Source organism: Cetorhinus maximus, chromosome 8 (assembly GCF_964194155.1).
Source record: "Cetorhinus maximus chromosome 8, sCetMax3.hap1.1, whole genome shotgun sequence".
NCBI classification, from domain to species: domain Eukaryota; kingdom Metazoa; phylum Chordata; class Chondrichthyes; order Lamniformes; family Cetorhinidae; genus Cetorhinus; species Cetorhinus maximus.
In genome coordinates this window covers 72,234,221-72,810,936 of record NC_135886.1, presented here as the reverse complement: position 1 = coordinate 72,810,936, position 576,716 = coordinate 72,234,221, and the positions used below count along the sequence as shown (strand labels likewise).

Here is a 576,716-nt window from a genome sequence, read left to right as displayed (position 1 = left end):
TGTGCGTTGATGGTAGCGGAAGTGAATGTTTGTGGATGTGGTGCCAATCAAGCGGGCTGCTTTGTCCTGGATGGTGTCAGGCTTCTTGAGTGTTGTTGGAGCTGCATTTATCCAGGCAAGTGATGAATATTTCATCACATTCCTAACTTGTGCCTTGTAGATTTGTGACAGGCTTTGGGGAGTCAGGAGGTGAGTTACTCGTCACACTATTCCTAGCCTCTGACCTGCTCTTGTAGCTACAGTATTTATATGGCTAGTCCAGTTCAGTTTCTGGTCAATGGTAAGCCCCAGGATGTTGGTAGTGGGGGATTCAGTGATGGTAATGCCATTGAATGTCAAGGAGTGATGGCTAGATTCTATCTTGTTGGAGATGGTCATTGACTGACACTTGTGTGGCACAAATGTTACTTGCCACTTGCCAGCCTAAGCCTGGATATTGTCCAGGTCTTGCTGCATTTGGACATGGACTGCTTTAGTATCTGAGGAGTCGTGAATGGTGCTGAACATTGTACAATCATCAGCGAATATCCCCACTTCTGACCTTATGATGGAAGGAAGGTCGTTGATGAAGCAGCTGAAGATCGTTGGGCCTAGGTCATCACCCTGAGGAACTCCTGCAGTGATGTCACATTTGGTCAAATGCTGCCCCGATGTCAAAGGCAGTCAATCTCACCTCACTTACTATTTCCTGATCTTCCTAACCCTGCCGCTATGTCTTGGTGCTTCCCTAACATCCATAGTGGAGGTGGAGACAGCGTGCTGACTGCTACACCAGTTGCCTGTGATGAGTTTGGCAGGTGTCCTCTGGAGGGCCGAGACTTGGAGGGTCCCACTGGCTTTGGATCTTCTTTTGTGGGGGAGGAGTGCCCTTCTTGGCCTGTGGATCTGGAGGTGTTGGAGTCACAGGCAGGGGGGGTTGGGGTTGGCTGGACACTCCTGGAGTTACCTGGGCAGATGGCCCTGCCACGTCCAGCTGCTGGTCCTCCCTATGGGTAGCTGAGGGCCCCCGGCTGACTCCCAGAGGAGCAGGGGCAGCTGGATTGAGATCGAAGTGCCATGATCCCCTCTTGCGTAGCCACTGATAGATTCCACCAATGCCTACAGCGATGGGGTGCAACTCCTGGCACAGTTCAGGACCTAGGTCCTGGACCAAGGCCACCATGGCGACTGCCATCTGACCAATGTTGACCTCAGTGCGCTGGCATGTCAGCACTATCACCTGAACCCGATGGAATTCTTCAATCAGATATTACAATCTGTGGAATGCATCTGACAACTGTGCCTGATATTCCAGTGACTGTTACTGCAGCTCTAACATCTACGTTAAGACCGAGTCCACAGGCTTGTCATCTGACTGGGACTCAGCAGAATCCTGGCCTCCAGCAGTCCTCTGAGTGCTGGTGACCTTGGATGTCCTTGCCTCCGTCTGCTGTGGACCAAAATCTGTGCTGTGTTCACCAGATTGTGACCCTGAGCCTGCTTTAGATCTAAGTCCCACTGAGGTGTGTGTCTCTGCTATGGTGGAGGGTGTGGATGAGGGCTGTGACGAGTCTTCCATTGTTGTGTCCTCAGGATCCTCAAGGAGGAGTCAAGTGGGCTGGAGAGGAGGGACTGGCTCTCGGTGCCCCTGTGTTATTTGGCAGAGGTGCGTATAAAAGAGATTAGAGATAATTAGTGCATGGCAGCAAAGTATAAAACACCACATTGCATTCAGACTTGCTATCTGAAGGATCAGCTGGTACAGCGTCCTCATTTGGTGTGTGCCACCGGTCTCACCGTCGTCACAGGAATGGTCCCGGTCCTCTCCGGCCAGGTGTACTGTTCACTCCCCATACTGGGCAAGGACCTGATCACTCGCATGCCCCCACCGGTCCAGTACTGCTCCCTTTTAATCATGGGCTAGCTTGGCCTGCATAGAGACAGATGGAGAGAGTGTGAGCAGCAGGCATACTAAGGGAGCTGTAAGAATGCCTGCCTTGTGTGTGTGCAAAATGAGTGGAGGCGTGCACTATATGAGGACGAAAGCTGCACAAGATGTGAGCCTAGATAGAGATGTCAAGGTGTATGTAGGGGAATGGCTGATGATGTCCCTTGTGATGGTAGTGTGTGAATTCTCTGTGGAGCACCATCCTGTGAAAGCCTGAGGGGTATGTGAGAATGTGAGGTGAGAGTGATGAGAAGGTTGACTTAGCGTGGCTGTGTGGATGGGATCGTTCATCTGTATGCGGCACTGTGTCCCTGTTTTCCTCTGGGCAGAGTTGGCACTTACCGCCACTGGCACCTCCTCCCAAGCTGGGTTGATGGACCTCCTCCGGCCATCACCATGGTAGAGAAGGTCACAGCGGTTCTCAATGGTGTCCAGAAGGTGACCCAGCAACATGGCACTAAACTTGGGGGCTGCATTCTTCTTTGGTTTGGGGGCCACCTTTTGCCTGGAGCAATGCTGGGCTGCAGACATTGAGAAAGCTGTGTGCGGGTGTGGTTTAAATATATTGCCTGGAGCGAGGTTCAGCTGAGGTCATAGCGGGGCAAGGGAATCAGAGGCCGCCTGCTGGCGACATGACCTATTTCCTGATGACGCTTATTTAATGAGGCGAGATGTGGACAATCGGGTCCGAAAACCCGCCACTGCGGACGGCAGGGAGAACGCTGCTTTTCCCAACTGCCACAGCAGTCCGCGGAAGGGAAAATCCCACCACTTCATTACTACTCATAACCCTTATGATGCTGACTACTTTTTTGGCCAACCATAGGTAAACAATAGTGAGAGCCAGGAATCATAACCCTGTATACCAGCTACTGGAATGTATCATGTGCTGCATGCAACCTCTTCTCTAATTGGCAGACAGAATATGCAGACCAAATCATTAGCCTTTTACAATCTGTAATTTTTTCTGGTTCTTATAAGTGATCACACTTGAGACTCAAAATGAGCTTCATCAAATATATTTCCTGTGGCTGGTGGACTGATAGACATACATTGGGCGGAATCATCCCAGATTTGCACAAAGTATGGTAGAAGACAGGATAAAGGACGTTTTACTGCCGGCTGCAATGGTGGGTTTTCACGCCGTATCATCCCATTCCTGGAGCCCCCTGTCTCATTAATAATTCACTCCCGGGAAACACGCTGGATCACTGGCAGGGCTCTGATTTGTCTGCCCTACCCTCAACTCAGGATTTCAGTAGTCCAGGCGCCATATTTAAAGAGCGTCCCTGCACAGAGCTAGCACTCTCTAAGGGATCGGAAGCTGCTGCAAAGTCATGGTTGCCAAAGGGAGTAAACATGCTGCCCCCAAATTTAGCAATACCTCCCTCAGGACACAGTGGAGGCCCACCGTGAAGTCCTCATCCCGCAGCTCTGGGTGAAGACCAGCAAGCAAGGTCACCAATCCAACGTGGAGGGTGGTGGCAGTGGTGCACAGTGCCAACGCCCTGCAAAAGAGGACAGCCACCCAGTGCCAAAAGAAGTGGAATGATGTCCTCCATTCCGCCAGGGTAAGTCACTCTTCTCATCACTCTCAACTCACACACTCATAAACCCATCACACATCCACAGGGATCTCACTCACTGCCAGTTCAATGGACATCATCATTCACTCTCTCACACACACCTTCATGTGCCATGAGGATTGTGTCCTCATCCTGCCCATGGCACCACTCACCACCCACACATGCCAGGGATCCTTATCATCTGGCCTGGCAGGCATCCTGCTTACACTATCTCCATCTGTATTCACGCAAGTCAGGCTGGCACACAACAAAAGGGAGAGGTCGTAGACTGGTGGAAAAATGCCTGACACCAAAGTCCTCACAGACTTTGAAAACAGTGTCATCCAGCTGACTGGCAATGATCTGGACTGTTCCTGTGCTGACGGTGAGGTCAGCGGTGCTCAACCAAGTGAGGATCCAGCAGTGCAGCCTCCATCAGACAACCATGTTGTGAGTCAGTTCTGTTCTGCAGTCCCCTGCCATGCACTGATTATCACACAGATAAAAGTCAAATACTGCAGATGTTGGAAATCTGAAATAAAACAAAAAATGCTGGAAAAATTCACCAGGTCTGGCAGCATCTGTGGAGAGAGAACACAGTTAACGCTTCGAGTTCGTATGGCTCTGAAGAAGAGTCATAAGGACTCGAAGTGTTAACTCTGCTTCTCTCTCCACAGGTGCCGCCAGACCTGCTAAGTTTATACAACATTTTCTGTTTTTATTATTAATTATCTCTCCTTGCTTTCACAGGTGCATCTGGGAGGCAGCCAAGGGGGTCCATGACCCAGGTCCCCAACTCAAGCCCCAAAGACACTTTGGAAAAGAATCTGATGATACCCTAAATGAAGACATGTCACATCACTCACCCACACCCTCCACCAGTGCAGAGACACACATCTCGATGGGACCAAGCTTTAGAATAGCCTCGGGATCACAATCTGATGAGCACATCACTGCCTGATCCACAGCAGGCAGTGGCAGGGATTTCCCAGGAGGACTCGGAGGACTGACGGAGACCAGAAATTTGCTGAGTCTGAGTCAGATGATGAGCCTCTGGACTCAGTCATACCTCAGTTGCTGGAGCTGCAAAGACAAGCTCGGGAACATCAGGAAGGGATGTCCGCTGCACTCCTCAGATTGCAAGGGAAATTGGAGGAGTCCGACCGCCGTCAGTCTGAGGTGATAGCGTCGGCATGCGAATGCACCAAGGTCAGCAGTGGTAGGATGGTGGCTGCCGTGAAGACCTTGGTCTAAGACATCGGTCCTGCACTGCTGCACAGGCTGAACCCCATCACTGATGCCATAGTTGGCCTCCAAAAGTGTGTACGTGAGAGGGGTGCAGGGCAGCTTGATCTCACTCCAGTTTCACCTTCTCCTCTAGGAGTCAGCCAAGGGTCCTCGGACACCCATAGGAAGGAGGATCAGCAGGTGCATACCCTAAGGCCATCCACCCAGGTGATTCCGGGAGTGTCCTGCCCATCCGAATCCCCTCTTCCTGTGACCTCAGCAGCTCCAGCTTCACAGGCTGAGGAGGATGCCACAGCCACACAGCAGGACCCTGAAAGCAGGCCGGGGCCCTCCAGGTCTCAACTCTCCAGAGGACGCCCGTCAGACAGGGCATAGCAGTAGGCTGCTTCCAGCTCCACTGTGAATGTCGGGGGAGCACAAGCGACAGGGTTAGGAAGGTTAAGAAGATTTAGTTGCACAGCCTGGCATGGGTGTTAATCACTTGTACGTAATGTTCACTATTGTAAATAAACTCCCAAGAATGTCTCCCTGCCTATGGCTCCTTGTTATGATGAGCAGTGTTTGTGTTACTCAGATATGCACAAGATAAAGGCAGGTGTCTCAGCCCAGGGCCTCTTTTCTGTGCAGTGTGTAACCTTCAGATCAAAGTGATGGTCCGGCTTCAACTCACTGGACACATCACTGATGCCTGCACCTCGATGGTGCTTCTCATTGCAGCCAGAATGTCGTGGGCAGGCGTCAGAGTTCCGTCATTCCCCGTGTGTGCTCTCAGCACCTTTGAGGTGTGGCTGACCCCCCTATCTCTTCAGCACCTGTGACCAGTGATGCTGTGCTCCTGAAGGGGTCAGGTGCTGAAGGCTGACAAAGGATCAGGTGCATTTAAAGTTTCATGGCTGCATCTTCATGATATGACCTAGATCACAGACAGCAAGCAAGCTGTCCTCAGCCAGACAGGAGTCAGACATTCATAGAGACAATGTGAAGATCTATGGAGTGTCCTCACTGCATGTCGTCATCATCCTCCTGGAATCTAGCGACTATTCAGGCCTCTGCTGCATCTCCATAACATGACTCTTAATTAGCACATTCCTTTAGATAAGATCACCACCTTCAACGCCTCTTTGTCCTTTTGTCTGTAACATCTTTTGGTTATCTCCACCTATCATTGGCCCTTTACCTAGCTCTTCTTGTCCCAACACCCCCCACCCCCCCCGCCCCACCACCCCCCCTTAAACCAGCTTATATTTCACCCCTTTCCTATTTTTACTTAGTTCTGTTGAAGGGTCATGAGGACTCGAAACATCAACTGTGCTCTTCTCCACCGATGCTGCCAGACCTGCTGAGTTTTTCCAGGTATTTCTGTTTTTGTTTTTGTTTTGTATCTCCATGACATGAGCCTGAGCACTGAGGGTATGTGCGCTGCCATCAGCTACACAGGAGTCAAACATTCACAAATGCAAGGTGAGGATATCAGGACTGTTCTCACTGCATCGCGTCATCATCCTCCACGAATCTTGCAGCTTTGAGGGCCCCCTGAGTGCGCCTGCCTCATCTGGCCAGTGCGATGGCCTCATCGCCAACATCCTCACTTTCAAGAACCTTATCATTGTCATCCCCTTTGACGTCCTCCTCATCGGAGAATACATGCAGCTCCTCCATCTCCTCCTCAGCCAGGTCATCCCCCGGTTGCAGTGCCAGGTTGTGGAGTGCGCAGAAAGCGACAATGATGTGTGACACCCTCTGGGGACTATTACAGTCTCCACCAGACCTGTTGAGACACCGGAACCTCATTTTCAAAATGCCTATTGTTTGTTCCACCAAAGTTTATGTTGCAGCATGAGCCTTGTTGTACCATTGCTCTGCTGCAGTCTGAGGCTGCCGCATGGCTGTCATCAACCACGTCCTCTGTGGGTAGCCCTTGTCCCTGAGGAGGCTACCTCTCTGCATGTCAATGGAGCTGCATCTGGATGGTCTCAGCTGTGAAAGAATGCTCACTTTTGACAAGCCTTTCCAAGTGAGTAGCCGCTTCCCTCCACCCTACCCCCATCACCCCTACCCCCAGCATGTGCTTGAACACTTCCTCCAGTCTGTGCTGCCTTGCCCCCCACTCCCCACCCGCCACCCCCTCCGCCAGTCCGACCTGCACTGGAGCCCTTGCCCCGACATCACATTGAAAGTTAACCAGGAAAAAGCAACTTGCCTGTGCCCTCAGTGAATGCGCAGCGCTTCAACTTTGATATCTTACGGGCGATGCTCACGAACGCTGCACAAGGTTGTGTGCACTCACCTCCAGGTTCCCCTTGAAGCTCAGGTCGCCAGCTGCACGCCTTTTAAAGGTAGTCGTGAAGCACGCCGTTCTGAAGTCACGCCGCCCTGGGTGGTAAATTTTTCATGGGGGGATGATTCCAGTGAGAAGGGCTTATCATTAGATGCAAATGTATGAAACTGCTGCACCTGATGTGCGGTGGGGGGAAATGCGGCCCGCCATTGACGGGTGGAGCAGACGATCACAAACTGGTTTCACAATGGTGTAAAACCGATGTTTGGGTTTCTCACCATATTGTACCCATCTCCCCCACTCCTGCCATGACACCTGACGCCAACGGGAGCCAAATAATTCCGGCCATTGTTACTTGGCTCATGACTGCAGTGTGACAGTGAATTTGGCACCCTGGGATATATATTCACATAACAATTCATTCCAAGTTCTTTGGGAATACTATAACAATATAGCATCCCTCTTTCTTTAAAAAATATATATAATGCTTCTACATCAATATAACTGTTACAATTATTAACTTTCTTTTCCAAACTAAATATTAACAATAGAATTTTATAAATAAACCGAACCTCTTAAGAGGCTTTAATGACTTGTTTTCTTTTCTAAGTACATTATTCATGGTATCAGGTGGTGGGATGAAGTACCTCCATCTTATAGATTTGGCATTCATCGCTCTCAGTGGTGAGTTGGCACACTGCACAGGCGATGTTGTGCATGTTGCTCCTGATGTTGTAGGAGTCGTGCTTGACGTTGCTAATGTTGCGGCACTTGATGGTGATGTTGTTGATGTTGCACTGCTTGTTGGTGATGCTGGTGATTTTGTCTCACTGGTTAGTGTTGTTGCAGGAGTTATTGATGATCTTTTTTTACCATTTCAGCTCAGGTGTAGGTCAAATATGAACTCTGTTCCTTCTCATTTGCTTGCCGGTTTCAGTGTGAATTTGGAGTCTCAGCTTCATGAACAACCTTGATGGATCCCTTGAGGGTTTCAAGATTGGATCCTGTACATGTACAGTTTGTCCTTTCAACAACTCAGACAGGGATTAACATGCTTATTGAAGTGTTGACCTCCTTCTATATGTGCATCAGTGAGATGTTGTCTTACTTCCTCCTGGTCACTTCTTTTTTAGTTCTGCACCTCTTCCCAGTAATTTTGCTTTCCACAACCTTTGCAGTTTGACCATATGTGGGACATCTCCTTCTGTCTGTGAACTCGTGGTTGTCCACAATTCCTTCATATCTTTCTCTTTGTATAGTGTGCATTCTTTTGTTGCTATTTCACTGCAACAACCCTGCTGCCTTTCTCTTTACTTAACTAGCATTTTGGGTAGACTGTGTCTTCATCTGTCTACTCATGGCTTCATGTGCTCTGGCAGTGGCGATATTGTGAGCTTGTCCTTTCCAATCAATTCTTTTTGTACTTCAGGGTGTGCAGAGCCTGAGCCCAAATGAACTGATCTAGCAGCCTTTCATCTGTGTCCTTAAATTTACATTTTCTGGCTGCATTTTGCAATCTTGTTATGAAATTGTCAAATGGTTCACTTGATTCTTGCCTTAGGCCTTGAAATTCATATCAATAGATCCGATGGATTTGAATTTGACTTGAGATGTGTGCTGAATTTTTCAAACATTTTGGGCAGAATTTTCTGCCTGTCGGGCGGGTGGGCCCGACCCAATCTCTGGCGGGCGGGGAGCCGATCCCCGCCGGAGAAGTGGGCTCAGCCGCCATTTTACGTGGGTGGGCCAATTAAGGCCCGCCCAGCGTGACGTCCGGTGGGAAGCGCTATGCGCTTCCTGTGCAGGCGGTGGGGGGCGGGGGGATTCCCCAAAAGCAAGAGTGCGCTTTGTCGTGTATGCGCACGGCAGAGCGCACATCTCCCTGAGGCTAATTGCAGCCTCAGGGAGATCGCTGACACTTTGAACAATATTAAAAATAGAAAAAAAAATTCCCTAACATGTCCCCCTCATGTGACAATGTCACATGAGATGGGACATGTTCATAATTTACCTAATAACTTTATCAAAATTTTTGAAACCTTGCATGAAACCTCATCCCGCCTGTGGATGAGGTTTCATGCTTTTTCTATTTGCCGCCGGGGCTCCTGGCCGACCTGGCAATCTTAAGGTTGGACGGGCAGGCCCTTTAATTGTATAAATAATCCTGTCAATGGCCTCAGTTGGCCATTGACAGGTCAGCAGGCCCGCAGCTGATTTTGCTATGGGCCCGCCTTCCTGAAAATTTAAATGGGTTGGAGTGACGTCGGGGGTTCCGTCTGACATCAGCCCGCGTCATTTTACGTGTCAGCAAGCGGGCCCCACCCCCTGCTTGCCAACGGCAAAATTCTGCCCTTTGTCTGGGCTTCTCTTGTTGTCACCAGCTGTTAAACATATTTAACCCTTTCTCTCTTGACCACAAAAGGATGTAGCTGACCTTTTCCTCTTCACAAGTACCTTTTAGAAAGCGACTGAATGTCAGTCCTCACTTTTGTTTCAACTTCTCAAATGCCTCTGCAATATCATCAGTCTCCCAATTCATCATGGACTATTTATTGTGTTTATTGCTACGGTGGCCATTTTGTTTTCACACAATTCATTTAGATTTTTTTTGTCTCTCTTTCTGGCATTAATTCAGATTGATCTTTCAATCTAATTCAGCATTTATTTGTTTAAAATATTTTGGATTTTACCCACAGGCAACCCACTGCCGCCATGTTATGTCTTCTGGTTCCCATAAGTTAGAAATAATTCCACTTTAGACTCAAAATGCTGAAGCTTCAACAAGTTTATTTCTTGCTGCTCTCCATGTGGCTGGTGGACTGCTACATTGTTACTCAGCACAACTGCAGAGCAACAGTGAATATGGCGCCCTGGGATATACATTCACATAACAATTAGTTCCTAGCTCTTAACGAATAATGTAACAATGTAATACAATCTTCCTCACTCAGAAATGTCACTCTTAATATTTCCCTGATGCTGACAGCTTTTTGTAAAGGGAAGAGAAACAAGTTGCTCACTGACATCATAATACTGGAACAATTAAGATCAGGGAATGCTGAGTTTAAGGGAAGGGGAATGAATCCCGGAGGGGCCCAGGAGTGTTCTCTCCAGGAATTTGCCGTTGTTGATTTTAAACCTCTTCCCTCTCCAGTACACAAAGTCCTTCTGAGAAAAGTCAACAGCTACCAAAATGTGTTGTTTCCCCTCTTACTGTAATTTTTTGCACGGACACTAAACTTTAATCTTTATGACTTCTGATGATCTATTGAGAACATACTTTCCCCATTAAAGAAGACAATAATACGCAATCAATGGAAACAAAGAGCTGGTTCATGCCTTAAGGGATTTTAATAAACAGAAAATTGATTGATTTGTCTAGCATGAAACAACAGCATTCAAAACAACCCTTTCCAAGCCTTTAGGTCCATACATTTAAATAGAATGCACCAGTAAATAAGAAACATATAAATCTAAGTAAGTCTGTGTTATCTGGATTTTGAGCGCTGAAAGACCAGAGCTTGGGGCTGCAAGCTGGACTCGCATAACAAACTGAGCTCATGCAAGGGGTGATGACGCTTTGGTGCTACTGTTATTTGCCAAATGACATGGAAAAATTAATTGTTGTCAGTATTAAAGCTATCTTAAAATAAAACTAGAGCAGTTGTTTTAAAAGTGACCACCTTTCAGAAAATTTGCAGCCTTGTTTTTGCTCAGTGAGGGAGAAATAAAGCTCTTTTGTTATCTGCAGGAGATACAGCTATTTTTATTCATTCACGGGATGTGGGTTTCACTGGCTGGGCCAGCATTTATTGCCCATTCCCAGTTGCCCTTGAGAAGGTGGTGGTGAGCTGCCTTCTTGAACCGCTGCAGTCCATGTTGTATGTACACCCACAGTGCTGTTAGGAAAGGAGTTCCAGGATTTTCCAGTGACAGTGAAGGAACAGCAATATATTTCCAAGTCAGGATGGTGAATGACTTGGAGGGGAACTTCCAGGTGATGGTGTTCCCATCTATTTGCTGCCCTCGTCCTTCTAGATGGTAGTGGTCGTGGGTTTGGAAGATGCTGTTGAAGGAGCCTTGGTGAATTCCTGCAGTGCATCTTGTAGATGGTACACATTGCTGCTACTGTGCGTCGGTGGTGGAGGGAGTGATTTTCCTTTGTGCTAGGTATGACTCCAACCAGTGGAGACTTTTCCCCCGATTCCCATTGACTCCAGTTTTGCTAGGGCTGCTTGATGCCAAACTCGGTCAAATGCGGCCTTGATGTCAAAGGCAGTCACTCTCACCTCACCTTGGGAGCTCAGCTCTTTTGTCCATGTTTGAACCAAGGCTGTAATGAGGTCAGGAACTGAGTAGCCCTGGCAGAACCCAAACTGGGTGTCAGTGAGCAGGTTATTGCTAAGTGCCACTTGATAGCACTGTTGATGACCCCATCCATTACTTTTCTGATGATGGAAAGTAGACTGATGGGACTGTAATTGGCCAGGTTGGATTTGTCCTGCATTTTGTGTACAGGACATACCTTGGCAATTTTCCACACAGCCAGGTAGATGCCAGTGTTGTAGGTGAACTGGAGCAGCTTGGTTAGGTGCGCGGCAAGTGCTGGAGCACAAATCTTCAGTAGTATTGCCAGAATATTGTTGGGGCTCATAGCCTTTGCACTATCCAGTGCCTTCAGGTGTTTCTTGGTATTATGTGGAGTGAATTGAATTGGCTGAAAACTGGCACCTGTGATGCTGGGGACCTCCAGAGGAGGCTTAAGTGGATCATCCATTCGGCACTTCTGGCTGAATATTCTCACAAATGCTTCAGCCTTATCTTTTGCACTGATGTGTTGGGCTCCTCCATCATTGAGGATGGGGATATTTGTGGAGCTTCCTCCTCCAGTGAGTTGTTTAATTATCCACCACCATTCACTGGATGTGGCAGGACTGCAGAGCTTAGATCTGATCCTTTGGCTGTGGGATTGCTTAGCTCTGTCTATCACTTGCTGCTTATGCTGTTTGGCACCCAAGTAGTCCTGTGTTATAGCTTCACCAGGTTGACACCTCATTTTTAGGTATGCCTGGGGCTGTCCCTGGCATGCCCTCCTGCACTCTTCATTGAACCAGAGTTTATCCTCTGGCTTGATGTAATGGTAGAGTAGGGGATATGCCGGGCCATGAGGTTACAGATTGTGTTTGAGTACAATTCTGCTGCTGCTGATGGCCCACAGCACCTCATGGATGCCCAATTTTGAGTTGCTAGATCTGTTTGAAATCTATCCCATTTAGCACGGTGGTAGTGCCACACAACACAATGGAGAGTATCCTCTATGTGGGACTTCATCTCTGCAACGACTGTGCAGTGGTCACTCCTACCGATACTGGCATGGGCAGGTGCATCTGTGGCAGACAGGTTGATAAGTAAGAGGTCAAGTGTGTTTTTCCCTCTTGTTGGTTCCATCACCACCTGCCGCAGACCCAGTTTAGCAGCTATGTCCTTTAGGACTCGTCCAGCTTGGTCATTAATGGCGCTACCGAGCCACTCTTGGTGAAGTCCCCCACCCAGAGCACATTCTGTGCCATTGCCATCCTCAGTGCTTCTTCCAAGTGGTATTCAATATGGAGGAGCATTGATTTATCAGCTGACGGAGGGCGGTACTTGGTAATCAGCAGGAGGTTTCCTTGCCCATGTTTGGCCTGATGCCATGAGACTTCATGGGGGTCTGTAGTCAATGTTGAGGACTCCCAGGGCAACTCCCTCCCGACTGTATACCACTGTGCCACCATCTCCGCTAGATCTGTCCTGCCGGTGTGACAGGACATACCCAGGGGTGGTGATGGTGGAGTCTGGGACATTATTTGTAAGATATGATTCCGTGAGGATGGCTATGTCAGGCTGTTGCTCGAGTAGTCTATGAGACAGCTCTCCCAATTCTGGCACTAGCCCCCAGATGTTAGTAAGGACGACTTTGCAGGGTCGACAGGGCTGAGTTTGCCATTGTTGTTTCCGATGCCTAGGTTGATGCCGGGTGGTCCGTCGGGTTTCATTCCTTTTGTAAAACACAATTTACATAATCATTTTGCTTGTAGACAAACAGAAAATGTTTTGTGAAGTACTTTATCGTGAAGATGGTGAGGCTATCTGATTTCAATATCTCCTGCAAGGTACTGAACTCAATTAAGGAATGCATCAGAGTAATGCACCTGCCCAACCCCTCCAGGTTGGGATTTTGTCACAGGGGTTCTGGCCAATTGTACATCAAGTCAAATTGCGATTCAGCAACACACTGGACACTTAGTTAGGGAGTTTCATTATCAGGGGTCGCCTTGTCAACAAAACCTCTTAACAGCCTGACCCTTTTTAAAAGTAGTGTCTCATCAACAGGACCACTTAAGGGTCAGTCTTGCCGCCAGTATCCAAAAATCAAAGTTTCCTAGATTTCTGATCAAATGCAATAGTCCTTTATTTCACTCTGTTAAATTAATCCATTGAATGTAAAGCATTTTATTGAACCTGTTTGTCAAGTCAGGAAACAGGCTGGCAGGAAGCCTTCATTCTGACAGCATGAAGGAACTGGATTAATATCTGAAGAGGCACAGTAATTAATCCGTGGTGATTCTTTCATCTGTATCTATGTTAATTTGACTCCTCCACATTGTCAGTAATTCCTGGTATCCAGTTCTCTAATGAGGTCATTAGCAAAAATGGGAAAAAATGTTAAGATTAATTGCATTTATTTTTAACTAGTTTTTCCAAAGGGAATTAATGGTCATTAACATTATCAAATAGGGATCCTGATGACAAAATAAGTAGACAGAATTCAGGGTTGTAAAGGGAAAGTTTACCTGGAATTAGTTTTTTCCATAAAAGGCCTTCAACAACTGGACCAGGTTGTCAGATAGAGTGATTAACGCCAGGGCATTAATTTAACAATGCACTAGATGTTGTAAGGGGTAGTCAGCAGAGATAGTAATCCAGAAGGCTGGGACAAAATGGCTGAAGGGTTTCCTTCATCCAAATCTATTTAATGATTGTGTCTATTGATATGAAGATTCCTTTCTTGTTCCCTTCCATTTTCTCCTTTTCACATCATCATGCTAACTTTTCCTGGAGTATGGTTCCCTGGATGCCAGTCACTTTAGCTTCATGAGGAATGCAAGGTGGAGAATATCACCAGGCTATTCAGTCATGGGTACCATCACAACCTGTCCTCAGCCAATGTCCACACCATGCATACCCTGGTTTGGACCATTGAAAGCAAGTAGGAATGGTTTTCCTGTTTGATTGCTTCCCCCATTTCCTATGTCAGCACGCAGTGAACATTGGTATAATGGCATTTTCCTGTCCGATAGTATCTTTCCTATTTTAAAGTAGTTTTTTTCACCTGGTAATGGTTTCACTGCAAATTTAATGTCATTATCCAGTTATATTTTCAGCTCATCAATTTATGAAGAGGATACAAACGTCAAGGTAATAAAGGCTTAACTATGTGTATTTAAACAGTATATAAACCTATAAAGTTAACATGTAAAAATTGATTCCTCTCAATACATCATCCCATCAAAACGGGGCTGATGTAAACTGAAGGATCAACCAGTCTTAATGTATCTCCAGTATTGATCAACTCGTCTCAGTGCATCTCCATTATTAATCAAACAGCCTCAGTGCATTTTCATTATTGATCAACTGGTTTCATGGCGCATTGCCATTACAGTGTTGCTGCTGACAACAGGCTAACTTTAATGGTAACATTGCAGTATGAGTCAGGCAGCACTGTTGAATCCAGAGGCACTGAGACCTATATTAAGGCATTGTTTCTTCTTGCACCTCTGAATACTGTAGCAATGACAATGTGCTACCACTGGTAGAGCTGGCTGACATTTTTCCTGGTAAACAAACAAACTGTTCCTCAATTGCTAGCCTGTATGACCTTGCTCAGTTATTAGGAAAGTTCTGGAAGCTGAAAAAAATAAAAGTATGCATGTGTTTGTTTTGTGATTCTGGTAGTTAGGGTTGTACAAAATAAACAGACCCCAGAATTCACAGCTCCAGTAGTCTCAGACAGAAACAAATATTGCTACAGCAAATGCCTCTGTCACACCACAAGTCACTTGTATGCAATAAGGGAAAACTGTATCAGACATAAAGGGAAACATTTGAAGTTTGTGAAGGGAGTCTTGCCTATCAGCTGGAGAAACAGCGGGACCCCCGCGTCGCTTCTGTTGGGTAAGGCCCGCCGGAATTAAGTGTCAGCACAAGTGGCTCATCTGTACAGGAGTTGAGGAAGAAGAAAGGAAGAACAATAGTGACAATGGATTCATTGGTTAGGGGAACAGACAGGTGTTTCTGCAGCCGTAGACATGACTCCAGGATGGTATGTTGTCTCCCTGGTGCCAGGGTCAAGGATGTCACCCAGCAACTGCAGGACATTCTTCTGTGGGAGGGTCAACAGCCAGAGGTTGTGCTCCACATTGGTACCAATGACTCAGATAGGAAGGAAGATGTGGTTCTGCAGACAGAATTTAGGGAGCTAGTAGAACATTAGCAAGCAGTACTTCAAAAGTAGTAATCTCTGGATTACTCCCAGTGCCACGTGCAAGTGAGTACAGATATAGGAGGATAAGGCAGATGAATGCATGGCTGGAAAGATAGTGCAGGAGGGAGGGCTTTATATTCCTGGGACACAGGGACTGGCTCTGGGGAAGATGGCACCTGTACAAGCCAGGCGGGTTGCACCTGAACAGAGCCGGGACTAAGTTCCTTGCAGAGTATAGGAACGTAGGAAGCGGAGAAGGCCATTCAGCCCATCAAGCCTGCTCCGTCATTCAATACGATCATGGCTGATTGAACACTTCAATGCCTTTTTCCCACACTATCCCCATAATCCTTTATGTAATTGTTAATTAGAAATGTATCAATCTCTAAGTTCAACATACTCAATGACTGAGCTTCCATGGCCCTCTGGGGTAGAGAATTCCAAAGATTCACAACCCTCCGACTAAAGAAATTTCTCCTAATCTGGGTCCTAAGTGGCTTCCCCCTTATTTTGAAATTGTGCCCCCTGGTTCTAGACTCCCCAACCAGGGGAAACATCTTACCTGCATCTACCCTGTCTATTCCTTTAAGTATTTTGCAGGTTTCAATGAGACACCTCTCATTCTTCGAAACTCTAGAGAATACAGACCCAGTTTCCCCAATCTCTCTTCATAAGACAGTCCCGCCATCGCTGGAACAAGTCTGGTGAACCTTTGTTGCATTCCCTCTATGACAATAATATCCTTTCTGAGGTAAGGGGACAAAAATGCACACGGTACTCCAGGTGCGATCTAACCAAGCTTCTACACAATTGAAGCAAGACTTCACTACTCTACTCAAATCCTCTTGCGATAAAGGCTGACATTCCATTAGCCTTCCTAATTGCCTGCTTTCAGTTAGCTTTCAGTGACTTATGGATAAGGACACCCAGGTCCCTTTGTACATCTACATTTTATAATCTCCTACGAACTAACGTTTTGCTAGTGCTGTTGGAGGGGCTTTAAACTAACTTGGCAGGGGTGTGGAAACCAGGAGAGAATATTAGAGAGTAATACCAAAGTGCAATAAATGATGGGAGACACAGATAGCACTAGAACAGAGACTAGTAAATTAGTAGGCGGAGTCGGAGTAAGGGAGAAAGTAACAAAGTCTAAATCAGGGTTATACTGCAAATATGCGAATGCACTGAGTATTGTAAATAAGATTGGTGAGTTACAGATGCAGATTGACATGCAGAACACCAGCCCCTTTACTTCCCCCCTCCTCACCGTCCAAGGGCCCAAACACTCCTTTCAAGTAAAGTAGCACTTCACTTGCACTTCCCTCAATTTAGTCTACTGCATTCGCTGCTCCCAATGCGGTCTCCTCTACATTGGAGAGACCAAACGCAGACTGGGTGACCGCTTTGCGGAACACCTTTGGTCTGTCCGCTACCATGACCCAGACCTCCCTGTCGCTTGCCATTTCAACACACCACCCTGCTCTTATGCCCACATGTCCATCCTTGGCCTGCTGCAATGTTCCAGTGAAGCTCAACGCAAACTGGAGGAACAGCACCTCATCTTCCGACTAGGCACTCTACAACCTTCTGGACTTAACATTGAGTTCAACAACTTCAGATCATGAACTCTCTCCTCCATCCCCACCCCCTTTCCGATCCCCCTTTTTCCAATAGTTTATAATTTAAAAAAATATATTTTTCTTTTCCCACCTAATTTAAAATTTATTTCGATCTATTGTTTTATCTCCACCTTTTAGCCTATTTCGATCCCTTCCCCCCACCCCACCCCCACTAGAGCCATCTGTCACCTGCTTGTCCTGCTTTCTACCCTTAATGTCACCATTAACACATTTCTTAGTTAATATCACCACCACTGTCCTTTTGTCTATGACATCTTTGGCAATCTCTTCTTTGCCTCCACCTATCACTGGCCCTCTATCCAGCTCTACCTGTCCCACCTCCCTCAACCAGCTTATATTTCACCACATTTCTATATTTCCTTAGTTCTGATGAAGAGTCATATGGACTCAAAACATTAACTGTATTCCTCTCCACAGATGCTGTCGGACCTGCTGAGTTTTTCCAGCTATTTTTGTTTTTGTTTCAGATTTCCAGGATCCGCAGTATTTTGCTTTTATCTTATTGCAGAATTATGATGTTGTGGTGATAACAGAGACCTGGCTCAAGGAAGGGCAGGACTGGTTGTTAAATATTCCCGGGTACAAGGTGCTCAGGGAAGATAGAGCAGGAAGAAAAGGAGGAGGGGTGGCTGTATTGGTTAAGGAGAGCATTCCAGCGCTGGAGAAAGAGGATGTCCCAGAGGGTTCAAGGGTAGAATCAATTTGATTAGAGCTAAGGAACAAAAGGGTGCAATGACATTGCTCGGTGTAGTCTATAGGCCACCAACTAGTGGGAAGGATGTAGAGGAACAAATCTGCAGGGAAATCACAGAGAGGTGCAAACATTATAGAGTAGTTATAATGGGAGACTTTAATTACCCGAATATAGACTGGGACAGTGGTAGTGTAAAAGGCAGAGAGGGACAAGGGTTCCTCAAGTGTGTGAGAATTTTCTACAGCATGTGTCCAGTCCAGCAAGAAAGGAGGCACTGCTAGATCTGGTTCTTGGAAGTAAGGTGAGCCAAGTAGATCAAGTGTCAGTGGGGGAGCATTTAGGAGACAGTGATTATTGTATCATAAGGTTTAGGATGACGGTAGAAAAGGACAATGGGCAGTCCAGAGTAAGAATAATTAACTGAAGGAGAGCCGACCTCAATGGGGCAAAAACGGAGTAGGGCCAGATAGACTGGAACCGAAGGTTGGCGGGGAAACCTGTAGCTGAACAATGGGCTACCTTCAAAGTAGAAATAGTTCGGGCACTGTTAAGCTATATTCCTTCAAAAGGGAAAGGTAGAGCAAACAAATCCACAGCTCCCTGGGTGAAAAAGGAGATAGAATTTAAGATAAAGGAGAAAAAGTGTGTTTATGACAGGTGTCAGGTAGAAAACACAATTGAGAACCAAGCTGAATACAGAAGGTTCAGAGGAGAGGTGAAGAAGCAAATAAGAGAAGCAAAGAGGGATTATGAGAAAAGACTGGCAGTCAACATAAAGGGGAATCCCAAAGTTTTCTTTGGCACATAACTGGTAAAAGGAGGTGTAGGGCTGATTAGAGACCAAAAAGGGGATTTACAATAGAGGCAGGGGTGTTAAATGAATACTTTGCATCTGTCAATACCAAGGAAGCAGATGGTACCCAGGCTATGGTGATAGATGAGGAAACTCTGTCACTAGAAGAGTTCAAAATTGATAAGGAGGATAAACTGTTGGTACTTAAAGTTGACAAGGCACCGGGACCGGATGAGATGCATCCAAAGATATTGAAGGAAGTGAGAGTGAAAATTGCAGGGGCACTGGCCTCAATCTTTCAGTCTTCCCTAGACTCTGGGGAGGTGCCAAAGGACTGGAGAATTACAAACATTATGCCCTTGTTCAAAAAAGGTTGTAAGGATAGGCCCAGCAATTACAGACCAGTCGGTTTAATTTTGGTGATGGGGAAACTTCTAGAAACAATTATTCGGGATAAAATTAATAGCCACATGGGAAAATATGGGTTGATTAGGAAGGGGCAGGATGGATTTCTTAAGGGAAAAATGTGTTTAAATAAATTGCTGGAGTTTTTTGAAGAGGTAACAGAGAGGGTTGATGAAGTTAATGCTGTTGATGTGGTGCACATGGACTTCCAAAAGGCATTCAATACAATGCCGCACAACAGACTTGTGAGAAATGTTATTGTTCATGGAATAAAAGGGACAGTAGCAATGTGGATACAAAATTGGCTGAGTGACTGGAAACTGAGTAATGGTTAATGGATATTTTTCGGGCTGGAGGAAGGTTTGTAGTGGAGTTCCCCAGGATTCAGTATTGGGACCCTTGCTTTTCCTGATACATATTAATGATCTAGATCTTGGTGTGCAGGAGACAATTGCAAAGTTTGCAGATGATACAAAACTTGGGAGCATTGTAAACTGTGAGGAGGACAGTGTAAAACTTCAAAAGTTGGTGGAGTGGACAGATAGGTGGCAGATGAAGTTCATTGAAAAGAAGTGTGAGCTGATTCATTTTGGTAGGAAGAACATGGAGAGACAATATAAAATAAGAGGTATAACTCTAAAGGGTGTGCAGGGGTAGAGGGACCTGGGTGTATATGTAACTAAGTCATTAAAGGTAGCAGGACAGGTGGAGGGAGCAGTTAATAAAGCATACAGTATCCTGGGCTTTATTAATAGGGGCAGAGAGTACAAGAGCAAGGAGGTTATGCTGAATTTGTATAGGACACTAGTTAGACCTTTGCTGGAGTATTGTGTACAGTTCTGGACACCACACTTTAGGATGGATATGAACGCATTAGAGAGAGTGCAGAAGAGGTTTACAAAAATGGTTTCAGGGATGAGAAATTTCAACTATGAAGATAGATTGTAGAAGTTAGGACTGTTCTCCTTGAAGAGGAGAAGGCTAAGAGGAGATTTGATAGAGGTGTTCAAAATCATGAGTGGGCTGGACAGAGTAGATAGGGAAAAACTGTTCCCACTCAGAAGAGGATCAAGAATGAGATGGCACAGATTTAAAGGGTTTTGCAAAAGAAGCAAATGTGATGTGAGAAAAAACTTCTTCACACAATGAGTAGTTCGGATCTGGAATGCACTGCCTGGAAGTGTGGTGGAGGAAGGTTCAATCGAGGCATTCAAGAGAGCATTAGATGATTACCTAAATAGAAACAATGTACAGGGTTACAGGGAAAAGGCAGGAGAATGGCACTATGGCATAATGCTTATTTGGAGAGCCGGTGCAGACACGATGGGCCAAATGGCCTCCTTCTGCACTGTAACAATTCTGTGATGTGGCTGACTCTTAAATTCCCTCTGAAATGGCCCAGCAAGTTACTCAGTTCAAGGACAATTAGGGATAGGCAACAAATGCTGGCCTTGCCTTGTGATGCACACATCCCATAAAAAAATTATTAAAAACTTGTCGGGTGGCCAGATAGGCCTATTGGGTGAGGTGCTTCACTTCAGGGATGTATGTGGAGAGCAGTCCCTGAAATGAGCTGTTGTGTTCAATTCCAGCACTACTTGCTCAGACCTGCTGCAGCTGCACATAACAGAATGCAGACACATGCAGGGAGGAGCAGAGAAGGTTTGGACCATCAGCGTACTTGTGAAGGGGCTCTGAGGCAGCAGAGTGGAGACTCCAAGGAGTCAGCAATGGTTTGACAATTTCATAATGGTTTCATAATGCTTGGCCATCTTTCATGGGGCATTCACATGACAGCAAGGAGAAAGGGAGTATGAAGGCCAGTACTCACATTTTGAACTCCAGTCTGTCATGTTCTTTAAATGATATAAGTCAGATAATAATAATAAAAAAAATATTATTTGTTGTATAAGACACAAGGCACCAATCACTCATAAGGGATTGGGTAAACATGTTGTGTGTCTATTTATTAAGACTAGGTTCACGAGAACAGTCTTACACGAATGTATAGCTTGGAGACATTAGGAGCTGTGTCTGCTCTGTTCAAAGCAAAAGGGATACTAAGACTGGATCACATGACACATTTCCCTTCTAGCGATGTCATGCTGATATCCCTTGAATGCATATTACAACACAGCCAATGGTTTTCAGCATATTTGATATCTTCCACCACCAATTCCAAATGACTTTGTGTTTTTCAACAAAGATTGCAGCCAAGGTGGGCCTTTTATTGGGCCCAGTCCAGAATTGGCCCATCTCCATTTCTGGCTTGGGTCTGCTGAATTGAACAGCAGACTTTTTCCAGGCCAGTTAGTGCCCCGAGTGCCACAAAATCGCATTTAATGGCAGGCTTGAATTGGGGGCAGGAACATAAAGTGGTCCTGACTCCAGATTCCTGTCTCTGATGGGAATATCCAGCCCTGGGAATTCCAGCTCGCTTCCATAATTGCATTCTTTACTAAAGGATGTTACCAAGAGACAAAACTGTTTCAAATTCTTTATCCAGCACTTTCATACAAACATCAAAATCATTGGAAATAAATTGAATTGCAGCCATATAGTGCTATTGAAAACCCTGAACTGCTCTGCCTTGCAGAAACATGGCGAGACTTCAAGATGAACAGGCTGGGACTTTTAAGTGGGTTGGGGTTGGGATCAGAGGTGGGTGGGTGGGTAATTTGGTGCCGCCGGCTTCCTTGCCGATTCACTGCCATGATTCCGACTCTGAGGCATTTTTAATAAGGGCAACTCAAGAACAGATCGATTGCCTGCCAGGAAGTGGTGGTCAGCCAGTTATTGTTAATTAAGGGGCCAATTAAGGCCCTGTTACCACACTGACTGGAATTTCCAGTCCGCAAAGTGGGCAACCTATGTTGATCTGGACCATGTCCAAGACAACAGGGTGGGCTCAGGATGGGGTTGGGGGTGGGGGAAAGTGCACAAAAGATCAAGCAAGAGACTCCTCCCCATCAGACCCATAATGGCTGCCCAGCCACAGCTGTGGCCACTGACTATCCCGCTGCCCGCCCAAGATCATAGCCAGGTAGCTGTGGCATTTTTTAAAGTAAAAATCAACTTACCTGCCCTTCTCGCTCACTTCATTTGAACAGCGTGAACTGGATTTTCAATCAGGCATTGGAATTGAGGCTCATTCCAGATCCCTATCCCACACAGTGAGCTTTAGACATACCTACTGCAATCTTCAATCCTCCAGCCAATTAAAGGCCAGCGATCAGGCTCGTTGCTCAATCAAGCATGGCGAGCAGATTCCCAATACTGGAGGGCCAACGGCTGAGGTGGGAGCTGCTGATCTGAGCACGGAGGCTGTGAGGTAGAAGGGAAGGTATGTTGATTTTTACTTTTTAAAAAGCCACAGCTCTCTGGCCACAATCTTGGACAGGCAACTCTTCCAGGGGATGGCTAGCGCCCACAGATGTGGCCTGGCAGTCATTATGGTTCTGAGGGGGAGGGCTCTCTTGCTTGATATTTTGTACCCCCCCACCCCCCCCGCCCCACCCCCCAATACCCCCCATCCCCATCCTGAGCCCTGCATGTTGGCTTGCAAATGCTGTTGCATTTTCAAAAGGAATTGTTTATAGAAAATGAATAGAAACTTGGCAGCAGAAGGAGAAGGAGAACGGCGTCAGGAAGTGTTTTTCAGAAGGTAGTAAAAACTAAAATTGGACCTGCTTTAAAGTGGGTGGGCAAACACGTCATCACTCTCTGACTGGGTAGGTGGTTAAAATTATCCCCTTTGCTGCATGGTGTAGCACAAGGGGGTGAAATGTGGAAGATGCATAACAAATTGTGTAAAGGACTGCAAAAATAAATTGGTTTTAAATGAAATGGCTTCCCAATGCAGTCTAGTATGCCCTAGACTTCAGTGTAAGTCCTTTTTTTATTACTAATCTGGAGAAAGGTGTCAATAATACATTAATTTTGCTTGTTCATATCACCAAATTATGTGACAGTCAAGATTTTAGAAAAGAATAACAGATCAAAAATGAATTTAGTTAAGTATGGAAATCTGGCCCACAATTGGCCAATGGCCTACAATTCATACAAGTCTGTGGTTAAACATTTAAGGACACAGAATAAGGGGTAAGTGTGTGTTAAAGGTAGTTGATATTCCCAGGCTAACCTTCTTCTCTTTCTTGAGCCCAAACACTATTCTCTGCATGTTTCAGATCTCAGCCTTTGCAATGAAACTCAGCAAACTCTGTAACAAATCATTCATTGAATTAATTAGTTGTGTCTTATATCCATTGCCTGCTACAAAGCACCTCCTCTTTCTACGAGTTATACAACTCCCTGGGTATAATATTCCCCCTGTCCAGGAGATTGTGCGGGCATGGGTGGGGGTGGGCGCAGACCTGATTGGTGCGCGCCGCCATTTTACATGGCGGGCCAATTAAGGCCTGCCCAGCATGACGTGTGCCCAGAAGCGCTGTGCATTCCCTGTGCGGGCAGTGGGGGGGGTTTCCCTGAGTCGTGGCTTGAGCTCTTTCTGCCTCAGGGGGATTAGTTTACGTTTTAAAAATCTAAATAAAGGAAAGAATACATTTTAAGACATGTCCCCTGTCACATGAGCTGGGAAATATCAATGAATTTTTATAAAAATTTTTATTCAATTTATAAACACTTCATGAAACCTCATCCCGCCAGTGGATGAGGTTCCATGAAAAATGTGAAGGCCGCCTGGGCTCTTTGCCTGCCCTCCAACCTTAAGGTTGGACGGGCAGCTCAGTTTATTAGTTTAATTAGTTTTTAAATGGCCTTAATAGGCCTTTGACAGTTTGGTCGGCTGCACGCCCGCCGAACTGAAAATCTAAATGACGCGTGGTGATGTCGGGACGCACGCCCAACGTCACCTCACATCATTTTACGTCTCAGCGAGCGAGCCCCGCCCTCGCTCGCTGAGCTGAAAATTCAGACCTCTGAGTCAGCTGACCACTGTTTCTGGGTGAGCCCCTTGACAGGCCTTCCTTTTTGTTCTTCACTCTGCCTCCCTCTTTCCCTGCCTCTATGCTTGCTTAACACCTGTTACATCTCCAGCTTTTCCCAGTTCCGATGAACAGTCATTGACCTGGAACATTAACTTTGTCTCTCACAGATGCTACCTAACTTGCTAAGTATATCCAGCATTTTCTGTTTTATTCCTGATATCAAGATGGTCCTCTGTCTCTGACAGCATTGATTCCAATGCAGCCTGCTTCATGGCATGCCAGTTCCAGTCCCTCCCCAGGGAGGATGGCTCAGTGTAGATGCTTGCCAGGTTGAGATGCAGTGAAAAGATACTGTATGAGGTCCTTGTTCTGCTTTCTGTTATATCTTGAGGCGGAAAGAGTAACTGTTATCTTCGCATCATCTGAAAACCTTATTGGTGAGGAGTTGGCATGCTGGAGATGACAGTGTTTGTATGTATGTGTGTATGTGGAGGCATGAAGGATACAGTGCGAAGGAAGCTTCAATTGTGGACAAATCCTGAAATGGCATCATGCCTCCTAAAAGTCATATGCCTGGATCTGCAGGACTACTCTTCAGTTGGATCAATGAACTGAAGCTTGGCCCTGTCCAATGGTGGGCGTTTGCTCTCTGTTAGCATTCTGTTAGAAAAGAAAAGCAAGGTCATAACATGTAAATGGAATTTGCACGGATCAGCAAAAAGGCCATTAAGCTAATTTATTGCAGTTATGAAGGGTTGATGGAGGTTCCTTAATGTGGTTTAAAAAAATAATTGATGAATGTTTACAAGAAAACTTACTGGGCTTAACAGCTGAATAAACTAATTATCATTGTGGTGTAGGACAGCAGATGAAAACAAAATTAAATTCTGCAATAAACATAGGAAATAGGAACAGGAGTAGGCCATTCAGCCCCTTGAGCCTGCTCTGCTATTCAACTAGATCATTGCTGATCTTCGACCACAATGCTACTTTCTCGCACCATCCCCATATCCCTTGATATCTTTAATATCAAGAAATCTATCAATCTCTGTTTTGAATATACTCAAAGACTGAACCTCCACAGCCTCTGGGGTAGAGAATTCCAAAGATTCACCACCCTCTGACTGAAGAAATTCAGCCTTATCTCAGCCCTAAGTGGCCTACCTCTTATTCTGAGACTGTTCCCTGTCCCCTGGTTCTAGAACCCCCAGCCAAAGGAAACACCCTACCTGCATCTACCCTGTTGAGCCCTGTAAGAATTTTGTATGTTTCAATGAGATCACCTCTCATTCTTCTGAACTCTTAGAGAATATGGGCCCAGTCTCCTCAACCTTTCCTCTTAGGATAATACTGCCATCCCACAGATCAGTCTGGTGAACCTTTGCCCTCTATGGCAAGTATATTCTTTCTTGGGTAAGGAGACCAAAACTATACACAAAGTGTAAGTAAAGTCACAGAATTCATAGAATACTGACCATGTATGGAGCATTGTGTCCAGTTGTCAATGTATTGAATGATAGCTAGTAGCCAGAGTTTTTCAAGCTGGAGGTGGCTTTGGAGGCAAGTGCGCAAGAAAATTTGGGAAGTTGCCTGTCAGGTTGGTTTCTTGACACATTCTTGCCTCAGTGCATTTCTCCCAGATGCAGACTACTGGGTTAAGTAGCAACCAACCCGGCAATGGGAAGCCACTTAAGGCTGTTTAAAGCCACTTATATGTAACTTTCCACACTGCAAGAGATTTTCCCTGCGACAAAAATCTCCCACCTCAACGCACATGCCCTGAGAAAATGTGTCCCGAATGATGGGATCTTCATTCCAGGGAGTGGGTGTGAGATAGAGTTGGGCCTGCCACCCCGGATGCACAGGGGCTGCCGAGTGCTGAGGCATGCTGCTCAAAAGGCCTGCCTTGGTTCTCTGGGACTTTGTCTCAGTTGCTGTATTAAACATTAGGTCCTCTAGGCCTAATTCCTCATACCTCCTCAATCCCCTACCCACTCCCCATGCCCATACATGACAACTCATGCCAATGCATGCCCCCATCCATGGCCCTTTATAGCCCCTATACCAAGTTAGTGACAACTCAAGCCAACTAATGACTCCATGCCTCCTTATAGCCCCTATGCCAACTTAGTGCCAACCCTTGACCTCTCATCCAATCCCATGGCCTCTTATAGCCCTTATGCTGACTTAATACCATCTCATGACAAAGTGACTCACCACCCTTTGCCCTTACACCCCCCATGTCAATTCATTCAGTATCCAATTTGGGCAGACCTCAGGAGCCCTGCTGAGGTGAAATGAAATGAAGTTCCAAATATCAATTATAGACTTAATAATATATTAAAACACCTCCCCATTCATGAAAGCCCATTCAGTACATTTCAATCCCCTCAAGTATTTAATCTCTAATAAAAGCAAACATTTGTATTCATAACCCCACATCAAGGACAGCTAAACCTTTAATAATCTCTTGGAGCTAAACTGTGAACTTAGAGCCCCTCACTGTGAAAATGATAGGTTGTGGGAGCAGTCAAGCAATAATAATACTATAATGGTAGCGCTTAGGGTTATGTCAACAAACAGCTATTGAAACTGAAAGCACAGATTTTTTCAATGCACAGACATCAGTAGGCTAGTTTTCATTCAATTTTTAAAGTGCAGGCTATTCAAATAACATGGCATCTTGACTGTTCCACAGGCCGTATCTGTCCTTTATGAACATTTATGTCTGTTCTAAAAATTTGTAACTCCCACGCTGAGGATAAGATGGCTCATTAATTGGCAATCGCCTGAAAGATCGCATCTTTCATACCGACATCAGGATCGATATGCCAGTGGCAAAATTCAGCCCAGTCAGTGGAAAGAATTCAGAATAGGGGAACAAAGATGATTGAGAGTTTTGCATCATGTGAGTTATGAAGACAGGTTGCGGAAGCTAAATTCACTTAATTGATCAATTACTAGCTCAGCAGGGGATGCAAGAACAAGCATCTGGAACTGGAAAAAGATGAAAAATAGTCAGTTTGTGTTCTGAAGCAGAACCTGAATAGCAAAATGAAATGGATCAGCAAGCTATCTTTGTTTGAGCTTCGAGTGAGGTTAATTCCATGCAGTTTCCCGCAGGATGCCACTATTCTATACTTAATAAGAAGCCTAGGTGAAAGGTTGGAAAGATGGGAGGAATCAAGAAATAATAATTTAGGTGATGCCTGTAGAAGTAGGAAGTAAAATTGAGGTAAGTAAGGAGGTACACAGTTTTTAGGTCTAGGAAAGAATCAGCTGGACTGGAAGACTACATGATAGGCATTCTTTTCAACAAAGTACGGAAGCAAGGAGAAGGAGCAGCTTGAAGGGAAATGTATCTGCAGCTATTCAGGTAAGCAGTTATTGTAGTAGTATTGTGAGAGAGAGAGAGAGAAAAAAAAAGATTGTGATGGAGCAAATGAGTCTCAAGCCTAGGTCAGGATCCATGACTTGTATCCTCTATGAGATGCAAGCGATGTGGTGGAAATATAATGGTATCATTCTGCAGTGGGCCTTGCTGTGCACATAACATTGCGCAACAAGATTGAGAGGAAAAGGAAAACAATAAAACATGCAGGAGGTTGTTTTACAACCAAGTGACTTCATATCTGGAATACTTTCCCTGTTTTAATTAATTTTATTATGAATACAATATGTGGGTGGAATATTCCCCGCATTTGAAACCTGCAAGGCATAAAATACACTTAAAAAAAGACATCTTATACAACCTGAAAACTTTTCAATGGGAACAAAAGGTGAAGTTGAAGGAACTAAAAACAATCAATTCTGAAGAAAGCTATTTACTTCATTTGATGGGATAATAATGGTCAGCTCATTTGCTGGCCTGACACCAAAAATGTGACTTTTTAAAAAACTTGTGCTTTGTAGAATTAACTGCCCTTTGGGAAATGGGCCATTGTGTAGCATTATTACTTCTGATAATCTCAGTAACAGAAACAGCTGTCTAATCTGTCACAGACACATGAAGATTTCTTCTTTTGGGACCTAGAACCTGATAATCAACTGTAAAGTCTGCAGTTGGATTGAAATTCTCTCTCATTGTTCAAAAGAACTGTCAAATCAAATGTTAATTTCCTACCAGCGTATCATACCTGTACAATTGTCACTGGGACCAAGAGTAACCAAATAAAAGAAGTGGCTGAGCTGTAACCAAACACAGATCTGTAGAAGAGTCATATGGACTCGAAACGTTATCTCTGTCTCTCTCTCCACAGATGCTGTCAGGCCTGCTGAGTTTTTCCAGCATTTTTTGTTTTTGTTTCAGGTTTCCAGCATCCGCAGTATTTTGCCTTTATATTACTGTCATGTATTTATCAGTTTGTATTACCCAGGAGAGAATTTTGAGTATGGATAATAATAAAGGCTCACCGCACACACCAGCTTGGTCTTCAGAGCCACTTGAGAGGATATTGAGACTAACTTACTTTCCATATAGTGAAACTATTAGTGATCCCTGCCGATGACTTTCCAATCAAAAATGCATTGGCTCCCGTCTTAATAGAGAGCCACGTTATAACAGTTTCCAAAGAACACTGCCCTCACTGTGTAGCACATCCTTCATCACAGCACCCATGTTATGTAGCTCAGTTAGTGAATCTATAGATGGTAGATTAAAGCATTTGATATTTGTTCTAGGAATTATAACACTTCAAATTTTTAATCAGAATGTCAGCATGAAGCACTCCCAAGTTCACTTGAGTAAAAGCACAAGTTAAAGGCACAATTAAGCCCCTTTTATATTGTTCAACAATAGCAAAAACATTTTTTTCAATCATCGTAAGTAGCAGCAATGAAAATGCATTTGTGAAGATCTCTTTGTTCAGTATTTCTCACAAACCTGTGAACATGATTTTTTGTGATGTTCAGTGAATCTTGCCTTTCAATTGATTTTTTTGTTGTTTCATAATTACACCTTATTATGCCTCAACCAACGTATGTGTGCAGATAAGTCAGAAAAATAATGCAGCTGCTGTAGATTTATAAAATGACAATTGATTTTCCCCCCATTATTGTTCATATTTCGTGTTCTATTACTGATGGGAGAAAATGTTGAATGTAATTGTTGCCATTTAAGCTTTAGGTTTAGGGAGCAATCACTGCCAGGACAATTTACCTCACATTATACCAGGTGAGGCATCACAACACATAATTTACTCGCAACCAACTCTCTAGTTTCTTGTTTTGTCAGTAATTATTTTCTTTTGTACTACAACTTGAGCCTTATACAATTTAGTATGTAAATCACATATGCATTATTTTCTTCTTTCTTCTCCCCAGTTCTCCTGAAGGTATTGATTGACTCTCTTTCACAGACATTGGCCGTTCTCCAGTATTTCAATCAAGTGGTCATTCTTCATGAGTGTCAGTGACTGTTAGCAGACTATTTGATCATGGAGAGCACTACAGGTGACCTTCATCATACTCTACTGGAGTGTATACACATGCACTTTCAGGCAAGAAACACTGGACACCAATTAAGACTCAAAATCCTAGTTAATCTTTACACTCTGAAACCCAGAGGGGAAAAACATCAATTGTCATTGAGATTAGTTCATTCAGCATAGATGGGATATTGAAGCTGGCATTTTCTGGCCCCTATGAGCAGCAGGCCATGCTCATATATGCCAAGCTAAAGAATCATCAAGAGTTGACCAAAAGCTTAACATGAAATATAATTTTGACCATTCAAGAAGAGTGCTGACATGTGAGAACAATTCTTTGGTCTCTGTAACTTAAGGTGTAGATCCAGGCAACATTCCTTTTTATTTCTTGGGGGCGGTGGTGGGGTGGGGTGGGGGTGGGGGTAGGTATGCAGGGGAAACAAGCACAGAAAAGCCTGAAGGGGATTTCCAAATGGTGAAGGCAGAAAATTCAGGATTTTTTCTTTATTCATTCATGGGATATAAGTGTCACTGGCAAGGCCAACATTTGCTGCCCAGCCCTAATTGCCCTTAAGAAGGTGGGGATGAGCTGCCTTCTTGAACCGATGCAGTCCATGTGGTGTAGCTACACCCACAGTGCCGTTAGGGCGGGAGCTCTAGGTTTTTTAGTCAGCGACAGTGAAGGAAAGGTGATATAATTCAAAGTCAGGGTGGTGTATGGATTAAAGGGAAAATTGCAGGTCACGGTATTCCCACTTGTCTGCTGTTCTTGTCCTTCTAGGTGGTAGAGGTCATGGATTTGGAAGGTGCTGTCGAAGAAAGCTTGGCGAGTTGCTACAGAGCATTTTGTGGTGGCACACATTGCTGCCATTGTGCTCCGCTGGTGGAGGGAATAAATGCTTAAGGTGGTGGATGAGGTGCCAGTCAAGTGGACTGCATTGGTTTCAAACTTCTTGAGTGTTGTTGGACTGGGGCATCCAGGCAAGAGGAGAGTATTCCATCACACTTCTGACTTGTGTTTTGCAGATGGTGGACAGGCTTTGGGGAGTCAGGACATGAGTTACTCACCATAGAATTCCCAGCCTCTGAACTGCTCTTCTAGCCACAGTATTTATATGGCTAGTCCAGTTCAGTTTCTGATCAATAGTAACCACCAGGATGTTGATGATGGAGAACTCAGTGAAGATAATGCTGTTGAGCAAAAAGGGGAGGTGTTTAAATTCTCTCTTGTTGGAGGTGGTAATTTATTGACTTTTCTAGAGTGCAAATGTTATTTGCCATTTATATCAGTTCGCGCCTAAATGTTGTCCAGGTCTTTCTGCATGTGGACACGGACTGCTTCAATATCTGGTAGGGCTGAACACTGTGCCATCATTAAAGAAGATTCCCACTTCTGACCTTATGATGCAGAGAAGATCATTGATGAAGATGTTGAAGATGGTTGGGCCTAGGACACTACTCTGAGGAACTCCTGCAGCAATGTTCTGGAGCCAAGATGATTGGCCTTCAACAACCCCAATCATCCTCCTTTGTGCTAGGCTTGACCTGAATCAGTGGACAGTTTTCCCCTGATTTACCACTGACTTCAATTTAATTGCTAGGGCTCCTTGATGGCACACTCGTTCAGACGCTGCCTTATGTCAAGGTCAGACACTGTCACCTCACCACAGGAATTCAGCTCTTTATACATGTTTGGACCAAGGCTGTAATGAGTTTAGGAGAGAAGTGGCCCTTGCAGAACCCAAACTGAGCATTGGTGAGCAGGATATTGCTGAGTAAATGCCACTTGGTAACACTATCGATGACACCTCCCATCACTTTGATGATGGTTGACAATAGATTGATGGGGCAGTAATTGATCAGATTTAATCTGTCCTGCTTGTCGTGGACAGAACTTAACTGGGTAATTTTCCATAATGTCGGATGGAGGCCAGTATCATAGCTGCACTGGAACAGCTTGGCTGGATGTGGCTAGTTCTGGAGCATAAGTCTTCATTACTAAAGCTAGAATGTTATCAGGGCCCATAGCCTTTACCCTATCCTGTGTCATCAGCCATTTCTTTATATCATATGGAGTGAATCAAATTGGCTGACGACTACCATTTGTGGTGCAGGGGACCTCAGGAGGAGATCAAAATAGATTATCCACTTGGCACCTCTGGCTGAAGATGGTTGAAAATGCTTCAGCCTTGTCTTTTCCACTAATGTTCTGGGCTCCCCCATCATTGAGGATGGAGATATTTATGGAGACTCCGCATCCAGTTAATTGTTTAATTGTCCACCACCATTCAAGACTGGATGTGAAGGACTGCAGAGCTTAGATCTGATCTGTTGATTGTGGGATTGCTTAGCTCCGTTTATCGCATGTTGCTTCTGCTGTTTAGCATGTAAGTAGTCCTGTGTCATAGCTTCAACAGGCTTGTACCTCATTTTTAGGTATGCCTGGTGCTGCTCTCGGATACTTTCCTACACTATTCATTGAACCAGGGTTGATCCCCTGGCATGATGTTAATGGTAGAGTGGGGGATATGGCGGGCCAAGAGCTTACAGATTGTGGTTGAGTATGATTCTGCTGCTGCTTATGGCCCACAGCGCCTCATGGATGCCCAGTTTTGAGCTCCCAGCTCTGTTCTGAATCTATCCCATTTAGTGTGGTGGTAGAGCCACACAATAAAATGGTGGGTATCCTCAATGTGAAGATGGTACTTTGTTTCCAAGGACTGTGCAGTGGTTACTTCTACCATTACTGCCATGGACAGATGCAGCTGCGACAGATTACAGGTGGTGAAGATGAGGTCAAGTAGGTTTTTACCTCTTGTTGGTCTCTGACCATCTGTCACAGGCTCAGTCTGGCAGGTATGTCCTCCAGGACTTCGCCAACTCAGTCAGTAGTAATCCTACAGAGACACTCTTGGTGATGGACATTGAAGTCCGCCGCCCAGAGTACAATTTGTGTCCTTTCTACCTTCAGTGCTATTTCCAAAATGTGTTCAACATGCAGGAGTACTGATTCATTAGCTGAGCGGGTGGGGGGAGGGGGTCCGGGCGGGGATGCAGTAGGTTGTAATCAGCATGAGGTTCCCTTGCCTGTGTTTGACCTGATACAGTGAGACTTCATGGGGTCTGGAGCCAATGTTGAGGACTCCGAGGACCAATTCCTCCCTCCTTCTTCAGTTCTCTGCCCGAAGGTAGGTCTGACCCACATCCACCTCCACCTTGGGCAGACCAAGGCGGCATGTCCTGACTCCACTCCAGCTGGAATGGAGTTTGTACCAATCTGATCCAGACCAACCAAATGAGCCAACCGATCCGAGTTGCTGTGGCAACAAATACTTTTACACGCATGTTGTAGTCCAGAGCAATGAATAGTGATGGTAGGGGCTGCAATTTTCTTTCCATTGCATGGCTGACCAGGAATCCCTCCCACTCATGCTACTTGCCTCTGGTGTATGTTGGAAGGATTTACGGAGTGATATTCAACCTCTTTGGCTGTGTTATGAATGCACGTTCCTTGGACATCAAGTCCTGCAGTGCAACGTGAATCCGGAGCTTCTGGCTCAGAGGCAGGGGCATCACCCATTGCACCACAAGGTCTTGTAATCCTTCTCTACTGTATACCATTGTGTTACCACCTCTGTTGGTTCCGTCCTGCCTGTAGGATAGGACATATCCAGGGATGATGATGAAGGTGTCTGAGACATTAGCTAGATATAAACAGTGAGTATGACTATGTGAGGCTTCACTAGTTTGTGGAACAGCTCTTCCAATTTTGGCACATGTTGCCAGATGTCAGTGAGGAGGACTTTGTAATGTTGAATGGGCAGGTTGTGTCTTTGTCATTGTTGCTTAGGTCGATGCTGAGTGGCCCATCCAATTTTATTCTTATTAGACTTTTCTATAGTGGTTTGCTACAACTGAATGGCTTGCTAGGCCATTTCAGAGGGAAGTTAAGAGTCAATTGCTGTGGCTCCGAAGCCACTTATAGGCTAGACTGGGTGATAGATTTCCTTTCCTCAAGGGCATTAGTGAATCGGATGGATTTTTATGACAACCCAGTAGTTTCAGGGTCACCGTTTCAGGCTGGGAGGTGGGAGGGTGGGAAAAATGATGGCGGAAAGCATCGGGAGGCGAGCCGGACATCTTCATATCACCATGGCACATTGTCAGTGGTGGGAACATCAGCAGCATGGCAATTAAGTGGCCAGTTAAGGGCCACCTCCTGTCCCACTAGCACTTATCCGGCATTGGGAGGGAATGCCAGTGTATAGGGATACTGCTAGATAAACCCTGGCAGCCTTCCCAGCAGCTTCCCGGTAGGAGGCCAGGGGAACCCGCCAAGGGGACCCTGGTGGCAATGGCTGTCCCCATAGCATTGATGCCACTGCTGGACGATGCAGCCTTATTGACTGGGCCTGCTGGCCTGGCCCCGGCACCAAACTTATTCAAGTTCAACATTTGAATTTTTAGCAAAATTATTTATCCAGAAGTTACCTCATCAGTCAACAGCTCCTACATCCAATCTGCTTCCTCTTTCATTCAATTCCCTCCCCTCCACCGCCACATCAATTAAAGCCTGGTGATTAATATTACCAACGGGGGCTCCATTTCTTTTTTGTGTGCAGCCAATCAACTTGTCAGTGTTTTCTGACACAAGTCAATGTAACCACAACCTTACACTTCAGTCACACTCTGCCGAACTCTGGCGCTAATGCACAGATTTCATTCCTTCTCTACAGCTGCTCCCAGTACTAATGGTTTACATTATCATTTCTGTCCATTGTCAGCGGAAACTCCTGTGGCAATAAAGCTCTGCCCTACAATTTACAGAGGTTGTTATATGGGCTATTAGCTCGCAAGAGGATTGGCACTGGACTCGGATAGGAGCAGATGAGAGGAAATGAATGCCAAGGGGGGAGGAGAGACTGTATGGTATGAGGAAGGGATAGGCAAAGTGCATGGCAAAGAGAAAAGCACTTGAAATTAAAGAACTGAGCTTCTACTATACTTGAAATATGACTCTTAGTTAAAGGGTTAGATTTTGCCATGAGGGTCAGGACCCCGACATTGGGACCAATTCCAGGTCCCAATGCCACTCAATCTCATAGCATGCCTTCTGGCTGAATTTTATAGGAGGTGGTCAATTAGTAGGCAACCTCTGCATTTGCTATCAAATTAGGAATTGCGAGTGGGTTCCAAAGGTGTGAACTCAGGACAGCACGACGATGTGAACAGTGGGATTGCTGCTGAGGCCCAAGCAACAGGAGTAGCAGGAAAGCATTGGAGATGCTATCAGCATCAGGGGACTGGTGAGACAAAATAACATAGGAACAAAAGCAGGGAGGAAATAAATACAATAACTATCACTAGAGAAAAAGCACTAGGGAAGCTAATGGGGCTAAAGGCTGATAAGTCCCCTGGATCTGATGGGTTGCATCCTAGGATCGTAAAGGGAGTAGCTACAGAGATGCTGGATGTACTGGTAGTAAATCTTCCAAGAATCCTTAGATTCTGGAAAAATCCCAGAGGATTGAATAATGGCCAATGTCACAGCCTTATTCAAAAAGGGAGACAAAAAACAGGTAATAATGGGCCAGTTAGCTTAACGTCTGTCATTGGGAAAATGTTAGAGTCTATTATAAAGGATGTAATTTAGCAGAGCATTTAGAAATATATAATCTAATCAAGCAGAGTCAGCATGGCTTCATGAAGGGGAAATCATATCTAGCAAATTTATTAGAATTCTTTGAGGAGGTAACATGCAGGATAGATAAAGGGGAACCAGTTGACATAATATATTTGGATTTCCAAACAGTGTTCGATAAGGTACCGCACATAAGGCTACTTAATAAGATAAGAGCCCGTGGTGTTGGGGGTAATATATTAGCATGGATAGAGGATTGGCTAACTGATAGAAGACAGAGTTGTGATAAGGGGGGCATTTTCGGGATGGCAACCTGTAACTAGTGGAGTGCCCCAGGAATCAGTGCTGGAGCCTCAATTATTTACAATATATATTAATGACTTGGATGAGGGAAGTGAATGTACTATCGCCAAGTCTGCGGATGACACAAAAATAGGTGGGAAGGCAAGTGGTGAGGATGTCACAAGGAATCTACAGAGAGATATAGACAGGTTAAGTGAGTGGGCAAAAACTTGGCAGATGGAATATAATGTGGGAAAATATGAGGTTATGCACTTTGGCAGGAAGAATAGAGAAGCTGAATATTATTTGAATGGAGAAAGACTGTAGAAGGCTTTGGGATTTGGCAGTCCTTGTGCATGAATCCCAAAAAGCTAACATACAAGTTCAACAGGTAATAGGGAAGGCAAATGGAATGTTGGCCTTTATTTCAAAGGGAATGGAGTATAAAAATAGGGAAGTCTTGCTAAAACTATACAAGGCACTAGTTAGGCCACACCTAGAATACTGTGAAAAATTTTGGTCCCCTTATCTAAGGAAAGATATACTGGCATTGGAGGCAGTCCAGAGAAGGTTCACTAGGTTGATCCTGGGTATGGAGGGATTTTCTTATGAGGAGAGGTTGAGTAGGTTGGGCCTGTACTCATTGGAATTTAGAAGAATGCGAGGCGACCTTATTGAAACATATAAGGTTCTTGGGGTACTTGACGGGGTGGATGCTGAGAGGTTGTTTCCCCTTGTGGGAGAGTCTAGGACCAGAGGGCATAATCTCAGAGCAATGGGGCACCCATTTAAAACAGAGATGAGGAGGAATTTCTCCTCTCAGAGGGCAGTGAATTTGTGGAGTTCTTTATCGGAGAGGCTGGGTCGTTAAGTATATTCAAGGCTGAGATAGACAGATTTTTAATCAGTAAGGGAATCAAGGGTTATGGGGAAAAGGCAGGAAAGTGGAGTTGTTGATTATCAGATCAGCCATGATCTCATTGAATGGTGGAGCAGACTTGATGGGCTGAATGGCCTACTTCTGCTCCTATGTCTTATGGTCTTATGGACCTCATGAGGCCAATGGCAATTGAAAACATCCACTTCCAGAAATTCCACACTCAGTGGCAAGGCTGTGACATGGGAAGGCATGAATGATGTAAAAGCCCAGCCAAAGATTCAGAGGAGGCCCACTCGGCATATACCTTATTTAAAATCCTGATTTTAACCACACCTCCTCAGACTGAAATGGGTGGGTGAGGTTTCAAGATGGCAGGGGCATAACACACCACAAGTTGTGTTTTATGCTCCCCTGCCACCATGTTTGAAGGCAGGGTGTCTCGTAAAATGCAGTGCGTGGAGTTCCTGCCCACACCCAACCAGTCTCCCATTTTATGGGGTTCGGTTGAGGCATCAAGTTGCCCTTGCATCCTTGGGTATTGAGGCCCTTAAGTGGCTGCTACAATTCCTGAAGTCTGGGATGGCGGTGTTCATTTTCCTCCCAAATCCATAGGACAAATGCTTGGAGCCTTAATGTGAGCAAAAGCCCACCAGCTTTGAAGACCTCAGCTGGAATACCCTCAGGGCGGCAGGCTTTGTTATTTTTCATCTGTTTGATTGCTTGGTGCAGCTCTCCCATCGATGGTGGTTCACCTGTGGATTCTACCACGGGGCACTGGGGGATAGCCTGGAAAGTATCAGCTGCCGCTGTGGATTCACAATTGAGGAGTTGTTGAAAATGTTCTTTCCAGCATTGATGGATGGCATTGTCTTCCTCAAGAAGAGAAAAAACATCCTATGACCGAAAGGGATTTTGCCCATTTGTCCTTGGTCTCCGATGGCCCTAGTGGCTTCATAAAAGCTTACCAAGTCATGATGATCAGCATATTGTTGAATCTCTCAGGCTTTCTCCTCCCATCACATGTCTTTTATCTTCTGGATTTGTCTTTGGGAATGAGCCTGAAACTGCTGAAGTGCTGCATTTTGACTTTCAACCGTGGGCTGTTCTAACAGGCAATGAAGTTTGCTAGTCTTTGTTCTAGAAAGTCACATATTTCAGCATCATTTTCATTGAACCAGTCCTTGTGACCACAATGCTTGAAGCCTATGGTTTGTGTTATAATATGCCTTTAAGGAATAGCAGCATGCCATCACTAGAAGGGAAGTGTGTCATGTGATCCAGTCTCAGTTTCACTTTTGCCTGTGAGCAGAACACAGCACAGCTCTGACATTTTCAAGCTTTCTAACTGTGTAGAAATGTTTCCATGTGCCTAATTTAAATAAACGAACCCACAATATGTTTACGCAATCCCTTATGAATGATTGGTACCTATATTATTATAACAACAGGACATGGTGTTCAATGGTGGCCATACAGCATGGCAGCACAATTAAGTACAGGTACGACATGATGAACAGCCTTAGACCATGCTGCGTGGTATGAGACGGCCCTTGACATTTTGGTCAGATCGCAACAGAGTCGCAGATTCAGAAGGCAGAATTTTACGCGTCCGTGAGCAGGGGCGGGGCCTGTTCGCTGACGGGTAAAATGACGCGTGGTGACGTCGGGGGGAACTCCCGACATCACCACCCCTGATTTAAATTTCCCGATTTCAGGAAGGCGGAAGCGCAGCCAAATCAGCTTGACACCCGCTGACCTGTCAATGGCCAATTGAGGCCATTGGCAGGGTCAATTAAGTAATTAAAGGACCTGCCCGTCCAATCTTAAGGTTGGCGGGCAGGCCAGGAACCCCAGCAGGAACTAGAAAAAACATGAAACCTCATCCACCGGCGGGATGAGGTTTCTTGTAGGCGTTAAAAATTTTTAATAAAGATTTTGTAAAAATTATGGGCATGTCCCAACTCATGTGATATTGTCACATGACGGGACATATAAGGGAAATTTTATTTTTCTATTTTTGTCTTTTTTATATGTACAGCTGATCTCCCTGAGGCTGCACTTAGCCTCAGGGAGATGAGTGCGCTCTTTCGTGCGCATTGGCGAAAGAGCACACTCTCGATATTGGGATTCCCTCCCCGCCCACACAGGGAACGCATAGCGCTTCTGTGCGGACGTCACACTGAGCGGGCTTTAATTGGCCCGCCCACGTATAATGGCGGCCCGCCTCCGATCGGAAGCGCACCCGTACGCGCCTGCCCATCAATATCCCCCCCGATGGGGGGCAAGTTCAGCCCAGAGAGTGTTGAAATCATAACGTGGTGACTGCACAGAAAAGCTTTGAAGACATAGTGCGGAGATAGGCTCAAATAATTATAATCATTATATGAGAAGGGGTTCGCAGCTTATTTCCATTTTTTACTGCTCTCTAATAAATACTGTCAGAACCAAAGCATTGTATTTATGCACGGATGAATTTGTGACATGTAGGTTGGTGAGGGTAAAGCCAAGTATGTTTTTCCCTCTTGTTGGTTCCCTCACCGCCTGCCGCAGACCCAGTCTACCAGCTTTGTCCTTTAGGTCTTGACCATCTTGGTCAGTAATAGTGCTACTGAGCAGCTCTTGCTGATTGACATTGAAGCCCCCCCACCCAGAGTACATTCTGGGCCCTTGCCGTCCTCAGTGTGTCTTCCAAGTGGTGTTCGACATGGAGGGGCACTGATTCATCAGCTGAGGAGGGTGGGGGGTTGGGGGTGGTGGCGGTATGTGGTAATCAGCAGGTTTCCTTGCCCATGAAACTTCATGGAGTTGATGTTGAGGACTCCTTGGCAACTCTTTCCCGACTGTATACCACTGTGCCGCCACTTTGGTGGGCCTGTCCTGCTGGTGGGACAGGACATACCCAGGGATGGTGATGGTGGTGTCAGGGACATTATCTGTGTGGTATGATTCCATGAGGATGACAATGTCAGGCTGTTGTTTGACTAACCTGTGAAACAGCTCTCCCAATTTTAGCATTAGCCCCCAGATGTTAAGTAAGGACCACTTTGTAGCGTTGACAGGGCTGAGTTTGCCTTTGTCGTTTCCAGTGCCGAGGTGGATGATGGGTGGCCTGACCAGTTTCATTCCTTTTTTGTATCTACTTTGATATTTATAGCTTCCATTGTTTTTAGCTGACCTCAATGCCTGTCCCTGTTCTCCTGAGCTATTTTTGATTTTGCCCTCTCTACAAGATTGAAATTTATGGATTTGATCCTAGGGGCAGAATTTTGCCCTCGTCGGGCAGGCATGACGGGCCCGGGAACAGCCGTGAAAGTGTCCGCTGCCCGTGATCGGGGCCTGACCGTGATTTTACGCTGGCGGGCCAATTAAAGCCCACCCAGTGTGAAATGTCTGCTGCAGTGCTTAGCTTTGCCTGTGTGGTGGAGGAAGGTGGGGGTGGGGGGGAGGAGGGCGAGCAGGGAAGTTCGCGCATGTATGCGCACAGGAAAAGCTCCCAGAGGCAGATGAAGATTTTTGTAAATAAAAAAGAAAGATTTCAAAAATGTTAATAACTCTGCCACATGAGCAGGGACATGTTAGGAATTAGTTTGAAAAGCTTTTAATTTTTTACTTAATGACTAATTGATACCTCACTGCCCATGGATGAGGTTTCGCAAAAAATCCAAAGGCCAACTGGCCTTTTCGCCTGCCCGCCAGCCGTAAGGTTGGACAGGCAGCAAAAAATTTCATTGAGTTATATCTTTAATGGCCTTAACGGACCTGTTAATTGACAGTGGGTGCACTGCCGACTCCCGTGCGCACCCGCCAACTGAAGTATCGCGCCTGATGTCATCGCGCATCATTCTACGCTCTTTTGCGTTGGGTGCGTGCCCATCCGACAAGTGCAATATTCTGCCTTAGGTGTTAAAGTAACCTAGAGGGTTAAAGTCATGAAAAAAGAGGAAGAGACAAAAAGCCAGGCATCACTTTTGTTGCAACAGCATCATGAGCAAGTGATGTAACAATGCAAATTTTGATTTGGCAGTGGAGCACAGAACATTCATTCCAGAACCTTGATAGCAGCTGGTGAATGGGGAAGATCCATCAGTATGCACGATTTGTCAGAGATTTTGCTGATTTCATTCTAAATGAATAGAAAGAAAGACTTATATAGCTGTACCAAAGCCTTTGTACAGCCAATAAAGTACTTTTGAAGTGCAATCAGTGTTTTAAGTAGAAAACATGGCAGCCAATTTGCACACAGCTAGCTTCCACAAACAGCAATGTTATAATGAGCAAGTAATCTGTTTTCAGTGATGTTGACTGATGCATAAATATTGACCAAGCCACTGGGATAAGTCCTCTGCTCTCCTTCAAAATAGTCGCATGGAACCTTTTACAGTCAGCTGAGAGCAGGTGGGCTTCAGTTTAATATCTGATCCAAAGGGCAGCACCTCTGACAGTGCAACACTTCCTCAGCACTGCACTGGAGCGTCAGCCTCATTTTTATGCTTAATTTTCTGAATGTGGCATGAAACCCAAGAGGCCACAACTTTCTGAATCAGAGTTGAGAGGGCTACCCATTGAACAATGGCTGACACTTTGTCCAAAAGCATTTATTCATGATCCATCACAAAACCTGCTAATTGGGTTATATCCTTTTTGTCTATGTTCAGTGAAAAAGCTGGTTTTATTCAAGGACACTGATATAATTTGGTGAGTGAAGAATATCCTTCAGCATTGCAAGATTTGTCAGAGATTTTGCTGAGTGCATTCTAAAAGAATAGGAAGGCTAACATTTATATAGCACCCTCTACAACCTCAGGGTGCACCAAAGCATCTTACAGCCTATATAGTACTTCTGAAGTATAGTCACTGTTATAATATATTAAACACGCGAACCTATATTCTAGGGCCTGGTTACTGTGATATATTTCTGCATTGTGACATGCTAGGTAGAAAATATCCTGTAGCATTTGGGGAAAATTATAATGGGGAACAAACAAATGGCAAAAGAATTAAACACATATTTTGATTCTGTCTTCACAAAAGAGGACACAAATAATTTTCCAGAAATGTTAGGGAACCAAGGGTCTAGTGAGAGGGAGGAATTGAAGAAAATCAGTATTGGGTAAAACAAAATGGTGCTAGAGAAATTAATGGGGTTAAAGGCTGAAAAGTCCCCAGGGCCTGATAATCCATATCCCAGAGTACTAAAGGAAGTGGCCCTGGAAATATTGGATGCATTGATGGTCTTCTTTCAAAATTCTATAGGCTCTGGAGCAGTTCCTACAGATTGGAGGGTGACAAATGCAACCCCACTATTTAAAAAAGGAGGGAGAGGGAAAAAAAGAGAATTACAGACCAGTTAGCCTAACATCAGAAGTGGGTGAAATGCTAGAGTCGATTATAAAAGACGTGGTGACAGAACACTTGGAAAGCATTAACGGGATTAGACAAAGTCAGCATGGGTTTATGAAAGGGAAATTATGTTTAACTAATCTACTGGAGTTTTTTAAGGATGTAACTAGTAGAATAGATAAAGGAGAACCAGTGGATGTGGTGTATTTGGATTACAAGAAGACTTTTGATAAGGTCCCACATAAGAGGCTAGTGGACAAAATTAAAGCACATGCGATCGGGGGTAATATACTGGCATGGATTGAAAATTGGTTGACAGACCGGAAACAGAGAGTGGGAATAAATGGGTCTTTTTCCAGGTGGCAGGCAGTGTACCACAGGGATTAGTACTTGGGCCCCAGCTATTCACGATATATATAAATGACTTGGATGAGGAGACCAAAAGCAATATTTCCAAGTTTGCTGACAGCATAAAACTGGGCGGGGTTGTGAGGTGTGAGGAGGATGCAAGGAGGCTTCAGAGCGATTCAGACAAGTTGTGTGTGGTCAAACAGATGGCAGATGCGGTATAACATGGATAAATGTGAAGTTATATGCTTCGGTGTGAAAAACAGAAAGGCAGAGTATTATTTAAATGGTGCTATCTTGGGAAATGTGGATGTACAAAGGGATCTGGATGTCCTTGTACACCAGTCAATGAAAGTAAACAGGCAGGTGCAGCAAGCAATTAGGAAGGCAAATGGTATGTTGGCCTTCATAGCAAGAGGACTTAAGTTCAGAAGTAGGGATGTCTTACTGTAGTTATACAAGGCCTTGGTGAGACCACACCTGGGGTATTGTGTACAGTTTTCGTCTCCCTAACTAAGAAAGGATTGCATGCCATAGAGGGAGTGCAGTGAAGGTTCACTCGGCTGATACCAGGGATGGCAGGACTGTCCATATGAGGAGAGATTGGTTCGGCTGTATTCACTAGACTTTAGAAGAATGAGAGGGGATCTGATTGAAACGTATAAAATTTTAACAGGGCTAGACAGACTAGATGCAGGGAGGATGTTTCTCCTGGTTGGGGAGTCTAGAACCAGAGGCCACAGTCTCAGGATATGGGGCAGGCTATTCAGGACTGAGATGAGGAAAAATTTCTTCACTCGGAGGGTGGTCAACCTGTGGAATTCTCCACCACAGAAGGCTGCGGAAGCCGGGTCACTGAGTAAATGCAAGAAAGAAATTGATAATTTTTTGGATATTAGGGGCATCGAGGTGTATGGAGAGAAAGCGGGAATATGGCATTGAGATAGACGATCAGCCATGGTCGTATTGAATGGTGGAGCAGGCTCAAAGGGCCAAATGGCCTACTCCTGCTCCTAGTTTCTATGTTTCTATGTATTTGCTCACCGTGCCTGTCAGCTTGGAGAATGAGGAATATCCATAAATATTTACTCAAGGTCTCTCACAGAGCCTGCATCCTCTCTTGCTTTCAGCAGCACCCGTTGATGGCTATGTTAGAATGGTCTGTGGTGACCTGCCCTCCTACTTTCACTCCATCGTGGTGGAGAAGTGTCTCTATTCCATATGATGCACCCAAAAGCCAGGTTGAAATGGAGAGCATGTAATGTGTGAAGCGATAGACATGGTGCTTAATTCATGGCACAATGCCATATCACAATAAAGCACTGCACCTTCGCATTATGCAGTTATCCTGAGCTGAGATTCAATTTCCACATAATTATAAGATATGCTAACTTACAGGATTGGAAGGGCCATGTTGCTAGTTTAGACTTTCAAGGGCATTACGTTGTCAAATTAAAATGCTACAGGGTCACTGCTAGCTTAGGTGTCACATTGTTGTGTTAAATTCTAGTAGATTTCATTATCAGGTTAAGGTGTTACAAAACTCACATTACCTGCTCCCATTATTAGTATGTCAGATTGCCGGTTAAACTATTATAATCCATCACACTGCTGTATTAAAATGTTACATGTAACACACAAGAATTGCAATATATTTACATCACTGAAACATGTAATTCAGCTATGTCTATGTCAGCCTTTATGCTCCATACGAGCCTCCTCCCTGCACCTTCCTTTAACTAACTGCATGGTTAAACTGCCACACCTGTCATGCTGCCAGGCTAAACCCCTGTAAGTGACACAAGTGTGACTGTCAGATTAAAGTGCTACAGATATCATAGCACTAGATTAAGGCGCTACATGATTCAGATTGCTAGATTAAGGTATTACAGGTGTCACATTGGCATGTGACAGTTTTACAAGTGTCACATTATGGAGCGAATCTGTTACATATGTTACTGTGATGACTCGATGGAGCAGACAGGTTTCAACAAGAAACAACTAAACTTTATTACAGAGAGCTTTTCAGGTGCTACACGCTTGATCAGGACTCTCGTCAGGAAGCCCCACCCCCCCAGATTTCTCACGCTTAGAGCTCATTGGTTGGAAGCTCCCAGAACACCACGTGACCCCTGATAGACAGCAGAAGGAGCTATACCCTCAGTTACCACAGTTACATTGCCTGATGAGAGTGTTGCCAAATAAACTTCTGCAAGCACCTTCTTGTGCCACTCTCAAGTGAGATATTAACACAGCAGGGCCACAAGCCAAGGCTGCTGTGTGGCCCATCATGGCTGATGTCAGTTTTTTTCCCCAATTTCCAAACTGAAGTGCACCCTCTGGCGGCCTAATTGAGAACTGATGTTTCAACAAGCAGGAAAATTGGAGAGGAATATTGTGGAAGTTGACATGTCAGGGAAGTTCTTGTTACTGATCAGCCAGTCATTTTTCATGATATTATGGTGTAATAAAATATGCAAACATGTTGTTCCTGGTCTGGTTTAATGGTGCAGTGGGTTAGCGTGACTCATCACATTAATAACTGCTAGAATTCAGCTTGAGTCTCGGTACATACTGAGTTCCTGATTGCAAGTTAGCTTTGGGCAAAGAATTAGAAAGGAGTGTGGAATCTATTTAAGGTTAAACTGTGACACAGGAGTGTAGAATCTATTTAAGGTTAGACTTTGACAGGGGAGCAATGGGACACATGCTCAAACTATCAAGTGGCAGCCTTAACGTTAATATTAGAAAGATTTTCTTCACAGAGTGATCAACATATGAAATGGTCCTTCAGATTGTGTAACCAAGGTAGAAACCCTGGAATCTGTCAAAGAAATGCTGACCGGGAAACAGCTGATTTTTGAATTATATGAGACAGGGGATTAATTGGCCACCCCATTGTCCAATCTTGTTGCTTATATATGATGGCTAAAGAAGGGTTTTGCTGAGAATATTAGAGGTAATTCTATTAATCCATGATGCTGGCCAGGACCCTCTGCTCCATCAGTTAGAAACTTTGTGGGTGACATGCATCTAAATTTCTGTTGTAAGTCACTGGTGGTCAAAGCTTCCTTCAGAGTGGAAGTAATATTTGACCCTTGGTTGAAACTGGGCCCCACATGTGAATTGTTAATTGCATCAATTAAGATTAAGTGGTGGATGGTATTGATTCGATGGTTAGTTACTTAAGCACATATAAAGAAACACAGCACTGGGATGGAATTTACTGTCCTCCCCCGAGGTGAGTTTGGAGGTGGGTAGAAGGCATTTAATCAGGCTGGAGGATGCCAGGTGGGGGCCCTACCATCTTCCCGCTGCTGCCCTGATTAAGTCCAGGGCAGTAAGGCTCGTGGGTGGTCTTCCCATCCTGACACCAATTGAGGCCCTTGAGTGGGCAATTAATGTACTTTGTCCCATTTTGGGTTTCTTTGTTCTATTCTCTGGACAAACTAACAGAAAGAAACTATTGGTGCTGTATAATTACAAACATCTCAGAGCGACCTTGAAGACTATGTGGAGCACATTTGGCACTCGGTCCTGATGATGCTGTATGAAATCCCAGCCCTATCATTTCTTGCTGATGCAGGGCAGTATCAAAGGGGTCTATAAAAACGAAATATTGTCTGGGCATAAGCACTCCATAAACTTCCTCAAAATTCTAAACAGCTGTGTAATTAACTAATGGATCTGGGGAAATATTTCAAATGACTGTTTACTGGGGTTGTATTGCATTGTTACAAGCCAGATGTGTCCCTAGCTGGGTTCTAAATGCATTCCAAAATAGAATAGGGTGGAAAACAATCTCCTGGGGCCATACAATTGTTCTGGAAAAGCATTTCCTACAATGTGATGAGAGATGAATAGAATACATTAAAACATTACGTCAATGAAGATGTATGGGGATATAGCCCTTCAGTTGTCAGTCAATGTGCGAAAGCTCAATCTCAGATTCCACTTTTCATGTGGGAATAAAAATAGTAAACACATTTGGATAGAGACTCGAGAACACATGAGTATAAGAAATAGGAGTAGACCCTACGGTCCATCAAACCTACTCCACCATTCGATACAATCATGGCTGATATTGGGTTTTAACTCCATTTTCCCACACACTGCCCATATCCCTTAATTCCCTGAGAGACCAAAAAGCTGTCTATCCCAGCTCTAAATATATTCAATGGCCACAACCCTGTTGGGTAGAGAATTCCAAAGAGTCACAAGCCTTTGAGTGAAAAAAATTCTCCTCATTTTAGTCCTAAATGATCGTCCCTTTATCATGAGACTGTGCCCCTGTGCCCCCAGATTTCCCGACCAGTGGAAACAATCTCAGCACCCACCTATCAAGCCCCTTCAGAATGTTGTGATTTTAATCCCCTTTCTGTGAATCAATGAGGTGGACTTTGCTGAAGAAATAATAGTGATGCTAATAGCACTCATCATTACTAAAGTAAAGCAACTTTTAGCAACTACACTTGTGCAGTTAAATGCAGAAATTGGGAAGTTGCTGTTTAAGATGCCCTGCTCTTCCAACATTGTGCAATCTTGGTATCTCACTGACTCAATTTGAAATACATGCAAATGTGAATTTCATATATATATATATACTAAACTTGCCAAAAATGCATATTGTCCATTCCAGTCTAAATAACTTTTTAGCAATTTGTGGAACAACCTCTCTAGCACTGAAAATGGACTTAAAAATGCAGAGTCTCATTCCTTCAGATTTTAATTATTGTTGGAGATTTAAAAGATTTTATTTTCTTTTATGTCTCTTTCCTTGAGCTCATTTTTTTCTTTATTCCGTCTTTCTTTCCCTCGCTTTGTTTTGTTTTCTGTTTTTCCTATTCATTCACGGGATGTGGGCTTCGCTGGCCAGGCCAGCATTTATTGCCCATCCCTAGTTGCCCTTGAGAAGGTGGTGGTGAGCTGCCTTCTTGAACCATTGCAGTCCATGTGGCGTAGGTACACCCACAGTGCTATTAGGAAGGGAGTTCCAGGATTTTGACCCAAAATCTATACCTAATTTGACATTGAATTCATTAGTCTGGCTGGCATTCTCTGATTCAGACTCTATGCTTCTCATTAACTGATTGGTTAAAGAGATACACATTTACTCACCGTGTTCATACAGTTCCAAGTTCTCCTGCAAAGGGCACTGAACCATTTTAGCTCTCTCATGTACATTAAGTTCCAGTTCAAAATCCCACTGAAGGTTTGTGGGTGCATGCAAATGTAATGAACATTTGCTACTAAGTGCAAAATCCGGCCTAATCTTTTCAATTTCCTTTCTGACAGATTGGTTTACTCCCTAAATGCAGCGTCTTTGCTGAAGTCCCATTTGATATGTGCACATTCAAGCCCTGAGTTAACTCCAGTTGAGTTTTACAAGGTTATTAGCGGGCTCAGTGAGAACCAATCCTTTGCTCCAGAAAGGAAGCTTGGGTGATTTTTAGCTCCATGGCCTAATTAAAATCCCATTGGCTGACCCCTACCTGCTTGGCAGGAAGCAGCAATATCCTGCTCACTGACACTCAGTTTGGGTTTCATCAGAACCTCTTAGCTCTTGACCTCATTACAAACTTGGTCCAAACTTGGACAAAAGAGCTGAACTCAAGAGGGGAGGCCAGAGTGACTGCCCTTGACATCAAGGCAGCGTTTGACAGGAACCCTGGAAAAATTGAAGTCAATGAGAATCAGGGGTAAAACTCTCCACTGGTTGGGGTCATACCTGGCATAAAGAAAGATGGTTCTGGTTGCTAGGTGCCAATCGTCTCAATCCCAGAACACCACTGCAGGAGTTTTTCAGGGTAATGTCCTAGGCCCCACCATCTTTAACTGCTTCATCAATGACCTTCCTTACATCATAAAATCAGGAGTGGGGATGACTGCATAATGTTCAGCATCATTTGTAACTCCTCAGGTACTGAAGCAGTCTGTGTTCATATGGAACAAGACCCAGACAACATTCAGTCTTGGGCTGAGAAGCAGCAAGTAACATTCGCACCACACAAGTGCCAGGAAAAGATCATCTTCAACAAGAGACAATTTAACCATCTCCCCATGACATTTAATGGAATTACCATTGCTGAATCCCCCACTATCAACATCCTGGGGCTTACCATTGACCAGAAACTGAACTGGACTAGCATTATAAAAGCTGTGGCTACAAGGGCAGGTAAGAGGCTAGGAATTCTGCGGAGAGTAACTCACCTCCTGGTTCCTCAACCTGTCCGCCATCTACAAGGCACGAGTCAGGAGTTTGATGGAATACTCTCCACTTGTCTGGATGAGTGTGGCTCCAACAATACTCAAGAAACTCAACACCATCCAGGTCAAAGCAGCCCTCTTGATTGGAACCCCATTCAGCAACTTAAACATTTACTCCCTCCATGCTGATGCATAATGGCAGCAGTGTACCATCTACAATATGCACTGCAGCAACTTGCTAAGATCAGCACCTTTGAAACCTTTCACCACTTAGAAGGACAAGGGCAGCAGATGCATGGGAACACCACCACCTGCAAGTTCCCTTCCAAGCAACACACACCATCCTGGCTTAGAACTATATTGTCGTTCCTTCCCTGGTGCAGGATCAAACTCCAGCAACTACCTTCCTTACGGCACAATGGGTGTACCTACACCAGATGGATTGCAGTGGTTCAAGAAGGCCACTCATCGCCACCTTCTTGCAGGCAATTAGGGATGGACAACAAATTCTGACCTTGGCAGGATGCCCACATCCCACAAAATAATTTTTTTAAGTAGCTGTTTAACTCCATTGGGATTGAATGAGGTATTACTTCTTTGTCTTTTCGATTTTCTTTTGTTGCATTTAGTTTGGTGCATTTTTTTTTGGCAATCTTGCACATTATTTTTTCATTTAACTTTTTCACCTCTTAGCAACAGGGTCTTGTTCTCGATTTTAGGACATAACACACTGGGCGGTTGCCCATTCCTCTGGTATTTCCTGTTGCCCTCCAGAGAGATTTTAGATGATGAGGAATTACAAAAGGATGATCTGAACAGAGGAACAGGAGTAGGTTATTCAGCTCTTGGGCCTGCTCTGCCGTTCAATTAGATCATGGCTGATCTATAACTGAATTCCATTTTCCCACTTTTGCTCAATATCCTTTGATCTCCTTACCTAACAAAATTCTATCTGAGCCACGAATGCTTCAATTGTCTTAATGTCCACAACATTTTTGGAGAAAGGAGCTTTATTGTCCTTCTGTGTGAAAGAGGGCTGACTGCACTAGGTTTAAACAGACCAACCATTACCTATGTAGGTGGATCCATATATTTACTTGGCCATGACACAAGAGATGTCATTTTTTCAGCTCTGCTGCATCAGAGAGAGCTTTCTGTGGGTCAGGATTGGGCTCTTGATGAACAGTCCTGAAAGCAGTATAAACTATAATGAATCTCATCACCGCCTAATGCCCAGAATGGTGCACTGAGCTATTAAACAAGGCAACTTTAGTTGTGCACACTTCATGCAGCAGCACATCTATTTTGCTCGCTATCAAACACAGAATTGGATGCTGTTGTGCAAAGAATTAGGGCAGGATTTTTCCATCCACAATCTAAGTGCGGTGGCGGGTGTGAAAATCGGCGGTTTTCCCCCAGCTGCGATGGTGGATTTAACGACGTATCATCTGCTTCCTGCCTCATTAATGATCCGCGCATGGGAAACGCGGGCAGGCGGCCTCTTATTCACCCGTTCCGCTGTGGGCACCATGTTTAAAGAGTAGACATGCACAGCAGTCTCACTGCATGCAGGGCAGGGCTGCTGCACTGAGGATATGGTCCTGAAAGGCATGAAGACAGCAGCCCCCAAGTTTAGTGACACCTCCCTGGGCCACCTACTGGACACCATGGAGGACCATTGCGATGTCCTCTACCCATGCTCCAGCCAGAGGAGGTCCACCAGACAGTGACAGAGGGGGTCAGTGCCAACGCTGCACAGAAAGTGTCAGCCAGCCATTGCAGAAGGAGGATGATAATCTCATCCATTCCGCCAGGGTAAGTTAAGCAGGTCATTGCTCTCAACTCACACAATCACAAGTCCATTAGCCATTTGCAGGATGACACTCCACAGGGCTCTCACTCACTGCCAGCTCAAGAGACATTACCACTCACTCTCCCACGCACACCTTCACATCTCCATCTGGCCTCATACCCTCTGGAGCTCATGTCCTCATCTTGCCCACGGCTCCACTCAGCGTCCACACAAGGCAGACATGCTTATCATTTGCCCTGGAATGCCTCCTACACACACTCTCCCCCACTGTCTTTATGCAGGACAAGCTCACACACAATTGGAGGGACAAGTCCAGACCGGGATGGGTGGAGTGCCCGAGATCAAGATCCTCACAGAGCATGAGAACCGAGCCATCGTGCTGGCTGGGGGGGACATGGACCATTCTTGTGATGGCAGAGAGGTTGGTGACAATCACCTAAGTGAGGATTCAGCACCAGCTCCGCCCTCAGACAACCATACTATGAGCCAATTGAGCATTTTTTGAGTCACCTGCCATGCACTAATCATCCCTGCTTTCTTCCATAGGCACCTCTGCCAAGCACCCGAGGCCCTCGGGCCAGCCAGGCCCTCTCTCAAACCCTGACAACACCTCAGATGAGGAAGCTGAGGACAGCACCCTTGAAGACCCATCACAGCGCTCGCCCACACCGTCCACCAGCGCAGGGACACAGACCTCCATGGGACCTAGTTCTAGAGCAGGATCAGGCTCACAATCTGGTGAGCACAGCACACAATCTGGTTCACAGAAGGCAGAGGCAGAGACATCCGAGGCTGCCGGCCTTTGGAGGACTGCTGGAGGCCAGGATTCTGCTGAGTCAGTGTCAGATGACGAACCTCCGGACCCAGTCCTATCACATTTGGTGGAGCTGCAGCAATAATCATGGGAATATCAGGAAGGGAAGTCAGCTGCATTGTTCAGATATCAACGCATGACGGAGGAGTCTGTCCACATTCAGTTTGAGTTAATAGCCCTGGCATGCCAATGTATTGAAGTCAACGCTGGTAGGATGGCAGATGCCATGTAGACCTTGGTTCAGGACATAGGTCCTGCACTGTGGCAGGAGCTGCACTTCAGTGTAGGCATTGGTGGCATCCAGCAGTGGCTAGGCGAAGGGCTGGGGGGGGCAGCTCCACCTCAGTCCAACTTACCCTTCCCCTCAGGGAGTCAGCCAGGAGCACTCAAGCACCCATAGGGATGAGGACCAGCAGCTGGACACACAGAGCCATCCACCCAGGTGACTCTGGGACTGTCCAGCCGATCCCAATCCCTCTTCCTGTGTCCCCATCAGATTCAGTTGCACAGGCTGAGGAGAGTGCACCTGTCCCACAGCAGGACACCCAAAGCAGGCCAGGGCCCTTATAGGTCTCAGCCCTCCAGAGGACACCCACCAAAGTCATCACAGACAACAGGGCATACCAGTCAGCAGGCTGCCTCCACCTCTGCTGTGGATCTTGGGGAAGCACAAAGATGTAGCAGTGGGATCATGACGACAAAATTATATTAGGATCGCATCAGTGGCACGGGTGTTAAACACGTGTATAAAGCTTTCACAAATGTGAAATAGAATTGCACCCATTTCAGATATCCTCTTGTTTAAGCCTCCTCCTTATGATCAGCTGTGTTGTTCTCAATCGTGTGTGATACCATGGTCCCACCCCCCCACTTAGCGCAGATGTTGCTCTCATGCGCCTATGGTCAATGTTGCATGCTTCCAACTGGCCACACGCTGTGCCCCTTCTCAGGCTGTTTCTGGCACCACTTATGCCTCGTCCTTAATGTAAAGTGTGCTCGTGGAAGGAAGCTTGTTTGCTCGCTTTGCTGGGTCATGTAATGTTAATCTTGGCTGTGTAGGATTGAGGCTGAGGTGTTCAGCCGTCTCCTCAGCATTATTGAAAGGTGAATCTTTGTTGTGCAAGGAAAGATGTTGAAATGCATTGAGAAGGTTCATATATACTGGTAACCTATATTCTCTCTGTCTGCCTTCAGCATGGTCCACCCGCCGAATGTACATTTAATAAGATCGCCCATATATGTGACCACCTTCCCAGCTGAATGTGTCGGAGCTCTGTACGTTGCAGCCACATTATCCTTGTGGCGCTTGATGCTGCAACTTAAGCTTCTTCCACCTTGTGCTTGTCTGCATTGTGCCCACAAGACTGTCTTCACAATGTAGGGAAAGTAGCGCTGTGCCAGACATTGTGTGTGGCATCCCCTTACCTAAAAAGTCGCCACCGATGATAACTCTAAATGATAATGTGTTGCGGTCAATCGAAACTTTGATCATGCTCTTGATGCGCATATGTCAGCTTGATGGGAAGACAATGTTGAGGGCAGCAATGGGCTAGGGGCCAGGATGTAATGAAGCCAAAGTGTGCACTTTAGTGTGAACCAAGCCTCACATTCAGATCTCCATAGTGTCGTTATTGCGTTATTGTATCGTAGTTGCAAGGGCCAGGGCTGGCCATTAGGGGAGACTATCTGTGTTCAAGAGGAGGCATTTTCATGCATGACCAGCAAATGTGTGAACATGTTTATCTTCAGGTGGTCAATCCATATGTTAAGGTCAGGCTCCATGTAGGCCTCAGGAGTGCCAGATGTCAGAACTGAGTCATGTAAAAATGCATGAGGACCTGCGTAACGTCCTCGGCTGCCTTGATGCAAGTGTCATCTCTCAGTATCACCATCAAGGTGAGCCATAAAGTGTGTCCCTTTGCTGGGGATGGATCTCCTTGAGGAGCTTTGTCAGACTGAGGGCATACAGCTAGGGGGGAATGGAGGATTGTAGAACAGCTCCTGCCTCCGCTAGGCTGCCCTAGTGATTGGGATGCTGGAGAGACGCATGAATAGGCAGCACCTTCTGATCTCTGATGCTGGAGCACCCTCCTCCAGTCAGGACCTTACTTCAGAAAGGACACATGCTCCTGAGGCCTCATCATCCTTCAAAGCATCAGGGCAATGTGAGTCTGATGTTTAAGTGGCCACTCTCTAATTGAAGTGGGTGGTTGAAATGAGAGGCAGAGCCACGCTGATGTTAGTTTGGGCCTATGATGGAGGGCACTTGTCCAAGAAAAGACTCATTCCTACTCAACATCCTCCTTGTGAAATCTGGTAGCTATGAGGCCCTCATGTTCCTGCCTGCCTCATCTGGCTCATGCAGTGGCTTCTTCCCCTGCAACCTCAGCTCCCTCAACCTCATCGACCTCATACCTTTCGATGTCCTCCTCATTGAAGGAGACTTGCAGCTCCTCCATGTCGTCATCTAGCAAATCCTACCCCCTTTGCTATGCCAGGTGATTCAGTGCACAGCAAACCATGATGATCGGTGAGAACCTCTGGGGAGTGTGCTGGAGTGCTCTGCCAGGTCTGTCCAGGCATCGGACTGGCATCTTTAACATCCCAATGGCCTGCTCCACCAATGTTTAGGTAGTGGTATGAACTTTGTTGTACCTTCCCTCTGCTGCATTTTGTGGCCGCCACATTGGCATCATCAGCCACATCCTTTGTGGGTCCCTTTGTCACCAGGCAGCTAAATCTGGATCCTGTGTGGTCCCTCAAAGATGTCCGGGATCTGCGACCTACTCAAGATGTAGGAGTCATGGCAGCTTCTTGGGTATCTGACGCATACCTGCAGGATTTGTTTCTTGTGGTCACAGACCAGCTGCACGTTGATGGAGTGGAAGCCTTTCCTGTTTATATATCAGAGTTCCTGTTGCCAGGGAGTTTTGATAGCCACATAAATACAGTCGATAGCACCCTACACTTGTGGGAAGCCAGAAATCGAGCAAAGCCCAGTGCTCTGGTATCCTGGCTAGCTTGATCTCTGGCGAAGTTAACGTGGCTGTTGGCTTGGCAAAAAGGGTGGCTGTTAACTCCTGGATGCACTTGTGTGTGGAAACTTGTGAGATCCCACAGAGGCCCCCAGTGGAGCCCTGGAAGGAGCCTGTTAAGAACGGTGGTGACTTTAATAGTTATTGGCAATGGATGTCCTCCCAGTCCCCGTGGCATCAAATCCTGCAGAATGTAGCAGATGTGAGTCACCACATCCCTGGACATGACGAGGCATTAGCGGCACTACCTGTTGTTCATCTGCAGAAAAGACATGCGTCTGCTGAACACCCTCGGTCTTGAGAGCCGCCTATACATGATGTTTCAGCGAGCCTCATCCTCTGTGTCTGGAGGGGGCCCTGCTGCCACTTGCTCATGAGGATGTAGCTCTTCCCTCTGGCGAGCCTTGCGCCTCCATCGCAATCTGCTCCGCCTTTTCTTCTGCCTGTTTATGATGATGCAGGCAGCAATAAATCCAGCATCCATCTTGCAGAAGGTCTCCTCTCTGCAGCGTAAATCAGAAAAAGACATGAGTGAGCATGAACTTCCAAAAGTCCTATATTGGTTGATGAATAGTGAGTGACCTGTGGGTTCAAGTTGTTGAATCCAGTGTTGGCACCTAATTCCACCTGGAGATTTCCCTCCAGACCACTCACCATCCTGACTTGGAAATATATCGCCGTTCCTTCACTGTCGCTGGGTCAAAATCCTGGAACTCCCTCTCTAATACGACTGTGGGTGTACCTACACCACATGGGCTGCAGCGGTTCAAGAAGGCAGCTCACCACCACCTTCTCAAGGGCAATTAGGGGTGGGCAATAACTGTCGGCCTAGCCAACGATGCCCACAGCCCACGAATGAATTAAAAAACAAATTGCCACTGAAATCTTGGCCATCACCATTTACTTCTTATGGTTGATCTCCCCCACCGCTTCTACATCAGCCATTGCTATGACATGGCTTTGGCCAGGCGCTTGGGTGTGCAGCTTTCAGGCCTGCTGCTGGGATCCTTGCTCACTGCATTTGCTAACTAGACTCTTTGGACAATACATAAGGGCAAATGTTTACTGAGGACGCCTGATTATTTGATGGGAGGTTCTGAGGCTTTTCATCCAGTCAGCTGCCAGTGACTGTATTCTGAGCTCCTGCGTTTAAGATGCAGCTCCAGCTTGTCCAATCGCCCAATAGCCCTGCAATTTTTACAGCTCTGGGGAATTTCAGTGCTTGGAACGAGATCGATTAGAGCCAAGATTGGGGATTTGTCTTGCATGAATGTACCTCAGTGCTTACCTCACCTGATTCCCTGCATTGCCACTGAAAGGCGCCTGTTATGGCTGAGGTGTGCATCTCCCCTCATTTGGTAAAACACAATTCAGTTGGGTGCAACTTCATATGGCCTCCCTATGAAGAGCACCAGTCCTCTAATCAGCTCTTGGAGCCTCACCATTAGAGTGTCACCTTTTTTCAGTTTTGTGCTGCGCCATCACTTCAGGTTGGAAGATGTGGTGCTGAGCTCTCACTCCCAGATCAGTTTGAACGCTCCCTGTGTGACTGTAAAAATCCCTCTCATTAATCTTCCCCCTCCAATCCTTGAGCCTTTTTTACTTGTGGTGGAAATCCTTGTGTTGCACCCTGAATCTTTAGAGGTGGATGTGCCAATGCCCCATATGGACCTCACTCCTCCCCATCTTGAGGCTTCCTGCCCAGTTAGACATATAGCACACCCCTCCAATGTCCGTACACTACCTTTTCCCCATCTGTAGGCTGCAGATGCCTCCCTGACTGAGAGTGTGCAGTGCAGTATAATGCCAGAAACCCCCACAGACTGAGGGACATGGTGTTACAAAGCCTACCTTTGTACATCATTCTGGGCACTACTGACCCTGGACCGACATGCCACATGCCCTCACCTCTTTGCGAGGTCAGCCATGTAAAATGAAATGCTTTTTCACATTGCTATCCTCTCATTCTGGCCCCAGCTCACTTATGTCCCTTTGTAACAGACTCCCCATTGTGGCCCTGAGGATGCCCCCACACTCCACCCCACGAACACCCCATGTCATGTTTCTGAGTCAAACTCCTGTCCACCACTGCCTCTCCCCGGTGGAGGCCTTGCCCTGTGGCCCCTTCCATAACTTCTGTCCACTATTACCCCTTCCCAGTCGAAGCGTTGCCCTGTAGCCTGGCCTTTCCGCTGGTCTGGTAGGTAGAGCTTTGCCTGTAATACCTCCTGAGAACGATGTAGTGCTGCCTGTGAAGTCTGGTGCTGAGTCGAGATGCCGCAGACGCTGCACAGTGAAAGGAAGGTGAACAAACCTCGAAGTCACAAGCAAGGTGCTGGTTGTCAGGTGCACGCCGCTTATATCTGGTTGTGAAACACGTCGGTCTGATTAGAAACTGACGTCACCTCTTGATCCATAATGGGGAGAATAACACTGGCAAGTAGGCTTCACTGTGAGAATTCATGACATTTAAATGTATTCAAATGGCATTCCCGACATTCTGCATTGGGAAACGTGGTCCACCATTGAAGTCCCTGCGTGGATGCTAGGTCCTTGTTTTCCTTCCAATGTGAACCTGATTTTTTCATCTCGCGATATTCTCTGCCCCCTTTGCCAAGACACCCGCCTCGAGAGGAAGTGGAAAAATCCCGGCCTTAGCCTTTTGCTTCACATTGGCTTTCGTTTCATTTCATTTTAACTTCTACCTTTTCCTTCTATCTCCTTATGCTGATTGACAAATGCGTTAAACTCATTAAGTTTCAGCATTTGCCCTCATATTTCCACCATTTATAATTGAGTACCCTTCCCTTTAAATTCAGGATATTCTATGATTTGCTCCCTACACAAGGCCAAAGTTACATGAGCAGCTATGAATAATTTATCACAGAACATCGGGCACACTTAGCTCACAGTGATGCTGCTGGCCTTGCACCTTCATTTAGGCTGGAGTGGGAAACCTGCCCTACCAAAAGCAACATTTTAGACATTACACAGATCTACCGTATTCCCTGAATTTTCCAAATTCACCTTGAATTTTCTAAGTATCTGAATCTTGCCTGATATTATCCCTGATTAAAGCTAACTGTGGTATGAAACACACCCACATGTGCCAAGAACATTTTTTCTCCTTTATTCATTCACATACACTTATAAGCCTCAAATAGTTGGTCCTGGCAAATCAAAGCTGTTCAATCTCTTATGGTAGTGACAGGAAATGTGGTACAGATCCTACATCCAACTGAGAAGCCAATTAAAAGATTACTGAAACAAAAACAAGAAAATGCTGGAAAAACTCACAGGTCTGACAGCATCTGCGGAGTTTATCCAGCACTTTCTGCTTTTGTTTCAGTTTTCCACCATCCGCAGTATTTTGCTTTTATCTTTATAAAAGATTACTGGCCTGTTCCTAAAGCAGCCATGTTGACTATCTCAACATCCACTGCTTTACTTGAAAGAATTGTGCATTAACAGCACAAAAAATTGGATAGAGGATGTACTCCTTCCACTTTAGCCTTTCCAACAACTAAAGTCATTTTTCTTGAGCCCCAGGAAACACATTTTTGTTCTTCTAAAATTAGATTTCAAAAAGAAAAAGGCCACCAATGTCCTATTGTTTCAGTAAAGGCAGTGTGCAGCTGGCTATTGATGGCGTGATTCAATTTTTCCATTAAATCCAATTGCATTTGCAATTACTGGTGATCACTGGCTTCCTTGTCAATTAAAAGAAAAATAATCTGAATAAAAGGAAAGCTGGCTCTTAACCTTTTTTCATTTCCCTTTCTCTTCTAAAGGTAGCAAGAGACTGTTGCCTGGGTTCCATGAGCACTGGTTGCTTGCTGGACCCTCAATCAAGTGTTCATTCTTCAAAAGTAAACCTGGGCCTGAATTTCATGCTTGGCGGGGACACCAAGTCATCGGGCTTGGAAGTGGACCCGAAATGCCCTTCCGCCTGCGATCGGCTCCCCAAATGCAATTTCATGCTGGCTGGCCAATTAACGGCCAGCGAGCATGAAGCGTGTGCCGAGAAAGCCTCAGCGCTGCCAAGGGCGGCGGGAAGAGGGGAGGGCACCGACGAAAGTGTGGGTGTGGGCGGATGCTTCTAGTGAGCTGCCTGAAGGCAGACAGCTGCTGCGGAGCTGCAGACCTGTACAGGTTAAATGACAAGGAAAAAGTGCACCAAACTGTGTCTATGCAACACATTCAAGCAGCTGACACCAGAACTTAAAAAACATCAGTGCCCACAGATTTTTTTAATTATGTTTCACCCCGGGCATTTCATCCCGCCCTTGGATGAGGTTTCGTTAAAAACGGGCTGCCCGTCTGCCTGTTTTGTCCATGCGACGAGTGCAAAATCGCATGGACAATGTGTAAAATCGTGGACAATAGGGTTTTTAATGGCCTTAATTGGCCCTTTAGTTGTCGGTGGGCACTGCTCCGACTCCCGTGTGTGCCCGCTGACCTCAATGTTGTTCGCATACGCGATGATGTCGGGACGCAGGCCTGACATCATTTTACACAATTTCGCGTGCTTTTGGGTTGGGCACGTGCCTGCCCAATCAGTGTAAAATTCTGGCCTTGGAAAGATGTGAGCGTCATCAGACTGCTCCTTCATAAAGGGGCCTTAGATGAGCTTAATCTTGTCCTCACAAGGTATAATCAGACAAAATTGACACCGAGCCAAAAAAAAAGACAATAAAAAGAGCAACCAAAAGTTTAATTAAGGTGGGCTTCAAAAGTTTTGAAAACAATCCTACATTTTTTAGTCCTTTTTTGCCTGTCAGCTTGGTCTGCCAGAAAACTCACTGCGGCTTCCTGTTCAGGCTATGGAGTTAAAACTGCTTATGTGAGAAAGGGACCATGTTTGAGCAGGTGTCCTTGCCCATGCTCAGCTGAACAGGTCAAAATCCAGGACAATCAGCTCCTGGCACTTACTGGGCCAGTGAACAACACGGGCGATTTAAGCTACCAGTTTCTGCTGGGTGGGTAAGGTTACCATCAATCCCTTATTGTTTAGCTCACATGTGAAAAGTGGTTATTTGGGTGGCTAACCAGAGAGTGACTGGCACCCTGGAATGTACCAGCAAAAGTCAGCACCTTCAGGAATAAAAGGAAGATCACCAGGATGAAAAAACCCAATCAATCATGCCTGATATTATTGTCATGCATAGGAAAAGGCATGTCATATTCATAACTTTAAACATGGAAGCTTCCGGAACTGCCATTATTCATTTAAAAATTGACGCAGGTGAACTGTTAAGGTGGCTGCCGAGGGGTCAGGTTAATTTTCAATTTCAACACAGACTATCTAGCTTCTGGAAAATTCTGAATTGAATCACTGGGTGGGGGTCTCCCCCTTTGAATGGACATGCCTGAACAACACTCCTTTGTGAATTCATGCGTGCCATTGTTTGAAGCTTAGTCCAAAACACAGAGTCAGTGGACTCCTAGACTCTATGCCTCCAGCTTTGCAATTTGGCAAAGGAAAGCTAATTAGACCAGTTATCAACAAGTTAAGAGTGAAAGATCACCATCTACCTTCCATTGGCTGTTGACCATGTGACTAAAACTAGTTCTCTGATACTGAAATCCTTTTATCCAAAAACTTAGAAGAAACCTGGGGACAGTCTGCAGAATAACACCAACAAGGCATCAGCTGCAGGGAAAGGATATGACACTTTGCCTTTTAAGGACCGAGAGGCTCAAAAGTCTTTTTAAAAAGCCTCCCATCCTGATTCCAAAGCTCCCAGTTCACCTGTAAAGAAATTAGACCTCCTGATACAATAGCCACAAGTGCCTGACTTCATGACCTGCTGAACATTCTTCTCTTTGAAGTAATCTGACATTCGACCCCAGCCATCTGAGTTTACCTGAAATGCAATTCAAGAGTGGGAAAAGCCTCCTTCTTCACTGGACTCTCAAAGACACATGAACTGTTAACTACTATTTTTGTTTCTATTTGTAGAAGTTCACTATGTTACTCAATGGTATCTTTCTGGAGTGTGTGGTGTATGACTGACGTAACATTTAGATCTTTTGGAGTGAGTGTATGAATAAATAAATAATCATCTTTGTTTAAATCCACAACAGTCTGCTGCTGGTACTTTAAACTGATCACACACACTAATGGGAGTTTAGAAACACATACATCTACCTTTTCAAAGATAACCACACTGATTGCAGACATTAGGGAAGAGAATTGGTTGTTTCAGTTTATCTCTCCTCCGCTGTTAGTAACATTACAATGGAATTTGCACAGCTGCAGTTATTTGGTGAAGCACGGATCTTCTTGAAAATCGCTTCCAGCTTGCTGAGTTACAACCTCAGGGACTTATAAATTCCTTTCTTTATGTGTAAAAGCAAAAAAAGTAAATTGACCACAGATTAAGAAATAAACATCTTTTTCTCTGTGAGGAGAATAAACTTAAAAGGTCTGAATCATTGTTACCAAGTACACTATGTCCTTCAGTGTGAGATCGTTTGGTGATAAAAAATATGTGATGCCTTAAGGGAGAACGAAGAGTCACCTCTATCCTTCTGAATATGCCTTTAGTCAGAAATGCTGTTACACAGATATCACATCAGAGATGACATTAATAGATTGTATTTTCATTGTTTTACTCCACCTCTCAAACCAAAAATCTCTCTGGCCTCAGTGGGATCAATGCAGATGAGCCCAGAGATGAAACTCAGTGGAAATTAATGAAATATTGTAAAAGTAGTGATAACAAACAAAAAATGTACTTTTGAAATGTCAGTGCTAAATAGGCCACTGGCGCCGGGCGTGTTTGGCGTTATGAGCGGAAAATATGGCGAGGCCAGAAATCAGTTTCAAGACATCGTGAAACCAGTTTGCAATTGTCCACTCAGCCCGTCAATGGTGGGCTGCGTTTCCCGCCATCAGGAACCTCATTACAATACATCAGCATATCATTATAAGGCCAGCCCGCCAGAATCATCTCCCCACGCTGGATCATCCGCCCACCTCAGCGTGATTGCGTGCCGACGTGTTTCACAACTGTATCTGGTAAGCTGCACTTCACTTGGGACTTAGAGGTTTGTGTGCCTACCTTGCTCTGGGCAGCACCCGCAGTCATCAGTGCCAGGCTTCGCAGGTAGCACCACATCACTTTTAGGGGGGCTCACAATCAGGTCCCTACCTACCAGACCAGCCATAAGGCAGGGTGGCTTCTCAACATCAGCAGGGCTTGCTTGGGGAAGGGGAAGAAGTGCCCTCAGGCAAGGGAAGAGACTGCAGGGCAACAGCTGTACTGGGGAATAGGGGTATTCCAGGGTGTGTGTGAGGACAGATGTTGATCTGTGCAAGTGGCCTCAAGATGGTGAGGGCTGAGGAGGCAGTCTCCAGAGGAGATGAGGCTGGATGGAGGTGTGAGGGTGTGTGGGAGAGAGTGAGGGGTAATGTCCCTTGAGCTGTCAGTGAGTGAGATGCCAGTGAATGTGTGATGGGCTTGTGAGTGTGTGAGTTTAGATGGTTGCCTCACCCTGGTGGCACGGATGAGATCATTCATCCTCTATCTGCATTGGATGGCCAACCTCTTCTGTGCAGCATTGGCACTGATCACCACTGCCATTCCCTACCAAGCCAGAGTGATGAGATTGCTGGTCCTCCTGCGGCCAGAGTAGGGGGTTGAGGATAGCACAGCGGGCCTCCACAGCATCCAAAAGGCACTCAAGGGATGCATCACTAAACTGGGTGGGGTGGGGGGGGCTGCAGCCTTCTTGCCTTTGGGGGCCTTATCTTCTTTGCAGCAGTCCTGGGCTGGAAGCATGGAGAGGTGTGCGCGCAGCTGCACTTTAAATGTGGTGCCTGGCATGAGGAAGCGGTGAGGTGACGGCATGTCGAGCAAATTGGAGTCTGCCTGCCATCGAAATGGCATTTTTCCAGAGAATATATGATTAGTGAGGTGGGATTGGGACGATACAGTGTGATTAGCCGCCTGGCAGGTAAAACATCCTTTTTCCTGCCTGGTACCTCCCTTAGTGAAAATCTGAGATGATTCCGCCCTATGTCTTCTGCACTTATTGCTCCAGATCATCCCCTACATATGCTCTTGAATTAAGGAAAAACTAAACTATCATTCTTGCTATAATCGATATGTAGTGCAGAGAGTACAGGGGAGATTCACAAGTATGATTCCAGGGATGGAGAACTGTAGCTCTGAGGATAGATTGGAGAGGTTGGGTCTATTTTCCTTGGAGAAAAGAAGGCTGAGAGGAGGCTTGATAGAGGTATTCAAGATCCTTAGGGGTATGGACAGGAGAAATAGTGAGAAACTGTTCCCAATCAAGAATACATTAAGAGCTAGGGAACAGATTCAAAATAATTGGCAAAAGGAGTAGAAGTGATGTGAGGAAAACTTTTTTCTCCCAGAGGGTGGTTGGAGTCTGAAACAAACTTCCTGAAAGGGCAGTGGAGGCAAGTTTGGTTGAGGTATTCAAAAGGGAATTGGATTGCTGTTTGAAAATAAAGAATGTGCAAGGTTACGTGGATAAGGCAGGGGAGTGGGATTAGTTAGGATGCTCTTTCAGCGAGCCAGTGCAGACTTGATGGGCTGAATGGCCTCCTTCTGCACTGTAAAGTTTCTTTGATTCTGTATTGCAGTGTCCACAAGAGGCCTGGAATATAAACAAGGAAGTGTATATGTCTCCGAAAGTATGGGAAACATTTTGCAAGACTATTTCTCCAGAGAAAAATCACTAGTGAAAGCAAAGATAAGCTATTGCTGCTGGTGGTATCTGCTCTTTTACTCAGATTGAAACTTCAGCTCACAAGCACCCAAGCCAATCAGTCTGTGTCAATTCACTCCTTCTGAAACTAGGATCCGATTGGGACCAGAATTAGAGCTTTGGGATAAGTATTCATTGAATTCATGGAACATTGCATTGTGTACAACTGGAGCCAGTAGTGGAGATTATTGTCTGTGAAGAGGCAAGGTGATCCTGATTTAGCCATTTTCAGGACCCCTGAATTCATTTTATCTGTGTCAGGCAATTAATTAGTTGCCATTGGGGTGGCTGTCCCTTTAAAGGACAGCAACTGGTGCCCCAGAAGCTGCTGGCCAATTGGAAAGCCTGCAGTTCAGCAGCACCAACAGCAGTGATGGCCACTGCATCTGGATGAGAGGACACCATGGAATAACATCACCGTCCCAATCAGGTAGGTGGAGTCTGGGGACACCAGGGTCAGTCAAGCAGACCCCACTGATGGGGAGCAGTTGGTGAGGAGGATTTGTGCGGGCAGGCAATTGCTGCCGGGGGGGGTGGGGGGGCCTCCTCCCTGGGCCACTGTGAGCTGGAATAGGAGGGCCCCCTCACCCCTGAGCCTGCAGGAAGGCCATCAGGGTTCACCAGGCAGTCTTCCCACACAGCAGAGGATCAGCCAAGTTAAATGCTCAAATGACAGCGGTGGCAGGATAAGGCCCATAGCTCGCTGCCATTCTCCACTTTCCCTGCTGCTGGTAGAATGGCACTGCACCAAGAAGACGATGGACACTCCAACACTCACCTTCGTTGCCATTTTACAGCCACTTCCTCCCTCACTGCCTCCTAGGCCACTCCTGGAGAGCTGGAAAAATTGAGCCCATGGGATGGATGCATACTCTAGAATTTTGATTGGCTATATTTGGGAATTGCAGGCACTTCAAGGTTCTGTGAAAGGTTTCCTGATATACTGCCATAATTTTAGCAGATGATGGTTGGAACCTTTGGAAAAACAGCTTCAAAGCTAAAAATAGCTGTTTCTGCATTGGCAAGGATTTATGGATCAGAAACTGGGCTGAATAATGACATTTGAGTGGATGTACATAGTTTTAAGGTGCTGTTTGCATCTAATATGCACTATAGGTAGGTAGAGGTTTTTAAATCACCATTCTCACTAATGACATGTTTCTGCCAAAGTTACAGTGGAAAATTGAGAATGCTAGGGAAATTGTTTCCCAGAATATTTATGCAAAACATTCTCTCATAAGGTTTAATGGGTAAGGTTGAATTCATGATTAAGCAAATTGTACATTTTGATTTTTGGTGGGTAGGCTTGATGAGGTAACTGATCCTTCCTAATGCTATGCTTTCTTAGGGCATGTGGAGTCAGGGGTCAAAAGGCTGAACAGATAACAAATTGGCTAAATAAAATAGAAAGCAGAGATTATGGTAAAAGGGTAGTTATTTGGATTGGAGGAAGGCCTACAAAAGTCAGTGTTGGAACCACTGTTACTCATAATTACATTAATGATTTGGACTTGAGAACAGTTAACTCAATATCAATATTTGAAGATGATACCAAACTGAGGAAGGATAGCTAACACAAAGGAAGAATGCAACATAATTCAAGAAGACCTTAGAAAACTTGCTGCACTTTGATAGGAAAAACATTGCCAGTGGCTTTCGAGATGCCTGTCTCTGGAGCCCCACCACCCCTCCCCCAACACCTTGGTCTCTGCTTCACTCCAGAATCTCAGAATTACCGAATCACAGAATTGTTACAGGTTGTGCGCTTTCTTTCCCCGCAAGGAGAGAAAGCAGAGAATTATGAGTGTTAGAAATGGCTTGTGTGGAGAGGAGGGGAGGACAATATTTGTGGAGGGTGACTGTGAGGCATAGGTGTGAAAAGGCAATCGGATGAGGGTGTTTGTGTTGGCTGCTCAAATGGGAAGGAGTGCAGCTCCAATTCTTTCTGAGACATGCCATGCAGAGGAATGCAGCTTGGCACTTGAAAGTATGCCACTCACCTTCCATGCCCTTCTGAGGTCCTGGATTCTTTTGGTGCACTGTCTCCAAGCTGGAGGGACCACACTTCTGCTGCTGACTTCACCAATCGCTTCCCTCTATGCCTTCTCGGTTAGAGAAGCTGTCCTCTTCCTCCCATCATTGGGAGAGGTCACTTCACTGCAGCCCCTCAGGTCAAACAGCAGGGTATCCAGGTAAGAGTTGGAGAACTGGGGAGCAGCCTTCCCAGGTCCTCTTTCCATTCTTGTGATTGCTGCAGCCTTAAAATCCACGTGAAGTTCAATCTCAGCTAAGGTCCCCTTTCTTAGAAATCCTTCCTTTGACGTCAGGCACGTGATCCCACCTGCCCTCTCTGATTGGTTAGGGGACCCGGAAGCTGGACTCTAATACCATGCCTCAGTTAAAGAGCAATGACATAGCCTGCTGGAATTCCAGAGGATTCCTGAATCACATGGTCCCTCCTTTTCAACAGGACCTATGTTTTGAAAATTCTGCCCAATGTTTCCATTTGTGGGAGGATCCAGCACCAAGGGCCATAAACACAAGATAGTTGCTAATGAATCCAATAGGGAAATAAATAATTTTTTTTTACTTAAGTAGTTAGAATGTGGAACTGATTGCCACGGGACATGGTTAAGGCAAATAGCTTAGATCCTTTCAAAAGGAAACTAAATGACTGCTTGACAGAAAGGGGAATAGAAAGAAATGCTGAAAGGTTGAGATGAGGTAGTTGAAATGGAAGGAGGTTCGTGTGCAGTATAAAGACCCGCACAGACTAGCTGGGCGAAATAGCCTGTTTCTGTGTTGTATAGTCTGTGTACATCTTGCATGTTTTTGTTACAGGATGACCCATGCATTTAATTCAGTACTGTACTGTACAAGATACTGCTTCCTTTCTTTTTGATAACCATGCTGGCATGATGTCATGCTTATCATGAGTAGACAAGCTACATAACACATCATAGATGTTGCTGTCACAGCAAAATCAAAATCAGCCACTCTTTATATTCCTTACATTGGTCTGTTTTTCCATGAATATGTCAATACTTAAACAAAACAGATTTTCGGTGGCATCCACAAGATTTCAATCTGGTGGAATGGATGGGACGTGACATTGTGGTTTAAGAGCAGTATGTTACATTAAAGCATATTGGTTTAAGTGACTGGTTGGCTCAACCTGGAATATTTGTGGAGGTGTACTGGTGTTGGAGGTAGGACATGGAGGACTCACTATCTATGTGGTACCAGAATAAAAGGCTATAGGTGGCCAATCAGGTTTGCAACTGAGGCTGCACACAATTGGGGTCACAGGAAGGGGTGGTGAGGTGGATTCTGTACTACCACAGTAAGCCAGCTGGATGTGTAATCAAAACACACCCCTTGCACGTGTAGAGATTTACAGGAGTTTGCCTCCGCAAATAGCAGAGAAAGACTGAACGGGGGAAAAAAAGTTGAATTAACAGCAATATTCTTAAATGATATCTATGCAAGATACATGGAGAACAATGGAAAAATATTTATTTGTACCCTATACAATACTGGGTGTGTGAGATTTCAGACATTTCTAATCATTGCGTGCTTCATGTCATTCTGACCTCAATGAGTTAAGGCCTGTTTTTCTGTACTGGGAAAGAGGATGTTTATCAACATTTAGTTCTTATTTAGTAAACTTGTTCTATTTACAGTGCATCCGCTGTAGTTTGGGAATATTTTCAATGGTGCATACTGTGTGCTGTTTACAGCAGTTCATGAAAAGTTAATTGATAATTTTGTTAAAAAGAAATGAGATTGTTCCTTCCGATTACATAATGTTTTTTGATGATTCACATGAACAATTTGGGCCAAGTGTGATTGTGAGAAAGGGTCACATATTGAGAATTTCTTGAGCATTTGTAGCGAGAGACTTGTAAATATATCATTTTTCAATGTTCCTTTACTTCAGTAAGTACCAATACTTCACTACAGTTTGAGTATGTAAATTAGAAATATTCTCTTACAAATTATTTTCTAACAATGTTTCAATGAAATTGCTGGTTTGAGATGGGCTGCCACAGCCAGAATGTTGAAACTGGAGTTATGTTAGTAGTATTTGAAATGCTGTGAAATGTTTTATGTAAAAGCTTTTAAGCCTTCATCAAATTATCTCTTTTGGTCAATTCAATCATAGATTTCAAGGATCATTTTCTTTTTGAAATAATTTTGCCAGCCTACAAAGTGACATAAACAACAACAAAGGAATTGTAGTTTTAAAAAAAAATCACAGAGCAAAATCAAAAATCATAACATGGAGATTTTGCCATGTTAATCCAGTTCTTTAATAAATGGAAAACCTGCAAAAATTGAAAAGGTTTTATAGGCCAATTATAAGCCTGTTAAATTTTTAATAAATGGCTAGAGTTGATAATATGGGAACAAAATTGCTAAATACTTGAGAAATGTGTACTAATCAGAGCCATTTAACATGGATTACCGAAAGGAAGCTTCTGCTTGACGATCTTTCCATAGAAATATGTGGTGACAAGTAAAGGAAAGGTAGGCAATGTTTTTGAGATAAATTTTCATAAGCTATTTGATAAGCTATCACATAAGATACTTATGACAAATATAATAGGATAGGGAATTAAGGAAAATGTGACCATGTGGATGTAGGGATTCCTCAGGGGTTCTCCCTATTGACCTTCACAATTTTGGTGCAAACCCTGGATAGACACATTGGGCTGGATTTTCACTGAGTCAGGATGACTTGGGAGCCCTTTAAAATGGCGGCTGGGACCCGATTATGGGATTCCGGACCCCATTCTTGGGTTTTCTGATTTTCAGGAGTGACTTTTAAGCGTGTGGGCTGGTTTGGGTCAAAAGTCACACCCTGCACTCCTTACCTGGTTGGATCCATTGTAGGGATAAGCATGTCCTAGTCCTCCCCAATTTTCATGGAGTCAGGCCAGGTTTTCAATGAGTCGTGGTTCGCGGCAACTCAGAGATTCCCTGAACCATAGTCTGCATGATGGACCTTTTAAAAGGTCCTCCTCATGTCTCCCCATGCCAAGCTAAGCCCCCCCAAAACCCCTATGACTCCTCATGTCACCCATGCCAAGGTATTGCATCCCCAAATAACCTTTATGGCCTATCATACCACCCATGCCAAGCTATGTTTTCAATCAACCAGTGTCTGCTTTAGGGCTCAGGTGTTTTAGTACTCTGATGGATGTCTAGGCTCTCAGCCAAGAATAAATAATGAGACTTGGCTGAGAGCCCAGAAATCCATTTGCCTGTTAAGACACCTGAGCCCCCAAGAAAATATTGCTTGATTGACAGCTCTAGTTCTTTGTTGTCACCTGTAATTGTACAATGTTTATTTACACAAGGTTAAGGGGTTTCAAGTGTTTGCAGTTTCAGCTATTAAAACTTTAAAGAATCTGGATGATTGACACTTTTGTTGCTCTTGTAGTGAAAAGTATTCTTTAACATAGTGGAAAATTATGAATGAATGACTGTTGTTTTAAAAGTTTTATTTTACACATTATATCGTCACCAAAGGGTTCATTGATTCTAATAAGTAAAAGATGCCAATTTGGTGCTCTATCACAAAATAATAGCTGCAGAGCCAAAGGTTCGCGAGAAAAGCTGCTAGGAGAGCAAGATGTGAAGTCAAATACAGCACTACTAATGGGCATGGAATTACCACAACTTGGCATAGGGGAATGAGGGGGGTATGTGAAGTGGAATAGCTTGGCATCAGGGGCATGAGGGACAGGGGGATGGGTGGACAGGCATAGCAGGAATGAGGGATCATCGGGTCTGGTTGGAGGGCCATAGCTGGGCATGAGGAACCATAGGAATATTTTAGTGGTTCGCAGAGTTGGGAGATATCCTGGTTCGGTGAAGCTGACCTTTACAAATAGCCGCCCGCAGGTCAGATTTTCGGTTTGGGAGGGCAAGTTGAAAGAGGACTTGAGTGAAGAGGCTGCCGGGAGTGGAGGTGGGCTGGGTGCAAGGCTTGCCTCTGTGCTCTGGCACTGTGTTTAAATTTCAAAAAGTAATAAAACAAAAAAATCCCTCCAGCCCTCACCCCTTATCCCCCACACACTCCCTTTGCCCCATCCATGCCAATCTATGCTAACACATACCCCACCAACCCTTCTTGCAGCCACATAATGCGTATGCCAGCCCATGCCCCTCAACCAAAACTTATATCCCTAATGCCAACTTAGAGCCACCTTATGCCGTCCCATACTTGCCCCTCTTTTGCTTTTACCTCCTCCATGTCAACTCACCTAGTATCCTTTGACACTCCCTGGACAGCTTGGCACTTCCTGGACAACTTGGCAGTTTCTTGGCAGCTTTGAAAGTTCCTGGATAGCTTGACAGTTCCTTGACATCTTGACAGCCCCTTCACAGGTTGACACTTCCTGGACAGCTTGACAGTTCCAATGAGTTTTTGCATAAAAAGTGCATAATTATGTTTATATCCAACAATCCCAAAGGGTGCCTTACATCTCCCAAATGATGCCCTTGGGCCCTATCCAAAGGGGCACCTTACCTCTCGAAAGGGGTACACTGGCTAGTCAAAGAATCCACCATGTTCAGACCTCCTCTTACCTGATCTGTTCTGCACACTCTAAGATTCACACAGCTAGGGTTCAAAAGTTGGAAGTCAGTGGAGGCAGCTGGTGATTTAAATGACCAGCTGCCTCTGCGAATCACACATGCACGAACTCTAGCCCGACTCCAGTCCTGCCCCATGAAGATGGGAAATGTCGGGTTCAGGAGTGGGCCTTAGAAATTGCATCCATTGCTGGGATTTTTGACAGGACAGAGAGGGTGCCCATTGTGGCAAAAATACAGGCCTGAATCTTCCATATGAACAGAGATTACAGCAATTTAATATACTGCGTTTGCTGTTCATGATGTGGTCTCTTCTACATTGGGGAGACCAAACGCAAACTAGATGGCCGTTCTGTGGAACAGTTTCATTCAATCTGCCAGCATGACCGTGAGTTTCCAGTCGTCTGTCATTTTAATTCTCCACCTTGCTCCCACTCTGACCTTTCTGTCCTTGGCCTCCTCAGTGTTTCTCAATTCGAGGAACAGCACCTCATCTTTCATCTGGGCACTTTACAGTCTTCTTGACTCAACATTGAGTGCAACAATTTTAGATCATAACCTCTGTCCTCATTTTCTTTCTTATTCCTTTACTGGGTTGTTTGTTTATTCTCGTTTCTCTCTTTTTTCCTTTACTTTTCCTTCAAGTGGCAGCTATCCAGGATCCTGCCGTTCACTCCTCCTCCAGACACATCTTTCATTTCTTTACCATTTTTGTCCCATTGATATCCCTTTAGCCTGCACCTTGAAATCTTTTGTTGTTTAATCTCTTCTGCCCTCCACCCTATCACAGACCTTTCCTTTCTTTTCTTTATCCCACCCTCCCCCTTTCACTTGATCAAGACTTATTAAATTTCTAACATTTCCCAGTCCTGATGACCTGAAATGTTAACTCTGTTTCTTTCTCCACAGATGCTGCCGGACCTGCTGAGTATTTCCAACATTTTCTACTTCTGTTTTATATTATAAATGACAGCATGTTAAGTTAAAGTGACCAATGAACACACATACCAATGAAAGTAAAGTGCATTGCTGGTTTATAAGGACACTTAATACCAGCGGTGATAGAATGAAGGATTAGAGTCTTTAAAAAAGGTCAATCACAGAATAGCAACTGGTAACTGTTAATGATAAAGAATGACAAACTGTGAATTGACATGGCTGTAAAAGCTTCAACAAGGCTAAAGGGACCACTTCTTGATTCTAATTCAAATGGCACTTACAGTTTGCTGATGTAAAATACTGTAGCACGATTGATGTGCCCTTGGGTTTCGAGCAACTGAAATTATAAAGAAGTTATGCACTTTCACCTCCCTTATGGGAAGTACAAATTCTTATAGCTTTCCTTTGGTTTAGCTGTATGAGTGTAATAAAGATGTTGAAAACACTACTGCTTGATCTTATAGCACGGGGTTCATCCGGAAAGGAACAAGACAACAGGCCTTTGTTTCTTTTTTTTCATTATAAAATTACAATGTCCAAGAATTTTATGTATGCCTTTATTTCAACATAATGAAAATGTATAGAGGAGGAGAACTATATCGGATATTCCTGAAATCTTAGCTGATGTGGTGGGCGAGTTACTATCAAGTAAATGACACTTGCTAAATTGCATGGTAGCTGTTTGTTTTTATTTTTCAATGTGCCATTCATTTTGCGAGAAGGGAGTTCCAGTTGTTATTTTTTAAATTTTGTTTACATGGGGCAGAATTTTACGGCAGGGGGATTTTACGTTCCCGCTGAAGTCAATGGGGTTTAGAATGTCTCGCCGCATTTTACGGCTTCGTCCCCGCCAAAACGGGGCCATAAAATTCTGCCCTTGGACTTGATTCGTATTGAGATAGGCTGCCTTAATACGTAAATTTTGAACAACAATCCAATTGGTACTCTGCTCCCAAGAGCTGATGGCAACTGAAAATTAAAATCAACCATTCAAGCAGTCAACTCTAGAAAGCATCATCTGAACTGTGTGATAGGTGGCTTAGGAACAGGGCTTTTGTCCTGCACTTTGGTGTCAAAATAATGGAAGAAAGTGCTAAATCTGGATAATCACTAATGCCTCTCTGAAAATCCATGATGGACAGGTCTTGCATAAATGGCAAGATACATCTACATAGATTCTCTGCTGTTGAACCTGGAAGAGGATTGTTCCTGATTAGCTCATGTGGGAACTTAACCGCTTAGAGTTTAACTAGGGCACGTGTTATGAAAGGTATGCTGGAACATCCAGAGGAAATGGTAAGGATGCTCCATTTTTGGCAGGGGAGGGGTAAGGGGGTTTGTGCAGACCTCAATCCCAACCTGGTCCAGGTTATTCCCACCTCCTCCCTGATCAGGCCTACATCCGTTGGCTATGCACCAAGTCTTACTGAGGACCAAGGCGGGTACTCCTGAAATAGGGACTTGTCAATGCTGCTTGGCCTTGTAAAGAGTGTGTGGAAGCTACACACCTTACAAGATCAATCTCCAACTGCTACACAAGGCAAGGATTTGGTGTATTTGGGTCAGGATTTGGGTTTCTGAGCATTGCTAGTGAAATTATCATGGGAGTATGGTAGAAAAGTGGTGAGTCTCTAGGGCCACAAATTTTTACCTCGATAATCATAATACAGGATGTCAAGATTACTTTTCCACTTGCTGCTCAAAAACCTGCAAAACTGACATCCCGATAGATGGTGCCATGTTGAGAAGTTACACCAGGACATTCCAACACTTAGCAACAAGGCCTAGAGAACAGCTGTGTGACAGAAACAAACTATAAAATGTAAGAAAAACATGACTGGTGCCAGAAATCAGGCACTGCATCAAATTTAGTCTAGGAAATATTCCAAATTGGATCTCTGAGATCATAGCTTAAGGAGCCCCTAAAAGATCTAAACTAAACTGAAAATTAAATCTGTCCAGACAAACATGCACTCCAGTCATAGAGCTGAAAGGCTGAAAGGCGAATCACCTTATCACTAAAAATTAGTTTGAAACATGGGGCGGAATTTTCAATTTTGGGAGGGGATGGGGGAGAGCGGGTGCGGGCCCGATCGGTGCCCGCAATTGGATCTGCACCGCCATTTTACATGGGCGGGCCAATTAAGGTCTGCCCAGCATATTTGCCGACTCCTGTGAATAGCGGAAGTGTGCGGGCGGCAGCAGGCGTGCACAGACCGCCGGGTCCAATGGTGACCTGGCAGTCTGTTTAAACGAAGGCCTGGCAGCCTCATGTAGGCTGGTCACAACGGCCAATTCGAGGGTGCATCACAGGGGGTTGGCTGAGCAGGCCAGGCTGGAGGGAAGGGCAGAGGAGCAGGGTAGGCTGCAGGGTAGGCCAGCGGGGGGGCCAATGCGCCCCTCACTTTTCTGGATGATTGCCTTGCTGCCCTCCTGGAGGAGGTGGCTGCACGGCGGGAGATGTTGGTCCCCCAGGATGGGAGGAGGAGGCCCCCCCACATGACCAAACGTGCCTGGGAGGGGGTCCTGCAACGTGGTGCGGCGCACCTGGATCCAGTGCCGTAAGCGCTTCAACGATTTGTTGCGCACTGGATGGTTAAGTACCATGTTGGTGTAGGGCATTTAAACCAGCAGGTAGCCTTAGCCTTTGAGACCCCCCCCCCCCTAAAGTCTTACTGTCGTTACTTCATTGAATCACGTTGGGCATTTCTCGTACACTGGGTGGGCAAGCAGATAGTGCCCATGCTTACATCAGCCTGAGTGGTTCATGAGAAGATGAGTTCTCCCCTGCACCATCTGTTGCTCTTAGTTGCACATGACTAGTCTGGGGGCAACCTGCAGGAGTTGCAGATAGGCGCACACTCAGAACTCCAACATATCTCCTATTCACGGTGATGAGATTGTGGAAGGGGAGCCACAAGGTGTCATCACCAAGAGCCATCAGCTGCCCTTGACGCTGCACGTAGTTGCGCTTTCTTGCTATGAGAGCAAAGACCGTGTGGTTCCTAAAGTGATGTATGCAGAATGTGTCCAAGGTGGCCGTTGGGGGGGTTGGGAGCAGTCGTACTATCTTTGTGTGACTGATCAGCAGTAGCGTGGAGAGGAGGCACTGGAGGCCTGAATTGGGCCACCTGTGGTTGGGGTGCGACGTGCGCGTGCAGAGTCCATGTGCAAATTGCCGCAATGAATGGTCTTCTCCCTTTCTCAGGAGAAGAATACTCATAATGCGTGGAGCGTGCAAGGACTGGAGGCGGCCAGGCACACCTCCTCATGTTAAGCCGCTTTGAACAGGGGGCCCTGGAGCTTGAGAGGCGCCATGCACCTAGGTCAACTGGTGTCAGTGAGGCTGGGGTGGAACGGCCAGGTATTTGAGGCCAACAGTGAGGTCAGCAATGTCCTCCCAACATCCATAGCACTAATGATTGTTTAATTTGTTATTGTTGCAACATTGCTCGGTCACAGAGTGATAGAGTCAGAGGTGTGGAGCACTGAAAAAGGTCCTTCGGCCCTTCGAGGATGCGCGGGTCAAACACGTTCCTAAGTCTTCTAATCCCATTTCCCAGCACTATCCCCATGGCCTTGTATGCCATGGCATCACAAGTGCACATCCAAATACTTACATGTTAGGAGGGTTTCTGCGCCCACCACCCTTTCAGGCAGTGCGGTCCATATTCCCAACATACTGTGTGCAAAAATTGTTCATCATATCCCCAGTAAACCTCATGCCCCTTACCTTAATTCAATGCCACCTGGTTACTAATCCCTCCGCCAAGGGGAAAAGTTCCTTTCTGTCGACCCTACCTATGCTCCTCATAAGTTTACACACCTCAATCATGTCACCCTTCAATCTCCTCTACTCCAGGGGAAATAACCCTATGCTATCTCTCCTCATAAGTCAAACTCTCCAGCCCAGCCAACATCCTGGTAAACATCCTCTGCATTCTCTCCACTCCAATCACATCCCTCCTATAAAGTGCATTTCCGAACTGCATGCAGAACTATAGCTGTGGCCTAGGCAGCATTTTCTGCACTTGGAACATTACCTCCCTGTTCCTATATTCTATGTCTCGGCTAATAAAGGTAAGTATGGCATGTGCCTTCTTAAACGCCTTATCTACCTGTCCCGCTACCTTAAGGGACCAGTCGACATGCACACCAAGGTCCCTCTGATCCTTGTTACTTCCCACAGTCCTACCATTCATCATGTATTCCCGTGCCTTGTTTGTCCTGCCCAAGTGCATCACCTCACACTTATCCACATTACATTCCATTTGGCATTCATCAGCCCATCTGCCCAGCCCGTCTATATCTGCCTGTAATGTAAGGCTTTCCTCCTCACTATTTGCCACTCGACCAATGTTTGTGTCCATAGGTTCTGGAAGGTTGAGCGCATAATGAGCCAGGGGGAAAGGGATGAAGGATGCCACTGTGTGCACACTAACTGATCCACTGTCCTTGTTGTTCATTTCAGCATCATCAGAGCATGGCCGCCAAGAGGAGCTGCAGATACCCCCTCTCATACCTGAGGGCCGTGAACTATCACCTGCGTCACACCATTTCTGCAAGGCAGGCACCAGCGCAGATATTAGCATGTCGTTGGGCACTGGAACATCGGCTAGTGTCCCGGGGCACAGTGGAGAGGGCACTTCACATTCGCTGAAGGAGCTGGCAGAGACAGAGAGTGCTAATGGCGCCAGCAGATGGAGGACTGTAGGGGACCAGGCACATGCTCAGTTGGTGCCTGAAGATGTGCCTCTATAGTCGTCCGCGACGCAGCAGCTGCAGGAAATGCGGCCGAGTGTGTGGGAGCATCTGGGGGTGTTGCATGAGACTATGCTTCACTTGGTGTCCATGGTGGAGGAATCCACACGGAGCATGAGTGATGCCATGAGCCTCATGTCAGAGCGTCATGCTTCCTCCATGGAGAGAGTGGTGACTCTCGTGAAGAGGCACCTCCAGGAGAACAAGCAGCTTCTTCTGGGGTTATGCTCGGACCTGCAAGCCCTCACAGTGCCAGTGGCCACAGCTGGTCATTGCCAATGTAGGAGATGGTGTGGGCTTCAAGCTTCCCAGCTCGTTGCCCATCCATTGATGGTGAGCAGGGAGGTCCAGGACGACATCACGTTGGCGCAGCAGCTGCCTGTCGTCTCTGTGGGCTCCTCTCACGGCGCTCCGGATGAGGGCAACAGCTGCTCCGTCCCCTCCCAGTGACTGCTTCATCGGGTGAGGCTGCGATGACTGGGGAGATGCCAGCTGTGGAACTGGCAGATCCCTCCCAGGCGGGGCCAGCACAGGCTCCACGGGCCAGAGGACGACTACCAAGGTCATCGAGACCAACAGGACAGCAGAGTCAGCAGGCAGTCTCAGAATCCACTCCGAGCGATGGGGCGGCACCAAGACGTAGCACCTGTAAATGTATGCATAAGGCACCTTAGGCACACCACGGGTTTCTCACTGGTGCTTTTGTATTGGCCCGAGATTAGGTCCTTATAAAATTTTTTTGCTTGCTTAAAGTATTGTTTTGGAATTGTGAGAACATCTGATGTTTACAATAAAAATCAAATGTGTGACCATGGCTGCGGGTGGCTCATTTATTCTGCATGTGTATGTTTATGAGAAATGTCATGAGTGTTTGTTTGGACATTCAAATTTATGTCCAAAGCCTTAGTTCCTGCTGATGACCTGGCAGATTTTGCGCTTAGGTGCTGAGTATGGATGCGCCAGGCAAGGCTGTTCCAGCAGATCCATTTGTGTTGTGCTAGCTGAAGGTACGTTGGATTAAAGGTGTCCCTGCCTCTCTGGAGTATGCCCGGGTCAGCATCTAGCCCCTCAGCATTCCCCTGTGCTCGCTCATCCTCAGAATCAGTGCTGGACTCATCGTGTGCAGCCACAGATACTGCGCTAATGTCTTCATCGTCCATCGTCCACTGCATCCCCCGTTTCCAGCGCAAAATTGTATAGAGCGCAGCATGCAACCACTATCACCGACACACAATCTGGGGGTACTGGAGTGCGCCCCCTGAGCAGTCCAGGCATCGGAAGCGCGTCTTGGGAAGGCCAATGGCTCTCTCCACCACAGCCCTTGTGGAGGCGTGGCTCCCATTGTACCACTGCTCAGCTTCTGCTCTTGGATGGCGGAGAGGTGTCATGAGCCACCTTCTGAGGGGATAGCCCTTGTCACCCAGCAGCCAACCATCCAGCCGGGCTGGAGCACTGAAGAGTCCCGGCACCTGGGAGTGTCTGAGGATGTAGGCATCGTGGGAGCTGCCTGGGTACCTTGCACAGACTTGCAGAATCAGCATCCTGTGATCACACACTATCTGCACGTTCATGGAGTGGAAGCCCTTTCTGTTGACGAAGGCACCGGGCTCACCTACTGGCGCCTTGATGGCCACATGTGTGCAGTCTATAGCACCCTGGACACGGGGGAAGCCAGCAATGCCCTCGAAGTCTCTGGCTCACTGTGCCTGACTTGCCTGGTCTCAATGGAAGTGGATGAAGGTCAATACACGTCTGAACAGAGCATCTGTAACCTGCTTGTCACAAGTGTGGACAGCTGATTGGGAGACACCGTAAAGATCACCCACCGAGCCCTGGAAGGAGCCAGAGGCATAGAAGTTGAGGGCAACTGTGACCTTCAGAGCCACTGGCATGGGGTATCCACCCACACAGTTAGGGGAGATCTCAGGGCCAATCATCTGACAGATATAATTGACTGTCTCCCTTGACAGTCGGAGCCTCCTTCGGCACTGCATCTCAGACATATTGAGGTAGCTGCTTCGCCACCTGTATACCCTGGCAGCCCTGACAGCAGGATAGTGATGTCTTCTGCGGCCCCTTCCACCTTGGTCTACCTCTTGGCCCTGCGCCCCTTGTGCCTGCACCTGTCCTCCCAAAGGTGGTTCCCCTGGAGGCTGAATGTGCACTCCAGGCCTCCTCCTCCTCCTTCTAGCCCTCCCTTCCTCCACAGAGGAGCTGCCTCCAGAGGACATGTCAGAACCTATACCCAGGCTAAGGGGAGGCCTCCGGAAAGCTGTAGGACTGATAAAGATTCCTGACTGCAGAATGCTGACCTGAAGGTTCAAAGTACACAGGAGCTGCTGGAATTCGTTCTGAACTAGTGCAGATCACACAGCAAGTTTAAAAAACTTCCTCCAATAAATACTCCACAAAGCAGATTGACGACCCCAATGAGCCCTCTTATCCCGTACCGTGGATGAGGCTCATAGAAAAGTCTCTTGCCCTCCTGCCCATTGCGCCCGTGTGCCGACCCGAAGATCACACGGGCACCTAAAAATTGCCATCGATTGACGAATTAAGGGCCTTAATTAGCCCGTTAATTAATGGCAGGCACGCATCAAACTTCATCGCGACACACCCAGCGGGAGCGGTCACGGAGCCACCCGCTGCCCGCCATCGGCTCCACACCGCCATTTTATGTGGGCGGGCCAATTCAAGCCCGCCCAGCGTAATACGCAAGCTTATGCGGGCGGGGGGAGGAGGGAATTGGGTCCAGCGCATGTGCACAAAAGAGCGCTTCAATCTCCCTGAGGCACAGAGCTTTTTAAAAAATTAAATAAATGTGATAAAAATTTAATGAAACGTCCCCTCATGTGACTGTGTCACATAAGATGGGACATGTTTTTATTTTTCAGGAAAAGATTTTATTTAATTCGTAAAAGCTTTAGGAAACCTCATCTCGCTCGTGGATGAGGTTTCCTAAAAAACATAAATGCCGCTTGGCCTTTTCACCTGCCCACCAACCATAAGGTTGGACAGGCAGTGTAAAATTCAGGTTAATTACCTGGTTTATGGCCGCAATAGGCCTATCAATTATCGGCGGGCGTGCAGCCAACTCTATCGCGCGTCATTTTATGTGCCGGTGTGTCAGGCCCGCCCCCGCACACCGACTGTAAAATCCTGGCCTATGGGTAAGGCTCAGTTATTAAGGGAAAGGATAGGGAAAAAGGGACAAGACAACCCGTGTACTAGGTCTTCACTCCATTTACATTTTCCAAGGAATTCACTGAGATGGAGTGCATATGCTTACAACAGGCACAGGTAATGTAATGACATAGAAATTTTGGGAGGGGCCTAAAAACACCTCTCGCCTAATATTTCTTCAGGGAATACCAGTTGTACAACCATTTGGAATGGTGAAGTTGGAGGTAGCTCTTGTGCCTGTTCCTGCTTTATCCCCAGAACAGGTAATCGGAGAGGGACAGGCCTGCAGTAACTGAGGTATACATGGAGAGACTGAGACATAAAGAATAGAGTGTCCTTGAAAGTGACCAAGAGATGCAGGGGGATAGTGGACCAGTAGGCTGTCTTTGTGATGGAGCAGTATTGGAAACTAGCTCAGGGTTGAAAAGGGGAAAGAGATAGTGAACAGCCTGGTTCAACCAGAGACAGTGGCTATAGAGATGAATAGAAAAATAGCAAAGGTTTGTGGTGGGGTCAAAGACAACGACTTCAATCTCTGCACTGATTAACTGGAGGAAATTGTGGCTCATCAGTCTGGATGTTGAGAAAGCAATCGAGCAGCAAAGCATCAGCAGGGAACTTGAGGTAGTGAAGACAAGAAGCTGGATATCATCAACAAATATGTGTAGCTAGCCCCCCTGGCTTCAAATGATGTTAATAGGGTGTAGATGAAGGAAAAGATAGGCCAAGGATTGATCCTTGGGAGACTCTGGAGGTAACTACGCAAGGGCTGGAAGGAAAGCCATTGCTGTGGATGCCCGGACTATAATTTATATGTAAGGATAAAAGTAAATGTGGGCAGTGCTACTTAGCTGGACAATGGAGGAGAGACATTGGAGAGAGATGGTGTAATTGACTGTGTCTAGAGTTGCAGAGACATTTAGGAGGAAAAAGCCACTACTGTCACAGTCACAGAGGATGTAATTTGTGACTTGATTATGGCCGTTTCAATGTTGTGGCATCACAGAAGCCAATTAGGCAGGTTATTGGAAAAAATAAAGACCCTAAATGTGGTTGACTTGCAGGGAAAAGAGCAACTAAAAGATACAGATGTACTTGAGAGACCCCGAATGTAATTGGGAGATTCAGTAAAGGGAATGACCCTGATGACTCGGAAACTTGGAACAGAGACATCTGAGAGTAACACAATCTCGGGGAACAGTGACGGCCTGAGAGGAAATGTGAGATACAAGGAACACAGACACCCTAAATGACAGAGATAGTGGGGGCAGGACAGCCCAGCTTGGGACTGACTGAGAAACAGAATGATAATAGGAGAATCCCCCAGTTCTGATGAAAGGTCACAACCTGAAATGTTAACTCTGTTTCCTTCTGGACAGATGCTGCCAGACCTGCTGAGTATTTCCAGCACTTTTTTGTTTTATTTCAGATTTCCAGCATCCACAGTATTTTGCTTTTGGATTAGTGTTTAATTCACTGCCACTTCTCTTCCAGGAATGCCCACCTTGAAGAACATCTACTCTTCTCTCCAGCAGGATTTCTGTTTGTTTTGTTAACCTTGTTCACCTTCATTGCTTTCCATTTTCCTTCTCATGTTTGATCAGGTTTCTATCAAACCCACTCTCACAGCCATATCTCCTTCCTCAGCAATTGTCTTCAGGTCTGAATTATTCTCAGTGGATTCCAACTTAAATTTCACCTTTCATGTTTCGGATCCAGCCATGATGATAGGTTTCTCTTAGACATTCAACAATCCTCAAACTGTTCTCATCACATCCTGAAATACACTTTCAGTGCCATGCGCTGCCATATAAACATGCTCTACTCTCTCCTCAGCAGCACCAACTCACTCTATCTCAAAGCTGTCCTGCTCCAGTTTCCTTTTGTCCTTCGTCTCACCTGATAATTTAATAAAAACTTTTTCTGTTTCTTTTAGGTGTCAAGGAAAACAATCTCCAACAACTCAGAGGTACCAATGGTCCTCCAGATCGTTCTTCCCCTTCACTTCCTCCTGACCCCATCCCCTCTTCTAATCTCATGTCTTGTTGTGTATTAACAATATCCTCTAAACTTCCCCTCTATGCTCCTGAGCAATTTGCCCTTAGGTAAGGCCCATTGTGAGTAAGGGGTAAGCGGGGAGACAGGCAACTATGCCGGAGTGAGATGGAGACTGAGTGAGTCGCAAATTAGGTTCACTTGGGAATTCAGTGCACAGAGGAAGAGGTGTAGTATACATAGGAATTATTCTAAGTTAATTAAGTGAGTAACTAAATTAAGTTATCTAAATAACATAAGTAACAATGGCAGGACAGGTGTTATGGTGCAGCTGTGGGATGTGGGAGTTTTTGGACGCCAAGGCGATCCAGGACAAAAACCTCCGCAGAAAGTGTAAGCAGCTGGAGGAATTCTGGATCAGAATTATTGATCTGGAAGCTGAACTACAGACACTGTACAACATAAGGGAGGGGGAGAAATACCTGGACACTTTGCTCCAGAAGACGGTCACGCCTCTTAGAATAGGGTCATCTGTTTTGGCCACCCGTGAGGGACAGGAGGATGTGGCTGTGAGTGAGGCAGCTAAAGGGACCGAGCAGACAGTAGTGGAGGAGACTCAGAATTTGCAATTGTCAAACAGGTTTGAGGTGCTCACAACCTGTATGGACAAAAGCGAGGTCTGCAAGGTGGATGAGCGGGCTGGCCATGGCACCATGGTGTAGGAAGCTGTTCAAGCCGGAGGAGCAAACAGGAATGTAGTGGTAGTAGGGGGCAGTATAGTGAGGGAGATTGACACTGTTCTCTGCAGCAAAGAGAGAGAGTCCAGAAAGCTGTGTTGCCTGCCCGGTGCTAGGGTTTGGGACATCTGCTCAGGGCTGGAGAGGAACTTTCAGTGGGAGGGCGAGGATCCAGTTGTTGTGGTCCATATAGGTACCAATGACATAGGCAGGACAAAGAAAATGGTTTTGCATAGTCAGTATGTGAAGTAAGATGCCAAATTATGAAGCAGAACCTCAAGGGTAATAATCTCTGGATTGTTATCTGAACCACGTGCAAATTGGCATAGGACAAATAAGATTAAAGAAACGAATGCAATGCTCAAAGAGTGGTGTGGGAGAAGTGGCTTCCGGTTTTTGGGGCACTGGCATCAGTACTGGGGAAAGTAGGGGCTGTACCGTTGGGACAGTCCACACCTGAACTGTGCTGGGACGAGTGTTCTTGTGAATCACACAACTAGGGAAGTACAGAGGGCTTTAACCTAAACAAGGGGGGGCGAGGGATCAAACTTGGGTAGATGTAGAAAATCAAGGGATAGATTCAAGGCAGGAGACCATATTAGTAATATGGAAAATGAGGGTCATAGAATACCAGGAATGGGCAGAGAGATAAAACCTAAGAATACATCAATAGTCAAGACCAGATGTTACAAAGACAAAACTAAAGACTCTGTATCTGAATGCATGTAGCATTCATTGCAAAGTAAATGAATTGAAAGCACACATTGAAGTAAATAAATATGATCTGATAGTGGAGACGTGGCTGCAGGATGACAAAGATTGGGTCCTGAATATTGAGGGGCACATGATATTGAAAAAGAATTGGAAGCTAGGTAAAGGCAGAAGGATAGCGCTGTTGATCAAGGGTGACATTGGTGCAATAGTTAGAGATGACTTTGGTTCAGGAGATCAGGATGTAGAATTGGTTTGGGTGGAGATGAGGAATGGTAAGGGAAAGAAGTCACTAGTGGGAATGGTCTACAGGCCCCCTAACAGTAACCAAGGTGTCGGACAAAAAATATACAGGAAGAAATATTGGGTACATGTGATAAGGGGATGGTAACATTCACGCCACACAAGTGTCAAGCATTGACCATCTCCAACAAGAGAGAATCCAATCACCACCCTTTAATGTTCAATGGTATTACCATCACTGAATCCCCCACTATTAACATCCTGGGGGTTACCATTGACCAGAAACTGAACTGGATTAGCCATATAAATACCATGGCTACAAGAGCAGGTCAGAAGGTAGGAATCCTGCGACGAGTAACTCACCTTCTGACTCCCCAAAGCCTGTCCACCATCTACAAGGCACAAGTCAGGAGTATGATGGAACATTCCCCACTTGCCTGGATGAGTGCAGCTCCCACAACACTCAACAAACTTGACACCATCCAGGACAAAGCAGCCTGCTTGATTGACACCACATCGACAAAGATTCACTCTCTTTACTACTGATGCACAGTAGCAGCAGTGTGTACCATCTACAAGATGCACTGCAGGAATTCGCCAAGGCTCTTTAGACAGCACCTTCCAAACCTACCATCTAACCTACCATCTAGGACAAAGGCAGCAGATAGATGGGAACACCACCACCTGGAAGTTCCCCTCCAAGTCACTCACCATCCTGACTTGGAAATATATTGTCGTTCCTTCACTATCACTGGGTCAGAATCTTGGAACTCCCTTCCTAACAGCACTGTGGGTGTACCTACACCATATGGGCTGCAGTGGTTCAAGAAGGCAGTTCACCATCACCTTCTCAAGGGCAACTAGGGATGGGCAATAAATGCTGGCCTAGCCAGCCAAGCCCACATCCCATGAATGAAAAAAAATTTTGTAATTTCACATTCACAAAAGAGCAAATATGGAAACATCTGAAAACATTGATGCATGTGAATAATAATCCAAAAATGAAAACATAGGGGAAGCTTTCTTCTTGATTTCTTGTGGAAATGTAAATATTTGAATGCTTTTATAATTTTACTAGAAATAGATCACACAAAATTTGCAATCTTTGTTTCTAATACTGCTAACCGGTACTGATCAGAGTTACAGAATCACAAAGTGCAGAAGAGGCCCTTTGGCCTATCGAGTCTGCACCGACTCGTGAGAAACACCTGACCTACCTACCTAATCTCATTTACCAGCACTTGGCCCATAGCCTTGAACGTTATGACGTGCCAAGTGTTCATCCAGGTACTTTTTACAGGATGTGAGGCAACCCGCCTCCACTACCCTCCCAGGCAGCGCATTCCAGACCTTCACCACCCTCTGGGTAAAAAAGTTTTTCCTCACATCCCCCCTAAACCTCTTGCCCCTCACCTTGAACTTATGTCCCCTCGTGACTGACCCTTCAACCAAGGGGAACAGCTGATCCCTATCCACCCTGCCCAAGCTCCTCATAATCTTGTACACCTCGATCAAGTCGCCCCTCAGTCTTCTCTGCCCCAATGAAAACAACCCCAGTCTATCCAGCCTATCTTCATAACTTAAATGTTTCATCCCAGGCAACATCCTGGTGAGTCTCCTCTGCACCCCCTCCAGTGCTTCCTATAATGTGGTGACCAGAATTGCACACAGTACTCCAGCTGTGGCCTCACCAAGGTTCTATACAATTCCAACATGATCTCCCTACTTTTGTAAAGTAGTCAGTCTTCCCTGCAGTTATTTGAATTCACACAGCTAAAGTAAAGTGTCTTACTTTGGTCATTTTGCCCTTGATTTTCAGGGTCTGTATCAGGAATTTTAAGTGTTTAGTTGAGACAAAAGCCTGTTAGCAGCAGATACGTCCAAATTATTTAGTGGACCACATGTAAATGCTGTTTTCTGTTATTAGTGCGAGGGACATGTGGACAGAAGCCCTCTTTCCCTTTTCCTGGACACAACCCCATACCTGCTTTCAGAGTCAAACTGTGAAATTCACAAGAGTAAAAATCTGCTGACAGTATCTGATTTTGGAAATGGCATACAAGTGACAGGAGCATGTAAAAAAGAAAAGACACGAAAATGTCATTTTGGCCCCATGTTACTGAGTGATACCAGTGCAGGACTGAATTGTTTAAGGTGGGATTCTTTGAACATTCCTTTTAATTCATGCTATGGCATTATTATCACTGTAGATAGATGGCTGCGTTTTCCTTACTTTCCGCTATATTGTAATGGGTCATTGAATCTATATTTGTTCATTTTGTGTGTTAGCTTGCAATTATCAAGCTCCATTGATAGAAGATAAGTGTTTCAGTATTTCCACTCCAATAGATGAACTTTCTTGCTCTTTAGCATCTATTGTAAAATGAATTATGCTAAGTTGACTCAAGACTAGTCGACTGTAACAGACCCAGAGTCTTTAATTAGGGACAAAACACATTGAGTTGAAGTAATCTATTAGATTGTTCTTTTGTATGGCCGACTCTTTAAATGGTAGTTCAATGAATCAGGCAGATCAAAATCATTCCCCATTAATAACCCTGTCCTTCAATGGGGTGACCTTTCTTCAGATGTGAATCAGTGACATTTAGATCATTCATAAATCATACTTCAACATGATGGGCAGAAATCTTTCCTTTTTATAGATTAGATAATCTGGATTTAAATAAAACATCAAATTACCTCAAAAAATAAGCTTCAATTTAGGGAGAATTTTTAACTAAAGTAGTTCATTCATGTGGTTCTCTCCATGTCAGGTAGACTTCTAAATGAAAGTTACTTGCTGAGGAAATACCCCTCGGGAAGGGGGGGGGGGGGGTGGCTGCGGTGAGGGGGGTGAATCCAGTTACCTGCCATAACTTGAGTAGAGGAATAGTAGAAATCCAGTCTATGCGTCTGTTTCGGGGTTGCTCTCTACTCCCATGGTCCTGTTCACAGACAAAATAATTTTTGACCACTCTCTCATCTGTTACATCCTCCTAGCCCATTTCCTTTGGCATGCTCCCTCAATTCACCTACAAGTGCACTTTCAAACTCCTAACTGCCTGTTCATTGATATTCCAGTGGTTGCAATAACTTCCTCACCTTCACCTTTGGTGCCCTAGTCACCAGCAAAACTTCAGTCTCTCCCAACTCCTTGTTCCTTTATTTTAGCCTATGGTAAGTGTTTCAGCCACCTATCACTAGATTTAGCTGGACTGTATCAAGCGCTATTGGTTCTCACTCTCCTTTATCAGATCTGTGTGCCACTTCAGAATCATCCAGGAAAGCAAAAATAACTGAAGAATTCTTTTCTCCATGAGCAGCCATCTCCTTAAACACTCTTTCCCTGGTACCGCCATACTGCCCTCCAACTGGTTGGGGTGCTTGTGAAGTTCTTGGGAAGAAACATTAAGATTCGTTAACAAGCACTCAGAATCAGAACTGCATGTGATGTTAAAACATGGGTTTCTTTATTCTCCTTCTAGACTCCCTCTGCTGGTATAGATGTATGGTACCTTAAGCAGACAAAATGCACCATGCAATTTTCTATACGCTACATCCTTCTCCTTCTTCATAGTAAATGAGAGGTATAGTGTGTTTCAATGGCTTGTTTCCAAAAGTGTAAACAGTAAACTTAAGCATAATGTGAACCTTCAATTTTACCAGTAACACTATTGAATATTCTAACTCTTCTACTAAATATAACAATGCACTCAGTCACATACAATAAGATAAAAGATTTGTTCACCAACTGAAAATAATTCATTTGTAATAGAATCACTTAAGCATGGTGGACATTTTTTCTCATGAGTAGGATATTGTTTGACATTAGATGTGGTCTCATTTACCTCATGTTCTTCATTTGAGATATCAGTGTCAGAATCGGATTCAATGTTTGTGAATGGTGTTTTCAGTGCTTTGAAGAATTACGCATTTTGTGTGATGCACTGTTAGCAGTAATTATTGATCCTTTTGTGTTGGTCACAACAAATGGCAGGATGTCACTGGGAGTTATTTGCTTTCCAACATGACTATTGTGTTTCACCAGCGCTTTATCTCCTAGCTTTAATGGTGTAACTCTGAATCTCATGTTTTGCTCTGTATTTACTTTCATTCCATTGTTCTGTTTTCGATCACATTTGCATACTTGCTGATCGTTAGGTCCCTGGGGTAGCTCAGGAAGATGCGTACACATAGGATGTGCAAAGATGAATGCAGCTGGAGGCTTACCAGTGGGCGAGGGAGGAGTCACGCTGTAATTGCAAAGAAAGCAATACAGCTCTTGCTTCCATGACTTGATCTCAGCTATAGCTATTTGTATCACTTTTTTCAAGGTACACATAAATCTCTCAACTTCTCCATTATGTCTTGGCCAATGAGGTGTGATTTTTTTGAAATGCAGTTTCAAAACGCAGCAAAACACATGTAGTTCACAAATTTACTGAACTTAATCGCTGCCGAATGGGGTGTCCATTGTCACTTCTCACCATTTGAGGGATTCCAAACAAAGTCAAAATCTGGTCAAGCTTTGAGATGACTGCTTTCGCTGAAGTAGGTGTAAACGTAACAATTTCCATGACTGGGAATCTGTAGTCAGCAATGATAAAAGCAGGTGTTCACCAATGGGAAAATCTGCAAAATCAACTCTAACTTCCATCCATGGTCCTGCAGGTAGTTCTGACATCTTGAGAGGATCACAAAGATTTGATATGGTGGTTGCTTGACATGGCAAAACACTGATTGATTTTGGGTTCTACAATGCAGTTAATTCCTCTTCCCTAAGGAGTTGATTGGTTTTGACAATTCCCTCGTGACCTTCATGTGCTATATCAACAACATATTCCCTCAAATGTGTGTGGAATGACAATGCAGTTTCTGTGCAGCACAAGATCAGATGTAGTTGTAACGGTGAGCTCATTTCGAACATTATAAAGATTTTGTAGTGTGTGAATGATTTCATTTGTAGACACTCTCTCAATCAGATCTTTACAGTTTTGTGATTCCATAGGTATGTAATATACCTTTAAGACAAGTATTTTAATGTAAGGACACCTGATCTTGATATCCAATAGTAGAGTAGTGCGGGCTACTTCTATGTGAAAGAGTCTTGAGTTAGAAACTGATGAGTGAAGACAGCGTTTTATGTTGAGAGTACACAAGTGTAGCTGCTGAGTTTAGTTTGTAAATGAAGAGCATGTGCTTTGCCAAACAACAAATTCCTGATATTCTCTGTCTCTGTACCAACTCGGTCACCCCGAAACAAGCATGCAACCGGATCCTTTATCTCTCACAACCCTAGGGCACAGGATCCAACAAACTGGTGACGAGTAAAAGCACAAAAAACCCACGGAAATAAACTAGGTACAAAGTGAGGAAAAACAAAGGAATTCAGAAGAACTGAAATTGGGACGTACCTCGCATGGTAGCCGTAAGTAAAAGAAAATTTCCTTCTGAGTGTCGAACTGATCCCCTCTGAGCATGCTGCAATATGGAAGAGTGGAGCCTTTCGATCCAACCTCGGATGACTGGTCTCATGTTGAGTGCCTCGCGTTCTTCTTCCAGGCGAACGACATTGCGGGGGAGGAGAAGAGGCACGTGATCCTTCTGTCCATGTGTGGGAGTAAAACATACGGGCTAATTCAGAACCTGTTGGCACCCAGTGCCCCAGACTCAAAAAGTTTTGATGATTTAATGCACCTCGTAAAGAATCATTACCAGCCCAAGCCTTCAATGACGATGCAATGGTTTAAATTTAACTCAAGAAATAGAGCTGTGCGGGAGACAGTTACTTGTTATGTGGAAAATCAGAAGCAATTAACTGAATATTGTGAGTTTGGTACTTCTATTAATGATATGCTTAGAGATTGTTTGGTGTGCAGTATGAACAAAAACACGAGTCAGAAGAGACTGTTGGCTGAATCAAACCTAGATTTTCAGAAGGCATTGGAAATTGTTCTTGCAGTGGAAGGTGCAGTGCGAGACTCAGAAGCCATTCGAGGAGTGCAAAATGGCGCTGTCCTCCATGTTGGGCGGGGATCCTCAACCAAAAAGAGTGTGAAAGTGCAGAGCTTTGTTCAGAAGCTGGAAGCAGCCACCGCTAGCAGACAAATTAAAAGGGAAAACTTAGCAGCAACAACATGGCATAACAGTGACAGAGGTGGAAGCAGACAGCCCTGTGCTGAAACACAGTTTAAAAAGATCGAATGTTTCTTCTGCCATCGAAATGGACACCGCATGAGACATTGTAAAGATGGAATCAGGCAGACTTTCAGACAAAAGCAAAAACCCAATGAGATAAACAGCGTTGAAAAGCCTGAAGAAATAGATGCTGATATCTATTCACTGTATAATTTATAGGTAGGAAGAACAGAGCCTATCTACGTAACCATGAGAGTGAATGAGAAGCCTCTCAGAATGGAAGTGGATACCAGAGCAGCCACTATGGTGTTTGGTGAGTATATGTTCAAATGCCTGAATCATGGAGAATGTAAGTTGAATTTAGAAGAAACTGATGAAAAATTAAAAACTTACATAGGACAAGACATACATGTCAAGGGCGTATATAAAGTCACAGTAATCTATGAAGGTTAAACAGTGAGATTGCCCTTGATGGTACGAGTAGGCGAGGGACCTGGTCTCCTCGAACGAAACTGGGGGACTGGCTGAAAGAAATTAAATTGGAATGAACTTAAATCTTCCAACTGAGAACTAATGGGTTATCACAGCTGCTACAAAAATATGCCTCAGTTTTCAAGGAAGAACTTGGAAAAATTGAAGGACTACAAGCAAAAATTTATGTAGATCCAGAGGCAATGCCAAGATTCATGAAGGTAAGACCAGTACCTTATGGAATGTAGGATAAGGTAGATGGTGAACTGGACAGATTAGAAAAAACTGGGAGTGATACAACCAATACAATTTTCATAGTGAGTAGCTCCAATTGTACCTGTTCTCAAACATGACCACAGCATTAGAACATGTGGGGACTATAAATTAACAGTTAACAAAGTGGCAAAATTGGATAGACACCCCATACCTAATATTGAGGGTTTATATGCTAAACTGGCAGGTGGAAAGGCCTACATTAAGTTAGGTATGAGTCATGCCTACCAGCAACTGGAATTAGAGAAGGCATTCTGGAAGTTTGTCACCATAAATACACAAGGGATTGTACCAATACACCCGTTTACCATTTGACATATCTTCTGCTTGCGCCATATTCTAAAGAAAGGTGGAGAGTTTACTACACGGACTGCCCCATATTGTAGTTTATTTGGGAGATGTTCTTGTGACTGGGCTCACTGAAAAACGAACATTTGATGAAATTGGAGGAAGTCCTGAGAGGACTTTTGCATGTTGGAGTGAGATTGCAAAAAGAAGAGTGCACATTCCAGGCAAAAGAGGTAACTTACCTAGGTCACAACGTAGATTCACAAGGCCTACATCCGGTTGAAGTAAAAACGAAAGCCATTAAAGAACTCCCAGCACCAAGAAATACATCTGAATTGAAATCATTCTTGGGGATGATCAATTATGATGGACGTTTTTTGCCTAATTTGTTGTCAGAACTGGCACCCCTGTATTACTTGCTCAAGAAAAACCAGAGATGGTCATGGCAAACACCACAAGAAGAAGCTGCCACAAAAGTGAAAAAGTTGCTACAATCATCTACACCGCTAATATATTTTGACACAAAGAAAGAGTTGACATCAACGTGTGACGCATCACTCTATGGAGTGGGAGCAGTGCTTTCCCATTGAATGAATGATTGATCAGAATGACCTACAGGATATGTTTGGAGAAAACTTAGTACCACAGAGAAAAAGAACTCACAAATTGAAGAAGGAGGCCTGTCAATCATTTTTGATGTTAAGGAGTTTCATCAATATGTACATGGTCGTTATTTTACTATCATAACAGACCACAAGCTATTATTAGGATTATTCGGTGAAGACAAGGTTATACCTCCTATAGCTTCAGCAAGAGTACAAAGATAGGCATTGATCATAGCAGCATATGAATATACTTTTATTCATAGACCCAGAAGTCAAATTGCAAATGCAGATGCACTCAGTCATTTACCCTTGCAGGTAAAAGATGACGATGTTCCAATTCCTCAGGAATATGTCTCATTATTGAACTTCCTGGACTCATCACCGATGTGTGCTTACCAAATTAAAGATTGGACAAACTGAGACCCAGTCTTATCCAAAGTAAGAAATCAAGGTCTTTATGGTTGGTAACAAAAACAAGAATCTTATGAAATGAAGCCGTATTTCCAGAGAAGATACGAGATAACCAGCCAAGAAGATATTTTATTGTGGGGAGCTTGTGTGATTGTTTCTCCAAAAGGATCAAAGCCAGTATTATCTGAACTTCACAGTGCACATCCCAGAATTTCCATAATGAAGGCAATAGCATGTAGCTACATGTGGTGGCTGGGAATAGATGGAGAGATAGAAAACCTAGTGAGAGGTTGAATGCAGTGATAGCAAAAATTACCTGCCCTATTTCACCCCTGGGAGTGGCCAGGAAGGCCATGGGTATGAGTACACATCGATTATGTGGGACCTTTTATGGGAACAATGTTTCTCCTTGTCATAGACTCTCATTCAAAATAGATGGATGTAAACAAAATGAAGTCACCCACATCTTCAACGACAATAGACAAGTCACAATAAAACTTCACTATAAATGGTACCTGAAATGCTAGTATCAGATAATTGAACAGTATACATTGAACAATGCTGAATTTAACTGATTTACAAGCCTCAATGGCATTGTTCATGTGAAAACATCTCCATACCACCCTTCTTCAAATGGACTCACCAAGAGAGCAGTTCGGACATTCAAATCTGGCATGAAGAAATTTTCTGGAGATTCGATTGTGACTAAATTAGCACAATTTCTTTTCCATTATACTCATTCAACAACAGGTGTCACACCTGCGGAATTGTTGGCGAAGCGCCATCTCTAGTCGAGACTGAGCCTAATCATGCCAAACTTGGGGGGGAAGGTAGAAAGAAGGCAGGAAAGGTACAAAATGGGACAGGATTGTCATGGTCGGGACAGAACATTTAATGTAGGAGAGAAGGTATTTGTGAAAAATTTTAGAGAAGGGCCAGCATGGTTGATCGGTGAAATAAATGCCGTAACGGGACCTCTTTCCTACCACGTGGAAGTTGGAGATTGAATAGTAAGAGAACATACAGATCACATACAAAGTGGAGAAACCAAATATCCAGAAGGGATTCCACCAGTGTTCGAGACTGAATCAACATTTTCTGTTGAAAGAACTCAACCAAGTACAAGTGTATTTGAAGGGCCGACTGTACCTGAAAGAGTCGAAGAAACAAATTTACAGGTACCTGCCATAGAACCAGATGCTCAGATGATTTCAGGAAGGGAGATTCCAAAGCACTCTTCAGAAGCTGTAGAGCTGAGACATTCTTGCATAAGGAAACCCCCAGAAAGACTGACTTTGTAAATAATTGATTTGTGTAAAATACTTGATATATTGAAAAATTGTAAAATGTATTTTTCAATAAAGAGGGAGGGATGTAGTAATCTGATATGTAATATATCTTTAAGACAAGCATTGTAATGTAAGGTCACATGATCTTAATATCCAATAGCAGGGTAGCACGGGCTACCTCTATGTGGGAGAGTCTTGAGTTAGTCACTGATGAGTGAAGACAGAGTTATATGCAGTGAGCACACAGGTGTAGCTGCAGAGTTTAGTCTGTAAATAAACAGCATGTGTTTATCCTAACAACAATCTCCTGGTGCTCTCTATATGAACTCGGTCACCCCAAAACAAGCGTGCAACCCTGATCCTTTATCTCCCACAACCCTAGGGCACTGGATCCAACACATAGCCATTATACATGGTTGCAACACTTCATCTTGCTGTTGTTGCTTTGATGTCAGTTAGTTTTAGTGACTTTGGCATTTAGGCTGACATTGTAAAGCTGTTGTGTGGCAACCTTTCCCTCATGAGTAATAAGACTGACTGTCAGAAACAGATGTTGCGAAAGATAGTCCACTGGGTTGAGCTTGCCTGGCTGATACTCAACATGGAGCTCGTCCTCTTGTAATGTGAGTATCCAATGCTCTATTTGAGTATGTGGTTTGCTAAGGCAGCTGCACCTAAGCCAACTAGGCTTACATCCACAACTAGCTGGGTGGTTTTCCCAGGATCAAGATAGGCATTTGTGCAACTTGCTGTCAACTGTAATTTGATCTGCTGAACAGACTGTTTGTGTGATTTAGGCCATTCCCACTTGGTGGTCTCTTTTGTCAGATCGTGTAGAGGGGCAGATAGTGTAACAAGGTCAGGAATCAAGTGACTACAGTCCTTGATGACTTTTAGCAGACTCCAGACTTCTTGCATGTTTGTAGGATCTACAACATTTGTAATAGTTTCAAGTTTCCGTGGATCAGGTAATACTCCTTCACTGCTGGACACATGACCGAAGGATTCAATTCTGCTTTCAGTGAACAGGCACTTGTCATTGTTTAGGGTGAGGTTACATTTCTAAGATATTGTAGGCATGCATGTGGGCATATTTCAAGTTTACTTTCAATGCAACCGTAGATGAGAATATCATCACTGATATTCAATATACCTTTGAGTCCTTGTAGTGAAGACTGAATCATGTGCTGACATACCTCAGCTGAGTTGATTCCAAAGTTGAGCCTCATATATTGAGGAAGTCTGGTGTGGAATACTATAAGATACCTTGATGCTTGTGCACAGTTGATTTGATGGTAGCCTGCATTGAGGTCAAGTTTAGCTAAGTGCTTAGTACCATTCACATTCTCTATCTGATCATCGATGGTTCGGTTTGGTTTGGTCAATATAGATTTAACCTGATTTTCGCTCTTGCGTTTCTTGATGACTTGTATGGGTGTGGCCCAAGGGGTATGCTTATCCCCAACCATCTCAATAATGTCAAGGTCAAGTAGGCACTGGCGTTGTCTGCTTTATGACATAAAATGATATTTGTTGCTGTTGATGTGCGACAGGGGGCACATTAAGATGCACATGCAGTTTGCATGAAACACCTTAAAGTTTCCTGATACCAGTGAAGTAGTCAGCATATAATTCAAGAATATTGTTGGTATGCATAGGAATCTGGATATGACTGCAATCATGTGAAGATCTAATGCTGTGGGGAAACTGATAAGTGTGTCACATTCTCCAGATGTGACATAGAATACAACATTCATTCAGTGTCTTTGACTGAGACAGGTGTTTCAAAAATCCCAACAGTTTTTAGTGGTTTGTCACTGTTGTAGGGGAACATTTTTGTATTCCCCTGTTTGCAGAAAATGAGGCACTCCTAAAGTTTGTTGAATGTTTTGTCTCCCATGATGTTGACAGATGCTCCTGTATCTATGACAGCAACTACATCCAAGAAATCAATGGTCACCATCACACATTGTTGGTTGGTGTGTCTGAAAGAGAGCTCAGGGTCATCCATCTCTACCTTGTCTACACTGTCTCACCCCTTTGTTGTGGTACTTGAATATGGCAATCTTCTGGTGATATTGGTCTTCTTGGTTGAGTTCGCTAAAAAGCAACAAACGTGAGCAAAGTGGTTGGGTTTTGCTTTATTGTTTGCTGACAGCAGGACACTCTGTCCAGTGTGGGTAATGTTAACGTTGCAAATGCTGTGACAATTGAGCGTATGTCTTAATTGTGATTAAAAACAGCTGATACTAATTGGGGAAAGGTTAGAACACATATGTAAGAACCAGTTTCTACCTGTGTGAGGGAACTGCAGGGATGGGAAAAGTAGTTTGCACTTATGTTATACTGAGTTGTGTGAATAAACCTATATTGGAAACAAACCAGCTCCAGCTTCCTCCTTTGCCAGATGGATGTTCACCGCTTTAAAAGGTAAGCACCACCACGGTGAAAACATTCTTTGGACAGGTCGCAACTCGATTTGTGAGACTGCTGTTGTTGCTTTGCAGATGGTTTCCTGGCACGTGAGCAATGAATAGTGTTCACAGGAGTTGAACTTGGGGTGTGGTAGTTACTGTTGGCGGCCTCAACTTCAGAAGTTCTGGACTCTGAACGCAATTATGATCTTGCTAACTCAAACAGTACTGACACCTTTCTGTCTTTCTCGAGTGCTTTTTGGCATAGAGAGACAGTCTTCGATTATTTGTGTTTTGATTTCCCATTTGACATGCTCAGCAACACCAAAGTCACACTTAGTCACTAGTTGCCTCAATCGTGTGCAATATTGTTCAATTGTCTCATTTGCTTCTTGCTCATACAGCGGAAGGTGTTTCTTATACGTTGTTTTTCTAGGAGGTTAAAAAGGTTGTTAGTGCATTTTTTGCTGAGTTGTAGTCGCTTTTATCTTGCGCAGGCATAAATTTGTCAAAGATATCTTCCAATTCTTCAATTCCATAGTGGAGAAATAAAGCCTTTTCCTTTTTGTCATCTGTGATTGCAAAAAATGACATTGCTCTTTTGAAATGTTGCAGCCACTTTTGCTAACATGGGAATAGAGATGATGGCTCAGAATACACATCAAAGGTGGCCAAAAGTAATGTGGGCTCTAAACGACAATGCAGTGATAATGTAGCTGGAAATCAGAAAATGGCAGCTTACTCAATAGCTGCATTGCATCAGTCTTCACAGAAGAGGATGTGGATAAAATAACAGATATGAAGAAAGCTAAAAATAAATGTAAGGGACGAACTAACTGGATTCAATGTAGGCAAAAAAATGACAGTGGAGAAACTAATGTTATTAATGTTAGATGAATATCCTGGACCCAATGGTTTCTGCCCCAGTTCATTAAAAGAAATAGGTGGGGAAATTGTTGATGCATTAGTCATGATCTTCCAAACTCTCTTGATTCAAGAATTGTCTCATCGGGTTGGAAAACTGTCAATGCAACTCCACTATTTAAGAAAGGCAAGAAAGATAATCTAGGGAATTATGAACATTGTAAGGTGTTCCAAATAAAATGTGTTACAATGGGGACCAGTATGGATCTGAGCTATGCCGGTCTTTTCCTGGAAAATGTAGAACATTTTTTGTTTCAGTCCTACTCAGGTCCCAGATAGGGGTGTATGGTTGGCCAGGGCAGTGGGTGAATGCTGCCATGGATGGCAGCCATTGCTGCTAGGAGAATCTTGTGTGGGCCATAGAATGCCCGATTAGGAAGGATCACCCCCTCCCAAGTCCACAGGGAGACAGCCAGGGTATACCAGGTTGTCTCTCTACATGGTAGGCAGCCCACTCACTGTTGGTAAAATGCCAACAATGGCAGGAAGAGGGCTTCAATTGGCCGATAAGTGGCACAATTAGCTTCTGGGTGGGAAGGCTGTCATCCACCTTTCCCACTGCTGGCAGAATGCCATGGCAGAGGAAAGGCAACAGGCATTCCAACCCCTTTCTTCCCTCCCAAATTTTTGCTCCCCATTTCCCCCCTCCCCCTATGCACACACCCCACCCCACCCCCCTCCCCACCCCACCCCCATCTCCCAGCCCACTCCTGTAGGCCCCATAAAATTCAGCCCAATGTGTAAGGTCATCCACTTTTAGACCCCAGAAACAGAGTATTCTTAATAATGAGTAGCTAGGAACTATGGATGAGCAGAGAGATTTAGGGATCCTGGAACAGAAATCATTAAAAGCTAGTAGGCAGGTACAAAAATAATTTAAAAGGCTAATGAAATGTTGACCTTTATCTCAAGAGAGCTGACAGATAAAGGGCTGGATGTTATGTGACAGTTGTATGGGCTTTGGTTAAGCTGCATCTGAAGTACTGCATTCCGTTCTGAGCATTGCGCCTCATCCGAGGGACATCTAGTACTTAAAGAATGCAACCACAGAATCTATTTTGCACACTGACAAAGGTTGTGATAATTTGCCAAGCAAAATAAACACATTTTTTCATGTTGCTGACTTATTCACAGCGGAAATCCATGAACTATCAGTGGCACTCAGGTGAGGGGGTCAGGTTGGGGAGCATGTGGTGGAATTAAAAACACACATATCTTACATAATATAAAATATTATTTCTGCTACAACATGTTGGTAGCGTCACAAAATAAATAGTGTTCTTCCCTTAAAGTACTATTGATTTTTGCTGGCTGCTATGCATGATCGTCTTTTAGGATAATAACACTAAAATATAGATTGTGTGCTTAGTAGTTTCCTGTTAATTGAACAAGAAAAACAATCATTATTAAATGTTTAATTATTAAAGATATTATGATTAAGCATGTGGACTTGTGAAGATGATGAGAAGGTATATTAAGGGCAAGTTTATAATGTCTCAGTTGGTAAAGAAACCATGGGCAGAATTTTGCCCTCATCGGTTGGGCTCGGTAGGGGCAGGCGGGACTAGACCGTGATTTCACGCTGGTGGGCCAATTAAGGCATGAAGCGCGTGCTTCAGTACTGCCCGTGTAGGTGGGGGGGCAGTGGGGAGGAGGACGAGAGCGCATTTTCATGTATGCGCACGAGTGCTCGCTGGAAAAGCTCCCTGAGGCACAGAGCAGGGACATGTTAGAAAGTAGGATCAAATTTTTTAATTTTTCTTTTAATGATGGCTTGAAACCTCATCCCACCCGTGAATGAGGTTTTGCAAAAAATGCAAAGGTCGCTTGGCCTTTCCGCCTGCCCGTCCAACCGTAAGGTTGGACGGGCAGCGAAAAATATAATTCAATTACATTTTCAATGGCCTTAATAGGCCTTTTAATTGTTGGCGGGCACACTGCCGACTGAAATATTGTGCGAATACATAATGATGTTGGGACGTTCCCCCGACATCATCTCGCGTCATTTTACGCTCGAGTGGGTCAGGCAGGATTTTCACATCTGGAGGTGGGAATATAGAGGCCAGGACTGTTTCCAAGACAGTCAGGGGCGCACCCCTAATTGACCTGGGGATGGCTTCACTCTCCAATTAAAGATGATGGGTGGGCCCTCAAATTGGAGGGCCAATTAGAGGCTTTCCTGCTGAAAGGAAGGATGTAGCCTACAATGGAGGATACATGAGGAAAAGCGCATTTCAAAATGGAGGCACTCTCTCTCCAATGTTTTTAAATCTTAAAATTAAAAAATGGCTTTTGGAGCCAGGCCACCACTGTTTTGGGAGGCAGTAGTTGAGAACCCCTCGACAAGGTGGCCTGTAGCTACTCCTGCACTAGGCAGGAAGGGAGCGTCTCCAGGCCTGCCTCAGAGTTGCACCCCTCTCCCAGCCTGCCACCGGGTGCCCGCCTCCAGGCATGTAAATTGGCCCTCGCTGCCTGTAGGCACCTGGAGGCTGACTGAAAAATTGCAGTCAGCCTCCTTTAATTGGCATCAATTGGGCTCTTAACGAGCCATGACAGCTACCTGCCCAGTGTGGCTATGTAATCCTGCCATGTCCCCATCTCGTCTCTGCAAAAATGGCCTGGGGCCTGGATGGAGCCAGGGAACTCGAACAGCGGCTGACAGGGCTCTCATCCACTTCCAACCTTGGACCTAAGGGAGGGAACTGCAAATTCAGCCCACGTCACGTTGTATTAAGCTATGCAACACAGGCAGATCCCAAGTTCATTTCTCGGTCTGTGCTGAGTAAGCTCATCCTTTCATCTCATCTGTCCCAATTAGGGGCCACCATGGTCAATTGAGAATAGAGAGAAATTGGAATTTGCACAGTGAATCCTTCCAAATATGAAATATTTCAGAAATGTTTATCAAACCGTGGGTTATTTGTTCATCGAGGTGGAGGCAGTAGGCACTTGAAGATGACGGCCACGTAAAGCAGGTATGAGCCATATATATTGAAATATAAGAAAATTGGGCTTATATTGCTTTAGTAGGACCTCAATGCAATATTAACCAGCTCTAAATTGGTTGTAAATTTTAGGCTCCGAATTTTAGATGTAGCAAAGCCCAATATCATGAGCATCTTGCCCTTGTTGGGCAGGCTTGGCGGGGGTGGTTGGGAAGCCAACCGCCACCTGTAATTGGGGCCGGAAGGCAATCTCACACTGGCGGGCTAATTAAGGCCCGTCCAGCATGAAACGTGAGCAGTGGCGCTCAGCGCTGCCTGTGCGGGCGGAGGGAGGAGGGCGAGCGAGATGAGTGCATGCTTCATAATCTCCCTGAGGCACAGAATAAAGAATAAAGAATCTCAAAATGTAATAAAACATGTAATAAAACAGTCAATGTAATAAAACAGTCATGTGACTCTGTCACATGTGCAGTGACGTTATTAATTAAAAATAAAATAACAGTTTTGAAACTTATTAGCTTTAGGAAACCTCATCTTGCCCGTGGATGAGGTTTCCTAAAAAGTGCAAAGGCTGCTTGGCTTTTTCGCCCGCTCGCCAACTGTAAGGTTGGACGGGCAGCGAAAAGCTCTATTAAATTGATAATTTAATGGCCTTAACAGACTTTTTAATTGTCGGCTGGCGCGCTGCCAACTCTGGCGTGCGCCCGCCAAACGAAATATCGCGTGGCTACGCATTGACATCGGGACGCTTGCCCGCCAAGCTAAAAATTTTGCCCTATATTTCTGGTATGCTTTTTTTTTGTTGCAATGTTATTTTAGATTTTTCTCCGTACTTTCTGTATCTTATGAAAAGCTTCCATGATTGCATTTTCTTAAATGTGCTGTACCCAACGTGCATAAATGATGGTTTAATGGCTTCAGCCTTTAATTTTAATCCATGAAAAGGAACTTAATGAAGGATTCTGCCATATGCTCCCTGTTTTCCTCAGGCTCTAATTGTTTATATTGATTACCACTTGCTCATGTTCTGGCATATGCTAATCAGGTTTGTATGAATTTGTGGCATAAGTGCCAGATGGGCAGCCAGTATAATTATGCCAGTTACACCATTCTAGGAAATTCTTGGCCAGTATGTCTGGATATGAGCCACTGACATGCACAATCATGTTTCTCCGGTCAGATCCCCTCTTGCAGTATTAATTACAAACCCTCTGCGTTCATGTACGCAATGATTTTTGTGTGAGGAGTTATGAAGCAAATTTTGGTGCTGTTTTCAATACTTTGCCTTTGGAGGAACATTAACCTCCAGCTCTTTCCAGTCGATGCCTCCTTTCCACTGAGTCAACATGGGCATTTGAATTATGATGGGCGTAGACACAACAGTCTAGGTGTCATTGCAGCTGTATTTGTTTGTTCCTCAGGAAGTACTGTTTCTTTCAAAAAAATAATGGAACTCTCTCCCCAAAAGGCTATGGTCAATTGAGATTTTCAAGTGAGGTTGTTTGTATTTTTTAATTAAGCGTATCTAAAGTGGTTAAATAGAATTGCTTAAATAGAGATGATGCCACATCAGGCGTAATCTGATTGAATGGTAGAAAAGATTCAAGGGAATGCTAATGCTAAAATGCCAAAAGGTTAGTTAAGGAAAAAGTGGGACCTATCAGAGATGAAGATGGAAACTTGTGTGTAGATGCAGAGGCTGTGGGAAGGGTTTTGAATGAATATTTTGTCTCCGTGTTTACAAAGGAAAGGGAGGATGTAGATATAGTAGTCCAGGAGGAACGCTGCGAGATATTGGACGGGATAGTCATAAAGAGAAAGGAAGGCTGAAATCCATGAAAGTGGATAAGTCACCAGGGCCAGATGGATTGTTTCCAAGGCTGCTGAAGGAAGTCAGGACAGAGATAGCAGATGCTCTGAGGATGATTTTCCAATCTTCACTAGATACAGGGGAGGTACCGGAGGACTGGCAAAATGCAAACGTAGTTCCATTGTTTAAAAAGGGATCAAAGGAAATGCCAAACAATTATAGGCCAGTTAGTCTTACAATCAGTGGTGAGCAAATTAGTAGAATCAATCCTGAGAGATAGGATTAACTGTCATGTGGAAAGGCATGGACTAGTCAGGGATGGTCAGCATGGATTTGCCTCACAAATTTGATTGAATTCTTTGAGGGAGTGACAAGAAGGGTTGATGAAGGTAGTGCAGTGGATGTTGTGTACATGGATTTTAGCAAGGCATTTGACAAGGTCCCACATGGCAGATTGGTCAGGAAAGTAAAAGCCCATGGGATTCAGGGTAATGTGGCAATCTGGATCAAAGGTTGGCTTTGTAACAGGAAACAAAGAGTAATGGTCAATGGATGCCCTTGCGAATGGAAAGTTGTCTCAAGTGGTGTTCCACGGGGCTCGGTGTTGGGACCCTTGCTGTTTGTGTTATATATTAATGATTTGGACGTGAACGTGGGGGGCACGATTGGGAAATTTGCAGATGACACAAAGATTGGCCGAGTAGTGAATAGTGTAGACGATAGCCAGAATCTCCAAAACGATATAGATGGGTTGGTGGAGTGGACGGTAAAGTGGCAGATGGATTTTAACATAGAGAAGTGTGAGGTCACACATTTAGGGAGGTCAAACAGTTACAGGGATTACACAATAAATGGGAATATACTAAGAGGGGTAGACGAAGTGAGAGATCTTGGCATACAAGTACACAGGTCCCTGAAGGCAGCAGTTCAAGTAGACAAGGTTGTAAAGAAGGCATATGGAATGCTCTCCTTCATTGGCAGAGGTATAGAATATAAAAGTAAGGATATAATGGTGGAATTGTATAAAACACTGGTGAGGCCACAACTGGAGTATTGTGTGCAGTTCTGGTCACCACATTACAAGAAGGACGTAATAGCTCTGGAGAGAGTGCAGAGGAGGTTTACAAGAATGTTGCCAGGGTTAGAAAAGTGTAGCTATGAGGAGAGAATGGATAGGTTGGGGTTATTTTCCTTAGAACAAAGAAGGCTGAGAGGTGACTTGATTGAGGTGTACAAAATTATGAGGGGAATAGATAGAGTGGACAGGATAAAATTGTTTCCCTTGGTGGAGAATTCTAGAACCAGGGGACATAGATTCAAGGTAAGTGGCAGAAGGTGTAGGGGGGACATGAGGAAGAACTTTTTTACGCAGAGGGTAGTCGGTGTCTGGAATTCACTGCCCAAGTTGGTGGTAGAGGCAGAAACTTTAAACTCTTTTAAAAAGTACCTGTATCTGCACCTAAAGTGCTGTAAGCTGCAGGGCTATGGGCCGGGTGCAGGAAGGTGGGATGAGAAAGGGCACCTGGGTGTCCTTGGGCTGGCATGGACAAGATGGGCTGAATGGCCTCCTTTTGTGCTGTAACTTTTCTATGGTTCTATGGAATGAAAGATCTACTTCCATTCTTATATTTTTCAACCCAAAATGGCTGCATACTCCCGACATATAGAATAAGTTAACTGCAACAACAACCCGGACCTTGCTGCCTACCGAGGTGAGCAGATACGACTAATGATTTCAAACAAAAGTTGGATGGAACTTAAGGGAAATAAACTTGCAGAGCTACAGGGACATAACAGGGGGATGGGACTTACTGGATTGCTCTAGAGCCAGCATGGATTTGATGGGCCAAATGGCCTCCTTCTATGCTCTAACCAGTTCTGTTGAAGGGTCATGAGGACTCGAAACGTCAACTCTTTTCTTCTCCGCCGATGCTGCTAGACCTGCTGAGTTTTTCCAGGTTATTTTGTTTTTGTTTTGGATTTCCAGCATCCACAATAATTTTTTGTTTTCCTTCTATGCTCTAATGACTCTGTGACTGCATGATTCTATGACTCAATTTTCAGCCCCCCACTGGAGCCAGTAACTGAGATGGATTGGCCAGTTCTCTGGCTCCAATGACTCCCCCCGCCCACCCCGCCCCCAACCCCGGGAGATTTTCCAGGATGCAGGATGGGGGGAGGGAGGTGCAGCAGGGCTATATTCCCACACAGAACAGGTAACTGATTAAACCAATTAATTAACTAATAGATAAAAGAAAAAAACTGCGGATGCTGGAAATCCAAAACAAAAATACCTGGAAAAACTCAGCAGGTCTGGCAGCATCTGCGGAGAGGAACACAGTTAACGGACTCGAAACGTTAACTGTGTTCCTCTTTGCAGATGCTGCCAGACCTGCTGAGTTTTTCCAGGTATTTTTGTTTTTGTTTTAATTAATTGGTAGCGTCTGTTAATAGAGGCCAACTTGGATTTTTCAGTCGGCTTCCAGGTTCCTGCAGGCACCTGGAGGCTGACTGAAAAATCCACCATCACCATCCCTGCAGAGGTGGTGGTACAGTGGTATACAGTCGAGAGGGAATTACTCTGGGAGTCCTCAATATTGACTCTGGATCCCATGAAGTCTCATAGCATCAGGTCAAATATGGGCAAGGAAAGCTCCTGCTGATTACCACCAAGCCAAGGGATCAACCCTGGTTCAATGAAGAGTGCAAGAGGGCATGCCAGGAGCAGCACCAGGTATACCTAAAAATGAGGTGTTGACCTGGAGAAGCTTCAACACAGGACTGCTTGTGTGCCAAACAGCATAAGCAGCAAGCGATAGACAGAGCTAAGCGATTCCACAACCAACAGATCAGACCTAAGCTCTGCAGTCCTGCCACATCCAGTCATGAATGGAGCTGGACAATTAAGCAACTCACTGGGGTAGGAGGCTCCACAAATATCCCCATCCTCAATGATGGGGGAGGCTGGCACATCAGTGCAAAAGATAAAGCTGAAGCATTTGTAACAATCTTCAGCAAGAAGTGCCAAGTGGATGATCCAACTTGGCCTCCTCCCGAGGCCCCAGCATCACAGATGCCAGTCTTCAGCCAATTTGATTTACCCCACATGATACCAAGAAATGGCTGAAGGCACTGGGTACTGCAAAGGCAATGGGCCCTGCCAATATTTTGGCAATAGTACTGAAAACTTGTGCTCCAGAACATGTTGTGCCCCTAGCCAAGCTGTTCCAATACAGCTCTACCACTGGCATCTACCCAGCTATGTGGAAAATTGCCCAGGCATGTCCTGTACACAACAAACAGGACAAATTCAATCCAACCAATTATTAACCCATTAATCTACTCTCGATCATCAGTGAAGTAATGGAAGGAGTCATCAACAGTGCTACTCGCTTAGCAGTGGCACTGCTCACTGATGCTCAGTTTGGGTTCCGTCAGGGCCACTTAGCTCCTGACCTCATTACAGCCTTGGTTCAAACATGGATAAGAGAGCTGAACAGGTGAAGTGAGAGTGATTGCCTTTGACATCAAGGCAGCATTTGACTGAGTGTGGCATCAAGGAGACCTAGCAAAACTGGAATCAATGGGAATCAGGGGGAAAACTCTCCACTGGTTGGAGTCATACCTAGCACAAAGGAAGATGGTTGTGGTTGTTGGAGGTCAGTCATCTCAGCTCCAGGACATCACTGCAGGAGTTCCTCAGGGTAGTGTCCTCGGCCCAACCATTGTCAGCTGCTTCATCAATGACCTTCCTTCCATCATAAGATCAGAAGTGGGGATGTTTGCTGATGATTGCACAATATTCAATACCATTCACGACTCCTCAGATACTGAAGCAGTCCATGTCCAGATGCCCAGGCTTGGGCTGACAAATGGCAAGTAACATTCATGCCACTGAATCTCCACCAAGAGAGAATCTAACTATCGCCCCTTGACATTCAATGGCATTACTGTCACTGAATCCCCCACTATCAACATCCTGGGGGTTGCCATTGACCAGAAACTGAACTGGACCAGCCATATAAATATTGTGACTACAAGAGCAGGTCAGGGGCTAGGAATCCTGCAGCAATTAATTAACTCACCTCCTGACTCTCCAAAGCCTGTCCACCACTTACAAGGCAAAAGGCAGGAGTGTGATGGAATACCCTCCACTTATCTGGATGAGTGCAGCTTCAACAACACTCAAGAAGCTTGATACCATCCAAGACAAAGCAGCTCCCTTGATTGGCGCCTCATCCACAAACATTCACTCCCTCCACCATCGACGCACAATGGCAGCAGTGTGTCTGCAAGATGCATTGCAGGAACTCACCAAGCTTCCTTAGACAGTACCTTCCAAACCCACGAATGCTACCATCTAGAAGGACAAGGGCAGCAGATAAATGGGAACACCACCACCTGGAAGTTCCCCTCTAAGTCACTCGTCATCCTGACTTGGAAATATATTGCCTTTCCTTCACTGTCACTGGGTCAAAATTTTGGAACTCCCTCCCTAACAGCACTGTGGGTGTACCTACACCACATGGACGGCTGCGTTTCAAGAAGGCAGCTCACCACCACCTTCTCAAGGGCAATTAGGGATGGGCAATAAATGCTGGTCTAGCCAGTGATTCCCACTTGCCATAAATGAATAAAAAAATTGATCATTAAACATCGTTTGACATCAAATAGCAATAAAATTGACATTCAATTGACATGAAATGCAATTTCACCACACTCAAACCACAGCATTTACGATTATTTATTTGCCTTCAAAGCACTCAAGCATTCAACAGACATCACTGGTGATCAACTGGCATGAAATAAAATCACAAAAAGCTCATTTGCGATCATTTAGCATCATTTAAGCGCTCAAAAGGCATTCAATTGACATCAAAAGCCATCACGGAGCTTGTTCATGAGGAAAAGCTCCAGGTTCTAGCAGTCACAGCGAAATTGACTATTAGATTTTTCTAAGTCCCAGCTAATGCAGTACTGTATGTGCATGCAGTGTGTAGGTTTTTAATGTAGGCTCAATGCACAAATCAATATGGTGATTATTGTAGTGGGGCCGAACATACTTCTCAATTTTGAGTTTTCCAATACTTGTATATGAATGACCACAACCATGTAGATTATCATACCTCATTCCATTCCACACAGAAAATGCACTGGAAATAAAATAGTTATGCACGTGGAGTGAATTTACAAGTACATGATCCATGTTTTTAGATTTTTGCTACAAATAGTTTGGTTATAAGGTGAATGATTAAAATGCCCCAATAACTGCTGCTCCCAGGTCCAGCCTGCGTTTCCATTCTCTATGCTGGACTTCCTTCCCATAGCTTCCTCTAGTCTGTAAGTGACAGCCGCAGAACAGGAAGAGTCCGAGGCCGATGGGGGAGGAGAGCCGAAAACAAGCGCGAGGCTAGGGCCAAGAGCTGCAGCTGTGGCCGGGATTGGGGCCAGCACCAACAAGATCAGGGGTCAACATGGAAGGGGCCATCAGGAGTTGGGGTGGGAGCAGTGGGCAGGGAGCACGAGGCCAGCAACATCGAGGTCTGGGGCAGGGGGAAGAGGAATGTGGGTCAGTACAATTGGGAATGGGAGCGGGGTTGAATGAAAAGCTTGGGGTCAGCACCATCGAGATCAGGAACAGAGTGGGGAGGAAGGGGAGAACTGGATTTAAGTTATTATTACGACGATGCTCGTTGCTATTTGCTTTTATTTCAACATGGCAGTCACTTCATCTGTTGCAATTCCAGCATTATTTTATTTTACGTTAGCCATCCTCAGTATCATTCCAGGCTTATCCTAAAGACGGATTTTCTTCTATTTAATTTAGCATAAACCAAGGGATTTTTCCAACCACTTGAAGTCTAATAATTACACGCATTTGAAATGGCTTAGAAGCATCTGCATTTCACTAGAGATCGTAAAAAGTGCCATAATCACACAAATCCTATTCATAAAGGATTTCCAGACCTTTTTGTTTTCCCCACTAACTTTCAGACCTTTTTGTCTTTGGCCACTCTCATCCCTCAGCTGGTTCTTATCATACGTGCCTGTTACTTTTATTCTGATCTTCTGGTTTTGATGGTCAAATTATGTACCGATTGTTTTGAGTGCAACTGAACGCAAAATCAGCGTCAACATTTTCTGGTAGGGTTGGGTGAGCAGCAAGGTTTGGGCAAATTTTACCTATACCCAAGTGGGTCTGATTTTAAAATGAATCTAAGGCTAATCAGGTTGTACCATGTTCTTTCTTTCTGCCAAAATCTGGTGCTGGAAAACATGGCGCTAGGTCAATTGGGCTGAGATGTTGCCTCACAGAATCTTGGCTCTTAATGGCTGTTCTCAGCAATGGAACTGGAGATATTGAAAGCCCTGGTTTCACATATTGTCACAAACTGAGGCTCTCAGACTAATGAAATAAGATGAAGGCCTAAACTGTAATACTTAGCGGTCTCAATACTTTGAAATCTTAACCTTAATAAAACTTTAAACAACAATGGTCTCCATTGACTTATTGACTTAGTCATACTGTATCACAGAACCTATGATGTCACTATCCTTGGTGAGTCTTCTTGCTCTGTTCATTCAGCCTAAACCAGAAAGGAGACTACACAATCCCCTATAACTCTGAGCTGCCCCAAAAAAGTGATGTTACATTCAAAGATTAGAGCACAAATTTTCTTCCATGATCACTATAGCAACAGAAGTATAAATTTTGATAATGTCAGTATTATCATTTATACTCTTGTATGCACAAATTCTTCTCATTTTTAACCAATAACACTGAAGCAGCTACTCTAAACTTGGGTGCCAGGCGCTGATCAATCCCTTCCCATATGCTGTGCACTAACAATTCTAGCTAAGCCTTCAGTAATAGAAGAGTGCCATCTGCCTTGCCAGGTGATGTTTCCTTATACTCCAAAGATTCTCAGAGCAGGGGGCGACCACAGGGAACATTTTCTTTGCCAATGGCTCATGTTAGGGCATGAAGCTAAGACCTGCTAATATCTAATGAACAAAGGCTGCATTCATTCATGGCTTTGTGAGCTTGAAACCACAGGATTGACAGTTAAAGACCAAAGAAAATTGTTTAACAGCAGCATTCTGCCATTTTAACTTTCATAGGCCTCAAACTGCATTTTGTTCATTTACATCAACTGTTTTATTTCCCAAACTTTGCAGTGACCACATGACAATAATCAATACATTGGTGTAAATGTCATTGTGCACTAGCTGCATGTAATACTCTGGCAAATGACAGCCACTATAATACAACGAAAAAACTGCCCAGCCTGGCACAAACCCCATAAAATTTATGAAAATTCTCAAATTTGTGATTATTACATGTAGTTGCACTTTTCTTTGTTATTGATATCACCTGAATCTTTCCATTTGAGTTGTTGTCCTCCATGATAACATGGATCAGGCTGGGATGGTGGGGATGCGAAGTATGTATTGGAGTTCCAGTGCTCTGCTTTCTTATAGTAGCTGAAATAAATAATATGTTTACTTTATCCAAAATCTGTCAGGAATTACCAAAACAGTGGCACACAGTTGGAAGGGAGTTTACTCTGCCAATCTCCATCTTATCCATAATGTTAAACCTGCAAGAAATTCCTAACTACAAAACATTACTTGCTGCTTATTACACTTGTAACTTCTTGGGCTTAATCTTCCTCTGGGCGCAGGGAAACTCAATCTGCTCACTTTTGCAGCTCACAAACTGCACACCCGACCCATGAGTAACTTCACACGCCATTTTTGTCTTTACGCACCGGGGTTGGGTTTGCAGTGCAGTTTGAAAGATGTGCTGGAGTGCATGAGAAGTGTGGGTGGGGAGATGGGCAGGATAGAAGGCCCACCTCAGTTCTCCAATATGGTATCCCAGCTCCCAACCATGTTTAAAGGCCCCCTAGCCTCACACCTCAATCCCCACCCACACCCATGCCCATTCAGCTCATGCCACCATTATGCCCATGCCCACTCAGCCACCACTATGCCCCCAATGTATTCTCCATAACACTCAAGATCACCCATGCCATCTCATACTACCTTTATAACCCCATGTATCCTACGTACCCCTTCAGATTACCCATGCTGCCTCTATGCCCCCATGTTTCCTTCATGTCCCCACAGATCAGCAATGCACTTTATGCCTCCATATATTCTCCATAGCCACTCACCAGTACGCATTATGTACAGATCTCTGATTCCATGCAAATATCAATGGAAAATAATTTACACTCCTAAGGGAACAAAATAAACCTCTCACCATTCAATATAAGCCTCCAAATCATTGATAAGAAAAAATGGATTCTGCCATATAAAAAAAAACTTTGTAATACTTGTAATCCTATTCACTTGTGTCAACAAATCAGAACACATTAAAAAAGGCAACTTGTTGTTGCTTAAGATGGGATACCCGACTTCAATGGAGGTTGGTGTGTGTTTTGCACATTAGGCATTCCTGACCTGCAGAAAGGCCAGAGTAAAATGGCACAGAATGTAGAGCAAAGTCCGATTTCCTCTAAAAAAAAGTATGTGGCTATTCATGCACCAAAAATGTGCCTCCGCACTCAACAGGAAAATCGGGTCCCTTTTTGATAATTGAAATTGCCCATATAAGCCTGTTGCCCTATGTGTCCATAACTTGGGTACCATCTTTGCCCTCCAGATTATTCAAAATGCTTTCTGAGCATCTTCATCTAAGTACAATCTTTGATTTGCCATTTTTCATCTATTCCATAAAAATGTTGTTTAAATTATCCATTTAATTGATTTTTTCATCGTTTAACACCTTTATTAAGTTTATATCTGGAGGCCTCTGCCTCTCCTAAAAGACTGATCTTGAGTTTAATGGGTATGAATTTAGATTGTGCAGTCTGAGCATGCTCAGTGTAAATCCTTCCCTGGGTACTGTTAAGTCAGCTGCGTGGAACATTTTTCTTTTGATTCTAACGTTTCAGATCATGCTGTTTTTCTAATGAGGTAATGAAAAACTAGAGGAAAAGTTTCAAAAGCTTCCTTCAGGTAAAAGTTTCTACTGAGAGGCCTTGCAATGTCCTGGACACTAGTTTTGAGATTTTGGTGGGAACGGCAAATAGATGCTGAGACTTCCAGGCCAAGGTACTCTGCTGTTAGAGATTTCTTAGCAAGATCACCTGTCACATTGTCTTATAATAATGCAGGGATCTGTGGCCTGCTGCACAATGGGAAAATTGGCAATGCATGTATTACATAGCTGTTGGGTAGGGAGAAACCAGTTGGAAGGTGATGGGGTAGGGGGCATGTTGGAAGTGATCCAGTTAGCATGTGATTGGAGGACAGGGGTAGCTAAGAGAAACATTCTCCCCCAAATGCAGCTGCAGCCATTGGTGCCTCCTTTCTGTGCCACACACACCATTGCAACCAACACCTCCCTTCTGAAATTAAAGCAAAGGAGTGCAAGAAACAGAAGAGGAGAGAGAAGCAAAAATAAGAACTGGGGAGAGGCAGAAGCAAGAGAGAAGCAGCAGAGAAAGGAAAATAGCAATAAAAAGGCAGAGGCAGATGAAAAAAAGAAAGTTTCAGTTTCTGAAATACTAGATGAGATTGTAGTGGCAAACAGATGGCAGGCTAAGAGTTGGAGTGGGCCAGGAAAATGCCAGGAAGCCACTTCAGGATGGCTACCTGACACAGTACCACTGCCAAGTCATTTAATCAGTCATGGTAATGGTAGCAGCAAGGCCAATTAAAGGCCATCTTCCTGGGCTGCCAGTGAGCAGCCCCTGCTGTGCTGGGAGGCCGTGAACTACATGGAGGTGGCCTCCTAGTGGCTTCCCTGGGAGGTGGGAGTGGATCACATCAGGGGGCTCCATTGTCCTCTGCAGCAAAGGCCTCCCTTGTGGACCTGACACCGCCACTGAAAGAAGTTACCTCCTGATTGTCTGAGCCTGCCTATCTGGCCCCAGCAGAGAAAATAAATTTTGTATCTCCCCTGCAGGGTCCAATCAAAATGGTTACACTCTCTCATTCTCCTTGTACCCACAGCAGCGGACACCTCTTGGTGCTGCTATCTAGGCTGCGGAGCTACTGGCCCGCTGATTGGGTCAACTGCATGGAGAGCCAAATTGCTGTTCTTAAGAAGCTGCTGATGGGAAGATTGCTGCCACAGTCCTGCTGCCTGCTAGTGCTGTCTCTGAACCTGCATATGGTCCCAATGTTGGGGCCTACACTCTTCCCAGAAAATCCCAGCCAGCATGTGTAACACCACAAGAGACTGACTGGAAGTTAATTCTATAAAAATGCTATCAAGCTCAGACTTTACCTTGGTTCATTTTGAGTGAAAAGCCAACTTCTTGTGCTGGTAGAAGGGCTTTTTTGAGATTACATTGCACTGTATGGGAGCTCAGAATTTTTCAGCCAACTACATTTATCTGAATTATGTTGAATGATGTGTTATGTTAGCACATGTGTATGTTGGATGGGTGGGTGGTGAGAAGTGGTGGTCATTTAATTAATTTAAAAGCTACTGATAGTATATTGTATTACATTTCATCGTGTGTGAAATTGCAAGTCATTCGGAAAGGTTTTAATGAATCGATCCAATTAATTAAGGGCTGACATGGAAGGATAGATTGCCAGGAAGACTGCCATCAGGTGGATTAAATGTAAACAAACCCATTCTTCCAACATTTTCGGTGAAATAAAATACAATAATTGAAACCTTCTGAGAGAAAAATATGGGGTTTCAAATCTATGCTATCTTCACCGGAACATTCACAAGTAGGAAGGGAAATAAATTTTCATTCATACATTTTGATGGTTTTGTGAAGTTTTGGGCTCGTCAAGGTGAGGATGTTAATGATGGATAGGTATTCTGCACTTTTGAAACTCACGCCTAGATTTTCTGATTGTTGTTCTTTTAATGTTGACGCTAACCCATTTAAAATAAGCAACATTAAGATAAGCAAGATAAAGCCAATCAGAAAATCTTGGCACCAATGCTTCAATCAAGCCCTCCGTCAGGATCAGCACAGCTTAAAATTCCATCTTCTGGCCCCTGCTGATGTAATATATGTTCAACCTTAAAAGGCAAGGTTGACCATATCAGGGTGACATTTTATTTCCTGCTAAAGCTTTCCTTGTTTCCTGTTTATGCAAGACTACCAGTTCAGCATATGTCAAATTATAGTCAGGGACAATCTCAAGGGTTGGGATAATGGGGATGGGGAAGGGCGGATGGTAGGGTGTGATTTCATGGCATCATGCTCCCAGTAGGCAGCAGAATTTACACGGTTAACAGGAGATCATTAACTCATGCCTTGATTTTCTGAGTGCACTTCCTGCGACCATGCTCCTCACTGGAAGTGCTGGGTTACATATCACTTGAAGCTAACATAGGACCTTAGAGGAAGACTTTCCAGAAGTGAAATGGCTATTTGTTTAACCCTTTATGCAACAGTGGAGAATTGTGTAATGTTTAAAAAAGGTATGTAAGAAATGAACCCTGGGATTCAAAAAATGAATGCTTTTTTGCACAACCCAAACATGGCGGTTGGAAATATGCTGCCTACCATATTGGGTAAAGACAAGCAAGAGAAGTTTTACCCACACCTGAAAAGCTGTTAGGCACTTTGCATATGTGAAGGTTGAAGCAGAATCTATAATAGCCTTTAAAAGGGAAGCAGATCAATTTTGAAAATAGGGATAAGGCAGTGGAATGAGGCGATAGGGTATCTCACTCAGAAGACTGATGCAGGCACCAAAGGCCAAATAGCATTGTTCTGTGCTATAAGATTCTCTGAAACTAAAACTTCAAATGCCAAATTTACTTGGCAGACTTTACCAATGGTGGGGATTTTTGTGGTTAGTATATTCTTTACATTGTAAAAATTCCCCCCTATAGTTAACTTTTCCTCTACATTAAAAGCTATATAATGTTAAAATTTTGCCACCAGCGATACAATTTATCTTTGAACAGTGAAGGGAGATAGTTTAATGTTGACACATGTTAATAAGGCACCAAGTGTGCAATTCAATTTCCTGTTAATATTGTGTCTGTTTCAGCATTGCCAGACATAATAAAGTGGCTGCCTTAATCTAGATTAAAGGCTAAAAGCCACACTGTGTTATTAAAGATTGTCTTTAAGAATGTGATGTCTGCTCTAATTTCTGCTTATGATGATTGAATAATGGTTTGAGAGATGTCTGAGGGGCCTGGCTGCCATGTTTTGTGCTGCTTCTTCCTGCCATCTGTGGTGGATCATCTTCACTTAGCTAGTGATAGCAGTTTGTTGTGAATAGATCTTCCTGTTTATGCCACACATCCTTTACCGAGAGGCCATATCTGGCTGTCTACACCCACCTGATACTCTCAAGTTCAGTAATAAAGGGACGTGTAAAAGGGCTGTATCTTCATGAAGTAACAATGACAATTTTTTTTTTGCTCCTTTACAAACTGATATGGAGATAATATAAATTGCCTCGCTTACAACTGACATCATCATGATGGAAATGATACCCAGCTTGTCGGTCTCATTTCCACCCTCAAATAAAACAGATTTGCCAGTGTTACTCAGAGGCTGCAATGTGAGAAACAGGGAAATGTCACGCTGCTGCAGAAGGGATTCTCTCCTTGGCTGTGGCTCATAACTAGAGCGGCACAGAGAGAACTTAACTCTGCATCTAGCTATGTTATATCTGTCCTGGGAATGATGACAGTCAGTGCTCCAAATGGAAAATGTTCCCATCTTTTACACCACTGCCCTTCACCTTAATAAGCACAAATAAGCAAACAACATTTCACTGTCTGGCTGAAATTTCAATTCTGTTGTTCAAAATACATTTTTGCTCGTGTGCTTGCAGCAGTTAAACCTGAACTCTTTATACATTGCAGATGGCTGCATCTACATTGTTTAAAAATACAATTATAGGCAGGTTTGAACAGCATCTAGCAGTGCCAAGGACACCTGGTCTGACACTATGGGCCGGATTTTCACTCCCAACGCAGGTAGCTCGAGTTGGGAGATTTCCCAGCTTGATGCATTTGCCTCAGGAAAAAGTGCCCTTAATGGCACAATTTTAGCTCCAGGAGGACAGGTGCAGGATACAGTCAGGCCAGCTGGCCCTGGACATTGATCCGAGGTGGCCATAGGGGCTTCTGAGTGCCAAAGTGGGTTGTTTCAAAGGCCTGCCTCGGTTCTCTGGGACTTTGTCCCAATTGTTTTGTTAAACATTAGGCCCTCTAGCCCTCACTCACTCCCCTTCTGTGCCAACTCATACATCCCTACCATCCCCCATGGTCCCTTATAGCCTCCATACCAATCTAATGCCAACTCATATGCGCTCATCTATGACCCTCCACCCACAAGCCTTTGCCCTTACAGCTACCTACAATATTTATTCCAACTTCCACTATAATAAAAAAAACACTCCTATTCATGGAAATCCACTCAAAACTTTAAAAGCCCCTCAAGTATTTAATTCTCTGTCAAAACAAACAGATAACCCCACATCAAAAACTGTTAATAACCTCTTTGAGCTGTCAATCAAACTCTGAACTTATAACACCCCTGTGGGATAATTGGAAGTTGTGGAAAGCAGCCAACCACTAACAATGATATAATGATAGTCCTTGGCATAATGTCAACAAACTCCTACTGTAACTAACAGAACAGTTTTTTTCCAACTCTCACTGACACAGGCAGAGGCTGGTTTATTTCAAATTTTTAAGGGGCTGGGGATTTAAATAACTTCACAGCTTGAGTTCTTTCAACTCTCACTGACACAGGCAGGCTTTTAAAAATTTTTTAAAGCTTTGAAGATTTAAATAACTTCATAATTTGACAATTTTACAGACCTTATTTGTCCTTCATGAGCATTTACATCTCCTCCATAAATTTGTGACTCCCACACTGAGGAATAAGGCCCTTGCTACAATGAAAATGGGGTCTGTTTGAACTCTTCACTGAGTTCAAGTAGCCCTGCTGAGTCTGGTTTCCCTGATGTGTGATTCAAGCCATGTCCCCTTTCCCCTACCAATGAAAGTGGGATCTGTCAGAAATTAAGGCGGGACTTCTACCATTTTTAAATGTCTGCAGATTCTCCACAAAAATCTGTTCCTATACTGGAGTTAAATCCCATGCAGCAAACCAAAGCAGGATTGTATTTATCTTCCATTGAATTTTGATGCACTTCTCTCAGAGTCAGGTTAGACTTGAAATGAATTTACATTACAATTTTAATGTCACTCAAAATGAAAATTACTTCACACCAGGGTTAAAACAGTAGTGCAAATGCATCCTTGATAAAAGTTCTATCAGGGTTGGCGTCTTACTAATATAAATAATTCCTTGACTTATTAATGCATTCATAAAAGGACTCAATAGCCATGGTTACATAAGGGTGTGATGGGACAGAATTTTACAACTTCTGAAATTCTTCTCCCGTCAGAACTGAAAATGGATCCTGACCTTGAAGGCATTAGCTGGCTGCATAGTGTCACCATCTTATGTGAACTGGCCAATTAAGAGGCCACTTTCATATTCATCATCCAATAAGGGTGGCAGGCGAGTTCTCCGAGTGGGAGACACAATCAGAGGGCCCGAAGTTGTAGCTGACTGGCAGCCTAACTGGAAGAGGTGGGTGTTGCTGATGCATGTAGGATACAGTGTGGGTGCCTCAAAATGGAGACACTCTCTGAAGACTTCTGCAAATTTAAAAATAAAGAATTGCAGTCAGGCCAACACTGTGGAGGGGGTACCCCTGCCCTGGACTGCTTGTGGCCCTGTCTATGGGCCTTTGGATCTCGTCCCCATGATAGGGGGATTGAGAGGAGGGATCAATGGTCCTCCGGCTTGCAGCTGGGAAACCATCTCTGAGTACCTGCCAGGCTTCAGCCTCAGAAAGGGGTCCAAGCAACATTGGAAAGACCCCAGAGCTGGCAGCATCTTGTCACCCAGTTAGACCCTAACTGGCAATCCATGCTACTGTACTGACTCCACCCTGGAAAAGATCTCTCAGAGGCAGGAACACACCAGGAAGCCAACCCGAACACGCTATCTTCAAATTTAACTCCAAGTCCCGTCTCCAACCCAACCTTTGCTGTATCAGCAAGATTTGAATCATAGATTCCTCATATTGCCCTTGTTGAATTAATCTTTACTTTATCCCATTATCTTGCATGTTACACTATATATTGTATTCCTCTGCCCCTAAAAGGGCTCTTTAATGGTTAATGAAGCCAATCTTAATCCTGGATAATCCTAAAATACTGAGAATGCCTGTTAGATTTTGCTGAATTACGCTTGTCCAAACTATCAAACTTGGAATTTATCAGTCAATAACACAGCAATCCCTAACATTTTTACTTGCCACTTTTGTTGAGCAGTTACCTACCTGTATTTCATTGAAGATTGCCTTCCCACACATTTGTTTTGGGCTTTTGTAGCAGAGTTCATGAAAAGTCCAAATCATGACACTATATCAAGTGTCACCAATTATTTGTCTATCCCTAAAACTAATATAACATGACACACTATCATTTCAGTAGTTTTCAGACAGAACAAGAGAAGGGAAAGAGGCACCTTCAGAGTTTACTGCCTTCTGTCACCCTCCCTACAAGATTTCTAGTTATAAAAATGGACAGGGCAACCCCTGGCTAATACCTATTACATGGATGAGAGTGCAGAGTTATTTTAAAACAACTAACATTCTACAACATTTATCCTGTAATACTTTTTTTCTAATTACATTAAAATGCTCTATGTTAAAAAGAATAAATTTTTAAACATAACTGTTTGAAGTCTCATTCATTTTGAGATATGGTGATGCACTTGATGCCAACCATTATATCAATATTTATAATGGACTTGTTTTCAACTACAGCCCATGCATTTCTCACCTGAAATATGAGCAGAAAGCAGAGAAAAATCATGGTGGAAGCTTGGCCTTCTACCGAATGATAAATACACACCTGGTACCCTTTTAATATAAAAGGTTTTTTAAATAACTGAAAAGGGAGTGCAGCCTACAACACACTATTTAAATGTGGTCCACAGGTGAACAGTGCATCAATGTCGTCAAAAGGCAATAACTCCCCCATTATGTTTATTGAAGGAATGTCAGGTAGAAGAATAGAATTATGTAGAATCAATAGAATGGCTACAGCACAGAAGGAGGCCATTCAGCTTGTACTGTCTGTGCTGGCACCCTGTAAGAGCAACTCACCTAGTCCCACCCCCCCACCTTCTCTCCATAGCCCTGCAAACCTATTCTCTTCGGATGATTATTCAATCCTCTTTTGAAAGCCTCCATTACCTGCACTACACTCTCAGGCAGTGCATTCCAGATTCTAACCACTTGCCACATAATAAGGTTTGTCCTCACGATGCCTTTGCTTCTTTTGTCATTCGCTTTAAATCAGTGTCCTCTGGTTCTTGATCCTTCTGCCGATAAGAAGGTTCTCCTTATCTACTCTCATGATTTTGAACACTTCTATCAAATCTCCTCTCAACCTTCTCTTCTCCAAGGAGGCCAGCTCCAGCTTCTCCAATCTATCAGCGTGAGTAAAGTTCTTCCTCCCTGGAACCATTCTCTTGATTCTTTTCTGCACCCCCTTGAATGCCTTCACATCCTTGGTGCATTAGTTTCTTACTGTGGTTCTTAGCTTTGATTTGCTTCTTCAGCTTGAATGGAACAGAATGCCCAAAACAGACGTGGAGGCTGAATTTTTAGGTCCCAGCCGCTGTGTTGGTTTCCATCATTGTTCCCATTGCCAGTGGACTTCATCAGTATAGGGGAAGGCTGGCCACAAGAACCCACCTCATTTGCAAGGACGTCCAAGTAAGCTATTTAAATGGCTCATTTGTAGCTCGTAGAGGGCCAAGTTGAAATTTTGGTGGCGGAGCACAGGTTGCACTCTGTCAGGGACAGACCATATGCATGGAGGCAACAACACAGCGGGGAAGCTAGTAATGGCTGCCCCAAGGTGGGTCCATGAAAGGGGGAAGGGCTGAGAGGGGCACTCAGCCATTGGCACACAGTGCCATCAGGTGTGTACAGGTTGCAGGGGGAATGTTGGCTATGCTCTCAGGCAGTGCAGGAGGTTGTCACCTTCCTGGCATATCAAAGGCATAAGAGGAGGGGGTAAGGCTTCCAGACACAATTGGGATACCACCTGAGCAAGGAAAGAAGCAGCTGGCAATCGGAGCACAACTCTCAGATTTTGGGTCCAGTGGCAATGAGGATCAACACCCTTGACAGAAAGGACAGAGACCAAGGCATGAGGAGAACAGAGGAGAAGGCCAGGAAGCTCATATCTAGTGACAAAGAAGGAGCTACATTGGGATGGCCCAGAACCAGTGATGCAGGAGGCTGAGACTCTCCAAGCAGATGGTCACAGAGGTTTGTACTCATGATGCAGAAGACCTCATGCATCACAATGGTGCTTGCCATGTCTTGTCAGTAGCCATCAAAGTCACTATGGCCTTGATCTTCTTTGGTCTCCGGGTCCATCCAAGGATCAAACATGGTTCTTGGTGGAATCTCTGAAGCAGCTGCACACGACTGCAGTTCACAGGTTATTGATGCCCTTTTTGAGAGAGCTGGACATTACATTCAATTCCAGACAATGGGACCTCGCAGGGAGAAAGGAGAGTGGGTTTCTACACCATCGGTGAATTTGCTCAGGTGCAGGACATTACTGATTACACGTGGCCAACAAGGCACCCAGTGATTATCCAGTGAGATCTATCAACTGGAAAAGCTTCCACTCCCTCAACAGTCAACTGATCTGTGATCACAACAAGATCTTCCTCCATGTGTGTGCTCACTTTCCTGGCAGCTGCCATGACTCCTTAATCCTCTGGCAATACAGGCATTCTAGCTTCCAGAGCATGTGGATGGATTCTAGTGGATAAGGGTAACCCCTTGAAGAGATGGCTACTCACTCCTTTACGTCATCCTGAGACGGAAGCACAGAGACACAACAACCAAAACCATCCGCTCACAAAGGCCACTGTCAAGCAGGCCACCAGGTTTCTGTAGGTATGGTTCCGGTGCCTGATGGTTGGGTGGCACCCTGTGGGACACCCCTGTAAGGATCTCATGCATTGTGGTGATCTGTTGCACTTTCTGAAACATGGCCCTCCAGAGAGGTGTGAACTTTGAAGAAGGTGAGGCTCTGGAATGCCATAGCTCATCAAAGGAAAAAGAGCAGGATGTGGAAGAGGAGGAGGAGGAGAAAGATGCAGAACACGGAGGTGCCCCAGGTGCACAGGGAGGTGGCCGGACCACGTGCAGGATTTGTCAGGATGCCATCAATGTCAGGGGTCTTCTGATTCAGGCACATATCAATTCTAACCCAGGAAGGCGGCATTGTCTAGAACTCACTTTGAGATGTCTATGAGTATACTTCCATTGAAGACACAGCCTGGAATAGATCGACTCTCACTGTAAATGAAGAATAGACATCTGTCCAGAAGTTTCACTATCCCTGTTCAAGCACACTTGCTCCCCCTCATTACTTCATTTCTCTTTTCCTATTACACCATTAGAGAATGGAAGATGGGTTTCTACTCACGTCATGACATCCTGTGTTAATATTTCCATAATGTTGAAAGATAGAAAAGGTGCACATTCACAGGTGAGGCAAATCTCACTAAAACAACTCAGTGCTCTGCTCAGCACAGTAGTCTCTGCTCTTGGCCACTTCTTGTAGCCTTGGATGTGGTGGAGACAAATGCTCACGTGTCTCTACTGCAGCCAAGATGCTCGTGGTGGCTATCCTCATCATGGAGGTGCTAGGGGGGTTGGGGGGGGGAAGCTTCTAGAGGTAGTTACACCAGTGTCAGTGTAGAGGCAGCCTCCGTCACTAGGCCCTGCTGCACAGGTAGTCCATCAGTCAGAGGCACCATCAAGGCTGATGATGATGTGGTGCCCTTTGAGTGGTGGCACCCTCAACCTCTTTGGGACTGCCTCGGCCCTTGGCTGCCACTCCAGATCGCTAAAGGAACCCACCAGTTGGGGTGCAATAGACATCCCTTCCAAATATCTCAATGCCATCAGCCTCACTGACCAATTCATGATACAGAATAGCATACATTCTGCAAATGTCAGTACACAGTTCCTGCATGCACTCCAAATGCTGCTATGTATGGCTCTCCATGATGTTGACCACTCTCTCAACGAAAGGGCTCACACACTCAAAGCCCTCAGCCATGGAGGTGCACACAAGCCGATGAACTCCTCCATTCTCAGCCCATAGCACTGGACTGCTTCAGGGAACTCTGATGTGGGAGCACACCTGTTGCTACTATTCTTAGTAGAGCCTCCTTTCTTGTGACTTCCAAGGTCTGCCTCTGTGCCCAGCTGAGCAGGGTAGTATCTGTCTTCCATCCTCCAAGGGAGACTGCCCAAGCTGTTTCTGCCTCTCTCACCTCCTCCTGTTTACCTGTGATGTGCTCATTACCCAGTGTCACCCTAAGTGCACACGAGAACGCCCTGCGGTGACTGTATCTGAGCTGATAAGGGTGCACTTGTAAGATGTGATGGTGTGTGCTCTGATGTCTCTGATGCCTGCGCTTGCCCTGATGCAGTCAGGAGAAGCTGTCTTTCCCCTTGATGTCAGAACCCGAGGGAGACACAAGAAGAGATCATGAGAACTAGCCTTAGAGAGTCGAAGCTTTTGCAGTGCTGAGTCTTTGACATGCTGTTGGATGGGATGGAATACACTCCATGCCCTTCATCTATAAATTATAATACCTATTCACCCTTTCCACCAGGGATGTCCATCTCACCTTCATGCCTTGCTTATGGCAGCCATTCTGGGCAATCACCCTTGCTCCCTGCTCCATAGCAGTGACGACATGTAGGATGCACATTCCTCCTCTGGTCTGCATTCTTTCACAGGCATTATTGCCCCTTTCCTTCTGCAAGGACAGTAGGGAGATGGATAAGTCACTGCCAGCCTCTATGGCAAATGCGAGCAGCTCATTGAGATATGAAACTGCCTGTTTCAGTGCTGGCAGGTTCTCCACAGCACTATGGTTCTGAACTTTGCTAATGGGTCAGTAAGTACACTGAGCACCTTACTCCCATGTTCAGGCCCAGCATGTGCCCTCAGGCTCCTCAGCTGGAGTATCTGCTGGCGATTGAATATTGAGAGGCCTGTCATGAGAGTCTGGTTTTACTCACCTTGCCTGAACAAAGAAGATCACTGAACCTTTTTTATGTACTGGACCCAGTTCCTCCTGACCACGCTTCATCTACTCATGTTCTCAACTACCTCTATCCAAGCCTACTTGCTTTGGAAGGTGGCCTTTCCCACCACCCTCCGGGAAGAGGACCTCACTCCTTTTCCCCACTGCCTCAAGAAGGACCTCCAGGTTGGCATCCGGCCCTAGCCTGTGTCCCAAGCCCTCTGCCACTCTCTGAGATCACAGGTGCTCGCACCTTTGAAATTAAAAGGCAGCCACAATAATTGTTGCCATGGTCTGGTTAAGCGGGCCCTCACTCACTCAGTCTCTCCATTCCAACCTGTGTGGCCACCAATGGGCCACCTAACCCATCCTCCAGCCAATTAGCAGCTCACCTCTGCCAAATTCGGGGGCTCCTTCCTCCCGGGGTGGGAGTCGGTCCTGGAAATAGTCCTGATGTTGGTTTCCTGGCCCTGGATGGGAAATCCTGCCCAAGATTTCTTAACTTAAAAAAACTAAATAGAAAACTTTAACCCGATTGCATTCTTGTGTTTCAGACAGCAACCCTGTGATCAAAGGGTTAAATCCAACTTCTTCTCATGAATTCAAGATGGTGAATCTAGCCTAACTTTGTAAGATCAATACATCGCATGATTAGATTTTAGCTTATTTATAAGAATTCTAGAGCACTAGCTGAGTCAGTGAAATGCTTCTTCCTGTTTTGGATTTGTTGCTAAGAGATGAAATAAATAAAAGTTGTTGATTTGTTTTAAATGTTGACCCCTCAGCTGAAATTTTCCTAAAGGTTCAATAGAAGGCAATTAGTTAAAAAAACACCAATTCCTCCAAACAGCTGGACTGATAAAAAGAACAAGATCTTTCCAGCTAGGAGGGAGGTGAGCAAAGAGAAAATAACTGAAATTGAGCTCTCCTCAGTGAGTTATATTGAAGATATTGATTTTCCCTGAATGTTATGGAGAAGATTGTGAACAGTTCTCAGCAAGTTTAATGGAGGGGTACTGAGTGCTCATAATAAGGAAGATATTGGATGTCCCACAGTTACAGAACAGTTACCCATTCAGAGATTTAGATGATGTTAAAAAATATTGAATCTAGAAGGCCTGTATGTTTTATAATCCTGTGAATCATGAGCTTGCATTGCTGTTTACATTCAATTAGTGCAGTTGGTGACTTTTTGTGAAATACATTGGGACAAAATGTGATCGTCCCCAAAAATGACAGAGTTGCCCAGCTGTATGATTAACACATGCCTGTTCCTTCTGATGCAGGCAGCACACAAACCTGAGCTGCCTACTCATTTGCATGATTGCTTTATGAAGCTGGCACCAAACACAGTGTTGATTGGCTGCAAGCCTCAGCAGGAGGTCCAAACTTGTTAGAGGCTAGCACCACTTAAAGCTAGCCTGCATTACTTAAAGGGAAGGTGCATTCTGGCTGGAGCAGGTGCTGGAACTTTTTGTGAGAGTCTGAGCAGGAAGTAGCATGAATTATGATGCAATAGGGGAGAGAGAACATGCTCCAAGCTTAAAAACAAAAAACTGTGGATGCTGGAAATCCAAAACAAAAACAAAAATACCTGGAGAAACTCAGCAGGTCTGGCAGCATCGGCGGAGAAGAGCAAAGTTGACATTTCGAGTCCTCATGACCCTTCAACAGAACTAAGTAGAAATAGGAAAGGGATGAAATATAAGCTGGTTTGGGGGTGGGGGGCGTTGTTGGGACAAGTAAGCAATGATAGGAGGAGATAACCAAAAGATGTCACAGATAAAAGAACAAAGAGGTGTTAAAGGTGGTGATATTATCTAAAAGAATGTGCCAATTAAGAGTGGAGAGCAGGACAATCAAGGTAGCTCTAGTGGGGGTGGGGTGAAATAAGCGATGGGTGGAATACATTTAAAAATAATGGAAATAGGTGGGAAAAGAAAAATCTATATAAATTATTGGAAAAAACAAAAGGGAGGGGGAAGAAACGGAAAGAGGGTGGGGATGGAGGAGGGAGTTCAAGATCTAAAGTTGTTGAACTCGATATTCAGTCCGGAAGGCTGTAAAGTGCCTAGTCGGAAGTTGAGGTGCTGTTCCTCCAGTGTGCGTTGAGCTTCACTGGAACAATGCAACAAGCCAAGGACAGACATGTGAGCAAGAGAGCAGGGTGGAGTGTTAAAATGGCAAGCGACAAGGAGGTCTGGGTAATGCTTGCGGACAGACTGAAGGTGTTCTGCAAAGCGGTCACCCAGTCTGCGTTTGGTCTCTCCAATGTAGAGGAAACCGCATTGGGAGCAACGAATGTAGTAGACTAAGTTGGGGGAAATGCAAGTGAAATGCTGCTTCACTTGAAAGGAGTGTTTGGGCCCTTGGACGGTGAGGAGAGAGGAAGTGAAGGGGCAGGTGTTGCATATTTTGCGTTTGCATGGGGAGGTGCCGTAGGTGGGGGTTGAGAAGGGGTGATGGAGGAGTGGACCAGGGTGTCACGGAGGGAACAATCCCTACGGAATGCCGCCAGGGAGGGGTGAAGGGAAGATGTGTTTGGTGGTGGCATCATGCTAGAGTTGGCGGAAATGGCGGAGGATGATCCTTTGAATGCGGAGGCTGGTGGGGTGATAAGTGAGGACAAGGGGGGCCCTATCATGTTTCTGGGAGGGAGGAGAAGGCGTGAGGGCGGATGCGCGGGAGATGGGCCGGACACGGTTGAGGGCCCTGTCAACGACTGTGGGTGGAAAACCTCGGTTAAGGAAGAAGGAGGACATGTCAGAGGAACTGTTTTTGAAGGTAGCATCATCAGAACAGATGCTTCAAGCTTCACTGACACTGCACTGGATGCCTTGATGGAGGATGTAAAAAGGAGGAGAGATGTAATCTATCCAGAAGGGGCCAGGAGGCTCTCCAGGCAAACTTTGCAATGATAGTCATTCAGGTCAATGCCAGCAGGCAAGTCCTGAGGATATGGATGTGGTGCTGCAAGAAGGTCAATGAGTTCGCATAACTGGTCAAAATCAATGAATGTAAAATGCCATTTTCTACCAACTGCACCATAAGCCGCACACTGCTTAACGGACGACACACCCTCCTCTCCACCCCCATTCACCTGACAACAATCTCTATCAATCATGATTCATAACGATTATTCATTGTAATTCTTGGCTTACTTGTGGCTACTTTCTAAATCCCAGCCTTGTGCACTATTCCTGTGTTACATGAGAATTGGGCTACTGAGCCGCCAATGGATGTTTAAATGAGCAGACCCAGCAAATTCCAACTGAGTCAGTGTTGCAGGGGATTGCACGGCACAAGTCCCAGGTTAAGGGTCTAAACTAACATAAGAAACTTGTGGAATTTTGAGGCTAATATGTTTAAGGCACCCACTAGCTAGGGGAAGATGAAGATGAGTGCAGCAGCCTGCATGATCTATTAAACAGGCAGAGAATGAGAATTCTACAAGAACTTTCCAATGACATCAAATATAAACTAAACCAGTTTCATCATTTTTTTTACTGAAGCAGCCCAAGGATTGCAATTTCTAACTTTACTGCATTAAAAACATGATTCAAAAATCATCTTATATATAACAGACTGTACAAACTTACCACAAGGTGGAACCAAATGGTTTCCATACGCTATATTCACGATACAATAAGCTTTCCAGCCAATAGAGAAGGTTCTGATGCTGGATTTGACCAGGACAGTATTCTGATTTACACAAGCTAATATTAACTTATCCTGGGTTCTTTCAGATGCCAGCAAGACCCTTTTGTCAAGGAACAGCAACATAAAGAGAGAATTTGATGACCAGATGTTCCTAGGAGAACAATGCGTATTCTGAAGGCATATCTGTACCACTAAACTGACCAATGAAAGCTGCTGCATGAGTGAAGTAGATTGATGCTGCACACACTTACATTGTTGGTGTCAAAAACAACAATAATATATTTATAGTGCTATTCTGATAGTGATAGTGCAAAAGGCAGAGAGGAGGAAGAATTTCTAAAGTGTGCTCGGGAGAATTTTCTAGAATAGTACATTTCTAGTCCAATGAGGAATGAGGCATTGCTGGATCTGGTTCTGGGGAATAAGAGGTGGTTAAGTGGATCAAGTGTCAGTAGGGGAACATTTAGGGGCCAGAGTTCATAGTATCATAATGTTTAGGTTAGCTATGGAAAAGGACAAGGAGCAATCCAGAGTGAAAATAACTAATTGGGAGAGGATAAATTCAATGGGGTAAGAACAGATCTGACCGAGGTAAATTAGGATCAATGATTGGCGGGCAAAACAAACCAATGTGATGCCTTTAAACAGGAGATAGTTTGGTACATTCCCATGAGGGGCAGAAGTAGGACAAACATAGCCAGAGCTCTCTGGATGATGTTATGACTGGTTCCTGAGTGAGTTCCCCTGATTTGTTAACTTCCCAAATGGAACCTCAATTTTGTTATGCACCTGGCTGAGAAGGAATGAACTGGCTCCTCTTCTTAATTCAATTCCCTTGGTTGGTCACAACAAGGTTAATTTAAAAGGGATCCCTTCCCCCGTGGATACCTTTTCCCGTCCAAATGTATTTATTTCCTTGAAGGAGCCAATTTAACCATGCTTCTTGGGTCAAAGAAAGACTAAATTAATTAGTTACTAAAAACCTGAGAAAAATAATAAAAATGCAATATACATAAACACAGATCAGAAATGAGAAGTTAAGAGTCCAAATACAAGTTTAAAAAGATATACAAATCAGTCTTTGGCTTGTAACGTTGTGGCCGTTAAGTTTAGGTGATTCTGGTAGAGTTGACTTTGGCAGTTTCACAATTAGTTTGGAGACACTTGGTTCTGCAGGATAGCTGAAGAAGCTATTTCCTCTTAGATTGTGGCTTCTGCTGAGCCTTGCCTCCAGCAACAAAGAGAGAGAGAGACTATGCCTGCAACTGTAGGGGTAACTGGTTGCTCTTCTTGTTGCTGTCAGACACACAGCACACCAGCACGCACTTTACTGCTCTGCAGCTAGCTTTTAACTCATCTTCCGTGTATTCTGTAAGGGAGAGAAAAAAAATTCTCTCAGTTCCTTCGCCTCCGTCGCATCTGTTCTGATGACGCTACCTTCAAAAACAGCTCCTCTGACATGTCCTCCTTCTTCCTTAACCGAGGTTTTCCATCCACGGTCGTTGACAGGGCCCTCAACCGTGTCCGGCCCATATCCCGCGCATCCTCCCTCACGCCTTCTCCTCCTTCCCAGAAACATGATAGGGTCCCCCTTGTCCTCACTTATCACCCCACCAGCCTCTGCATTCAAAGGATCATCCTCCGCCATTTCCGCCAACTCCAGCATGATGCCACCACCAAACACATCTTCCCTTCACCCCCCTTGACGGCATTCCGTAGGGATCGTTCCCTCCGGGACACCCTGGTCCACTCCTCCATCACCCCCTACTCCTCAACCCCCACTTATGGCACCTCCCCATGCCCACGCAGAAGATGCAACACCTGCCCCTTCACTTCCTCTCTCCTCACCGTCCAAGGGCCCAAACACTCCTTTCAAGTGAAGCAGCATTTCACTTGCATTTCCCCTAACTTAGTCTACTGCATTCGTTGCTCCCAATGCGGTCTCCTCTACATTGGAGAGACCAAACGCAAACTGGGCGACCGTTTTGCGGAACACCTGCGGTCTGTCCGCAAGAAAGACCCAAACCTCCCTGTCGCTTGCCATTTTAACACTCCATCCTGTTCTCTTGCCCACATGTCTGTCCTTGGCTTGCTGCATTGTTCCAGTGAAGCCCAACGCAAACTGGAGGAACAGCACCTCATCTTCCGACTAGGCACTTTACAGCCTTCTGGGCTGAATATTGAATTCAACAACTTTAGATCTTAAACCCCCCTCCCCCCATCCCCACCCCGTTTCTTTTCCCCCCCCACCCGCCTTTTTTTTCAATAATTTATATAGATTCTTCTTTCCCCACCTATTTCCATTATTTTTAAATCTAAAACTAAAACCTTTAGTCTTTCCACCCCACCCCCACTAGAGCTGTACTTTGAATATCCTGTCTTGCATTCTTAATTAGCACTTTTCTCAGACAAAGACCACCACCTTCAACACCTCTTTGACCCTTTTGTCTCTGACATCTTTTGATTATCTGCTCACACCACACCCTCAATGTGTCTCTTCCCCCCCACCCACCTTAAACCAATTTATATTTCTCCCTTGTTGAAACTATGCTTCAGTTCTGCTGAAGGGCCATGAGGGCTCGAAACGTTGACTGATTTCTTCTCCGCCGATGCTGCCAGACTTGCTGAGTTTTTCCAGGTAATTCTGTTTTTATTTTGTTTTAGAGAAAAAAAATGTCTTGTTTTCTTTCATCTCTGACCATTTTACACATTCTGAGATATAAATCAATAGGAGTTGGATTTTTGATGACTGCTGAGATATGGCAATCAATCTTTTGTCTCCACAACCACAGGAGATTAAAGTTCAGTATTTTGCATCTTTCCTATCTCCTTTTTAAGTGTCTCTGCTTGAAGAGGGGCGTGACACCTTTTCAGGTGCGATATTCCATGTTCTCTCAGGACAGGTCTGTCAGTATAATCTCCATAGGAATTTTCCAGAAAGTGGTCACTTTGCATTATCAACCGTCTCTTGCTCAGTGTCCTTTGCTTGTATTTCTTTAAAAACACACAAGTCTTCCTTAAAATGTTCAATATGCCCTACAGTAATTCGTGGTGGTAATTGGCTTCCCATGACACTTCCCCCACACCACGGATGAAATGAAATATATCACAAAAAGGAAAAAAATACAAAACAAACAAGCATACACGGTCTCATTCATTCTCTTAGACTTGGTCAATACCCAGATGACCCTAAACTGTTTTAGGCCCTGGATAACCTGCTCGCATTGGATCTTTTTTATCCTTTCAGGTGGTTGGTTACATTCATTCACAAATTAGTTTGGTATCAATGTTTCAAAATTGCTCTGTTTCTAGTGGTAGTCCTTATGATTAGTAACCCTGTGTTAGTCCCTTGCTGTAATGTTGGATCAAGTATCATCAATGGGGTTTGGGTGTTTTACCTGACCATTAGCTCCCAAAATGCTAACAACAGCTAAACTGCTCATGCTGTGCTTTTCCCTGGCCTCAGGCCGTCTTTTACAAAAGCTGTTACTATGCAAATTTCTTTGGCAGCTTTGCTGAGCTGTTGTTGTCATGTTTAACTCTTTGCCTACCTCTGTAACCAATGAATTTACTGGCTCAAACCCAGACACTGTTACAGGCCTAATTGTCAGGAGGTTTGTGGGTCATGCTGTGACTTCCACCTCTTGTAGGGATTCTGGTTCCAGTACTTCACTTTTGAGTTTTTCATCAACACGTTCGGGTTGGGGTCTAAGGCTTGTTTTGATTCATCTGGTTGATTATGGCTTACCATGCGTGCATTTCCCAATTATTCTCCTTGTGATCTCCACAAGTATTACCTGCTTTGGGGTAGGTTATCTTCCCTTTCTCCTGTGCAAACCTGATTCCTTTGGTGGGAGAGTCTTGTAAGTAGAGTTTAAGCCCTGGTGTAGTGTCTGAGCTCCGTTCTGGAACCTCTCCTTTTGTGGACTCTGCCTTTATACCAGTGGGTATCTCTACATAGATTTCACTGGTGTACCCCTTGTGGGCTGCTGTGCCCTGTAGCTCCTCAGCTAAATGGGGCATCACCCTCACTCTTCCCTGACCTATTTGGGAATTTCCCTGTTCCCTATTTAAACTTGCCACAGAGCTATCAATCCAGCAGAACACTGGTTCAATGGCACCCTTTGTTGTCTTGGGAATTTGCGTTCCCCTAACCTGGTCCACATCTCATCGAACTTTACTGCCTCCAAGTGGATGTTCTGTTCCTGCTGTACCCTTCTGGCTCTTCAACTGGATGAGGCATCTCCCTCACTATCTGCCTCTCTGTTTGGGTACTCCGCTCAACCCCGTTTAAATCTGCCACGAAGCTGCTCGCAAAACAGATCATTGGCCTATTTGTATCCTCCTTTTTAACCTTTATGGGTCCCTCATGGACCTCTTTTATTACTGCTGGCCCAGTTTTGATCCTTTAAACTTGCTCAGGTTCTACCTTGTTACTTTGTACTTCTGCAGGCCTGCCTTTGGCCCTTTTAACTTCCAGTGGCTCTGCAGCCAAGCAAAATGCCTCTCTCACTGTCTCATTACTTGTCTTGAAACTCCCTTGGTCCCTGTTTAATACTGCAAAAAAATATATCTATTAACCAATTTCCAGGACATCCTCTTTACCTGTTTTAAATTCCACCGGTATTATCTGGACACTTGGTAACTCTACAAACCTAACCTTGGCCTTTTTAAATTCAGGAAGCTGTTTCTTAACTACTCCAATCCCCACTGGTTCTATCGCCTCCTTTTGGACCTGTGAACACTCTCCAGCTCTCTGCATTTCTGCAGATTTTAGCTTCGTGTTCCCTGCTTCTTTGATTGCAAGTAGCCCTTGCCTAGCTACTCCAACCCTTACAGGTTCTATTGCCCCCTTTAAGGCCTCTAAACCATTCTAGGCTCCATGTATTCCTACAGTTCCCGGCTGGTTTCCTCCAGCCCTTTAAGCTTCTTTTGATTCGAGTGATTTTTTCTGACTTTTCGAGAGTGCTATCCTTTTGCCAGCCTCAGCTGCCTTTATCTTCCTTTCCAGTTCCTGCGGCCTTCTTTGGAAAGCCTCTATCCTTCCCTTTCTCTTTCCTGTCTCTCTTTCCGTTCTTTTTGGAAAGCTTCCTCTTCTTCACTTCTTTCTCTTTCCCTTTCCTTTTCTCTTTCCTGAAACTATAATTTCTGCTGCTCCAATTTTAATTTCTCTGCTGCTACTCTGTTTCACTGTCCTCAATTTCCACCTGTGGACTGTTGGCCACCCCTTTTAAAATTTTGGGTTTTCAGGCTTTCGGGCGAAATTCTAATCCAAAGTGCCTCGCTAGCTCTTTTAACTCTTCGAGGGACAGAACTGTTAAATTTTCATAACCAACATCCTTTCCATCTGTAAAAACACTGGCATCAAACATGGACATTTTTACACTTTAGTAGGGCAGACTCAAGGAAACTTTTTTACGGTTTTAAAAAATTGGTTTCAACGGAGCAATTCACTTACCCCACATTAATTTTTTTGCTGAGTCTGTGGGAATTATCCTGGCGCTGAGACCCCAATTTGTTACAAACAGTGCCCGGGCGAGGTCTCCCAGTTTGTTATCTTCCTGACCAGGGCCGCAATTTTGTTATGCTCCCGGGTGAGGAGGAATGAGCTGGCTCCTCTTCTTTATTCAAGCCCCTTGGCTGGTCACAACAAGGTTAAATTAAAAAGGATCCCTTTCCCCGTAGATACCTTTTTCCAGTCCAAATATATTTATTTCCTTGAAGAAGCCAATTTAACCAGGCTTTCTTGAGTCAAGGAAAGAGTAAGTTTATTAGTTGCTAATACCCTAAGAAAAATAAGCAAAAGGCAACAAATATACACACAGACCAGAAATGAGAAGTTAAGAGTTCAAATAAAAGTTTTAAAATATATATGAATCAGTCTTTGGCTTGTCCATGAAGCGTAGATGGTGAAATGTTGCGGCCGTTAAGTTGGGTGATTCCTGTAAGTTGACTTTGGCAGTTTCACAGTTGGTTTGGAGATGCTTGGTCCTGCAGGATAGCTGAAGATGCTGTCCTATTTCCTTTTTGATTGTGGCTTCTGCTGAGCCTTGCCTCCAGCAACAGAGAGAGAGAGTGACTTCTTCTGCAAGTGCAGGAGTGACTAGTTGCTCTTCTTGTTGCTGTCACACACACAGCACACCAGCACATACTGCACTGCTCTGCCGCTAGCTTTTTAACTCATTTTCCTTGTGTATTCTGTAAGGGGGAAAAAATGTCTTGCACCCAGAATCCGTTTCCTTTCATCTCTGACCATTTTACAAATTCTGAGATATAAATCAATAGGAGATCGATTTTAGATGATGCTTTGATGTGGTTATCAGTCTTTTGTCTCTGCAACCACAGGAGATTAAAGTTCAGTCTTTTGCATCTTTCCTATCTCTGCTTCAAATGTCTCTGCTTGAAGGCGGCCCTGACACCTTTTCATGTTCTCTCAGGACAGGTCTGTCAGTATAATCCATATAGGAATTTTCCAGAAAGTGGTTATTTTGCATTATCAACCATCTTTTGCTCAGTGACCTTGCTTGTATTTATTTAAAAATACACAAGTCTTCCTTAAAACATTCAATATACCTGTAAGTAATTTGTGGTGGTAATCAATTTTTCATGACGATGATGAAGGAGATTAGGAGTAAGATGAAGCAGAGAAAGGGTGCAAAAGATGGATGCCAGGTTGCTAATACAAGGGAGAACCAGGTCAAATATAAAAAGTTCAGAAGGAAGTGTAAAAATAAAAACACAGAGAAAGTATGAAACGAAACTGGTAGTTAACATTAAAGGGAATCCAAAAGTCTTCTATATACATATAAAGAGTCAATGCATTGTAAAAGGAGGAGCAAGACCAATTAGGGACCAAAAAGGGGGATTATACATGGAGGCAAAGGCATGGTTGAGGTACTAAATGAATATTTTGCATTTGTCTTTTTCAAGGAAGATGCTGTCAAAGTCCTGATGAAAGGGGAGACAGTTGAGGCATTGGATGGACTAAAAATTGATAAAGAGGAGGTATTAGAAAAGCTGACTTAAAGTTAATAATTCATTAGAACTGGATTGGATTCTTCAGAGGATAGTAAGTGAAGTAAGGGTGGAAATTGCAGAGAAACTGGCCTTGATCTCCCAACCGTCCTTAGATTCAGAGGTTGTACAAGACAACTGAAGCATTGCAAACATCACAGCCTTGTTCAGAAAAGGTTGCAAGGATAAACCTAGTAACAGCAGGCCAGTCAGTTTAACCTCAGTTGTGCTTTTAGAAACAATAATGGATCCCCAGCATAATTCACCCAAAATTAGCCAATCAGCACAAAAGATTGCAGAATTTTAAACACAAATTTTAAACCCCACTATAAACCTTCCCTCAGTCTGAAAAACAATCGTTCCTCACTACTTTCTGTGTCATATCACTCAGTCAACTTCATATCAATGCTACCAGATCCCTTTTATTATCTGGACTTCAACTTTGCGGGTGGGACCAGATTCCAGGAGCTTCGCACCCATTCCTGTTTCCAGAAACTTTTCCCCAACGCAGAATGAGGGTGTGGCTAGCAAGCCCCCATTCTGCACTCCCATCCTTGACATTCTCTCAGTAGACATTTTTCACAGCACCTCAGAGGAGGTGAATCAAAATAAAAATATGCATTTAACATTCCTCCTGAAACATATTGCACCTCTTGCCTTCGCATAAAGCTGACAATCAATCACAGTCATTCATAGTGTAAATTACAAAAATCTATTATGCACTTCACACCTCTTAATTTTGTGTAAATAAACCCACAAGCATTGAAACAATGCTTCAAAGAAAGATCAGGTTATTACAAGGTAATAAGGATGTTAATCAAATGAAGATAACGCTCCCCTCTGCAGCTGTGTCTACATTTCCTGCGAAGATAAGTGTGCTATCTATTCTTAAAGCTCAGCCTCATTATGAATGATTGGCCACCTGGAAAAGCATATATCAGGCCATCTGTTCAGCCTGCATCTGTTGATACAGTTGCAAGATGGCCTCATTATGGATAATTGACTGAGCTGCAAGAATGGCTAATTCACTCAGATCAGCAGGCAATGTTAATACAGCTGCAGAAACATGCGCAAGCTTTGTTTGATTGACATCTTTATTATCTTGTAATAAGTTAATCTTTCTTTGGTGTGGTTTCTCAATGCCTGTGTGTTTATTTACACAAGATTAAGAGGTGGGAGATGGAGGAAACCTTCTGACATTGATACAATGGTGTTGACTGATACCTTTAAGAGGTTTTAAGCTGAGGAGTTTTTTTCAAAGTATATTTTCAAAGCCTCTGCTTATGTTGTCAGTTCAGGATCTTTTCAAAGACTTGCCAATGGCTCACTGGTTCTGTACATAATGGGTACTCGGAGAGTGGGTATGGAGGATGCATTGGGGGTTTGGAAGGGGCATGGCAGATATGAGGGGACATGGAAGATGCATGGGTGCATGGAAGTGGCATGAGGATATGAGGGGGCATGGGGGTCTTGGAGGGGTCATAGGAAATATGAGTGAGGGCATGGAAAGGACTTGGGAGACATGGGCTGGTGAGGATTTGATAGTCATGATTACAACTGGGCCGATTTCCTAGGAAACAGAGGCAGGCCTTCTAGCCTGCTGGTCTTGCTATCCATCTGCGTCCGTTAATGCTTTGGGCCTGCCTCCGAAGGTAGTGGGCTCAACTCCGTCCTGCCTGTGCCTCGCCGGAATGAAAATATAGTGGAGATAGTGGAAAATCTTAATGGAGATGGGTTTGCCGAGCCGGGAACTTTCCCGACTCACGCTTCCCATCTCCTTCACAAAATCAGGCCCCAAGTTTCTAAATAACACATTTCATGTTAAAAAAAACATTGATCTTGAAGACATTTCATAATATTTTACAGCTGTGCAAAACTTGTACTAATCAATAGTGATTGGATACCTTGAAATCAAAATATAGACATTAAATGGTTAAACCCAACTTACTGTGAGCAGGTGAGGACGAAGGACTGCAGTGTTTTGGACTTGAAGCAAAGAACAATTTTTTGTACTTTAAGAGGAATGTAGTGGCTCAACACAGTGGTAGCTGGTTTATAAAGCAAGATTTTACATCCATTGTGGAAAGGCTTAATACAGTTTGGAAAATAATCAAAAGGCAATTGGGTTGTTGGCTGACGAATGAAAGAAATAATTTTGATGATCTAGGAAAGTAGTTTCTGTTTGGGGAAACAAATGCCCGTACCCTTAGCAACAGGAGTATTGCTGTTATTTTATCAAACTGTTCTTTCTTCTCAGCAATTCAGCTAAAATGCTTCAAAGATATCTTATAAACCCAAAAGTGAAAATGGTGATTTTTCTATACTAAAGCAATCATTTTACCTGATCTTTTTCTGAATATAGGCTTTCTGAAGTAAATCTGTTGTGCACTTGCCAAAGCTCTTGCATGATCTATTAATATCTCAGTGTCAACTGCTCCATCATTGTGCATGGAGTAAAATGGAGTTTTAATACCAAACTAATAGCATATGGTTAGTCTATGGGCACAACTTTTCGTGCCTGCTGGCGTCGGGCATCATGGTGGTCGTGAACGGACAATATGGCAGAAAGGCCAAAAATTGGTTGCACAACGTCGTGAAACCAGTTTCCAATTGTCCGCTCCACCCGTCAATGGCGGGCTGCGTTACCCGCCGCCACATGTCAGGAACTTCATTGTAATACACCTGCATATCATTATAAGCTCACGTAGCTGGAATTACATCCCCATGCTGGATCATTGGACACGCCGACGTGTTTCACAACTCAACATAAGCGACGTGCACTTGCCGAGCTGCACTTTGCTTGAGGCTTGTAGGTCTACCTTGTTTTGGGCAGCACTCGCAGTCACCAGCGCCAAGCTCCACTGGCAGCACAACATCACTTTTAGGGGGGGCTCAAGGAAAAGTCTCTACTTACGAGACTAGCTGTAAGGTGGGGGCGGCTTTTCAACAGCTGTAGGGCTGTAGCTTGCTTGGGGAAGGGGGAAAAGTGGCCTCAGGAAAGGGAAGAGGCTGCAGGGTGAGGGCTGTACTGGGGAAACGGAGTATCGCAGGGTGTGTGTGGGGCACATGTTGTTCTGTGCAAGTGGCCTCAAGAGGGTGAGAACTGAGGAGGCAGTCTCCAGAGGAGATGAGTCCAGGAGGAGATGTGAGGGTGTGTGAGAGAGTGAGTGGTGATGTCCCTTGAGCTGGCAGTGAGTGAGATGCCAGTGGATGTGTGATGGGCTTGTGAATGTGTGAATTTACAGTGATGAAATGGTTGCCTTACCTTGGTGTCAGGGATGAGATTATTCATCCTCCTTCTTCACTGGATGGCGAACCTCTTCAGTGTTGGCACTGACAACCACTGCCGCCGCCTCCCAAGCCGCAGTGGCGCCATTGATGGGCCTCTTGCGGCCAGAGCGTCTTTAGAGGACATCGCGGTGGGCTCCAACGGTGTCCCAGGGATGCATCACTGAATCGGGGGGCTGCAGTCTTCTTGCCTTTATGGGCCATGTCTTCTGTGCAGCAGTCCTGGGCGAGAAGCACTGAGTGTGTACACGCGGCTGCACTTTAAATATGGCGCCCAGCGTGAGCCAGCGTTAAGCACACTGTTGAGTGGCTGCCTGCCTGACTGGGGGGGTTCAAAATCATAGGATGTTCGCACAAGTTCAGGCGAGCATGAGTTCAGGCTAGCCTGTGCTACTTAAAGCAAGCCTGCACCTCTTAAAAAGGAGGGACATATTGGTTGAAGCAGGTTCTGGAATTCATTGCACAAGTGAATTTGCCCTGGGAAAGACACAGGAATGGTGATCACAACATAGCAGAGAATGAATTCCTAGGTTCTCTGACACAACACTGGACTTCTTGGTTCTGGAGGTTGACAGCAGGAGAGAGGTCCTTGACCCACCATAGACCAGGAGGCTCTCCAGACAAACTTTCAAAAGGCAAAGAGAGCAGATAGCTCAGCTGGCCATTTTTTCTAATTCTTTCATGGGACATGGGCTTCGCTGGCTGGGCCAGCATTTACTGCCCATTCCTAACTGCCCTTGAGAAGGTGGTGGTGAGCTGCCTTCCTGAACCACTACAATCCATGTAGTGTAGGTACATCCACAGTGCTGTTGGGGTGGGGGTAGTTCCAGGATTTTGTCCCAGCAACAGTGAAGGAACGGCGATATATTTCCAAGTTAGGATGGTGAGTAGCATGGAGAAGAATTTCCAGGTGGAGGTGTTCCCATGCATCTGCTGCCCTTGTCTTTTTAGGTGGTAGAGGTTGGCGGGTTTGGAAGGTGCTGTAAAAGGAGTGTTGGTGAGTTGCTGTAGTGCATCTTGTAGATAGTACACACTGCTGCCACTGTACATCAGTGGTTAAGGGAGTGAATGTTTGTGGATTTGCTGCCAATCAAGTGGGCTGCTTTATCCTGGATGGTGTCAAGCTTCTTGAGTGTTGTGGGAACAAGAACATAAGAACTAGGAGCAGGAGTAGGCAATTCAGCCCCTCGAGCCTGCCCCACCATTCAATACGATCATGGCTGATCTCATTTCAGCCTCAACTCCAATTTCCCACCCTCTCCCCATAACCTTTCAACCCATTACTAATTAAATATCTGTCTATCTCCTCCTTAATTTTATTCAGCGTCCCGGCATCCACTGCACTCTGAGGTAGTGAATTCCACAGATTCACGACCCTTTGAGAAAAGTAATTCCTCCTCATCTCTGATTTAAATCTACCACCTCTTAGCCTAAATCTATGGCCTCTCATTCTAGAATGCCCCCCAAGGGGAAACATCTGCTCCACGTCTACTTTGTCTATCCCCTTTAGCATCTTATGTACCTCAATTAGATCTCCTCTCATCCTTCTAAACTCTAGCAAGTATAGGCATAAACGGCTCAATCTCTCCTCATATGGCAACCCCACATCTCTGGAATCAATCTAGTGAACCCCCTCTGAACCACCTCTAATGCAACTACATCCTTCCTCAAGTAAGGGGACCAAAACTGTGCACAGTACTCCAGGCGCAGTCTCACCAATGCCTTATACAGTTGCAACAACACTTCCCTATTTTTATACTCTATTCCTTTAACAATAAATGCCAAAATTCCATTTGCCTTCCTTATTACCTGCTGTACCTGCATACTAGCTTTCAGCGATTCATACATGAGGGACCCAGATCCCTCTGCACTGAAGCATTCTGAAGTTTCTCTCCATTTAAATAATAAGACGCCTTTTTATTCTTCCAACCAAAATGGATAACCTCACACTTATCCACGTTAAACTCCATCTGCCAAATTTTGGCCCATTCACCTAACCTATCCATATCCATGTGTAAATTTCTTCATTGCAACTTACTTTCCCACCTATTTTGGTGTCATCTGCAAATATAGCTATGGTATCTTCTATCCCTGAATCCAAGTCATTAATATAGATTGTAAATAGTTGGGGCCCAAGGACCGAACCCTGTGGCACCCCACTAGTTACAGCTTGCCATCCAGAAAAAGACCCATTTATCCCGACTCTCTGCTTTCTGTTGGTTAGCCAATCCTCTATCCAAGATAATATATTACCCCTAACTCCATGTGATCTTATCTTGTGTATTAATCTTTTGTTCGGCACCTTATCAAAGGCCTTCTGGAAGTCCAGATATACTACATCTACAGGATCCCCATTATCCATTTTGCTTGTCACATCTTCAAAGAACTCTAGCTAATTAGTCAAACATGATTTACTCTTCATAAAACCATGCTGACTCTGATGGATTGCATTTTGACTTTCCAAATGCCCCATTACTACTTCCTTAATAATGGATTCCAATAATTTCCCAACGACAGACGTTAAACTAACTGGTCTATAGTTTCCTACTTTCTGCCTCCCCCCCATTTCTGAATAAGGGTGTTATATTAGTATTTTTCCAATCCACTGGAACCTTTCCAGGATCCAGGGAATTTTGGAATATAATAGCCAATGTATCCACTATCTCCGGTGTCACTTCCTTGAAGACCCAAGCTGCATACACTCAGGCAAGTGGAGAGTATTCCATCGCACTCCTGACTTGTGCCTTGAAGATGGTGGACAGGTTTTGGGGAGACAGGAGGTGAGTTTCTCACCACAGAACTCCCAGCTTCTGATCTGCTCTTATAACCACAGTATTTATACGGCTAGTCCAAGTCAGTTTCTGGTCAATGTCAATCCCCAGGATGTTAATAGTGGGGAGAATTCAGCGATGGAGTGCCATTGAATGTCAAGGGGAGATGGTTAGGCTTTCTCTTGTTAGAGATGGTCATTGCCTGGCACTTGTATGGTGTGAATGTTACTTGCCACTTGCCAGCCTAAGCCTGGATATTGTCCAGGTCTCGCTGCATTTGGACATGGACTGCTTCAGTATCTGAGGAGTCACGAATGGTGCTGAACATTGTGCAAGCATCAGCGAACAGCCCCACTTCTGACCTTATGATGGAGGAAAGGTCAGAATTCAGCTCCTTTGTCCATGTTTAGACTAAGGCTGTAACAAGTTCAGAAGCTGAGTGGAGGATCAATGAGCAGGTTGTTTCTGAGGAAGTGCTGCTTGATAGCATTGCTGATGATCCCTTCCACCACTTTCCTAATGATTGAGAGTAGACTGATAATTGGCGGAGTTGGATTTGTCCTGCTTTGTGTGTGCAGGACATACCCGGGCAATTTTCCACATTGTCAGCTAGATGCTATTGTTGTAGCTATACTGGAAAAGCTTGGCTAGGGGCATAGCTAGTTTGGAGCACAAGTCTTCAGTACTATTGCTGGAATGTTTTCAGAACCCATAGCCTTTTCAGTATCCAGTGCTTTGAGCTTTTCTTGATATCATATGGAGTGAATCAAATTGGCTGAAGACTGGCATCTGTTATGCTGGGGACCTCAGGAGGAGGCTGAGATGGATCATCCACTCGGCACTTCTGGCTGAAGATTGTTGCAAATGCCAATGCCTGAAGGGTAGCTGAAGAAGCTGTTTGCAGTGCAGTGAAATAAGTTCAATGACTTAATGAGTGGCCAAGGTTATTGAATAAATCTTCAAATGCCACATTCCACCAACTGAATGTCAACCTCGTACAATGCTCAAAATCCCCTCCCCCATCACTCACTTACCAACATTTTCTATCAATCACAGCTCATACCTCACATTCATAGCTTCACCTCACCCTCACACACTTAACATTGCTGTAAGCCTCACATGCACAACTCACAGCTTGTACTCACTGATAGCTATTCAGCCATGGCAGCCACATCACTCAAATAGATTTACCACACTCACTGACAGGCTTCCCCATGTCTCACAGGGCAAGGTGATGCATAACTGGAGCTGGCAGCAGCTAAATGGCAGAGGACAGGCACATTTGCATGTTCTCACCAAAAGGTCTTCACCACCACTGGAGCAGCCATGACTGATGAAGTATAATGGGTTAACAATTATGGTAATGAGTAAGCGATGTATATCATAATGTAACAGTGACAACAGCAGTCACATCCTAGAGACTCTGGAACAAATGGAGTCTGTATTCAAAGGAGATGTGCCTAACTAATAGCTCATCAGTGTGATTTGGACAAGCTCAGTGAGTGGGCAAAAGCGTGGCAGATGCAGTGTAATGTGGATAAATGTGAGGTTATCCACTTTGGTAGCAAAAACAGGAAGGCAGATCATTATCTGAATGGCTATAAATTGACAGAGAGGAATGTGCAATGAGACCTGGGTGTCCTCACATACTAGTCGCTGAAGGTAAGCATGTAGGTGCAGCAGGCGGTAAAGAAGGCAAATGGTATGTTGGCCTTCATAGCCAGAGGATTCGAATACAGGAACGGGGATGTCTTGCTGCAATTTTACAAGGCCTTGGTGAGACCGCACCTGGAACATTGTGTGCAGTTTTGGTCTCCTTATCTGAGGAAGGATGTTCTTGTTATGGAGGGAGTGCAGTGAAGGTTTACCAGACTGATTCCTGGGATGGCAGGACTGATATATGAGGAGAGATTGAGACAGTTAGGATTATATTTGCTGGAGTTCAGAAGGATGAGGGGGGATCTCATAGAAACCTATAAAATTCTAACAGGACTAGACAGGGTAGATGCAGGAAGGATGTTCCCGATGGTGGGAGAGTCCAGAACCAGGAGTCACAGTCTGAGGATAGGAGGTAGATCATTTAGGACTGAGATGAGGAGAAATTTCTTCACCCAGAGAGTGGTGAGCCTGTGGAATTCGCTACCACAGAAAGCAGTTGAGGCCAAAACATTGTATGTTTTCAAGAAGGAGTTAGATATAGCTCTTGGGGCGAGAGGGATCAAAGGATATGGGGAGAAAGCGGGAGCAAGCTATTGAGTTGGATGATCAGCCATGAGCATAATGAATGGCAGAGCAGGCTCGAAGGGCTGAATGGCCTACTCCTGCTCCTATTTTTCTATGTTTCTATGTGTCTATGTAGTGTATGTAGTGTAAATAAAGTTGAAGTAACCTCTGGAGTCAGACCATAGTTACTCAAAATAAGGTAGACCATGCAACCAACATACGAAACATGGTAGCAGTGGTGGTGATAATCTAATGAAGGGTTGGTGCCATCGATGAAAAACCCACACCACAAAACTGGAAGAAAATCTGATTGAAGCAAGAATCTGCAAATGTACCTAAAAAGGAGACAAACAGGAAAGCGGTAACAATGTCAGCACCAGAAGGGCAGTCACTGCCCCTACCCCACCCATTTGGAATCTCAAGGACCCATGAAAAGGCCAACACTGGAAGTTGTAGAGGGAAAACTTCTTAAGGCATCGAGCAGCATCGGGTCTCCTCACCTCTATATCTTGTAATATCAAAGTATCTCTTTACTGAACAAGAAGGAGGTCAGGGACAGTTGTGAAGGCACCACAAAGACTTAACCCGTGAACTGTGGACTTTGCAGGGAGGTGATAGTAGGGCAAATGCAATGTAAATAATTAAGAAATAGTTTAACATCGTCATTAAATAAATTGATATTATACTTGGGGGAGGTGTAGTATAATGGGTTAATAGTTATGGTAATGCTTTAGTGATGCATATCTTGATGTAACAGTGACAATAGCAGTCATGTATTAGAGACTTTGTAGAGCAGATGGAATAATCTGTACTCAAGAGAGATGTGCCTACCTAATAGCTCATCATGTAGATAGTGTATATAGTGTAAATAAAGCATTAACCCTCTGGAGTCAGACCATGGTTACCCAAGATAAGATAGAATGCACAGCCAACATATGAAACAACTGAGGCCATGGCCAGTGGCGGTGCTGAAGGATCAAAGATGATGGTATGCTCCAACAGAATCCTTCTTCGCACATCCCACTTCCCCCAAATCCCACATTCTGTTCTGATATACAAGCTGCTGATAGTATATGAGCCTCTCACTTGTACCCCCACCTCCTCTCACTTCAACCCTTGTGCCTTTCTCCTTGCAGATACCCAAGAACTGCAACCTGGCCAGACAGTTATGTAGGAGCATAGTCAAAGAAAAAGAGACTGATGACGATGAAACACTATCACTTGATTTCACATTCACAGCCACCAACTCAGATATTGGAACTGCATGTGTTTTAGAGGGTAGCACAGAGGTGGGATCGGCACAATGTGAGTCTCTGAGCACAAATAGCCTGCAACCAGGTCAGGGCAAAATGGTAGTGCAGGTGCCAGATTGTCACAGGGCAAGGCTACACACAAGATCTGCTGCAGTGCATTCAGATAAGGAATTTGATGGAATATTGTATAGGAAAAGGCTGGTGGGTATGCTCACAGAAATGCTTGATATATTGGCAGGTATGCCAGATCTAAATTAATGACTTGGATTCAGGGATAGAAGGTACTATGGCTAAATTTGCAGATGACACCAAAATAGGTGGGAAAGTAAGTTGCAATGAAGAAATAAGAAATTTACAAATGGATATGGACAGGTTAGGTGAATGGGCCAAAATTTGGCAGATGGAGTTTAACGTGGATAAGTGTGAGGTTATCCATTTTGTTTAGAAGAATAAAAAAGTGACTTATTATTTAAATGGAGAGAAACTTCAGAATGCTTCAGTGCAGAGGGATCTGGGTATCCTCGGGCATGAATCGCTGAAAGCTAGTATGCAAGTACAGCAGGTAATAAGGATGGCAAATGGAATTTTGACATTTATTGCTAAAGGAATAGAGTATAAAAATAGGGAAGTGTTGTTGCAACTGTACAAGGCATTGGTGAGACCGCAACTGGAGTTTTGGCCCCCTTACTTGAGGAAGGATGTATTGCATTGGAGGCAGTTCAGAGGAGGTTCATTAGATTGACTCCAGAGATGCGGGGCTTGACTTATGAGGAGAGATTGAGCAGTTTAGGCCTATACATGCTAGAGTTTAGAAAGATGAGAGGAGATCTAATTGAGGTACATAAAATGCTAAAGGGGCTGGACAAAGTAGATATGGAGCAGATATTTCCCCTTGTGGGGCATTCTAGAATGAGAGGACATAGTTTTAGGCTAAGGGGTGGTAGATTTAAATCAGAGATGAGGAGGAATTACTTTCCTCAAAGGGTCGTGAATCTGTGGAATTCACTACCTCAGAGTGCAGTGGATGCCAGGACGCTGAATAAATTTGAGGAGGAGATAGATTTTTAATTAGTAACGGGTTGAAAGGTTATGGGGAGAGGACGGGAAATTGGAGTTGAGACTGAAATGAGATCAGCCGTGATCGTATTGAATGGTGGGGCAGGCTCGAGGGGCTGAATTGCCTACTCCTGCTCCTAGTTCTTATGTTCTTATAACCTGTTGTCACTGCCAATAAGCAAGGAGGAATCAGGAAACAACTTGGCACAGGGATTTGCACAGAGGCCAACTCCATGACCATATTTATGGACCCAACCATGAAACAGTGTCTGACAATTGATTGTCTCAGCTTCTATTGCAGCACAGGCAGAAGCTACCCAAAGTCTGAGTGCTGCAGTGGAAGCTCAGACTGAAATAATGCAAGAGCAGTTTGCTGCCATGCAGCACTCAAAAGGGGCTTGCAGACTCTCACAGCAGTCGAGCAATCTGTTCTCCATCACATTGCTAGTCTTGCTGAGGCATCAGAAGTGGCAATGGCTCCATTGAGCACGTACCTGCTGTCCTCTCTAAGGACAACAACATTCATTCTGGCACCAATGCTACTCCGCAAGTGTCTTTGTTGTTGCCTGGCTGGCAGCCAACCCAGACTATGCTGAGATGCTTCAGTCTGAAGCTGACCTTTCTAGGGCCAGAGCTACTCGAGGTCATCCTAAGGCCACCTGCAGTCGCCATGGCTAGAACTCTGAGGTTCAAAATGGCTGTACGGCGTCGAATCAGCATTGCCCATTGACTGTTGCCACATTCTGCTTCCTGTGCACACCTCTGATGCATCGCTCCTAAATCCCACACTAATATCCTCATCAAAATGGCATCTGGTGTGTGTGTATATGGTACAAAACCATTTTGCGCACAAAGCAGTACTTGCAGCACCAAACAAATGGCGCTAAGGAGCTGAGTTTTGCAGCCTCTCTCTTTACAGGGTCAGATGTAATCAAGGCAATTATATCATTATTAAAAAAAAGTATGGCTCTGAAGGAAATATTAAACTTAAAATCAAACCAGATTCCTTTAAAAGGCCTAGTGGGAAAACTAACAAATATCCTGCTCAGATACATCACCACATCCTTGTTTTTGTGTTACAACATCCCTATATAGAAACATCAGAATCCTATTTGGGTTTGAATGGGTTTTTCCAAAGTTCAAACCTGTCTATCAGTACACCTAGATATCTCTCGCTTCATTAAGAATTTTCCTATTTCTAGTTAAAACTTTGGTAGGTTTTCATTCAACACTTATGATTGCCATGGTGAGGGCAATTGGCTTTGTGTCTGGATTAATTTGCAGGCATCTTCCTTTAGACTTCTTCTTGTTTTATAATGTTCAACATTATACAAGCCATAAGAAGAAAGTCACGTTGTGATGAGCAGCATGATTTAGACAATTAATTAATTGTTAATTAATTTAGCCCTCTGAGATCTTTAAATAGATATCAACCTAGCAACCAGAGGCTTCAAAAGTAAGTTTTAAATCCATTGTTTTTCCTAATATAATTTGAAACATCTGCTTCAGAAAATGGCAGAATTCTAATGCTATATTGACAGTGAACCATGATGCAAGCAACAAATATATTTTATAATTAAGGTATTGTCACTGAAGATCAAATCAGTCTTAATCACTAACTTTCCTTCTTTCTCTTGAGAGCTCTTCAAAAGTAGTTAAATGCACTGTCTGGTATTTTACTTAACCGTAGAGACTGTGAAGATGTTAGGCTTCATTCCCTGATTATGCTAATCCACTTTGGTGCAGAGGAGTCATTACCACTAATCTTAGTGCCCTTGGGCTAGGGCATGGCAATGTCAGACAAGGTTTCTACTTCTCATTGCTATATAGTAACTTATTTTTGGCAAGTCCCTTTGTGGAAGTGTTGCCCAATCTGTACCAGATTTTCAAGCCACTCTCAATCTCTTCAATTCTGCATACAAGAAACTCAGCCTGTCCTTGAATGTTGACAAAACAAAACTCATATCAACCCACACCTGGCCAGCCAAATATTCCACCTCCCATATACGTTGAAGGAGAGACTCTGGAATATTTTGAGCACTTCCCTTACCTTGGCAGCCACCTCTCTCAAAAGCTGGCCACCATTGACAAGGAGATCCAGCACCAGATCAGCTGTGCCAGCACAGGCTTCTACACATTACACCAGCAAATGAATGACAACAAAAACCTCTGCATGTCAACCAAAGTCCTAATGTACAGAGCAGTTGTTGTCACCACATTCCTGTACTGTAGTGAGACCTGGACTGTGTATCAGAGATACATAAGAGCACTAGAGAAACTCCATCAGCAATGCTTCCACCACAGCCTCAGGATTTAGTGGGTGGACCATCAAACAAATGGTGGCATCCTTCTTGAGGCCAGCTCCACAAGCATTCAGGCAAAACTCCTACAAAATCAACTCTGATGAACTGGACACTGTTTGGATGGCCAAAAAGCATATCCCTTTCCAGGTCCTGTTTTCTCAAGTCTCAAATGGCCAGCATTACAGGGTAGGACAAAGAAAATGCTGCAAAGGCACTCTGAAGCTCTCTCTGAAGTTTGGCAGCATTGACATTAATGACTGGTTGGAGTTTACCAATCATTCAAGATGGCAACAACTTGTCCATCAAGCTGCATCACGCTTTGAGTCACAACGTCTTAATGATGACGGAGAGTCACTGCAGAGAAGGGAAGAAATGGAAGCAAATCCTGCACTCCAGGTCCCACTAGCTCATGGGACATCCTGCACCGTGTGCTCAAAGATCTACGGGTCAAGAATCGGCTTGCTCAGTCACATGAAAACCCACGGTAGAAACTCGCGACTAAGTAGAGGTCATCCTCCACATTACATCCATGCTGTATCTTATGTGGGACTGCTTGATGGGGCAATGCAGAAGAAGCTTTACTGTGCATCTAAACTGTCTTATGCCTGACGTCGAGATGTTTAGTGCTAACTCTGATATATAATGTGGGATAAAATTGTTTCACTGAACTTTACTGCACCCTAATGGTTGCAATATTTTTCAGTAAAACACAAATAACAATAAATAACTAAGAAGTAGCAATCCAAAATGATTTTATTATATGATTCTCGAGAGCTGCCTTTCTCTCTTTTGTTTAACAATTTTGACAGGTGAAGACCCAATTATCTCAACTCCCATTACTAAAAACATTAATACTTATTGAGTGCGCTAAAAATATTTGCACTGCAAGTCTGTAATGATTAGCATTTATCTAAGAGAATTAATAATCAAACTGTTAATATTGAAGTAGATTCTTCACCTGGGTGTAACACAGACTAATGAGAAAGCACAGGTTTTCCACCTTCCCTCAAGATAGCAGCACATATTAAGAGAGAAGTCAGAGTAAGAAAGATACAGGAAAACAAAAACAGAAATACCTGGAAAAACTCAGCAGGTCTGGCAGCATCGGCGGAGAAGAACAAAGTTGACGTTTCAAGTCCTCATGACCCTTCAACAGAACAGTCATGAGGACTCAAAACGTCAACTTTGTTCTTCTCCGCCGATGCTGCCAGACCTGCTGAGTTTTTCCAGGTATTTCTGTTTTTGTTTTGGATTTCCAGCATCCGCAGTTTTTTGTTTTTATTATTAAGATACAGGAAAACCCTTGCCTTGACATGCAATAAAAGGACGCCCCCTGCTGTACTAGGACAACATTTCAATTTAGCACATCTTGCTAATGAATGCTCAATTCAAGTGCATTTTTATTATGAGGATTCTTCATGGCTACTGGGGCAAGTCAAAATTTTTGAAATTAAGTTTTGTGTAATTTTTCCAGAGGCAGCCTAGAAGAAATTTTCAGCCCATCTGTCACGCTGTAGACTCATCAGGTCTTGTTTATGTTTCATAATTTTGTCATTACTTTAAATGTCATCCCCATGTTTCATTATCAAAACAATTCAAGCCCTTTACATTTCAATGGATTTGCAGTCTGGCACTACAGTAAGTATAGATTTTGAAAGGCTTTGCAATCTGCCTCACTGTAATAAACTCAGCTCTTCACTTTTCAGTTCAACATGTGGAGCAAATTCACAGTAGAGACAAAATGAAAAAAGCCTGTGATTGGCTGGCCTATGTGCTGACCATCATTGAAACCAACTGTTTTTTTTAATCATAGGTTCGTGGAGTGCAAGGGTCTTAAAACTCAGCGAATTAGGCAAGTTTACTTTGGGGCCCCTTCCAACCACTGATACCCACATATTAGGAACTATTAGCAGTAGCATCCTATTAAACCCAGTATAAAAACAGCTCAGCTTTCTGTTTGAAATGTTGAGGAATGCATTATGAAGGGATATGCTCCAAGGGAGCCCTTTGTCAAACCATTTATCAGAAAAGCCATACACAGAACTTCCCTGCAGATTAAGAATGAAAAAGGGGAAAAAATGTCAGCAAGTTAAATTCAGGGTAAGCATATAACTTCTCTCTTCATTCATTCAAATGTGCTCTACCTGAAGGCAGATCCCTGGCTTGTTGCCCACTGATGCTTCATCCTGAACCGTTATCTTGGCAGTTTTTGTCAGTTGTGCCTTGCCAAATGCATGCTGACAACATCCAGCTCTACTTCACCACCACCTCCCTTGGCTCTTCCAATGTCTTTAACGTGTCAGACTGATCTCGTACTAGATGAGCAAAAATTTCCTCAGGAAGAACAAAGCCATCAATCCCCACCGAGACTCTTCCCTCAGGACCAACTCCAGCTTTCTCCTGGCAATTGTCTGAGACTGAACCAGCCCATTGGAGTCTCTCCGCACTACTCAATATACCACAGTCCTATTGCTCACTCAACAGCAATCAGGCCCCATGCTGAACATTCAGATGTTCCACTCCACCCTCACACACTTACCAAGGCTGCCAATGTCACACCCACATCTCCACATACTCCAAGGTATTCAGCTATGGTAGACATATCACACAAACACATTGCTAAATTTCATGACATTCTTCCCTCTCTCTTGCAGAACAAGGTCACACATAATCACACGGAGCAGCAGAGAACTGGTGGGTGACATCTCCTGACCTCTTTGGAGGAGACGGTGCTCCACATTAGAAGGCCAGCAGTAACTGAGTTCATCCAGCATAGATGGGAACATCCAAAATGATGGTATGTTCTTGCCTTCTCAAATCCCATTCACCCTTATCCTGCTATCTGACATGAACTGTGGCTGCAGGTGGTGTGCCTATTGGCCTTCTGCTTTTCATTCCACCACCTCCCCCTGCCAACTTCCCTCACCCCAACCCACTACTTGTCCACTTTTCCTTTCAGATACCCAAGAACTCCTGCCTGCCAATGCAGTGTCACTATGAAGGGCATGATGAGGATCAGGAATCTGATGAAGATCAACTTCACTTGGCAGCTGCAATCAGCAGCTCAGATACTCACACCTTAGAGGAAGTATAGATTCAGGATGAGGAAATGCTGAGTCACAGGGCATGAACAGGCTGCAGTGAGGCCAGGAGGAAAGAATTGCATGTGTGTCAGTTCACCAGAGGACAAGGTCAAGGATGAGTTCTGCTACAGAGGAGTCATATGTGGTTTTCAATGGGGAGGCATACAGGAGAACAATGATGGGCATGAACACCAAGATGCTTGGTGCATTGGCAAGTCTGCCAAAGAGCCTGTTGTTACTGTCTAAGAGTATGGAAGAATTTGGTTCCAATTTGGCACAAGGCTTCCTGCAGAGTTTGGAGCATATCCTTTCCAGGGGTGGAAGCGATGGTCAACTCCATGAAAGCACTTGTGATGTAACACCTGGTGGCCAATGTCTCAATTTCCATTGCAGCAAAGGCAGAAGCCACCCAACATCTTAGCGCTGTAGTAGATGTTTATACAGAGGTCATACGATCAATACTTATTGTCATGCAGGTTCAGACTACTGTCATTTTAGCTGTGAATCACCAGTGCTCAATGGGCTTGTAGGCCCTCATTGCAGTCCAGCAATCTGTGCTCCAACAGATTACTAGTACTGCTGAGGTGCTGCCCCAAGGGAATAGCAGTGACTCAATGAAGCATGAACCAGCTGTCCTCTCTCACCATGATAGCATTTGTGTTCCCACCACTGCCACTCCATCAGTGCCAGTGTTTTTGCCTGTTAGTGTGCCACCCAAAACGCTGCAGCACATGCCAAGTTGGCTCAGTCTGAAGTGAGGTCCTCAAGGCCCAGTGCTGCTCAAGAACAACCTGCAAACTCTCCCATTGAAAATCAGCAGCATTCCACCAGCCCTGCTGTAGCCACTGGAGTAACACTTCTTAGGAGCACTAGGACAGGCAAAGGCACCTACAAGACAGGCACTGAGAAAATGCACAAAGGACGAATAGTTCAGTTTTCTATATATTATTGGAAGTGTTGTTGGATAAAGTTGTTTATTTAGAAATGGCTTATTGGGGGTCTTTATTTATTTCAGGATTTTGGTTAAGAGAATTGTATGAAGGTCTGTGGTTGACGGTTGGAAAGTTGGCGAATGTGGAGCAGCAGTGATGTTAACAGAATTGGAGTCAAACTGCCACTCACAGACAGCCCGTCTAGAGCAAAGATGTCCCTGAACCCTCCTCCTCCTTTTGTCCTCCTTCTCCTCTTCCCCCTCCAGAGGTGCCATTTGAAGACATGGTGGCAAGGGCTGCGCCATCATGAGAGCAGGGTTATGGAGGAAGCAGCGAACCACCTCAAATTTGTAGATCTGCTCTGTGTGTACTGGAGGGCTCTCACTGACCTGTGCAGGCAGTGGAACCATTGTCTTAGAATGCCAATGGTTTGCTCCATGATGTTCCTGGTGACAGTATGGTTCTCATTGTTGCTGCACTGCCCAACCATGGTTGGGTAGCAGAGGGGAGTCATGAGCCAGGTAGAGAGAGGGTATCCTTTGTCATCAAGCAGGCAACCTTAGGTTCTTCATTGTTGTTCAAAAATGACAGAAATAGTTAACTGCAGGTGAAAACATCATCGCTACTCCAGGATACTGGGCATTCACAGCCAAAATGTTCTGTGCATGGGTGCTTGACAACTACACATTTTTGGAGTGGTAGTCTTGCATTTGTGGTACCTCTCTCCATTAAGGTGCAGTGCCTGCACAGCCACATGTGTGCAGCTGATGGCTTCCTGCACCATTGGGAATACCGCTACCTTGGCAAAGCCACATGTCCACTCTTCTGCTTCTCTCTGGCTAGAGGGAAGACCAGCAAATCATCTTTCTTTGTGTACCAGGTCTCTGTGATTTCCCTGATGCAGAAATGCCAGGATCTCACTGGTTGCCGTGCAATGTCGCTGGCTCCAGCCTGGAAGGGTCCATTGTTGTAGAAATTAAGTGCGACAGTGACTGTCATGACAACTGGCAGCACCGTTTTTCCCTCCTGTGTGGCTGTAGGTCTGGCTGGAGCAGGTGGCACAGCACCTTGGTGAAACACAGCCATCTCAGACTCTTCTCCTGGCTGAGGTGGGGATAGGAGAAGTGCTCCCTGTAGACCCTGGTGGGTATGGCCTTCTATCGAGACCCCCTCCTCCTCCTCTTCCCTCTGCGCACAGCTTCCTCTCTCTGTTACTCATTCTCCAGCCCAAGAGGGACTCCAAGTGTAGCCTCCATTAGTGAAGGCAGACTTTCTGCTAATAGGCTGCCAAACTCCTCTGACCTACTTATCAAAGTCCAGCTCCACTCCCTTCTGAATGCAACAATTTTTTCAAACAATAATGAACACATGAATTCCACTCACTCCCGCACTCTAGCACTGTAAAAAAATTAAGTGGGCCTCACCTGAAAGTCCCATATTTGACGCCTTTAAATCTCACTAGTGGAGGATTCCCTCGTGCAGCTGAATGCATGTTCAGCTGGGAGTGTTTAAGAGGGGGCTTTAATAAGACCTGTGAGGTCCAAAATGATGCCTAATCATTGCTAGATGTTGTTTGATGTCATGATTTGCTCATACTGCATGCTTCCGACTTGTGCACAACATGCCTGTGCTAACAACCTAACATTCACGGCATACCACACAAGCCATGACAGAGGTGTCTAGAAATAGTTCAGCCACCATTTTCCCAGCTCTGAGTTACTTTAGCACCTGCACCAGTGTTGGTGGAGCCAGATTTTGCGGTCAAATGCCTTAACTTTTATACTATAGAACCATAGAATAATTGAGGTGCTGAAAGAGGCTATTCAGCCCATTGTGTCTGTGCTGGCCAAAAAGAGAAAAAAGAAACTAGCTGCTCATTTTAATCCCACTTTTCAGCATCTGGTCCATATGCTTGCAGGTTACAGTGTTTCAGATGCAGATCCAGGTACCTTTTAAATGAGTTGAGCGTTTCAGCCTTTTTAAAAATTCACTTATGGGATGTGGGAGTTGCTGGCTAGGCCAGCATTTATTGCCCATCCCTAATTGTCCTTGTTCAGAGGGCATTTAAGGGTCAACCACATTGCTGTGGGTCTAGAGTCACATGTAGGCCAGGCCAGGTAAGGATGGCAGATTTCCTTCCCTAAAAGGACACTAGTGAACCAGATGGGTTTTTACGACAATCGTCAATGGTTTCATGGTAATCATGAGACTTTTAATTCCAGGTATATATTGAATTCAAATTCCACCATCTGCTGTGATGGGATTCAAACCCGGGTCCCCAGAGAATTACCCCAGGTCTCTGGAATACTAATCCAATGACAAACCAACTATGCCACCAGCCTCAACCACCAACTTTGGCAGTAGATTCCAGATGTCCACCCTCTGGGTGAAAAAGTTTTTCCTCATGTCCCCTTTAAAATCATTCTACCAATCACCTTAAATCTATGTCCCGTGGTAATTGACCCCTCAGCTAGGGGGAATAAGTCTTTCCTGTCTACCCTATCTAGGCCCCTCAATTTTGTACACCTCAATTCAGTCACCTCTTAGCCTCCTCTGTTCTAAGGAAAACAACTCTAGCCTATCCAATCTCTCCTCAATCTCTCCTGCAATTTTCAAGCCCTGGCAACATTCTTGTAAATCTCCTCTGCACTTTATCCAGAGCAATTATGTCCTTCCCACAATGTGGTGACCAGAACTGAACACAAAACTCCAACTGTGGCCTAACCAGTGTTTTATACAATTCCATCATTAGATCCCAGCTTTTGTATTCAATACCTCGACCAATAAAGGAAAGCATTCCATATGCTTTCTTGACAACCTTGTGCACCTGTCCTGCCACTTCAAGGACCTGTGGACATGCACTCCAAGATCTATCACTTCCTCAACCCCTCTCAATAACTTCCCGTTTATTGAGTATTTCCTTGCTTTGTTTGCCCTCCCCAAATGCATTACCTCACACTTTTCCAGATTGTATTCCATTCGTCACTTCTCCGCCCATTCAACCAGATGATTGATATAATTCTGGAGACAACAGCTGTCCTCTACACTATCAAATACACGGCCAATTTTTATGTCATTTTTCATCCCACATTTAAGTCTAAATCATTAATATATACAACAAACAGTAAGGGCCCCAACAATGAGCCCTGTGGAACACCACTGGAAACCGTTTTCCATTCGCAAAAACATCCATCGAACATTACCCTTTGTTTCATGTCATTGAGCCAATTTTGGGTCCAACCTGCCACCTTCCTCTGTATCCCATGAGATCTCACTTTCCTGACCAGTCTGCCATGTGGGACCTTGTCAAATGCCTTACTAAAATCCATGTAGACAACATCCACTGTACTACCCTCATCAATCCATTACTTATTCAAAAAATTCTATTAAGTTAGTAAGGCAGATCTTTGGTATTGCAGTAAAACATTCAAAAAATCCTTTAACTACATTCCCATTATCAATACACTCTGATTTGCTTAACAAATACAATTAATTTAAAGAAAGACCTGATCTTTGAAAATTCATGATCATTATCTCCGAATACTCCATACTTAAATAATTGAATCCTGTACAATGGACTCTGGAGGGATTCAGGGTGACCCTAAAAGACTTGCCTGCTCAAGGTGCCTATTGGGAAATCATAGGTGTATGATTTGCTGTTGCAGTGGATGGTAAATTATTAACTGGTGTGCAATTTCTTAGCTTATTCCTTTCCCCTTTCTAGAACAGGATGCAACATTCCATACTCTCCTGACCAATGTCGCAAATTAATTTCCAATTTTTTTTGTGAAATAATAGAAAATAAACAGAAGGGCAGGCTGGCTGGCAAAACTGTCCACATATCATCCACCCAAATGCTACAGAAATAATAATCTAACTTCCGGTTACACTTCTGGACAAGCTGGGATAGCCCCTCAGTTGCCCTTTACCCCATCCTTTGGCCACTGTCAACAAAACATCCAGACCCAGACAAATTTAACACAGCCAAATCATTAATACGCACGTATGTCAACAGGCTCATAATATCAAAGCATTTTCTAATGTATTTTGTAAACACAGTATTTGCAAGGCTTACACCATTCAGAAATACACTTCTATGCTTAAACAGCAAAACACTTTTTCTTACTTCTTCCAATTATGTTTAGATTGTAAATTTAGAACTCAACACATTAAAAGACATAAAGAGCAGATATCAGGCAATTTCATTCCAAATTCAATCTAGTCTGGAACTGTACTTCAATCATGGTCATGAGGGTCTGTCCTGCAGTGCTAACAATTTTCTGATTAAAATTTAGATAATGTGGAAAATTTTAGCAGCTGACAAAATTGATGGAGCGGTGGCATCATCGTGCACACTGGTCTTTCTGTAAACTTGGTAACATGCAGATCATTTTAATCTAGCAGAAATACTAGAGTATTGTTTGTAAGTTTTACTTCTCTTTTCCCCAAATACAAAATATGTGTTAGACTTATTGGACTGAGATAATTTCTAATTGCAATGCCTTTCCAATAATGTGACTTAATGAACTACAGTATTTCAAGTAAATATTTTGGACAATTTGGAGTTTGCATATAGTATATCAGTATATAACTACTTAATGCTACTTAATGGATTTGTGTAAAACTTCTTTGTTATTTTTATGGATACATTGTTTATTTTAGATAAATCAGTGGCCCTTTTAAAATATTGAACGTAAGAATATCATGTGAACATATTAAGCATTTCTATTCTAATATTACACAAATGATTCCACCCCACATATTGGTGCATTCATAATGAAAACAAAATAACATAGAATTACATAAAAAGTCACCAAAATCAAGGTTAAAATGCAGGAGGCTATTTTAGAGCTTGTATCTGACAACACACACACAATGTCTTCATGTATATACACCGCATTTTACAGAGACCCTCATATTCTAAATCCTATGCACATTTGCACTCATAAAATTTGCCAAGAGTTGCTCTCATATTCTTTTATGCATGCAATCATGCACTCTCACACTTTCCCACAAGCACTCCTTCACATTCATTTGCTCACATTCATAAACAACCTTTTACACACTTTCTTCATTATGTTAAGAAAGATACTCTCAAACTTCAACCATCACTTACTGCCGCACATTTTGTTCATACTGACACAATTATTCTCACACTTTGGTAATATTGCTGCCTTTTATATCCTCTTAAGCTATTTCTTGGTTAGGCAGTCATAATTTTGGCTACAGATAAAACAGGTCTGAATGCAACACAGAATAACCCTCTATAAATAGCACTGCACAGATTATCAGATACATCTGGGATAAAACATCCAAACTAATCTGAATAAGAGTCACTTACCAGTGACCCCATCCTTTCAGCAGACAGCAGAAAACCTCTCACCAAGAACAGAGACTTTAACCCCACAAAAGGGAAAAGGCTGGACCGCAGGATCCACAGAGAGACAAAAGAAGCAGCTTTCCTTTACAGTCTCTCTCCCTCTCTCCAGTAGATGTCTCATTCATGGAGCTAATGCTTCAGACAGTTGACTCTGGGAGCTTTTCCATGTATAGAAGGACATTGCATTCAATAACGAGGTTTGAGAAGCTGGTGCTAGCAGACCTAAGATTTACAGACCGGATTCGTAGAACAAAAGTTTGTCAGGATAAAGAAAATCTTTATTCCTTCAATTTTAAAGCAAAAAGAGCTGAAATGGCACCATGCGTGCGATATGCAAATTAGCATTTTACTTTAGCTGATATTGCTGATGCCAGTGTTATGCTAAATCTAATTATGTTAAAATTGAATTTCTAGTCTTACTATGCTGTGTCTCATTAGCTACCCATCCTTTCTAGGGGTGAGATGATCTTCATAAATTACCCATTTTGAAAAAGGGAAATAACACAGAACAATCTGAAAATATAAAATGGAATGGGTTCTTTGTATTTAACTGCATTCAACAACTGTTGATTAAAGCCGCTTTTGGGTGTTAATTTAGTGTCTCATATATCATATCAAGTTGTATCAGGTTCCTTTCTAAAAAATGATTTTATTCCTTCTGTTTCACTGGAACTTACGAAGCACGGGGGGGAATACATGGAAAATATGATCAATAATTCATTTTTAACAGATTTTTTTGTACAGGGTCTCTAGCTGCCAGGATTTGACAAGGCTTCATGATTGCTGAAAAAAACAAGAGAATACTTTTTCAGAGTCAGACTGTTTCTTGAGAAACATTTCTGACAGATCATCACCAGCTGGGATAGGCAAACATTTTTTTTTAATAGGGAGTTATGGGAGATGCCTGTAAATTTAAGCAAGAAGAGTATGAATATTTAACAAGTTCCTGTGATCTAAGTGCAGAGAATACTGATTTTTATCACTTATCTCGCGAACCTTACAGTTTCATGCTAATTTATCTGAAGCCATTGCGGAAAGGGGCATCTTAACCTGCACTCGCCTCAATTAGGATTTATGCAAAGGATAGAGAAAATACCGATCCCCATTATATAGGGCTTTCTCTGCCTTGTTATTTCTCTGGCACTAAGTGGAAGCATTTAATAGTGAAAAGAGATGTTGAAAGGTGGAAGGTTTAGAAAGTGAATTCTGTACTGTAAGGTCATAGTGCTAAATGCACTTCCACCTATGGGAGAATGCATGGTAGGTTAGGATTGGAAGAACTGAGAACAATTACTGAGGTGTAAGGCTGGAGGAGGCTGCAGAAGATCGAGCGATGCCATGGATTGGCTTGTAAGTGAGAATGAGGATTTTGAAGTCAACATGCTAGAGATAGGAAATTAGTGGAAGTCCGCAATGAAACAGATTTGATCTGTCTTAATGGAGTTGGGCTCATTGCACAAACCTACCCTGATTTTTGAATTAAGTGGCAAATTTACTCTGCTATGATACTTGCATAAGAAATGTAAAATGTCTCACTTATGTAGTTGGGATAGTTTCCTGAGGTTGGAACTAAGTAGGACACATCAGATTTATTCTGCATCTATCCACCCGAAGTCTGATAGAAGCCTGACTTGGAAAAATAGCAAAAAATGGTTCATGTTCATAGGTTCAAAATTCTCATTGTAATCAGTACAAAAGCAAAATTGTTTACAAGAAGTATTTTGCAGGTCAGAATAACTTGTAAAAAGCAGTATTTGTTGTTAGTAATTTCCTTATTATTTAGGTAAAACAACGTTGATACTAACTCCCTAACCTCTCAATTTCCCACTATAATTTGATCTGTGAAAGACCCTGATGAGGTATTGCAAAACAGATTTAAAAGGCTGAGCAAGCTTGTTCAAAGCATAATAGTTGTAAATGTTGTTAATAGTGGAAAGTATGTGCACCAAGATAAGGGTGACATGGTAATACCAGGCTTAACAAAAGAAGCAAAATGTAAGGCTAAGTCCTTCCACTCATTTGAGAGTTACTAACTCTTTCAGAACTTCCTCAAGGTCTTCAGAAAATCAAAGCTTTTCCTTTCTGTGCACAGATGTCAAAATAAAGCAAAGAATAAGAATGAAATAAGATTAGGATTTAAGCACATGGGTAGATGGTAGCAATTGTTTCCAGCAGTGTCAGAGACAGATCAAACACCACCTTACTCTTGGAGGCTCTGATCTCAGTCAGTGACTCTGCAATTTAAAGGCTGATTTTCAAATGATATTTTGACTGTCTGTCCCCAGAATACTATTGGGACCTACATTTAGTTGCGTTTATTTGATTCCTATACATTCATTACTCTCCACAAACAATTATATGCAAAATACTTGATTCCACCCAGGTAGTACTTCAAACAGGGAGCATAACTAGCTCCAATCCAAGTAGGGAGCTTGACAGTGAAGCTGGGAAATATTCTGCTAGTTTCAGTATATGATCAAAATCAGAGAAGTGGGAGAAAAATACAGCAGTGGGGAATACTGGAATGTGTGTGTCAGGCTTGATGATTAAAATATGAAAGATTAAAATTGGACAAAAGAACCTTCAGATTTTTTAGCTATCTGACAGAAAAACAGAAATGGAGAAAGTAAAATTGAGGCCAGAATCATCGGGGCCCGCTCGCTGAAGTGTAAAATGACACGGGGTGAGGTCAGGCATGCGTCCCGACATCACCACGTGTCATTCCAATTTTCAGCTCGGTGGGCACGCACTGGAGTCGGCTGCGCACCCACCGAACTGCCAAAGGCCTATTAAGGCCATTTAAATAGTAATTGAAATACTTAATGGAGCTGCCTGTCCAACCTTAAGGTTGGTGGGCAGGTGAAGAGCCCAGGCAGCCTTTTGCATTTATCATGAAACCTCATTCACGGGCAGGATGAGGTTTCATGAAGGGTTTATTAATTGAATGAAAGAAGTTCATTGACATGTCCCAGCTCATGTGACTCTGTCACATGAGCGGATATGTCTTAAAATTGTTTTCTTTTATTTATTACAATTTTAAAAATCAAACTAATCTCCCTGAGGCAGCTCTGTGCCTCAGGGAGATTTTTGCGCTCTTTCGCGTGCACACATGGAAGAGCGCAGGCCCCGACTCCCCCCATCCCTCACTGCCCGCACAGGGAGCACTCAGTGCTTCCGGGTGCACGTCACACTGAGCGGGCCTTAATTGGCCCGCCCACGTAAAATGGCAGTGCACACCCGATTGCAGGTGGCGATCGTTTGCGTGCCCACTCGTGCCCGCTCCCGCCCAACCCCCCTGATGGGGAGAAAATTCTCCCCAGAAAGGCAAAACAGCCTAGAGAAGGGAAGTCATTCACAGAAAAAGAGAAAAAATAGATAGTGGGACACCTGAAATAGAAATAGGTAGAAAGAAGGTCATACCATGAGATACTAGCTATTACAAAGATCAAAAAACAGGAAGATCAACCAAGAAGTAGTAAGATTGAGAGATCAACAGGCAACATCTGAGATAATGTACTGAGGACAACGTGTGATTTAAGCACACGGACTGCATGAAGGTTATAAAACAAGGTTAAGTTATTCCACTGGCATCAAAGCGGTATCAACACTCGAGGGGAAGTGTAACTCCAAGAAACAAACTACTTACAAAGAATATTCACTGGGGGTGCTCCAGATCTCTGTCATGTTCAGGACCTTGACTCCTCAACTCAGTCACTCACTAAGCTTGATCTGCAGTCTTGTGCTCTCACTTGCTCTCTCATGAGGCTTCTCAGATTCAGGGGTGCTGTCAGATGGTTTGACTAGGTTTACAACACCCTTCCTGGCTCCTTCGTCACCCTCAGGGGCTTCAAGCTGCCCTAGGCACCTGTCATACTGCCCTGGGTCAGCCCTTGCTGCTTTCTCCCCTGCCTGATGATATCTGGCTCCATCCCTCAGTTTGTCAAAGACACTGCTCCCTGCAAGGAGGGACCCACAGGGGCCAACCAGTTCCCCTGATTGGTGCTTTCCTCCAACAGCACCACCTGCTGCCGGATGCCCCATAAACACATCCCTGTTTAAGAGTTACCATCCTGGCAGCTAGACGTTTCACATGATGATTGTTTACTGAGCAATCATGTGATCAGCAGGTTTGATTGAGCTATGATAGCTAGCATATTAGTATTCACACGTGGAACCATTCCCTTCGGGCATCACTGATCTGGGAAAATGGTACAGGTTGGGATGATGTCCAGCATTTGCTCACAATGACCTTTGCCGCCCCTCTTCCAATTTGGCACTTCCAATAGCACCCAGGCTCTGTGATGGGTCAGCCATGTAGGGATCTAGATTGGATATATGTCCAGGGGCCGCATGATCAGCAGCACTGGTTGCTCCAGTTGCAGCCTCCCTGTCAGATATCTTGGCATCTCCTTCCCACACCGGAATTGGTCTCCTCACACTGCATGCTCTCCTGGGATCCCTGACACATACGTTCTAGGATTCTCCATTGCTATCCGAATCCTCTTCACACAGGCCACCATTGGCTGCTGCTTCAGGCTCTGCTATGCTGTTAAGTGGGCTGCTTGCCCCTACATCATCCAAGAAGCTTTTGGCTTTGAGCAACTCTCCTCTGGGAATGGCCTTCTGAGGTTGCCTTCCAGCTAAAGGTTCAACGTCATGGGTGTAACCACCAGTATCGAGCCACTTCCCTGCTTTGACCAAAGTACACCCCTCACAGTTCTGGCAGTAAATGGGCAATATTGGCAGCCATCCCTGGCCAGTAACACCACCTTCTTGTCAGTTCAGCTGTCTGCTCCGACACTTGGTGTCCTGTCTGATTGTGAACTGTGGTTGTGAATTGCTTGAGACTGCCAGGCAGGATGAGTTGCTTCACACCTCTCCCCTTGTCATGAACCAGCCAATAGAGAATTCCACCACCCTCCCTGATCCTCCCCAGCACCCCAGCAGTTTACGTGCCAGTTTGTACTCCTTCATTAGGCAGCATTGGCTCGGTGGACGTTTAATCTTCCAGTAGAAGTAAAATCTATCAACGTCTTCATCGACCAGCTGAAGCTGCCTGAGATCCTCTTTTGAGATGGATGGCAAAGGTGAAACTGTACATGGCTCTACCCCCTGGATCTGGTTTGAATCTCCCCCATAATCACGTCGGTGATGCTTTGACGACTTCTTGCCTGGATTCTGCAGGGGATCGGGGATTGAATGCTGCTGTTTGCTTGAGGCATGGACATGGCATCAGCCATAATAGCCTCTAAACTAGCAAAAATGGATTGCCTTCAATGTTCAGTCTTCTGGCTGAGGGCCTCAGTGTTTCCATTTCCTTTGCCGGACCTGTAACTTCTCTGGTAAGGGACGAGGAATAGAGTTGCGCTGGACGGAGTCGCCATGCCTGACGTCTGTGGCGTATGTGGTTGTTGACGGCAGTCTCTTTGTAAGTATTACAATTCCAGCGCCTCTTTGGAGTATTCCTCAGACGTGCTCAGTCGTGAAGCTTATTGTAGAAATAGAACAGGAAGGATTGGGTTTGTGCTTGTTGTGCAGCAATCTGTTTTGCCTGCCTCTTCAGCCTGAGGTCTACCTCCCTGACTGTGCTGACAGTTAGTTCTCTGATGGTGGCCTCTTTCCTGGTCTTAGGAGTCGAGTCTTCCCCTATGATCCAGTTGATGTAATCCTGCATATCAAAGGACAGTCGGGGTTTATCACTGATGAGTCTCTTCAGCTCCCTCCAGGCATATTCATCCCTCACCGCTTCAGCTAGGCAATTTTTCAGCTGCATGTCCCTGGTCAATTCAAAAGAGGGATCCAGGAGGATGATGTGCTCGAACAACTTCACCAGCTCCAGGGATATGGAGACCAGGTCCTCTCCTTAGTCTTTCTTGTATTCATAAAACTTCTGTTGCAGTTGTGAAAGGATACTGCTGTCCCCAAAAACCTGTGCCCCAGGAGCTCAAAGATCTGCCACGGACTTCTTTGGACATCTATACTTTTCCCCGTTATTTCCCGGTGAGCTTTCCCACTCAGGTGCTCCATCATAAATGCAGCCTCTCATTGAGGCCCCTGGATTCCATGACCGGCTCTGTGTCCTGTTATGATATGGTATTTGCCAGACTGACCAAATTCACAAGGGAAACTTGGCCATGCTCACGAGATTTTGCAATTTGTATTCATTGCGAGAAGGTTTGTGCACTGAATTCGGAAGTAATGAGTTCACTAACACCTTTAGAGATTTTAAAAATTAAATTAAACACTTATTAACAAAAGAAAAGAATTAAAACACATAAGCAATGTTACAGTTACACCATTATAACAAATCCCAAAATTCCTAATTAACCTGACTCCCAAATACACACCCTCTTTAAGGCAACGGTCCAAAATAGATTTTAAATTTAAAGAGGCATCCAGCAAGGTTACCAGAAGCGCCCGCTCAACAGTGAAATTCTGAAGGCTTTTAACACAACTTTGGTACTGGAACAGCAGACTTCTGAAAAGTGGCTAGAGGCTGTTTTCCCAAGTCTGTTTCACACATTGTATCTTTTAGATCTTACTTGGCCACCCCTCATACAATCTTCCAACCTTCATTAAATATATTTCTTCCTCTATAATCTGTAAATTCCATTGCTCCCATATATCTTTGGAATTTAATTTTCCCATACTATAAAAATCTTTCATGTTGTCAATTTGGCCTTTTCCTTTTTGGAAAAATAAATGTAACAATCTTATCCTATTTATTTTGTCAGTTGTAAAACTTTATCATGGCCTGAATTTTTCGGTCAGCGGGTGGGCTCAGCGAGAGCGGGTGTGGGCGGTTGCGGAGCCGATTGCTGCCCGCGATTGGCTCCATGCTGCCATTTTATGTGGGCGGGCCTTAATTAGATGCGAGCCGTAGCGCTCAACGCTACCTGTGCAGGTGGGGGGAAGGCGCGGATCTGCCTCAGGGAGACTGAATCGCAATTGAAATTATTAAATAAATAGATTAAAAATTTATTTAAACATGTCCCCTCATGTGACATATTTTTATATTTCAGAAAATTTTAAAATCTAATTAATAAAAGCTTTAGGAAACCTCATCTCGCTCCTGGAAACGTGAAGGCCGCTTGGCCTTTTCGCCTGCCCACCAACCATAAGGTTGGACGGGCAGCATTTACAATTACATTATTAATTTCTTAATGGCCTTAATAGACTGTTTAAATATCAGCGGGCGCGCAGCTGACTCTGGCGTGTGCTTGCCAAACGAACCATCGTGAGATGGCGCGATGACCTTGGGACACACGCCCGACATCATCGTGCATCATTTTACGCATCTGCATGTCGGGCCCGCCCCCGCATGCTGACTGAAAAATTCAGACCCATGTTTCTTTGAAAACTAAACAACTTCCCACTTATCTTAACATGCAAATTTCATTCACACACTGTCTGCTGAGACTTTTGCCCTAGCTCACTCAGCAGCATTTCAAATTCCCTCTTTACACCTAACTCTTTTGATCATTTCAAGCTTGCAGTCTATCCAACTCTAATTCAATTAAATCAGGCACCCACAGAACCACACACACACATAAGCCTACCTTATAATACCCCACAATGCTGTTATGAAAAATATGATAATTTCGCGACAGTCCTCGATCCAGTCTTTGGTCGCCAGGTTGTTGGATGTCTCCAGTCTTCCCCCAAATGTGTCCAGCTTCTTACCCTTGGGCAGGTAGAATATCCGTGTTGGGATATTCCGCCCTTCCCCTGCTACATTACAGGAGGGCACACTGGGAGCCGCTTTGTGGTCACTGCTTCAACCCTCAGCTTCATCCTGTGAAGTCTGCACCTCTGCTAGAGCTGCAGCTGCTTCAGCCTCCCTCGCTGACAGGGCCAGTCCCAGTTCTTTCAGCATCCACTCGATCTCAGCCAGGCACCTGTCCGCCATGACCTGATGCCTGTATTGTGGAATCTTGCCAACTATACCAAGATGTAATGAGCGATTTAAGCACATGGACTGCATGAATGTTATAAAACAACATTCGTTTGTTCCACAGGCATCAACGCATTATCAACCCTCAAGGGAAAGCGTAACTCCAAGAAACAAACCATTTACAGACAATTTTCACTGCTGATGTTCCAGATCTCTGTTTCATTCGGGGCCTCAGCTCCTCAATGCAGTCACTCACCTGGCTTGTTCAGCTTCCCAGCTCTCGGCTACAGACCTCTTCTCTCACTTTCTCTTTCAAGAGTCTTCTCCTGAGTCAAGAGACTCAGGAGTGCTATCAGTCAGTTTAACGAGGTTTTAAATCCCTTCCTGGCACCTTAGCCACCCTCAGGGGCTTCAAGCTGCCCTAGGCTACTGCCACTCAAGCCCTGGATTAGTTCTTGCTGCTTTCTCCTCTGCCTCAAGCCATCTGGCTCTGCCCCTCAGCTTGTCAAAGACACTGCTGCTTGCAAGGAGTGGTCCACTGGGGCTGACCAGTTCCCCTGCTCAGTAGGGACAAGCAAGCAGTGATAGGAGCAGATAATCAAAAGATGTCACAGACAAAGGAACAAAGAGGTGTTGAAGGTGGTGATATTATCTAAGAAAAGTGCTAATTAAGAATGGATGGCAGGACACTCAAGGTACAGCTCTAGTGGGGGTGGGGTGGAAAGACTAACAGGGCATTAAAGGTATAGATTTAAAAATAATGGAAATAGGTGGGAAAAGAAAAATCTACATAAATTAGTGGAAAAAACAAAAGGGAGGGGGAAGAAACGGCGTGACATTAGTCGTCTCAATTTCTCTGCTTCTCTCACCCGTTCTAATCTGTCTCTCTCTGAACTTACTGCACTCCGTTCTCTCAGGTCCAACCCCAACATTGTCATCAAACCCGCTGACAAGGGTGGTGCTGTTGTTGTCTGGCGCACTGACCTCTACCTCGCGGAGGCTGAGCGTCAACTCGCAGACACTTCCTCCTACCTCTCCCTGGACCATGACCCCACCACTGAACATCAACCCTTTGTTTCCAGGAAAGTCACTGACCTCATCTCCTCTGGAGAACTTCCTCCCACAGCTTCCAACCTGATAGTCGCCCAACCTCGGATGGCTCGCTTCTACCTCCTACCCAAAATCTACAAACAGAACTGTCCCGGCAGACCGATCGTGTCAGCCTGCTCCTGCCCCACGGAACTCATTTCTCGTTATCTTGACTCCCTTCTCTCTCCCCTTGTCCAGTCCCTTTCCACCTACATCCGTGATTCCTCTGACACCTTACGTCACATCAACAATTTCTAGTTCCCTGGCCCCAACCGCTTCCTCTTCACCATGGATGTCCAATCCCTCTACACCACCATCCCCCACCAGGATGGTCTGAGGGCCCTTAGCTTCTTCCTTGAACAGAGGCCCGAACAATCCCCATCCACCACTACTCTCCTCCGTCTGGCTGAACTTGTTCTCACACTGAACAATTTCTCCTTTAACTCCTCTCACTTCCTCCAAATAAAAGGTGTGGCTATGGGTACCCGCATGGATCCCAGCTATGCCTGTCTCTTTATGGGGTATGTGGAACATTCCTTGTTCCAGTCCTACTCCGGCCCCCTCCCACAACTCTTTCTCCGGTACATCGATGATTACTTCAGTGCTGCTTCATGCTCTCGTCGGGACCTGGAGAAATTTATTAATTTTGCTTCCAATCTCCACCCCTCCATCATTTTCACATGGTCCATCTCTGACACTTCCCTTCCCTTCCTTGACCTCTCTGTCTCAAATTCTGGTGATAGACTGTCCACCAATATCCATTACAAGCCTACCGACTCCCACAGCTACCTCGACTACAGCTCCTCACACCCTGCTTCCTGTAAGGACTCCATCCCATTCTCTCAGTTCCTTCGCCTCCGTCGCATCTGTTCTGATGATGCTACCTTCAAAAACAGTTCCTCTGACATGTCCTCCTTCTTCCTTAACCGAGGTTTTCCACTCATGGTCGTTGACAGGGTCCTCAACCGTGTCCGGCCCATCTCCCGCGCATCCGCCCTCACGCCTTCTCCTCCCTCCCAGAAACATGATAGGGTCCCCCTTGTCCTCACTTATCACCCCACCAGCTTCCGCATTCAAAGGATAATCCTCCGCCATTTCCGCCAACTCCAGCATGTTGCCACCACCAAACACATCTTCCCTTCATCCCCCCGGCGGCATTCCGTAGGGATCATTCCCTCCGGGACACCCTGGTCCACTCCTCCATCACCCCCTACTCCTCAACCCCCACCTATGGCACCTCCCCATGCCCACGCAAAAGATGCAACACCTGCCCCTTCACTTCCTCTCTCCTCACCATCCAAGGGCCCAAACACTCCTTTCAAGTGAAGCAGCATTTCACTTGCATTTCCCCTAACTTAGTCTACTGCATTCGTTGCTCCCAATGCGGTCTCCTCTACATTGGAGAGACCAAACATAAACTGGGCGACCACTTTGCAGAACACCTGCAGTCTGTCCGCAAGAAAGACCCAAACCTCCCTGTCGCTTGCCATTTTAACACTCCACCCTGCTCTCTTGCCCACATGTCTGTCCTTGGCTTGCTGCATTGTTCCAGTGAAGCCCAATGCAAACTGGAGGAACAGCACCTCATCTTCCGACTAGGCACTTTACAGCCTTCCGGACTCAATATTGAATTCAACAACTTTAGATCTTGAACCCCCTCCCTTTTGTTTTTCCCAATAATTTATATAGATTTTTCTTTTCCCACCTATTTCCATTATTTTTAAATCTATACCTTTAATGCCCTGTTAGTCTTTCCACCCCACTCCCACTAGTGCTGTACCTTGAGTGTCCTGCCATCCATTCTTAATTAGCACTTTTCTTAGATAATATCACCACCTTCAACACCTCTTTGTTCCTTTGTCTGTGACATCTTTTGATTATCTGCTCCTATCACTGCTTGCTTGTCCCTACAACCACCCTCCACCCCAACTTCTCTCCCCCCACGCCCCCCCCCACCTTAAACCAGCTTATATTTCACCCCTCTCCTAATATTACTCAGTTCTTTTGAAGGGTCATGAGGTCTTGAAACGTCAACCCTTTTCTCCTCCGCCGATGCTGCCAGACCTGCTGAGTTTTTCCAGGTAATTCTGTTTTTGTTTTGGATTTCCAGCATCCGCAGTTTTTTGTTTTTATCCCCTGCTCAGTGCTCTCCCCCAACATCGCCATCTATTGCCAGATGTCCTGCTACATTAGGAAATGTGCAGAAATCAGACAGTATCCTTGAATACCACAAAAAAAATGATTCATCAAAAAGCATCAAAGCATTCCCCAGAGACTCTCAAGGTTGTTTTTTATTTATAGATCAGGCAGTAAGAGAACAGCATGTCTGCTCAATGACATTGGCATGTGACCCAATCCATTTTTTTGGTGGATGTTTACTTCAATATTTCCACATTACTAACATTTAAATGCCCTAGGCATTGCACCAAGGGCCTGGTAACAATACAGAAATAAAATTAATTACCTCATTAGAGCTGTTAATGTAAGACTTCCTTTCACATCTCTCTCACAACCCTGCACTACCTCACATTAGCCCCAGCACAGAAATTGACCCCCACTTCCTGTAGATGGGGAGCTAGATGGGTCTGGAATGGGTAAATTACTAAGCATAAAAAAGCAAGGTGGAGATGATGATTCAGGAAACAGCACATTGGAGGCATTGTAACTTTGCTGCAGAGAACAGAGATGTGGATTACAGTGGCCGAGCCTTTAAAAGAAGGATGGGTTCTTTGCTAACAATTGCTCAATACATTGGACTTCTTGCCTGGGAGCTTCTGCAGCATGTTATATAATCAACCAGTAAGGCTAAAATCCTAAAGTAACAGCAGTCTGATTGATTTTTTAATACAAAACAAGAGCTAAGTAATAGTGGGTTGGATGGGCTCCACTGGCAGTTCTGTGGTCTTGTGACCTCAAACTGATGCACATGAGACAATTTCCCTGTCATATGAAGTATACTAAAATATTCAGAACAACTTGATAACTGAAGCAAACCACTAATCAAGTGTTTACAAAACAGCTATTAATATTTCCTACATCAAAATATTACAGCACCTATGAGATGAAAGTGCATTGTTTGATATTATTATGCAAACAAGTTGATGTAGTTGTATAAAATTATGTCATCTGCTACTTTAACAGAGACAATTTTTAGATAGGTTAAAGCCTCCATTAAATTGGCACACAAAAAAATCTGATACATATGTTCATATGCTAATGTCACATCTGATTTCACCCAATTGTTTCGTTATATTACGAATTTTAAATAACCATTTTTCAAAATCTAAATAACTGATATGAGAAAACATTTTGATTGAATGGCTCTGTTACTTGTTCCTAATCATACACTCTCCTAAATTAGCAATAACAACTTTTCTTTTGATGATTATATGTGAGCAAGAGGTGAAGAGGTGATGCATTAAAACTGCAACATTTTGCCACTTTTTACCCTTGCATTAGTTATACAATCTCATTCAACTTGATTAGCTGTCCTCAGGGGCTTAAAAGCCATGTCGCATCAAGCTGTGCTTCCAAGTATAAATCTAAGCCAAGCACCAGCTCTTTCTTGGGAAAAGGAAACTCCAGGGAAAGGTGTGCACTTAAAGCCATACCATTCACTCACTCTGAATAATACACATACAAATAATGACTTTTAAACACTTAAAACAAAAAACTAGAAATTTTGGAACAACAGATGATGCTGGAAACACTCAGCAAGTCAGGCACTGCATGTGTCAAGAGAAGCAAACTTAACATCTCAGTAACTTCAAATCTTAAGTACAGCTCCCATTTTCACTTCAACAGTGGATGCTGGTAAAGTACATCCAGGGCTTCCAGGGATGGTGGATGAAATAGGTAGGTGCTTGCATTGGGGATTAACGATCAGTACAGCACCAGCAAGGTGGCCTGCACCCCTCATGTTGACTTATCTTATACTTCTGTCAGTATCCTGGGCCTTTGGAGCTGGCTTTGCATGTTCTCATGCTTCTCCTCACCAACTTAGCAAACCTGCTCTTAACAATACTCCTCTGAGCCTTGTAAATGTTTCTCATCATACCTCCACTGACTCACAAAAGGAGTGTTCCTGAGCTTTACAGACAAGGACAGATCTGGTGTTGATCCATGGCCTACGCTGTTTGAATTATTTTCACCTGTGATGATGGTGAAAGTCTAGAATTGTCCTCAGCATCTCTGAGATGTAAATGGAAAAATTACCAGAGTTTCAGCTCCCAATTCCAGTGATGCCTTTCAGAAACCTTAACTGGAATTGATCTTGGATGTGATGCTTAGTGTGTTTGAGTATCCTGGTGACCTTCAAACCTGGTCGTTAATACGAAGCTTCTGAGCGAGAGTGGGGAAGTCAAAATACATGGGAGACACACGGAAGTCAACTGAGGGATTGGAATCTGTGATCTCAATTCAAATAAACCAATTAAGTTTAACTTCCAGGTTTCAGTCACCAAGCAGCTCAGCGCTTGAGGGCAAAATTTTCCCATCCCGCCCATGGCAGGTTTCATGGCGGGGGGAGCGGAGAATCCAGCGGCAGGCAAAAAGTTGGAAATCCGCCAGCGTTAAAACAGCTTGCAATTCTCCCGATGGTGGGTTTATGGTGGGTCAGTTATGATGCTGACTAGAGGTGTGAACGCCATTTGCATTCATTAACATCTCATGAATGCTCATTAAAACAGCCACTCGCCGGAATTTGTCTTCCAATCTTGCATCACGCCAGTGGGAAATTATGGAAAAGGGGTGGTGTCTACCTGCCATAGCATTGCACCGGTCTTGTTGCGATGAACGCCACACTGCTGGGGCTGTAGGGTTGGTCTGCTCCTGCTCTTTGCCTACATTGTTCTAAAGAACACCATTGTGCTTTGGCACTCATGTAGGCCTCCACTTTCAGAATCTAGCATTTCAACCAGAGGGGGGTTGGGGGGCAGGGCAGTGGTTTGAGGTGAGGGTGGGGTTGATGAACACAATGGGGAAGGAAGGCTGTGGCATGACATTGAAGGGAAAGGATGAACACGAAGAGGGCAATGGGGAGGGTAGGCTATGGAATGGCAGTGAGGGGCAAGGGTGAACACAAGGGGGCCTTTCTGGGGTCGTCCTTTAACCTGTTGCCGCAGGAGTGAACAGGAGTCTGCTTAGAAAGAAAGAAGGAAGTCCTCCTTGTGATAAAAGCCTCTGAAAGCCAATGGCTTCATTAGTACTGTTAAAGGACTACTCAGAACTCAGTGGCTTCATATCACAGTCACTGCATCTCAACCTAGAGTAGCAGATAGGAATGTAGAATTTGGGAATACAGGCAATAGTGAAGGAGATACAGCTACATCATTTCAATGAAGGCCTTTCGCCTGTTCACCAGATTTGACACTCCTAACGGGCCAAAGGACATCAATTCACAGCAGATAGATGGGAACCCCACCACCTGGAAGTTACCCTCCAAGCCACTCACCATCCTGACTTGGAAATATATCACCGTTCCTTCACTGTCGCTGGGTCAAAATCCTGGAACTCTCTCCCTAACAGCACTGTGGGTGTACCTACAACACAGGGACTGCAGCAGTTCAAGAAGTCAGCTCACCACCACCTTCTCAAGTGCAATTAGGGATGGGCAATAAATGCTAGCCTAGCCAGCGACGCCCACATCCCGTGAATGAATTTTTAAAAATGATAGGTCACTAATATGCCACATCAGAGATTGGAGCACAGATCTAGGTTGGGTCACTCATCTCAGTTAAACTTTGGCATCCCATGCAGGGCTCAAGGTGTTACATACCTGTGATACTATCTTGGTCACTTTGATGTGTGTTTTAGTGTCTCAGGGACAAGGTGGCATCAGCCACCCAGGCATGTAGGCTAGGAAAAACCCTGGACCCTTACAGTTTCCATATGTTTCATCTTCTGAGCTTCACTTTCTTGCCCTTTGAATCATTAATGTCTTTAATGTTTCCTTCCAGGGAGATGGCAAAAGCATATATGGACCCAGAGTTCAATACTGCTTTTGTCAGGGTCCTAATGCAATGGAGGAGGTGAAGGAGGGAGAGGCGGCTCCGCTTGTACTCCAACCGGAGGGACATGGTCAAGCGGAGCCAGAGCATGAACAGGAGGGTCAGGAGGAGAGACCCAGACAATGGGGGCGATTCTCCAGACCTAGAGTTTATCATAGAAAAGTATCCTGTTTACAAATGAGGCAAGGCCGTGCATGTCTATGCTTGTCCCGGGCTCTGGCACATCATATATGCCACATTCTTCATGAAGACCTGACACCCCGTGGAGTTGGTGGGTATTCCCTACCAGTAGCTTTGAAGGTGACCTCGGTGCTCAATTTCTTTGCCTCTGGTTCTTTTCAAGGATGAACAGGGGACCTGTGCGGCATCTCTCAGTCCGCAACACACTAATGCATACAGAAGGTCACACGTGCCCTTTACAGGAAGGCCCATCATTATGTCAAGTTTTCTCTGGGCAAAGATAGCCAGGCTGCGAAATTCACTGGCTTTGCTGCCATCTCATGCTTCCCAAGGGTGCAGGGTGCAATAGACTGTACCCAAGTGGCTGTACAGTCTTCATGGCAGCAGTTTCTAATGTTTCTAAACCGCAAGGGCTTTCATTCCAGCAATGTACAATTGGTGTGTGATCACCGGGAGCACATACTGCACGTTTGTGCACGGTACCCTGGGAGTTGCCATGACTCCTACATCCTGAGTAACTCCCAGGTGCCTGAGATTTCAAGGGGCCATTACGTCTGCAGAGTTGGCTGCTTGGGGATAAGGGGATCCCACTGAAATGCTGGCCGATGACACCGGTGTGTCGCCCTCAGAGTCGTTCCGAGGAGAGATACAATGCTGCTCACAGCTCTACACGTTCCATTATAGAGCAGACCATGGGGCTTCTGAAGATGCGCTTCAGATGCTTGGACTGCTCAGGTGGCTCACTACAATACACTCCCATCGGGTTTCCCACATCATCGCAGCTTGTTGCGCCCTTCACAATTTGGCTTTGCAAAGAGGTGAACCCCTACCAGAGGGTGAACTGGAGGAGGAGGAAAGCTCATCGGAGGATGAAGATCTGGAGGCCCAGGAACCACATGAGGCTGCTGAAGGTCAGTATGATCGCAATCACACCATGGAGGAAGGAAGATGTGGAAGGTCTGTCCGTGATACGTTAATTGCTGACAGGTTCCAGGAAGAGTAAAGTCAAGTGAGGGAATATGGCCACATCTCTCTAGCCCTCAATGTCATTTACTTTCATCTCAGGGGATATCCACCCACTTGCAGCGAGAACGAGTCCTGCATTTACACTTGCGCGTTCTGGCCTCATGAATTGCCCGGCCATCATCTCTGCTTTGGTCCACGGAGCTCTGTGAGTGAACTCACTCTGGGAACTGAAAGTCTACTGAGGAACAAAAGCAATGCGTGAGAAAACTTGAAGCCTTCGCCACCATCTAATGATGCAAACACTGCTGCGGCTGAGATGTGGACATGCCTAGGGATCTCCTCCCGTGCATGTCTTTTCTCCTGTCACTACCACTGAGGAGACACAAATGCCGTTAGAATATCAATGCTGATGAGCTGCCCTCACTCAATGGTGTTCCTTGAGGAAGAAGGGTTAGAAACGCTTACATCACACACTTCCAATAAAGAGTGAAACACATCTCCCTGACATCACACAAGGGTGCGGAGACTAGTTCAACTGAGGTTGATATCACAGGAATGTTAATCTCACAGTGAGACACTATCACTGAGTGGGAGGATGGCTAAACCTCAAGATAAGAGGATTCCAAAGTACAGAATCACAATGCCTTTAGTTGTCCAAAACATTCACATAACCATCAAACGTATTCACAAAAGTGCAATTTCTTTACATGTCTAGCACACCCGTGACCCAGAAGTGACATCAATTTTTCTTAACTTTCCTAACCCTACCCCTACGTCTGGGTGCAGCCCCGACATCCGCAGCAGGCATGGAGGCAGCCTTCTGGCTGTTACATCCTGATATCTGCAATGACCTTAGCAGACATCCTCTGGTGGCCTGAAGCCTTGAGGGCCCTGGCCTGATAAGGGTCACCTGCTCAGGGGCAGAAGTGCCATTGGTGGCCAGAGCAGCTGCAGTGGATGGGGTCACAGGCAGAGGGGGCTGTGAGCGGCTGCACACCCTTGGAGTGTCCTGAGGGGAGGCCCCTGGGGTGCCCGGTTGAAACTCATCCTCCCCGTGGGTGTCCAAGGCTCCTGCAGGAGATGGTGCACCTGGAGGAAGCTCAAGGTGCCTTGTCCCCATGTTGCCTACGTCATGATGGTGCCCACCAGGGTCTGTGGCCATGGAGTGGTGGGTTGAGCGTGAATCCAGCAAGGCCTGCTGGACCAAGGTCTCTATGGTGGTCGCCAGCCTTCCCAAAGTGACCTCGAGACGCTCACATGTCAGAGCCATGACATAAGACAACGCGGACGGACTCCTCCATCGTTCACTCTAGCTTGCTGAGAGACTGTCGAATCTCTGCCTGATGTTCTGCAGCCTGTTTTGAATCTCCAGCATTGAGTTGGCGGCCACTTCCAGAGGCTCATCATCTGACTCGGTCTGAGTGGGTGGCTGGTTTCCAGCAGCCCACTGAGTGCCGGAGACCTGGGCTGTCCCTGCCTCCGACTGCTGTGGGAACGTGTCAGTGAGGTGTTCTCCAGCAAGTGAGCCCGAATCTAATCTACAGCTGTGCCCCGCCGATGTATGTGTCTCTGAGCTGGTGGAGGGTATATGTGAGTGCTGTGATGGTTCTTCCAGAACTTCCTCTTCGGACGTGGTCTGTGGACTCGCACTGGTGCTGGACTGGCTTGGGGGCCTCGATCTGCTGGGAAATAGAGTTTCAGTTAATGAGCATAAGCTAGATAAGACTGCATGTGAATCACTGTGATTGTCAGGATTTGATGAAGTAATGGAGCTGTGACCCGTACTCGGTTGCTTGGAGAGGCCGGTCTCCCCTTCCGCATAGGAGAGATTCCTGTTCTCCCCAGGCAGCTTGGCTGTAGCTCCCTCAAACTCACTGAGGACAACGATGTCGGCCGTCCCTCCCGCGGTCTGTGATCTCTTGTGCCTGTTGTGTGCCAGCTTGGCCTGTATGAAGAAGAAAGGCAGACATGTGATGAGAAGGGGAGAGATGCATGTCCCCTGTGTGTGGTGAGCCCTCCCCAGAAGGGCCAGAGGATGGATTGTGAGCAACATGATAGATGGAATTGTGGTGATGTGAGAGTCTCGGTGAGAGAATGAGCGTTGATATGTATCCCCCACTAATGGTTGTGTGGGATCCCTGAAGAGAGTAGCTGTTTGACTGCATGATGCCATGATGAAAGGTTGATATTAGAGGGAGTTGATGGATGACTTACCTTGGCGGAGCGGGTGAGATCATTCATCCTCTTCCTGCACTGGATGGAATTTCGGGTATGGTTGCCAGCGGTGCTGACCTGTTCTGCAATGGCATCCCAGGATGGAGAGGTGAGGCTGCTGAGCTTCCTGCAGCCATGCCTGTGCTCCTGCACCTCTCTGATCAAGGCCTGGAGGGCCTGGCAGGTGAAGCACGGAGCCTTCTTCTTAAGGCTCTCTGCCTTCTTCCTCTGGCTGCAAGACATCTCTGCATGTATCCGGATGACGGGTGGGCTGGAGAGAGTGAGAGTAAGAGTTGGACTGGCCTTTAAATATGGGGCCAAGACCTTTAACACTGCCAGCTGACGGCGGGCAGATGAATCAGCTCCCGACTGGCCAGGTGATTCAGCCCGATACAAGCCTGTGCCCAATTAATGACCCTCCAAGCACGGAATTGGGCACGGGTTCCTGCTGTTCCGGAAGCGGGGTGGGCACTGCTGAAACCGCCCGCCATTGCACTTAGTCTCATAAATGGAAATTTCCACCCTGTGATTCACACACGCACGATGTGACCTTAGCTGTTTTTAAAGAGTCACTGGATCAATGGAAATTGGAGGCGTTCAGAGGGGCTTGGAGGTTATCACATGAATGTTATCAATTAACAACACTTTCAGAAAATTCCAATTATTGCGTCCCAATGCAAAACTGCCACTGTACTTGTTCCAGGCTAAAATCAGAGAGAGAGCACATGAGAATTTGGATCAGAGTGCGGTTATAAATGAGTGAGATAGAGCGAGAATGAAGAGAAGCAGAGCGGGGTTATAAATCAATCAGTGTGAGAACGAGAATTCAGAGGAGCAGAGCAGGGTTATAAATCAGTGGGAGAAAGAGAATTCAGAGGAGCAGAGCAGGGCTATAAATCAGTGGGAGAAAGAGAATTCAGAGGAGCAGAGCAGGGCTACAAATCAGTGGGAGAAAGAGAATTCAGAGGAGCAGAGCAGGGCTATGAATCAGCGAGAGAGAGCAAGAATTTGGAGGAGCAGAGTGGGGTTATAAATCAATGAGACAGAGTAAGAATTCGGAGGAGCAGAGCTGGGCCACAAATCAGCGAGCGAGAGAAAGAATTCAGAGGAACAAAACGGGGCCAAAAATCAGCAAGAGGGAGTGAGAATTCGGAGGAGCAGATCTGGGCTATAAATCAGTGAGAGAGGAGAGTGAGAATTTGGAACAGAGTGGAGTTATAAATCAGTGCGAGAGAGTGAGAACTCAGAGCAAAGTGGGTTTATAAATCAGCGAGAGAGAGAATGAGAATTTGAAGCAGAGCGGAGTTATAAGTCAATGAGAGTGAGAATTCAAAGCAGAGTGGGTTTATAAATCAGCATGGGAGACAATGATACTTTGGAACAGAGCGGGTCTATAAATCAGTGAGAGAGAGAGAGTGAGAATTCGGAGGAGAGTGGAGTTATAAATCAATAGAAGAGAGTGAGAATTTGGAGCAGAGCAGGGTTATAAATCAGTGAGAGAGAGAATTCGGTGGAGCAGATCGCGGTTATAAATCAGTGAGAGAGAGAGAATTTGGTGGAGCAGATTGGGGTTACAAATCAGCGAGAGAGAGTGAGAATTCGGTGGAGCAGAGCAGGGTTATAAATCTGCAAAAGAGAGAGAATTCGGTGGAGCAGATTGGGGTTATAAATCAGCGAGAGAGAGTGAGAATTTGGTAGAGCAGAGTGGGGTTATAAATCAGCGAAAGAGAGAGAGAATTCGGTGGAGCAGATCGGGGTTATAAATCAGCGAGAGAGAGTGAGAATTCGGTGGAGCAGATCCTGGGGCTGCTGTGGCTGGGGATTTGAAAACAGGAACTCAGAACTGGAAGACTAAGGTAAGGAAAGGGAATCATCAAGTCCTCTCCCTCTCCTGTGAGGATGCAGCAACACTCCATGCCAAATCCAGGAGCCCATCACAATCAAGAGGTCCTCACACCATCAGCAGCTTGCTCATCATGCCAGATTGCAGGATAAGAGTGAGCTGGGAGTTGAGAGGGGACATAAGGCAGGAACAGACTGTCATCTTCAATGTTCTCAGCAATGCTGGATGCCATGTGCTCTGTCGCTGCAACCTCACGTTGCAGAAAGCCATCTTCTCCATAAGGCTGAGAAGATACAAGCATCCTTGTCCCCCACTGATTCTGCTCTGCTTCCTTCCATTGTGTGCCACCTTCTTCTGCAATAGAGAGGGCAGAATGTCAGTTATTGTATTGCACTGTGTTTGGTGTTATGCCTGCCACAGCTGAATAGCTGCAGGTTTGTGGAGTCGGTGATAGGTGGCTATAAGGCTGGCAGCATTGGAATGTGTATGAGGATGTGGTGGAGTATCTGTTAGGTGTACATATTAGGTGTGAGCCCTTAATGTCAGGGACTGTTGATGGGTGTGTGATGGCAGTGTCATATATTGAATGAGAGGCTGCTAGAGTAGTCGGTATGAAATGTCATGTGCAGATGCATTCTTTGGCTTTAACCACCTGTGTTACGTCCTTTGACATCCGTTGTCATGCTGCCAGTTCCTCAGTGTCAGACTGACCAGACCGAGATTTGAGCTCCCTGACCACCTGCTCCTGATCTCTTCCGAGGGTTGTCCTTCAGGGCATCCTGGGCACCAGTGGAAGCATGGCATCTCTCTCCCGTCCATATCCACCACTAAGGACTCCAGCGCTACATCTGTAAATCTGAAGCCCTCTCTTTGCCCTAGTGTTCCATTTCTCTTGTTTAAAATTACAGTAATAGTATTCAGCAGTAGTCTCCTGTAATTCAGTGCAGCTTCTCTTTACAAGGGACAGATGGCCTTTAAGAAGGGTGGCTGCACCACAAGCTCTCATCATCCTCAGCTTGGCCCCTTATTGAGCATTTAGGCAGCCAGCAGCACAGCACTTTCTTGGCGACACAGTACAATCATTTAAATGACGAGTCAGCACCAAATCAGCAAAATTTGTGTGATAGCTACCTCCATCCCAATGAACGTGGGCATGCCATGAGTCATGACTCCCCGCACCCACACAGGCTGATTTTTAACTCACATTGTCCAATACATGTGTCCACCTTGCACCATGTGCTTTCATTTAATCCATAAATCCTGGATGTTTTAACTTTGCTTTGATATGAATGTGCTTTCACTCTACATAAATACAGGGAAACGGAACATCGGGCTCGAGCACAACTAAAAATAATGATATAGCATATTTTATAGGAACAGGGACAGGTCATTATTCCCAAAACAGTCCCTTTTTCTATCTTTACATGATTTAAACCAACGCCTGGAAGGTTCCAGGTTTAATCCCAAAACTGCACTAAGTTAGCTGTTTTCAGTCAAGACAACAGCAGGAGGGTTAGAATTGATTACAGAGACCCAGCACCAAAGAAGGAAAAAATCTTTGTTAAGTTTGGCTTTTTTATGAAGCGCCATATTCACCATCTAAACGCATACATGAACCTATGAACAAGGAACAGGAGTAGGCCATTCAGCCCCTCAAGCCTGCTCCACCATTTAATAAGATCATGGCTGATTTCATAGTAACCTGAAATCTGCATCCCATCTACTGCCGATAACCGTGAGGCATGATCACGTGGACAAAATGGCAAAGGATGCAAATTTTAAAATACATTTTAAGTAAGCTTTTGTGAAGGTGAATTTTCATAACATATGGGTTCCTACATGCTGTGAGTGTAAGCTGATAAATCATTGGCTACAGCCCCAAAATTTTCTGATGCTCACTTACGTTGTGTAAGGACTCAGAAAATCAAAAGTTCTAAATATTTTTAAATCTCATCCTTCTAATCTGAGGGAAATTGTTCCAATGGGTGACATTCAGTCTGTTTTCTGTGTGATTGACAGGATTGGTGAATGGAACAAAAAGCTGTGACTAGCGGGTTAAGTACTACTCTCTGTACATACAACAATTCATGTGTGCATAATGGACATGTCACTTCCATTATAATATCATAAATGAATTATAATTCTGTCCAAATTGTCACTGTAGAAAATATGTTTTCCACTTTCATGATACATAGGTTTCCACACAAAAGACAACAGTCTTCCATTACAACACTCACATAAATGTTACTTATTATGCAGTGTTGGCTTTGATTCAAAATCTGACTGTTCCCAATTTTTGAAAGCATTCTCCCTCAGTCCCTTTGTGGTTATTCAATTGTTTTGCCCGGTCATTCAGTGGGCTGAATAATATGGTCATGTGCGGTGGGCTGACCACCCCCAGAAGTGGTCAGCCTTCCGACTCCTGCCCCTGCCTTCCGAGAATGCATATAAAATGGCAATTTTGCAAATTCTGGCTGGAGGGCGGGTTTCCTAGCCTTGAGGCCCAAAGGGAGTGAGCATTCCACCTGATCAATGCTGGAGGGCGGGATGTCCAATGTCCAAGGTCACTGGCCATGACCCGGAAGGAGGTCACAGCCAGTCACTTAAAGGGCCACCTTTAAAGGGCACAGGGCAATGTCAGGTGAGCCAGCAAATGTGTGCATTTTACACAAGTCATTATTTAACAGGATATTCTATCAGGCTTGGGAATGTTCTTAATGTTTCTCAGAAATGTCCATCGAAGTTGTTTCTTGCCATTGATCGCAGGTGGCATTCAGCTTGACCACAAACATGTTTTCAAGATCTTAACATAGAGGAGCTGTCCAGTTATAACATGTTTTCCTCCATAGATGGCCGAGGCAATGGAGTGAAGGGAGAGACAGGGAAGAGGGACCAAAGCAGGCCTGAAATTCGATGGTGAATCTCTCCGCGGCCTCCTCCGGGCTGTGTCCACTAGACATGAACAGCTGATGGGAAGCGGAGAGCTCCCTCAGTCAGACGTATAGCCTGGGAGGAGGTGGCAGCGGAGGTCAGCTGTGTTGGGCTAGGGCGTCGCACTTGAATGTAATTCCAGAAGAGGCTGAATGACCTCCTGAGTTGGCCAGGATTAGTAAGCCCTCAGTATGTGTATTCTAGTGTCCAGAAGCTACAGAGTAACCTCGAGAATGCTGGAAGCTTCTGAGATGTTCGGAGGTACAAGGCAGCATTATGCAGCAAAGGCATTGGCCGTAGCGCTGATGCCTCTGTGCACTTTTCATTTTGGGCCAGTGAGAGGGGGCAGGGGAGCCTGTACAGATGAAGAAGGTGGACAACGTCTTAGCTGCTAAGCGTTGTGCTGATCATATGTAGTTTGACATCAATTAACCTAACAGTGTTTGCCATTGCAATTTTACACCTACTTTCAGAAGCATGCCCACAATGCCAGGGAGAGAGGTCGAACTGGATGTGGTGTCCCTGAGCTTGCGATCCTAAGGACACACGAAGGGGAGGCTCTCCTGCTCTCCTCACCAGAATCCTCTAGGTCAATTGGCAGAGGCTCGATTGGAGGAAGGCATGGCTCTGATGAGAGAGCAAATTGCTGAAACTGGGACAAAGGGGGATAGGACAAGTGGGAGATGGATTGATGCATGGCATGATTCAATGAATGTTAAAGTTCTCATCCCGGCGCTAACAGCCAGCGAAACTTTCTAGTGGAAAGCTTCTGATGTCGTGTATAGTGTTTGCATTGTGACATATCTTATATTGCACATGACTGTAATGGTGCTGTGCATTGTGACCTTGCAGATCTGGTGAAAGGTTTGGAAAACCAACTAACCCCCTTTTTTCTGTCTTTCTTGTGCAGGTGAAGCCTCTTCCATGGACCAAGATGTCGATGTCGACCCATTGTTTCCCTCCGAGGATGAGGAAGAACCCTTGGAGGAAGGACCATCATATCCTCTCTCTGCCCCAAGCACCAGTGAAAACACTGGCACCAAGGCAGGGATTAGCGTGTCAGGACATAGGCAGGCACTGTCTGGTGAATGCACTTCTCATTCTCATGTGCAGCTGCCAGAGAGTGTGGTGGAGTAGGCCTCGGGCGGTCGGAGGAGCGACTGGGGTGATCTGGAGACTGATTCTGAGTCGGATGATAAGCCTCTGGAGTCGTCCATGAGGTTTCAGATGCTGGATGTCCAAGACAAGGTGTGTGGGGATTTGGTAGGTATACCAGAGGGGTTGCGTGCTCCGGCCCGGACTGTGGAGGTGGCCATCCGGGCCATGTGCACTGTGATCAGCCACTCTTCACCAAGCTTCCTCTATGGACAGACTGGCAACTGTCCTGGGGGGGGGCAAACCAAATGTATTGCAGACACAATTGTGGGTATGCGCTCCAATCTGCACACCATCATCCTGGCTGTGAGCTCAGGGACCCAGAGCCTGGGCAACAGGGAAAATAGGAGCCTGGAAACTGAGCCTGCTTTTGGTGCCTCATGGGTAGGCAGGGAGGACTAAGTGAACCTAGTGGCAGAGGATGAGAAGCTGCTGCCCCCACCTGGAAGCACCTCTCAGGGGACTTCTGTTGGGGGCAGCCTCTGTCCGTCATTGACACTCTCCTTATCTAGTGCCATGGTAATAGAAGCTCCTCCTGCCACTCAACAGGAATCTTCTAACATGGCGGGGCCCTCAAGGCCTCAGCTGCACAGAGGACAACAACTAAAGTCATCCAGGCCAAGGGGACGAGCAGATCAGCAGCCTCTCTCCAGTGCAGCAGCAAGTGAGGGGGGTGGCGGGGTGGGGGGTGGTGGGGGGCACTGCATTGGAGCACTAAGAAACGATAAAAACTCTACAATAGTCACCAAGTGGGTCACATGGGAGCGCTTAGTCTGCTTGTTAAAGAGATGTCTCATAATGCTTAAGTGAATAGACCCTGACTACACTGTCCCTCATGCAGAGGTTATTTCATTATGTCATAGCTGTTGATCTTCTTCTCGGGGATCAATATGAACTTTAATAATTGGAGGTGGGGCAGGATGTATCGAATGTCAAGGACTGGACAAGACTGTGACATGATTCTCACACTCCACAGGGAATGACATTGAGACACTTGCAGTGCATGCTTCTCTGTGGCCGGGACTTCACAACCTACTGGAACCTCTGCATTATTAAGACATCCCTTGTGTCACAGCCGTTCATGTGATCATGTCTAGGGCCTTGTACCTGTATGCTGGAGTGTTCCTATACCTTGTGTTCGCCCTCATTCTCAGATGAATGGTTGCCATCTGGTGTCCCCTCTTCCTCAAGTGCAACCCCTCTCTGAATGGCAAGGCTATGGAGGGTGTAGCATACTATGACCATGTGTGACACACGTGATGGAGCATACAGCAATGCGCCTCCTGATTTGTCAAGGTATCTAAACCTCATTTTGAGTAGTCCAATTGTTTGCTCTACAAAGGCCGTGGTGCATCCATGGTTGGCATTGTAGCTCCTCTCTGCATCTGTTCTCGGGGCCCTCACTGGAGTCATGAGCCATCTCTTGTATGCACAACCCTTCTCACCCAGAAGCCAACCATCCAGGCCATCAGGACTGCTGAATAGATCTGCTACCTGAGAATTACACAGAATATACGAGTCATGGCTGCTGCCCGGCTACCTCACGCATATCTGCATTATCCATCGATTATGGTCATGGACTTGCTGGACATTCAACGAGTGATATCCCTTCCTGTGGATAAAGGTACAGAGTTGGCCAGCTGGAGCCTTTATGGCGACATGTGTGAAGTCAATGGCTCTCTGGGATAAAAACAGAAAATGCTGGAAAAACTCAGGTCTGGTAGCATCTGTGGGGAGAGAGACAGAGTTAACGTTTCGAGTCTGTATGACTCTTCAGAGCTAAAGAGAAGTAGAAATATGATGGATTTTATACTGCTTAAGAAGGGGTGGAGCAGGTGGAGCAAAATAGAAGATCAGGGATAGGTGGGAGCTCAGGAGAGATTGACAAAGATGTCATGGACACAAGGCAAAAAGAGTATTAACTGTATTGTTAAAGACTAAAGAAGGTGTTGATAGTGGCATAAAGGTAAGATAGCAGAATGTGTTAATAGCCGAACAAGGGTCAGTGCTTTGTGAAAGCACAAGATAGAAACAAGTGGGGGTGTGGTGGATGGAGGGTAGTGGTGTTGGGGAAAAAAAATTAAAAATACAAAAAAAAATTTTAAAAAATAAAATATATAAAATGAATAAATAAGTAGAAATAATTTAAAAGTGAATAGTTTTTTAAAAAATTTGGCTTAAAAAGTGGTGAAGATAGAGCATGGTCTGAAGCTGTTAAACTCAATGTTAAATCTGGAAGGCTGAAAGTGCCTAATCGGAAAATGAGGTGCTGTTCCTCCAGTTTGCATCGGGCTTCACTGGAACATTGCAGCAGGTCAAGGACGGACATGTGGGCATGAGAGCAGGGTGGTGTGTTGAAATGGTAAGCGACAGGAAGGTCTGGGTCATGCTTGCAGACTGAGCGAAGGTGTTCCACAAAGCAATCACACAGTCTGCGTTTAGTCTCCCCAATGTAGAGGAGACTGCATTGGGAGCAGTGAATAACGTAGACATTCCTCTTAAGCTTTTGGTCTTCTGACTGCATGGGCTGTAACTTCTGAACTCCAGGCCAGTGTAACTGGGATGTACCCCAAAGATGCGCTGGGGTACACGCGCCCCTGAACCACCACTGGAAGTTCTTGGGTAAGGATTGAATGCTAATTGCCCAGGAAGTTCAAACTTCCCATGGGCAATTGCTCTGCACAGGGAACCATCCAAAAATTGTGATTTAAATCATAAACTTCAGACGGTTCTGACTGTGTCACATCAACAGTTACCCAGAGAAAGTTAGAAGAATTAAATCCACTTCTAGCTTTTAGGTAACTATGGTACTGACCCACACCGAACCCTCACGGGACTACCCGCACATCCCCGAACCCCCAGGGTGCTCCCGCCCCACAAAGGGAATTCCCCCAACCACTGAATACATACCCCCTTAGGCTCGGCCAGCTGACACCCTCCACCCCTACCCCCCTCCCCCGCGATTGCCGCTCCATGGAAGCTCAGGCCCAGTATCTTCGTATGTGGCTCGGTGTCATACTTTGTTTTATAATGTTCCTGTGAAGTGTCTTGGGATGTTTCATTATGTTAAAGGTGCTATATAAATATAAATTGTTGTTTTTGTTGTCCATAGCTCAAACTACCCATGGTAGCTTCCTTCTTTAGCTCAAGCCTATCTCTCATAGCAGATTTTTTTCTCATAGCAAGGCCGATCATTGGCAATTTCATTTCCAAGAGAGGGATCTTTCAACAGGAGTAAGTCCACATATCCCAATTTCCTTCCTGCTCAGGTTCCCCCCTGCAGCTTCCCTTTTGGTCAGCTCCTTGATGTTGTGATGTGATGTACATTACCTTTAAGGAGATATATCTTAAACTGCTGTCAGCCACTATCCACTGTAAGACAGGACGGCCTGAATTTTCACTCCCAGGCAGGGAATGCAGAATCGGGACATTTCCCGGCTCCGCAAACCCAACCTGGGTAAAAGTGCCCCAGAAGTTGAGATTTTCATTCCAGGGTGGCGGAGTTCTCTGGGAGTTAGGCTATGAGACCCTGGAACAAGAGCGGAGGTTGCTGGGCGTGGAGATGGGCTGGGTGAAGGGCTGCCTTGGTGCACCAGCACTTTGTCAAAGAGTTTTAATAATGCATTAAAGCAAAAGACAGCCCTCCAGCCTCACCACTCAGAACCCCTCCCCCCACACTCCTAATGCCACCTCATGCCCTCTACCCATCCCCATGACACCTCATACCCTCCATGCCAACCTATGACTTCACAACGGCCTTGTAAATTGTGAGGCACTCTGGAAGACTCTGCTTAAGTATGGATGTCCTCCAAAGTTCATTACCATCTTTCACCTACTTTATGATGATATGCAAGCAGTGATCCTTAACAATGCATCCATTACAGACTCTTTTGAGGTTAAGACAGGAGTCAAACAAGGCTGTGTCATCGCTCCAACTCTTTTCAATCTGCCTTGCTGCTATGTTCTGTCTGACTAGAGACAACCTCCCTGGAGTGCAGCTTATTTATTGGATGGACAGTAAACTATTTAATCTCAGATAAGTCCAATCAAAAAACTAAGATCACCCCAACCTTAGTCATTGAGCTCTGATAAGCTCATGATGCTGCAGTAAGTGCTGTGTCAGAAATGGATCTCCAGAGAATTATTAATGGATTTACTGGGGCATATGATAAGATGGGACTTACACTCAATATTCAGAGGACTAAAGTCCTCCATCAGCCAGTTCCAAATGCACAAGCCCCAGCCCCAGCCCCATTGATTAGGTTTCATGTTGAGTGCCTGGAAAATGTGGTCCAGTACCTTGGAAGTTATCTTTCGTAGAAGGTTAACATTGAAGAAGAAATCCAGCCAGTGCAGCCTATGGCCGCCTAAGGAAGTGAATGCCTGAAGATCGTGACATCAAAACTGAAACCAAGTTCATCGTCTGCCACGCAGTCTTGATCCCTCCCTTACTGTATGAGGTTGAAACATGGACAATGTACTGGAGGCACCTCAAAGCACTGGAGTCATACCCTCAATTCTGCCTGTGGAAGATCTTACATATTCCTTTCACAGGCAGGCACCACGGGTATCAAAATTATGATCATTCGCCATCAGCTTCATTGGATTGGTCATATAGTTCGGATGTCAGACACCAGGCTCCCAAAGCAGGTCTTCTTCTCCCAGCTCAGTCATGGCAGAAACACTAGAGGAGGACAGAAGAAATACTTCAAGGATGTGCTGAAAGCCAATGTGAACAAATGCAACACTGATATCAACTCCAAGAGACCATTGCCCTGGACCGAACCACATGACAGCAAAGGCTTTGGTAAAAATCCCAGCATGTTGAGACCCAATAGCAACAAAATGAAGAGGAAAACCTAGAGCATTGAAAATAACACGTCCATGTCCCAAACTAATAATACATGATGAGACATCCCAAATGACAACAATTGCCTAATGTGCCATAAAGTCTGCAAATCCCGAATCGGCCTATCAGCCACCTTCAGACTCATGGAAGACAATCATCCTCACTAACAATAGCCAATAATAATAACCCTCCATACCAACCCATGACCCCACCCACTACCCTTTTCCCTTGCACCTACCATGCCACCTTATCCAGTATCCAACATCAGCAGACATCAGGAGTCATGTTGGGATTAAATAAAATACATTTCTAAGGGCAGAATTTTGAGGTTGGTGGGTAGGTGCAATCGGCAGTGCTGGGAGCAGCTGGGAAATTGGCCAATTAAGGCCCGCCCAGTGTGAAATGTGGCTGTTCACTGTTTGGGAAGGGCCGAGTAGGAGCAGCGGCCTATTGGCTGCGGGGTCCAATGGTGATGCGGCGGTCAGTTTAAAAATGGCCCAGGCAGCCCCAAAAAGGCTGCTATGGAAGGACGTCTGTTCTGTGATGTCTTGATAGATTCGAGGGCGGCTGGAGACGCCAGGCGGGAAGGCAGGTTGGGTAAGCACTTGGCCCCTCGCTTTTCAGGTGAGTGCCTCATGATCCTCCTCGAGGAGGCGGCTGCCAGGAAGGACACCCTTGTCCCCAGAGATGGGAGGAGGAGGCCACTGCAGCTTACAAAGAGGGCATGGGAGGAGATGGCAGCACTGGTGACCAGCCATGATCTGGTGCAGTGCTGGAAGCAGTTCAATGACCTGCTGCACTTAGGAAGGGTGAGTACCGTGTTGGCATGGATCAATGTGCAGAATTGTTAAGGTGTGGTCGCCCCCTGTGAACTTCAGGGGCGCTAGAGTCTGAGTGCCAACTGTCAATGACACCGGAGCTAGCCAAAGGGGTGAGCCCCGGCTGCTTTGACTGAGTGCCATATGGCTCGAGGACCCCGACTCAGATGTGCCCTGCGAGGGGCATTCTTCAGCTGGGGTTGACCAGGCTGCAATGGTGCTGCAGGTAGAGAGTGGACTAATCAATGCTCCTCTATCCTTTAAGGAAAAGACGAGCCATAGCCAAGCAGAGAGGGCATATACAGGCGGAGGCCCACCCAACCTGCTGCTGCTCACCAGGTTTGAGCAGAACGTCCTAGAGCTCTAGAACCGGCATACTCCACATGTAACCGGGCGTGGAGAGGCAGAGGTGCCAGGTGAAGGCGCAGTGCACAGAGGTGAGAGTTTCGGATTGTGCAACCATTCTGGTGTAGTCTCTTCACTGATGGGAGCCTTGAACCTGGAGTCCCCATTGATCATTGAAGATGAGGGCACCATGATGCAGATCTCCATTGCCTCACCAGGGTACCTGGCATGTACAGTGACAGTGTGATGACTTTAACTAATGACATGTCCTTGTTCTCCCTTTTAGGTTCGCCAGCATGCGCTCGCTCTGCGGAGCCCGAAGGGCCACGCCTAATGTCGGAGGACCACCGGGCTTCACTTGCACTTGCGTCAAACCCGCTCTCCGAACCAGGCACCAATGCAGGTACCAGCACCTCAGTGGGCATTAGATCGGCGGCTAGAATGTTGGTGCACATTGGTGAGGGCACTTCACACTTGCATGAGGTGCAGGTGGAGGCAGTCAGGTGGCTGCTGAGGACCAGGACGATGCTCAGTCCAAGGCAGATGATGAGCCTCTGGAGTTGTCCATTCGGCAGCAGATGCTGGATGTCCAGCGAGACATGCCTGAGGATCTGCTGATGACTCATGAGGGTCTGCATGCCATGGTCTCCGTTGTGTAGAACTCAATGCGGAGCATGAGCACTGTGTTGACCTTCATGATCGAGCGCACTGCCTCCTCCATTGAGAGAGTGGTGACTCTCATGGAGAGGAAGCTCCAGGAACAGAATCAGAGGTTCCTGGGGTTGCGCTCGGACCTGCAAGCCCTCACACAGGCACTGACCTCAGGTGGTCAGTGTCAGTGTGGGAGATGGGTGAGGCACCCAGTATCCCAGCCAGGTGCCCGTCCATCAATGGTGAGTGGAGGGGCTCACAGTGACCTCACGTTGACGCACAAGCTGCTTGTCGTCTCGGCCAGCTCCTCACAAAGCGCTCTGGATGACAGCAGCAGCTCCTCTGCCCCTCTGCCAGTGACCGTCGCATCTGATGAGGCTGCGATGACTGGGGATATACCAGCCATGGCACTGCCGCTCCCTCCCAGGTGGGGGCAGCACAGGCTCCACTGGCCAGAGGATGACCACCAAGGTCATCAAGACCAACAGGACATGAGAGGCAGCAGGCTGTCTCCAATGCCAGTGCCAGCGAGGGGGGTGGTGGGTGGGGCAACAAGGCATAGCACTCGCAAACGTAAGTTTAAGGCACCATGAGCACAAGAGGGACATTTCAAAGGTGATTTTCTGTTCATTTATGTTTGGTTTACATGTCTGCTGGTGTGGACATCAACACCAGCAATTGTAATATCATAATGATTTCAATGTGACGATAACATTAAATTTGCTTTGGTTCAGATGGCCTGAGTATGCTTCACAATTTTTCTTTCTGGTGCAGGGTATGCCAGTATGTAATGCTGTACAGGTATTGAGTGGACTTTGGATGCAAATGAAAGGGTCATTTCAGACATCCGGGATGGAGGCAGTAGCCCTGGCGTGAGGTTGAAGCTGATCTTTGGTAGCCTAGCTGAAGGAGTGTTGTATCAAGGCATCCCTGGTGTCCCTGCCTCTCTGCAGTTACTGAGGTCTGGTTCCACCCCCTCAGCGTTCTTCTCACCATGCTCCTCTTCTGACTCACTACTGGACTCATCATCTGTGGCCTGTGGAGCTGCATCAAGATCCTCTTCCTCCAATGGGCCCCCTCTTGCCAGTGCCAGATTGTGGAGAGTGCAGCATGCAGCCACTATCAGTGACACCCACTCTGAGGGGTATTGTAGTGCAATCCCTGAACAGTCTAGGCATCGAAAGCGCATCTTGAGAAGACCTTTGGTGCTCTCTATCATCGCCCTTGTGGAGGCATGTAATGCTGCTCTGCCTCTGTTCTTAGGTGGCGGAGAGGCGTCATGAGCCACCTTTTCAACGGATAGCCCTTGTCACCCAGCAGCCATCCATCCAGTTGGGCTAGAGCACTGAACAGCCTCGGCACCTGGGAGTGTCTTAGGATATAAGCGACATGGGAACTGCCAGGCCACGTTGCACAGACTTGCAGAATATCCACCCTGTGGTCACACACTATCTACACGTTCACGAAATGAATCCCTTCCTGTTGACAATGGCACCCGGCTGACCCGCTGGCCCCTTGATGGCCACACGTGTGCAGTCGATGGCATCCTGGACGCGGGGAACCCAGAATTGCTGCGAAGCTTCTGGCTCGCTCAGCCTGGCTGGCCTCGTCCATACGGTAAAGAATAAAGGTCAGTACCCGCCTGAACACAGCTTCTGTCACCAGCTTGATGCAACTATGGACAGCTGATTGGGAGACTCCACACAGATCCCCCCACTGACCCCTGGAAAGAGCCGGATGCATAGAAGTTGAGAGCCACTGTGACCTTCAGAGCTACTGGCATGGAATGTCCGCCCACACAGTCAGACAAATGGATGTCACTGTCTCCCTTGAGAGGCGGAACCTCCTTCGGCATTGCACCTCATACATATAGAGGTAGCTGCATTGCCACCTGTAGATCCAGGCAGCAGAATAGTGGCATCTTTTGCGGCCCCTTCCACCTTGGGCTTCCTGTTGGCCCTCTGCCCCTTGTGCCTGCGCCTCTCCTCCTTCAGGTCCCTCCCCTGGAAGCTGCAATTGGACGCCTGGCCTCCTCTCCCTTCTGCCTCTCTCTTCCTCCTCAGAGGAAGTGCCAACAGCAGAGACCACAAACCTTCTTACCAGCGTAGTGGAAGGCTGTCGATACTTGGAAGGGTCCACACGGTCTGAATCCTCCGGGGGTCTCGGAGACACCAAGGAGACCTGAAATGAAGCCTGGAAATGCTAACAATGAAGCCCCGAACAGAGATGAAGCTGCCAAGTACCAATTAGTCACCAGCAGCAAACTATGTACCAAACTCCCACGAGTGACACTGGCAATGTTGTTCACCCATTTTATCCCATCCTTGGATGAGGTTTTCTAAATTGTCGGCTGGTTGCCTGCTGTTTTGCCCATGCAACGAGTGCGAAATCGCATGGGCAATGACAAATCACCGTCAATTGGCTTTTTAATGGCTTTAAGTGGCCTCTCAATAAATGGCACCCGCTCGCACCCACCGGCTGAAATATTGCACGAGTGCGTGATGACGTTGGGATGCTCACGCGACGTCATTGCGCACTATTTTATGCCCAATTGGGTCGGACACACACGGGATGTAAAATTCTGCCCTAAGTGTCTTTTGCAGACTTTATTTTTTTAAAACTCTCATTTGTAAAAACCCATTCACTACATTTACATTCCTTCAATTACACAATGCCTTATAAGAACAAACATTTCACCCAAGTGCTAATTCCTTGTGTGAACAAGCATTGGAATTCATAGACCCATTTCAAAGAGTCTATAACCACTTAGAGCTGTCAATCAAACTGTAGAAGGAAGGCGCCCTACTGTGATAATGGAAGGTTTTGAAATCAATCATGCAGCACAAATCCAGTAATGCTAACCCTCAGACTTATGTCAAAAAACAGAGTGGAATATAAAACAATCTTTTTTTTAAACACTTCACAGGTTTTATTCAAAGATTTAAAGGCAGGCTTTTAACTGCCTTGACAGTTGACAATTGCTTTTGACACATTTGACAGTTCCTCTTGACAATTTTCTTGACAGTTCTACTGAGTTTATGCACTTTTTATGCACGCTTATGTCCACTTTTAACAATCCTAAAGAGCACCTTACCTCTCCCAAAGGGCACCTAACCTCCCCCAACGGTGTCCTGAGACCATATCCTACCCCCCCAAATGGGTACCCCACCTGTCCAAAGGAATCCATGAAGTATAGACCTGCTCTTACCATGTCTAATCTGCACACATCTTGTTTCACATGCCTAGGCAGCTGCTGATTTATATGGCCAGCTGCCTCCGCGAAACGTGCATGCATGAAATGCAACCCACCCCCATTCCCACCCCGGGAAAATAGTGGATGCCATGTTCATGGGTATGCCTCTGGATTTCAGCCTCTTCCACTATTTTTGCAATGACAGAGAGGCTCTCGGTTGTTACGAAAATCCAGGCTGATGTGCTGTATAATGCCATGCCTCCATAGACAGAATACAGCAGCAACCCTACTGGTCAGGTATATCTTCATAGCCTCCGAGTTGCCTTTACATGTATACAGTCTTATATTCAAATAAAGAACCCACACTATTGTTTTACCAATCCTTGGTGTATGTTTGGTACGTCTGTGACAAATAGCAGAACGCAACATCTGATGGCAACTTCTCTCTTGTTCAGATTCAACATGACAGGACAGACTTTACCTATTTAGTAGTTATTCCTTTCAGTCAAACCCCCCATAATCACTTCTCTCAGTGACAGGCGTCCTGCGAGATTGTTCCCATGTCAACTCTTTTCAGCACTGACAGTATAAAATAGATTGAGTATGTTGCATACTCAATGTTGCATGTGCTACTGGCTATTTACCAGTGGGAGTTTTGTTCACCTCATTAGCAGAAAGAACATATTAAAATGAGGGTCTTTGCAAACATCTGCTGGATTGATTTATATTCTCATTGAAGGGCTTTGGACACCTAAAAAAAAGGCTCAATAGAAAACTGCAACTTGCTCAGACAATGGGTTCAATTCTCAGAACGTAATTAGAATCAAATCTTTTCAGGGCTGTAACTTACTCTTCCCAGTCCTAATAAGTAAAAAGAAAGATTTACTTACTTTAATTCTGAGTTTAACTTTGCAATTTATTGTCTTTGGATGTAAACTGTCCACTGCCACTCAGCAGTGATAGCTGCAAAATGATCTAATTGAGATGCATATAGTCCATATATACAATTTGCATAGTCTAATACTTTATTCAGACAAACAAAACCAAGTACACTTGAAATTAGCAATTGCATTTGCTAGTCTCTTTCTATGCTCCCCTCTGATTCAAGGGGCAGAATTTTACAGTCTCATCACAGTGGGAGCAGAGCTGGAAAATGCAGCGAGCTATTCAAAAGTCCATTGACTTTGGCAGAACCAGAAAATCCTGTCAGCAGGAAGGGGCCATAAAATTCTGCCCAAGGAGATACAGGAGACATTGCTGTTATGTTAAATCCAACAAAATCATATGTAGTGCTCTCATGAAAGCTGTGACAAAGAAACTTCCTGAAGGCTATTACTGTCCAAAATGTCGCTATTATACTCTACTATTCTCCAGTTTCCAGTTCCATGTTCTTAGTCTGTGAATATTCCAACTGGGGAATATTTTATTTAGTGCAAGGAATGAGCTGACTTATAAAAGAAAACACATTGGAAGAGAAATTCAACCTCATCTCTCCCACTTTTTTGAAACTAAAGTTGGAAGGACAAATTTCAGGTTATGATTGTTTTCCCCTGATCTCCTCTATAAGTGTGCTGGCTGTCACACTTGGAAGTTGACTATTTGCAGGTGTGATAGGTATGTGACTGAAACAGACATGAGGCACTCTGTGCATGCAAATAGGGGTCCAAGTGCTGGACCAATGGAAATTGGTCATCTTCTACACCACATATGCTCTGCCCAGATAGTTTGGGTCTTCAGTAGCCTGACCAGCAGTCCTTTAAGGGTTCACTGGAGAATGCTCACAAGAAGGTAAGACCACCTGTTAAAGTATCATTCATGGGGAGCCAGGAACAGCAAGAGAGCAAACAAACAAACATACCCCAAACCACTGGCAACCCAGGCTCCCATTATTTAGTTCATCACCCCGAGGTCTTGTCTGTCGCCCAATTTGCTGTCGAATCTAATTGAAAGTACTTGGAACTAACTATATTACCAATCAGTAACAGTGCAAATGAAATGAGAAACAAAGTAAAGTTTAAAACAAAAAAGAAAAGCATTATTAACAACAGTCCTGATGGGTATACGTCCAAAGCACTATCATCTTTTTGCTTTATAGATGCTGATTGATCTGCCTATTTCTAGAATTTTCTATCTTTATCACTAATTAAAGGGAATTTTGCATATATAAACCTGTGTAGTTAGTGAGCCTCTGTCCCAATCTTTCACACAAGGCAGCATCTATTTTGGGATGAGAGTGCTCTAACTAATTTAACACAGTACATTTACAGCCATCAGAGAGTGAAGGCTTTCAGCCTTTTGGACTGTGGTGACAGGACCTGGGTCTCAGGGATAAAAGAAATGTTGGCAGGTGTTCAATCATGAGGCATTAAGAACAGCCCAGTCCTGCTCTCATTTAATGTTCACTGTCCAACAGAACTCTGAGATTCCAGAAATCTCCCTCAATTTCCAGAGGCTGAAGCATTTTGAAACTTTCATGTGGTTAGCCTTGCGGTGCCAACTAATTCAATACAGAGATTGGATATGGGATTATCCTGTTGGTTTATCAACAAGTCTATAGATATGTTTCCAATGTATTTGTTTATTTTGGGGCATCTATTGTAAAATTCTATTATCTATCAATCTATTGTTTACATGAATTTCAGTAAGGCATTTGAAAGGGCCCACATGGCAGGTTGGTCAGAAATGTAAAAGCCCATGAGATACAGGGGGGCGTGATGAGTTGGATCTAAAATTGGCTAAGTGACAGGAAACATAGGATAATGGTTGATAGATGTTTATGTGAATGGAAAATTGTTTCCAGCGGCTCGGTGTTGGGTCCCTTGCTCTTTGTTGTATATATTAATAATTTGGACTTAAATGTGAGTGGTATGATTGGGAAATTTACAGATGACAGAAAAATTGGTTATGTAGTTGCTAGTGAAAAGGATAGCTGTTGTCTCCAGAATGATATCACTGGTTTGGTTGAGTGGGTGGAAAAGTGGCAAATGGAATTCAATCCAGAGAATTGAGGTAATGCATCTGGGGAGGGCAAACAAAGCTATGGAATACATAATAAATGAAAGGATACTGGGAGGGGTAGAGGAAGTGAGAGACCTTGGACTGCATGTCCACAGGTCCCTGAAGGTGGCAGGACTGGTGGATAAAGTGATAAAGAAAGCATATGGAATGCTTTTCTTTATTGAACGAGGTATAGAATACAAAATAAAAACAGAAAATGCTGGAAAAACTCAACAGGTCTGGCAGCATCAGTGGAGAAAGAAACAGTTAACGTTTCAAGTTCAAAGAGTAATATGGACTCAAAAAGTTAACTCTGTTTCTCTCTTCACAGATGCTGCCAGGCCTGCTGAGTTTTTCTAACATTGTCTGGTTTTATTTCAGATTTCCAGCACCCACAGTATTTTGCTTTTATCATAGAATACAAAAGCAGGGATGTAATAATAGAACTGTATAAAATGCTGGTCAGGCCACAGCTGGAATTTTGTGTACAGTTCTGGTTGCAGGAAGGACATAATTGCTGTGGAGAGAGTACGGAGGAGATTTACAAGAATGTTGCCAGGGCTTCAAAATTGCAGCTATGAAGAAAGATTGGATAGGCTGGCGTTGTTTTCCTTGGAATTGAGGAGGCTGAGGGGTGACCTGATTGAGGTGTACGAGATTATGAGGGGCCTAGGTAGAGTAGACAGGGGTGCCTGCTTCCGCTAACGGAGATGGCAATCACCAGGGGGCACGGACTTAAGGTGATTGGTAGAAGAATTAGAGGGGACATGAGGAAAAACCTCTTCACCCAGAGGGTGGTGGGTGTTTGGAATGCGCTATCTGGTTTGCCGGTGGAAGCAGAAACCCTCAACTCATTTGAAAGGGACCAGGTTCTGCATCTAAAGTGCTGCAACCTGCAAGGCTACGGACCAGGTGCTTGAAGGTGGGATTAGAATGGACAATCAGTTTTTTTTCTTTCTTGGCCAGTGCAGACGTGATGGGCTGAATGACCTCTTTCTGTGCCATAACTTTTCTATGGTTCTATCTGGTAGGATATAATCATCCACAAATTGAGTTCTCATTCTGCAAAAGTACTGAGAAGGAAAGCAAATTGGTGAAGTAATTACTTAGCTGCCCCTGCCACATCTTTTTATAGTCAGCAACCAAATGTTATTTGGTGGTAGTCAAAATGTAAGTAAATGAATTGTTCTTTGAAGAATAGCATTCATTTTAAAAGAAATAGGTCTCATTATTATGGCTGACACAAGGTTCAATGCATCATCAAAACAAACAGAAGATAAATGTTGAAGCAATAGCTGTTGCAGTTATAAAGATTAATTAGTTAAGAGAAACATGATGCAACTACCACACTACACGAGTGTCAAGTTGGCTCGGTGTTAGCACCCTTACCTCTGAATTAGGAGGCTATGGGTTCAAACTCTGCTGCTGGATTTGAGCATATGCCCATTGGTATTTTAGTGCTAAAGAGAACTGCATTAATGAAGGTGCCCTCTTTCAGATGAGGTATTAATCTGAAGCTTCATCTGTCAGTTATTGTGGACATACTGTATTTGCCAAACCATAAAATGCAGCAGGATTTTAAAAGAAAGTATTTAGATATAACCTTTGGACCATAAGACATGGCAATTTTAGGCAACATTTTTCTAGAAAAAAGAGCAATCTTATTGTCCAACAAATAGATAAATGATCCTATGACACTGTTTAAAGAAAAACGAGAAGTTCTGCCTGTGTCAGCTGTAAAGAAGAGTAGGTTCATTGTTAAAGTACCGGATGAGGCAAAGAATTAAATTGAACAGCGGATCGGACAGCTTTGAGATAGAGTGAGTAAGGGCTGCTGAAGAGAGTGGTTGAGAGTGTGCATGTGGCAGTGCATGGCATTGACCATGGATCTCAAGGTGCAGCAAGAGCAGTGGTTCACAGAACTCTGAATATCCAGAAGATATCTATAATCATGGGTAGATCTGAAACATGAAGTGTAGAATTTTAATTTGAATCCATGCAGGAAAATTTGAAGCTGGAGGTAATTGCTGAGGAAGGGCATGTGACTGAAAATCAGTTTTGATAGATATAAGGAAATTGAAAGCAATGAAGGTAAACATGATAAAAGAGACAGGCAGAAGTCCCATCGGAGGGAAGAACAGAACCTCTTCAAGGTAGGCACACCTGGAAAAGAAGTGAAAGTGAATTAAACATTGATACAAAAGCAAAATACAACTGTTGGAAACTTGAAATAAAAACAGAAAGGAAAAGAAATACTGAGCAGGTCAAGCAGTATTTGCGGACTGAGAGTTAACCAGGTTCCAGGTCAATGATTCAGTTCAGACAGAAGTCATTGGCCTGAAACATTTTCTTCCTCTACAGATGCTGCCTGACTGGCTGAGTATTTCCAGCGTGTTCTATTTTTATTTCAAATTTCCAGCATCTCTGTAGTGTCTTGTTTCTGTATTCTTTCTCTCTGTGTCCTAGGTAATTTTTAATCCCTCAAACATCATCATCATGAAAAACAAATTAAGTGGCAATTTATCTCTCATACCTATGTGGGACTTTGTTGTGTACAAACTGTCTTCTGTATCTACTTGCATAACACAAGTGATCACAGTTTAATACACAATTAATTAGCCATGAAGTACTTTGGGATATTCAGAAGAGATGAAAGGCTCTAGATCTGGGGTTCACTCTAACCTCATTTGTAACACTCAAGTCAATTACAATTGTCAGGATGAATTGGGAAAGTTATCTAAAAGGAACCTGCAGTTCATGACTAGCTACAGACCATTCCAGGTGTAAATATTGTTAGTAAATAGAAATAGCTTAAATAAGTTATATTGTAATTTGTAGGTGTTAGGAATGAGTGTTAGCTTTAAGGTCTAAGTTTGATTTGTATTTCTGTATTTTTATGGAAAGAAAAGTCAAATGAGGTTTTAGTTTCACTTTAAAAGGGTGCTTACATTTTGAATGAGATTTTTTAACAACTTGCAGCTAACTTAAACAAACAAGGGTAGAAGAATTGGACTGTTGCCTAGCAACAGGGTGGGGCAGAGGCAGGCCCCCCCACAGACCCACAGAAGAAGAAGACAGAAGCTTGTTTTGGAAGCTGTTTGAGTTCAGCTGGTTTGAAGACAGCTGTGAAGCAGATGCAGCCAGAATGGATAGATAGCCAGTCCCAAGCTAAAGAAGAACCCCAAAATCCAGGGGAGTGGAAGAAGAGAAAATTCCAAAAAGATCTTCTAGTCAAAGGAAGGACAGGAACCTGGAAAAGGTTCTGTTAGGTGAAGTTAAGAGTGCAGGGCAGAGAAAGGCTCCAAGCTTCAAGTTTAAAGCTTCAAGCTGCAGAAAGCAGATCTAAATTGCAAACAGTTCACAAGAAGCAAGAAGGTCCGAAGAGATGGCTGAAAGTCTGTAACTCTTTGCTATGGGCGTGTGAAGCAGCGTGAGTTGACAGCTGAGTCGGTGAGAGAGAGCATGTGGAAGGCAGCTTGAATGCATGTGGTGGCTCAGGGAAGAGGAACGTCGGAAGGAGAGTTTGAAACCCTGGAGGTGAATTCTTACAAAAGGTGTCTGAGAGAAAGTTTCGGTTTGGGAGAAAATTCCAAAGTCAGTCCTTGGAGAGTGGAGATTAGAAACCCTCATGTGAAAAACATACTTCAGTGAGACTGATTGGCTCATGGTGTGACAAGCATCAGGGGGGAGTTGAGGAGAGATCCATAGCATCTGCTTGAGATGGCATCTGTCACTTGGTTTCATGGTGTGGTGTGTCTGACTACAGGGTGCCTATTGGTTTACATGGACTGTGTATTTACTGTGAACATTAAAGTATAAGATAGCTTTTGTAACTTGTGTTATCCTTACAAATCTGTAAAGGTATAGTTGTGGGTGAAGGAGTATTGTAATATAGTTCATCTTTTCTTGTTGAATAAGTGTTTTATTCTTTTGTTAAAAGTTCATCAGCTGACTCCTGTGACTCTGTTCAGTAGCTACTCTCCACCTATCTAAACAAACAAATAAAAGTTAGGATCTATCAAGCTGGGTTCCACTCTGGGATTAGGCTTGTCCTCAGCTAGAATCATAATGGTATATTGTCACAAGTTTCACAGTTAATTGTGGCACAAAGTAATAAGTACAAAATTATAATACTTAACACGGCAGTGGATCAGTCCGTTCACTCTGGAACACAGGCTCTTGACTTCCTGTTGACTGCAGCACTGTCTCTTGTTCTGTTGATCAAAGTCTACCTTCTTTCTTCTTATTTCATGGGCAGAGATTTGAATGGCTTGCCACATTCGCTGCAGGGGAATCCACCTCTGTGGGCCTGGAAATCAGAAAGCTGCATTGCTCACCTAGCTACTGAAAATTGTTGCTTATTAACTCTTACTGGCAGCTACCTCTATGCATGGTCAATAGTATTGTTTAGTTCTGATTTGCCCAAACAGCTCATGATCAGTGCCTGATTGGTTAAATGGTGCATGATCAGTGTCTGATTGGTCTCTTAACATTGATGGTCATCTTGCTGATGTCATTTCCCATTAACTCCTAACTGGTTCACTAAGATGTCAGTCACTTGTGGTACCATCCCTTTCTTTATAGCTTTTCCCGTGTTATTTTATTATGTTTATAGCTTTTCCTTAAGATAACAAGGTACCACAATGTATTGTGTCTGCTTATTTGTGATAAGAGGATGTGTGGTGCCACTTCCTAATGATTGATTTCCTTTAGGGCTCTTGTCTCAAAAGACCTAACTGATACATCTCAGGTGTTCTAGAAAGTTCAAACACCTATATGTAACTTCTTAGTGACTGCTGATGCCTGAAGCAAGTTACTTAAAAACAAATTAACAAAAATACAAGAGATAAAGAAGCTTAAACCAATACAGCGATTACAAAATTACTACAGTACATGTAAAATCAATACATAAAGATGACTGGCATGCTAAAGTTGAAGGAGCAATGGACAAATTACAAAATACCATGTTTTATTAATACATTACATGTTTATAAGAAATAAAAGTCACAAAAGCTATATAATTACAGCACTATTACAGAAACTGATAATAAAAACTACAGTAATGCGCAAAATCTGTCATATACTTTGAAGGAAAATGACCATTTCTCTTTAAGGCACTTTTAATTAAAAAGTTAATATAATTTAAGACATAGAACTGTAGTTTGAGACCTAAAGCTTTTTTACTGCATACAGCAGACTTTTGAGAGGAATACATCATAAATGTCAAACTCCTTCCTAAAACCTAAACTCTACAGCATTTGTTTATATAATTAAACTATAAGAGACTTCACATGTATCCTCTAATCAAGCCATAAAATGTAACAGGGATTCTCTTCAACAATTGTCCTGTGGTAAAACCATAAAATCAGGTAACCCTACTTTGGCCTAAGGCAATATAGTACACATCACTTGTCAAGTAGGAATGCACCTAAAGAGAGAGACTGACATAGTATGACACCATATTGAGTAATTGATTAATACAAAACAAAAACAGAATTACCTGGAAAAACTCAGCAGGTCTGGCAGCATCGGTGGAGAAGAAATCAGTTAACGTTTCGAGCCTTCACGGCCCTTCGGCAGAACTGAAGCATAGTTAGGAGAAAGGAGAAATATAAGCTGGTTTAAGGTGGGGGGGCGGGGGGAGAGAGAAGTTGAGGGTGTGGTGATTGTGGAGATAAGCAAGCAGTGATAGGAGCAGATAATCAAAAGATGTCACAGACAAAAGGATCAAAGAGGTGTTGAAGGTGGTGATATTTGTCTAAGAAAAGTGCTAATTAAGAATGGAAGACAGGACACTCAAAGTACAGCTCTAGTGGGGGTGGGATGGAAAGACTAACAAGGTTTTAGTTTTAGATTTAAAAATAATGGAAATAGGTGGGGAAAGAAGAATCTATATAAATTATTGAAAAAAAAAGGGAGGGGGGAGAAACGGGGTGGGGATGGGGGGAGGGGGAGTTTAAGATCTAAAGTTGTTGAATTCAATATTCAGCCCGGAAGGCTGTAAAGTGCCTAGTCGGAAGATGAGGTGCTGTTCCTCCAGTTTGCGTTGGGCTTCACTGGAACAATGCAGCAAGCCAAGGACAGACATGTGGGCAAGAGAACAGGGAGGAGTGTTAAAATGGCAAGCGACAGGGAGGTTTGGGTCTTTCTTGCGGATTAATACACTTTGATTCCTTTATAATTGAACATCTCTAAACTAAAACTATTAAAACTATTCAACATGGACTTCAGTCCCCAGCTTGAAGCTAAAAATGCCTAAGCATTTGATTCCCCACATAATAATTCTGTCACTACTCCCTCATTCTAATAGAAGCCCAGCTCAAACTATTTGTATACCTCCAAAGTCTTGGAGTGAGGCATCTCAAATAGCAAATTATAAATGGTTATCATTATTTATACTAGTGCAAATATTACTGACAGGGTTCTTAACCAAGGGTGCTGAGCTACATTCATAACAGTTTCCCACTAGTGCACAGCACCATGATTTCTAATTCCTTTCTCTCTCTTCATTGTCTTGTTGCACCTTTATCAAGTGATTCTGAGACGTGGTAGTTCTCTCTATTATGGATTTTAAATTTAAGGACAAAGGTGGTATAGGATGTCCTAACTGAACTATCGCCCTTTACTGCTTCTTCTTGCATCCCAAAGTTAACTCCAAGCTCAGTGATGTTATGGGCGGTTACTGGAAACAGAATACTCTTTCCTATATATGTAACCTGTGTGGGTTTAAAACAAAATGTGGGTTTAGAAATGGGACACCACTTAGTTCCATGCTTCATTTTCAGAGCATTAGTAATAACATAATAAACTCCCATTTGCCGATACAAATATTTAGTATGCGCCTCTTCTCACTGTTGAATATTCGTATCACAGTTTGGTGATATAGGACAAACCCACAAGCTGGTTTCCCTGCATTCTTAACATCACATCGACAGAAACCTTGTCACTCTGAACAGCACTCAAGATTTGTACTATCCCAAGTGTCGTTGCGGTGTATTAATATAGCTGGAAGGGATACATAAGGCACATGAATATTCTGTTCCAGGATCCCAATGGATCCTATTCTAATTACTTCCCATCGAGTTTCTTCCTATAAGCATAGCAACCATAATATCACAGGTACTATGCTCCCATGTATCTGATTTCCCTCCACTGACCGGCTGAGTATTTTCTGGCATTTTCTATTTTTATTTCAAATTTCCAGGATCCGCAGTATTTTATTTTTATATTCTTTCTGTCTGTGCCCTGGACAATTTTTAATCCCTCAATCATCATCACGAAAACAAATTAAGAGGTAATTTATGGGCAGAATTTTCCGGTCGGCGTGCGGGGGCTGACCGATGCGTAGAACGATGTCGTGGGCGTGCGTCCCGACGTCATTGCACGCCATCGCAATATTTCGTTCGGCGGGCGTGCACCAGAGTCAGCTGCGCGCCCACCGAAATGTAAACAGCTTATTAAGGCCATTAAAAGATTAATGAAAGCACTTGTGAACACTGCTCATCCAACCTTAAGGTTGGCGGGCAGGCAAAGAGCCCAAGTGGCCTTTGCATTTTTCAGGAAACCTCATCCACGGACGGGATGAGGTTTCCTGAAGCTTTTATTAAATAAATAAATAAATTTTCATAAATTTAAAAACATGTCCCAACTCATGTGAGGGGACATGTTTAAATAAATTTTTAAATCATTTTTTCAATCCTTTTAATATCCATTCAATCTCCCTGAGGCAGCTCCGAGCCTCAGGGAGATTGCTGTGCTCTTTTGCGATTTGGCCCTTACTCTCCCTCCTCCCCCGGCCTGCAGAGGTAGCACTGAGCACTACCAGCCACATATTACGTTGGGCAAGCCTTAATCAGCCTGCCCATGTAAAATGGCAGCGCGCAGCCAATCGCAGGCGGCAATCGGCTCCGCGCCCGCCCCCCACCCAGCCCGCTCGCCATAGGAAAAATCCTGGCCTATCTCTCATGACTATGTGGGACTTAGTTGTGTACAGTCTTTTGTATCTACTTCCGTAACAATAGCGATTACAGTAAATACACAATTAATTAGACATGAAGTACTTTGAAATATTCTGTAGATGTGAGAGGTGCTGTAGAAACGTGTGTCCTTTTTTCCCATATCAATGCTAGAGAGCCTGCCCGGTTATTTTTAAGCATACTGAGAATGTTTAGAAACATATTCATCCTCCCACAAGAGCCAATTATCCGACTGAAATTTGAAGTCATGGCCTCTTTGCTGCTACCTTTACCACTCCACTGTAACAAAGTTGTTATTATACTGCAGGGAGGTGATGGGTTTGAGAGTTTCAAAAAATTCTTTCTGACATAAATTGCTTATTCATTTTGAGATCAGCAATATGAAATCCTCGTTTTACAGCATGAAAAGAAAAGGTTTTGAGTATATTTTCCAAACCAATTGAGTGACAGATCTTATGTGACATGTATGTAGGTGAAAATGCTTGTGGTTATTCCATATCATATATGTAAATGGGTTTCATGGTAGGTTTTGCTGTTAATGCTAATCTTTGTGGCATAGACCAGTTAAAGGACTATTATGGCAGGGATCTCTTTCTCCTTCTCTATTTGGTTTTAGAAAGGCCTTTGTAAAACCCAGCAAGTTTTCAACCAGATAGTCAAGATCCTTGTGGCAGGAACCAAGGGCATAAGCAGTCCTTTAAAACCAATTTAAAAACTTATTTTTACTCTGTCCATGTGTATGTGACCATGCAGAATATCAGCACTATTTTCTTTAATATTTTCTTCCCTCATGTCACCGATTCTGATATTATTTCAGTATTTAGCCTAATTGTCTATTCCTCACATATGAGCCTAAATACTTGGTGTCATAGTCAGCAGCCTATGAACACTATCATGGCCAAACCCACCACACCCATACACACACTCACACACATGTGCACTTGCACACGCGTGCGCACACACACTTTCCAATCACTTACTGGATAGCAATCTAGCAATCATTAGGAAGAACTCTGAAGATTTTTCTCAATTTTAGCACAGCCATGGCTCTCCTCTATTATCCTTCACTGCCCTTTATTGTGCCTGCTAAGATTATCTAATTTAATACAGCACAGGAATTGAAAGCTTTATGTTCCTGATCTGTGTGACGTGGAGCTAAACCATTTACAAATCTTAATGGGTCCATAAACTACACAAATTAGTGTTAGACTTATTAATTGATAACACAAAAGGGGCTAAATTGGGCCATACAGTGTCTGTTTTGTAGACCCTGTGTGTGCCACATAGGGATCAAAAATGGGATTTAGAAGGCGTGCGCCCAGTTCTGGCAGGAAGTGAACAGGGTGCCATCTTCATAAAAGGGTTTGTGCATGCACCTAACAATCACTGACAACGGGTAAAGCGGCAAAATAATAACACAAATCTATGTGCAGTGCTGATTTAATTCCAGCATTACTACTACCAACACTCCTACACACTTTACCTTTCCTCAAGCACTGACTATCACTGTGTTCTAAAAACACAAAAATAAAAACCAACAGGAAATGTACATTCCAATCTAATTTAAGCCTTTGCCTACTTTTCCCCAGTGGCTGCAGAAGATGTGGTGGAAGGCTACTGACTTTCATTTGAAGAGGCTGCACGTAGCCTTGGAAGGTGACCTTGTGCAGTTCTGTGTTAGAGAGCCTGGCTTCAGAGCCAGAAGGGAAAAACAGTTTGGACCAGTATTCTTATATCCCAGTTTTTACTATTTTTTTTCTTTCTGGGAACTGCACCATCTAGGTCTGGGCTGCACCAGTCTGGGCTGGCTGGCTAACAGGCAACAAGAGGGCACTGGTGGAATGATGGGACTGCAATCAGGAATGCTGTCATCTGAGAAAGGCTCGTGCTCCATGGTGCATTGCTTCAGCAATCCGACTGATCTGTTGGAGAGCAGACTGATGGACTCCTCTGAAGTGCTGAAAGTCCTATGGTACACTGGTATTCAGAGCTACACTGACAGGAGTCTAAGCTTCCACTGCAGCACTTAGACATTTGATGCTGCCATGAAAGCTGTCACATTAGCTATCTGTTGCTGCATTATGGTGGGTTCCACAGATGTGCTGATAGAGGTGACCATCCAATGCATGCTAGTAAGTATGGGCTCCAAAATCTGCACAAAGTCCTGTGTCAAGTTGGTGCTGAACTCTTCCATTCTCCTTGACAAAGAGTAGGATTTGTAACAGTCTTTCCAGTGCATCATGCATTTGGGTGTACAAACCCATCACCCTTCTTCTATAGCTTGGCCTATCAAAGCCCTCATCTGAGTCCTCTGCAACAGAACTAATATGCAACCCCACCTGCCAATGAGCTGGCACCTGCACTATCCTATTCCCCACCCAGGCTACAATGCAGTTGTGCCTGGTGTCTCACCATTTGCAGGTCTCTCCTTTATCCTTATTACTAAAACATGTGTAGTGTCAATACCTGAGCTGTTAGCTGCAAGTGTAAGATTGAGTGATGGTGTGCCTCCTTTCCATTGTGGTCTACCTCTTCCTTCCCTGACTGGGAAGCTTCCAGTACCTGAGTATCTGAAATAACAAAGAGAAAAGTGTTGGGTCTGGATTTTTGCTGAGTTTGGCCAACTTGGAAGCCCAGTGAAACTGGTGAGCAGGAGCTGATTCCAGGATTCCTGTCCCTATTCACATTTCTGGCAATTTTTGCTGGCACAGGATATGGTTGCGGGTAGCCCACTTGAATGCAGCACTCCCATCCTTGCTGGTTTAATTGCAGGTTTAAGCAGCCCAACGTGATCCACATGACCTCTGCCCCACCCCTTCATAAACACACTCACACACACACACACACACACACACATACAACCTGCCTCCCTGCAATTTTTATGGAGTCAGGCCACTTCCATAAGAACATGTGGTTCACTGTACCTCAGAGGAGTCATAAACCAAGGGAAATCCCAAGGAAAACCAAAAAAAGTCATCTGCTCCTGGAGTTCTTTCATTGACAGTTTTTGAGATATTAAAAAAATCTGTTCTTTCAATTCCAATAGTTAGATGTTGTTTTGAAAGTTAGATGTGTTTTTACTGCAGTGATTGATTGTAGGTCTCTGTCTACAAAGGTCAGTTGATCATTTCATTGACCAGCATTGTGTGATTGTTGAGATGCATTAGAGAACCTTTTCCACTGGAAAAAGTGCTACTATGCATTCAAAACTGAAGAAAATAGTGCTTGGGAACTCTAAGTGTCAAGGTCTAAAGTGATTTAAATGTTTACAAATCTTTAAATTTGAAAAAAAATAGAGTGTTCAGCTTTCCCATGGAGAGGAAAAAAAACTGCCTTCTCCTGGAGTACACTGATTGACAGGCCATCTAGTGTAGCTAGGAAAAAACAGCCACCTGTTTTTGCAGTTTCAATAGATCTCATTGCCTCTAGTTGTAATAGTTTATTTTGATAGCTGGGACCACTATGAATGCTTGGCTGAGTTTTTTAAGCTCATTCTGCAATTTCATGGAAGGAATCATAGGCTTATTAGTAGTCTGACTGGCCATGGCACGTATGCTTTTTTCATAGCCATAACCAGCTGATAGAGTGGTTAATCTTATACAGTGAATGGATTTTGTGGATCCCCACAACCTATACACTCAGGAATCCACCTTCACCCACTGTATACAAGCATTCCATGGGATAGTAACCCAGAATTGAGAGCTGGAATTCTGGTCTTGATTCACTAGGACTGCCTGGAGCAAGGTTCAAACCTTCTGATAGAGGAAGGAATATTATAAAAAGCCAAAGGCTTGCTCCTTCAGTTCAGTTAAGCTTGTGTAGTCAATGCAGCATTTAGATTATTTTAAAAGCTATAAGTTGAAGAAAGACCTGGGAAAAAAAACCAAAAAGACAAATATCTAATGGCAGGCTGGAACAAAACACAATGGGCGGAATTGTCCCACATTTGCGCTAGTATGGTAGTGGGCAGGCAAAACAACAGATTACCTGCCGGCCGCAGTGGTGGGTTTTCAGGCTGTATCATCCAAAACCTGCCACATTATTTATGCATTCCCAACACCGTTTCTAAGGCGGGCGGGCTCTCGTTCACCACTTCATCACACTGGGCGCCATATTTATAGTCCAGCTCATGCACCAATCTTAGTGCTTCTAGCCCACGACAGCTGCAGCAAAGATGTCCAGGGAAGGCAAGAAGACTGCAGCCCCCAGGTTCAGTGACAATCACTGGAATGCCTCTTGGATGCTGTGGAGGCTTGGTGATGTCCTCTATCCCCGCTCTGGCTGCAGGATAGGCAGTTGCATCACCAATCCAGCATGGCTGGCAGTGGCACTGGTGCTGCACATAAGAGATTGGCTATCCAATACAAATAGAGGATGAATAATCTCATCTGTGCAGCCAGGATATGGCAACCATCTCAGCACTCTAAACTCACACTCAAGCCCATCACACACATACTGGCATCTCACTCACTGCCAGCTCAAGGGACCTCACTACACATTCTCACACACACACCCTCACATGTCCATCTGACCTCATCTCCTCTGGAGACTGCTTCATCATCCCTCACCACCTTGAGGCCACATGCACAGATCAACATGTGCCCTCACATACACCCTGGGATACCCCCCCTTCCCCAGTACAGCTCTCATCTTGCAGCCTCTTCCCTTGCCTGAGGCCACTTCTCCCCCTTCCCCAAGCAAGCCCTTGCCCTGCAGCTTTTGAAAAGCCACCTACATATGGCTGATCTGGTAGGTGGAGACCTACCCGTGAGCCCCCCTAAAAGTGATGTGGTGCTGTCTGTGAAGCCTGGTGCTGAAGCCTGTGAGTGCTGACCGAAGCAAGGTAGGCAAATAAACCTTGAAGTCCTGAGCGAAGTGCACCTCACCAGGTGCATGCCTTATATATACTATTGCGAAACACATCGGCGTGTTTTCCTGCCAATGTGGCGGACGATCCAACAGGGGGGATGAGTCCGGCGGGCTGGCCTTATAATATGTTGATGTATTACAATAAGGTTTCTAATGTCTATTGGTGAGAAACGCAGCCCGCCATCAGCGGGCTGAGCGGACGATTGCAAACTGGTTTCACGCTGTTGTAAAACTGATTGTGCCATATTGTCTGCTCATGCCACCCAACACGCCCAATGCCGGCGGGCACGGAAAATCCCAGCCAATATTTTCATTATGCCACCTGCTTCATTGATAGCCCAAATAGGCTCCAGATCAAGACAGTTATGGATGAGGAAGACAATTTGTCTCATCAATACTCTAGGGTACACCTCCACTCTATCTGGTAGTCTGGCACATGTATTGATGGTCCACTGTGTAAAGGTTCCTTCCTGATATCAGCTCCCTAAATTTCCCTGAGCTAATTTGCTCCTTTGTCCTACTCTTGCCATTAAGTTTAAAATAATTTACTAAATTTACCTTATCCACATTGATAGCTATCTAGTATCTCTATAATATTGCCTCAACCCTTTCCAGACTGGAAAGTACAAATTTTCCCAGTCTTTCCTTATAACTTAGATGTTTGATACAATGAACCTATTGCCTATTCTCCCCTGCATTGCCTTCAGTGTTTGAATATCTCCATTGCAGTTTACTAACCAAACCTGGAAACATTATTCAAGGTGCAATTGGATCAGGCCATTTCATAGTTTGGTCATGTCTAGCTATTCTGACATGTATTCTATTGTTTTGATTATGTAGCTCAACACTCTATTGACTTTGATCATTGCATCACTGTTTTGAACATGTTGGACATATTGATTATCAAGTCCACTGAAACTCCCAGATCACTTTCATCTTCATCCAACGATTTGACAACTATTATGGAGTACAAATTTCCTTTCTACATGCTCTATATTGAACTTCATCTGCTATTGCTGCGTTCAGTTACATATTTTGCCCAACTAAATCTTATTCTTCTTCTTAATTTGGTTCAAATCATCTGTAATCAACTTATGTATATATGATGTTTTTCTCTTCCACAAGACCTTAAGTAACTTGCACAAAACTCAAGCTTTGACTTCCCTCAATGTGTAGATAGAAACGTCAGGAGGAGAGATAAAACCCAGATTTGTTTATTGGTCTGTTATCTGAGCATCTCCGTGGTAATATTTAGAGGGCTATAATCATTGTTGACGGGCTTGAGGATAGGAAGAAAGAGTTAGGTATAGGGCTGGATTTTACGGCCCCCCCTCCAGGCAGGTTTTTGGCAGGGGTGGTGGTTGAGTGGGGGGGGTATATAAAATTTGACGTTTGGCTCCTGCCTTCCTAGCTATCCACAACACGGCCCTCATAAAATGGTAGGTGGGCCAGCACTGAGCTTGTTATCAAGTTAATTAACCCAAATATTATGCTGCCCATGCCATAGTACAATTGGCGTGAGCAGCAAGATAGGAGTAACGTCAGTTTTTTAAAACTTTGTGGAAAAAGCAGGACGGAAGGTGGGCACTTCATTCAGGAGATCCTCTGTGTGCATTGGGGGCACCCCTCCCAAGATGTTACTCCTCCCCTTTGCTCCGGTCCAAATGGCCTTTAAAACCCACCCCCACCCCATTATCCCTTCCCTAGGTTCCTTGATCCCTCTCTATTGAAAACCTCAGGCTTACCTGGGTCTGGACACCATGGCTATTTTCATCCCAGGGCCTAGTTGCAGTCCCAGCAGCGGCCACTACTCAGTTCTGGCACCGATGGGACTGCTGGAGCTGCTGGCTGATCAGATTGGCTAGCAGCTCTCCAGGGCAGGACTTTCTCCCGCTGAGTGGCTGAAGTCCCACTCTCTGCATGTTTAGCTGTCAGCAGCTGCCTTGCGGGCTTTTTTTAGGCTGGTCACCTGACGTCTGACTTTTACAACAGGGAGGTGAACAATTCACCCCACCCTCAAGAACTCCAGCCCATAGTGTCTGCACCTTTTGCTGGGAAGTGTGCTATGGAATCAGCATGGATAAAGTCTGCTCTCTCTATGGGCTGAATTTTACATTCCACGGATGGGCATGTGCCAGAACCAAACGGGCGTAAAACCACACAAGATGACGTCAGGCGAGTGGCCCGACATCATCGCGCACTCATGCAATATTTCACTCGGTGGGTGTGCGCAGCAGTCGGAAGAGTGCCCGCTGACAATTAAGCGGGCTATTTAGCCCATAACAGCGCAATTGTCAGCGATTTTTCATGGCCCATCCAACCTTACAGTTGGCAGATGGTGTCAAACAGCCAGGCGGCCTTTACATTTTTGATGAAACCTCATCCAAGGACAGGATGAAATGTCTGTTAGGAAATGAAATAAAAAGGAATATCTGGGGACAGCATTTTTATGAGTTGTGCTTTCAGGTGCTTGATTGTGCTGCATGGACATTTTTGCAGCTTTTTGTGCTTATGTTATTATTTGGAGTATGCAGCTCCCTGAGGCAGCTCTCTGCCTTCAGGGAGCTCAGTGGAAGCGCTCAGCCACGCCCGCAATGGCACCTTCGCCGGCTCTCTTCCTGCCCCCACCCCGGCAGCGCTGAGCTTTTAGCGCGCATTTCACGCTGGTGGTCTTTAATTGGCCAGCCAGTGTGAAATTGCGGTCGTAGGCTGATCATCATCAGGGGCCCATTTCGCAACCACCCCTGGGCCCGCCGATCGCACGATGAGGGAAAAATTCAGGCCTATGTCTGCAATCACTAAAGGCTGAATTTTCCCAGGCTTTTAGAGTTGGGGTAAAAGCAAATTCTGGAAAAATAGGTGTTGGGTCAGTTTTACAGCAAGTTCCTGTCTCTGGCCTCTTTTTCAGAGGCTGGCTGGGTCTGATTCCGGCAATGCACACGCCTAAGGCAGGATTGCCAATTAATGTTTTCAAGTGAGCAATGACAACTTTTTCACTACACAGCAATCTTGCCGGTGTCATGCGGGTCCCTCGCTGTATTAACACCCTGGCACATAACAGGAGGTGGCTTCACACCAAGTCAGAACTGCTTGAGAACTGAAGGAGATGGAAATGTCACAGCCTTGCCACTGAGTGTGGAATTCCTGGAGATGGATGCCTCCTAGCATCATGAGCCTAATGTGGTCTCAGCCACACCCTGATACTGATGGTGGCTTCAGTACTACTCTGTCACTCCAATTGCTTGGGCCTCAGTAACACTCCCATTGGTCACATAGTGCAGGCTGCCAACCTCCCTTTCAGCCAGCCATGCTGCCTGCCCACAGGTCCTGCCTTTGGAGCCTGCTCACCATCCCTTAATGGACAGCGAAAGCAAGGGTGAAGTCATAATTGGCCACCTCTTGTAAAATTCAGCCAGAAAGCGAGATGCCACTTCGAGCAGGTTCACAACCTGGAAATGGCCCCACCATCAGGCTCATAGCAAAGTTCAGCCTTTAATGTCTACATGATAAGTGAATACTTGGGCAAAGAGCCAAAAGGTCACTGTCATCTGTGAAACCATACTCCAGAAAAAAAAAACACTGCACTGAAGGCAGTAAATGAGACAAAACTCCAGGTGGGAAGAAAAAAGGTGGACTAAAGCTTGTGGATGCGAATATCCATTAGCTGCTTCAGCTGTCTCATGGTTGAATGCAGATCATTTTTAATGACTCTCAAGAAACTGATGCGCATTCACTGATGAAATTATTGGTAGACACCAGGGTTAACTATACCAAACCTAGAGACTTAAAGAAAAAGTTTAAACAAGCCTCATGAAGATGCTCACACTTGCCGCTTGATTTCTTTAGCAGCTTTAGCAAAGATCCCCAGGACACCCTGAAGCACTTTGCAACCAAGGAGTTAATTTAAAATTATAGTTACTATTGTTATGTTTGATGGACTTCTAGTGAAACATACTAAGAATATAATTCAATGTCCTTAACATATATTGTTGCTCTTGCTGATAGTTTTATTCACCTTTCAGTCATAGGTCAATGTAGATCCAATGTCAGAGCTGCTTAAAATAATCTTTGAAGTTAAAAGTACAAGGATATTTATATAGACACCATTCCTCGTGCAAGTCCACATCTTTCAATGACTGATCATATATAATCATGGACCCTGGCAGTAGTCTCTGGCTGATTCTACAGGAGCTGCACCTTGTTTTAGTTTTCAAGGCATTTTCCTTTTTTCGGGTTGTGGTTCAACTACATCCGTATTTTAGACTATTTCTGTCACTGATTTGTGTAATTTCTTAAAACAGGAATCACTATCACAAGTCTTTAAGTTATAACGTTCTACCTCATTAAATTCTGGTCTTATGATGGCCTCAGATCTGAGATTGCAGAACTGTACTGATATTGTCTTGTATCATGATTTATCTATTCTGTAAAATGTGTGGAACCAAGATTTATTCTAGTTGCTATGCATAAAAACATCATAAACAGATTTGAAAGATTTCCTCTGAATCATTACTTCCCGTGAAATCACGGTCCCATTCTTTTTGGACAAGCTTACAATGTTGCTAGAAATATTTAAACACTTTGATCTATTTTTATGAAGCCATTAAACATAGAAATCAGAAGAGACCTCTAACCAATATTAACTAAAGTATTGCTGACTAACTTGTCCCAACTTCCTTTAAACTATCATTAAGTATGAATTAAATCAGTTGTGCTTTTGTGCCACAGTGAAATATTTAAGTTGAAGGAAGTGTGGCAGATAGAACTTTGCAACTCAAATTGCAAGAAAAGTATTAATGAGAAACAATTGGTCACTTTAAATTTGTGTTACTGTAGGTTGTCTTTCTTATTTAAAGAAGAATTCACATTCCATAAATATGTCTATTTGTATTGTGAGAAAAACTAAACAATACAACTGACACTAATTGGTCTTCATATGGTTATATTTTTTAATTGCATTTTCATTGATTTTGATCTCACTGATAATGATAATGTTTGTCCTAGGTAATGTTACCTTATCAGATTTTGTGCAGATAAATGACAGTCTGGGTTTGTAAGGAGTGAATGTTTGCTTATGGGAGTGATCACACACACAGACACAAAAGTGATGTCCCGCCACTCCCCATCTTATCGATGGCCAGTTCTGCACAACACAAATTGGCCAAATGGTTGGACGAATTGTTACAACCAGTTTTGAGCAAGTTTTTTACATGCAAGGTGAAGGACTCCTTCACATTTGCGAAGGCCATACAGGACTAGCTTATTGATAGCAAAGCTGTGTCCATGTGCTTATTTGACATTGCTAGCCTGTTCACCAATGTTCCACTTAAGGAAGCCATAGATACTTGTGCTGCAGCACTGAATCATGGCAATCTAGACATGCCACCATTGTAAGAATCAGTTTTCATTGAACTTATGAGCTCAGCAACTGGTGCAGTTGAGTTCAGTTTTAACTGCACCATGTATGCCCAAATAGATGGTGTTACCATGGGCTCCCCTCTAGGCCCAGCTCTTGCAAACATCTTTGTTGGGGTTACATGAGAAATGTGTCTTCGACGGAATGACACCTAACCTCCTACCCCTCGCATATTTCCGATATGTGGATAATACGTTTGCTATATTTAAATCCGTATCTGTATGTAATAATTTCCTTACATGTCTTAATGGGCTCCATCCTGTGCTCAAATTCAGCTTTGAAATGGAGCAGTCAAATGAACTCTCCTTCCTTGATGTACTAGTTGAGAAATCTGCAGGGGGTTCTCTATCATGGTCTACAGCAAGCCTTCCTTCACTGGTCAATAGACGCATTGAGGTTCTTACAGTTCCACATGCTATAAGATTGGTCTTATCGGCCATCTTGTAATTGGGCCCGAGCCATTTGCTCACCATGCAGCTTGATGCTGAAATAGGGTGGATAATGGCTAATGATCAGATCATTTCGCATTGGATATCACACAACTCATGAAAGAGTCTAAGGCCTTCACTTTCAGTCCTGAAAAGTGCCCAGTCTACCTCAGATTACCCTAGAAGGCAAGCTATCTCAGAAATTTGAGGAACAGCTGAAGCTAGCTGTTTCACGCTGCTACTATGCAGTAGCAACACAAGTGATATTTATCATTAACAGGATGCTGCCGTCAAGCCAAAAAGATGTTCTGCCTATCATACAAATAAGTAATATGGTATATGAATTTCAGTGCTTCAGTGTGAAGCTAGGTATGTAGGCCATACTGGTAGATCATATCAAACAGCATGTCCTAGCACTGTTTGTAATGGACACAGACTGTACCCAACCAGCCCGTGCTCGTAAATCTCAAAACACAGTGTCCAACATTATATGTGATTCCGCGATTGGACAACATTTGCTAAATAATCCTCAATGTGCTAAGAATTATGCTGACAACCAATCTAAAATCGTCAGTTGGGCTTGCAATGTGGTGCATTTGCATGTGGAAGTTACATATACCAATACACAGGGCCTCGTCCTTTACAGGCAGAAAGAACATGTACATACATTGTGCCTATTTCAGCTAAACAAAAATAATGACAGCTATTCATTGACTCATTCCTCAGGGCAATGCCTTGATCAATCAGGGTCAAGCTGGCTGGTTTAAATTTCAAACAATGCTTGGCAGTTAACTGCCATACACCATCAGTGGGCGGATTCTCCATGACAACGCCACTTGCCAACCAATCAGCACTCTCTTCGCATACAGTATACATTGTTGCTTTCCCCCTTATATTGGTATTCTTGCAAGTGTCCTGATGAGTGCCAGGCTTAGACATGTCTGTTTTTTTGGCAAAACTCAAATTCTGCACTACCAAAGGACTAAGTGAGTTCCGGGTTCAAATCCCATTCCATGGATTTGAAGATATGATCTAGGCTGATACTTATGTGCACTAGTGAGGGGGTGCTGCACTGTCAGAGGTGCTGTCTTTTGAGTGAGATATTAAACTGGGGCCCCATCTGTCATCTCCCTCTCTCTTTATAAACATCCTTATTATCCAAGGGTTATTAAATCTTAAATGAAAACAGTAAATGCTGGAAAAACTCAGCAGGTCTGGCAGCATCTGTGGAGAGAGAAACAGAATTAATGTTTTGAGTCCATATGACACTTTTAAATCTTAGCTGTCTCTACATCTCAATGTCATGATATCACAATGGGACAAGGAGAAAAGGCAGGCCCCAAGAACCATCTCACTTATGCAGGGACTGAATTCATGCCTCTGGCATTATTAAGCTCCATAGTCTAGCCAACTGAGCTAACCAGTCCCCTCATTTGCCCTCAGATAGACATAGAAAATTCCACGACATTAATTTCTCCTGGTGCTATGGCCAATATTTATCCCTCAACTAACATCACTAAAGCATATTATCTGGTCATTATCACATTGCTGTTTGTGAGACCTTGCTGTGTACAAATTTCATGATTCTTATATTACAACTTCCAAAGTGCTTAAGTGGCGGTAAAACATTTTGGGATGACTGAGGTTGTGAAAAGTGTTGGAAATATGTTAGTTCCTTCAAACTCTTCCTACGGTTAGATGTACTCCTGAATGGACACTGCAATTCCTAAGTTCTCAAATACCATTTTTCAGAGAAGGCAGCAATTGTAGATAAACTAGGAAGCCTGATGCCATTGAAGAACTTTCCAATACATAAACCCAGGCTCTGTGTTGACCTGTCACTATTAATAAGAAGAGCAGGGTACTTTTCCCCAGATTCCTGGACAATATTTATCGCTTGACCAACATAGCTAAAAAAAAAGTTACCTGATCAGTGCCGTTTGTGGGACCTTGTTTTGTGGAAATTGGCTGCCACCTATCTTACATTACAGGGCTGTTTACATTTTTTTAAAGAGGCATTTCATTAACTATGAAGTGCTTTGGAGAATCCTGCATTCATGAAAGGCACTACAAATGAAAGTACTTCCTTTTTATATCTTTCAATGGTATTGTCTCACTCTTATACTCTTATTCCTCCTGAAACTACCTAAAAGTTAAAAAAAAGTTTATTTAAGATAGTTAAATCAGTATCCCTTCAGATCAGACAATTTTCCCACCTATCTTTGGCCTGCATAAGACCTGGGACATGAAAAATGTGGTAATGAACCAGTTTTGTTCTATAAATTTTGTCCTTTTGCTTGAGATTATTATAGATGTGTGCAACAATATAATGGATCTAGGATAAGATTCCCAGAGATGGGAGCTAGAACCTGTAAAGCTGCATTTAAGTTCCTGCATGTATTTTTGCTTCCATATTTAAAATATTTGTAATCTGAAAGGCAGGATTACAAAAGATGTAAAAACACATCAATAAAGTGTCAAAAATCAGAATTTTCTGAATGGGAGAATGTTCCCAATCCTGCTGGAAGAAGAATCTCAACCACATCTCTCTTATCCAATGTAGGACACTGATTTCAATATTGTAGTAAAGCTCCTGCCTAATTTGGGTGCGTTTAAAAAAAAATTCTCTGTCTATTCAACATGAAAGAAGCTGTAGGCAGATACAATTCGTCCTATTAGTTTTCATGCATCATATAGCCTCTAACCAGGACTGATTTTGAGCTGTTAGTTTTTCATGCTGATGTCAGATTGGCCATTTTTTGCTAGTCTTCTAAATTGACATGTGCATGAAGTGCAGTTCCATTGATGTGCATTGTTGAGTGGACCATGAATGGGGATCGAAAGACAGACAGAGCAGCAGGTCCTGAGGAAGGATGGACCATATTATAAATGTCACTGGTATATATCATCTCAAACACTCCACATAATTGGACTCTGGTAGCACAGTCACACAAGTATCTTTTACCCTGTCTGTAATTACAGTTCTGCTTCCAGTCAACATCATTCTATACACAGTTTGTGATTTTTCAAGCGTTCAGAGCACAGGCTGTGGAAGCTGAACTTACTATAACAGCTGACTGTGGCTAAGTATTTGCATTTAAGCATTTGCCAGATGATTATTTCACTGCAAGGCTGCTGCTGAGGAGCCTGCAGGAATCCTCTAAATCCAAGAGGTCAAGCTTAAAAATCGTGTGTTACATGCCTGAGTTATTTCAGCGAATGTGATGCTACATTTCTATCAGACATACTTCATTTATTTAGTTGGGAACCTTTTCAATGATGAAGAGATGCCATCACAAAATATGTTATTTTTGATTTAGGGAGAAAGAAGTGTGAGGACAACCTTGTTTTACTTTTGTCATATTTATTTCATGTGCAAAGAGTTGGATGATGATGAAATAGTTACAGTACTTTGCCTTGACATTTACCAGGGAAGCTAACATAATGGACATGACATTAGAAGAAGAGATCGGGAGATAATTACAGAACTAATCAAACTTAGAGAAACCACTGGTCCAGATGAATTACATCAATGCACATTAAAATAAGTTAGTAAAGAGATAGCAGAGGCACTATTAACATATATTTAAAAAATCATTAGAAAAAGCAGTAGTTCCAGAGGACTGGTGGGCAGCTAATCTAATTTCTATATTTAAAAAGGGAGATAGAACATATTCAGGGAACCAGGGATGAATCAGTTTGATGTTGATGGTAGGAAAGATAATGGAATCCTTACTCAAATATATGACAGAAAAACATCTAGGCCAGAATTTTCCCGTTGGCGAGCGGTGGCGGACCCCGCATGCCGATGCGTAAAATGATGCGCGGTGACATCGGGCGAGCGTCCCGACCTCACTGTGCACCATCGTGATACTTAGGTGGGTGGGCATGCAATGTTCTCCAATGCGCGCACGCCACTAATTAATCACCCAGTTAAGGCCCTTGAGGCAGCAATTGACTGCAATTTTTTGGGGCCCATGCGATCTTCAGGACGTCTCACGGGCACAACAGGCAGGTGGGTAGGAGACATTTGTATAAAGCTCATCCATGGGCGGGATTAGAGGGGTAAGTGGGGTTGCGAATGTTATCTTTCAGGTGTTTAAGTGTGAAAGTTATTGATACTTGCCAGTGTTGAGCAGGAATACTTCAAAATCATACCAGCTGCTTGAACAGGAGTAAAAGCCTTCAGGTCAGGACTCTACAATAAAGATCATTTCTGGGGCCTGCAGCTTTCAGGAAGCCTTCCCTTAGCCTGGGAATGGGAGTTGTGCCCTCCACTGGAGGCACCTCCTCTGAGGAGGAAGGGAGGGCCAGAAAGGGGAGGAACCCAGGGGTCCACATTCAGCCTCCAGGGTAGCCACCTTTGGGAGGAGAGGCACAGGCACAAGGGGCCAAGGCCAAGAGGCAGTCCAAGGTGGAAGGGGCCGCAGAAGACGCCACTATTTCTGCTGCCAGGGTATACAGGCGGCGAAGCAGCTACCTCAATATGTCTGAGATGCAGTGCCGAAGGAGGATCAGTCTCTCAAGGGAGACAGTGACCTCCATTTGTCAGATGATAGGCCCTGAGATTTCCGCAACCTGTGTGGCTCTAAAGGTCACAGCTGCCATCGACTCCTATGCCTCTGGTTCTTTCCAGGGGTTGGTGGGTGATTTCTGTGGAGTCTCACAATCAGCTGACCACACTTGTGTCATGCAGGCGACAGATGCTCTGTTCAGGCATGCATTGACCTTGATCTACTACGGCTGGGATGAGGCCAGCCAGACAGAGCGAGCCAGAGGCTTCACAGCCATTGCAGGCTTCCCCCGCGTCCAGGGTGCTATAGACTGCACACATGTGGCCATCAAGGCGCCAGCAGGTGAGCCCGGTGCCTTTGTCAACAAGAAGGGTTTCCACTCCATGAACGTGCAGATAGTGTGTGATCACAGGATGCAGATTCTACAAGTTTGTGCAAGGTACCCAGGCAGCTCCCACGACACCTACATCCTCAGACACTCCCAGGTGTCGGGGCTCTTCAGTGTTCCAGCCAGGCTGGATGAATGGCTGCTGGGTGACAAGGGCTATCCCCTCAGAAGGTGGCTCATGACGCCTCTCTGCCATCCAAGATCAGAAGCTGAGCAACGGTACAACAGGAGCCACGCCTCCACAAGGGCTGTGGTGGAGAGAACCATCGGTCTTCTCAAGATGCGCTTCCGATGCCTGGACCGCTCAGGGGGCACATTCCAGTACCCCTCAGATTGTGTGTCACGGATAGTGGTTGCATGCTGCGCTCTCCACAGTCTGGCGCTGGAAAGGGGCACCACAGCGGACAAGGAAGATGTAGACACAGTTGCTCCTGTTGCACACGATGAGTGCAGCAGTGAGTCTGAGGATGAGCATGCACAGGGAAATGCTGAGAGGATAGATGCTGACCTGGGCATACTCCAGGGAGGCAGGGACACCCGGGAAGCTTTAATCCAAGGAACCTTCAATTAGCCCACCACAGATGGATCTTCAACACATGCCAGGGCTGCAGGCTTCACACTTGATACCTGAATGCTAAATCTACCTGGATAGTAAAATGAACTAAGGCCCTTGTCAATAAAGCTCAATGTCAAACAATTCATCACAACATCATGGGTTCCCATGCACTTGCTGAAGTAAGGAATCACCCTGAGGTATGGCAACATGTCAAAATTTATTGAGAGACAAATATAACTTCATAAACCAAAAAAAAAAGGCATTGGATATCACACCAAGTCTTCAATAAACTACTATGGGCCAACATAAAAGCACCAGTGAGAAACCCGTGGTGTGCCCTTCCCCTGGATCATTATGTGTTCATTCTTCCATAATCAATGGTCAACCCATGTTGCTAACTTCAATCACTGAGCATTCAGCAGTACCATGGCTTTTGGGACACACATGGTGACCTGGGTGCACACCAAACATACCTCCCCGTGGCACCCCAGCCTCACCGCCACCGGTGGACCTGGGGGCATGGTGCCTCTCCAGATCCATGGCCTGCTGCTCGAAAGCCATTAGGATGGCCAACTGGGCCTGGCCGCTGCCAATCCGCATCCGCTCTGCGGAATTGTGCACAGCCTTCTCCTGAAAAGGAGAGCCGAGCATTGATTAGTCCAGCCTGCACCTGAATTCCCATCGCATCCCTGCCAACCCAGCCAGAGTGGGGCATTGCAGGGCTCCAGTTCTTCATTACCCCGCAGCTGCCACACACTCACCCAAACAAGCCAGGGCTGACCACCAACCCCCCCACCCCCCCACCCCCCTTTGCTCAAATGCTGCCTCCTTCACATGTGGCATCACAAGGTGTCACTTTGCTAAGCACGGAGGCACATGCATGTGGAGCGCAAGGACCAGCAGATGGATTGATGCCCCGCCAACTGGAAGCTCCTCTCCCAGCATGTTGGCCCCCTGACTTTGACACGTTCGCAGTTCCAGCACTCTGCCTAGGTGCAGACCCTTGACTTTCAACCCGATTCTATACTCTGGGTGTCAGTGTCACACATGCTGTAGATGCAGAACCCATCCATGCTCAATCCTCTCAGGGTGAACTGGGCATGGGCAATATCTGCTGTAACACCCAGCGAGGGGTCCATGCCTTGAGGGATTCAATGACATTACTGTACTCAGAGTTGCATAGGAGGAGGGCTGGGGGGAAAGGATGATGACTGCGTTAAGTGACCTCAGCCAACATTGTGCTCACCCTTCCCGAGCGCAGGAGGTTGTTGAATCTTTTGCGGCACTGGACCCTTGTGCGCCGCACCACATCATGAGAGCCCACACTCTTGGCCATCTCCTCCCATGCATGTTTGGGCAGATGGTGCTCAGCGCTGCCGGGATGGGGTAGGAGGAGGGTGGGTGCTGACGTAAGTGTGGGCGAGCACTGAATGAAAGGCTGAGAGCTGCCTCAGGGAGCTGAAGACCACAAAACAATTGAAGGCTTTAAAATCATGAAAAAAATGTCCAAGCATCACAATCAGTTACCTGAGCGTATACATGTTAAAAATTCTGTCCATAGATCTTTCTTTTTCTTTCATTTAATAACAGAAGCCTCATTCCCGCTCTTGGATGAGGTTTCATCAAAAATGCAAAGTCCATCTGGCAGATTTGCCCGTCCGCCAACTGTAAGGTTGGACAGACCATTAAAAATCGGGGACAATTGGAACTTTAACAACTTTAATTGTCAGCGGGCGCACTTCTGACCCTCCTGTGGGCCAGCAGGCTGAAATATCACATGAGTGTGGGATGATGTCGGGACGCTTGCCTGATGTGATTTTGCGTCCGATCGGGTTGGGCGTGTGCCCGCACACCTACCTAAAATTTCTGCCCTTGGAGCACTGTGAACAGTTCAGGCATCCCTATTATAAAAAGAATATAGAGGCATTGTTGAAGATCCACAAAGATTTACTGCAATGTGACCAGATGGGACAGGTTATACTTATCAGGAAAGATAAAACAGGCATGGGTACCTTTTCTCCAGAAAGGAGAAAGCTGTAAGACATAAACCTTCTGCCTTGACAGGTTACTCTATGTTTCGGATACTAGAAGTATGAGAAATAATGAGACAACACTCAAACCCACATTACAGACTAATATCTTTACTGGGTTTGGTTGGAACACCAGTTAGTAATACAATACACCCATTCAACACAAACATGTTACAATAAATTATACAAACAATCAGTGTAGTGAGCGGTCATCTCACTCTTAGGCAACTAACCAGGTTTTTTAACTGCGACACCAAATCATTCTTTGCATCAATCTTTATAGCTTCCTTTCCAAGGTGGGCATTGATGTTACACATGTTACAGTTTGTGTTGTAGAAACTTGCCTCTTATCCATAACAGGGAAAATACTGACACGTATTCTCCTGAATCACCTATTTCCTGTGACTGCGGAAATCTTCTGAGTGACACGTTGTAGTTTTGGACCTTCCACATGAACATCTGATATAGTCTTTGTTGCCAGACAAATCCAAGATAAATATTGAGAAAAATACCAAGAACTCGTCCTTGCATCCATTGGCCTGGCCAAAACATTTGACTTGGTAAATTGTAAGGCTTTGTGGATTGTTCTCCAAAGATTTGAATGTCCAAGAAACTTCCTCATAATCCTTCATTATGATGTCATGTCCAGTATAGACATGAAGTTATTATAAATTTTATATCTATATTTTGTAAAAGTAGATGCAAAAACTTAAGATGGCCGCCACATACCATGTGGCTTCTTTGGCATTTGAACTGTTAGACAACAGAGTCTGCGGTCAATACCTGATTTAATGTGGGTCGGAGTGAAGGAATGTCATAGCCACTGGTAAGATTCACGCATCTTATTGTTAAAGAATGAACCAAAATCTACAGACAATACGGTTTGCAGACAATCTGTCTCCATGCCTCAGGGAGATTTCTGTGCTGTTTCGCGCACATGCACAAAAGAACGCAGACCCCGACTCTCCCACCTCCCCCCACCCATACAGGGAGCGCTACTGGGCGCGTAACATGCTGGGCGGGCCTTAATTGGCCCGCCCATGTAAAATGATGGCGCGCAGCCGATCGCGGGTGGCGATCAGCTCTGCGTCCGCCTGCATCCACTCCCAACCGGCCTGCCCAACGGGGAGAAAATTCTCCCTCATGTTTCACCAGGGAGAACAGAGACAGCGAAACTCCACAGGCGATGGGCGGATATGAAATGGATCCCATTGACATTTCACGGTATTGTGATGGCTCCACACCTAAACACAAATAATTTTCATGTCTCCAGCTCTCAAAGTGTGGAAGGCTACAATACAGGATGTGTATCAGGCCAACCCACTAGCCAGAATTTTCCAGCTCTGCCGCGACAGGTTCCCACGCGGTGGGGCCGGCCAGCCATTGAAATCTCCATTCACATTGGCGGGATCGGAAGGTCACGCTGGCTTGAAGGGCTGGAAAATTCCGGCCACCATCTTTTTGTGGAAGTAGGACTTTGGACTCACCACAGGTCACACAGTTAAGGTGGTCATGTTGGCTGCCTTTCTTTTTAAAAATAACAGCAACAGGTATTCTGATCAGAAACACCATGACAGATAACATTAGAAACACGATCTAAACCATTGAATCAGCTGCAAGACAATGACGCAGCCAAGGTAAAACAGCTATGCTTTGAAAGTGGGAGAAGGATTCACTCCCAACCTGTTCCAGATTCAAGTTCGCCTGAGAGCCGACCTCTTGGCAATTCATCTACAAGAAGCCTTGCAGCTTACTAAGAATCTTCTCTTTTTACAAGGCTTCCACTCCAGCTAAAACATCAATGCATCCAAGAAACTCCAGGCCGGCTATCAAAGAGACTGAAATAATTCCAGATTGTAATCATTGTTTTTTCCTTCACCTGTATCTACTCCTTGTGTTGGTGTGTGACAGAATGTAAAATGTTGTGTTTAAACCTCCAGGGCAAGTGTGTGTGCTAATAAATAATATTCTTTATTTTTAAATTCACAAAAAGCTTTCTGCTAGAATCATTTACATTGCGACAAACAACTCTGAGGGTAAAGAAACATATTAACCTCACACATTAAGCACTTTGATCACAGACAATAATAAACATAGGGAAAAGGCACGGAGCAGCACTGACAGAAAGCTCCCTGAAGGCAGAGAGCTGCCTCAAGGAGCTGAAGACCTGAAAAAGCAAAAATAAAGGTTTCTGATGCTGAAAATAGCGTCCATACATCATAATCAATCACCTGAAAATTTAGCTAATGAAAATTCTGTCCACAGAAATTTATTTATACTGTATTTCATCATGGAGATATCATCCTGCCCATGGATGAGGTTTGACGAAAGTTGCAAAGGTTGCCTGGCGATTCACCTGTCCGCCAACCGTAAGGTCGGACAGGCAATGAAACATTGGAGTCAATTGTGCTGTTAATGGGCTTAATTGCCCCCTTAATTGTCGGCGGGCACGCTTCCGACTTTTGCACGTGCCCACTGGCTGAAATATCGTGCGGGATGATGTTGGGACGCTCGCCTGATATAATCTCACGCTATTTTACATTCGATCGGGTCAGGCGTGCACCCACCCGTGAGGCGTAAATTTCAGCACATAAACCCTGTTAGTGACAATCAAATGACGACAACCATCTTGAGTGGGAGATCTAAAACAGATGCCTTCGAAATCCTGGCTGGGGTGGAGCAAGGCTGTGTCAAAGCCCCACATACTATTTACAATTTACCTGACAGTGGCTATTCACTTCATTGAAAATCAACTGCCCTCTTGAATTAAACACTGTTTAGATGGAAAACTCTTTAACTTCATTTGCCTCCGAGCCAAAACTGAACTGACCACTATAAATATGCATAGCTTACAGTTTGTGGATGACTGCAGTGTCATTGTCCACTCTGCACCAGGTTTGCAAACCACTCTTGATCTCTTCAATTTTACATAAAAGGGACTCGGTTCGTCCTTGAATATTACCAAAACAAAGCTCATGTATCAATCCACACCTGGTTAGCTAAATATTCCACCGAGATATGTTGAAGGAGAGACTCTGAATATGTTAAGCGCTTCCCATACGTTGGCAACCACCTCTCCCAAAAAGCCAACACTGGATCAGCTGCACCAGTTCAGCCTTCTACAAACTGTGGCTGTTTTTGACAACAAAGTTCTTGACAACAAAAACCTGTACAAGTTAACAAAAGCCGTAGTGTATAGAGCAGTTGTCAGCGCCACACTCCTGTACTACAGTGAGACCTGGGCTGTCTATCAGCACACATAGGAGTGCTAGAGAAATTCCATCAGCAATGCCTTTGCTGTATCCTCTGGGCCAGAATTTACATGTCCCAGCTCATGTGACACTGTCACATGAGGGGACATGTCTTAAAGTATTTTATTTTCTTTATTGAAATTTCTAAACCTTAAACTAATCTCCCTGAGGCAGCTCTGTGCCTCAGGGAAATTTCTGTGCGCGTGCACGAAAGAGCACAGATCCCGACTCAGGGAACACCCACCCCCGCCCGCACAGGGAGCACTCAGCGCTTCCGGGCGCACGTCATGCCGGGTGGGCCTTAATTGTCCCACCCACATAAAATGGCAGCACGGACCCGATCGGGGGAGCCGATCAGGTTCGTGCCCGCTCCCGCCTGCCCCCACACAACCCCCCCAATGGGGGAAAATTCTCCCCCTGGATTGTCGAACAAATGTTAGTGCCCTTCCTGAAGCCAGCTCCACAAGCAATCAGGCAAGACTCCAACAAAATCAACTTTGATGGGCTGGACACTGTCCTGAAGGCTGAAAAGCCATCATACCTGCCAGGTCCTGTTCTGTCAACTCTCAAAAGAGCAATGTTCCAGGGGAGGACAAATTTTTTGCAGCTTCCAAGTAAACATCGCACCACTTCAATCAGCTGAATTAGTGTTCTTTTCCCCTTGTTGGAAACTTCTGTTTCTGATTTGTAAACTTTTAAGGCTTTCTTGTTCATATTAACCTATTATCATTTACTTATGTCATAATTTTTAAAAATTCATTCATTAGATGTGGGCTCTGCTGACTGGGCCAGCATTTATTGCCCATCCATAGTTGCCCTTGAGAAGGTGGCAGTGAGCTGCCTTCTTGAACCGCTGCAGTCCATGCGGTGTAGGTACACCCACAGTGCTGTTAGGAAGGGGGTTCCAGGATTTTGACCCAGTGACAGTGAAGGGACGGCTCCATATTTCCAAGTCAGGATGGTGAGTGACTTGGAGGGGGACATCCAAATGGTGGTGGTGTTCCAATATATCATCAACCAACACCTCTCCCCGCATCAAGCTGGGTGGGACTGCATTTGGTTCCATTCTTATCTATCCAGTCACAGTCAGAGAATAAGCTGCAATGATTTCTCTTCCCGCTTCCACATCATTGCCTCTGGTGACCCCAAGGATCTATCCTTGGTCCCCTCCTATTTCACACCTACATGCTATCCCTCAGCAACATCATCCAAAAACATAATGTTCAGCTAGTGACAATCAGTCTACCTCACCACCATCTCACTGAACCTCCCCGCCCATGGTCTCCAAATTGACAAACCTCTTTCCTACAAAGCAGAAATTTGCTCTGACTAAATACCGAGAAAACTGAAATCTTATCTTCAGTCTCCATCACAAGCTCCGTTCTCTACCGACTGACTCCTCCCCTCTTCCTGGCAATCCTCTGTGGCTGAACTAGACTGTTCACAATCTTCGGGTCACATTTGACTCAGGAATGAGCTTCCAACCACATATCCATGTTGTCACTAAGACAGCTCAATTGCACCACTGATACATTGCCCAACTCCACTCCTGCTCCAGCTCACCTACTGCTGAACTTCTCATCCTTGCCTTTTTTATCTCTAGAATGGACTATTCCAACACAATCCTAGCTGGCCTCCCATTTCCACCCTTCATAAACATGATGTCATCCAAAACTCTACTGCCCGTACCCCAACTTGTGTTCCCCCCTCACTGTGCTCACTGACCTACATTGGCTCCCGGCGAACAACACGTTCATTACAAAGTTCTCATCCTGGTTTTCAAATCCTTCCATGATCTTACCCCCTCCCCATTTTTGTAACCACCTCCAGCCTTGCAACCTTCCAAGATATCTGTGCTCATCCAATTCTGCCCGCGCGTACATATCTGATTTTAATTATTCTATCATCGATCATCGTTCCTTCAGCTGCTTGGGTCCTAAAATCTAGAATTCACTCCCTACATTTCTCCACCTCGCCACCTCACTTTCGTCCTTTAAGACGCACCTTAAAGCCTTCTGTGACCAAATTTTGGTCATGTGCCCTTATGACGCCTTATGGAGCTCAGTATCATATTTTGTTTGATAATGCTTCTGTGACATTTATGCTACCTTAAAGGTGCTATATGAATGCAAGCTGTTGTTGAGTTCTGCCTGATAAAAGAAAACAGCTTCAAGTTTGACTGAAGTGGCAGGCTCAGCCACTAGGTGGTGCCATGGATCATATTTTCTGAGCTTTGCCTGCCTGCCACGTTGGTTTTACATTCCATTGATGTTAGGGATAACCTGAGGTCAAACAAAAGTGGAGTTCTTTCTCTTTTTTTCCTTTCTTATGAAGAAAATTCCCTGCTGAAATCACAAGGAGTTTTGAAGAGTGATATATGAGCTAATGTGCTGTAAAGTTAAAAGTGACCAGGAAAGAATGATGTCTAGTTGCAGATCTGGTTCTAAAATAACTGAATACTCTGATAGTTTTAGGTCTCACTAAGTTAAACCTTATGTTCATTCTTCCTACCTTTGCCTCTCTCACCATTCCCCTTTCCTGCCTCTCACTTTCTCATTTGACTTTTGGATTTCCTGCTTGCCCTCTCCCCCTTTTCAATATGAATCACTCCTGTTCTGTGTTTTAAATTCCCCAGCTCAGTCTTGAATGTACTGTCCCCTTTTCTTGTCCATTACTGTTTAACCAGTCCTTCATGTACCGATTTACTAGTGTGTTCTTTTAAAAAAAAACAGAGGAAGCCAGTTAGTGGAACAGGCAGATGTACATTTAGACATTTATTCCATGCTTACCTATGACAAGTAGCTGCACGGGCAAGTGGAACCATTGAAGCTGCCCCTGCAATTAAACTCAGGAGTAGCTGGATAAAGATTTCACCTTTGATCGGAATAAGTATAGAGGGATAATGATTTCATCAAGAAAGGGTTACTGATGGTTCAGCAGAGCAAACCTTGCAGTTTGTAGCCATTCTTTTTTTGTCATATCATAAAGAAATAGGATTTATGGAAACAGCTTTCAAAGAAATCACATCACAGGGAATTCTTTTGATGTTATATAAGCAATAATTCCCAATGATAAATCGCAGATGGCCTTTAAGTACTTGCTGATCCTGACAGCCTGAGGGAGCTGAAGTAACATCAGTTGATGGCGCTGGCTCTAGGTTCTGTTCTATGTGAGAGAAAGTGTCTGGGCAGAACTTTCCCAGTCCTGGGGTGGTGGCATTAGATGCTGTTGGGGTGGGGGGTGGGGGGAGAATAGTGGGGACCTGCATCGGGATGTCTCGCCAATATATTTCCACTGCTAGCGAAGTTTCTGAGGATCATGATGGCAGGCAGGTCAGCTGTCTGCTGTTAAGGTGCTGGGCTGGCAATCTTTATATTTAAGTCCCCAATTAGGGGTTCATGAGAGCACTCACTGAGATTTTACCAGCGGAGGAGCATTCTCCCCCCTCTGTGTGCGGAGACTGCCATCTCAATGGAGACAGCCTCTCTGTGGCAGACTGGGTGCTGGCCATCGGAGCCAGAGGCTCCATACCAGAAAGAGGAGGTCATCATCAGGAAAGGCCACGCACGTGTGGCCCAAACTCCCCTATGATCAGAGGAGCCAAACTCCATGAGATTTAATTTTAAACTTGCCCCCACTTAGGGAATCTCCAGTTTGAGGCATCCTCACAGTCTCTGACATGCCTCAGCAACGCCCTGCAATGGGATTGCCAAGGCTCCAGAGCTGGAAAATGACCTCCTCCAGTCAGTGTCCCAGCAAATGTGGCTTCAGGGTGCACACTTGGACCCAATGCCATAGACCTGAAGTCCACAGCCCTTTGTGTCTGACTGTCGTGTAATATGTGAGTCTGTTTGACATGTGAGGTTTGTAGTGGGTGTCAGTGTGATGTGTTTGTGTGGTGTTTTATGTATGGTGTAGGTCCATGCAATGTGTGCTGTATGGCGGATGTTTGTGGGTTATGTGGTGTTTTTGTTTGATGTCTGTGTGGGGCAGAATTTAGCCCTTTTCGGGCAGGCTTGGCAGGGGCTGGTGGGGGCAGTCAGGAAGACGACTGCTGCCCACGATTGAGGCTAGAAGGTGATTTCAAGCTGGCGGGCCAATTAAGGCCCACCCAGCATGAAACGCGAGTGGTTTGGGGAGGAGGGCAAGCGCGAACCTGAGAATCTCCCTGAGGCACAGACTGCCTCAGGGAGATGAAGAGTTTTTTAAAAAGATAATAAAGATGTGAAAAATGTTATGAAACAAGTCCCCTCATGTGACTCTGTCTTATGAGTAGGGACATGTTGTAAGTGAAATTTAAGAAGTTTTATTTTAATTTTATTTGATGTTGGAAACCTCATCCCGCCTGTGGATGAGGTTTCCAAAAAAATGCAAAGGCTGCTTGGCCTTTTTGTCTGCCCGCCAACTGTAAGGTTGGACAGGCAGCGAAAAATTTAACATAATTGATACTTTAATGGCCTTATCAGGCCTTTTAATTGTCAGCAGTCACACTGCCGATTCCCATGCGCGCCTGCTGACCGAACTATTGCGTGACTGTGTGTTGATGCCAGGCGCTCACTCGATGTCAACGCTTGTCATTTCACGCTTGAGCGGGTTGGGCGCGCGCTGCCCACGGAGGTGAAAATTCTGCCTGTGGTATTTTTGTGTGACGTCTGTGTGTTGTGTGGTGTTTTTGTGTGACGTCTGTGTGTTGTGTGGTGTTTTTGTGTGACGTCTGTGTGTTGTGTGGTGTTTTTGTGTGACGTCTGTGTGTTGTGTGGTGTTTTTGTGTGACGTCTGTGTGTTGTGTGGTGTTTTTGTGTGACGTCTGTGTGTTGTGTGGTGTTTTTGTGTGACGTCTGTGTGTTGTGTGGTGTTTTTGTCTGACGTCTGTGTGTTGTGTGGTGTTTTTGTGTGACGTCTGTGTGTTGTGTGGTGTTTTGGCTGACGCCTGTGTGTTGTGTGGTGTTTTTGTGTGACGTCTGTGTGTTGTGTGGTGTTTTTGTCTGACGTCTGTGTGTTGTGTGGTGTTTTTGTCTGACATCTGTGTGTTGTGTGGTGTTTTTGTCTGATGTCTGTGTGTTGTGTGGTGTTTTTGTCTGATGTCTGTGTGTTGTGTGGTATTTTTGTCTGATGTCTGTGTGTTGTGTGGTGTTTTTGTCTGATGTCTGTGTGTTGTGTGGTGTTTTTGTCTGATGTCTGTGTGTTCTATGTGTCGTATCTGGTACATGGTGCTGTATGTTGTGTGTGATTTGTTGTTGTAAGTTGTTGCATGGTGTGTAGTATGTGTGTGTTCAGAATTACTGAATGGTTACAATACAGAAGAGGCCATTCAGCCGATCATGTCTGTGCTGGCTCTCTGAAGGAGTAATTCATCTAGTGTCATTCCCTGCCTTCTCCCTGAACATAGCCCTGAACATACTCCCTTTTCAGATAATAATCCAATTCCATCTTGAACGCCTTGCTTGAATCTGCCTCCACCACACTCTCAGGCAGTGCATTTCAGATCCTAACCACTCACTGTGTGAAAAAGATTTTCCTCATATCACCATTGCTTCTTTTGCCAATTACCTTAAATCTGTGCCCTCTTGTTTTGATCCTTCCACCAATGGGAACAGTTTCTCCCTACCTTCTCTATCCAGACCCCTCATGATTTTGAATACCAGTATCAAACCTCCTCTCAGCCTTCTCTTCTCCAAGGAAAACAGTCTCCAATCTATCTTCATAACTGAAGTTCCTCATCCTTGGAACCATTCTCATGAATCTTTTCTGCACTAATGCCTTTACATCCATTCTGAAGTGTGGCACCCAGAACAGAAACAGAGAACAGAAATGAGAGAAAATAAGTTCAAGGGAATGTCAAAAAATGTCCTCATTTCTTTTCAATTATTGATCATTAAAGTAGATTCTTGATGTCCAGTTGAGGCCAAACCTGTGTATTGTAAAAGTTTAACATAACGTCCTTGCTTTATACTCTATACCTCCTATTAATAAAACCTAGGATGCTGTATGCTTTATTAACCGTTCTCTCAACCTGCCCTGCCACCTTCAATGATTTATGCACACATATACCCAGGTCCCTCTACTACTGCAGTCCCTTTAGAATTACAAACTTTATTTTATATTGTCTCTCTGCATCCTTTTAACAAAAATGAATCACTTCACACTTCTCTGCATTAAATTTCATTTGCCATTTGTCCACCCATTCCATCATCTTCCTATGTGCTTTCAAAGTTCTACATTATTCTCCTCACAGTTCATAATACATCCAAATTTTGTATCATCAACAAATTTTGAAATTGTGTTGTGTGGTGTGTATTTTGTGTGGTATTGTATGTTGTGTGTAATGTAGTGTTTTATGTTGTGTGTAATGTGTATTTTATGTCATATATGTTTTATGTGGTGTGTGTTTTATATGTGTGGTGTGGTGTATAGTGCATCTCATGTGTGCAGTTTTATGTTGTGTGTGGCGTTTTGTGTGTGTATGTGTCTGTGTTTGTGTGTGTGTGTCTGAGTGTGTGTGCTTGTGTGTGTGCGTTTGTGCATGTGTGTCTGTGTGCGTTTGTGCATGTGTATATGTGTGTGTGTGCGTGTGTGTGTGTGTCTGAGTATGTGTGCATGTGTGTATGTGTCTGTTTCTGTGTGTGTGTGTATGTGTGTGCGTGTGTGTGTGTCTGTGTCTGTGTTTGTGAGGTGTGTATTTTTGGATGCCTTTTGGCCTAGTATTTTCAACAAGCTGTTCCTTCAATTAACATCATCAATATTAAGCTTAAACAGGGAACAGAAATGACAGACAATAAATTGAAAGGAACGTCAAAAATTTTCCTAATTCTTATCAATTGTCAATCAATAAAAGAGATTCTTGATGCTGAGCCTTGAAATGTAGGTGCTGTTGCCTAGTTACTGTCACTATAGTAATATCCACAGTTGTTCTAAGTTATTATAAACTGTAGCCGTGAAATCATACTGTGGGATAATAGATACAAATGCTAAATATGTTCTTTTGAAATTCCTTATTTTGTTACTTTAGTAGAGTTAGTAACCTTTTTTGAATAAAACACTAAAAAGAGGAATGTCAGACAAACATGTTCATACTTATTAACACGTAATAAGCAATTTGAAATCTCCAGAGTCACTGTAGACAAACAAAGAAAAAAAGGGAAAAGCTACCCAAAAGCAGGCCAAACATTTCAACATTACAGTCATCATACTTCAAAAGCAATGCGTTGATCAAAATACCCGGAGGATGTGAAAAGATTTATATAAATGGAAACTGGTTTCTGTTCAATTGACACAGTGAGATAGGTGAAAGGTAGACTGGAAGCATCTGGGCACAAACTTATGGAAGGACTCAGGCACAGCACTGGAAGAGCCTCAGACAGGAATGGGCTTTTGGAGATAGGCTCTAAACTTGATGACAGTGTAAAGGCCAAGGGTGATTTTTCAGGAAGGGGATGTTAATGGAGATGTTGAAGGGAAATGGGAAAGGGATTAAGGGCAGGAAGTGGGTTTCATGGACGAGGCATGCATGAAGAGAGCATAGGGTGATGGATGGGAAAGTGCTGAGTTTTTTTTTATTTATTCACGGGATTTGGGCTTTGCTGGCTGGGCCAGCATTTATTGCACACCCCTAGTTGCCCTTGAGAAAGTGGTGGTGAGCTGCCTTCTTGAACCGCTGCAGTTCATGTGGTGCAGATACAGCCACAGTGCTGTTAGGAAGGGAGTTCCAGGATTCTGATCCAGCGACAATGAAGGAACGGCGATACATTTGCAAGTCAGGATGGTGAGTGACTTGGAGAGGAACTTCCAGGTGGTGGGGTTCCCATCTATCTGCTGCCCTTGTCCTTCTAGATGGTAGTGGTTGTGCGTTTGGAAGGAGCTGTCGAAGAAGCCTTGGTGAATTCCTGCAGTACATCTTGTAGATGGTACACACTGCTGCTACTGTGCGTTGGTGGTGGAGGGAGTGAATGTTTGTGGGTGTGGTGCCAATCAAGCAGGCTGTTTTGTCCTGGGTGGTGTCAAGCTTCTTGAGTGTTTTTGGAGCTGCACTCATCCAGGTAAGTGGGGAGTATTCCATCACATTCCTGACTTGTGCCTTGTTGATGATGCACAGGCTTTGGGGAGTCAGGAGGTGAATTACTCATTGCACGATTACTAGCCTCTGACCTGCTCTTGTAACAGGTCAATGGTAACCCCCAGGATATTGATAATGGGGGATTCAGTGATGTTAATGCCATTGAACATCAAGGGGTGATGGTTAGATTCTCTCCTGTTGAAGTTGGTCATTGTCTGGCACTAGTGTGGCGCGAATGTTACTTGCCACTTGTCAGCCCAAACCTGGATACTGTCCAGGTCTTGCTGTATTTGGACATGGACTGCTTCATTATCTGAGGAGTCGTGAATGGTGCTGAACATTGTGCAATCATCAGCCAGGTGCAGCATTGATGTCAACAGCAATCACTCTCAGATCACCCCGGGAATTCAGCTCTTTTGTCCATGTTTGAACCAAGGCTGTAATGAGGTCAGGAGTTGAGTGGCCCTGGTGAAACCCAAACTGGATGTCAATAAGCAGTTTATTGCTAAGCAAGTGCTGCTTGATAGCACTGTTGTTGACCCCTTCCATCACTTTACTGATGATTGAGAGTAGACTGATGGGGCAGTAATTTGCCAGGTTGGATTTGTCCTGCTTTTTGTGCACAGGACATACCTGGCCAATTTCCCACATTGCCGGGTAGATGCCAATGTTGTAGCTGTGCTGGAACAGTTTGGCTAGGGACGCGGCAAGTTCTGGAACACAAGTCTTCAGTACTATTGTGAGAATATTGACAGGCCCCATGACCTTGTGCCCAGTGCCATCAGCCATTTCTTAATATCACGTGGAGTGAATCGAATTGGCTGAAGACTGGCATCTGTGATGCTGGAGACCTCCGGAGGAAGTCGGGGTGGATCATCCACTCGGCACTTCTGGCTGAAGATTCTTGCAAATGCTTCAGCTTCATCTTTTGCACTGATGCACTGGGCTCCTCCATCGTTGAGGATGGAGATATTTGTGGAGCCTCCTCCCCCAGTGAGTTGCTTAATTGTCCACCTCCATTCACGACTGGATATGGCAGGACTGCAGAGCTTAGATCTGACCTGTTGGTTGCTTAGGAGGATCGCTTAGCTCTATCTATCACCTTCTGCTTATGCTGTTTGGCACGCAAGTAGTCCTGTGTTATAGCTTCACCAGGTTGATACCTCATTTTTAGGTATGCCTGGTGCTGCTCCTGGCATGCCCTCCTGCATTCTTCATTGAACCAGGGTTGATCCCTGGCTTGATGGTAATGGTAGAGTGGGGGAATATGCCAGTCCATGAAGTTACAGATCATGTTCAAGTACAATTCTGCTGCTGCTGATGGCCCACAGCACCTCATGGATGCCCAGTCTTGAGTTGCTAGATCTGTTAGAAATCTATCCCATTTAGCATGGTGGTAGTGCCACACAACATGATGGAGGATAGCCTCAATGTGAAGACGGGCCTTCGTCTCCACAATGACTGTGCAGTGGTCACTCCTACCGATACTGTCATGGACAGATGCATCTGTGGCAGGCAGGTTAGTGAGGATGAGGTCAAGTATGTTTCTCCCTCTTATTGGTTCCCTCACTACCTGCCGCAGGCCCACTCTAGCAGCGATGCCATTTAGAACTCGGCCAGCTCGGTCAGTAGTGGTGCTACCGAGCCACTTTTGGTGATGGACAGTGAAGTCCCCCACCCAGAGTACATTCTGCGCCCTTGCACCCTCAGTGCTTCTTTCAAGTGGTGTTCGACATTCATCATCAGTCGTATGTGATAATCAGCAGGAAGTTTCCTTATCCATGTTTGACCTGATGCCATGAGACTTCATGGGGTCGGGAGTCGATGTTGAGGACTCCCAGGGCAACTCCCTCCTGACTGTATACCACTGTGTCGCCACCTCCACCACCCACCAGTGCTGGTGATGGTGGAGTCTGGGATATTATTTGTAAGATATGATTCCGTGAGGATGATTATGTCAGGATGTTGCTTGACTAACCTGTGAGACAGCTCTCCCAGTTTTGGCACTAGCCCCCAGATGTTAGTAAGGGGGACTTTGCAGAGTCAACACAGCTGAGCTCGATGCCGGGTGGTCCGTCCGGTTTCACTCCTTTTTTGTGACTTTGTAGCAGTTTGATACAGGGCATTTCAGAGTCAGCCACATTGCTGTGTGTCTGGAGTCAGATGTAGGCCAAACCAGGTAAGGATGACAGGTTTCCTTCCCTAAAGGGCATTTTCAACAATGATTTCCAGGCTTTTATTGGATTGAAAATTTACTGATTTGAAGTTCCACCATCTGCTGTGGCAGGATTTGAACCCAGGTCTCCAGAGCATTACCCTGGCTCTCTGGATTACTAGTCCAGCGATAATACCACTAAGCCATCTTCTCCCCATTTTAATTGGATTAAAAGCAGCTAGCCTGGGTGCTTTGATGTTTCGCAGTTTTCAGATGTTAATTCGGTTACATAAGGGGGGTAGAAGATAAAGTGTAAATTTGCATTTGTTAAAAGAAACCATTCAAAATTGTGGGTGAAATCTTACACCTAGCTAGAAGAGGCCAAGCAATGTGTTTATTTTTTTCAGCTCACTAATAAAATTGGTGGGATGAAAGGAAGTTATTGTTAGAAGAGGTAAAGTTAAAAGCTTAGTGATACAATGGAAAATTTACATTCAAAGAGAAAGATCTGTATAAAGGAGAAAGAAGAATATATGGAAGGTAGAGGCATTTTAAGATCCAACAAGTGTGAGAAGCCTCCAGCCTGTAAGCCTCAAGCTGCTGTCTGCAAGGACCCAGAGCTGAAAGAAACTCATTTTGTATCCGACTATCCAGGATGTTCTTTGCCAGGTTTCTGTTTAAATCTATGAGATTTACTGTTGCCTTAATGGGGGTGTAACTGAGAGGCAGATTAATTAGGGGATTTTTGTAGTTATAATAGTAGTAATTTTGTAGGCATATGTAAGTGTTTACAATCTTTCTTGTATTAATAAATGTTTAATTTAGTTTTATAAAAATCCTCTTAAGACTCAGTGGTCTTATATCTACTGAATTCAAAGCCTGCATCTGGAAATATACAAATTGCAAAAATGGGTTATGACAGTTGTTTCAAGTTTCCCTCTGGGATTTGAAAAACTCAGCCTTTACCATCAGCTGTGTCATAATAAAATGCTGAACTTAGATTTTTTTGCTTAAAAAGAAATTTCCTTTGCCTTCCCACCTAATTTTTGTCTGGCCCTTTGGCTGGCCATATGAACATCCAAATTAGGAACAAGAGTAGGCCACTCGGCCCCTTGAGCCTGCTCTGCCATTGAATAATATCATGGCTAATCTGAATGTAACCTCAACCCCACATTCCTGCCTACCCCCGATAACCTTTGACCCCCCCCCTTGTTAATAAAGAATCTATCTAGCTCTGCCTTAAAAATATTCAAAGTCTGCTTCCACCACCTATTGAGGAGGAGAGTTCCAAAGCTTCATGACCCTCTGAGAAAAAAAAATCTCCTCATCTCTGTCTTAAGTGACCGATGCCTTAATTTTAAACTGCGATCCCTAGTTCTAGATTCTCCCAAAAGAGGAAACATCCTCTCCACACCCACCCTGTCAAGACCCCTTAGGATCTTAAAGGTTTCAATTAAGTTGCCTCTCACTCTTCTAAACTCTAGTGGATACAAGCCTAACCTGTCCAACCTTTCATCATAAGACAACCTACCTTTTCCTGGTATTAGCCCAGTAAGCCTTCTCTGAACTGCTTCCAACGCATTTACATCTTTCCTTAAATGAGGTCAGCACTGTACACAACACTCCAGATATGGCCTCACCAGCGCCCTGTACAACTGAAGCATAACCTCCCTACTTTTGTAATTAATTCTCCTCACAATAAATGATAAGATTCTATTAGCTTTCCTCATAACTTGCTGTACTGGCATACTAGCCTTTTGTGACTCATGCATTAGGACACCCAAATCCCTCTGAATCTCAGAGCTTGCAATCTCTCACTATTAAGATAATAAGCTTTTTTATTCTTCCTGCCAAAACGAACAATCTCACATTTGCCCACGTTATATTCCATTTGCCTGATCTTTGCCCACTCACTTAACCTATCTATGTCACTTTGTAGCCTCCCTATGTCCTCTTCACAATTTACTTTCCTACTTATCTTTGTGTCATCAGCAAATTTAGCAACCATTCCTTCGGTCCTTTCATCCAAGTCATTTATATAAATTGTAAGAAGTTGAGGCCCCAGCATTGATTCCCGTGGCACACCACTTGTTACATCCTGCCAACCAGAAAAAGACCCATAAATACCAACCCTTTGGCCAGGATTTTCCCCCCGTTGAGGGGGAAGCTGAAGAGCAGGCGCCCAGAGGCGTGCCTCTGATTGGCACCCCCAATTGGGGGTGCACCACCATTTTACGTGGGCGGACCAATTAAGACCCACCCAGCATGATGTCCGCACGGAGCGCTATGCGCTCCCTGTGTGGGCGGGGTGGGGAGGAGGGGGCTTCCCTGAGCCGAAAATGCACTCTTTCACGCATGCACACAAAAGAGCGCACTCATCTCCCTGCGGCTAAGTGCTGCCTCAGGGAGATCAGCTCCAAAATAAAAAATAGTAAAAATAGAAAAAAAAATTCCCTGACATGTCCCCTCATAATTTATAAAAAAAACTTTAATTAAATTTTTTAAAACCTACATGAAACCTCATCCCGCCCGTGGATGAGGTTTCATGCTTTTACTAATTCCCTCCGGGGCTCCTGGCCTCCCCGCCAACCTTAAGGTTGGATGGGCAGGTCCATTAATTACTTAAATGACTCTGTCAATAGCCTCAATTGGACATTGACAGGTCGGCGGGCGCACGGCTGATTTTGCTGAGCCCCCACCTACCTGAAAATTTAAATGGGGCGGGATGACATCGGGAGTTCCACCCAACGTCACCACGTGTCATTTCACATGTCAGCGAGCGGGCCCTGCCCCCGCTCGCCAATGCATAAAATCCTGGCCTTTGTTTCCTGTTAGCTAGCCAATCTTCTATCATGATGACCCCGTCATCATGAGCTTTTATTTTTCGCAATAATCTTTGATGTGGCACTTTATCAAATGTGTTACGATCCCAGCTGAGATTACCCCTGGACAAGTCTGATCCCAGAGTGGAACCCATGTGATAGATCCTAATTTTTGTTTAATTGTTTAGGTTTGTGGAGAGTAACTCCTGAACAGAGTCACAGGTGTCAGCTGATGAACTTTTAGCAAAAGAATAAAACATTTATTCAACAAGAAAAGATGAACTATATTACAATACTCCTTCACCCACCACTATACCTTTACAGATATGTACAGATTTGTAAGGATAACACAAATTACAAAAGCTATCTTATTAATGTCCACAGTAAGTACACATCCATGTAAATCTATGGCACCCTGTAGTCAGACACGCCACATTCTGAAAGCAAGGTGGCAGATGCCACCTTAACCAAACACTATGGGCTGAATTTTGCCGTTGGTGAGCAGGGGGCGGGGCCCGCTCGCCGGCGCATAAAATAACGCGGGATGATGTTGGGCAGAACCCCCGACGTCATCCGGCCCATTTAAATTTTCAGGAAGGTGGGGGCTCAGCAAAATCAGCGGTGCACCCACCGACCTGTCAATGGCCAACTGAGGCCATTGACAGGATCATCAAAACAATTAAAGGACCTGCCCGTCCAACCTTAAGGTTTGCGGGCTGGCCAGGAGCCCCAGCGGGGAATAGAAAAAACATGAAACCTCATCAACCGGTGGGATGAGGTTTCAGGTAGGGATTTAAAACGTTGAATAAAGTTTTAGTGAAATTTATTAACATGTCCCATCTCGTGTGACATTTTCACATGAGGGGGACATGCTAAGGATTTTTTTTTCAATTTTTAATGTTTATACAACTGTCAGCAATCTCCCTGAGGCAGCACTTAGCCTCAGGAAGATGTGCGCTCTTTCGTGCGCATATGTGAAAGAGCGCACTCTTGCTTTAGGGAATCCCCCCCGCCTGCACAGGAAGCACATAGCACTTCCCGCCAGGCATCATGCTGGGCGGGTCTTAACTAGCCCGCTCAAGTAAAATGGCGGCGGGGCCCTCTGCTCTGTCAGGGATCGGCTCCCCGCCCGCCAGAGATAGGGTCGGGCCCGCCCACCCGGTAGGCAGAAAATTCTGTCCTATGGATCTCTCATCAACTCCTTCAGATGCTTGTCACACCATGAGCCAACCAGTCTCACTGCACTCCATCTTTTACATAAGGGTTTCCAATCTCCACCCTCCAAGGCCTCCCCTTGGAATCTTCTTCCAAACCGATACTTTGTCTCGGACGCCTTCCCCAAGGGTTCACCTCCAAGGTTTCAAACTCTCCTTTTGATGTTCCTCTTCCCTGGGTAACCACATGCATTCAAACTGTCTTCCACGTACTCTCGCTCACTGACTCAGCTGTCAACAGTACACCCTGCTTAATATGCCCATAGTCAAGAGTTACAGACTATCAGTTGTCTCTTTGGACCTTCTTGCCTTTTGCAAGATGTTCTTGCCTTAAATATGCTTTCTGTAGCTTTTGTCTCTTTAAATCTGAAGCTTGGAGCCTTTCTCTCTGCACCGCACTCTTAACTTCATTAACAAGACTTTTACAGGTTCCTGTCCTTCCTTTGACTAGAAAGTTTGCTTTGGACTTTTTCTCTCTTCCACTCCCCTGGATTTTGGGGTTTTCCTTAGCTTGGGACTGGCTATCTGTCCCTTCCAGATGGCTTCTGTTTGGCAGCTGTCTTCCAAACCAGCTGAACTCCAACAGCTTCCACATCATACTACTGTCTTTTTTCTTCTGTGTGTCTGTGGGACGGACCTGCCTCTCTGGCTCCCTCTTGGAAGGCAGCAGTCCAATTCTTCTACCTTTGTATGTTTATCTTCCCTTTCAGAGTCATAAAACTCCCCACTAGAAATGCAAGCACCTTTTTAAAATGAAACTAAAACTCCACTTAACTTTTCATAACACACAGGTACAGAAATACAAATCAAACTTAAACTTTAAAGCTAAAACTCATTCCTAACATCCACAAATGCCAATATAACTTACTTAAACTATCTCTATTTCCTAACAAATGACTTGTGGAAATCTAAGTGCTGCACATCCATGAGTTCCCCTTTATCCACAGCACACGTGACTCTTTCAAAGAACTCCAATAAATCAGTTAAACATGATTTCCCTTTTACAAAACCATGTTGATTCTGCCTGATTGCCTTGGATGTTTCTAAGGTCCCTGCTATAACATCTTTATTAATTGCTTCTAGCATTTTCCCTATGACAGATGTTAGGCTAACTGGCCTGTAGTTTCCTGCTTTCTGTCTCCCTCCCTTTTTGAATAAAGAAGTTACATTTGCTATTTTCCAATCTAATGGAACCTTCCCCGAATCTACGAAATTTTTGAAAATTGAAACCAGTGCATCAACTATCTCACCAGCCACTTCTTTCAAGACCTTAGGATGAAGTCCATTTGGACCTGAAGACTTGTCAGCCTGTAGCTCCAATAGTTTGCTCAATACCACTTCCCTGGCGATTGTAATTTTCCCGAGTTCATCCCTCCCTTCCATTTCCTGATTTACAGCTATTTCCAGGATGTTACTTGTGCCCTCTATAGTGAAGACCGAAGCAAAATACCTGTTTAATTCATCTGCCATCTCCCTACTTTCCATTATCAATTCCCCAGATGCACTGTCTATAGGACCAACACTCACATTGTTAACTCTTTTCTTATTTAAATATCTATAGAAGCTCTTACAATCTATCTTTATATTTCGAGCTAGCTTTCTCTAGTACCTTAATTTTCCCTCCTTATTAATCTTTTTGTCATTCTTTGTTGTTCTTTATATTATTTGCAATCTTCTGACCTGCCACCTGCCTTTGCATAATTATATCTTTTTTCTTTAAGTTTGATACTGTCTTTAACTTTTTTAGTTAACCACGGATGATGGGCCCTCCTCTTGGAATTTTTCTTTCTCATTGGAATGTATATATTCTGTGTATTCTGAAATATCCCTTTTAATGTCTGCCACTGAACCTCTATTGACACATCCCTTAACCTCATTTGCCAGTTCACTTTAGTTAGCTCTGCTTTCAGGCCCTCATAATTGCCCTTATTTAAGTTTAAAATATTAATCTTGGGTGCACACATTTCTCTCTCAAAATGAATATAAAATACAATCATATAATGATCGCTGTGACCTACGGGTGCTAATTAATTAATTAATTCATTAACCTTGCTGCTAAATACCAGGGGCAGAATTTTTCTGTCAGCGAGCTGGGGGCCCACTCGCCGATGCAACAATGACACGGGATGACGTCGGGCAGAACCCCCGACGTCATCCCACCCCATTTAAATATGCAGGAAGGTGGGCGGACAGCGCGATCAACTGTCTCCCGCCGACACGTCAATGGCCAATTGAGGCCATTGACAGGATAATTAAGACAATTAAAGTCCCTGCCCATCCAACCTTAAGGCTGGCGGGCAGGCCAGGAGCCCCAGCGGGCTTCTGAAAAAACACAAAACCTCATCCACTGTTTTAAAAAAGTTTAATAAAGTTTTTGTAATATTTATTAACATGTCCCATCTTGTGTGACATTGTCACATGAGGGGGACATGTTAATAATTTTTTTATTTTTCTATTTTTGAAGTTTGAAACACTGTCAGTGATCTCCCTGAGACAGCACTTAGTCTCAGGGAGTTGTGTACTCTTTTGCACGCATGTGTGAAAGAGCGCACTCTGACAGCTGGGGAATCCCTCCCTCCCCATACAGGAAGCACATAGCGCTTCCCGTTGTGCGGCCCGCTGGGCGGGCCTTAATTGGCCCGCCCACTTAAAATGGCGGTGGGTCCCGTATCGGCGTTGGCGATCGGCTGCCCACCCGCCCATCAAGGGCAAAATTCTGCCCCAGGTCTCTGGTTGGCTCCAGAACATGCTGTTCTAAGAAACTATTCTGAAAACATTCTATGAATTCCTCACCTACTCTACATTTACCCATCTGCTTTTTCCAGTCTATGGCCTGAACTTTTCAGTCGGTGAGCGGGCTCGGCGGGAGCAGGCAGGGGCGGTCGCAGAGCCAACCGCTGCCCACGATCGGCTCTGCGCTGCCATTGTATGTGGACGGGCCAATTAAAGCCCACCCAGCGTAAGACGCAAGCCATAGCACTTAACGCTACCTGTGTGGGCGGTAGGAGGAGGGAGAGCCGGGGCCAGCGCTCTTTTGTGCATGCCCATGAAAGAGGGCTTCAATCTCAGGGAGATTGAAGCGACTGTTACAAAAAAAAATAAACGGATTAAAAATTTAATTAAACATGTCCCCTCATGTGACTGTGTCGCATGAGATGGGACATGTTTTTATATTTTGGAAATTTTTTAAATTTAATTAATAAAAGCTTCAGGAAACCTCATCCTGCTCCTGGATGAGGTTTCCTAATAAACGTAAAGGCCGCTTGGCCTTTTTGCCTGCCCACCAACCTTAAGGCTGGATGGGCAACGTAATCAATTACATTAATTAAGTCATTAATGGCCTTAATAGGCCTCTCAGTTATCGGCGGGCACACAGCCAACTCCGGCGAGCGCCCGCTGAACGAAACATCGCGATGACGTAGGGACACACGCCCAACATCATCGCAAGGCACTTTACACACCGACTGAAATATTTAATATGTATATTAAAATCCCCCATGATTATTGCTGTCCCTTTCTGACAAGCTCCCATTATCTCTTCTTTTATGCTCTGTACTATCGTGCAGTTACAATTAGGGGTCTGTACACCACTCCCACAAGTGACTTCTTGCCTTTATCATTCCTCATCTCAACCCAAAGCACTTCTACATTCTGGTTTCCTGAACTTAGGGCAACCCTCTCTAATGTGCTAATACCATCATTAATTAAAAGGGATATCCTGAAATATCCATTTTAATGTGCTATATCATTAATTAAAAAGGGATATTCTGAAATATCCCTTTTAATATCTGCCATTGAACCTCAACCCAAATCACTTCTACATTCTGATTTTCTGAACTTAAGCCATCCCTCTCTAATGTGCAAATACCATCATTAATTTACAGAACCACCCCTCCACCTTTTCCTAACTTCCTAAATGTCACGTGCCCTGCAATATTCAAGTCCAATCTATGTCGTCCTGTAGCCATGTCTCTGTAATGGCTATCAGATCGTACTTATTTATTTCTATTTGTGCTATCAGTTCATCCGTTTTGTTTCAAATGTTATGTGCGTTTAGATACAGAGCCTTTAGATTTTGTCCTTTTATTATTTTTGCAGGATCGAGCCTTATCTGCTGATTTACTCTTAGATTTGTACTCTTTGTCCCTTCCTGTCACAGTCTGTTTATCATTTCCCATATTAATACCTTTCTCTCTTATCTTGTCTCTATTCTTTGGTTTACCACATCTTCTCAAATTTGATCCCTTGCCCGCACTATTCAGTTTACAACCCTCCCTACTTCCCTAGTTATGCGGCTTGTGAGACACCACCGTCCCAACGGTACAGATTCCACTCTCCCCAATATTGGTGCTAGTGCCCCTCAAACTGGAACCCACTTCTCCCACGCCAGTCTTTGAGCCATGCATTCATTTCTCTAATCTTATTTGTCCTATGCCAATTTGCACATGGCTCAGGTAATAATCCAGAAATTATTACCTTTGAGGTTCTGCTTCTTAATTTAGTGCCTGTCTCCTTATACTGACTATGTGGAGCCTCCTTCCTCATCCCGCCTATGTCGTTGGTACCTACCTGGACCACGACCACTGGATCATTCCCCTCCCACTGCAAGTTCCTCTCCAGCCCTGAGCAGTTGTCCTGAATCCTGGCACTGGGCAGACAATATAGCCATCTGGACTCTTGCTCTTTGCTACAGAGAACAGTGTCAATCCCCCTCACTATACTGTCCTCTAATACCACTACATTCCCTTTTGCTCCTCCCACTTGAATGGCTTCCTGTACCACGGTGCCATGACAGGTTTGCTCATCCACCCTGCAGCCCCCGCTCTCACCCAAACAAGTTGAGAGAACCTCAAACTTATTGGACAATTGCAGAGGCTCACGCTCCTGCCCTCTGGGTCCCCTAACCTACCTCACTCGCAGTCACACCCCCTTCTCCCTGGCCACTTACCAAATCAGAAGACCCTATCCTAAGTGGTGTGACTGCCTCCTGGTATAAAGCATCCAGGTAACTTTCCCCCTCCCTGATGTGTTGCAGAGTCTGCAGCTCAGCCTCCAGCTCAACGACTCTGAGCTGAAGTTCCTCAAGCCGCAAACACTTAATGCAGACGTGTTTGCCCTGGATCACAACGTTATCCAGGAGTTCGCACATGCTGCAGCCTGGACACATCACCTGTTTTAAATAATTACTTAATTATATTAATCACTTATTTATGTTGCTTTCTTATATATTTTTATTAATTTTACCACCAATTTATGTACTATTTTAAACCTTAGGGATAGAATAGAACTTATCCACTTACCAGATACTCACCAAACAGCTAGCTCCTTTCCCTGTAGTAGAGCAATAACCAATTCCTCTGGGATGAGAAAGACAGAAAAAGGAAGCCAACACCTTCTTCCCTCACTTCACTGAACTCCCCGTCTCACCACGCTCCAAGTCTTCACTCAGCTCAGCTGCACTTTGTCGGGAAGGCCTTGGGTGCAAAATGCACATGCACATCTTCTGAGGTTAGGGTTGCTATTGTGAGGGCCACAGGAAAATTGTATTCACTCCCGCTCACTATTTTTGTGTGCTGATGTAGGTTTCGTAAGCCCTAAAAAACACACCTCCTTGGAGAGGTCATGACCACTGGAGGAAGCCTGCTGAGGAATTGGGAACATTCTGAAAAGTGTAACATGTTTTGGCACCTTCACTATGTCACTGTTAGATACTGTATTGTAATAAACACATGTTTCTAATCAAGTGATTTATCATTGGGATCCATCCTGCAAGGTATGTTAATCCTTACATTAACCAGCATTGTGTAATTGTTTTACTGTACTTTTCCAATTGTCAAAATGTCATAATATTTTTAAAATATGTTAAAAAAAAGTCCTGTTAGCCTCTGCTATCATGTTTTGTGCTGTAATTTAAATTGTCTGACAGCTCTGGCTGTTAAAAAATAAACCCTGCTTTTGAATGTTGAAAAACATCTCTACACCTGCTCCCTTCCATTCATTTTCATAGGTATGGGACACCATTCTGTTCTGTCAGTTTCAGGTACTTGTTACAACAACTGTAGTCATTATAAATGCTTGGCTGGGTTTCAAAAACTAAAATGGGTTCAGCTCAGTGTGTGGCCTATTGATCCAAGAATGATTGAAAATTTTAAGAGGCTGTAATAATAGAACTTGCCTTTGATGTGGTTTCTCATTTGTTTACAACCCTAACAGCACTTAAGGGATTATATAGTTTTTCCATTGGAGTAGTTTCCCACCCCCTCCCCACTATAAATGATAGTGTGTTTGAATTCAGGGTCGTACTACATAGTAAGAGGTTTACTTTTTTCCAAAGATTTTACAGTAATTCCCATTGCTATTGTATAGTTCCTGAGGACTGTGCATAGTGCTTACAGGGTAAGTGGCTATGGAGGATGTGGGGGGTCATGGAGATGGCATGGTTGATCTGAAGTCATTGGGTGTCATAGGGTTAGAAGGGTGAGGATTGAAGTTTAGGGGGGCTTTAAATAATGCTTGGAGCTTGGCTCTTATTTTGGAGAACTGAGACCGGCCTTCAAGCTGACTCGCCTCTGCACCCACACCCCACTCGATCACAGCTCACAAAATGCACTGCAAATCCATCCCCTCTGTGAAAAGACAAAATTCACACATGGGTTGGGTGTGCATTTTGGAAGACCCAAAAGTGTGCAGGTTTTCCAGAGCCCACATGAAAATCCGAGCCATTATAAACGATATTTTACTCCAAGACACATGTGGAGATGTTAGGGTAGATGATAAAAAGTTTGGTGAAAGAGGTAGGTTTTAAGGCTTCTCATAAAAGTGGAAAGTGAAGTAGAGAGGCAGAGAGGTTTAGGGAGAGATTTCCAGAGCTTAGGGCCTTGGCAGCTGAAGTTACAGCCACCATTGGTGGGATAATTAAAATCAAGGATACTCGAGGCCAGAATTGGGAAAGAGTAGAATTTTTTGAAAGGTTATGGGGCTGGAGAAGATCACAGAGATTTGAAGAGGCCAGGCTATGAAAACATTTGAAAACAAGGATGAAAATTTCATATTGGAAGCTCATTTAAGTTACATTTCCATTCTCTTAAACCCTTCTGCAACTCTGGATGGTGAACGTGCGGTCTCTCCAGTTCTTAGACCAACTGCTGTGAATTTTAATTAGGAAACCAGCAACATTTGGAGCAAGTTAAGAATGGTGAGATTGGCGTAATAGACATGAAAGATTTGTGGCTTAAATTGCCAATCTTAACTTGCTGGAAAATCTGGATCATGTTAATATTATCAGTTTAAAATAAATAGGACAATTCATCTTTTAAAATTGTTCACAAGTGAATGTCAGACAAATGTGCTAAGCATTTACCTGTTATTGGCAATAGGAATATTTAGCCTGATATTCGAGATCAGAGTATTTTTTGACACAGTACTGCTGGACTGGGGCATCTTGTGGCAAGAATCATGTATTGGATTTTATTTCTCATCCTCGGATTGCATTATTTTCACCGCAGATTGCTGAAAATGCAAGGTCACTGGGATATCTGGGATCTCCTGAACTTGGGTTCAATGGCCTGGCTCCTTAACCCGAAATAGAGAAAGAAACAGCAAATGTCATTGAAGAAAACAGAATGAGTTGGTGCCAACTTAGATACAGAAAGAGAAATATTGAGAGAAAAGGAAAATGTGGACTGAAGAAGAGAGAAAAAGAAACAGAAAGGAAAAGAAAGATAAGCATTTAAAAATTACAAAGTTACAAAACCTCTACAAACAATTTACTACATGAAGAGTGGGACTCCAGGGGCAGGATTTTACAGTCGGCGTGCGGGGGCGGGCCCGACGTGCCGATGCGGAAAATAACGCGCGATGATGTCGGGTGAGCGTCCTGACGTCATCGCGCAGTCCCGCGATATCTCGTTCAGCAGGCGTTCACCAGAGTCAGCTGCACATCTGCCAAAATGTAATGGGTCTATTAAGGCCAATAACAAAGTAATTATTGTGATTGTGAGTGCTGCAAGTCCAACCTTAAGGTTGGCGGGCAGGTGAAAAGCCCAAGCAGCCTTTGTGTTTTTTAGGAAACCTCATCCACGAGCGGGATGAGGCTTCCTGAAGCTTTTATTAAATAAATAAATAAATGTTCATAAATATAAAAACATGTCCCAACTCATGTGACACAGTCACATGAAGGGACATGTTCAAATGAATTTTTAAACCTTTTATTTAATAATTTTAACATCTATTTAATCTCCCTGAGGCAGCTTGGTGCCTTAGGGAGATTGAAGTGCCCTTTCACGTGCATGTGCGAAAGAGCGTAGGCCCCAACTCTCCCTCCTCCTGCCCGCACAGGTAGTGCTAAGCGATACCGGTTGTGTCTTACGCTCAGTGGGCCTTAATTGCTCTGCCTGTGCAAAATGGCAGCGCGGAGCCGATTGTGGATGGCGATTGGCTCCGTGCCCACCCCCGCCCCCACCCGCTCCCGCAGAGCAAGCCTGCCATATGAAAAATTCTGCCCCAGATTTCCATTGTTCACTTTCTGGGTTCCAGGGCTGTGTTTCATGCCCATAAATCATGTCAGTAATGGTTTGCCTCCGTCGCATCTGTTCTGATGACGCTACCTTCAAAAACAGCTCCTCTGACATGTCCTCCTTCTTCCTTAACCGAGGTTTTCCACCCACGGTCGTTGACAGGGCCCTCAACCGTGTCCGGCCCATATCCCGCGCATCCTCCCTCACGCCTTCTCCTCCTTCCCAGAAACATGATAGGGTTCCCCTTGTCCTCACTTATCACCCCACCGGCCTCCGCATTCAAAGGATCATCCTCCGCCATTTCCGCCAACTCCAACATGACGCCACCACCAAACACATCTTCCCTTCACCCCGCCTGACGGCATTCCGTAGGGATCGTTCCCTCCGGGACACCCTGGTCCACTCTTCCATCACCCCCTACTCCTCAACCCCCACCTATGGCACCTCCCCATGCCCACGCAGAAGATGCAACACCTGCCCCTTCACTTCCTCTCTCCTCACCGTCCAAGGGCCCAAACACTCCTTTCAAGTGAAGCAGCATTTCACTTGCATTTCCCCTAACTTAGTCTACTGCATTCGTTGCTCCCAATGCGGTCTCCTCTACATTGGAGAGACCAAACGCAAACTGGGCGACCGCTTTGCAGAACACCTGCGGTCTGTCTGCAAGAATGACCCAAACCTCCCTGTCCCTTGCCATTTTAACACTCCACCCTGTTCTCTTGCCCACATGTCTGTCCTTGGCTTGCTGCATTGTTCCAGTGAAGCCCAACGCAAACTGGAGGAACTGCACCTTATCTTCTGACTAGGCACTTTACAGCCTTCCGGGCTGAATATTGAATTCAACAACTTTAGATCTTAAACTCCCCACCCCACCCCACCGCCCCCTCCCCCTATCCCCACCCCGTTTCTCCCCCCTCCCTTTTTTTTCCCAATAATTTATATAGATTCTTCTTTTCCCACCTATTTCCATTATTTTTAAATCTAAAACTAAAACTTTGTTAGTCTTTCCACCCCACCCCCACTAGAGCTGTACCTTGAGTGCCTTGTCTTCCATTCTTAATTAGCACTTTTCTTAGATAATATCACCACCTTCAACACCTCTTTGATCCTTTTGTCTGTAACATCTTTTGATTATCTTCTCCTATCACTGCTTGCTTATCTCCACAATCACCACACCCTCAACTTCTCTCTCTCCCCCCGCCCCCCCACCTTAAACCAGCTTATATTTCATCTTTCTCCTAACTATGCTTCAGTTCTGCCGAAGGGTCATGAAGACTCGAAACGTTGACTGATTTCTTCTCCACCGACGCTGCCAGACCTGCTGAGTTTTTCCAGGTAATTCTGTTTTTGTTTTGGATTTCCAGCATCCGCAGTAGCTTTTAGCTTTTTGTTTTTATCAGTAATGGGTTGTTTACACCGTGAATTAACAGCCTTAAATGTCAGAAGCAAAATTTGTCCTTATTAATGGCACAAGTCCAGTGATTTTGTGACACACAATAGGGAGGCTCACAGTAAGATGGTCGTTTTTACAGTTTTGCTGAGGTTAACAGCAGAAAAGAGAGGTGCAGCACAGCACAAATCGTCCAGTAATTTGTGATGTTTATGGCGCATCTCTTCTTTGACATAAATTGTTGGGGTTTTTAATGCGCTAATAATGGCAGGAGCATGAGCTTGCTGTTATTTTCCCAACAATTTCTGGATCAAACTATATCTTCCAGTAGTGATGTAGTGATTTTTCCTGGTCATTGTCCATATTAAAACAGCGCCACCTGCAGTAAAACATTCCAACACCACCTTAAATGCCGTCCAAATAAAATCAGATGCATGTGCACTGAAATTGCCAAATACACTTAACGTGCAAACTAGAGGAAGTAAAGTGCTACTGGAATAATCTTTCTACAGGTCAGGAAATTATTTCAATTCCACCAGCTTTGTTGCCATTGTAGAAAGTAACTAACACTTCATTTCAATTTGTCATTTAGTGACAAATAGAAATTTGAGAGTTGAACTCTGAGGACTGAGCCAGAAAGCTATTTGGTTAGCGCCACTAGCAACGTAATGGGAAAGAGCAGTGAAATTGAAAAAAAATAGGTCTGTTTAGAAACCCAAAAGGATTGAATAAAATACCTTGGAGTGTAAATTTAATATCAATGCTCCCGTTTTATTGGCCTAAAATGGCCTCAGCGATAGCAGATTTAAGGGTTGCAGGGACCAATCGACACTGACACTTGGCCATTACTCAATAATCGAGGCTTTTGTTGGAAGGCCTGGGTTCCTGAGCTCATTTCAGACCCAGATTTCAAATTTTATATGTGAGCTTGTGATGTGCAAACTCCAATCGGCATTTTTGGGCAGCCTAACTAATAGTTCTTTGAGAGATCATTGAAAGCTGCACAAAAAATGACCAAAAATGGAAATGTTTTCGCATATTTTTGAGTTGAAAGGGTTAGAAGTGCACCTCATGACCCCATACAGCTATGTGCCCCTGCCAACCTGCCTTTGCACCCTACTCTCACACCAATCACGACAGAGCAACATTTGTAAGGCCCTGCCAGGGAGGCTGCATCAGGGCAGCTGTTTGGCAGCTGTAGGTCACCTAATTTAGACTGATGAAGTTCAAGGATGAATTTGCTTTGGCACTTGAGCCTCTCTGATGTCATTGTGCAATGTCAGAATCACACTTGGTTTGGGCTGCTAAAGAAGTTAGGCCCTTTATCTTAAATACGTTGCTTTAAATCTGATTATTGTAGCAATTGCAAAAAGTGCAGTTGTTTTATGTGTGAATCATTCCATGATAGACAATTAAAATGGCTCACTATATAAATAAAGCAAGCCTCTTTGCAATTATTTTATGAAAATATTGTGATTTGTGGTATTAGTGAGGGTTATACTCTGTACATGTTTAGCTTGATGGGTTCTTAACTTTTTTAAGCAGCTGTTGTTAATCTTTGCTGTGCCATAATGAATTGTGGTATGGCCAGTTTCTGAACTTCTCTTCCTATCATCTGGCAATTGAACAAAATTTAACACTGGATCCAAAATCTGTTGGAGGTTGGTATTGGATTGACAAGGCATGTAATTAATCCTACCAGTGCAAGAAGTATTAACTATTCTGATTTGTGTTTGCAAGGAGCCTTGTCCAGAAACAGTTGAAGCAGACATTGATGGGAACTTCAGCCTCAAGGAGTTAACCATCTAATACTTTGGACAGGCTGCAATTATTCAACTAAATTTTAAGAAAGCAGACAAATTAATAGGCATGAGGGAAGAGATGGGTGTAAATTGCAAATTGAATGAGGAAAGGACCTGGTATTAGGCAATGCTGAAAGTGTCCATATATAGACAGCAGATTGGGACTCGATTGGACTCAGTTATGATGGCCCTTGCAGTCCAATAGTTTTCTGTCAATGCTCAATAATGGATAATGTCCATTTGGTCAATCTACTGGAAAGTGAACAGTGCCCAAACACTAGCAAAGAATGAATAGTTCCAGGAGAGGAGAGACAGAAGAACAAATGAAAATCTAGGGTGACAAAAGGCTCTTTACCCCATTAAGCCCATACATTCCTGAGTCCATGTATGTTTATTCAACATTTCTCTCTCACCTCATTTATTGATCCCTACTTCAAAGAACACTGCTTTCCTTCTACTTTCTACTACACTGAAAAATAATGTGTAATATTGCTAACTTCCTCATAATGCTCAAAATCCCTTCTCAATGGAAGAGGCCAATTAACCCTGAATTACCTCCCTTCTCAATGAGTAGTTGTACAATTTCGCTATCTTGTAGGGGAATAAATCTCTAACCTTGCAGAAAGCTTGTGAATTTTGTGCCTCACAAGTGAGCAGCTAGTTAATGGGAAAAACACCCATTTAAAAAAAATTGCAACACATTTTTCTCAAACAAATAACATTGTGGGAGGAATTGTACCTGCCTTTCACAAATCTCCCATTTCTTTTCATTTTGTCTCAGGTTGCAGAAGAAGCTGCTTTTTATTATCTATCCCTAGTGCCCTTGAGAAGGTGTCTATGGGTCTTCTCTTGAAGTCATTGTAACGATGGTGTTAGACAGATTTCTAGGATAATGGTCCAATGAAGTGAATATTGATACATGTCCAAATCCGAGTTGTTTGTGATTTGGATGGAAACTTGGAGGTAATAGTGCTCCTACAGCACTGGTGCTGTTGTCCTCCTAGGAGGTAGATTTTGCAGAGGAGGGAGGCACTGTTGAAGTAAAAAGCTAAATACTGCGGTTGCTGGAAATCTGAAACAAAAACAAAAATAGCTGGAAAAACTCAGCAGGTCCGACAGTATCTGTGGAGAGGAATACAGAGTTAACATTTTGAGTCCATATGACTCTCATCAGAACTGAAGAGAAACAGAAATGAGGTGAAATATAAGCTGTTTAAGTGGGGTGGGACAGGTGGAGCTGGAAAGAGGGCCAGTGATAGGTGGAGGCAAAGAGATTGTGAAAGATGTCATAAACAAAAGAACAAAAGAGTGTTGACAGTGGTGATATTAGCTAAAGGAAGTGCTAATGGTGACATTGAGGGTGGAAAGCAGGATGACCAAGTGATAGATAGCCCTAGTGGGGGTGGGGTGGGGGGAAGGGATCGAAATAGGCTAAAAGGTGGAGATAAAACAATGGATGGAAATAAATTTGAAAATAAAAATAGAAATAGGTGGGAAAAGAAAAATATATTTTTAAAATATATATATTATATTTATATATAAAAAATATATATAATAATTATTAGAAAAAAGGGGATCGGAAAGGGGGTGGGAATGGAGGAGAGAGTTCATGATCTGAAGTTGTTGAACTCAATGTTAAGTCCAGAAGGCTGTAAAGTGGCTAATCGAAAAATGAGGTGTTTTTCCTCCAGTTTGTGTTGAGCTTCACTGGAACATTGCAGCAGGCCAAGGACGGACATGTGGGCATGAGAGCAGGGTAGTGTGTTGAAATGGCAAGTGACAGGGAGGTCTGGGTCATGCTTGCAGACAGACCGAAGGTGTTCTGCAAAGTGGTCACCCAGTCTGCGTTTGGTGTCTCCAATGTAGAGGAAACCCCATTGGGAGCAGCAAATGCAGTAGACTAAATTGAAGGAGGTGCAAGTGAAGTGCTGCTTCACTTGAAAGGAGTGTTTTGGTCCTTGGACGGTGAGGAGGGAGGAGGTAAAGGGGCATGTGTTGCACCTTCTGCAATTGCATGGGAAGGTGCCTGGGAGAGGAATGATGTGTTGGGGGTGATGGAGGAGTGGACCAGGTGGTCCCGGAGGGAACAGTCCCTATGGAATGCCGACTTGTGGGGGGCAAAGGGAAGATGTGTTTGGTGGTGGCATCATGCTGGAGTTGGCGGAAATGGTGGAGGATGATCCTTTGAATGTTCAGGCTGGTGGGGTGAAAAGTGAGGACAAGGGGGACCCTATCATGGTTCTGGGAGGGAAAGGAAGATGTGAGGGCAGAGGTGCTGGAGATAGGTCCTGTCAACCACAGATGGTTCAGGGCCCTGTCAAGCACAGTGGGTGGGAAACCTTGGTTAAGAAAGAAGGAAGACATGTCAGAAGCACTGTTTTGAAAAGTGTCTTCATTGGAACAGATGCGATGGAGGTGAAGGAACTGAGAGAATGGGATGGAGTCCTTACAGGAAACAGGGTGTGAGGAGCTGTAGTCGAGGTAGCTGTGGGAGTCGGTGGGCTTGTAATGAATATTGGTGGACAGTCTATCACCAGAAATTGAGACAGAGAGGTCAAGGAAGGGAAGGGAAGTGTCAGAGATGGACCATGTGAAAATGATGGAGGGGTGGAAATTGGAAGCAAAATTAATTAATTTTTCCAGGTTCAGACGAGAGCATGAAGTGGCACCGAAGCAGTCATCGATGTACTGGAGAAAGAGTTGTGGGAGGGGGCTGGAGTAGGACTGGAACAAGGAATGTTCCACATACCCCATAAAGAGACAGACATGACTGGGGCCCATGCGGGTACCCATAGCCACACCTTTTATTTGGAGGAAGTAAGACGAGTTTAAGGAGAAATTGTTCAGTGTGAGAACAAGTTCAGCCAGACGGAGGAGAGTAGTGGTGGATGGGGATTATTCGGGCCTCTGTTCGAGGAAGAAGCGGATAGCCATCAGACCATCCTGTGGGGGATGGAGGTGTAGAGGGATTGGACGTCCATGGTGAAGAGGAGGCGGTTGGGGCCAGGGTACTGGAAATTGTTGATATGATGTAGGATGTCAGAGGAATCTCGGATGTAGGTGGGAAGAGACTGGACAAGGGGAGAGAGAATGGAGTCAAGATAGGAAGAAATGAGTTCCATGGGGCAGGAACAGGCTAACACGATTGGTCTGCCAGGAAAGTTGAAGTAAACCTTGGTAAGCTGCGGCAGTACCTCCGAGATCGTACATTCTGCAGGCACATTGCACCAGTGATGAGTAGATATTGAACCTAATCATCCTCTACTTTAAAAAAGCTTTAACCAAGCTCAATATGGTGCACTATTTTATTAACAATGTTCAACAAGGAACAAATGAGATTCTCCAAAGTTCTATAGAAGCTTTGCCTTTTTGCAATTTACAGCACTACCCAACTCTACTGCAGAGTCAGCCAATTCAGCGGCTGGGGTCAATTTCAAACATGGGCAAGTTCCCACTGAAGAACTAAAATGTCAGGCAAGGAATATTCTTTGTCTGAATTTGTTTATTAGTTTTATTAATAGCTATTTTAGTTCAACCATGCTGCATAGGACACAATAGTAATGCAACTGCTATGTTAATCAGCATACAAATAAATAACTGACCTCTGCTGCCTCTGCTCGAAGAGAGGATTACATCTAGGCTATTACATTAGAACATTTACTTAATGGACCTCAAGGGGAGGCAAAGATGTTTGGTGTTTACCTTTTCAATTTTCTCCACTGAAGGTTCCAACTCTCACCGTGGGACAGCTCCACAACCACCTCCAGTCTTCCAATATCTCACCTAAATAGTTATTTTTCAAATATGAGCTGTATAGTTACTTTTTGAATATGGAGGTTAGCACAGATGTGTCTAGTCCTGTCCTCATCCGATCTTAGCACTTGTGTATTTTCCACCAAAGGGTACTGGGGAAGAATAAGGAGCAGGAGCTTTGGTTGATTTTTTTACCCCTCCTAATCCGCATGTGCCAAAGCCAATTGTAGTACCCCTTCTCTCTAGCATCATTGATTCTAACTACACCTCTACTGAAAATCAATTATCTGATTCAGTAACTCTTCACAAAGGAGTGTTTGCTCACTAAGTCATCATGGAACCTTCTTCATGAAACCTATTGCACATCATCCTTAACATCACATCATTTGTCCCTTAATATTTTATTGTTTCATAAAACCTGACAAGCTCAATAATACAATAGCCATCAAGAGTTCCTTGTAGAACTGGTCAATAGATAGAAAATATTAGCAATCATTACAAATTGGCCACTTCTAAACTTACATTATTTGTTGATTTTTTGATGTTTATCAAGGTGACCAACATTAGTACTGGTGAACTGGTCATGTTTGCAATTGAGAAATCAGTCTCAGATTACTCCTAGGTCTGTTATAACCCAGGTAAGATAGGGGGCACATTTGCTCTATATCAACCCCTGTCCTCCTCAAACATCCCTAGTTCAATTATAACACAGGTTAGATAAAGAGCGCAACTCCCTCAACACTGGCCCATTAAGCTTAGGTCAAATATATCAAATGTTAGATGTTGCAGAAAGTTGCCTTTTTAACTAGGACATTAAACATTTCTGGTCAAATCCCATATGGAATAGTCTCAGGGTACATTTTCCAGAAGTCTGCCACTACCACTTGTCTCAGTCTCAATTTCAGAATATAAACGCCAACTGTACCTGCCATCCTTATGGGAAACAGGAATGTTACAGATTAATGTTAATTAGGAACAAAGGAGCTTTTTTGAAACAAAAACAGAATTACCTGGAAAAACTCAGCAAGTCTGGCAGCATCGGCGGAGATGAAATCAGTTAACGTTTCGAGCCTTCATGGCCCTTCGGCAGAACTGAGGGAGCTTTTTTGATGTGGACCTTTATCCAGAAGCAATTGGGTTGAGATTGTCTTTAAAATATTTTACATAGGATCATTGCAAACAAAAAATTAGAGTTGGCTCTGGCCTCGGGTTCTACAGGTGAAAGGAAAATGTACCAACATAATGCCCCTATAATAATAAATCAATAATTTGCCAAAGTTGGCCAAAGAACCCAGCAAGCTTGGGGGGCATGGAAGCCTTCTTAATAGAATCAAAGGGTGGTATTTAACGGAGGTGATGGGGGTCTCACCCGCTGATTGGTAAGCCAGCTTGGCCCACATCATCTCTTTTCGGGAAGGCCTGCTGAATTAAGTGCCAATCAGGCAGTTAACTTGGCAGAGGTGGGCCTTTGTCCTGGATTAAGGACCCTGGGGGTGGAATTTCCACCTAAGAGCTGCCGGCCAATCAGAACCTGGCTGCTGTGCATTGATCAGCAATGCCACTGGGGAAGAGGTGGCTGCTGCCAGCAATGCACCCACCCAAAGCCCTGGTTTGTCAAAAGACCCAGACCACAGGTGAGTGATGGCAGGATGGGGGTTGCAGGGTGGGGATTATGGGATGGGGCAGGGGACGTTGGCAACAAAGGAAGGGGTGGCTCTTAGCAGGCCTCCTCCTTCCCGAGGCTGGGTTCTTCTATCAGACATTGAGGAATCTCACAAGCAACCCCAACTGAGACTGTTTATTGGGCTTCTTGCATGATGACTACCCCACCCATCACTATGTGAATACCAGCGATGGTGGATAAGGCTCTTAAATGGGCATTAATTGCCCATTTAATAGCCTCAATTGGTGGTGGGCCAGGAAAGCCATTCATGAGCCTTCTTGCCCTGAACTTAATTAGGGAGAGGTAGGAAGGTGGCAGGGTCCCCACCAATTAAATCCCTATCACCGTCTAACTTGTCTTGGGGAGGGCATTAGATTCAACCTGTATTAATTAAAATTGCCACAGTAGTTTAGGGTGGATGTCAAGACTAATCATGCCCTCACCCAATGTCCAACCAGAATAACAATCAGGATAGGCAATTCTAATTGATTTTTCTTCCTTATAATCTAGAGGCTCAACTACAAACTCATTTGACATTATTCATTTCTTATTTTAAGCAGCAGTGCTGACTAATTCACCATTATGCAAAGTACAATATACCAGTGTACAAACGCTTGTCATGGGTATCATGCCAAGATTGAAACAAATGGAAACTCTGAAAATCACAGCCCACATAACAAAGAAGCTACCATGTTTCTGATGCAAAAGTACACTAGACTAGATGGTTACAATAACACGTAACAGGTAAACTTGATTTGAATGTAAATAACACAATAAAAACTTATTTTGATCCAAAAGGGAATCATTGCTTTCTATAAGGCACCTGAATATCCTACATTTAGAGGAATGTCCAGGATCATTGCCTCTGGGATTGCTTTAATTTCAACTATTTGTCAAATAAAGACTTGCATTCATTGTATATTTACAATATACTAGCTGATATTCTGTGCACACCAGGATGAAGGATATTAATGCTAGGACATCACAAGCATCCATTGTCAATATCAATTATTCCCAGCCTACATTTCCATTTCACATACCGGTGGTTTTACTGAGTAAAGTTAGTGCCATATTATGGGCAGTCTGTGGACCTGCACCCACAAGTAACTAGTTTGACATCTGCCTAAGATCATTCAATGTAGGACTTTCAGATTAAGCAAAGACTCTCATATCATCATTCTGTGTTGGATTAAAATGCACTGCACTAAACTGAAAAGGCAGTGTTATAGTCCACCAGTTCACAGCAATGGAATGTTCCCTTATTATGAACCAGGCTATAAACACAAACAAAATGGTATAAGCTGACCAATACATGGAAAGATTAATATTTTTTATAAGAACTCCAAAGTTCTTGAATTCAATACAATAGTTCAAAGGAAGGCAGAATTCTGGAGTTTTGCTTGCTTATGTCAGGGAGTTGAGGAAAAATGTTTGCAGAACTTATCCTCGAGAGATTGTATTAAATAAATTGGGTGGAATCCATGATAGAACAGATTGTACAGAGTGCATAGAAAGAGCAGGGATTGGGGGTCAAAATGTTTTTCCTTGGTCTAAATGTTCTCATTCCTACAGTCCCAAAGGACGTTGACATTCCTTTAAGTGTTAACAGTTCAAGGCCCTATTACAAGGTAACACGACAGACCGAGAAAGATTTTTGCATCTTTTAAATAAAGTATAAATGCATGAAAACATAAGAATTTCAGTTTTGTTAAAGCTAAACTTCTGTACAGAGACAACTGCCAATGGAAATAGGAAGTAACAATTAAACAAATCTATCAGTAGGGATTCTGTAGTACTTCAAAACAGGGCAGATGATAGCCAAATTGGAGATTAGTTACCACAGGCAAGTCCTACAGTTTACAGATGTGTAACAGCTAATATGAAATAATGAAGTCAAAAACGTTGAAACAACTTCCTTCTTGGAAGTGTTCAGTGAATGGAAAATTCCTAAAGTCATACAGCAGTTTCACGAAGAGAATTTTTCTTCTGATCACTACTGGAGTTATAATGCTGAAGTTGCTGTTGTGTCTGTGTTTTGGTTGGAGAGCCAGCTCCATTGTCCCTTTTCACCCACACCTTAGCTTCCATTCCCTCCCTACTAGCATCAATTTGCAGCACCTCACTCCCCTTAGGAGCCTGAGGAGTGAAGCCAGATTCAATGGTTATTTTTTTGGTCAAATATTCATTGTCAGATGAACCGGCAATGTCACTGAGGTTTTTAAGGTCCCTGCCCATTTTAGCAGCATATGAATGCAAGATAGGACTTCCACATTTTGAATAAAGATCTGAACGTACTCTTCTCAGTTTAGTTGTTGTTTTTGTATTCTCTGTTAGTTCTTCAGCGCTGCCTGTGAAGAATTGAGTGCAGTTAAGGCTTGCGAGCATGTGAAAGCTCTGATGGTGTTGCTGGGAACTGGCAGCTAGGGATACATCTGGAGAGCTGTTCATTGGAATTAGAGTTGCGTTTTGTGTCCTGCATTCTACTTCTTTCATAAATCCTTTTGTTGTTTCCAAACGAAGTGTTGTTATAAGGTTCTCATGTGAACGTGATGCTCTCCGTTGACTGAAGGACCATTTCTTACCAGTATCTTCAAATGGATCTAAAATAATTTAAGAGAAATAAAGCCAATAACTTCCTGATCATTTTTGCTGACTCAATTAACAAACAACCTTTAATCCCAAAACAAGATTTCCTTATTAATTAGCTGCTAATTGACTTACATTTTCTAGAGAAAAGAGCTCTAGCCTGTACAATTTTTTTCTGATAGGTATAACCTCTCAGTTCTAGTATCATACTTGCCACAGATACATTAACAGTGACTTTGAATTTTCTTTCATATGAGATAGATTAATGATTGTAATACTGATTTTTCACCACTAGATAGGGCTGAAAATTTAAGAAATTATATGCTAAATGATAGTGAATTAAAACATGATAGTGGTAGTTAACAGTTGAGCCATGTGATATGAAAACTGTGCATTGCTAAGTTAACTAACAGCAACTAAGTATGTTAGTTTTATGTTAGAAGCCTGACGGGTGACCTGATAAAGGTTTTTAGGATTATGATGGGGCAGACATAGGGCTGGATTTTCCACTCAGCATGCGGGCGCCTGCCCGACGAGGTAAAACTCCTGTCCATAGAGAAGATGTTTCCAATTGTGGGAAAAACCATGAGAGGTCATAAACATATAATAGTTACTGATGAGTCCAATAGGGAATTCAGGAGAAGACACAAGTATTTCTGGTTAACATATGTTTTTGTTGTTCGCATTTTCTAAGCTACGATTCTTACACAGTGAGAGAGCCAATGAGAAGGAAGAAGCATTAATCATAATTAGTTATGAATTGAAAGTAAAAGGCATTGGGCCAGATTTTTGTCTCCCAATGGAGATGTGAAACACCGAACTTAGCATTCTTTCGCTGAAGAAACAATTTTCCTTTGCCTTCTCAAACCAGTTTTGTGTGGCCTTTCGGTGGGTCAGGAAGGCCTTGGGTACAAGATGCACACACACCTCTTCCGAGGTTGGAGACCATTGTGAGGGCCACAGGAAAATCCCATTTCCTCCCGCACACAATTTCTATGCTGGTGTGGGTTTTGGAAGCCTTAAAAATGCACCTCCTTGGAAAAGTCATGACCACTGGGGGTAACCTGCTGAGAAGTCAGGAACATTCTGAAAGGTAAATGTAAAATATTCCACTATATCATTGTTGTATTGCAATGTAGATATATTTTTAATGCAGTGTTTCATCCTAGGGATCTGTCCTGAAAATGTAAGTTAACACTTACATTGACTACCATTGTGTAAGTGTTGTCATGCATTACAGTACTTTTTCCACTGAATGAAGTGCCATAATGCATGAAAAAGTTCCAAAAAAATCCTGTCAGCCTCTGCTGTCATGTTTTGTGCTGTGATTTAAATCGACTGACAGCCGGCTGTTAATAAAAAATCTCTGCTTTTGAACATTGAAAAATATCTCTGTACCTGGTCCACTCCATTGGTTGACAGGCACATTGCTTTGAAATGGAAATGGGATACCATTTGTTCTGGCAATTTCAGGCAATTTAACTGGAAGCACGGTTCAAAAATCACAGGTGGTGGTGGTGGGTGAATTCACCCTTGAAAAACCCTAAGAAGCCCACAAAAAAAAATCAACGACATGGTTGACAAATGAGAGTAAAGTCACCCCTGTTTGTGGGAGAGACAGGAGAAGGATGGCGCATGTGTGAGGCCCAGCTCCCAGGGCACATGGTGAGGTTACAGCTCTGAAAGCCACCCCGAGTCCAAGCTTGAGCCAAGAAGGAGGAGAGTGACCAAGAAGGGGAAGGGCAGATGAGGTCTGATCAGGGAGCTGGTGTGCGGAGAAGGATTTTTGTTTGCCATGTTAAGAGAATGAAGCATGATATCTCCTGAGTTCCATGCCAAATTGCCATGGGGGATGGTTTGTTGGAAAGGGCTAATGTCCCTGCCACCCGCTAACTATATTTTTGCACTGAGCCTGAAGGCAAGGGGAAATATTACGAAATGTCAACTTGGCTGTCCAGCTCTGGGTAACACTCGGTCCTCTGGCTGTAACTCCAGAAAAGGTCAGATCCGCCTGGGTAAATGGCAGGTGAAGGGGCTTGGCAAGCTGTGAAGGGAAATAGCCATGCCTCTTGCCGAGCTCACTATCTAGCCTAGAGACAGCAGGAAAACTGAACTTTTTGGTTTATAATTCTACCAAGCCATGACCGAGCTGTTCCATGTGGCGTGTGGGCATAGCCAGGGTCAAGGGGCATCAAAGTGTGCTAAAACCAACTCACTGCAATGCCTGGAATTTGTTTAGCAGCACCAAGAATCAAATGAGGTTAGCCCCATTTAACTGTACAGAAATGAAGGAAAAATGAAGAAAATGAAGAGCATGTGTAAGTGAAACACTCACAATACAATCCCTGTGAGGGAATTGTCTCAAATCTGTCAGCCCCATCACTTCCAAACTACTAATCTTGGACATTCACGGTTCACATTCTTTAAACCATTTACTTTGTTTATCCACTTCACTTAAATTTCAGTTATATTTTTCATGTTTTTGCCCTACCTTTATCACAGGCTTTAGTTATTCTGCTGCAAAGGGTGATGTATTTGCACTTACAAGTGTAATGTAGTTGGAAAGCAGTTTACATTTTTCAATGGATTTAAACCTATGCAGTCCACATTGCTGCAGAGTGAACTGGGAGCAAGATTCCCAACCTGCAGAATGCCACACCACACTGCTCCAGTATCAGCTTAGCTTTGAGTGACACCTTGCACTGTAACTGGTCAGAATTGCCTCATGCTGACTCTGCTTTGCAGTGTTGAATGCAGCCTTCGTTTGGGGAGAGTACTGAAGAGCAAAATAGCTCCTGAGTCCTGATGTCACAAGGCGTTGAAATAAACAGATATCATACCACATGACTTAGAATGGTCAGGAGACAGGAGTGTACTAAGATGGTTTTACATTTGACGCTAGTTCAGTTCATGATAGGGAGCAATAGCAGAGTGGTTACCTTTTTTTTAAAACTCATTCTTTCTTAGGATGTGGGCATCACTGGCTAGGCCAGTATTTACTGCCCATCCCTAATTGCCCTTTAGAAGGTGGTGATGAGCTGCCTTCTTGAACTTAGTCAATTTACTCAGCTAGTAATCCAGAGACTTGAATTAATAATCGGGAGACAGGGATTCCTGCCCTCAAGGGAAATTAAACTCATTTAATTAAAAAAAACTGGGGGGAACTGGGCGGGCTGGTCAGGAGTGGGCGGGTGCAGAGCTGATCAGCGCCCGCGACTGGCTGCGCGCCGCTATTTTACGTAGGCGGGCCAATTAAGGCCCGCCCAGCATGATGCACGCCCGGTAGGCGCAGGGGGAGGAGGGAGAGTTGGGGCCTGCGCTTTTTCACACATTGTAAAGTTGGGAAAAAAAGAAAAAAGAAAATTATTCAGACGTGTCCCCTCATGTGATAGTGTCACATGAGCTGGGACATGTTTATGAATTTGGATAAAAATGTTTATTTCATTATTAAACCCTTCATGAAACCTCATCCCGCCGCTTGGGCTCTTCGCCTGCCCGCCAACCTTAAGGTTGGATGTCAGCCCTGTCAGTTTGTTTAATTGGTTGTTTAATGGCCTTAACAGGCCTTTGACAGTTTGGCGGGCATGCAGCCAACTGCGGTGTGCGCCCGCCGAACGGAAGATCGGAATGACGTGCGGTGATGTCAGGACGCACGCCCGACTTGTCATTTTACGTGTTGGTGAGCGGGGCCCATCCCCGCATGCCGAAGAGAAAATTCTCCCCCGGATTGTTGTTAAAAAAAATCTGATGCACTAATCATCTTTAATTAAAAAAATACCCTCACCTGGTCTGGTTTATATAGATTCCGAACTGACATCAATGTGGTTCACTCTTAACTACTCTCTGAAATTGCCTGGCAAAGCACCCAGTTGTACTCAAGAAGGTGTCTCACCACCATCTTCTTAAGGAGAATTTGGGATGGGCAATAGGACATGACATAATAGCATTGACATGTGGTTACCATACTATTTTGACCTGATTAATCCTTGGCTTGAGATTGGATGCACTGCTATATATTGTGGAGTCTTTCTGTTTTGGTAGTTGTGCCATCTTACATATGCAAACAAAGAAACCCTGAAAAAAAAATTCAACACAAATACAGGATGTAATGTTACTGTGACTGCATGGGCTAATAATGGAGTTAATGGAAATGAAAGAAAGTAGTCCCTGAAAATCAAAAAAGTAGCTCTCGAAAATCAAAAAGTAGCCCTCGAGAAAAATCTCAAAAAGAGCACTGAAAAAAAGCAATTTGACCCCTGGCTGGAGGCTTTTGGTATGACAGCTGTAGCTATTTTTAAACTTAGCTGGGTTTCAAAAGCTAAAATAGGTTCTGCTCAGTGGGTGGCTTACTGATCCAAGAATGATTGAAACTTTTAAGAGGCTGTAATAGCAGAACATGCCTTTTATGTGGTTTCTTGCTTGTTTACAAACCTAACAGGCACTTAACGGTTTTGAAGTTTTTACATTAGAATAGGTTTTTTCCTAGTATCAATGATAGTATGTTTTAATTCAGAGACTCTTACAACCCCCTCTGGGCTGCAGAGACCAAACTCAAAGGGAACTATACAGAGGCAATCTACATTTCATAAACCAGGCTTGGCTAACCAGTGTCAATTTGTCTGTTAGGGCAAAGGAACCAGACAAAGAGATACAAACCCTTTGTCAAAGCCAAAGTAGAGAGGTGGGAGTCATGTGACATGATCCCCTTAGCTGGTGGAACCAATAATATTGCCTTGTGGAGCTGCAATGCTCAGTCTGCCATCTTTCCATCTATCTTGCAGCAGGCTCTGTGATGCTGAGGTTGTTATTGAAACAATCACCTGTGACAAATAAGGGAGATGATGGCATATTGGCATTTTCACTGGGCTAGTAATCCAGGGAGCCCAGGTTCAAAACCTGCCACAGCAGATGGTGAAATTTGAATTCAATAAAAGCCTAATGATGACCATGAAATGATTGTTGTAAAAATCCATCTGGTTCACTAATACCCTTTAGGGAAGGAAATCTGCTATCCTTACCTGGTCTGGCCTACATGTGACTCCAAAGCCAGACCCACAGCAATATGGTTGACTCTTAAATGCCCTCTGAACAAGGGCAATAAATGTTAGCCTAGGCAGCAACACCCACATTCCATGAATGAATTCAAGAAAATTGGAAGGAGAGATCCAGATGCTCAGCAAGAGGAAGGAATATAACTATGTAACAAATACTTCATTAATTTAGATGAACAATACGATGGGATTTGTTTTTGGGGCTTCTTGCATGGCGATTCCCCATCAGCCGCTGATTGAATACAATGGGCATTTAATGCCTCAGTTGGCAATAGGGTGGGAAGGCCATTCACAGGCTTTCCTACCCTTGATTTAATCAGAGCAGAGGCAGGAAGGTGACAGGTTCCCCCACCCACCAGCCTCCTGCCTCCAGATTCACCATTAAATTCCACCCTATGTTTATGTTGCTGACTGTCTACAATGGGGTGATACAAAGTTTTAGCATCACAGATCAAATGCTGATGGATTGCCATGGAAATATATGAAGTGTTTACTGAATCAAGACTGTATATTGGAATTTGGCAACTGTCCATTAAAAACAGAATGCTATTCTTTTTTTTCCCACTTTCAGTGTAATATCCTCATCTCCCTCTGATCCTGAAAGTCACTGACTTGTGAATTGGACCTCACAACACTTTTAGGGAAGGAAAGAAAAGGGTTCCTGCTATTTGGGAGTAGTGGGGGAAAACGGAAAGAGATGGTTAGATGTGGCAATGGTGCTTCTTATCACAACAATGGTTTGGGGTGGAGAGGTCACGGGATATGTGAGCAGTGGGAGTAGTGGGTGCAGTTTGTGTACAAGTAGTAGTTGTTCTGAGATGGGAGAGTAGTGGAATAGTGATGTTAGGTTATGGGACTATTGGGAGAGGGTTTCAAAATCTGGAAGCAACATGAAAGGGTATGACAGTGGTCGATTGATAGCTCCAGGTTGTGGGAGCATTAGAAGAGTGATGCTGAGGTATTAATTTTCAGATGTTGAGGGTCCTGGGAACATTAGGATTGGGATTGAAGGAATAGGTTATTGGGCTGGGTCCATGAATCTGTGAGAGCTGGGGTAGTGAACTGTGATTGTGCTGGAAGAGGGGAACTAGGGTGTGGTAGGACTGGAATTGGAGTGATGTGGAATGTGAGAGAGTAATAGAAATGCTAAGGTGCTGCAGTGGGAAGGAAAATATGGAAGATATGGGTGCTCAGTGAAGGAAAGAATCAACTAAACACTGTAAGAGGGAGTGGGGAAAAGGGATTAGTGCTTGGAGTTGGGAGCGGTGAAAGAGAGCAATAGTGTATGGGGTCATGAGCAGAGGGAGCAGATGAGGATCTTGGGAGAGGATTGTAATAGCTGGCACAAGAGATTGTGGAAAATTAAGGGTACTTAGGGCAATGGAATAAGGCTGAAAAAATGATCCTCAGGATATGTGGGGCAGCAATTTCTCTACATACTCACCAAAGCACTACCTTCAGGCCCTTAGAGGGTGTTGGCAGTTATGGACTACCATTAGATTGGTCCAGGCTTGGCAAAGTATTGCAGTGGTTTGCCATTGATTTCTGCAGTATGACTGACCAGGAAACTCCGCCGCTCTTACTGGCTGCCATCAGGCATTTGGAAGGGTTTACAGGCTGATAATCAAGCTGTTTGGCCACATTATGAACACATCTGCCATGGCTATAAAGTCCTGAAGTGGAACTAGAACCCAAAGCTTTAGGCCCAGAGGTAGAGACGCTACAAGTGCACCACAAGACCTCCACAAAGTGCGACCAGTATACCCAAAGAAGTGTACTTATACATTTTGGCCACCAGAGGAAAGGGATCTAGTCGTGGCCACCTCTCCCTCCTTATTGACAAGCTAACAGCAGCAAAACTGCCCATTGCCCCACAACTGCCCCACAACTTTAATGACAACTCTCTTACTTCCTGCAGTGCAGTGGACATCCTGCAGAAGTGGAGAGAAGCCCCACATAGCAAAAATCTTTTTGCACTGTTTTGAACTAATTTATGAATCATTTTCATTACAACTGAAACAATGAACCAGATTCCTTACCTTTTAGAGATTGGGCGGAAAAGGTCATTCCATGCTGCCCAAAGAATGCCAGTCCTTCTGATACTTTAAATAACTCTGAACCTGAGCTAATGCTCTTATCTTTCACAGGTAGATTTTCACAAAATCTGGGTGAAATGCTTGTTGGTGTGTGATCACTACTTATGGAGCTGCAGGAGTCACATGTAGACTTTGAACAATGATGCGCTGGCATCACAAATGCTTCATTTTCTTCATCTGAACCCCTGTACAAAAATTAAGGAACGTTGGATTATTTGAGAAAGAGATCATGCCTGGCCACCCCACCTATGACTGAAAGCAAACATATCTAGTTTCTAATCAATTTGTTTCAAAAGCTCTCCATTTAAAGATCCCCCCCCTCCTATCAGCAGCACAATACCTAGTTTTCTTTACGTAGCAATGTGCTGTGATCTCTGTAATATTTCTGACAGCATATTTGTCTAATTTCAAAGGATTCAGGACAGAATCAAAACGTATTTGAAGATCTAATGACTAAATCAAGGGCCTCAACCACTATTTGTGGGTACATGTATTGAGATAACTGATGGTCATAGAGCATTCAGAAATGAAAAGCAACTAATAAAGTTTGACAATTGGACACAATTCCAGCCTACGGAGACTGGAAAGATAATTATAGGTATGAATGCAACTACTGCCAACCTTTGACACAATACATTAATAACCATGCCCTTGACCAAACAGCTTTCTCTGCTTTCCAGTTATCTAAAATAAAACAATGATCCTTTCACTCTGTTCAGCATTACTTACGATTGGTTTTTAAGCTTTCTGCGTAGGAGATAGTGAACAACATCATTGTCCGTCTGCATCAAACTCATTAACACTTCATGCTGAAACTCTGGAGCAACCTTGAAACAGTAATCATTCATAACAATAAGTGTTATAAATAAATAATTCTAATGCTTCTATTTATGAGTATACAGAGAACAATGGATACCAGGGAGCAAATTACAGGCTGGGATCTAATTAAGCAGTTCAACAATTTATATAATAAATAATGGGCACTGGGATGGATTTACAAGCTGCAGTCTAATTGCGGTAGTCAATTGATTGATATATAGGACAATTTTTTTTATTCATTGGATGTGGGCATCATTGGCTAAGCCAGCATTCATTGCCCATCCCTAATCCTTGTCCAGAGGGTATTTTTTTTAAGAGTCAACCACATTACTGTGGGTCTGGAGTCACATGTAGGACAGCAGATTTCCTTCCCTAAAGGACATTGGTGAACCACATGGGTTTTTACAACAATTGACAATGATTTCATGGTCATCATTAGACTTTGAATTCCAGACATGTATTGAATGGTGGGATTTGAACCCAGGGCCCTAGAGCATCACCTGGGTCTCTGGGTTACCAATCCAGTGGCAACACCACTACGCCACCACCTCCCCTTCATACATAGATGTGAGTAACAGACGGGAATCAAATCAAGGGTTAAAGTTAGATTTGTTCAAAATAGATATGCTAGCTCCCCACCCAAAAGTACACATTGGCTGGTATTTAATGTGGACAAAGGGGGTTAAAGAACCAGTAGGAGACCTGCGTCACTTTTCTCTAATGTTATTTAGTTTTAATCCGGCACTTACCTGGGTAGCGTCAGGTCCCCCATCCAATTAAATCCCATTAGGGCAAAAATTCCACCTCCGAGAGCTGCTGGCTAGTCAGAGTTTGGCAGCTTTGTAGTACCAGCAGCGCTACCAGGAGTGATGGCCACTGCCAATAGAACAGTGAGGCCTGCAGGAGGGATTGGCCATGGATCCCTAGATGGAGGTGAGTGTGGGTGGGATGGGTGTTGCCATGAGGGACATGTCAGCAATGAGGGGAGAGGGGTTGGAAGCAAGGGCAGGATGTAGCTTCCTGAGAGGCTCCCTCTCCCAATGCCATGTTCCGCATCGTGCACAAAATGCCAGTGAAGGAGGACCACCTCTCCACCCCATCGTAAGCTGCTGGAAAATCCAACAAGGTTTGCTGGGCAGCCTCCCCAGAAGCAAGTCCCCTACCCACAGCTGGTTGAATACCAATGGCAGCAGGATGTGGACTTAAGTGTCCCTTAATCTGTCCATGTAAGTACCTCAACTGACTCCCTCCTTTCTCCGCATTACGTAAAATCAAAAATAAATTTATTAGTTTTCTTAAAATATAATCACTTTTAAACATTTTGCAAAATTCAAATCTAAACTTGCCCCAAATAGCATAGGTTTGATCAGTTTAACATCTTTAGTTTTTTAAAATCTATTTGGCTTGCAAAGGTTTGAGGTTTAATTTGCATTTATTTTGATTTGAAGTAAGATTCAATTCCCAAACAGCTAACTTCCAATGACATATGAGCCATCAAGGGTGTTTTTTAAGGAAAATACCAGATGAAGCAACTGTCAAAGTCATGTAACTCCTCAGGACCTGACTAAACTGACCTGAGCAGGAAATGTCCATTTGTTTCCTGCCAGCCCAAACCAGAGGAAGTGGATCAGGGACAGAAAGGATCAAAAAAGGTAAGACTTTACTTTAAAAAAAAATCATTTGTTGTTTCCCAACAGCAACAACAAATTGCATTCATTTAGCACCTTTAGTGCCCTAAATTGTCCCAATGAAATTTGCAGGAATGTTCTTAAACAAAATTTGTGAATAATTGGGAGGCTGGCCAGAAGAGCATTGGAATAGTCAAGTCTAGAAGTAACAAAGACATTGATGACGATTTCAGCAGCAGGTGATCGAAGGTCGGGACGGAGTTGTACCATGTTACTGAGGTGGAAGTAGGTAGTCTTAATAATGGTGTGGAAATGTGCCTGAAACTCAGCTTGGAGTCAAATATCACACAAATGTTGTGAAGTCTGGTTCAGCCTCAAACAGCTGCCAGGAAGAGAAATCAAGTCAGTGGCCAGGGAATGGAGTTTGTGGTGGGGACTGAAGGCAATGGCTTCAGTCTTCTTAATATTTAGTCAGAGGAAATTTTAATGAGAGTTTCAGCAACAGAAGCATCATGGTGGGGCAGAAACGGGTGATGTTACGGAGGTGAAATTAGATGGTTCTGGTGATGGAGAGGAATCCCAGTTGGATCTGTGCTGCAATCCTGCTCCTCCCTTCTAATTTCAGGAATCCCCACGGATGGTCCAACAATCAATCCCACTGCTTAGACCCTGTCAACAGGCAGCCTCCAGGCCCCATAATTTTGTGTCTCTTCTTGGCCAGAACAGGTGAGAAGCCAGTCAGCCAATTTAAATAAGCCTTTGGAGTTAACATACCTGGACTTCATTTCTTGAACAGCACAAATTTCAAATGCACCTATTGAAAGCTTCTTACCCAATGTGCTCACCATCACAAAGACTGCCTACTTTCACTTTCATAACATTGCCCACCTTCATCCCTACCTCAGAACATTTGCTGTTGAAACCCACATCCATGTCTTTGCCATCTCCACACTTGATCATTCTGATTATCTCCTGAGTGGGCTCCCATTCTCCACCCTTTGTAAAGGTCAGCTTATCCAAACCTCTGTTGGTCATATGCTATTCCACACCAAATCTTGCTCACAAATCACCCATTTCCATGACTGACCTACGTTGGCTCCCAAACCTGCAACACTTCTATTTTAATTCTTACCTTCATGTTTAAATCCCTTAATGGTCTGCTCCTCCCTATCTAACCTTCTTTCTTCTTTAGCCCTGCAATCACCCATTCCTTTGTCTCTAGCCTTTTGTGGATCTCACCCTACATCATTGATAAATGTGCTTAAGTCATCCAGGTGCTATACTCCTAAACCTCTCTGCCTCTCAAAACCACTCTCCTCTTTTAAGTCCCTTCGTAAACTTGACTTTGACCAAGCTTTTGGTCACTTCTTTAGATCTACTTCTTTGTTGCACCATATATTTTTGTCTGATTGTCATTGTGAAACGCCCTGGGATGTTTTTCGAAGTTAAGCTTACTATATAAATGCAAGTTGTTGCTGTAGTAAAATGAAAACATGATACTGGTATAATAATGGGATTCTGTAGGGAAATGTGGCTGTGTTGTTCAAGTGGGTGAAAATCACCTGTACTTATACTGAAAATGTTTTGGATTGGGGGAGAGTGGATTTTAGTAAAATAAGGCAGGATCTGGCCAAGATAGACTGGGAACAGTTACTTGTGGGGAAATCTACAGAGGAACAGTAGGGAGTGTTCAAAAAGGAAATGGGAGGGTACAGGATCAACATGTTCCCTCCAGGGTGATAGGAAGGAGTAACAAGCCCAGAGAACCAAGAAGCAAATCAGCAGAGGCATTAGTGGAGTACAGACAGTGCAGGGTGGAGCTTAAGAAGGCAATTAGGAGAGCAAAGAGGGGATATGAGAAAGCTCTGGCTGGTAAAAGTAGGGAAAATCCCAAGATATTCTGTAAGTATATCAATGGGAAGAGGATAACCAGGGAAAGAGTAGGGCCCATAAGGGACCAAGGGGGCAATCTATGGGTGGATCCAGAGGACATTGCTAGAATGTTGAATGAATACTTCACATCCACCTTCACCCAAGAGAATGAGGGTGAAGGTATCGAACATGGGGAGAGAGACTGTGAGGTTCTTAAGCAAATTGATATAGGGTGTGACAAGGTATTGGAGGTGTTGGCAGGCTTAAAAGTGGACAAATCTCCAGGTCCAGATGATTTGTGTCCCAGACTGCTGAGGGAGGCAAGGGAGGAGATCACAGGGGCTCTGACCCAAATTTTTAATTCCTCTCTGCCATGGTGAGGTGCCAGAGGACTGGAGAACAGCTAATGTGGTTCTGCTATTTAAGAAGGATTGTAGAGATAAACCAGGGAACTACAGGCCAGTGAGTCTCACGTCAGTGGTAGGGAAACTATTGGAGAAATTTCTGAAGGAGAGTATCTATCTCCACTTGGAGAGGCAAGGTTTGATCAGGGATAGTCAGCATGGCTTTGTCAGAGTGAGGTCATGCCTAACAAATTTGATTGAATTTTTTGAGGAGGTGACCAGGTGTGTAGATGAGGGTAATGCAGTTGATGTAGTTTATATGGATTTCAGCAAAGCCTTTGACAAGGTCCCACATGGGAGACTTATAAAGAAGGCAAATGCACATGGGATACAGGGTAATTTGATAAGGTGGATTCAAAATTGGCTTAGTTGTAGGAGGCAGAGGGTGATGACAGTAGGATGCTTTAGTGACTGGAAGCCAGTGTCCAGTGGCGTACCACAGGGATCTGTGCTCTGTCCCCTATTATTTGTCATTTATATAAACGACATAGATGACTGTGTGGGGGTAAGATTAGTAAGTTTGCGGATGACACAAAGGTTGGCCGGGTGGTTAACAGTGAGGTTGAGTGTCTTGAGCTACAGGAAGATATAGACGGGATGGTCAAATGGGCAGATAAGTGGCAGGTGGAATTTAACCCTGAAAAGTGTGAGGTGATACATTTTGGAAGGAGTAATTTGACAAGGAAGTATTCAATGAATGGCATGACATTAGGAAGTTCTGAGAAACAAAGGGACCTTGATGTGCGTGTCCATAGATCTCTGAAGGCAGAGGGGCATGTTGGTGGGGTGGTGAAAAAGGCATATGGGACACTTGCCTTTATCAATTGAGGCATAGATTACAAAAGTAGGGAGGTCATGTTGGAGTTGTATAGAACCTTAGTGAGGCCACAGCTGGAATACTGTGTGCAGTTCTGGTCGCCACATTATAGGAAGGATGTGATTGCACTGGAGGGGGTGCAGAGGAGATTCACCAGGATGTTGCCTGGGACGAAACATTTAAATTATGAAGAGAGGTTGGATAGACTTGGATTGTTTTTGTTGGAGCAGAGAAAACTGAGGGGCGACCTGATTGAGGTGTACAAGATTATGAGGGACATGGGCAGGGTGGATAGGGAGCAGCTGTTCCCCTTAGTTGAAGGGTCAGTCACAAGGGGGCATAGGTTCAAGGTGAGGGGCAGGAGGTTTAGGGGGGATGTGAGGAAAAACTTTTTTACCCAGAGGGTGGTGACGGTCTGGAATGCGCTACCTGGGAGGGTGATGGAGACTGGTTGCCTCACATCCTTTAAAAAGTACCTGGATGAGCACTTGGCACGTCATAACATTCAAGGCTATGGGCCAAGTGCTGGTAAATAGGATTAGGTAGGTAGGTTAGGTGTTTCTCACGTGTCGGTGCAGACTCAATGGGCCAAAGGGCCTCTTCTGCACTGTGATTCTGTGATGTGATGTCACTAGATAGCAATCAGGAACAGAGACACTTGAGACTGAGAATTGCAGTCTTTCCTCCATCGACCAGGATTTGATAAAGTGCTGCACAACAGACTTGTGAGCAAAGTTATAGCTCATGGAATAAAAGGGACAATAGTAACATGCACATGAAATTGGCTGAGTGATAGCAAACAGAAAGTAATGTTTAACAGATGCTTTTCGGACTGGAGGATGGTTTGTACTGGAGTTCCCCAAGGATCAGTGTTGGAACCCTTGCTTTTCCTGATATATCTTAATAACCTAGAAGATTGTAGATGATTCAAAACTTGGTAGCATTGTGAACTATGAGGAGGATAGTGTAGAACTTCCAAAGGACACAGACGAGTTGGTAGAATGGGTGGCCAGGTGGCAGATGAAGTTCAATGCAGAAAAATGTTAAGTAATTCATTTTGGTAGGAAGAATATGGAGAGACAGAATAAAATAGGAGGTAAAATTCTAAAGCAGATGCAGGAGCAGAGGGTCCTGGGTGTATATGTGCATAAGTCATTGAAGGTGGCAGGACAGGTTGAGAGAGCAGCTAATAAAGCCCAGTGTCCTGGGCTTTCTTTATAGGGGCATAGAGCACAAGAGCAAGGAGGTTTTGTTGAACTTGTATAAGACACAAGTTCGGCCTCAGCTGGTAGTATTACATTTATATCTGAGTGCTGTTTTTTGGGAAGGATGTGAAGGCTTTGGAGAGAGTACAGAAAATATTCACAAGTGTGGTTCCAGGGATGAGGAACTTCAGTTATGGAGATAGATTGAAGAAGTTGGGACTGTTTTCCTTGGAGAAGAGAAGGCTGAAAGGAAATTCAATAGAGTTTTTCAAAATCATGAGGGGTCTGGATAGAGTAGATAGGGAAAAACTGTTCTCACTCATGAAAGGATCAAGAATAAGAGGACGCGGATTTAAAGTAATTGGTAAAAGAAGCAAAAGCAATATGAGAAATAATTTTTTCACTCTGAGTGGTTAATATCTGGAATGCGCTGCCTGAGAGTGTGGTGGAGGCAGGTTCAATTGAGGCATTCAAAAAGGAATGAGACTGTTTCCTGAAAAGGAAGAATGTGCAGGGTTATGGGAAGAGGCAGGAGAATGGCATTAACTGAATTGCTCATTCAGAGAGCTGGTGCAGACATGATGAGCTTATGGCCTCCTGCACTATAACAATTCTGTGATTCTGTGATTCACTTCCGAGTTTTCCTGTTCTGTATGCTTCAGTGTCTTGACATATAATGCATTTGTACACTAAGTCATCAGCAAGGCTAACACTCAGTGCTTTTATGTCTTTTTTTGTATTTTAATATGCTGAAAGGGTCTGAAAGGGTTACAAGAAGTTATCCTGCTCCCTCAGATGTTAGGAACAATTTTCCATTTCCATCTGAAAACAGAAGCAACAGATTGAAATAAGACAACTGATGTAAATGTTTGTGATAAAGCCGGAATTACTTTATATAAACACAGAGTTGAACCTTGGCAACAGTGCATCATGTGGCAATGACTGACACATTCTAACATTTACATGAATGAAAATGAGAAATCAACTTTGAACTTTAAGGATTTTTCTTTTTCTCTAAGGGTATTGCAATGCTTCTTCGAACACAAGAGTCTACTTTTTTTGTACCATCTATATATAGGCCTGGGAAAAAAAAAATCTATGTTGCTTCTGTCCTTTGCTGAAGGTGCTGCCTTTAGCCAGGATACAATTTCAGCCAGGCTCTCACCCAATTGCCAATTCTTTGTTTGTCAGAAATGCTCGGCAAAAGTGGGTGTACACTCCCGGCACCAGAAGAAGTCTTTCATCTCATCAGAGTGGGCAGATTCTAAACTAACATTCTCAAGTAGCTGGGAGTTTGCTATAAAGGTCAAGAGTTGTGGCAGAGCATAAGTTTGATTCTACTGCGTCAGGGTTCATGAGAGGTACACAGCAGACTCTCAGTGGGTTTCCCAGTTTCCAGAGGAAGCTCACCAGTGCAAAAAAAATAATCTCGATGTGGTGCTGATGAGAAACTTTAAATGGGCAGAATTCACAGAATCGTGGAATTGTCACAGGGTAGGAGGAGGCCATCGGGTGGAATCGGCCCAGATTTGCACTAAGTGCAGTAGCAGGTGGGAAAAGAACGTTTTATCTGCCAGCCGCAATGGCGGCTTTTCACAACGTATCGTCCTGATTCCGCCTCATTAATCATGCATTCCTGGGAACGCGCCATTTTGATGGTGGGCAGAGTCTCATTTGCCTGCCATGCCGTCACCTCAGCGCTTCCTCATACCAGGTGCCATATTTAAAGTGCAGCCGCACGCACACCTCTCAGTGCTTGCAGCCCAGGACTGCTGCACAGAGGACATGGCCCCGAAAGGCAAGGAGACTGCAGCCCCCCCCGATTCTGTGATGCATCCCTGGAATGCCTTTTGGATGACACGGAGGCCCGCCATGATGTCCTCTGGCCACAGGAGGTTGGAAATGGCAGCGGGGGTCAATGCCAATGCTGCACAGAAGAGGTTGGCCAACCAATGCAGAAAGAGGATGAATGATCTCATCTGTGCAGCCAGGGTAAGGCAACCATCTCATCACTCTAAACTCACACACTCATGCCCATCACACATTCACTGGCATCTCACTCACTGCCAGCTCAAGGGACATCATGAACCATTCTCACACACACACCCTCACATCTCCATCTGGCCTCATCTCCTTTGGAGACTGCCTCCTTATCCCTCACCATCTTGAGACCACTTGCACAGATCAACTTGTGTCCCCACACACACCCTGGGATGCTTCCCCCTACTTCCTCAGTACAGCCCTCGCCCTGCAGCCTCTTCCCTTGCCTGGGGCCACGTCTCTCCCTTCTGTAAGCAAGCCATAGCCCTGCAGTCATTGAAAAGCCACCCCCACTTTACGGCTGGTCTAGTAGGTAGAGACCTGCACATAAGCCCCCCTAAAAGTGATGCTGTGCTGCCTGTGAAACCTGGCGCTGATGACCGTGAGTGCTGCCCGAAGCAAGGTAGGCAAACAAACCTCAAAGACCCGAGTGAAGTGCAGCTCACCAGGTGCACGTCACTTATGTTCAGTTGTGAAACACATTGGTGTGACGGATGATTCAGCGTGGGGGGATGATTCCGGCGAGCTGGGTTTATAATGATATGCAGATGTATTACACTGAAGTTCCCAATGTTCTACAGTAGGAAACGTGGCCTGCCATTGATGGGCAGAGCGGATGACTGCAAACTGATTTCATGACGGAGCGAAACTGATTTTTGGCCTTCTCATCATATTGTCCAATCACACTGCAAAACATGCCCACTGCCAACGGGCAGGGAAAATTCCATCCATCGTATCCGCACCGGCTCTCCAAATGAGCAATTCACCAAGTGCAATTCCTCTGCCTTCTCCCTGTCACCATGCACATTTTTCCTTTTTAGACAACAGTCCCATTCCCTTTTGAATGTCACCTTCTCAAAGACAACTATGGATGGGCAATAATTGCTGGCCTAGCCAGAGATGCACACATCTCATGAATGAATTTTTTAAAATAAAATTGAACCTGCTTCCAGTGTACTCCCAGACAATATATTCCAGACCTTACCCACTTGCTGCGTGGGAAAGCTTTCCTCATGTCACTTTTCCTTCTTTTGTCAATTACTTTAAATCTGTGCCCTATCGTTCTTGATCCTTTCATGAGTGGGAACAGTTTCTCCCTATCCTTTCCAGGTGCCTCATGATTTTGAACACCTCTATCAAATCTCCTCTTAGCCTTCTCTTCTAGTCCTAACATTCCAATCTTTCTTCATAACTTCCTCATCCCTGGAACCATTCTCGTGAATCTTTTCCACACTCTCTCCAATGCCTTCACATCCTTCCTGAAGTGTGGAGCCCAGAATTATATGCAATACTTCAGCTGAGGCAAATTCAACATAACCATCTTGTTTTCTGTACTCTATATCCCTATTAATAAAACCTAGGATGCTGTATGCTTATTACCCATACTCTCAATCTGTGCTGCCACCTTTAATGACTCATGCACAAATGGAATCCAATTCCTACTGAAGGCCTTGACCAAGATCCAAAGCTTCAGCGTGCAAGTGTTGGGGTCAGAATGGAGGAGGGAGGTCAATGAGGTCCTCTCCATTGGGGTGCATCAGAGCTATTACTGCCTTTATCTGGGGCCTAACATCAGCTTCCCCATAGCCATAGGAAGCGGCAGTGACATGGGTGAATGGATGGACAGAAATCCACCAGGGAAGGAGGTCCGCCTCCTGCCACTTACGTGTTGTGGGCAGGGAAGAGGAAGGCAGTGTGGTCCTGATAGTAGTGGAAGGGGGAGATCGAGGTCAGGTGGCGAGGTGGTGGTAGTTGTAACCATCCACATTTTCCTCCATTCTCCATCCAATTTCAGACAGAATCAGAGAGGAGGATGTCTTTAATTCACTTAATCATCCTATCCTTTTATTAAATTTTGAATTCTTCATTTCTGTCAACTCACTCCAACAATTGCAAATTTTCAGCTTTATTTTTTGCACTGTTGGCTGTATTATTTTTACTGGCAAGAAAAGGCTAAGCTTTATCAGTTATCCGATAATCAAGCAAGGAGGAAATCCATGAAATGAAAGGGCTAATAACTTCATTCAAAAGAAAAACAAAAGATCTTCACACTTCTCTCTGAAGGGTAACTGGTATAGAATATTAAGGTTATAAATAATCAATCTTTTCAGTTTGAATTCTCCTAGGTTATATTGAAAACACAACATTATACTACATTATATACAAGGTAGATTTATTCTACATACAGAACACAGATGTACACTAAATTGTATTTCTTAGGGTGTCCAACACTGGATCACCTTTTCTTCCAGTAATATGTAGCTGCAAATATGGACTCTGCTTCTTGCTGCAGCAAGAGCCAAATATAATATTCCAGACTGGCATTTTTGCTCAAAGCCTTTTAAGAGCACAGAGTTTCACTGGTACAATGACACTTCAGGAACCCTGTTGAAAGAAAACACGGCACCTTAGGGGTGCCAGGTCTAGTTGGACATATTCCCATAGGTCTTCATCATGTGACATTTGATCAACTGAAATTATTCCCTGGCTTGAAAATGTTATTACAGTTGCCTTATAAATGTTGTGGTCCAGATTTTCTCTCCTGAGGCGTGTAGCATGACTCGGGAAATTTCCCGGATCCCCGCACACACCTCAGGACAAACTCCCCTGGATGGGGCGATCTTCATTCCGGGGGGTACGGGATGCTTGGGCCCACCACCACAGGACAGAGATCGGAGGTGACCACAGGGACAGTGCAGTACTAAGGTGGGCAGCTTTAAAGTCCTGCCTCAGTTATCTGGGACTTCATTCCTAGCCCTCACCCCTCACACTGCATTACTCCCCCATCCACTCCCTGCCCCCATGCCAGATTAATGCCAATCATGACAGATGTTAGGCCAGTTAGCTTAACATCTATCATAGGGAAAATGTTAGAAGCTATTATTAAAGATGTTATAGCAGGGCAGTTGAAAAAAATCAGGCTAATCAAGCAGAGTCAACATGGTTTTGTGAAAGGGAAATCATGTTTAACCTATTTGTTGGAGTTCTTTGAAGAAGTAACATGCGCTATAGATAAAGGGGAACCGGTGGATGTACTGTACTTAGATTTCCAGAAGGAATTTGATCAGGTGCCACATCAAAGGTTATTGCGGAAAATAATAGCTCATGGTGTATGGTGTAGAGGATAACTTACTGGCATGGATAAAACATTGGCTAGCTAACAGGAAACAGAGTGGCCATAAATGGGTCATTTTCTGGTTGGCAAGATGTAACAAGTGGTGTGCCACAGGGATCAGTGATGGGACAACAACTTTTTACAATTTATATAAATGATTTGGATGAAGGGACTGAAGGTATGGTTGTTAAATTTGCTGATGACACAAAGATAGGTGGAAAGTAAGTTGTGAAGAGGACAGAAGGAGACCACAAAGGGGTATAGATAGGTAATGTGTGTGGGTTAAGATCTGGCAAATGGAGTATAATGTGGGCAAATATCAAATTGTCCATTTTGGCAGGAATAATAAAAATGAAGCATATTATCTAAATGGCGAGAGATTACAGAGCTCTGAGATGCAGAGAGATCTAGCTGTACTAGTGCATGAATCACAAAAGGTTAGTATGCAGGTACAACAAGTAATTTGGAAAGCTAATAGAATGTCATTGTTAATTGCGAGGGGAATTGAATACAAAAGAAGGGAAGTTATACTTTAGTTATACAGAGGCATTGGTGAGACCACATCTCAAGTACTATGTTCAGTATGGGTCTCCTTATTTAAGGAAAGATGTAAATGCATTGGGAGCAGTTCAGAAAAAGGTTTACTATACCAATACCTGAAATGGGCAGGTTCTCTTATGAGGAAAGTTGAACAGGCTGGGCTTGTATCCGCTGGAGTTTAGAAGAGTAAGAGGCGACTTGATGGAAACATAAGGGGTCTTGACAGAGTGAGTCTGGAAAGGATGTTTCCTTTCGTGGGAGAATCTAAAACTAGCAATCACTGTTTAAAACGTGACCCATTTAAGACAGAGATGAGGAGAAGTATTTCTTTCCTCTCAGAGGGTTGTGAGTCTTTGGAACTCTCTTCCTCAAAATGTAGTGGAAGCTGAGTCTTTGAATATTTTTAAGGCAGAGGTAGATAAATCCTTGATAAGCAAGGGGGTGAAAGGTTATCGGGGTAGGCAGGAATGTGGAATCAAGGTTGCAATCAGATCAGTCATGATCTTATTTAATGATGGAGTAGGTTGGAGGGGCCGAGTGACCTATTGCTCCTATTCATATGTTTGAATGTTTTTTTGATCATGCCACCACCCCCCCCACCCCCTCCCCAAGGCCATGGGGCCTTATAACCCCCATGCCACCCTAACACCAACTTGTGCCAACCCACCTACCACCCTTGGCCCTTACACCATCCATACCAATTCACCCAGTATTCCAGTATAGCTAAAACACTGGCATCTACTCAGCAATGTGAAAAATTTCCCAGGTACATCCTGTCTATAAAAAGCAGGACAAATCCAGCTCAGCCAATTACCGCCCCATCAGTCTACTCTCGATCATCAGTAAAGTAATGGAAGGGGTTGTTGACGGTGCTATCAAGCAGCACTTAGCAATAATCTGCTCACGGACACTCAGTTTGTGTTTTGGCTGGGCCACCCTGCTCCTGACCTCATTACTGCCTTGGTCAAGACATGAAAAAAAGAGCTGAGCTAACGAGGTGATGTGAGAGTGACTGCCCTTGGCATTAAGGTAGCATTTGACAGAGTGTGACATCAAAACTGGGGTCAATAGGAATCAGGGGGAAAATCTTCACTGGTTGGAGTCATACCTAGCACAAAGGAAGATGGTTGTGGTTTTTGGAGGTCAGTCATCTCAGCTCCAGGATATCACTGCAGTTCCTCAGGGTAGTATTCTAGGCCCAACCGTCTTTAGCTGCTTCATCAATGACCTTCCTTCCATCCTAAGGTCAGAAGTGGGGATATTCACTGATGATTGCACAATGCTCAGCACCAGTTACGACTCCTCAGATACTGAAGCCGTCCATGTCAAAATGCAGCAAGAACTGGACAACATTCAGGCTTGGGCTGATAAATGGCAAATAACATTTGCTCCACACAAGTGCCAGACAATGGCCTTCCCCAAAAGGAGAGAACCTAACCATCTCAAGAATATTTCAGCATGAGAAATCTAGGGTCGAATTTTAATCCAGGTGCAGAGGCGCATTTCAGTACTTAGGCAGAATTTTCTGGCCGCATTGGCATTGGGCATCATGGCGGGTGGGTTGAATGGGACAATATGGTGGGAAGGCTAAAAACTGGTTCCTCACTGTCAATGAAATCAGTTTGCGATCGTCCACTCCACCCATCAATGGCAGGCTGCATTTCCCTCCGTTGCATGTCAGGAATCTAATTTCAATACTTTAGCATCTCATTATAAGCCCTGCTCGCCAGAATCATCCCCCCATGCTGGATCATCTGGCGAGCTGCACTTTGCTCGGGACTTCAAGGTTTGTTTGCCTACCTTGCTTCGGGCAGCACTTGCAGTCATTAACGCCAGGCTTCGCAGGCAACGCCACATCACTTTTAGGGGCTCATGGGCAGGCCTCTGCCTACGAGACCAGTTGTAAGGCGGGGGTGGCTTTTCAATGGCTGCAGGGCTAGGGCTTACTCAGGGAAGGGGGAGAAGTGGCCTCAGGCAAGGGAAGAGGCTGCAAGGCGAGTGCTGTACTGGGGAAGGTGGGTATCCCAGGATGTGTGTGGGGGCACATGTTGATCTGTGCAAGTGGCCCCAATATGGTGAGGGCTGGGGAGGTAGTCTCTAGAGGAGATGAGGCCAGATGAGGGTATGTGTGTGAGAGAGTGAGTGATGATGTCCCTTGAACTGGCAGTGAGTGAGATGGCAGTGAATGTGTGATGGCCTTGTGAGTGCGTGTTTACAGTGATAAGATTGTTGCCTCACCCTGGCAGCACGGATGAAATCATTCGTCTGTTTTCTGCACTGGATGGCCGACCTCTTGTGTGCAGCATTGGCACTGATCACTTCTGCCACTACCTCCCAAGCTGGAATAGTGAGACTGATGGGCCTCCTGTGGCCAGAGCGGAGGAGAGGACATCGAGGTGGGCCTCCACTATGTCCAGAAGGCATCCCAGGGATGCCTCACTGAATCAGAGGGCTGCACACTTCTTGGTTTTTGGGGCCATGTCTTCATCGGAGCAGTCCTGGGCTGCAAGCATTGAGGAGTGTGTGCACGGCTGCAGTTTAAATATGGTGCCCTGCGTGAGAAAGCAGTGAAATAACAGCGTGGTGGGCAAATCGGAGGCCGCCCACCAGCAGGGCGGCGTGGTTCCTGTGGTTGCATAGTTAATGAGGCGGAAATGGGATGATATGGCCTGAAAACCCACCATTGCGTCAGCAGGTAAAACGACTTTTCTCCTGCCCGCTACCGCACTTTGTGCAAGTCTGGGATGATTCTGCCTTAGCTTTCTTTTCAGAAAAATCTGATTTTTGCCCACATTCTCAACCCTGTTCCATTTTCCTGTGGCATTTCTGCAGATTGAGAATGTCTAGTGTATGATATGTATACCCACCCACCTCCCCCCAACCACCCCCATTGATGTTGGGTTCCCCATTTTAAATGGGGGAGAAAAATGGCGTTTCCTCCTGCACACCATTTTCACCTGGCAGTGCGGGATCTCGGAAGTCCATTAAAAGCACTCCAAGTTTCAGAGTTTGTGAAGAAAATGGAAACCTTGCTGAGGCATGTGGAACATTCTGAAAGGTCCGTGTAAAGTGTTTTCATGTCTTCAAGTGTCACTATTAGGAGCTGTATTGTAACATAAGTGTTTTAAGACAGTGATTAATCATAGTGATCTGAACTTTAAAGGTATGTTGACCCTTACATTGAACAGCCATGGGTATTTGTTCACATGCATTACAGCGTTTTCCTCCTGAAAAAAACACCATAATGCAGTGAAAAATATTACAAAATGTCCCGTCAGCCTGTGCTGTCATCATTTGTACTGTGATTTAAATGGCTCTGGCTGATTTTTAAAAATCCTGGTTTTGACACTTGAAAAAAATCTAATCAGCTTCTCCCTTACATTGATTGGCAGACTTTGAAAGTGAGATGAGCACCCTCTATTCTTTCCTTCCCAGAAAGCAGTCTATTGTTTGGACAGCTGTGGTCATTATCTACGCTTGGCTGAATTTCGAGTGCTAATGGATTTTTAGCAGATCTGAGAATGAATGGCAGTTTGAGGAAGATGTCATAATAGATTGTCCCTTTAATGTGGTTTCTGGTTTGTTGACACAAGCTAATACAACCACAAGAATTACAAGTTTTTTTTTCACATGGCAGAATGTGTTTTTTCCTCAGTATCAATGAAATGGGGATTTTTAGTGGATGGTGAGAAGTTTATTGTTTTTTCCCCAAGGAATGTAAAATATTTTCCATTGATAGTGCATGTAATCTGAGGACTATACATAGTGCATACTGGGTGTGTGACTATGGAGGTGGCCAATGGGGGGCATTGAAGTGGCATGGGTGGTCTTAGGGGCATGAAGGATATATGGGGGTCATTGGGGTGGCATGGGAAATATGAGGGGTCATGGGCTGGCATAGGGTGAGTGAAGGTGAAGTTTAGGGGGCCTTTAAGCTGGGATGCCATGTTGGAGAAACGAGGTGGGCCTTTTAATTGGCCTGTCTCCCCACCCACTGCAGTGGGGCTTGCAAACCTCACAGTGAACCCAAACCCGGTGTGAAAAGACAAAAATGGTGCGTGATGTCGCAAGTAGTTCACAGTTTATGAGCTGTGGTAGTGCGCAGGTCAGGTTTTCCCAAGCCCAGAGAAAGATTCTGCCTTAGTCCATTGGAATTCCATGCTAGAGGAACTCATTTATAGCAGTTATTCTTTGTGATAATTGGAATTATTTAATATTAAGTTTTGAGAAGCTGATTTAACACAGAGCTCTATAAATCAGACAACTAGGATTGTTAGAGTTTCTCCTTCCGATTAATCATCAATGAATCAACACTATTTAGAGGGTTAAATTTCACTAGCAAACTAAATATGACTTTCACAAAATTAGGCACTCAAGGTGGAAAAGAAAAATAACAATTCAGAAGGAGGAAATGGTATTTAAGAGAGAATGAAAGGGAAAGAGCCAGGACCGGAGGTGGCCTGCCCAACTTAGCCATCCTCACCCCTCTGGAGGAGGAGGTCCTGCAGCTGGAGGTCCAATACTGGAGCTAATCCATTGGCTGAGGCGAGGTTGGAGGAAGACCCTGGAAGCAGTGAGATTCCAAGGCACATAGCTCTCTCTTGCAAAATGTGCTTAATGGTTTGAGGAGGGTGGGCAACTGTCAACTGCCTTGCAATCTGGGGTGGTTGTCAGAAAGGTAGCATTGATGGCTTGCACAATTTGAGGTTGATGGTCTATCTGAATGTGGAAGGGTCGAAGATTCAAACACTGCCAACCATCCCTCAATGTCACCAGTGTGTGTTTTAGGAAGTGTGTCTCTCTGAACTCACCTCAAATGATGATTATGTCCCTCATTCTCCTCATTTTGTTTCCACCACAGGACAAACATTGGCAATAACAGCCACAAGCCCTGAGGAAGCATCGATAACCTCTGAGCAGGAAGATGGAGCTTCAGAGAGTGCAGTGTAACATCCTTGCCCTGCATCCAGCACGAGTGCAGATGCACGCACCTTAGTAGCTATACACGAGTCGGCTCTAAGGGATTCACACACTGGTGAGAGCACATCACAAAACCAGCTGTCAGAGACTGAGATAGAGCAGGCCTCTGGCACTTGGAGGAGTGTTGGAGGCGACCTAGATGCTGAGCCCTGGTCTGATGACGTGCTCTTGAGTTACCCTTCAGGCAGCAAACGCTTGATGTACAGTGCAAGGTAAATGGAGATGTGGCAGAGATTCCAGTGGGGTTACGCCTTTGTCACGGACAATGGAGGAGTCTATGCAGGCCATGAGCACTGCAATCACCCGCTCTTCAGAATGCATGCCTTCCTCCATTGAGAGACTGGCGACTATTATGGAGGGCCAAACCCAGCAGCTCACCGATGCGCTACTGGGTATGTGCTTTGATCTGCATTGCATCACCTTGACTCTGAGCTCCAATGCCCAGAGCCAGGGCGAGAGGGGGGCGAGGAGCCTGGAGTTTCATACAGGCCCTGGTTACTCTCAGGAAAGCAGGGAGTGCCAAATGGACTTCATGACAGCAGATGAGTAGCTGCTGCTGCCATGGGGGGACACCTCTCATGTGCTTCTGATGAGGACAGCCTTTCCTCCACCTCCTGCCATTGACACAAATGCCTCTGACTGCCATGGGGACAGGCGAGTCTCATGCCACCGTGAAAGAGGAGCCCAACACACTGGAGCCCTCACGGCCTCAGGCTACCAGAGGATGCCCACCAAAGTCATTTCGGGCAAGGGGCATAAGAGACAGCAGTAGCTCTGCAAGGGGGGAGAGTGCTACACTGTAGCACCCAGAAACAAATCAAGAAATCACATTAGATACACATGGGTTCACATTGGTGATTTTCATATCTGATTTTTGATTGATGCTATGTAATTATGTTACTAAATGAGTGCTTTTGAACATGTTGCTCCAGCTGCATTGATGCATTATCTGAGTGAGATGTGATGGTTTTGATTTGGATGGACTCAATGGTGTTAATGGAGTTTAAGTTCATGTGAGTCCCTCTGCGTGGCATTAATTGTTGACTTCACATAGCCCTTAGCAGGCACAGTTCTGGTGTTCTTGAGAAGGAGATAAGATGAGAAGGTGGCAAAGACCAAGAACATGTTGTTGTGTTGCAGACATATAGCTAATGGAATCTTCTCCTTATAAGTGAATCTCCTGTTTCCCTGGGATCTATACCTTCCCTTGGACAGGCATGCACACCTGGCTGGCATAACTCATCCTTCCTGTCATCAGAATCATCAGCAGAACAGAGGGCTCTGTCCATCACATCATCCTCTGCCAGGGCTTTCCCTCTATGCAGGGCCAGGTTGTACAACACCTAGCATATCATGACCATAAGTGACACTCTCACAGGTGCATATTGCAGAGCACCACCTGATCTGTCAAGACATTGGAACCGCATTTTGAGGAGACCAATGGTCTGCTCAACGAGGGCCCTAATGGTTGAGTGGCTTCCATTGTACCTCATTTCAGACTCTATCAGTGAGTTCAGTGCTCGTATCATCAGCCAACTCTTAAGAGGGTATCCTATCTCCCAGAAGCCAGCCATCCAAAGTTTGCACCCTGTTGAACATTCCTGATACCTGGGAGTGACTCAGTATGTAGATGTTGTAGTATGTCTTTAAGAGGATAAACATGTGTCTGTATACATCACTAGAGGAGAAATGATGTATGTATTGTGTAGACCATAAGACCATAAGACATAGGAGCAGAAATTAGGCCAATCGGCCCATCGAGTCTGCTCCGCCATTCAATCATGGCTGATAAGTTTCTCAACCCCATTCTCCCGCTTTCTCCCCGTAACCTTTGATCCCCTTACCAATCAAGAACCTATCTATCTCGGTCTTAAATACACTCAATGACCTGGCCTCCACAGCCTTCTGTGGCAATGAATTCCACAGATTCACCACTCTGGCTAAAGAAGTTTCTCCTCATCTCTGTTCTAAAAGGTCTTCCCTTTACTCTGAGGCTGTGCCCTCGGGTCCTAGTCTCTCCTACTAATGGAAACATCTTCCCCACGTCAACTCTATCCAGGCCTTTCAGTATACTGTAAGTTTCAATCAGATCCCCCCTCATCCTTCTAAACTCCATCGAGTATAGACCCAGAGTCCTCAAACGTTCCTCATATGTTAAGCCTTTCATTCCTGGGATCATTCTCGTGAACCTCCTCTGGACCCTCTCCAATGCCAGCACATCCTTCCTGAGATATGGGGCCCAAAATTGCTCACAATATTTTAAATGTGGTCTGACCAGAGCCTTATAAAGCCTCAGCAGCACATCCCTGCTTTTGGAACTGTGTTCCAGTTTTAGCTTTACTTTTGCTTTTAAGGAGCAGGGCAGAGCAGACAACAGCTCCTAGTGCCCCAAGCTTTAATCTAAATAAACCAGCCCACAATGTTTTTACCTAATCCCTTATGAGTAATTGATGCCTTATGTCTTATACAGCAAATAAGCTCATGGATTTATATCATTTTAAGAACATGACAGTAGGCATTGTAGCTGCTGCCAAGAGAGTGTGCACAGACTTGCATGACTATGGTCACATACCAGCTGCACTTTTTAAGGGAATGATATCCCTTCCTGTTTACAAAAGCCCCCTGCTGTCCAGAAGGCGCTTTAATGGCCACATGCATGCAGTCGATTATGCCCTGCACTTTGGTAAAATGGGAATACTGCTGAGGCCTCTGGGTCTTTCAGCCTGACTGGCATTATGACAGTATTGAAATAAATTTGTGGGCATGTTGGACAGGGCACCTGTTACTACCCTGATGCAGTGATGTTGAGCTGACTGCAAGATCCCACGCAGGTCTCCAGATAATGCCTGGAAGGACCCTGTAGTGAAAGAAATTCAGACCACTGTGACCTTCAAGGCCACAGGCATCACCTGTGACCACAGGAGACCACCTACACAATTAGATACAATGTCAAGGACACAGTAGCAGAATATACACAAAAATGAAGCACTTGAGCAAAGTACCAGAATAGTGACTGGTATCAGCAGAGCTGTTTAACAGCAAAGTATTTAGTGTTGTCAGGAAAGTAGAAGAGGAAGGAAACTTCACTGAAAAAATGGCAATTTTATGCCATACTTACTATAAACAGGGTTGTGTAGTTCTCAATCATTTTTTGGATCACCCTAATGATCGCTGAGCTTTCTTCAACTTGTGCTGCCTGCACACTGTAATCTTTGTCAGACATGTTCTCCCTATGAAGGAGGTTTGGACCAAAGATGGTGGCCAGATTGACAGCAGTCATTTTGTTTCCAGTCATCTAAAAGAAATAACAAATAATGAAACAATCACCTTCTCTGCAACATCACTGTTTATTACAAGGATGCCTGGTAGAATATTATTCATCAACTGGAACAAACTGGACAGAGTATTATAGTCCACAATTTCCATTTCTGGTGGGATAGCTCCTGTACTGGAGCAGACATGTATAAAATTAGATCCACATTATATGGATCTTACTATGTTGTCCTCACATTTTACATCATTATACAGTAAATATATAGCTCATCATCCAGAAAGAATCAATTGTTGCCCCCACCTTGCACCCTGATTTTTAAAAAAATGCATCAAAAGGTTTTCCCTCAACTACCTTATCTGGAAATTAATTCCATCTTTATGTGAAGGGCAACAGCCTGGTATCAGTCCCAAATTAGCATTTTGTCAGAAGGGATGTGTAGTTCTACTACATTAAGTGAACTAATGATAAGACTATCTCCTTTACCACCCATATCCCCTATCTCTCTTCCACTCCATTACCTTCACCTTATGCCTTATGGCTAATCTTTCTTCTGGCTACTTTCACAAATTCACTCTCCAGCTCCCTCTCCTATGGTCCCACACCATCATAACAGTTCTGCTGCCGTTTGACCATACCATCACCAGATCTGCCTTGACCACTTCATGATCTGCCAGGCCAAAAGTATCCAGTATTTCAAGATCATCTGAGAGAGCAAACATAACCTAAGCTTCTTCTCTCCACCACCAATCATCTCCATAAACCCTTTCCCCTGTTTCTTCCATGCTAATCTCCAACAAGTGCAAGAGGTTCATGGGCTTCTTTGTTACCAAGGCTGAGGCGTTCCATTCCACTGGTTCTACTGTTTCCCCAACTTCTTGAAATTAAACCAAATATTACGCGAGTTTCCCTCTGCCGTAGCCCTGAACCCATGTTTCACTCTATCATGTCTCGCGCCATGAGCTCCCCAGTCTTATCTTGTCTAAGAAATCCATCTCTTGCTTCCTTGACCCAATTCCCACTAAATGACTGACTATCCAACTAGCCTTCTGGGCTCATGTTGTGAATGATATCCTCTCCTCCAGTATTGTTTCATGCACGAAAAAAACTACCTTTGACAGCTCATTCTTTGCAAAGTACTGCCCCCATCTCTAACTATCCTTTCCTCTCCTGAGTGCTGTGTTGATACCTCAAACCTTCCTCTTCCTCATCTATATGCTGCCCCTTGGAAACATTATCTGGAGACATGGGAGCAGAATCCACATGTACTCTGACAACACCGAGCTCTATCTCCACTACCTCTCTGAAGCTTTCCACTGTTGTCAGACTGCTTGTCCAATGCCAGTCTTAGATGAGCCACAATTTACTTCAGTTAAGTAATGAGAAGACTAATATCATTGTTTCTGACCATTTCCCTTCTCTAGTTTCCACTGCTTCTCTAGATCCTTCAGCTACCTCTGTGGTGTCACACTGCCTTAATAGTATTAAGCGGTCAATGAGTCAAAATTTGCTCCCTATATTAACCTTGCTCTGTCACACTGCCAGATCCAATAATCCTACCCAGCTACCATCTCACATTCCTCCCATGATTTCATCAGCATTTAAAGGTATTTTACAGCACCTCATCACATCTCTCAAGTAAACTGCTCGATCTGGAAAATCCTGAGGGATTTGACTGCCTTCCCACTTTAACTCCCCTGGGAGGTGGGTAAAACATCCAAGAAATTGGCACAGACCCACTTGCTGGATTTTCTTCATTTTCTAGAAATTCTATAAAGTGACAGAACTTTCTCCCACAGGAACAGAACCAGGGACAGGACTCTCTGAGCCAGCAGTTTCTGTTTCTTTAACTCCAATGGGACTCAGGTGTAATAGTGGCAATCAATATGCTCGTTGAGAGAGGAGGTACATCAGCTTCCACAATCGGGTATGCAGCCTGAAAGACTTTAATTAGAGTTAAATATTCTGCAGATGAACAAGGCTCCTTAGGCCGCACCTTCCAAACCCACGGCCACTACCATCTACCATCTAGAAGGACAAGGGCAGCAGACACATGAGAACGCCACCACCTGGGAGTTCCCCTCCAAGCCTCTCGCCATCCTGACTTGGAAATATATCGCTGTTCCTTCGCTGTCGCTGGGTCAAAATTCTGAAACCCCCTCCCTAACAGCACTGTGGGCGTGCCTACGCCACAGGGACTGCAGCGGTTCAAGAAATCAACTCACCACCACCCTCTCAAGGGCAACTAGGGATGGGCAATAAATGCTGCCCTAACCAGTGATGCCCACATCCCGTAACACCTGTTTGCTGAGAGTGCTGACAGGGCCAATGCTGGGGGCAGGAAATAAGAGTGTAGGAAGGCAATGGCAGCATTGTGACCCAAGGACTGTTAGGATCTTTAAGTACAGTAAATTTCTTTCAATTGACTGTTAGGTAAGCAAGCATGGAAGCTAATATTGTATGCCATAATAAAGCCCAACGGTCAACGACCAGATGAATGAGCAGTTAATCTGATTTTAGTGATACTGGATTAGACACTGAGAGGACTGATTGTTGACTTGTATTTTTCTGAACTGCTGATGGTATCAAAATTGATGTCATCATTACCTCTTGCCCATCTTCACCAAATGAGTCATGGGCGTGGCTCGCTACCCTTGACAGCAACTCAAGCAATCGGAGCAGAGTGTCACAGTTACATGGAGGCAACAGATAAATCAGCAGCTGGAGGGTGGAGAGCTGTTTCTTGTGATTCATTGCTGCACCAAAAAAAACAAGAAGAAATCAGGACCTCATGATGTAGCAGAACCTTTTGTTGACATCCTATTAATCAAACCATGAATTACCAACTTGGATATGCTCTCAGCTTTCCAAAAACAAGCCTAATTTGCCTTGAATTTGTTCTTCAGACAGCTGCTTGATATAATGGGATTCCTGACTGTGATTTGATTGCACTTTTGGGGTGGGGCAAGAGATGAATATTTATTTATCATTATGAGATGTCAGCAGCATCCCATTTTGGATAGCCAGCATAAACTACCAGGTTTAATTGCAGAGTAAAGTTCTTTTTATACTTCTCCATAAAGAATTTCCAGGTTAGGTATAATACCAATTGGAATAACCAGAAGAGATGATCAGGAAGCAGCTCTCACAATCAGATTCCCATGTAAAAGACCAAGGTTTAATTAAGGTTTGCTGATGAAATATTAAGTTAATGAAGAAGGAGCATTGCCTGCTTTCAGTCATGTTCCAAAGCTTAAGGTGCCACTGAGCAACACTGAGAGCTGGCAATCCTGTTAGATTTAAGTTGAACTTTTAGGCATTTTTCTCCATAAAAGATTCTGCCTTCTTCCCAGCGCAAACTGGCCGTACAACGAGCTCAGAGTCATCAATGAAAAATGCGCACTAAAAGAAGAAATTTTAGCTAAGACGATTCAAACTATATATCTAAGAACATAAGAACATCAGAACTAGGAGCAGGAGTAGGCAATTCAGCTCCTCGAGCCTGCCCCACCATTCAATACGATCATGGCTGATCTCATTTCAGCCTCAACTCCAATTTCCCACCCTCTCCCCATAACCTTTCAACCCGTTACTAATTAAAAATCTGTCCATGTCCTCCTTAAATATATTCTGTGTCTCAGCATCCACTGCACTCTGAGGTAGTGAATTCCACAGGTTCACGACACTTTGAGGAAAGTAATTCCTCCTCATCCCTGATTTAAATCTACCACCCCTTAGCTTAAAACTATGGCCTCTCGTTCTAGAATGCCCCCCAAGGGGAAACATCCACTCCGTATCTACTTTGTCTATCCCTTTTAGCATCTTATATACCTCAATTAGATCTCCTCTAATCCTTCTAAACTCTAGCGAGTATAGGCCTAAACTGTTCAATCTCTCCTCATAAGACAAGCCCCGCATCTCTAGAGTCAATCTAATGAACCTCCTCTGAACTGCCTCCAAAGAAACTACATCCTTCCTCAAGTAAGGGGACCAAAACTGTGCACAGATGCAGTTTCACCAATACCTTGTACAGTTGCAGCAACACTTCACTATTTTTATACTCTATTCCTTTAGCAATAAATGCCAAAATTTCATTTGCCTTCCTTATTACCTGCTGTATCTGCATACTAGCTTTCAGCTATTTCGGTGTCAGCTGCAAATTTAGCTATAGTACCTTCTATCCCTGAATCCAAGTCATTAATATAGATTGTAAATAGTTGGGGCCCAAGAACCAAACCCTCTGGCACCCCACGAGTTACAGCTTGCCATTTAGAAAAAGGCCCATTTATCCCGACTCTCTGCTTTCTGTTGGTTAGCCAATCCTATATCCAAGCTAATATATTACCCCTAACTCTGTGTGATCTTTTGTGTGGCACCTTATCAAAAGCCTTCTGGAAGTCCAGATATACTACATCTACAGGATGCCCATTATTCACTTTGCTTGTCACATTGTCAAAGAACTCTAGCAAATTAGACAAACACGATTTACTCTTCATAAAACCATGCTGACTCTGATGGATTGCATTTTGACTTTCCAAATGCTCCATTACTACTTCCTTAATAATGGATTCCAACAATTTCCCAATGACAGACATTAAACTAACTGGTCTATAGTTTCCTATTTTCTGTCTCCCCCCTTTTTGAATAAGGGTGTTATATTAGCATTTTTCCAATCCACTGGAACCTTTCCAGAATCCAGGGAATTTTGTAATATTATAGCCAATGCATCCACTATCTCTGCTGCCACTTCCTTTATGACTCTGGGATGTAGGCCATCAGGGCCTGGGAACTTGTAACCCTTTAATCCCCATAGTTTGCTCAGTACTTTTTCTCTAGTGATGATGATTATTCTAAGTTTCTCCTTCTCTATACCCTCTGCACTACCTGTTACTATTGAGCTGGTACTGCTGTCCTCCACCGTGAAAACTGAGGCAAAATATTGATTAAGCGTCTCTGCCATTTCTGCATTCCCCACTATTAACTCCCCAGTCTCATCCTCCAAGAGACCAACATTCACTTTAGCTACTCTCTTTTCTTTTATATACTTGTAGAAGCTTTTGCTATCAGTTTTTACATTTTGCACTAGTTTTCTTTCATAATTTACCTTTGCTCTTTTTATTTTTTTTAGTAACCCTTTGTTGATCTTTAAAAGTTTCCCAATCTTCCAGCCTGCCACTGACCTTTACAATTTGATATGCCTTAGTTTTTGCCTTTATGTTATCTTTAACTTCTTTGCTTAGCCATGGATGCTTTTCCCCCCTCTTACCATCTTTCTTCTTCTTTGGAATACATTTTATTTGGAAGAAGTTGAATATCTCCTTAAATACCTGCCACTGTTCATCAACTGTCCTACCTTGTAGTCTTCCTGCCCAGTCCACTAGAGCCAAATCTGCCCTCATGCCTATGTAGTTACTTCTGTTTAATTCCAGAAAAGTAGTGTGGGACTCAAGTTTCTCACTCTCAAACTGAACTTGAAATTCTAGCATGCTATGATCACTCTTCCTTAGAGGATCCTTTATTATGATATCAGTAATTAATCCCATCTCATTACACAAAACCAAATCCAGAATAGCTGGTTGGTTCCACAACGTATTGCTCCAAGAAACAATCTCTAATACACTCTATGAACTCTCCCTCGAGGCTACCCTTGCCAATTTGATTAGTCCAGTCTATATGCATATTAAAATCACCCATGATTATTGCTGTGCCTTTCTTACATGCTCCCAGTATTTCCTGGTTTATACTGTGCCCTACTGCTGAACTACTGTTTGGGGACCTATAGATTACTCCCACCAGGGACTCCTTTCCCTTGATATTTCCTATTTCTACCCAGGCTGACTCTACGTCTTGCTCTCCAGTGCCTATATTATTCCTCACTATAGCACTGATCTCTTCCTTTAAAAACAAAGCCACACCACCTCCTTTTCCTTCCTGCCTATGCTTCCGAAACACTGAGTATCCTTGGATATTCAACTCCCAAACCTGTTCTCCCTGTAACCACGTCTCAGTAATCGCCACCAAATCATACCTATTTATCTCTATTTGCGCTGTTAACTCATTAGTTTTATTCCGAATGCTACACGCATTGAGATACGAAGCCTTTAAGTTTGCCCTATTGTCAATTTTCCCTACTCTTATATGATTCTTTGGTGCAATATGGCGTTCACACACTCTGTCCCTTCCTTTCACTTTTTGGTAACAATCAGCCTCGTCACTAACCTGCACTCTTACCCTCTCCTTAAACTTTGATTTTTTACATTTCCATGCAGCTGAGCCTTCCCCCCAACTATTTAGTTTAAAGCCCTATCTACAACCCTAGTTATGCGATTCACCAGGACACTGGTCCCAGCATGATTCAAGTGGAGCCCGTCCGAACGGAATAGCTCCCTCTTTCCCCAGTACTGACGTTAATGTCCCATGAATTCAAACCCATTTCTCCCACACCAATCTTTGAGCCACGCGTTTACCTCTTTAATCTTATTGACCCTGTTAGCTCGTGGCTCAGGTAGTAATCCGGAGATTATTACCTTTTTGGTTCTGCTTTTTAATTTAGCCCCTAGCTGCTCATATTCCCTCAACAGAACCTCTTTCCTTGCTCTACCTATATCATTGGTACCTACATGGACCACAACAACTGGATCTTTCCCCTCCTACTCCAAGTTCCTCTGCAGCCCAGATGAGACATCCTTAACCCTGGCACCAGGTAGGCAACACAGCCTTTGGGACTCTCGATCCTGGCTACAGAAAACAGTATCTATTCCCCTAACTATACTATGCCCGATTACAACTACATTGCTCTTTTCTCCCCCCACTTGAATGGTTCCCTGTACCAGGGTGCTACGGTCAGTTTGCTCATCTGACTAATCATTATTAGCTGTGATCAGTATTAGTAAACTCCATTGTGTCTTAACCCCAATTTCAGAAGAGTACCTTCTATTATACAAGTATTACAACTCTGTTTCCCATGTACAAAAACAGAATTACCTGGAAAAACTCAGCAGGTCTGGCAGCGTCGGTGGAGAAGAAAAGAGTCGACGTTTCGAGTCCACATGACCCTTCAACAGAACGATGCTGCCAGACCTGCTGAGTTTTTCCAGGTAATTCTGTTTTTGTTTTGGATTTCCAGCATCCGCAGTAGCTTTTTGTTTTTATCTCTGTTTCCCATGTGTTATTTACTATAGGAGCAAGTAACCTCTGCATCCAAATTTAAGATATTTAACATTTTAGAAACACAGTGACCACCATTTTAACGGATACTTTGATAAGATTAAATTCTTCAATATCTGTTGTTCAAGCTGGTGCAGGTAAGGCTTCAAGAACTAAAACACATATGAGGTTGTATCCTTGTTGAAGTCTCTGAAACCCTAGGAAAGCAAATAAAGAAAAACTAAGAAAAGTTATAAGCAATTTTAAAGCATTTCCGGAAAGACACCTGCTGGGCAAAAGTTTAAAAAGAGGTAAAAGCCCTGATTTTCGTGGAGTCAAGCCAAGTGGGGAAGCCTTCAAAAATGGTGGGTAGGACTCGATTCCATGATTCCCATTTTGGTCAATTTTTGCCAGCGTGGGATAAGGGTGCGAATAGGCAGCCCACATGCAGCACTCCTTTCCTTACTGGCTCCATTGTGGGGGTGGGCACTTCAAATCTCCCTGCAATTTTGATTAAGTTGAACCTACTCTGTTAGCAGACATGGTTCATGGCACCTCAGAGGAGTTGTGAACTGTAAGGGAATTCTAGTCTTGAGTCAGGAACCAAAAAACAAAAACAGCCATTTAAGATTTCCTTTGAAATACACTGCCCCTCTTACCTTCTCATAAAGCTGTCAAACAATCACAGCAATTCATAGTATCAAAGAAAAAAGCTATTATCCACTTTATACCTCTCAATCTTGTGCAAATAAACACACAGGTATTGAAAATAAACTCTTCAAAGAAAGGTCAGGTTATCACGAGATAATAAAAGTGACAATCAAATAAAGGTTTTACTCCCCTGTAGGCTGTGTCAACATTTCCTGCTGAGCTAAGTGCATTATGGGGCTTAGCCAAGCATTTATAACAAGGCCATCTGGAAAGACAGATGCTGGACGATCTGTTCATCCTGCTTCTACAGATACAGCATGCACTGTTTACACAGTAGAAAAGGGGACTGCAAGATTTGTTTGAGTGACAACTTCATTATCTTGTAATAAGTTACTATGTCTTTAACGTGGTATTTCAATGCCTTTGTGTTTATTTACACAAGATTAAGTGGTCTGGAGTGAATGAAAGCTTTTAACATTGATACTATGAATGGCTGTGGTTAATTGACACTTTTAAGAGGTTATAAGCTGAGCAGTTTTGTTAAAAGGAGATTTTCAAAGCCTCTGCCTATGTTGTCAGTTTCAGATGAATTTCAGGGCAAAGGCCTGGCAAATGGAGTATAATGTGGGCAAATATGAAATTGTCCCTTTTGGTAGAAAGAATAAAAAAGAAACATATTATCGAAATGGTGAGAGATTCCAGAGCTCTGAGATTCAGAGGATCTGAGTGTCCCAGTGCATGAACCACAAAAGGCTAGAATATAGGTACAGCAAGTAATTAGGAAAGCTAATAGAATGTTATGATTTATTGCGAGGGGAATTGAATACAAAAGTAGGGAAGCTATGCTTCAGTTGTACAGGGCACTGGTGAAACCATACCTGGAGTACTGTACTGGTCTCTTTATTTAAAGAGATATGTAAATGCGTGAGAAGCAGTTCAGAGAAGATTTACTAGGCTAATACCAAGAATGGGCAGATTGCCTTAGGAGGAAAGGTTGGACAGGTTAGGCTTGTATCCATTGGAGTTTAGAAGAGTAAGAGGTGCCTTGATCGAAACCTTTAAGATCCTGAGGGGTCTTGACAGAATGGACGTGGCGAGGGTGTTTCCTGTTGTGGGAGAATCTAGAACTAGGGGGGTCACGGTTTAAAAATAAGGGGTCACTCATTTAAAACAGAGATGAGTAGAATTTTTTCTCTCACAGGGTCATGAGTCTTTGGAACTCTCTCCCTCAAAAGGCAGTGGAAGCAGAGTCTTTGAATACTTTTACGGCAGAGCTAGATTGATTCTTGATTAACAAGGGGGTGAAAGGTTATCAGGGGTAGGCGGGAGGTTACAATCAGATCATCCATGATCTTATTAAATGGCGGAGCAGGCTTGTAGGGCTGAGTGGCCTACTCCTGCTCCTAGTTCATATGTTGTCAGACTTGCCAATGGTTCACTGGATCTGTACATAATAGATACTGGAAGAATGAGTAGGGAGGATGCATTGGGGACATGGAAGGGACATGGAACATGTGGGAGGCATAGCGGGAATAGAAATTATGAGGGGCAATGGAGGGAGCATGGGAGCTGAGGGAGGGTAAGCATGAAGGTTTGAGGGACCAAACAGTCATGATTACAACTAGGTTGACATTCCTGTAAATGGAGGTGGGCTTTCTAGCCTGCTAGCTTTGCCATCCGCCTGTCTCTGTTGCAGCCTCAGGCTTGTCTCTGGAGGTGGCGGGTCTGACTCCATCCCGCTCCCACCTTCCAGGAATGAAGGTATGGCAGGCAGGTTTGTCGAGTAGAGAACTTTCCCAACTCACACTTTCCATCTCCTTCATGAAAATCCGGCCTAAAATGTCTCTCCCTGACCAATCTTCTCACAGCATCAGAGCTGAGAGCAACAGTTCAGCATGAAGTGATATAGGAGGAATGTATGTACCATTTTGGTAGACGTAGCATCAAAATGTTTTTTTTTCCCCTAAAAGAACGCCCAACCCCTCTTCTCATGAAGTCACTATCATATGCCAGAGGACACTTCTGGTATTGGTTGTCTTCTGGCACAAGGGTCAAGTAACCATTCTTTCTTTGTGAACCTTGAAAATTATCTGTAGACTATTCAACTATGGATAGCATCTGAGTCAATCCTGATCTGATCTTTTTCTGACATCAACAAACATGCATATTCCAGAAGAGGACACCAAATAGTAATCGAAAGCAGGAACACAAGCTGATTTCCCACTTTTTAGCCCAGGGTATTGAAACCAACTGTAAAACTCCAAATGCAATCTCAGCCTAGATTAATCAGCACTGCTTAGACCTGGAAACCCACCCCCAATCCCGCACCACAATTTTTAAAATCTCCATTTGAAGGAAATGGAATGTGTTAAAATGGAAATATCTGGCTAAGTTGTTTTGCTGTCAGTATTGCTGCGAGCTAAGTGGTTTCATCTCACTTACACATAGTGTTGATGAAGGCTGAGTAGAGTTCCTTGGGGAGAAGAGGGTCTGGCATGTCCCGCAGGAATTCTTTCAGCAAAGCTGCCACATCATGGACATTGTGCTCTTCATCCAAAACTACTTGCAAACCTTGATCAAACTCATCCCGCAGCTGAAAGGCACAAGCAAATAACTTGTTTATAGGATTAAATAATTAGTATTCCCCATAGTACCACAGCATCAATTCATTAAAAAATACTCGTTTGAAATAGAAGTTCTTAGTGCCAAGTTCTATTAGCCAATTTGTTCACAGGTCACCTTATTGGTCAGTCACAAATGGTTTAGATTGAATATCACAAAACATACTCACATCCTGATGTGATTAGATTAACATTTTTTGGATGTTTTATTTTGCCTCCTCCAATATTCTTCCTGATTTTCAACTCCCCCCACCCCCTCCCCACCCCTCCCCCGTCCATTACCCCCAAACTACCTCTTCTCTATTGAAGACAGTGACACACATTCCAAAACCTTGCCCAAGTGGCAGCTATTTCTGAAGCTCATCATTTTTCAGGCTATTTCCTCACAGTGAGATTACAACAGAGCCCGACCTTACCTTCAGCCAAATCCTTGACTATTTTTTTGTTCTCCTTAATCTGTTGGTCTTTTAGTTGAGATTCATTAACTCAGCAAAGACCAAGGATCAAACCTTGGATCCACAGTTTGTATTGGTCAATATCACACCATATTAGTGATTTCTTTTTACCTACCGGTTGCATTTCACTTCCTAAGGCAGATTCTTCATATTTGACCTGCCTTGCTTCGTGGTTTCCCGTCTTTGCTTTGAAAAGTCATGCAACAGATTGTGATCATCTTTTGTACCTTCTACCATGTTATAACATCTGTAAACTTGAGGTCATCAAAACTACTACCCATTATCTAACTCACACCAAGTCCTGTACACACATCACCCCTGGGCTCACTGACGTACATCGGCTCACGGTTAAGCAGCACTCTGTCATTAAAGTTCTCATCCTTTTTTCAAATCCCTCATGGCCTCGTCCTTCCCCATCTTTGTAATCTCTTCCAGCCCCAAAACCCCTCCAAGATATCTGAGTTCCTCTAATTCTAGCCTCTTGAGCATCTGTGACATCCCTGACTCCCCTGATCCCCCACTATCAACATCCTGAAGGGTTACCATTGACCAGAAACTGAACTGGACTAGCCATGTAAACATTGTGGCTACAAGAGCAAGTCAGAGGCTAGGAATCCTGCGATGAGTAACCCACCTCCTGACTCCCCAAATCCTGTCCACCATCTACAAGGCACAAGTCAGGAGTGTGATGGAATACTCCCCATGTGCCTGGATAAGTGCAGCTCCAACAACACTCAAGAAGCTTCGCACCGTCCAGAACAAAGCAGCCCACTTGATTGGCATCCACAAACATTCACTCCCTGCACCACCAATGCACATTAGCAGCAGTGTGTACCACCTACAAGATGCACTGCAGCATTTCACCAAGGTTCCTTCAACAGCTCCTTCCAAACCCACGACCAATACCATCTAGCAGGGCAAGGGCAACAGATAGATGGGAACACCACCACATGGAAGTTCCACTCCAAGTCATTCACCATCCTGACTTGGAAATATATCGCCGTTCCTTCACTGTCGCTGGGTCAAAATCCTGGAACTCCCTTCCTAACAGCACTGTGGGTGTACCTACACCACATGGTTCAAGAAGGCAGCTCACCACCACCTTCTCAAGGGCAACTAGAGATAGGCAATTAATGCTGGCCCAGCCAGCAAAGCCCATATCCCATGAATGAATTTTTAAAAAAAAATTAATTGTTTCATTATTGGTGACCATGCCAAGGCCCTGTACTCTGGAATTCCCTTGCCAGCCTCTCCACTCTGCTTTTCTCCTTTAGCATACTCCTTAAAACCTAGCTCTATTATCCAGCTTTTTTCCCAACTGTTGTGATAATCTCTTTACATGCCTCAGGCCTGGATTCTCGCTCACGAGGCAGGTGCACAGAGTTGGGAAATTTCCTGGCTCACTGCACCCACCTCAGGAGATAGTGCCCTGGATATTGGAAACTTCATTCTGGGGACGAGGAGGCAGGTGTTGGAGTCAGGCCTACCATCCTCGAAAACAATTCGGAGGCAGCACAGGGGCTGCCGAGTGCCTAGGTGGGCTGGTTAGAAGGCCCACCTCATTGCTTTGAGCTTTAATCCCAGTTGTGTGGTTGAATATTATGCACCCTAAACCTCAATCCTCACATCCCCTCACCCTTCCCACCCACTCCCCATAACCATGCCTACTCATGCCAATCTATTCCCCCACCCACCCGCAATGGCCCCTCATACCCTCCATGCCAACCCATGCGCCTTTACCCATCCTCATGCCCCTCATACTTTCCATGCCAAACTATGTCCCCACTCCTCCCTCGGCCCTTTATAGCCCCTATGGCAAATTAGTGCTAACTCACACCAATGCATGATCCCCCACACATCCCCATGGCACCTTATAGCTCCTATGCCAACTTAGTGCCAAATTATACCAACACATGACTCCCCATACACCACCCTTTGCCCTGACACCCTCCATGCCAACTCACCTAGTACCTACAATGGACAGACCTCAGGACCCATGCCAAGAGAAATAAAGTTCTACGCATCTATTACAGACTGCACTATTTAAAAAAATTCACATTGATAAAAGCCCATTCAATACATTTGAATCTAAACAAATACTTAATTCATTATAAAAGCAAACATTTGTATTTATAGTCCCACATCAAAGACAGCTAAGCCCTTAAACCCCCTTGGAGCTGTTAATCAAACAGTAAACCTAAAGCCCCCACTGTGATAATGATAGGTTGTAGAAGCAATCAAGCAGTAATAATACTATAATGATAGCCCTTAGGTTATGTCAACAAATAGCTACTGAAACTACAAGTATTGATTTCTTCAATTCAGGCTGGCAGGCTAGTTTTTTTCAAAATTTAAAGGGCAGGGGATTTAAATAACTTGGCAGCTTGACAACTCCACAGACCTTATCCATCTTTTATGAGCATTTGTGTCTACTCTTATAAATTGTAAGTCTCACACTACAAGAAACATATCTCACTCCAATGAAAATGGGATCTGTTTGAACATTTAAGTTGATGTTGCAGTTATGGGGCTTTTCAGTCACTCTGGATAGATGAGTTAAGATGAACCAAATGAATGCCTTCATTCACGTTATCTGATTTTCTGAACTGAAGCCCTTCCTTTTTATGAAGGTAATGGGGTTGGTGTGATAAGCCCTGATACCATTTACCATGCTGTAAATGCTTAATATCCCTATCACTTGGTGGAATTCCTGTTGTTAGTCCAGTTGAATCCTTCACTCAACAGAGAGTATGAGAGGGTATAGCTTTGATTTTTGCTTGATTATAAAATTGCATAGCTACCCACTGTTCTAGTGGGGTACCTAGACATAGACTTTGAGAGACTTGGCCTCTCATTTGCTCTATTAGCTCTTGCATTTTAAGTTCTAACACTGTGGTGTAGATACCCTCGTAACATACAAGATAGTGTAAAATAAATGGATTTGTTTTGGACAGAAGACTGGCTTATATTATCTGGAATCCATCTCACTTGAAATGTACTTCATAGGATTTGAATTCTTTACCTGTCGAACCCTTTTCTTGGAACTTCCAACTCGGAAAATACCAACAGTTTGAAGACCTGAGATAAAATAAATACCAAATTTAAAAATGTAACTTTTGACAGGTGAGCTTCAGAAATCATTAATACTCACAAAAAGCTGGCAGCATCTAATATTCCATAGAACTTGCAAAAATATTAACCACTACCTCTTCTTTCCTGTAACATACTATACTCCCTTTTACATTTTAAAGAAATAAACTGAACGTTTTTAAAATTCAATTTATATTTATGGGGAAAAGTGGTAGAGTAAGCAGCTTGGAAACAGAAATAAGCTTTAGATATTTAGAAATTAAGAAAGTAGAAAAGTTGGAAGAGGTTAATAGGGAGGAGAACATAGTATAAAAAGAAAAATCATAATACAGAAAACAAACAAAATCATACCAATGGTATCCAAACTAAATCATATGCATAACAACCCTGAATATAAGATACAAATAAGATATATATAAAAAAAGATTTAGTGGTTAAAATATAAAATCTTCTCATTTCCTGGGCTATGATAGTGTATGGACCAGAATTCCAGCGGGCTGTAGGGTGACTGCGAGGATACCTCCTTTGCATGGAGCCCATGCTATTTCAATGCCTAGCCATAACTGGGAAGGAGGTTGCCCAAGCATCCCATTCCAGAGACCACACACAATCCTCCAGATCACTGTAAAAGTAAATTAAGAATGCTCACCATCTTCAGTGGTCTGATTCCCCTCAGGTGAGACTTGTTTAATCTTCTGAAGAATAGTGCATCTCATCCCATAGGATGTACCAGCCTTCAGTGTCATGCTGATCCCTGGTTGGTGGGGTAGCAGGAATCTACTATGAAGGGAATCTATGTTCGCTCAATAAAAATGGCTTTGTAAATGGCAGGCAGAGATTGTGCCCTTACAAGATGGAGTAAAAATCCCAATTAAGGCCAGTACCCAGCATATCTGGATCCTGGCTCTCTCTGAGCTGCTCTGGTAGGGTAGGTTTGCACTGGAACCAAAGCGAGAGTCCGGTAGAACAGCTGAGTAAATCCCGCCCAAGAATCATGACACAATAGCGACAACTGAAACATGAATGCACTTGGGTCAAGATTTGCAATTAATTATTCCTGGGTGAAAACTTTAGGTAAGGATAGGGAATGAGCAGGAGTGGAGGGGTTGTGGTATTAATAAAAGATAATGGGGGAGAAGGTTGTTTGTGTTGCACCTCGAGCCAGACTTTCACCGATTTCCTGGGGACAAGTGGTGCCACAGGCTGCTAACTGTGTGGCCAACACAGAGTTCTTCAATAATATCAACAGGGAAATTCATACAGGTTGTGGCCCAAGGTGCTGCCTGAACTGGGGAATTGATGTAAGTCAGCATAGCATCAGTTGAAGCAGTGCTACACAAGCAAATTTCTCCCCCAATATCATGGCAGTAGATTTTAAGAAGTTAACTAGAAAATTGAGTCAAACAGAATTGCTTTGAATGAAGCTGCAGAATAACAATGGATTAGTTATATTCATGAGAGACCACCAACCGGGGAAAGGAAATTTCTAAAAAATTCAAAGAGGCAAGCATTAATAGTAGTCATAAATATTAGACAATTTAATTATCCAAACACTCACTATTATAGGGAACATATTTATGGGAAAATAAAAGGTTGTTTTGTTTCATGTTCAAAACTGATTTCTCAGTCGGTCTCAAACACAGGGGGCAGTACTTCACCTGGTTCTGGGTAATGAAGCAGAACCAGTTGGCTGCCTAAAAGTAGGAGAATATTTGCAAACAACCTGGAACACCAAAATATAATTAGACTCAGTACAGGAATTGAAAAAGGAAAAGAAAAATTTAAGACAAGGGTACTTCTATTTGCAAAAATAAATTATAGTGAGATAAATAAGTACCTTGGATAGATTAAATGGAATGAAAAATAGTCAAATAGAACCATTAATTAACAATGGAAAAAATGTAAATAGGAAATGAAATAGCGACAAATCAAGTATATTCCAGTAAGATGAGGAGGGAGTGTATCAAAGGCTGGGTCCCATGGGTGGACGGGGAGGCTGGATTAAAATTTGTGCTCACAAGGCAGATAACAAATATAAAAGTTATAACAAATGTAAATATAAAAAAGCTAAAAGAAAGGAGATAAAAAAAAGTTAAGGCGGCATGCAAGGAAAAATTTGGAAGAAAGGCATGGAAGGCAATAAAAAGGATTTCTATTGACACAATAGTTTTTATAAGTTTTAGTCAGAATTTTCCAGCCCCATTGACATCGGGCGTCAAGGACAAGGAAAGCCAAAACTCTGCCGGCGTGAAACCAGTTTGGGATCGTCTGCTCCACCTGGCATTTGTGGGCGCGTTTCCCACCGCTGCACGTCAGGAACGTCATTTTAATACATCTGCACGTAAGTGTAAGCCCCACTTTCTGGAATCATCCCCACCAAGTCACATTTACCGTCCATGTCGGCATGACTTCAAAATGGTGTGCTCTATGACTACCTTCCAAACATGTGCACCTGGTGAATGAATTTTGAGGGGAACTTGGAGGCAAGCGCACACAACTTTCCGCAGTGCTCACGAGCATCACCCACACGACACCAAAGAAGAGGTGCCGAGCATTCGGTGGGGGGGCACAGGTAGTCACTTTTTCCTGGCTGGTTTTCAGTGCGGTGCCAGGACAAGGGCTCCAGTGTGGGCAAGGCCGGGGTTTTGGGGAGCGGGGAGGGGGGAGGAGGGAGGAGAGATCAGTTGGGGGTAGGGGGCAAAGCAGCACAGACAGACTGAAGGAAATCCTCAAGCACATGCTGAGAGGCAGGGTGAGTGGATTGGGGGGTGTGGGGGGGCGGTGAGGGAAGCGGCCATGTACTTGGAAAAGCTTGTCAAAGGTGAGCATTCTTCCACAGCTGACACTGTTCAGCTGCAGCACCGTTGACACGCTTGGAGTTGGGCCTCTGAAGCTTTTCTGCCCAATCAAACAATGCAAAAGCATGAAAGTGCCACCAAATGTCCAGAACTTTTCACCCCTCGGACGCAGGCTGCAAATGAATGTGCGCTTTAGGGGGCAGCAGAGCAATTGGCCGACTGGGCAAGTTGTACAATCTCCTTGAGAAAGGTGGCCATGGAGCAGTCACTGGTGGAGGCGCTCACAGCCTCTTGCAATGTTTTTATTAAGGCTTGGATCAGTATCCATAATAGTTCAAGCTAACAGTGCAGCCTTCCAGTGTGGGATAGGAGAATGCCTGTGCCTGAGCTGAGAGCACAGCATGCAGTCCAGTGGCTGAAGCTGTCGCCAATCGGTCAAGTGGAGTGGGGTGGAGGTGGGTGGGGTTTCAGACAGCCAATGAGCACACTACATACTGGGCATCCAAGTGGTGCCCAGCACTCTCCTGTGTGCATGAAGGGGCCTTCAGACTTAACCAAGAGAGGTTCTTAGGACACCTGTGCTAATCCATGTGTCTCTCTCTTTGATCCTGCAGGAGGAGGACATCAGGATCATGGAGCCTGGTGATTTAGCGGTATGCCTCATGGCTTACAGGGAGCAGAGAGTGGCGGAGGCGCCTGGCTCGGCAAAGTGGGGAGCACCTCCCTCAAGATGAAGGAGCGGCAGGGCCTGCTGCGCACACAGCTGGAGATCCATAGTGAGCAGTCGCTCGTAGGTTCCTCACTAGACCCAGGGTCTACAGACAGTGCTTGTCATTCCTGCAGGTGACCGAGAACCAGTGTCACCCCGAAGACTGCGCATGTCTAGGGAACTGATCGCTCACATATGCTACCTGCTGCAGGATTTGGCACCATAGGGGCATGGAGGGCATCCACTGCCAATGGCCATGAAAGTGACGCCGGCGCTCAATTTTTAAGCCAGTGACTCCTTGCAGGGCTCCACTGACCTGTGCGAGGTCTTGCAAGCCTCCACACACAAGTGTAACCAGGAGGTCACAGACGCCATCTTGGTGAAGGCATAGAATTTTGTGCATTTCACCTGGGATCAGGAAAGCCAGGAAGCAAGAGCGCTGGGATTTGCGCAGATCACAGGTGCATGGTGTCATCGACTGCACTCATGTGGTGCTTAGATTTCCATGACAACAGGAAGTCAACTAAGTCAAACACAGGGGCTTCCATTCGCTGAATGTTCAGCTGGTGTGCGACCACCACAAACACATCCTACAGGCCTGCGCACAATTCTCAGGGACCATGACTTCTACATCCTTAGCAAGTCTCAGATCCCTGACATCTTCCAGGGTCCACAGAGGCTGCAGGGATGGCTCCTCGGGGACAAGGGCTACCCACAGAGGAGTTTGTTGATGACACCCATGCGGCGGCCTCGGAGTGCAGCAGAGCGATGGTACAACAAGGATCATACCATGACCTGGACTTTGGTGAAGCAAACGATAGGCATTTTGAAAATGAGGCTCCAGTGCCTCAACAGTTCTGATGGAGCATTGCAATAGCCCAGAAGGAGTCGTGCATCATCGTCACTTGTTGCATGCTCCACAACCTCGCTCTGTAAAGGGGGGATGACCTGGCTGAGGAGGAGACTGAGGAGCTGCATGTCTCTTCTGATGAAGAGGATGTCAAAGGGGATAATGATGCTGAGGTCCTCAAAGGCAAGGATGCCGGCAATGTGGCCATCGCATTGACCAAACAAGGCAGGCATGCTCAGGAGGCCCTCATAGCTGCAAGATTCGTGGATAATGATGATGAGATGCAGTGACGACAGTCCTGACATACTCACCCTGCATCTGTGAACGTTTGACTCCTGTGTGGCTGATGGCAGGGCACATACTCTCAGTACTCAGGTTCATGTCATGGGGATGCAGCAGAGGCCCTAATAGTTGCTTGATTCCAGGAGGATGATGAAGACATGTAGTGAGGACACTCCATAGGTCTTCACATTACCTCTGAGAATGTCTGACTCCTGTCTGGCTGAGGGCAGCTCGCTTGTGCTCTGTGATCAGGGTCATATCATGGAGATGTAGCCGTGAAACTTTAAATGTACCTCATCTTTTGTCAGACTTCAGCACCTGACCCCTTCAGGAGCACAGCATTACTGGTCACAGATGCTGATGAGATGGGGGCCAGCCCCAGCTCAAAGGTGCTGAGAGCACACAGAGAGAATGTCAGAACTCTAACGCCTGCTCACAACATTCTGGCTGCAATGAGAAGCACCATCGAGGTGCAGGCATCAGTGATGTGTCCAGTGAGTGTGAAGCCGGACCATCACTTTGATCTGAAGGTTACACACTGCACAGAAAAGAGGCCCTGGACTGAGACACCTGCCTTTATCTTGTGCAGAAACCAAGTTTTCACATCTGAGTGACACAACACTCCTAACAAGGAGCCACAGGCAGGGAGACACACTTGAGAGTTTATTTACAATAGTGAACATTATGTACAAGTGATTAACATCCATGCCCAGGCTGTGCAACTACATCTTCTTAACCTTCCTAACCCTGCTGTTACGACTTGGTGCTCCCTCGACATCCACAGCAGAGGTGGAAGAAGCTTATTAATTGCTATGCCCTGTCTGTGATGACCTTGACGAGCCTCCTCTGGAGAGCCAAGACCTGGAGGGCCCCGGCCTGCTTTCAGGGTCCTGTTGTGTGGCAGTGACACCCTCCCCGGCCTGTGGAGCTGGAGCTGCTGGGGTCACAGGAAAAGAGGACTCGGATGGGCAGGACACTCCCTGAGTCACCTGGGTGGATGACCCCGGAGCGTGCACCTGCTGATTCTCCTTCCTATGGGTGCCCGAGGGCTCCTGGCTGACTCCTTGAGGAGAATGGGAAGCTGGAGTGAGATCAAGCTTCCCCGCACCCCTCTCACGTTGATACTGTTGGGGGCCAACTGTGGCATCAGCGATGGAGTTCAGTCCACCCAGCAGTGCAGTACCGATGTCCTGGACCAAGGTCTCCATGGCAGTTGCCATCGTACCAGTGTTGACTTCGGTGTTTTGGCATGCCGGCGCTATCATCTCAGACTGAAGCTGAACGGACTCCTCCACTGTGTCTTGCAATGTGAGGAGTGCAGCGGACATCCCTTCCTGATGTTCCCGAGCTTGTCTTTGCAGCTCCAGCAACTGAGGTATGACCGAGTCCAGAGTCTCCTCATCTGACTCAGACTCAGCAGTAGCTGAAGGACCTGGATGCAGTACCAAAAGAAGCTGAATGAGCTCACAAGAGTGAATGCTTCTTCGAATGCAACATTCCAACATCTGCACCACTAGCTTGAGATACTGCTCAATGCACCGCATTCCCACCTCTGACCTACCAACCATTCCCATCAAACAGGACTCATACCTAATATACATAGCTTCACCAGCCCCTCACACACTTAGCATTACTGCAAGCATCACACCCCCATCTCACAGCTAGACCACACTACCAGCTCTTACCCATGACAGCCACATCACGCGAAATCAACGTATGGCATTCACTGATACTTACCTCTATCTTGCAGGATAAGGACCTGCATAACTGAAGGCAGCAGCAGCTCACCAGCAGAGGACAGGCACCGCTGTATGCCCTCATCCACATGATGGCAACAGAGCAGCTAGGACTGAGGCTGTGGCCAGCAGTGGGGCTGATAGGATTAAAAATGATGGTATTCTCATTCCTAATCCTCCTCCGCACCCAGAATCCGACTCACTACATCTGGGTTCGCTTGCCACAATTTCTAATATAGCCCGCTCCCCTGGACCCAAAATCCAACATCTGGGCAGCAACATTTTCACAAGTTGGATTTGTGGAGCCGAGAATTCTCCTGACTCTGCACACCTGACTCGCGAACAAAAATCCAAGCCATAGCCACCAACTTAGAAAGTGACATTGCACATACTTTGGAGGGAAGCATAGAGATGGGACCTGCACATAGTGAGCCACTGGGCACAAACAACCTGCAGCCAGAGCCGGGGAAAAGAGACTTGCTAACGCCAGCTCCACAAAGAGCACAGTAGCACATGTTTTCTGCAGGAGAGGACTCCATACAAGGACTTTAGTGAGGTGGCGTGCAGGAAAAGGCTGATGGGATGCACAATGAAATGCTTAATACGCTGGAAGGCCTGCCAGAAAGCCTGCAGTCACTGTCAGAGGACATGGCGCAGTCAGCACCAATTTGGCACAAGGCTTTCCCAGTCAGCTACCCATGCTGAGATGGTGTAATCCAAAGCCAGGTCTCCAAGACCCACAGCTGCTCCAGGTCATCCTCAAGGCCATCTTAAGTCTCCTCTACTGCAGCCTTCCACTAGCCATGCTGCAGCCACTGGGGTAGCACTGCATACAATCACTAGGACAGGCAAAGGCACCCACAAGACAGGCACTGAAGAAATACACAAGGGTAATTAGTAAACTTTTGTACGGAACATTGGATTGTTTGTTTGATAAAGTTGGTTTGGAATATTTGTTTTGAGGTAGCTTTTACTTCAACCAACAGAACATTGTGATGGTCAATAACAGAGCGAAGATTAAGTGTGGAACTGTTCGTGAATGGGAAATTGTGGTATGTTCACTGGGTACTGTAATCAGATGAACCAATCATGGACATCCAGGCTGGGATATGTTGGCTGCCTCGTCTTCCTTCTCCTCTTTCCCCTCAGCCGCTTGTTGTATATCTGAAGGCATGGGTTGTGCCTTCACGCGGACCAGTCAATGGAAGCATTGTTTAAGCCCCAATGGTCTGCTCAATAATGTGCTGTGGGGCAGAATGGCTCTTGGTATATGCATGCTGCCTGCATGTGCTTTGGTTGCGCATGACAGTCATAGCAAGGTGCTCTGCGGATAACCCACTAACTACCCTTTGGTTTGACATGGTGGCTCAAATGCTGAGGAAATAGTGGACTGGCACAGATGACAGTCATCTTGACTGTTGTCAGGATATCGGGCATTTACCTACATGATTTGCTAAGCATGATCATGCACCAGCTGCACATTCAGGAAGCAGAATCTCCTGTGGTTGAGGTACATTCCAACATTTATATGCAACATGTACAAAGTAACATGTGTCCAGTCAATGGCACCCTGCACCATGGAGAAGCCCACTATCCTCTCCCTCCAAGCCACCCCCCATCTGGCTTGGGAATATATCGCCGTTCCCTCAGTGTCGCTGGGTCAAAATCCTGGAATTCTCTCCCTAACAGCACTGTGGGTGTACCTACACCACATGGACTGCAGCAGTTCAAAAAGGCAGCTCACCAAGGGCAATTAGAGATGGGCAATAAATGCTGGCCCAGCCAGTGAAGCCCACATCCCCTGAAAGAATAAAAATAAAATCCTGCCAAAGCAACGTACATGCTCTGCCTGCTACTCTCTGGAAAAAGAGATCGCAATGTTTTCCTCACTCCTGGCACATCTTTATCTAGTAGTGGATGGTGAACTATGTTAGAGATGCCACCCACTCCAATATGGAAGAGGTCTGACAAGAAAAAATTTCATGGCCACAGTCACCTTCATAGCCATTGGCAAATCCATGACCACCCTGCTCTCAGGCTGCAGGTGTGCCTGCAACAGGGGTCAGGTTTCAATGAGGATGTCACACATGCCACACAAAAGCAAAATACTGCAGATGCCTGAAATGTGAAATAAAAACAAATCAGCAGATCAGGCAGCACTGTGGAGAAGGACAGAGTTAATGTTTCAGGTTGAAATGATCTTTCATTAGAACCTGATCAAAAGTCATCTCAACTTGAAACATTGATTCTCTTTCTCTCCACAGGTGCTGCCTGCCCTGCTGGGTATTTCCAACATTTTTCATTTTTCTTATTACATCGCACACATTGTTCCTCACTGAGGTTGAAGTTCAGGTAGTAGATTTACTCCCTGACCACCAGGACCTCCTAAATTTCCGATAAAATAAATGTGAAATGCCAGATAATCAAAATGGTATTAGAATATTCCAGTTAGCACAAAATTGAATATTTACTTTCATTGAATTGTTGATGTTTATTGCTGCTTACCATATTTTTCGATGTGCTGACAACACTGCTGCACTATTCTGGGGACCTGCTGGAAGATGGGGTTCAGACTGAGCTTTTGTTTGGTCTTCCTTACACTTTTCCTTTCTAGTTCCGTTGGTAGAGAGAGCTGAAGGGCTTCTAGCAATCGTGACTGATTGTCATCCAGGTCAGTGATGGAGTCGACAGACACTGCACCCTGCAAAAAACAAGTCCATAGAAATTATTCCACATTCCTGCAGAGTGACTCTTAGATATGTGACAATAGATTAATCTAGAATATGGCTAGCTCACTGTGGCCAAGCAAAGATCTCTGTGGTAATTATGGTTTAATCTCACGTGTAGTATGCCTTCAGGAAGAAAGTTATAAAGGAAGATCACATGATCTTGTGTAACCAATAGAAGAGGAGCGCGGGCTACCTCGGTAGTCAGTAGTCTGTAGTAAGTAAATAAGCATAATGTTTTCCACCTAAGAATTGTTTGCTGATCAACTCTATCTATAGTGCCAACTCAGCCATCCCACAACAAGCGTGCAACTGGGATCCACAAGTCTCAACAAACTGGCAATGAAGATAAAGTAAGGATAAAGCATTAATAAAGCGAGGATAAATCGAGGATAATAGGAGGATACAACAAACTGGCGCAGAGAATAAAATAAATTAATGGAAGAAATCAAGAGAAATGAAATCGGGCTGTACCTCGCATAGTAATTGTAAGCAAAAGCTCCATTCAAATCGTCGAAGCAATTCACTCTTAGAATGCCGCAATTTGGAAGATCCTTTTGATCTAGCCGCAGATGTTTGGTCTCATTATACTGAATGCCTCACATTCTTTTTCCAAGTAAGCAAGATTACAGGAGAAGAGAAGAGGCGAGCGATCCTCTTATCTACATGTGGGAATAAAGCCCACAGCTTGATTCGAAGTTTGGCGGCACCCAGTGCCTCAGATTCAAAAAAGTTTGATGAATTGCCGGACCTCGTGAAGGGCCATTACCAGCCAAAGCCCTTGGTTATGATGCAACGGTTCAAGTATAACTCAAGAAATAAAGTCCCGGGGGAGACAGTTGCTTGTTATGTGGTAACTTTGAAGCAGTTAACAGAACATTGAGAGTTTGGTACGTCTTTAAATGGCCTGCTCAGGGATCGTTTAGTGTGTGGTGTGAATGAGGACACGATACAGGAGAGGTTACTGTCGGAAACAAATTTAGATTTTAAGGAGGTGCTAGAAATAGCACTGGCCATGGAAAGCGCAGTGAGGGATTCAAAAGCCATACAGGGAGCGCAAAATGGTGCCATCCTCCACGTTGGGTGCGAAGCCCCAGCCAAAAAGGACGTGAAAATGCAAGACTCTGCTGAGAAGCGGGAAACAGCCACCGCTAGCAGAAAAATAAAAAGAAATGACTTAGCAGCAAAAACAAGGAATAATTGCAATAGAAGTGGGAACAAGCAGCCTTATAATGATTGGCAGTTTAAAAAAATTGAATGTATTTACTGTTATTGAAATGGACACTTATTGAAACAGTGCAAGGAAAGAGCCAGGCAAATTTTCAAGAGCCTGAAGCAACAAATTCAGATATTTATTCATTGTTTAATTTGAAGGTTGGAAAGACAGAACCAATACATGTAACAGTGAAAGTAAATGGCAAACCTGTTAGAATGGAACTGGACTTCCACTACAGTAATTGGGGAACATACCTTCAGATATCTGAATTATGGGGAACACCAATTAAATTTAGAAGAAACTGATGCCAAATTAAAAACATACATGGGTAAAGACATCCAAGTCAAAGGCATAAGCAGGGTAGCTGTGCACTCTGGAAGCCAATCGGTAAAGCTACTCTTGATGGTGGTAGCAGATGAGGGGCCAAGCCTCCTGGGTGAAACTGGCTAAAGGAGATTAAGTTAGAATAGGCTGAAATTTTCCAATTAAGAGCAAGTGGGTTACCAGAGCTACTACAAAAATACGCTATAGTCTTCGAGGACAAATTTGGGAAGATCCAGAGGTGGCAAACAAAAATTCATGTGGATCCAGAGGCAACCTCCCAATTCATGAAGGCAAGGCCAGTACCTTACACTGCGGGAAAAGGTCAACACTGAACTGGACAGCTTAGAGAAACTGGGCATTATACAACCTGTGCAGTTCTCAGGATGGGCAGCGCCCACAGTCCCCGTCCTTAAACCCGACCAAAGCGTCTGAATTTGTGGAGATTACAAATTGACGGGTAATAAAGTGGCAACGCCAGACAAACAGCCCATATCAAAAATCAAAGACCCTGTATGCCAAGCTGGCAGGTGGAACCACCTACACGAATCTTGATATGAGTCATGCTTATCAACAACTAGAGTTAGATGATACTTTCCAGGAATTTGTTGCAATTAATACCCACAAAGGGGTATACCAATATACTCGATTGCCTTTCAGCACCTCCTCAGCTTACGCCATCTCCCAAAGAACAATGGAAAGTTTACTGCAGGGGCCACCCCAGGTTGTAGTCTATTTAGACAAAGTTCTGGTGACAGGATTCACTGAAAAAGAGCATTTGGCAAACTTAGAAGTAGCCTTAAAACGTTTCTTCCAGGTTGGAGTGTGTTTAAAAAAAGAAAAGTGCACGTTCCAAGCAAGGGAGGTAATCTATTTGGGTCAACAGGCAAATTCACAGGACATCCACATGGTTGAGGAGAAAGTGAGAGCCATAAGAGAGGCACCTACGCCAAAGAACACTCAGAGCTCAAATCATTCCAAGGAGTGATCAACTATTATGGGTGGTTCTTTACAATTTGTCTACAGTCCTGCCCCCCTGCATTATCTCCCCTAGAAGAACCAACATTGGTCTTGGGAGGCACCCCAGAAAGAAGCTTTCATAAAGGTGAAACAATTGTTGCATTCGTCCAACCTATTAGTGCATTATGACCAGAGGAAAGAATTGGTGTTGACATGTGACGCATCCCCCTATGGAGTGGGAGCAATGCTCTACCACCGGATGGACAATGGCATGGAACAGCCTATAGGATATGTATCAAGAACGCTCACGACAGCAGAAAAGCGATACTCAGATAGAAAAAGGAGGCCTGTTAATCATCTTTGGTGTCAAGAAATTTCACCAGTACGTACACGGCCGTTATTTTACTATCGTTTCAGACCACAAGGCATTGCTAGGATTGTTCAGCGAAGACAAGGCTATGCGACCCATAGCCTCAACAAGAACATAATGATGGGGCTTTAATCCTGCAGCATATGAGTATACTTTTGTACATAAGCCTGGAAATCAAATCGCAAACGCCGACACCCTTAGTCATTTGCCTTTACAAGGAAATGATGAGGATGTCCCAGTTCCACAAGAACTTGTTTTATTGTTAAATTTCTTAGATTCCACGCTGGTGTGCTCGAAACATCTGAGACTGGACAAGTTGGGACTCAGTCCTATCTCAACTACGAGAATAAATGCTTCATGGTTGGTCACAAGAGCCCGTATCTGACAAAATGAAACTGTACTTCAACAGAAGATATGAAATAACCAGCCAGGGTGGTATCTTATTGTGGGAAGCACAAGTGATAGTTCCTCCAAAGAGAAGAAAGTCATTGTTAATTGAACTACACTGTACACATACAGGAATATCCTGAATGAGGACCATAGCACGCAGCTATCTATGTGGCCTGGGATGGATGGAGAAATAGAGAGTTTAGTGAAGAATTGTGTGCATTGTCAGCAACTGCAAAAGTTAGCTTCAACAGATCCGTTACACCCTTGGGAGCGGCCAGGAGACTATGGGTGCGATTACACATTGACTATGTTGGAGCTTTCATGGGAACAATGTTTCTGCTCATGGTTGATGCCCACTCAAAACAGATGGACACATATGAGGTGAAGCCACCAACATCTTCTGCTATATTTAAGAAGCCACGTCAGAGTTTTGCCATTAAGGGACTACCAGAAGTAGTTGTTTCTGATGACGGCACGGCATTTACGAGTGCTGAGTTTCAACGGTTTATCAGCCTCAACGGTATCACTCATGTGAAAACTTCACCATACCACCCTTCCTCAAATGGAGTGCCCGAAAGGGCAGTTCAAACATTCAAGTCAGACATGAAAAAGTTAACTGGAGATTCCATAGCAACCAAGCTAGCATGTTTTCTTTTCCATTATAGGACCACCTTTCACATAACAGGTGTCATTGATGAAACGCCGTCTCAGGATGAGATTGAACTTGATAATGCCGAATTTACGGGGGAAGGTGGAAAGGAGTCAGGAAAATCAGAAAACTAGACATGACAGGCATAGTCGTGAGAGGAAATTTATGTGGGAGAGACGGTACTTGTGAAGAACTTTGGAGAAGGACCAAAGTGAAATAAGTGAAAATTGTAATGGTAAATATAAAATGCATTTCTGAGTAAAGGGGGAGGGATATGGTAATTATGGTTTTATCTAATCTGTAGTATACCTTTAAGAAGAATGTTATAAAGGAAGATCACATGATCTTGTGTAACCAATAGAAGAGTAGCACGAGCTACCTCTGTAGTCAGTAGTCTGTAGTAAGTAGCCAGTAGTATGGAGATAGGGTTTGATGTGAAGGCACACATGAGTTGCTGTTGAGTACCTTTGTAAATAAACAGAATGTTTTCTACATAAAAAGTGTTTGCTGATCAACTCTATCCATAGTACCAACTCAGCCACCCCACAACAAGTATGAAACTGGGATTCACAAGTCTCAACAATCTCCCAATGTAATCCAGAATAGTTGCTTTAAATAAAACAGCAATGAAAGAAGGAATGCAGAAATCCTTATTGCACCATAAGAGGAGTTGTGGTTCTCTCTGCCTGATAACCCAGCTTTTATGCCACATCTACTGCCACTAGGACAGCCTGAAACAGTTATCTTTATGTTGATGGCAAATGTATCACGTGATGTGGTTAGGAGAGAGTGATGACCTGTATCTTTGGGTTAGTCTGGGGAATCCTCAGTATACAATTGAAGTGAGGTCTCAATTTGGTATGAGCTTGAGAGTGTGTAAGGGCTTCGGGTACATGCGAACAATCAATAAGGGATGAGGAGGACTGAGAACAATAGTTAGGTGATGTAAACTCATGAAAAATTAGGGAATGGGACGTGGGCTAATGTGCATGCATAGTACAGAGAATACAACATTGGTGGGCCTGAGCCTGGTGAGCATTTGGACCAAGTGGGCACTCAGATCAGTGTGTACTCATATAACGGAAAGGATCAACAAGTGCTGGGACAGCAGTAAACATTCAAAGCGAAAGCTGTGAGTACTTATCGGAGCAGTAAACACTCAAGGCAGGCAGGGATACTGGGGAGCAAGTATCAATAATGATTAAGAAGAACAGTTGAAGGCACAAAACAGTATTCTGCCTTCAGATCACCAAGGTCTGGGCTTGTCAATATTTTGTCTAGATTAGTGGAACAACAGGAACCAGATAGTGGAACAACAGGAACCAAATGGAATGGTCATGGATAAGGGAAACCACAACTATTGTATAAAGGAAAACACAGCCAAAGACAGACTGGAGAGAAGAACTGAGCCCCAGTGAACAAAGAGAAGAAGGGAGAAGGGTGAGAGCTAACAAAAAAATATAAGTTTTGTAACAAGAAGTTTAAAATAATAGTTTGTAAGATGTTGTCTGACTATGATGGTGGTTAACTGAAAATAATTGCTATGTTTCCTCTGTTCTCAGATCCTCAGGCTTAACAGGGTAGCATATCTACCACAGGCTAACGAACTGATGGTGTAAATCTTCATTTTATATCATACTTGGCACAAAGGAAGATGGTTGTGGTTGCTGGAGGTAAATCATCTCAGTTCCAGGACATCACTGCAAGAGTTACTCTGTTTTTTTTTTATTCGTTCATGGGATGTGAGCTTCACTGGCTAGGCCAGCATTTATTGCCCATCCATAATTTCCCTTCTTCAGAGGGCTTTATGAGTTAACTACATTTCTGTGGGTCTAGAGTCACATGTAGGCCAGACCAGGTAAGGGCAGATTTCCTTTAGTGAACCAGATGGGTTTTCACAACAATCGACATTGGTTTCATGTTCATCATTAGACTTTTAATTCCAGTTTTTTATTGAATTTAAATGCCACCATCTGCCGTGGTGGGATTCTAACCCAGGTCCTCAGAGCATTACTTTGGTCTCTGGATTATCAGTCTAGTGACAATACCAATATATTCCACCACTTCCTCAGGCTGGTGTCCTAGGCCCAACCATCTTCAGCTGCTTCATCAATGACCTTCCCTACATCATAAGGTCAGAAGTTCACTGATTATTGCACAATGTTCAGTACCATTCACGACTTCTCAGATACTGAAGCAATCCGTGTCCATATGCAGCAAGACCTGGACAACATCCAGGCTTGGGCTGATAAGTGGCAAGTAATATTCATGGCCATTGTCTGGCACCTGTGGGACATCTCCAACAAGAGAGAATCCAACCATCTCCCCTTGAGATTCAATGGCATTACCATTGCTGAAGCCCCCACTATCAACATCCTGGGGGTTACCATTGACCAGAGACTGAACTGGGCCAGCCATATAAATATTGTGGCTACAAGAGCAGGTCAGGGGGTAGGAATTCAGCAGAGAGTAACTCATCTCCTAGCTCCCCAAAGTCTGTCTGCCATCTACAAGGCACAAGTCAGAAGTGCGATGGAATACTCTCCCCTTGCCTGGATGAGTGCAGCTCCAACAACATTCAAGGAGCTTGACACCATCTAGAACAAAGCAGCCCGTTTGATTGGCACTCCATCCACCACCTTCAACATTCACTCCCACCCCCACTAAAGCACAGTGGCAGCAGTGTGTACCATCTACAAGATTCACTGCAGCAACTCACCAAGGCTCCTTCAACAGCAGCTTCCAAACCCATGACTTCTACCACCTAGAAGGACAAGGGCAGCAGACACATAAAAACACCGCCACCTGGAAGTTCCCCTTCAAGTCACTCACCATCCTGACTTGGAACTACATCGCCATTCCTTCACTGTCACTGGAACTCCCTCCCTAACAGCACTGTGGGTGTACCTACACCACATGGACTGCAGCGGTTCAAGAAGGCAGCTCAGCACCACCTTCTCAGAGGAAATTATGGATGGGCAATAAATGCTGGCCTAGCCAGCGATGCCCACATCTCGTGAAGGAATTTTTAAAAATCAATTTTTAAACAGTAATATTCTCTGACAAAAATATTGAATTATGGAAGACATTTGCTTAGTAATGTAAGGGTATCAGTGATGTCTAATGGAACAATTTTCTACATTTGGCATAGAGTTTCAGCATTTCCTATGCTGCTAAATTCTAGTCAGCCTTCCCATCCACCCTGTTAAAATCACATTGTGTAATCAAGCTTCTGTTTGAATGCATTCAAGAGTCACCTGCCTCTTTCTGGTAGAAGCATTTATGACTTAGTCGGCTGCAGACTCAAAATGGTGTTCACTGTGTTTCTAGCGGGAAAGGGGCAATAAGATGTTTTCACAAATTTAACCACTCGCCCACACTGTTTCCACGGACAGGTTGGGGTTACAAATGGGGGCTGATCGGCTGCTCATGTTCAATGGAAATACTCGTGGTACTGAGAGGGCCCTCATCTCATGTCGGCTTCTGCCATGATAGTTAAGAGTCTGTTCATCTTGTCTTCAATATCCTCTGAGGACGAGGAGTTGTGATCAAGTGAAGTTGCGCACTATGCTTGTCTGGTTAGGTGCCATGCCAGATGCTTATGGCCATAGTTCTATATAAGTGTAACACATACAGTGAAGTTGTTAGAGGAGTTAAAACGTAGACGCTTTTTTACCGGTTGGTCCCCCAGTCTGCTGAACTATCTTTTCAGAAGCTGCACAGCATTATTCTAGCTTTACACTGCTGTCTGCAGCAAGAAGAATGCAAATGAGCAGACCCAGAAAACTCCTGCATATCTCCCTCTGGTGGGAATTGGTTGATGCAAGAAGTTACTTTTCAAAAGTGCATTTTAAGAAAATCCTAGGCCAATTCATTTCATGAAGAATGGGAGAGCATAATTGACTTGGCAGTGTTTGTTTTAGGCCTTGCATTAAGCTGACATGAAGGTAACTGTAGTCCAAGAGGACCATAGGCTGCTCTAATTGGAGAGAGATAATTGGTGGTGAGTTTAACCTGAGGGTCTCCACACCTCAGGCAAGGGTCGAGGTTGAGAAGGCAGGGTCACGGATGACCTCAGCTGGTACAGGAATTGAACCCACACTGTCGGTGTACACTCTGCATCACAAATCAGCTGTCCAGCCAACTGAGCTAACCAACCCCCAAAGACAGAGTCCAATCAAGGAATTGAACCCCAGTCTCCCACATGACAAGTAGGGATACTAACCACTATACTAAGAAGGAAATCACAAGCATAGTTACCAATTCATCGTATATTACCTTCTACATTCCATATTCTTCCTGTAATGATTTTTTTTAAAAATTCCGTGATCTCTTTATGTTCACATTCTTTCTGTGTTCCAGTGTGAAACACAGTAACATGGCCGCCTACTGCTCTTACCACTCTAATTAGCGAGGACTTAAATAATAGCACAGCAATTTGGAGCCTTAGTAAGTTATAACAGCATTTTAAACTATGGGTTCAGACCACAGATGCTTCTGCAGTGAAGTCATAAATGAGATCACGTGCTTCACCACAGGAGCAGGAATCATTGCAACTAATTCCTGCAACTCTTAGCTTCTGCTCTCATTGTTAGAAACCTAGATGCTGGTAATCTTTGGATTATCTTGGTTGCAGATGGTACATGGTGGTCTGAAGAGAACAAACAATGGAAAGTGAAGAAAATACACTTGAAAGGGAGTCTCACTCTCCAAGAAAATTCATGCAACATGATTCATCCGTGCATGTTGCTTATTCCCTCTTTGCAACACTTAAGAGGTCAGAAAACATCATCATGGATGTCATGGGAAACTCATTTCAGTAATACAACATGTTAATAGCAAATATCCTTGACTTAATAGCATTCTTAAATAAAAATTCCAGTGCCCAATGAGAAGGTATAGGCTTTCTGTAATTGTTGAATCATCAGGGCTTATCCTAGGCTATTACACTATTTGTTGGCGTATTTATCACTAATATGGGTATTTATTATCTTGTCCAAATTGCTGTCACACATTGGAAAAATTACATACCCGTCTGTGGCCTCTGGAAAGATTATCCATAAAGGTTGGAGAGAGCGGTTCATTTACAATTTCTGATGTTGACTGCAGGAATGCATCACTATCATACAAATGTTTATGTTGCTTCTTGGCCCGAAATCTCATTACTGTTGTCTCCAAGTCTAGGCAGTCTCTCCGGCCTTCCTTCACTGCGTCCTGCTTCTTCTTGCGTGCACAGTCATTGAGGATGACTTGCGATAAAGGAATCCCAAATCCTAGGGGATGCAACTCTGTAAAAGGTAAGAAATGATACTAAGTTAGATGTTTTAAATCTTAATCTAAAATTTACAAATTTACATATTTCCACTTTCAACTGACTAGAATTCAAATGATGAGAAGTCCATTGCTGTTTTGTTTTCCTGGCTGGTTTCCAATTAGACCATAATAAGCTTTAAGGCAAGATTTTCAAACTTGTTATTTATTTACTGTTGTCAATTTAAAGCATTGTGATCTTCTGCCCAATCCTTCACCTCTTATCCACCCCTGACGTCTGTGAAAAGTTTTTGTAAGCAAGCACTCAATTTTTATTTTTTAAATGCAAACTGAACAGCAATTTACATCTGGTTATTGCATGATTTACAATAAAATAATTAAATAAAAGACAGCCATTCCAGTGGCTGTAAAGTAGCCACAGCTTCAAAGTGAAGCCAGTAATTTTCAAGTTGCCATTAAAATAACACAGTCCAGTAAATCTAGGCTTAAGTTATTTAATACAAATTTTTAAGATATTTTCTTTGAGCCATGACTTTGGCATTGGCACTGTCCCCATCCCTGCTCTCACCCTACTCTTCATGGTCCTGTAGGGCAGTGGAGTAAATTGCATTGTAAGATTTCTTTTGATACAGCATTTGAACCATCTTCAGAGTTCCTAAACAAGGCTCACTATTTTGTGACTCCCTTGATTAATGAGAGGAAAGAGAAAGACAGAAAGAAAGAAAGGTGGAAAGGGTTTTTTCCCCCCTTCATATTAAATTGATATAAAACCAAGTTGAATTTTAAAGCAAACAGAACTTTTTTTGAGGTAAGCAGATAGGAAGGTTAGGTCGAGGGAAGCTGGTTGAAGTTAATATTGGTATTGGTGACCATGAAACTGTCGGATTGACCTAAAGATCCATCTGGTTAACTAATTGGCTTTGCAAAAGGAAATCTGGCATCCTTACCCGGGCTGGCCTATATGTGACTCCAGACCAACAACAGAGTGACTGACTCTTAACTGCCCCTGAAATGGCCTAGAAAAGCCACTCAGCTGTATTGAAGAAGGTGACTCATCACCACCTTTATAAAGACAATTCAGGGTGGGCAATAAATTCTGACATTACTAGAGACACCCACATCCTGTGAATGAATTTTAAAAACAGTTAAGGAGGTCTCTAGCCTTCTGTATTAAATGGGAGACCCCTTATTTTTAAAATGTGTCCGTTAGTTCTAGTCTCTCCCACATGAGGAAACATGCTTTCAACATCCATCCTGTCAAGCCCCTCAAAATCTTATATGTTTCAATAAGATCACCTCTCATTCTTCTAAACTCCGATGGATATAGGCCCAGCCTATCCAACCTTCCCTCATAAGATAACCTCCCCCACATCACAAGTGTCAGTCTGGTGAACCTTCTCTGAGTTGCTTCTGATGCATTTATATCCTTTCTCAAATAAGGGACCAAAACTGTACACAGTACTCTAGATGTGGTCCCACCAATGCCCTGTATCACTGTAGCAAAGCATCCCTACTTTTATATTCCATTCCCCTTGCAATAAACACCAACATTCCATTTGCCTTCCTAGTCACTTACTGTATCTGAATGCAAACTTCTTGTGATTCATGTATCCGGACAACCTGATCCCTCTGTACCTCAGAATTTTGCAATCTCTCTCCATTTAAATAGTATATTGCTTTTCTATTCTTCCTGCCAGACTGGACAATTTCACATTTTCCCACATTATGCTTCATCTGCCAAATTTTTGCCCACTCACTTTACCTGTCTATATCCCTTTCCAGACTCCTTGGCTTGGATTTTCATCCTCGAAACGGGTAAGGGGAGTCAGGTAATCTCCTGGCTTGGCCAGTCTGCCTCAGGAAAAAGTGCCCACGAAGATGGGCCCTTCATTGCTCTGCCCTTCCACCCACACTCTCAGGCCCCTCAGGCCCTCTACGTCAGGCTCGGCCCTTCCATGCACCTCTATGTCTACTCTCTGTTTCCTGTTAGCTAACCATTCCTCTATCCATGTTAATATGTTACCACCTACATCATGAACTTTTATTTTGTGTACCAACTTTGATGTAGCACCTTGTCAAATGCATTTGGGAAATCTTAGTACAGTGCATCCACAGGTTCCCCATTATCTACGTTGCTTGTTACTTCCTCAAGAACTCCAATAAGTTAGTCAAACATGATTTCCCTTTCACAAAACCATGTTGACTCTGCCTGATTGCATAGAGATTTTCTAAGTGCCCCGCTATGAACTCCTTAATAATAGATTCTAGCATTTTCCCTATGATTGATATTAAGCTAAATGGCCTGTAGTTTCCTGCTTTCTGTCTCCCTCATTTTTTGAATAGAAGAGTCACATTCACCATTTTCCAATCTAATGACACCTTTCCAGAATCTAGGGAATTTTGGAAAATTGAAACCATTGTATCTACTATTGGTAGATATTTTAAGACTCTAGGATGAAATCCATCAGGACCTGGGGACTTGTCAACTTTCAGTTCTCATAATTTTCGCAGTACCGCTTCCCTGGTGACTGCAATTGTTTTAAGTTCCTCCCTCCCTTTCACCTCCTGATTCACAATTATTTCTGGGGTGTTATTTGTATTTTCTACAGGGAAGACAGACAAAACATCTGTTCAATTGTTCAATTCATCTGCCATTTCCTTATTTTCCATTATTAACTCCCCAGGCTCACTCTCTAGAGGACTAACGCTCACTTTCCTTACTCTTTTCCTTTCTCAAACCCTGTAGAAACTCTTATTATCTATTTTTACTATCTGTTGAGCTGTTGCTTTCTCCATGGCAAATCCTCGTCCAACTAGATCCGACTTGCCAACCAATCAGCATCTTTTTCTCCTGTTGTATAAATTGTTGTGATTGTTTGAAATTCAGCATTCTTGCATTTGTCCTGGTGTGTGCAAGGCAAAAAGCTTTGGCAGCATGTCTCTCTTTTCAATATCAAGTGACTGATCACTGTATTCACAGGTAGTGATGGGGTTGAGTGGCTTGCAGCAAGTTGAATGGCTAATGGGAAACTGAAAGAGAGGCAATGGGAGTAGGATGAAGGATACGTGATTGGGGGAGGGAATGGAAAGGAAAAGGAGCCCCTGAGGGACACACAACTCCTGTTGCACATCCAATCTGCAGCCATTGGAGGCTCGTTTCCCCCCCATACCACATAACAGCATTCTCCATAAAGAAAAGGTGGAAAGAAAAACATAGAGAAGCAGAACACAACAAGGTGGATGGTAGCAGAGTGGTAATATTACTAGGTTAATAATCCAGAAAGCTAGGGAGGAATTTTCCCTGCCTGCTGGCATTGGGCGTGTTTGGCGGCATGAGCGAGAGGATCAAATATCGGTTTCACGACGTCCGACATTGAGAACCTCATTGTAATACTTCTGCATATCATTAGAAGCCCAGCCCAACAGAATCATCCCCCCACGCTGGATCGTCAGAGAACGATCGTGCTGCCATGTTTCACAACAGCATATATAAGGCATGCACTTGGCAGGCTGCACTTCGCTCGGGACTTCAAGGTGTTTTTTGCCTATCTTGCTTCAGGCAGCAATTAGAGTCATCAGCGTCAGGCTTCACAGACAGCACCACATCACTTTTAGCGGAGCTCACGGACAGCTCTACCTACCAGACCAGCCATAAGGCTTTTCAACAGCTACCAGGCTATGGCTTGCTTGGGGAAGGAGGAGAGATGGCCTCAGGCAAGGAAAACGGCTGCAGGGCGAGGGCTGTACTGGGGAAGGGGGGTATCCCAGGGTGCGTGCGGGGGGGCTCATGTTGATCTGTGCAAGTGGCCGCAAGATGGTGAGGGCTGAGGTGGCAGTCTCCAGAGGAGATGAGGCCAGATGGAGATGTGAGGATCTGTGTGAGAGAATGAGTGATGGGCTTGAGTGTGTGTATTTAGAGTGATGAGATGGTTGCCATACCCTGGCTCCATGGATGAGATCATTCATTCTCTATCTGCATTGGATGACCAACCTCTTCTGTGCAGCATTGGCACTGATCACCATCATCTCCGGAGTGGTAATGTTGCTGACCCTCCTGCAGCCAGATCGGGGATAGAGGGCATCACAGTAGGCCTCCAGGGCATCCAAAAGGCGCTTGAGGGATGCAGCACTAAACTTGGTGGCTGCAGTCTTCTTGCCTTTTGGGGCCATGTTTTCACTGCAGCAGTCCTGGGCTGGAAGCACTGAGAGGTATGCACGTGACTATACTTAAAATGTGGCACCTGACGTGATGAAGCAATGAGGTGATGGTGTGGCGGGTGAATCGGAGCCCGCCTGTGATCAAAATGCCGTGTTTCCTGGGAATGCATAATTAATGCAGTAGGATTGGGATGATATGATATGAGAAACTGCCATTGCGGCCAACGGGTAAAACATTGTTTTTTCCGCCTACTAGTGCACTTAGTGCAAATCTGGGCCAATTCCGCCACATGAGACATGAGTTCAGATCCTGCCATCACAGCTGGTGGAATTTAAATTAAATTATTTAATAAATCTGCAATACAAACCTAGTCTCATTAACAATGATCATAAATCTACTAGATTACATAAAAATGCATCGGGAAGGAAAGCTGCCATGTTTACCTGGTCTGGCCTAAATGTGATTCTAGACACGCACAATGTGGTTGACTCTTAACTACCCTCTGAAATGGCCTAACAAGCCATACAGATGGGTCAAACTGATACAGAAAAGTCAAATAAGAATAAAAGCAAATGGACTTACCTTGCATTTACATAGGCACAGGAAATGACAAAGGCACACCGTGTCCAGTCAATCTTGCAAAGTCCTCCTCACTAACATTTGTACCAAAATTGGGTGGTATATAGTCATGAGAGAATGGTCCTGGAAGTCCTCAATATCCCGACCTAATGAAGTCTCATGGCATCAGGTCAAACACCAGCAAGAAGCCTCCTGCTGATTACCATCTACTGCCTTCTCTCAGCTGATGAATCAGTACACTTCCATGTTGAACGCCACTTGGAAGAAGCACTGAGGGTAGCAAAGGCACAGAGAGTACTCTGGGTGGGGAACTTGAATGTCCATTACCTAGAAAGGCTCAGTAGCACAACTACTGACTGAGCTGGCTGAGTCCTGAAGGAGATATCTGCCCAACCGGGCTTATAGCAGATGGTGAGAGAACCAACAAGAGGGAAAAACCTACTTGACCTTGTCCTCACCTATCTGCATGTTGCAGATGCATCTCTCTTTGACAGTATTGGTAGGAGTGACCAACATACAGTTTTTTGGAGATGATGTCTATCTACACACTGAGGATACCCTCCATTGTGTTGTGTGGCACTGTCACTGTGCTCAATTGGATAGACTCAGGACAGATCTAGCAACTCAAAACTGAGCATCCATGAGGTTCTGTGGGCCATCTGGAGAAGCGGAATTGTATAAAACCACAAGCTGTAACCTCATGGTCAAGCCCTCACTCCACCATTACCATCAAGTGCAAGGATCAATCCTGATTCAATGAGAAGTGTAGGAGAGCATACCAGTAGCAGCACCAGGCATACTTAAAAATGAGGCCCCCCCCCATCACAGATGCCAATCTTAGCCAAGTTGTTCCAGCACAGTTACAACATTAACACCTACCAACAATGTGGAATATTACCCAGATGTGTCCTATCAAGTTCCACTTTTCTTTTTAATTAATTTATAGGATGTGGGCATTGCTGGGTAGGCCAGCATTTATTACGCATCCCTAATTTCCCTTGAGAAGATGGTGGTGAGCTGCCTTCTTGAACCACTGCAGTCCATGTGGTGTAGGTACACACACAGTGCTGTTAGAGAGGAAGTTCCAGGATTTTGACCCAGCAACAGTGAAGGAACAGCGATATAGTTCCAAGTCAGGATGGTGAGTGGCGTGGATGAGAACTTCCAGGTGGTGGTATTCCCATGTATCTGTTACCCTTGATGGGGCGGTATGAAATATTAGAAGGGGAGAAGTAGCATTTCGAAGATTTTTTTTTGTTCTTTAATAAGTGTAGTATTTTATAGGTTGACACCAGGTAAGATGACTATGAAAGCAAACAAAACTGTTTGTTTGTGTTACATCTGGGTAAATAAAGGCTCCCCTTTATTCGGCCCCCTCGGTTGGTTGCAACAATGGTTTTGTTTCTTTTCCTCATAGATGCCTTTTCCAATCCAAATGCATTTGCTTTTTAATAAGGAGTCAATCAAATCAGGTTTTCGTCAGTCAAAGAAAGAGTAAGTTTATTAGTCACTCAAGCCAAGAAAAATAATAAAAGATGCAACGACACACACACACGCATGCACACATACCTATCTCAGAAGTATGAAAAGTTACCGTCCAAATAAAAGTTAAAAGAATATACAATTAAGTCCTTTGCTTGTCCTTGAGGCATAAATTGTTGAACGTTGCAGCCATTTGAAGTTAGCTGGTTTCCTTTAAAATCCTGAAGTTGAATTGAGGCTCAGGTAACTGAATTTTGTTGGGGACAATCTTAACTTCAGAGGGAGAGAGGGCAGTCTGAGAGAGATTCCTTATTGCTTCTTTCAACAGTTTTTCCAAGATGACTTCTCACTCTGTTTCTGGCTTGGCAAAACCAATTATTATACCTCCTGTCTGTGTATTCCAAGAAGGAATTCAATTAACATGTCTTACAAGAGAACATAAGAAATAGGAACAGGAGTAGACCATTTGGTCCCTCCAGCCTGCTCTGCCATTCAATAAGATCATGGCTGATGATCTTGTGTTTTGATTTCTATGTTCCCATCTAACCCTGATAACCTTTGATTCCCTTGCCTAACAAGAATTTACCTAGCTCTGCCTTAAAAATATTCAATGACTCTGCCTCCACCACCATCTGAAGCAGAGAATTCCAAAGTCACACAACCCTGTGAGGGAAAAAAATTCTCCTCATCTCTGTCCTAAAAGGGCGTCCCCTAATTTTAAAACAGTGCCCCCTAGTTCTTCCCAAGAGGAAACATCCTTTCAACATCCACCTTGTGAAGGCCATTCAGGATCTTGTATTCTTCAATCAAATCACCCCTCACTCTTCTAATCTCCAGTGGAAACAAGCCCAGTCTGTCCAACCTTTCCTCATAAGACAACCCACTCATTCCAGGTATAAACCTAGTAAACATCCTTTGAACCACCTTCAATGCATTTACATCCTTCCTTAAATTAGGAGACCAAAACTGCACACAGTATTCGAGGTGTGGTCTCACCAATACCCTGTATAACTGAAGCATAACATCCTTACTTTTATGTTCAAGCCCTCTCGTGATAAAGAATGGCATTCCATTAGCCTTCTTAATTACTTTCTGTACCTGCGTACTAACTTTTGTGACTCATGTACTAGAACACCTAGATTCCTCTGCACCTCAGAATTATGCAGCCATTCTCCATTCTGCATAATACTCTGCTTTTTTGTTCTGCCTGTCAAAATGAACAACTTTACATTTTCCCACATTAAACTTCATTTGCCAGATCTTTGCCCATGTACTCGACCAATCTATATCCATCTGCAGCCTCCTCATGTCCTCTTCACAATATACTTCCCTACTTATCTTTGTGCCATCTGCAAATTTAACTACCATGTCTTCACCCCCCTCATCTAAGTCATTGATGTAAATCGTAAAAAGTTGAGGCCCCAGTTCAGACCCCTGTGGGACCCCACTCATCACATCCTGCCAATCAGAAAAAGACCCATTTATGCATATTCCCTTCTTTCGGCCAGCCAGCCAATCTTCTATCCATGCTAATGTGCTAATATGTTAGGCCCAACACCATGCACTTTTATTTTCTGTAATAATCTTTGATGTGGCACCTTGTCAAATGCCTTCTGGAAATCCAAGTACAGTACATCTACAGGCTCCCTTTTATCCACTGTGCATGTTACTCCTTCAAAAAACTCCAATAAATTGGTTTAACATGGTTTTCCTTTCACAAAACCAAGCTGACTCTTCCCTATTGCCTTGAGTTCTTCTAAGTGGCCAGCTATAACCTCCTTAATGATCGATTCTAACAACTTCCACACGACAGACATCAAGCCAACTGGCCTATAGTTTCTAGTTTTCTGCCTCCCTCCCTTCTTGAATAAAGGGGTTATATTTGCTACTTTCCAATCTGATGGAACCTTTCCAGAATCTAGCAAATTTTGGAAAATTAACACCAGCGTATCGACTACCTCATTAGCCACCTCTTTTAAGACCCGAGGATGTAGTCCATCGGGATCCAGAGATTTACCAGCCTGCAGCTCCATCAATTTGCTCAGTACTGTTTCCCTAGTGATTTCAATTTCACCAAGTTCCTTTCTCCCACTCACCTCCTGACTGGCAGCTGTTACTGGAATGTTTTTTGTATCCTCCATCGTGAACATAGAAGCAAAATATTTGTTGATTTCATTAACTATTAACTCCCTACTGTCACTCTCTAGAGGACCAACACTTATTTTACTTACTCTTTTCATTTTTAAATACCTGTAGAAACTCTTGCTATCCATTTTTACATTTCTAGCTAGCTTCCTCTCATACTCTAATTTCTTTCTCCTGATTAACCTTTTAGCCATTCTCTGCCATTCTTTAAATTCTGTTCAATCATCTATCCTGCCACTCATCTTTGTGGAGTTGTATGCTTTTTCCTTACGTTTGATGCTTTCCTTAACATCTTTAACCACGGATGGTGGGTCCTCCCCTTAGAACTTTTCTTTTTAGTAGGGATGTACTTGTTCTGAAGTATCCCCTGAAATGTCTGCTACTGCTTTTCTATTGATCTATCCTCTAGCCTAGTTTCCCAGTTCACTTCAGCTAGCTCAGCTTTCATCCCCACATAGTTGCCCTTATTTAAGTTTAAGACCAACCAGCTTATATTTCACCTCTCTTCTATTTTTACTTAGTTTTGTTGAAGGGTCATTCGGACTCGAAACGTTAACTGTGCTTCTCTCCGCAGATGCTGCCAGACCTGTTGAGTTTTTCCAGGTATTTTTGTTTTTGTTTTAAGTTTAAGATACTATTCTTAGACCCGCTCTTCTCCCTTTCAAACTGGATGTAAAATTCAATCATATTGTGGTTGCTGTTACCTAGTGGTGCCTTTACTCTGAGGTCATTAATTAATCCTGTCACATTACACAATACCAAATCTAATATAACCTGCTCTCTGGTTGGTTCCAGAACATGCTGCTCTAAGAAACTATCTCAAAAGCATTCTAAGAACTCCTCATCCAGGCTACTTCTGCCAACCTGTTTTTTCCAGTTTATGTGTCGATTAAAATCGCCCATGATTATTACCATCCCTTTACCACAAGCACACAATATTTTCTCTTGAATACTTTGTCTTTTACTGTGGCTACTGTTAGGGGGCCTGTAGACCACTCCCACTAATAACTTATTTCCCCTACTATTCCTCATCTCCATCCAAACCAATTCTACATCCTGATCTCCTGAACCAAGGTCATCTCTAACTATTGCACCAATGGCCTCTTTGATTAACAGTTCTCCCCCTCCACCTTTCCCTAGCTTCCTATTTTTCTTGAATGTCATGTACTCTTCAATATTAAGAACCCAATCTTCGCCGTCCTGCAGCCACTTCTCCGTAATTGCGATCAGATCATATTTATTTACTTCAATGTGGGCCATCAATTCATTTACTTTGTTGTGAATGCTATGTGCATTCAGATAGAGAGCCTTCAGTTTTGTCTTTTTGTTATCTTTGTAACTCTAGTCTTGACTGCTGATGTATTCTTAGTTTTTTTTCTCTCTGTCCCTTCCTGCCATTCTATGACCCTCATTTCTCATATTACTATTTTGGTCTCCTGTCTTGACGACACCAAGCTTGATAACTCACCTCTCTTGTTTAGTTTAAATCCCTCTCTACTTACCTAGTTATGTGATTTGCGAGGACACTCACCCCAGCATGGTTCAGATGTAAACCGTCCCAGCGGTACAGCCCCCACTTTCCCCAGTGCTGGTGCCAGTGTCCCACAAACCAGAACCCAGTTCTTCCACAACAGTCTTTGAGCCACACATTCGTCTCTCTAATCTTATTTGTCCTATGCCAATTTGCGTGGGACCCAGGTAATAATCCAAAGGTTATTACCTTTGGGGTTCTGCTTCTTAATTTGGTACTTAGCTCCTCATACTGACTTTGCAGAACCTCTTTTCTTGTTCTACCTATGTCATTGGTACCTACATGGACCACAACAACTGGATCCTCCCCCTCCCACTGCAAGTTCCCCTCCAGCCCTGAGCAGATGTCCTGAACCCTGGCACCGGGCAGGCAACATAACCATCTGGAATCTTGTTCTTTGCTGCACAGAACAGTATCAATCCCCCTCACTATACTATACTATACTACCACTACATTCCTTTTTGCTCCGCCCGCTTTAATGGCTTCCTGTACCACAGTGCCATGGCCAGCCAGCTCATCCACCTTACAGACTTCGCTTTCATCCACACAGGTTGTGAGCACCTCAAACCTGTTTGACAATTGCAAAGCCTGAGGCTCCTCCCCTACTGTCTGCTCGGTCCCATTACCTGCCTCGCTGACAGTCACAACCTCCTGTCCCTCACTGCTGGCCAAAACAGATGTCCCTCTTCTAAGAGGTGTGACTGTCTTCTTGAACAAAGTATCCAGGTATTTCTCCCCCTCCTTTATATTGTGCTGCGTCTGCATTTTGGCTTCCAGATCAATAATCCTAATCCAGAATTCCTCAAGCTGCTTACATTTCCTGCAGACATGTTTGTCATGGATCGCTTTGGCGTCCAAAAGCTCCCACATCTCACAGCTGCAACATAACACCTGTCCCGCCACTCTAACTTGTTATTTAGTTAATTTACTTTAATTATTTTCTTCCATGTATGCTACAATTTACTGGGGAGTGGGGGCAGGCCCTGCTCGCCAAGGTATAAAATGACATGGGGCAACGTTGGGCGTGTGGCCCGGCGACACCGCGTGCCATTTAGATTTTCAGCTCGGCGGGCACACAGCCGAGTCGGCTGCGCGACCGCCAAACTATCAAAGGCCTGTTAAAGCATTAATTAATTAATTAATCCTATTGAGAAAGTTGCCCGTCCAGCCTTAAGGTTTCTGGGCAGGCGAAGAGCCCAGGCGGCCTTTGCATTTTTCATGGAACCTCATCCATGGGCAGGATGAGGTTTCATGAATGTTTTTGAAATCTTGCAAAAATTTTTCATAAAATTAATACATATGTTCTGGCTCATGTGACAGTTTCACATGAGGGGACATGGTCTAAAGATTTTTTTCTCCTTTATTAAACTTTAGAAACTTTAAGCTAATCTCCCCGAAGCACCTCTGTGCCTCAGGGAGATTTATGCGCTCTTTCGTGTGCATGCGCGAAAGAGCACACTCCTGGCTCAGGGAACCCCCCTATCCCTGCCAGCACAGGGAGCGCACAGCGCTTCCGGGCGCACGTCACGCTGGGCGGGCCTTAATTTGCCCGCACACATAAAATGGCGGCACAGACCCCATCGGGGGTACCAATCTGGTCTTCGCCCGCCCGTGTCCACCCACACACAACCTCCCTGACGGGGGGAAAGTTCTACCCACTGTGTTTATTGAGTGCTAGTACCACTGACAACTTTAACTGATCACTTGCCAGCCAATCAACTTACTAGCTTCCTGTGACATCACAGTTGCTTTTTTTTCTTTTTCCTCGGCTGCAGCTTCCCAGCAGCTGAAACAGTGTGCTCTTCAACTCCTGACTGTCTCCCGCAGGCCCACTCTGCTCCGACTTCCAGCAAAGTAGGCCTCACTCAAATACCCGGTCTGTATTTATAGGCGCTCCTCAGCTCCTGACTGTCTCCCGCAGGTCTGCTCTGCTCTGACTCCCAGCCAGTAGGTCTTGCAGTCATTGTTGTTGAGCAAGTAATCGCATTTTTGATCTTTCATCTCAGAAACATTTGACACATTTCAATATAGTAGAAACCAATGGGAGATGGGGTTATTTCAATCCTCCACAGGGGGTTTTGAATGTCTGTTGGGTAGCTGACTGGTTAGCAGTTCCCAATGTCTTGACAGAATTACAGTTGCCTTCCTTTCAAGAGTTCCTGATTGAAGTGGACCTTGACACCATCCCCCTACCCCCCAGGTGTGGAATCCCATGCAACATGTCAGGGCAGGCCTGCAGTGCAATCCATATAGGAACTTTTCAGAAAAGTGGCCAATTTAAAAATAGACATCAGGTGACTGGTGGTAGCCATCTTTGGTGAGTGCCTTTTTTTGTATTTTTTAAACAGGTCCTCTTTAAATAGTTCAATATATTTTTGGTTAGCTGCTGAAGTTATGGGTAGATCTCACTCAGTCACAATTTTCCTGTCATTGTGAAAGCTTGGTTCACCAAAAACCTGCCAAAACCCAGGCTGGTTTGCATGTGACTCTATTCCCACGCTAAGTGGTATAGAAGCACAACCAATCAATGATTTAGAAAGGAAATTGGATCAGCACTTAAAGGAAATAAATTGCAGTGCTACGGGGATTGAGCAGGGGCATGGGACTGACTGGATTGCTCTGGGGGAGCTGGCATGGACTCGATGGGCTGAATGGTCTGCTTCTGTGCCGTAAATGACACTGTGACCATGGCCCAGATCTTCTAAATGTCTGGATCATTGGAGACTGGGCGTAACCCCAAGACGTGCTTTGGGGCCCGCAGAAGTTCCGACACAATGACTCCGTGGTAATTGCCCAGGAAGTCTGAACTTTCAATGGGCAATTGCCCTGCTCCCTGCAATCCTCTGAAAAAGTTTCCAACTCTGAGCTACAGTCGACAGTTCTGTGGGACTTACCTGAATAGTTATCCAGGAAATATTAGACAGAAAAATCCTAGTCTAACATCTGGGTAACTACAGAACTGACTTCCTAATCACTTACGCTGACTCCCCCTGATCCCCCAACTAACCCCCCCAACCTGTAGCAACTACCCCCTGTCCCACCTACCCACTCACCCACCAAATCACCTCACCCATTGGCCACCCTACCCACGTACCATCCTACCCATCTACCACCTCTCCCACCTTCTACCGTAGCCCTCTATCACCCTATTCACCTACCACCTCACCCACCTGCTACCCTATCCACCTATCACCCTACCCACCTGCCACCTTACCCATTTGCCACCTACACACCTACCACCTCACCCACCCTCACCATACATCCACCTGCCACCTCACCCACTTACCCATTTACCGCACCCACCCATCCATGTACCTCACTCACCCTACCCATTCATTCATTCATTCACTAACATTCACACTGGACATTTAAACTTACCATACGGTAACTAGTGCTGTAAAAAAGTGTCCTGTCTTCCCCCCTGGGTCTATAGCGCTGCAATGGAGCTCTTCGAGGGATGCTGCACTCCGCATTTCTGGAGGAGCCAGGCTCAAAAGAGCCGGCAAGAAATGCAGAGCAGTCTTATGGCGGAGAAAAGTTTGCACGAACCAGCAATCCGATGCTGATTGCCACTTGGTGGAAGATCTGGGTCTATGATCCTATGGCAATGACTCTTCATGCCCTCATTAATAAACATTGCCTTGCTGAATTAGGCTTGGGCCTCTGGCTGGCATGGATCAGCACATGGTCCAAGCACACAGCGGACTTGCCACCAAGTTTGGGCACATGCTGAATTTCTCCCGTTTGGTGAGAAGGGGATCGTTTGGAAATTAATCTAATTGGAGGATTTCAAATGAGTTTGGCTCAGAAATTAAGTGTTCTAGTTATTCCTAAAAACATTGTTAGATTTACTTTTTAATGTAAAACAGATAAAAACAAACTGCAGGGGCAGAAATTTGGCGTCAGCGAGCAGGGGGCAGGGCTCGGTCCTCTGGTGGGGATCGGCTCCCCGCCCCCTGGAGATTGGGTCGGGCCCGCCCACCCGACGGGCAGAAAATTCTGCCCCAGGAGCTGACAAGGCTGGCCTGTCTAAGACCTTGGTACAAATCCCACACAGCAAAGTGTTCTGCTTTTGACGCTCTGAAGGTAATTTATGAAAGGAGCTTTGGGAGAGATTCACCTCACTCCTCATGATTGCAAAGCCCCCCACAGCATGCAACGAGCACTAAATTGGTAATTTCACTCAGATACAACGCAGAACAGCTGAAGTGGAAAATGGAAAAGAAAATGGACACTGCATCAGAAAATTCTTTCAAATACTGGAGTTAAGGTACATGTTTAGCTAGAAAAGAGAGAGCTATTTCATCTATCTAATTCTATGTAATCTGGATGTGTTTGAGCTGGACAACAGATACCAGGAATACATGTTGCAAATAAAATGTGAAGAAAATTCTTCAAAAAGTAAAATATTGAAATAAATATATTGAAACGCACATGGAAGTGCCTCACAAAGCCAACAATGATTGGTGAGCAGCGACAGGAAGTGTGACTGCTTTACAAATGTTATAGGTTGGCCTCACCGTGAGGCATGAACAGCAGAATTTTTACTGGTTCCAGTGGATCTATGAGATTTTGAACCAAATATGGACAGGCATATTCAAAGATCATGAGAAGATTTAATACATTTTTCATGCCTTTTGCCTAGCAGCAGAGAGGCATTTCTAGCACCAAGAAATATTGTGGTGTACAGAGGGTGTTGTAGCGTGGCCGAGTTCTAGTGTTAATGATAGAGTTGATTTGCAGACACCTCCTGGGTGGAAACTTAGGGAGGAATTTTCCGGTCGGCGAGCAGGGACGCTCGCCGATACATAAAATGACGCGCGGTGACATCAGGTGGGCGTCCTGATGTCACCACGCGTCTTTTAGATTGTCAGTTCGGCTGCGCACCTGCTGAACTATCAAAGGCCTATTAGGGCCATTAAGTAAGTAATTAAAGTTGTTAAGAATGCTGCCCGTCCAACCTTAAGGTTAACGGGCAGGCGAACAGCACAGGTGGCCTTCGCATTTTTCATGAAACCTCATCCACGGGTGGGATGAGGTTTCATGAAGGGCTTAATAATTAAATAAAAATTTTTGAAAAAATTAATGGACATGTCCCAGCTCATGTGACAGTTTCACATGAGGAGACATGTCCCTAAAAATTTTTTTTTTCCTTCAATAGATTTTTCAGAACATAAACTAATCTCCCTGAGGCACGCTATTTCACGTGCTTGCGCGAAAGGGCGCAGGCCCCGATTCAGGGAATCCCCCCCACACTCGCACAGGGAGCACATAGCACTTCTGGGTGTGCATCACGCTGGGCGGGCCTTAATTGGCCCGCCCATGTAAAATGGCGGCATGCACCCGATTGGAGGCGCCGATCGGGTTCGCACTTGCTCCCGCCCACTCCTGCACAACCCAGGGGGAAAATTCAGCCCTTAAAGTTTATTAACAATATAATCAGCAGCAACTACACGTGTGCTTTCAACTCCAACTCTATCTCTACACTGACTGCTGAGGTAGCCCACACTACTCTCCTATTGGTTACTACAGATCATGTGATCTTGCCTAACAAGTTTTATTCTTAAAGGTAAATAAAAACTACTAAAAGCAGCTAAATAAAACTACATTCCTCCCCCTTCAACTTGGCTATACATATTATATTTACAAGTACATATTTTTCAAGACAAAATAATATTTACACTGAATTTACAAGTTCAAATTTTTCAGGTGGTTTCCTGGTACGTGTGGAATGTTGCAGCTCCACAACTTCAGATTCTTTGTCAGGAACCTCCTTTTCCGGAGTTGCCTGAACATCAGGTACTTTGGTGAGCACTTGCAGTTCTGTATCCTCAACTCTTACAGGAATATCAGACATGTCAGTCCTGGGTTGAGTATCCTCAACAGGAAACGCAGACCTGGTCATGGTCGCTGGTGGAAACAAATCTTAATGATTTGTCATTCTCTTCATTAAATGGTCCACACATGTTTACAGATGATCCAGCCTTCCAGCTCCACGTGGTAAGATAGAGGTCCAGTCACCACACTTATTTCACCCGGTAACCAAAATTGTCCTTCCCCGAAATTGTTCATGTATACTGGCTACCCCATGGTAAATTTCCTCTCACGACTATTCAGTCCTGTCCAGTTTTCTTGCTTCCCTGACCCCTTTCCACCTTCCCCTCTAAACTCGGCATTATTAAGCTCAATCTTGTTCAGAAATGGCATTTCAACAATAACTCCACATGTGTGGCACCTGTTGTTATATGAGGGGTAGTCCTGTAATGAAAAAGAAAGCGTGCTACTTGGTTGCCAAGGAATCACCAGTTAGCTTTCTCATGCCTGCCTTAAACGTTTGAACCGCCCTTTCGGCCACTCCATTTGAGGAAGGGTGGAACAGTGCAGTTTTCACATGAGTGATACCGTTGAGGCTGATAAACCGTTGAAACTCAGCACTCGTAAATGCTGTGCCGTTACCAGAAATGACTACTTCTGGTAGTAAGTGAATGATGTAGTTTCCCAATTGTGATGGCCGTCGTTGGTGACTATATCTCATACACATCCAACCATTTTGAATGGGCATTGACAATGAGCAGAAACATTGTTCCCAGGAAAGGTCCAAAGTAGCCAATGTGTAACCGCACCCAGGGTCTACCTGGCCACTCCCATGGGCGTAATGGAGCTGTCACTGGCAACTTTTGCAGTTGCTGACATTGCACACAGTGCTTTACTAAACTCTCTATTCCGCCATCCATCCCAGGCCACCATAGATAGCTGCGTGCTATGCTCCTCATTCGGGAAATTCCTGGATGGGCAAGATGTAGTTCAATTCAAAGTGGCTCCCTTCCCTTTGGAGGAACTATCGCTTATTCTCCCCACAATAAGATGCCACCTTGGCTGGTTATTTCATGTCTTCTGTTGAAGTACAGTTTCATTTCGTCAGATACATGCACCTGTGACCAACCATGTAGCACTTGTTCTCGTACCTGAGATAGGATTGGGTCCCGACTTGTCCGGTCTCTGATCTGTCGAGCACATACCGGCAAGGAATCTAAGAATTTTAACAGTAAAACAATTTCCTGTGGAACTGGGACGTGCTCATCATTTTCTTTTAAAGGCAAACGACTAAGGGCATCGGCGTTTGCGATTTGATTGCCAGGCCCATGTACAAAAGTGTATTCATATGCTGCCAGAATTATAGCCCATCATTGTTTTCTTGCTGAGGCTATGGGTGGTATAGCCTTGTTCTCACTAAACAATCCTAGCAATGGTTTATGGTCTGAAATGATTGTAAAATGGCCACCGTGTACATACTGGTGAAGTTTCTTGACATCAAACATGATGGACAGGCCTTCTTTTTCTATCTGCGAGTATCCCTTTTCCACTGTGGTGAGTGTTCTTGATACATAACCTATTGGCTTTTCCATGCTGTCATCAATCCGATGAGAGAGCACTGCTCCCACTCCATAGGGAGATGTGTCACATGTCAGCACCGATTCTTTTGTCTGGTCATAATGCACTAATAGATTGGACGAGTGCAACAATTGTTTAACCTTTATGAAAGCTTCTTTCTGGGGTGCCTCCCAAGACCAAAGTTGGTTCTTTTTGAGTAGAGACTGCAGGATATCCAGCACTGTAGATAAATTGGTTAAGAACCAACCATACTAGTTGATCACTCCGAGGAATGATTTGAGCTCTAAGGCGTTCTTTGGCTCAGGTGCCTCTCTTATGGCTCTCACTTTCTCCTCAACCGGGTGGAGGCCCTGTGAATCTACACGGTGATCCAAATAGATCACCTCCCAGACTTGGAATGTGCACTTTTCTTTTTTTAAATGTACTTCAGCTTGCAAGAGACGTTCTTCAGCTTGCAAGAGACGTTTTAAGACTTCTTCTAAGTTTGCCAAATGCTCTTTTTCAGTGAATCCTGTCACAAATACTGGGGCAATCCCGCAGTAAGCTTTCCATTATAACGTCCAGTTTCTCTAGTCTGTTCAGTTCAGCGTCGACTTTTTCTCACAGGGCATATGGCACCGGTCTCGCCTTCATGACGAGATGGGTTGCTCCTGGATCCACATGAATCTTGGCCTGCAGGCACTGGACCTTCCCCAGTTCACCCTTGAAGACGGTGGCATACTTTCTAAGTAGCTCTGGCAGCCCACTTGCTCGCAACTGGAAAATTTCAGCCCATTCTAACTTGCCTCCTGGGGCAAAATTGGTCAAAGGAAATTTTGGCCCTTCACCTGCTACCACCATCAAGGGTAGTTTTGCCGATTAGCTTCCATAATGGACAGTTACTCTGCTTATGCCTTTTAATTAAATGTCTTCACCCATATATGTTTTAGTTTGGCGGCTGTTTCTTCTAAAGTTAATTGATGTTCACTATTGTTCAAATATCTGAAGGTATGTTCCCCAATTACTGTAGTGGAAGCTCCTGTGTCCACTTCCATTCTAACAGGTTTGCCATATACTTTCACTGTGAAAATTTTGGTTCTGTCTTTCCAACTTTCAGATTAAGCAATGAGTAAATGTCTGAATTTGTTGTTTCAGGCTCTTCTACATTGTAGATTTCATTGGGCTTCTTTTTTGTCTACAAGCCTGCTTGAACCTTTCCTTGCATTGCCTCATCATATTCCATTTCTGTGACAATAGTAACATTCGATTTGTTTAAACTGCCAATTGCTAAAAGACTGATTGTTTCCACCTCTCCTCCAGTAAAATTATTCAACTTCACTGCTAAGTTATTTTTCTTTATTCTTCGGCTAGCGGGGGCTGTTTCCTGCTTCTTGGTGGAGTCTCGCTTTTTCACGCCTCTTTTAGCTGAGGTTTTCCACCCGATGTGGAGGACGTCACCATTTTGCACATCCTGTATTGCTTTTGAATTTCTTATAGTGCTTTCATGGCCAGCACTATCTCTAGCGCCTTCTTGAAATCCAGATTCACTTCGGACAATAATCTCTTCTGAATAGTAATAATCTCTTCTGTCACACCATATACAAAATGACCTCTGAGCATGTCGTTCAGAGCTGTACCAAACTCACAATGTTCCATTAGCTGCTTCAAATTTACCACGTAGCATGCAATTATCCCACGAGGGGCTCTATTTAATGAATTAAGCCTAAACCTCTGCATCGTGACTGAGGGCTTTGGTTGAAAATGACTCTTCAAACCTGGGGCATTGATGCCATCAAACTTCAAATCAAGCTGTAGGTTTTGCTCCCACAGTACTCAAGAGGATCGCTCGCCTCTTCTCTTCCCCGTAATCTCATTTGCTTGAAAAAATAATGTGAGGCGTTCTATGTATTGAGACCACTTGTCTGTGACTGGTTCAAAAGGATCAATTCTCCAAAATTGTGGCATTTTGCGAGTGGATAACTTCTTTAATTCTAACGGAGCTTGCTACTTACCATCACTGGGCGAGGTACAGTGCCGATTTATTTTTAACTTGATTTCTTCTGTTCATCCTCTTTTATCCTCATCACCAGTTTGTTGTAGGGTGGCCGAGTTGTGCCATTAATGATAAATTTGACCTACAGATACTTCTTGGGTGGAAAGATTAAGTTTATTTACAATATACTCAGCAGCAACTATACGTGTGTTTTCAACTCCAACTCTATCTCTACGCTGACTGCTGAGGTAGCCCACACTACTCTTTTATTGGTTACTACAGATCATGTGTCTTGCCTAACAAGCATTATTCTTAAAGGTACATTACAACCAAATAAAACCATAATTACTACAGAGAAGATTTAAATTATAAAGGGTTAATGGAGGAAATGATTCAATTCCCCAGCTTTCCAGAATTTAACTTTAAAATTCTCTTTACATTTCTCTTCAGTTGCCCCAGAGATGACTGGCCCTTGATGCGCTGTACCAGAAGACTGAGCAATTTTTCTTCTTCCCTTTGGACATATACTGCCATCCTTTCATTGTCACCCAGTCAAAATTTTGGAATTCCCTAGCTAATAGCACTGCACTGTGGGAGCACCTACATTACATGGTCTGCAGTGGTTCAAGAATATGGCTCACCACCACTTTCTCAGGACAACTAGGATTGATCGACGAATGCTGTCTTGTGAGTGATGCCCCTATCATGGGAATAAACACATAAATAATATTTATATATTTTTTTCAACCCAACAATTAAAAAGCTGGCATCTGAGGACATCATAAACTGTGACAATAGATCATGAGAAATTTACCTCTAATGAATACTGAGGGAATGCTGCATTGAATGAACAGTTAAGCAAAGCTAAGGTGGGCATTAAAAGGCTCTATTGGGAAAATGATAAAATGATAGGGTTCATATTCTGTTAATTCTGAGATCAAATAGGCTGAAGGTCTAACTTCATCCATTATATTCATAATTTTTCATGTGCTTGAGGGGTTTACAAGGGATTCTGGAGAATGTGCTTTTTGTTCCCTGCTAAACTGCCAGTGTGCATATATTGAAAAATGGTGGAAACAGCAGAGCCAGGAGTATTTGATTTCTTTCTACATTTCCCAGGGGCAATTTTAACCCTATCAGCCTGATTAAAAACCCAGCAAGGCTGGAGTTAAAACTGGTTGGGTAATTTACCTGCAACCGCCCGCACAGATTCCACTATTAGATTCCACTATTTTCAATTTATTTTTATATCCATTCATGTGATGTCACTGGAAAGACCAGCATTTATTGCCCATCACTGCCCTTGAGAAAGTGGCGGTGGGCTTTCTTCTTGAACCATGTGATGTAGATACTGCTAACCTTGTGATAAGTAGGGTGTTCCAGGATTTTCACATGATATTTGACCAAGTCAGGATGGCGTGTAACTTAAAGGGGAAGCTAGAGGCAATAGTGTTCCTGTGCACCTGCTTTTCTTGTTCCTCTAGATGGAGGAAGTCACAGGATTGAGAGATACTGCCAAAAAAATCTTGGCAAGTTGTGCATTCTGTACATAGTACTCTCTGACGTCATGGTGCACCTACACCTTAGTGGAGGGAATGGATGTTTAAGCTTGTGAATGGGCTGCTGATCAAGTGGATCTGATGGTGCTGAACTTTTTTGACTGCTGTTGGTGATATCAAGAAATGACGGAAGGCACTGGGTCTGCGAAGGCTATGGGCAACATTTCAGATGCAGTACAGAAAACTTATGAACCAGAGCTAGCCACAATCTAGTCAAACTGTTCCAGTATACTGACAGTACATTCACTGGCATCTACCTGACAATGCGGAAAATTGCCCAGATATTTCCCATCCGCAAGAAGCAGGATAAATCCAATCCAACCAATTACTGCCCCTTCATTTATCCTCGATCATCAATTAAGTGATTGAAGGTGTCGTTGACAGTGCTGTCAAGTGGCACTTACTCAGCAACAACCTGCACACTGGTGCTCAGTTTAGGTTCTGCCAGGGCAACTCAACTCCAGACTTCATTACAGCCTTGGTCCAAACATGGACAAAGAGCAGAATTCAAGAGATGAGGTGAGAGCGACTGCCCTTGACATCCAAACAGACTTTGACCTAGTGTGGCCTCAAGGAGCCCTAGCAAAATTGAAGTCAATGGGAATCAGGGGGAAAACTCTCCGCTAGTTGGAGTCATACCTAGCACAAAAAGTAGATGGACGTGGTTCTTAGAAGTCAATCATCTCAGCCCCAAGACATTACTGCAGGAGTTCCTCAGGGTAGTGTCCTAGGCCCAACCATCTTCAGCTGTTTCATCAATGACCTTCCCTCCAAGACAAGGTCAGAAGTGAGAATGTTCACTTATAATTGCACAATGTTCAATAACGTTCACAACTCCTCAGACTCTGATGCAGTCTGTGACTGCTTTCTGCAAGACCTGGACAATGTTCAGGCCTGGATTGATAAGTAACCTCACAATTGCTAGGCAATGGCCATCCCCAGCAAGAGACAATCCAACCATCTCATGACATTTAATAGCATTATCATGGCTGTATCCCTCACCGTCAATATCTGAGGGTTTTCCATCAATCAGAAACTTAACTGGAGCAGCTACATAAATACTTACCTTACAAGAGCAGATCAGAGACTGGATATGCTAGAGTGAGTAATGCACCTCCTGACTCCTCAAAGCTTGTTCACCATCTTCAAGGTTCAAGTCAGGAATGTGATGGAATACTCTCCCCATGCCTGGATGAATTCAGCTCCAACAAAGCTCAAGAAGCTCAATACTGTCTACTGCGACAAAACAGCCCTTTTGATCAGTGCCCAAACCACCACTATAAACATTCACCCCCTCCAGTACCGATACACAGTAGCAGCAATGTGTAGCATATACAAGGTGCAACTCATCAAGCCTCCTTTGACAGCACCTTCCAACCCTGCAATATCTACCACCTAGAAAGACAAAGGCAGCAGACGTATGGGAACACCGCCACCTGCAAGTTTCACTGCAAGCCGCTTGGAACTATACTCAGCTCCTTCACTGTTGCTGGGTCAAAACCCTGACATTTCCTCACAGCGCTGGTGACGTACCTACGCCTCATGGTCTGCAGTAGTTCAAGAAGGCCACCACTTTCTCAAACGTAATTAGGAATGGGAAACCAGTGCTGACCTTGCTAGTGATGCTCACATCCCATAAATGAATAAAAATGCTCAAGCAGACAAGTGGACAGTATAGCATTATCAAGGCCCCTAACTTGTACCTTGAAGATGGCAGAGAGACTTTGAAATGTCAACAAGTGAGCTGCTCTGCGCAGAACAAAATTGGAGGAGAAGAAAGAGCAGCAGAATAGGAGGCAAGGCATGAACAGCATTAACTATAAAGTCCCTAGCTGTCGGAGCATTTTCCCTCAACTGACTTCAAGTATAAACACTAACACTTGTCCATTGATCTTTCCTAGTGCATCTAGGTGCTTCCCCAGCGGCTACAGTTTGGGAGATTGAAAACTGCCAAGCTTCCATCGAGGATACCAGATGATCTGATGCTTGATCTTCAACACCTCTGGCCCTTGAAGGCCCAGTTGCAGATACAGCATCTCTGCACAGACCACAGCTGTCTGATCCAACTTACTGTATGGCAAAGTGTACTGGTAGAGTGAGTGGTGAAGAAGTAAATACTTTGTCATGCTGAGATAGGACAGAAGGTGCTCTTCCATGGAGTCATGGTCACTTTCTGGCATTTCAGCCAAGTTCTAGGAGCTAAGTTTCTGAACTTGACCTCCTGAATGACCATTTTCACTGGCAATGAAGTTGTTGCCTGGAGGATTTTCTGCCTGCAGCGGAAATGGGATCTCCCTTCACATGTGTGCTACCTGCACCCCTGGCACTGCATCAGAAAACCCGGGTCCACTCCCTTAAGCCAGTTCGCCACTTGGGAAGTTCCCCTGTTGTGTGCTGCCAGGCCTCACATCCCTTTAAGAAGTGTGCTCTGCCTTTAAGTGGCATCAGTGAAATTTGATTATCCATTCCCTCATCAAAGATAATTAGGTATACTTGCAGGGGTAAAAATTGGAGGCAAGAACATAACAAACTTGCAGTACGCTGACAACACAACACTACTTGCAGAATCAGAAGAAGTCCTGTAAAATATCGTAGCTCAAGTAAAACCTAGAAGTTTAGAATATGGATTGACTATGAACACCAAAAAGACAAAAACAATGGTTGTTAGGAGGAATACACTAGAAGAAACTGGAGTGAAGATTGAAGTGGATGGTGTCACACTGGAACAAGTAGATAGGTTCGTCTATTTAGGACACATGATAACAGAAGATGGTAGATGTGATGCCAAAGTCAGACGAAACATGGAGATAGTCAGGAGTAATTTGGTGAAGATGAAGGATGTGTTAACAACAGGAAAACTCAAGTTTGTTACAAAGAAGAAACTCATAAGATGTTACATTCTATCCACTTTCCTGTCTGCCTCAGAAACCTGGGTAATAAGTAAAGATCTGTGGAAGAAAATCGAGGCCTTTGAAATGTGGAAGCTAAGACATTTCTTTAAAATTCTATTTACAGGCCATAAAACAACTGAAGAGGTGCTTGCAATTGCAAGATCAAAAGGAACTCTAAAAGTGACATCCAGAAAAGAAAATGTCAATATTTCAACCATCTGATCAGAACTGAAAAACTACAGAGATCTCTTCTAGAGGGCACGGTGGAGGGCAGCAGAAAGAGGGTCGACCTTGGCCGAGTTGGATAACAGACATCAAAGAGTGGTTGCAGAATGTGTGAGGATAGAACAAGACAGACAAGCGTGGCATACCATGACAGCAGATCTATAAGCAGCAGCATCAAAGCCCTTGAGCCAACCCACAACACCCTGCCCACCCCACCCACCATCCCCAACCAAATAGGTGCATAGCCAATAACAGCATTGGAAGTATTGGCATTTGGTACAGTATAATAGCAGAACAAAAACACAGCCAGAAAAAAGCATCATTCAACTCAGAGTACATCTTTACAATAGGATATAAAATCTTTATTCATTGATCCAGAGGGGCCTGAAAGAAAAATTGTTGGTTTGGTGACTAAGAGCTTCATTTAGCCTTGTCCTGCTATTTCCTTTAGTCTTGGTAATAGTCAGTGGAATGGAATGTCCTCCTTCTTTTTGTGATTTAAAAAGGAATGAAGGGGAGGGAACTTTTACATGTACAGAACACTAAGATTGTCTGCCCATCACTGTTGAAAATTAAATGGAAATTTCAATGGCGAGGTTGCATAAATTGAAAGCATTTTAGTGTAAAGATTGTCTGAGACATTTACATTACATGGTAAGAATCATACAGAGCAGAAATCACAGATTTGTAGCCACGTATTTGAAGGGCAACCACAACCTTTAAATTCAACTGAAAAAATAATAATTGACTTCAGCTGTAGGACAAGTTTTGAATCATTAATCAAACCTTTGACTCTCATCTAATCGTGCCAACCCTATACATTGCACTGGGCTGCAAAGCACTATGAATCTACTGGATGATAATTTCACAAGTGAGGATGAATAACACTAAGACCTTGAAAAGTTGGCTTTAGTTAATCCTGGCCAGAAGTGTGTTCTGTATGCCTATGCTATTTACAGAAACTCCCAATCAACAACCTTTTGAATCCAGACCTCCCTTCGTTTTCCCAATTTTAATCATTCTCTACTGAAGCTGATGACCTATGCCAGGGTACCATTCCATGAGTTCCAGACATCGTCAAATACATTGTCCAACTGACCATTCTTTTTGTGAGTCATAAATAATGTTCCAGACCGTTTAACCAGGAGAACATCACAGGTTAGCTTCCTTCTGTCCTTCCTGTGTTTTCCGGTAGTGGCTTGCTGGATGGTGATCAGAAGTGAAGATTCTAGCTGATGTTTTCTTCTGCTCTTCTTCCCTAGGTCATCACCACTTTAACTGGGATCCACTAATTCAGGTTGCACCAAAGTTTCTGTTAGGAGCCTCCAGGTTCCATAGTGGGCAGTGTCTTTTAACCAGCGAGGATAATGTTTGAAAAGCACATGTTTTTAAAAAGCACGGAATGAGTCAGAGTTTTTGCAGGTCATTGAGGAAAGCTTTCGCGAAACTGAAACTGGAGGTGGCTCAGATGGCGATATTGCTGATGGGCTAGATGTGGCTTAAAGATCAGCTCCAAGTCTAATAGGGCACTGAGATTGTACACTGCCATGTTCAGCTAGATCAAGCAGAAATGAAAAGGAACTGGATAAGGATCCAAGCTGTGAACTCACTGTAAGTAAGTTCAATATGTCCGTACGTAATTCGGGGCTGTGATCTGCTGTCATGACAAAGTATTTACACACTCGAGCAGGATTTTGTGAAAATAGGAAAGCTTTCCTTACCTTTATCCTTTTTCTCTTTGGAAAGGGAGTCCTTCTTTCTTCGGAAAGATTTCCTTCTTTTTGGTCCATCTGTAAAGGCAGGATTTTATCAGATATTAGCAACTGGAAGGATGTTAGCATCAATAGAGGGTACATGTAGGAGAAATAACCTGGACAATCAAGAAGTTAGTGAAACACAGACTGGATCCATGAATCAAGGAGACTGGAAACATCCTGAATCCAGAACAATTTTCCTCATGTTTAGAATATGAAATATAAAACTACAGAACTTCCTCACACCTACAACAATCTATTAACAAAATAAATTACTCAAGCAGGACTCCTCTCCAAGAAAACTCTCACAATTAGAACCCATACGGAAAGGCAAGTCTCTCCATCAAGGCCAAGCATAAAAGCAAGACATAAACTTGAAATTTGGATTAGGTCAATTTTGCCATGTCTGCTGGAGTTGAGAAAGGCAGCATATAAACTTTGTGCTGCCTGCACAATAAATATGATCGTGGGAGATGGAGCCTAAGTGTAATGTCACTTGACTAGTAAACCAGAGACCCAGGTTATGTTCTGGGGACATGAGCTCAAAAAAATAAAAATAAATAAATAAATAAATCAAAAAGTGGCAGCTGGTGGAATTTAAATTCAATAAAATCTGGAATTATAAAGCTAGTCTCAGTAATGGTGACCATGAAACTATCATTGATTACTGTAAAAAACCCATCTGGTTTACTAATGCCCTTTAGGGAAGGAAATCTGCTGTCCTTACCTGGCCTGGCCTATATATGACTCCTGATCCACACTAATGTGGTGCATCAGTTCAAAGGCAATTAGGGATGGACAACAAATGCTGGCCTTGCCAATGATGCTCACGTTCCATGAAAGCCCAGCATGAAGCATGTTATTGCTCAGTTAAAGACCCAGAAGTTTGAGTGACTACCATGGCATACAGAGTATTTTGTACTCTTGAAAGGCATCTTGCCTCAGGCTACAGCAACTGCTGGAACAGTCTCAGAGAGTCTTCAAAGGAACAAAGGAGACTGCAAATGATTCTGGCTTCCCTATTATAGTAAAGATATAGAGGCATGGGAGAGCGTACAAAAACAGAAAGCAGGGAGTGCAGGCAATTCAGCTATGGCAAATGGAGCAACAGATCAGGGAGAGTCTCCCCACCTCATTGGAGGCCTAATGATTGAAGTGGAAAAGAGAGACGATGTTTCCACAGGGGTCAGGAAGTCTGGCCGCAAGGATCTAGCTGCAGTGATGGAAAATAGTTTAATGCATGTGATCAAGGTTAGTGAATGCATCTACAAATAACATCTCCTACCCATTGCCCACAACCTCTCACGTTGCTCAAAACACCACAGCGTCATCGCTCACTCATTAACATTCAGGAGTCAAGCTTAACATGCAGATGCTGCACCTCATCCTTACACACTGATCAATACAGCCTCACACCCACCTCTTGCAGCTTCCACATACATTTCTCTATGACAAAAAGCCTAGCAGGCAATGGGGAATAGAGTGGGGGAATGGGACTAATCGGATGGCTCCATACAGAGCCGTCAACAACTCGATGGCAAGAAAAGCCCCATCCTGTGCCATAATGACTCCATCACTGCAGGTAAATCCTTGCGGCCAGACTTCCTGACCCCTTTGGAAACATCGTCTCTCTTTTCCACTTCAATCATTAGGCCTCCAATGAGGTGGGGAGACTCTCCCTTATCTGTTGCTCCATTTGCCATAGCTGACTTCCATTCAGCGATGGCAAACACATCCCAACAGCCATCATTTCCAGTGGGAAAATGATGATTAACTCCATGATAGCACTTGTGGACCAAGCCGTGATGCACAGGTTGAAACCACCCAACCTCCAAGTGTTGCAGCAAAAGTTCAAACTGATATCATGAGATCCACACCATCAAAGTCCAAATTGTTAATATAAATTGTGAACAGCAATGGTCACAGCACTGATTCCACTTTCTGCCACTGTGAATAACTGCCCTTTATTTCCACTCCCTACTTTCTGTTTTTGTACCCTCTCCAATGCCTCTATACCTTTATTATAATCTGGCAACCAGAATCATACTTTGTACTCCAGGTGTGGTCTAACCAAGGTTTGATAGAAGTTTAGCATAACATCTTTACTTTTCAATTCTATCCCACTAGAAATAAACTCTGGTACTTGGGTTGCTTTTATATATTGCCTTGTTAACCTGTGTCACTACTTTTAGTTGATATGTGTAAATTTCTACTCTCAGATTCTTTTGCACTTCACCATTCAGATTCTTATTTGCAACATAATATGCAACCTCCTTATTTCTCTTACTAAAATGTCACAAGACAACTGCATGTTCATGGAGTGGTAGACCTTTCAGTTGCAATACATCTCCCCATTAATATGTTGGTGTTACATAGAAACATAGAAAATAGGAGCAGGAGTAGGCCATTCAGCCCTTCGAGCCTGTTTGGCCATTCATTATGATCATGGCTGATCATCCAACTCAATAGCCTGCTCCCGCTTTCTCCCCATATCCTTTGATCCCTTTCATCCCAAGAGCTATATCTAACTCCTTCTTGAAAACATACAACATTTTGGCCTCAACTACTTTCTGTGGTAACGAGTTCCACAGGCTCACCACTCACTGGGTGAAGGAATTTCTCCTCATCTCAGTCCTAAATGGTCTACCCCGTATCCTCAAACTGTGACCCCTGGTTCTGGACTCTCCCACCATCGGGAACATCCTTCCTGCATCTACCCTGTCTAGTCCTGTTAGAATCTTATAGGTTTCTATGAGATCCCCCCTCATTCTTCTGAACTTCAGCGAATATAATCCTAACTGACTCAATCTCTCTTCATATATCAGTCCCGCCATCCCAGGAATTAGTCTGGTAAACCTTCGCTACACACCCTCTACAGCAAGAACATCCTTCCTCAGATAAGGAGACCAAAACTGCACACAATATTCCAAGTGTGGTCTCACCAATGTCCTGTATAATTGCAGCAAGACATCCCTGTCCCTGTACTCGAATCCTCTGGCTATGAAGGCCAACATACCATTTGCCTTCTTTACCGCCTGCAGCACCTGCATGCTTACCTTCAGCGACTGGCGTACGAGGACACCCAGGTCTCGTTGCACATTCCCCTCTCTTAATTTATAGCCATTCAGATAATAATCTGCCTTCCTGTTTTTGCTACCAAAGTGGATAACCTCACATTTATCCACATTATACTGGATCTGCCATGCACTTGCCCACTCACTCAACTTGTCCAAATCACACTGAAGCATCTCTGCATCCTCCTCACAGTTATTGGCAACCTGTACCATTGAGAATCCTTGTAGCCTGGCAGAGCCATGTGATCACTTCTCTGCTTCTCCCTGGTTGTAGAGAAGACGATGAAGTCTGCTCTCCTGGTATACAGGATCGCAGTCACCCCCCTGATACAGCATTTCACCAGCACACCCGGAAATGCTGTCAATGTCATCTGCTCTCACCTGAAAGGATCCACAGACATAAAAACTGAAGCGGTATGCCCTGGGATTACTTAGGCTTCACAAAATTGCAGACGTAAGTTTTAAAAGTGCTTTTAGTAAACAAAAACACACTAGAATAGATGTAGTAGGGCATGTGACCATTTTGGGTCAGGCCAGGAAGTTGATGATTGGCTTATGAGCAAGTCCATGATAAACAAAGGAATGTGACCCTGAGGTTAGGATAGAATAAGTTGATGAATGATCTATGAGTTAAACCGTGGTAAACTGATTGTCTGACCTCAGAGCCAGGCTATGAGATACAGATGACTGGACAATGTAGTAAATCGTCAGGATGGATAAGCAAAGTTTTTTTTTAATAAACTGCAGGCTTCGTTTGTGCTAAAGGTCAGGTCATTCTGTGATTATTTTGTAAACTTTTGAGATTAAAAGGAATTTCACAATGGAAATTGTTATCTAGGTTAAGGGAGAAGTCTCTCCCCTACAGGCCTTCCAACTCCTCTGACCACTTTGTGAATGCAAAACTATTCCAAACGCCTCCAATTATACTCAACACAGTACTTCCACTCAAAATGCGGCAGCAGAATAAGTCAAAAACACCTTGTCTGGAAGTCCCATGGTAACCCTTTAAATGGGAAAGAGTGGGAGTGGGGGAGGCAGGGTGTGGGCCTCATGCATTTGAACGCATGTTCAGTTTGAAATGATTAAGAGGTTAAGAGGACCAGAGAGATCCAAAATGGCAGTTTGTGTTCCAAATCAGCATTAGTGGATGTTTGACATCACCAAATACCCACTCTGCAAACTTGCGGTGCACCTCGATGTCTTGCCTGTGCTAGCTTTCTTATCATCATGATGTGCCATGCAGGCTGTGCTGTCAGTAACCAAAAGCAATTCAACTAATATTTTTGGAGTTCCTGGCTTCTATAGCTCATGGCACCAGCAGTGTGCAATGGAGCCAAATCTCTCATAGTCAGTATTTCTTGACTTTCCACTGGCTGTAAAATAATCAGGGAATGGTCATCAAAAATGCTCCATAATTTTTTTTGTTCCCTCAACACATATTGCAACTGAACATTCTACACAATTTTCATTAGCTAAGACAGCCCTTCCCCTCTCCAGTGTGTCACTACATCATGCATGGCCAGAGTTTTACACTCCCCAACCGGTGGGTTCTAAGGCGGGGGAAGCGTGAAATTGCATGAATGGGATTCCCTCTGGGTTCCCACCCGTCCTGATGTGGTAGTGATTTTATGGTAGGGTGGGCAGGGCCTCAGACGGGAAGCCCGCCCTTACCCCAATTAAGGCCCTTAAGTGGTCACTTAATGGCCACTTAAGGGCCTTTTCCTGCCCAGCATCGAATTTTAGACTGATGGGCGGATGACAGCTCAGGGTAGGAAAGACGGAATTTAAACTGAGTTTGAACTCGGGCAGAAAGAGGAATAGGCATCTCCATCAGAAGGTCCATCAGAAGGTCCTTTCTGACTGGAAGCGCCCTCCCCATAGGGCCTGGTTACCTCCAGCCGTCCCTTCCCACCCCCCCCAAGCTTATCCCCTGAGACCCCAATCACCCCACCTTGCAACCCCCCTAGGTGTTGCCTACCCTTCCCACCCTGGGACTCCTGCCACCTACCTGTTCTCTGGGTTCCGGAACTTAGTACCAGGCAGCTTCCTGCAGTGGCTCTTCCGGCCACTCCAGCACTCTGCCTGGAGTGACTCGAGAGATACTGGCCAAACGATTGGCCAGCAACTCTCCAAGGTAGGACTTCGTCCAAAGTGCGGGCAAAAGTCCTGCCTTATGCCAATCAATGCATTAGTGCTGCCGGAATCGGAAGGGATGTGTTCCCCGCTGACTCCTCGGATGGCAGGGGCCAAGCCTCATCATCATAGAAATTCAGGCCTACATATATTCCTGTCAGCATGTCAGCCAGACAGAGCACATAGTTTTTGTTTAAATCAAAGCAATATGAAGACAGTCTGTTGAGCACCGCTCTCTATCTCAACAGTTCATTCAAATACCAGACACGACAGTGTAAGGAGTGGACTGAGCTGAAAATTCAAGGAAAATTTTGAAATGAATTTCAACAATTTAGCAAGTTGTACGGCTGTCTTTTGAGATTGGAGAATAAATAAATAATAGGAAGGAGCCCAATAAAAGCAAATACAGCTGCCTACACACTACGCAATGTGTGGCAGAAATTGGCAATCTCTGTTGCCTTCTAATTGCAAACAGACATAGTTCATTTTTTCTGTTTATCGTAACTTTTGGACTATATTTACAACATAAATTTTAAATTGAAAAATAACCACAATGAAGTGCCCAGGGGCATAATTATCAAGGTTGGTAGAAAGAGGGCAAATGGTAAAGTGAGTCAAGAAATAGCGATTAGAAATTCCAAACTTCAGTTTAAAAGTAGGAGGATAGTTAGGTCTCGGAAGATAAATGTTAACCCTTGAAGTCCTGAAAAAAGTATGGGTGATGGTGGAAAGACTATATTTATTGTGCTAACAGATTTGTTCTATATATTCACGTCAGGATGGCGTGTGGCTTGGAGGGGAAGTTGGAAGAATTCTAGCTCCATGATATTGCTGTTCTTGTCCTTCCCGATAGAGGAGGTCATAGGGAAGAATATTGCTGAATTGCAGCAGCATATCCTATATTCATTCCGTAGCTACAGCACAGCAGTGGCAGAGGGTGTGGATATGAGGTAAAAGGCAGACGTACAAACAAGCCAATCACTCTGCCCTGATTGGTTTAAAAAGTCAGTGTTGTTGTGGCTGCAGCTGTCAAAATAACTAGTGATAATTCTGTCAAACTTCTAACTTGAGCTAGTTGGTGTAGACGTCTTGAGAACTCTGCTGGTGAGCCACTCATTGCATAGTATCAAGACTCTGTCCTGCTTCTCTAGCCACATTGTCGATGTGGCTAGCCAAGTTAAGTTTCTGGTTAATGATGACCCTCCATCCACCCCCACCCCCAGTAAGACATTGACAGTGATGCTAACAAGCGTCTGGGGAGATGATTGGGAATTCTTTTGTTGCAAGTAGGAGACTATTAATAGAGTGAGATTACAATGAGAGGGAGATCATGCATTGCTATATATCTGGAGCTATACTATACATGGAGTAATATAACATAAGTTCAAATGTCAATAAATATAAAACAACCAAAATGAAAGCTTTATCTTACAACTATAAATTATTGAATTTGGGTACCAGATGTCACAAAATAATATGGGGAAAAACCTCTACTCTCAATGCTGGCAGTGATAAGCCTATAGTGTTTACCAAAATTGTACCTGGCTAACCTTGTATAATTTTCTGAGGTTAACCCTAATTAGCCATGCAAATGAATCTCCCGGACTAGATTTGGCCTGTCACTTGCCAGTTCTCTGTTGGTGGGAAAAGTATGGGCAGGAATTGGGCAGGCGACCATCCCTTAAAGGACTGAACACAGAGCTTTGGAAACTGACTGTTTCAGGGTGGCTAAAATAACAGCTTTTTCAAAGGTTGTATGGAAGAAAATAAATGACTGGTTAAAAAAAAGGGAGAGTTTGACTTAGCTTTGCAATGTAAAAGTAAACTGTGAAAACAGCGCTAAGCTTTTTTCCAAACAGATCATTTGGCATCTGTCATTAATTCAGAATGGAGACTGCTGAGACAAAAGCAGCAGGGTTAGTGAGAACACTATCCTCCTGGGAGAGGACACAGTTTGGTCAATTTTCCATGACTGAAGATCAGGCCTGTTCATTTCCAACTTACTTTGATGTCAGAGTGTCACTCTAACTAATAAACCAGAACAGCAGGAAATACAATTGTTATTTCTTTTCTCTGAAAATGTATCCAGAAGTGACATCAGGAGTGTTGGAAGTGCTGCGTTTCGAATGAGACATGAAATGGAGGACCCATCTGCTCTCTCAGGTGGAAGTAAAAAATCAGTATTTAGAAGGAGAGCTTTCCAGTGTCCCATCCAAAATTCATCCCCAGTAAACCTCACTAAAATATATTATCTGTTCGTTATCATATTGCTGTTTGTGGGATTTGCTATGTACAAACTGGAGTTGTGACTGTGCTTCAAAGTACATCATTGGCTTTGGAGCATCCTGAGGTCATGTAAAGTGTTATCTGAATACAAGTCTTCTTCCTTTCTTTCTTTTTTTTTCCTAAAGTGACTCAGAGTGGAATCTTGTGGATCCCTCACTGCCTCTTTTCGGGAAAGCCTGCCACATTTTGTTCCACTCAGGCATTTGACAGACCAGCGGCAGGCCTTCCCCCGGGATCAAGGACCCTAGGGGTGGAAGAACTGCTTGCCATGAGGTGCCAGCCAATCAGAGGCTGGCAGTTCTTTCACTCAACAACACCAACAGGAAGACGATAGTTGCCCCTGTACTACATCCACCCGAGGGCTCGCATTGAGGAGGGACCCAGGCACAGATGTGTAATGACGGGAAGAGGGGTTGCGGGTTGGGGGTCGCATGGGGAGGGGTTCGGCAGCAAGGGCAGGGGGGGTCATCTCTATCAGTGGGACCCCACCTTCCCAGGCGCTCGCAAGCAAACCTGCTGGGGTTTGCTTGTCATACTCCCCACATGCTGAGCACCCACCCACCACTAGATTAATACCACGGATGGCAGGTAGAGGCCCTTAAGTGGGAATTAATTGCCCACTTAAAGGCCTCAATTGGCGACGGAGCAGGAAGTCCATCCATGGGCCCTCCGACTATGGACTTAATCAGCGCAGAAACGTGATGGTAGCAAGGTCCCCACCTGCCATCCTCCCACCTGATTAAATAACCCCCACCAGCAAACTCGCCATGGGGGAGGGCACAGGATTCCACCCTCTATAACTATAGACAGTTTAGGATTAGATATGGTGTTTATTCAGGATTTTACAGAAGAACCACACGCAAGACTGGGCTGGAAGCTAAACTGACTGGGAGCAAGAAGGGTGAGAGAGTAGGTGATTCAAGGACACGTGTGCAAAAAAAAAGATGAGAGCAGATTGTAAAATGACAGGAGTGGTGGTGAGGCACTGGGGTAAGACCTGTGAGCTAGTAAAGAAACAGGAGGGCATCAGGAAGGAAAGGGAGACTGCTCGATACCTACTGAAGCTGAAAATTTACATGAATCATTCTGGAAGCCTGAGGAAAGAAGGAAAGGGAACAGTGCTGTAAGAGAGGCATGAAATATTGGGAGTAGGCCTGTTAGTGTGTGCAGAAAGACAGGGACCCGGGGTTAATTTTCATTGTACTGTTTCAGTAGTAAACTGGCAGGTTGTACCATGCTGGAAACATAAACTCTGGTTCTCTCTCCACAGATGCTGTCAGACATGCCGAGTTTTTCCAGCATTTTTTGTTTTTATTTTAGATTTCCAGCATCCACAGTATTTTACCCTTATATTAAAATACAAAAACACCTGCTCTCCAGGGGACACATTGTTTGATTGAGAGCTTAGGCTCTCTGATCTCTGGTGTTAATTTCACAATGTTTGTTAACACAAGTTAAGTGGTTTCAAGGGGCAGAATTTTCTGGCTGGCGGGTGGAGTGGGAGCAGGCATGGACCCAATTGCTGCCCACAATCTGATATGCGCTGCCATTTTACGCGGATGGGCCAGTGTAGGCCCCCCCACCCCCAGTGTGAATCGCGGCTCCCGAGGACAGCGGGAGTGGGCGCGCAGCGGCGGGACTGCAATGACCACCGGGTCCAATGGCGACCTGGCAGTCTGTTGTAAAAAGCCGCTGCATCCTTTCAAAGGCTGACAAATGTAGCTACTGTGAGGGCTCCCCAGAGCACTGCTGGTGAGCAGGCCAGGCACGAGGGTAGGGCAGGGGGGCACTGTACCCCTCGTTTTTCAGACGACTGCCTTGCTGCTCTCCTCGAGGAGGTGGCAGCACAGCAGGAGATCCTGGTACCCCAGGAGGGGAGGAGGAGGTGGCCCCACATGACCAAACGTGCCTGGGAGGAGGTGGCGGAGATAGTGAGCTCCCACGACGTGATACAACGCACATGGATTCAGAGCCGCAAGCGCTTCAATGGCCTCTTGTGCTCGGGAAGGGTGAGTGCCATGTAGGCATTGGTCACTTAACCCAGCGGGTAGCCTTTCCCCACTGGTGGCACCCCCCACCCCATCCCCCACCCCCACCCAAATCTGAGTGTAGTGACTGCATTGAATCATTGACGGCATGTGTTCTTTGCTGGGTGGGCGAGCAGGTATTGCCCATGCTGAGGTCACCCTGAGAGGGTGGTGAAGAGATGGGTTCTGCACCCGCAGCATGTGGTACACTGTGACCCACATTACTGTTTTGGGGGCAACCTGGAGGAGCTGCACCTAGACACAGTGCTGAAACTCCAAGACACGTCAAAGTCAGGGTGCTGACATGCTGGGAGGGGAGCTTCAAGGTGGCATGGCACCGATTGATCTGCTGTCCTCTGTGTTCCACGTGCTTGCACCTCCTTGCTATGGAAGGTTAGACCGTGTGGTGCCACATGTGATATAGGCAGCATTTGGCCCGGGGAGGGGACAGGCCTGGCATCTTTGTGTGAGTGCTCGGCAGCAGTTGGGTGAGGAGGCACTGGAGCTCTGCAATGCCCCATTCTGGTTGGGGTGGGCCGTCCATGAAGAGAGTCCAGATACAATTAGCACTAATCAATGCTCTTCTGTCCTTTTCAGGAGAAGAATGCACATAATGCCATCAAGTGGGTGAGGACTGGCGGAGGGCCAGCCCAGGTGGTGATGCCCAGCCGGTTCGAGCAGGAGGCCCTCGGTCTGGAGAGGCGCCATGCACCCAGGTCCACTGGTGTCAGTGATGCTGGGGTTCCACAGCCAGGTATGTTTGCCCAGCAGTGAGGTCACCATTGTTCTCCCAGCAGCCATGGCGCTGCTGATGTTCAGTGATTGAAGTTTGCAACATGGCTTGACCGTTGCTTATGGAAGGATGAGCGCACAATAATCCGGGGACAGGGATGCACATTGACATTGTCTCCATGTTAACTGATCAAATGTCCTTTTTCTTCCCTTCAGCATCAGCGGAGCTGGTCCAGGAGTAGGACCAGCAGGGGCCCCCACTCACACCTGAGGGCCCTGAAGTCTCGGACTCACCAGCGTCACACCATCTCTGCCAGACAGGCACCAGTGCAGATACTAGCACCTCGGTAGGAGTTAGATCATCGGCTAGTGTCCCGGGGCACAGTGGTGAGGGCACTTCACAATTGCCGGAGGAGCTGACAGAGACAGAGAGTGCCCATGGCGCCAGCAGTCGGAGGACTGCAGGGGACCAGTACATGCTCAGTCGGTCGCTGATGATGTGCCTCTGGAGTCGTCCGCGACGCAGCAGATGCAAGAATGCGGTCAGATGTGTGGGAGCATCTGCTGGAGATACATGAGGCTATGCTTGGCTTGGTGTCCTTGGTGGAGGAGTCTACGCGGACCATCACCGATGCAATGAGCCTCATGGACGAGCGCCATGCGTCTTCCATGGAGAGAGCGGCAACTCTTGTGGAGAGGCTCCTCCAGGAGACCCATCAGGGCTTCCTGGGGATGCGCTCAGACCAGCAAGCCCTCACATTGTCATTGACCTCAGCTGATCAGTGCCAGTGTGGGAGTTGGTCTGGGTACCAAGTTTCCCAGCTCAGTGCCCATCTATCCATGGTGGGCAGGGAGGTCAGAAGCGACCTCACGTCAGCGCAGCAGTTGCCTGTCATCTCTGCGAGCTCCTCTCAGGGCACTCTGGATGAGGGCGGCAGTTCCTCCGCCCCTCCTGCCAGTGACCGTAGCAACCGATGAGGCTGCGACGACTGGGGAGATGCCAGCTGTGGAAATGGCAGACCTCTGCCAGGCGGGGCCAGCAAAGGCTCCACGGGCCAGAGGATGGCTGCCAAGGTCATCGAGGCCAACAGGACAGCAGAGTGAGCAGGCTGTCTCAGATGCCAGTCCTAGTGAGGGGGCAGCACCAAGACGTAGCACCCGAAAGCGTAAACATAAGGCACCTTAGGCACACCACCGGTTTATCACTGGTGCTTTTGTGTTGGCCCGCAGTGAGGTCTTTATGAGTTGGTGTGATGTTTGACACCTTTGTCATTTTGTCCTCTTAAGTTCCTTTTGTTATACAGTTAAATTCAGACATGTCACCATGGCTGAGGGTGCCTTTTTTCTTCTGCAGGTGGATGGTTACCAATAATGTTATGAGTGATTTGTGGCACATTTAGCTTTATTGACAAGCCCCTTAGTTAATGTTCCTATCCAGGCAGATTTTGCACTCAGGTATCGAGTATGGAGCCTACAGCCCAGACTTCTCCTGGAGGTCCATATGTGGTGTGTTAGCTGAAGGTTCGTTGGACTAAAGCCTCCCGGGTGTCCCTGACTCCCTGGAGTATGCCTAGATCAGCGTCTACCCCCTCAGCATTTCCCTGTGCCTGCTCATCCTCGGACTCACTGCTGGACTCATCGTGTGCAGACGACACACGATCTGAGGGGTACTGGAGTGCGCCCCCTGAACGGTCTAGGCATTGAAAGCACATTTTGAGAAGACCGAAGGCTCTCTCCACCACAGCCCTTGTGGGGGCGTGGCTCCTATTGTACCGGTGCTCAGCTTCTGTTCTTGGATGGCAGAGAGGTGTCATGAGCCACCTTCTGAGGGGATAGCCCTTGTCACCCAGCAGCCATCTGTCCAGCCAAGCCGGAGCACTGAAGAGCCCCGGCACCTGGGAGTGTCTGAGGATGTAGGCGTCGTGGGAGCTGCCTGGGTACCTTGCACAGACTTGTAGAATCAGCATCCTGTGATCACATACTATCTGCATGTTCATGGAGTGGAATCCTTTCCTATTGACAAAGGCACCGGGCTCACCTGCTGGCGCCTTGATGGCCACATGTGTGCAGTCAATTCCCCTGGATGTGGGAGAAGCCAGCAGTCACTGCAAAGCCTCGGGCTCGCTGTGTCTGGCTTGTCTGATCCCAACGGTAGTGGATGAAAGTCAATGCATGCCTGAACAGACCGTCTGTAACCTGCTTGTGTGCACAGCTGATTGGGAGACACCGCAAAGATCACCCACCGAGCCCTGGAAGGAGCCAGAGGCATAGAAGTTGAGGGAAACTGTGACCTTTAGAGCCGCTGGCATGGGGTGTTCGCCCACACAGTTAGGGGAGATCTCTGGCCCAATCATCTGACAGATATAATTGACTGTCTCCTTTGAGAGACGGATCCTCCTTTGACACTGCACCTCAGACATTTTGAGGTGGCTGCTTCTCCGCTTGTATACCCTGGCAGCAGGATAGTGGCATCTTCTGCGGCCCCTTCCACCTTGGTCTACCTCTTGGCCCTGCAGCTCTTGTGGCTGTGCCTCTCCTCCCAAAGGTGACTCCCCTGGAGGCTGAATGTGCACTCCTGGCCTCCTCCCCCTTCTAGCCCTCCCTTCCTCCTCAGAGGATCTGCCTCCAGTGGAGAGTTCAACTCCCATTCCCAGGCTAAGGGAAGGCTTCCTGAAACCTGCAGGCCCAAAAATGATTCTTCACTGCAGGGTGCTGACCTGAAGGTTGTGAATTCAGTCCAAGCAGCTGGTATGCGTTTTGAAGTATTGCAGCTCGCACAGGCAAGTATTAGTAACTTTACAAATTAAATATTTGACAGAGGGCACTCGCAACCCCAGTGAGCCCTCTTATCCCGCCCGTGGGTGAGGTTTATACAAATGTCTCCGACCCGCCTGCCCGTTGCGCCTGTACGACAACCTGAAGATCACACGGGCGCTGAAAAATCGCCATCAATTGGCACCTCAAGGGCCTTAAGTGGCCCATTAATTAATGGCGGGTATGCATCGGATATCATTGTGCGCCTGCCCAACAAAATATCGCAACGGCGCACGGTGACGTTGGGATGCTCGCTCGACATCACCGTGCGTCATCTTACGTGTCGGTGTGCGGGTCCCGCCCCAGCTCGCCAACGGGAAAATGCTGCCCAAGGGTTTGTAGTTTGTGCTTTTTGAGACTTTAAAGGGCCTGGGTGATTGACACTTTTATTAACTTAAGTGCAGACTTTGTTCTCAAAAATGGGAGAAATTTATCAATGAATTACCTTTATTCAAAGCTTTTTTTACTTATGCCACTGTACACTCTCGGGTTCATTGGCTCTAGAAAGTGTACAGTGGGGCGGTTGACATGGAAGTACCATAACTTGGCACAGAGGGCATGAGGTACCACAGGACGTGAGTGGAAGTGCAGAGCTTGGCATAGAAGGCATGAGGGGTGATGGGGCAGGTGCAAGCACAGAGTTGGCATGGGGGCATGAAGGGACATAGTGCGTGGGTGGAAGGGTGAGCTTGGTATAGCGGGCATGAGGGGCCATTGGGGTGGATGAAGGGTGTAACTTAGCATAGGGGGCATGAAGGGGACGTTTTAAACTTACCTTTTAAAAGGTCCCCTCATGCAGACTAGGGTGCATGACTCCTTTAAGGGGCCGTGAACCACAACTCTTTAAAAACCTGGCCCAACTCCATGAAAACTGCGGAGGAGTTGGAAATACCTATCTCCGCATTGGAGCCAGCCAGGTCAGGAGTGCTGGATGCCGGTTTTTGACAGGATCCAGTCTGTACCCTTTAAAGGCACTTCCGAAAATCAGATGCACCGGGAATGGAGTCAGGAATCCCAGAATCGGGTCCCACCCGCCAACAGGAGTCAACATGACTCTGAAAAGCCAGGCCTTAATATCCAATATGTATCTACAGAAACAAATGGAGCTGTAAGCAAGAAGCAATGCCAGAGGATCAGCAGTCTCATGGTCTGATAGGGATGCATTACTATTTTAATTTTACATTTAAACTGGGGATTCCTATTAGAGCCTCACCTACTGGCATCACAGGAAAATGTTAAAGGTAAATATGGACACATTGGGTGGAATTTTCCCTTCCAGGACTAAGTCCCGTGTTTGGAGTGGGGACGGGGAGTGCTTCCCACCCCAGAGGCCAACGGGAATTCCCACAATATCACACGATCCCAGCCTCATTAATTATGCATCAGGGGTTTCCTGACGTATCACATGACGGGGCGGGCTGGATGGTGTATGTCCCACGTCATATCCAAGCACCATATTTAAAAGGCCCCCAGACATCAACTTACTGACAAGGTCCATAGAGATAGCAAGAAAGGGGCTGGGGCCTCTAGCGCATAAGTTCACTGATGCATCCCTACACATCCTCCTTGACCAGTGGAGGCCAGGAGGGATGTCCTGTACCCAGCTGATGGGATTAGGAGACTGAGCAGGGAAACCAACCCTGCATGGGTGCAGGTTGCCGCCACTGTCAGTGCCCAGAGTGTCCAGCACAGATCAGCCCTCCAATTCCAGAAGAGAATGAAAAGCCTCAACCTCGCTGCCAGGGTAAGCGAAGACTCAGCTGCTCACACTAACCACAATGGATGGGTCAGGGAACATGGGCCTCATTGTCAATGTCATAAAGTCATGCATCGTAACCCCACTACAGTCCATCCACTCTCTGGTGGCGTGACCACTGTGCCTCCTTCACCCTTCCACACAGAGCTCACAATGCTGTCTGAAAGGGTGAGGCGGGGGTGTGGGGTAGCAGGGCGGAAGGCTGGGAAGGGGCTCAGGCACAGGGAGCATGCGTAAAAGACATGCCTCTTTGAGCCTTATCCTTGTATGTGGATGGGCTCACCGCGCTGGAGGGTGCTGGTCCAGAACCTTTCTGGACAACATGCAGTGCATCAATGCCATGCCGCACAATGCAGCGGGTTATCTCTAAGCCTGGAAGTATAGAAAGAAACGTAAAAGTACGATATACAAATGAATTCCTCTCAATTCCATCTACACTGTTTTCTTTGAACAGGACAAGTTAAGCCACAACCGGCGAGAACGTGAGAAGATGGGAGGGCGTCAGCCATACCTGAAGGTTCTGACAGAGTTTAAGGAGAGGGAAGCCCAGCTGGAGCGGGACAGGGTCATTGGAGATGGGGAGACTGGGTTTGGGCCTTCAAACAGTAAGGATCCATGCATGGAATAGAAACCTCAGGGCCAAGGGTGCCTCCACTTTGGAGGCAGCTCGTGCTATCGCTTGCTCTCTTCTTTCTCACATTCAAGTGCCACCAGGAAGAGGGCAAGGCCAAAGCCAGAAGAAGACCCTGTCCAGCTTCAGCACAAGCCCAAGCCTGAGAGGAGTGTGGACATAACACAAGAGCCATTTGCAATTGTAGGGGCATCACAACGGAAACCTGCACCCTCCAGCAGCCCAGAGACACACACCTCGGTGGGTATTAGCTCTAGTGTAGGAAGGGGCTCACACTCTGGTGGTCACCACATGGATATGTGTCCGCAGCAGGAGGAGGCAGGGTCAGCTGAGCTCATTGGCACTTCTCAGAGTGCTGGGGAAGAGGAATCTGTGAGGTCCGAGTCTGATGACAGGCCTCTGGAATCTGCTTTCTAAATGATGCTGGAGTGTCAGCAAGAGGTGGGTGAACATCAGGCAGATGTTTTGGAGGCCCTCAACAGAGTGGCACACGAGGCAGAGGAGGTCTTGATGACCTTGACAGCCATCCTCTGGAGGGCCGATGCCTGGAGGGCCCTGGCTTCCTTTGGCTGTCAGAGTGTGAGCCAGCTGCTGCCTTTCCAGATACAGAAGGCGAGGTTGAAGTGGTCACAGGCAAAGGGGATTCCAATGGGCCAGATAAACTCTGAGATCCCTGACTGGATGTCCCAGGGGTATCCAGCTGCCGGTCCTCCTCCTTTTGGGTGTCTGAAGGCCCCTGCCTGACTCCTTGAAGGGAAGGGGCACCTGGAAGGAGGTCAAGGCACCTAGCATTGTAAACACTATATGCTGGGGTTCCCTTTCAGTTGTCCAGTTGAGATGACCTACATCTCCGCCCACCGCAGATGATCCAACTCACATGCAGCCTCTTGAGATCTCCACCATGAGGCTCTGCATAGTTGCAACCAGCCCAGCAAAGGTGGTAGTAACGTTTTACCTACGCTCCAACACCTTTTCCCTTCCCCCACTCACCCACACCCTATCCCCCATAAGCGTTGACCCCCTCCGGTATAACTTTTGACCTCCCCACTGTTAGCCTTCAACACTCTCCCATCACCTTTGACAATGTCCAAATTAATGTCGAAGTCCACTTCTTTCTTGAGAATCCCACCCCTATTACCACTGACTTGCCCGCACTCATCCTACTCACCCTTGAATCCATGTCCCTGGAAGAAGGTCTGATCCTTTGGTGAAGTTGCTGCACCAAGAATGCCCACCTCCTGGATGCTGGAGAAGATCCACACGGTTGAAGCTCCACCCACCCAGTGCTGCATGTGGTGTTCCAATGTCCGGTCGCTGGACGCCTCCATCTTCTATTCGGATCTTTGTGAGCTGTCCAAGGCCATCTTAAGGTAAGTCCCAACTTTTGCACACCATGTTGTCCATGTGGGATGCAAATTGGTTTTACATCAGCCTGTGGTGGGAATTGTGACCCACAGTGGTGGCCAGTACTGCAAGATCCTGCCATCATTGCACATCGGCGTGAAACCGATTTTTGGACCTCCTGCCAAACTCTGACTTCCTCCCCGCCCCCGCCTGCCATTAAACCCCTCAATGGGGGCATGGGAGAATTCCACACATTATCATGAGATTCAATTCTCTAACTTCCCCTGAAGACTACAATAAATTTTGATAGTTAATAGATAAATATAACTTTGCTTGTGGAGAAAAAAATTAAACGTCCAATGCGTAACAAAACTTCAAATTTAGTTTCCATCTCTTTTTAACATCCATATGCTTAATGTTGATATTAAGTGGTCTATAATTTTGGATTCTCTACATACAAATGAAAGATTAATTTTTACTTTCAATAAATAGACTGTTAGCCTCCCATCACGTACTACAGTGAGGAAAAATAAACTAACAAATCCCATTGGAATGAACAAAATAAACACAAGGCCTTACAAGATACATTTGCAACAGATTCATCACACTTGATGCTGCAGTTTAAACATAGTAAATCATGCAAGGGGCACATGTTAGGAAAAGGAAATGTTTGTCCCAGTCTGTCATAGTTTCACTCTCATCCCCTTAACCTTCAGCTACTCAAGATGTTTGGGAGACGGCGGGGGGCGCTGGCGGGTGTGGGCAAAGGAGAATTGGATAAGAGGTAATTGGATGTGCAGATTGTGATGCATCATTAACCCATGTCCATTTGTAGTGACGCAGGCAACACATAAACTTTGTGCTGCCTGTTAATTTAAATGAAAGTGGCATGCAGCCAAAGTGCATCTCTGAAAGGTGAGGTACATTTGACTGAATAAACTATTGGACTGGTTACAGAAAAGTCCTTGAGCAGAAGGAGGTGTGGAAATGACAGAGGCCAGAGACCATATCCCATGCATAGTCTAATGTAGCACCAGAGGCTTCAGTGCAAGAAGGACAGGAGGAGAAAAGCCAGGGGGGCCCACCAGACATGTATTACGAAGGCAGTGGGAGCAGATAGCCGTGACAGTCAATGTCAGCAGTCTAAATTGGAGGACCTGGATGTCACAACAAGTTCTATGACCTTACATGAATGGTAAAGGTCAGTGATTGCATCTTCACATGACTCATCCTTACAAATGAACCACCAGCCTCACTCACTGCTTCAATCAACAGTCCCACTTCATTCAGTCTCTATGAAGCACAACTCACATGTAACATTCATTGCCTCGTTCCCACCTCCGTACACGTACCATTGCTGCAAGCATCACACTGACATCTCAGTTTGCACACGTTGCCAGTTACTCAATTGATCAGCACATCACCCACACATTGCACCACACTCACTAACATCTTCCTCTCTTGGAGCAGAAGGTGGCTCATAATCGAATACAATGGTGACTAACTGTATGCCCTCACCCTGATGGAGAAGACAGTGCGCTCTGTAATTAGTGCAACTGAGGCTGTGGTCAGCAATGGGGTTGAAAACATAAAGGATGATGCTATGTTCCTAGCTAATTAACCTGCTCATATATTACTTCCCCTCATCCCACAATCTCTTCTTATTTACAAGTTGCAGATGATGTAAGTATGGTGCCTCTTGCTTCTCCCTACTTTCTTCACCCAATCCCACCCTGTGTATTTATGCTTTTTAGATTTCCAAGAATGGTGAAGAACAGGTGCAGGAACTTAAAGTGCAAGGTGAACAAGAAACTGATGAAGAATAAGTAGTGCCATATGACCTTGTATTCACAGCCACCAGTTCAGATACTCTCATTGCTGAAGCTACAACACATGACTACGTGCATGCTAAACAAGTAAAGCACCATGCTATAGATCGAGCAAAGGGATCCCACAACCAACGGATCAGATCAAAGCTCTCCAGTCCTGCCACATCCAGTTGTGAATAGTGGTGGACAATTACACAAATAACTGGAGAGAAAGGATCCACGAACATCCCCATCCTCAATAATCTGGAAGCCTAGTGCACCTGTGCAAAGACAAAAGCCGAAGCATTTGCAACCATCTTTATCCAGAAGTACCGAGTGGATGATCCATTGCAGCCTCCCCATGAAGTGCCCAGCATCACAACTGCCAGTCTTCATCCAATTCAATTCACTCCACATGATATCAAGAAATGGCTGAAGACACTGGGTACATCAAACGCTATGGGTTCTGGCAAAATCCCAGCAGTAGTGGTGAAGACTTGCACTCCATAGCTAACTGCACCCCCAGCCCAGCTGTTCCTGTAAAGCTACAACTTGGAATCATCCCAAAAATGTGGGAACTTGCCTTGCTATGTCTTGTCCACGAAAAGCCAGACAAATCCAAACCAGCCAATCCCACTCCGCCAGTCTACTCCCAATCATTAGAAGGTGTCATTGATGGGAATATCAAGCAGCAGTTACTCAGCAATAACCTGCTCATAGATGCTCAGTTTGGGTTCTGCCACAGTCACTCAGCTCCTGATCTCATTATAGTCTTGGTTCAAACATGGAGAACAGAACTGAATTCGAGATAAGGGTAGAGTGACTGCTCTTAACCTCAAGGCTAAATGACCAAACGTGGTATCAAGAAGCCCTAGCAAAATTGAAATCAATGTGAATCGGGGGAAAATCTCCACTGGTTGGAGTCATACTTGCGGTGTTCTTTTAACTCTGTGATAACTACTACTATGCACACAAAGGCACTGGCCACTTAAGACAGGATCAGTAACAAAGTAACCTAGATTCAGTATTCAAGGATGGTTCAGCCATGTACAGGCAGGTCTGCACTGTACTAGTCTCTTCTTCAGACTGCCAGCATTCAGAGGTCACATGGTATAGTACATCACAGCCCTTACCCTGCATTACATTGGAAATATAACCACACCTCTTAAAGGTGTACCATAACAATACCTAGCACAAAGGAAGATGGTTGTGGTTATTGGAGGATAATCATCTGAGCACCAGGGCATCACTGCAGGAGTTCCTCAAGGTAGTGACTTAGGTCCAATCATCTTCAGCTGCTCCAACAATCCACTTTCCATCCATCATAAGTTCAGCAGTGGGGATGTGCGCTGATGATTGCACAATGTTCAGTACCAGTTGGAAGTCCTCAAATCCTTGTTTTATGCAGCAAGACCTGGACAATATTCAGCCTTGGACTGATAAGTGGCAAGTAACATTCGTGCCACAAGTGCCAGGCAATGACAATCTCCAACAAGAGAGAATCTAACCATCTCCCCTTGACATTCAACAGCATTACTATCACTGAATCCCCCACAATAACATCCTGGGGGCTACCATTGACCTGAAACCTAATTAGACCAGCCATATAAAATCTATGGCAATAAGAGCAGTTCAAAGACTGGGAATTCTGAGGCGAGTAACTCACGCCTGACTTCCGTAAGCCTGTCCATCATCTACAAGGCATAAATCATGAGCATGGTGCAGGACTCTCCAATTGCCTGGATGAGTGCAGCTCTACCAACACTCAAGAAGCTTAACACACCATCCAAGGCAAAGCAACCTGCGTGATTGGCACCCATCAACCACCTTAAGCTTTCTCTCCCTCCACTTCCAGTGGCAGCAGTACCATCTGCAAAATATACTGCAGCAATTTGCCAAGCCTCCCTAGCACCTTTCAAAATCATGACCTCTACCACCTATTAGGACAAAGACACCAGATGCAAGGGAATACCATCACCTGCAAGTTTCCCTCCAAGTCACACAAAACCCTGAGTTAGAAATATATCACCATTCCTTCAGTGTAGCTGGGTCAAAGACCTGGAACTCCCATGGATAATACACCAGATGACTGCAGTAGTTTAAAAAGGTGCCTCACCACCACCTTCTCAAGGACAGTTAGGAATGGGGAACAAATGCTGGTCTTTTCAGTGATGCTCACATCCCATGAAGGAATAAAAAAGACAGAAAACATAAAAACTTTGAGACATGAGATCTGTCTGTGGTGAGTCACGAGAGGGCTGCAGCCAGGACAGAGGAAAAGGATAGTGCAAGTACCAGCCCCCCAGAGGGCAAGGTCACACACAAATTCTGCTGCAGAGGATTCAAATTAGGACTCCAATAGAGCAGCACTCAGTAAACGACTGATGGCATGCACACAGAAATACATGTCAATCCTGCCAGGAACCCATCTTTGTCAAGGAGCATGGAGGAGTCCAGATCCAATTTAACACAAAGCATTACAGAAACCTTGGAGTGAATCCTGAAGTGATGGTCAACTCCATGATAGCACTTGTCAACCCAATCATGCTGCAGCTTCTGATGGCCAATGTCACAGCTTCTATTGCAGCACAAAGAAAGTCACTCAACATATTAGTACTGCAATAAAAGCTCAGACTGAGATCATGAAATCTCAGTTTGACACCATGCACGTTCAGACTGTTGCCATCCAGGCTGCAGCTACCAGTACAGAAATTCAAGATGGTAAAAATGGAGAAAGAGGAGGTATTTAAAAGGCTGTCATCACTCAGAATAGAAAAGGTAGGATGGGATGCCTCCGAGGTTGCTGAAGGAAGTAAGCACTGAAATTGTGGTTGACTGGCTACAATCTTGATCCTTAGAAATGGGAATGGTATCAGCAAACTGGAGAATTCCAAATGTTACAAGCCTGTTCACAAAAGGGGAAAAGGGATAAGCCAGATAATTATAGACCAATCAGTCTAATGTTTGTGGTGAGGAGACTTTTAGACACATTAATCTTGGGAAAAAATAATTGCCACTTGATAAATATGGGTTAATATCTGAAAGCCATCAGTGATTTAAAGGTGGCAGAATAAGTTGAGAAGCCTGTTAAAAAGGCAATAGGGATTTACAAATAGAGGCATAGAATACAAAGGCAACAAAGTTATGGAAGCTTTCTAAAACACTGCTTCAAGTCTAGCTGGAGTATTGTGCCTGATTCTGGACACACACTGTAGAAAGAATGTCAAGACCTTAGAGAGGAAGCAGAGGAGATTTACTTAAATGACATCAGGGATGAAAGACGTAAATTACAGGGAAAGGATAAAGATGCCTCGATTGTTCTCCTTAGAGCAAGGTTGATTTCATTGAGTTGTTCAAATCCTTGAAGGGTTTTGATAGAGTAAATAAGGAGAACGACTTCCAGTCACAAGATTCAGTAATCAGAAAACACAGATTTAAGATTATTAGCAAGAGAGAGAGACATGAGGAAAATACAATTATTCAGCAAGTTGTTATGATCTGGAATGCACTCCCAGAAAGGTGATGGAAGTGGATTCAATAATAGCTTTCAAAAGGGAATTGGATAAATACTTGGATGGGAAAAAATTATAAGGTTACGACGACAGACAGGGTGTGGAACTAATCAAGTAGCTCTTTCAAAGCGCCAGCATAGGTACGATGGCCAAATGGCCTCCTTCTGTTCTGTATCATTCTATGATTCTTGACACTCTTATTAAGAATATTTATTGTTTATGATAAATCATTTTAGCTGTATTAATAAAATTGCACCAGGTTATCTCTCTTAAATACTATATTAAATATATTAAATACATCAACTTGGCTGCCATATTTCCTGTATTTCAACAGTGACTATACTTCAGAAAAAAAAGTATTTCATTGACTGTGGGGCATCTCGTGGCCAGGAAAGCAAGCCTTTCTTCTTTTTAATTTTTTTTGAAAATCCAAGCCTTTTAATGAGCCAATACAAGTGTGGTATGAATGTGCATACTGTAAAGTTTGTTTATGACAGGTTGTTTCTCCTGATAGAAGGAGGATTCTTATAAGGAGTTGGCTTGTCATGCTAGATATATGACAGATTCTGTCTATGAAAGAGTAGAATCGGAGGAATGACTGTAAAAAAGCTGACCACCAATATTGGGGTCATTTCTAGGTGACGGGATGGGACTCAAGAACAAGGTAAAATACAACATTGAACCTTTAGCTGGAGTAACTTACAAGAAGATTTGAGTGGTGCTCAAAATAACGCACAAGAGTTCCAGAGAACCAATTTGGACGTGGGGAAGATCTTTCCATTAGTAGGAGAGACTAGGACCCGAGGGCACAACCTCAGAGTAAAGGGAAGACCTTTTAGAACAGAGATGAGGAGAAACTTCTTTAGCCAGAGAGTGGTGAATCTATGGAATTCATTGCCACAGAAGGCTGTGGAGGCCAGGTCATTGAGTGTATTTAAGAATGAGATAGATAGGTTCTAGATTGGTAAGGGGATCAAAGGTTACGGGGAGAAGGTGGGAGAATGGGGTTGAGAAACTTATCAGCCATGATTGAATGGCGGAGCAGACTCGATGGGACAAATGGCCTAATTTCTGCTCCTATGTCTTATGCTCTTATGGTTGAGGGTGAATTGTTATCTTCCTGTGAAACTTAAGTGTTTATCCAGCTCAGTCTAATTGGTGAAAGCTCCATTGGTTGTAATGAGTACAAATGTTAATGGATACATTTGTTAAATAAAGAAAGAAAAAAGATTGCTTTGAGATCTAAGTGTACTGTATGTTCTTTACATCCAGAAGCTTGATTTCTTATTTATTTATTGTATCCATATCTAAATGCTGCACTCTGAACTGAGTAATGGTATGCTTGAGTGGGCAGGCTGCTGTACTACATCGGAAAAAATAGCCATTTTTTAAAAACCCTGGAAAAATTTTCATCCAAGCACAATATTTTTGGCAGGTTAAATGAGCGTCATGGTCTACTGATATTCCCAGGAACCAAGCCAAAACTTCCTGCCCAGATTTCCTTATCTTTGGTAAATGATAGCATGTGTTAGTGCAGTCCTCAAAGGAATATTTTCCGTTTGTTACTGAATATAATTCCACTATTTTTAAAGAGGCTCAGTCTCAATCTTCATAACATTTGTGTTACAATGTGAGAGAAAAAGAGTTGAGAGTATTGGAATGTAGTTTGCATGCAACTTAGAATAATTACTCAAGATTACAGTGTACTGAGGATAAGGGAAGTGGAAACCTGGATTGATTAGGGAGCACCCTGCATTTTTCAGGTATGAAGGAGTATTCATATTTGTGGAATGAAGCCTTAATTAGCCAACAGAAGTGATCTGTACCTGAACTTATGAAAAGAAAAATGTCTGTTGTTCCATCACTGCTCATTTCTCTGGCACTGTCAGTTTTCCAGCCCTACATCCAATACAAAAACTGAGAGGCTGAAAGATTGGTGCTTTTCCTTCTAGAAAAGAGAAGGCTGAGGGGTGACCTAATAGAAGACTTCAAAATTATGAAGGGTTTTGATAAGATAGATGTAGAGAATATGTTTCCACTTTGGAGTAGACCAAAATAGAAGTCATAAATATAAGCTAGTCATCAATTAACCCAAAAGGGAATTCAGGAGAAACTGCTTGTCTCAAGGATTGGCAAGAATGTGGAATTCTGTGCCACAGGGAGCAGTTGAGGTGAATAACATTGATGCATTTAAGGAGAAGATAGGTAAGCACAAGAGGGAGAAAGGAATAGGGAGACATGCTGATAGGGTTAGATGAAGAGGGGTGAAAGAAGATTTGTACAAAGCATAAAAGTAGGCATGATTTGTTGGGCCAAACAGCTTTTTTCTGTGCTGTAGATTCAAAGTAATTCTATGTAATTCTATGAAATGACCTCCCTTCTCTCATTGCCTCCACTAACATGCATGGCTATTCTATTTCAAATCTCTCTGATGCCTGTTTTAAATTTGCTTTTCATGAATTTAAATCAAATTTCTTCATTTTGGGCGCAATCAGGAAATTAGGTGCAAATTGCACTTGAAATTGCACAGGTTAGGTTAACAATTCAATTTTCTGTTTAAATGTATTTGCATAATCATAAACAAAATCTTCCATGAACCAGCATACTCAACCAGTATAATGGATTATAATTGTTTAATTTTTTTGCATTAAAAATATTTGTATTTGTAATATTTGCACACAACAAACTTGCACGCAGTAATATGATAATGATCACATATCTGTTTTACTGATCTTGATTAAGGAATAAAATATTGACCAGCTCAGTGGAATAACTCCCCTCCTCTTCTTCAAAATGGTACCCAATATCTTCTTCATCCGCCTGAGCAGACAGACTGGGCCTCGGTTTAATGTCTCATCCAAAAGGTGGCACATCTGACAGTGCAGCTCTGCAGCATTTGCGTGGAGTATTGCACTCAAGTCCTAGAGCAGGACTTCTGACTCAGCGGTGCAATTGTCACCAACTGAGTCACAGCTGACACATTTCCAAGGGGTGAAAGCAGAAAACTGATTATTGTATAAAATTATACCTTTGGGAATGGCAATCTGACAGCCCAGATCTTTCATTTGTAGATGGAAGAAGGAAACGTCCTGCAGTCTTGCACGCTCCAGTTCAGAGAGACTTTGGATAGGGACAGGCTGCAATGTGACACTCTGTCCGAACATGGTGTTCCAAGTGAAATCACCCTGCAAAGAAAAAAATATAGAGGAGTAAAATGCAAGAAAACAAGCAACTTTGATAGAGCAGTTAATCACCTTCTTAATATTGACAATAACCTGTGCCAATCTGATAGAATGAGATGAAGTAAAATGGAAGGAGGGGAGCATGTGAACAGTGAACGTAGACCAGTTGGGCCAAATGGCCTGTTACTGTGCTGTAAACTTGTTATATCAAGTGGCCTTGCTACTCCTATCATTACGGTCACTGATAAGGCAATCTCTGGTCATTTCTTTAAGTCACTCTCTACCCATATTCCCTTTCATCAGCAGAGTCCCATTTCTTTCTGTATCCATCCCTGGAAAAACATTCATCCTCAAATCTCTTACAACTGTTCGTTTAAATTCCCAATTATCTAGCCTTTGGCCTTCGATTTATCATTACATTTCTACGGCTCTTGATTTGCGAAATAACATCCTCTCCACCATCTTTCATACCCTTGTCCCCATTAAAATGATTACACTTTCTCACTCAAGACATTCCTCCTTGTACACCACTCCCATCTTCACTACCTTAAGTCTAAGTGTCGCAGATTTGAACATCTTTGTGGACAACTGGTTATGTATTAAATAATTATATAATATAGTATACATTACATAACTGGTTATATATTTCCAGATCTGGTAGGATCACATAAAGTATCATTGAGTCCTGCTCGCCAATGCAAAAGCTGCCTGATATTCAAGGATTATCCAGGAATGCAATGATAATGCCAAACTTCTCTTCACCACAAACCATCTTCTTAAACCACCGCCTCCTGCCTCCTCCCCCTCACCTCTAACAAGTGCAAGGAGGTCACGAACTTTCTTGTTATAAGGATAAAGACATTTGTTCAGCTGCTTCTGCTGCTTTCCTCCCTTCTCCCCAGTTCACTGGGCCTAACTTCTTCTAAGATTCTCCCTTGCCCTCACACTGAATTCACTTCTCTAGTTTCTCTCCTATCTTCCTCATGCCCTCAGCGAGTTCCTCTTGTCGATGAGACCCACCTCTTGCTCTCTAGATCCTATTCTTACCAAACTGCCAACCACCCAATTTCCCTTCCTAGCTTCAATGTTAGCTTACATTATTAACTGTTCTCTCTCCTCAAGTGCTGTTCCCCTCTCCTTCAAATCTGCCATCACCACCCCTCTGCTCAAAAAGGCAAACTCTTGACCCCTCCATCCTTGCAAACTACCACCCCATCTCCAACTTCCCTTTATTCTGCAAAGTTATGTTGTAGCCTCCTAATTTCACACCCATCTTTTCAAGAACTTCATTTTTGAATCCCATCTAATAGGTTTCCACTCACGCCATAGTATCAAAATATCTCTTACACAATTATTAATGACATCCTTTGCAAAGTATCTCTCCATGTCTTCCTCAACACGTCTGCAGCCCTTGATAATGCTGACAACTAAATTCTGCTCTAACACCTCTCCACTGTCACCTAGCTGAGAGGAGCTACAACACCTTGTTCCATTCTTATCTATCCAGTCATAGCCAGAGAATTAACCTGCAGTGGCTTCTCTTTCTGTTTGTGTACCATTACCATCGCAGTGTCCAAAGGATGTATCCTTGATCTCCTCACATTTTTCATGTACATGCTGTCTCTCAGCAACACCATATGAAAACAGCATTAGTTTTCACATTTAAGCTCACGATACCCAACTCTGCCTCATCACTCCTCTCATGATCCCTCCACCGTCTCTAAACTGTCAGACTACTTGTCCAATACCTAGTAGCGGATGAGCAGAAATTTACTCCAATTAAATATTAGGAAGACTGAAGCCATTTTCTTCAGTACCCACCACAAACTTCATTTCATAGCCAGCAACTCCCCCCTTTCCTGGCAACTGTCTGGAACTGAACCAAACTGTCTTCAACTTTGGTGTTATATTTAATCTCGAGATCAGTTTCTGACCACATTTCTGTGCCATCACCAAGACTGTGTATTTCCACCTCAGACTCCAGCCTTGCCAGCTTAACTGCTGCTGAATCAGCTACCCATCCAAGCCTCTGTTACCTCTAAACTTGACCATTCCAATGCATTCCTGGCTTACCCCTGCACAATTAAGGTCATTCAAAACTCTGCTCACTGTAGCCTAATTCACATCATGTTCTGTTCATATATCTCCCTTTGTTCGCTGATTTACATTGGCTGTCAGTTAAGCAACACCTCAATTTTAAAATTCCTATTCTTGTCTTCAGATCCCTCCGTGGCCTTGCCCCTCCTCATCTCTGTGATTTCCTCCAGCCCCACAGAGCCCCAAGTTCTCTGTGCTCCCCCAATTTTGGCCTCTTGAGCATTCCCAATTTGAATTGCTCCGCTATCGGTGGCCTTGCCTTCAGCTGTCTAGGTCCTACGCTCTGGAATTGCCTCCCTAGATCTCTGCCTTTCATCCTCTCAATCCTCCATTAAGATGCTCCGTAAAATCTACCACTTTGACCAAGGCTTTGGTTACCTTAACTACTTAACTAATGTTGCTATATGAGGCTCAGTGTCAAATTTTGGTTGATAGTACTCTTGTAAAGCACCTTGGACATTTTTGTTAAAGGTGCTATGTAAATGCACATTGATGTTGTAAATTCATACAATTATATTCTGGCTCGAAATGCACCTGAACGGTACACTGCACGCAAATTGACAGAACAGTCACTCACTTAAGTTGAAGCAGACCTATAGACAGCTGGCATTGTAGATTGCTATCGTGAATGAAAGGACATAGAATTATATAGCATGTTGCCGAGCACCGTTTTGTCTTCAGGATGCAAGAAGCAAGTGATTTTGCCTGCTCCTGAGTCAAAAGATTTTCGCAACTCCTCTCTACTGGAGTAAAAATAAATTGATTAGCAACATGGGCCTGAATTACATGCTTGGCGTGTGCGCCAAGTCGGCAGGCCCAGAAGCGGATGTAGAGTTCACTCCTGGGTGAGATTGCATTCTCAACACGATTTCAGCCTGGGTGGCCAATTAAGGCCCACCCAGCATAAAACGTGTCTTCCAGTTGGCCTGACAGTGCCGGCGGGGGTGGGAACAAGTCTGGTCCAATGGTATCCCCCACGATTTTGGTAACTTCAATTAAACTTCCAGTGGAAAAACAGATAGGTCCTACAACATGGAAACGAATTTGGTGTTAATACTGCAGCTTTTCGGCTATGAACTGATCCTGGCTAAAACCTTCACTGACTCAATGTATTTTAATAGTAGCTCTGAAATATGCCTTGAAAATCTACAGGTCATGTCCAGCATCTGCCACTGATCCAACTAAACTTTCTGCCAGCAGTAAGGAAGCAATGGGTAGGGGGAGGGGGAAAGAGTTGGGATGGGGGTTCCCTGCTTTTACTTATATCAGTGAAGAAAGAAAAAGTAATAATTAAGCATTTCTCCAGCATCTTTCATGGCTTCAGGAGGTCCCAGAATGCCTCACTGTTATAATGTGGAGAATGTGCCAGCCAGCCATTTTGCGCACAGCAAGCTCCCATAGACAGCATGTTGGATCTCTTACATCTATCTGAGAGGCTAGATATGGTCTCAGATTAATATCTCACCTGAACACTGGCACCACAGACAGTGCAGCACTCTCCCTGGACTGCACTGGGACTGTAAGCCCATGTGCTCAACTCTCTGGAGTGGGATTTGAACCCAAAACCGACTGAACTCCAGAGAGCAGAATGCTCCAACATGTTAGATACCCATTTCATCAAGGGTGCATCTGGTCTACCTGCTGTTGCAGCAGCTCTGGGCTGCCCAGCTGAGGTGGTGCAGCTTGGGATAGTGGCTGTGGTGGAGGGTGAATTGAGGGAGGGGATGCTGGGGGCTGCAAACAGAGTGTGGTTTATCCCTTTTGTTGGGGAATCCTTCTTAAAAAAAACTGTTTTTGCTTATGCAGGGATCTGGTCATATTCCATATCTACTGCTGGGTCAGTTGGGACATTTCCAATGACAAACCTGCAGTATCTGTATGCTGGGTCATAATGAAGGCCTGGGTCATGGGGAGTCTGCCGTTCAGAGAGCTCCTACCCTCAGCTCAACACTCTGCCCTCCCCTTATGATTACAGTGGCAATATGCCAAATGGCCATGGATTTTCAAGGCCAATATCTTTTGTAAACGTCAATGTTCCCCATGGTCTGTACAGACTGAACTATTTTGTTGGAACTTTGGCACAGATTTATAGGTGAACCAGCTTAGAAAGCTAGGGCGATCAGAGGGAAATCTGGAAAAACTCAAAAACATGACAGCAGCAAAATCACAAAGAAAATGAAAGTGCTTGTGCTCCGGGGGCCTTTTATCCCACCCTTGGATGACAATTTGATAAAAACGTGCTGCCCACCTGCCAGTTTTGCCTGTGCACCAAGCGCGAAAATGCTCAATAGGCTTTTTAATGGTCTTAATTGGCCCTTCAATTGTTAGCGGGTGCAGCTCCAAGTCTCACATGCGCCCGCCGCCTCAATATTGCACGTGTGTGCGATGACATTGGGGTTGGGCACGCACCCAACCTTGGAATGTAAAATTCAGGCCTTGGTGCTTGAACTACAACCCTCTGACTTAGAAGCAAAATTTGGCACTTAAGTGTTTTAAAATGTATAAGTTGCTATAAAAACAGGTATTTCTTACTAAAACAAGGCAAAATTTTTAACACATGGTAGTATTTAGAACAACAAACCCACCAAAGAATTGTAAACCTTAGTGGAAGCATGATTTCCAAGTTAGTAATTATCCAATTTATACTGAGATGAGATTTCAAACCAATTCAGGAATTCTGCTGGATCAAGTATCCAGAATTACCTCTAGATGCTCGTTAACTCATATATATTTTAGCTAGAGGACTGGGTTAGCGGACGGAAATACTGAAGAGTGCGCTCAGTCCAATAGTCATGGTATATGCTTCAGGATAGTTATTTTTTGGTCACCCATGGGGCCTGACTCCATAGGAAAAGCTTATTTGTCTACGATGTCTTTAAAATTTTCTCTTTGGGGAGAGGGGAAGAATAACACCTGTCACCTTTGAAGTGTGAGAGGATCAGCTGTGACTCAGTGGGTGGCACCCTTGCCTCTGAGTCACAATATTCTGGACTCAGGTTCCACTCCAGGACTTAAAATCAAGACAGACACTTCAGCGCAGTATTGCATTGTTGGAAGGTGCCATTTTTCAGATGAGACATTGAACCATGTCTCATGGAGCATGCCTGCTCGGGTGGATGTAAAAGACTCTATGACACTACTTGAAAGAAGAACAGGAGGGTTATCCCCAATGTCTAGGCCAATATTTATCCATCAATCAACATCACAAAAAACCCATTATCTGACCATTATCACAGTGCTATTTGTGGGGGTTTATTGTGTGCAGCTTGGCTGCCGTGTTTCCTACATTACAACAGTGACTACACTTCAAAAGTACATAATTGGCTATGAGCAACTTTAAGATGTCTTAGTGGTTGTGAAAAGAGCTACCTAAATGCAAGTTATTCTTCCAGAAAAGTAAAAAGAGAAAGGCAAGGTAAAAGGGATAGATAAATCTAAAAGAAAGTCAGCACTGGCAGAATAGAGCCTCCATATAAGCCCAATAATTTGAACTGATACAAGTACAGTGTTGTAGTAGTTAGGAAATTTGATGAACAACCCACAAGCTTTAAGTTCAATGTCCACCACAATAAGTTTTGAAACCGAATTCAGCTTGTAATTTCTGAGCAGGGCCATCATGAAAGAAGACAGGGTGTTACTGCAAAAAAACCCACAATTAACTGAGTCATTGTTCTTCAATACCACTCCACTCTGGCCTACAACCAGTCATCCGAAAAGTGCTGGAATCTATCATTGAGGAAGTCTTATTAGTGCACGTAGAAAAGCGTAGTATGATTAGAACAAATTAATATGGTTTTTAAAAAAAATGGTGTTTAGCAAATTTATTAGTTTGGGCGTATTTAAGAAGCATAAGAAGTATGAGCATGAGTAGGCCATGCGGCCCCTCAAACCTCCTCCACCATCCTATTGGTTCATGGCTGAATTCAACCTCCAATCCACTTTCCTGTCCAATCTCCATATCCCTCAATTCCCTTAGATTCCAAAAATCTATTGATTTCAAGCCTTGAATATACTCAATGGCGAATTTCAAAGATTCATAACCGTCTGAGTGAAGAGATTTCTCTTCACCTCAGGTATATTCTTCCTGCACCATCAGGTATCCAGCTCTCCTTATTGACTGTCTTTTGGAAATCCAGGTATACTACATCTATTGGTTTCCCTTTATTTACCCTACTAGTTGCATCCTCAAAAGACTCTAATAAATTTGCTAAACACCATTTCTTTTTTTAAAACCATATTAATTTGTTCTAATCATACTACACTTTTCTACGTGCATTAATAAGACTTCCTCAATAATAGATTCCAGCACTTTTCTGATGACGGATGTCAAGCTAACTGGCCTGTAGTTCCTTATTTTCTCTCTCCCTCCTTTCTTCAATAGCAGTATTACATTTTCTAATTTCCAATTTGCTGGCAACACTACAGAATCTAGGATGAGAATATATTACCCCCTTCAACCCTAATAAGTCCTTAAATGGTGTAATGGCTTTTTGTGTGCCATCTTAATGAATGCCTTTTGAAAATCCAAATATACTACATCCACTGTTCCTCTTTATTCACTCTACTGGTTACATCCTCGGAAAAAAAACTCTAATAGATTCATCCAACATGATTTCCCTTTCATAAAACCATGTTCATTCTCCATAGTCATATTATAATGTTCTAGGTGCCCCTTAATACCACATGCAGCCACATTTCTGTAATGGCTATTAGATCGAACCCATTAAATGCTATTGGGCCATTAATTTGTCTATCTTGTTATGAATGCTTCCTGCACTGAGAAAAAGCATCTTTAATTTTATCATTTTACTATTTCTTGACTCAAGGTCTTCTGAAGTAGAATAGCAATTGCTATGAAGCAAGAAAGCAGCCCACCATCTTTTCAGATTAACAAACAATGGGTGGGTAATAAATGTATTCTTGCTAGCGTCATCCAGATCCAGAGATTAAATATTCATGGGGTAATAAGGCTAAATTCTCCATGGCCAGAATTTTACGCTCCCCACCACACCTCACCACCCCCAAGCCCAACCGTAGCAGGCTGGCTGACGGAGGGGCTGGGGTAAAATCAGGATTGGGGGGAGCACATGTCTGTCATCTACCTGCTTCCGCTGATATTTTACCAGCGGTGGGGTAGGTGTTGGGAAGCCTGCAAAGCCTTAGGCCAGTTGAAGCTCATAAGCTGCCCCATGAAGAGCAAAACCCAGCAGAAAGGGATCCCCCCAACCTTCAATACCCACGCCACTTCTCTCACTCACACACTCACACCCGCACCCCCCACCGAGGCCTGCCTGACTGGTCGTAGCAAACTCGCCCCACTGTTGGCTTGGTCTAGAACAGGCTGCACAGTCAGAAAAGTGGCCATTGCTCCTGGTGGCACGGCTGGGACTGAAGAGCTGCCAGCCCTCTGATTGACTGGCAGCTCTTGGAGGTGGGACATCCTGCCTCAGGGAAGCAAAAGCCATGACTTCGAGCAACTAATTGCCTGAGGCCCTCAGAAAAGTGTCGTACATTCCAGGGCCCGCAGAGGCAGGCCTGCTCCCAACTTGCCAAACATTGGGTAGGGACCACAGCCTTCATGTTAAATCGTCAATTTTTAAAAATATTTTTCCATCCCTAATTTCCCTTGTGGGCCAGACAAGGTAAAGTTGATAGATTAGTGAACCAGATGGGCTTTTTTGACAATTGATGACAATTTCATGGTAACCATTACTGAGACTAGCTTTACAATTCCAGATTTATTAATTGAATTCAGCTGCTATGGTAGGATTTGAACCCATGTCCCTAGTGCATTAGCCTGTGTCTCTGGATTATGAGTCCCATGACATGACCACTACACCACCGACTCCCCCCCATATGAGTGAACTATTATGAGGAATGGGATTGGGAAACTTTTAGCTTGTGTTTGCTGATGTGATGAGAAGAGTACCTCAGTAAACTATCAATTCTAAAGTATCATGCTTTTATCACTAAGCATACAATTTAAGAGGTGTGCTGCTACACGAAAGGTTAGGCCCCTGATTGTTTTTATTTTATCTAAGGATATGCTTTTTCTGAAAACTTAGGCAGAATGGATTTAGCAGCATGGGACAGAATTCGCAATATATACAAATGATTTAGATGAGGGAACTAAATGTAATATCTCCAAATTTGAAGATGACACAAATTTGTGAGGAAGATGCAGAGATGCTTCATTGTGATTTGGACAAGCTGAGTGAGTGGGCAAATGCATGGCAGTATAATGTGGATAAATGTGAGGTTATCCACTTTGGTAGCAAAAACAGGAAGGCAGATTATTATCTGAATGGCTATAAATTAAGAGAGGGGAATGTGCAACGAGACCTGGGTGTCCTCGTATGCCAGTCGCTGAAGGTAAGCATGCAGGTGCTGCAGGCGGTAAAGAAGGCAAATGGTATGTTGGCCTTCATAGCCAGAGGATTCGAGTACAGGGACAGGGATGTCTTGCTGCAATTATACAGGACATTGGTGAGACCACACTTGGAATATTGTGTGCAGTTTTGGTCTCCTTATCTGAGGAAGGATGTTCTTGCTATAGAGGGAGTGCAGGGAAGGTTTACCAGACTGGTTCCTGGGATGGCAGGACTGACATATGAGGAGAGATTGAGTCAGTTAGGATTATATTCGCTGGAATTCAGAAGAATGAGGGGGGATCTAATAGAAATCTATAAAATTCTAACAGGACTAGACTGGGTAGATGCAGGAAGGATGTTCCCGATGGTGGGGGAGTCCAGAACCAGGGGTCACAGTCTGAGGCTGCAGAGACCATTTAGGACTAAGATGAGGAGAAATTTCTTCACCCAGAGAGTGGTAAGCCTGTGGAATTCGCTACCACAGAAAATAGTTGAGGCCGAAACATTGTATGTTTTCAAGGAGTTAGATATAGCTCTTGGGATGAAAGGGATCAAAGGATATGGGGAGAAAGCGGGAGCAGGCTATTGAGTTGGATGATCAGCCATGATCATGATGAATAGCGGAGCAGGCTCGATGGGCCGAATGGCCTACTCCTGCTCCTATTTGCTATGTTTCAATGTTTCTGGAATCTTCCTGACCCCATGGAGCCAGGTTTGGAGGCAGGACTGGGAGTGAATCGAGTGAACAGAGCATCAGGTTGGGCTCCCTACCGATTTTTGACTCCAAGCGATCTTGCCAGAGGTGGACTTTAAGTGACAGTGTCTACCCACCTGGCAGCGGATTCTCCAAGTGTCAGAGCATCCCTTCACTTGGTCTGAAGGGCAGCAGCAACTGGGAGGTGGTCTCCCAGCAGCAGGCCAGAGGGTCATCAGCCCCTCATCTCACTGGCTTTATTATTAATCCACATGATTGCAAAGGACATTGCCTGGGCGATGACTATTCTTGTGGATGGCAGTAAGGGTTGTAGGTCTTCCCTATTTTCAAATCTTTGACAGTCTTCTGAGGGTGTCTTCATTTTGAGGCATCCTCATCATCCCCTACCTGCATCAGCTGCACCAACCTTACCTGGCAGGACTGCCATCTGTCAAATGCTGCAGACCCTATGGTTGGTCCTCCTGCCTTGGGAACCTGCCTGCCATCCTTAACTGGATGATGAACATGGAGGCAGCTTCTTAATTGTCGCTGCACCTCTGATCTGTGTGGGCCAGAACCCGGAAATGGTCCCAATGGTCCCTGAAATATTTCAGGGTGTAGAAAATTCTGCCCAGTGGGTGCATGCAAGTGGTGGATATACTATCAGTCATGTTACACAATCACCAAAGTTGAAATTTAAATTCTACGTCATTTTATTTCATGTAGAATCTAACATACAAGTACAAGTTCCACTATCTTGTCACTCTTATTCCACAGTTACTCTCCTACCATGGCATCTTTACTACCGTAACTTTTGAATTAATTCCTCTGGCTAATCAATATCTTTGCTTTTTGAGCTGAATAATATGGCCAATCCAAATTTGAACTGCTATCATCATCTGATTTCATTGGGAATAATTGGAATGATTTATTGGGGCAATTTAGCATCTGAGATTAAACTGAGTATTTTATTGTTTCATAACACAGCCATCTTACTAAAATTACCCAACAGTTACTGTGCCTAATTACTTACATACTTCATGCAAGGGTCTTCAGATCTCTTTATTCCTAAGCAGCAAGTGAAGGGCTTAAAGGAAGAAAAAATCTTGATGCGAGTGAAGGAGGCATAAGGTGCCTGAGAACTCGATACCTGCCTGACCCATGTATTGCATGATTAACTGGCTAAACCCTTTTAACGAGGGGGGTGCGTGGGGACTCCAGCACATCCAAAATTAAGCTCATAGTTTCTTAAGCTATCTCCAAATTTGGGAAATTTTGCTGTCCCTTAACAAGAGAGGTGAACATAGGTTACTCTTAGGACAAATAGATTTTTAAGATTTAGTCCTTAAATAAAGAAGGTAAAAGGCACCAAACACAATTAGGCGCTCTTCAAAATAAGAACATTAATCTCCACCATCAGATTTTGTAAACAGGGGGATTATCCTGCTTTATCACCAATTAGGAGGGACTCAAAGTTTCCAATGTCAAATTATTTAATATATATTTATCTCTATCCTGCTACCTCTTTTTCTTCCCTTTCTCTCTCATAAATGCATCTCCTCCTTGTTTGTTTGTGGTAGCAAATTTTCATTCGCATGGTCCACACACACATATAGAATTTGATTATATGAAATATTTAATGCAATTTATCGATCAGATAGAATGTTCAGTTTTATTCAGGATGTCTGAAAATACCTTTTCGATTCTCAAAAAGACAACAACTTGCAGTTTTATCGTGCCTTTAACATAGCAAACTGTCCCAATGTATTTAAAAGGAGTTTTATCAAACAAAGATTGACATAGAGCCAAAAAGGAAATATTAATACAAGTGACCAAAAGCTTGGTCAAAGAGGTAGGTTTTAAGAAGTGTGATACAGGTGGAAAGAGGGGTAGAGAGGCAGTGAGGTTTCAGGAGGCTATTCTTGAGCTTAGGGCCCTGGAAGCTGATGGCACGCTGCCACTGGTGGACCGATGAAAATCAGAGATGCGCAAGATGTCAGAATTGGAGGAATGCAGATATCTCAAAGGATTGTAGATTGTTATAAATATAAGAAGGGAGAGTCTAACAAATAGCCTAGCATACTGTGTAATTGAGTAAATAAAAATCCACCACCCTAAATGTTAACTTTTCTAACAGTTATGGAAGTAGCGTGTTAACAACTTGTTCAAAGGTGAAAACTGCCTTAAGCTTTGAAAAGTGTCTCATTTGAATAGTGCACTTACATTCTAGATTCACAGACAAATTGAGCTCAGAGTATTAAAACATCAATTGATCAAACTAAAACAGTGTGTTACAATTATGAGGTTTATAGATTGTTATGATTTTGAACTGTGTCTTTAATTTTAAGGTAAAATGAAGGGGGCGATGTGACCTTTTCTGAAGTCTACCTGAGTGGTTTGATTGTTAGAGATCAAAGAAAGGCTTAGACTGTTTTACTGGGAAGAAGGAGGTGCAATGTATTTATGCCTGGAGACAGTGGCAACAGCCTAACTGCTAACAGCCACTGCTAACAGTGGATAAAGTGTGAGTCTCCAAATCCCAGAAGTGTTGAGAATGTTGGATTGTAAACAACTGTGCTTTAAACAGTCCATGTAGTTCCAAGATAAATGGAAATTAGTCTCTCAAGGATAGATAATCAGCATTTCTACCTAGATATAAGGCCCATGTGATTCACATTGCCATGGGGAAGAATGCAGAGGAAGCCATTGTAAAGATCTGATTATAGACTTTCCAAGAATATCACTGACTATCACAAACAGTTTTTGGGAGCTTGCCTGGATCTGGAAGCAGGGGAACAGATAGGTACCAAAATGTTTCTATGGTTGCGTGCAGGATTATTGGTGGGAGGTCACACTCGGGTTGAAAAGACCAAATTTGTGGGGAGTTAAAACAAAGCTGCAAGAGTTGCCTAGCTCGGACAAGAGGGAGAGTCTCCGATATTACGATCCCGTCAGAGACCATTTAGAATGTTTAAAAAGAAATACTAGCACCCCGTGATTAATGAAAAAAACAATGCCACAAGATTTCATGGTTTTAAACAAAAACAAATTTTAATGTATATAAAAAGAATTAACCAAACAAGCACTATTAACTTGACGCTATAGTTTATAACTTACTTATGCTATGAACTCATTTATACATTTTACTTCCCCAACACCATCGTTTCCCCACTCCCCCACCCCACCACTACCCCAAGAGTTCCCTTATACATTTCAAAAATCTTGAAGGCTCGTTCACTTCTTTAGGGACCAACCCAAAGGTATGCCACAACGCTCCGGAATTCACTTTAAGTCCCCTAAGTGCTCCAGCTATTCTCCAAGGTAAGGTTTTATAGGGACCCTTCCATTATCTTTTTGGAAAAGCAGCCCTCCAACGCTTCTTTACGACCTCATGACTGTGGATGCCTCAGTTCCTTGTTCTGGTTGTTGGCAGATAGCCCAATGACTTCTCACACCTTTCCAAGCTAGCTCTGCTGGCTGCTTTTCTGCCACAAAGCTCTTTGAAGATCACTGTAGATTTCTTTCTCTAGCTGCCAACTAGGCAAACCCCCAGCTGCTTTCCCCTTCACAAAATCTAAACTGAGTGTGAGCCCACCCACATTCCATGTGATAAACAATAAAGTTCATATTTTCTCTGCTTAAAGTGCAGGCCTGATTAACAATTATCTTCAGTTGGCTCTCTTAATTCAGCAAGGTGCAGTCTGCACCAAAGCAAAACTGCAACTTCCTGATTTGTGAGAAAACACCCAGACAACTTAAACAAAAGAACCTTCTACACCCCACCCCACCGCCTATCTCTATAGCACACCGTGGGATGTCCTCAAAGAGAAATATAAATTAATTATTTTATCTTCAACCCAACTCTTTGATTCTGTAATCCATATGAATAATTTATGTTGTCAATGGAGTTTACAACCCTTTCTCCAGAATTTCTGCCCCTATCAAGGAACTCCCTTGTTGACCAACAGCCCCCAACCTCTTTTCATCTTGGATCAACATACATAATTTAAATCTTTTACTGAAGTAAGTGGAGACCTTTTGGCTCTACCACAAGTCAAACAATAGGTCATCCATTGTTCAAATGTTCCTTCTGTCAACTCTGACCTTATTGAATAAGCACAGGCTACTTGTTAAGTGTACTAGACACAGGCTTATTTGAGCTGCATTTACACCAGAGTTGTGTTCACCTGTTTCTCAAGCCAATGCCCCCATAAATCTATAGTTAAAATGTTAATTCCTAAAACTAAAAGTTACATTCTAAAACAGATAAATCATGAACTAGGTATTCACAACACTGGGAAAGAAAACCTAATTGTGAAAGGCAGCTCTGAGATTGCAAGTTACCAGGCTGAAAAAAGGAAAGAACATGAATAAATCCTTGGGAGCTAAGAATCACTTTAGATTGATTCTTGGAAAATTGAATCTCTATGTAAAGAATGGTGTAAAGTATTCTTGTGAAGTGTGTTTATTTGTTTGGGCTATGAATAAAAAGGGGGAATGGGGGTATTCCGTTCTGTGGTTTAAAATGTAAATTGCCTGAAAAAATGATGTTTAGGTAACCATATTTTTAGTCGTTTATTACAGTAAATGTCTTAAAACATGAAATCTTGACATGCCATTCTTTCAGTTATTAACTGGAAATTCCAATTTCTTTTCAAAAGTTATCAGTCTCTATGGGAATCATAATAAGACCATTACTGAGACAAGATGCTCGATTACAATCTACACATAACAATTCAGCTCTGCATCATAAGGTGAAATGTCTTAAAGTCAGGCTCCACCCTACTTACATTGGTACTATCTACATGGGTTGGGAAGCAGCATGTTTTTAAAGGAGAACAGCCACTTCCATAATGCTGCTAGAAAAATAGATAAGCAAATTGAAAGGACAGCCTATTAAAAAGAGTTGAATATTCCCTGTTAAGTAAACTGGTAAATTGACAAAATTGTTTACGATGTCATAACATCCTTATCAGGCATCTCTGGCTTTAGGTTGCACCACAGTATGTGCATCATCCTACTACAGACTGTTACTGTCTTTTTGTACATAATAACTGCACAGATAATAGTTAACATATAGACAAAGGTCTATTACTTTGTATAACATCTACACTGTCTGCTATTCCTTTTTTCAAATTAATTCATGGGATGTGGGTGTTGCTGGCTGGGCTTAATTGCCCTTGAGAAGGTGGTGGTGAGCTTCCTTCTTGAACCACTGCAGTCCATGTGGTGTAGATACACCCACAGTGCTGTTAGGAAGGGAGTTCCAGAATTTTGACCCAGCGAAAGTGAAGGAACAGTGGCATATTTCCAAGTCAGGATGGTGTGTAACTTGGAGGGGAACTTGCATATGGTGGTGTTCCCATGCATCTGCTGCCCTTGTTCTTCTAGGTTCTGCGGGTTTGGAATGTGCTGTTGAAGGAGCCTTTGGTGAGTTGCTGCAGTGCATCTTGTAGCTGGTACACTCTGCTGTCACAGAGCATCAGTGGTGGAGGGAGTGAACGTTAAAGGTGGTGGATTGGGTGACAATCAAATGGGCTGCTCTGTCCTGGATGGTGTCGAACTTCTTGAATGTTGTTGGAGCTGCAGTCATCCAGGCAAATGGAGACTATTCCATCACACTCGTGACTTGTGCCCTGTAGATGGTGGACAGGCTTTGGGGAGTCAGGGGGTGAGTTACTTGCCGCAGAATTCTGAGCTTTGTAGCCACAGTATTTAAATGGTTAGCTCAGTTCAGTTTCTGGTCAATGGTAACCCCTAGGATGTTAACAGTGGGGAATTCAGTGATGTTAATGCCATTGAATGTCATGGGGAGATGGTTAGATTCTCTCTTGTTGGAGGTCGTCATTGCCTGACACTTGTGTGGTACCAATTATAACAAATAAAAATTTGCAATTGATAGTTTGCTTTTGATTACTTTTGGAATAGGTGTTGAAAGGTTTGGGCAGCTGAACCTCTTTTGTTGATTTGTTCCCTGGTGTAACTGAGATAGTACATGGGAACAACAACAGCAAAGAAGGGTAACTCTGGAAGGACTGTATCACTAAAGAAGGACCGGAATAAAAAGTCCAGAATTTATATATGTTATGTAAGCAGGACTTCCTTAATATCAATATCAAACTCTTGCAAGGATATGTATTAATGCGGAAACAAACCAAGTTAGTTTAATTGTTTGTTAAACTTCTTTCCTCCCAATTTTGCTCCATAACACATCGAGGATCTGTTTTGTATCAGTAGGGTCTGTTTCCTATAATATACAAAGCATCCGTTTTTATAATGCACACAGGGTTCATTCTCTCCAACATACACAGGATCCATTCTCACCAGCATGCACGGGATCCATTCTGTCCGACATGCACAGGATCCAATCTGTCCGACATGCACAGGATCCAATCTGTCCGACATGCACACTGTCCATCCCGTCCGACATGCACACTGTCCATCCCCTCCGACATACAGACTGTCCATCCCCTCCGACATACAGACTGTCCATCCCCTCCGACATACAGACTGTCCATCCCCTCCGACATACAGACTGTCCATCCCCTCCGACATACAGACTGTCCATCCCCTCCGACATACAGACTGTCCATCCCCTCCGACATACAGACTGTCCATCCCCTCCGACATACAGACTGTCCATCCCCTCCGACATACAGACTGTCCATCCCCTCCGACATACAGACTGTCCATCCCCTCCGACATACAGACTGTCCATCCCCTCCGACATACAGACTGTCCATCCCCTCCGACATACAGACTGTCCATCCCCTCCGACATACAGACTGTCCATCCCCTCCGACATACAGACTGTCCATCCCCTCCGACATACAGACTGTCCATCCCCTCCGACATACAGACTGTCCATCCCCTCCGACATACAGACTGTCCATCCCCTCCGACATACAGACTGTCCATCCCCTCCGACATACAGACTGTCCATCCCCTCCGACATACAGACTGTCCATCCCCTCCGACATACAGACTGTCCATCCCCTCCGACATACAGACTGTCCATCCCCTCCGACATACAGACTGTCCATCCCCTCCGACATACAGACTGTCCATCCCCTCCGACATACAGACTGTCCATCCCCTCCGACATACAGACTGTCCATCCCCTCCGACATACAGACTGTCCATCCCCTCCGACATACAGACTGTCCATCCCCTCCGACATACAGACTGTCCATCCCCTCCGACATACAGACTGTCCATCCCCTCCGACATACAGACTGTCCATCCCCTCCGACATACAGACTGTCCATCCCCTCCGACATACAGACTGTCCATCCCCTCCGACATACAGACTGTCCATCCCCTCCGACATACAGACTGTCCATCCCCTCCGACATACAGACTGTCCATCCCCTCCGACATACAGACTGTCCATCCCCTCCGACATACAGACTGTCCATCCCCTCCGACATACAGACTGTCCATTCCCTCCGACATACAGACTGTCCATTCCCTCCGATATCCAGAATGTCCATTCTCTCCGATATCCAGAATGTCCATTCTGGCGGGCGGGGGCGTGCCCCCGATCAGGTCCACATTGCCATTTTACATGGGCAAGCCATTTAAGGCCCACCCAGCGTGATGTGCGCCCAGAAGCGCTGAGCACTCCCTGTGCAGGCCAGGGCGGGGGGGGATCCCTGAATCGGGGCCAGTGCTCTTTCACATATATTCTCCTTAATAGGACTTTGACAGTTCGGTGGGCGTGCAGCCGACGTCACCCCATGTCATTTTACGCCTCGGCGAGCAGGTCCCGCTCTTGCTCGCCGAGCCGAAGATTCAGGCCACAGTGTCCATTCTCTCCAACATACACAGGGTCCATTCTCACCAATACATACAGTGTCAATTCTCTCCAACATACACAGAGTGCTTGCAATAGCACTCTATAACAGGATCTTTTTTGTATAATATACACAGGGTTTGTTTCCTATAATGTACACAGCATCTGTTTCTATAATATACACATGGTTCATTCTCTAGAATATGCATAGAGTTAATTCACTAAAACATTCACAGGTTCCATTTTCTCCAACATACACAGGGTCCATTCTCTTTGTAGATTACCCTTTTAAAGGTTTTCCCATCGCTTACTTGTTGCTTTTCAAGTTTTTCTCCCGTTTACCTTTCTCAGTTCCAATTTAATTTCCTTATCATTTCCTTTTTTCCCATCTGTTAACTTTGTCTTAATTATGCCACTCAAACCTAATCTTAAACATTACTATGTTATGATCATTACTATTAATATGCTCTCCTACACCCGCAGTCTTGTTCATTACCCATCATGATCTTTGATTCTTTTCTTGCTGGACATCTTGGGCCAGAACTTCTGAGGATTGACAATCACAGTCAGATTGCCACTCCGCTCCTTTTTAGTTACCTTAATTGGGAGCTGCACATTTCTCACCTAACCTCCTGACTCCAGCTTCGGGGGATGTGAAACCTTTTTATAACACTAGCTGCTGTAAAGCAGATAAGTTTAAAGGTCCCAGCCATTTTGAGAAGTCAGGAAGAAGGTAAGTGTGTAAGTTAAGTGGGTAGGATGGTGGAGGCAGGCGCGGTGTAGAGGGGGTGGGGTTATGTAGGATGGGTTGTGGGGGGAAGCATGGGGTTTGGGGGGTGGGGGGGAGTTGGGTGGTCGGTCTGGGGAGCTGGGGAGTACTCAGGGAAGAGGGGGGTATTCTGGGGGGGGGGTCAGGAGGATAGTCGTGGAGTGGGAGGGTAATTGGAGGTAGTCGGGGGGGTGGAGGGTAGTCGAAGTGTCGGGAGATTGGTTGGGGGGGTGAGTGGGATTAATTGGAGGGTAGCTGGTGGGATGAGGGACAGTTGGGGGTGGTTGGTGGGATGGGGGCTAGTCAGAGGGGTCAGGAGGTAGTGACGGTAATCAGGGGAGTAGTCAGCGAGGTAGGGCGTAGTTGGGGGGTGGGGAGAGTAACCGTGGGGAAGTCGAGGGGGTTATGAGGGTAGTCGGTGGGGTGGGAGGTTATCGGAGGTTGTCAGTGGGGTGAGGGGTAGTCGGGGGAGGGTCAAGAAGGTAGTTGGGGGTAGTGAGGGTAATCAGGAGTAGTTGTGGGGTCAGGATGGTAGTTGGGGGGGTTGGAGAGGCTAGTCCGGGAGAAATCGGGAAGGAGGGGGCATAGTCAGGATGAGGGTAGTCAGGGTGGTCAGGTGGGTAGTCATGGGTATGGTGGGGCAGTCGGTGGGGGGATCGAGAGGGTAGTCGGGTGGGGTAGTCAGGGGGTCGGGAAAGTAGTCAGGGGTGTGATGGGGCAGTCGGAGGTGTTGGAAGGGTAGTTGGGAGTGTGGTGAGGCAGTTGGGGGGATCAGAAGGGTAGTCAGAGGTGTGGCGGGTAGCCAGGGGTGTGGTGGGGCAGTCAGTGGGTCAGGAGGATAGTCACGGGTGTGGTAGGCATTTGGGATGTTGGGAGGGTATTCCATGGTGTGGTGGGGCAGCCACTGTGGGTGTCGGGAGGGTAGTCAGGGGTTTGGTGGAAAGGCTGGAGGGTGGTGGGGGAGGTCCTGTGGCCACTGGAACTTAAGACGGGCTGGTGGGGTGTTGGGGGAAGCGGCGCCAGCAGTCAGAGGGGGCTTCTGATGAAAGTGCACCCCCCATCCCTCCTCCAGCCCGAGATTTAAGCCCATTCTTTCTCGGGATTCCTCCCGCCAGCCTAAGAATTGAAGCTGGGTGGAAAACAGCCCTTAAGTGGCCAATAATTAGCCACTTATCGGCCTCAGTTGGGGTAAGGGCGGGGGTCCCGTCCAAGGCTTTGCCCGCCCCAGCATAAAATCGCTGCGAGGTCGAGGCGGGCAGGAATCCAGAGGGAATCTTGTTCCTTCAATTTCACGGTCCCCACCCCACCACCTAAAAAGCCACCGGCAGGTGAGTGTGAAATTCTGGCCCATTTTCTGCCACCTAGCACTGACATTTTTATTGCAGTTTTAGCATCTACAATGGCTAGATCACACAACATTCCCATTACCACAGTGACAGCCATGTTTCAAGAAGTCATTCCATCACCACCTTCTCAGGGAAGGGTAATAAATATGTCCTTGCCATCATCACCAGCACCCCAAGGTTTATATATTTTGATCATTTTGAAAAAATTATTTACATACAGCAGCGTGATTCAGTTGCGCCAGTAAGATTACTGGCTTGGCTTCCCCCAGTCTCTTTATTTGCATTAATGAGGAAATAAATCTAGATCCTGGGCCCTTTGCCCAGATATTTCTACTGATAGCTCTACAGCTGGTCTCCAGCAATCCCTTTCCTCTAATTGTTTTAGATTATTTTTCTCTGTTGTAAAATGTTTTTCCTTAAGCTTTCACTAGATGTGGCAGATGTCCTTAAAATAAGTGTCATTACTTGTTACGGCCTCCATTAAAGAAGGTAGCATTAGTGCAGCCTTGTACTCCTTCCCCCGACCTCCATTTCTTGCCTCCTTTCTTGATGGTGTTGATATATGCTGGGATATGGGCCAGGATTTTCCAGACCCATATCCTGCCATGACAGGTTCAGCAGCCCAGACAAAAGACTTTCAGCTGGAACAGACGATCCTGGCAGCATGCAGGGCTGGAAAATCCCGCCCATGGTTTCACTAGCATTTGTACTAGTATCCCCAGACAAGACAAGACCCCACCCTTCTGGGGAAGTTGCTGGTCTTGGTTCTATTCCTCTTAGGGTGACCAACTCTGGTTGAAAGTATTCCAGGAGGTTTCAAACCAAAACCTCAGACTCACAACTGTCTTGCCCATATGCTTCCACCATTGGTCACTCGAACACATTAATCCTCCAGAGTTACACCTTCTTAGGCTAACTTGAAAGTGAACAGACTATTCTTTTCTGATTGAATGATTCTTGACTGTTCCTTTCCCAACTCCAATGTTTCCATAACTAATAAAAACTATTCAACAAAAATGAAAAAAAAAAGTACACACTTTTAAAAAGCCCCAATTATTTTTTTCACTGGTTGCTAGAGGCAATGTCCTGGAGGTTAATTTTTAATTTCTGGAGACCTTTGGAGATTCCTGAAGGGTTGGCAGCTGTAACATCTCTCTATGTCAACAGAGTTTAGTTTGGGATTGCAGAGGCAACTCTGAGGCCTGACGCAGCATCTTTGGAACACCAGGTTTTCCTCTTCCATCCAATTACAAAGTCCAATCCCACAATGAACTCAGGCTTGCTCACAATTACACAGAAATGTAGTAAAAGTTTCAAAGTCACTTAACATTTTTACGATGAGGACATGACAAATTGCTTACAGATCATTACTATGGATTTGGGAAGGCCAAATGGTCACAATATATAAATGGGGAGCTGGTCTGGAGCAGGTAGAGGTTCTGATTGCTTGTTTAGGTCATTTACTGATCTGAGTAAACCGCATGATGGAGCATCCAGGGGAAATATGCTTGGGGAAGTCCTTACCAGACTGTCGTCAAGTGTTACCAGTTATTCAAAAGTTGGCATTGTTCAAATCTAGCAGGGATCGAAACAAAGTAAAAATTCTGAGTTCTGGAGAAGAGTCATACGGACTTGAAACGTTAACTCTGTCTTTCTCCACATATGCTGTCAGACCTGCTGAGTTTTTCCAGCAATTTTTGTTTCAGGTTTCCAGCATCCACAGTATTTTGCTTTTATAAAAATTCTGACCTCTCATTTGTAAAGACATGGTACAATGGGACCTGGGAAAATATAAAAGAAAATCAATAGCGCATGGCTGATGGGATGAAAGTAGTTCTACAGCACATTTGTGATCCTTTATATTCTTCTGAGTTTCCATTGCAGACGGAAAATACCTGGCTCGTAGATTCTAATAAATCCTATGTTGCCCTGTAAAACCATTATTGCCAGGAAGTACCTCGAGCCATTTTAGGAAATAATTTTCATAAGTGCAGAGCCTTGTGAAACATATTTGCTTTGGCACGCATCTTTCTTTAGCAACATTTTGGTATGATTGTTCCAACAAAAGGGAGTGTCCTTTCACTCTAATCCTAAATCTCATGTATATTAGGAAACTCAATGATCGGAACATTTTCACAAATGGCTAGCAACAACATAGCAACTACAATTACAACTAATGGACTCTCCAGCGATATCATTCAGTCCAATTTTTGCTGCAGCTTTTCAAAAGGTACAGAGTGTAAGAAGATAAAGAATTCCATGATCTATTCAAACAGACTTCTTTTCCCAGAATAGAGCTGGAAAATAAAGTAAAGGGGTGTCATTTGGAAATATTTATATTAATACCAGCGATCGGAGTTGGTGCTTTCATCATTAATTCTCAGAAACACTTCATATCTCAATGCCTAATTATCATATGCCAGTCTAGTGTCAGCAGCATATTCAGCTGTGGGCAGAGGTTGAACGTAACCATGTTTTCACTTTATTACAATCTCGGTGGAGAGCAAGAACTTATTTTTTTTTAAAAATGACATCAAGCTACTTACTAAAAGAATGAAACCACAAGATTCCACGGTTTAAAACAGAAGAATGTTTACTGTGCACATGTCAACAAAGCAAGCACTAAACATGTTAGCTCACCACACTATACTCTTTTAACACCCAGAATCAACATAAGCTAAACATGAATTAACACACAAATTGCACTTGATTATAAACTGTAAATTACACAGTGAATGGCAGATACAACTAAGACAGATCCTCTGAATTAGCTCAGCAGTCTACTCAGCACATAGGTCATCAAACTCAGTCGCAAAGTCTTTCAAAACTCTATCTTCCTAAAAAAGAATTTCAGCTCTTCTTCTAGGCTATAGCCTGATCCTCAGCCAACAGCTTGCAACCAACTTGAGTTCCATGAACAGTTTTCACCAAAAATGACACACGTCTACAGAACCTCCTCAACTCTGCTTGTGACAGTCTGGATGGCATGGATCCAACAATATTGTTGTTAAGTAAGAGAAACAGTTGCACAAACTTATTCTCAGCTTCTGGATCTGGCTGCTGTCTTTTTCAGCTTGTCTGTATTTCACCCCTGGACTCATCACCTGCTATTACTAAGCTTGGATAGCTCTGCATCCTTTATATACTGTAAGCTCAACCAATTTCAGTTCACCTAGAAGTTTTGGTTTCCAGTCTCAGTTTTTGTTTCCTTAGAAACTGATAGGGTCTGTTTCCTTTCTCTCTGTTTCTGGTTTCCCCTTTCAGATTTTGCTTTTAGTTTCTGTTTTCAGTTAGGCTTTGCCTCAAAGAAACTCAAACTTTGAAACCACAGATTCCATCACAACATGCAATTACTATCAGAAGTGATTGGTGAGGGATTAGCAGCTACCCTGTTATTTTGTTCTTGACTCTTAGTGCTAAAATCCACTGTAAAGACCCTACCACCACTCTGGCTGAGATGTACGAACCACATTTACCAGGGGTTAAACCTGCAGGCTCCCTGGTCAGTCTGTCACAGTTCCACAGTGGAAAGTAGACTAACAAACTACAAACTTATCATAACATGACATAATGACAATGAAAACTGCCTTTTCAGCTAACTTGAATAACACAAAGGCTAAAGATACTGCCCTATTTAAATGAAATAGATTTTCCACCTAATAAAACTGGTGCAGCCTTCCTTCATCAGCATTTAATTGCTCTTCTTGGCATATAGGCCTGCAAATTAAGTTGTGACAATAGTATAACATCCTTTAATTGTTCACATTAAATTCCTTTCTCTGTTTTTGTAGCAGTAGCATCATTTTAAACATGTTAAAGTCACTATGAAAAGTGATAAAAGGAATTTCATGTGATTGCCTGAAACATTTAAATGCTATTATTGTGAAAAGTAATTTCAAGGTCTAAAACACCTACAAGTGTTTCTTTCTTGTTCACTTATTTGCGCTGGCTTTACTGCAGTAATTGCATATGGCAGAAACTAGCTTCTCAATAGGCCCCAACATTCTCCCACACCGTCCCCTGAATAAACTGCCAGGCTCCCAAACCCTCCCTTATGAGCTGTAACTGCTACCCCCTCTCTCTTTGTTCAGCACGTTAACAGTCCCACAGCCAAGTACCAGCTTCAAGAAGTATTCACATCTCAATCCCTCACCGCATCTCTATATTATCAGCATATCCTTCTATTCCAACTAGATATTTGTATATTATATATTTATACCCCTGATTGAGCCCCTGGTATCCATTGCAAACCTTCCAAACTGTAGCAGTGATTTTTATCTCCCAGAGCCAGCTACAACAGGGGCAGGCCAATTGTACATCCAGAACATGGAAGTATCAGCTGCACATTTGCCAGTGGTTTTTTTAGTGCGGCCATTGCATTTAAATCTGAATTCAGAATTTTCCAAACAATTAGAATAAGTGAGCGCGATGATGGCCACATCATTCCCTTTCAATTCCACTATTATTAAAGGAATCCCGTCATGGATGGTAGAAGTATTTTGAAAGACCCAGAGCCTGCATAAATGGAGGCTCAATGTGGAAAGGCAGCGCCATTCAGGCCATAGATCAGAGGCTGACTGGAAATTTCGAGTTGTCCTACAGGCCTTACAGCATCAGAAGTACAACATGTGGCCTCCCAGTGACAAAGTAGGGCCCAGCACTCCAGGAGGCTTTTAAGGCCACCTGACCTACCTGGCTGTGGCTACAAGGGATCCTCCCCATAATGGTGGTCCAAAAACTGTGGCCTTTTTTTTTACTTCAAAAGGTTTAAAATTGTTGATAGGGTGCCTCAAGATGGTGGCTCCCTCTCCCTTGCTTACCTGCAACGGCATGCTGCAGCTTCTTCTATGTTGGAGGGCTCCTCACTCCTTTCCACTTCCAAAGTCCACCCACCATTCTTAATTGGATGGTGGGCACACCCTTGAGCCACTAATTGCCCAATTCAGGCAAAATCAATGTTGGGTGACTGCTCCCGATACAGTGAGGGTCTTATGGGAAAACAGTAAATCTGATTACTCATTCGTTGGGGGAAGGCAGTAGTATAGTGGTATTGTCACTGGACTAGTATTCCAGGGACCTAGGGTAATCCTCTGGGGACCTGGGTTGAATCCCACCACAGCAGATGGTGAAATTTGACTTCAATAAAAATCGGGAATTAAAAGTCTGATGATAACCATGAAACCATTGCTGATTGTTGTGAAAACCCATGTGGTTCACTAATGCCCTTTAGGGAAGAAAGCCTGCCATCCTTACCTGGCCTGGTCTACCTGTGACTCCAGGCCAACAGCAATGTAGTTAACTCTTAAATGCCCTCTGAACAAGAGCAGTTAGGGATGGCCAATAAATGCCAGCCTAGCCAGCAATGCATGAATCCATTGAATGCATAAAAAAATTCTGACAGGCCTCATCAGCAGCAATGAGTACGTAAGTAACATATCGCATCCGTTATTGAGAGAAGAATACTTTTTATTTAAAGGCGGAAGTTAGCAGGTTGCAAAATGCCAGCAGTTTCCACACAGAAATCCCCGCCCCCCCACCCCGACCCCACCCCCCCACCCCCAACAACCCTCCATAGTTTCCAAAGGAGGTGGCTGTTCACTGCAACACCCTGCCTGTGGACCAGATTCCGTATCTTGGTTGGTTTTGGCCTGGCACCAGGCTCCTCCTGTGACCAAAAATTACCTTGACATTTCTTTAAAAATTTGAACAGCCTTAAATACACCAAAATGTTGCTAATCATTTGAAAAGAGCTCAATTAAAGAAATTTGAAACTGGTACCTGTCTACAGTGGAACCAGTTTTTGAGACTGCCAAATGGGATTTCACGATGGTGAAAACTGACTATTGTTGCCTCTAAGCTCCCCCCCCATCAGGAACCTGGAATCTTAACCAGCCAAGATCAAGGATCACTTTCCCACCCACCAATTGCTGTGACTCCCTAACACAGCTGCCATTCTCCATATTCTCTAAGCCACTAAGAATGATTGGTTCCTGTTGTGGAGGATCAGGTGTTAAATTTCTTAAGCATTTTATGTGCTTTAAACAAGATTAGCAATGTTTTAAAATGTTCCTTACATTTTGGATACTTATTCATATTGCCTGAACTGACAGCAAACACCTACAATACAAATGGCTACCAGAAGTTCACAGGAACAGGTACCTAGTGAGATGAATGATCTCCCAATCAGGAATGTGGTCTCAAAACCAATGTATTGTTCATTGGTTTTGATGCACTGGCCAGAAATTAACCACTACTCGTTGAAAAGCTAAGGTTAAGGCCCATGATCCATTTTGCAGAACACTGCCAATTTTGGAAAGCGTAGAAGATGAGATAAATTGATTCATGGCTAAGTGACAGCAAGCTTCAGTAGACACTAATAGGAAGAGAGCAAGGGGTGTAAAGAGCCCCAGTTTTGAGGTCCTGGGAAAGAATAAACTGGAGCACAATCTAAAATTGTGTACCCTTGGCCAAGAAGGGAAAAGAGTACAGGCTCCTCTTGGATTCTATTACCATTTCCTTTCTGGCCCAGCAGCGGCATCATCTGATCCAAATCCAACGTTTGATTAACTTTCATACTTTCACAAACTCCTTAAAGAGTCAAGACTTACAGTCATTTACTCACACTGTTGGCAACATATGACACTGAATTCATTGCACAATAATAGTAGATGGTAATTTCATATTCATCTCAAACAGGGAAATAAATTGTTGCCAAAAAGACTATTTGAGTTTATAAAGCATCAGCTTACACTGAAAACTAAAATACAGTCAGTGCTGGTTAATCTATGTGCCAGTCAGATGCAGTAAAATCTGATTTTACTGTGTAAAGAAATCATCGCAATAAAGAGACATCAATATTCCCTTTTCTTGTCCATTTCCACATCTTTGGAGAAATTTTATAATTTTCTCTCCAGTGTTGATGCTGAGATTTTGTTTCTCATCCTCCTTCTCAGTTAGGATTTTTTTTTTCTTTTTCAAGGTCTCCTCTTCATTACTCACTGGGAAGAGCACATAGTTGAATAATTGACTGTACACTTGACTCAGTTGGAAACAGCCAAGCACTGTGTCAGAACTGTCACTCAGCACCTCGCTGTGGGTGGGCTTCTGAGTGATTGTGCACTGTCATGTCAATCTGCTAGATGAAAGGTGTTAATTGACTTTTTGTATTAAAAGTCAAAAATAATGGAAATCCAATATTAAATTTTTGATGAGCCAGAACATACCCTACATGGGGCGGTGGTGACATATTGGTAATGTCACTGGACTAGCAATCTGGAAGCCCAGGTTAATGCTCTAGGGACACAGTTCAAATCTGACCATAGCAACTGGTAGAACTGAAAAACAATTAATAAATCTGGAATTAAAAGAGCTAGTGTCAGTAATGATGAATGTGAAACCATTGTTGAATGTTGCAAAAGCCCTCCAGCTTCATTAATGTCCCTTAGGGAAGAAAATCTGCCGTCAATTTATGAACAAGGAGGTGTATGCCATTCAGCCCCTTGAGCCTGCTCTGCCATTTAATAAGATCATAGTTAATCTCATAATAGCCTGGGGCAGAATTTTCTGGCTGGCCGGAGGCAGAGGGGTGGGTGGGGGTGGGTGGGGGGGGGGGGTGGGGGGGGGTGGGGGCGCGGAGCGGGAGCGGGCGCGGACCTGATTGCCGCTCGTCATGGGGTCTTCGCCGCCATTTTACATGGGCGGGCCAATTAAGGCCCACCCAGCGTACTTCACAACTCCCGTGCATAGCAGGAGTGGGTGGGCGGCAGCCGGCACGCTCAGCCTACCGGGTCCAATGGCGACCCAGCGGCCTGTATAAAGGAAGGCCCTGGCAGGCTCAGAAAGGCTGCTCACAATGACTGAGCGAAGGGCTCTGCAGAGGGGCAATGGAGGTGATGCAAGTCCAGGGGGTAGGCCATCAGGGCAGGCCAGGCCGAAGGGAAGGGTGGGGGGCAGTGTGCCCCTCGTTTTTCCGATGATTGCCTTGCTGCCCTCCTTGTGGAGGTGGCAGCATGGCGGGAGGTGCTGGTTCCCCAGGACGGGAGGAGGAGGCCCCCCCACATGACGAAGCTTGCTTGGGAGGAGGTGACGGAGGTGGTGAGCTCCCGCGACGTGGTGCAGCGCACCTGGATCCAGTGTCACAAGCACTTCAACAACTTGTTGTGCTCTGGAAGGGTGAGGACAATGTTGGCATTGGTCACTTAACCCAGCAGGTCGGCCTTCCCCCCGCTGTCCCCCCCCGACAAGTCTGAGTGTGGTGTTTGCACTGAATCATTGACGGCGTGTGTCCTTTGCTGGGTGGGCTAGCAGATATTGCCCTTGCTGAGGTCAGCCTGAGAGGGTGGTGATGAGATGGATTTTGCCCCCACAGCATGTTTTACACTGAGTCCCACATGGCTGGGTTTGGGGGCAACCTGGAGGAGCTGCACCTAGGCGCAGTGCTTGAACTGCAGGACATGTCCCAGTGAGGGTGATGACATGCTGGGAGGGGAGCTTCATGGTGGCATGGCAACAAACCATCTGCTGCCCTCTGCACTCCATGTGCTTGCGCCTCCTTGCTATGGAAGGATAGACCATGTGGTGCCTAATGTGATGTAGGCAGCATGTGGCTAAGGGGGTTGTTGGTGGATGGGGAACAGGCCTAGCACCTTTGTGTGAGTGTTCAGCAGCAGCGAGGTGAGGAGGCACTGGAGCCCTGATATGTCCCACTCTGGTTGGGGTGGGCCGTCCGCGAAGAGAGTCCAGGTACAATTTGCACAAATCAATGCTCTTCTCTCATTTTCAGGATAAGAATGCTCATAATGCTGCAAAGAGTGTGAGGACTGGCGGCAGCCAGGCACAGATCGCCATTCTCAGCCGGTTTGAGCAGGAGGCCCTGGATTTGGAGAGGCGCCATGCACCCAGGTCAACTGGTGTTGGTGAGGCTGGGGTGCCACGGCCAGGTATATATGCCCAGCAGTGAGATCAGCATTGTTCTCTCAACAGCCATAGCAGTGCTGAATGTTAAGTAATTTAATTTTGCAACATGGCTTGACCATTGCTTATGGAAAGATGAGCACATAATGATCCAGGAGACAGGGATGCACTTTGTCATTGTCTCCACATTAACTGATCGAATGTCCTTGTTCTTCCTTTCAGCATCAGCGGAGCAGGGCCGGGAGGAGGAGCAGCAGAGGCCCCCTCTGACACCTGAGGGCCCTGAAGTCTTGCCAGTATCACACCATCTCTGCCAGTCAGGCACCAGCGCAGATACTAGCACCTCAGTGGGAGTTAGAACATCGTCTAGTGTCCCGGGGCACAGTGGTGAGGGCACTTCACAGTCGCTGGAGGAGCCGGCAGAGACAGAGTGTGCCTATGGGGCCAGCAGTCGGAGGACTGCAGGGGACCAGGCACATGCTCAGTCGGTGCCTGATGATGTGCCTCTGGAGTCATTCGCGACGCAGCAGGGGCAGGAAATGCGGCCGGGTGTGCTGGAGCATCTGGGGAAGATACATGAGGCTATGCTTGACTTGGTCTCCGTGGTGGAGGAGGCTATGCAGACGATCACTGAAGCAATGAGCCACATGTACGAGCGCCATGCGTCCTTCATGGAGAGAGTGGCGATTCTCGTAGAGAGACTCTTCCAAGAGAGCCATCAGGGCTTCCTGGGGATGCGCTCGGACCAGCAAGCCCTCACATCAGCATTGACCTCAGCTGGTCAGTGCCAGTGTGGGAGATGGTTTGGGCACCAAGTTTCCCAGCTCGGTGCCCATCCATCCACGGTGAGCAGGGAGGCCCGAAGCGACCTCACGTTGGCGCAGCAGCTGCCTGTCATCTCTGCGGGCACCTCTCAGGGCGCTCTAGATGAGGGCGGCAGTTCCTCCGCCCCTCTCCCAGTGACCGTAGCATTCGGTGAGGCTGCGATGACTGAGAAGACGCCAGCTGTGGAACTGGCAGCTCCCTCCCAGGCGAGGCCAGCACAGGCTCCACAGGCCGGAGGATGACCGCCAAGGTCATCGAGGCCAACAGGACAGCAGAGTCAGCAGGCTGTCTCAGATGCCAGTCCCAGCGAGGGGGCAGCACCATGAAGTAGGGGCCTGGAAACGTAAACATAAGGCACCTTAGGCACACCACGGGTTTATCACTGGAGCTTTTGTGCTGGCCCGAGATGAGGTCTTAAAGATTTACTTTGAATTGGAACACCATTGTCATTTTTTTGGCTTAGGTTTCTTTGATTGTGATACTAAATTCAGACGTGTGACCATGGCTGAGGGTGCCTCTTTTCTTCTGCATATGTATGGTTTCCAAAAATATTATGAGTGCTTTGTGGGAGATTCAGCTTTATTAACAAGGCCCTTAGTTACTGTTCCTAACGTGGCAGATTTGGCACTTAGGTATTGAGTATGGAGCCTACAGCCCAGGCTTGTCCTGGAGGTCCATTTGTGTTGTGCTAGCTGAAGGTTCATTGGATTAAAGCCTCCCGGGTGTCCCTGCCTCCCTGCAGTACGCCCGGGTCCGTGTCTACTCCCTCAGCATTTCCCTGTGCATGCTCATCCTCGGACTCACTGCTGGGCTCATCGTGTGGAGCAGCAGCCACTGCAACAACGTCTTCATCGTCCACTGTGCCCCCTCTTTCCAGCGCAAGTTTGTGGAGAATGCAGCATGCAACCACTATCAGCGACACACGATCTGGGGGTACTGGAGTGCGCTCCCTGAGCAGTTCAGGCATCAGAAGTGCATTTTGAGAAGACTGATAGTTCTCTCCACCACACCCCTTGTGGAGGCGTAGCTCCTATTGTACCGCTGCTCAAGTTCTGTTCTTGGACAGCGTAGTGGCGTCATGAGCCACCTTATGAGGGGATAGCCCTTGTCATCCAGCAGCCATCCATCCAGCCAGGCTGGAGCACTGAAGAGCCCCGGCACCTGGGAGTGTCTCAGGATGTAGGCTTCGTGGGAGCTGCCTGGGTACCTTGCAAAGACTTGTAGAATCTGCATCCTGTGGTCACACACTATTTGCACATTCATGGAGTGGAAGCCCTTCCTGTTGACGAAGGCACCGGACTCACCTGCTGGCGCCTTGATGGCCACATGTGTACAGTCTATAGCACCCTGGACGCGGAGGAAGCCAGCAATAGCCGTGAAACCTCTGGCTCGCTGTGCCTGGCTTGCCTGGTCCCAACGGAAGTGGATAAAGGTCAATGCACGCCTGAACAGAGCGTCTGTGACCTGCTTGACACAAGTGTATACAGCTGATTGGGAGACACCGCAAAGATCACCCACTGAGCCCTGGAAGGAGCCAGAGGCATAGAAGTTGAGCAACTGTGACCTTCAGTGTCACTGGCATGGGGTGTCCACCCACACAGTTAGCGGAGATCTCAGGCCCAATCGTCTAACAGATGGAGGTCACTGTCTCCCTTGAGAGACGGAATGTCCTTCGGCACTGCACCTCAGACATTTTGAGGTTGCTGCTTCGCCGCCTGTATACCCTGGCAGCAGGATAGTAGCACCTTCTGCAGCCCCTTCCGCCTTGGTCTACCTCTTGGCCCTGCGCCCCTTGTGCCTGTGTCTGTTCTCCCAAATGTGGTTCGCCTGGAGGCTGAATGTGCACTCCTGGCCTCCTCCCCCTTCTAGCCCTCCCTTCCTCCTCAGAGGAGGTGCATCCAGTGGAAAGTTCAACTCCCATTCCCAGGCTAAGGGAAGGCTTCCTGAAACCTGCAGGCCCAAAAAAGATTCCTCACTGCAGAGTGCTGACCTGAGGGTTAAGAGTCCAGACAAAGTAGCTGGCATGTGTTTTGAAGTATTGCAAATCATACAGGCAAGTTTCAGTAACTTTGAAAAATCAATATTTGACAGAGGGCACTCGCGATCCCAGTGAGCTCTCTTATCCCGCCCATGGATGAGGTTTATACAAACGTCTCCTACCCGCCTGCCTGTTGCGCCCGTGCGCCGACTTGAAGATCGCACGGGCACTGAAAAATTCGGCATCGATTGGTGAGTCAAGGGCTTCAAGTGACTCTTTAATTAATGGCAGCCATGCAGTGGATATCATCACGCACCCACCCAAAGAAATATCGTGATAGCACGCGGGCGCTCGCCCAACGCCACCGTGCATCATTTTACGAGCAGACATGCGGGGCCCGCCCCCGCACGCCAACGGGACAACTCTGCCCCTGAAAGCTGCATCCTGCCTACCCCTGATAACCTATCACCCCCTTGCTTACCAAGAATCTAACCACTTCTGGCTTAAAAATATTCAAAGACTCTGCTTCCACCACCTTTTCGGGAAGAGAGTTCCAAAGACTCAAAACCCTCTGATTGAAAAAATTTCACCTCATCTCCATTTTCAATGGAGGACCCCACAATTTTAAACAGTAACCTCTTGTTCTAGATTCTCCCACAAGAAGAAGCATCCTCTCCACATCCACCCTTTCAAGACCCTTCAGGATCTTATATCTTTCCGTCAAGTTGCCTCTTACTCTTCTAAACTCTAATGGATACAAGCCTAGTCTGTTCAACCTTTCCTCATAAGACAACCCACCCATTCCAGATATTAGTCTGGTAAACCTTCTCTGAACTGCTTCCAACACATTTACATCCTTCCTTAAATAAGGTGACCAATACTGTACACTGCACTCCAAATGTGGCCTCACCAATGCTCTGTATAATTGAAGCACATCCTCCCTACTTTTGTGTTCAATTCCCCTCACAATAAATGATAACATTCTATTAGCTCTCCTAATTACTTGCTGTACTTGCAGTTTAGCATTTTGTGACTCATGCACGAGGACACCCAGATCCCTCTGCACCTCAGAGCTCTGCAGCCTCTCACTATTTAGATAATATTCTTATCTTTTATTCTTCCTGCCAAAATTGACAATTTCATATTTTCCCATATTAAACTCCATGTGCCAGATTTTTGCCCACTCACATAACTGTCCTACCTGGTGTGGCCTACATATGACTTCAGACCTACAGCAATATAATTGTCTCTTAAATGTCCCAGCAGTTGTATCAAGCTGCTAAAGAAAAATCAAAAATGAAAACAGACAGATCACGTGACATCGACCAAGGAACCGGAAATGACAATGGCACACCCAGCCCTGTCTACCCTGCAAAGTCCTCCTTACTAACATCTGGGGGGCTAGTGCCAGAATTGGGAGAGCTGTTTCATAGACTAGTCGAGCAACAGCCTGACATAGTCATACTCACGGAGTCATACCTTACAGACAATGTCCCAGACACCACCATCACCAACTCTTGTTATGTCCTGTCCCTCAGAGGTGGTGGCACAGTGGTATACATTCGGTAGGGAGATGCCCTGGGAGTCCTCAACATTGACTCCGCATCTCATGAAGTCTCATGGCATCAGAACAAATGTTTCAAAGGAAACCTCCTGCTGATTACTACCTACCGCCATCCCTCAGCTGATGAACCAGTGCTCCTCTATGTTGAACACCACTTGGAAGAAGCACTGAGGGTGGCAAGAGCGTAGAATGTACTCTGAATGGGGTCTTCAATGTCTGCCACCAAGAGTGGCTCAATAGCCCCACAACTGCCTGTGCTGGCCGAGTCCTATAGGATATAAATATAGCTGCTAGACTGGATCTGCAGCAGGTGGGGGATCAACCCTGGTTCAATGAAGAGTGCAGGAGGGCATGCCAGGAGCAGCACCAGGCATACCTAAAATAAGGTGCCAACCTGGTGAAGCTACAACATGACCAGATACAATTATTGCATGCCAAAGTGTAAACAGCATGATTGACAGAGCTGAACGATCCAATAACCAATGGATCAGATCTAAGCTCTGCAGTCCTGCCACATCTATTTGTGAATGCTGGTGGACAATTAAACAACTCACTGGAGGAGGAGGCTCCACAAATATCCCCATCCTCAATGATGGGGAAGCCCATCACATCAGTGCAAAAGGCAAGGCTGAAGCATTTGCAACAATCTTTGGCCAGAAGTACCAAGCGGATGATCCATCTCGGCCTCCTCCTGAGGTCCCCAGCATCAGAGATGCCAGTCTTCAGCCAAGTCGATTCACTCCACATGATATCAAAAAATGGCTGAAGGCACTGGATACTGCAAGGTATGAGCTCTGACAATACTCTGGCAATAGTACTGAAGCTTTGTGCTCCAGAACTTGCCGTGCCCCTAGACAAGCTATTCCAGTACAGCTACAGCACTAGCCCCTCTCTAGCAATGTGGAAAGTTGCCCAGGTATGTCCTGTCCACAAAAAACAGGACAAACACAATGTGGTCAATTCTCACCCCATCAGTCTACCCTCAATCATCATTAAAGTGATGGAAGGTATTGTCAACAGGGTTATCAAATTATTCAGCAATAATCTGCTCACTGATGCTCAGTTTGGGTTTCGCCAGGGCCACTCAGCTCCTGACCTCATTACAGCCTTAGTCCAAACATGGACAAAAAGGCTGAGCTTAAGAGGTGAGCTGAGAGGGACTGCATTTGATATCAAGGAGCCCTAGCAAAACTGAAGTCAATGGGAAACGGGGGAAAACCCTCCACTGATTGGAGTCATACACAGCACAAAGGAAAATAGTTGCGGTTGTAGGAGGTCAATCATCCTAGTTCCAGGACATCACTGCAGGAGTTCCTCAGGGTAGTGTCCAAGCCCAACCATCTTCAACTGCTTCGTCAATGACCTTCCCTCCACCATAAGGTTAGAAGTGGGAATGTTTGCTGATGATTGCACAATGGTTTAGCAGCATACGTGACTCCTCAGATACTAAGGCAGTCCATGTCTATCTGCAGCAAGATCTCGACAACATCCAGGCTTGAGCTGTTAAGTGGCAAGTAACATTTGTGCCATACAAATGCAATGACATCTCCAACAAGAGAGAATCTCCCGTTGGCATTCAATGGCATTATCATCACTGAATCCCCTGCTATCAACATCTTGAGGTTACCATTGACCGGGAGCTGAACGGGACCAGACAAATAAATATTGTGGCTACAAGAAAAGGTCAGAGGCTGGGAATTTTTCACCAAGTAACTCACCTCCTGACTCCCCAAAGCCTGTCCACCATCTACAAGGCACAAGTCAGGAGTGTGATGGAATTCTCTCCACTTGCCTGGATGAGTGCAGCTCCAACAACACTCAAGAAGCTTGACCCCATCCAGGACAAAGCAGTTCACTTGACTGGCACTCCATCCACAACCTTCAACAATCGTTCCCTCCACCACCAATGCACAGTGGCAGCCAGTGTGCACCATCTACAAGATACACGGCAACAAATCACCAAGGCTCCTTCGACAGCATCTTCGAAACCCTTGACCTTTACCACCTAGAAGGACAAGGGCAGCAGATACATGGGAAGACCACCACCTACAAGTTCCCCTCCAAGTCACTCACCATCCTCACTTGGATATTGCTGTTCTTTCACTGTCACTGGGTCAAAATCCTGGAACTCCCTCCCTAACAGCACTGAGGGTGTATCTACACCACATGGACTGCAGTGGTCAAGAAGGCAATTTATCACCACCCTTCTCAAGGGCAATTAGGGATGGACAATAAATGCTGGTCCCTTGAAAGAATAAAAATACGTTAAATAGTGGGAAACAAAGCAATCTTATTTAGCTCCCATCAACAACTCCATATCATTCTTCCCTACTCTATGCCTTTCCTCAAATATTTAGATAAAACCTGACAACATATAACCTCAGTGTTCTCCCTGAGTTAAGCTTGAAACCCCTTCTTGCATCCATCATCAGGACAATACTCTTCACCTTACCATTCTCCTCCTCACCTTTAAAAATGTCCTCTTAAAATGATAGTCTTACAGCACAGAAAGCCTTTCAGTCCATTGTGCCTTTACCAGCCCTTTGAAACAGTGATTTAATTTTTAACACTCCTCTAATCTTTTCCCTTGCTGCAGCAAATTTTTCTCTTTCAATTATATGTCCAATCTCCTTTTGGAAGTTACTATTAAAAGTGCTTCCCATCCTTTCAACAGTATATCCCAGATCTTAACAATGCATTGCATAAAAGAATTTCCTCTCTGCCTCTTTTGCTAATTATCTTAAATCTATATGAGGGAGGAGCTGGCCAGAATTGACTGGGAGATGAGCCTAGCAGGAAAGACAGTGGAACAGCAATGGCAGGAGTTTCTGGGAGTAATTTGGGAGAGACAGCAAAAATTCATCCCTAGGAAGAAGAAGCATGCTAAAGGGAGGACGAGGCAACCATGGCTGACAAGGAAAGTCAGGGACAGCATAAAAGCTAAAGAGAAAGCATACAATGGGGCAAAGAGCAGTGGGAAACCAGGGGATTGGGAAGCCTACAAAGACCATCAGAGGACAACTAAAAAAGAAATAAGGAGGGAGAAGATTAAATATGAGGGTAAACTAGCCAGTAATATAAAAGCAGATTGCAAGAGTTTTTTTAGACATATAAAGGGTAAGAGAGAGGCAAAAGTGGACATTGGGCCGTTGGAAAATGACGCTGGAGAAGTAGTAGTGGGGAACAAAGAAATGGCGGAGGAACTGAATAGATATTTGCGTCAGTCTTCACAGTGGAAGACAGGAGTAATATCCTCAAAGTTCAAGAGAGTCGGGGGGCAGAGGTGAGTATGGTGGCCATTACCAAGGAGAAGGTGCTAGGAAAACTGAAAGGTCTGAAGGTGGATAAATAACCTGGGCCAGATGGATTACACCCCAGAGTTCTGAAGGAGATAGCTGAAGAGATAGTGGAGGCGTTAGTGGTGATCTTTCAGGAATCACTGGAGTCAGGGAGGGTCCCAGAGGACTGGAAAATCGCTAATGTAACCCCCCTGTTTAAGATGGGAGTGAGGCAAAAGACGGGAAATTACAGGCCGATTAGCCTGACCTCGGTCCTTGGTAAGATTTTAGAGTCCATTATTAAGGATGAGATTTCAGAATACTTGGAAGTGCATGATAAAATAGGGCAAAGTCAGCATGGTTTCATCAAGGGGAGGTCATGCCTGACAAATCTGTTAGAATTCTTTGAGGAGGTAACGAGTAGGTTAGACAAAGGAGAGCCAATGGATGTTATCTACTTGGACTTCCAGAAGGCCTTTGACAAGGTGCCGCACAGGAGGCTGCTCAGTAAGATAAGAGCCCATGGTGTTAGAGGCAAGGTACTAGCATGGATAGAAGATTGGCTGTCTGGCAGGAGGCAGAGAGTGGGGATAAGGGGGTCCTTCTTAGGATGGCGGACGGTGACTAGTGGAGTTCCGCAGGGATCAGTGTTGGGACCACAACTTTTCACTTTATACATTAATGATCTAGATGAAGGAACTGAGGGCATCCTGGCTAAGTTCACAGATGACACCAAGATAGGTGGAGGGACAGTAGTATTGAGGAGGCAGGGAGGCTGCAGAAGGATTTGGACAGGTTAGGAGAACGGGCAAAGAAGTGGCAGATGGAATACAACATGGGGAAGTGTGGGGTCATGCACTTTGGTAGGAAGAATAGGGGCATAGACTATTTTCTAAATAGGGAGAGAATTCAGAAATCTGGAGTGCAAAGGGACTTGGGAATCCTAGTCCAGGATTCTCTTAAGGTTAACTTGCAGGTTGAGTCGGTAGTTAGGAAGGCAAATGCAATGTTGGCACTTATTTCGAGAGGACTAGAATATAAAAGCAGGGATGTGCTGCTGAGGCTTTATAAGGCTCTGGTCAGACCACATTTAGAATATTGTGAGCAATTTTGGGCCCCGTATCTCAGGAAGGATGTGCTGGCCCTGGAGAGGGTCCAGAGGAGGTTCACGAGAATGATCCCAGGAATGAAAGGCTTAACATATGAGGAACGTTTGAGGACTCTGGGTCTAAACTCGATGGAGTTTAGAAGGATGAAGGGGGATCTGATTGAAACTTACAGAATACTGAAAGGCATGGATAGAGTGGACGTGCGAAAGATGTTTCCATTAGTAGGAGAGACTAGAACCCAAGGGCACAGCCTCAGAGTAAAGGGAAGACCTTTTAGAACAGAGATGAGGAGAAACCTCTTTAGCCAGAGAGTGGTGAATCTATGGAATTCATTGCCACAGAAGGCTGTGGAGGCCAGGTCATTGAGTGTATTTAAAACCGAGATAGATAGGTTATTGATTGGTAAGGGGATCAAAGTTATGGGGAGAAGGCGGGAGAATGGAGTTGAGAAACTTATCAGCCATGATTGAATGGTGGAGCAGACTCGATGGGCCAAATGGCCTAATTTCTGCTCCTATGTCTTATGGTCTTATATCCTTTAGTTATTCACCTACCACCAGTGGACCTGGCTGATTTTATCAATTTCCCCTTGCACCCTGTTGACTGTTGTGGCTGTGATTTGCACCTCAGCCTCTGAATGCTCATGGCAAGAACTCCAAATCTTAAGTCACCGTGACACAAGCTCTATTGCATTAGTCCCACTTTACAGCTGTGCCTTGGGCTATTTTCCTTCCATCCGAAGTGCCTTTTATTGTGTTAAATGTTCTGTTCAAGTGCATGTACAAACACAAACTTCCATCAAGTTGATAAACTGAAAACAACATGGATGCACCCCAGATCTAAATATTGTAACATGTTGGACCACATTATTGTACAACAGAGAGATGTCAAGGATGTGTGGTCCACTTGCTGCCTTAAAGGTGCTGAATGCTGGTCAGACTAGCAGCTTGTCTGGAGCATCATGTCCTTGAAGATAACACCTCTCATACTATGAGACCTAAACTACAAAGGAAGCTTGATGTAACTAGCCTAAAGACTCTCGCAAGAGACAGGAACCGAAACAAAAATTGGCCTTTGCTGGTATCCCAGAAGATAACATAGACATTGAAGATCCCTGGATGAAGTTAAGATTTTCAAATATTGACATGGCAGCAAACTTCAACTTCATGTAAAAGTGACTTAAATTTTAATTTGTCAATTTTTTATGTTTAAGACAATTAACAAAGAAGCTGACATTATGAACATTTTGTCCAATCCCAGCTTCTTGTTACTTAAACAACAATGGTTGCCTACAAAAAGTAACCACTGGTGTCAGAAACACAAATGCCTAGAAATTTGATTGCATCTGAAAATGAGCATGGGGACAGTACCACATCTGTTCATGTGATTGCAGAGACCTCATTACACCTCTGTTCTCTGGTTCAGACTTCTCCAGATCTTTTTTCCTAAACCAAGCAAATCAGCTTGTCATATATTTGGGCAACTAAAATAGTTATCATGTTATTATGGACTAAACTGAGTTGTTTGCTCTTGATTTATTTGGCCAGGGACTGAAACTCCCCATCAGCAATGCATACTCAGAAAAACAGCCTTCACGTGCATACAGTCATAGAAGCACGCACACAGAAGAAAGTCATTCAGCCCATCATTCCCCTGGCAGCTGTTAGCCCCACTCACCTGTTCTTTTCTGAAAGCCCTGCAACTTTTTTTTCTTTTCAAGTATATATCTAATTCCCTTTGGAAAATTACTATTGAAACTGCTCCCACCAACCTTTCAAGTGGTGTGTTTTTAAATCCTAACAACAATCTGTGCAAAAATAATTGCCCTCATGTGTCCCCCATTCTTTTGCCAATTACTCAAAATTTGTGTCTTCTGGCTACTGAACGTTCTGATGGTGGAAACACCTTCTTCTTATTTACTGTATCAAACTCCTTCACAACTTTGAATATCAGTTCATACACACTTAAATCCTGAACTGTGATACTACGCCAAGTTTGTTTTATAATCTGTTGACCACTGAAGTTTGTTGTGATATATGGCAATGGGACTGAAGGATCAAATTCAATAGGTCAAGTGACTCCACAGTTACAAGTCTGAGAAATTGTCTATTTTTGCTTTCTCACAGAAAATAATTTTGAGGCATGGTGCAAGTACATTATGTGTATAGTGGGCAAGGTGGTCTCCTGCTTCAGTACGGTGTATACAGGAAAACTCTACAAACTGTGCTCCCACTTGAAATGTTGCACTCCATCATCAGAAAACATTTACTTTATTTACAAGATTCACACCCCATTCCTCTATTATGGATTTGCTCAGCTTCATCCAGGAAAATAAAAATCAGCAAAGGAAAAGGTAGACAGAGAAAACAAAGAACAGCTTAAACAGACTCACCTGATGGCCTAAGGAAGTCACGAGTTTGCTCCCTGTCCTTTGCTCCCTGGATCTCATTTGGGGAGGCAATTGGGTGTTACCCTTGTCAGTGTTCCTTATATGGTTAGGGAGAGGAAAAATCTGCCAAGGTTCCAGTTCCTGCTTGAAGATGTGCAAGTGTGGTGTTGGATAGAGGCAACATGTGGCTTGACTGCGAAGAATCCAAGGTCAAATAGCCTCTTCCAGATATATCTTGCATCTCCTTTTGTGTTGGATGATCTTGTAGCTCTAGGCTGTACAATTCTCAAATGCTCAGACAATTGAAGTAACGTGCTACAATGTTATGAAGGTTTAGGCAATCATGCCAAGGTACGATTCCTGAAAGTGATCTGAAAATGAATACAGAGCTCCTAAGAGCTGCAAATCCCACTTGTTCTGTGTGTATTGCAACCATTCATTCCTCACAGATAGTAGTGCTGAGGAATTGGAGTGGTAGGATTGAAATTTCTGATTAAAAGATTAGCAGATGACAAACCCATTTAAACAAATGATGCTGATCTTGATAAATCAAAATGAGTAAGTCCCTAACAAATCAGAAAGAGTGGATAAGCTTGTTGGCAAAATTGGTCCAACTCATAGCTTCTCATCTTAGGCAGTTTGTCAGGATCGAGGATGACTTGCTTTCACTCCAGTTCGATGGGTTTGGAGATGACTGATAAGTCCAATGCGTGATCTGCAGACTGCCACATGCAGGGCAGGTGGTGCTTGAAGGATAGATGAGTTGTTTGGAGGTTTGTGTGCTCTCTCCACAATGCCTCAACTTTGCTTGTGTGTGTTCCCGATGTAGTGTCGCGATGTGTTGGGTGCCTTCATGAATGAACCTTCTCCATTGCGGTTGGTCACAGGCCAGTGACCTTTATGAGTAGGCAGGGATGTTTGACCTAAAGCGGTTTCACTGTCCTCCTGAGAGTCTCCAGTTGCGACTGAGTTCTAAGTAGAGCAGCTGTTTTGGAAGTCTGGTGTCAAGCATACAAATGACATGTTCTGCCCAGCAGAGCTGGTTTTGAGTAGTTAGCACATTGATATTAGATGTGTTGGCTTGGGAGAGGACGCTGCTATGGGGCCAGCTTTCTTGTCACTGGATTCAGAGGATTTTGCAAAGACATCGCTGGTGGTACTTTTCCAATGCTTTCAGGTGTTTTCTATATGCCGTCCAAGTCTCCAAAGCAAATAGGAGCATGGGGATCATCGCTGCCCGGAAAACCATAATCTTAGTCTTGGGTTTAAGATCCTAGTGCTCAAATAAGCTTTTCCTCAGTCGACCAAGGGCTCAGCTGGCACATTGGAAGTGATGATGTACTTCATCGTCTCTGTTTGCCTTTGCTGAGAGGAGGTTCCCAAGATATGGAAAATGGTCCATATTCCTCAGGATCTCGCTGTTGATCTAATTGATGAAGAGAGGTGTTTTTCTGCGGGAACTGTTTGGAAGAGGACCTTAGTTTCCTGGGTGTTTAGAGATAAGCTCATTTTCTCATATGCTTCAGAGTTGACAATGACTTGGAGCTCAGTTTTTGAGTTTCTGCACACACACGTGTCATCTGCATCCTGAAGCCCTATGACGGAGGTTAGAATGGTTTTGGATTGAAGACAGCATAGGTTGAAAAGTTTCCTGTCTGTTCAGTGAATTATCTCTATGCCTGTGGGTAATTTGTTGGAGGTGAGGTGCAGTATTGCAATGAGGAAGATGGAGAAGAGGGTTGGTGCGATGACACTGCCTTGTTTGACCCCAGTCTTCAATGAATTAGGGTCTATGATGGTTCCATTGGTAAGGATGCCAGCTTTCAGGTCATTGTGGAATTGGTGGAGGATGGTGACAAATTTCTGTGCGCAGCCAAATCTTAAGTGAATACTCCAAAAGTCTTCACAGTTGACAGAGTCAAAGACTTTTGTGAGGTTGAAAAGGCCATGTACAGTGCTTGGTGCTGTTCTTTGCATTTTACTTGGATTTGTCACGTAGTGAGGATCAAGTCCACCATAACAAGCACCTGCAAAGTGATCCTTGGTCTCTCTACCAGGAAACAAGGAAGTGACTAAGAGATACGGGACCTAAGTGAGTGCAAGTGCAAAGCTTTCGCAGATTGGAAACTTCACCATACCTCAAGAGAAAGCAACAGCCCTACAGACATCTGAAGGCAACAACACAGCATAAAACCTGTGACATAAAGAATAAATGTTGGGTAGAAAGAGCACAGGGAATCCAACAATTTACGGATACCAACATGCATTGTTTCTTCAGTGCTGACAAGGCCATCTAAGGCCCAGTTAAGCACTCAAGAGCCCACCCCACTGAGAGCTAAATGTTGAGAAGAGCACATCAAGAACAGAGAGGCAGTCAGTGCTCACTGGAGAGAACGTTTTGAAGAATTCCTCAACAAAGACTTTGGGCTGAATCATCCCACATTTGCACACAGTATAGTAGGGGGCAGGAAAAAAATCATTTTACCTGCTGACCGCAATGGTGGGATTTCACGCCGTATCGTCCCATTCCCTTTTCATTAACTATGCAGTCACAGGAAATACACCGTCTTGCTGGTGAGTGGCCCACCAATATGCCCGCCATGCCGCTTTCTCACACAGGGCACCATATTTAAACTGCAGCCGTACACACACTTCTCAATGCTTGCAGCCCAGGACTGCTCCAGTGAAGACATGGCCCCTAAAACCAATAAGAGTGCAGCCCTCCAATTCGGGGACGCATCTCTGGGACACATTTAGGATGCCACAGAGGCCTGTTGATGTGATCTACCCCAGGTCTGGTCACAGGAGTTCCATCAGTCTCAGCACTCCGGCTTGGGAGGCAGTGGCAGAGGTGGTCAGTGGCAATGCTGCACATAAGGGATCAGCCATCCAGTGCAAAAAACAGATGAATGACCTCACCTGTGCCACCAGGGTAAGGCAACCATCTCATCACTCTAAACTCACAGACTCACAAGGCCATCACACATTCACTGGTATCTCACTCACTGCCAGCCCAAGGGACATCACCACTCACTCTTTCACACACACTCTCACATGTCCATCTGGCCTCATCTCCTCTGGAGATTGCCTATTCAGCCCTTATCATCTTGAGGCCACTTGCACAGATCAACATGTGTCCCCACACACACCATGGGTGACCCTTCTTCCCTAGTACAGCCTTTACCCTGCAGCCTCTTTCTTCCCTTGCCTGAGGCCACTTCTTCCCTTCCCCAAGCAAGCTCTGACCCTGCAGTCATCAAAAAGTCACCCCTGCTTTATGGCTGATCTGGCAGGCAGAGATCTGACTGTGAACGCCCCTAAAAGTGATGGTGGTGATGTCTGCAAAGCCTGGCACTGATGGCCGCGTGTGCTGCCCGAAGTATGTTAGACAAACAAACCTCGAAGTCCCAAGCAAAGTGCAGGTCACCAGGTGCACATCACTTATGTACAGTTGTGAAACATATCGATGTGCCTGGATGATCTAGCATGGGGGATGATTCCGGTGAGCAAGGCCTATAATGAGATGCAACAGTACTGAAATTAAGTTCTCAACGTGCAGCGATGGGAAAAGTGGCCCACCATTGACGGGTTGTGCAGACGATCGCAAACTGGTTTCGTGATTGACCTTCTCGCCATACTGTACTCCTCCCACTCGCCATGCTGCCAATGGGGCTGGAAAATTCTGGCCTATGCATTCAACTTGAACTTCTTCAAATTAATTCCTCAATACCCCATCCCACACAGCCTCGGCACCAACAGGATCCACAGTGAAGTTGAAAAAACCATTCGACAGCTGAAAAACAACAAAGCCACTGAAGTTGCTGAAATTCTGAAACATGGCACAGGCACTCCTGGCAAGGCTGCACAATCCCACATCCCTCACCTGGGAAGAAGAGCGCATACCGGGGAATCTCAGGGATGCAATGATCGTGACTATATTCAAGAAGAGGGATAAGTCCAATTGCATTAACTACAGAAGAGTATCCCTGCTGACTGACATAAGGAAGATCATTGCAAGGATGCTCCTTAGCTGCCTCCTCCCCGTGGCCAAAGAGCAGTGCAGTGCAGTTTTTGACCAAGAGACACTAATTCACAGTAGGTCTATGCAGGACATATATAAGTTCAGGCCCTGCTCTGCTGGATGCATAGCTGGAAAAATTGCTGACCTTCACTGTTGCTGAGGTTATTTTACCAATCTAGAGAAGTTAAGGCAACAGACAAAGGAGATTTCTTCAGGTAGAAATTAATTAGACAAGGATGGAGGGAAGAAGGAGAGTACAACAGAATAAAGGCAGATAACAACAGATTACCACTCAAATCAAACTAACATCATAAACAGTATGGCGAGAAGGTCAATCACAAAATAATTCACTGTACTTTGGAAATAGCACATAACATCAGATGAAATTTTCATAGTTTCTTGCATGCTTTTTCATATATACATAATGCATAACCTCCCATAGTCCCAGTTACATTAAGTCAGATGATGTGCTATTTAATAAGGGCAGGAGCATAATATGTCAGGCACAATACATTATTCTGCTGATAAGGTGTAGATGTGTTTCTCTTTCCGAGTAAAAGTGCAATTTCTCCTGTTTCTCGAGATAAATGCCAAAAAAAAAATGGTCAGGTGAGAATTTTTCCCTTTCTGTAAATACTGAAGACCATAAAGTCTAATTGTTAAATAAAGAGAAGCTAAGATCACTATTTCTGTTTAGTGAGATCACTCAGAATTTACTGGTTGTTTGGTTAAGGAATTTTGTAACTTTTATATTATTATCTATAGATATCTAAACCTTTGTTTCAATTGGACAAATATATTTTCCAAATGTATAATCCTCCTGGAAAATAAAGTAACCATAATATATTTTGTAAATCTGATCCTTTTTGCTGCGAGATTAGTGGTTCTGGTGCTCAGTGTGACTGTGCATTAAAATCACATTGGGTCCTATTTGTGCCATATTTTTGCATATTTACAAAGCTCTCATTTACCTGTCATCATTCAGCATGGGGAAGTAAAATTGCGGTTTAAGATGTAGATCCATTAAAGCAGCAGTCTTATGGTTATAGGGTCTAACTTTGCCATCAGGTCAGACAGCTTGTTCTTTGTCATTGCTCTGCCTTGGTATCATCACTGACTTACAACCAAGGAAAAGTTCACTTAAGTAGAAGAGAGAAAATTAACCTTGAATTTCATTGTAACAATGACATCAAAGTTGCCTCAAACTAGTGGAAAATAGATCAGGCAATTGACCACATGAAGCACGAGGAAAGGACTGGGATTGAACAACAAGTGAACCAAACTTGCTTGACAAGTTGATTTAACACATATGTAGATAAAAAGAAAAGATCACAGATGTATTTTTGCTCCAGTGATGCGAATTCAGGCTTGGCATAATGTTAGTCTCAATAACTCCTCCCAAACATTTCACTTTCCCAGATAAAATAAAAAATATTTAAAGAGCAGCTATGGAGAACAGAAACAAACAAAAGGATCAAAATTTTAATTCACTAAATCTGTTTTCTTTTAAAACGTTGTTTTGATAGTTAGAATTCCATATGTTGTAGATTAGTTTCTGCTCCCATTTCTGAAGATGTGGGCGGAATCATCCCAGATTTTCACTAAGTGCAGTAGCGGGCGGGGAAAGGGATGTTTTATCCATTCGGCACAATGGCAGGTTTTCGCGCATTATCGTCCATTCCTGCCTCTTTAATTATGCATTCCCGGGAAACACACTAGATTGCTGGCAGGGCGTCCTCTGATTTGCCCGCCACACCGTCACCTCAGGCCTTCAGCACTCTTCAAGGGATTGGAAGCTGCTGGGAACTGATGGCTGCCAAAGGGAGGAAACATGTTGCCCCCAGAGTTAGTGATTCCTCCCTCGAGCACCTACTGGACACAGTGGAGGCCCGCCATGATGTCCTCTGCCCCTAGTCCAGGCAAAAACCAGCAAGCAAGGTCACCAATCCAGCATGGGAGGCGGTGGCAGCAGTAGTCAGTGCCAACGCATTGCAAGAGAGGACAGCCATCCAGTGTAGGAAGAGGATGAATGGTCTCATCCATTCCGCAAGGGTAAGTCAATCTTCTCATTGCTCTCAATTCACACACTCACAAATCCATCCACAGGGATCTCATACCTCAAGGGAGAACACCATTAACTCTCACACACACCCTCACACCTCCATCAGGCTCAAATCCTCTGGAGCTCACATCCTCATCTGGTCCATGGCTCCGCCCACCACACAAACATTCCACACAGTGCCATGCATCCTGCTCACACTCTCTCCACCTGTTTTCATACAGGAGAAGCTGGCTCACAATAGCAGGGAGAGATCCAAGATGAAGGGTGGAGTGGCCCACATTAGATCCCTCACTCACTTTGAGGAGCTGACCAGTGAGGATGTGGACCATGCCTGCAGCGATGGTGAGTTTGGTGGCGAACACCCTCATGAGGATCCTGCACCACATTATCCCTCCTTCAACACAACTGTGAGTGCTCTCTCTCCTGCTTTTCACTGTGCTGCCATGCACTAATTATTTCTACTTCGGTTCACAGGATGCTCTACCGACATCCTCATCCAGCCAGTCCCTCAGCTCCATCCACGTCCTCAGCTCCAGTGAAGAGGACACCTCCTCCATTGAAGAGCTGGAAATAAGCAGCCTGGAAGACCCACCGCAGCGCTTACCCACACCCTCCACCAGTGCAGGGACTCACACCTCAGTGAGACCTAGATCTAGAGCAGGCTCGGGTTCACAATCTAGTGGTTACTGCATGGGCACATGTCCGCAGCAGTAGGAGGCAGATTCAGCCAAACTCCATGGCACTCGGAGGACTGTTGGGGAAGAGGCATCTGTGAGGTCCGAGTCAGATAACGAACCTCTGGAGTTGACCTTCCGATTCATCGTGGAGAGTCAGCAGAAGGCAGGGGAACATCACACAGTACTGTTGGAAGCCATCAACAGAGTGGCACATGAGTAGAAGGAGGGCGCCCGTCTGCTCTCTGATGCAGTGGTGCCCACATGTGTGCATATGGAGGTCCCCATGGGAAGGAAAGCAGATTCCATAGAGACCGTGGTCCAGCAGAATGTGCAGATGCGCGCAGACCTGCACTCCATCAAGGTAGCCATGGGTGAGTTCCTGCAGTGTCAACGCGAGAGAGTAACGGGGCATCTCAACGTCCCTCCGGGTGCTCCTTCCCTTCAATGAGTCAGGCCGAGCCCTCGGGCACCCCAAGGGAGGGGGAGCAGCAGCTGGACACCCCTGGGTAATCCACTCAGGAATCTCAGAAGGTGTCCTCTCCCTCCGACCCACTTTGCCGTCAACCTCATCCTCTGTTTTGGGAGGCAGTGGCATAGTAGTATTGTCACTGGACTGTTGTTCCAGACACCCAGGGTAATGATCTGGGGACCCAGGATCAAATCCCGTCATGGCAGATGGTGAAATTTAAATTCAAGAAAAATCTGGAATTAAAAGTCTGATGATGACCACAAAACCATTGCTGATTGTCGTAAAAACCCATTTGGTTCACTAGTGTCCTTTAGGGAAGGAAATCTGCCATCCTTACCTGATCTGGCCTACATATGACTCTAGACCCACAGCAATGTATGGTTGGCTTTTAAATGCTCTCTGAACAAATGCAATTAGAATGGCTAAGCCAACGACACCCACATCCCATGAACGAATAAAAACAATTTTTTTTAAAAAAAAAACAGCAGCCAAGCAGACGGAGACTGTTAGGAAGGGAGTTCCAGATTTTGACTCAGTGATAGTGAAGTTTTGTTGCAAGTCAGGATGGTGTGTGGCTTGGAGAGGAATTTGCAGGTGGTGGTGTTCCCATGTGTCTGCTGCCCTTATCCTTCTGGGTGATAGAGTTCGCAGGTTTGGAAAGTAATGTTGAGAAGCCTTGGTGATTTGTTAGCTTTCTTACTTCATTATATACTTCTAAATTTAATTCCACTGCACTGGTACTTCTCAATGGTGCCACATTTACCTTGTTACTTACATTGTTGGCTATATCTTTACCCCACCACCTCCCCCACCCCCTGCGAAGCGTCCCTTGCTTCTCCCCAGAGTTGGTGACCCTGGTGGAGTCGGCACAGCAGAGGCATTGGAGAATGATCAGAAGGAAGGGGTACTATGTCAGCTGAAATGGAACGGCTGAGGGAAGCTCTTGGGGAAAAGTTTTGAAAATAAGCAGTAATATTTGTTTAATTTTTCCATCATAACATGTAGGAAGCTGCATTAATATTCTCCTGGATCACTTTGATGCCTAATGATAGCACTAAATGCCTAATGATCACTTCCAAACACTTTCGCTTTCACAAATTTGACAAGCAAGGTGCGAGTTCTTCAATGATCTGTGATCAATACTCATTGTGAGTTACACCATTTGATGTCAGATCAGCACTGATCGCTTACGAGCTTTTATCAATGCTAAATCGATGGCAGATCTTTCAGGTGGGGGCTGTTGTTCACAATTTATATTAACAATTTGGACTTTGCAATCAAAAACACAATTTTTAAATTTGTGGATGACACCAAATTGGGAAGGATAGCGTAGTAATTATGGTATTATTTAGTGTGTAATGTAAAATACGCCAGAGTTTTGCCATTCACGGACTACCAGAAGGAATCATTTCTGATAATGGCACACCATTTACGAGTGCTGAGCTTCAAGAGTTTATCAGTCTCAATGGTATCACTCATAAAAACTGCACCATACCACCCTTTCTGAAATGGACTGGCCGAAAGGGCAGTTCAAACGTTCAAGGCAGGCAAGAAAAAGCCAGCTGGTGATTCCTTAGCAACCAAACTTGTATGCTTTCTTTTTCATTACAGGACTACCCCTCATACAACAATAGGTGTCACACCTGCGGAGTTATTATTGAAATACTATCTCAGGACATAATTGAGCTTAATAAGGCCGAAAGAGGGGAAGGTGGAAAGGAGTCAGGGAAGCCAGAAAACTAGATACAAATGGCATAGTCGTAAGAGGAAATTTACCGTGGGAGAGATGGTTTTTGTGAATAACTTCGGGGAAGGACCAAAGTGGTTACCAGGTGAAATAAGTGCGGTGACTGGACCTCTATCTTACCACATGGAATTGTAAGGCAGGGTCATCCATAAACATGTGGACCATTTAACTAAGTAAGTGACAAATCACCAAGATTTGGTTCCACCAGTGACCATGACCAGGTCTGCATTTCCTGTTGAGGATACTCAATCCAAGACTGACATGTCTGATGTTCCTGTAAGTGTTGAGGATACAGAACTGCAAGTGCCCACTGAAGCATCTGATGTTCAGGCAACTCTGGAAAAGGAGGTTTCTGACAAAGAATCTGAAGTTGTAGAGCTGCGACGTTCCACACGTACCAGGAAACCACCTGAAAGACTGAACTTGTAAATTCCTTACCCAGTGTAAATATTGTCTTGTCTTAAAAAATATGTACTTGCAAATATAATATGCATGGCCAAGTTAAAGGAGGAGGAATATAGTAATTATGGTTTTATTTAGTATACAGTACCTTAAAGAATAATACTTAGGCAAGATCACATGATCTCTAGTAACCAATAGGAGAGTAACACATGCTACCTCAGCAGTAAGTGTAGAGATAGAGTTGGATTTGGAAGCACATGTATAGTGCTGCTGAGTGTATTGCAAATAAATTTAAAGTTTCCACCCAACAAGTGTCTGCAGATCAACTTTATCATTAATAGCACAACTCGGCCATCCTGCAACAGATAGTCAAAACGAAGGAGGACTACAATAAATTAATAAACCCGTAGAATGAACAAATAATTGGCAAATGAAGTTCAGCATAATTAATTGTGAGTAGTATAATTTGCTAAGAAGAATAGGAAGGTTACTTATTACTTGAAGGTGAAAGTATGTGGGGTAGAGGAACAAGGGGATCTCAGAGTACAAATATGGCTAAAAGTTGCACCACAGATTAGCAAGGCCATAAAAAATGCAACAGTCACTGGGCTTTATTTCCGGAGGGATGGAATTGAAAAGTAAGTAAGTTATGCTAAATCTGCATTGAACTTTGGTCACCACAAGAGAGGTGGGGAGGAAGGGGTCCAGAGGTAAGAAGGAGTCCAGGCGGAGGAAGGATTCCAGGGGGGGAAGGAGTAAAGGTGGAGGAAGGAGTAAGGGGAGGTGGTCACGTCCAGGTGAACATGCAAGGGAGGGGTCTGTGGAGTTGATGAATGCTTCTGGGAAGCAAAATGAGAGTGGGCGTGGTAGGAGGGAGCAGTGAGAATGAGAGAGGGCAGGGTAAGCTGGTAGGGGAGGAGGGTGAGGGTGCAATGGTGGTTAGTGGGGACTCTGAGGAGGTGGTAAGGAGGAGGTCGGGACGTCAATGTGGATGGGGTGGGATTGTCGGGAAGGTAGGGAACATGCATGTTCACCTGGACATCCCCGGAAAGTAAAGGGTTCTGTTTGGTAGGTGACAGTGGGTAGCTGGAAGGTGGTGCCAGGGGGGTGAACAGTGATGGAGGAAAGAACATGGGTGACTGGCCGGGAGGGGGGGATGATGGGTAACAGGGCATGGGGGGTAGGAGAGGGAAAGGAAGTGTAGATGGGGTGAAGAGGGTAGGGGTTTATTTTTCATTCATTTACAGGACATGGGCGTCGCTGTCTAGGCCAGCATTTATTGCCCATCCCTAATTGCCCTTGAGAAGATGGTGGTGAGCTGCCTTCTTGAACCACTGAAATCCATATGGTGTAGGTACTCCCACAGTGCTGTTAGGAAAGGAGTTCCAGGATTTTGACCCAGCGACAGCGAAGGAATGGCGATATATTTCCAAGTCAGGATGGTGAGTGACTTTGAGGGCAATTTCCAGGTGGTGGTGTTCCCATGTATCTGCTGCCCTTGTCTTTCTAGGCGGTAGTGGCCATGGGTTTGAAAAAGGCTATCAAGGGTGTCTTGGTGAGATTCTGCAGTGCATCTTGTGGATGGTACACATTGCTGCCACTGTTTGTCAGTGGTGGGGGGAGTGAATACTTGTGAATATGATGCCAGTCAAGTGGGCTGCTTTGTCCTGGATGGAATCAAGCTTCTTGAGTGTTGTGGGAGTTGCACGGATCCAGGCAAGTGGAAAGTATTCGATCACACTCCTGACATGTACCTTGTAGATGATGGACAGGCTTTGGGGAGTCAGGAGGTGAGTTACTCGTCGCAGCATTCCTAGCCTCTGACCTGCTCTTGTAGCCACAGTATTTATATGGCTTCCCCAGTTCAGTTTCTGGTCAATGGTAACCCCCAGGATGTTGATAGCGGGAGATTCAGTGAGGATAATGCCGTTGAATGTCAAAGGGTGGTTGTTAGATTCTCTCTTGTTGGAGATGGTCACTGCCTGGCACTTGCATGGCGTGAATATTACTTGCCACTTGTCAGCCTAAGCCTGAATATTTTCCAGGTCTTGCTGCATTTGGGCATAGACGGCTTCAGTATCTGAGGGGTCGCAAATGGTGCTGAACTTTGAATCATCATGAACATCCCCACTCCTGACTTTATGATGGAAGGAAAATGATTGATGAAACAGCTGAAGATGGTTGGGCCTTGGACATTATTCTGAGGAATTTCTGCAGTGATGTCCTGGAACTGAGATGATTGGCCTCCAACAGCCACAACCATCTTACTTTGTGCTAGGTCCAACTCCAACCAGTGGAGAGTTTTCCCCTGATTCCCATTGACTCCAGTTTTGCTAGGGCTCCTTGATGCCATACTCGGTCAAATGCGGCCTTGATGTCAAGGGCAGTCACTCTCACCTCACTTCTGGAGTTCAGCTCTTTTGTTCATGTTTGAACCAAGGCTGCAATGAGGTCAGGAGCTGAGTGACCCTGGCGGAACCCAAACTGAGCGTCAGTAAGCAGGTTATTGCTAACCAAATGCTGCTTGGTAGCACTGTTGATGATCCCTTCCATCACTTTACTGATGATTGAGAGTAGACAGATGGGATGGTAATTGGATAGATGGGATGGTAATTGGCCAGGCTGGATTTGTCCTGCTTTTTATGTACAGGACATACCTGGGCAATTTTCAACATTGCTGGGTAGATGCCAGTGTTGTAGCTATACTGGAACAGTTTGTCTAGGGGCGCGGCAAGTTCTAGAGCACAAGTCTTCAGTACTATTGCAGGAATATTGTCAGGGCCCATAACCTTTGCAGTATCCAGTGCCTTCAGCCATTTCTTGATATCATGTGGACTGAATCAGATGGGCTAAAGGCCGACATATGTGATGACGGGGACCTCTGGAGGAGGCCGAGATAGATCATCCACTCGGCACTTCTGGCTGATAATTGTTGCGAATGCTCTAGCCTTATCTTTTGCACTGATGTGCTGGGCTCCTCCATAATTGAGGATGGGGATATTTGTGGAGCCTCTTCCTCCAGTGAGTTGTTAAATTGTCCACCACCATGCACGACTGGATGTGGCAAGACTGCGGAGCTTAGATCTGATCCGTTGGTTGTGGAGTTGCTTAGCTCTATCTATTGCTTGCTGCTTAGGACTACTTGTGGGCCAATCAGCATGTGTTGTAGCTTCACCAGGTTGACACTTCATTTATAGGCATGCCTGATACTGCTCCTGGCATGCCCACCTGTACTCTTCATCGAACCAGGGTTGATCCCCTGGCTTGGTGGTAATGATGGAGTGGGGGATATGCTGGGCCATGAGGTTATAGATTGTGGTTGAGTACAATTCTTCTGCTGTTGATGGCCCACAGCACCTCATGTATGCCCAGTCTTGAGTTGCTAGATCTGTTTGAAATCTATTCTGTTTAGCAGTGTTGGTGCCACACAACATGATGGAGGGTATCCTCAATGTGAAGATGGGATTTTGTCTCCACAAGGGCTGTGCAGTGGTCACTTCTACCGATAATGTCATGGACAGATACATCTGCGGCAGGCAGGTTGGTGAAGTTGAGGTCTAGTATGTTTTTTCCCTCTTGTTGGTTCCCTCATCACCTGCCGCAGGCCCAGTGTAGCAGCTATGTCCTTTAGGGTTTGGCCAGCTTGGTTGTTAATGGTGCTTCCAAGCCACTCTTGGTGATGGACATTGAAGACCTCACCCGGGTCTGCACGTTCTGCACCCTTGCCACCCTCAGTACAAGTTGTGTTCAACATGGAGGAGTACTGATTCATCAGCTGAGGCGGGGTAGGGGGATCGCAGTATGTGGTAATCAGCAGGTGGTTTCCTTGCCCATGTTTGGCCTGATGGGTAGGAGGGGTGGTAGGGGGTTGGAGGGCTAAGTGGGGGCTAGAAGGATGTGGGGTCATGGGGTAGGACAGAGGGAAGGGGGGGGTGGTCACTGGGAGGTAGGAGTGGGTCGGGGTGGTAGGGGGTTGGAGTAGGAGTGGAGTATATGGTGGAAGGGATAGGAGGTGATGAGAGTAGGGGGTAGGAGAGTGTAGCTGGGGTGGGTGGGGATTGGGGGGTTGGGAGGTCTGGAGGTCAGTAGGGGGTAGTACGGGAGGGTGGGGTATGTCAAGGGTTTGGTGAGTACATTTCTGTGACACTGGAAATTGGGAAGAGGATGTGAAGAGGCCAGCCCATGATAATTGCTAGTACCTGCATTTAAACCACACTACAGGGACTTAGTTAAATTTCCAACAACTACAAGGACGTAAAACATTTCTATCTGTGGGCGCTTAAACATCGCTAAGGTACTTGCTGTGAGCACAGCTGAAGCTAGCTGAGAGCTGATTCGGCATCATTCCATGTCAGTTGAACACGAATGGCAACAGCTGAACATTTGCAGGCAAATGACTGTTTGCAATTCATGCGGTTTGAGTGCTGTGTGAATTCATTTAAGTGCAAGTTAACACTGTTGTTTGCACAATTCTGTCAATGTTTTCAGATAGAGATGGTCCCAGCACTGATTCTTGTGGAACACCATGCACTTCCCAACTTCTCCCACTCTGAATAACTACCCGTTTTGCTTTGTGCCTTGAAGCCAGCTAACAATCCATTCTGCCCCTTTACCCATGACTCCATATTCTCTGACCGTATTCACTAGTCTATTATGGAATACATTATCAAACACCTTTTGAAAGTACAAATAAATTACATCTACTACATTACCATAGTTTATTCTCTCTGCAACCTCCTCAAAAATTTCAATAAGGTTTGTCAAGCAAGACTTTCCCTTTTGAAATTCATGCTGACTATTCAATATTATATTTTTCATTTCTAGATGTTCTTCTATTATCTTTTTTTAGTAATGATTCCATTACAACTGATGTTAAGCTGACTGGCTATAATTTCCTGTACATGTCCTGTCCCCCTTTTTTAATGTAGGAATTACAATAGCTATCCACCAGTCCTCTGACACTACACCTTTTTCTAATGAATTATTAAATATGTGTAGTAAAGCCTTTGCTATCTTTTCCCTAGGTTCTTTTAAAATCCACCCAGAACAGAAGCTTTATCCTCCTTGAGTTTGTTTAGTTTATTCAATACATATCCTTTATTTTAAATGCACTTATCTAACTCATCGCATCATCCAAGTCATGTCTACCTGTTCTATCTTCCTGGTAAATACCAAAGAGAAATAATTATTTAATATTCCTGCCATCTCTCTATTGTTACCAGTAGTATTACCCTTTCTATCCCTTAATGGTTCTATTCCCATCCCAGCCTTCCATTTTGATTTATGTGCCTGTAAAACATTTATCATTTTGTTATATGTCCCATTATAATTTAATTTCATAGTTCCTCTTTGCTTTTCTAATTGTTTCTTTTTTGACTTCTTTCATTATCTTTTCGTATTTTCTCTTAGCATGCACTCCTCTGCTCTCGATGCATTTAATGTATGCCTCTTTCCTAACGCTTATGTCACATATTGAGTATCGACAAACTGTCCTAGTGCAGCAAGTTACAGACCTAATCCTACATTCAGCTGATAAAACCTAATGCACTTTGCAGCATAATGCATTCCAGTCTGATTGTTCCCTTCCTCACACATGGGCGTTGAGGCTACATCTAGTCCCCCCAATCTACCCCAATGATGGATAGCTATTTCCACACTCATCAGGGATTGAACATGAGGTAAGGTTTAGGACCATACTTTATGGTACACTTATCCACTGAGTTATGGACCCTTCAAACAGTATTTTGTCAATCTTTACCATTATCACTCTGTCACTGCTTACTGTTTGTCATCAAAATCAAAATATTGATAGAATTATACAATCATAGAACTTACTGTAGAAAAATACCATTTGGCCCATCGAACAACTATCTCACTTCCCCTCACAAAATCTTCTGGATTCTGTTTTAAAAGTAGTTCATGGCAGAGAATTCCTTTGAATAAAACAATTTTTCTAACCTTCCTTTTATTTGATTTATGATTATCTTCATTTGTGTACTCTCTTTATTATCTCATCAACCAGTGGAAACAATTTATCATTAGCTGCCTTATTATAACTCTTCATGGTGCTCATGACCTCTATCTTTATCTTTATCAGCTCAAATAAAAATTCTAAATTCTTGGGTCTCTTAGTAACCTTCACCCATCTGCTCCAATAATATCTTAGTGAATCTATGTGGCACCATTTCTATTACTTTAATAATCTTTTGATAAAAGGGTGGCCAAAACAGCATACAATATTCCAACTGTAGCCCGCCTGTGGTTTTGTACAAGTTCATCTCTTGTATTGTAGGTCTCGAGGTACAAAACCAAGGATTGCATTTGCTTTTTTGACTGCCTTATTTGTTTGCACTGCCATCTTTAATGATGTGTGTATTTGCACATCAAAGTACATTTGCTCCTTTATTGTAAATTAAAATATTACCATTCCAGATGTATTTCTTCTTTTCATTCTTACTTTCAAACTGTATTATTTTATATTTTCCTACAATAAGCTGCCCATCCATCTAGCCGTTTCATGTTCTCCCTCAGTATTTCACAATCCTCATCAGAATTAGCCTTCTCACCCACTTGAGTCACCCATATGTTTTGAAATTGTTACATCAATCTTCAAGTTTAGACCACAATTTCAATAAATAACTGCAACCATAATACTGATATGTGAATACCACTCACAAACTTATTTTCTACCTTTCCAACCATATTTCCACATGAACCTTCTTATTTAAGCATGGGCTGTTACCACAGGAAATGAGTAAGTTGGACAACTTCTATTTGCATTGTTTCTAAATGCTTTGATGATAATGGCATTTTGCAAGTTTCATGAGCGGTGTTTTGAAAAAAGGAACTGGTAGCCAGACAAGAATAAACATTCAACACCCCTCTCCCTCCAGTAATCAAACGCGCACCCCTTAAAGGGCCCTACCTTTTTTTAGAATTACTACACTATGCTTGTATGCAAACACACCGTGGCATCAAGTAAATCAGGCCAGATAATATCAAATATTGTTTGCACATTATCTCAGTATAATAATAATAGCATGCAGCTCTTCTGGCTAGTTAAACCCCCTCCCACAGTTTAGACCCAGTCTACTCCCATTCAGAAGAAGCTTGATTTAGGAGGTCAATATTAATATTAACAACTTAGATGCCATAAAGATCACATCCTGTTGATATATATGAAGTGATCATATAATATGCTAGAGTTCTTGGTACTGAACTATTATCCTTTACACTACAGACTGCACCAGTAACATGAGAGTTGAAATCACAGATTTCATTTTATGCTGCTGAATATATTCAATGGATTCTAAATTATAGAGAACTTCAGACTGGCACAAAACAAAATAATCACTGTGGATAAAAGGGAAGTAAAGGACCTTTACACAAAACCACACTGCTGGCACATATACTGTGTCTGCTCATTGCCAGAAAGAATAGCAACTAATGCCAACATGCCAACAGCTCTGGGTGGCAAAAGCGAAAACCTAGAGTGATGCTCTCCTCAGGCAGCAGCTCCACTCACTCATGTAGCGAGGTTCGAGATTGCCAATTTTCCCACTACTCCTGCACTGACCTTCTTTCCTCTTTCTCTTTAATTTTTTTTTAACTGGGTGATTAAAATGCTTTGGGGCATTTTCTTACATTTATCAATGCAATTTGTTATTGTTGGATTCTGGTCATGCTAGGCTGTGCTGAATAGTGTGGAAACCTAATTGTTATAATCAGAGCAAAAGCATAGTCCAACTTTCCCATGTATACTTCTCTGAAACTGGCTCACTTATCCTTCAGGTTCATTTGTAAATCTACATTTACACGAATATAGTACACTTGTTTATTCCTGAAATGTAAGGGCATTTATGCTAGGCAGTGCAGCTGACAGAGGAGCCCAATGTTTCTATCCAGCTCCTTTAATATAAAAACCCCTGTGATACTGTCATTGAAGTCATCTTCAGACGCTTTGATCACGTTATAATGCCGCAATGAAGCTAGAGTTGACAGTAAAGTGCGCATTATAATTAGGTGGAGAGAACTATAGAGTGCAATCTTAGCTTTATCAGGATCACTGTACTAGAGTAGGTATCAGTAAAGCCTTTTAGGTTGTAAAATTTCAGTGCAACAATTGTTTCTGTTTCCACTAGATTTTAATATAGCTCTGTCATACACAAACAAACTGAAAACTACACCCACTGGGACTATAAGTTTCATAGACTTTATTACCAACAAAATCAAACTGCTTAAAATCTCACAGAATTAAAGGCAGTTACATCATTAGCTTATCTGCAGTGTTACCTGATTTACATTTGACTCTGGAAGGGTGCAAATGCAATTCACATGGCATGTTGGAATAAATATGGTAACTAAATTCAGCAGCATAAATTAATGTATTAGCAGTAGTGTTAACTTCAAAGGAAACAGCCTTCATCAGATTACCCTATGAGACAATAAAATGTGACATTTACAAGTCTCACATCAGTACTCACTGTGAATGCCTCGATATCCGTATCTGAGATGCTGACAACAGTTCAAGCAAAATACCTTATCTCTCTCTCTCTCTGAAAAATTAACAATGCTCATGGATCCTATTCACTCCATTTGCTGCTCAGAGCTGCTGTTGCAAAATGACCGTGTCTGTGCATGTGACTGAGAGATAGTGAGAGATAGAGAGAGAGCTGGAGGGAAAATATCCCTCAAAAACTGTTCTTTCCATTTGCATTAATCACAATGTTTATACAGGCTGGGAATGTGACCAGCTTCCCTTCCATCTGTGGGAGTTAGAGAAGTCCAGAAAAGGGTGTAACTTGCCAAAAAGCATGCTCCAGATAGAGAGTGAGAAGCAGAGTATGACGAGAGAGTTTGTATGTGGATGAGGGAAAACACCCTACATAGTTAAGCGATCTACTGACAGAAAAACAGGCTGCAGTAAGCTTAGACTAAAAATTACACAAACTGTTAACCGCTACAAAACAGGGAGACCCAGAGGACAAATGATCAAGCCTCTTATTATCTTTCTATCTAGAGGTTTTACATACAGCTCATTAATGCCCTCGATCAGCAGTCGTCAGTTAAAATTGTCTCTGCAAGTGCATTAGTCATCCACTGGCTTTAATATACATAGTGAGAATGATTCTCCTCTGCACTCTCAGTTTATTCTTTAATGATTGCTGACTGGCTTCTATTACTGTGTTATATCAGAGACAGCCTCAGGTACTCAAGAGTAGCTGACTGCAGAAAGCAGCCAAATTTGTTGGTGAATCTTTCAGCATTTAAAAAGGAAGATTTTTAAATGAGGGCAATGCATTTGACGTAGACTACTTGGACTTCAGCAAGGCTTTTGATAAGGTCCCGCATGGGAGACTGATAATGAAGGTAAGAGCCCATGAGATCGAAGGCAGTTTGGCAAATTGGATCCAGAATTGGCTAAGTAGCAGGAAGCAGAGGGTGATGGTCGAGGGGTGTTTTTGTGACTGGATGCCTGTGTCCAGTGGGGTTCCACAGGGATCTGTGTTGGGCCCCTTACTGATTGTGGTATATATAAACGATTTAGACTTGAATGTAGGAGGGTTGATCAGTAAGTTCGTGGATGACACGAAAATTGGTGGGGTGGTAAATAGTGAGGAGGATAGCCTTAGATTACAGGAGAATATAGACGGGCTGGTCAGATGGGCTGATCAGTGGCAAATGGAATTTAATCCGTGTAAGTGTGAGGTGATGCACTTGGGCAGGACAAACAAGACACGGGAATACACAATGAATGGTAGGACCCTGGGAAGTACCAAGGGTCAGAGGGATCTTGGTGTGCATGTCCAACGGCCCTTTAAAGTAGCAGGACAGGTAGATAAGGTGGTTAAGGCAGCATATGGGATTCTTGCCTTTATTAGCCGAGGCATAGAATATAAGAGCAGGGAGGTTATGCTGGAACGGTATAAAATGCTGGTTAGGCTACAGCTAGATTATTATGTGCAGTTCTGGAATCTGCATTATAGGAAGGATGTGATTGCACTAGAGAGAGTACAGAGGAGATTTACTAGGATGTTGCATGGGCTGGAGAGTTTTAGTTATGAGGAGAGATTGGATAGACTGGGGTTATTTTCCCTGGAGCAGAGGAGATTGAGGGGGCGGAATGATTGAGTGTATAAAATTATGAGGGTCATAGATAGGGTAGACAGGAAGGAACTTTTCCCCTTGGTGGGGGGGATCAATAACCAGGGGGCATAGATTTAAGATAAGGCACAGGAGGTTTAGAGGGGATGTGAGGAAGAATTTTTTCACCCAGAGGGTGGTGGGAATCTGGAACTCACTGCCTGAAAGGGTGATAGAGGCAGAAACCCTCATAACATTTAAGAAGTATTTGGATGTGCACTTGCGATGCCATGGCATACAAGGCTATGGGCCTAGTGCTGGAAAATGGGATTAGAATAGTTAGGTACTTGTTTGACTAGCACAGACTCGATGGGCCGAAGGGCCTTTTTCTGTGCTGTAGACCTCCATGGTTCCTTGGCTCGATGAGCTAAATAATTTACTCGGCCAAAATTCCCAAGTGTGAAGCCCAGGGCATCAAATAGTTGTGCTAGAACTGGCATCTGCAAATCTGGCACCGCTGTTAAGAAGTGTGTATAAGTGAATGTTGGATGAAAACAGGATTAAGCTTGGTTATCATTCCTATCTCTTAACCAAACAGTTTGCCAACGTTTACTGTATGGGCTCTGCCATGAAGAATGGTCTGAAGGTGAAGTATTGGAGCATGACCCGCACCCACAAAACCATGGCCAGAATTTTCCAGTCGGCGATTTGGGGGCGGGGCCCGCTCGCCGACGGGAAACTGAGGCGGGATGACGTCGGGAGGAACACCCGATGTCATCCTGGTCCCTTTAAATTTTTAGGAAGGCGGGCAGACAGCTGATTTTGCTGTCTGCCCGCCGACCTGTCAATGGCCAATTGAGGCCATTGACAGGGTCATTAAGATAATTAAAGACCCTGCCCGTCCAACCTTAAGACTGGCGAGCAGGCCAGGAGCCCCAGCGGGCTTCTGATAATACATGAAACCATATCCACTGGCGGGATGAGGTTTCATGTCCGTTTTAAAAAACTTTAATAAAGTTTATGTCCTTTTTACTAACATGTCCCATCTCGTGTGACATTGTCACATGAGGGGGACATGTTAATAATTTTTCTATTTTTCTATTTTTAATGTTTTTGACGCTGTCAGTAATCTCCCTGAGACAGCACTTAGCCTCAGGGAGATGTGCGCTCTTTCACGCGTAACGCACTTTGACAGATGGAGAATCCCTCCACCCCCTGCACAGGAAACGCATAGCACTTCCCGTTGGGCAGGCCGCTGGGCAGGCCTTAATTGGCCTGCCCACTCAAAATGGCGGCGGGCCCCGTTTCAGCGGTGGAGTTCGGCTGTCTGTCCACCGCCAAGCTGGTGGGGCCCGCCCGCCAACCGAGGGCAAAATTCTGCCCCATACTCCAATAGGAATGGCTACCTTTAAGAGGGCAATGGAATAAGTCAGAAATAAAACTGAGCCTACTTGCTTAGGATTCATTATGCAGAATGCTCATTTACATGTTATTAGATGGTCAGGAATTGGGATTCCATTGAGAGCCTCTTCAGTTTTCTGCTGCTGTTTAATTGCTGTTGCTACTAGTTCTCCTGTAAGGCTCCATCTATTCATTCTATCCCATCCTTTCAAACTATCCCCAGCCTGTTGCTGCCTGGCCCATTTTCCCCTAAATGCTCTAGACCATTCCAGCTTATCTGATTATTGCAGTCTTCAACACTGTCCCAATTCTCCTAAAATACATCAACCTCCCCATTGTACAACTGTCCTCAATTATGCCAGAAAATTTCTATATGGCACAATGCACCAACTGTCAGATTAAATACCGCATAAATCCAAGCAACAGGTAAAAGACTTACATCCCACCTACATCCATGATCCCTCTGATGCCCTACGTCATATCAACAATTTCCAGTTCCATGGCCCCAACCGCCTCCTCTTCACCATGGATGTCCAATCCCTCTACACCTCCATCCCCCACCAGGATGGTCTGAGGGCTCTCCACTTCTTCCTCGAACAGAGGCCCGAACAATCCCCATCCAGCACTACTCTCCTCCATCTGGCTGAACTTGTTCTCTCACTGAACAATTTCCCCTTAAACTTGTCTCACTTCCTCCAAATAAAAGATATGGCTATGGGTACCTGCATGGGCCCCAGTTATGTCTGTCTCTTTATGGGGTATGTGGAACATTCCTTGTTCCAGACATACTCAGGCCCCCTCTCACAACTCTTTTTTTCAGTACGTCGATGACTGTTTCGGTGCCACTTCATGCTCTCGTCTGGACCTGGAAAAATTTATCAATTTTGCTTCCAATTTCCACCCCTCCATCACCTTCACATGGTCCATCTCCAACACTTCCCTTTCCTTCCTTGACCTCTCTGTCTCAATTTCTGATGATAGACTGTCCACCAATTTTCATTACAAGCCCACTGACTCCCACAGCTACCTCGGACACAGCTCCTCACATCCTGCTTCCTGTAAGGACTCCATCTCATTCTCTCAGTTCCTTTGCCTCCATCGCATCTGTTCCGATGATGCCACTTTTCAAAACAGTGCTTCTGACATGTCTTCCTTCTTCCTTAGCCAAGTTTTCCCACCCACTGTACTTGACAGGGCCCTAGATCGTCTATGGTTGACAGGACCTATCTCCAGCACCTCTGCCCTCACATCTTCCTTTCCCTCCCAGAACCATGATAGGGTCCCCCTTGTCCTCACTTTTCACCCCACCAGCCTCCACATTCAAAGGGTCATCCTCCACCATTTCCGCCAACCCCAGCATGATGCCACCACCAAACACATTGTCCCTTCGCCCCCCACCTCCCAGTCGGCATTCCATAGGGACTGTTCCCTCCAGGACCACCGGTCCACTCCTTCATCACCCCCTACACCTCAACCTCCCTCCCACGGCACCTTCCCATGCAATTGCAGAAGGTGCAACACATGTCCCTTTACCTCCTCCCTCCTCACCATCCAAGGGCTCAAACACTCCTTTCAGGTGAAGCAATGCTTCACTTGCACCTCCTTCAATTTAGTCTACTGCATTCGCTGCTCCCAATGCTGTCTCCTCTACATTGGAGAGACCAGGCGCAGGCTGGGTGACCGCTTTGCGGAACACCTTCAGTCTGTCCGCAAGCATGACTCAGACCTTCCTGTCGCTTGCCATTTCAACACACTACCCTGCCCTCAAATCCACATCTCCGTCCTTGGCCTGCTGCAATGTTCCAGTGAAGCCCAACACAAACTAGAGGAACAGCACCTCATCTTCCGATTAGGCACTTTACAGCCTTCCGGACTTAACATTGAGTTCAACAACTTCAGACTATGAACTCTCTCCTCCATCCTCACCCCTTTTTTAATTCCTTTTCTCAATTTTCATTTCTTTTTTTAATTTTTGTTTATTATCCACTTATTTTTATTTATTTTCATTTTTATTAATTATTTTATCCCCATCTTTTATCCTATTTTTAAAATCTTTTTTCCCACTACCGTCCACTCCCCCCATCCCACCTCCACAAGTGCCATCTGTCACTTGTTCATGTTGTTCTTTCCAGAGTGCTTACCCTTGTCCTGCTATTATCACATTCTGCTTTCTGACCTTAATGCCACCATCAGCACCTCCTTTAGCCAGTACCACTACCATTAACACCCCCTTTGTCCTTTTGTTCATGACATCTTTGTCAGTTTCTCCCTTGCCCCCACCTTTTGCTGGCCTTCTATCCAGCTTCACCTGCTCCATCCCCCTTAAACAGTATCAATTTCATCACATTTTTACTTCTCTTTAGCTCTGAAGAGTCGTCATGTTGGCTCGAAATGTTAACTCTGTTTTTCTCTCCACAGATGCTCTTAGACCTGCTGAGTTTTTCCAGCATTTTCTGTTTTTGTTTCAGTTAAAAAAATGAAATTGGTTAGAGATCATAAAGAACGGTAACCCAGATTCATGTGGATATTTTGCCAGAAAATGTGACCCTTTAAAATTCTTTTATTAAAAAATATTGTCATACCATATCCTTTATATATCTCATCTGGCAATCTCAGAGTATTTTGTCTTTGCTGTGTGTCAGGGTTGTAATTATGAAAAGAAAATTATTTCAGAACGCTTCAGTCTAATGCACCAGGTTTTGGATAATATATTAATTAATTAATAATTTGATTTCAATATGACAAAGGGACATATAGTGTGTCTAACATAAAAGCTATCCTGCAAACATGAAACGTCCAACATGTTAAAAGAGAAACAAGGAACTATGCAGTCTCTTTGGGATACAAAGGATCACTAATGTCAAAGCGTTGCAATAATGAACTTACTAGTCAGTAGCTGACCCTTACAAACCAGGAAGGATCCAATGCTAACTGCTGTCAGCTGGAACTGCAATTGAGTTAGGGAAGGAAAATTTGGCCTGTATCTTGCTCCTGAATGCTATTCAGCAATGTCTGCATGGTGGAAGTGTCCATGTGTGGACTTTATTTTTGGGAAGGGTTAGGGTTCAATGCAATGCCCTCAAACGTAAATAGCCCACTAACACTCACTGTGATATTTCAAACATGAATGAATACTGGTAACAGGCATAAGGCACTGGAGGGTCACTGGTGCCAGCAAAACTATAAAACTACGATCAAGGTGACCACATTTTCATTAGACAAAAAGAGAAAATTTGGCAGAAAAAAAGCTATCAGAAAAACAATCATTGCAACTGCAAGTATGCTATCCATCATGCAAGCAGAGCAACTGAGGTGTGTAACATGAATAAAAGCAAAACACTGCGGATGCTGGCAAGCTGAAATATAAACACAAAATGCTGTAAAAGCTCGGCAGGTCTGGCAGCATCTTTGGAGAGAGAAACCGAGTTGACATTTCAAATCCAACGTGACTCATCTTCTTAACATGAACTTCCTGTGATTTGATCAGATCAATACTTTAACCAAAGATCTGGAAGCATCAGTCAAAAAGCTAATTAACGGACCAACAAGCTGAATTTAAAAGCTTTGCTGGAATTTTCCTGCCCCTTTGGCATCGGGCGGGGTGGACAATATGGTGAGAAGGCAAAAAATCGGTTTTACGCTGTCATGCAACCAGTTTGCGATCGTCTGCTCCAACCATCACTGGCGGGCCACGTTTCCCATTGCTGCGTGTCAGGAATGTCATTTTTTAATTATTAATGTGCATCTAAGTATAAGCTCTGGTCATCAGAATCATATCCCCATGCCAAATTTACCTCCCATGTTGGCATGACTTCGGAACAATTGCTTCATGACTGCCTTTAAATGGCGTGCACCTGGCGACCTGAACTTCGAGGGGAACTCGGAGGTGAGTGCACACAACCTTGCACAGCGCTTCTAAGCATCGCCCATGTCACGAAGCTATTAATGTATATAATATTTTGGAAAATATTTTTCTTTTAAAATAGAGGTTTAGTCTGCGGGTATGTCTTAATTGGGTTAAAGCCAGCTAGTCTGGGTGCTTTGATATGTACTAGTTTGAGATGTAAACAGAGAGATAACGTGCATTTGCAATTTTTGAATAGAGCATTCAAGAAGTGGGGTGAAAATTGACACCTTTCTAGCAGCTACCAAGCAATATGTTTATATTACTATTAAAATTGGTATTATGAAAGGGGCTTCATTGTTAAAAGGTGAAGTTCAAAGAGGTTGTTGATACAATGCGAATTAACATTTAATAGGGCTAGTAGGTATAACTTCAGTAGTTTTCAGGTGTGCAGGCAGAGGCAATGTAAAATCAAAAGGCAGCTGCAAGCTTCCAGTTGGATCCACAGTGAAATGAACCTCATTTTGAAATCGTAAGGCGAAAATGCTTTGCCTGATACCTGGTTAAGTCTATGGGTTGCTGTTGCCTTAATGGAGATTAGTTTGGGAATTTGTTAAAAGTTATGATAGTAGTAATTTGTAGCCATGTATACATAAGATTTTAATCTGTCTAAATTAGTAAAATGTTTCATTTAGTTTAATATAAAACCATGAGAACTTGTGGTCTGATTCCTGAGTTTAGAGATGCATCTCAAACATAACACTTAAAATTATTGATTATTACAATTGTTTAAAGTTTCCCTCAGGGATTTTTAAAATAACTCTGTTTCACCAACTGCATTGATCATAACACCCACAGGACATCAAGGATGAGGCACTGTGCAATCGTGGGGTGTTCAGACAATTCGCTTTTTCCCAGCTGGCTTAGTGTGGTGCCAGGGCAAGAGTTCCAGTGTGGGTCAGAACTGGGGGTGGTGGGGGTGGGTGCAGGGGATGCAAGGTAGCATAGACAGTCTGAAGGTAAAACTCAAGCACATGTCAGGCAGGTGTGAGGCAAGGCAGTGAAGATAGACTGAAGGAAGATTCAAGAACATGCCAGGGAGTGTGAGGGAGGCGGGGTGGGGTGGCAATGGAAATGGCCATGCACTTGAAAAAGCCTGTCAAAGCAAACATTCTTCCATACCTGAGACTGTTCAGCTGTAGCTCCACAGACAGCATTGTGGTTGAATCTTAATGCCCTCTGAAATGGCCTAGCAAGCCACTCAGTCATATCAAACCGGTAAAAAGTCAATAAAAAGGAATGAAACTGGATTGATCACCCAGCATTGACTGAGACGTCAGAAGCGACAATGGTAAACTCAGCCCTGTTAGCCTTGCAAAGTCCTTCTTACTAACATCTGGGGGTTTGTGCCAAAATTGGGAGAGCTGCCTCACAGACTAGTCAAGCAACAGCCTGACATAGTCATCCTCATGGAATCATACCTTACAGATAATGTCCCAGACACCACCATCAATATCCCTGGGTTTGTCCTGTCCCACCGGCAGAGGTAGCGGCTCAATGATATACAGTCGGGAGGGAGTTGCCCTGGGAGTCCTCATCATCGACTCTGGCCCCCATGAAGTCTCGTGGTATCAAGTCAAACATGCTCAAGGAAACTCCTGCTGATTACCACACACCGCCATCCCCCCTCAGCTGATGAATCAGTGCTTCTCCATGTTGAACACCACTTTCAGGAAGCACTGAGGCTGGAAAGGATGCAGAATGTACTCTGGGTTGGGGGCTTCAATGACCATCACCAAGAGTGGCTCAGTAGCACCACTACTGACTGAGCTGGCCATATCCTAAAGGACATAGCTGCTAGACTGGGTCTGAGGCAGGTGGTAAGGGAACCAACAAGAGGAAAAAACATACTTGACCTCATCCTTACCAACCTGCCAGCTGCAGATGCATCTGTCCATGACAGTGTTGGTAGGGGTGGCCACTGCACAGTCGTTGTGGAGACGAAGTCCCATCTTCACATTGAGGATACCCTCCATTGGGTTGTGTAGCACTATTACTATGCTAAATGGGATAGATTTCGAACAGATCTAGCAATTCAAAACTTGGCATCCATGAGGTGCTGTGGGCCATCAGCAGCAGCAGAATTGTACTCAACCACAATCTGTGACCTAATGGCCCGGCATATCCCCCACTCTATCATTACCACTAAGCCAGGTGATCACCCCTGGTTCAATGAAGAGTGCAGGAGGGCATGCCAGGAGCAGCACCAGGCATACCTAAAAATGAGGTGTCAACCTGGTGATGCTATAACGCAGGACTACTTGCATGCCAAACAGCATAAGCAGCAAGTGATAGACAGAGCTATGTGGTTCCAGAACCAATGGATCAGATCTAAGCTCTGCTGCCCTGCCACATCCAGTCGTGAATGGTGGTGGACAATTAAACAACTCACAGGAGGAGGAGGCTCCACAAATATCCTGGCCTCCTCCGGAGGTTCCCAGCATCACAAATGCCAGTCTTCAGCCAATTCAATTCACTCCACGTGATATCAAGAAATGGCTGAAGGCACTGGATACTGCAAAAGCCTATGAGCCCTGACAATATTCCGGCAATAGTACTGAAGACTTGTGCTCCAGAACATGCCACACCCCTAGTCAAGCTGTTCCAGTCAGCTCTCACACTGGCATCTACCCAGCTATGTGGAAAATTGCCCAGGTATGTCCTGTGCACATAATGCAGGGCAAATCCAACCCGAACAATTGCCGCCCTATCAGTCCACTCTCGATCATCAGTAAAGTAATGGAAAGGGTCATCAGCAGTGCTGTCAAGCAGCACTTGTTTAGCAATCACCTGCTCACTGATGCTGTGTTTGGATTTTGCCAGGGTCACTCAGCTTCTGACCTCATTACAGCCTTGGTTCAAAGAAGGATAAAAGAGCTGAACTCCAGAGGTAAGGTGACACCAAGGCAGCATTTGATCAAGTGTGGCATCAAGGAGCTCTAGCAAAACTGGAGTCAATGGGAATCAGGGAGGAAAAGTTGTCCACCATCATTCACGACTGGATGTGGCAGGACGGCAGAGCTTAGATCTGATCCGTTGGTTCTGGAACCACATAGCTCTGTGTTGGAGTCATACCTAGCACAAAGGAAGATAGTTGTGGTTGTTGGACGTCATCATCTTAGCTCCAGGACATCACTGCAGGAGTTCCTCAGAGTAGTGTCTGAGGCCCTTCCATCTTCATCTGCTTCATCAATGACCTTCCTTCCATCATAAGGTCAGAAGCGGGTATGTTCGCTGATGATTGCACAATGTTCAGCACCATTCGCGATTCCTCAGATACTGAAGCAGTCCATGTCCAAATGAAGCAAGACCTGGACAGTATCCAGGCTTGGGCTGACAAGTGGCAAATAACATTCGCAAGTGTCAGGCAATGACCATCTCCAACAAGAGAGAATCTAACCATTGCCCCTTGACAGTAAATGGCAGCAGTGCAATTGGCCAACTGAGCAAGTTGTACAATCCAATCCCGTTGTGAAAGGTGGCTATAACCCAGTCACTGGTGGAGGCACTCATGGCACCTTGCAGTGTCTTTACTAAGGTGTGGACCAGTGTCCATTAGGGTTAAAGCTAAATCCCCCACAATCAACATACTGGGGGTTACCATTGACCAGAAACTGAACTGGACTAGCCATATAAATACTGCGGCTACAAGGGTAGGTCAGAGGCTAGAAATCCTCTAGTGAGCAACTCACCTCCTGACTCCCCAAAGCATGTCCACCATCTACATGGCACAAGTCAGGAGTATGATGGAATACTCTCCATTTGCCTGGAAGAGTGCAGCTCCAACAACACTCAAGAAGCTTGACACCATCCAGGACAAAGCAGCCCACTTGATTGCCACCCCTTCCAAAAACATTCACTCCTTCCATCACCAATGCGCAGTGGCAGCAGTGTGTACCATCTACAAGATGCACTACAGGAACTCACTAAGGCTCCTTAGGCAGCACTTTCCAAACCCACGACCTCTACCATCTCGAAGGACATGGGAACACCACCATCTGGAAGTTCCACTCCAAGCCACTCACCGTCCTGACTTGGAAATACATCGCCGTTCCTTCACTGTCGCTGGATCAAAATCCTGGAACTCCCTTCCTAACAGCACTATGGGTGTACCTACACCACATGGACTGCAGCGGTTCAGGAAGGCAGCTCACCACCACCTTCTCAAGGGCAATTAGGTATGGGCAATAAATGCTAGCGACGCCCACATCCTGTAAATGAATTTTAAAAATGCTTGGAGTCGAGCCTCTGAAGCTCCTCTGCCCAGTCAAGCAACGCAAAAGCATGAAAGTGCCAACAAGTGCTCTAGAACTTTTCACCCCTTGGACACAGACTGCAAATTAATGTGCATTTTAGGGGGCAGCAGAGCAATTCGCCGACTGGGCAAGTTGTGCAATCCCCTTGCGAAAGGTGGCCATGGCGCAGTCACTGGTGGAGGTGCTCACAACCCCTTGCAATGTTTTTATTAAGGTGTGGACCAGTATCCATAATGGTTCAAGCTAAAGGTGCAGTCTTGCAGTGCAGGATAGGAGAATGTCTGTGCCTGAGCTGAGAGCACAGCATACAGTCCAGTGGCCAAAGCTGCCACCAATCGGTCAAGTGGAGTGGGGCGGAGGTGGGTGGGGTTTCGGACAGCCAATGAGCACACTAAACACTGGCCTCCAAACGGTGGCCAGAACTTTCCTGCGTGCATGAAGGGACCTTCAGACTTAACCAAGAGAGGTTCTTAGGACATGTGCTAAACCAAGTGCCTCTCTCTTTGATGCTGCAGGAGGAGAACATCAGGATCATAGAGCCTGGTGATTTAACGGTATGCCTCATGGCTTACAGAGAAGGAGAAGAAGAGTGTGGCGGAGGTGTCTAGCTCAGCAAAGGGAGGAGCACCTCTCTCAAGATTAAGGGCAGCAGGGCCTTCTGCGCTCGCAGCTGAAGATCCACAGCGTGCTGTCACTTGTAAGCACCTCACTGGACCCAGGGTCAAGAGATGGCACCTGTCATCCCTGCAGATGACCAAGAACCAGTGTTGCTGAAGACTGCGCATGTCTAGGGAACTGGTCAGTCACATATGCCACCTGCCGCAGAATTTGGTGCCACGGGGACATGGAGGGCATCCACTGCTCCTGGCCATGAAAGTGACCGCAGCGCTCAATTTTTATGCCAGTGGCTCCTTCATGGGCTCCACAGACCTGTGCAGGATCTCGCAAGCCTCCATACATAAGTGTATCCAGGAGGTCACGGACACCATCTTCATGAAGGTACAACATTTTGTGCATTTTGCCCAGGATCAGGGAAGCCAGGAAGCAAGAGCGCTGGGATTTGCACAGATCTCAGGTTTTGCACAGGTGCAGGGTGCCATCGACTGCACTCATATGGTGCTTAGATCTCCATGGCAACAAGCAGTCAACTAAATCAACCGCAAGGGCTTTGACTCGCTGAATGTTTAGCTGGTGTGCGACCTGTGCATGATTCCCAGGCAGTGTCCATGACTCCTACATCTTTAGCAGGTCTCAGATCCCTGACATCTTCCAGAGTCCACAGAGGCTGCAGGGATGGCTCCTTGGGAACAAGGGCTACACACAGAGGCCATGGCTGACGATACCCATGCGGCAGCCTCAGACTGTAGCAGAGCGACGGTATAATGAGTCTCATGCTGCAGCTTTGACTTTGGTGTAGCAAATGATAGGCATTTTGAAAATGAGGTTCCAGTGCCTCAACAGGTCCGGTGCAAGACTTCAATACAGTCCACTGAAGGTGTTGCGCATCATTGTCGCTTGCTGCAGGCTCCACAACCTGGCGCCAAAAAGGAGGGATGACCTGGCTGAGGAGGAGACTGAGGAGCTGTATGTATTCTCCGAAGTGGAGGACATCAAAGGCCAGGATGCTGGCGATGAGGCCATCGCACTGGCCAGACGAGGCAGGCCCTCATAGCTGCAAGATTCATGGTGGATGATAATGAGAAGCAGTGAGGACAGTCCTGACATCCTCACCTTGAATCTGTAAATGTTTGACTCCAGTGTGGCTGACGGCAGCGCACGTACCCTCAGTGCTTAGGCTCATGTCATGGAGATGCAGTGGAGGCCCTAATTGTTGCTATATTCCAGGAGGATGATGATGACTTGCAGTGAGGACACTCCATAGATCTTCACATTGTCTCTGTGAATGCCTGACTCCTGTCTGGCTGAGGGCAGCTGGCTTGTGCTCTGGGATCAAGGTTATATCATGGAGACGCAGCCGTGAAACTTTAAGTGCACCTGATCCTTTGTCAGCCTTCAGCACCTGACCCCTTCAGGAGCACAGCATCACTGGTCACAGATGCTGAAGAGATGTGGGCCAGCCCCACCTCAAAGGTGCTGAGAGCACATGGAGAGAATGGCGGAACTCTGTGACACCTGCCCATGACATTCTGGCAGCGATGACAAGCACCATCGAGGTGCAGGAATCATTAATGTGTCCAGTGAGTGTGAAGCTGGATCATCACTTTGGTCTGAAGATTACACACTGCACAGAGAAGAGGCCCTGGACTGAGACACCTGCCTTTATCTTGTGCAGGAACCAAGGTTTCACATCTGAGTGACACAAACACTGCTCGTCAGAACAAGGAGCCATAGGCAGGGAGACATTCTTGGGAGTTTATTTACAATAGTGAACATTACGTACAAGTGTTTAACACCTGTGCCCAGGCTGTGCAACTACATCTTCTTAACTTTCCTAACCCTGCTGTTATGTTTTGGTGCTTCCCAGACATCCACAGTGGAGGTAGAGGCAGCCTGCTGACATTTGCGGGCATTCTCTGGCCCCGGCCTGCTTTCAGGGTCCTGCTGTGTGGCAGTGGCACCCTCCTCGGCCTGTGCAGCTGGAGTTGCTGGAGTCACAGAAAAAGGGGATTTGAATGGGCCGGACGCTCCCAGAGTCACCTGGATGATGGCCCCAGGGTGTGCACCTGCGAATCCTCCTTCTGGGTAACCAAGGCCCCTGGCTGACTCCTTGAGGAGAAGGAGAAGCTGGAGTGAGATCGAGCTGCTCCATAACCCTCTCCTGTCCAAGCTGTTGGAGGCCAACTATGGTGTCAGTGATGGAGCTCAGCCCGCGCAGCAGTGCAGGATTGCTGTCCTGGACCAAGGTCTACATGGCAGCCGCCATCCTACCAGTGTTGAACTCGGTGGTATCACCTCAGACTGAAGGCAGACAGACTCCTCCATTGTGCCTTGCAATCGGAGGAGTGCAGCGGACATCCCTTCCTGATGTTCCGGAGCTTGCAGCTCCAGCAACTGAAGAATGATTGAGTCCAGAGGCTCCTCATCTGACTCAGACTCAGCAGATTTCTGGCCTCCAGCAGTTCTTCAAATGCTGGAAACCTGGAAAGTTCCTGCTGCCATCTGCTGTGAATCAGACAGTGCAATGTGCTCACCAGATTGTGATCCCGAGGCTACTCTAGAACTAGGTCCCACCAAGGTGTGTGTCTCTGTGCTAGTGGAAGGTGTGATGAGCACTGTGATGGATCTTCAATTAGGATGTCATCAGATTCTTCTTCCGAGGTGTCTTTGGGGCCTGAGTCATGGACCCCATCAGCTACTTCTCAGATGTGCCTGTGATAGCAAGGAGAGATAATTAGTGCATGGCAGGGGACTGTAGAACAAGGGAACTGACTCACAGCATTGTTGTCCGATGGATGGTGCATTGCTGGATCCTTACTTGGTTGAGCATTGCCGACCTCACCGTCAGCACAGGAATGTCCAGATCATTGCTGGCCAGGTATGTGACTCTATTTCCAATGTCTTTGAGGACCTTGATGCCAGGCATTCCTCCATCAGCCTATGACCTCTCCCTTTTGTTGTGTGCCACATTGTCCTGCATGAATACAGATGGAGAGAGTGAAAGCAGGATGCCTGCCAGGCCAGATGATAAGGATGTCTGGCCTGTGTGGGTGGCGAGTGGTGCCGTTGGTGGGGTGAGGACACGATGTGCAGGCCAGATGAAGGTGTGTATGAGAGTGAATGGTGATGTCCCTTGAACTGGCAGTGAGTGAGATCCCCGTGGATGTGTGATGGGTTTGAGAGTGTGTGAGTTGAGAGTGATGAGAAGAGTGACTTACCCTGGTGGAACAGAGGAGATCATTCTTCCTCTTTCGGCACTGGGTGGCTGTCCTGTTTTGCAGGGCATTGGCACTGACCACAGCTGCCACCACCCTCCATGCTGGATTGTTGACCTTGCTTGCTGGTCTTCGCCCAGAGCCGGGTTAGAGGACTGCACAGCGGGCCTCTAAAGTATCCAGTAGGCACCCAAGGGAGGCGTCGCTAAATTTGGGGGCAGCATTGTTCCTCCCTTTGGCAGCCATGACTTTGCAGCAGCTTCCGCTCCCTTAGAGAGTGCTAGCTCTGTGCAGGGACGCCCCTTAAATATGGCACCCGGGTTACTGAAGGCCTGAGGTGACGGCAGGGTGGGTAACAGCGACCCAGCGTGTTTCCTGGAAATGCATTATTACTGAGGCAGGACATACCAGGAATGGGGCACTATGGCACAAAAAAAACACTATCAAGGCTGGCGGGTAAAAAGTCCTTTTTCCCATGCGTTACTGCACTTCATGTAAACCTGGGGTGATTCCACCTTCAGATAAACCTCAAAGAATTCAACACTGTGACTTTACATTGTAACTGGATAAGTACAGTTCCATTTGAACCAGTTTTACATGTTTGCCCTAAGTGGACTAGAATTTTTTCCTAATTGGCCACTGTGATTTCAGTGGAAGATCAGGTCAGCGGTAACTCCAGAAAGACATAAACTAGACATATATATGAACTTTTGCCAAAGATGTAGCGGCTGATTGGGCTAATACTTGACAAATTTCCAGTGTTAACTTCAATGTATAACTGGGGCTATCGATGTAGGTAAGGAATCTTAGAGATGAAACCAAGAAAAATCACACAGCCTTTGTAATCACTGGGCAAGCTGCTTTGCCAGTTTTCTGCCCAAATAGTGAACGTGAAAATTAACCCTGTTTCAGGATGCCAATTATGCATTCCACTGTCGAATTGATGGATTCAAGGACCACATTTTACTCCTCCTGACCTCTTATTCTTTGGTACAACAGTATTGTCATAATCTATGGCTGCAGGACATGCCCTTGCACCCCCCAAAAGCCATCCCTGGTAGCTTTTCTGTTTTTCAAATAAAACTAGCCAGATCATCAAATCATGAAGGTTGCTATGATTCTGTTCCTGTGATCCGGACGACTCACTTACCTATGGAATGGTAGCCTGTTTTCCCCAAAAACGGTCTAGCAATTAGACTAGGCACACAAGTAGCCACATAAGTACTGTCAGTTCCATGTAAGAATCCTGTCACATAGATTCTTTATTACATTTAGCTGCTTTGTATTGGGAATATGATGAAATGCCTAGCCCTGACAAACCAGGCACTTAACCTGCTAAATACGGTTATGGGCTGATGGTTGGGAGATATGACAGATATCTCCTGTACCTGCCTGGAAGAGATCTGTCACATAAAAGTTTAAAGCAGCTGTAACCTTGACAACTATTGACAGTTGTTCTCTACTGGAACCCTTGACTCCAAGTGAGAGCACTAGAGTGCGCAGAGTTCAATAATGGCTTCTTTTGGGAATCTTTGTTGCTGCTGGCTGTTATCTTCTAACAGCTTCAACTAAGAGACCAGCATAAATGCAATTTCAACTGTCTGCCATGCCTGCTCTGATCCTCTTCTCACAGAGGGACATAAAGGGATACTGTAGCTAGACATTAATCAGATTCCTAACAATTGCAACTAGACTGCCACCGACAAAAGTTGCAACACATCTTCAAGTAGTGATCAGGAAGCCTCCAACAGGCTTAACTAATTTTCTTTGTCCAACAGCATTCAAACAGCCCAGAAACAATCAATTACTTTGAGTCCAGCAAAAGCAACAATAAAGACAAATAACGACCCAAGTGAAGGGAACAGACCTCTCTTGCCACAGCCATTTTATACAACTATGAAACCTATTATGACATTCTCTCAACCATTTCCCAACCCCTATTACAGTATGGGGAAAGCATGTCACTTAAGTAATATTGCACCATTTAATGAACTTTGTTCAGCTCGTGTGTGGAATCTAAGAACTAAAGTACTTCCCTGTCCCATTGTGATTTGCAGACTAGACCCTAGTGTCCAATGAAACTAAGCTCCTGTGCCCTAGAGTTGGGGTGCTCTAGGCACTCCATGGTACATGCCCCCACTGGGCATGTTTTTGGTGGGGGTACTTAAAATAGGTCAGAGTGGGTATCTTTGCTAATTTTTAGTTTGTGGACTCCTGCCTCTAATTGGAGGCTGAGCCCATTTGTATTTCATTATAATAAAATAATTTCGCTGATAACGCAGTTGATAAATCCAATGCATAAATAAGTCATATAGACCAGAAAGTACAGGATTTGATTTTCATTCTACATACAAACATATGAATTAGGAGCAGAAGTAGACCATCCGGCCCATCAAGCCTGCTCCGCCATTCAATAAGATCATGGCTGATCTGTTTGTAATACTAATGCCACATTCCCATCTACCCCCGATAAGCTTAGATTCTTGTTCGGCAAGGGAATCAATCTAGCTCCGTCTTAAAGATATTCAATGACCCCGCTTCCACTGCCTTCTGAGGCGGAGAGTTCCAAAGTCACACAACTCACAAGAAAAAAATTTCTCCTCACCTCTGTCCGATAATGGTGCTCCCTTATTTCACAATAGTGCCCCCTAGTTCTGGACTCACCCACGAGAGGAAACATCCACCTTGTCAAGACCGTTCAGGGTCTCATATACTTCAATTAAGTCACCCCTCACCCTTCTAAACTCCACTGGAAACAAGCCCAGTCTGTCCAACCTATCCACATAAAACAACCTGCTCATTCCAGGCATCAATCAAATAAACCCCCTCTGAACCGCCTCCAATGCATTTACATCCTTCCTTAAATAAGGAGACCAAAACTGCACACAGTATTCGAGATATGGTCTCATCAATGCCCTGTATAACTGGAGCATAACATCCTTACCTTTATGTCCAATTCCTCTCATGATGAAGGATAGCCTTAATTACTTGTACCTGCATACTAACTTTTTGTGACTCATGCACAAGAACACCTAGATTCCTCTGCACCTCAGAATTCTGCAATTGTTCTCTATTTAAGTAATGCTCTGCTTTTTTATTCTTTCTGCCAAAGTGAACAACTTCACATTTTCCCACATTGTACTCAATCTGCCAGATTTTTGCCCACTCACTCAACCTATCTATGTCCATCTGCAACCTCCTTATCTCCTCTTCACAACATACTTTCCACCAATCTTTGTGTCATCTGCAAATTTAGCTACCATGCCTTTGCTGTCCTCATCTAAGTCATTGATATAAATTGTAAAAAGTTGAGGCCCAGCACAGAACCATGTGGGACTCCTCTTATTATATCCTGCCAATCAGAAAATGATCCATTTATGCATACTCTGTTCTCTCCCAGACAGCCAATCTCCTATCCATGCTAATACGCTACCCCTACACCCGTGAGCTTTTATTTTCCACAATAACCTTTGATGTGGCATCTTTTCAAATGCCTCCTGGAAATCCAAGTACAGTACATCTACAGGCTCCCCTTTATCCACACTCAAGTTACTCCTTCAAAGAACTCAAATAAATTGGTTAAACATGATTTCCCCTTCACAAATTATGCTGGCTCTTCCCAATTACCTTGAGTTTTTCTAAGCGCCCAGCTATAACCTCCTTAATGATCAATTCTAGCACCTTCCCCACGACAGACTTCAGGCTAACTGACCTGTAGTATCCTGTTTTCTGCCTCCCTCCCTTCTTGAATAGACGGGTTATATTTGTTACTTTCCAGTCTGATGGAACTTTTCCAGAATCTAACAATTTTTGGAAAATTAACACCAACATGTCTTTGACCTCATTAGCCACCTCTTTAAAGACCCTAGGATGAAGTCCATCAGGACCCAGAAACTTGTCAGCCCACAGCTCCAATAGTTTGCTCAGTACCACTTACCTAGTGATTGTGATTTCACCAAGTTCTCTTCTCCCTCCCACCCCTTGATTTACAGCTATTACTGGAATGTTTTTTGTATCCTCTGTCATGAAGACAGAAGCAAAATATTTGTTCATTTCATCTGCCCTTTCCTTATTATCTGCTATTAACTCCCCATTTTCACTCTCTAGAGGACCAACACTCACTTTATTAACTCTTTTTCTTTTTAAATACATGAAGAAGCTCCTGCTATCTGTTTTTACATTTCTAGCTAGCTTCCTCTCATGATCTAGTTTCTTTCTCCTGATTAACCTTTTATTCATTCCCTGTTGTTCTTTATACTCTGATCAATTGTCTGACCTGCCACTCAGCTTTGTGCAGTTATATGCTCTGGTGAACTAATTGATTTCAGTTGGGGCTGTTAGCTGAGGAGCTGCAATTGGCTGGGGGAAGATGGTGGGGTAGTGGTAACGTCACTGGACTAGCAAACCAGAGTCACAGGCTAATGTTCTGGGTTCAAATGCCATCAAGGCAGCTGGTGGAATTTAAATTCAATTAATAAAATCTGGATTGAAAGTTAGTCTCAATAATGGTAACCATGAAGCTAACTGTTGAAGCTACAACACAGGATTATATTTGTGCTAAACAGCAGAAGCAGCATCCTATAGACAGAGCTAGGTGATCCCACAACACAGATCAAATCAATGCTCTGCAGTCCTGCCAATTCCTGTTGTGAATGGTGGTGGACAATTAAAAAATAAATCAAAGGAAGAGGCTCCCCAAATATCCCCATCCTCACATATGGGGGAGCCCACCACATCAGTGCAAAATACAATAAGGCTGAAGCATTTGTGACTACCTTTAGCCAGAGTGGATGATCCATCTAGGCTTCCACCAGAGGTCCCCATCACTGATGCCAGTCTTTGGCCCATCAAGTCTGCACTGGCTCTCTGAAAGAGCATTCTACCTAGTCCCACTCTCAAGCTTTATCCCCGTAACCTTGCACATTCTTTCTTTTTAGATAGCAATCCAATTCCTTTTTGAATACCTCGATCAAACCTGCCTCCATCACCCTTTCAGGAAGTTCTTTCCAGACTCCAATCACTCTCTGGGTGAAAATATATTTTGTCACATGACTTTTAGTCCCTTTGCCAATTATTTTGAATCTGTGCTCTCTAGTTCTTGATGCTCTCTTGAGTGGGAAGAGTTTCTCACTATTTACCCTGCCCATACCCCTCAGGATCTTGAATACCTCTATCAAGTCTCCTCTCACCCTTCTTTTCTCCAAGGAAAAATTATGCATGATAATCTTTTTGTGGCTACATTCCTGCTGACAATTAATGGAGCGGAATCCCTGTCGGTTGATGAACGCTGCTGGTTGATCTGAGGGTGCCTTGATTGCCACATGAGTAATCTATGACTTCCTGTATCTGTGGGAATCAGGCCAGATCCGGGGGCTTCCCATTCTGACTGGCCTCATCAGCAACAAAGTGGATGTAAGTGTAGGCCTGGCAAACATGGTATCTGCTACCTGTGAGAACACTTGTGGCATTCAGATTGTTAGGTTCAACAAATATCACCTTAAGATCCCTGGAAGGAACCTAAGGAAAAGAGGCTCAGAGCTGTGATGCCACTGGAAATTTGTGCCTAGCTTGTCCACTTGTCTCTTCTAATGGAGTATAATATTTGTAATACAATCTTTACTTGCTATCCATTCTCTGACTTTATAAATTCAGACAGTCTTGAATTTTGACAGTTCTTTCACATCTCGGTCTGTCACATTTGGAGGAATGGTAGTAGTACTGTGTTCTGGTACTTGGTTATCTCCATTTGATTCACTTTTTGCGATCCTTCAAGTTGTATTTCGCTTTAACAACAACACGTCTGCTTTCCTCAGACACTGGGTTTGTCCGGTTCCCTCTGAAGGGAATGTGCGTTCATTCCTACAGTAGACTCAGATTTTCTTTTTCCTTTGTGTTTGCCATGTTCTTGCTGGATGTATTTGTTTTGTAAATGGAACCTTCATATCCACTTGTTTCAGAATCTCAGCCAAACAGTCATTTTCTGTTTTATTTTCAAATCATTTTGCAAGCTTATGAATCTTTTCATTCAGCTCAGCAGTTTCACACTCTTGTTCCTTGCGCTTCAGTGTTGGATTTAAATTTCCTGGTCATATTTCTGTCTGTTCTTTCTTTGTCTGCAACAGAACTTTGTCCTTGTCCTTCATTTTCGTTTCACTGTTGGTCAGGCCTGTCCCAGGTGAAGTCTTAACTTGTTTCAGTACGCTACTCATGACTTCGTTATCCGCTCACAGCTTGGAAAATTCTACCGCTTTTCCTTTCAGCGCCTCCTCATTTTCATTCAGCTGGTTCTTCAGTTCTTCAGCCTTTTTCTTGTAGCTTTCGGCTTCCTTCTGGAATATAGAACATTGCTGAGTCTTCTCTGCCAACTGGTTCTTCATTTGCTCAGAGTGGATTAAATTCATTTTGCTTCTCTACGTAATTTTTCAGAGGTACAAACTTTGTCCTGAGGGATTCTTGTAGCGTGTGAAGATTCTTCAACAGGTTTTCCTTTTCTTTGCGAAGATCACTTGCTTCACCTTGAGTTTCCCTGTAATTCAGCACAGTCTCCTTGAGTTTCTTCTGCTGTGCTTCATTTCTGCTGTTTAAGGCAGTCTTCATTTCTTCATATTGCTGAATGGTTAAGCATTCCTTTTGTGTTTGATCTTGAAGGACAAGCAACTGTTCTTTAAACTGTTTATTTTCTTGTTGACCAGTTATCAACTCACTCTGGGCTTCTATGCATTACTTCTTTGCTACTGATAGCTCCAATGCATTTTTTTCTGAAGCGATATTCAACGTTCGTTTTAGCTCCTCATGTTTTTCCATAGCTTCAAATTGATTCTTCAAGGAGTCTTTCAGGGTTGCAACTTCTTTGCATACCTTTCCTGCCTGCTGTTTTGCCTGTCTATACATCTGGTTGAATTTTCCCAACTCGTGCTTTGATCAGCCAGCTGTGGAATTGAGGGTCGTTATTTACTCCTAGTACCGTCTCTGAAATTTGTTTGTTCAGATCTCAAACAGCTTGGTTTATTGAAGAATTCAGTTTATCATCTATTTTCAAAGGCATTTACTCAGCTTGTATCAGCTGCTTCAAATCTCCCAGGTCAGTTCTGATACGAACATTTTCCCACAGAACAGCTTCATTTCTTTTGTATGTTTTGCTTCTCAGCCATTTTATTCTTCTGCACTAAGCTCTTTGGCTTGTACATTTCATTGCATTGACATGGCCGGCAACCATCTTATGGCTTACTTCAATATTGTCTCCCTTGCTCTGGGGTCATCTGTCTCCCTCTCTCTCGGGTTTTCTGTCATTCTCTCACTAGGGTCTTTTGTTGTCCTCTTTCTGGTGTCCTTTTTCCCTCTGCGCTTCATTGGGAATTGCCCTCTCTCTGGGGTCTCTTGGTGCCCTCACTCTGGGGTCTCTTGTTGCCCGTGCACTTTATTGAGTGTGCTATACCTTCTTCTAGGGTCTGCACTCTCCAGAACTTGGACTTTAAAATATGTGTCAAAGCCTTTTAATATCTCACCAAAATGTCGTTGAGTATTGATCTATACATTGGCCGTGGAGTGCTTCACCAGCAAATGAGCCAATCAGGAATAAAATCTTATCAATTTATACTTCTTCTGATTCCTTATTTAATCCTGTAATTCTCCTGTAAACTAAAAATTATCTTCTCCAAGATTCCCACTCTTTGGTCTGGTTTAGCCCTTTCCTTAACAAAATATGTCTAGCTCTTCTAATTTTCTGTCCATGGTCACTTTATTTTCCTTGCAGTTACAGCTTTGAATGTCATTGCCCCTTTAAGGCTATCAGTGCAGTAACCTTTTTTTTCACTCGGGCTGTCTGCAGCCTGTTGATTTTCTTTGTTGTGAGTTTCCCCTGCTTTTACGATTTTGGTGGGCTCCCTGGCAATCATGGGCCTTTTTTCAAAAATACTTTTAAATGCTTAAAATTAGCAGCATTTCTTTTCTGGACATTTTTTCCCTTTAACTCTACAGGTCCTTTTTAGTTTGAACATCCCATGCTTTGAGAATTTCGGCAGGTGTGCGCTTTTTTACAAGTTATGAGCTGTTAACTCTGCAGCACTTTCCTCTTCTATACAAGAAGCCAGGGTCCCGACTGAAAAGGGTTCACTTTCTCTTAAACTCTGCAGGCCCTTCCCTTTCCTTTTTACTGTGCTCTGCAGGTTTTTCTCCTAACTCTGCCAGCTGACTTTTTATTTAACTTTTTTTAAAAACTTGAGTGCAGCATGGCCACAACTGCTGAACCCCTGGTATATTACCACCCATTCTATAATGTAAGTACAGCTTCTTTTTAATAATTTTTGCTCACCATCTTGTGAGCAGACCAGATTCTTTGACTCTGCATCACTCAGGACCTTGCAATTTTGTATTTTTGCTCACTGCCTTGTGAACTGACCAGTATTCTTCATACTGCATCACTCAGGGTCTTGCAGATTTTTGTGTTTTTTCTCACCCGTCTTTGTGATCTGACCAGTTTTTTTTTTCTTTTTTACTATATGTCACTTGGGGTTCTTGCAATAGACTTCCACTCACTCTAGTGGATTCCTCAACTTCTAAGTTTGTCGCAAAGCTTCTTCAATTGTTTCTTCAATTTTTCTTCTTAGGTGCACACACCTCTCTGGCCCAGCTTCAACTGCTTTTAGTTTTTCATATCTTGGGATTCTGTTCTGGGTTCATCATTTAAAATGCTACCTTTCACACCACCGCTGATCCCTATGTTTTAAGGGTTGTTTGGGTTTCACAAATGAGATCTTGACACTTGTACGTTTAAACATGAGCCATTTATTAACAATCTTTAACTACGTACAGATCTTTGTTAATGTCATACATGGCATTGCTGCCAGGCAGGTAGGCTGCTTCTAGAGTGTTCTCTCAGTCTATTAGCATGTGACTGGATGTATCATACTGTGGATGGTGCTATTCTCCAGTCCCATGTTAACTCTTGCTCTGCATTACAAAGGCATGGAGGCACATACAACATCAAAGAATATGGGCCACTGGGGTTGGGAAAATTTGTTTAGCTGATGTCTGTGGATATCTTCCTGAACAGACATTGGAAAAACAGAAAACTAATACAAATCAGAAATAACATTACTTGTACCTGTGGTATTATAGAAAAGAGCATTATTCATTAAAAATTATAATGAAGGTGGTAAGGGGCTATCCAAAACTGCCATTAGTTTTTAAACTGTATAAAATTTATTCCGGGGAGACAGAGATTTTATGCCCAAGATTCACTTTTTATAAGTGCAAAAAGCATTATATTTTTTTTAGTAGTCTTTGGGATCTATAAGAAATTAAAGCAAAGAGGGCTTTTGATGCTGTCTGACAGAAATAATAATTATGGCTGGTTCCTGTGCAAACAATAGCCAGATGACTTAATTTAGTCTGAGTGCTTGTAAATCCAGGAAAGCCAGATGACGACATTAGGGGTTTAGAACTCGAATGTTGCATATTTATTGCAGTCTACTGCAGATGTTTCTGGTCAGTTCACATCTATTTTCCTGAAAGGTTTGTGGTCAGCCACTGTGGAAATGTCATTTATGACATAGTTTGTCAAAATGTTGAAAGTTCGGGTTACTAAGTCGTTAACTCTTTAGAAGCACCATAAAATGGAATCATTTGCTGGAGTTTTGCAGGTTGAAACATGGATCTCTAAATGGATTTTACAGTATATACTGTTGGATGTTTACCACAAGTGTATGTTCAATGCCACCTGGCAACATGCCTGCAACATGAGATCGCATATTTCATATGAAACGTTCAGCATAAGAGTCCAATTGGTTTCTCAAGATATTTACTGGGCCATATCCTAAAATATTGGCATAAAGAGGCTAGAGGGATTGAGTCCAAATATAAAGATTTGGAATTTGACTTTTTTGCAGGATCAGTGAAGAATAATTCACCGACTGTAACGTTCCTGCTCCCAGTCCATTCTATGTCTCCAACACAAGTTGAGAAGTGTGATAGGTATTCAGCAGCCAGGCCAGATACACAAGATGTATTCCAGAGACGTTGGCATCTCTAACCTCCCTTCCTCTCCATGGTATCAATGTCTATTCAGCATCCACTTCTCCCACTGTTCCCTATTTTAATCCCTTGGGTTTGGCTTCTGCCATGCCAACAACCTGAGACATTTGAATCAGCTTTACTAATGATGCTGATATAATTGATCAAAGTGTGATTTTGCTCTTTGCAGCTGTTATGGACCTGAGGGCAGGTTGAATTGAATTATTATTACTGTTCCATTCTTCTGCCCATGACAGTGGTAGTTTTAATTTCTAATTTAGTTTGTTTCCCTTAGTATCCTTTCCTTTGTTGAAATGGGCCATGGTGTGTTTCCCAAACCCCGGTTTATGAGGTCCAATGTTAAAAATAACCCCACAGCAAATTCTTTAAGGTGAAACAAAACTAGGGGGAGGAATTTCCCTTCGTCGGGCAGGCATAGCGGGCGGGCCCCGACCGCAATTTCACGCTGGCTGGCCAATTAACAGCCAGTCAGCATGAATAGCACATGGGATGGGAAGGAGGGGATGTGGAGGATGGCAAGCACGGAAGTCAGCGCATGCATGTGGGTGCGCTCCATGAAGGCACAGAGCTGCCTCAAGGAGTTGAAGATTTTTAACATTAAAAATAAAGTTTTTTAAAAAAAGGAAAACATGTGCCCTCATGTGTCTCTGTCACATGAGCAGGGGCATGTTGAAAATGAGTTCTCAAAACTTTTATTTTACTTATAATTAACAATAGTAACCTCATCCCACCGGTGGATGAAGTTTTCTCAAAAACCCAAAGGCCGCTTGGCCTATTTGCCCACCTGCCAAGTGTAAGGTTGGATGGGCAGGGAGAAATTGTATTTAATTAATTGATAAATGGGCTTAACAGCCCTCTTAATTATCAGCAGGCACACTGCTGACTCCCACGCGCGCGCCCGCCGACCGAAATATCGTGTGGGTATGCGATGACTTCGGGACGCTCGCCCAACGTCATCGCGCGTTATTTCACTCTTGTGTGTGTCAGGGGCGCGCCCGACCGCCCAGCTGAAAATCCAGCCCTAGGACTTAACAACACATTCAAAACCCGAGGAATGGATCATGACACTCATTCACATGCACGAGCATACAAGATAGAAAGGCAGAGAAAGAAATGGAAAGAAGGTACAAATGGAGAGTTACTTAAAAAAATTAAAAGGTTATTGGCATTAATTCACGTGAGTGGAGTCCAGTAAGTCAATGTCCAATGAAGGTTCTTTCAGGTCGCTTTGGCTGGCAGAATTCCTGGTCTTTGTCCTCGGAACTCGGTTGAGGTGGTTGAAGATGCGGCAACATATTCTTGCATTCTGGGAATTCATTCATTCTGTGGGAAAAATTCAGGATTCTTTCTGGAGATCAGACCTTGAGAGAGATGGAGGTCAGAGGCAGGCTGCTAGCCTGGAGTCTGGTTTCCTCTTCTGAGGTTACGCCACAACTGAAGATAGATCCAAAAACTGTAAAATTAAAGCAATTTAAACTGCTCAAGTCTCAGTCATGTGACAGGGTGGTTTCAGGTCGAACCATTCAGCTAATGATGGACTTTAAGGACCTTCATTAAAATCCATTATATTTTGAGCAGATAATTGTGGAATCATCAGCACAACGTTAGAGATGAGGGGTCCCAGTAGTTCTGCCTTTCTCCAGAGCTGGCTGGTGTGGACGACTCATCTACCAGTCCTTTGTGTTGGCTTGGCTGGAATGTTCAAACAATGCAAGGGGTGTTACATTCCATGAGGTTGGTGAGTTAGCCTTTGTCCATTTAAAAAAAAACAGAATTTAAACAAGAGATTATGGAAGAGAAACAATTTTAAAAGATTTTTAATCTTCATGCCTTCTTGGCATGACACAGTTTTTGATGAACTTGACCATTCCATTTTCCTCCATTATCTCTCCTCTGAGCTCCATCTCCTTGCACTTTCAAACCTTAGCTCCATTCCAACTTGCTCCAGCAGAGTCAGTACACCTTGCTTAGAGTTTCTTCTTCTGTTCCCCTCAAACCCATCCACTTCTGATGTGCTCCAAAATTTCATTCTCAGCAGTCCTTTATTCCTCAATTACATGCCTTCCATTGTTGACAGTACCAGTAAGAATGGAGGAAATGTTCATATGTCAGCCAATGATATCTAACACTGATTCCATACCAGAAATTTATGTTCCATGGCTAGCAATGGAAAAACCAAGGCATTTTACAGTTCAACATCAGAAAAGACAGAAGCCAACTGGTGCAGCTTCCACCAGAAGCTTCATTCTGCAGATACTGATTTTGAGGTTTTTTTCTCTAGTGGAATCTGGGGGAAGGGCTAGCCCAGATATCGTTGATTTTTGACATATTGTGATAATTATGGGGTTTAAAAGATTGTTATGTTTTGGGAGTTTGTTCTTAATTTAAGGTAAAATGAAGGGGGTCATATGACTTGTTCTGAAGTCTACCTGACAGCAAGTCTAAGTAGTTTGATTATTGGAGATTAAAGGGGCCCAAATTGTTTTATTGAGAAGGAGATACAAGGTATTTATACTTGGAGACAAAGGCAGCAACCTGTGTGCCAACAGTGGATAGACTATGAATCTCCAAAGCCCCATAAAACTGTTGAGCATTTAGGGCTGCAAAAGGTTGTGCTTTAAACTGTCCATTTGGTTCCAAGGTGAAAGAGAGTTGGGCTCTCAAGGATAGCTATTCAACATTTGTAGCTAGATACAAGACCCATGTGATTCATGTTTCCATAGAAAACCTTCTCCTCTCAAAGCCCATTTTTAAGATATCCCTGAAAACTCAAAAATAAGTTTATATACTAGGGTCTAAGAGAGAGAGCATCTAGAGGCCTAAATTTTCTGTGGTTCAGTGCACAGGAATGCAGCTGGGATCTCTCGCTCTGATTAGAAAGATTAGATTCATGAGGAGTTAAACGGGACCGGAAGATTTGCCTAGCTTTAGCTAGACAGAGAAGTCTCCAGGAAAACTTGCACCATGAAAGACAGTTCTGAAGTTAAAAGTTGCCAGGCTGGGAAAGGAAAGGATTAAATGTAAATCTTTGGGACCTAGGAATCATTTTTGGATGGGTTCTGGGAGAATTGGGTGTCTACTTAAAGAACAACGTAACGTATACCTGATAGTTGTTTATTTTGGTTGTGATTAAAAGTTCTGTTCTGTAGTTTAAAATATAAGTTACCTACAAAAATAGTGTTTAGTCAATAGTGCTTTTAGTCTGTTCATTACAGTAAACATTTTAAAATATGAAATCTTGTCATGTCATCCTTTCAGCTATTAACTGAAAGTCCGAATTTCTTTTTAAACATTGTCAGTCTCTGCGGTAATTGTAACAATATTATGTGGCCTATTAAATAGTTTATTTTTCCCTTTCTAAACAGGACTTTGAAGATGAGCAGTTATGCCAGCGGGAAGTCTACTGAAGTAAGAAAATCATTGCAATTCAGTACCTGTAGTGTGTACCCTTTTTAAAATTCAACTAGAAAGGGAGGGGGGATAGACAGAAGGCATTGGGCTTTTGTCCAAATTGTTTCAAGTTACTTCTCTGGAAGGAGAATGACTAATCTTCTTAGGGAGGTGGAAACTTGAAATATTTGGTTGATTTTGCTGTTTACCTCGAGATGTTTGCAGTTACCCCACAGCCACATCTAATTCACATAAACATTCTGTAAGTACAAATAACTGCTTTCTTCTTTTCTTCCAAATTGACTCTTCTTCTGTCTGACAATATGTCTCAGCTACTCAACTCAACAGGGAAAGATGGAAAGAGGCAGGAAGGAGGTAGCAAAGAGGGTTGATGAGGCTAGCATGGTTATGTAGTCCACACAAATTTTATGAAGTTTTTTGGCAAGGGGCAGAATTTTCCAAGCCCACTGGTGGTGGGCGTGATAGGTGGTGTGCACGGAAAATGAGTGTGTGACCTGCTTCGTGACAGCGTGAAGGCAGGTCACGATCATCCACTCAGCCCAAAAACAGCGGGCTGCGATTCCCGACATCAGTCGGCAGGGAGCTAATTCACAGAATCACACAGTGCAGTAAAGGACCTTCGGCCCATCGAGTCTGCACCGACACGTGAGAAACACCTGACCTACCTACCTAATCCCATTTACCAGCACTTGGCCCATAGCCTTGAATGTTATGACATGCCAAGTGCTCATCCAGGTACCTTTTAAAGGATATGAGGCAACCCGCCTCCACCACCCTCCCAGGCATTGCATTCCAGACTGTCACCACCCTCTGGGTAAAAAAGTTTTTCCTCACATCCCCCCTAAAACTCCTGCCCCTCACCTTGAACTCATGTCCCCTTGTGACTGACCCTTCAACTAAGGGGAACAGCTGCTCCCTGTCCATGCCCCTCATAATCTTGTACACCTCGATTAGGTCACCCGTCAGTCTTCTCTGCTCCAACGAAAACAACCCAAGTCTATCCAACCTCTCTTCATAACTTAAATGTTTCATCCCAGGCAACATCCTGGTGAATCTCTTCTGCTTTGTAATTGTAATACATTAGTATATAATTAAAAGGCCATCCCACCAGGCTCTTGGAACCCGCCGTATTGTCCATCCATGTCGGCAGGAAAGCACACCAACGTGTTTCACAACAGCACGCAGGCGACGTGCACTCAGCGGCCTTCACTTTGGGGGAACTGAGGTGAGTGAGCAGCAGCGTTCTCCACAGCTCACCCGTTGTTTACAGGCCTCAGGGGCGCTGGGGGCTGAGGAAAACTGATGCCTGGCCCCACAAGTGACTGCTGAGGGGGAGGGGGTGTGTCTGGCCAGCCGTGGAGGCATTCGTTGTTGTTGGGGGCTTAAGTGCTGCCCTGGTGCTGCAACCCACACACAGGCAATTGAGGTGGGGAGCAGGGTAAGTGAAGGAAATGGCCACGCATCAGGGACACCTGTATAAACTGCCCATGCCTCTGCAACTGAGACAGATCAGGCACAGCCACAGTGATATGATTGGGGTCAGGCTCCTAGCCTGCCCACCCATGCAAGCAACACGGAGGCACCAAAGGGCCACCAAGCGCTCCCTACCTTACAACCACCCCCATCCCACCCCACCCCCAGCACAGACTGTGAGTCTGCCACAACTTTATTAGACTGCTGAGCAGTTGGACTGCACACGTTGTACAATCTCCTCGCCAATGCTGGCCATGTAGCAGTCACTGCTGGAGGTGCTCACAGCCCCTTGCAATCTCAGCATCCTGGTTTGGACCAGTGTCCCCCATGTCACAAGCTGACAGGGCAGACATGCAGTGCTCACATCTCTGGCCATCCGAGGGGTGACCAGCAATTTCCAGGAAGCATTAAGGGGTGGTCACACAGGGCCAGGAATGGTGCTAAGTACAGCCATGATAACCATGTCTCTCTCTTTTTCTGCAGGAAGACCACATAAGGATCATGGATCCTGGTGACCTAGCTATATGCCTGATGTCCTAAAGAGACCGTAGAAGGTGGAGGAGAGAGCGACTGAGGCACCTGGCTGTGCAGAGGCAGGAGCAGCAACCTCATGAAGGGGCAGCAGGGGTTCCTACACTCACTGCCCAGGAGCGACAGCGAGTCATGGCTGCTCCGCGCCTAGCGACACCCAGGGTCTATAGACGCCGCCTGTCATTCCTGCAGATGATGAGAACCAGCGTCACTGACGACTGTGCATGTCTAGGGACCTGGTGGCTCACAACTGCCACTTGCTGCAGGACTTGGCGCCAAGGGGACATGGAGGGCATCCAGTGCCAGTGGCTGTGAAAGTGACTGAGGCACTCAATTTCTATGCCAGTGACTCCTTTCAGGGCTCCACAGGTGACCTCTGCGGGATTTCACAATCTGCCACCCACAAATGCGTCCATGAGGTCACGGATGCCATCTTCCCCATGGCACACAACTTTGTGCATTTCGCCCAGGACCGGGACAGCCAGGGTGCAAGGGCCATTGGATTCACCCTGATCTCGGGATTCTCACAGGTGCAGGGTTCGATTAACTACATCCATGTGGCGCTCAGGTCTCCATCGCTACACTCAGTGGATTTCATCAACTGCAAGGGCTTCCACTCACTGAATGTGCAGCTGGTATGCGACCACCAGAAACACATCCTGCAGGTGTGCACACTGTTTCCAGCGAGTGTGCGTGACGCCTACATCCTGAGTCGCTCGCAGATCCCTGCAGTCTTCCAGAGTCCACAGAGGCTGCAAGGTTGGCTCCTTGGGGACAAGGGCTATCCACAAAGGCCATGGCTAATGACATCCATGCGATGGCCTCAGGCTGCAGCAGAGCAATGGCATGAGGCTTATGCAGCAGCTCACAACTTGGTGGAGCAGACCATCGGGCTGCTGAAGATGCGGTTCCGGTGCCTGGACTGGTCTTTGGAGCCTTGCAATACAGGTTGCAGAGGGTGTCACACGTAGTCGTCATCTGCTGCGCCCTTTACAACCTGGTGCTCCAATGGGGTGAGGAGCTGGCTGAGGAAGAGATGCAGGAGCTGCATGTCTCCTCCAATGAGGATGCTGACAAGGATGAGGGTGAGGGGGTCCTTGGTGGTGACGATGACGGGGATGAGGGTCTCACACTGGTTGGATGAGGCAAGCACACTTGGGAGGCTCTCATAGCTGCCAGATTTGTGGAGGATGATGATGACATGCAATGAGGTGACCCCGTAAATCCTCACATCGCAGTTGTGAATGTTTGACTCCAGTCTGGCTTATCTCAGCGCCAATACCCTTTGTGAGAATGCTCCTGTCATGCAGATGCTGTGGAGGCCCGAATAGTCGCTCAATCGCAGGAGGATGATGATAACATGCAGTGAGGACAATCCAAAAATCTTCACATGGCCTCTGAGAATGTCTGACTCCTGTCTGGCCGAGGGCAGCTCGCTTGCGCTTTATGACCAGGGCCATCTCATAGAGACGCAACCATGCAACTTTAGACACATCTGATGCTGTATCCATCTTCAGCACCTCAGCCCTTCAGGAGCTGGTGCACAGCATCACTGGTCGCAGATGTTGGTGTGATCGGGGCCAGCCCCACCTTAAAGGTGCTGAGAGCACACAGAGTATGAGAGAACTCTGACGCCTGCCTATTACATTTTGGCAGCAATGACCAACACTGTCGAGGTGCAGGCATCAGTAATGTTTCCAGGGAGTGTGAGGCTGGACCATCACTGTGGTCTGAAGGCCACACAGAGCACAGGGAAGAGGCCCTGGACTGAGACACCTGCCTTTTATCTTGTGCAGAAAGGTTTCACATCTGAGTGACAAGAACACTGCTCATCAGAACAAGGAGCCACAGGCAGGGAGACATTCTTAGGCAAGATTGAACAGTATGTACATGTGATCATTGCCCATGCCCAGGCTGTGCAACTACTTTTACCTGACTGTCCTAACCCTGCCGTTGTGCTTTGTGCTCCCCAGACATCCACAGCGGAGGTGGAGGCAGCCTGCTGACTGTGACACCCTGTCTGTGATGACTTTGACAGCATCCTCTGGAGGGCCGAGACTTGAAGGCACCGGCCTGCTTTTGGGGTCCGGCTGTGTGGCAGTGGCACCCTCCTTGGCCTGTGAAGCTGGAGCTGTGGAGGTCACAGAAAGAGGGGATTCGGATGGGCCGGACACTCCCAGAGTTACCTGGGTGGATGGCCCCAGAACGTGCACCTGCTGATCCTCCTCCCTATGGGTGCCTGAGGGCCCCTGGCTTTTTCCATGAGTGGAAGGGGTAGCTGGAGTGAAATCGAGCTGCCCAGCACCCCTCTTATGTACACACTGTTGGAAGCCAACTATGGCATCAGCGATCAACGATGGAGCTAAGCCTGCACAGCAGCACAGGAGTGGCGTCCTGGACCAAGGTCTCCATGGCAGCCACCATCCTGCCAGTGTTGACCTCGGTGCGTTGCAATGCTGGCACTATCACCTCTGCCTGAAGACGGATGGACTCCTCCATCATGCCTTGCAATCTGAGGAGTGCAGTGGACATCCCTTCTTGATGTTCCCTAGCTTGCCTTTGCTGCTCCAGCAACTGTGACATGACCGAGTCCAGAGGGGCCTCCATGGCATCCAGCAGTCACTCGAGGGACTCATCATTTAGGTGGGGTTTGCAGTCTTTTTTCCTTTGCTAGTTGTGTCTCCTGGGCAGCGGTAATGAGCTGGTGGCGATGAGAGCTTTGCTGGCAGCTGCCTTTTAAAGATGGCGGTCGGCGTGATGCAACAGCGGGGTGATGGCGAGTGGGCGAATGAGAGCCCGCTCACCATGGAAACGGCGTGTTTCTCGGGAGCGAATAAATAATGAGGTGGGCTCGGGACGATATGGCGTGAAAGCCTGCCATTTTCGTCAGCGGGTACGACTCCATTTTTCCCGCCGTTACCGCACTTAGTGCAATTCTGGGAAAATTCCACCCAAGGTCTCACATGACAGGCTGGTCAGGAAAGTAAACATTTGGGCCCGTAACTTCCAAGCTCCGGAGCAGCGTATCTTGGGGGTGAGTATCCCAAAGATGCAGTGGGGAACTCGTCCCAGAAGTTTCCAAGTAAGAATTACATGGCAGTTGCCCGGGAAGTTCAACCTTCCGATAGGCAATTGCCCTGCAATGGGAACCATTGGAAAATACAATTTAAATCACAAATTTCGGATGGTTCTGACTGTGTTACATCAATAGTTACCCAGAATCAGTTGGAAGAATTAAAACCACATCTAGCTTCTGGGTAACTATTGTGCTGAGCCCACCAAGCCCCCCCAGCCCAGTAATTTCCCCCAACTACCACCTAGTCCCCACTGTACCCCCACCCCTCCACAGGACCCCCCCACCCACCCCCACACAGGAGGTGCCCATCTGCCAACCCACATGGGACCATCCCCACCCTCCATGGGACCCTCACCTGACCCCGCACAGGACCTTCCAGACTGCCCCCTACAAACACCCAACACCCCTGCCCAACCAGCACGGGGCCTCCTGACTGGCACCCCTGCGACTTACATCCTCCCCTGAAGGACACCCTCTCAACTGACCCTCTCTCCCTCTGACTGACCTCTTCCCCCAACTGACAACCCACTTGAATGACACCCCCCGACTGATTCCCCCCCAACCCCAACTGGCCCCCTCTCCCCCAACTGACAACCCCCCAACTGAAACCCTCTCCTAGACTGACCCCTCCGACTGATCCCCCCCAACTGAACCCAACACTCGACTGGCCACCCCCACCGACCGACCCTGCACCAGCTGTCTCCCTCACCACAACTGAACCTCCCGACTGACCCCCCCGATCCTACAAACTTACCTTAAACATTTACCTTCTCCCTGGCCGGGATCTTTAAATTTACCATGTTTATGGTAGCAAGTGCTGTTAAAAAGGGGGAGTAGTTTACTTCCCTTCGACTGTACAGCCCTCGACAGTAGGCCCCAGGAGTGCGCTGTACTGCACGGATCTCACCCGGCCTGAATCGGCTGATTGGGTGAGGTAGGAGCGCCTGGGCTTGCAGGTAAGTAACTATGAGCGAAGTGGCAATACAACTCAATTTAATTCCATCGGATATGACGTCTAAGAGAAACTGACAAGTTGGATCCAAAATTGGTTTAGTGGCAGAAAGCAAAGGATAATGATTTATGGGTGTTTTTGGGGCTGGAAGGTTGTTTCAAGTAAGTCTCCACAGGGCTTAATGATATAGGTCTCTTACCTTTTTTGGTATATATCAATGACTTAGATTTAAATGTAAGTGGTGCGATTAAGATGATACAAAAATTGGCTGTATGGTTGAAAGTGAGGAAAAAAGTAGAGCAATAAAATCTGAAACTCCCTGGCATCAACCTAGGCATCAAATTTGAACAGAGCAAAGGCATTCATTCGATCCTGCAATGTCCTCTTCACTAACATCTGGTGACTTTGCCAATATTTGGAGAGCTGTCCCACAGACAAGCAACAACCTGACAAAGTCATACTTACAGAATAATACCTTTCAGCTAACATCCCAGACTCCTCCATCGCCATTCCTGGGTATGTATTTACATATCGACAGGTCAGACCCACTAAAGGTGGTGGCACAGTGGGATACAGTCAGAGGGAGTGGCCATTCGAGTACTCAACATTGACCTGAACCCAATGAAGTCTCATGGCATCAGGCCAAACACAGGCAAAGAAACCTGCTGATTACCACCTATTGCCCTCCCTCAGCTGAAGCATCATTGTTCCTCCATGTTCAACACCATTTGGAAGAAGCAGTTAGGGTAACAAGGGCACGTAATGTACTCTGGGTGGGGGGTCTTCAATGTCCATCACCGAAAGTGGCTCGGTAAGTGCCACTTCTGACAAAACTGGCCAAGTCCCAAAGGACATTGCTGCCAGACTGGACTTGCGGCAGGTGCGAAGAGAATCAACGCAAGCGGAAAATCAACCTCACCAATCTACCTTTCATTGATGCACCTATCCATGACGGTGTTGGGAGGAGTAGCCACAGCGTAGTCCTTGTGGTGACAAAGTCCCGCCTTCACGTTGAGGAAATCATCCATTGTGCTTTGTGGCACTACCACAATGCTAAACGGGAAAATATTAAGAACAAGTCTAGCAGCTCAACAGTAGGCATCCATGAGATTCTGTGGGACATTAGCAAAAGCAAAACTGTATTCCACAACATGTAACGTCAGAGACTAAAATATCCCTCACTCCAACATTACCATCAAGCCAGGAGATCAACCCTGCTTCTCTGAGGAGTGCGGGAGAGCATGCTAGGATCTGCATCAGCCATATCAAAATCTGAGGTCAAGAAGCTATAACACAGGTTTCCTGATTGCTAAACAGTGGAACCAGCATAGTATAGACACAGCCAAGCAACCCCACAACCAATGGATCAGATAAATGCACCACAGTCCTGCCACATCCAGTTGTAAACAGTGGTGGACAATTAAACAATTAATGGGAGGAGGAAGTTCCCTGAACATCCCCATCCTCAGCTGAGCCCAGCAAATGAGTGCAAAAGACAAGGCTGAAGCATTTGGAAGGTATGGGGTATCCCTACAATTTGTACAGGACACTGAAAAGAATAAAAGGTGATAACTCAAGTATGATAATAGTTAAATTATCGTCTTTGGGCTACACCAAAATATTGATTCTATTCTTCATTTGTATATAAGTGGGTTTAATTATGCTTTGTGTACACTTCTGGTTAGATTATATGAGTGAAGCTGATTTATTCTACAGCCATCCTGCAAGTTTGAGTGGAAGATCTATCTTGGCCTCTTTCTGAGGTTCCCACAATCATAGTCTTCAGTCAATTAGATTCATGTGGGCATGATTTGATAGTAAACAAGTAAGCAACCATTAAAACTTACAATTTTGAATAGGATACAGTGGGACACAGTATATTGTGGTCCAACACTGGTCTTTTTGGTGTTCCTTTTATTTGTGTAAAACAGCTGCAAAAAGGACCAACCTCTATCACAAAATAGGTCTGTTGATAACTGAAAAATATTTTCTGGGTAGTCAATTTTTCAAATGAGGTGCATTTGAATTGCTTGTGAGGTATAAGTGACCAGCTAAGAATTCAGAAAGTAGCATTGGGAAAAAGCAGAACAAACTTGCAATTTATATAGTGCCTTTCAGATCCTAAGAATACCCCAAAGTGCTTCACAGCCAATGAATTACATTGGAAGTGGAGTTGCTACTGTTATGTAGGTAAATTCAGCAACCTATATCTATATAATGTCTGACCTAAAATACTATCTCCAATAATGCAGCACTCCATACAGTACTGAAGTGTCAGCCTAGAAGATTATGGGCAGAATTTTCTGCCTGTCGGACGGGCGGAGCAGGAGTGGGCACGGGCCCAATCGCTGCCCGCGATTGGGTCCACACCGCCACTTTACGCGGGTGGGCCAATTAAGGCCTGCCCAGAGTGAATCACGGCTCCCGAGGACAGCGGGAGTGGGCGGGCGGTGGCCAGACTGCAATGACCACCGGGTCCAATGGCGACCCAACAGCCTGTTGTAAAAAGCCGCTGCAGCCTTTCAAAGGCTGTGAATCATGGTCAGTGGAAGGGCTCCCCAGAGCGCTGCTGGTGAGCAGGCCAGGCAGGAGGGTAGGGCAGGGGGGCACTGTGCCCCGTGGTTTTCCGATGATTGCCTTACTGCCCTCCTCGAGGACGTGGCAGTACGGCGGGAGATGCTGGTTCCCCAGGACGGGAGGAGGAGCCCCCCCCCACATGACCAAACGTGCCTGGGAGGAGGTGGCGGAGGTGGTGAGGCCCCACGATGTGGTGCAGCGCACCTGGATCCAGTGCTGCAAGCGCTTCAACGGCCAGTTGCGCTCAGGAAGGGTGAGTACCATGTTGGTGTTGGTTAGTCACTTAACCCAGCAGGTAGACTTGGGACGGGGGGGAAGTCTGAGTGTAGTGACTACATTGAATCATTGACAGCATGTGTCCTTTGCTGGGTGGGCCAGCAGATATTGCCCATGCCGAGGTCACCCAAAGAGAGAGTGGTGAAGAGATGGGTTTTGACCCCGCAGCATGTGGTACACTGAAACCCACTTTACTGTTTTGGGGGCAACCTGGAGGAGCTGCACCGAGGCACAGTGCTGGAACTCCAGGACATGTCAAAGTCAGGTGATGGCATGCTGGGAGGGGAGCTTCAAGGTGGCGTGGCACCAAACGATCTGCTGTCCTCTGCGCTCCACCTGCTTGCGCCTCCTTGCAATGGAAGATTAAACCGTGTGGTGCCTAATGTGATGTAGGCAGCATTTGGCCAAGGAGGTGGGGGCAGGCCTAGCATCTTTGTGTAAGTGTTCAGCAGCAGCGGAGTGAGGAGGCACTGGAGCTCTGCAATGTCCCACTCTGGTTGGGGTGGGCCGTCCGCGAAGAGAATCCAAGTACAAGTAGCACTAATCAATGCTCTTCTCTCCTCTTCGGGAGAAGAATGTACATAATGCTGCTGAGCGGGTGAGGACTGGCAGAGGGCCGGCAAAGTTTGCGATTCTCAGGCACTTCGAGCAGGTGGCCCTAGATTTGGAGAGGCGCCATGCCCCCATGTCCACCAGTGTTGGTGAGGCTGGGGTGCCACAGGCAGGTTTGCCCAGCAGTGAGGTCACCATTGTTCTCCCAACAGCCATGGCAGTGCTGAATGTTCAGTGATTGAAGTTTGCAACATGGCTTGACGATTTCTTTTGGAGGGATAAGTGCATAATGATCCGGGGAACAGGGATGCACATTGGGTCAGTTAATATGGAGACAATGTCCATGTCCTTGTTCTTTCTTTCAGCATTAGCAGAGCAAGGCCGGGAGGATGACCAGCAGGGGCCCCCTCTCACACCTGATAGCCCCAAAGTCACGGACTCACCAGCATCACACTATCTCCTACAGGCAGGCACCAGCGCAGATACTAGCACCTCGGTGGGAATTAGAACATCGGCTAATGTCCCGGCGCACAGCGGTGAGGGCACTTCACAGCCACTGGAGGAGCTGGCAGAGACAGAGTGCCCATGGCGCCAGCAGTCAGAGGACTGTAGGGGACCAGGCACATGCTCAGTTGGTACCTGATGATGTGCCTCTGGAGTTGTCCGCGACGCAGCAAGCGCAGGGAATGTGGCCAGGTGTGTGGGAGCATCTGCTGGAGATACATGAGGCTATGCTTGGCTTGGTGTCCACGGTGGAGGAGACTACGCGGACGATCGCCAAAGCAATGAGCCTCATGGCCGAGTGCCATGTGTCCTCCATGGACAGACTGACGACTCTCGTGGAGAGGCTCCTCCAGGAGACCAATCAGGGGATGCGCTCTGACCAGCAAGCCCTCACATCGGCATTGACCTCAGCTGGTCAGTGCCAGTGTGGGAGATGGTCTGAGCACCAAGTTTCCCAGCTTGGTGCCCATCTATCCACGGTGAGCAGGGAGGTCCGAACTGACCTCATATCAGCACAGCAGTTGCCTGTCAGCTCTGCGAGCTCCTCTCAGGACGCTCCAGATGTGGGCAGCAGCTCCTCTGCCCCTTTGCCAGTGACTGTTGCATCCAGTGAGGCTGCGACAACTGGGGAGATGCCAGCTGTGGAACTGGCAGCTCCCTCCCAGCCATTACAGTCTCCACGGGCCAGAGGACGGCCACCAAGGTCATCGAAGCCAACAGGACAGCAGAGTGAGCAGGCTGTCTCAGATGCCAGTCCCAGCAAGGGGTCAGCACCAAAACATAGCACCAAAAAACGCAAACATAAGGCACCTTAGGCACACCACGGGTTTATCACTGGTGCTTTTGTGTTGGCCCAAGATAAGGTCTTTGAGTTGATGTGATTTTTAACACCTTTGTCATTTTGTTTTCTTAATTTTCTTTGATTGTGATATTAAATTCAGACATGTGACCATGGCTGAGGGTGCCTCTTTTGTTCTACAGGTGGATGGTTTCCAAAAAATATCATGAGTGCTTTGTGGGACATTCAGCTTTCTTAACAAGGCCCTTAGTTACTGTTCCTAACCTGGCAGATTTGGCACTTAGGTATCGAATATGGAGCCTACAGCCCAGGCTTGTCCTGGAGGTCCATCTGTGGTGTGTTAGCTGAAGATTCATTGGGTTAAAGCCTCCCAGGCGTCTCTGCCTTCCTGGAGTATACCCGGGTCAGCGTCTACCCCCTCAGCATTATCCTGTGCATGGTCATCCTCGGACTCACTGCCGGACTCATCGTGTGCAGCAGCAGCCACTGCGTCGACGTCTTCATCATCCACAACATCCCCCCCTTTCTAGTGGAAGATTGTGGAGAGCACAACATGCAACCAGTATCAGTGACACACGACCTGGGGAGTACTGGAGTGCTGAGCGGTCCAGGCATCGGAAGCACAACTTGAGAAGACCGATGGTTCTCTCCACCACAGCCCTTGTGCAGGCGTGTCTCCTATTGTACTGCTGCTCAGCTTCTGTTCTTAGATGGCGGAGAGGCGTCATGAGCCACCTTCTGAGGGGATAGCCCTTGTCGCCCAGCAGCCATCCATCAAGCTGGGCTGGAGCACTGAAGAGCCCCGGCACCTGGGAGTGTCTGAGGATGTAGGTGTCGTGGGTGCTGCCTGGGTACTTTGCACAGACTTGTAGAATCTGTATCTTGTGATCACACACTATCTGCACGTTCATGGAGCGGAAGCCCTTCCTGTTGACGAAGGCACCAGGCTCACCTGCTGGCGCCTTGATGGCCACATGTGTACAGTCTATTGCCCCCTGGACACGGGGGAAGCCAGCAATGGCCGCAAAGCCTCTGGCTCGCTGTGTCTGGCTTGTCTGGTCCCAACGGAAGTGGATGAAGGTCAATGCCCATCTGAACAGAGCATCTGTGACCTGTTTGACACAAGTGTGTACAGCTGACTGGGAGACACCACAAAGATCACCCACCGAGCCCTGGAAGGAGCCAGAGGCATAGAAGTTGAGGGCAACTGTGACCTGTAGAGCCACTGTCATGGGGTGTCCATCCACACAGTTAGGGGAGATCTCAGGCCCAATCATCTGACAGATATAATTGACTGTCTCCCTTGAGAGACGGATCCTCCTTCGGCACTGCACCTCAGTCATATTGAGGTAGCTGCTTCGCTGCCTGTATACCCTGGCAGCAGGATAGTAGCATCTTCTGTGGCACCTTCAGCCTTGGACTACCTCTCAGCCCTGCACCCCTTGTGCCTGCACCTGTCCTCCCAAAGGTGGCTCCGCTGGAGGCTGAATGTGCACTCCTGGCCTCCTCCCCCTTTTAGCCCTCCCTCCACAGAGGAGGTGCCTCCAGTGGAGAGTTCAGCTCCCATTTCCAGGCTAAGGGAAGGCTTCCTGAAACCTGCAGGCCCAAAAAAGATTCCTCACTGCAGAGTGCTGACCTGAAGGTTGCAAGTCCAAACCAAGCAGCTGGTATGCATTTTGAAGTATTGCAGATCACACAGGAAAGTATCAATAACTTTGAAAAACAATATTTGACAGAACACACTCGCATTCCCACTGAGCCCTCTTATCCCATCCGTGGATGAGGTTTATACAAATGTGTCCTACCCGCCAGCCCATTGTGCCCGTGCGCCCGAAGATTGCACAGACGCCGAAAAATCACCATCAATTGGCACCTCAAGGGCCTTAAGTGGCCCATTAATTAATGGCGGGCACGCACCGGAGATTAACATGCGCCCGCCCAACAAAATATCGTGATGGTGACGTCGGGACACTCGCCTGATGTCACCGCACATCATTCTACACGCGGGCGTGCGGGGCCCAGGGGTGGGAAGGGAAAATTCTGGCCTATGTGCTCAAATCCTGGAGAGTGGTTTGTGGGACTAGACGTATTTATTGATACTGGAGAACCCAGTAGCTAATAATCTGTACAGTCCCACCAGGAATGAGGAAAGCATGATGGTAGCAGCAACAATTTAATGAACCTCCTCCATTGGGATCAAGGTTTACATTGAGTAAATCATATAAGGCATGCATGGAATTCCTTGAAATGCTTTAATATTGACGTTCGCAGAATTAAAGCTAAAACATTGAATTCATAATGCTGGGGATAATATCATTGAGAATTTCAATACAGTTGACATCTCTGAAGCCAAGTTGGATATTAGTGAGGGACTGGAAGTGCAGTACAAATGTTACAAGAGATTATGAAAGAAGGATTATGGTGTAAAGGAATGTTTAGGTTACACATAAGTTTATGGCTTGCTATTCTTACTTTGATTAATTAGTAAAGTCATTAAACATTTTGTGGCAGTAAGTGTTCTGTTTTGAAGGATAAAATCAGCATTCATTGACTTCCCTTGCCACCTCTTTCTAATTTGCTATATCCCTGCATTGGGTCTGCCTTCTGTCCATTACAAAGAAGATCTCCTTTCTAAGCAAAAACTCCTGAAGTGGCAATTAAATTTCAGAATCTACGCAGTATGGGGGTCTGTGAAGATAACAGTGTTCTCTGAGATTTTAAAAGGAAGATATTGTATTGTAAATATTCAAATGAAGGTTGTGTTTTGCCCCTTGTAAGTGGCAACAAAGTTATATAGAGTGCAGAAGCACACCTTTTCTGACCAAAATGGGTAAACTCCCAATGATAGGCATTTCTACTTTCCCCTTCAATTTAAAAAAAACAGTATGACCCCAGAAACTATAGTGGGGCAAGTGCTCATGAACTTGGGGAGTTAGAGGTCCCAGGCCAGCACACAAGCTGCCAGACTTAACCAACCACATAATGTACCATTCTAACCCCACCACACAATGTACCAAACTAAACAGCATTGCAAAATACGTCAGACTAAATGCCACCACACAATATACCAGACTACGCCCCACAACACAATGTACCTTTGTATAATGCAAAAATTCACTCGATCACGGGTTTTTGATCATTTTGTTTTTGAAGCTCCCATTTCCATGTTTTAAAAATTCCACGGGCCCCCGATATCACAACAGTTTAATTTTCCATCTGAAAACCAATTATACACTTGCAGGAAATTAACATCGCTTAACCTGATGTATTTCATGCCTTTTAATTAAATGTCTGTGCTTCAAAGATTAATTTGCCAGAACTTGTGCAAAACTTACATACTGTGGTTGCGGTATATTTTCATTTCCAGCAATTAAACCGTAATTCAAGTAGCAATTCTTCTTTTTCCTTAATTTCGCAAGCTTAATGGCGGCTTTATGTTTTCTACTCACGCGTCCACCACTGCGGTCAATTCCTACAGTTAAACTTGACGAAGGAAGTTCTGTATCTTTGCTCTGTGGGTTTTGTTGTTTTGAAGCTGATGCTCGAATTAAAATTTTTTCCATACTTGTATTTAACGCGTGCATTTAAAATGATTTTCCTGTTCCATGTAATCCTATCTTGCACTTGCTGAAATATTGTTATTTGCTTTACAACAATGAGAGAACATGTAACGAAACCTGAGAACGTGCTAATTTCTGCGCTTTCAGCATTTAATAAACACACACCAACTAGGGATGGGCAAAAATGCTAGCCTTACCCAAATCCAAGAATCAAAATAATTGTAAAAAAAATCTCAGCCATCGCTCAAATAGTGAGTAAAGTATAATAACACGTCAAATGGGTGAACACATCATTGCTTATTCCACATGGATTAGTAAAGGATCAGTTACCCCAACCCCTCCTCGAAATTTTGCCTGCTCTTCCTGTAGCTGTTGATTGATCCCCTGCTCTCTAGTCTGTGCCCTGTGGCAGTAATTTGCTTTTTGCCTCCCGACAAAGGGGATGCTTTGGTAATTCATAGAGCAAACCTGCACCATGTTAATCCCCAGCACTGTGGAGATGCTGCTCAATGAGTTGCTGGGCCTGACCTCCCATCTCAAGTGTTATTGGAGCTGTTGCCTGCAGCTGACTAAATAGTGACCCCAACACAACTGGAGTCTGGACAGAGGGGGAGGAAGAGCTTGTGTTTTTTTATTCATTCAGGGGATGTGGGCTTCGTTGGCTGGGCCAGCATTTATTGCCCAACCCTAGTTGCCCTTAAGAAGGTGGTGGTGAGCTATGGCAAAGGATGGATCTGTGGAGAGTTGGGGAAGGAAAGTTTGGATATAATTCAGCCAGTAATGTGTGGCAGTAGCCTAGAACATTGACTGATTGCAAGCTGGCAATGTGCCTATTGCCATGCACTGCAATGTGTAGCAGTAGCTTGGTACATTGCCAAACTGCAGTGCATGGCAGGAGCCTGGTACATTGCCAGACTGTAGTGTGTAGTTCATGTTAAGTCTCTGAAATAAATCTATAAACTCATCAATGGGCATAATTTGGATTAAAGTAATTTTGTTTTCTGTTTTGAAAGGTTTGCTCCTTTGAATGGTATAGTGTTAAGAATTTCCAGGTCGCTTAAATCAAATCAAAGGAAGAAATGTCTATTTGACATTTGAACACACAACAAAGGTCACACTGAACATAAATGTGATCTGCTCTGTTGTGTGCATACTAGGCCACGGTACTCCCTGCAATCTGGAAATGTACCAGGATACACCCCACACACTATGTACCAGGCTACTCCCACATATTAATCCTCAGTACTGAAGAGATTCTGCTCAATTAGTTGCCAGACTCTGACCACCTATTTCAACGCTTATTGCAACTGTTGCCTGCAGCTCACTAAATAGTGACACCAACACAGCTGGAGCCTGGACAGGGAAAGGCAAAGCCTGCGGCAAGGGATGGATCTGCAGGGAATTGTGGGCGGGGCGGGGTGCAACTCATCTAATTATCTGACATCATCGCCCCACCCCCCACACCAGAGGCAAATCAGGATTTACTTAAAAGCCACGGCCTTACTGTCTCCAGTTGAGTTGCTCAGATGCACCTCAAGGACCACGATCTGTCTGAGCCCTGTCCATCACCTGAGCTTTAGAACGAATCATCTTTTTCAAACTTCCTGCTACTGCTGACACCATTCAATTGCTGCCAATTTTCAAGCAATTCACTATACTGCATGCAGCACAGCAGGGGGGGCGGGGGCTGCACTATGACAATTTTAGAATGGATGTTGCAAAAGAATGACTTTTTTTTGTCCTACACATTGGTGGATCCATTGAAACCAGCTCATGGTCCCCTGGAGACTGCTGATCAAATCCCATTCCCAGCACAAATAAAACTGAAATTCAAGTAGCAAACTTTGCATTTCCTTAATTTTGCCAGCTTAGTGAAGCTTCAAATATATTACCCAAATGTCTACCACTGCGGTTAGTCCTTACGGTTAAACTTAATATTGAAAGTTCGGTATCATTGCTCTGTGGGTTTTGTTATTTAGCTGATGGTCAAGTTATAAATTTTTCCATACTTGTATTTATTACATGCATTTAAAATATTTTTTTTTTCTGTAATTCTATCTTGCTCTCTCTGAAATAGCTTTACATAATGGGAGAACATATAATGTAACTTAAGAACATGCCAATTTCTGCATTCTTCCCATAACTGTTCATTGACCCTTTGTTTTCCATTATGTGTCCTGTTCCACTAATTTGCTTTTTACCTCTTTACCACATTGGTAAGTCATACAGTGAACCTACAACACATTAATTCTTAGTACAGGGGAGGTATTAAATGATGAGTTGCTGAGCCTGACCTCCTGTCTCAAGAGTTATTGAAGCTGTTAGTTGAAGCTGACTAATTCATGGCCCCCAACACAGCTGAAGTCTGAGCCTGTGAAAAAAGGATGGATCCACAATGAGTTAGGGGTTGGCGGTGCAATGTATCGGGCACAATTCATCTGGTTATTTGAAAACATCTTTAGTCTGCACATTGGTAGATCCCTTGAAACCATCTTCATAGACTCCTGAGGGTCTGCTGACCAAGTTTGAGAAGTCCTATACTAGACTACACCCCACAGTACATTATACCAGATGACACCTCATGGCACAATGTGTTAAATGGAAACATGCCAGATGGTGAAGTACAAAACTAGACACAAATCCTTCACTAGATAGTAGGTTTACTCACAAAATGCAGCATTATAGATCTGCCTTCTACCTATTCACCAACCTAGTGTCCCAGGTGTTCCTTTTTATATCTGCTCAAAGACAATGAATCAATTAATACCCATCATCTGATTACCCTTAAGGCTAACTAAATAATTGACATAAAATTAACAGATTCCCTCTTTTGTTTAAATTAAATATCCTGACACCCAAACAGATATTCAAATTTTATCAAAGGAAAAGAAAGGAAAATGTTTTTTCTATATTCTACATACACCGCATTATAATACAGAATGTCTCTATTAGAGGGCCACCAATAACTTCATAGTGCAAGCATTATTCTTTGTAAAATGGGACAACAGTTGGTGACAAATACGAACCCACTTTATCTTGGAGATCTCAGAAGCATAGAGTCAGAGGTCTAGAGCGCAGAAAAAGGCCCTTGAGCCCATCGAGTCTGCGCCAGTCAAACAAGTATCTAAGTACTCTAATCCCATTTTCCAGCAATAGGCCCATAGCCTTGTATGCCATGGCATTGCAATTGCACATCCAAATACTTCTTAAATGTTATGAGGGTTTCTGCCTCTATCACCCTTTCAGGCAGTGAGTTGCAGATTCTCACCACCCTCTGGGTGAAATAATTCTTCCTCACATCCCCTCTAAACCTCCTGCCCCTTACCTTAAATCTATGCCCATTGGTTATTGATCCCTCCACCAAGGGGAAAGGTTGCTTCTTGTCTACCCTATCTATGCCCCTCAATTTTATACATCAATCATGTCCTCCCTCAATCCCCTCTGCTCCAGGGAAAATAACCCCAGTATACCCAATCTCTCCTCATAACTAAAACTCTCCAGCCCAGGCAACATCCTGGTAAATCTCCTCTACACTCTCTCCAGCACAATCACATCCTTCCTACAATGCGGATTCCAGAACTGCACATAATAATCTAGCTGTAGCCTAACCAGCGTTTTATACCGTTCCAGCATAACCTCCCTGCTCTTATATTCTATGCCTCAGCTAATAAAGGCAAATATCGAAAATGCCTTCTTAGCCATCTGTCCCACTACCTTAAGGGACTGGTGGACATGCACACCAAGGTCCCTCCAACCCTCAGTACTTCCCAGGGTCCTACCATTCATCATGTATTCCCATGTCTTGTTTGTCCTGCCCAAGTGTATCACCTCACACTTATCCAGATTAAATTCCATTTGCCACTGATCAGCCCAACTGACCAGCCAGTCTATATCCTCCTGTAATCTAAGGCTATCCTCCTCACTATTTACCACCCCACCAATTTTCGTGTCACCCGCGAACTAACTGATCAACCCTCCTACACTCAAGTCTAAATCATTTATATATACCGCAAAAAGCAAGGAACCCAATACTGAAACTTGTGGAACACCACTGGACACAGGCATCCAGTCACAAAAACATCCCTCAACCATCACCCTCTGCTTCCTGCCACTCAGCCAACTCTGGATCCAATTTGCTAAATTGCCTTGGATCCCAAGGGCCTTTACCTTCATTATCAGTCTCCCATGCAGGACATCATCAAAAGCCTTGCTGAAGTCCAAGTAGACTACATCAAATGCATTGCCCGCATCTACACACCTGGTTACCTCTTCCAAAAATTCAATCAAGTTGGTCAGGCATGACCTCCCCTTAACAAAACCATGCTGACTGTCCTTGATTAATCCCTACCTCTCTAAGTGTAGATTAATTCTGTCCCTCAGAATTGCTTCCAATAGTTTCCCTACCACTGAGGTTAGACTGACTGGTCTGTAGTTCCCTCTCTCTTTCCTTGAATAATGGTATCACATTGGCTGTCCTCCAATCCTCTGGCACCTCTCCTGTTGCCAACAAGGTATTGAAAATTATTGCCAGCGCCCCTGCTATCTCCTCCCTTGCCTCACTCAACAACCTGGGATACATTTCATCCGGGCCTGGCGATTTATCTACTTTTTAAGCCTGCCAGACCACTTTGAACCTCCTCCCTTTCTATGCCAATTTCTTTAATTATATCACAGTCCTTCTGCCTGATTTCCATACCCACGTCATCCCTCTCACTTGTGAACATTGACATTTAGAACCCTACCTATGTCTTCCGGCTCCACACACAAATTACCACTATGGTCCTTAATGGGCCCTATTCTTTCCCTAGTTATCCTCTTACTCTTAACGTACTTGTAAAATAACTTTGGATTTTCCTTTATTTTGCCTGCCAATGTTTTTTCATGCCCTGTTTTTGCTCTCCTAATTTCCTTTTTACGTCCCCCCCAACACATTCTATACTCCTCTAGGGCTTCTGCTGTTTTGAGCCCTCGGTATCTGCTATAAGCCTCCCTTTTTCTCTTTATCTAATCCTGTATATCCCTTGATATCCAGGGTTCCCTGGATTTTTTGGTCCCACCCTTTGTCTTTACTGGAATATGTTGGCCCTGTACTCTCCCTATCTCCTTCGAGTCCCCCTGCTCTGATGCAGATTTACCTAAAAGTAGCTGCTCCCAGTCCACTCTGGCCAAATCATATCTGATCGTATTAAAATCAGCCTTCCCCCAATTTAGAACTCTGATTTCTGGCCCACCCTTGTCCTTTTCCATAACAACCTTGAATCTAACGGAGTTATGATCACTATCTGCAAAATGCTCCCCCACTGATACTGCTTGCCCGGCTTCATTCCCTAAAATTATGTCCAGGACCGCCCCCTCTCTTGTAGGACCTTCTATGTACTAACTGAAAAACATCTCCTGGATGCTTTAAGAATTCTGCTCCCTCTAAACCTATCACACTATGATAGTTCCCCAGTTAATATTGGGGAAGTCGAAGTCCCCCACTATTACTACCCTACTCTGAAATTTGCCTACATATCTGCTCTTCTATTTCTCTGACTGTTTGGGGGCCTCTAGTACATCCCCAGAAATGTGATTGCTCCTTTTTTGTTTTTCAGTTCTACCCATATGGTTTCATTTGAGGAGCCTTCTCAGATGTCATCCCTCCTTACTATTGTAATTGATTCCTTTATCAATATAGCGATACCCCCTCCTCTTTTACCTCCTTCCCTGCCTCGCTTAAAGACCCTATATCCTGGAATATTGAGCTGTCAATCCTGCCCCCCTCTCAACCATGTCTCTATGACAGCAACGACATCAAACTTCCATGTGTTAATTTGTGCCCTCAACTCATCTGCCTTATTCGTCAGACTCCTTGCATTAAAATAAATACCATCTAACCTTGCCAAACTCTTGTGCCATAACTGGCCTATAATTTCTATGGCTTCCAGACTCACTTGCTCTATTCTAATTTTGGCTGTGCATCTCCACTGCTGAACCTCCTTTCAGGATCCCATCCCCTGCCAAGTTAGTTTAAACCCTCCCCAACCGCACTAGCAAACCTCCCCATGAGGATGTTGGTTCCATTCCGGTTCGGGTGCAACCCATCTGCCTTGTACAGGTCCCACCATCCCCAGAAATGGTCCTAATGTCCCATAAATCTAAAGCCCTCCCTCCTGCACCACCTCTCCAGCCACACATTCATCTGGACTAACCTATTTCTATATTCACTAGCATGTGGCACCGGAAGTGATCCAGAGATTACTACCATTGAGGTCCTGTTTTTTAATTTGTTTCCTAGCTCCCTAAATTCTGCTTGCAAGACCTCATCCCTCTTTCTACCTCTGTCATTGGTACAAATATGTACTACGATCTCTGTCTGTTTGCCCTCCTCCTTTAGAATGTTCTGCAGCCGTTCAGTGACATCCTTGACCCTGGCACCAGGGAGGCAACATACCATCCTGGAGTCATGTCTACGGCCGCAGAAACGCCTGTCTGTTCCCCTTACTATCGAGTCTCCTACCACTGTTGCTCTTCCCCTCTTTTTCCTCCCCAACTGTGCAGCTGAGCCACTCAGTGCCATGAGCGTGGCTGCATTCCCCAGAGGAACTGTCACTCTTACCATTTTCCAACACAGAAAAACGGTTCTCGAGCCAGATGCACCCTGGGGATTTCCTGACTACCTGCCTGACACCTTTCTTCTGACTGATGGTCACCCATTCCCTCTCTGTCTGCACTTCTGTAAGCTGTGGGGTAACCACGTCTAAAAACGTGCTTTCCACGAAACTCTCAGCCTCGCGGATGCACCTCAGTGCCTCCAGCTGCCGCTCAAGCTTCAAAACTCGGAGCTCAAGTAGCTGCAGCTGGTGGCACTTCCTGCACACGTGGTTGATCAGAGTGCAAGGAGCGTCTTGGACTTACCACATGTTGCAGATGGTACATAACAGGACTGAGCTGCTCTAGTTGAAAAAAAAACCCTTACTTTAAGTTAAATACAGTAAATAAAAATTAAATTATTTATATACTTTAAATACGAAACTAGAACCCTTACCTTTCCTTAGCTTAATCTATTTTAAACTGGAGAAAAAAAAAACTTACCCACTTCTCACCAATCAGCTCTCACCTTTGTGCTGACATCACCTTTTGAAGCTTCCCCGCAGTCACGCTAGTTCTGATCTCTCCACCACTCTCTCATACTGTCTTATAATGTCACTCTTGTTATTTTCAACAAGAACTGACTGCAGGACACTCTTCCCAGACTGCTTCACTGTGATGCTGACTGCAGGACATTTCTCAGATTACTTTACCATGATGATAACTGCAGGACACTCTTCCCAGACTGCTTCACTGTGATGCTGACTGCAGGACATTTCTCAGATTACTTTACCATGATGATAACTGCAGGACACTCTTCCCAGACTGCTTCACTGTGATGCTGTGCAGGACACTTCCCAGCTGCAGGACACTCTTTCCAGAATGCTTCACCATGATGATAACTGCAGGACACTCTTCCCAGACTGCTTCACCGTGATGCTGACTGCAGGACACTCTTCCCATCTCTTTCCTCTCCAGCATTTGTTTTATACGGCATGGTCGATCCTTAGCCTTTTTTTCCCGTCACACTTTTTGTTGAATGTACATTTTCCCACAGGGCATGGTTGTCTACATAGTATTCAATGAGTAAACCTTTCTCTGAATCCCCCTTGTATAGATTTACCTTCAATATGTTAGCTAAGTAAAATCCCACATCTTTCGCTTCCACCAGAGCCAGTGTTTCTGGAACTAGAGTACTTTTAACCACCCTTCCTATTTTCTTGGCTTCCCAGGCCAAGGGACAACAACTTCCAATTTTTTCCTACTAAGATTATAATAAACCCACTGAGTACTGAAATACTCATCTGGACAGTTGGCACGGGAAGCGTCACTAAAAAGGACTAATTTTGTATCTTTTGGATCACCAAGGCTGGAAACTTGAGTACACATTTCTCCAAATGTGATTTCTTTAACATTTTAAATGCCCTTAAAACCTTCTCAATTGTAGTGTGTTTCATCATATACGAAGTTCCAGTAGTCATAACTGGCATTGTGTTTTGTCTGATTAATTGGCCAGTTTAACTGCCCAATCAAGCTTCTTAACTTCTTGGTTTCTTCTTTGAATGTAAGATCATCTTTGTGAGGACCTGGCCAATTTATTGGGATACAATCAACATTTTCTAGGTAAGATTGTTGATTCAAGGTTACTCCTGACTTTTTCTGATTAATGTTTAAGCCTATATATTTAAAGGCCCCCAAAATCTGACTTCCAATCTTAAATTCCCCTTTTATCTTATCTATAAGAAATTGCTCAAATTCCGCAAAACCTCCCCAGAAAAATCATTGACGTGCATCATAAGGATGCCTGTGAGTTTATCTTTGTGATGTCAGTAGAACATTGCTGGATCTGCTTTCAGTTGAATTCAGCCTACTTTCAGCAAGACAAACCTAACCAAGAAATACCATAGCCACAACACATCATTCAATCCATAAACACATTTGTTTAATTTCCACAGCTTCCTTTCTATATCACTTGCTTCTTTAGGTGGTTTCAAAATTTTTCACCCTGCAAAAATGCAGCTTTTATATCAACCTCCCTACATTCCCACAAATATGTGGCTAAGAGAGATAAGAAAATCTTCAAGATCACATTTCCTGCTGTGGGGGAGTCCACACTAACATTTTGATCACCAAGTCTCTCTTCGAAACTCTAAGCCACGAGTCTCGCTTTATATGTCCCATCAGGAAGTATATTTTTCCTTACATATCCACCTGTGTGATAAGGCTGGATGTCTTAGGAATTCCTTCCAACTATCCAACTCTCCTATTAATTTACCTCCTAATTTGTTTGCAGCCACCAAAACCTCCAGATCATAAAGGCTTCTACTTCTGGTGGTGTGCCTAGATTGTTCTGTAGTTCTTGTTATGATCAAACTACAGCTTCTACTTGCCCTCCTTCTCTTTCAGGGCTACTGCTATAGGATCTTTCCTTCCCACAAACAGAGGTTCTGTTGCCAGTATGTAACTGCTTCTTATTGCCCGAGTCACTTCCAGTTCCACTATGGGAACTTGCACTGCGTTTTCTTGCTTTTCAACATATCACCTCATTTTGCTAGTCCATTGATCTTACCTCTTGTCCAACATCTTGGATGTTTGAATTTGCCAGTGGCTTTCCCTGCTCTCCCTACAATAGTCACATCCCTCCACTGTACCATAGTACTGACTTCGGCAGTTGTCCTTTGGGTAAAGTAGCCCTATCATGTGCAATGGTATGACTTCATTTATCGTCATCCAGACCCTTATCTACCCTATTCTGCTCCTCAATACTGTAAATCATATGAGTATGTGAGATACAGGGTGCCGCATCATCCTCTACTAATTGCTCAGATTCTGCAAGTTTATAATCAATCCCAATTAACCTAGATGAATGTAGCCTGATAGCTTGACTACCATGTTGGAGAATTACTGACTTCCCATCACAACCTATTACACAACCTGGATCTTTCTACTCTTTCTGACCCTTTCTTTTATAGCATACTAAATCCTCAGAAATAAAATTAATCTCTGATGGTCTTATGTGATGCTGTAAAGCTTGCTGAATTTTCTGAGACTTCTGCTTTGATGAATGCCCTTCTCCCTGCATGTAGTGGATTCAAATGTGCAGAAAAAGGCAGAACTAATTGTAGTTAGAACTATATCATCGTTCCTTCACTGTTGCTGGGTTAAAATCCTGGAACTCCCTTCCTACCAGCACTGTGGGTGTACCGACACCACATGGACTGCAGCAGTTCAAGGCAGCTCACCACCACCTTCCCAAGGGCAATTGGCAATAAATAGGCCTAACCACTGACACCCATATCCCGTGAACAAATACATTTTAGCAAGTCCCTTTCAAGGCAGGGAGATGATCACACAGCACAAAGTATTTTTGGACTCTTCCCATAGACCAACTGATATGGGCTATAGACCCCGACCATTTGAAGTGAATTTTTTGCATGGAGTGCCCATACCAGGGCAGATGTTAACTCGCAAGTTGGTTGGTCAGCTGAGATCTTATGGAGCATCTCATCAATCACTGCATGGATTTATTTCACAGGGTCCATTACTGCAAGAACTTTCAGCTGCAGTGGTTATCACTCTAATGTTCATATTTTATCACAAGTCTCTAAATTCATCATTGGCAAATTCCACCCCCCACCCCCACCCCCACCCTCATCCCCTGCCAATTGTCAGTCAGGAATTTAGCCTGTGCCCCGAGTCTGGTCCCTATACATGTTTCCATGATTATAGCCACAATCACTCTTTTGTCTTTACCATGTGTTACTATAAAAAGACAGAACCTTGTTGCTACATCAATGAAATGTAAAATTAAAATGTTTCTGTCCTTGTCTCACACCTTTAAATTCATAGCTACTACTTCATTAAAGTCTTATGCTAAAGGGAGGCTTACAATAGGCCATGATGGTGTCCTCTAATACTTTTTCAAATGTCACATTTTTCACTAATCTCTTCAGTAAGCTTTGTGCACTCATCATCAACTACCCCTGCATCCTTTAGTAGGATTTTTAATCTGTGGCAAGAGGGATGAGCAAATTGCTGATGTAACTTTAAGACAATTTGCTTTTCCTTTTTCTCTCAAAGTCTTATCACCTGATGATATTAAAACTTCTTTAACATTCTGATTAGAGATGCTAGGTTTTGTAAAAGGGATGTAATAATGCTTTGAGATAAAAGCAAAAAACTGCAGATGCTGGAAATCCAAAATAGAAACAAAAATACCTGGAAAAACTCAGCAGGTCTGAAAGCATCTGCGGAGAGGAACGCAGTTAACGTTGAGTCCGTATGACTCTTCAACAGAACTAAGGAAAAATAGAAAAGAGGTGAAATATAAGCTGGTTTAAGGGGGGTTGGGACTGGTAGAGCTGGATAGAGGGCTAGTGATAAGTGGAGATAACCAAAAGATGTCATAGACAAAAGGACAAAGAGGTGTTGAAGGTGGTGATATTATCTAAGCAATGTGATAATAAAGGTACAGATAGCCCTAGTGGGGGTGGGGTGGGGGAAGGGATCAAAATAGGCTAAAAGGCAGAAATAAAACAATGGATGGAAATACATTTAAAAATAATGGAAATAGGTGGGAAAAGAAAAATCTATATAAATTATTGGGAAAAAGGGGGGTTTGGAAAGGGGGTGGGGATGGAGGAGAGAGTTCATGATCTAAAATTGTTGAACTCAATATTCAGCCTGGAAGGCTGTAAAGTGCCTAGTCAGAAGATGAGGTGCTGTTCCTCCACTTTGTGTTGAGCTTCACTGGAACAATGCAGCAGGCCAAGGACGGACATGTGGGCACGAGAACAGGGTGGAGTGTTGAAATGGCAAGCGACAGGGAGGTTTGGGTAATGCTTGCGGACAAACCAAAAGGTGTTCCGCAAAGCGGTCACCCAGTCTGCGTTTGGTCTCTCCAATGTAGAGGAAACCGCATTGGGAGCAGCGAATGTAGTAGACTAAATTGAGGGAAGTGCAAGTGAAATGCTGCTTCACTTGAAAGGAGTGTTTGGGCCCTTGGACGGTGAGGAGAGGGAAGTAAAGGGGCAGGTGTTACACCTTCTGCGGTTGCATGGGAAGGTGCCGTGGGAGGGGGGTTGAGGTGTAGGGGGTGATGGAGGAGTGGACCAGGGTATCCTGGAGGGAATGATCCCTGCGGAATGCCGCCGGTGGGGGGGGTGATGGGAAGATATATTTGATGGTGGTATCATGCCGAAGTTGGCGGAAATGGCAGAGGATGATCCTTTGAATGCGGAGGCTGGTGGGGTGATAAGTGAGGACAAGGGGGACCCTATCATGGTTCTGGGAGGGAGAGGAAGGTGTGAGGGCGGATGCGCGGGAGATGGGCCGGACACGGTTGAGGGCCCTGTCAACCACCGTGGGTGGAAAACTTCGGTCAAGGAAGAAGGAAGACATGTCAAAGGAACTGTTTTTGAAAGTGGCATCATCAGAACAGATGCGACGGAGGCGAAGAAACTGAGAGAATGGGATGGACTCCTTACAGGAAGTGGGGTGTGAGGAGCTGTAGTCGAGGTAGCTGTGGGAGTCAGTAGGCTTGTAATGGATATTGGTGGACGGTATATCACCAGAAATTGAGACAGAGAGGTCAAGGAAGGGAAGGGAAGTGTCAGAGATGGACCATGTGAAAATGATGGAGGGGTGGAAATTGGAAGCAAAATTAATAATTTTTTCCAGGTCCAGATGAGAGCATGAAGCAGCACCGAAGCAATCATCGATGTACCAGAGAAAGAGTTGTGGGAGGGGGCCGGAGTAGGGCTGGAACAAGGAATGTTTCACATACCCCATAAAGAGACAGGCATAACTGGGGCCCATGCAGGTACCCATAGCCACACCTTTGATTGGAGGAAGTGAGAGGAGTTTAAGGAGAAATTGTTCAGTGTGAGAACAAGTTCAGCCAGAGGATAGAGAGTAGTGGTGGATGGGGATTGTTCGAGGAAGAAACGGAGAACGATCAGACCATCCCGGTGGGGGATGGAGGTGTAGAGGGATTGGACGTCCATGGTGAAGAGGAGGCGGTTGGGGCCATGGAACTGGAAATTGTTGATATGATGTAGGGTGTCAGAGGAATCACGGATGTAGGTGAGAAGGGACTGGACAAGGGGAGAGAGAATGGAGTCAAGATAGCAAGAAATGAGTTCCGTGGGGCAGGAACAGGCTGACACGATCGGTCTGCCGGGACAGTCCTGTTTGTGGATATTGGGTAGGAGGTTGAAGCGGGCCGTCCGAGGTTGGGAGACTATGAGGTTGGAAGCTGTAGAAGGAAGATCTCCAGAGGAGAGGAGGTCAGTAACAGTCCTGGAAACAATGGCTTGATGTTCAGTGGTGGGGTCATGGCCCACAGGGGGAGGTAGGAGGAAGTGTCTCCAAGTTGACGCTCAGCCTCTGCGAGGTAGAGGTCAGTGCACCAGACAACAACAGTACCACCCTTGTCAGCAGGTTTGATGACAATGTCAGGGTTGGACCTGGGAGAACGGAATGCAGTAAGTTCAGAGAGAGACAGGTTAGAGTGGGTGAGAGGAGCAGAGAAATTGAGACGACTGATGTCACACCGACAGTTCTCAATGAAAAGATCAAGTGAAGGTAAGAATCCAGAGGGAGGGGTCCAGGTGGAGGGAGAAATATTGGAGGCGGGTAAAAGGATCCGTTGAACGGGGAGAGGACTCCTGCCCAAAGAAGTGAGCACGGAGACAAAGGCGGCAAAAGAGGAGTTCAGCATCATGCCGAGCCCGAAATTCATTGAGATGAGGGCGCAAGGGTATGAAACTGAGTCATGAAAATGGTCTCCATCTTCATTTCTTTTGTTTGTGACTATTGTGTTGTATTGATGCCTGCACCCCGTATCTGAACGGTCCCAAAATGCTGTGACCATTGAATCCTTCATCTTATGTGACACAACCAAATCCTATTTGTGCCATGAAGGTCGTTGGAAATGATTATTTTCCCAGGAATTCCTTTGAAACGTAAGATATCTGATCCAATAGTGAGTCTTTTTCTGAGAATTTAGCTCCAGTTAAGACCAGGAATCTAACCACATGTGAAACTTTAGCACAATCCAACAATTTGAAAGCAAGCACTGAGTAAGGAATTTCCAAATAGAATTTTTTGCCACTTTTAGTCTGTAAAATTCTATGATGCATTCCTTTATTGGAAAACCATCCATCTTTCTAAATTTGTCAAAGTCTTACCATGCTCCATGTGCATTTAACAGATCATCTTTCTTATATATTTTATCTAAAAACCTTAAGATTATCCAAACCTCCCTCAGTGACGAACTGAAGAGCCTCTCGCTCAGAAAATACCTTGCACCTTATCTAGTTATTGTTAGAAAGCAACAGTGTCAAGATCATACCTTGTTCTCTCTTTGGTAATGACCTAACCCAAGTTGAGATTCAGAGAACACTGGTGGGAAATCATACCCTGATACTTCACCCACACCCAGCCATTCTTCTCAAAAGTAACTTAGTTACAACCTTCTGCCTGAAAAAAAATCTTACTTTTCAATCTTCACCTTTGAGCAACCATCTTCTGCTCCCATGTTAAATGGAACTTTGCCAAATGGTGAAGTACAAAACTAGACATGGATCCTTTTCTAGATAGTAGGCTTATTTACAGAATGCAGCATTACAGATCTGTGCCCTCTAGCAACTAAACAAAAAAACTGATTAGCTAACTGGCAGCCCCTTAAAGGGGCACTGTAAGTACATTTTATATGTGCTCAAAGACAATTGATCATTCAATGAACACCAACGGTTTACCATTAATCTTAACTATATAATTGACATAACATTGTGCTAATGTCCCAGACCACTCCCCATGGCACAATGTCCTAGACCGCTCCCCACGGCACAATGTACCAGACCATATCCCATGGTACAATGTATGAGACTAAATGCCACCACAATATACCAGGCTACACTCTATGGCACAAGGTACCAGACCACATTCTACCACACATTGCACCAGACCCCACTCCATGGCACAATATACCAGAATACAACCACCCCATAATGTACTAGACTTCATCCCACCACAATTCCAGTGACTATTCCACATCTGTGGTGAATGCAGTATGTAATAGAACATTCTGTATATTGAATAGTCCACTTTTTATTGTAAAATATTTTAAACAATGTAGGTTCTATCTATAGCTCAAGGTGTAAATGCTCCACCTTACACTGTTGTGAGTTGGAAGTTTCCTGGTTTGTGCTGTTACCTAATCTCAAAACATTCTGGTGTTCAGGAGGCGATAGCTGGCCTCAACACCATTGGTCTCGGGATGTGTTTAACAATCAAGCATTTCCTCTCCCGAACACCATCCAGTGAACACTGTTGATCAGTTCATGCGTGTGATCAGTGAGTGAGGACAGTATCAACTTTAAATATGATGCTGCCTGTGGTCAAATAGTCTGCCAAAATTTATTATTTATATTCACAAACTAGGGATAGGGTGAGGTGTTTAGAACTGCATCCCAAGAAAAATTAACATAATTTTGCGTGAAGTTAGTAATATTGGCTTCTTTGTTTACTATCTCAATCAACAAGCCACGATCAATGCAAGTTTACACACAAATACTGAATTGTTGATAAATTGTGCCTGACAAGATAGTTGTGGAAATTTCCAGCATTACTGCATCCAATAAAGCTGAAAACTGGCATCTCACATCTGCTGGAACTGATTAACTCAGTGCTCCAATGATGGCATACAAGACTGAACATTAATTTTTCTGTCAACAGATTGGAATGGCTAATACAACAATCAACCTTCAGCATCAGCTAACAAATTGCTGCAACCTTGATGGATAGAGAGTAAATGATTCACATTCTTCATCGGCACTTTTAACTCAGTGAACAGGCGATTATAAAAGGAAACTACTCAACTGCAGATTTTCCATGACTCAATGATATTTGGATCTGCAAAATGCTGAACGAGGCAGATATTGTAGATGTAAATACAACATTTAAATGGGATATTTAACTTGGCCTATGAGTGCAATACTGGGGAACACAAGTCTAAAATAAACAATACTGGAGATCCAACTAATTTTTCCACCAAAAAAGTGGGTACAAAGAAGAGACCCCAGCAAATGCCACATTAATTAATTAGCAAAAAAGGGACTGGGTAAATTCAAGAGAGATTGGGAAACAGGAAGAAATAGACAGAGAGACAGAAAGAGAAAGATAGAATTACATATGAAATTAAGGGAACATTTGATCTCACAACGTTTACAGATATGTTATATGTGGGCATCAAAGAAGAGCTAAACATGTCTGATGTTAAACAACCAGACTTGGTTATTACATTAAAAATCACAATATGTATAAAAGGCACATTTGTCCAACCAGCCCATGTTGGTGTTTATACTTTAAATAATAATCCTAAACTCATGTGTTTACATCCCCCTATTCTCCTTTACTTCATCCACCTATTGAACCCATTCCTTTATACTGTTATGGTCTTTGCTTCAATTACTAACTCAGGCGGTACAATTAACATTAATAGTTTCTCCTGCTCTCTGTCATAAATCTCTTACACTTAGCCTAGATACAATTGTATCTATTGTTGTTCAGTCAATGGGGAAGATCTGTTTCACTATACTACATATTATCCCTTTTACACATTGCTTCCAAAACACTGCATAATCTCCAACGTTCTAATGTGACAGTTTTGTTACTCCCACGGTAAATAAGCCTAGTTACAATGTCATACTTGCTCGGTGCTAAATTATATGATCTTGTGTTGTTCAATTCATTACATCTACTAAAGTAAAAATTAAAATTTGAGGTTATGTTGCTACATATGTTAAGTTGAAGTGTCTCAAGCGTTGCTGACATTTAGACCTTATGGAGGTTATTTTGGTGAAAGGGTGCTAAGGTGCTAAGTGGACACTATGCTAGTGATTTGCACCTGTTTGAAAGGTCTGGTTTTAGCAGACAATTTTGAAGCTAATTGCTGATTAAAACTTTCCTGAAGGTGCTAAAACAGACACCTCAAATGTTGATTAGAAGTAATTTTCATGAGCAGTCTATGTAGCCTTCATATTCCCACTTCCATTGAAGGTGTGGAATGTGCTGGTTGACACATGACTGCACTTTTCAGGATGGCTCAGGAATTGAAGGACAGGGGGCACAGGTTCTCAGTTGCAGCACTGGAGGTTGTAGTGAAGAAGGTTCAGAGGAGGAAAGATGCCCTGTATTTGCGAGGGGTCCATCCCACACTCCTTCTCCTCCACAGCAAGAGGGACTCCTAGTAAGATGCCCATGACCAATGACTTCCTTTGTCCTGTTGACTACTATAATGTGTCAAATAAGCACAGTACTCACTCTCTTTAGGTGAAGTCCTCAGTGAATTGCAAGAATAAAAGTTGATAGTCTTGGTGAAATCTTGACAAACTTCGCTGGAAAGGCTGATGTATTTCAAAATTCTTCTTCAAATCTCCAGCAGCAAGTGCAGAGTGAAACCTAAGCGTGGCTTAAAGGAGCACTTGAAATCCTCACAATGACTTATCTCTTCCTGTTCAGCTAGTTGCTGTTAAGAGAGGCTATTAGTTGCAGCATTAGCCATCAAAGTGCTGCGCAGTCTCTTTCATGAGCACTAGCAGGCAATTTAATTGCCAGTAAGACTTTAACAATCCTCCGGTGACTGTTCATAGCTTGCACTTCAGTTTCTTTACCAAGATGGCATCTTGTGCCAAATGTAGTTAAACTGGCACTGCAGTTGAAGACCTCATCTTGGCCATTTGAAAGGTTCTTTAGCACCTAAAGTATTTGGGGAAAATCACTATGTGCTCCTTATTTTCTAATTTCCTGTTATGCATTTTGCTGACAACTCTTTGAGTGACTGAGATCTATTTTGATCATCTGTGCTGAGCTCATTGCTTAACCAATCTGTTCTACAGTTTGCTACTATATACACATCAGAGAAGATCTAAACATTTATGTCCAGTGCGACCTTTATTGCCTCTTCAAAATGCCTCTTCAAAATGGTCGTGGGGTAGCCGGGGTGGGGTGGTTGTGGTGGTAGTTGGGTCGGGGACGCGGTCGGCAGGTAGTCGGGTCGTGGGTGTAATCAGGAGGTCCAGTGGGGAGTCAGGGATGTGGGGGTCAGTGATATAGTTACCCAGGATTGGTTTCAATCCGTCTAAATTTTCCTGGGTAACTATTCTGGTAGGGAAGTCAGAACTATCTGAAGTCTTGGACTTAAGAGTTTTGCAGGGTTCCAGACACAGGGAATTGACGATTGGAAGTCTAAACTTCCCAGAAAATTCCCTTGTAGTCAATGTGTGGGGACTTCCAAGGGGCCCCCCAGTGCACTTTTTTAGGGGGTACCTCTGAGCTATGACCATCTGGAGATCGGAAGTTCTGGGCCTTTATTTCATAAAGGTTTAATATGAATGACACTACAGTCAATGTACGAAGCTAGTGCCACTCAATGCAGTCTGACAAAATGTGCCAGAATGCCACATTTTACAATGAATATAATCGCTGTATCCGAGAAGATTCTAATCTCTCCAAAATTGTAATTTACCTGCAGACAGACACTGGAGGTCCAATGATCTAATCAATGCCACTATGCCATTTTTACTGTCAGGTTTGGGAGGCCCACACAATGCCAATACCAACTCTATCATATTGGGATCTGGCCAGAAAAGGCCAAGGGAAGTTTAACGCTTTCATTTTTCTTTGTAATCCTTGTGGGCCAAGAAGGAGTGCCCATTAGTTGCCACAAGGCATCCTTAGGCTTTCTCAGGCCCAGGTTTGTCACTCCCTCCTCGATCAGGGAGCTTCACCGAAACCTCCACCCAATCACTTAAGTTCATAATGGGAAGACTTCCCTAGCAGCTCTGAATTCCCGATCTGATTTCTGATCTCTCCCACTGACATCACTTCCCCATTGAGAGGTGGGAGACCATGCTGGAATACTTAAATGATGCCCCAGAGTTAAAAAAGGACTGGACCTCATGCTGAGCTTCTTGCAGGGGAATTGCCTCCCACCCAGCCAATGTTTCTTCTAAGCTGCACGGGTGTGAGCATGTGCAGAAATCTGGAACATACTGTACAGTGAAACAACCAGGCTGCGTACAATGTTCCCTTTAAGATACGCACATGTGCCACCCGCAACAAATAGGCACTGCACAACTAGGAAAGTTTAGAGAGAACCTTGTGCCTGGCAATCTGTCCACACCCTGTGTTAAAATTGAGCCCCATGAGTCTGTTTATAAAGCTTGTGTAGTAACTGAAGGTATAGCCTCTCCTGCTGTCTATCAGGTCTCACATGATATTCTGGGAGGCTCTGACCAATGAGCCCTAAGTGCAGGCAATCCGGGGGTGGGGCTTCCTGATGAGAGTCCTGATCAAGCATGTAGCACCTGAAAAGCTCTCTGTAATAAAGTTTGTTTCTTCTTGAAACCTGGCGGCTGCATTGAGTCATTACAGTTAGATTAATTTTCGCTCTGTATTTGGAATCCCCCCTCTGAATGGCAAACCGTAGATCTCCTCATTGTGTTCTGACAATGCTGTTCTTCTGCCTGCTCCTGGTAATGTTATGAGTGCAAACTGGGTACGTTATCTATCAATTCAATCTTATTGCTGTAAGAGCCATGTGATGTAAGAGCCAGATTAGCGAGTATAGCTGGTGAAACTTTGCCAAAATTTACTCATTTACGAGAAGGAATAAAGTGACTGTCTAACCGATGTTAAAGTTGGATGTAATTATTCAGAGCTAAAGCTAATGGCATTGAATTACTGACTTTTGGTTCCCGTATCTGGTATAATCTGACTTACAGTCAGTGGCACATTTATCATACAGCAACTAAAATGGTAAACGCAAAGTGACACTCTATTTGTAGTTAATAGGCAGCTATGAGTTCCACGTACTAAACTCAATGTAAAGCCATCCTAGTAACCAAGCAGTGCTTCTATTAATGCACAAGCGACTGATGTACTTCAGATCTATAGAGGCCTCAGTTTGTACACATGCATACAAGTGGGTTTAGAAATATGTCCATTCTGAACATTGTTTGATTTCCACCAGGTGGAGCTGGTACAGTAAATACTAATAATACAAGTTGTAATGAAACAGCAAAACAATTAAATCAATTTAATTTGTACTTTTGGGAAGAACTACCCGAGTTTAATTCCATTGTTTGTCTTCACTGGAGCTGGAAGCTTTGGAGCAAGCATGTAACTTCTGCAGCTTGCTCTCCACAGCCTTGGCGTTAACTGGAATCATAAAAACAACCCTGAGCCATGGAATTAGGTACCACCCACTCAGCAGTAAAAAGTTCTTTTCTGCGAATTTGACTTCAGTGAATTGAAGGAGGATCACCCAGACCTCTAACAGTTGAAGGCAGAACATCTTTTCCAGATGGTTTTGTTGGGCCATAAAGCTCACCACTTTGTGTATAAATGGAATACTGATGTGAATACTGGAGTAGTGCGTGCAGTTCTGGTTGCCACATTATAGGAAATATATGATTGCACTGGAGGGGGTGCAGAGGAGATTCACCAGGATGTTGCCTGGGATGAAACATTTAAGTTATGAAGAGAGGTTGGATAGACTTGGGTTGTTTTCATTGGAGCAGAGAAGACTGAGGGGCGACCTGATCGAGGTGTACAAGATTATGAGGGGCATGGACAGGGAGCAGCTGTTCCCCTTAGTTGAAGAGTCAGTCACAAGGGGACATAAGTTCAAGGTGAGGGGCAGGAGGTTTAGCGGGGGGATATGAGGAAAAACTTTACCCAGATGTTTGTGACGGTCTGGAATGCACTGCCTGGGAGGGTGATGGAGGCGGGTTGCCTCATATCCTTTAAAAAGTACCTGGATGAGCACTTGGCACGTCATAACATTCAAGGCTATGGGCCAAGTGCTGGTAAATGGGATTCGGTAGGTAGGTCAGGTGTTTCTCTCATGTCGGTGCAGACTCGATGGGCCGAAGGGCCTCTTCTGCACTGTGACTCTGAAATCTGAGGTGCACTACCTATGAAAAAATACACAGGACAGAATTGTATGGTGGAGTCATAAAATGCAGTGAGCCATTCAAATGTTCATTGACTTTGGTGGGACTGTAATATCCTGCCAGTGTGAAATTCCGCCCATAGATTATCTTCAACATGTATTAATGAAGAAACTTCTACATATTCTATGGATTTTTTTCATCTTTTGTAACATTTAACTTACCAGAATTGTTTTAAGAGCTCTCCTCCAAGTCACTTACAGCTGCACTTTGAAAATTTGAATTTTCCAACCTTTGGCCTTCTACTTGCCATGATATTTCTGCAGCTGACAATTTGCTTAACCAACCCCACACATCAACCTTTGATGCCTTTTCCCCAGTAAAACATGTGCTCTCCTCCAGCCTTGGTTGACCACATCAACTCCCTACAATGCTTCTCCTCTGTTGTCCAACTCAGGATTGTCCTCGTTTAAGTCCACTTTTACCTATCAAATTGCAATAAGGGCACACAATTTTTGTGCCCTCCCACCTTTGACCTCCTTTAGGTCTACAACTCTCCTCCAGGTCAACAACTCTCCTCCAGAACATTCCTCCAAATCTGGCCGCTTCTCCCCTAATTTCTTCCTACTGTTTACAGCTGTGATTCTTGCCACTCAGGCCCCACACTCTAGATTTGCCTTTCACCTCCCTTTCCTTAAACTCTCCTGATTAACCAAACTTCTGCTCACCCTTCATTTCCTTTTGGGCTTTGTATGCAGTTTTCTGATTATGCCTCTGTGAAGCACTAAAATGCAAGTTGCTATTTTTCAGAGTATGAGGCTAATTGACCCAGATTGCCTGTGCTGGCTCTTTGAAATAGCTATCCAATTAGTCTTATTCTCCAGCTCTTCCCTGCAAATATTTCCATTTCATGTAATTATTCAATTCCTTTTTGAAAGTTACTATTGAATCTGCTTCCACCACACTTTAAGGCAGTGCATTTCAGATCATAAAAAAAATCTTTTTTCCCCCTAGATATTTTTACTTATGCTAAATCTGTGTTATTGTTTACTGACCCTCCTGTAATTGGAAACAGTTCCTCCCCATTTACTCCATCAAAAGCCCTCACCTTTTTGAGCATCTTTATTCAATCAACCTTCTCTGCTCTAAGGAGAACAATCCCAGTTTCTCCAGTCTTTCCATATAACTGAAGTCCTTTATCTCTAGTACCATTCTGGTAAATTTTCTCTGCACCCTTTCAAAGGGGAATTGTTATTGGGCAGTAAATGATGGAAACATGCTTCATTTCCAGAAACTGAAATTTCCTTAGCTTAAATTATTCATGACAGCATTAAGGCTCCCAATATGCTGCTAATATGGGTTTTCATGGCATCAGCTGATGCAATGCATCACTTCATTATAAGATTCTTGAGAGTCTATTAGCTAAAGCTTAAGAAATATTTCCAAATATACCTTCCCTGAGTGGTTTCCTTTCACCATAGCAGGGAAGCATAAATAAGTGGGCTGCATACTTCTTCCAACAGGAAAGCCACTTACTGGATTTAGTGTTAATCCCTCAAGAAGTGAAAGCTCCATTTAGTTTCTTTAATAGTAGCAACCAATTTCCAAGTCACTCTATAATACATTGATACTTCTAGTCTCTGCGCATTGTGCGTGACTTCTGCAACAGCAGTTTTCCTGGACACATGAAACCAACACAAAAGGAGCCTGTAAAAAAACCCTTGTTGATGCAAAAAGCAAAGTTGGCAATGATAGAAGCATCAAGAAGATATAATAATTCTCAATGTTCTTGGAATTTATTGTAAAATAGAGTAATAGTAGAATGTGTGTGTGTCTGTGTGTGTGCACACGAGATTTAATTGAATTAGAGGCAGCCTAGTCTGGGTACTTTCATCTAAGGAGAGAGAGGTTAGGTTTGAAATGTTAATTAGATAAACATGGGGAAGTTTAGAAACATAAGTGTAAAGGGAACATTTGCCTTTTGAAATAAACCAGACTAGATTGTTTTCAAAAGGAGGGGTGAAATGTGTCACCTAGCCACGTGAAGTTTAGAAATGGTGTTTTTTTCCCCCAAAGATTACTGTTAAAACTTAGTGCTATGAGAGGGTTTTATTATCAGGGAGATAAAGTCCAAAGACAGTGAAACAATGGGTATTTGCATTCAGAGAGGAAGATATGAATAAAAAAGGAGCAAGGGCTGTGTGTAAGGGAAGGCATTTTTAAGATCTTACAAGTGTGTGAAAAGCCTTCAGCACCTATGCCTCAAGCTGCTGTCTTCAGAGGACTGAAGTAAGAAAACTCACTTGGAAGTCAACTGGTTCAGGGTATCATGTTTCTTTGTCTAGGTCTTTTACAATCTGTGTCTTACTATTGCCTTAACAGAAGTGTTAGATTGATTAGGGGATTTAGAAATGATCATAGTGGTAATTTGTAGCTCTATGTATGTATTTAAAGCCATTTCTTCTATTAATAAATGTTTAATCTAGATTTGTAAAAACCTATAAGACTTGGCGGTCTCATTACCACTGAATTCGGGGCACGCACCTCAAAATTTATACAAATTGCAAAACAAGTTGTGGCAGTTGTTTTAAATTTCTCTTGGGATTTGAATAAATCAGCATTTATCATTGGTTGTGACATAACAAGTACAAAGTAAGGCCAAGACTACCAATAGGTGATGAGTAAAAAGGAAAAGTGGTAAATGTTGGTTGGATTTGTGAATGGGGCATAAGAAAGCACAGGAACAGAAAAAAATTCTGCTGTCCTATTGTACATTTCCACAAAAATAAATACCCCCTCAGCCAATGTAGACATAAGAAAATAGGTCTTATGATGGCTGAAATAAATAAAAACATACTTAATTCTTGATAATGTTAGCAAAAAAGTCAGCAGAGAATTAACTAGATCAGGAAACAAAAGAAAATATACCACTATGATTCTCATTGCTCCAATTAAAAACATAGATGAAATCAAGGTGCAGTGATTCAGCCATTGGCAACTGGGAACCAAAGAAAGTTGATAAATGGAATCATCAGCAAATGAATGCATAGGATTGGATAATAAACTACTTACTTGCCTTAAGAAGAGTGTTATCAAATTAAAATGTTTCAAAGTTTTTCATAAGATAAGCAATAGTTACAAGAGGGAGCCATTAAGGCCCATCTTCACTTTACCACAAAGATTCTAGAATGACCAAAATAGAAACACCAATTATTTCTTAAAACAAATCAATAATCACTTGTTATGGAAAGCAGATTTTCTTGACATCAGTCTTAAATTCACCTTTTATATTAGTTTTATAGTATTAGGGTACTTAAGACTGCAAAAGGTTAATTTGGGACTGGGGAAACTGTACCATCCACATGATGTAAAGGGAGCCACATGACTTGAAAGAGTCTGGCCGTAGTCGGAATGGAGATAGTTTATGGCTTGGACTGGACTGGACTGAAGAAGCCTACTCTCTTGTATATCTGAACATAATTATGTTCTACAATAAATAGTTACTTTTCAAGCTCTATACCTCTGAACCTCTTCTTTAGAGGACCACAACATACAAGTTTGAATCTCTGTGACCTTGTTCTACTCTGATGATTTAAAGTACTATTTTGGATTCCCCTAGCTATTTTACATATGTATTACTGGCTTTTGTTTTGTATTGTGGTCAAGCTGAATGTGAAAGTGACGGAGGGAAGGCAAGGTGTGAGACTGCTACTGAATGGGAGCTGGTGTCAAGGGCAGTCCCTCATGATGAGAAAGTCATGTAGCATGCAGCAGACTAGCATGGATCTTGACACCTGTTTTGCCTAAAACTGCAGGACTCCTCCAGAGTGGACCAAGGCATCCTAAAGGCAATCATGGTGCCTTCATTCTATGTAAGTTTGCTGTGCAGGTACTCAGGACAGAGCCCAGAAAGGGACTGATCAAAAACTGCATAAGATGGAGGAACTAGGGTTATTAGCAGCTTCTTTTATGCCTCTAAGTGTCCTTAGGGATGGTGAAAGACTGCAGACATGACCTTGAGCAGCTTTGAAGCCTGGGAGGCTCAGCTTTGGACTGCCCAACCTCAGCATGGGTGGCAGCAGTCTGGGCTGACTGGTCCCAGGCAATAAGAAGGACACTGGCAGAGTTATAGTGGTGAGAGAAGGAAGCAGATTCATTTTCCATGGAGTCAGCGCCACTCCCCAGGGGAGACCTCCCAGCAATCCTAGTAAATGTGTTGGGGGTACACTCAACACTCATGCCCCATTGTATCCACAGCAATAGTCTGAGCTTGCATGGCAGCACCCAGACTTGGGTGACTTCAGCAACAGAAACTGCAACACTGACCATCAGATATTGAGTCATGATTGGGTCCACATGGAGTTAGCCACCACTTCGATATCGAAGTACTACAAGTTCTGCGCAAAGTTGATGTCAGGTTCCTCCATGCTCCTTAACATTGCATATAGGCTTTCTGGCAGTCCTGCCAATGCACCAAGAACATAAGAAATAGGAGCTGGGGTAGAGTATACTGTCCCGCAAGCTTCTTCTGCCATTCAGTCAGGTCAAGCTTGATCATTTTGTTGCACATACCGATTAATTTGATGCCACCCCATCTGATTTGTTACGACTAGGTGAGAGAGAGAGCTGGCTCCCCTCTATTCAACCTCCTCGAATTGTCACAACAACAGTTTAAGTTATTTTTCATGAGGATGTTTTTCCCAATGTATTTTACTATGTAAGCTATGAGCAATAAGGAGCCAAACAAAGTAAATTTATTAACCCTGTTAACCTACCTGGGAGGAGGGTGTTGGGGCTTGCACTCTTTGTCTCTCTCCAAAGAGACACAGAGAGAGAGAGAGAGAGAGAGATTGGGTGTGTCTGTGGCAGCCATTCTTTCAATAACCAGCATTTTGCATTTTAATGTCTCTTAGACAGTTATGAGTTTTGATGGGTTTTTGAATTAAAGGAAATATCTCTTCACACTCCCCAGAGGGTGATTTATTTCTTTTTCACCTTCACCTTGGAAGGTGACCTTGATTTTTAAACATTTGTTCAGTCTCATTTCAAGTTGCAAAATTTCCAGTCAGCTGAAAGTTAAAAAATCATATTTTCAAAAATAAAAGGGGCATAACCTCATGACACCTCCACAAGAAATGAATAATATTTACTCTCATATCATTACAAGGTATAAAAAAGGTATTAAAAAAATCTGAAACAAAAACATTCACGCCCATTCATTCTCTTAGCCTTGGTGTGGGTTATCAGTTATAATTGGGTCTCTGAGTTCTGGACAGGGCATCTGCAATCATATTTGATTTCCCTGCATTGTGGGTGATTTTAGGTAAAATGGTTGGAGAAACAAACTCCAGCAGAATAACCTTGCATTCTGAGTTTTGAATTTCTCTACAAAGGTCAAAGGGTTGTGGTCAGTATAGACTGTGGTCTCTGTACCCTTTTCGAACATGTATCTCAAAGTGTTTGAGAGTCAGTAACAAACCTGGGGGGGGGGGGGGGGGGGGGGTAGGGGTTGGTGGGGGAATTTTCCTTGCCCACTGGCATTGGGCATCATGGTGAGAGGTTTCATGATGTCAATTGACTGCACTCATGTGGCACTCAGATCTCTGTCACAACACACGGTGGGCTACATTAAGCTTGGGCAGTCTGAACTAACCTTTTCAGCAACAGGTCAGCTTGCTGAGTTGCAACCAAGAAAGACCTATTTATTTTCTTCTTAGGTATTCTAGAGTACCGATAAAGGACTCAGATAATCAGATAGTAAGGTCACCTGTCTGCAGGATGACAACATGCAGTGAGGTGATCCCCATAGTTCCCCACATCACATTTGACTCCAGTCTGGCTTATGGCAGCGCGAATACCCTCTGTGAGAATGCTCCTGTCAGAGACACAGTGGAGGTCCTAATAGTCGCTAGATTGCAGGAGGATGATCACAGCATACATTGAGGACACTCCATAAATCTTCACATAGCCTGTGAGAATGTCCGACTCCTGTCTGGCCGAGGGCAGCTTGCATGTGCTCTGTGATCAGGGTCATATCATAGAGACACAGCCATGAAACTTTAGAAGCATGTAACGCTTTGTCCAATTTCAGCACCTGAGCCCTTCAGGAGCTGGAGCACAGCGTCACTGCTCTCAGATGCTGAAGAGATAGGGACAGCCCCCCCCATAAAAAAAAGGTGCTGAGAGCACACAAAATGAGAGAACTCTGTGGCACCTGCCCACCACATTCTGACAGCAATGACCAGCATCGCCGAGGTGCAGGCATCAGTAATGTTTCCAGGGAATGTGAGGCCGGACCATCCCTGTGCTCTGTGCAGCCTTCAGACCAAAGTGAAGAGGCCCTGGACTGAGACACCTGCCTTTACCTTATGCAGAAATGTTTCAAATCTGAGTGACACGAACATTGTTCATCAGAAAAAAGAGCCATAAATAGGGAAACATTCTTGGGAGTTTATTGCCAATAGTGAACAGTATGTACATGTGATCAACACCCATGCCCAGGCTGTGCAACTAATTCTCCCTCACTGTCCTAGCCCTGCCGCTACCTATTGGTGCTCCCTAGACACCCACAGTGGAGATGGAGGCAGCCTGCTGACTGCTACGTCCTGTGATGACCTTGGAGGGCGTCGTCTGGACAGACGAGGCTTGGAGGGCCCTGGACAGCTTTCAGGGTTCTGCTGTGAGGCAGTGGCACCCTCCTTGGCCTGTGGAGCTAGAGCTGCAGAGATCACAGGAAGATGGGAGTCAGATGGGGCGGACACTCGGAGTCACCTGGGTGGATGGGCCTGGAGTGTGTACCTGCCGATCCTCCTCCCTGTGGGTATCCGGGGGCCACAGGCTGACTCCTTGAGGAGCAGGTGTAGCTGGAGTGAGACCGAGCTGCCCAGTACCCCTCTCGCATACACACTGTTGGAGCCCAGCTTTGGCATCAGCGATGGAGTTGAGCCCGTGCAGCAGTGATGTCCTGGACGAAGGTCTTCTTGGCAGCTGCCATCCTACCAGTGTTGACCTCAGTGCATTGGCATGCCGGTACTATCACCTCAGACTGAAGAAGGACGGACTCCTTCATCGTGCCGGGTGGTCTGTCCCATTTCATACCTTTGTGACTTTGTAGTGGTTTGATACAACTGAGTTGCTTGCTAGGCCATGTAGGCCAGACCAGGTAAGGATGACAGATTTCCTTCCCTAAAGGACATTAGTGAACCAGATGGGTTTTTACAACAATCGACAAAGATTTCATGGTCATCATTAGACTTTTAATTCCAGATTTTTATTGAATTCAACCTCCACCATCTGTTGTGGCAGGTTTCAAAAAAAAATTCATTAAAAACTGTAAAATATAATTTGTATTCCTCCCTACACAGTACCTGACCTGCTGAGTATTTCCAAAAACTTCTGTTTTTCTTACAGTTGCCCAGTTCATGCATTACAAATGGTTTAAGTGTTATAGTGAATTTTGAGATGGCTACAACATGGTCGTCAATGATGACCTGTCACCGAGAACTACCCATCAACAGGTCCTGCTGGTAGCACTGAAGGTGATTGTGGCTCTCAATTTCTTTATTGCAGGATCATTTCAGAGCTCTGCTGCAGTCCACCCTCTTTTGCATCTGTTGGTTGATCACCGCTGCATCTACACCACCCCTTTCCCCAAGGTCACTGACTTTAGCAGCTTCCCTGTGGATACAACCTCCCAAGCACAGAGGGCAATAGATTTTGCCACAATAGCTGGATTTCCCCAGGTGCAGGATATAACTGGCTGCACCCGTACAGCCATCAAGGCACCCACGGACAGACCTGGTAGATTTATAAGCAGGAATGTCTTCCATTCCCTCAATGTTCAGCTGGTTTGTGACCACAGGAAGAACTTCCTGTACATCTGTGCACACTTCCGAGCCAGCTGCCATGATGCCTTTATACTAGGAGAGTCAAGCATGCCTCAGCTCTTCTACCCCACCTCCAGATAGATGGTTGGATTCTGGGTGACCAGGACCTGAGAAGGCCACCCAGCCTGCCAGTGTATACTGCACAACATGGCATAGCAAAGAGGAGTGATGCTTGAGATGGCAAAGCATGAGGAAGGCCACATATCATTCAAGGATAAAAGGGGTCAGGACAAGGCAAAGGAAGGCTGGGGACTCAGGAAGAGGCCTCAGATGCATAGGGGCCCAGGCCCCAGGGAGAAATCCATGCAGGACATCATTGTTGCAAGGATTCTACTAATCAAGCAACAGTTCAGTGGTTGAACACAGAACACAGGCCTGACAATGCACCAAGCCTAAGCCTTCACTAGGGAGGTCAACCATGCTAACATGCTTCACAACCTGTCACATATAGATGGACTACTGGTTGCAGTCTCCACTGGCATCAGAGAGAACCTGATGATATCTGTGTACATTGTAAATACTGTTTTGCTATTGACAGCATGCTTACCTTTGCAAAAAAAAGACAATGGTTTTAAATACATTGTGAGTGAGGCTAACCATTTACGAACTCCATCCATGGCACACCAGTGGCCCACTCAGTGATCAAGGTGATACCTGTGCCTGCGTACACCAGGCTCCTACAATAGGTTTGTTATTCACATTAAGAGGTTGTGGTGGAAGAAATTAATCCAGGCAGGTCTCTTGGTCAAAGCTGGTTTATTTCCAAGACAACTCAGTGCTACTAACTTCCTAGTAGCTTCCACAGTGTTCCAGCTGTACCTTTTTATTCTATTCCATTGGGATAATTAATGCCCATCACCTGTTTTAACAAGATGATTGCCATATTAACAGATTCCTCTTATCTTACTAAAAAAACTTGAACACTTTTTTTTAAAGCAAACAGAAGGGCACACATGCAAGGAACAAACTATCAGATGTGTGTGCGCATCAATTCATTTTACCTCAGAGATCTCTTTTCTTTCTAGCATCTCCTTTATGCTGGTTAGGTCTACTCGTAGTCTTTTTTCCATGACACTTTGTGGTATGAATGTTGTCCCAAAGAGACTGGTTATTAACATAACATTCTATCGGCAAACTTTTCCCACATTGCTCCTTATATAATATTTCTGTCAATATATTGAACAAGTAAACCCCCATATCTAATGCCTCTACTAAGACTAATGTTTCAGCAGCTAAGGTGCTTTTCACTACCCTTTTTAATTTTCTTGGCCTCCCAAGCCAGTGGGCAACATTTATCATTCTTTCCCACCAAGAATATGATGAACCCTGCTGTGCTAGAGTACCCATCTGGAAGATTGGCATGCGAAGAAGCACGAAAAATGACCAACCTCATCTTCTGGATCACCCAAGGCTGGGAACTTGAGCACACATCTCTCAGGATTTAATTTAAGTGTTTTATTTGCTTAACTGTGGCATGTTTCATCATAGTACTCAGCTCCAACGCATAACTAGCACCAGGCCTAGTCTGAGTGCACAACCAGTTCAGCAGCCCAATCAACTTCTCAACTGTTCCATCTCTTCCTTGGTAGCAGAATCCTCTTTGTGAGGATCTACCACGAGTTATTGGGATATAATTAACATTTTCTAGATACAATTGTTGATTCAATGTCGCCCCTAACTTGCTCTGCTTAATATCTAAACCTACGTATTTAAATGCCCCAAAAGCCTGACTTCCGACCTGGAACTCCTTTATCTTCGATTATCCATTGTTCAAATTATACAGATCCTCCCCACAGGACATCAACTGCGTGATAAAGATCCCAGCTAGTTTCTCCTTATGGTACCAGTAGAACATCACAGGGTCTGCCTTTAACTGAATGCAACCTGTTTTCAACAGGACAGACCTCACAGAAAAATATCATACTCTTGATGCATCATTCAACCCATAAACACACTTATTCAATTTCCATCCCTTTCCTTCTACATCCCTGGCTTCTTTGGATGGTTTCAAAAAAAAACTTCTCTTTGAAACTTCTCCTGTAAAAATGCAGCCTTTATATCAATCAATTTGCACTCCCAGGAATAAGATGCCAAAATAGCTAAAAAATCTTCAAACTCACTTTCCCCGCAGTAGGCGAGTCCACTGACATCCTGACCTCCTAGTCTCTCTTCAAAGCCTCAAGCTACTAATCTCGCTTTGGCCTTATGTGCCGTCTGGGAGTACCTTTTCTGTACAGATCCATCTGTGAGATAAAGCTGGCTGTCCTCTGTCAGATATTTCAGAATATACCCCAAATTCCTTCCAACTTTCTAACTCTTTCCGTTTGGCTTCCTTTATCAGCTTACTTTCCAATTTATTAGCAGCTACTAGAATCTGTGTCATAAGGACTTCTACTTCTATTGAGATTGCTAGCTTGCTCTCTAGTCTTCCTTATTAAGCTACAGGCTCTACTCACATTCCTCTCCCTTAATGGACTGCTACTATATGATCGTTCTCCCACGTGAACAGAACTCCGTTCACAAGTCCGTGATCTTTTTCTAGGGCCACGGCCACTTTCTGGTCCACTGTCAGAACTCATACTGCTTTCTGGGTTTCCATGTCTTTACCTTGGTTTGCCAATTGATAGGTCTTGTCCCCTGTCCTTCATCCTGCACATTTAGCCAATGTTTGCATTTAGCAGTAGCCTTTCCTGCTCTGCCTATGATGGTGGCATCCCTGCACACATTGGCCCCTTCAGGCATGTATGTTACCTTTGTTCCTACTTTGGGTAATTGCCCTTTTGGACAAATAGTGTTGTCCAGTACCTCAGTATTACTTTGTTCATAGTCAGTCAACCCTGTATCTGCCATCGTCTGCTCCTCATAACTACCCAGTGTATGTGTATGTTTATGTGAAGTGCATGGTGCCTCCTCGCACTCTATGTCCTGTTCAGAACCTGTAAAGATATAGTCAGTACCAATTAACCGTGAAGAATGTACCCTAACAGTTTGATTACCGTGTTGCACAATTACTACTTCCCCATCACTCTCTAACCTTGCCAGGTCCTTTCCACTCTTTCTGGCCTTTCCTTTTATAATATACCGTGTCTCCTTGTCTAAACTGTATTCCTGATGGTCTTACGCGGTGCCATTGGGCCCGCCGAATTTTCTCCGAAACCTCAGCTTTAATGAAAGCTTTTCTGCCCACATGCAAAGCGTTCAGATGAGCAGAAAAAGTGGAGCTAATGCTAATTCCTTCTAGAACAGGGGGAGCATCTGATAATACCGAAGGTAACTTCGGATTTCTTCCGTACACCGACTGATATGGACTGTACCCCCCAACCATTTGCAGAGAGTTCTTTGCATGCACCGCTCATGCTAGCGCTGTTTGCAGTTTACAACCTGGCTGATCAGCTAATATTTTATGTAACATGTCATCTATTACTGCATGGTTTCTTTCACAAAGACCATTACTAAATGGGCTCTCAGCTGCAGTGTGCTTAACTATGATGTTTAAATTTTCACACATATCTCAAAATTCCTCATTGGCGAATTCCTCACCATTATCTGTGAGGAATTTCGTTGGTGTTCCTAACCATGTTCCTATCCATTTCTCCATGACCTTATCAACAATGGTTCTTTTGTCTTTATTATGTATGACAATGGATAGACTAAATCTGGTTGCCATATCTATGAAGTGTAGTAAAAAAATACCCCTATACTTATCCCAAACTTTCAAGTCGATTTCCACTGCATTATTAAACTACCTGGCTAGTGGCAGCTCACAACAGGTCACGGTGGTGTCTTGCAATATTTAAGGCAAATTTCACACTGAGCAGTGACTTGTTTAATAAGATCATCAAATCCTTTATTGTCCGCTCCCACATCTCAAAGTAGAGTCTTCAGTTTCTGTGGCGCCGGATGTGCAAACTGTATGTAATTTCCAAATGATCTTTTTGTTCATCAAATTCTCATTCTCAGCAGTTAACAAAACTTCATTAACTTTTTGATGAGAAATCTCTGGCTTCCTTGTGGCAAGCAGTAATGGCCTGACTGAGTAAAATGGTGATCTATATTTTTCCCCAAACATGACTGCTCCATCATTCTTCATATCTAGCATCTGAGCCTTCATCACAGATCGACTCAATAGCAGTATCTCGCTAGAAACCACATCAGTACTGATAACAGATTGATCCCTGCTATCTTACAAGTGAGGAACACCCTTTTGGAGGATGTTAATGTATTGTCATCTCCGAACCTGAAGCAGGTGGAGCTTCCATACTCCTTGGCCTTCTGCCGGTCTGCCGCATCGAGAGACTCCAGATAGCAGTCAAGCCAGTCCATGCCGCACACTATAGAAGTGCAACCACTGTTCAGGACTGCACAGTTGAAGGAATCTATCATCAAGATACTGATCACCGGATTCAAACTCTGATCATCATGGCAGTCACCATCATTTTCAGTTTCAGATGAATTCATCTCATGGGTCACTTCAAAAACACAATTCCTTCACTGTGGGCAGTTCATTGCGTAATGGTACTGGGAATCACACCAAAAACACTGATTAACCATTCCTCATGCATTTTTTGGGTTTAAACATCTATAATCACCACCCCAGACACTTTGTCCTGACTCTCAAATTGGCTAGGGTTACGACCACTTTCAGACCTCTTGTCATTAACCCCATCTTTGTATTGGAATCTTCGTCTAATACTTGGTCGACCGTGAAATTCGATCACCATTGAATCCTCTATGCTTTATTTTACAGTATAGTTGTTCGCATTTGCTAAAAAAAAGTGGCAGGGAATGACTGTTTCCCCAGAAATTTTTAGGGTAGCAGCCATTTGATCTAAGAGAGAATCTCTGCCCCAGAGCTAAACCCCTGTTAGTACTAAAAGACTATCAACTAGGGAAATACGAGCACAGTCCAGTAATTTAAATGCCAATACAGATTCCAGAATTTCAATTTCAAATCGCTGTAGTCTCCTGTACCATTTATCAAAATCCAGGATATATTCTTCCATGGGCTGATCATCTGATTTCCTAAACCTTTCAAAGATCATCCAAGCTTCATACACTTCCAATAACTCATCCTTTTTGTAGAACTTATCCAAAAATTGTATCAGACGGTTCAATCCCTCTTCATGATCCAAATCATCCACTTTCCATTCTGAAAGTACTTTACTCCTTATCTTACTTTTGGCTGGCAATGATAACACCAAAGCCATACCTTGCTTCTTCCAGGGTATAGCCATAACCCGGGTCCACATTTCAACTTCAGCCTTCCATTACTGATAAGGTTCAGAGTCAGAAAAAATTGGTGGATAGTCGAAGCTTGCGATTTTGCACCGTCCTTCTGCCATTCCGTAACTTAAATTGTTAGCAACAGTGCACTTCTTTTCCCTCAGAGGACTGAGACAGAAAGCTTCATGTACAGCAATCAATCAGCAAAGCTTAACGTTCATCCTGTGCTACCATGTTACTGACAATAAGAGGTTGTGGTGGAAGAATTAATCCAAGCCAGTCTCTTAGTTGAAGCTGGCTTATTTCCAAGACAACTCCTCAGTGCTACTAACTTCCTAGTAGCTTCCACCCAAAGTGTTCCAGCTGTTCTACCTTTTTATTTAATTCAGTTGGGATAATTAATGCCCATCACCTGTTTAACTACCAATTGGTTTTAACAAGATGATTGCCATATTAACAAGGTTCTCCGAGTTGCCACAAGAGGAGGTGGAGGTAGCCTGCTCACATCCTCGGCTATATGGCTGAGAAGCATCACAGTTGGCCTTGCTTTTCAGGGACCCGTTGGGGCCCCTCTAGCGAAGTTGTTGCCTGCATCTCTGCAGGGACAGCCATCATCACTGGGACCTGAACCACCAATGCTCACTCTGTCAAAGGGCTGGGGGAAGCCAAGGATACCGAGGGCTCTGCTAGCTGCATGGAACCCTCATCTTCCTCTTGTACATCTTCAGCCATTGGTGAACTTTTCCACTGGTTTGAAGGAGTCTGCTGCTAGGGCATAGCTTGCAATGTTTGGGCCACCTGTGTGTATGTCCTGTTCAGAGTCCACAGCTCCTCACATACTCCACAGACATCAGAGTTCAGAGTCTGAACTGACTGGTGTAGGCTGCAGAGAGAGCCATGCACCCTGTGCGGGAAATCGCACTGTTCTTGCATGCATTCCAGGTGCTGCCACATATGGCCTTCCATGAAGAGTCATACGGACTTGAAACGTTAACTGTGTTCCTCTCCGCAGATGCTGTCAGACCTGCTAAGTTTTTCCAGCTGTTTTTATTTTAATTTTGGCCCTCCATGAAGCTGGTCACTCCTTCATGGGAGAAGCTCATGCGCTAGAAGTCCCAAGATATGACTGAGCTCATCTGCTCCATGGACTCCTCCATTTGCATCTATAGGTCCGCAAAAGCTTCAGGGAACTCCAACAGGTGGCCACATATCTGCTGCTGCTCCAAGTATCGAGCCCCAAACATTTGACTCCTGAGGCCCTTACTTACTGCCCTGCAGAGCATCACTGTGACTGTCCTCCCCCCACCGAGGAGGACTCTACATAGATGTCTCTGTTTCAGACACCTCCTCCTGCTCACTCTTACTATGCTCCTCATCAAGTGCCACCCACTCTATTTCCCCACATGGATCCACTGAAGTGCACTTATCTTATTAGTGCACTGGTGTATGGTGCACTAATCCAATCTGACATTGCATCCTCAGGCATCTCTTCCTCCTGATGTCCAAGGGATTCCTTGGCTCACAGTGATGGCGCACACCATTGGCACCCCTGTGAAACACAGGGGAAGTTCATAAGAACTTGGCTCAGAGACCCTGAAAGTTCTGCAAGATGGGACTTTACACACCACCCACTGTTCCCCAAGATGTCAGACCAGCTTTTCACAGTGCACAGCCAGTGCCACCCACCCAACTTCCCTTCCATCTCCACCACCACCAAGACCATTTCCCCGAATACCGCCACCAAAACTGCACAACATCACGCTCGCAAGAGCCTCTTCCGCGGCCATGTGCACCTGGAATGGCGGTCTTGCTATCACCAACACCATCTTGTGAGGGGACACTGGAAATGACCATAGCCCTCTCCTCTACATCCTTTATTACCCTCAGCAGTGGCATCCCACCCCCAGTCTGTGCCATTAAGGACATTATGGACCCATTTCTCATGCAAGGACAAGATGGAGAGGGAGATAAAGCAATGGATGGTTACAAGGAGAAGGGAAGCTCACCGTTATGGTTTGAGGCAACATTTATTCATTGTCAGTCAAACTCATAAGCATTGGGCACTGCTTCAGTGTCCTGGCTATACACTCCTGCAAGGTTGATAGACAGCATGTGTTCCTGCTGCTGTGCATGTTGTAGGCTGCAAGCCAGGGGGAAACACAATAGCTGAATGTTTCCCTCACCTTTCCAGAACACAGCAGCTCATGAAACCTCCTCCAGCACTGCCTTCATGTTTGGCAGTACTCCCCACTGAGCCTCACCACCTCTGTGGTTTGCATCCATGGTCTTATTGAGGGTCAGTTTGCAGTCTGCTGGGTACAGGATGTCTTTCCTGTCGCTTAGTGCCTGCACAAGAAGACAAAGTCCTGGTCGCAGAATCTTAGCACTGAGACCCAGCTCTTCTGACTGCTGGATTACTGCAACACGCTGTTGTTGGAGTAATTGAATGACATGAATCAATATCTGCCTTCACCTTTAGATAGGCATGATAGCGAGAGGCTGTGGAGTTGTAGGTTGAAAACCAGTGATGGGTTTTCCATGTGGCTTCACTGTTGATGTATGAATGCCAACGTGGCATGGCTTAATACATTGTGGAAATATTCCAGGGGGCCAGAGCTCCTTGAGGAGCACACTTACATTAGGAGGGGCCAGGGCATTGTTCATTGGTTGCACTCTTCTGTTGAGGTTGGAGTGATGGGGTTCTGTAAGAGGCAGTTCAGCTGAGAGCTGAATGTGGGGAGCAGCCCTAAGCTGGGCTGCTCTACTCACTTGTAGCTGTGTTTTGACCTGCTGCAGCTGCACATAAAAGAGGGTGCAGCCACTTACAGGGGAGATCAGAGACAGCTTTTGGCCACCAGCCCTTGTGCTGAGTGTCTGAGGTAGCAGTGGAGGAGCTCAGGGGAGTCTGTAATAGGTTGGGAGTTTGCTGAGGATTCTTGCATGCTGGGCCAACTCAGAGGGACATTAAGCTATTAGCCAGTAATGAATGAAAGTGAATATTTGCAGAATGAAGTTAAGACAGCACTTCCAAGGTTACTTATCAGTTTCACGACAAAGTATTATGTCTTGTGGGACAAAGATGCTGGTGGAGGTGGGTCTTTTATCTGGCCCGGGTCAAGGTTTGACTGTTCTACTTCAGCCACGGTTTCTGGCTCCATTCTGCTGCAGTATGGAGCAGGCCCTTCTCAAATCCATCTCTGCCTCCCCCAGAAGGAAATCCCACATGTCAGCACTGACAGGTCAGAGGCAGGTTTGTGATGCCAGGGAAATTGCTGACTCCCGGTTCCTGCATCCATGCTGATAATCTAGCCCAAGGCCCTTTTTCTCTTCTACTGAACAGGACATCATTATTGCTGACAGCAATTCCAGGCAGTGTGAGCTTTTAAATTGGAACATTTTCACACACCATTACCGCTAGTAAGTATTTCAATGCTATCAACTTCTTTCTGATGGACCAGTGCCTGATTGTATTCATTACAATCCAGGCCTTTACAAATAGATCAATGGGCATTTTTATGTTAATATTTGCAGGCTTCATGAGACTGACACAACAGACCCACCACCTCGGAATGTTGTTTCCATTTTTGCACTTGTCCATTAGGGGATCCTGGAGTTTTTCTCATTTATATAATAAATATATTCCCTGTACCAAATGAGGATAAACCAGACTAAATCAGGAAGACTGAAGCCATTGCCATTGGCTCCAACCTCAAATCCCATAGTCACTGACTCCATTTCTGTCCCTGGCAACTGTCTGAGACTGAACCAAATGTTCTCAATTTTGGTGTCATATTTGACTCAAAGATGAGCTTCTTGTTAATACGATCCATGCTGGTTGGTGAAGTCAAAACTAAGACACAGAGCCTTTCCTGCCTGAGAGAGCCTATTGGCTTTGTTCAGAGTCAACACTCCACACAGTGTCCCAGCTATCCTCAATTTATACATGTTCAAATACCCAGCACCTGTTTACCTTAACAATGTGACTGACATTAACAAACCTTAACAATGTAATTGATAAGATATTGACACTTCTGCGCATAGGTTTGTACCATCATCAAAACTGCCTATTTCAATATCCACATCATAGGCTGCTCTCTCATTAGAGAAAGATGACTGGTGATGAGTTTAACCTGAGGATCACCACACCTCAGGAAAGGGGTGAGGTTGAGAAGGCAGGGCCTTCATAGATGACCTCAGCTGGTAAGGGAATTGAACCCGCACTGCTGGTGTCGCTCTGCACCACAAACCATCTATCCAGCCAACTGAGCTAACCAATCCCATGACTCACCTGACTCTGCCCTGCCGTAGCTCACCTACTGCTGAAACTCTCATTTATGCCTTTATTATCTGTAGGCATAATGATTTCAATATGCCCCTGACCAGTTTGCCATCTTCCATCCTCCATAAACTTAAACTCAGCCAAAGCCTTGCTGCCTGTATCCTAATTTGTACCATGTTCCATTTACCCATCACCTCTGTACTCTCTGACCTACGCTGGCTCCCAGTTAAGTAGCATCTTGATTTTAAAATTCTCAACCTTGTTTTCAAATCTCTCTGTGGCCTTGCTCCTCCTCATCTCTGTAATCTCTTCCAGCTGTACAACCCTCTGAGTTATCCAAACTCCAATTCAGGCCTCTTGAGCTTCCCCTGTTTTAATCGCTCCATTACTGGTGATCATTCTGAAAATGTTACTTGCCACTTAACAGCCCAAGTCTGGATGTTCTCCAGGCATGGACTGCTTCATTATCGGAGAAACTACAAATGAAGCAGTACACTGCAATTATAAGTGGACAGCCCCATTTTTGACTTATGATGCCGGTACGGTCATGGAAGGAGCAGCTGAAAATAGTTAAACCTGGTACCTTGGCCTGAGGAACTCCAGCATCAATGTCCTGAGGCTGAGATAATAGGCTTCCAACATCATAACTATCTTCCTTTGTGCCAGTAATGACTCCAGCCACTGGACAATTTTCCCTGATCACCGCTGACTTCAGTTTTACAAGACCTCCTTGATGCCACTCTCTGTCTGATGATTGGTGTCCAGGGCAGTTATCATGCATCTCACTTCTGGAATTTAGCTCTTGTGTCCATGTGTAATAAGGTCTGGGGCAAGTGGGCCTGACAGAATCCAAACTGAGCATTGATGACTATTTGTAAGTGTCTTGTAATAGCACTGTTGACAACTCCTCTTATTAGTTCACTGATGATTGGGAGTAGTCTCATGAGATGATAATTGCTCAGGTTGTAGACAGGGCATATCTGGGCAATTTTCCATATTGGTGAGTAAATGTTGTTTCATGCCTGTACTGGAACAGCTTACTTGGGGATGCAGATAGTTATCCAGAACAGGTCTTCAAAGCTACAGCTGGGAAGGTGTCAGGGTCCATTGTCTTTGATGTGCCTGCTGCACTCAGCCATTTCTTGATATCACTTGGAGTGAACCAAATTGACCAAAGACTGGCATCTATAATAGTGAGTACCTTAGAAAGAGATTGAGAAAGATCATCCGCTTAGCAGTTCTGGCTGATGGTGGTTGAAAATGCTTTAACTGCATCATTTGCACAGGCAGGCGTCTGTCATTGTTGAGGATCGGGATGTTCTTGAAGCCTCCTTCTCCTCTTCATAGCTTCTTGTCCGCTACCATTCACACCTGTATGTGGCAGGGTTATTGACCTTCAACCTGATCCATTGGTTGTGGAATCACTAAGTTCTGTTGATAGGATGCTACTTTTGCTGTTTAACATTCATGTATTCCTGTGTATTAGCTTCACCTGGTTGGCACCTCATTTTCAAGTATGACTGTTGCTGCTCCTGGCATGCATGCTCTCCTACATTCATTGAGCAGGGTAATCCACCTAGCTTGATGATGATACAGGAGTATGGGTTACATTGACCATGAGTTTACTGATTTTGGTGTTATTCAAGTCTGCTGCTGATGAGGCCCACAGCACCTCATGGGTAGTCAGTTTTGAGCTACTAGATCCTACCTAGGATGATGGAAGATGTCCTCCATCTTAGTCTCCACAAAGATTAAATGGTGGTCATTCTTACCAATGCTGACATGGACAGATGCATCTCCCGACTTGACAAAAGTCAGGCTGCTATGTCCCTTAGATTGCAGCCAGCTCAAGCAGTGGTGGTACCATTGAGCCAATCTTCATGTTAAATATTGAAATCACCCACCAAAATATGTTGTGAACCCTTGGTACTTTTAATGTATCAACATGGGGGATTTTTGATTCGTCAGCTGAAAGAGGGCAGTAAGTGGTCATCAGCAGGAGGTTTCCATGCCCATGTTTGACCTGAAACCATGAGGCTTCATGGAATCCAGAATCAATGGGCAGAATTTTCTTCTCAGCGTGCAGGGTCGGGCCCCACACAGTGACGTGTAAAATGATGCGCAGTGACGTCAGGTGTGCGTCCTGATGTCATCACGCGTTATTCCAATCTTTCATTCAGCAGGCGTGCACCAGAGTTGGCTTCACGCCTGCCAAACTGTCAAAGGCCTGTCAAGGCCATTAATAAACCATTTAACAAATTTGACAGGGCTACCTGTCCAACCTTAAGGTTAGCGGGCAGGCAAAGAGCCCAGGCGGCCTTTGCATTTTTCATGGAACCTCATCCACGGGCGGGATGAGGTTTCATGAAGGGTTTATTAAATTAATAAATATTTTTTAAACATTTCATAAACATGTCCCAGCTCATGTGACGCTGTCACATGGGGGGACGTGTGTGAAAGATTTTTAACTTTCTTTATTTTGAAGTTTCAAATTGAACGTAATGTCCCTGAGGCAGCTCCATGCCTCAAGGAGATTTCTGTGCTCTTTCGCACACATGCATGAAAGAGCGCAGGCCCCGACTCTCACCCCTCCCCCCGCCCACACAAGTAGCGCTGAGCGCTACTGGGCACGCATCACGCTGAGCGGGCCTTAATTGGCCCGCCCACGTAAAATGGCGGCGCACAGCTGATTGTGGGCAGCAATCGGCTCTGCGCCCGGCTGTGCCTGCTTCTGACCAGCCCGCCTGACAGGCAGAAGATTCTGCCCAATGGCTCATTCATATCAAATTTAGGTAGCCATTTGTCCAGGTGCAGCATTGTTTAGTCTCACTCAGGGAGACCAATTGTATTATGCTTTTAAAATCCCATCCGAGACACTGGGAATTGTACCAAATAATTGTATTAGGTTTCTAAAAAAAAAACACATTGCATCAACCTCCTTCTCACAGCATGTAAGGCTGATCCTGATCCTGTAACTCACTTCCTGCCTTTTCCTTGCCTGTGCTCAGCAGATGTGAACTGCTCAACTGCTTCACAGAGCCTCGAATTACAGATTATTCTGCCAATTCTCGAAACTTTGTACCTGCGTTTCTCTGATAAATCTGCCTCCTTGTAACAGCCATAGATGAATTTATGTCCACTCCCATGGATTACAGTTGCCATTTTGTTTCCAGAAAACTGGTCTGCATCCTAACTTCTCATCTCCAAATTGTCCCCTTTATATCTTTTACCTCCCATGTCTCAGGCTTGTCCTGGCCCCAAGTCCTCTCGCATCCCTGCTGCCCCTTGAAACTCTCCTTTCTAGTTCCAAAGAGTTTCCAGATCAAGACACCAGCCCACTCTTTCCCGTTGCCACCCGCAGCTAGATTAACTGCAAGGTGTGTCACAATTGGGAAGGAGGGTTAGTCCACGGCAGAGCTTTCCTGTTGAGTCTGGAGGACCGCTCACCACTGTGTCAAATGGACAACTCCTAAGACTTGACACACCTGTTCCATTAACTACAGAGTTGAATTTATTCAGCAAGGGCAGGGCTAATGAAACATTGGAGCAATGAACCTGTAAACTAATTAATTCAGAAGCTAGAAAAAGCTAAGAGCAGAGACAAGATTGTGATTGACAACGTTAACCTTTAAGAAGCGATGTTTTTTACTTCAGTTAAAAGCGTGAGGCATTACAGCAAAGCTTCTAAACCAGGACTACATTGAAGCCAGGAACCAGCTATCCAATGATAAACACTGAAATTGCTTTGGTTTATATGATGCTTTGTATTCCAGAGGGTGACAACTTTTGACAGTATAAAAGCATTGTCTCTCACACTGTAATAGGTGTGATGTTAAAAATAGATCAGCATACCCCTCACCATCATTCACATGTACCATTGCCTGATAAAGTGATTAAATGACTTACAAATGCCATCTTGTTTACATTGTTGTATTTTGATGCAAGATTTTTACCTTAGTCCAGCATTACAAACAAGATATAAGTGGGCTTTGCAGCTGCTATAGAGCATGGCTTTACCTGCCCAATATCTAGTAGGCACACCCAGAAATCAGAGACCTACTGTGTACTCCACCCTATAGGAATATATTATGGGCCATCACAGAATCCCCTAAAGCTCAGAAAATAGAATAATAATTTCTGTACTAACCCAATTGTCATAGAATTATGCAGCAGAGAAGAAGGCCATTCAGCTCATTGTGCCTGTGCCAAAGTTTTGAAAGAGCTATCTGATTAGTCTCTCTCCACCGCTCCTTCACTGTAGAATAGCTTTTTTTTCCCCTTTCCAAATATTTAACCAGTTCCCTTTTGAAAGTGATTATTGAATCTGCCTGCACCACTCTTTCTGGCAGTGCATTCCACTTCATAACAACTCACTGCATAACTTTTTTTCCCCTCATGCCACCTCTGGTTCTTTTGCCAATTATCGTAAATCAGTATCCTCTGCCACTGGAAACAGTTACTCCTTGTTTACTTTATCAAAACTATTCATGACTTTGAATACATCTATCAAATTTCTCCTTAGCCTTCTCTGCTCTAAGGAGAATAATCCCAGTTTCTCTAGATATTTCATATAACCATAGTTCCTCATCCCTGGTATCATTTTAGTAAATTTTGTTGAAAATAGGTACAATGCGTGGACACGTTCTTTCTGTTTGCAAAGGGCAGGGTCCTGTGTGTGAATATTTGTAACTTGTGGCACGCATAATTGAGCCATACTGTGAGCCTGACTGATCATTTTAAATTGGCTGTTAGTGTAATTCTTAGCACAATCAGGATTGTTTAGTAAGTATTATCCAATCACAGAATTATATCTAATGTGGACACTGTTCTGAGTTTTGTATTATAAACAACTTTATTGACCATTAAACTGATAAATGAAAAGTACTCAACTACATACTTACGTTAATAAAAAAAAATCATCTTACTATGCCAAAATAACAAATGTGCTTCTTATCTACTCAGCAAGATACTGACTCTTAAAGTTATGGTTCCTTTATGTAGCTGTCCTGGAGTTGCTGATTTCCACTATCACTGCTGATTTCAGCCTGACTGACATATTGGTGCAAGCCAAACAAGAAAAACAACTGATAAAAACAAAAAGCTACTGCGGATGCTGGAAATCCAAAACAAAAATAGAATTACCTGGAAAAACTCAGCAGGTCTGGCAGCATCAGTGGAGAAGAAAAGAGTTGACGTTTCGAGTCCAACATGACCCTTCAACAGAACTGAAGTATAGTTAGGAGAGGGGTGAAATATAAGCTGGTTTAAGGTGGGGGGCTGGGGGAGAGAAGTTGAGGGTGGGGTGGTTGTGGGGACAAGAAAGCAGTGATAGGAGCAGATAATCAAAAGATGTCACAGACAAAAGGATCAAAGAGGTGTTGAAGGTGGTGATATTATCTAAGAAAATGTGCTAATTAAGAATGGATGGCAGGACACTCAAGGTACCGCTCTAGTGGGGGTGGGGTGGAAAGACTGGCAAGGTTTTAGTTGTAGATTTAAAAATAATGGAAATAGGTGGGAAAAGAAGAATCTATATACATTATTGAAAAAAAAAGGGAGGGGGAAGAAACGGGGTGGGGATGGGGGGAGGGAGTTTAAGATCTAAAGTTGTTGAATTCAATATTCAGCCCGGAAGGCTGTAAAGTGCCTAGTCGGAAGATGAGGTGCTGTTCCTCCAGTTTGCGTTGGGCTTCACTGGAACAATGCAGCAAGTCAAGGACAGACATGTGGGCAAGAGAGCAGGATGGAGTGTTAAAATGGCAAGCGACAGGGAGATTTGGGTCTTTCTTGCGGACAGACCGCAGGTGTTCTGCAAAGCGGTCGCCCAGTTTGCGTTTGGTCTCTCCAATGTAGAGGAGACCGCATTGGGAGCAACGAATGCAGTAGACTAAGTTAGGGGAAATGCTGTTTCACTTGAAAGGAGTGTTTGGGCCCTTGGACAGTGAGGAGAGAGGAAGTGAAGGGGCAGGTGTTGCATCTTCTGCGTGGGCATGGGAAGGTGCCATAGGTGGGGGTTAAGGAGTAGGGGGTGATGGAGGAGTGGACCAGGGTGTCCTGGAGGGAATGATCCCTACGGAATGCCGCCAGGGGGGGTGAGGGAAGATGTGTTTGGTGGTGGCATCATGCTGGAGTTGGCGGAAATGGCGGAGGATGATCCTTTGAATGCGGAGGCTGGTGGGGTGATGAGTGAGGACAAGGGGGACTCTATCATGTTTCTGGGAGGGAGGAGAAGGCGTGAGGGCGGATGCGCGGGAGATGGGCCGGACACGGTTGAGGGCCCTGTCAACGACCGTGGGTGGAAAACCTCGGTTAAGGAAGAAGGAGGACATGTCAGAGGAGCTGTTTTTGAAGGTAGCGTCATCAGAACAGATGCGACAGAATAGAATGGCTTGACACTTTCCTGGGATATTAATTCATCAAACACTGAATAATCCATGAGACATGTCTCTATCTGAAAATAATGGTAATTAATCCATGCACATCAAGAACCTCCTGAGCTACGCATAATCAGCCAGACTGGGCTACTTTTATATGATAATTTGGTCTATAGTCCACTTTTACTGGAAAAAAGTAATTCATGACATGTGTATCATTTTAGGTTTGCAGGAGTAAATTTAATTCATTCCAACAGTTTATTAGAATCCTTCCGGTTTTTTTCTCTTGAATTGCTTGTTTCATGTTGCGGTATACTATGAACTTTCAGTCAATACTTCATTGTTTAATAAAAAACACAAAAGGTTACAAAAAAGATGGCTGTCTGAGGTCATCTTCCATTGTGGATTGAAACACTCCCCATTCTAAAAAGGGAACAAAATGACGTTTCTGTACTGATGTGGACACAATTCATTTTCCTGAAACTAATTCTAAAGGATAATTTCAAATTGAACATCACATACTAAGAAACCACAGGCCTTCCATGAAAGGAAACTGAGGCAATCACAAATTGCAATTGTATTGCTTTTTCCTTTATCTGTATTTAATCTTTGTTGTGATAAAATCTAACTGTGACACTTGTTTATCAGAAATAGTCATGCTGGAGAATTAACATTTAGTACACATTGTGAGCATTCTAGAAGTAGGCACAGATTAGATGCTGAGTAAATACCCATTATACTATTCCAAAAAATGATAAGGTGCAGCAAGGATTAGATTCAGAGAAAAGCTTACTTTAACATCTCTTAAACATTCCCTGGTCAGGTACACCGTACGTTAAATAGGAAGTTAAGTTCCCTATTGAATATTATATTAAACAACCAAATCAGGCATAGCAAGTGACAAAAGCAAAATACTGCCGATGGTGGAAATCTAAAATAGGAACAGAAAATGCTGGAAACACTCAGCAGTGGCGGCAGCATCTGTGCAGAGAGAAATATAATTAATATTCCAAGTCCAAGACCTTTCATTAGTTCTGATGAGAGGTCATTGACCTGAAACATTAATTATATTTGTCTCCACAGTTGCTGCCTGACCTGCTGAGTGTTTCCAGTGTTTTCTGTTTTCATTACAAGTGACAATATTGTGTAAGCATTTATATGTATGTATATATTCCTTTAATAACTGGTGACTGATAATGTAGCATGTTAATGACGTTGTTGAGACCCAACAGGCACATGCAAGTGAGGATTTTGCTGTCTTTGGATAACAGTAGAATAAGTTAAAATCCCCTATGATCAGTTTCCACCAGCTTTAGGACAGGTAATTTTAATTTCCCACACTGTGCCATGTACCTTAAAGAGAGTGCAAGCGGACTAACAATGTGACAGTACCGACCAATCAATGTACAGCACAGGCTACTGTTTAACAATAAGTCTAGAGCTGGAGGTGGTTGTGGGAGCACGCGAGGATTTAGTGCCCTGCCTTTTGTTGCAATTAACAATCACAGTTTGTTCTTATGTCAGTCTCTCTCTGTTATTGATAACGAGCATCAACTAGCAAGTATATATGAAGGCGTGCAGTTCGAGTTTACTTGACTAGTGAACTCATAGGGCAGCATTTTACCCTTGGCGTGTGGGATCAATGGGAGAGGGCAGGGGCGGTCAGGAATCCTACCGCGCTCCATGATTTTACACGGGTGGGCCAATTAAGGAATGTGCATGAAGGGCAGGCGGGAGTGGGGACACGATGTCCATTGGGTCCAATGGTGACCCGGCAGCCGATTCAAATGCGGCCTCGGAACTACCTGGAAGGCTGCCACCGAAGGACGTTGAAGTGTGGCCAATGGTGACTGTAGCGGACATAGCAGGCAGAAGGGCAGGCCGGTGGGGTAGCCGGAATACATTTTCGGACGAGTGCCTCATAGCCCTCCTGGAGGAGGTGGCAGTGAGGAGAGAAGCCCTTGTTCCCAGGGACCAGAGGAGGAGGACCCCACACCTCACCAAAAAGGCCTGGGAGGAGGTGGCATCCAGGGTCAGCAGCCATGACGTGGTGAAACGCACATGGGTCCAGTGCCGGAAGTGCTTCAAAGATCTCCTGCGATTGGGAAGGGTGAGTACCACGTTGGCATGGGTCACTTTGCAGAACATCTGCAAAGGGGGACCATCCCCCTCCCCCTCCTTGCCATGGATCTCAGAGGCATTAGAGTGTGAGTGCCAAATGCCATTGAGGCAGGATCTGGCCAAGGGGTTGAGTCCTGGCTGCTTGGACTGAGTGCCTTGCGGCTCCAGGGTCATGAATCAGCTGAGCCCTGTGAGGTGTCCCTCAGGTGGGGTTGGCCAGGCTGCAATGGCGCTGCAGGCAGAGGGTGGACTAATCAATGCTCCTCTGTCCTTTCAGGAGGAAACATCCCATAACAATGCTGAGAGGTTGCAGACTGGTCGGGGGCCCCCACACCTGCTAATCCTCAGTCAATACAAGCAGGAGGCCCTGGAGCTGGAGAGGCACCATGCACCTCGGTCAAGCGGCTGCGGTGAGGTTGGGGTGCTAGAGGAAGGTAACAGTGCAATGCACTGAGGTGAGAATGTTGGTTACTGCAACCATTCCAGTGCTGTCTCTATATTTATGTGAGCCTGGAACCCAGAATCCCCATTAATAATCAAAAGACGAGGGCACCATGGTGCAAATCTCTGTCTCACTAGGGTGCCAGGCATGCACATTGACAGTGTCATGACTTAAACTAATGACATGTCCTTCTTTTCCCTTTTAGGCTCACCAGCACCCCTTCGTTCTGAGAAGCCTGAAGGCCCATCCCTGACCCCTGAGGACCACCATTCTTACCACGTACCCTCATCACTCCCTCTCTGTCAAGCAGGCACCAGCACAGATACCAGCAGCTCAGTGGGCATAGCATTGCTGTCTAGTCTATTGGTGCACATTGGTGAGGGCACGTCATACTCACTTGAGGTGCAGGCAGAGATTGAGAGTTCCCAGGGCACCGGCAGGACTGCAGGGGACCAGGAACATGCTCAGTCAGTGACTAATGATGTGCCTCTGGAGTTGTCACTGGGGCAGCAGATGTCCAGCATGGTGAGCAGGAGGAACTGGCGGAGATACGTGAGGGAATGCATGTTATGGTGTCTGTTGTGGAGGAGTCCATGCAGAGTATAAGCACTGCATTGACCCTCATGGCCAAGCGCAATGCCTCCTCCATGGAGAGTGTGGCGACTCTCATGGAGAGGCTCCTCCAGGGACTCAATCAGGGGTTCCTGGGGATGCACGCGGACCTGTAAGCCCACATACCGGCAATGCCCTCAGCTGGTCACTGTCAGTGTGAGAGATGGATTGGGCAACAAGTACCCCAGCTAGATGCTCATCCATCAATGGTGAGCAGGGAGGTCCAAAGCAACCTCACGTTGGCGCACGAGCTGTTTGCCATCTCTGTGGGCTCCTCTCAGGGCGCTCCAGATGAGGGCAGCAGCTCCTATGCCCCTCTGCCAGTGACCGTGGCATCTGATGAGGCTGCGGTGACCGGGGAGATGCCAGCTGTACCACTGGTCGCTCTCTCCCAGCCGGGGCCAACACAGGCTCCACAGGCCAGAGGACGCCTGCAAAGGTCATCAAGGTCAACAAGACAGCAGAGTGAGCAAGCTGGCTCCAATGCCAGTGCCAGCGTGGGGAGAGCACCTAGATGTAGCACCCGCAAGTGAAAACCGAAAGCACCTTAAGCACAACACGGGCTTATCACGGGTGATATTTGGTTCCCCCATTTTTCTTCATTTTTTAATGGTGTGATGGAAAACACCGGTTCATGTTAATTTCTGCTACTTTTAACGTTCGCAAGTAAATGATATGTTATTTTGTGCAACTGGCCTCTGGATGCTTCATTTGTTCTGTAGGTGCAGAGTAAGCCATGATGTTATGATGGACGTGTGTCCCCTGAAACTTTATTGCAAAGGCACATAGTTTATGTTGTTGACCAAGGAATTGGTCCTGTCAGGAATTGAGTATGGAGCCTGCAGCCCTAGCATGTGGCGGTGGTTCTTATTTGGTAGTCTATCTGAAAGAGCATTGGTTCAAAACAACCTGGGCATTCCTGCCTCCCTGTAGGTTACCCAGGTCAGCATCTATCCCCTCAGCGTTCTCCTGGCCGTGTTGTCCTCGGACTCACTACTGGACTCACCATCTGTTGCCTGTGCAGCTACATCAAGATCTTCCTCCACTGGGCCCCCCCTTGCCAGTGCCAGATTATGGAGAGCGCAGCATGCAACCACTACCAGTGACACATGATTTTGGGGGGTATTGGAGTCCGTGCCCTGAACGGTCCATGCATCGGAAGTGCATCTTGAGAAGACCAATGGTTCTCTCTACCACTGCCCAGGCATGGCTCCTGTTGTACCACTGCTCAGCCTCTGTTCTTGGGTGGTGGAGAGGCATCATGAGCCACCTTTTGACGTGATAGCCCTTGTCACCCAGCAGTCATCCATCAAGCCAAGCCGGAGCACTGAAGAGCCTCGGCACCTGGGAGTGTCTGAGGATGTAGGCATCGTGGGATTTGCCAGGGTACCTTGTACAGACTTGTAGAATATGCATCCTGTGATCCCACACTATCTGCACGTTCATGGAGTGGAAGCTCTTCCTGTTGACGAAGGCTCCAGGCTCACCCGCTGGTGCCTTAATGGCCACATGTGTACAGTCTATTGCACCCTGGATGTGGGGGAAGACAGCAATCGCTGCAAAGCCTCTGGCTCGCTCTGGCCTCATTGGTATGGAAATGAATGAAAGTCAATGCACACCTAAACAGAACGTCTGTCACTAGCTTGACGCAACTGTGGACAGCTGATTGGGACATTCCACAAAGATCCCCCATTGACCCCGGAAAGAGCCAGAGGCATAGAAGGTTAGGGCTACCGTGACCTTCAGAGCTACTGGCATGGGGTGTCGGAGCTGATCTCAGGGCCTATCCTCTGACAGCTGGAAGTCACTGCCTCCCGTGAGAGACAGAGCCTCGGACATATTTAGGTAGCTGCATCGCCACCTGTAAACGCTGGTAGCAGAATGGTGACATATTCTCCGGCCCCTTCCACCTTGGACTTCCTGTAGGCCCTGCACCCCCTGTGCCTGCAGCTCTCCTCCTACAGATCGCTCCCCTGGAAGCTGAATAGAGACACCTGGCCTCCTCCCCCTTCTGGCCCTCTCTTCCTCAGAGGAGGAGGTGCCTCCAGCAGAGACCACAATCCCTATTCCCAGGGTAAGGGAAGGCTGTCTGATACCTGGAAGGCCCCACATGGTCTGAATCGTCCGGGGGCCTGGAAAACAACACCGAGTCCTGAACTGAAACCTCTAAAATATTTGAATGCAGCTCTGAAGTGAAATGAAGCTGTCCTGTTCACAGAAGCAACCAGCAGCAAGTGATATGCAGCACTCCTCACTAATCACATTGACAAGGCCACTGACCCCTGTTATCCTGCCCGTGGATGAGGTTTTGAAAAGTGTGGCCTGCCCACCTGCCCGTTTTGTCCATGTGACAGCCTGAGAATCGCACGGAGACAATTGGTGTCTCAACTGGCCACCTAATTAATGGCAGGAGCGCCTCCAACTCCATCGACCGCCCATCTAGCGAAATATCGTGTGAGTGCCCATTGATGCTCAGCCGACATCAACGCACTTTATTTAACACTCCAGCGGGCCGGGCGCGTGCCCACCCACCAAGCTAAAAATCCTGCCCATAGACTCAAGACATAAAACTGGCGACAAGGATTAAAATAGCAAAATTGTAAGACCCCTGAGTGAGAATCCACAAGACGGGTAAGCAAAAAATTAGAAAGAGAACCTGTACTTATGTTGTAAAATAGACGGCAATCAGAGCAGAAGGCCATACTGCAGTTTTAAATTTGAAAAAAAATGAGAAAAGAAAAAACCCTGCAGAATCGCGATCACTGGGATCCCATCAAAACTCAAAAGGAGCATAAAACCCAGCACAGAAAAGCCGACATCTGCAGAGACAGAATTTAAAAAAACGGTGACTGCTCTTAAACCGGCAATACATTTAAAGAGGTACATGCAAGAAAAATGGCTATGGACAGAAAATTATAAGAGAACCCAGAGAGAAGGCAACTCTGCGGAAGGCAAAACATGAATTGATCGACGGCAGTCAAGAAAGCCACGGTAAGCCAAACACCTGAATTCATCATTAACTGGGAAGCCTATCAGAAGCGCAGTCCCCTTGCAGTTGTTCACAATGCCGGAGTTCGGCCGTGTCGATCCGTTCGACCTCATTTCAGATGACTGGTCTCAGTGTGTCGAACGCCTAGCATGTTTTAAAAATCGCTAACGACATCGTGGGGCAGGAAAAGAAGAGGGCGGTTCTTTTGTCCACATGCGGGAGCAAAATATATGGGCTGATCCGCAGCTTTCCATCACCTAACACCTACGATACGAAGACTTTCGACGAGTTAATAAAAATTGTACAAAACCACCTGAGACCAAAGTCCTCAGTTACTATGCAGCGCTTCAAGTTCAATTCAAGGAACAGGCTTCCAGAGGAGACAATAGCTGACTATGTTGCCGTTTCAAAGACATTAACTGAACATTGCGAATTCAGAATGTCCATTAGTGATATGTTGAGAGACCGACTGACATGCGGGATTGGGGATGATACTATTCAAAGGTGTTTGCTAGCCAAAGCTAATCTAGGATTCAATGAGGCATTAGAATTAGCCACAGCCATGGAGAGTGCTGTTAGAAATTTGGAAGCTATAAGAGATGCACAAAATGGCGCCGTCCATCTGGTAAGACGGTATAGACCATCAACAAACGGTGTGAAAACATCGGACCCCACAGAAAGGTGGGAAATGCCCCCTATGTACAGATCAGTAAAAACAGCAGTAATACAGTAACAACCCACAAATTGAACGAGAGAAATGCATCCAGGCATCCAATGGGCGATCGACAATTCAAACAAGTCGAATGCATTTTCTGCCACCGCTATGGTCACATAATGCGGCACTGCAGAGATAGGCTGAGACAGCATTTTAAAGGCAAAAGGAGAAATCATGAAATATGTCTCATGGATGGAACAGAAGAAATAGAATCAGACATCCATTCATTATATAACCTGAAAGTGGGTAGAACCGAGCCAATCCAACTAGTCATTATAGCCAATGGACAACCTGTTAAGGTGGAAGTTGACACTGGAGTGTTGATGTCCATCTTTGGAGAACATCCATTCAGATACTTGAATAAAGAAACCCATCCTTTAAGATTGGAAGTTTTGGACACTAAACTGAGAACATACATGGGTGAAGAAATAAGACTGAAAGGGTTATGTCAAGTCTTGGTGACTTATGGAGATCAATTGATAGTGGTAGTTGGAGAGGGCCCCAGCTTAACAGGCCGCAACTGGCTCGAGCAGATTAAACTGAAATGGGCCAAAATTTTTCAAATTACAACAAAAGGCTTACAGGAATTGTTGCAAAAATCTGCTTCTGTTTTCAACAATGAATTAGGAAGGATTCAAGGGCTACAGGTGAGAATCCATGTAGACCCAAAGGCAACCCCCAGATTTATAAGAGATAGACCAGCCCCTCATGCTCTATGGGACAAGGCTGAAACCAAACTGGAAAAATTGGGCATCCTATAACCAGTGCAATTTTCTAAGTGGGCGGCACCCATCGTACCTGTACTGAAGCCAGACCAAAGCATGCGTTTATGCAGTGACTATAAGCTAACTGTAAATAAAGTGGCCAAACTTGATAGACACCCGATACCCAAGACTGAGGGATTGTATTCAAAGTTGTCAGGGGGCACCACATATTCAAAATTAGACACAAACCATGCCTACCAGAAGGACTCTAGGGAATCTGTCACCATTATTACACACCGAGGATTATATCAATATATACGTCTACCCTTTGGGGTCTCCTAGGCTTGTGTTATTTTTCAAAGAACGATGGAAAACTTGCTCCAAGGATTGCCCTATGTTATCATTTACTTGGATGATGTATTGGTCATGGACTGACCGATGATGAACACTTAGCAAATCTAGAAGAGGCATTCAAACATTTGCACAAACGTGGGTACGATTAAAACAAGAGAAGTGTCTGTTCCAAACTAAGGAGATAGTTTACTTGGGCCATAAGGTTGATGCGCAGGGCTTGCTTCCTGTGAAAGAAAAAGTCCAGGCCATTCGCAAGGCACCTTCCCCAAGAAATACCACAGAGATTAAGGCCTTCCTAAGCATGGTAAACTACTGCGGCCCATTCCTCCCAAATCTTTCAACTGTGCTGGCCCCATTGTACGGCCTGCTTAAGAAGAACCAGAAATGGAGTTGGCAAGCCCTGCACCAGGATGCCTTCCTGAAAGTGAAGCGATTGTTAAGATTGTCAGCCTTATTGGTCCACTTTGACCCTAAGAAGGAATTAATTTTAACATGTGACGCATCCTCTTGTGGAATGGGGGTTGTTCTTTCACATTGGATGGTGAATGGCTCTGAACGACCCATTGATTATACGTCTTGTACACTCAGTGGTGCGGAGCGACGATATTCCCAAATCGAAAAAGAGGGCTTATCTATTGTGTTCGGCATCTGGCAGTTTCATCAATATCTCCACGGTCACCATTTCCATATTGTAACCGACCACAAGGCCCTACTGGGATTACTTGGAGAAGATAAAGCGAAACCCCCAATCGCATCGGCTCACATCCAGAGATGGGCACTAATATTAGCTGCCTATGAATACACTTTTGTTCACTGTTTGGGAACTTAAATCGCACATGCCGACACACTAAGCCGTCTTTCCCTGCCAGCTAATAACGAGGAGGCTCCGATTTCCCAGGAACTGGTCTTAGTGCTAAATTTTCTGGATTCCTCCTCTGTTCAGACCAGACAAATCCATGAGTGGTCAAGCAGGGGCCCAATATTGTCTAAATTCCGGGCACAGGTGGTTGGTCAGGTGGATCTAAATCCGAGGAAATGAAGCCCTATTCTGATCACAAATAAGAACTCTCCAGTCAGGATGGCTTATTGCTCTGAGGGGCAAGGGTTATCGTGTCCCCAAGGCCGAGCTACATACCGCCCACCCGGGCATTAACAGAATGAAGATGCTCGCACGCAGCTATTTGTGATGGCCAGGCATGGACTTGGATATCGAAACACTGGTCACAAGCTATCCTCAATGCCAGCAGGTGCAAAAGCCCCCTCCCGCCCTTAGCCCCATTGCACCCATAGGAATGGCTGTGTTGGCCAATTATGTCAATTATGTGGGACCCTTCTTGGCCACAATGCTCCTTTTACTGATTGACTCCCACTCCAGATAGATGGACATCTGTGAAGTCCAGTCACCCACATTGGCTGCCACCATAGACCATTTATGGCAGAGTTTTGCAGTGCATGGGTTGTCGGAGGTCCTCATGGACCGCTTTTACCAGCGGGGAGTTCCATAGGTTCACGACCCTTAACGGCATTACCCATATCAAAACCTCATCCTACCACCCAGCATCGAATGGCATGGCTGAGCAGGCAGTCCAAACCTTTAAGTCCAGGATGAAAAATATGGAAGGGGATTCCATCAGCACAAGATTGTCCTGGTTCTTGTTTGCATACTGGATCGCGCCACACACGACGACCGGTATTGTCCCTGCAGAACCAGTAATGAAGAGATGTCTCCGCACCCGCCTGATCCTTATCCGGCTGAATTTAGAGGGGAGGGTGGAGAAAAGCCAAGAGGCGCAGAAGACCGGGCATGATGGTCATGGTCACAAAAGAACTTTCACAGTGGGAGATGCGGTCCTCGCAAAGAACTTTGGAGATGGGACCAATTGGCAGTTAGGTGAGGTGAGTGCAGTAACTGGGCCCCTCTCCTATTATGTGTTGGTAAATGGCCAAATAATTAGATGACACATGGATCATCTCTGCAAAAGAATGCCAGCCCCACAAGAAGAAATGCAGTCTTCTTCTACACTTGAGTCTGTTCCATATGTAGAGGATAGGTGGTCTTATGGTCACACGATTTAGAAGTACTGGTGGGGCCTGTGGGACCCCGGGGGGTCGGGGAGACAAACCTGCCAATTTCCACTGAGGAAACTCGTGGACAACTATCCTCTGAAAAGGAGGTCTCAGAAAAAACAACCGAGGCTGTTGAACAGCGATGCTTAACACATCTGAGAAAGCCTCCTGAGAGATTTGATTAGTAACTGGGTATTACTGTAAATAGCTCACATGTTATTAAGCTTGTCAACTGTATTTTTTAAGTAAAGGGAAAGGGATGTGGTAAAGTGGAGTACCATGTACCTTTAAGAGAATACAAATGGACAAACCATGTGTCAGTACTAACCAATCAATGTACAGCACAAGCTTCTGGTTAACTGTAAGTCCAGAGCTGGAGGTGGTTATGGGAGCATGCAAGGATTTAGTGCTCTGCCTTCTGTTGCAATAAACATTCACAGATGGTTCTTATGCCTTATGTTCTTATTATTGATAGCGAGCATCAACTAACAAGCGTATATGAAGGCGTGCAATCCGAGTTTACTTGACTAGTGAACTCATAGACTCAAGACATAAAACACACCCTCAGTTTTCATTAGGCAGGGTTAAAATAGCCTCCTAGTTTGAACTTTGCAACATTTCAAAAGCTTTCTTGGACCATTTGAAAACTTTATGGAACTACTTTCATGGACTGGAAGAAAACATTTTTTTCTGCCTAATTATAGGAGTTGGGCCAAGTTAAAGTTTCCTTTCATTCTTCAGTTCTCTTGGAACATACAGGAACAGCATTTTTCCACAAACTTGAATAACAGAAACTTTAGCTACATTTGATAAGCAAAACTGTGAAAGATACTTACCAGAACAGAGCCATGGACCTTCATTGATTTCAAAAGGAAAGTTGGAAGTGACAAATTCAGGCTCATCTCCACAGTAATTAAGTGTTCAGGTAACTCTAACTGAAAAAGCTTCAACACATACAGGACTGTTTATATCCGTGCTCCTGTGCTATCCGTACGGAAGCAGGGGCGTGAACTTATTTGATGCAATGTTCTAGTAATTTGCCCATTAACCTACCTTTCTTAGTCATTGTTCAAAGCTTTGTGTAAAAGCTAGTTCAAAACCTAAAATAATTGAGAGAGCTTCCTCAGACAGTGTGATGGTAATTTGAGGCAGTTACTGGAAGCCTAAAACTTTTAATGTACTTTTAATGGACTGCAAAGAGAAATCAGTCACATTAAATGTAACACTGATTACCAGACTGTTTCCTAATTGACTCTTTATGGAATTTTACTTTTCCCCTAGGCAATGTGATTCTATTAACCCGTTCATGCCTAGAATCAGAATGTCAAAATTGAATTATGTTTGTTTCACCTGGAGTTGTCACTTTTACCCAAAGGATCAGGGAAAAAGTAGGATCATGATACATGGCTCGGGTTCAGAGGTTTACTTTGCTGCTGGTGAAACTAATAATTAATGTCTAAACATTAGAAGATACTGGAGAAAAGTAAGAAGCTATTTGTATTTTTAGAAAATATGCTTTTCCTGTTTACATTTTTGAAGCTTCTGGATAGTTCACTGCAACAATGAACAGGCAGTAATTCCAGGGCCTGTTAAATTCCAAAACTCATTTAAACTCGTTTTCACCTCACAATTATCCCATATCCATTGTAAGTGGGACTGTAGCAGGATGTAAATTGGGGGAAAAATAACTATTGACATTGGAGGTCTGCTCCAGTCCATTCTGATTTTAGACAGCCAGTGTGCCTGCCCTCTTAATTTTAGGCAAATGGAGGCCCACTGATATTAACAGGACTTGGAATACCAACTTATGTCAAAAGGCTGCCACTGCTAGTTCCTCAAACTGCCCACAAACCATTGGGTGTTACAGGTCAAGTGGTGGACATTACAATGCCATTAAAGGGATCTTTATATGTCGTCATTCAAAGTACAGCAAAGATTTGGGAGACATATTTCTGTTAGTTTATAGTTGGCTATGTGGATAGTATCAAAAGACTGTACAACCTCTGAAATCTTACTGGGCTTCTTGCAAGCATGGGGATCCTTCCTGCAGTTCCATTTTGGCTGGAGGAAGAGAAGGAGGAGCCATAAGGGGAGTGGATAAATAGAGCTGAAGCTGCACAGATGCCAGCTGGAATCTTAATAGGAATCCTTTTCCTCCCAAGAGGGTGTATCAGTTCAGGACAACATACATGAACCTATGTGAGGAACCTTGCATAAGGAGACTGCACTTTACATGAGAGTTGTTTCATTTCCTACAACAAAACCTACAAATTACTGACATAGCTGGCTATACATTTTCCGTTGCAGTCAAGGTCACTGCAGCCCTGAAACTCCAGCTCATTCCTGGCTACCACAGACGATGTCAGTAACAACACCAGTTTACACTTGCCCTAAGCAGTTGATTGATGCCAGGTTTGCCAAAACAAACTATTTTAACACTTTCTCCACTGACAAGCAGAAACTGCAAGATAGGGCTCTGAGGTTTGCACAAATTGTAAGTTTCCCCCAATCCCGGGGCATCATTGACTGCACCCACATTACTCAGTGGACCCTTTCATAGGGACCCACTGCTTTCACATATCACAATGGCTTCCACTCCATTAATATGCAACTGGCATATAATTACCAGCAGTGCATCCTGTCTATTTTTCTGTCAGCCTCAGTGATGACTTTATGTTGCAGCAGTTCTCTGTCCCCGACTCTTTGCTCCCGCACAGTAAGCGGGAGGCTTGCTGCACACCTGGGCTGAAGACTTCAATTCTGAAGCCTAAGTTTTGTGGCAGGCACAGAAGTGAGAGTGATTCCCACTGGAGGACAGGATGGCTGACCACATGTGACCTTGCACTGTTCAGCTCATTACCTATGCGTCTTCAAGGATATCGCCAAACCACGTGGCCAGGGTGGGCAGGAAGTCGCCATCCCTGCAATTACCTCAAGAGGTCAAAGGTCCAGGTGCCATATTTAAAGGGCACCCAGACAGCCATTCATTCACTGCAGGCCAGGAACTTCAGTTTGCCTGTCTTTCAAGACAATCATGAGAATGTCCCACAGCAGACCCACGGTTGAGCAAAGCCTCCCTTGAGATTCTCCTCCAGGCCATCTAGGAAAGGCAGTAAGTGCTGTTTTCCAGGAATGGCAGCAGGAAGCCCTCCCATCTGACCATGGCAGCCTGGGTGGAGGTTGCAGCAGAGGTTAGTGCCCATTGAGCCCACAAAAGAACCAGCCAGCAGAACAGGAAAAGGATGAATTCTGAGTTCATGAACTCTCTTCTCTACCCTCACGCCTTTACAATCCCTTTTTTCTACATTCATTTTTATCTTTTATCCACTTTTTAAAAAATAATTTATTCATTGTTTTATCCCCTTTATTCATCCCCCCTTCTATCCCAGTTTCTATCCTGCTTTTCCCCACCACTGCCCCCACCCTGTCCCCAAAAGGGCCATCTGTTACTTGTTCCATGTTGTTCTTTCACAGAGTGCTTGCCCTTGTTCTGCTATTATCACATCCTGTTTACTTACCTTTACGCCACTATCAGCACCTTTTTTAGCCCTTACCACTACCATTAACACTCCCTTTGCCTTTTAGTTCATGAAATCTTTGTAAATCTTTCCTTTGTCCTCCACCTTTCGCTGGCCTTCTATCCAGCTCCATCTGCTCCACCCGCCTTAAACAGTATAAATTTCATCACATTTCTACTTCTCTTTAGCTCTGAAGAAGGGTCATACAGACTCAAAACGTTAACTCTGTTTCTCTCTCCACAGGTGCTACTAGATCTGCTGAGTTTTTTCAGCATTTTCCTGTTTTTGTTTCAGATTTCCAGCATCCGCAGTATTTTGCTTTTAGCATGGCTGCCTCCATGTGGCTTTTCACAAGTTCAAAGATGGGGTTTTCATTTTGATTACACACCCTGTGTTGTGGGTTAACACCTCTGAGGATTTGAAACAGTCAATGTCTGAGTTTTAAAATGACCTAATCAAATTAGATAATACTCTTTTGATTGGTTTCTGGGAAGTGTATTGACCCAAATCAGTCTGAAATGTTCTTTTGTTCCCTCTTGAGAGAAAGGAGTCATTCTAATTCACTAAAGAAGTCAGCTGACCTTGGCCAGACATCTTTTCCAGCCTTTTTGTTCAATTTTTAAAAAATATAAAATTAGTTTGAAGTTCAAACTATGACATGCCAGTACTGGGCATGACACTGGGCAATGGAGGAAGAGGATGATGTAGTCAACTGTGTCAAAGGCTGCAGAAAGGTCAAGAAGGAATATTGTACAGTAATCACAGAGAATATCATTTATAGCTTTAATTTGAGCTATTTCAGTGCTTTGGGGTCGGAAGAATTCTGATTTGAGGGATTTGGGACTGCAGCAAAGGTGATGTGTGTTAATGTTCAAGGACCTTTGGGAAGAAAGGGGGGCTGGAGATGGGAGTAGTAGTCTGCAAAGGCAAAGGGGATCAAGGTTTGGTTTACTGAAGAGGGCGATGAAAGTATTTGAAAAAGGAGGGGGTGTGGTGGACAGTACCTGAGGAAAGACAACTACTTACAATATTAGCTAAAGTACTGGTCAGGATGGGAAATTTAGTGGTTATGAATTGAGTGAGAATTGGGTTGAGGATGCAGGAGGTACATCTCATAGGCCTTCCTTCTGTGCATCTTCTCTAGTGCTCATTCCTGCCTGCTGACCTGCCTCTCACTAAGCCAGAATACACCATCTACTCCAACTGTCTCATTCACAGTGCCACCCAAACAGATCCCAGCTAGCCCAAGCAAGCAATGCACATACATGGAATACTGTGTGTACACATTGTAAATTGACTAAGCTAAGTTGGTTTTTTGCATATGAAAACATTTTTTTAAATGAATTGTGAAAAAGCACTCGAGGCACTGAAAACAAAAGACAAAACTTTTTTAAAATTAACTTGCAATTCAATTATCCACTTTTACAAGGAAGAACAATTCATGGAAACATTAGAATTATATAAATACATATTCATTCTTTGCCCCATGAATTCCTTCAAGTCTTTTTGTAAGCACCTTTGTTGCCAATTGTTTCTCAGGTTCAGTTTTTTGCCAATGGGGAACATTAAGCCTCCGGAACCTGTGGCGCTCAGGCTCGAAAGAAATATGAAGAATATTTTATGGCTTTAGTACTTCCTTTTTACCTTTAAGGGGGTGGGGGGGGAGGGGGGACAGGTGTGGGCTCTATTAAAAATAGGTGACAACATTTATTGGTGATCAGAAAATTGCATTTTAGTTGGTAGCAGTGACAGCCTTCCATTTTATAAGATGTTAGCTTGTGCGTGGTGATCAACTTTTTCTTTAACATTGCCTGGTGTGACCCATGAGCCATACTCTGGCATGGCAGTCTCTGCCACATTTGCTGCAGAGGCAGACAGTGAGCTGAGAAGGTGCAGGATTCTGCTGGCCTCTTGTTTTCTCTGGGCTCTCTTCTTGGCCAGCTGAGCTTTTCATTTCTCTTCGCCTCTTCCAATGTCCTTCCAGTCAGTCTCCAGAGGCCATGGCCATCAGTTACTGTCTCCCAGCTGCCACTGTCAATGTTCACGATCTTCATATTTCCCTTGCAGGTGTCCATATAGCAGGGGTATGGATGTCCTAGGGGTTGTGATCCAGTGCCCAGTTTACCGTACAGAAGGTCTTTGGGCATATGGCTGTTATCAATGAACGTGGCTGAGTCAGGGCAGGTGTCATTGGCTCAGCAATGAGTGTAAGGGGTCGCCCATTTAAGGCAGAGCTGGGGAGGAATTTCTTCTCTCAGAGGGTGGTGAACCTGTGGAATTCTTTACTGCTCAGGGCTGTAGAGGCTAGGTCATTAAGTATATTCAAGGCTCAGATAGACAGATTTTTAATCAGTAAGGGAATCAAGGGTTTTGGGGACTAGGCAGGAAAGTGGAGTTGAGGATTATCAGATCAGCCATGATCTCATTAAATGGCGGAGCAGACTCGATGGGCCGAATGGCCTACTTTTCCCCCTGCATCTTATTACGGTCTTATGGTATGCTGATGGAATTGTAGTGGTGCTTATACTGACATCACAATGAATTTCTAGGGAGGGTCTTGAAAACAAAGACCTGGAATCCATTTTTAAAAAAAGGAGGATAGAGGGGTCAGAGGATCCCACTCGATGGATCAGCTCAAATGAGCTGAAGGGCCCTACTCATGCATATGTGGGGATTTTAACTGGCTACAGGTTTGGGATGGTCATCAGGACTAGTGTGAAACCCACCCAGTGTTATTGGTATGATGCCCAATCATTATTGGTATAATGATAACTCCTGGGTTTCATTTTCAATTGATTAGTGAGCTGCTTACCCAACCATATCGAGGAAAGACCATTCACCTGCCTTCAGAGTCGAAGCTCTGGAGTCTGAGGGCTATGTAAACCCCTGAGAGGGAGGCTGTTTTCAATTCTGCCAGACCGTTGTACAACATTACTATAAAGAGCTGATTTTTTTCAAAATGAATTGCAAAACTGCTCTGAAGTTCATTGACAACTTCCTGGTGGGTTCTAGTCGCAGTGATCAGGACAAGGAAAAATGTTTTATTTTCCCAAATATGGAAGAAAATTCCAAAACAGACCTGGAGAGTAGTGAGTTTTAGGAGCATCAACTGTCAGACCCAGATTTAACATAGAAACCACTTCAATAACCTGACAGGAACAGCAAGGGTGAATAAACCTTTTCATATCTCCACCTGTCTACACAGCATTTCCCAACTGATTTTCACCTCCTTCATCCTGCATCACATTTTTCATCACCAATCCCAAGCAGGCAAGAAGTGTGTATGTGTGATTGGAATGAGACGATTGCTCGTATCACGTTCCCTTATGATTCACCAACAGCATGGGTGAGCTCGTCTCCCAGCTCTGCTAAGCAGGCCTGAGATGTAGGTACCAGGTCCCCCAGCCTTTGAAAGAAACCTTTTGGCACAAGAGCAATTCTAAGAGCTATGGGAAGGCCTGAAAAGGAGTTGCCTCGCCATTCCAGACAGCATGGCACCGTCTGCTTCCAGCTTGTGTGGCGCATTGTCACACAACATCAGCGCCCTGTAGTCTATCTTGGAGGATGTGGTCACCTCAGGAGATGCTGTAACCAGGTTCTCACACTGGGAGGCTATTTCAGCAGCCTTTTCAGCTGTGATGGAAGCTCAAGAAAACTGCCAGAGATACAAATTTAAATGGCACAATACATTGAGGGCCCCTATATATACCAAAAATATATATTTCCCACTGTGACTCACTAGTTTGGACCCTGGTGCATTTCCCTCCACAACTGCTCTGAAGTGCTTTCTGAGCATAACTTTGAGAGTATAGATGCAGAAGAAACTTCTGAGTAGATACGAAAGAATGATATTTACTCAATGAGCAATAACCATGGGCAAGATTTTTACCTCGTCGGGCAGACGTGGCGGACGGGCCGGAGTAGCTGCAAAACCAACCGCCACCCGCGATCGAGCCCTGACCGCAATTTCACGCTGGCCAGCCAATTAACAGCCAGCCAGCATGAAAGGGGGGGGCAGGAGCCTCAGCGCTGCTGGGGTGGGGGTGGGAGGAGCGCAAACGCTGAAGTTGCGTATGCACGTGGATGCGCTCAGTGAAAGCTCAATGAAGGCACAGAGCTGCCTCAAGGAACTGAAGATTTTTAACATTACGAATGAAGAGTTGAAAAATAAGGAAAACGTCCCCTCATGTGACCCAGTTACGTGATCAGGGACATATTAAAAAAGAGTTTTAAAAGTTTTTATTTTTTAAATCACTGGCCAAAACCACACCCGTGGATGACATTTCGCAAAAAATGCAAAAGGCTGCTTGGCTTATTGGCCCGCCCACCAACCAAATGGTTGGACAGCAGCGAAAAATTCAATTTAATGAATTTATTAAGGGCCTTAATAGGCCTCTTAATTGTCAGCGGGCACGCTGTCGCCTCTCGCGTGCGAAATATCATGAGAGTGCACGATCACGCTCTACTCCCATTCGGGTCAGGCACGCGCCCACCCGACGAGGGAAACATTCTGCCCCATGAAGTAAATGATGCAAGAATTAGAGCATGTGCTGGGTGTCTCATCTGAAATGGAAATAACCTTTCCTTGGCCATGACATTTAATATTGTACTTGTGTTTGTATCAGCATCACAAATATCAAATGCACTTAAAAGTCAGGGACAGTTCTATTACTGTACTGTTCACCATTCCACTTAAGTACATTTGAAATGTTATTCTAATTAAAAATAAATAAAAACTTAATACTTTACAACTGCATGCCCTATTTCCTTTCATCCATTCACTCTTTTGCATTTTATCCCCACATTTTTTTATATCTCTTACTAAAGTCTAAACTTGGTGTAGTAATGTAATGACCACTTTTATTTCAAACTATTGAGAAATTTTCAGCGATACAGAAGCCCCAAAATATGAAAATGCAGTGTTCTTCTAGCAGTTTCCAGCCTGCGCAACTGGCACCACCATGCTGGGAAGGACATTAGAACGGGCGTAATGTGTGTGTGCCAAAAGCATCAGGAATCATCAGGTTGTGATGTTAAACAGCCTTTCCAACTGACTGGAACATGCTATAAGGCTCAGAAACCACAGGTCCAGTGAACGGCTGTGCTAATCACTCTCAACTAAACATGCGTTCAGATGCACAAGAGACTACCCAATAGCTTTATTTAAATGGACAGGTGTAGTAATTATGGTTTTGGGAAATGTAGGATTGTAGCTTTAAGAATAATCCTGTGTTGTATATCACATGCTCTATGTAAACCAATGTGTTAACCATGCAGGGAACAGCTACAGGAAAGTTCTCCTTTAGTTATGGAGTTTGATGCACATGTGTAATTGCTGCTATTTTCATGTAAATAAAGTTAAATATTTCCACTAAGAAAAGTTGTGTGGAAGATCAACTCTATAACAATCGGCATCCAACTGCAGGTGTGGTGCTTCTGACTTACATGCACTGTGGAAAAGTTTAGGGAAGCACTCTGGCTTGTTCTTGGTTTTTGTTTTGGAATATCCATTCAAGGAGGGCAGAGGATTTGGTCACCTGTCCATACCAAATCTGCAACAGGTTTAGGGGAAGTAGTCACAGTGCATTTGGGTCTTGCAACATGATAGGGAGATGGAGCAGAGGCTCCAGAGACATGATGCTCTGCACAGAGGGAGGGGAAGAAGGACACTACTCAAGGCCCTACACATCACAGGCTTTCAGAGGAAACTCCTCCTACCTCTATTTTCCCCCAGAGCAATGCCTGAGGCACCTCAGATTCAACAATGATGTAATCATATAACTACGCCACCTCCTTCAATAGGACCTGCAACCTCACAAAGGGCAAGGCGAGCACTGCCAGTTGCCGTAAATCACAGTCACATAAAATTGCTACCCGATTAGATCATTCTGGGCAAGAAATGATGAAATTGTGAACATCTCCCAGCACACTCTCCATTGATGTATTCTGAAGGTGTTAGAGACCTTATATGTGAAGGGAGGTAATTTAGTCATTTAGAGAAAGCAGGAGGAGTGAGCAGGTATATTTGCCAGGACAATAGGATTTCTGTTGGTGCAGGGAGCCAATGATTACATGCATGTGGCTCTGTGGGCTCCTCATGTGAACAGGGAGAGGTACAGGAACCTCAAGGGCTACTATTTTATCATATGAAGTTGGCGTGCAACCATGCACAAACAATCATGTCGGTGAATGCTTGCTTTTGCAGCACAATGATGCTCACAGTCTGCAGTCGGCCATTCATGCCATCTTCGGACCTCCAAGAAAACCTTTCCATTACATCCTTATCGAAAAATACATCCATTTATACAAACAAAAATGAACTATTCATCCTTGTATATTCGCTTAATGCCTGCCTTGCGGGTGCCTTTGCCTATCCTAGTGTTCCTATTCAGTGCTACCCCAGTGGATGTTGCATGGCTGATGGAAGGCTGCTGGCCTTCACTGATGAAGATTGTAGATGAACGCCCTCAAGCAGCTGTGGACCTAGAAGGCCCAGCTTTGGACTACACACTTCAGCATGGATGACAGCGGAAAGGAAGCTGCTGGTGTGGCGGTGTTGAGACTACGAATGCTGTCATCCTGAGAGAAAACATTGGGTTTGTGCTCTATGGCACCAATGCAACTTCCCCAGGGTAGTACCTCAGCAATCATAATAACCTGTCAGAGGATGGATTGTTGTACTGCTATGAGAATCTGCATGTTGCTTTGAGCACTGAGATTCGCAGTCAGGATGGCAACAGCCTGAGCCTGCATGGCAGCAAGCATGGATATCATGACCTCAGTCTGAGCATCCACTGCAATTCTGAGATGTTGGATAGCTTCCTCCTGTGCTGGAATGGAAGTTGCAACAACTGAGACATGCCTGGGCCTGTAAGCCCTGTCATACAGTTAGCCATGGCTTCCATGCTGAAAAGAGATTGGCTTCAGTCCGAAGCCCGGTGCCAAGTTGGGCTGGTCTTCTCCACCCTTCTTGGCAGTGACAGGAAGCAGTCTGTCAATACGCTAAGCATTTCAGTCTGCATCTGCGTCAGCATTGTCCTGTGTGCCACCTCATCTGAGTCCCATGCCTCATCTACAACCTCATACATGAGCGAGCTGGCACACATTCTAGCCTTTCCCCCTGGCCTGGTTGCAGCCCACCCATGCCCAGTGTCTCACCACGTGCTGATCCCAACTTTGTACTAGCCTCTAAAGCTTTTACAGTGCCATTATCTGAGCTGGCAGCTCCACGTGTCAGACCACATGACAGGTCCTCTTTGTCAGTGTTGAGCTATCGCTCTCTTCTTCCTGCGGGTGCTGTGGCTGGGCAGGTGGCAGCTCTTGTGCACCTGAAAGCAGAAAATCAGAAGAAAAGAGTTGGGGTAAGGAGGTGGGGTGGAAAGTAAGAATTTCATGATTTCAATATCTGATGCTTTCACTTTATGTCAAATAGCTGGAGGAGGGCAAGGTACAAGTTGAGAAAAGGCACTAAGAAGGAACATACCATCATCCTCAATGTTCTTAGTGATAGTTGGGCCCAGGAAATCTCCTCCATAAGGCCTAGGAGAATAGCTGAAGGCGTGTGAAAGCACTGAGAGGCGGTTGTAAGGCTGAAATCATTAGAAGGTGTGTGAGGATGAGGCAGAATATCTGAATGTAAGGCCTGAGCATCAGGGACTGCTGCTTGGTGAGTATCAGCAATGTGATGCATTGAGTAGCGTGAGATGTTGGTGGTGCGGTGGGTAGGAATTGTCAATGAGAAGTTGCATTCACTGACCCCACCCACATGAGGTCATTTAATCCTTTTCAGGCACTGCTTCCAGGTTCTTGGGGCCAGATTCCATGCATTGATCTCCCTGGCCATCTGCAACTATTCCCTTCAGAGGGCCTCAAGCCTCCTGCCCCCCATGGAAACATAGCCTCAATCCTTCTGTCAAGTCCATAAGACCATAAGACATAGGAGCAGAAATTAGGCCATTCGGCCCATCGAGTCTGTTCCGCTATTCAATCATGGCTGATAAGTTTCTCAACCCCATTCTCCCGCCTTATCCCCGTAACCTTTGATCCCCTTACCAATCAAGAACCTATCTATCTCGGTCTTAAATACACTCAATGACCTGGCCTCCACAGCCTTCTGTGGCAATGAATTCCATAGATTCATCACTCTCTGGCTAAAGAAGTTTCTCCTCATCTCTGTTCTAAAAGGTTTTCCCTTTACTCTGAGACTGTGCCCTCGGGTCCTAGTCTCTCCTACTAATGGAAACATCTTTCCCATGTCCACTCTATCCAGGCCTTTCAGTATTCTGTAAGTTTCAATCAGATCCCCCCTCATCCTTCTAAATTCCATCGAGTATAGACCCAGAGTCCTCAAACGTTCCATAGGAAAGCCCTATGACTAAGGCCTTCAATGCCTCATTCTTGAACCTGGGAGCCATCTCTCTGCCCATATGCTCCATTTGCTTTGTTCCAATTTGCATTACTGGCAGTCAGCAGCAGCTTCCTTTCAGTCAGTGCAGCTCCCCTTTAAGAGGGACAGGCTGCCTTTAAGGGCTGAAGGGTAGCTGGCCTCATACACTGCTAGGCTCCCCTACTTGACCATACAGCATACCAGCATCATGGGTCGTGTTTGGTTGCATGTTACAATCATGGAAATGTGGAGGCAGATTGCCAATCACAACCCTTGTCCCCAAAACAGGTACAGACCAATTTCTGGCCCCATGCACTTGCTTTCATCAGGAGAGCATTTACAATACATACCATTTTATAAAGCTCATTTCTCCTATAGCTTGGTTCACATTATCCATTTTTTCTGGAGGTAGGAGCAATGCAATCTCAATTTTCAGCTAACTGAAAGCCAAATCATTAAAAATTAAAATGGGCTGTCCCTAATGTCTATCGTGATTTAATAATTAATGGTAGTTTAAATCCAGTTTCTCAGAATTGTGGATCAACAACATAAACTGACAGTGATTGACGATCTCAGAGGCCACAGATCACTACTGTAGGAATGAAAGAAGTTGGTGTAGCAGAAGGCACTTATCTGAAGCTGGGATTATTTGTTGCAAAGCAGTGGTTGGATCTTTACTGTGCATCTAACCTATGTTGGGGCTGCTGTAGAGGGAGTATCGCTTTGCATCTAATCTATATGGATCTCACCTGAGATTTTTTGACAAAGCAGTTTATGGACAACTCTGCTTTGTACCTAACACATATTATGCCTGGCCTTGATCATACAACATTCTATATCTACCTAAGAAGTCCTTAAGCCATCACAAAGGTGGCTAAGATGGAAAGGGCTCCTTTTTTTACACTAACATCCTTCATCTTACTGAGCATAAACTACATAAAATCCTTAGAAATTAAAGAAAAAAGCTCCATAGGCAGAGATTCTGAGGCCGTGTGCCCCTGGCAGAACCTTGCATCTAGCAGATAGTTTATGAGTAAAGGCGAGGTAATGGCACTGCCCATGATTTTCTGATAAGTCACAAATGATGGGGGCTTTAACAATTATAATATAAAGATCGATTTCACCATAACCCGTGGAGAACAGTACAAGTGAGATATACACAGACAGAGATACTGTATATATTGCAAAGTAACGTGAAATTAGGATTGTTGGAGCTAACATTAAAAAGTTAAAGATGAGTAATAAATACTGGCCTTGCCAGGGTTTTCAACATCTTGTAAATGAATACTTTTTAAAAACTTGCTTTCCAATTGTTAAACAACATACATCATCATAACGCATGTTATTAGCTCAAGCAGACAGGAACTTGATACTTACAATAACATTTGTGTAAAACTGTGTTGAGCAAGCACAGGATGTGCCCAACCCAACATCACTAAAACACTTTTGTAAAAGGATTTCTAGTTTATCAGTGCAGGAGCAAAAAATGCAGAGCATATAATGATACAAATCTTTAAAGCCAGTGGCCTGAACTTTTCCTGCGTCGGGAGGGCTCAGTGGGAGTGGGCGGGGACGGTCGGGAACCCAACCGCCGCCAGCGATCAGGTCCGCACTGCCATTTTACGCGGGCGGGCCAGTCAAAGCCTCCCAGGTATCCCTGCCTCCCTGGAGGTTGCCCGTGTCAGCGTCTATCCCCTCAGCTTTCTCCTGAATGTGTTCATCATCGGACTCACTACTGGACTCATGGGTCAGGATTTTCCCATTGGCGATTTGGGGGTGGGGCCAGCTCGCTGAGGGGAAAATGACGCGGGATGATGTCGGGCGGAACCCCCGACATCATCCTGGTCCCTTTAAACATTCACGAAGACGGGCGGACATCGAAATCAGCTGTCCGCCCGCTGACCTGTCAATGGCCAATTAAGGCCATTGACAGGCTAATTAACCTTATTAAAGGCCATGCCCGTCCAACCTTAAGGCTGGCGGGCAGGCCAGGAGCCCCAGCGGGCTGTAGATTATTAATGAAACTTCATCCACTGGCGGGATGAAGTTTCATGTCCATTTTTTAAACATTTAATAAATTTTATGCATTTATTATTAACATGTCCCATCTCATGTGACATGTTAATAATTTTAATATTTATCTATTTTTAGAGTTTACTTACCTCTCACAAATCTCCCTGAGACTGGACTTTGCCTCAGAGAGCAGTGCACTCTTTTGCGCGCATAAGTGAAAGAGCGCACTTTGACAGCTGGGGATTACCGCCCCCCCCCCCCCCCCCCACCCCCTGCACAGGAAGGGCAAAGCGCTTCCTGTTGGGCAGGCCGCTGGGTGGGCCTCAATTGGCCCGCCCACTCAAAATGGCGGCAGACCCCGTTTCGGCAGCGGGGTTCGGCTGCCCGCCAGCCAAGGGCTAAATTCTGCCCATCATCTGCTGCCAGAGCAGCTGCGTCAACATCTTCTTCCTCCACTGCGTCCCCCCCTTTCCAGCGCCAGACGGTGGAGAGCGCAGCATGCAACCACTACCAGTGACACACGATCTGGGGGCTACTGGAGTGCACCCCCTGAGCGGTCCAGGCATTGGAAGCGCATCTTGAGAAGACCGATGGTTCTCTCCACCACAGCCCTTGTGGAGGCATAGCTCCTATTATACTGCTGCTCAGCTTCTGTTCTTGGATGGCAGAGAGGCGTCATGAGCTACCTTCTGAGGGGATAGCCCTTATCACCTAGCAGCCATCCATTAAGCCAGGCCGGAGCACTGAAGAGCCTCAGGGACTGGCAGTGTCTGAGGATGTAGGCATCATGAGAGCTGCCTGGGTACCTTGCACAGACTTGTAGAATCTGCATCCTGTGATCACACACTATCTGCACGTTCATGGAGTGGAAGCCCTTCCTGTTGACAATGGCTCCCGGCTGACCCGCTGGTGCCTTGATGGCCACATGTGTGCAGTCGATTGCACCCTGGATGCGGGGGAACCCAGTAATCGCTGCAAAGCCTCTAGCTCGCTCTGCCTGGCTGGCCTCGTCCGTGCGGTAATGAATAAAATTCAATACCCGCCTGAACAGAATGTCTGTCACCAGCTTGACGCAACTGTGGACAGCTGATTGGAAGACTCCACAAAGATCACCCACTGACCCCTGGAAAAAGCCGGAGGCATAGAAGTTGAGGGTCACTGTGACCTTCAGTGCCACTGGCATGAGGTGTCCACCCACACAGTCGGAGCTGATCTCATGGCCTATCAGCTGACAGATGGAAGTCACTGTCTCCCTTGAGAGGTGAAGCCTCCTTCAGCATTGAACCTCAGACATATTGAGGTAGCTGCATCGCCGCCTGTAAACCGTGGCAGCAGGATAGTGGCGTCTTCTGCGGCCCCTTGTGCCTTGGACTTCCTGTTGGCCCTGCACTTTTTGCACCTGTGCCTGTCCTCCCACAGGTTGCTCCCCTGGAGGTTGAAAAGGAACACCTGGCCTCCTTCCCCTTCTGGCCCTCTCTTCCTCCTCAGAGGAAGTACCTTCAGCGGAGACCACAATCCCCATTCCCAGGGTAAGGTAAGGTTGTCTGATTCCTGGAAGGCCCCAAGTGGTATGACTCCTCTGGAGTCCTGAACTGAAGCCTGTTATTTCTGTCAAAGCAGCTCTGAAACGAAATGAAGCTTTCCTGTTCACACAAGCAAGTAGCAGTGAGTTACAATCTAAAGTACAAACAACAGGCATTAGTGAGCCTACTCACCCCTCTTATCCCGCAGGTGGATGAGGTTTTTGAAAATATGGCCTACCCGCCTGCCTGTTGTGCCCATGTGATACCCTGAAAATCGCATGGGCTGTGAAAAATCAAATACAATTGGTGCCTCAAAGGCCTTAGCTGGTCCATTAGTTAATGGCAGGTGCCCCTCCATCTTCATAGCGTGCCCACCTACTGAAATATCGCGATGGTGCACGGTGACATCGGGACGCACGCCTGACGTCATCGCGAATCATTTTATGTTCCGGCGTGTCGGGCCCAGCCCGCACGCCAAATATAAAATTCTGGCCAGTATTTACAATGGGCTCTGCACATGACAAAAATAGAAGTGTGAACAGTAGCAGACTGAAGAAAAGGGGGAGGAGAGAGACAGAGTGATCTTATGTCCTCTTTCCATCTCAAATTTTACAATTCTCATTTAATTTATATGAACTCTGCTTTTGTTCCTTGTTTTCTGTTGTCCTCTTTAGCTGACAAGAGAATGTTGCAATGGTCTGTATACAATAGCGTTCTCTAAATTAATTGATTCTTGTGCACCTTTTATGATACCGCAACCGAATACAATATTTTTTAGCAAAGTATTATTGGTTATCTTAGATTAAAATTAACCGAGTGACTGGCACACTAAGCTGAATCTTGGTATGCTGTCTCTGGAGTACTACACCTAGTCAAGAGATACTAATTAAGAGTGCAGCGTGACAATAACTTGGATTTATATTGCACCTTTAATGCAGTGAATGTCTCAAGGTGCTGCAGAGAAGAAGCATGTGACAAGCACTACAGCAGTTATGAGAAATTACCTCTTTTGTGAAGAACTTGCTGACACCTGTCTTATATTTATCATTCATCAGTTTGTGCCATATTGTTCTGTGGCACTTACCATGTCCTGCTTAATATCTGTTGCCTTTCTGAAACTTTGGAGGTCAAAGTGATCTTATGCACTTTCCTTCAGAAGGTTAAATAAATCGAGTAAAGTCTCTGTAAAAGGGCATGCTTCATCTGATATGTGGAAGAAATGGCTTCTTTTGCTGACCGGCCTTTTCTCGTGCCATGCTTGGTGCTCTTAATAGCCCAGACAAGATTAAAATTATTTCTCACCAAGTTCTAATTATAAGCTAGGCAAATAAACCTGTGAAAATGTTTTCTTCCTTTTACAGCTTATGAATAGAGTCATGTCTTCGATTTTGTATTCTCACCGCATTAAGCACAAGATTCATCTTTGAGATTTGTAGGATTTCAAGAGGGTCTAGATACAAACCACAAATTCCAAGATCTAACTTACTCATCCCCATCGGTAAAAGTGAATATTTTATTGGGGACTGAGAAATATGATTCTATGGGTTTATATAAATTACTAAGTGGTGCACTAAAACAAGCACTTTGTTGGATTAATAATAACACTGATACATTTGGGGTGAATTTTATAAAGAAGCACGATTATTGTTGAGCTTTAAGGTGAACTTTTCCCTTAACAGCCTTACTGGAATGGATGCATGACTCATACCTTCTATTGTGCACTGACATTACGAGACAGAGCTTCACTTGACTGACAGCTAATTAATGAAATATGTGAGTGAGGGAAAGGTGAATCTGTCACATATGTTGAACAAGCAATGCTAAAGCCAGGAGGGGAGCCCAGAGATGGCAACTATAAAATTAAAGAGCACAACATGCGGTTAGATAGATGCACCACTGAGAAAGCTGCTTAGATATTCAGGGCTCTGTGAAAAATTCTTTATGACAGTCACATGTAATATTGAACTGTTTTCCTGAGTAACTGAGACTGTTAAGGTTTTTCATTGCTACCTGGCTATGTTTTTGCAATCTTTATCATGAGTTATAATGGATCCCATAGCCTTCTCATCAGTTATTTATGGAGAGTTATTGTGCCTGGACTGGCTTTCAGTCACTCATTAAATTTATTTCTTGTGAACTAATTGTGAAATCAGCTTGTTAAGGATTTCCAAAGAAAATTAACAAATGTCGTTTGAAATTCAAACATAAGCCAAAGAATTTGACTAACAAATTCTTCAACAACCTGGCTGTAATGACTTGACAGAGAAGACAGGTTTCAACAAGGAACACCTAAATTATATTACAGAGAGCTTTTCAGGTGCTATATGCTCGATCAGGTTGCTCCTCAGGAAGCCCCACGCCCTGGATTACCCGCGCTTAGGGCTCATTGGTCGGACCCTCCAAGAACATCACATGACTCCGATAGACAGCAGGAGAGGCTATACCTTCAGTTACTACATTTCCTCCCCGTTTAGTTTTTTACAGTTTCTATTTACAGAGGATATTTGAATATCCAATAGCATCTACACATATACAACTCAAGCGATTAAAGATTAAGGGTGGAATTGTCCCAGATTTGCACTAAGTGCAGTAGCAGGTGGGTAAAACAACGTTTTTACCCTTTGGCTGCAATGGCAGCTTTTCACCCCGTATCATCCCAAACCTGCTGCATTAATCATGCATTCCCAGGAAACATGCCGTTTACATGGTCGGCGGGCTTTCATTCACCTGCCATGTCATCACCTCACCACTTCAGCATACTGGGTGTCATATTTAAAGTCCAGCCACATGCACACATCTCATTGCTTCCAACCCAGGACTACTTCCCTTCTCCGCACTCCTTCCCCACTCTGAACTCCTTCCCTTATACCTTCCACCCCCTTACACCTACCTCCCCAGTTGCCATCTTCTCCCCATTACCCCCTCCTCCCCCTGTACTCCCACCCACTAACCTTACCCCCCGGCACCTTCTTTCTCTCTCTCTGAACCGCACCCCCCCGACACCTTCATTCCGCCCGCGCCAACCTCACCCCACCGACACCTCTTCCTCTCCCAGTCAATCCTGGACCTTCCTCTCCCACCCCCTCGACCATCATCCATTGTGAGCATCAATGGTGACTTTCCAACTTCCGCAAGCTACTTCACAGCAGAGCCATGTCCATGAGAATCCACGCAGCATGCCATGGACATTCCTCTATGTGCCATTGCTTTTGAGCTCCAGCATCTTCTGCTCCTTGGATGTCCACAATATGAGCAAGGCACTGGCGGTAAGTCCCAACTTCTGTATGTCACAGTTGTCGAGACGTGTTCTGCACCAGCATGTTTTCTCGCTGGTGTGGGCGGATGATCCAGCATGGGCAAGATGGGTCCGCTGGGCTGGCCATATGCTGATGTATTAAAATGAGGTTCCCGACATCTGATGGTGGGGAATGTGGCCCACCATCAACGGGCTTAGCGGATGATCACAAATTGATTTCACGATGTTATGAAACCGATTTTTGGCATTCTCGCCATATTGTCCACTCATGCCACCGAACATGCCAACACCAGTGACACAGAAAATCCCAGCCTAAGTCTCTGAGGTGCTCTCCTCATTTAGTTAGAGAAGCGTAGCTCAATTACTTGAGGTTCCTCTACAGGATCGACATGATCAGGACCTGCAGCATGAGATACATCATTAGAAAGTGGCAGTTCTGGCTTAGGCAACACTCCAGGGACATTGGTTTGTCTATTCTAGGTCAATCTGTCACCTCAGGGATTGATGCATTGACGTTGACCACTGGAAGAATAGCTGGTTGTTGGAATGTCTCTCTATCACCAATATGGTCCATGCATTTTCGATTCTGTCTTCCACTTCCATCTGGAATGATAAGGGACCAGTCTCTGAGACAATGGTTCCAGGAACCCAACAAGGCCCACTTCCAAAATTTCTCATGAAAGCAGTGTTTCCTATACTGAATGCTGTGAATATCATGATTCAATTTTTGATTAATCTGATTTGTCTCTAACTTCCCGTCTAAGTTTGGAAACACCAGACTTAACATTGTATGTAAGCAGCGTTTCATCAATAACTCAGACGGTGTTGAACTCATAGTTGAATGTGACGTTGCACGATGAGTGAGAAGAAAGTGGGAAAGTTGAGTTTCTAGAGTACCATCTGATAACCTCTTCATTCCAGATTTGAAAGTTTACACAGCTCTCTCAGCTAAACCATTTAATTAGGGATGGTAAGGGGCAGTTTTAATATATCTGATTCCATTTAAATTCATGAATCTCTGAAACTCTGTACTGGTAAAGACTGTACCGTTGTCAGAAACAACGATTTCCGATAGGCCATATATGCTAAAACAATGAAGCAGCTTCCCGATAGTTGTGCTCAATGTTGGTGATTTGACTTCACATACATACATCCATTTAGAATGCACTTCTACAATCAACAAAAGCATGGTACCTAAGAACAGTCCTACAATCTGAATACCACTGATAAACCTTCATTTTCTAGCTGGGCAAAAACCTTTCTCAGCTATGAGGAGGGTTCTCGGGACGTAGCCAATGCGTCTTTCTGGTCCATTTTCCATTCTATGTGCTAACACCGCTCCTACATCATAAGGAGAAGCATCACATGTTAATACCAATTGTTTTGTTGGGTCGTAGTGTACCAACAAGCACGGCGAATGCAACAGTTTCTTTACTTTCACAAAGGCTTCCTCCAGTTGTGAATTCCACAAACAATGGTGATTCAGTTTTAGCAACAAGTGTAATGGCGCCAACACAGTTGATAAGTTAGGCAAGAAGCGGCTATAATCATACCCAGGGAAGACTTGAGTTCAGTCACATTGAACGGTGAGGGTGCATCTTTTATTACCCGGACTTTCTCTTCTGCCGGATGCAAACCCATGGCGCCCACCCTGTGACCCAGGCACTTGGAATGTACATTTTTCTTTAACCGTACGCCATCTTCCATAAACCTTCTTAGCACCTCCTCCAGGTTGGCCAAATATTTGGTCTCAGTTGACCCTGTGATCAAAACATCATCGGGGAAATCCTTGCAAAGAACCCTCCATTGTCCTTTGGAAGATTGCATATGCAGACGATACTCCAAAGGATAGGTGAGTATATTGATAAAGACCCTTGTGCATGTTGATAGTCATGTATTCTCTAGACATGCTAACCAGCTCTAATTGTTCGTAGGCATGGCTTATGTCCAGTTTTGTATAGGAATTTGCCTCCAGCTAGCTTTGCATATAAGTCGTCTATCCTTTGAATGGGTTACTTAACTAGTTTGGCTGCCTTGTTTATGGTCAATTTATAGTCCCCACAAATGCGTATGGTTTGGTCAGACTTAACCACTGGAACTATGGGTGCTACCCATTCCGAGAACTGGACAGGTTGGATGATGCCCGGCTTTTCTAACCGGTACAGTCCTGCATCCACCTTCTGCTTCAACGCAAAAGGCACAGGCGCTGGCCTCAAAGAAACGTGGTGTCGCCTGAGGATCCACATATATTTTTGCTTGCAAGCCTTTTAACTTCCCTAATTTGTCCAGAAATACACTGTCGTATTTGCTTAGCAGTTCAGGAGCTACTCCTGCTTTCAGGTGAAATATCTCAGACCAGTCAAGCTTGATTTTCTGTAACCAGTCTTGGCCCAGAAGACTAGGTCCTTCTCCTGTCACTATGATCACTGGAAGCTGGGCTGCCTGTTGCCTATAAGACACTGGCATTGTGGCAATGCCCTTTATCTGAATAGATTCTCCACTGTATGTCTGCCATTCAGCAGTTGTCTGGTCCAGATTTAGTGGCTGGTTATATTCATTTAGGAATTTAAATGTATGCTTTCCCACCACTGAGGTTAATGCTCCTGTATCTACCTCCATTATTAATGGTTTCCCATTAACTTGGATATTGACAGTGATAGGTTCGGTTTTTACAGCGGTGACGTTATACAGGGAATAGGTGTTGGTATCAGCAGCCTCAGGTTCTGCTGCATTATTCAATTCAGTCATGTTGGTTTGCTGCTTTATGTGCGAGTTTGATTTCACCCTGCCTTGATTTATTATGTGACCATTCTTATGATGGCAATGGCGTAGTGATATTGTCGCTAGAATAGTAATCCAGAGACCCAGGGTAATGCTCTGGGGACCCAGGTTCAAATCCTGTTTCAGCAGATGGTGGAATTTGAATTCAATAAAAATCTGGAATTAAAAGCCTAATAGTGATCATGAAACCATTGTCGATTGTTGTTAAAAACCCATCTGGTTCACTAAGGTGGTACTATACCTAATGTGCTTTAGGGAAGGAAATCTGTTGTCCTTACCTGGTCTGTCAATATGTGACTTGACTCTTAAATGCCTTCTGAAAATGGCCTAACAAGCCACTCAGTTGTATCAAACCACACCAAAGTCACAAAGAAGGAATGAAACCGGACGGACCACCCGGCATCAACCTAGGCACCTGAAACGACAATGGAAATCTCAACCCTGCAAAGTCCTCCTTACTAACATCTGGGGCCTAGTAACAAAACTGGGAGAGCTGTCTCACAGACTAGTGAAGCAACAGCCTGACATAGTCATCCTCACGGAATCATATCTTACAGATAATGTCCCAGACACCACCATCGCCCCTGGGTATGCCCTGTCCCACCGGCAGGATAGACCCAGCAGAGGTGGCGGCACAATGGTATACAGTCGGGAGGGAGTCCTCAACGTTGACTCTGGACTACATGAAGTCTCATGTAATCAGGTCAAACATGGGCAAGGAAATCTGCTGATTACCAAGTACCGCCCCGATGATTTCAGCTGATGACCTCCATGTTGAAGACCACTTGGAGGAAGCACTGAGGGTGGCAAGGGCGCAGAATGTACTCTGGGTGGGGACTTCAATGTCCATCACCAAGGGTGGCTTGGTAGCACCACTACAGACCAAGCTGGCCGAGTCCTAAATGACATAGCTGCTAGACTGGGTCTGCGGCAGGTGGTGAGGGAAAAACATACTTGACCTCATCCTCACCAACCTGCCTGCCGCAGATGCATCTGTCCATGACAGTATCAGGAGTGACCGCTGCACAGTCATTGTGGAGACAAAGTCCAACCTTCACATTGAGGATACGCTCCATCTTGTTGTGTGACACTACCACCGTGCTAAATGGGATAGATTTCAAACAGATCTAGCAACTCAAGACTGGGCATCCAGGAGGTGCTGTGGGCCATCAGTAGCAGCAGAGAATTGTACTCAAACACAATGTGTAACATCGTGGCCTGGCATACCCCCCACTCTACTATTACCAACAAGCCAGGGGATCAATTCTGGTTCAATGAAGAGTGCAGGTGGGCATGCCAGGAACAGCACCAGGCATACCTAAAAATGAGCATCAACCTGGTGAAACTATAACACAGGACTACTTACGTGCTAAACAGCATAAGCAGCAAGTGATAGACAGGGCTAAGCGATCCCACAACCAATGGATCAAATCTAATATCTGCAGTCCTGCCACATCCAGTTGTGAATGGTGGTGGACAATTAAACAACTCACTGGAGGAGGAGGCTCCACAAACATCTCCATCCTCAATGATGGGGGAGACCAGGACATCAGTGCAAAAGATAAGGCTGAAGCATTTGCTACAATCTTCAGCCAGAAGTGCCGAGTGGATGATCCGTCTCGGCCTCCTCCGGATGTCCCCAGCATCACAGGTGCCAGTCTTCAGCCAATTCGGTTCACTCCACGTGATATCAAGAAATGGCTAAATGCACTGGATACTGCAAAGGCTATAGGCCCTGGCAATATTCCGGCAATAGTTCTTGTGCTCCAGAATTTGCCACGACCCTAGCCAAGCTGTCCCAGTACAGCTATAACACCAGCTATGTGGAAAATTGCCCAGGTACGTCCTGTACATAAAAAACAGGACAAATTCAACCCGGCCAATTACCGCCCCATCAGTCTACTCTCAATCATCAGTAAAGCAATGGAAGCGGTCATTAACAGTGCTACCAAGCGGCACTTGCTTAGCAATAACCTGCTCACTGATGCCCAGTTTGGGTTCCACCAGGGCCACTCAGCTCCTAACCACATTACAGCCTTAGTTCAAACATGGACAAAAGAGCTGAACTCCTGAGGTGAGGTGAGAGTATCTGCCCTTGACATCAAGGCAGCATTTGACCGAGTGTGGCATCAAGGAGCCCTAGCAAAATTGGAGCCAACGGGAATCAGGGAGAAAACTCTCCGCTGGTTGGAGTCATACCTAGCTCAAAGGAAGATGATTGTGGTTGTTGGGGGTCAGTCACCTCAGCTTCAGGACATCACTGCAGGAGTTCCTCAGGGTAGTGTCCTTGGCCCAACCATCTTCAGCTGCTTCATCAATGAGCTTCCTTCCATCATAAGGCCAGAAGTGGGAGTGTTCGTTGATGATTGCACAATGTTCAGCACCATTTGCGACCCCTCAGATACTGAAGCAGTCAATGTCCAAATGCAGCAAGACTTGGACAATATCCAGGCTTGGGCTGACAAGTGGAAAGTAACATTCGTGCCACACAAGTGTCAGGCAATGACTATCTCCAACAAGAGAGAATCTAACCATTGCGCACTGATGCTCAATGACATTACTATCACTGAATTCCCCACTACCAACATCCTGGGGGCTTACCATTGATCAGAAGCTGAACTGGACTAGCTATATAAATACTGTGGCTACAAGAGCAGGTCAGAGGCTAGGAATCCTGTGACGTGTAACTCACTTCCTGACTCCCCAAAGCCTATCCACCATCTACAAGGCACAAGTCAGGAGTGTGATGAAATACTCACCACTTGCCTGGATGAGTGCAGCTCCCACAACATTCAAGAAGCTTGACACCATCCAGGACAAAGTAGCTTGATTGGCACCAGATCCACAAACATTCACTCCCTCCACCACCAACGCACAGTGACAGCAGTGTGTACCATCTTCAAGATGCACTGCAGGAATTCACCAAGGCTTCTTCGACAGCACCTTCCAAATCCACGACCACTACCCTAGACAAGGGTAGCAGATAGATGGGAACACCAGCACCTGGAAGTTCCCCTCCAAGTTACTCACTATCCTGACTTGGAAATATATCGCCGTTCCTTCACTGTCACTGAGTCAAAATCCTGGAACTCCCTTCCTAACAGCACTCTGGGTGTACCTACACCACATGGACTGCAGCGGTTCAAGAAGGCAGGTCACCACCACCTTCTCAAGGGCAAGTAGGGGTAGGCAATAAATATTGGCCCAGTCAGCAAAGCCCACATCCTGTGAATGACTAAAAAAAAATTCTGTCTCCTTGAAACTGCAGGTGTCCAGTCTGTGTTCACCCCCACATCTATAACAAATTAACCTTGGCGTCACTGCTGAAGTGTTTCTACCAGGCATTTTCGTGTTTCAAACAGCGCATAATGTCTTTTGCTTCGATGCTGTGTCTCTCATTTTCGCGCCACACCCGGCAGCAGGTTCCCACCCCACATGTCATGCTGCATGTGTTGCAAAGCCTGTGAGTCTCTTGCAGCACTTTCCATGGCGAGGGAGATTTCTAGGGCGCGCTTAAAGTCGACGTCGACCTCGGTGAGTAAGCGGTGCTGAATGGTATTGTCCATAACTCCACAAACTAATCAGTCCCGCGGTAAATCATTTAACGTGTCCCCGAAGTCGCAGTATTTTGTCAACTGCTTCAGCTTTGCTACATAGGTTGCAATGCACTCTCCCGAGACCCTAAATCTGGAATTAAACTTAAACCTCTGCATTATTGTGGATGGCTTCGACTGGGAACGCATTTTCACGAGGTCCACTAATTCATTAAAGGACTTAGAATTGGGTGCATCTGGGGCCGTCAGGCTGCAGATGAAATTGTATGCCTTGCTACCACATACACTCGAAAGAATGGCTTCCTGCTTTTCCTCTGCGGTAACTTGGTTCACCACGAAATAAAAACCAAGGCGCTCTACATACTGGCTCCAGTCTTTCATAGTCGCATCATAAGGATTGATCCTGCCGAAGAGTGGCATGACTGGTGAGTCATCTTTTCTTTTTCTTAAGATTCAATGTGATCATGGTAACCAGGTAAAGTGCAGCTATCCCATCCTCGTCGCCAAATGTAATGACTTGATGGAGCGGACAGATTTCAACAAAAAAGAGAAAAACTTTATTACAGGGAAAGTTTCAGGTGCTGCATTCTCGAACAGGACTCTTGTCAGGAAGCCCCACCCCCTGAGATTACCCGCGCTCAGGGCTCATTAGTCAGAGCCTCCAAGAACATCACATGACTCCTGGTAGACAGCAGGAGAGCATATACCATCAGTTACTGCACTGGCTCAGAGTTTAACCCTTGTCCTCATGCTTCTTACCCCAGTTTTATTGCACTCACTCCTGAAGTTTCAGTTGCACAGAGCCTTTGGCAGATCCCACCTGGAGCTTAGTGTTCAGTTTTGTTCCCCACACATTATCAAGAAATAATGGCCCCGACCTTCTGCAAAGCAGCAACCATCATCGGATTGCTGCTTCGCTCGTACTTTTCTGCACCCCGACATTGCTCCGCATTTCTGGCCAGGTCTTCACAGCCCAGGATCTTCAGAAATTCAGAGTGTACAATTCCATGAAGGACTCCAGTGTGGGGAATAAGACAAGCCACACCCCTTTTTTGGTACTAGTAGCCATAAGGTAAGTTAAAATGTCCAGTGTGAATGTTAGTGAATGGGAAGGGTGTATGTGCAAGGAAGTGACCACTGTCTGCACCTCTTGGAATCCTATTTGATCAAAAGTAGTCGACTAAAAATGAAGGATGTTGACAAAAAAAAGATGTTGTCCAACATGAGTGCTTAACATGCTTTCTGCTGGTTTAGCTCTTTTGGGATATAAATATTGAAGCTACACAGTAGGATTTTTTAGATTTGTTTGATTCACTCCACCAACTCTCAAGGTGAAGGTAGCTGCTGCAGTGTAGTGATGATAGTTCATTCACTACTTGGGATAGAGATATTTTGCTAGACTCAGTAGCTTTCTACACAGGGATTTAAAGTAAATACTATTTTAAATATTGATGGTGTCGTCAACATCTCTCTGTAACATTTATACATCTGGATTCTCTAATAGAAACAGGATTATACTTACTTTTCCTAGAACTGTTAATGTTGCAGTTGAATTACCATCAAAAGTGAATTGCATGTTCGATTCGTTAATAAACTTTTATCTAATTTAGAAAGTATATTGTCTCATATAGCCTTCTGTATTCAAACTCGAAAACCCACCTCCGTACACTTTACAGTGGAGAGGTACATTGTTGAGGAGAGAAGCCAGATCCTTATAATATGCGGGCTGTTATAATCTGGCTAAAACTTGTTAAAAAGGCTATCTGGAGGATGGTAAGAAGAAGAATTCGGGAAGAGTTGGATCAGTTCTTCAGACCCATTTAAATATCTGCGAGGTCTGTCTTTCTCAACCTTAAGTGAGAGTGATCATCCAAGGAGTGCATGATCCGGAACAGTCCCAAAATGGGGCTCGGATTATAATTCACTTCACTTTGTCATTCTCTCACACTTTATTTTGAAGTCATATTCTGGATTGACATTTTCCATACCATTAGCTATTTTACATGCCTCATAACCAGATTCCTAAGACTAGAGAACAGTCGCAAATGTTTGAAAGTTTCTCTTACACCTTGGCAATGAGAATTGGATGTGGTGTTCATGCTGTGGGCTGACCAGAGCTCGATACAGTTTGATTATAACTTTCTCCAACCTAGCGAAAATATATTCCACCAAAAGGAAAGAACAAGCTAAACACTAGTGAGACTCTATGGGTGAATAAAGACATAAGGGGCAGAATTTTCAGGTCGGCAAGTGGAGGAAGGGCCTGCTCGCCGATGCATAAAATGACGTGTGGTGATGTCAGATGGGCATCCCGACGTCACCGTGTGTCATTTAGATATTCAATTTTGCGGGTGCGCAGCCGCGTCGGCTGCATGCCCGCTGAACTGTCAAAGGCTTATTAAGACCATTTAAATAGTAATTAAAACTATTAACAGGGCTGCCCATCTAACCTTAAGGTTGCTGGGCAAGCAAAGAGCCCAGGCGGCCTTCGCATTTTACATGGAACCTCATCCACGGACGGGATGAGGTTTCATGAAGTGTTTATAAATTGAATAAAAATATTTTACAAAAATTCATTGACAAGTCCCAGCTCATGTGACACTGCCACATGAGGGGACATGTCTTGAAATTTTTTTCTTTTCTTTATTTAAATTTTTAAAACTTAAACTAATCTCCCTGAGGCACCTCGCACAGGCACAGAAGAGCGCAGGCCCCGACTCAGGGAATCCACCTCCCGCACGCACAGGGAGCGCTTCCAGGCGTGTATCACGCTGGCCGGGCCTTAATTGGCCCGCCCACATAAAATGGCGGTGCAGACCCAATCGGAAGCGCTGATCGGCTCCGCGCCCGCCCCCACCCGACCCCACACAACCCCCCTGACGGGGGGAAATTTCTCCCCAAGGAACAAATTAAGGGTTAGGAAAGAGGTATACATTGACAGCAAAGGAGTGCATGATAAGAGAAAATATGAAGAAATAATGAGAGAAGTCAAAAAACAATTAGGAAGGCTAAGGGTAACTGTGAAATTAAATTATCAAGGAACGTGAAATAAAATAGTTAACATATCAGGAAAGGATTGACAGGTCGGATCTCATCCCTCTTGAAAGAGGAGGGCTGAAGAGTGACCTGATAGATGTCTTTAAAATTATGAAAGGTTTTGACAGAGTTGCTACGGAGAGAATGCTTCTTCCTGTGGGGAGAACATAACTAGAGGTCATCAATATAAGAAAATCACCAAGAAACCCAATAGGGAATTCAGAAGAAAATTTTTTACTCAAAGAGTGGTGAGAATGTGGAAGTCACTACCACAAAGAGTGATTGAAGTGAATGCTGGATACACTTAAGGGGAAGCTAGTTGAGCATTTGAGGGAGAAGAGAACAGGTAGTCACGATGATAGATTTAGATGAGAAAAGATAAGAGGCTTGAATGGAGCATAAGCACCAGAATGGACTGGTTGGGCCGAATGGCTTATTTCTGTGTTGTATATCCTATGTAATTCAATTGTTTTGGCTGGTATAGTTCAACTTTCAATTAGTTCTGTTGATTCTTTCTCTGCAATGGTTGGGTATGGTGTGCATCATTTCCACCATGAATCTCAAGCCTTTTTAAGCTTTATGCTTACTGACTTCAATATCACCCATGTTGTTTATTTCTCCTTCTTATGTGCAGTCTGTTCTACTTGTCTGCATTTAAATTGTATGCCATTGTTCTGCTAATGTGTGTATTTTGACAGTTTGCATTCAGTGTCTCCGCCCAATCATTTCTCTTAATGAGAAACACTAGTGGTTCCAATATCAAACCTGGGAGACTCCATAACATCCTTCACCCCATCTCTCACAAATACTTGTTCTTTTCTACTCTTCTTATCCATTCCTGAGGTCTATCCTGAATGCCTACAGCTTTGACCTTGACTAATAACCTTTGATGTGGAATTTTACCAAGTGTCTATGATATAGTACCGGCACTGTCCACCTATGATATCATTTTCTCAAAGAAATGGAGGAGGTTGGTTACCTTCCAGTCCTGAATCCATGTTGGCTACTACCAGATTATTGTATAAATTGCTCAAAGCTCATTTCACTTGTGACCAGCAACACTGCATTTTGCAAGTAAATGTTTGTTTTCCTGATAGTTGCCACATTGTCCACTTTTTAAACAAATGCATATATTAAAGACAAGTGTTGGGTCAGTCTTGGGACATTAAAGCCACCATCCACAGTCATAGTAATGTGCTTTTGGTGACAGCAGGCTTGCTGCTCCAATCCATGGTGCAGGATGTCTTTATACTTTTGTCATGGTGACATTATTTAGTACTTTATCACCTGCCCTTTGAAAATCTGCCACTAGGACCCTTGACAGCTACGAAAGTCATTTGCCTGGCCATTTCCTAACCCACAAACACCAAAATTAAATAAATTCAATGCTAGCTTTACAAGTCTGAATATACATACGTTAAAGTAAAAACTTACAATTCTTCATCAGTTAATAATCCTATTCTATTCCTTGCCAAAAATGGTCCTAGCTGCCCCTTTAATGCATTTCCAGGCTGCATCCAACATTCTGCTGAAAGGTCATTGACCTGAACCGGTAACTCTGGCCTGAATTTTTCCTGCGTCAGGCGGGCTCGGCCGAAGCGGAGGGGGGCGGTCAGGGAGCAGATCGCCGTCCACAATCAGCTCCGTGCCGTGATTTCATGCGGGTGGGCCAATTAAGGCCCGCCCAGCATGGATCACAAGCAGTAGGGCTGCGCTACCTGTGCGGGCGGGGGGAGGAGGGAAAGCGGGCCTGACACGCAGTTCGCGCATGCACGCGAAAGAGCGCTTCAATCTCCCTGAGGCACGGAGCTGCTTCAGGGAGATTGAAGCGCTTTTTAAAAAAAGTAAAGACATTAAAAATTTATGAAACATGTCCCCTCATGTGGCTGTGTCACATGAGATGGGACATGTTTTTATTTTCAAAATAAAGGTTTTATTTAATTAGTATTAGCTTTAGAAAATGTCATCCCGCTCGTGGAATAAGTTTCCTAAAAAATGTAAAGGCCGCTTGTTTGGACGGGCAGCGTAAATTTCAAGTTAATTAGGTCCTTAGTGGCCTTAATAGGCCTTTCAATTATCGGCGGACGCGCAGCCAACTCCAGCGTGCATCCACCGAATGAAACATCGCGCGAGTGCACAATGATGTCGGGACACATGCCCGTCATATTACGTTCCAGCATGTCAGGTACGCGCCCGCATGCCGAAGGTTAAATTCAGGCCTCTGTTTCTCTCTCCACAAAGATTTCCAGACCTGCTAAGTGTTTCCTACATTTTCCGTTTTCATTTCAGATTTCCAGCATCTGACGTAATTCATTTCTGCATCCAAACTTGCTCCTCTCTTTGCAATTGTGGCCAACCTGGTGCATCGTTTAAGCCCAATTGGCAGAAGTCTGGGCAGTCACCTCCCAACCTTGCAAGAGCACACTTCCGGTGCACTCTAAACTAAAAATGTCACCAGGTAGGAGAGGAAAATGATCTCTTTTAGTTTTTTTTTTGTAAAAAAGATAGATTAGCTGTTACAGAACGAGGAAAGATATGCATCTTTGTGCAACTCCCAGTATACAGCTATCTCTGCAAAAGCTTACACCCAATCAAAGAATTTCAAGGAATAGAACTATTTCCTGTTCACAACGCTTATACAGATTCCCTCAGAGCCTCAGAACTCAAACGTAACCACTCAGAATTTCTAGGGAATTCTTTGCTTTCTTGCTGTTTTGGCAGGAAGTTGGATTCTTTTGTTTCTCCAGAATTCTTGTTGATTCTTCCACCAAAGTTATGGCAGGAGAGGAGATCGGGGAATTCCTGCAGAAATTCTATGCTAAATTTCTATTATGGTGCAGTTATCTATTTCCTTTTTTGTGAAGCATTCTGTTTTTGATGAAAGGTACCTACTAAATTTGAGATTTTGTTTTACCTCCGCCCTCTTATATCAATTTACTCCCATCCACTCCTAATGGTGTTAGATTCTTACCAGGGGACAATTTCACATATTATAGCTCCCCTCTGCTCTCTTGTAAATAATGAGTTTTTATTGACTATTCAACTGCATCAGGCATCACAGATGAACCTGAACTTGTCCTCAGCTCCTAAAATGCACTTGTCAGCCGCTATCATTGGATTGTGATGAGGAAGTAAGAACATTGACTAAGTTATCAGTTGTTAAGTGGCAAGTAAACTCAGTCTAATGAACCCTATTCTCAGATTGCATGCATGAATCACGCCAAAGCTCAGAGCCTGTTTTAGGCAAGATAGATACCTTGTTAAGTGCTTTGTGCTTTAATTTCTCAGTGCTTAATTCATCAGGAAGTGCATGGGAAGATCTGTAAATTGCCCATTGCACTGCGGAGTTTAGAGGTATTCAGCTTCCAGCAATAGTCATGGTCTGTTCAATTTCAGTGTGTTTTGTGCAAAACTTGAATTGCTATATGTGATGAATAGATAACCATGGCCTAATTCCTGCCACGATCCCAAGTCCTAACATGTGAAGGCCAGTCATCGGATTCTGTTATCTGGCTGACTGATGCTCCCATCAGATCATGAGCCCTGCCGTGTCGCCATGAATCTTCCTGCTCAGCATTATCTGATTTATAGGACATGGTAAGGATATGAACTGAGCACAAAATCTTTGTTTAGAGAACATCTGAGAACACACAAACAGTTCAAGCCTTCAACTCCTCTTCCTCTAAGCCCAGCAAGAATTATTTCAAAGAAAACTTCCCATTCAGGCCTCTCCTGGCTCTGGTCCTGTCTCGCACTCTTTACACCCAACAGAAGATTCACTGTGCCCTTCAGGTCAGGGCTAGTTTACTAACTCTGAGTGGGTGGAGATTTTGTCACATGACCTCCCACCTCTAACCGCCCCAGGCAGTAAAACAACATTTTCCCTCTATTACTAATATTTTTACAAATAATACAAAACGTTCTTAAAAGAAATATGAAAAAACTCATTTTTTTTAATGCCCTGATGTCTTTTCTCCTGGGTTGCTCACGGTAATGTCAAGGAGATTATTGTTCAATTTCTAGAGATTCAAGAACATTCCTGGAGGGTTGACAATCCTATTCAGGTCGCCAAGTCAAAATGCGAATCAATTTCCAATGATGTCATCCGTACCTGAAATACATTTGTTTAAAACAAACCCTGCTGGTTTGGGTGGTGGTGCCCTTGCCACTTGAGCAATTGAACCAGTTAAAGCCAGGATCCATCAGTTTCTGCCATTTCCAGGATGGACAAGAAACCCGTGTGAATTTTACTGCCCACCTGCCCTGCAAGTAGGGTTAAAACCCATACCTACTTCATAGAAACATAGAAAATAGGAGCAGGAGTAGGTCATTCAGCCCTTTGGGCCTTCTCCACCATTCAATATGATCATGGCTGATCCCCTATCTCAACCCTGCATTCCTGCTCTCTCCCCATACCCCCTTAATGCCTTTAGAGTCCAGAGATCTATCTATTTCCTTCTTAAATTTATTCAGTGACGTGGTCTCCACAGCCTTCTCTGGTAGAGAATTCCACAGGTTCACCACTCTCTGAGTGAAGAAGTTTCTCCTCATCTCAGTCCTAAATGGCCTACCCCGTATCCTGAGACTGTGACCCCTTGTTCCAGACCACCCCAGCCAGAGAAAATATTCCTGCACCCAGTCTGTGCAGCCCTGTCAGAATTTTAAACGTTTCAATGAGATTCCCTCCCATTCTTCTAAACTCCGGTGAATACAGGCTTAGTCAACCCAATCTCTCCTCATACGACAATCCAGCCATCCCAGAAATCAGTCTGGTAATCTTCGCTGCCCTCCCTCTATGGCAAGTATATCTTTTCTGAGGTAAGGAGACCAAAACTGCCCACAATGCTCCAGGGGCAGGATTTTACCTCGTCGGGCAGGCACAGTGGGAGCTGCAAAACCGACCGCACCCCGATCGGGCCCCAACCGCGAGTTCACGCTGGCTGGCCAATTAGCAGCCAGGGAGGAGCGCAAGCGCTGAAGTGGTGCACTCAGTGAAAGCTCCCTGAAGGCACAGAGCTGCATCAGGGAGCTGAAGATTTTTAACATTAAAAGGAAAGATTTCAAAAATAAGGAAAACATGTCCCCTCATGTGACTCTGCCACATGAGCAGGGACATATTAAAAATGAGTTTCAAAAATGTTTATTGTTTTTTTTATTTACTGCCTGAAACCTCATCCCACTCATGGATGAGGTTTCGTTAAAAATGCAAAGGCCGCCTGGTCTATTCACCCGCCCACCAACCAAACAGTTGGACGGGCAGCAAAAAATTCAATTTAATTAACTGGCCTCTTAATTGTCGGTGGGTGCGCTGCTGCCCTCTGCGCATGCCCGCCGATCGAAATATCACAAGAGTGCGCAATGCCGTCGAGACACTCGCCCCACGTCATCGCGCACTTTTTCACTCCCCTTTGGGTCAGGCACGCGCCCACCCGCGGGGCAAAAAATTCTGCCCCAGGTGTGGTCTCACCAAGGTCCAGTACAGCTGCAGTAAGCCATCCTTGCTCCTGCACTCAAGTCCTCTCGCAATGAAGACCTCCCTCAAGGTGTACAGGAAGACCTGAGAAAGAGTGAGAACCAAATGGACAACTGCTGGATAAAAAGCAAAATAATTGAAAATGCTGACAATGCAAAACAAAAACATGTAGGTCAGACAGCATCATTAAAGAAGTCAAATTCGTGTTTTGGATGTAACCCTTCAGCAGAATTGGTGAACAAGTTACACCCAATAAACATTAACTTAACTGTTCTCTCCACAGATGCTGAATAACCTATTGAGTGTATATTGCTGGTAGAACTGTTAGGTGGGAAAATTACAAGGGCTAATTCTCTTGTTGACCAGCCTGAATGAACTGACTAAATATCAAAATAATGGTATTCTTATCATATTAGCAGAGGCCCAAAAACAATTGAAGTACAATTCGTATCTTTATTGCAACAATGCTTTTTAAATCCCCATTTCATCCTTCCCATGCCATCTTTTTCATGCCATGCCCATCCCATTCTGTTATTTCCTCTCATATCATTCCCATCCCATCCCTCATCCCATCCTTTCTTCCTATGCCATCCCTATCCCCATTCCATCCCTCACATGCCATCCCATCCCCAAATCTCATTCCAACCCTTCCATGCCTCCTCATTCCATACCTCCTATGCATTCAACATCCTTACATGTCCTCCACCCCGATCCTCCACCCCGATCCTCTCCCATGGGGTTTCCTTCCCCCATGCTTCTCCCCCCCATGACATCTCCCACCACCCCCCCTTGTGTTCCTGCCCCCTGTGGCAACCCCTCCCATGCCATGTCCCCATTGCATTGCATGTTTGGTGAGGTTATTTTGCAAATCTCTGTTGTTCTGCATCTATGGGATGACAGTTGGTCAATTAAATATTTTAAAACTTTATTGTGGCATTCAGGCATTAAGTGTATGCCTAACAGATAAACCCACCAACAAATACAGCCCTTAAACTAACCAATCAAAACAGTCTGGACAGACAAAAACTGCTTATTATCATTGTAGATTCTCAGATATAGTGAAGTAGAATGTAAGGGACAGAGAAAGAGATAGAGAGCATATGAAAGGGAGAGAGATAGAGAATGTGGATAATAAAGGTGGAAGTGGGAGGGGTCTACAGAGTGGAGAGGAGAGAGGGAATGGAGGAGAAAGAGGAGAACAAGCAAAGAGGATTGAACAGAGAGGAAGGCAATAGAAGTTGTGGAAAGGAAGAAATGTGGAGTGAGAGAGAAAGATTTTACATGGGGGAGGGGAAGATACTGTGGAAGTAGAGACTGGGGAAGAAAACCTGGAGGGGAAGTATTTGGAAGGAGAAAGGTGAGGCAGAGCAAGAGTGGAACTGAGGTCATAGGATTACAGGGGGCAGAGTCCACATTTGGCCAACTTGGCGCAGCACAGGCATGTTAACGTCCTCCAATGCTGCATTACCATGCATGTCTGACTCAAAACATAAGGCAATCTTGATCGGGATTTATAAATTGGCCAGTAAATTATTTGCAGGCAGTTTTGGCTGAGTTGTTCAATTTGAAGTATCTGATCATTTTTAAGCACTTAATTCCCATTTTGCTGTGTTATTTACATTGCTTATTTCAAATTACTGGATAATCCACTTTTATAGCACAATTGGCCAACCTCAAAGTGATTGAAGGCCATGCCACCGTCATTGACTATGTCACTGGGGGAGAGAAAGTGAATGACAGAAGATGGGGGAAAGGGAATTGAGGGGAAGACCATAGAAGGGTGCAGAGAGAGAAAGAATAGATGGGGGAGAGAGAGAGGGAGAGAAAGATGAAGGGAAGGAAAAAATGAGTTGGAAGGACGGTGACCATGGAAGGCGGAGACAGAGAAGAAAAGATAGCATATGTGCAAAGAAAAGGAATGAGGCAAGAGATGAGATAAAGGAGGAAGGAAAAGGAGAAAAAAGCGAAGCTGTGTAATAAAGTGGAGAGGAGACAAGTGGAGGAGTAAGATTTTTAAACATGCACTAGAAAGCAAGCAAAAGAGTTCTGCAATGCAATGGTGAGGAAAAAAAAATGTAATGAGCGAGAACATGAAGGATAATGAGGGAGAAAGTGAAAGGGGGAGGAAAGTCAAAGAGGAGACTGTTAGAGAAAGTGAAGGAAGAGAGAAAGAGTGAAAGTTGGAGGCAAAGTACAAAGTGAAGGAGGCCACAGAAATTCAGGGAATGAGGGGAAAGGAGACGTGAGGGGAAGTAAGAGAGAAAGGCGAAGGACAAACAAGAAAGAGAAAGAAAAGACATAAGTTAAGAGGCAGTGAGAGAGAGGAAAATGAACAAAAACAAATAAATTGAAGAAAGAATAAAGGGAATGAATGTGAGCACAAGTGAGAGTGGAAGGAGAAATTGAAGGAAGTTTAATGGGACAGAAAAGAGAGGGAGGAGCAATTAAGAGAAACCAAATTGGGACGGAAGCTAAACTGGGAGTGAGACAGATGATGAGAAATGCAAGTGGAGCTGTGACAGACAAAAGTGAACAATATTGCAGGTGCCATGATGACCAAGAGTTGGAAAATAGATTGGGAGCTCAATCTGCTTAAACACTATTGTGCCTGATTCAAGTGATTTAATCATACACGGCCCATGGAGTAGTTGTGATTTACTAATCAGTCCCACAGCTACAAATGGAAACACAGTCCTAATATAGAGCATGTTGAATTAAAAAATGCAAATATTTAACAGGTAAAGAGGTAATTAAAAACCAGTTAGCATTTGTAGAAACAATACTGGATCATGAGTGTTCAATTTGGCAGAATGTCTTGCAGCTGTTAAGCACAATCCGTTAAGCACAATGACTAAACAGTTCAGTGAAGAGCAGGTATAATTATCCGTAGCAGCTGAAACAGACTTTCCTGTCAGCATATGTTGAGGGTATTGATTATATCAGTGAGTGAAATGCCAATTTAACCCTGCCAATTATTCAGACTCACATTAAGGCAGATCATGAAAGGCATGTTTACTTCATTCCAGCACTGGATTTCCAACTCAGGTTTCTAATCGTCAATGGCACTTGTAAATGTAAATGTACCAGCTTCCAGACAACCAATGGCAGCACTATTATTAGTTCCCTTATTGGCTGGTTTCATACCATAAATCAGTTCAGTGGATCAGTAGACAGGTTGGACCAGATTTTCACCATCAAGGCGGATAGCTCAAGTCAGGAAACTTCCCAGCTTGGCGCACCTGCCTTGGGATTAAGTGCCCTGAATGACACAATTTTCGTTCTGGGAGGGGTGGGGATGGGTGTGGGGTGGAGTTGGACCCACTGCCCCCGGATGCAGATCGGAGGCAGCGACAGGGACTGCTGAATGCCAAGACAGGCTAGCTAAAAGACCCATCTTGGTTCTCTGGGACTTGACCCCAGTTGTTCTGCTAAATATTAGGCCCTCTAGCTCTCACCCCTCACACTCTCTCATTTCCCACCCCCCTGGCCCATTCCCCATGCCCTATTCATGTCGACTCCTGGCAACCCATGCTCCCCACCCACCCCCAATTGCCCCAATACCCTCCAAGCCAACCCATGTCCCTCCACAACAAGCAATTGCTCCTTATAGTTCCAATACCAACTTAGTGCTAACTCATGGTGACCCATATCCACCCCCATCCCCATAGCGGATACAAAATTTAGGCTTGTTTTCAAATTTTTTCCACCCCTCCCACCGCCACCGCCCGCGCCCCCCCCATTGTCTTTCCAATGGCACAGAATCCTTGAATGTGATGATGTCACCATGAACAGAGTGATGTCACCCACATAGGTAGTGACATCACCCGCATGTGATGATGTCGCAAAGGTGTCCGGTTTTGGTGGCTTCTGGCACTGGCCACCTTATTTTTAATGGCCCCTCTCCCTCCCCTCTGTCCTGGAAACCGTCGGGTGCACTGATTAAAATCAAGCCTGAAGTTCCAAACATTTAATGCATATATTTGCTTTTATATTTTTAAGTGTTGTATGTGTTGAAAATCTATTGTCAAATATGATGTATTATATTACCAGTTATATAATTCCTTCAGCCCAGTCACTGCTGTCCCATTCAGTTTTCTGTCTTGATCTTCAGAACTTAGATATGACAGTACTTTATCTATTTAAAAAACAGTGCTAATCATCCTGGTTCACTTATCTGTAAATGCAGGTCAATTCTTTCTTTTGTCGTTTCCTATGATACTGAAGTCATTTGCCCAGCCTGAACAATTAAATCTACTGCCATTGGATATGCACACAGTTATAACTGGTGATGATGCTCTGCAGCCAGATAAAACATGGGACACCCCCCAAAAACAGGTGCAGTGATTGCAACGTAAGATTAATCCAGGTCCATTCAAAATAATGTAGGCAACACACCAACCAAAGGAGTTCAGCAGCAGATGGAGCCGTGTGTACATGTACACAAACCATTGAAGGCGGCAGGACGGTTTGAGACAATGGTTAATAAGGCATATGGAATTCTGGGCTTCATAAATAGACACATAGGACTGAATTTTATGCCAGCGGGATTTTATGTTCCCACCAAAGTCAATGGAGTTTACAATGGCTCGCCGCATTTTACAGCCCTGACCCCTTCACGATGGGGCTGTAAACTTCCAGCCACAGAGTACAAAAGCAGGAAAGTCAAGATAAACCTTTAGAAAACATTGGTTTGGCCTCTACTATTGTGCTGTATCCAGTTTTAGGCACCACACTTTCGAAAGGATATGAATGCATTAGAGATGGTGCAGAAAAGATTCACAAGAACAGTTCCAGGGACGAGGAACTTCAGATATGTGGATAGATTGGTGAAGTTGGGGTTGTTCTCCTTAGCAATAAGAAGATTGAGAGAAGATTTGTGAGAGGTGTTCAAAATCATGAGATGTCTGGATGAAGTAGATAGGGTGAAACTGTTCCCATTGGTGGATTGAGAACCAGAGGACGCTGACTTAAGGTGATAGGAAAAAGAAGCAACTGTGACATGAGGAGAATCTTTTTTACTCAGTGAGTGGTTCAGATCTGGAATATAGTGCCTGAGAGTGTGGTGGAGTGTCATGAAGCTATTAATGTATATAATATTTTGGAAAATATTTTTCCTTTAAAATAGAGGTTTAGTCTGCGGACGTGTCTTAATTGGATTAAAGGCAGCTAGTCTGGGTGCTTTGATAGGTACTAGTTTTGAGATGTAAGAGAGATAACGTGCATTTGCATTTTGTGTGTAGAGCATTCAAGAAGTGGGGTGAAAACTGATGCCTTTCTAGCAGCTACCAAGCAATATGTTTATATTACTAATAAAATTGGTACTATGAAGGGGTTAAAAGGTGGAGTTCAAAAAGGCTGGTGAGACAATGAGAATTAACATTCAATCAGTGATGGTAGGTATAACTTCAGTAGTTTTCGGGTGTGCAGAGCACAGGCAATGTAAGATCAAAAGGCAGCTGCAAGCCTCCAACTGGCTCCACAGGTTTTGAATTCGTAAGTTGAAGATGTTTTGCCTGGTGTTTGGTTAAGTCTATGGGTTGCTGTTGCCTTAATGGAGATTAGTTTGGGAACTTGTTAAAAGTTATGATAGTAGGAATTTGTAGCCATGTGTATATATATTTTAACCTGTGTAAATTAATAACATGCTTCATTTAGTTTAATGTAAAACCTCGAGAACTGGTAGTCTGCTGAATTTAGAGTCGCATCTCAAACATAACACTTAGAATTATAGGTTATGACAGTTGTTTAAAGTTTCCCCCTGGGATTTTTAAATAACTCCACTTTACCAACTGCATCAATCATAATGGGAGGCACATTCAACCGAGGCTTTCAAAAGAGAATTCGATAATTATCTGAGGATAAAAAATTTGCAGGTCTATGGGGAAAAGGCAAGAGAATGGGACTAACTGGGCTGTTCTGACAGAGAGCTGGCATGAACATGATGGATCGAGTGGCCTCTTCCTGTGCTGTATGATTCTATGGGCAGAATTTATCCCTTGGCGGACATGCTCGGCGGGGACGGGCAGGGGTGGGCAGGGGTGGTCGGGAAGCCGACCGCCGCCCACGATCAAGGCCGGAAGGCAATTTCACGCTGGTGAGCCAATTAAGGCCTACCCAGCGTGAAACGCAGCGGCAACGCTCAGCGCTACATGTGCGGGCGGGGGAGGAGTGTTTTTTTTTGTTGGGGTTCATCCCGAGCAATTCTGTGACACAGGACTCTGTGCTCCATGGGCTTTTCCCAGGGACACACACTGAGACAAACGTTAGCTGCAGCTGGAGAATCGCCAACTCGATGAAAGCCGCTCTTTGCTCTGCCTGAAACCTGCTGGTTCTCCAGTGCAAATACTTGTTCTTGAATAAAAGTTGCATACTGCCACATTCCAAGGTCCAGGATTACCTGCTGAGCAATGCACTCCTCTGGTGTCCATGGAGGAGGGCGAGCTGGGTGAGCAGGGAACTTCATGCATGTACGCGGGTGTGCGCTTGAGAATCTCCCTGAGGCACAGAGCTGCCTCAGGGAGATGAAGAGTTTTAGAAAAAAAGATATGAAAAATGTTATAAAATATGTCCCCTCATGTGACTCTCTCATGTTATTAATTAAATGTTAAAATTTTTATTTTATTTTTATTTGCTTTTGGAAACCTCATCCCGCCCGTGGACAAAATGTTAAGAGAATCATTGAATCGTTGAATTCCTGAACACTCAATATTTGCTTACAACCTGAGGATCCCTTCAATTATCACTCCAAGCAGCTGTCTCCTGACTTGTACTGCTGATAGTGGGAACAGGCAGACAGAAGGATCAAGTAACATCACCATTTCTCATTGACGGTTAGCTCAAGGCCCATTTTGGGATGCTGACCCACTCAAAAATCAAAACATTGAACCAGTTGTAAACCAGTGCAACTAACTGATTATGATTCTGCTATTACCACATTTTTAAGTGAAAATGGGGTGCTAGCAAATTGGAAATCACCCCCCGTAAAATTTGACATCTAGAAGCAGAGAACCAAGCAGGCATGCCAGCGTACCCACTTGCAGTGCTTTCCCTGAGATCAGATAATCAGCAGCACACAGCATAAACAAGGTGCTGCCAGCTGCAATTGGATATTGTAATTGTCAGGCTGAAATTGGTATCAACGCTATAACTTCAATCTCAATTTTATTCAGTGCTTGCTTGAGGTTAGCAGCAAGAACCAGCTTTTATTCCATTTTGCAAAATCAAACTGAAAAAGCAGAGGCTGCAATACTAGCTCATAGATTGCAATCATTGAATCACTTAGTCAGCAAGTAAGGTGTTGCAACACCTAATCAAGATGACAATTTACTGTAACTAACTTTAAAATCATTGCTTTCTCCATTCTAAACTGCCACAGCGAGCACAACAGCAAATTAGGGACCTCAGAAACAGTGTAGCTAATACCCCAACTACATAAATTAACTAATTAAGCAGATCAGTATTGATCACTTGCAAATAATTGTTTGAGTTATGGACCCACTCAGCTGCTATATTCCGTTTTCAGGATTTATTTTAAAGTCACAGATTTATTTTAACCAAAAGATAAAATTAGTAATTTAAGTTGCTTAATTATTAAGCGTACAGGGCACTAAATTTATTTTCATCCTGCCTGCTTCTTGGGTACACAACGTGAACAAAACGGTCCAAATTTGAGAGCTATTTATACTGAATGGGCACCTGAAATGTGTGCCTCACTATACTGGCTCAGACGACATTTCAGGATCACTGGAGCTTGTCTTAAGCAGATATCAGGCCTCATTTCATATATTAATAAGCGGATATACGCCTCTTTAACGAGCCTGGCCAAAATTGGTTGGAAACAGAATGGTGCATGTGCCAAACATGCTCCACCTGGTTCTTTACATTTTTCTGTGATCTAACCGGGAGTCCACAAGGGGACTGCTGCAAGCTACAAATATAAGAATATATTTTTTTCTCTTTTTAATTTACCTTAATGGGAAGCCAGGAGGAACAGGAGTGGTCCTTGTGGCTCCACAATACTACTGAGGGCCTCACTTAGCCCACACTTGCCACCCTCTCTGATCCTACCTGAGGACCACAACCAGCCCATGTTCACCCCTTATTAGATCCTACCTGGCAGCCACTGCCGGTATAACAGCCGACCTCTTTTTGGGCCAGTGGAAACTCACAGGTGCCCATTGCTTTCTGGAAGTATTCAGAAGAGGCCTGAGACTTCGAATAAGCCTTAGGCCTCTGGCATCTGGGGCAAACCGCGAGCCCACCAATCATTTCAGACCCAAAAATGGGTCCAAAAAAGTTTCTTCTCTCCCTCACTTTCATCAATTCACTGCCCTATCTTACAAACGTTTCACTGATATTATAGATTTTGTAAAAAGGCTAATCTTCCTTTTTAAATGGACACAAGAAACCTTAAAAATGGCTGCCAAAAGTCACCTGACCTTTTCCATGGCAATGTGGTCAAGCTTCCAGAAAGCTCCACTTGGATTGCAGGTAGACATACTCAGATATGTGAAGATATTTGAAATTCAATGTGCATTTCCATCAGGGTGAACAGAAACTCATAGTGGCTTCCCTGAAGGTGTGAAGGGCTCTTTCTTACCTCCACAAACCTGGGAGAATAGGAACCATTGAAGTTAATTGCTGAGACCTTGGTTAATTACCTCGGATAATGACAATGGATGGGACTATTAATCCCCAGCCCTCCCACCACCAGACTAACCCAATACCCAATATGGAAGTATGATTCAACAGTTTGGTATAGCAGCTATTTTAAGTTTTGGAACTGTATAAAGCCTGACTGCAAACAGCCATTTTTGGTGTGATCTTGAACATTATGAGAGAGACATCTTGAAACAGAAACTGCTTCTCAACAGGAGAGACTGAGGAGGATTTCCAGAAATATCTGTTGGATTGCTTTACTGAATCAGGCTACCAAGGCTACCAAGAGCTACCACCTGCAGTGAGCCTTCACTCACTCCCAGAATCTGTTCTACTGGCTGAGTCCATTTGCAAAGTCAAACTCCAACTCTTCAACTGCAGAAGCCATCATAGCTGCTAAACCAAACCTCAAGCTTCAGCCCCTTCACATCGGAAAGAAGGAATTCAAGCAATGAACTTACAACAATATCTCATAGAGATTCATTTGAAATCTCATCTTTAAGTATCTTTATCTGCTTTTAATCTTTATATCTGTGTTTTAGTTAGTAACTTAATCACTTTTACCTAAGTAACTTTTTGCTGTAGTTTTTGTAATAAACTAACCTTTTTTATCTTGTTTAAGACTAAAGTTTGCCCGCTGGGTTATTTTTCAATTGAACCACTAAAAGGGGGCTACATACGCACACACAAGTTCTTAGTTTACAGACCACTTTAAGAAAATGCCTTTCAAGTGGTCATTACACTGACAATAAACTCCAAACTCAGCACAAAATGAAGAGGTTTTAGCTAAAGAAATTAAAAATCAAGAAAGAGCAAAGATTTATTTTACTTTAATAAATTATTTTGAACAAATGAATTTAAATATAGTCACCTGTGCCATTATTTTTCAGTGCTGTGTAGTAAGAAAATTAGCACAAACCAAGGAAATTTGCGATCGCCATTGACTTAGGGGGCAGAGCGATAATCATCAATTTTGCATGGTTTTCATGAAGGTATTGGCGAAATAGTACAAACATCTCAGGAAATTATGGCATTCTGTAAGTAATGGGGTAGCCTACTTACAGCATAATATTTGGGGTTTTTACCATGTCAATCCCAATGACATAGATGTGCGATTCCAATGGTGTAAGCCTTTAGGAAATTCTGTATCAACGACTTAAAGTGCACCCAATACTGAATTAATGCAGGAAACTGTGGAATTAATATAGGACACAATGGGGCAGCAATGTGTTCAATATTAATGATATCAAGGAAGATCACCGTGCACTTGGCGCAGATAGCAACTCACAGGACTGCCAGCACCAGGGAATCGTCTGCAAAACAAATTTCTCCCCCAACGTATCCAAAGCACATCAAATGTCATCAGTGTATATCTTATATACACTTTCTCTATAAATAGCTTTAGCTTAATTTCTCATAGAAATCCCCAGGTACACCACAATGTAGCACCAGCCAACTTTACTGTCTGAGGGTCTCTACCGAATTAGTGCCCAAAGAATAGCTATGCTTATTCACCCTGATACCTTCATCAGTCCTGTGTAAATGCTAAAGCTTTGCAGCAATTGTGATGTTCAGATTGACTGCAGAATGTTCAAAACCCCATTTTGAATTATGTGTAAATTGGTGTTCACTCCTGGGCAGAAAAGAGGTGAAAGTGCAAAAATATTGGACTTTGGACCTGAGTGCAATTTCCAAAGTTTGAATTGAGCACACCTGTGGATTTCACCAGTTATGTTACCTTTTACTCAGCCATAGCTTGATCTGCTTTAAATGTCAGAGCTACAGTAGAATTGCTACCAAATTGCACATCCAGTGATTCCAAAATTTCAAAGCTAAACCTTCGTAAAACATATCCCATTCCCATTATGGATCCTGAGTTACTTAATCGTCTAAGAGAAATACAATACGAGATTGTACATATCAATCACGTCAAATTAATAACACACTAAATTACAAAGATGACATTGATTCATACAGAGTTATTACTTCAGAAAGCTAAAGAGCATGAAGCTAGAATGTACTCAACAAGACTGATGTGCTGTATGCCAGAACACAAGTTTGGAAGAATGATTTTATCACAGGTTTTGGAGTGTCAAAGACAGAAAATAAACAGTTTTGACTCACCATGTAGTATAACGGATTGTCAGTAAAGACTGAATCGTCCATCGTTGCACTTCAGTTCACAGTACACAAGAATCAGCAAGGATGGTCCCTTGTTAACATCAGAGCATTAACTGCGCCAGATAAAATTGGCTCAAGAAAACAACTAAGAGAGTTAGATCTCTGCTTGCTGTACATTTTTCTCTCCCACTGCTGTGTCTCTGAATTCTGGTCAGATGGCACAGTTCAGTTTCAGATGCCTGGGTGCTTGGTGTCTGTCTGGGCTGCTTCTCACACTCAACAGGAGGTAGAGAGTTAACAGGCACACAGAAGGCATATTCCTAGGACATCATAATGAATTTCTCACTGCAGACACAACAAAGAGGGCTGGAGGTGCAGCTAACAGTCAGACTTAGAAATCCTCAGAGACTAAAGGCAGCAATCATTAACTTTGCAGAAGTAGTGTTTACTAAAAAAGAAGGGAAATGAAGAAATAAGGTTCCTAGTATGAGGCTATTGTCTAAGAGAACTTTTGCAATGTAATGAATGTGTTACCATTATATTTGCATGGTGTTAATTGCATAGTAATTAAATGAATGGACATTTTAAATCAAGTTGATAATTCATTTTTATAAGTTATTTCAACTGTTGCTCCTTTCACTTGGAAATAGTTCCTTGTGCCAGATGGCAGTGACCACCTGATAGCTCACCCAAGTTACCATTCTTCATGTTCGTGTTGAATACTGAATATCAATGCGCTATTCAACCACAGTAACATCACAGCGGAGCTTAATTTAACCCTGATTCAATGTGCACAAACACTAGGCAAAATTTTACATTCCCCAGCATTGGGTCAACAGGTGGTTAACAGTGAGGTTGAGTGTCTTGGGCTACAGGGAGATATAGATGGGATGGTCAAATGGGCAGCTAAGTGGCAGATGGAATTTAACCCTGAAAAGTGTGAGGTGATACACTTTGGAAGGAGTAATTTGACAAGGAAGTATTCGATGAATGGCATGACACTAGGAAGTTCTGAGGAACAAAGGGACCTTGGCGTGTGTGTCCATAGATCTCTGAAGGTGGAGGGGCATGTTAGTGTGGTGGTGAAAAAGGCATATGGGACACTTGCTTTTATCAATCGAGGCATAGATTACAAAAGTAGGGAGGTCATGTTGGAGTTGTATAGAACCTTGGTGAGGCCACAGCTGGAGTACTGTGTGCAGCTCTGGTTGCCACATTATAGGTAGGATGTGATTGCACTGGAGGGGGTGCAGAGGAGATTCACCAGGATGTTGCCTGGGATGAAACATTTAAGTTATGAAGAGAGGCTGGATAGACTTGGGTTGTTTTTGTTGGAGCAGAGAAGATTGAGGGGTGACCTGATCGAGGTGTACCAGACTGAGGGGTGACCTGATCAAGGTATACCAGATTATGAGGGTCATGGACAGGGTGGATAGGGAGCAGCTGTTCCCCTTAGTTGAAGGGTCAGTCACAAGGGGACATAAGTTCAAGGTGAAGGGCAGGAGGTTTAGCGGGGATGTGAGGAAAAACTTTTTTACCCAGAGGTTGGTGACAGACTGGAATGTGCTGCCTGGGAGGGTGGTGGAGGCGGGTTGCCTCACATCCTTTAAAAAGTACCTGGATGAGCACTTGGCACGTCATAACATTCAAGGCTATGGGCCAAGTGCTGGTAAATGGGATTAGGTAGGTAGGTCAGGTGTTGGTGCAGACTCAATGGGCTAAAGGGCCTCTTCTGCACTGTGTGATTCTGTGATTTTTATTGAATTCAAATTCCACCATCTGCCATGGTGGGATTTGAACCCAAGCATTACCTTACTAGTCTCGCGACAATACCACTACGCTGTCGCCTGCCAAGTCCCATTCCTGGGGCTACCTGTGGAAAAGGGGAGTACCTATTTTACAGGCCCCCTGGATGCCCTCCACAATACCTGCCCCTTCTGGGTTCCCCTCTGGCCTGTGCAAAATGGTCCCCACGCCCCTCACCACCACACCAGGGCCTCCTATACTGGCCCCACTGAAACCACACCACCCCCCACAGCCCCTCACCCACAACTTACCATCCAGCTCCAGCGACAATCTTCATTCTGAACTGGATGCAGTTATCTGATTAGCTGGCAGCTCTTGGAGGCGGGACTTCCTCCAAACTCTTCTTCAGAGCTGCACAGCTGCTAGCGTGCAGTGCCATGTGTCCTGCTCACACTCTCTCCATCTGTTTCCATGCAGGAGAAGCTGGCTCACATCAACAGGGAGAGGTCCCAGACCGGCGGTGGAGTGGCCCACATTAGGCCCTCCACTCACTTTAGGGGCAGAATTTTATGCCTGTTGGGTGGGCGGGCCCGACCCAATCTCCGGCGGGCGGGGAGACGATCCCCGCCGGAGAAGCGGGCCCCATCGCCATTTTGCGTGGGCGGGCCAATTAAGGCCCACCCAGCATGACGTCCAGCGGGAAGCGCTATGTGCTACCTGTGCGGGCTGGGGGGGGGGGTGGGGATTCCCCAAAAGTGAGAGTGCACTCTTTCGCGCATGTGCACGAAAGAGCACACATCTCCCTGAGGCTAAGTGCAGCCTCAGGGAGATCGCTGAAAGTTGCACAAGCATTAAAAATAGAGAAAAAAAAATCCTTAACATGTTCCCCTCATGTGACAATGTCACATGAGATGGGACATGTTCATAATTTACATTAAAAGTTTAGTAAACTTTTTTAAACCCTACATGAAACCTCATCCCGCCTGTGGATGAGGTTTCATGTTTTTTCTATTCCCCGCTGGGGCTCCTGGCCTGCCCACCAACCTTAAGGTTGGATGGGCAGGTCCTTTAATTGTATAATTGATCCTGTCAATGGCCTCAATTGGCCACTGACAAATCAGCAGGCCCGCAGCTGATTTTGCTCTGGGCCCGCCTTCCTGAAAATTTAAATGGGTCGGGATGACGTCGGGGGTTCCGCCAACATCATCCCACGTCATTTTACATGTCAGTGAGCGGGCCCCGCCCCCTGCTCGCCGACGGCGAAATTCTGCCCTAGGAGTGTGCCATCGCGCTGACTGGTGAGGATGCGGACCCTGCCTGCAGCAACTGTGTGGTCGACAGTGAACACCCACCTGAGGATCATGCCCCACATCATCCCTCTCTCAATACAACTGTGAGTGCGCTCTCTCCTGCTTTTGACTCTGCTGCCATGCACTAATTATCTCTACTTTGCTTCACTGGGATCTCTGCCAAGCGACCTTCAGCCAGCCACTCCCTCAGCTCCATCCATGTCCTCATCTGCAGCCAAGAGGACTCCTCCTCCAGTGAAGAGGTGGAAATAAGCAGCCTGGAAGACCTGTCACTGAAGATGGAACATCCGGCCCACAAGTGATTCAGGAGGGAAAAGTGAGTGTCAGGCAGGGCTTTTCATAGCTCCGTGCAAGCACTCTCCCACGCACGCAGATCCTTAACGTTTCACATTCATTTCACTGTCCTGAGCATTTTCAGTGCTGCCAGCTGGGGTTCGCTTTCAGTTGGCTATCTGAGCCGACCTATATCTCCACCCACCCACTGATCACACTCCCATGCAGCACCTGATCTCACCAACCACGACTCTGGTTTCACTTTTGATTTGGACAGCATGGCGCAGTTTTACTTTCGCTCCCCCATCCTTTACCCTCGCCTGTCACCCATTTCCTCTTTCCCATCACAGTTGACCCCACCCCGGCATCACATTCTACCTCTCCTTCATTACCTACCAGCCCCAACCCTTTTCCTATGGGGATGTCCAGGTGAACGTGCACGTTCCCTTCCTTCCCAAAAATCCCACCCCAATCCACATTCACCTCCCCAACCTCTTCCTTCCCACCCCCAGGGATCGTGTCTGCCTCCGGAACCACACCAACCGACCTCGCTGTCCTGTCTATCGCCACTGTTGAACCCTCACCCTCCCACCCTACCGCCTCACTCTGCCCTCAATCATTCTCACCCTTCCTCCATACCACGCCCACTTTCAGTTCACTCCCGAGGAGGACCTACCCGATCCCTCCCATGCACATTCACCTGCACATTCCCCCCTCCGCACCTCTTCCCCCCTTTGCACCCCTTCTCCCCGGAACCCCTTCCCCTTGGAATCCCTCTCCCCTCCCTCCCTTTCCATCCACCAACCACACACCTCCCACTGGATTCCCCACCCGCTTAGTCCTCCCCCTTCCTTACTCCTTCCTCCAGCCATACCTGTTCCTCCAGCCTCACTTCTTCCTTCAGCCTTACACCTGCCCCCTTCTTAACTCCTATCTCCACCCTTACTTCTTCCTCCACTCTTAGTCCCTCATCTCTTCGCAACCCTTCCTCCCCCTGGACACCCTCCCCTCTCCATATCCCTTCATCCCACTAGACACCCTCCCTCTACACACCCCTTCCTCCCCCTGGACACCCTCCCCTCTCAGTACTCCTTCCCTTACACCTTACACCTTACTCCTACCTCCCCCATTGCCGTTTTCTCCTCCTGTTACCCCTCCTTTCCCATTCTCCCTTCCCCCAACCTCTCCCCGAATACCTTAATTCCCCCTCCAAAACTCACCCCATCCTGACACATTATTTCCCTCCCCTCTTGACACCTTCACTCCCCCCCCTCAAACTCATCCCATCCCGACACCCTCAAATCCCCCCCAACCTCACCCCATCCTGAGACCTTCATTCCCCCCTGCCCCCCAACCTCACCACCCCCAACACCTCTTCTTCTCCCAGCCGATCCTAGCCCTTCCTCTCCCACCCCCGCAACCATCATTCATTGTGAGCATCATCGGTGACTTTCCAACTTCCGTGAGCTGCTTCACAGCAGAGCCATGTCCATGAGAATCCACCCAGCATGCCATGGACATTCCTGCAGTGTCCCATTGCTGTTGGGCTCCAGTATCTTTTGCTCCTCGGATGTCCGCGATGTGAGCAAGGCCCTGGCGGGTAAGTTCCGACTTCTGCACATCACAGATGTCAAGACGTGTTCTGCACTGACGTATTTTCCCGCCAATGTGGGCATACAATGCAGCAGGGAGCAGGGGAATGATTCCAGTGGGCAAGACTAATAATGATATGTTGATGTATTACAATGAGGTTCCCGACGCTCATTGGCAGAGAACGCAGCCCACCATTGGCGGGCTGAGTGGACGATCCAAAGTAGTCTCACATTGTCGTGAAACCATCGTGCCATATTGTCCACTCACACCACTGAACACGCCCAACACTGGCGGGCATGGAAAATCCTGGCCTGTAAAGGAATGACGATATATTTCCAAGTCAGGATGGTGAGTGTTTGGAGGGGAACTTGCAGCTGGGTGGTGTTCCCAAGTGATTGCTACCCTTGTCCTTCTAGATGGTAGTGATCATGGGTTTGGAAGGTGCTGTCTAAGGAGGCTTGGTGAGTTACTGCAGGCGTGTTGAAGCTAAAGTGAAAGTTAGAATAAGTGCTGCCCAATTCGTTCATGTATAGTTTGTAAAATAAATCATCCAGTATGGGTTGATTAGGAAGAGCCAGCAGGGATTTCTAAAGGGGAAATTGTGTTTAACTAACTTGCTGGAGTTTTTTGAAGAGGTAACAGAGAGGGTTGATGATGGTAATGCTGTTGATGTGGTGTACATGGACTTTCAAAAGGCTGTCGATGCAGTGCCACACAACAGACTTGTGAGATAAGTTTTAGTTCAGGGAATAAAAGGGACAGTAGCAACATGGATACAAAATTGGCTGAGTAATAAGAAACAGAGGGTAATGATCAATGGATATTTTTCAGGTTGAAGGAAGGTTTGTAGTGGAATTCCCTAGGGATCAGTATTGGGACCCTTGCTTTTCCTGATATATATTAGTGATCTAGGTCTTGGTCTGCAGGGGACAATTTCAAAGTTTGCAGATGATACAAAACTTGGTAGCCTTGTAAAATGTGAGGTGGACAGTATAGAACTTCAAAAGGACACAGACAAGTTTGTGGAGTGGGCAGATAGGTGGCAGATGAAGTTCGATGTGGAGAAGTGTGAGGTGATGCATGTTGGCAGGAAGAACATGGAGAGACAATATAAAATAAGGGGTACAATTCTCAAGGGGGTGCAGGAGCAGAGGGACCTGGGTGTATATGTGCATAGATCATTGAAGTTGGCAGGACAGGTGGAGAGAGCAATTAAAAAAGCATACAGTATCCTGGGCTTTATTAATGGAGGCAAGGAGTACGAGAGCAGGGAGATTATGCTGAGCTTATATAAGGCAGTAGTTAGACCTCAGCTGGAGTATTATATGCAGGTCTGGGTGCCACATTATAGGAAGGATGTGAACGCTTTGGAGAGAGTGCAGAAGAGGTTTACAAGAATGGTTCCAGGGATGAGATGAGAATAGCCCCCTTCTCTGCTGTAACATTCTGTGTTTCTGTGATGATTCATAGATCGACTCACATACCAATTTATTGACAAAATCAGTTGTAAAGATGATGGATAAAAGAATGCACATGATGGACCATAATGGAATTATAGTATTCAGTTAACAACAATGGATTTCATTGTTCAAGCTTCCTTTCTCCACCCTACCCTGACCCCCGACACCCCTCCCCCTGCTCCCAGCATGACCCAAGGATTTTCCGTGCCCGCCAGTGTTGGGCGTGTTCAGTGGTGTGAGTGGACAATATGGCACGATTGTTTCACGACAATGTGAGACTACTTTGGATCGTCCACTCAGCCCGCCAATGGTGGGCTGCGTTCTCTGCCAATGAGCGTCGGGAACCTCATTGTAATACATCAACATATTAAAGTATGAAAGGAAACACCTAATCTGTTAACAAGAACAGAAACCCAGATAATTTTGTAACAGAAATGTTACGCAAGGAAGTAGGAATTTACTGGTTTCAACAAAGACTGAACAGAAAATGTATAAACAGAGCACTGTGCACAGAATAGAACTGTTGCAATTTGCATTCATTTAGTTAAACTAATAAAGTGATGCAAGGAACATCATTCAGCATCAAACCCTACTAAATGAAGGTCAAACCAGAGAGCAGCCCTTCATTAAGAGGTCACAACTGAACAGTGCACAAAAGTTACATTGAGAAGAGGTTATCAACACACTAAAACTTAAATGTATTAGAAAATTGTGTTTCAGTATATTTCTTAGATGTTTTTCCTAAATTACTGAGGGGCCAGTGTGTAATATTGTGTGACAAATTGCTGGTTTTAAAATGGAAAAGCATCCATATTTTAAGTAACAGTAAAAGGCACTGAGGTCAAAACTAATTTACTCTAGGGATTCCCTGGGAGAACAAAATTCAGGCAATCTTCCAATCCTTGTCAAATCTATTCCAGTAACATAGGGCAGAATCTTGCCTTTTTCAGGCGGGCGCGGTGGGTGGGCCCGGGAGCAGTCACGAAGCCGACCACCACCTGCGATCAGGCCCCAACATGGATTTCACACTGGCCAGCCAATTAACGGTCAGCCAGTGTGAAACGCGCGCTGCAGTGCTGCGGGTTGGGGGCAGGAGGAGTGTGAACTCGGGAGTGTGCACATGCGCGGGGGCGCGTGCAGCAAAAGCTCCCTGAAGCACAGAGCTGCCGTGGGGAGCTGAAGACTTTTAACAATAAAAATAAAGTTATTGGCCAGAATTTTCACATCGGCGTGTGGGGGCGGGGCCCGGCCCCGAACTGTCAAAGGCCTGTTAAGGCCAATAAAAAAACCAATTAACGTAATTATCAATGCAGTCCATCCAACCTTAAGGTTAGCGGGCAGGCGAAGAGCTCAAGCAGCCTTCGGGTTTTTCAGGAAACCTCATCCACAGGCAGGATGAGGTTTCCTGACGGCTTTATTAAATAAATAAACAATTTTTTCACATTTCAGAAACATGTCCCAGCTCATGTGACACTGTCACATGAGGGGACATGTCTAAATAATTTTTATCTTTCTTTATTTATATATTTCATTGTGTATTTAATCTCCCTGAAGCAGCTCCATGCCTCAGGGAGATTTCTGCGCTCATTCACGGGCATGTGCGAAAGAGCGTAAGGCCCCGACTCTCCTTCCTCCCCCCACCCGCATAGGTAGCAGTTAGCGTTACCGGCCGTGTGTCACACTGGGCAGGCCAATTAAGGCGCATAAATGGCAGCGCGCAGCCAATCGCGGGTGGCAATCGGCTTTGCGCCCTCTCCCCACTGGCCCACCCGACAGGCAGAAAATTCTGCCCATTAAAAAAAGCTTTTTCAGAACTTTGGAGCCTTTCAATCTAACAAAATCAGAATGAGATGGGCAGCACAATAGATTTGGGAGAACATTAGAGAAGGAAAACAATGACCATCCACAGTAGTAATGTCATGCTGCTTTGGGGATCTGCATTTGTACAAGAGTGAGGTGCACAATATATGTTTGCAATTAATAAACACATATGTGATCCTGGCATTAATAAATACAAGCATATAGTACAAAAGCCAGTAAGTTATACTAAACCTATAGAAAATGTAAATTCAGCCTTATCTGAAGTGTTGTGTCCAATTCAGAGCTCCACACTTTAGAAAGGATATAAAGGCTTTAGAGAAGGTACACTTGAGGTTCACTAGAATGGTTTAAAGGATGTGGAATTAATAGTTAAATGGATAGATTGCAGAAGCTGGTATTCTTCTCCTTTGAGCTGAGATAGCTAAAAGGAGATTTGATAAAGATATTTAAAATCATGAAGTGTTTTTTAAAAAATGTAAATAAAGAAAAACTGTTTCCAATGGCTGAAGAGTTGATAACTAGAGAGCATAATTTAAGATGATGGGCAAAAAAACCCAGAGGGAACATGAGGAAAAAAGTATTTCTGCAACGAGTGGTTAGGACTTTGAATGCACTGCCTGCTGGAGTGCTGGAAACAGATTCAATGGTAGCTTTCAAAAGGCAATGGATAAATACTTGCAGGAGAAAGAATTACATGGTTTTGGGGAATGAACAGAGGAGTGGGACAAATTGGATTGCTCTTCAAAAGGGCTGGTGAAGAGTCTCTGAGCTAAATTGTCTCCTTCTGTGCTGTGCTATATCATAATTCTATGATTGTGTTGTCTGCTGATTTGTTCTTCTTCCAATGACCAAACTTGCTAGCAAACTTTTTGTCCTTTAGACTCTGCCAGCTTTACATGAAGGCTGAGCTTTTATGGACAATATAGACTAAGGCTGGGATTTTCCATGCCCACTGGCATCAGACATTTTCAGTGACATGAGGACATTATGGCGAGAAGGCCAAAAATCGGTTTTACAACATCGTGAAGCCAGTTTGTGATCGTCCGCTCAGCCCGTCGATGGTGCGTCACGTTCTCCGCCATCGGATGTCGAGAACCTCATTGTAATACATCAGCATATCATTATAAGGCCAGCCCACCGGACTCATTCCCCACGTCAGCAGGAGAACATACCGATGTGTTTCGCAGCAGCATATATAAGGCATGCACTTAGCGGGCTGCACTTTGCTCAAGACTTCAAGGTTTGTTTGCCTACCTTGCTTCGGTCAACACTCACAGTCATCAACGCCAGGCTTCGCAGAGAGCATCACATCACTTTTATGGGGGTTCACGAGCCGGTCTCTACCTACCAGATCAGCCATATATGGGTGGCTTTTCAGTGGCTTCTGGGCTAGGTCTTGCTTGGGGAAGGGGGAGCAGTGGCCTCAGGCAAGGGAAGAGGCTGCAGGATAAGGGCTGTACTGGGGAAGGGGTGTACCCCAGAGTATGTGAGGGGGCACATGTTGATATGTGCAAGTGACCTCAAGATGGTGTGGGCTGAGGAGGCAGTCTCAGGGAAGATGAGGCCAGATGGAGATATGAGGGTGTGTGTGAGAGAGTGAGTGGTGATGTTACTTGAGCTGGCAGTGAGTGAGATGCCAGTGAATGTGTGATGGGCATGAGTGTGTAAGTTTAGAGTGATGAAATGATTGCCATACACTGGCTGCATGGATGAGATCATTCATCCTCTATCTGCATTGGATGGCCAACCTCTCCCGTGCAACAGTGGCACTGATCACCACTGCCATTGCTTACCAAGCTGGAGTGGTAATTTTGCTGCCCCACCTGCGGCCAGAGCGGGGTTAGAGGACACCACAGTGGGCAGTGTGTCCAAAAGGTGCTTAAGGGCTGCAGTCTTCTTGCCTTTCGGGATCATGTCTTCTTTGCTGCAGTCCTGGACTAGAAGCACTGAGTGCAGCTGTACTTTAAATGTGATGCCTGGCATGATGAAGCGGCAAGGTGATGGCGTGGCAGGTGAATCAGAGCCCACCCACCATCGAAACGGCATGTATCCCAGGATGCATAATTAATACGGCAGGTTTGGGATGATACATAAAAAGCTGCCAATGCGGCCAACGGGAAAAACATCGTTTTTCCTGCCCACTACTGCACTTCGTGCAAATCTGGGATGATTCTGCCCTTAGCCACTCTAAAGTGCAATCTTTCCCAATCTAGGGAGGAAGTGGAGGGGAGACGGCATAAAAAATTCCCATAAATCCCCTGACCCCAACCATCAGTTCCAGCAATAGCATTTCCTACACTATAAATAAAGGGGCTCCTCAACCCTCTCCCTCACCCAGCAACCCGCATGATTACAATCCCCACTTGTTAATTGTTTCATGTTCTATTGCTTAATGTGCAAGAATGTATAGCTGTATCTATTTATAAACTATAGGAACTGGTTATTATTAAAACTTAAAAATAGATTGAAGATCAACTTCCTTAACCTAGCATTGCCGAAGTGAAGAAATAGTTTATTGCTCTCATCAGTTAACAACCCTGTACACTGTAGGGTCTGCACTGTGTAGAAACAGAGGTCAGACTGAAATCACATTACCTGAATCAGATCATGTGATTTCAAAATATCTTAATTTGAATGTAATTTAGTTAAAGAAAGTCTCCACTCAAGTTTTCCAATGTATTATTAGGTTAGAGCAGAGGAAATATGCAAATACAATTATTATGACAGATTCAGCATATGCAATACTTCAGGAGAAACTTGATTCGACAGGCCTGCAAGTAGAAATAATACTTTTAATATTTTAGTGACTTCAAAGTCATTCAAAAAGCCTAAGTGCAGAGCTAAGAAATGCATTTGGACCATTAAAACCACTCATTCCACAGGACATATACAATCTACCATTTTGTAAATTCTGCCCCAACCATTTAATCTCATCAGGGAAAGTTTTGAATAAAAACACCCGGAGCACTATAGATAATCCGGCTCCAAAATTTAGTCCCACAACCACATCATTTAATCCTAGCCAGTTGGATTCCACAAGAGACAACGGCCCAGAATTTGCTGGGTTTGGGGTATCTCACAGAATGCCCATTTGTTGGACTTTATTCCTCAATTTTCAGCTCAATTATTTTTTGTCCTATAAATTACTGGAAGTGTGAGCTGAGGAAAGGACAATGGGGCTTCTGAAATCTTAGTGAACAATGGGGCCAACAGGGTATCTCGTTAAGTGATAAACTTTAAGGATTCAGAAATGAACAAAGGAACAATGGATAACATGGGTGGATTAGAGTCAAAAATCAGATGGAGAAAGAGAGATAAAAAGTGAAATAGAAAACTTGGATTGAGAGACAGAGAAAGAAAGACACAGTGGTAAAGTGAGAAAAAATGTAAAATATTAAATTTTTTAAAATGCTAACAATAATTTACTACCACAGTTTAGATTGCTCCTTTTCTGGGAACTTGAGGTTGATTGGCATTGCATGAACATAAATCTTGTTAAAAGAGTATCAATACTAATTGTCAGCCCTAACTTTCTGTGAGGGATTTAATTGACAATTAACATGCAAATTCAGCAACTTCATGAAATTCACAGGGAGGCTGAAAGTGAGTTGCCGTTTCCTTGAGGCTAGGTATGGAGCACCGCCAATTACCCAACAACCTGTGACAATTTGCAATTTCTCACCGCAGGTTGCTGGACTAATTACGCATTTATAACAGCCAGCATACATGTTATTTTGGCAACATATTCTGAGTCAATTTCCTGGTCCCAGCAGCAAAACAGCTGTCCACTTTGATGGATCTTTTTAATTATCATTGTCCACTGTTGTCCCATTAGGACTTAATTATATATTCACTCAATCAAGTTGTAAAAATTGTCAAGTATTCAGTATTATGCATTTTTGCTGAGAATCTATTCGATATACCATTTCTGCAGGAAAAAATGCTCTTTATACTGGAAATACTGAACCTAAGAGACTCCCGTAGTTTCATAAAGTTGCTGCAGTTGTCCATTAATTGTCAATAAAACTCACCAGAGGAAGTTAGGACTGATAAACAACGGTGTAAATACCTTTAAAATGAGATTTGTGCTCCTGGAGTGAGAATCCACTTCTCCAGCCCAGAAACAGAAACAGATGGGAGCTTAACTGCGCTATTACCAGCACTCCCAACATCAGAGTTAAAAAATCTAAAATTATTTTTACAAGCGCCTAATATTAACCTGATGGAGGGAATATTGGGAATATTTTGAACTGGTTTGTCCTGATTTTGCAGTCAGCAGCAATGGAATGGTGCCAGAATATTCACTACACTTACAAGCCAATGTTTAGTCTTTGTTTGCCATTTTTTGTCAACCGAATCAAAGCTCATAGAATCAACAGCATAATATAAATTTAACCGAAACTTCTCAGCCAAATAGGGAGAAAAAAATAATTAGCACGTTACATAGCATAGATTGCAGTATATAAGTTGACATTTGAAGCCTCCAAAAATCCTTCCAAAAATGGGGGTCAACTTATATGTTGAATATAAAATATGTACTGCTGATGTGGGTGTGGATATGGGTGGTCCCCATTTTGAAATGTGAGAAGAACATAACACTGGTATTTCATGTTAAAGTTACGTGGCAAAGTTTGTTGAATTAATTAATTGCACAAATATACTCAAACTGTTCTACAGACATCAAATTCATTGGGCAGAATTTAGCCCTCGATGGGCGGGCAGGCCCCACCAGCTCGGCGGCGGGCAGGCAGCCGAACTCCGCTGCCAAAACGGGACCCGCTGCCATTTTGATTGGGCGGGCCAATTAAGGCCCACCCAGCGGGCCACCCGACGGGAAGCGCTATGCGCTTCCTGTGCGGGGGTCGGGGATTCCCCAACTGTCAAAGTGCGCTCTTTCAAGCATGCGCGCGAAAGAGCGCACTGCTCCCTGAGACTAAGTGCTGTCTCAGGGAGATCACTGACAGTGCTTCAAATTTTAAAAATGGAATAGTAAAAAAATTGTTAACATGTCCCCCTCGTGTGACAATGTCACATGAGATGGGACAGGTTAATAAATATGACTTAAACTTTAATAAACTTTTTAAAAACAGACATGAAACCTCATCCCGCCTGTGGATGAGGCTTCATGTTTTTTCAGAAGCCCGCTGGGGCTCCTGGCCTGCCCACCAACCTTAAGGTTGGACGGGCAGGACCTTTAATTGTCTTAATTAACCTGTTAATGGTCTCAATTGGCCATTGACAGGTCAGCGGGCAGACAGCTGATTTGGCTGTCTGCCCGCCTTCCTGAATATTTAAATGGCACGAGATGATGTCCGGGGTTCCGCCCGATGTCATCCCACGTCATTTTTGCGTTGGTGAGTGGGCCCCGCCCCCAACTCGCCAACGGAAACATTCTGGCCATTGTCTTTGGCATTGGATGCAAAGAGCTTATCAAATTCTGAATCATGTTGGCTATAGCATCATCATAAGGATCCCACTCTGGATCAGTTTTGGTTTGAGAATCATCCCTCCACAACAAATCATCTTCCTCTCCATTCATTGAATTGGATATTCCACATTTTTTGATTGATCTGATGACACTTACTGCACTAATATCACCCCATGATTTGAATATGAAACCACACAAAACATCAAGTGGGGCAGCGTGCACATTTCCATTCTTTATGAAGGTTTTTTCTCTGTCAACCACCCACCTATTCCACTTGACGCAAAATGATCCTCGAATGGCTTGTTGAGGCACACATCCAAATGTTGATCTACAGACATTAGACTCCCAGGTATAACAGCAGTGTGGGTGCTATTTCTTTGCAGGGACCTCTTGATCTCATCGGTTATATAGGATCTGAACCTGTCCCACACCAACAAGCTGCATTCTTTACATAGGCCACCGGGATGCCCATTCCACATAGTATCAATCAATAGCTTCACTCCATCCTCATGCACCCATCCACTGTCTTGGGATGTGCACAAAATTTCCTGTAGGGAACTTGGTGTTCAGCATGATTTTTTGCTTGAAAATTACCAAAGGCTTTAATTTCTTTCCACGAATCTTGTCTTCTCATGTCCTGTTGTTTTCACAAGATCTATTTTTGAACAATTCCACTCCACAGTTTGGCTGCTGGGCAAATCAAAATTCATGGGTGCTTCATCAATGCTGCCAA

At 44.6% G+C, this 576,716-nt stretch overlaps 1 protein-coding gene across 3 annotated transcripts; it reads right to left on the bottom strand.

Annotated features, from left to right (window-relative positions):
- Nucleotides 1–251,673: 251,673 nt before the first annotated feature.
- On the bottom strand, nt 251,674–562,580 carry arhgap36 (Rho GTPase activating protein 36). 3 transcript variants are annotated; one of them, XM_078547031.1, is made up of 12 exons: nt 562,356–562,580; nt 363,860–364,016; nt 338,682–338,750; nt 312,786–313,042; nt 303,628–303,823; nt 294,680–294,735; nt 291,024–291,174; nt 283,392–283,540; nt 280,632–280,808; nt 260,823–260,920; nt 260,037–260,278; nt 251,674–252,960 (listed from the first exon to the last, which is right to left on the bottom strand). In XM_078547031.1, the coding sequence occupies exons 1-12, from the start codon at nt 562,395–562,397 to the stop codon at nt 252,314–252,316; spliced, it is 2,241 nt and encodes a 746-aa protein (XP_078403157.1). In that variant the 5' UTR covers nt 562,398–562,580; the 3' UTR covers nt 251,674–252,313. The 3 variants fall into 3 exon arrangements, with proteins under 3 accessions (XP_078403157.1, XP_078403156.1, XP_078403158.1); XM_078547030.1 differs by lacking the exon at nt 562,356–562,580 and adding an exon at nt 518,870–519,018; XM_078547032.1 differs by lacking the exon at nt 562,356–562,580 and adding an exon at nt 421,003–421,336.
- Nucleotides 562,581–576,716: the final 14,136 nt, after the last annotated feature.

Bases quoted from the DNA above. Each gene is read 5' to 3' on its own strand.
- arhgap36 (XM_078547030.1), bottom strand. From the start codon at position 518,935: ATGAGCCTGAATTTGTCACTTCCAACTTTCCTTTTGAAATCAATGAAG. The intron at 313,043-338,681 runs GTAAGGAAAGCT...TACCTTTTACAG, and splicing joins CAAAGAGAAAAAGGATAAAG to AGTTGCATCCCCTAGGATTT. The intron at 291,175-294,679 runs GTAAAGAATTCA...TGTGCCTTTCAG, and splicing joins CCAAGAAAAGGGTTCGACAG to CTGCGGGATGAGTTTGATCA.